This window comes from Maylandia zebra, linkage group LG17, assembly GCF_041146795.1.
Source record: "Maylandia zebra isolate NMK-2024a linkage group LG17, Mzebra_GT3a, whole genome shotgun sequence".
NCBI lineage: Eukaryota > Metazoa > Chordata > Actinopteri > Cichliformes > Cichlidae > Maylandia > Maylandia zebra.
The window spans coordinates 30,021,916-30,455,116 of NC_135183.1; the positions used below are offsets into that span (position 1 = coordinate 30,021,916).

The following is a 433,201-nucleotide window of genomic DNA, read 5'->3' on the forward strand; positions in this document are numbered from 1 at the left end:
AGCGTCTGGACTTCTTTAAGTTACTTGAAGACGTTTCACCTCTCATCCGAGAAGCTTCTTCAGTTCTAAGGTCAAATGGTGGAGAGTCCCAGATATAAACCTAGTGGGAGTAACCCCCCACAGAGGGACAAAAGGACCCCCTGATGATCCTCTAATCGCCTGAGCCAAGGTGTGAAACTGGGTGTGGGCTCCAATCAGCCAGAGTTTCGGGTAGGTTCATTGTGAAACCTTGCCCCACCTTATCATGCGAATTCCTGAGGTCAGATGGCCCAGGATGTGAGTGGGCGTCAAGGCGTCTGGGCAGGGATCTCAAAACTGGATTATAGATGGCAGAGATAACATGATTTGTTATAACATGGTTGTAACATGGTTGGTCATAACATGGTTGTAACATGGTTGGTAATAACATGGTTGTAACATGGTTGGTAATAACATGGTTGGCTATAACATCGTTATATGGTTGGTTATAACATGGTTATAACATGGTTGTAACATGGTTGGTTATAACATGGTTATGTGGTTGGTTATAACATGGCAATAACATGGTTGGTTATAAAATGGCTATAACATGGTTGGTAATAACATGGTTATAACTAGAGATGGACCGATCCGATATTACGTATCGGTCCGATACTGACCTAAATTACTGGATCGGATATTGGAGAAAAATAAATAATGTAATCCAATCCATTAAATATCACGAAAGCACCTCGCAAAACTTGCAACACGCCGTAACTCACCTCAGAACGTTAGCACGTCGGAGCAGTATGCATCACGTGATAGAGTGGCTGTGGCATGCGGGACCTGTCGGTGGTCTGGATAGCATTTGGAGCTTCGCTAGCAACCCGGCATTTCATCTCCGACAAAATTATCCCCGAGAGAAGTAAAGCAAGTGTGTAAGTCCATGTAAAGCATTCCTGCGTTAAGCTTAACAAGCGACTGCCTCTTCTTGCTGCTACTTCAATCATGAAACTGCTTAATGATCAGCTGATCGGCTTTTCTGTCGCGACTCCGTCTCTCTTGTTTGTTTTTTGCCCACTTTGCACCAGAAAGAGGAAACCAGCGGCTGAACAACAGCAGCACGTTTAAGCTTGATAAGCTGTTGTTAGAATTTATTTAATATTAATTTCTACACCAGGATCTTTTTCTACGTAGCTGACGCTGGTAACTGTGCAGGGGCGGATCTAGCAAAGTTTAGCCAGGGGGGCCGATAGGGCATTAACAGGGAAAAGGGGGCACAAAGACAGACTTTTCTTTCTTATTCTCATTTAAAATGTCTAGCTTTTAATAAATAATTATCTGACACCCAAAGTTTTAATTTGATGTAAAAGGAATAGAAGTCAATTACTGTATATAGTGACTATTAAGTCTAATATATATACCCTAGTAAGCTATAGTACTTTTTCCTTTGGGAAGGTACCATCTGTGCAGTCTGCAATTTTGTTGAAGAAAGATGTTGAATCTATTTAATATTTCTTGAAAAAGAATTGATTTCTGTGCATTTTTTTTCCACACTGCATCAAATTAAGATTGATTACGTGGCTTAAGCATCATGAGGTGGAGCGTGAGGGGTGGTTCCCTATTTTTTATTTATTTATTTTTGTTGTTACTGGGAGTTGGAACCCTATTAGTTAGGTTGCTTAATATTTACGCTAAGTACTCTTTAAAATACCAGAATAGGGAGGATGGTGTAGGTTTAAGTTTATTAGATTGATCAGTATTGCTGAACTATGAAATATTGTTTTTTGCATACAGGTATAACAGAATAGCTTTAGTGTAGTTGTTGTTTTAAACTTGAGTATGAACTTATACAAAATGCAGCAAGATATTTAAAAAAACAGTTTTGTTGATTAAAAAACACTATATCGGATTCATATCGGTATCGGCAGATATCCAAATTTATGATATCGGTATCGGACATAAAAAAGTGGTATCGTGCCATCTCTAGTTATAACATGGTTGGTAATAACATGGTTGTAACATGGTTGGTTATAACATGGTTATATGGTTGGTTATAACATGGTTATAACATGGTTGGTAATAACATGGTTGGTTATAACATAGTTGGTCATAACATGTTTATAACATGGTTGGTTATCACATGTTTATAACATGGTTGGTTATCACATGTTTATAACATGGTTGGTTATCACATGTTTATAACATGGTTGGTTATCACATGTTTATAACATGGTTGGTTATAACATGGTTATAACATGGTTGGTTATAACATGGTTATAACATGATTTGTTATACATGAGAGGTAGCAGCATCACCAGAAATGCTCTCAGCGGAAGGTTAAGAATACATTCTTATTGAATGTATAATTATAATGGAGTGATTCATCCAGACTTAAAAGGTTTGAGTCGGCAGAGAAAAACTATTTAAGCCATAACAACCCAAATAATACACAAAACCCCCACTCAGATTCATTTAAACAACTTTTATTTATTAAGTTTTTACAAATAAAGTAACAAATTTATTGTATTGTAGCGCAAAGCGCAAAGTTTTGTTTTTAATAAGAAGCTTGAACACTCTATACTTAGTGCAAAACATACCATTAAAGGCTGTCGATGACTCCTTACATGTATTTATTTATTTTTTGTTATTCTCTTTCATTCTTTCATATTTGTTTACTTAAAATCCGACCATGTTTGAACAACGTCAACCACGATACAGAAAAAGGAAAGCAATGAATTAAATTAGGAGCTGGTAGAGACAGTAAAACGGCACAGTGAGAATTCAAAAAAACAAAATGTGAGAGTGGAGAGAGACAAGAAACAAAATCAACATATTTTCAGCAACGCTCACAGAAACTGTTGCTGTTTTCAACACATCATTTCACAGGAGCAAGCTACATAAAACAGCGAGGAGTTGCATGTATCTGTGACTGTGGCTTTGTGTGTGTGTGTGCGCTGAAAGGCAGAATCTCTTTTATTGTTGTTTTTCTCTCTCTTTTGTTTTTTACATGTGGGCACTTCTACAGTGAAAAGCGTAAAGGGTAAGCGAGTCCTGAAGAGGCGAAAACTGGAAAACACATCAACAGGAAACTGATTCTAATGCAAGCGAGTTCAAACTATTGCTACACCGTGCACGCCTCTCCTGAAACACACAATCCTACTTTTCCACTTTAACTCGAGGAAACTTCACAATAAGAGTGCCTGTGCTGGAAAACTTTCGAGCCTTTCACAGTAAAATTCCTCCACGACAACTCCAAAACTTCACAATAACTGCACCCACTTCCAGCAGGGGCATAGCCGTCAAAACCTACTGTAATCTCAGTTTGATATTGATATTATTAAAGTGACAGTTTTAATACTGCATGCAAGGGCATTGCAGCGCAGCAGGTATTCCTTTTATTGTAATCATTGCGTAACAGAGAGACAGTAAAATATGACCAAACCTCAAATCTGCAGCTGCAAAGTGCAGATCCAGGATGATACCTGGCAAATTAAACAGCTCCAGTGAATTAAAGCAGGTAACTACGCCACTTTTTTTCCTCCACTGACAAAAACAAAAAATCAAATGGCACTGAGTTTGTGGCATCATTAAAGGTCTGACAGAATGCTTATATTGAGAACTCAGAAGCAAAGTGGCTCAATGACTATTCACAGCTTCAACCAAACTTGCCAAGTAGTAAAAAATGTCGCGTTATTTTTCTCGAGGAATATAACGAAAAAAGATCTATGCTCTTTTGCACAAACTTTACAAAGTAACTTACACACAATCTGGAAAAAAGCAATGGAAAGATGCAAAGCTTTGAAGTTTGTACCAAATGTTTAATTTGTGTTACAGGTTAAAAAAACAAAACAAAAAAACAGTAGAGGGTGCCAGAGGCCTTGCACGTACTCCCTTAAATCCATCAATCATCATGACTGCCATCATCTCTGTCATACCTTCACTCAAAAACTCGTTAAAGCTGACTTTTATTTGTTGGTTTTTCAATTTCTGTAAAGACAGCTGACAACTGTGCTGCCTCGTTAATATTTTTGCAGAATTTTTATGGGTCCTGACAAAGTACTGCCTTGTTTTTCTTTATTCCTTTCTTTCTTCCAGCTAGTTACTTCCAACTAGTTTAAAATGTATCAGAAAAAGATGATGTCACAGAGTATCTATATGCACCAAACACTTTTTTGGCTACATTTTTTTAAAGTTGCATTTTCAAGTGTTAGGTTGCTGCTTATTTAGATATACCGAACCTTCTTTAGACTCGGTTTGACTAATGCATCTAATGCATGACCGGATCACAAGATTACAGCTGTTGTTTACCGTGTCTGAAAGTGTCCAGCTGACTGCTTGGCTACTTCCTGTATATGTGACTTTTGCTAGATAGTTAAAGGCTAGCAAACAAACACAGATAATTCATTTGTGACTTGCAAAGGAGGCAGAACAATAGGAAAAAGGACCTATACTGTACATCTTGCACTAGTGACATGCTTTCCTCTGAAGTCCTTGAGGGGGATGCATCAGGGCACAACGATATTTACACTTCAAAAGAAGTGGCCTGATGCACTGCAGACTACCTCAGCCTATCACAGTGTGCCTTGGTGGTCCTTTTTATATTTAGTGCCACATCCACATGTGATCTGATCCCTCCAGATACATTTTAACGCCAAGTATAAACAGATTTCAGACATACCTAAACAGGGCTATTAGCCTGCGCTTCTCACAATATTTCAGTAAACCCAAATTATTCTGACAGTAGAGCGCGACATCATGGCCTATATCACATTCCTGGTTAGCTCTGATGGTCTCAGAGTTTCAAATCCTGACAGAAAGCTAAAACGAGTCTTTAATATCAGCTGATCTCACGTTAAAAAGAACATTATGTCACTGTACCACGGCATGCTCTCCCCGCAAGTATGCTGCACTCGGGTCAAAGTACAGAGTGGTCCAAGCTTCGAATACAATCTTCAATAAACTCCCTCCTTAAAACTGAAGAAAAAAAAAAAATATACAGCAATAGAAACAACACTGATAACAAACGGTTGCCTTTCTCCGTCTCTGGACGTCAATCTCAACCTTCGTTCAAACGGCAGCAGAGCATTTCACTCCAAATTTCCCCATTTTGCAAAAAATACACTCAGGAGGAATCATCACAAGCCGGCCTAAACGTGCGCGCACATATACACTGCAGGCCTCATCCGCTAAACTTCACAGCAACAACCTTATATCCTCCACAAATTCTGTCCAATGTGCTCACTTTAACCTCCAATGGAGAAGCAACAGGAAGGAAGCAAGGCACTAGTTTAATACCTCCAGCCATCACTAGAGGCTCTAGAGGGGTCAGGGGGAGCGAAGACAAGCAAAAATAAAAGACAGGGTTTTTTTTTTTCAAGTACATTAAAAATGGACACCATTGGTTTTTATACATTCACATTCATCTAACAAAACCAGGGGAGAAAGGGAAGAGGAGGGCTATTTAAAGTGTCTGATAGACAAGTACTGTATTAAGAAAAAAAATAGCTAGCTTTACTTTATTATCTAAATATCGACTATCCTGGCGTTCACGCCGGTTTGTCTTTATACTCAGGTCAGTTTCGGCTTTCAATTCACCCAGTTTATAGAGATGACCTGAAAAAACGGATTGATTAGTTGTTGGTAAGGCATTGGTTTGGAAGTGTGTCCTCAGTAAACTGACAGAAGGACGCTTATTGGAAAAAAAGAGAAAGAGAGAGAGGGGTTACCGATCTCCAAAAATTCGTTTGTGGAAAGCTGTGAATTGAAAGCGAAAGGACCCCGAAAAACTATTCTAAATATGCTTTTTTTTGTTTTTAAATTCACCCTAAAACTAATGTTGTCCAACAACATTTGCTAATAACAAACAACAATAATCACAGTGTCTCCACATCATACAGCGATGTGCACATATAACAGGTCCATTGACAGAACACGGTTTTGTTTTTTGTTTCTTTTTAAATAGAACAATCATTAACAACAATAATTATGACAATAATGTACATTGCATTTCAACCCAGATATTGAAAACGACCTAATTATGACACTAAGAACTGAGGCACGGCCCATGAGTCTGACAGCTGCTACACCTCCAACTATGCGTGAGTGTATTTACATGAGTCTGTGAATGACTGTATGCGGCTTTGTGTATTTATATGAATGTCATAAGAGTTGCGTGGGTGTGTGAATGTGTATGCGTCAGATTGCTAGCTGGGGTGGCGGTAGGTGGGTGGGGCAGGGGGCAACAAGGGAACCAACCCGACGACACACACAAAAAAAATGGAATCATCATAGCAGACATTCGAAAAAACAGACACGAACTATACATGGATATTATCTTGATAACAAGGTCACTTTTACACACTGAGTTCTCTTGTGTTCGGGCTTTTTTTGTCCTCTTCTAAAAGGTTTCTGCTGTTATTGCTTCAAATTGCAACAGGGAGGTGAAGAGAGAGGGACGAAAGAAGTCGTGAAGCATCTGTTCTGCCCGTTTGGGACCCCATCGACATGAAGTGAGCTGAAACAGGAAGCTGATGGAGGGCTTTCCCACTTCCATCTCTCTCTACCTGCTTGAATACTTTGCCACACTGAGCGGTGGGGAGGGGGAGAAGAAGACGGCGGAGATGCTGGGCTACATCTAGTCTCGATATGTATTTGATTTAATCTTGACTCGCTTTGTGCTTTTAAAGGTTAGGAAGGCTCTCCAACTTCCAAACGACTTCCTGAAACATTCGATTAGAGTTATGCGGACTCGTCTTCTGCTCTCACCTCACCCTTCTATCTGCTGCCATTTGCATCTCCTCCTGTAATCCTTTGATTTAAGGATGCTAACTGCTGTCAGAAACACTGACGATTTTGATTCCTAACGCTAAGCAACAATATCGGTTAATGTGAGGACTAGCAATGCTCACCCCCAATGGAAGAAATGCATATTTGCAAGTTTTTTTGTTGGGATTTCTAGCAGAGACTGATAAACATGGATAGCAGAGGCCTTAAAATCAGTACCAGCAGGAATTGATGAGAAGGTACTCCACAGACACAAAGGCTCAAGTTGGATTTTGTAAAAGCTGGCTACCACATTCTTCCTCCTCCTGAGCCTGATGTAATGTCGTCTGTCTAGTAAGCACGGCTCACTAACCCATATTATGTAAAGATATGTTAACTCATGTCAGAGCGTGAAATCCAACAAGTGTAAACCAGCCATTAGAGCAAACATGCAGACAGTTATTGACAGCAAGCCCACACACCCTGTCAGAACCTCTTTGGCCTTTTATCATTGTACTCTGAGTCTTTTTCTTTTGCTACAAGCCCACAGCAGAAAGGCTGCACTGCTTTTCTCTGAAGTGCAGCCTGAAGTGGCTTCTCATGCACACGCATGCCTACCCCCGTCTCAACCCCCCTCTCCCAACAAAAGAAATAAAATCAATCACACTTTCTAGTCAATCCAGCGATGAACACTCCACTTCACACCAGTCCTCTCAGGCCGTGATTTAAACCGGCCCCGACTGAGCCCTACGTGGTCCTCAAGTTGGGTCCTCCCGGGTTACTGACTGATTTCTGCAGGGTATTGGTCACATGGAAAGCTTGGAGTGGCCCCTGGCCTGGAATCTGGCCCTGTGGCGTGGGGTAGGGGCCCAGGGGTTGGGAGGTACTGACCAGCAGAGGCTGTGTTGGTGCTTGGTGTGGGGTGGACAGGCTGTGAGCCGGACCAGACCATTGTGCACTATAGGCAGCAGTTGGGGTGTAGTGGATGAACTGGGGAAGCTGGGGTTGGGGTGGAGTGGAGGAGGCAGGAGGGTGGCATAAAGAGCCCTTTCGGGCAGCCAGAGAGGTAGCGGTGCTGGAGTTTGTTGGGATGTGGGCTGAACCACCTATGCTGCTGGGACACAGCTGGCTGGGAGCGGAGTACTTCCTGCCCAGACTGGCTGACTGGATAACCTGCAGGGGAGGAGAAACGTCACTCAAAATTCAAAATTAAGCATTTTTCTCTTAAATAATTTGATTCTAGTTCCCTGTGCTAGGTAAAGATGTCTTTCAAGGAGTTAAAATTAAAGAGTTATTATTAACCAAGCCTGCTTAAAATGTAAGTTAAAAAAAAACAACCCAAAAATACAGCCATGCGACATTTATCTTAGCTAAACAAACTGTGTTATTCTCTGCACCACCAACACAGCAGATTTGCTTCATGTCAGGTGGAATTTAATAATTAAATAACCAAAACATTTTTTTGGGAATTTGCATGTCTGAAAAGTAAAAAGTATCAATTTGAAAAATCAATATCACATTGTAATATAATAACGTGTAAATTTTACTGTGTTTTAAATGGCACATGATGCAAAATAATGCATTTTAATTAAACACCAAAAGATCAGTTGTTAAGGGAATACAATAGCACATCATCCAGAAATCTGGATGTAGTAAAGCAGGCAGGGATCAAACAGCTTTTTGTGTTTTTTCTAAGAGTTTAGTGCAGAAATGATGCGATGTGGTGTTTTTTAATATTAACCTCATAGCTGTGTCCCTGCACCGGAGCCTGCTGCAGCTGTTTGGCACTCCTCTTACCCTGAAACAGTTCAATATTTAATTTACTGTACAAACATAATGATGTAATATATAATTAATCACAAAAAACTGCTTCCATGTCCACTGATAACAGAAAAAATATTTGTCATGTTCATGACCTTTCTCTTAAGATTAACACTGCAAGGCACAAAGTTATGGCTAACACTTTTTGTATACATCCAAAAGGCCTTGGATCAGGTTTCTTCAACAGATCAAACACATTTGCATTTCTAAAAAGGAGGTTTCAGAGTTTAAGCTCTTTCCTCTCTGTCTTCATATCTAGTGAACTAACTATGGGACCTGCTGAGTCACTGATAAAATATATTTTTCTTTGATATGAAAACTCTTGCTATGTTTTAAAATATACATTCAAAAACAGCACTAAACCTGTGAGAGGTTCATGGCATCTCTGGCCCAGTTGTCCACCAGTTTATGAAGGTCATCGGTGAAGGTTCCTTTCCTCTGGTGTGGGGCTGGCATGTTGGGGGCCAGACACTGAGAACCCCCCTGGCTTTGACCCAAACCACCTGAACCGCTCACTGCATTGGTGCTATTCGTCCCTGAGAGTCAAGATAGACACAAGGGAGGAGGGAAAAGAGCAAATAGTGTGAGATAATGTTTAAAAGGTGAGGCAAAGCTGATGTTATCTGGATGATTGTGATTGGCGGCAGGCGGCTCTGTCTTAACCACAAAGGGCAGACAGAGGTTGGTCAGGTCAGGAGGTTTAGGGCAGCTGAGCATGTCGACATGGTCACAGAACTGCATTGTTTAGTTTTAATGATGGAGATCATGATGATAAACAGGAATAAGAGACAACTTATGATAGCAGAGGAAGGGCACTTTGGCAGTTAGGATAAATGCTGAACCCTTTATAGTATATATATCTTATTTATAACAAGGAATCAGATCACACTGGACAGCCTGTAGAGCATTCAAAATGCCCCTGCAGTGCACCTCTTAACTCTGAATACATTTCCCAGACACTAGATGGTGCTCAAGCTCTGTATCAGGAAGTATTATGTGTTTTTTTCCCCACCCACTACCAAACTTAATGCAGACTAAACTCCAAAAAAAAAGCACACACTGCAGGCTGGCTTTTTGGCATCTGTGTGTTCCCCATACCGTGCTCAATGATGGGTAATGACAGGGCTGGTCTATCAGTCCAATAGGAAACCACCAAACACTGGCTAGTGAAATAAGCTCTTTGCTACAAGACGCTGCACACTCTGCTGCTTCAAACAACAGTTTCAAGTCCCTTAATTCTGGATCCCTTATACTGCAGACAAGTCTTTGAGAATACAGGTTTATCTTTTGTAAATATGCAATTTTTATAAATAATTTAGGTCTGTGGAAGAGAAGATAAAGATTCATTTATAAATGCTACGAGGAAAACCATAAAGATATGAAAAGCATATACACATACTGCAGATAGATCATGTTTTCTTATGTTTTAAACATCCCCATAACTGCACATTACCCTTATAATCACACGAAGCTGATGCACTTCCTTTGCATACAAGATCATCCCAAAGCCATGCCAGCAGAATGAGCATGGGCGTTAAATATTGACATGATTTGTTCATATCAGATATTAAATGAGAACAGGCAGAATATGCAAGGATTGTCAAGGATTATACAGTTGGTCTGACAAAAATAAATAAATCAATAAATAGAAATAAACTGTCATGTCATGCTAAACAAAATGGAGGAAAATAAGAATGAGGAGACGCTGAGTCATGAACGACTGCAGCAGCATGGGATTCTGGTCTATGTAGTCCAAGCCAAAAGCCATGGTGAAGGCTGAGAGGAACGGGAGGGGCAGCTTGTATGTGTTAGTGTTTGGCACATTATATGCGTGTGTGAGAGAGAGGGAGAGCTTGCAGGTGCATGCGCTGTCAGTTTAGATCTGTTAAGGCTACACACTTCAGTTATTTCGGCCCTCAAACTGGACTTTCCCTGAAACGCCATCATCGAAACTGCAAAGCTCGTCTTAGCTGAAATAACTGAAGTTAACGGATCTCAAATCTGGCAGAGGGTCGGAGCTGTAACCGACAGGGCGTCAGAAGGCGGGAGGAAGCGTGGGAGAGCAAGTGCAAGGATGGAGGAGTTGGTATGGATGGAGGGAGGGAGGAAAGACCAAAAAGAGAGATAGTTACTACAGAGCTGGTTGCAGGGGCAGACTTTTTTCACCATCTTCCCTGTGCGGCCGGAAGACAACAATTGGAGGGATCGGGAGAGAGTCAGAGTTAAGCCCCGCCCACAACACACAACAACCAAACACAATGCACATTGTGACAGGTATAAGCATAATAATGTGACCTTGAAACAAACAAGACTTTGGTGTTGAGCTGCCCAGGAACATCTTAAAAACCTGTCACACAATGTAACATGTCCCCAGAAACACAAAGCAAATAGTGGAGGAGACTTTGCCCCTGATTATTATTATTATTATTATTATTTAATGTACAACCACACAAATGAGTAAAGCATTTTCTGACAATGGTAAGATACACAGACAATTTTCTGCAGATATGCAGACCTCAGTCGACAGTTACTTTTAGCCCAGAGGTGAACATATTATTTAACCAAAGCTATTGACATTGCTTTACTTTCAATTTAATAACAATATCAAATTTCAGATTTGCCTTTGCACACAGCCACATGTGCCATAAATGTGTACTGTGGCTTTAAGATGCTTATGGGCAAACCAAAACCTGGTTTCACATGTGATTCTGATACTCTCTGCAGCTCACAGGGCCTTACCACACCTGGGTCAAATATTGTAATCGACTTTGATTTTCAGACTTTCTATAAACAGGGTGGGATTTGTGCAAAAAAGGATTCTGGTTTTAAATTAATGTGCAAAATTCTCAGCATCACGTTTGTGCTTTCAGTCACAATCCAATCAATCCTAATGATACAAGCAAGACTCAAATCTATCTGTGCATCAACGTCACTATTTAATATGAAATAAGCTAAAAAATTACTGTCAGTCTAAAGAATTGTTAGGCTGAATAAATATTCTGCTGCAGTACAATCCTACGTCTCAAACTTAGACAACAGCCTGCTTTAATGACTGACTTAGAGCGGCTCTTTTTACACAGGAGTGCACCTACTACTTTCTGTCAGCCTATCATAGCAGCTGCACCACCGCATGTGAGTAACGTCTGCAGGATGTCTCAGACAGCGGCCCCATGCATAGCTGCAGTTCAACGAGATGAACGAACATGCGGTGCTTTTTGGCTCAATGAAAAGCCCGCCCCATGCAGTGAAATTTCTACTTAAAAAGACTGCAAGCACTGAAAGTGAAATCAGCTCCCCATTAGACTGAAGTTTGTGCTGTAGACTGTTTCAAAGTGCAGCGATAAAAATGAGAGGGATGCATAAAATCACACCCTGATTATAAGCAAGAATTTGAATCCAATTCTAGACTTTTTAAAACTATGTTAAGGAACAAGAATAACTCGAGTCCACTAAGACCCAGGTATGCCTCTCTCCACTCCTGCTGATGCAGCGACATGGGGACGGCTGAGCGGGCGGTAAGGACACCGAGTGAGGAAAGGAAAGAAGGAAGGGAGAGACAGGGTTTGAGCTGTAGAGGGTTCAGAAGCATTCAGAAACGTCCCTTAAGCACAAAACATTTGAGCATTACAGATTAAGGTTTAATAGAAACACTTTATTAAGAGTAAAATAGAAATCAAGCTTTGAATTGATGTAAAAACAAACTGCTTATTTCAAAAAATTAAAAACGCATGAAAGAAAAGCTAAAATAATCAACATGTCCGTCCTTCGCTATTTGGAAATAAGGGTTAGAAATGGAAGCAGTCAGGATTTGAAATTAATACCAGCAGACAACCGAAGATGAAATTGATCAGAGGGAGAATGTTTGTAATGATTATTGTTAGGATAGAAGCTTATTTGAGCTTGAATAACATCACAAAGAACGTTAGTTACAGGTCTAAGTATAAATGTACAGGATTCTCCAGCTGCTTGTAAAATCCATGTTTAGCTGCTGTATTCACTAGCTTTCCCTTTAAAGCCCTTTAAAGCCCGAATCACAAAATAATCGCCAGAAAATTCAAGCTTTGTGAAAATGAAGTGTTTAGTGAACTTTGTGAGGGAATTAAACGATGTATAAATGATGAGTTTTAATTTGTATCATATTTGCTACATCATCCTTCAAAGTTAATCGTGCAGTTTATTTCTACATCATCACACTGATGATCTAGAAGACTCAAAAACTGACAAAAACTTGTAAACATGTATCAAATATGATACAGTTGACTTTAAAGGGTCAATTCAAATGAAGCCGTCATCCTTAAGTTTTTCCTCCTAAATTCTCGGAAAAACTAACCAACTGCTATCATGCAGCAAACTTTATCGCAACAGCATAGATATGTTTGGTCAATCGGCTCTTCTGCTGTATTTGCGACGGAGCAGCGGCAGTAGAAGCTAGAAGCTCTAAAATTGATTTCTGCGGTATTAATCTGCAACATATTGTCATCAATCAAGCAGGACTGATAAGGGCTTTGACCAGGAGCCGTCTAATGAAACTTAGTTCCCTGCTAATGCTGTCAATTTCTGATTCATTGGATTTTTAGATTTTTATGACCCAGAGCCACAGTACCGGATTTTTGATTAGAGACATGGGCTTGTTTAAAAATGAAAAAAGCCTCAGTGTCACTAACTCAGTGTCTCTTTTGATCATTTCAGGGCCTTCACACTGCATCTTCAGACAGTGAGAAACTTTCTGTCATTTTCAGTCATTTTGACCTTATTATAGTAAAACGATTCTTATTTACTATAGCCAAAAGGGCGCAAGGAAGTTAAAAAAATAACATTTTTGGCAAGGAAGACAAAGAAAGAAACAAGATTACAAATGAAGAAATAGTATGTAAAGATGACTGCCGCAAGATCTGGGTGTGAAGAACTATCACTGTCTGAACATTTTGCGTCCTGCAGTAAGATCTTATATTGTTTACTTTTTTTATGCACCTACAACCTTTTTTAAGGTAAAAACGTTGTTTCTGCTTGTCTGTTTAACTAAAATACTCAGGTTTCAACTTCTGAAACCACAAAGTTTGATGTTCATGTCTACTCAACTGACTTTGCGTGTTTGTTTTTTTGTAAATTTAACAGATTTCTGCAGAGCACTGATGATATCAGAAGGAGCGGGTCTTCCTCCACCAAAGAAGAAAACTCACAGGAGAGGATGACTGTGACTCGACGGATATATGGGGGGGAAAAATTAAACAAAAGTAAGTAAAGATAAAAGAGAAGAGCAAAGAAATAGAGCGTTACACACAAAGAGCCAAGCAGGGCGTACTCAGAAAGCGCGTCCTCCTGCCGCCAGGCTTGAAGGCCAAACGCTCCGAACCCCAGCTGAACTTTACACAGCCTGAAGAGAGGGAGGAGGGAAAGAAGGGGAAGAGAGAGGAGATGAGGAAAGTACGGAGAAGAGAGAGGTGAAGGGGAGGAGAAATGAGAAGAAAGGAGAGCGATAAAACCGAAGAGAGAAAATTGAGAAAAGACACGATAAGAAGAAGGAAGAGAAGGAAAAGATGAAAAGAGACACAGTTGAAGAATACACAGAAAGGACACTGAGTTAGCCCTCACAGTTTTTTTTTCTCTCAACAAAGAACAACAGAAAGAGATGGGAGATCTTGTTGTGAGTGAGTGAAGACAAACCAACAGCATGCATTTGTCTTAATCTGCATGCGAAGCATCCAATAAGCTGTTTGTGTGAACTTTTAATGCTGCGGAGATGCAACGAGGCCCGGGACTCTCAGCGGATGCATACCTGGGGTGGGAGCACACAGGCTGGGCACAGAGAGCGCCGCCTCGCTGGTGTAGGCTGAACACAGGTTGTCACTGGAGGGAGAGGGTTTGAGGGGCTGGAGCAGAGTGCTGCTGTTCGAATCGGCTAATCCTCCTGGGGCTAGCAGAGCCAGCTGGCCGGGGTACATAGTCGGGACGCTCTGGGCGGATAGAGTGCTGCCTGAAGATAGCAGAAGGCATGGGCAAGAGGAAGGAGCAGGCCAGGACCAATCGCAGAAAGCAGAGAGACACGCACAAACACACAAACACAAAGGTAATGGATAGTTAAAGAGACCCATTTACCCAGACATTTACAGAGACACGCCCCCACACACAACCACACAGAGAAAAACAGACGGAGAAAGCAGTCAGAAATGTTCAAGCTCCGAGCCTGATCCCACGTGCAGGTGTACACAAGCAGATAAACACACATACATACATGTGCACATGGATGCATAAACACAGAGAGGATGCAATGTTAGCGAAAGGTTTTTGAACCGTCCTGGCTGTAGTGGGCTTAGGGTTCAAGATTAAGGTCGTTCAGGGTCAGTTCAACCAAATTAGAAGAACACCTTTTCATGCTCTGGTAGTGTCAGTATTTTCAAGTTTGTCTATTTTGTTAATAGAAACTAACTATTTTCACATGTGTGTGGGAAGGAAATCGTTTTTTGAATGAACTGAGCCTTTACATGTGTTCATCTTTTCACCAAAGCCTACCTGGCTGTAATGGACTCTTGCTGCTGGTTCTGGACGATTTCGATGACTTGCTTTTGGTGGGCCGTCTCCTCCTGCCAGTCAAGGTCAAAACAGGAGGGATCGCTGAAGGCGGAGGAACCTACAACGCCAAAAGGAAGAATTCTCACATTCCGTTTTTTTGTGATGCTGCCTTAATTGCAGTTTTTTTGTTTTTTACTCGCTGGTTACCTTTCCCAGCCTGGTGAACAGACGGTCTATTTCCTCCTTCTGGCGGGATTGAAGTTCCTGAATCTCACGCATGTGCCTGGTGGGTGAAAAGTAAAATAAGATATATAGAAGTAACAAGAACGGAATCATTCTTGGAAGGAAAAGGAGGAGAAGAAAAGCGCACGAGAAGGAGAGAAAAATCAAGTTTTTCAAAGCCATTAACCTTACTAAAGAAGCAAAGGTGGACAATAAAACAAAGAATGGACGTGTGAATCTATTTTCCACTTTAAGAAAATGAGAAAGGGATAACTCACTTCTCTCTGAGGCGAGTGACTTCCCGTTTGAAGTCCTCATCCTCAAATTCCGAGTCATTGTCACTGCTGATGTAGGAGTTATTGAAGGAGTTGTTTAGACTCGGCAGAGAGGCTTTATGGGTAGAATCTGGGGTCAAAACTTGGCCAGGATCGCTGGGTCCATTAGCAGCTTTGGCAGCAGGTGGAGGACTCTCCTCCTCAGCACGACTGACTGAGAATCTACCAACGCGGGCCTCGGGTTTAGGAGAAACCTAAAAAATTGAAAATATGAACAAAACAACAAGAGGAGGGGAGAGAATTAAAACTGGGAAAAAGGACAAAAGACGAAAAGGAAAGGAGGCGGCAGAGAAAATAAAGTGAACGATTACCTGAAAGCGTCCTATGGTGGTGGTGGGCGGTTTGGGGGAGGGGCAAGGGGATGTTAGAGGGGAGGGGTGGTGGGATCCAACGGGAGTCTTGTGAGGGGGCCCGTCCACCACGTCTCCTGTTTTTCCTGCTCCTTCCGCTTTCAGAGGCAACGAGGAGTTTTTGTGCAATGTGTTCTCTGGGCTCGAGAGAGTAGAGGATGATGAAGAAGATGAAGTGGAGGAGGTGGTGGAGGAAGACTCGGTGCAGGCCGGTCGCTGGACAGCGGGCTCTTCGATAGCCCGTGAGACCTAAGCATCGAAGAGAAACGTGGAAGAAGGCTATGAGACAAAGAAACACTTGGATCCTACTTATCAATTGGGATCCAGCGTATATTCATTATGCTAGCCTTACATGCAGACGGTATTCATGTGCGGTGTCTCGTGTTGAAGATCTTTTACCTTAAATCGTCCTAATTGAGTTTGAGGGGGATGAACAGGAGAGGACAAAGTTTCTTCCTCCACTGGAAAAGGAACTGAGGAACATATGATGGATACTTTAGAAATCACACAGATACAAAAATATAACATTAGGATTTGGGTATAATCGAACATACCTGGTTGTCCAACTGAAGCCACACTAATGTGGGAGGCCTGACCGCCCACAGAAACAGTCTCTGGACTCAACGCTCTCCTTAACTGGGCATCCAAGTCCTCCAGAGGCTGCTGAGACTGAAGAGGTGGGCAGATAAACTGTTAGACCATGCAAGAACAAAAACTGTGCAAAAAGAGGCAGGCTTGGCCACGCAGGTTTTACTAATAGCTGTTGATTAGCAACATAAGCACAGATCAGCCAACTGAATCAAACATTTCAGTTGATTTTAAGATTTTATGGATTAAAGCAACACCAAACTCCAAGCTCAGCTAAACTGATTAATTGTTTAGTGCTGCTCCGCTGTGAGTTAGACTGCAGTCTTAGATCTGCAGGCAGGTTCTTGCTGAGTATCTGGTTCGCATTTGGCTTCCTTCTATTTTGCAGCTCGCTGCCTGGAAAACTAAGAATTGCATAATCAAGGCCATCTTTGTAATCACCGTTCATGTATGCACAATCTTGGACTTTTTTTTCAGTGCAATTATGTTTTTTAGTCTTTATTTTCTGCTTTTATGGTAATTTTGTTTTCAGGGATGGAATATTTGTTTTATATAGGTAAGCTGGTATTCTAATAGTAAAAGGAGACTGTTGTTTCTATCAGCAGCAATTCATATTTCCAAGCAAAGCTCAACTCTGGGACCTTGCTGCTTCTTTGCACTCATACATGGAAAGTTGGACATGACGAGAGCACCAGCAAAACCTCCCATATGGAACAGACAACAGATACGGCACACTGATTAAGTCAGACACAACATTAAAAAGGGCAGGTTTGCTGGAGAGGGTTTGCAGCGGTTTGCAGATTTACTACAACCTTTGGAAGACTGAAGCAGTTTATATGGTGCAGCCTATATAAACTGCTTACCAATGATGTTACTGATGTGTAGCTGAGTCAGCTGAGCCATCGTCTGGTATGCAATGAGCTGGATCGCCCTTGTGTGTGATCTCATAGCCCACCTGAATATACACCATGCTCCATTCTCTTTGTCAAGGATTTTGTAACACTGTTTTATAGGGTGCAATATCATTGAAGTTTATTTTAAAAATCCTCTAGTCTAAATGAACGTTTCCAAGCAAACTGTAATTAAAATACTTCCAGTTATACCATCTGACTAAAAATGCAAACTAACCTCTGGTCCAACTGGATGCTTTAACCATCCTCAAAACTTGGCAAAGCATACAAATTAGGACCAGTTAAAGTCTAAAATTTGTCATTTTTAACACCGTTCCTCACCAAAAAAAAAATAAAATAAAAAAAATCAGATTTCTCTCCTTCGCCAATGAACAATGTGATCCAGAAGCTGCGCAAAGCCATTCATTCTCGAGCAATTAAACTACAATTACAAAATAAATAATTAAAAACAAATCCCAAGTGAACTTCAACGACAGCAGGATTATCTTAATCAAACGAGACATGTCTCATCCAGGAGACTTACATAAGGGACGGGATGTTGTATCCGGGCAGATCAGATTGTTTTAGATGTGTCACATCTCTCTATTTATTCAATGTGCTTGTCTGGTTGAAAGGAAAGTCTATTTTTAAACTGAAGCATTCACGGTCTGGCAACTGAAATCAGTTCACTATCTGTCTGTCCTGAAGTCATTGGTGCTCAAACTGCTCACTGCTGCATTTGTCTGGCAAACTGTTTTAATCTGTTTGGTCATTCTCTTTGACCAGTGCTCCATGTGCTTCCCAGTCTTTATCTTAAAAGTCCACAGAGACTTTTTCGTCTTCTTCTTTCAGCAGCTTCCATTATGGATCGCCTGGCATCCACTTTAGTCACACCAACTCTCTGCGTGTCCTCTGTCCTCTCTCCCTACATTCATTTCCACCTTTTCCACCCTGCCTGCGCTCTCTTATTTCCCTCTGTTGTGCACTGTTTATTCTTCTGGATGGTTGACCCCATGTATTAAACACATACTCCTTGCAACTTCACCTTCCCACCTGTTTCCCTCTCATTCACACACGTCTTCTGTCTCGTTTGTACTGATATTCACTCTTTTTCTCTCCAGCACATTCCTCCGCCTCTTCAGGCTCTCATCTACCTGCTCCCTACTTTCACTAAAGATCATCTCATCATCATCTGCAAACATCGTAGTCCACAGAGACTCCTGCCTTATCTCATTTGTCAACCAACCCACCTGACACTGCATTTATGTGCTTTTGACTTCTTTTTAAAGTAACACTGAAGTTAAATTACTCAATTGTTTAATGTAATTATTTCATTAGATTTCTTCTTTTTTTAAGTTTTACTGTCCTTGTAGGCTTTGTATCAGATGTATCATCTCTGCAGCTTTTTTATTTTGGGCCTTTAAGTGTCTCATCTTAGAGTTTTTCAAGATTGGCTGTAATAACGCTGCTGTTTCAGAGAGATGAATCATTTTAGCAGAATTTAGAAAGGGCAGAAAAAAAGCAGAAGCACAACTTATGCACAGCACAAATTAAATCCGATGAAGCTATTGCAAAAAGACATTACAAACACACTGAGCAGTCTATAAACAGTGTTGCACTGTTTCAGACACATCGGTCTTAAAAAATGATCCAAAAAAGAACACCTGTATTACACAAGGTCCAGGGAAGGGTGGCGGGAGTTCTGAAGGAGGAGAACTGGCCTAATCCCGGAGAAAGAGAAGTGATGAAAGCATGGGAGTGGGAGAAATGAGAAAGACAAGAGAAGAGATTTGTAGAGGAGATAACAAGAATAGTGTTTATGGTTAAGAATGTTACAAGGAATTTCCATGCCAGATGAGTTTTAAGGAAATTGGGGAGAAAAACTGTGGAAGACATACTAGGTGCGATCAAAAAAGATTTTGGTATTTCATTGATCGCAACTTGTGCAAATCTCCCAAAACTACATTATTTGTGACTTCCAAACAATTAAAAAAAATATGTAGTTAAAATTAGCTAACATGCACATGCTGTCTGACCACACGACACTTCATACTACAAAAAATTATTGAACTACATCTCAAAAAACCTTTAGTTTTAGAAAAAGTTTAGAATTATACAACTCACCGGTACTCTGGATAAGGGCGTTTTGGATGGAGTGGTCTGGCCTAATGAGACAGGGATGACTATAGAAAATGCAGAAAGCAACATTAAATAAAAAGAAGAGAAGATTTACCACCACTAAATAAAAAAGATTTAAATATTCCTACTAGACTGTGCAGGGGTGAAGACAGGCGTCCCAGGGCCCTGGATTGGAGCAGGGGATCCCAGTGATCCCAGCGCCAGGCTGGAAGGGGGTTGAGGAGGAATGGCTGACTGGCTGGAGCCAGATGCTGCGACAGACGTGGTGGAGGTGGAGCAAGGTCCTACTGGTGACGAGGTACCTGCCACAGCAGCCAGATCAGCAGCTACGATGTCTCCCTGGGTGGAAGGCACCCCGCCTCCGAGGTCCATGAAGAGAGAGCGCAGCTTCATTTCCAGAGCTTGGATGTCGTCTGGTTTGCACTGCGACTCAGAGGAGTGCTCACATCTGAAGGAGATCGGTGACAACAAGTCTCAGAAATAATCAGTATTTATGGGTAAATAAGTTAATAAGTAAGTAAGAATTCAAGAACTTTTCCACACAAAATATAGTCTAAAATTGACCATGTATGTGTGTGTGTGTATATATATGGATAGAAATAAAATAGAAATAAATACACAGTGACCACCTCTCACCTGGGCTCGCAGTCACTGTGGGCATGCGTCTGCCCAGCCAGGGCTGCTGTCTGAGGCTGAGAGTGCACCAAAGTTGGTTGGACTGTGGGGACATTTGTGGTCACCGGCAGAAGTCCTCCAGCGGACGATGAGGGAGTAGGAGCAGGGAGGGAGACAACAGAGGGCGCGAGCTGGGGACCTAGGATGGCAGTGGTGGGGATGACTGAGGAGGTCAGGGAAGGAGTTGGCAAGACTGATGAATGATCAGAGGAGACTTCACTGGCTATAAGAGATGAAGAGGGCGGGGAGGACACAAAAGGAATAGTGTGGGCTAGAGGAGGGGAGGTGAGCATTTGAGGGGGAACCACTGTTGGTAAAGTGGAAGGTACTGAAGCAGCACTGACAGAAGAAACTGTCTGGGACTGAGGGTGGCTGAAAGCCTGGGGCTGAGGCTGTGCTTGTACCTGTGTCTGGGGTTGTGAGACAGCCTGAGTTACTGGCTGTGGAAGTACCTGTGATTGAAGGATGCTTTGATTCACTGTTGTAGGGGGAGGAGAAGAGGAACAGGGAGGACTGAGATGGATGGCGGAAGGGGTCGAGGATACAGAAAGAGGAGGAAGAGAGGCATCCTGTGTTGTGTTTAAATTAGAAGGGACATGCCCAGCAGCGGCATCCACAGTGGGAGTGAGTGTGCTACTCTGTGAAGGGACAGAAGCTGCTGCAGGCTCCAGAAGTGGAGGATGGGTGGAGTGGATGGAGGGTGGGGCAGTGTTGGGCCCTGAATCAAGCTGATTTTGGTTCTGTCGGAGTTCAGAGAATGCTTGGTGTAAGCTGACTGCTCCTGTAGAATGGGACAAGCCCAAACCTTGACCTGGAGTCTGTGATGGAGGTGGAGAAACTGGAAGAGAAAAAGGAAACTATTTTAAGCCACCACATGATTATATGTAATTCCTAGCTCCACCCAGATTACACCGATTTATAGGTCACTGTAACCAAATTATTTAGAACACCCTACATAGTGTGCAGAGCCATTAAATTTGAAATTTCAGCCAGTGTACCACATACATAGTAAGCTATATTACACCTTATCAATTAAGAATCATGTTAAAAACATATCTAAAATCAACAAATTTGGGCAATTTTGGGCAAATTAGATCAGCACTGTCAGAAAATACAGTTAGAATGTTTCTGTTTCTTTTATTCAACTTCATGTGAATTCATGTGATAGAATGACAATTAAGGCCACTCAGGCAACACACGATCTCTACAGGTAATGCACGCAAATGCACACAATCCTTACCCGTCTCAACATGAGGTGCAAGAGAAGGAGAGGTGGGAAGCATTTGTTCCTTCAGCCTCGCCTCGGGTACAAGGCTGACGATAAATCTCCGACCTGCCGAGTGGACCACTTGTGCAGATGGACTGGGTGGGATGCCTAAAAAAGGCAGAAGAGTGAGACACGGCCTGGATATGTTATGACATGTTCTGTTGCAGGTTTTCAGGCTAAAAAAAAAGGTGTTTACAAAAGTGTATTTATTGATTTCCATTCAGAAGATCTGAAGGTCCTTGCCGCTCAATAAACCTGGTCTCGGATTTATTTTATTTTAAGGCTTTTTCTTTCGTCTTTTTTTTTTATTTTACCTTGCATGGGGGCAGATATTGCAGGATTCTGCTGTTGCGTGTCACCTGCCATCTGCAGATCGACAAGAGAGCATGCATTAAACAATGACAGTTGGTCTGTTAGAGGCAAAGGTAGAGATGACCAGTAAGTTTAGACACACCATAGACAGGCTATAAAAATTCAATAGCAGCAGCAGTGAATAAAATAAAGACTCACTGTTTTCTTTGTCTGGCTGTTGGCATCTCTTTCCAGACCCTTCTCATCAGCGTTCTCTATCACCTCTCTGACCTGTTCAATAAATGACTCTCTCTCGCTCTCCAGGATAAACTCACTCTCGACCTGCATGCACGTTGAAAAGGTCACGCTAAGTCACACGCTTATGAATTTGCAATATAATCAGTCACAAACAGCAATATTTCTTTATATAAGCCTTCTTCCTACATGAGTGTGAGGTAACATACGAGTAGTTTTGCCTTGTGTGAGAGTCTGATGAGAACTCTCCATGAAAGTGCAAGGACTAGAGCATGTACTTCAGTGGTTTTGGATGACGCAGAGCAGATAGCAGGCGCGCCGGCACGTAAAAACAATCCAGCCTTAATACAGAGCTATTAATAGGGATTTACAGACAGTATAACGTGAAGGTTGGATGGCTGAAGCTGACGAGCCAACATTCGCTCATATTCAAAGTAGTAACTGGTCAGCTGTGAGGAAATATTGTTTAATATCCACTCTGGTAACTGTGTGCTGTTGAAACATGCAATTCCACTGACGGGTCATACAAAGTACTATAGTCATTTTTAATTAGATTGCAACGTCAGAATTAAATTTATTTAATTAAAAAAGCTAATGACAAACTTGCTCTCCACGTGGGCTGTTTACATGTATGCAGTCTGCTCAAAAGTAATTGGTTAACAGAACTTAGACTATACGAAATCCTTCAGAACTCAATTCATATACAGAATTTTAGAACAACTATAATTTGGAGCAAGTGGAAATGAATCAAAAACAGTGGATGTGAGTCGTTGTGTGATATTGTGTGCACCATGATCTGGGCAATTTCCTCAGGGTTGTCTCCATCCAAGTCAAACCTAAAGGTCACCATCTTCCTGTTGTGGGTCTCCAGCTGACACTCTGCTACCCTGTCTCCAAGGTTGGAGATCTACATGCAAGCACATCAAGAAATACATACACAGAAAGAAAAGATAATGAATGGAAATAAATAACTTTACTGTAAGTGACACATTTCTAACAACCATTAAATGGATACTTGGTGCAGTAGAAAACAGGGCCTGTTTTTAATTTTGACCTCACAGGACTTATCAGGTGTGCGCTATTACATTGAGAACATTGAGTTTCGCCTTGGTCGTCTTCTCATGGTGTGATCGACTTCGCACAGAACGTCTCTGGTGTCGCTTGGCCGAGCGCCCTTCATGACGACCTCCTCCTCCCTCGTTGCCGTCGCTCAAACCTGAAGTCTCAGAATGGCCACTGAGGTACAACATAAGCAAAACACAGTAAGAGAGAAAGACCTAAAAAGAGCACTGAGTGAGAGAAAGATGTCACAAAGCTAAAATGTCATTCAGAGAAATTGCCTTGATTTCAGGGAAGAGTAACTGTGTGTGTGTGTGTGTGTGTGTGTGTGTGTGTGTGTGTGTGTGTGTACGTGCAAGTATTACCTCTCTATGAATGAGAGAACTTGAGGCGGCTGTAGCTGGGACTGAGGTAACTCTGAAGATTGTGAGGCAGGCTGAAACACACACATACACACAGATACATGCATGAAACTACGCATGACACACACGGGTGTGGTGTCACCACAAACATCAGGAACACTGAAGGGAAGGAAAAATAGCAGGAAGTTATAACAATTAATGCGGGTGTAAAAACAGAAGCAAATGCTAGCTAGATTATAAGAAAAGTAATTTTCAGAAGTTCAAGTAAATCCTGAGAATGTCAAAAACAGAATATGGAACAAGGATGGAATAAACTGTATCCTTTAAATTAGAACTTTATTCAAACTTGTGAAAAACCAAGTCCACACTTACACCTTTCAAAGAAATGATGAGGTTAAGTAGCAGCCAGGTGCTGCTAATCAAATGGACTTGATGAACTGATCATCAGCCAGTGTTCATCTGGAGCATTCAGGTGTCCCACTACCTCCACCCTCCCACCCCCAAGAACAGCCGGTGCAACGCTCAGAGAAACTGCGAATTACCCAACCCACATCTCAGACTCTACGGGCCTCAGTTAGCATGTTAAATTCTAAAGTTCATGACAGTACAACTAGAAAGTGACCGAGTATGGAGTACACAGTCTCTTCTCTTTAAAAAGAACATGGCAGCACAGCTTAGGTTTTCAAAGCCACATCTGAACAAACCACAAGACGTGTGGAGCAATGTTCATGGACAGCCAAGAGCAAAGTAGTGATGTTTGACCGTAATTCACAGCACCACGTATAGAGAAAAGCAAACACAGCATATCAACTGTCAAGCACGGCAGTGGAGACGTGACGATTTTGCACACCATGAACTCCTTTGTGTACCAAAGTTGCTAAAGTCAAATCTGAGGCCATCTGTCCCACACCTAAAGCTCGGCCAAAGTTGTATCATGCAACAAGACAATGATGTCACAGCAAATCAGCAATTCTGAGTGGCTGAGAAAGAATCAAGCTGCAGCAATGACCCATTCAAAGTCCAGACCCCAGCCTGACTGAGATGCTGTGGCAGGACTTTAAGAAAGCTGTGCATAAACAAACGCCTCAATGAACCGAACCAATATGAACCAAGAAGAGTTACTGATCAGTTCCACAGGACATTATATTTATTTTTAAACTAATCAAAAAATTTGGTTTTGCAGGTTCAACATGTTTTTTCTATTTTTTTAACTCACTCCACCAACAAGACGCGTAAGTTTTTCCAGCAATTATTAACTGACTGTATATTGTTACACTTAAACCCACAAAAGGCAATTAAAACAACACAAAACTGTAGCTGTGCATTTCCATTTCTTACTCGCAAAACTTTAACAAACAGAATTATCATATAACAATACTCCAGGATGTGCATTTCAGATTAAAAAACAAGAACTTCGTAACATCTTTGTGAGGTCCTATCAGTAGAAAGTGTGATGGTGGTTAAAAAAAAAAAAAAAAAAAAAAAACTTCATGCATGAGTTCCAAGATTTTTTAAATTTGGGAAAATTCTCATTTCATTCACTTTTGGTGGGTTCGACCATCTATAACCAGTACCTGAGGGGGGGCTTCCATGGGGGTATCAGGCGGGGCGCTGACTACACTGATGATTGGCACCACCGTGGCCAAAGCCTGAGGCACAGATGTGGGTACGGGAGTAGGAGGAGGAGGGGAAACAATAGTAGGCACCACCCCAACAGGGACTGGCAGAGGAGAGGGAGGGGGAGCCATGGCCGCGCTTGGCTTTGTGACGGCAATAGACAGCAACGGAGAAGGAAGGGTCACCAAAGGAACGGTAGAGGTAGGTGGAGTTACACCAGGCTGAGAAGGAAGGAGGAACAGAGGGAAAGAGAAAAGAAAGGAGAAAAGAGAAAGAAGAAGATAAGGAAGAGGAGATGAGAAAAGGACGGGAGCAAAGTCATGAGGGGATAAGGAAGTAGAAAAACCCAGCCAGGGATCAGACATGACAAGCATGGACAGACTGAATCTGGGTCTTTACTGGTCTCCATGATAAATCATGTTAAAATAAAGACGTCAAAGGAGCGAGTCATCCACAGTTCCAACACATTACTGACATGTTTCACACCCTTAACAAAAACTTAACCAAGCAAGACAACAGGACCGTACATCAAGCCTGTTAGTAAGGACATACCAAGCTCTGAAACCAAACAACACACACTGTGTGACAGAACAGCTGGGTGATACACACACCACTGGAAGACCATGCAACAACAGAGCAAACCCTACAGACAACGTGCAATACGGCTTTACAATGTAGATGGGCAACACTCTCAACACCACATCACAAATGGGAAAAGAAGGCTAAAAACCTTCAAGAGTCAAGATATGGAAACACTGTAAACGAAAACAGCTTTCTATTTTTAGTCTTCAAGATCCAACGTCCTGAATAAATATTATTACCTACTGCTTGGTGTCGTGTGTTATAAAAGAAATACATACAGTAACAATAAAAACTGCATGTTTGCAGAAATGGTGAAAAGAAAACTTAACAGCTAAAGAAACAAAACCGAAAATATTGCTTAATATTTGAATCATCGGCTGTCTTTTACTCAAAGATTCAATCTACACGTTTAGAAAAACACATTTTTAATCGTTTACAGCAAGGCAAAGATACTACATTCATTTTTATATACAAAAAAATATCAATCAAGTTGGTTAATGGTGTGTTTAAGTGGCCAATCTCACTGTTTGAAACAATGAAAATTATACTAAAAGGTTTAAAAATAAAAAAAATGCAAGTCATGAAATCATTACTGTAAAACTAAAAGACTAAAATATCCGTGCAATGAAATTTAAATTCCATATTTTGTCTTTAAATCGGACGTGACGTGTTACTCTTTATAATTCTTTAATATATAATTTGTTAGATGAATCAATTTTTGTAGTTTTGCACAGATCCACAGTTAAAATCAAATAATCGAAATGTAATTCAAGTGCAGACTTTCTGCTTTATCCAAGGGGTTAAATACTGTATTAGTTGTGTAGTAATTATAACCACTTTATACACCGTCCCTGATGTCCAGAGGCTAAAAATAACCAGACGATGGACTGACAAACAGTTTCATGGCCAGGAGAGACCTGTTTCATTATCATGATAAATAAAGGAGACATAATATCTGGAGTGGATACAGCATCCCAAAAAGATGTCAGTGTAAATGAAGGAAGAAATAAAGACTAGTAGAGGCTCAAAAGCTCAAATAAACCTTTCAGAGAGACAAAACTTTACCACCCTGTGCATTCTGTAAAAAAATAAATGCACTGATGACCTCAGCAACACCAAAAGGCCTGAAGGTGCATGATGACAGAGTTTATGATCCTTAAAAAAAAAAAACACTCTCAAAGTGCCGGACGTATCAGGTCTACAATCAGGTGGTTGCTTCATGAATGGAAACACAAAGGCTTCAGACAGGTGCAAACCACTGATTTCACCTCAAGAACAAGAAGGCCTGATGAGGACTTTGGCAGAAAACATCTCAAAGAGTCTTCACAGTTGTGGAAAAGAAAATCTTCGGACAGATGAACTCAATATAACTTGTACTAAAACGATGCCCATGGGCTCTAGTGTTAAGGTCATCGACTTCAAAGACAATCAATTCTAATATTTAAAATTATGTCCGTTTGTCCAATTACTTTTGAGCATCTGAAAATCAGGGCTTGTGTATAAAAATAGCTAAAATTCCTAAACAGTTAATGCAAAATTGTTGTTAAACCCCTTAAATCAAAGCTAAAAGTCTGCACTTCAATCACGTGTCGACTGCTTTACTTAAAACGCACTGCAGTGGAGTACAGAGAAGAAAAAAAAAAAACACTCTTTTTCCAACAAAATATTGACTTAGCCTTAATACCAAACTAAATACTGGACTATTACTGGAAATACTGCCCATCTCCATTTCCGTGCTCATGTGTTTGTTGTCCATGCTTTTACTAAGGTGGTCAGTGAGAGCATGTGGGGTAAACAAAGATGCACTGTCAGGAGAATACACAGCTCTACTCAAAAGGTCTATGTTCTGTTCAAAGGATTCAGTTAATGCATCACAGTTTCACGTGAGGACAGAGACAAACAGGCACAGCCACTTACAGTACAACAAACTACAGTGTCAATTACGACGATACCTGAGACAGAGCTAGCTGAGCAACTTGGTACAGAAGATAAAGGTGCTCTAAACTGGGAGATGGACTTAAGTCACAAAACTAAACACGCAACCACACGGCGTACCACACAAACACAATGATATACAAGTGGATACGTAAAAACACGTAAAAACAAACCCGGTGGTAAACACAGGCAGCATGCCCACGAGCAAGCCAGAAAATGGAAAGAAAAACAGAAGAAAAGTGAAGAAAGCAGAACATGCAACAAGACAAAATAACTGAGAAACAGCAGGTGGAATGCCTAACTACATATCCACAGATGCGTATGTGCATTTGTCTCTGGGTATTCGGGTACAGAAGTGAGGAAATACTAATGGCAACTTTTACTCTAGCCCTGAGGTGAAATAACAGACACTGTTATGAATTGTGTGAATTGTGAATGAATTGCGTTTAGCAGATTTGTTTCAGATTAGAATTTAAAATGTGGGCGAGCAGTTGCATTATATGCATAAGTGTGTAAATAACTAAAGATAAATGCAGATATACGAGCCATCAGGCACCTTTAAAAAGACCTATCACCACCCACATGTACAATTAGGAACACTTCAATCTAAGCCAATCCAGTATGCCATAATAACCCACAATCACTTTACTGTTAAAAAGTTAAACTATCAACTTTCTAGAAATGTCAACAAAAATAAAAACTTAAAATTTACATTTATGGAAATGCTGCTTTAGTGGATTGGGTTAGGTTACACAGTGTTAATATATAAATGAATGTATATTTAAATACTCAATCTAGAATAGAATCTCTTTGAAAAGAAAGAGTCCTAGCTAAAAACACATATAGATATATATTTAACAAATACAACTATAACTGTACCTGTGCAGGTGACTGTGGCAGAGGTGTGTGTGTGGGGCTTTGAAGTGATGTGCTACTCTGGCTAGATGAGGCAACCTGGAGAGGGACAAACAGAGAAACGTGGGTGAGAGAAAACAGTGTAGATCAGGGGTGTCCAACTCCAGTCCTCGAGAGCTACTGTCCTGCAGCTTCTAGATGCATCCGTGTCTCGACACACCTGAATCAAATCAATGGCTTGTTACCAGGCCTTTGCCAAACTTGATGGCATGCTGAAGAGGTAATCCAATTTGATTCAGCTGTGTTGGAGTAGGGATGCATCTAAAATCTGCAGGACAGTAGATCTCGAGGACTGGAGTTGGACTCCCCTGCTGTAGATATTTACATAAACAAAGATACTCTTTATGTGTTTGACACCGAACAAAATGGTTAATTTAGCAAACTGCCAAAAGATAATATGGCTGCATTCTGACAAAATAAGTGTTACAATAAAAATGTAAATGTGACCAAATTATAAAGGGTCATAATATAAATGAAATAATTGACTATAATTTATTGCTCAATCAAAGTTCAGTTCTTTGGACCCCACAGCGTACTGATTAACACATTGAAATTACTCCTGTAGTTGGGAGTAGTCCACTTTGAGCTACATTTGAGCCAACACAAAGAGCTGTGAGCAAGGCTTCACCTCCTCTAACTGACCTCACTAAACTGGGCCTCTTAACTGAGGCCCTGAGAGTTTTGCAGGTTGCCGCTCCAAATAAAGCTTGAGGTGATAAATTTCCACCTTTCTGTTCAAATCTAACTCCCAATAACTAATATGTAGGTGGCCAAAACACCGAGACTTGAAAATAATGCTAAAAACCAATGCCTACCTGTTGGGCAGTCCCAGAAAGTGGTGGCTGTGTGCTGGCAGGGACCAAAGCAGGTCCTGAAGTTGGCTGAGGGGAGGACACCTGAGTCTGCTGTTAAGAGTCAGATTTAGAGAAAGAAAGACAGAAAAATGGAAAGACAGGACCAGATGCAACGTCGTAGGACAAAACAATGGAGGATGGAGGAGAGAAATTGAGAGAGATTATGGACAAGAGAGAGTAAAAGAGAGAAAAAGACAATTAGAACATGTTTGTAGCTTTTGGATCCAACAGTATGCATGAGTACAAACACAAGGCAGTTCTGCTCTTCTCTAGCAATCATTTTTAATCTAGATCTTCCTCTTGTGTATGCACACATGCAAACAGACACGTATACTCTAATCCGACGACAGATATATGCACACTGATATCTAATGTATGCATATACGCAGCTTGTAGTATAGCATGTACAACAGTATGGGCACGGCACTGGGGTTAGGCAGGGTGTAAGTAGGATTTATTTAACATGCAGGTCAGGACCTAAGTCATTAACAGTGATGATAAAAAGGTGTTATATAGCCAACAGAGCACAGAGTAAAAATTGGAATACTCTCTATGAATTAACTAAGATGTTTTAAAACACTTGCTGCTTTTTCAGATTTCATCCTAACACCACATGTCCTGTTCATGGCCCTACCTCTGACTCTGACAGAAAGTCTGATTCACTTGAAATGATGCAGGCTTTCTTTTGAGTCAACTTATCATTTCAATTGTATATTTGATTTTCAATCCTTTGAATTTCATGATGGTCATCACCCTGACAAGCTCCTGTGTTCACTTAACGAATTCTTCAAATACTCTACAGTAGCACAGAGATGACTACAACCAATCCACTGATGACTGAACCCTTAGAAGGCCGGAAGCAACTGTATACTTGTCGTGAAGCTCATCCTGAGAAAATATGGGGAAAGCTTACGCAAGTACGGTACGTTGCACCAGACGTACGACTACCTAGCTTTCTCTAACATTACAGGGAGTAACACAAACACATAAGAGGTTGCACATACGCAATATTTAGTAAATAACGTTGCTAAAAAGATCAAGAACTTAATATAAATGAGATGGAAAAAAAGAGCTACTGATGGACGATGAAAAGGAAAATGAATAAAGGAAAGAAAGTAAACAAGAATGTCAGCGTTCTAAGGGTTTAAAGAATTTCAGCTGTGACCTTTGAACCCTGTGTAGGAAGTTGATTTTCATTGTGGGCAGGAAATGATAACATAATATGTTAAATTAAAGAACTGGCTCGAAGCCAAGCTCTTTAGCATTTACAACACAAATTGTGAAACACACAGATGAACGTCTCTCTGCATGGTTACATTGCTATTTTGTCTAAGCCTCCTTTAGTTTTGTTGTATGTTTCTGTGTGTTTAAGCATACAAATCAGCAAAGTCTTACAGCTTTATGTGAATTCAGACGTTGCGTTAAATGTCATAAAATGATATCAAATGTGCGCACGTCGACGTCTTAAAGATGCCTTTTTTAAAATGTACATCTAGATTATTCATCTTAACCATTAACCTTTAAACTCCAGATCAAACTGACTTTGGATTTGTATGGGCTAAAATTCAAGTATACTGTAGACACAGTATACCAGCACAAACACACATTTCTCATATACTTTCATATATGAACATACAGACAAAATATTACTTACTGATAACACCAAAAATTCACAACATAAACACAGAGAAGAAGGGAGCTTAGACTCGGCTCATAAAGCTTTTACACCACAGAGTGTCCCAAAGAGTCTTACTTTCAACGTAATTATCCATTTACTAAAAATAATGCCTCGAATGTTAAACTTAAAATTAAATGGTTCTGGTTTCATGTTTTTAACCAAAATATTTGAAAGAATCACCCCTTTTCCTTTAATGCTGTTGAAGAATGAAGAAACTACGAAGGCAGACTCTCTGTGGTGCTTGCACGACAGAAAAGGGGGGATTAAATCACAAAGACTACATGATGACATAAAGAGAAAAAAAAATACCATAAATAAAATATGGAGGAAAAAAAACAACAGGGATTGGTGTAACAGACTCTGGGTCAGATTACCAATAAAATTCAATTTCTTTTGCTAGATTGCACAACATTGTTCCAATTATTTACTGGCTACGGGGTCCAAGAACAAGACTGTTAGAAGGATAATATATAAAAAAAAACTGCCAATCTGTGAGCTGTTAATAATTTATAATCAAAAGCAGAAAATACCATAATTTAGGAATTACAGTTTAACCATCAAACAAAACATTCTATGTAAAATTTTGGTATAAATTTCAAAATCTAAACTAGTAACTGACCCAGAGGTCTAGGTGTGGTTTCTAGTTCTAAACATTGTACCAGAGGGGGGTTAGCGGCCTGCATGGCCAGCAGTGACTCGTGGTATGTCATATCAGGTTGAGCTGGCACCATTCCCCCGTGCCGGGCCCAGGAGCTCTGGATCAGAGACTCCAGCTGATTTGATGACGACCCCCCAAGCGGGAGCTCGGACGATGGTGTGGTGGGCAGAAAGTTCTGCACTGAAGGCGGATGCCCCTGGGGATCTGCGTGAAGAACTCCCCCTGGTGAATCGTAAGGCGCAGTGGAGGACGAGCGAGGGATGGACTGAGCAGCTGAGGACTCGAAGGAAGGAGGAAGAGGTGGCGGAGGTGGTGACTGGAACTCTCCTGCATCAGAGGAGGTCAGAGAGTCGCTGGAAGGATCGGGACTTCTGTCTTTTACAGTCAAACCTGCGTGGTGAAGGAGGAGACTTCCCGGAGGTAAAGGGAGCTCCGGACTCACGTAAGAGTACAGCTCTTCTGTCACTGGCTGCAGACGACTATATGTGCCGGAGCCACTGGATCCCGTCCCAGGGCTGTCCTCTAGAGGGAGGTCCATAGAACTCCGTCTGGCCCGGTAAAGTCTGGATGCCAGGAGGCTTGGATCTCCAGCAGCGGCTGCAGCTGCAGCGGCTGCAGCTAAATGAAACTCAAAAACACTTCCGGTAGGTGGCGGGGCGTCGGCCATTACTGGAGGTGCAGAAATGGGAAAGGAGGATGAGGAAGCATGCTGTGGAGCATAGCATCCCTCGGATGATGAAGAAGACATAGAGCCAACCGTGGATGCACTCATGGGGGGTAAGGGTGGCGGTATTGGACTGTGTGCACTCATTCTTTGCAGGATATGAGGATGTAAGAACCCTGCTTGAGATGGAGGACCAGGATCAAAACCCAAACCAGCAGCTGCAGCTGCTGCCTGCCTCTGCTGATGGAAAAGCTGGTGTGCAGTCATTGGGTAGCCTCCATATGCCATTGCTTCATAATGGTCCAATAAGGCTGCTTGATTTAGATTGAGTCTCCTCACTGCTTCCTCGTGCTCTGCTCTCATGTCTTTGAACCCATAAAAACTTGGATCAGATTGTCCTGGGAGATGGAGGGGTTCCCCAACACCAAGTCTTTGAGCAGCTGCTGCAAAACCAGGATTAACCATGAAGAGAGAAGGAGCCTCAACACCCTCCATGCCAGAAAAAGGGTGGAGGCTGCTCCCGTAACGAGGGTAAGCAGGCTGAAAGTGTCGGGTATGCGCCTCGAGAATGGAAGTGCTCTTGCGTCTCTGAGTGTTGTAGGCCTTTGGAGGCCCAGTAGGAGGAGGTGAGAAGGAAATGGGACGCTCAGGGATAGAGGGGAAGAAAATAGTCGGGGGGTCTGGGAGAGTTGGAAGAGGGACGTTCCCTCCTGCTCCCCCTCCTGTGCTTGGTCCTCCGCTGAAAGGGTGTGGCATTGAATGCTGCTGTGACAGTGAGATACAATGGATTTAAGAATGACACTCAGAGAGAATGACACAGAACCACAGTAAAGGCCCAATGAAATGGAGAAAAAGAGCATAATTTCAAAGAACACCCCAAAATAAAAAGGGGGATGGGGGTAGTCACCTTCTACACTTAAAGGAAAATTATGTGGTTAAAAGCTGTTTAACAAAGTGAACCAAACTGGTAATGAAGAGATGGGAAACTGGTTACAATAGACAGATGAAATCACACACAGCTACAGCACAAAGACACAAGACAAGACAGAAAAGGACAGATATACACCATCACAGGTGGAGAGAAAGTGAGTTATAAAATGCAAAGAGAGGAAAGGTTGTCTCAAAGGTTGACATTATCCTAATGCATCTGCAATCAGGAAAATTGTGTTTTATTTCAAACATATCTCTGCAAAATGTTGACCTTTTAAGCAGCCAGCTGCCGCTTGCAAGGAAAGGTAGACTGCAACACTTTCCAGAAAGTGCAAATATCTTCTCACAGATTCTTCAACCATCACCTACGTCAGCGGTCCCCAAGCCTCGGGCCGCGAGAGCTGAGGCTCGGGTGTGAAATTTATGGTTTTCAGGGCTTTTATTGTTAACTCTGTTTCCCTAGGTCTTTTCCCGTGTTGTAGTTGTGCGTCTTATTTTGAAAGAAATGTTTACGCGTTACCATTGTGACCAGAGAGCATTCAGGGGCAGAGAGGAAAATCTCCTCCTGAAATGCGCCAACTCTCAATGCTGCTGGTGCATTTAAGGAGGACGCTGCTAATAAAGTTACAAAATTACACGGCGAATATGCGTTTATTATTACATTTACAAAATACCACAGTTTTTGTCTTGGTCGTATCATTTAATTTTGTTGTATTTATCCGTGACACCTTAAAGGCCGGTCTGTGAAAATATTGTCTGACATTGAACCAGTCCGTGGCGGAAAAAAGGTTGGGGACCGCTGACCTACGTCACATCTTCGCTGTCTCTGCATGTTATGGGAACATCCTGCATTGTTTTTATACCAAATTGCTGTAAAGTAACCAGTTTTCCTGATTCAGGATGCACATTTTATTAGAGCATTTGACTACAGAGCAGGGTTAAAGTAAAGTGCAATCACTGCGTATTTAATAGGACTATGCGGTGGCCAGTGGAGGCCGAGAGAGTTTTATAGAGACGTATGTCTAGAATCAAAGACTCACAAACGAGTCTGAAAATCTAAATGGAAAAAAAAGTGAGCACGTAATACACGTATTTTTGTGTAACAGGCTTGCTACACTAACCCTTACAGGAAGTTTGAGAACTTAAGTAGCGCTAATCTAAGCATACTACATCTAGTTCATGTAAAGTATCCTTTACGCCAGCTGTTGTTCTTCTAACTCACCATTTTAACTTTTACTGAATTTCTCTGAAGCAATGAGCTTTTATATTTTCTATATTTAATAGTGCAAATGTACATTTCTTAAGATCAACAAAGGACCTTATCCTGGTTGCTTAAACCAGAAAAATGTTCAAATCGTAACCAAGAAAAATAATCAGCACTGAAACAAACTGCATCAGTTAGTAATATGTACATGGTGTCATATTGTGTTTCCATATGCAGCATCACTTGGAACTTTTCAATAATGCAATTTTGCATTTTTATAAATCTTTCATTTCAGACTCAATGTGGCCCATGTCCATCATCTTTTTCTCTCTCGTCCTCTTTGGTTCCACCACTATGGCCCAATTATCTCTTTAGAACCTACAGGGGTTGAGAACAGGGCAGGTAGGCTGGCCCGCCGCTGCCTGGCCCTGGGCTGAGACGAGGCAGAGTGAAGGGGCAGGACTGTCTCCAGGGCCTTGGAGAGGCACCTAGTGAATGTGTCCCTCTCTGATGTGAGAGGTGTGCATGATGAGGCAGTGGTGTAAGGGGACGAGGAGGACAGGTCTGGAGGTGTGGCGGGCTGTTTTGGAGGAACAACCAGGGGCGGAGGAACGTGAGAAAAGGAGTAGGAGGAAGGGGGAACGCAAACAGACATGCTACGACATCGACGGTGGTGCGACACAGGCTGCAGGCCAGGGAGGGTTGATGGAAGAGGGAGTGACCAACATGAAAAACAAACACAAAAAGAAAAAAAAAGCAGGAGAAAAGGTACTTAAACACAGATCGCAGCAGTTATAGCGAAACTTAAAATAAAAACCAAATCATACCATAAATAAAAGCCACAGTTTTACAGTTTTTACATCATCGAAAAAACCCCCAACAAAACAATTACAGTTATTTTGTGAGCGAAAATGTTTCAGATTTATAAACAACAGGTTTCTCAATGGAGCTAATCATTTGCAAGTCATCTATCATACCGTTAAAAGTGTCCAGTTTCACAAATATCACAAAGACACAAAAATAAACTGTAAATTAAAGAAACAGAAAAAAATATGTCAGACTTCAAATAGAACAAAGAATGATTTTTCAAAATAACTCATTAGGACCTCATTTGATGTTAGAAACAAGCCAGTCTGTCTATTTCACCACCTCCAAAAATTGGCTTTGATGAGAAAATAAGCTTCCTGAGTAATTCAGTTGCAGTTCAAAGAAAGCCTTGAAAGGACATTATTTAGTTATATAGTCAATCGGTGTACATCTAGGTGAACAACAGCAGTCTCAGTCTGTGTGGATGCTGGTAATTTAGAAGTCAGATGAGGGCATAGAAACCAGAAGTCATCGCGTGTAATGGCGAAAATTAAAATTAAAACGTTCACCTCTCCATTACCACTACTTTTAACAAGAAATGTGATTCATACGCTCCAGATATAAATAAGTCAACCTAGATCTAAATCTTGGCCACTAAGAGAAAGCGCATAAAACTATGTCAGGTCCTTGAGAAAAAATATCTAATGCATTGTAAATAAATAATGACCTGCGAGTGATCTCAACATGTTCCTGTTTGACGTGTGTCCAAACAGATGTGCCCGACTATGAATGAATAAAACAAATGAAATACACCAAACAGAAAGAAATAACAGAATGACCGCAAAAATGAAATTTATAACTGTAAAGGAAAAAATATATAGAGACACAAGGACAGGAAAGCAGGGTTTAAAGACAGAGAAGAAAGGTGGTAACTGTCTGATAATGAGAGATGCTTTTTTTGGAATAAAGAGAGTACTCACCGACATCCAAGGTACAGATGATGACATATGGTACTACGCTGGTAGTACAGACATAATACGTCTGACTATGTTTGACCTTACTGATGGATTAAAGTGGCTGAAATATTATAACTGCCATAATGGGTTAAATGTTGAAGGCTGCATGCCTCAGTGAAGAATAAGTCAAATCAGTGCCTTGTGTTATTTATCTTCCTGAAGTGTAATAAAGTTACCATCTTCAAGTAAAAGCCAATTAACTGCATTCTTTTATTTTTATAAATACAGGCGGCTGAAATTCCCCACACCAGTTCGAAACACCGCAAAATTCATTCCAACTCACTCCCACTCCAACACATGAAGCAGCGCTCACTGCAAACTGACGAGTCATGTTTAATCACATCCGTGAGCATCGAGAACATTCTAACCGTCACCGATGTGGCATGACTGTCACGTGTAGTGACTCTTTTGAATGAAAGCTCCACTTACCATTGGCTGCAGCGGCTGGGCGTAGCCCGGGTGCTGCTGTGGGGTAGCGGAGGGGGTGGGGGGATAGGGGGTCTGGGGCTGGGAAGGAGGCTGGCTAGAAGGGGGGCAGCTGTACGACATGGTCAGCTGACCCAGGTGGGGGGAGTCTGAGGAGAAAACAGAGGAACCCTGGCCACTGTCCACGCCTCCTTCAGCTGACAGGGACACAAAAACAGACTTTTTACTGGAGTAAACTTTTCTAATGCCCGACTCTAAATACTGTATCGAATTTGAAAAGTGGGCCAAGAATGGCTGCTTCTGATTTGAAGGAATACATTTAAACTTGATGCTAGAAAACCTTCCTGGCCTTGGTGGGCAAATATAACAATTGTTGAAATCGACTATTTAGACTAGACCTCCTTATCTGGGTACTTACATGTGTGTGAGATGCTCGCCTGCTGATAGAGAAGCTGGTGCTGCTCCACTTCGGTCTCCTCGGTCTCTGCCTGCAGACAAGCATGCACAGGAGAGGGTCAAACTGAAGCAAAATAAGAATAAAACTCCTATTTCTCTGACCCTAATGTAAAAAAATGACTCCACCATATGATAGGAAGAGCAAGCAGTGGATAGACATGACTGATATGCTTACATGTTGGAAAAACAGGGCTTTAAGTAACTGACTAAAAAGTGAAAAACCTAACATACCAGATCTCAGTGTGCTCTTGTAGGAGGATGTGCCACCTTCAAATGTTTGATAGTAAGTCCCAATCCTTACTGTGAACTGCTCTTCGAGACTCTTTTGGTTGGTTGTAATCATTTGAAAAGAAAAAAAAAAAACACTTGCGGCTGCCAGTGGTACCCCTCAGACTCCTGGTAGATACACCTATCTACCTACATGTCCTAATTCTTGAGCTTGTGCAGTAGATGGCTAAGTAATTGTTTTCATTACAAACCTTAAAAAGAATACTAAACTGCACCAAAATCAGTCTGCTGGTTCAATAGACTTATTAAAGTGCTTTTTAACTTAGACACCAAACTAATGCGATGCCCGTCAGTCCGACAGACCTGTGTGTGTGAAGCTTTGTGTGTATCGTGTTGTTGCTGTTGCTGCTGCTGCTGCTGTTGTTCTGCCTCCAGCTTCCTCTTCTCCTGTTCCTCTCGTACCAGCTGCCTCTGCTCTCGCTTCCTCCGGATCAGAGACACGCGGTCCTTGATGGCCTTGGCCATGGTCTTATGGTCAGCCTCAGCAACATAGCCAGACTCAACCTGCGGGATTGAAGAGAAGTCACTCAGAGACACAAAAAAAAAAAGGCACAACTCCATTTAACGCCATTCATCATTCCTATATGAATGAATGTCCCATTTCCATCTCTCATTACAATATATTTCTTTCCTCATTCCCATATATCTCCTCTGTCCTTCCTAAATCCATCATTTTCTCCCTCTGACATCCATTATTCCACAATGAATAGAGTAATAAATGGATTTGTTCCTATTCACTGTACTCACCATTTCTTGGGCCACATCTTCAGGGACGTCCTTGTTCAGGTCAAAGGAGAACTCGATGGCTTCGTTGTCTTTGTATTTTCCTGCAAACATGTTAAAAATTGCCAATCAGGCAATTACCTATAGTATTAATGTACTGTTACTGGTTGCCCAACAAAACATGCGCTTTGGTTTTTGACCAGTTTAATATATCTGAACACATATGACAAATAGAGTCAGATTTTGTCCTGTGATGTGAATAATGGCATCATCAATAATGATAAAATCATGCCTTACCTTTGAGCTTCTTCACGTCTTCTATCCTGAGCCACAGTTTAATAGCGATCATTTCTCCATCGTCCTCTTCTGCCAGTTCAACCCTGACCCCTGTTTCCTCCTGGAAGAAGGCATGGTTCAACAGGATCTTTATGGCATACCTAGAGAAACAAGGCGAGATGGATCAAGCTCAGTACAATATATTCACTGGAGATTCAACAGGAAAGTTATACCATAAATGAGAGTGAACTGGAATTATTTCTAGATACCACTTGATATCAATTTATTCAAGACCTGCAATCCCTTGTGAGCTGATCCCTAACTCATGAGCTAAGAGGAAAGACAAGATATTTGAATAATCTTCTGGGAATCGTAACATGCTGACGACATGTTGTCTTTAGATAGCTTTGAAAATTGTGCAATCACTTTTGGAGCCTCCAAATGTTTCTTGGGAAAAGAAAAGTAGTTTAAAAAAACATCAGCAATGCTAAAAATGGTTATTGGTTTCCAAGAAAAATATGAAAAAGATACAGTAACTGAATCTGGATAATTTGGAGAAAGAAGATTTGGAGAAAAAAATAGAAGATCGAGTATGAGAGTGAGGGGTAAAGTTGCTTTGGTTAAGCTTGTGAAGCAGAAGACGAGAGACTGTGGTAAAAGTGTTGGCAGGCAAACAGCACGTGGAGAGAAAACAGAGCACTTCTTAATTTCTAACCAAGAAGGCATGAGTTTTTAAAAAAACGTAACCTTTTTTTTTTTAGAGGAGGTTTAACGGATCAATCTGTCTACCCATGAAGAGACTAAATAACAATGGAATCGATTAAATAAGGCCATTTTAATTGTTGAGTTTGCAAACATGCAAACATCCACAGCCCAAGAAATCACACCAAGCCCAGATACACATTTAGCATCAATGGTTTTTGTCTGTGACTCACCTCTCATCCTTGTTAGTTCTGATGCAGCAGTCGATAATTTCTTTCACCTCGGGAATGGCTACCTTGTCAAAGCTGGCAGGCTTCACTCCCTGCAAAGCGAAAATAGAAGAGCAGTGAAGGGAAGGAACCTTTCAGAGAAGTCAAACAAGCACACACATAAAGGATAAAAAGAGCATTGTGTGATTTTAGGCTGTGCCAGACAAATCATGACCAGTGTGACTATATCTTTGGCAGTGGCTCCTGCAAGCAGTTCAAAACTGGTTACTAGAACAATTTTTCCATTAAACAGCCTGACTGGAAAAATTCTGACTGTGCCAGAAATTTAGAGTGACCACTTCTCAACATGATATCTGTTGCTACTTACATATATATATATATACTTACCAACCAAAGCATATAATGACACGGTGATCAATGTAAAATCAATTCAAAAGATGTTATAATCATATAGCTAGATCCATTAAATACCAATGTCCTACCCTGTTTGTTACGTCTCAGTTCCTAAGAATGCTAAGGTTACATGTGTAGTAGGCACCTTTAAACTCTTTCCTTAAATAGATGAGATTTACCATAAAGTTGGCATATTTATTCATTTTAGATACAGAATGACAATTAAATGCAAAACCTAAACACCAGATCCCCATATTGAGGTGATCTGGCAGCTCTGTAACACCCTCACTTTTGACTGAAATTCAGTTGCACAGGTCTCTGCAATCAATCTCAGACAGATTGTTGAAGGTTTGCAAATAAGTGCTGTTGAACTTATAAACACAAACAGAATACATACACATTGCAATCAGTCTGAGTAAATCTGTGCCGATGAGCACAACTCATCTTTGATGTGTTTCTTTGGAACAGGGCACTCAGCTCAGCTCAAGGTTGTATTGTGGTTTCATTCCTATACAAAAGCAAGGCTGCCAAGCGCCTGTGTCATTTTGCAGTTAAATCCCTGTCCTGCACAACTTTGTCACTTTTTCTATTGGAATTTCTGTTCAGGAAGGACTCTGAATCCAAGTAGTTAATGTGAATTTCTGTTTATGCAAAGCTCAACAGATAAATAAATGCAGTATTATCAGAAACAGGCTGCATGTAACTGAAAATTGACCACATTCAATCACAAACTGATAGCGGACTGGTTGCAGACTGACTGCGAGTGGTTCCAGAACTGGTCCCTGTCTTCAAAGCTCATCATTTCAAAGGCTTATTACACAAGGTCACACTTATTTTGGTTGTGCCACATCTCCAACCACTTCTTTCCCTTGCACGTCTTTAGCAATTAAGTAAGCAGTCACTACAAATCACACGGTTGTTTTTAGCTTATGATGAAAAATGTCAATCCTGATGGGAGGGGTGTCTTTAATGTCTCCATCCAAAGGTAATGAGGCACCACTGAATGGTTTGGGGAGAAAATTATGCTGTGACATTTAAAGTCATCAGATCTCAACTTAACTGAACACTGAAGGAAGCGTTCGGATCAATGTGAATAGTTTAAATTGGGCTGAGAAAGCGCTATTGTGTTGTCTCTGTGCATTTTGGTGAATGATCAAAGTATTACTGCATTATCAGCCCTGCACTACTTATACTCAATTGAGGGTTAGGGTTTAAACAGCTGACAGACAAGAGGTTCTGAACTGTGAGATTGAGTAATAGTTTGACCCAGGGTTAAATTCCACATAAATCCAGTTGTCCCATCAGGTATAAATAATGAAGTGGAGCCTTTCAGAGCCAATTAAGAGCACATCAACAGAACAAATCAGCAGGAACCCAAAGGGCAGCCCCCTCCAAGGCCTAGCAAACACTGGGAATGACTCCCAAATTATTTGAAAAAAAGAATATAGTTCAAAAAAGATTAAAAGAAAAAAATACACAAGACACAAACAGTGGAAAATAGATGTTAGCGTGACAGGACACAGGTTTTACAGAGTAAGAGATTTTTCAGCACTTGGAAGTAACTGCAGCAGGAACAAGGGACGCCTGAAATCCCATCTAGTTTAAGCCACACGGCATAGCAGAAAGCATCCTAATGAGCTGGACTTTTGTTCAAATCCATTTTATACTACAGAGAAACAAAACAGACTGAAGCAACCACAGACAAGAAAGTCTTGCATGTTCAGTCTTGCATCTCCTAGGTGCCCATCTGAAAAGCAGTTATTAAAAATATGCAACTGGCTGGTAAAACAATCAGAGTCGAGCAAATCTCAAACTGCACAGAAGCAAGAAAAACACATTCAGAACAGCAGGAAGAAGATCAGAGAGAAAGAACAAAACTTTTTTTTTATCACTTACCAAGAAAGTAGTCAAAGAAATGTGACTGACTGATGCGTTTGGAAAAACAAAGAGTTTTAGGCTACTCTGTTTGACTAACAGCTGCTTGTCAGACACACAAACCAGCAAATGACCACTTCTTTCTGCTCTCCCAGCTTCCTTTCCTCCTTTCTTTTGTTTCTTGGCATGTTTCTCTCCTGCTACCCCACCAGTTCACCATTACATAACAACCCTATCTCTCTCCTTCTCCCCATCACGCACGCACACACACACACACACACACACACACACACACACACACACACACACACACACACACACACACACACACACACACACACACACACACACACACACACACACACACTCTGAGATTCCAGGGCCAAACAAAGTTAGGACTGACGGGGGACGTAATGCTATTAAGCCTGACAGAAGAAGAAGAAGAAGGGGAGAGGGATGGAGAGAAAGCTAGATTTTAGTTTAATAAGGCTGATTGGAGGCAAGGAATGTTCCAGGATGAGAAGGACAACGAAGCATGTCAACAACACAATTTGTCAAGCTATAAGAAGCTAAGCCATAAAGCATACCCAACACATCTTCCTGCCAGTGACGCACAAATCATACAAAGAGCCTTTTTTAATTTCTAGAAAAGAACCAATTAACAGAATTTCCTGCCAAACTTTTTAAAAGTGGAAATGTGATCCTTATTTGTCTTTTCTTATATAATATACGCTACTGTTAACATGATAGATGCTTTTTGGGAAATGTTGAGAGGAGCATCTGAGGCTGCTCTAAATATTCTGTTTTAGGCTCTTGGCTCAATGTGATGTCAGTGAGAGGATGCGAGCAACAGGGTCATCTCAGCACACAGCTCTGGCTGCAAGAAGAGCCGGTGGTGTTCGAATCTTTTGTTTGGGAGGGGAAGTAAATGCAAAGGCAGAGGAGCAACTGGAGCTACCGAAGCAGCTTGCTGCAGACAGCAGACAATGAAATAACATCTGGTTACAAGAGGTAGTGAGTTGAGTTTCTCTCCGTCTGTTTCAGCTAAAACATATCAGGGGTTAACTAACTCATGACCAGGGTCTACAGGGGGAGAAATGGAGGATGGAGAGCTGGTTGCATGGATTTGGCAGTGAAATGAAAGGAAGCAGCTGACCGAGGCACCCTGGCGTTGCCACTGTGTTGAGCGTGACAACAACTGACGTTAGCTATTTGGCCAGTTACGTCCAGTTCACGGGAAACAAGCAGAACAAAGCATCACTACGATAATGTAATAGTTTGATCAAATTGATGATGCGATTTTGGTTTTGTGAGACCGAGAAGAAAGACAAAAACCAATCAAAGAACAGGAAGGTAAGAGAGGCAGAGAGCCAGACGGACATGTGGACTGAAATATACTGTCTGAGTTTATTCCGCCCAGGAAGCTTCTTAAATTAAAACGAGAGATTCAAAGACTGAACGATGAAAGAAGGAAGAAAAACAGGGAGGAAATCCTAATCCAAATCCCTTCAGTTTGAATGGGCTGGACTGTATGGATGGATACTAAAAGAAGCTGAAATGAACATTTAAATTGAATCTAAATGCACATTAATTAGAGTTTTAACACATGGGTTATTAAGATAAAAGCCAATCAGCTCCTAGTGTGGCTATTAAGTTATTAATTTTTAAAGCTCGACTCTCCTCAGGTAACAGCAGCAGTTGTTTAAGCTGGAGAGGATCCTGCACTCATCCGTAACAAATGATAAACTTCTTTTAATTCAACGACATGCACCGTTAGCCTGGAATTCCAAAATAACTGTAGAGTGTTTGAGCATCCTATTTGTTTAGCACTGATACTTTAGCAGCATTAAAAATGTTCCATTTTCAAGAATCATTACACACACAAAGTGTCATGTTCCTGAGTCCTGGACCGACGGTTTTAAATTTAAGACTCTGATTCTTGTTTGTTTAATATTCCATTTGGGTTTTTTCTTTCAGTTCCTGTTTATACACATTAGCATTCTGGTAAACATCACTGGAAATTTTTATGTTATCCTTCTACCACATCCCTCTTGTGTCTTTCTGTGTCAAGTTTAGGTGTGACAGAATCTTAAATCTGGGTGTAGCAGGTCACCTATTTTATTTTGGTAGTCTTTTGTCTCCTGTGTTTTGTTACGCTCAATTACTTTCACCTGTTTCCTCTCATTAGCCCTCAGTGCGCCCTGTGTCCTTGAATAAATTAGCAATGTGTTTCATTTGTTCATTGTCCTGTTGTATTGTTTCCCCCATGTGTTGTGGATTTTTGGCACTTTGCATTTTGGCCTCAGTTTTAGATTTATGTTTTGGACTTATGAGCCACGACAAAGACGGGGCTTTTGTTTTGAACTCGGCCCCTCTGTCCTGCATTCAGATCTTGAAAATGAGAAGAGATTTCAAGAATATTCCTCACGTCTATTAAGCATCACTGTCAGCATCCAGAGAGCTGAGTCGAGTGACGAAAAGAGGGAGACAGCGCTCATCTGTCTGTCTGTGTGTGTGTGTGTGCTGGGGTGATGACCTCAGCAGCACTAGGCTTAAAACAGCCTGCATCTGGTCCTCTCTGCATTTGCTTTATTGTCTGTCTCTCCAGCCAACTGTCAACTAAATTTTAGAAAAGGAGGGACATTAACAAATCTGAGAAATCTTATAAAATCTGACTGGATGGGATGATGCCAGACGAAGAAAAGAAAAAAGTAGGAGTTTGTGCCAGTACATTTTTTGAAATGTAATTTGTGGCAATCAGAAGACATTTTCAATAACTCAACAAATAACTAAACTCACCAGACAACATAAAATCCATGTTATTACTTTCATTCCGCAGAAAATTTCATTACTGGAAATATTTCTTCTTCTTAAATTTGTCATTTCAAAACCAAATTAATCTTTTATTAGACTAAAGCAGGGGCGGGGAACTCGAGGCCTCAAGGGCCGGTGTCCTGCAGGTTTTAGATCTCACCCTGGGTCACCTGAATCAGATGATTAGTTCATTATCAGGCCTCTGGAAAACTTCAGCTGTGTTGGATCAAGGCCACATCTAAAACCTGCAGGACCTTGAGGCCTAGGGCTCCTCCCCCCCCCCCGACTAAAGAAATCACTTTTTTGTCATTCATTGTATTTTGAACTAAAAATCTCTTTTGTAAAGAGTAAACACAGAACCTTTGTTTAAACCTGATAATTGATTAAATGCAACCTCAAAAACGCCCCAGAGTGCTACCAGTGTTCCCACTACCTCCCCGCTGGGGGTGTGGCCTATTCCCTCAGGCGGGCGATAAAAATACGTTATTCTCATGCACTGTTTCATTTCAGCGCAGTGTGTCACTCTCACTGCTTTTGCTGACATTTATGGAGGTGAACTGTACTCTCCCCAGCTCGGCTCACAGCGTTAGTGTTTATGGGACAGTTGAATTAATTATACTGCATTACACTAAGTGGAATAAAAGCTTCTCAATAAGTGTCAATTCGTCTAAAATAACTATAGACTGACTATCGATTTCAGATTTGCGTTTGGGAAAAGTGCTTTCCGTTCGCTTTTATCCCTTCGCAAGACAAACTGCAATGTAGTGTGAGAGGGAGAGAGCATAAGCAAAAACATAAGACTAATCAGGGCAAAAACACAATCATATGACTGGATCTTCTGCAGCTCATGCCAAACTTGTTAATACAGTCAGTAAACAAGGGTGAGGAGGAGTGGCTCACAGCGGAAAATAGAGACAAGAGGCAAAAACAACAAACGAGACGGTTAGATACAACATAAATGGGACCAACTGGTTTCCTACCACTCTCAGCTGATGCACCTGCAGGTACAGACTGAGCAGAGAATGCATACTTACACTAGTAACTCGTCTGTAGATCTGGGCAGCGTTTTGGCATTCGGAGTAGGGGTACTCTGAGGTAGCCATCTCCAGCATACACATCCCAAAAGCATAGACGTCTACAGATTCATCATACTTTTCCTCATACATCTCTGGAGCCATAAACTCTGGTGTACCTGGTGATTAGAAAGTGGAGAAAAACATGTATGTTATGCTAGGACATACTCCTACCTAACTTGCACACCATGATGTACAAATACTGTATAAATGATAAAACATAAAATCAGAGATTGAAATCTAATAAACTCCAGCTGGAAATAAAAGGGCTAAAATTTCAAACCTGCATCCACTTAGTGCTGCCACAGACTCAGTTTGTGGAAGTGAAGCCTGAATACTTGAGGTTTGCCTAATTGCTACAAAGAAGCAGTGAGATTTACTGAGCTTCTCATTCTTGTCTCAAGTGCAGAGAAGAGTGTATATTTACGTACTTGGTGCGAGCAGAGCTTGAATACCTGTGGTCAGCTGTACAACAAAACTACTGAAAGGTACCCAGGTTATTATGAGGGAAAACTGCAGACTCAAAGTATGTGTCATAAACATTGTCCGAGTGCGGTGCACTTTCGGTTTATGTGTTTGTAACGGTTACATTTCCAGACAACTGAATCCCAACTTACTAACAGTTTCTTTGGAAGCCGTATCACTTTTCACATGCCTGCGGTTAGCGTTAACAACCAGACATTTTTCAAGTAGTAAAATTTATCTACAGTGGGCGTGTACATAATGTGCCTATGCATGTAAAGTGGTTATTATCGCCGCAGCGAGCTCAAATAAAAGATCCCAGTTATTTCAGTTTCGCAGCCTTCGCAAACCACATTTTTGTGTCTTAGCATTTCTGAGAATTTGAGATGCTGCGTATGCACCGTCCTACCTATGACGCTCTTGGCAAAAGAGGCTCTCTTCAGCGTGGCCAACCCTAGGTCCCCTATCTTCACCGAGCCCGTGGGCCCTGTGATAAAGATGTTGTCGCATTTCAGGTCTCTGTGAATGATGGGTGGTGCTCTGGTGTGCAGGAAGTGAAGGCCTTTCAGGATCTGTCTGCACCATGAACGCAGAACTTTGATTTTCATCACCTTGAATCGCTTCAGGTAGCTGCAGGACAAAGAAATCTCACATAAGAAACTGTGTGTTTTGCAAAGCAAGAGAAAGTGGTCACGATTATGCACACAGGAGGAGATTCAGCTCTTGTATCTTGTTCAAGTGGCCTTTGTCCCGGCACGCTAGCTGCCAGCATATGGCCTCTCAGAATATCACACTGTGTAAAACCACTAGCTACAGAAAATCACTTTTTTTAATGCAGCTGCTCTACTCTGCATAAAAAACTATGAAAGACACAGCTATGCAAGGACCGAATAAGGGAGTAAAAAAGCAGAAACATGTAGTGCTGCACAGAAATGTCTGAAAGCAGCTGTAGAGTCAATGAGCAGCCAGCACTGATAATCTCTGTCTTTATTCAGCAGATTGTTATTTACTTGTTTTCTCCGAAGGCAACTATACACAGCAATCAAAAGGTTTCGACTACTGTCCCGTACATGCAACATGTGCCTGCACCGGCTTCTATGAATCGGGATTGTATCTTACGTTGCTTATAATTCAACCAGATCTTCTTCTGCATCAGTTCTTTTTTCTCTCTCTTCACTAAACTTGGAACACATCCCAGTGCGGAAAGCAGGGAAACACCCTTTGACAGGTTGCCAGGCCATCATAGAGCCAACTCAGATCCACACCTGTGGGTGATTGAGTCGATCCACCTGGTTTGTAAGTCTTTGGAATGTGCGAGGAAAATGAGAGGAAATTCCACAGGAATGTTACAACAAAACAGCAAAGTACTGTGAATCTAGACTGAACATTTCTCCTATTCTTAGCAAAGCACTGCACTTGATTGATTTTGTTTTTGATTAAATCAGAGGCAGTTCTTGTTATTTCCAAGAGCTCTAAGAACTCACTCAGAAAACATTTGTCTGTCTTGATTAGCTGACTGAAAATCAATTCAACTCTACAGAGAAATGTGCGTCTTCCTCTTCTTGGTATTGTGCCAAATGTGACCAATGAGCACAGTAGGTAGGGCGTACTCCTGAGATCAACCGCCCCGTGAGTCTTCTTCATGGTGTGCTAATTTCACAGCCTTAAAGCAGGCAGAGGAGCTAAGTAATCGTGGCTTTGATCTAATTAGTGTATTTAATTCAATATCCAAGCTTAGCTCAGAAATGTCCCCATGGATCTGGTGAATAGCAGGCAGCTGACTGAACTATAGACTGACTCTGCAAACAATGTTTCTGTCTCAGCCAGCAATGCCCTCTTCCAGCTCCGCTTCCAGACAGCTGACCCGATGCAGAGCGACATCAATAAGTCTGACTCCAGCATTACCGTCAGCTCCACGGTGTCACTGGCTGCTCTAATAATTCAGCATCTGCAACTCTGTCCTAACTGACAAGTAATTCTCACATAACACCGTGTGAGCATTACAGCATAATAGAGCGGTGTGCTTAAGCCACATCCAGACTGCTGTGTTACAGCCACAGAGGCTCAACAACTTTTAGCTGTGACCCAGTATCTTTGACGGAGCAGAAAGCATCCATTAACGAGCAATGGAAAGTACACTCACTGAGTGCTGGGCTTAACTGAGCATTTTCGTTTGGTGCCACTTTATACCTCTACTCAACTTCTTCCCAGAGAAAAACACTGGATATTTGCATCCTATACTTCTTTCTAAAATCCTGCATGCATTCCTGAGGCTGCCTGGGGCCTTTCTTTGTGGAGTTTGCATGTTCTCCCTGTGCTTGTGTGGATTCCCTTCAGGTTCCCCAGCTTCCTCCCACAGTCCAAAGACATGCTGGTTACATATGTGCTTATAAATTGGCTGTAGGTGTGAATATGAGTGTGAATCTTTGTCTGTCTCTCCTATGTTAGCCCTTTGATAGACTGACTAAATCTTCCCAAGGTGCATCCTGTCTCGCGACAGCTGGGATAGACTCCACCCCCCTGTGAACCGGATAGATGGGTGAACAGATAGATGGCTAATTATTAAAAAACAACTTTAATTCAGCTATTCTGCTATATAGTAAAGTCTTTACCCTGATTTTTAACAATCAAAGTCTTCTATATGCTTCTTATTTTAATCCTCTAACCGCTTTTCTATGGTTTGTCATTAAAAGCCTTAAAAATCTGGGTAAATTCAATTTGTTTTTCACAGGGAGATGGCTTTCAGTGTGCAGAGCATAAATAATAATTTTAGGGACTATTAAAGTGAACAAACCTTAAAATGTGCATGTGAATAACTTAAGTTCTCTCTATCATACCGCATCTCTCCTGCTACCTCTGATGTCTCTCTTAAGAAGCCACACGCCTTATCCCCTTCTTCCCCCTTACCTAAGTCCCCTCCTCGCCCATCCCCTCTGCTTTCTTTCTTTTGTCGTTCTGAAGTCAGAACAGCGTTGAAAGACAGGGAAAATGCTGTGGCATGCAGAGTGACGCTGCAACAAAGCATCGAGCGAGCTTGCACGCTCACTCAGCCACGCTATGTTTCCAAGCACGCAAATTAGCACTTGTAGATACACGAACGTGCAGCTCTCACGAGCAGTGAATACAGTTTTTATTATTTGTGAACAGACAAGTATTCTTCCGAAAATAAACCTTTACAAAACAGAAAGATGACAGCATTATAAACATTTCTTACACACACAGATGCACACAGAAAAGGGCACTCCATGGTGGCAAGTATTTCCATCCTATCTTCCTCCCCTATCGCCCCCACCCTCCCATCATCTCCCTTTCTTTTTCCATCTCTTCAGCGTGCAGCGGTCCCTCTCCTTTCTGAGTATTTTTCTGGATGATGGCCAAACCCCTCGGATGCCTTGATCCTCTTCATAAGGGCACATCCATCCGCTCCATATAGTCTTAAACAAAGAAACCTTGTTGTGTCGATCAACAAAAAGTTAATCAGCAACAATTTTGATATAAAATTATTCTTTTGCAAGTATTTTTTCCCCTCACTGGTTCCAGTTTTTCAAATGGGAGTGTCTTCTGGTAAACACGATGTTGCGTCTTTGTTTCAATATGTGCATAAAAACACATTAATGGAAAATTAAAGTAACCAGAATTGCAATCCTGATATCATGTATGCATCATGTATCTATAAGAGTTCAATGCACTGCTTGTTACTTGTTACTACTTTGGAGTATATTATAGTTGTTTGTCACACACACTTCTGGATCCAAGCAGTTTTTTGGATTTTCTGACTGAGGTCTTTTCTGAATATTTAATTTAATCATGTAAAATTCAAAAAGAAGAAAAAGGATACAGCTCTTCTTCTCTCTCTTTTTTCCTTTCTCACTCAGTAAGTAGTGGGAAGTTCCAAAAAAAGTTAGAAAATAGAAAACTATATTTGTTAAATGTGTGTTTATTCTGTGGTGTATGCAGAGGACTGAGCGTGTCTGCGCAGCTTCTCTGTTAAAAAAAAAAGTATGAAATTTTTGTAGTCCTCCAGTGGAGGGCGCTACGGTTCTTGTTAGTGCTGTTAGTGCTTTGCTCACAGGTTTGTCACTCTACCGAGCGGCTTTCAAACTGTACGTCTAAGTATCAGTTTGTCTATTCATCAGAATATTTGCGCATAACTCTCTCACACTGTAGTCTTCTGTCTCCCTCTCTGTCACTTTAACCTAAACTAAGTGGACGATGACCAGTGTCACTCCTGAATGATGTCGGGAATGAGAGGAATGTGCAGCAGAAGCAGCAGCTGGCAGGTGGGCCAGTGTCGCATGATGTACTGTGTGACGCAGGCTGTGTCACCCCACGTTTAGCCTTCTGTTGTGTCAGGAGCTCAACAATAGCATTGACAAACACAGATGCACATCTATTCTAATCGGCAAAGAGGCTGGCATTCAGTCACGGCATGTGGGGTGACAGTCTGAGAGGCAGACACTGACAACTGCCCGTTGAGCTGGCAGGCCATCGACGTACAGTTTGTCACATATGTACGCTGAAAATGACCTCAAACACGTTGATGAACATAACAGTGTTGACACACCCTCAAACTTTTCAAATCCCAATCAGACTCACAGAGGCCCCCAGGCTGAGAGTGTAACCTCACAGGATCCCAACATGTGTTGTGTCCTTTGCCCTGATAAGATCGAGCCATTTTCGGCAACACGAATGGGACCACAGCAGTTTTATTCAACTGTTTGGTGTCCAAAAAGAGAAATAAATAAAAACTCAAAACCTGCATCAAAGTTTTGATGATTCTGCGTCATTTCACCCTTTGTGGTGATGTAAGTGACATAAATACCGTACTTAACACAGGCAGGCTGGCTGACTCACAGCTGCAATCAGCACTGAAACATCAGGATGTGAGGTGCTTTTAACAGTACTGTGAAAGGCCATTTGAACATATGAAAAGAGAGAAAGACTGCAGATTAGTTTAATAGCAAAGAGGACGACACGTGTGTGTTTTACATTTCAATGAAAGACTGGAGGTGAGTCATCATCTGTGCTGACAGTGCTCTTCAAGAGAAAAATGTCAGAATGGACTCTACTGTTAACATCACGCAGTTCACACCTTTCAGTCACAGCTATAGTTTTCAGTTCATGCACATGGGTCTGGTGTCCTAATATTTGGCTTCTCAGAAGATTCCTGCACAGCTTCTTAATCTTAAAATTCTATCCCTCATATACTCACGTTTTTAGCGTGCCAGATGTCATGAGCTCAGTGACGAGAACGATGCATTTCTTTCCTTTGCAGGGACCCTCCCAGGAGTCATAGAAGCGGACAATGTTAGGATGCTGGAGACCCTTCAGCATGCCGGCCTCCTCTTTGAACCGCTGACGCTCGGACTTGGACAGTTTACGATCCTGCAAACGGGACAGAAAGGGAAACTTGGTCACGTGTACACAAAAACCGAGAGAAACGTTACAACGTGAATCAGAAGGGAGGGAATGTTTTTTCTAAATTAATGCTGTGTCAGTAGTACAACATTATTACAGCATGTGCAATTACAATCAAATCAAGTCAGGAAGAGGCTCGAGGGCTGGAGAGGAGAGCTAATCAGAAGAGAACAAAGAGATTACGCAGAAACGAAAATGGGAGGGGAGGAGAATGACAATTCCTATGAAACATGACTCCATATAAGCTCAGAGAAACTGATAACAATAATCTTTTACACTGATGAACAGCAGCTGAACATACTATACTGAAATACAAGTGCAGATGAAACGGGGGGGAAACCTGATACTATCCGAAAACCTTTCTGCATTACACTAGTAAAGGACAGGGATAAAAGAGAAGTGTCCTTTCATCTTAACTCAAAGACTCCACAAAAATCCATTAGACAGAGTGACGAACAGCTCCACACTCGATCTTCTTTTGACCTGAGCTGTGCGATATTTATTGGTGAAGCACTCTGTTTCAAACCAAAGGCTAATATTCACACCTGTGTTGCATTTATGTGTTCATGAAATTTTGCCAGCAGTCCTACATTTACAAAATTAGTCAGTGTTCAACCAATTGACAAGCTACTCGGGTGACTATTTTATTGGGAAATATAAAACTGTTAGGGTTAGAGGATGATTTAAAGAGAAGTTCATTGTCTGAAAACCCAGAACCAGAAAATCATAAGACGCTAACCCCCCCCCCCGATCGCTATCTAAGTGAAAATGGACTCAACTGCTGCAGTAAATGGCTTCTTGATAATGAACACACATCAAATCCTCGGCTTCCACCACCTACCTGGGGCAGGGATAGCTCAGTAGGTAAAGTGGTCTCCCCATGATCGGAAGGTCGGCGGTTCGAATCCACTTAACGGCTACCCTGAGGTACCCCTGAGCAAGGTACCGTCCCTACACACTGCTCCCCGGGCGCCTGCTTAGTGGGCTGCCCACTGCTTCACTGAGTGAATGGGTCAAATGCAGAGAAAAACAAGTAATTTCCCCATGGGGATCAATAAAGTATCCATTATTATTATTATTATTACGTCATCATTGTTATTCTCAATGGGAATTGCAGTCTCCAGCGCTTGCACCAAGCTTCAGCTGTCTTTACCTGAAGTGGTAGCAGCCTCCCAGTAGGAGGTTGACCAAAACAAGCTGAGAAAAAAAAAAAAGCCACAGTCTGCATTCCTCCCTCCTGTGGAATACTGGCTTCTCAGAAACATCCTCCACACATTTTAACAGGAATTCCAGCTCAACCACTGATACCTCAATAAAAACGCAAAAGTCAATGTTAGCAGGGGACCTGCTGTAAAAATCTTTAAGCATGCCTGCGTTTGTGCGTTTGTATACTGACAAATATGTCAGGAAAATCCTAAGTAGTTTACTAATAAACAAGTGAACGATCACTCTGTGCTGTCTTTTTGTTGTTATTGTCTTCTTTGGGCTCTTCCTGTCATCCTGGAGGTCACTTCCTGTTAAAAGGGAGTTCTTCCACCCCACTGTCACCAAATCATTGCTCATAGAGGATCGTCTGACTGCTAGGGTTTTCACCTCACCACAGAAAGTGCCAAATCCATATTCACAAAATAAAACTAAACTAAATTGTTGCAATTTAAAGGAGTATATTATTTAGTAAATTGTGCTAGGCTTGTTTATCAATTTTAGTGGGAATGTCTAATGGTAAGCTTAATATCTGTGTGATTATTTGCTTTTGTCTGCATGTGTTTTGAACCGCTCTTCACCAGCTCTGTGTCTAACCATATTTGACACATTCGGCACATCGCTCCCCAAAAATAAACAAAATCACGGCTGCCTGACGACGATAAAATAAGGTGACGACATCTCAGTACTCACAGGATTTAGGCCCAAAAAAGTCTAAATTTCTCTAAATTATTAAGTCTGGCAGTTACAAGCAAGTTGAGCCAGATTTGGGAAAAGGATTAAAACAAATATGAAAGAGGTGCTCCAATTAACGTGGGACAAACAGAAATTCGTGCTTTGACAGAAAGTCGTGACACATCCAGGTCGTTTCATAACGTCGGTGACCCTTTTAGAGGATGAAATTATGGGAAAGTGAACTGACAGATTGGTTTACAGATGAGCACAGAAAGAGCAGCAGGATTGACACACGGGGCTGCGTCTCCATCGAGGTGCAGACACCACAGTATACAGTCTAAAAATATAAGAAACGGCAGTGGTTTAGAGGCTATAGACGTCAGAGCTTAGACACCTACTCCCATAATGTTACAGGGATTATCGCCAAGGCAACCACTTTTTAAAAAGAGGTCCAATGAGGGCACATCATTCAACTCTTTTATTTTTTCAGTCCAAAACATCAACGCTGTCTTTCATAAAATGCTGTTAATCTGCTCTTCTTTTTTTCTAAGCTTTGTATTGTTTTATTTTAGTCCTCTATTTGAATATGAATCCGACCCAACACAAAACATCCAGTGCATTAGCAAAATCATCTGAGACAGACGAGACACTTGCCATCAATCATTCAAATGGTTTTAAAGCTTCAGTACACAGTCTGATTTGATAACAGCCCCACAAACCACCCCAAAAACCTTGGACACAGTGGCGCACCGGAAAAATTCCTGAAAATTTAAGTGAACAGATGGAAACTTTTAAATCCAATAAGTAGAAAAAGAAGTGCTGTATGGTATTTTAGATAAACTAATTTAGATTTTATGATGTTCGGAAATGTTATAAAGCTATTAGAAAATCTTGTGAGCTCCTTCAGAGATTAGGACAATCTCTGAGGTGATGATCTCATACTGTCATATTGTATAACCCAGGGCCTCATCTATATCATATGACTTCGAGAGTGAGAGGGGGATGTCGGAAAGGTTTAGTGTGTTTCTGAAGTGCATTAATGTGTGTCAGGGAGGGTGTGAGTGTTTTATGGCCTGTAACATCTTATCCCTTTATCCTGCAGCAACCATTTGCCCAGCGATAGCCCATTAGCAATCGACACACAAAACATCCATGTGAGTGCTGACTGTACCCCCTCGCTCTTCTATTATCTCTTTCCTATTATGATCACATGACTCCACGCTCACCATGGCCGTAGGTCACCTGACTGCCTGGAAGCCAGCATTCCATTTCCCAGCAGCACTTAGAAAAGACCCTGACCACTCATATCTCTCCTAAGACACCTCCCTCTGGGCATTAGAAGATTTACTCAGTCGTTGACTTAATCACTCATTCATGCACTCACTGTGTGTGTACTCGCATTTCTCACGAGTAAATGTGCAAAAACAGTCAGATTATAAGCAAGTGTGTTACATGTAACATGTGCTGCATAAGGTGAAGATTTGGTTCAAGGTCAGGTTTAGGGCGCTATGGTTATTGTTACAGTTAGTCTGCAGGAAATGCATCCAAGTCAACACGATGTTCTCTCAAGTAATGAAAACACAAGTGCATGTGTGCGCATTTGTGTCCACAGACATGGGCCTGAGAAAGCAGACAGCAAGTCTAATGGGGCTGCTAATCCATTATTAATGTTTCCTTCTTCGTTCTAGTGTATAAATGGACACACACACACACACATCTCTGATGCACATAGTAGTAGTGGCTCCAGCACTCTACTCAGAGACAGTGGATTTATATCTAAAAGAAGAGCACGTTTAAAATAAAACAAAGCTGGTGGTAGGATGCGGGTATTTAAGGAATAAATTTGATCCGGGACACATTAGTCACGTTGTTGGGGATGGATGTTTTCTCTCTCCCTCTCTCTCTCTTTATCCCTTCTTTTCTCTCCATGCTTCAAAACATCATGAGACTCGAGTTTGTCAGACTCAAAAATATCCTCACTTTTCATTCAAACCCACATCTCTCTCTCTCTCATTCTCATACACGCGCATTTAAGCGAGACACGCCTCCACGCTGGAATCAGCAGCCTCTTATCTGACACTCACACACACACACACACGTACAGGTCTTTTTAACATAAGGACTTCTCACCCTCTAATCCCTGCATTGTAATCTTACTGTGTTCCCTTAGCCTATCTGACAACTTGAAAGAAGCCACGTATACACATCCCTGCATAAGGTGACAGCACTAAGTATGCCTGCCCTATTTGCACAGCACATGCACTCACATACAGCCAAGGCAGTCCAGACAGGCTGGCAGAAACACAACCTGCAGTGTTACAGTATTAAGCAGTTTCCTGCAGAGATGCTGCAAGCTGATACCCTCTGATCGGCTAATTTAGCCTGGACATCCCTCTGTGCTTTAACACTATGATCATGTGATATGCTCCTCTCTGGTCTGTTGCACCCCGACAGGAGATCAACACCCGCAGCACCAGATGGACCGAACAAGAAAACAACGCGAAAGCCAGGAAAGCACGACGTGACTTTGTCGTAAATTTGTGGTATCTTCTTCAAACTTACAGGATATTGTTTAAGTGGCTAATCCCCATGGGGACAACAGATGCCTAAATATAGCGTAAATGATTACACGATTACGTGATGAGAACTGTTTCTCAGGCTTTACATTATATAACAGCAATTTTATTAAGTTTTTCTTTTTAATGAAAAGGACACAAACATAAGGAAAAGAAGGGAAAGACACTGTTCTGACAGTTTAATTGGTTGGGAAAATGCTAAACCATCAGGAACTTCAACTGTTTCACCAGCCAAGACTTGTTACATATCTGTTAAAGTTTCTGATCCTACCAGGTGTTACAGGGAATTGAGATCAGGGTATTTCCCAGTGATTTAAAGAAAAATCTGTTCCTGATTCAGAGGAAAAATACCTGCAGGACACCAAGATTTTTAGTGTGTGTGCGTTTATGGTGTGCGCTTGTGAGTGGCCAGCAATGCTTTCAAAAACTAAAACAGACAGGGCACAAGACTGTCCAATCAACCTCTCTGTAATCACAGGAAACCCTCATTTCTGTAGAAAACTACAGGAAAATGTAGAATTCATCAGCAAAATGATAAAGATGCAACTGTAAAATGAAAAAGTACATTATTATACATGGTTAGGATTTTATCAATGGTATACTGATGTTCACTGAGTGAATATCAAATATTACACCAGTTTAATGTTGCAAAATAAGACCAAAAAAACTAAAACACTAAAAGAAAAAGGGGATTTTGCACGGCGTGCCAAATGAACCCTGAGAGTTATGTTCCAAATATTGCGATGACGAGCAAATTGGCAGATTCCTGTAGGCTTTGGGTCCAAGATACGGAGAAATAGAGTGCTTAGATCCAGTTTATGCTGCTAAAAACATTAACAGATGTTTTGTTTTAAAACCAGATGATGCATCCATGTCAAAAGTTTTTAATACGAGGAATGTAAGTGGTGAGTACTAAGCAATTTCGATATCGGAACTTCAAGCCTGGACATTTCTTGGCATTACCTGATACACGTGAGAATGCAAATGATTGGATTATACATTAAGCAGTCTTTAACCTGCCAGCCTCCTCATAAAAATCAGTGTGATGGTGGAATGCATTGATGTGCGAACAGCTAATACGCCCCTGGCGCTGTGTGTCCTGCATCCTGCATAAACTACCCAGGTTCACCTAAATCACATTCCCAGAGGTGCGATCGCAACTAAAGTGCACCGGTTCCTGTTGTGTGCTACATGCAGCTATCCAGCCTCATCCCAGGTTAATGTCGACAGAAAAGCTTTCACTAAAACAAATTCTATCACGACACAGTATCGTGTTTTTGCTATAATCGTGCAATCCCTTCAAGCAGCCTAACCGTGCAATAAACTTTTGATCCAAATCTGCCAGACTGAGTTGCTGACCCCATTCGAATTTCTTCTAATAAACCTTAAGAGTCCTGACCCGAATTTTGAAGAAAGTTGCAACTCGAGAAAGGAAAACAAGGACATGTAAATCCTAATTACCCCTTAGCTGAGTGAATGAGCTGGTTCGTGTCTAGATACTTTAAAGACCTCATCGTGTGTGCGTGAAAAAGAGCCGGTACGTTCCATTAAGACCCCCCACAGTCTGGAAACATTCTCCTGCAAAGAATACCCCCACCACCCCCATTATACCCTCACGCGCCTACACATCTAATAAACAAGAGTGCACAAAGGCCCACACATGCCTCACTTAGGCACACAAACCAAACCTCGCCAAGACCTTTACCACAGCTTGTTATGGTTAGCCAGCAAAAGAGAGCGCGAGAGAGAGAGCGGAACAGAGAACGAGCATCTGTTGTGAATAAGAATGGATGAAACGAGACGAAACAGAAGGCAGAGAAAGTCGGGACTGACTGATCATTTCAAAAAGGCATTCACACCTAAACAGCGCCTGTCTTTGCGTTATGCTGTGGTCTCTCACTCGGCTTTTGCTCGGCTCACTCGGAGACCCCCTTCCCTTCCTCATATTACGGTGGTTTTTGGTTTCCCTTCAATCACCACTCTACGTGTTGCAGTAACCAGGGCCATGTGTGCACGTGTGTGTATTGTAATGCTATCTAGGTGCAGCAGAAGCAGTGGGTTCAGCAGAAAATGAGGTGAGATACATGATGTTCGCTGAACATATTCTGCTGGGCGAAATGTTATTTATGGGATTTATGATGGTTCGGTTTACCTTCTCCTACAGGTGGAACACACACTGATGTTCTGGGGTTTTTTTTTCCTTTATCTCATTCGTAGACAAACAGACCCATTCATGGGACCTCCGGCTGTGTGCCTATGCTGTATGCTCATGAATGTTAACAATAGGTGCCATCTCATCCTGCCACTCACTGTGCACTATTGTCCCAACTCTTTGTGTTGGTGTACACTGTGCAGCCAGGCACACACACACACACACACACACACACACACACACACACACACACACACACACACACACACACACACACACACACTCTGCCAGTGTAGTCATTACCCTTTGCTCTGTTGGTCATGCTTCATCTCCCCTCCCCTGCTCTGTCTCCTCAGTGTTTTTCCTTGGCAATTTTTTTTACTCCCTTACTATCCTACACATTTTCCATTCACACATTCCCTCAGATTAAGAGCAGGATGGGTTTTAAATACGGCCCCCCTTCTGACATCAGCCTCTACGATTCAGTCACTTGATCCAATCTTGATCCAAGGCTAATGAGAGGAAATCTGAGGATAACGAGCGGAACTTCTGGTGTAAAGTTCTTCGCTCTAAAGTGTTAATCTGCAACAGCATGCCATGAACAAAGAATCTCATTATACCTGGAATAATCCCAATTCCAGGAGCTAATGAGTAAAACTTTGACACGCCAGCTTCATGATGACCAAACAGGATATAAATAATGATATTCAGCATTTCGACTGCCTTAAAAACAAAGAGCGAGGCACAATTCATCGCCCTTTGAACATGCTCAAGTTACAGGACATGATTTCTTACAACAAAGCTTACAGTCTAATACCGCACTAATGCCAACAGGCATAAAGCAGGACTCTTATAAAGCTGCATTCATTGAATATAGTTTTAAATGAAATGATTAGCAACCGACAATGGGTTCCTTTGTTGTTCAAACCATAAACACAGATCCAGTGAAGTCACATGAAAAAAATAATAATAAAAATAGGGGGATACAGTGGAAAGGTTACCGCTGGCCACAACGGAAGGGTTTTGAATTAAGAAAGAAAACAGTAGCTTTGCTGTAGGGAACAAGCTGTTGTTTGGTTTAGATGTTTATTTTCATTAGCTGTAATAAATCGCTTGCTTTTTACTTTCTTTTAATTTGTGTCATCCGTTCGTGAGTTGAAGACTCAAGGAAACGGAATTGAAATATGAAGATTTTAAGCTCCCTTTAATTTCGTAATTAGTTTAGTATGCGGTGGTCCAATTAATTCTACACAAGCAGTCTGTACTGAGAGTTCAAAGTTCAGAATCCTGTCTCCCTTGAAAACACCGAACAGTCTTTGAATATTTATAAACTTTTACGCGCTCTAAATAATATTCAGTCTTAAAAATGTTCTACTTTTTTACATCGTCGTCTCTTCTAGGCAAAGCACACCAATACAGCACAGACAGTACAGTTCCCAAACACTAAGTGCTGCCCCTCAGCAGGTTTCCCAAAGCTGACCAATCAAAAAGAAGCAGGCTTTTACGGATAGAAGACGCTGCTAAAGAGACAAAAGCTAAATTCTGTTGTTTCAGAGAATGAAGTGGGGGTCTGCATAGTAGGATATCTGTTAAAAAGTGGATTTTTTGTAACTAATATCATGCAAAGCTACTTTATTAATTCAGCATAATAGATCCTCTGTGCCATTGAAATGAGTTTGCCAGATCAAGTGTGCATAATCACTTGTGTTCGTGTAGCAGTACTGTATGATGTGAACGTCACAATGCTTTTGAAGCCCATGCCTCTTTTCTACCTATTTGTGTGCATGTGTATGTTGCATTTGTGTGTATATAGCGATAGGATATTTCTGTTTAAAAGGCAGTAGTCTTAATATGGCAGAAATCCACCTGCATGTTAACACATCATAAACAGATGAGACAGAATGGAAATGATCCTGAAGTGTATACTCCTCAGACCTTTAAATCTTATTTAATGTCCCTTCAACTGAATGAGTTGTATGTTCAATGCCAGGGGGAAAAAAACAAAAGCATGCGCTTCTGTGAAAGTCTCTGAAGTTTTAAAGAAAGAGGAAACATCCCATATACCAAATCAAATCAAATCAAATCAAATCACTTTTATTGTCACATCACATGTGCAGGTACATTGGTACAGCACATGTGAGTGAAATTCTTGTGTGCGAGCTTCACAAGCAACAGAGTTGTGCAAAATACAATAATGTAAACAAGCAAAATACAAGAATGGCTCATCTGAAACTAATAAATATATGTACAATATATAATAGTATATGCATTTCTGGATGTGTATACTAAATATTTTTCTACGTGTGTGTGTGTGTGTGTGTGTGTGTGTGTGTGTGTGTGTGTGTACACATATTTTACAAATTAAATAGAGTAAACAATAAATAAAATATATAAAATAAAATATACAGAGTGAGACATGTGCAAAACAGTGGCGTTACTGTACAGTATGGAGTGCATAATGTTAAAGTTCCAGTAGTGAATGTACTGTGGAAGGATCATGAATAAAATCCCTTTTAAATCCGACTAAAATACCAACAGATGCTACCGGCAGGAGTTCATTACGAGAAACCTAATATCCATGTCTGTGTGTTTATATGCTGTGTACGTTGGTGTGTGCCATTCCTCAATTCTATAACATGTAAATGACACATTACGCCGTGGCCGCAGTAGCCGATAATAACAGAAGGGTTGGGGTCAGCGTTAGAGAAGGGACTCAGACTGTCCCAGAAAAAAATCTGTGACATAATCTGTGAGGACTATCTCTTTACACGCCATTAAAACTAGGCCTCCACTATTAATGCCTAAGCTGAACTTCAGGACTTCTCCAGTTTCACTTTAAAGATCAGCAGCCATCAGCATCCAATCACATGACAGCACTTTGTGTGTCTTAATGCACTGCAGTAAACAAAAAGGATGGCCTATTAAGGCATTCAGCTAGAAAATAATGTAGTTTTAAAAAAAAAAGTTCCTTTATTTAGAAAGTGAGCAAGTACAGTATGACATTGCCACAACTTATAAGATGTAATAGAGTCCAATGGAAGCCTGCAAAAACTTAGCTAGATTTATTTTCTTCAAAGACAAGATTTCTGACTTTGCTCTACTGGTCTCTGTAGAAACACTAACTATCATGTTTGACATGTGCTCATATGATATAATTTGAAATAACTTTAAACAGCACAATTTAAATCATACGATTAGAAAAAGACTAAAGAAGTATATCTTGTTTGGAAGGCTTTTGTTAAGATAAATGTACTTTTCTTAGTGCTTATTTTCTGATTATGTTTGTCTTATGCAGGCCAGTATATTAAGAGGCCACTTTTCAGTCATAAAGTGTGTCAAAGGGTTTGCATCTGAACAAACCTTTAGATTAATGTCCTTTAGAGAGATGAGGCCAAAATGGAGATGTTTTGCTATAATGCAGCGGTCCCCAACCTTTTTTGCGCCACGCACCGGTTTATGCCCGACAATATTTTCACGGACCGGCCTTTAAGGTGTCGCGGATAAATACAACAAAATAAAACTAGTACCGGTACCGAAAAAAAGAAGATTTATTCATAACACACATGAAAAGACCCAGGAAAACCGAGTTAACGATAAAAACGATAACAAAATAACGCTGAAAACTGATAAAAACCATGAAAACCATACATTTCACACCTGAGCCTCAACTCTCGCGGCCCGGTACCAAACGACTCACGGACGCCCGGGGGTTGGGGACCGCTGCTATAATGGACTGATTTTTTGGGAAAAATCAAACACAGCACCTCAGCACAAACACATCATACAAGTGAAAAGCATTGTGGTGGAAGGGTATCATACATATAATGATTACTTCAGGTTATTGCTGCTAAAGTTGGTTCCACAAGCTATTAAATCGAGCATACTTTTTTCACAGGACTGCATAGACTGCTTTTAAATTTGTCTTTTTTAAATGACTGTAGCTACGCAGACTTGGACTATGCTAAAAAAATAAGAAAAAGCCTAACAGGTCCACTAAACATTTACCTGTTTCTTTCAACTGACTATTTATTTCTTTAAGCTATGTATTTCAATCTTTTTTAAGTATTAACTTATCTAGTTCACGACTACTTGACATTTTTCTATTTTTTATTGCAAATGTAATGTCAGAATTGATGTTTTTAATGAGTAAAGCATATTCTTCATGCACACCCTTGGAAACTGCAGAAGTATAAGTACCTCCAGTCAGGAATTATTACAATTTATCTGCCATACAGCATCAAGCACTTCTACTGACGCCTGGCAAACAATGATCAAAGACAAAGATGAAAGCAATATTTTAGGTAATATTTTTTGACTTAATATGATGACAACCTCTTCAAGGTTTGCCATGTTAACCTCTTTGTTACTTTAGAATTTCTAGATTTTAGATTTTTTTTTTTTTTTACAGATTTTTCCTTTTCACTGACACAAACTGACTGTAGGATAGTACTGGAATCACACTGGTGCCATGCACCAACAGGCCACTTGGATGACCTGATACTATCTTCTACTTTCGTGGGCTCCCCTTATTTTTTTTAAGAAGCATCCTAGTTGTTTTGTTTTTACATAAATCATAATTTTAGGTCACAAACAGAGAGGAGAGTAAAAGCGTGTACTTAAAACTGTGCGCTGAATATTTAAAGAGCTCAGTATTTATGCTCTGTCAGTCTAACAACCACTTTAGTCAGAGGAACCAACAGGGTGTTTACATGAATATAGTGTTGCTGCAGCACAAACGCACACCGACTCGTAGGACACTACACACTATGTCAATGATGTGTTTGTGCGCTTGTGCCGTTTCAGACTCCTCCACAAGCCTGCAAGGCTGTCAACAGATTAACAGAAACACTGAAGGCGCACACATGCACACAAAGAACTACTAAAGGAAATGCACAGCTGGAGAAGAAACCATATGCATGTGTGCATAAATACACAAACGCACTCACACACACACACACCACTTCACAACTCTCTTCTATACAATAAACATAAAAGGAGGATTAGCTCATGTAAACACAGAAAGAGAGTGGGAAAAGAGATGTGAGGAAATGAGACAAAAGAAATGGCTGGAAGTGGAAGTGAATGCAAAAGAACATCTGCATTTCCCCCCCTTTTCTGTCCTTTTCCTCACTTAGCAATGGCCCATATTTCCTTTGCAGCTGGTTGGTTAAAGCGAGGCAGAGCAACCCATTTAGGCTCCATCCTTGACCGGGGTAACCAGAGAAGTTGAACAGATACAGGCTACCGATAGAGCCATGCAATAAAAACTGAAGTAATCTGTGAGAGACAACTGGACGAGATCCAGTATGATCTGCAGCCAAGTGTTCATGTTTATGCGTGCGTGCATGTGTATGTGTGTTTATGTGCGTTTCTCTGTGGGCCTGTCTGACGAGTGACTGTGGTTTTGTTACATGCAGGTTTTAGGGTTAATTTGTTCCAGATGTGAGTCCGTTACTGCCAAAGTGCACGGTCTTACAAGACATTAGCCTAGTTTTTCCTTGTACTTTCTTCAAGTAGCCCTCTGAGATGCACACACGCAGACGTTTGATTTGAATCAAACTGATTTAAACACACGTGAATGTTTAAGAAGACATCCATCTTTCTTGACTTTTCGCACCCTTTCCTTTTATAGGTTTATAGATGCAAACGCGCTGAAAACGAGCACACACGACAAACAAAGCAGGCAGCGAGGAAGAGGCGTGACAGCAGAAGCAAGGATGGAAGTGAGGTTACAGGAAGAGGAAATGGGCATATTTGTCCTCTGAAGTGTTTCCTGTTGGGACAACGCACAATGCAGAGATATTCCATACAGTGAAAAACAGCGTTTGTACACGTTTGGGATAATAACGTTTCTCAGGGAACAAGGAAATTGGACAAGACTGTGAAGTCCAAAATAAATAAAAGATTTCAAAAACACTGCGCTTTCCTTGACAGCTACAATCCAGCCAACTGTGAAAACAAAAGATGCGAGAGATGGAGAAAAGTCTAGAGAGGCAGAAATGGAGACTGGATTATATGACAATGATGCAATAACTGTGTGAATGTGCGCACACACAAACACACACTCATGGTGTAGGGTTACTGCAGAGGTGCCTGTCTGTCTCTCTAAAGCCTCAGTGAGAGACAGAGATGTCAATGTCACAAGGCCTGAGTCAACGCTTACATCAACTAGAAAAACACGCTGCCTTTGTCAAGCAAAATGAGGGCTGTGCCGCTGATGTTGTTGATGCATGAAAACACTGTTTTTCTGGTTTCGATTCGGTTGTTATTTAGCAAGAATTAGACGACAGAGTAGTGGGAAGGCATTCAAAAGTGCTAAGATGTAGAGAGGAATGGGGAAATTAAAGGGAAAGAAAAGGGGGCGGACTATAGAGAAGGAGGGCTGATGGGAGCAGAGCAGAAGAGGAGATGAGGAACGGAAGAGGAGAGAAAAGCGGGAGGAGGAGACGGAGGTTTTAAGGATGATCAAGAGAAGAGAATGAGGAGAAGTAGGAAGAAGGGAAGATAATAACAGGAAAGAACGAGAGGACATGCTGGATTTGCAGAGATGAGAAGAGTGGGAGGGAAGATGTGCATATAATGAGCTGTCAATTGAGACAAAAGCAAACTTGTATAACTTCATAATGAGTCTCATTCTCGGGATAGATAAGAGTAATAATGGCAACGAGGCCTCGTAATGAGACTACTAACAAACTTTTCCTAAAGTGAACTCTTATACCAAGATAACCCCGATTAAAAGTTTAACAAAGACACTTTTGCAAAAGGAGAAAAATCAAAAGGTTAATTCATAGAGCGACAGCCAGAATCAGTAGTTCTTACCTCTGCTCAGGCTAACATTGTTTAAAATAATGAGGCATGAAATAGCTTCATTTTTAAAGCTGGAAATGTTTCCTTTTTTCCCCTCTGAAGCCCAGAGCAAGCTCTTAATGTATTTTTAAATTCGAATTAAGAAGGTTGAGAAGGTTTTTACCAATATAATGATCCTAACTGTTCTTTTCCAAATTTCCACAGCCAGACTATGAACAACATAGTGCATGTAACCTGTAAGTATCACTAACATTGCAGTACAAACTGACCCCGATTCAAGTGAACTGGAGCAAAGAAGGGACTCAAACTGGTGGAAGAATCTAAAATACAATAAAGTAATAAAATAAATAATAAAATACTGTTATTTGATGCTAGTGTTCAAGTCTAGAACCACACATAATAGTGCTCGGAGAATGATAGAGCGCTATTAGCTGAAAACTTGACATATTGCTACATGATGTGCAGTTTGCTCTTTAAAAATTTGAGGAAACTGTACAACTGGAGAACAAAAGAAGAGTTGTCAGGACTAAAAACAACTATATATATTGCATGATGCCTACTTCCTAAGGACATGAAAGTCATATCCTTAAAAAGTAGGGGGGGGTCCAACAAAGACCTGATACAGGACATGAGAGGTGGATCTGGTCCTTTGGTTGATTTCCTTACTGGAGCCTGAATGGAAGGTGGCTGTCAAGGAGCCATTCTTAAGGAAAGGACACACTAAGAAACGCTGAGCTTTGTACATTACACAAGAACAGGATTGAAAATCTGTGGCAACAGGTCCTATGGAGTGATCACTCAAAATATAAAAGTTTTCGTTCTAATTGTCATCAATATGTATGGAGGAGGTCAGGATAGAGCTACAACATGGCATTTTTACAGCCATCTGTCATGGGTGGAGCTGTATTTTAGCCAGCGGTGTTGGGGATCCTGTCAAAATCGGTGTAATTATGAATGCAGCAAAGTAGTTTTGGGTTTTCAACCACAATGCAACAAGTTCTGGAAAATATGTGATTGCAAACAGCTTTATTGATTAGTAGAACAATGATTCCAAACACTGCAGTTTAAAGCATATCTGGATAGAAAAACACATAATGGAAAAATGTCAGTCATAGATTAGTCTCAGAGCCTGGAGCTCAATATTATGGACGCAGGGGATCATGCTGACAGAGAACGGCACAAAAGGCAACAAACACACAAAGAAGAGCTTTGAATGTCCTTCACGAAGAAGCCTAGAGAACTATTCCTGAAGACTACTTAAAGAAATGACAAAGTTTACCTAAGAGAGTTCAGGCTAAGTTGAAGAATAAAGGTGGTCATACCAAATATGAACTCTAAAGCTTGTTATATTTCCAAGTGTGTTTGCAATGAAGTGCTTCCTTTTTTTGTCCAAGACAACACATTTTACTTCACCTTACTAACTACTTTATTATCCCAGAGGAGCATCTCGTGAATCACTTTGGGTCTCAGCCTATAGTAAAAAAGTTAGCCTGTTATTTCAGCTGCTTCTTTTTGCTGCGATGGTTGTCAGACTCTTCTGTTATGTGGCGAGAAACTGGATAATTACAATAATGTACAGCTCTGCTGCCTCTGAAAGGAAACACTATAATTAATCATAAGGTGCATCTGGCTACAATTAGCTTTACAAAGAGCTGTAGAATAAACCAGCTTTTATCACCACTGAGTGGTAAAAGCGCTGTAACTGTAAAAGAAACTTTCACTGTGTCTGTAACCTGAATTCTCCGCAGTATGAAAGATGTCCAACCTTCTTCCTTTGAAACAATGACAACAATAAGCTATGACAATATGATTTTCAAGCCTGGGGTAGAACAATTGTAGCCTAAAATAGAAATAAGGGTCGGATTAAGATGTAAGAGGCACTAATTCTCCTCTTGTCTATTCTTTCCTCTATTCTAGTCAAAAAAGCAAGAAAATATGGATGTATTTATTTATGAAGATGATATGGGGTAAGCAGGAGACCATATCTTGGAAAGACTTTGCAAAATGCATTTGAACAACTGCATTTTGTTTCTTGGCCAGCTATGAACTCATTGGCTAGCAGTATGCAGGAGTATAACTCATTATTTCCTGGTCCTTTTAACTACTTTAACAGGTGGGGTATGTAAGAATGGGCTGCCATAAATAACTGTAAGAATTTAAAGAAAACCCAAGTGCTGCTTATTAGACTCATTATATATGACAATGTGGTAAAAAGTAAAAGTATATATCATAAAAATCTTAACAGTGTAACAGAATATTAAGTAAATTACGTACATAAAGTGAAAATGACCAGATACATATATAAAACATGCAAATTGGAAACAAATGTTTTGCTGTATTTTAATCACATATGCATTTTTTGGTCCATTTAGATTACGTATACTCGAACTGAATGAGCAGAAAAGCAATAGGAGCGCGCTGCCAACAGAAATCCCTCTTCTAGACTCGCTGGCTGAGATAAAAACAAAAGAGCATGAGCGCGTGCGCACATACACACACGTTACATCAGCTGCTGGAGGTTTAATAGAGGTCAGAAAAACAGGGTTGAAGTCAGAGAGGAGAAAAAAGTAGGTAAGAAAGTTCCAGTCAGGCAAAAACAGAGCAAGAGCCAAACATGAATTCATACACAGTGCAGCGCACACATAACATGTATGGATGCACGCTGAAGGAAGTGCTGCACAGCCAGAATGTTTGCATTGATAAATCCATTTGGTTTGTGATAAGACAGCTTGGCCATAACAAGCTGTCTGTTCAAGCAGCTTTTCGACACATATGACCCTTTATGTGATGACTGGTGACCGGTGAAGGGAAACGTGTGCGCCAAGACACGATCCATCGGAACCACAACTTCAAAACGACTCCCCACACCTGCCTGTAACAAGTGCCGTGCCGACACGTGGAGCAGCATCGCTGTTCGTGAATGTTGCGGCATGCAATCCAGAGTAAATCATTAATTTTTCTGATAAAAACCCGACCAACACCCACGCATTTGTCTCAGACATGTTCAGACATGGTCTCACTGTATGAAGAACTTAACTGGCATTTGTGAAAATATCATGTCAGACTAGAGATACTGACATCCATAAACAGATCTCTTAGTGTATCACGGGTACGGGGGATTAAACTTGTGGGCCTACTTTGCTGCTTGAACCCCCGCCATCTGGAAACATTACTGTCATGGTTCCCCCGCTGAGCAGGGAATGCAAAACCTCGTCCGGCCGCACTGTCCCACCCGAGGAGCGACACGTGCCACACATTGCGATATCTAGAACATTTCAAGCTTCTTCTTAGGATATTTTTACTACTCAAAGCTTATTTCTGCGACTGTAGAGGGAACCATACCCCCAAACCTGAAGAGCTGGGCCCAAGCAAAACTTCCTAGTTACATTAGATAACAACATTAGTCACAGGTTTCATGTGGCAGTATTACTTGTTGACTGCAAACTTGATCGATGAACAATGCAGAGGAGTATGAGCAAACTGCATAAATCTTGTACCATTAAACCTTCCCCTACTGTGTTGACATAATTTATTGACAGCTGCTATTGAAACTCTGTACGGTACATAGTTATTACCTAGGTTTATTTCAATAAGCATAAAAATACTTCTTCAAACGCTGAAGAACCTGAGGTGCAAATGCACACGTGTCTGACAGGTCTTCACATGTCTGAAAGAGAGCTTATCAACAGTCAGTTATTTATTTAGTATCAATCATACACAAGGCATCTACCCAATAGGCGTCACTGGTGGCGATCCCAACAGGCGGGTTTGTGTTGTGGGAATGAGCCGAATGCATAATCTCTCTGAAGGAAGAGATGGTGTTGTTAAAACAGAAAAAGGCAGATGAGAAAGCAGAAGCAGGACATGCACAAAAACACGGAGAATCAACCGTTTTAACAGAACATGCAAATGATGAAGCAGACTAGCGTGGATTAGCGAACACAAAAACACAGACTCATCTGTCACTGAAAACCAAACCATTTCCCGAACCACTCCGGGGTCAGATGGTGATGAGGATAATTGATGAGGGATCGGCATGCGCGCGCTCACAGTCAGCACAGATCGTCAAATATGATTCACGCTCTTTGCGTTTTCCTCTGTGTTTGTCTTCTGGCTCTGCCAGTCCTTCATCACTCTGAAAGTCTCCCCCGACAGACACGTCAAGTGACCCAAACGCTGACCCTAAAATCTGACCCCGGGCCTCTGTGCTCAATGGGACCCTCAATCTATCTCCTTGAGTAGGTGCATGTGTGTGTGTTTGCAAGCATGCCAGAGTGTGAATGCTCATATTGTGCTCTCTGTTTGTACTAGAGATGGCACGATACCACTTTTTTATGTCCGATACCGATACCGATATCATAAATTTGGATATCTGCCGATACCGATATGAATCCGATATAGTGTTTTTTAATCAACAAAACTGTTTTTTAAATATCTTGCTGCATTTTGCAAGTCTGCAAGTTCATACTCAAGTTTAAAACAACAACTACACTAAAGCTATTCTGTTATACCTGTATACAAAAAAAAGATTTCATAGTTCAGCAATACTGATCAATCTAATAAACTTAGACCTACACCATCCTCCCTATTCTGGTATTTTAAAGAGTACTTAGCGTAAATATTAAGCAACCTAACTAATAGGGTTCCAACTCCCAGCAACAACAAAAATAAATAAATAAAAAATAGGGAACCACCCCTCACGCGCCACCTCATGATGCTTAATCGACGTAATCAACCTTAATTTGATGCAGTGTGAAAAAAAATGCACAGAAATCAATTATTTTTCAAGAAATATTAAATAGATTCAACATCTTTCTTCAACAAAATTGCAGACTGCACAGATGGTACCTTCCCAAAGGAAAAAGTACTATAGCTTACTAGGGTATATATATTAGACTTAATAGTCACTATATACAGTAATTGACTTCTATTCATTTTACATCAAATTAAAACTTTGGGTGTCAGATAATTATTTATTAAAAGCTAGACATTTTAAATGAGAATAAGAAAGAAAAGTATGTCTTTGTGCCCCCTTTTCCCAGTTAATGCCCTATCGGCCCCCCTGGCTAAACTTTGCTAGATCCGCCCCTGCACAGTTACCAGCCGTCAGCTACGTAGAAAAAGATCCTGGCGTAGAAAGTAATATTTAAATAAATTGTAACAACAGCTTATTAAGCTTAAACATGCTGCTGTTGTTCAGCCGCTGGTTTCCTCTTTCTGGTGCAAAGTGGGCCAAAAACAAATGAGAGACGGACTCGCAACAGAAAAGCCGATCAGCTGATCATTTAAGCAGTTTCACGATTGAAGTAGCAGCAAGAAGAGGCAGTCGCTCGTTAAGCTTAACGTGGGAATGCTTTACAAACATTCAGAGATGGACTTACACACTTGCTTTACTTCTCTCGGGGATAACTTTGTCGGAGATGAAATGCCAGGTTGCTAGCAAAGCTCCACATGCTATCCAGACCACCGACAGGTCCCGCATGCCACAGCTGCTCTATCACGTGATGCATACTGCTCCGACGTGCTAACGTTCTGAGGCGAGTTACGGCTTGTTGCAAGTTTTGTGAGGTGCTTTCGTGATATTTAATGGATCGGATTACATTTTTTATTTTTCTCCGATATCCGATCCAGTAATTTAGGTCAGTATCGGACCGATACCGATACGTAATATCGGATCGGTCCATCTCTAGTTTGTACATGTGTTTAAGTGTGTAGCTCTTTGTGTGTGCCATGTTGGGTGGGGGGTTATGTTTTGGGGGTTTTTTTTATATGAAAGTATGATTACAATAATCATCAGTTAGTGTATGTGTAGTGCAATGTATGAACTGCAGTTACATAAATGCATAATTGATTAGCACAGGCCTTTCCCACTGGCTTTTATAAATTATTCAAATAAAATCTCAAAGCATTTAATCGGTGGCATAAAAGCAGCATAAATTGATTGATAAGTGTTGGTTGTGGCCCAAAATGACCAAAAATGGACAAGAGTCTTCTATCACGGCAGAGTACCAGAGATGCTCTTTGGTTTACATATCCAAAGGCTGGTTTTAAAAACACTACTGCTCTAAAGAACAGAGCAGCTGCCTGTTCAGGCAATCCAACAGTATTACTGTGGCTCATCTTCTCTGTTTTCACATGTAATTTCTCAGGCTGTTAGTCAAGATGTGACAGAAATCTGTTTTTAATATTTTAAACTCCATCCTTTTCAGAAAAAGTTTCCCATGAGCCAGCTGACGCTCACTGATGAACTGTGATCACAGAGTACATCTGGAGATGTAAGCTTCTTAGACTTATTTTAGGTATTAAAAAAAATGCCAAGCAAAAGTCTTGAGTTATTCCTCATTTCTTTATATTTCGCTGGGAGAATTGAAAATACATGCAGCGATTTATTAAAGCGTGCAACCATACATGGAAATGCAGCACATAAGACTAAAACAGGACTTGTACAATTTTAACAAGCTTGAAACTTACTGGTAGTGTGTTTGAGATCAGTGTCGTGCTTTCCAGACAGTATTGCACAGCAGATCAAGATCTGATGCTTTTCATCAATTTTGACAAGACCCTTAACAACACTGAAATGTAGTCCCAAACCATGATAGAGCCTCCAGTGTGTTTTTCAGATGGCTGCTTGGATGCTAACTGTTATATCTCTCGTCACTCCTCCGTACATATTTACCAAAATTTAACCAAAAATGTCAAATTCTGAATCATAACTTCATAAGCCCTTTTGCCACTTATTATCAGTGCAGTTCTTGTGTAATTCGGCATACCTCAGCCTTTTCTCCACATTTCCCTTCCTTAGGCATGACTTCTTGACCATCACGCTTGCAATGAGACCATTTCTGATGAAGCTTCAACAACTGAATCGGTTCTTTGATAAGTTGTCTGTTATATGTAGAAACAACACTGGTTCATCTCTTGAGTAAGGAGACCTTTTTAGGCCGGAATGATTCATAGGTCGGTGTTAAGTGGCTTAGCAAACAAAAACAAAAAAAACATTCCTCAGAAAATGGTCCGGTACAAACAGTGTACTGAGAGTGGGTGAAAAAGTGGCAAATGTACAAAGAAAAACTTTGAAAGACCTTCAAAAGGCCTGGAGAACCTTCACTCAAGACCACTTAAAAAAATTTAAAGGAAAGTCTGGCTCCTTGGAAGCAAAATAAGAAGAAATGAAGGGTGTTTCCTAACTTTTTCAGTGCTGTACTGCCATTTACCCTCCTGTTGCATCTTTGGAAGGTGAAGGAAACAAACTTTCCTCAGATGTAAACAGAGTCTGTCTCACTCCATGCCTAAAATTTGACTTGTTTGCGCATTCTAAAACATTCATAAATCCAGCTTCCCGACAACAAAAGCAGCCACTTCCAAGTTTGAGCACTAAGGAGTTGAAGGTCACGCCATAGTTTAAAGGGGAGACTGACTGATGAATGGGGGGCATGATTGTTCAAGACCTGTATTCACGGAAAACACACACATAAGCACAAACGCTCGCACAGTTTACCAGGGTGAGAGCAATTTGAACGTGATCCAGATGCATTCATGTGTAAAGAAACGAGGAGGAGTGCGGAAAAATAGAAGACGAGAAGGAGCCAGTGAGGAGTCTACTGCTGAAGGTAAATAAAAAAGGCAGAGCTGAAAATATGAATCATGCGCTGCTGTTGCTGCTGCTAACACCTCCAGCCCACGAGACTGCTATTTATAGGCAGAGAGATAGAGAGAGAGGGAGCAAAATGATAGCAACATGGAAGTTCAAAGACAACAGCATAACACTGAGGGTCGACAGCTGGAGGAAGAGGGGAAGGATTGAGGGAGGGGGGCAGAGAGACATAAAAGGAGAGCAGCGAGTGGTTAAAATCCAGGAGAGAAAGACAGAGGTGTGGAGTGAGAGAGAAATCGGTTCATGGCAGAGAGACAGAGAAGAGTGGGACGGGAAGAATGGGGAGAAGGACGAATGATTGTGCACCAGACTGAGAAAATACCAGGGTCAAAACGTGGTCATCTGTGGGATGGATGGAATGGGAGGCCAAAAGTACGAGAGAGGAAAAGTTTAAAGGCAAAAAAAGGAGTTGAAGTATTGTGCAAAATGTGTTGTTTTTAAGACCTGCACATACCCCCACCCTCAGACAGGTGTATGTACCTGACTCACATCTGAGTCTGTGAGAAAGGGCAGACAGCCAACATAGAAGACAACATGACAGGAGCTTTGTCAAGAATAAACCTGCCTGATTAATGAAACACTCAAATGATATAACGAAACTTTTGTTGTTGTCTTTTTAGGCAATTTAGAGTAGTGGGCATTCCCGATTCATCTGCAGGTCATTTCTCCAATAATTAATTCAAAATATACTGAAAAACAGCCAGCAGAGCTTCCCGACTTCCCAAATGACACCAAAGTCGCTTAGTAGCTTAAACATAAAAACAAGGAGATAAGTCGGCAACATGCGTTCCCCTCAAATTCATGAGGAGCAAAAACATTTCAAAATATCAAAACACCCAACATTCGGCTCCTAAATGGCATTCAGTTATGATCTACTACTTGCAGGAAACCCCGAACAAAAGCAGGTGTGTGTTTGTGCGTAGTATTATTCATGCTATTGAAAAAAAAAGAAACAATCATTCATTATGTTTGGTTGACATGGGAGAAACGTTTGCTGGCAGGACCTGTTCTGGTTAAAGAAGGGAAAAAAAAAGAAATTGAAAGGGGACAAAAATCAGTTATAAAGCAAGAGATGGAAATTATGACAGAAAACATCCTGGATCCAAAATACCAGGTGAACGCAGTAAAGCAGACATGTCGAGACAGAGTGGGTGACAACAGAGTACACTGTGATACTGTTTGCCTTGGCTCGCGGCCCTTCCCATGATGACCTGTTACGTGCTCCTTCCCCACGCGCTGACAAACAAGACGCACATATGGCTGTTAATCAAACCTTACAGATGCGTTTCTGGTGAAGTAAAGATAAAAATCAGTGAGTGATATGACACAGGTGATTTTTTTTCTTTGTAATTACGCTTTAATGCTGATAGCTTAACACGTACTGTCACTGTGCGCTTCCTTGTTCCTCTCTTTCTGACCCAGTTTTCCCCCTTTTTTTGCTCACTTTAAGCTAGTGAGCTGAAACACAGTTAATGTTTGGGCTAATTAAGGACATTCCCCACCACTGCAGTCACAGTAGATTTGCTGTTTCAACAAAAAAAAAAAAGAGTTTTACTGTTAAATCCCCCCTAAAATGTGCTGGAAGATACTTCTCAAGTCGCCCCAAAACAAAGCTCTCTGCTGCAAGTTTAATCGCACTGAGTGGGGAAATTAAATGCCAAATGATCTCTGCATGCTGTTGTATCAGGATATAGTTAATCTGAAGAAGGAATTCCATTAGAATAATGAGACAAAGCAACAATTACTAATATTTATTTTTGGTTACGTGTCCTCAACATATAGTTTAAGTTAAGTTAATAAAAATAGGATACATGCAGTGCTGTGACAAACTAAGTATCCCAGTGATTCAACAGCTTGTAGAATGATCTTTAGCAGCAAGTAATTGTTTTCTGTGAGACTTCATCAGTCTCACATTGCTGTGGAGGAGTTTTGGTCCACTCTGCTTTACAACATTGCTTCAGGCCGAGGAGGTTTGCAGGCATTCAGGTCACTGAAGACTACACAGAGTCCCGCAAAAACTCTTGTTTTTCACATGTCTACACAGGGACCAGCTGCTTCCCTGTCAGGTGAAATATGATAGTGCTAACTCCAGCAGTTGACATGTTTGATGGGTTACTACAGAGATGAATATGCACAGGTAGCAGGCTGCTGGTGGCTGACCACAATATCTGAATTTGTTTTCTAACATATAGAAATAGAACTGTGCAAAGCGGTTATGTGTACGAGCAGTAACCACAGAGTGCGGATATGCTGTAGACTGCTGTGGTTTCAGTCCCACCTGCAACTTAAGGATGCAGCGTGTTTGTCTGAGTGCGTGTGTGCGCCTCTTTATTATCGGGTTTGCTTGGTCATATAAAGAATGAGTTCAGCAGCAGAGACATGTCATGCATAGTTGCTCCCACTTCTAACGAACTGCTAATTGTGATTTATGTGTAAAGAAAGGCTCCTTTCTACTATACATAGTCAGTAAAAACGTAGCTTTAATATTTAGAATGCTAAAAAGCACAAGCTCTTCTTGGCCAGCATTTGAAGATACATAAACACCCTAACCTGTTCTTCTGCAAATAAAGCCACATGGCTTTGCATGCGTAAATGCATGACCACCCACACTTCAAACACACACACAGAAGCTCACTGAGGTATTATCAATATCAACTGCAGGGTGCAAGTTTGCAGTACAGTAATTTACGGTTGCAGGGTTGCGAAATTCTGGGTGGATACCCGTGTTTAAAAACAGCAAAGCCAATATTTTTTACTGTTCGTTTATCTTGTTGCTATCCATTTGTCCATGTAAACAAAGAGATCTTAGCCTGCTTTAGTCTTTGAGCTTTTCACCATGCTGAGGCCTTTACACGCCTCAATCTACAGCAGGCGGTGCTGGACCAAGGCCAGGAAGATCGTGAAGGACCTCAGCCATCCCAACAACAGACTGTTCTCTCTGCTGAGGTCAGGAAAGCGATTCCGCTCCCTGAAGACCAACACAGACAGACTGAGGAGGAGCTTCTTCCCGCAGGCGATACGGTCTCTCAATCACACCACCACACAGTACTGACCCACACATATGGTTCTTACACACACACTGGACTTTCTGGACTTTGTTTTTGCACAACACTGGTCACTATATTCTTCATTTCCGGTTAATACTTGTACAGCTGCTGTTATTGTGTATATATTTATTTATATTTAGATTTCTTCATACATTCTTATATAGTTCTATATTGTGTATTTTGTTGTACAGTTGTTTTATTTTCAACTTTAATTTATATATTTTATCTTATTCTTCCCAGTTAAATTTACCCTTCATTCTAATTTGTGTTGTACAGTTATTTCATTTTTAACCTTAATTTATATTTTATTCCTTCTTAGTTAAATTTACCCTTTTTAATTTTTCATATTTATTTCCTATCTTATTCATAGCCTTTTCCTTTTTTGTTTTCTTTAGGTCACGAGCAGTTGTCCAAGCATTTCACTACATATCGTACTGTGTATGACTGTGTACGTGACAAATAAAATTTGAATTTGAAGTGAAAAATTAATGCGAATATTTCACGTGTGAAAATTTTTTTGTATCAAACTTCACTTTTCTGATTTTTTTGGGATCCAAATAAACAGATCTGACCAATCAGATCACTGCCTTTGGGAACAAGTGCACTTATAGCTCAAACTTTGCATTGATGTTGAGTGAACGATTATATGGAAATGCTCTATATCAATCGGCTCTCTGTAATCATTTCTCTGCCTCCTCAGATAGGCCCTAACTCTGCCAACAAGAGCTCAAACTGACATCCTACAATGTGTACAGCAGTTGTGATACAGCTTCAACTCCTGGATCAAACCATCAAGTTCTCCCTGTTGCTGCTTCTTCTCATGAGAATCGGATGAACCCATAATCTCGGTTTCCTCCTTTTCTTCATTTAGAAATATCAGGAGTGCACAAGATCTACAAAGCCATCCTCATGTGTGTTTCTCAAAACGTCTCATTATGCGTCAAACCATAAAACTAAACCAGTTAATTAAAAATATATATATACAAAAGTTCAACCTGACATGTCAAATAATTCCTTCCAGTTGAAACTAAACTGCCGCACTGCCTTTGATGGTTGTGAGAGCTGCTCCGCACTCTTGTGCAAAAGCCCGTGGGCATGGGAGCATCTGGAAATTGAATATACAGTGGAGCACACAATGCCTAAAGTACACAGGTTGAATGGGACTGCCGTCAGACCGCAGGGGATCTACAGTCCATTACCTCCTAAAGCTGCCCATTAACTTTCCGTCTTACGCTCACTCACCCTGTCTGTGTCACCCTCTCTTGTGCCGCCTCGCCTCTCTTGGACTTTGCCTGCATCTCTCGGTTTATCGGCCTCTCTCTGTCCGTCTCCATTTATCTTTGCAAATATCTCGCTCTGGTTTGCTCATCAGCCATTAACGTCTCTCTGAATTGTCTAGCTCCTTTTCTGCCCTTGCTCTTGCCTTCAGCCCTGTCTTGTGTAGGCTTGCGAGTTATATGTCCAGCCTATTTTAAAGTTTGTTTGTCTCTGTGCTACATTCACCGAGGTTTTGCTGCACTTCCTGCCCAATAAAAACATATATATGTTTTTTTAATCTATATTCGTCCCACTGCCTTTGGTTTTTAATCAGCAAGAATATTAAGACATTAATGAGTTAACAAGGCAACAGTTTTAGATGCAACGCATTTAAACTGCAGATATAAAATATGTACCCAAATGCTAGGGTTTTGTTTTTGGGGTTTTTTTTGGGAGGGGGGGGATTAATATCTTTCAGTGCCCATTTTTTAAGCATCTCTTGAACACAGTACAAAGTCAGCGTGACAGCAATGAGCCGTTTATCACCCTTAATACTAGGGCTGTGCGAAATGACCAAACTTTCATATCCCGATATAAGAATTCTATCGTCCCGATAATGATATAAATCACAACAATGTACCATTTTCTGTAAATTCTGTGAATCTCGGGCAGCTCGACTTGCGGGAAGTGTTTCCAGCTGCGCGTCATGTTGCTGAAGTCGAGTGTTTTAACCGATGCATGAAACTACACATTTTTAGACATAAGTTGTAACAGCCGCCGTTTTCTTTGTGAGTATTTATTACACAGTGTGCTGCGGGGAAAAGCCTGTTCTAACGTTTGAGTCTAAGGTTTATTTTTTAGCACCTGACGGCTTTTTACTTCTCATCCGTAAATAATCTGGTCTTTCACGTGATTCGGTTTATTTTGAAAAGTCTCAACAGGATCTTGAGCTTTATTGTGAAAGGTTTATGTGGAACATAAACAAGCGGGCACGCGATGCTGTTACCGTCGTTGTTGCTAACCACAACCCATAAAAACAGGCGCTTGTCCGTCTGTAGTGTGGTTATATTAAATATAAGAGAAAGAGAGAACTTTAAGAAATTAATATAGCCACTACAGTGACCATCAAAACGATGAAAAAATATTGCCGTAAACAGTTTATTTTGTGACACTACGAAACAAACAATAGCGTAAAATGAAACGATAGAAGTTTTTATATCGTCATCCAATATATATCATTATATCGAACAGCCCTACTTAATACAATGAACAGACGATGCAACACAGCTCGTTAATGCACAAGGAGGAAGGACAACCGAAAACAAGCAGACCTGACCTCTCTGTTAACCCCGCTTTAATAACTTGTAATTGTGTGTGCGCTTTTACACATGAACAAGAAAAGCCTGGAGGCACACTTTTGTTTTTTAATTTTGTGGTGGTGCCGGCGCATACAATGAGATGAGCCCCTGAGAGTCGGGCTTCTATGTTAAGTGGTCCTGCACACCTGTTGCTAATCCATGCTAGAAAACAGAATGGATAACGAGCTTTTGCACTTCAGACATGCTGACTCATTGTACCAAAAACACAGATGTTACCAGTATATTAACAATGCACTCCATATTATTCTCAGTGAGCCCACACTGTGAATAACCACTACACCATTAAGCTAAAGCAGTCAAATGGAGCCTTAACCATAAAATAACATTAAAATTGCCACTTTGGCAATTTTAAAAAAGGGGGGAAATATTTAAGATCAGTTATCTGTGTTTAGAAAAAAAGATCTGACTGTTTATCCTTGATTCAATTTAGCTTTAATTTAAGGTTTCAACAGCGTAAGGCGACTCAAAAAACCATTTCCCCCGCGTTGCCAACTTCTGTGAAAATTGTGGCGCTTTGCTAAACTTACTATGTTCTTTCCATGCTGTGATCAGCTGCTAGTTGTGGCTTTAACCAAAAGACCAGCTTTACAAAAGATGGGAATTTACTTTGAAATGACATCAAAAGGACACAGGCTGCTTAATCCAACATAGGACCTGTTGATTCTGTGATAAGAGCATGAGGCAATACCCCCATGACCTGCCTTATCTCACAGCAGCAACTCGTTTCTGGAGGGGGAAATAAAAACTGCAATCAGATGAATCAGATAGAGGTTTCCTGAATCCACAATTTCATCATGAATTTGATGACTTCAACCTGACTACAGCTGTGATGAGACTTAAAACTGAAAAAAAAAAAAAAAACACCCTCTGATATATGATACAGACAGGCACATACACTAGCAAAAAAAAAAAGTTAGCATTTTTTTTTACAGCTTGCAGGGTTTTAAAAGCAAAAAGCAATGCTATTTGGTGAACTTTACTGTCCTTTAGCACCAAAGCTGGAATCATCTGTGGCAGATGACGGCTGCAAATCATGCAGCTGCTCACTCTTGCACCCGACCACGGCATTAAATAGACCAAAGGGGGCTTTCCCATTCAATTCAAATGACACTGAGCGCTGCATACCATCCATGTGATCTCAGGCTGCGGTGATTACATCATGCAAGTGTGGTTTTTGAAGGATTGACTCCTAATCTGGTGAGGAGAACTTCCTGCCTCACTGACCACGGAGTCTGTTGTTGTGTGTACATTTTTCTATGTGTGTCCACTCAACATTGCATTTCGAACATGTGCTTCCTTTTTCCACAAACTGGTCATGAAAATTGAAACTAAATTAGAAACCAATTCATCAAATGCTTTTATAGAGATTTAATAAGATAGCTTTAAGAGAGCTAGAGAAAGCCAAGGCAAAAATAATTTATTTCAGTGTTTGCTTGAATTATAATAAACATCTGTATCATACAAATACTCTAAAGATTTCCTATAGACCTCAGTCACATAGGATTAGAGACTGGTTGGTGATCCCCTAGCAGTCACCAGTTGCAAGGGGAAAAATGTGCATTCCCCAACCAGCTGGCGAGTTGCTGGAAGCGAGTATTGAAGCTTGCAAAAGTGCAACGCAAACCAGAAACACCGACCGTTTGACCTCAGAGTAAAAGTCCCGCTTCACTGCTGCAACCAACAATTTCAAAAGGTACAATTTTTACATTTACTTTGTTCTCTTTTTCCAGTTTGCATCCCACTTGTTTGTAGAAAGTGTTCACAGACAAAAACAGTGTCTTCCATGTAAACTACTGGCAAATGGATAAAGGAGGACTTTGTTCCAGCACCCTCTTTGCAACCAACTTCACCCAGTAACAGTCAGCATCCACTTGCCAGCCGGTCAGGGAGTACACATTTGACCAGCTGTTCCCACGGGATCTGGTCTCTAACTGGTCTCTAGGCCTGTAACTAAGGCCTTCGAAACTAGAGCTCAAACTCGCAGACATGTCTGTCATCCATTTGTGGCAGACAATGGCAGTATTGACTGGTTCAATATGCTAATACCAATGAAAATATACTACACTGTCAGAGGTTATGAAAACTATGATAGAGAGGAGGCAAAAATTACAACTTCAATAATCTTAGCATCCCTTCTGAAATCTGTTGTAACATTTTAACACTTTAACTTCTAAGTGGAAAATCTTTTTTAGGTAAGGAAAGCGCAAAAAGTAGACCTATTCACATAACCGCAACAGTGTGACACAAGCAGCGACACACAGTCCCCACTCATTCTGCTCTAGTTATGGCTCGGCAGATGACACTCTGCTGCTATTTATAGAACAGAAAGGGAAAAAAATGAGGGGAAAAAAAATCCCATCTCCTCCTTCTCTTTGCTCCCCCCTCTGTCTCCGTCGCTCTCGTCTTTTCCCCCCTCACAGGCTTTAGTTAAGGTCGTGGAGGATGGAGAGACAAAAAGAGACAGAACCAGACAATGAGAGACGATGCCAGAGACAGAGAGACACCCAAAATGGGAGAGAGAGAGAGAGAGAGAGGCAGAGGAGAGAAAAAAAAGCAGTGTGACAAACACAGACACAGGCAGTGTGTGATTGTACAACGCTTTGCTCCTTTTGTCTCACTGTTCTTAAATTCTATTTCCAGAAGCAAATGAACTCGTTAAACCCAAATCAAGCTTTTAATCCTGTGCATCAACTGGGATTACTTGCACTCCGTTATTATTTTCTGATCATCAGTACTGTGCAAAACTCTTGAGCCCCCTTTGATTTCTTAATATTTTGCAAAGAAAAAGGGGTAACAGGTGCAGTGATTTATTGAAATGTGCAAAAATATGTAAAAACAGAGCTTAAACAATTCTAAAAAGCTTGAAAGTCAATATTTGGTATGACCATCTATATTCTTCAGTCCATCCTAAAATCTCTTAAGGTCTTAGTATACTTTAGGTGGTGTTCAGGAATAGTTCTCCAGGCTTCTTGTACAATATTCACAGCTCTTCTTTGGATGTTGAGTGCTTCTTGTTCCATTCTCTGTCAAAATGATCGCACACTGCTTCATTAACATTGAGGTCCAGGCTCTGGGGACACCAGTGATGACCGATAATGTCCCATTGAGTGCTCTTCAATCCAGAAATGCTTTCGGGATCATAGTCATGCTGAAAAATTAAGCGGTGGTGTTGAATGGTGAATCAAAATCTGATGACCAAGCTGACTGAAATGCAGCCCCAAACCATGACAGAGCCTCCACCGTGTTTTACAGTTGGGTGTCGACACTCGCTGTTGTACCTCCCTCTTGCTCTGGACCTCTTCTAATATATATATATATATATATATATATATATATATTCATTCACAATTGGAACCAAAAGTTTTCAATTTGAATTCATCACTCCTTAAGACCTGTTGCCACTGATTTTCAGTCCAGTTGTTTTGCAGTTTGGCACACCTCAGCCTTTTCTCCATGTTTCCCTAATTAAGAAATAGGGAATTCTTGACAGCCAACCAGCCACAAAGATTTCTTATGACTGACTGAGATCATGTTCATGTACTGTAGATTTATTGCGGAGGGTTTTTTTGTCCTCTACTTTTCCAGTTTCTTTAAATGTTTTAAGGACAAACTCACAGCATGTTGAAATAGGCTAGGTTTGATCTGCCAGCTCTTTGGGAATCACCTTGTTGGTGCAAAAACATTATTTTAAAATGGGAACAAATTATGTCTTTATGAGACGGGCTGCTAGTAACAAAGACCAGACAAAGAAAAAAAATGTCAGGTATAAGGACTGGACTGAAAATGGGTGAAAAAGCAGCCAGTGTCAGAAAATCAGAGGAACTATTGCTGAAGACCACCGCACAATACAAGAAATTCTGTCTAATGTAAAGAAATGAGGGCTTTACACAGCATTGTATGTACTCTATTGTTTCATTGACTTTTGATATCTGAAAAGTAAAACCATATGGAGCAGAGATTCAGGAACCAAAGATATTCCAACACACCCACATTTATTTGGGGTTTGTGGGGGAGGGAGGGGTGTCATATTTTAAAGCACACCCACACACACTATTTCACTAAGGAATGACATCTTATCAATGGAATGCGGGGAATTTGGGAGGGATACAATGAACCCAGAGGGCTGCCCCCTCCTCAAACACACACACACACACACACACACACACACACACACACACACACACACACACACACACACACACACACAAAAAAATAAAAGGTGAACACAAAGACAGAAACAGTAGCTCCTCTGCAAAAACAGACTGAGCATTGCACACGCAGCAGAACAGTCTGTGCATTGTCAGGGCACAGACAAAAGCAAAAGCAGACTAAACACAAATATAAAGCAAAGACACACACAAACAGGTTCACACGCACACACACGGTGATGTGTGTCCCAGGTCACTTTACGCTGGTGCAGACGACAGGCAGCTTAGAGTCGAGATCGTTTTTAGACTCAGGTCAGGATGCACACACTTACGCAATCACCTGTACCAATTTCTTATGGCATGTACGGGTCTATTGAGCGGGCAGTCAACCTTGTCGCCAACGGTCGATCGCTTTGTGTTTTTCAATAAGAGGATTAAATTAATAATAATAATAATAATAGTTTAATAAATCATGTAATAACTATCTGATTATAACTGAATTCCCCAACAGCTGTCCACCAAAGCTCAGCAGAATCTAATCTATACCATACCATGCTGAGAAAGGGTGTCTGATGTCAGGTCAAATATATATCCATCCATCCAAACAGTCTTGAGACTGTAGATACAAAAAGCAACGGGAGGCATTTAAATGAAGTTATTTATTCTTATAGGCCGAAATCATAAATCACAAATCTTCAGGCTCTTGCTTCATATGAGAAAAAAAGTCCATTAGAAATGACTCACTGGTATCAACACAAATGCAATAAATTATGCATGTAGTGAGTAGATGAAAAACTGAAAAGAAGTGAAATGGAGATACATCAAGAGATGACTTTTTGTGCATTCTACTAATACTGACTGATGACTGTGTTTTCCAAATAGTCTTCATATATCACCAGAAGTAAAATCTTTTTTTAAAGTGTTTTTTTCCTTTATTCCAGTGGTGATAACGCCCTATCATTCAAGTGCCAAAGGCTTCATTTCAGCCAGAGACTCTCGACATTTTGTAGGCAACAAGACAGATTTGTTTAATTCATAAGCACACACTGAATTTCTACCAGATGACCCGATAAAAGTTAGTATTCATGCTGCTATTAAACAGCCTGTTTAATAGCAACATTTTTGTCTTTCCTTCTGTCCCCAGACTAGTTTCAGAAACTGTCCACCTGATCCCAGATTTATCACTTGAGGCTCAAAACAACGTGATCCAATCCTCTGCTTCTGATCTGCAGCTGTCAGCCAATCGCAGCTTTGGATTTAGCAGGAAGCGATTGTTCGCATAATATCAGCATTGTTAGGGCCGTCTGGGCAGGAAAAATAAGAAAGGGGAAAACCAAAACGCTTTTCTTCACTAATCAGACGCACACACACTCGCATTTACGCTCGTCAGTGTGTGTGTGTGTGTGTGTGTGTATACAGGCCTGTAAACACACATACTTTGGCTAAACCCTTTTTTTTTGGACTATCTGCAACATCTAACAGATGAGCGATGTCTTTGAAAAAATCATCTTCAAATTTGTGATTACACATAGATCAATTATGGGCTGGATGAGTAAGCAATGTTAAAGGGTTGACACATGAAGGAAAGATTGATACCAGGCAGAGAGGAGTGGGATTAGGACAGCATGAGCAGGAGTGGTTGGAGATAAAAGAAAGAAAGAGTCAATCTAATCATAGAGCAACGACGCTTGGCTAAAAGGGGGGAAAAAACCAAGAACGTGTGAGAGGGAATAGAAAAACATGTCTCACTGTGCAAGTCATCTAACATCTGCCTGATGCATTTACTGTTCCCAACTAACCCCAATATACTTACACACACACACACACACACACACACACACACACACACACTGTAAGCACAGTCTTTCTGTGAGCCTACAGTACACACATACATACAACCTGCTTCTAATTAAACCATACTATAATCACTAAACACACATACACACGCATTGTGTTTCACTCAGTGTGACATAACCACGGACACACACCCATTTGAGCAGTTGCTAAAGCTCTCAGATCCTTTCATTTTACAGAATGACTTTATTTAGAAGAGATTACCAAACACTTGAGCATCGTCTCCCTGTGTACACACACACACACACACACACACACACGCTGAAAGTCTGCTCACTAATACACTTGCTTCTCATTTTTTCTAAATAAACAGACTGCGAGGGAGAAAGGTCAGTAATTCTGAGCGCACAGTCAATGTGACTGTTTCGCATAACTAAACTGTTAGCACACGTATCCGGGTCTTTAAAGCTTTCCAGTGAGATTTATGTTTGTGTGATAAAATGCTTCACTCCCACGCTTGGAAGGTCTCTGTTTTAGTGACCTTCCGCGTGCACTATCTGACTCCCCACTCCTTGCTGATAACACAACATGACCTGAAATCCAGGCCAAGTGACACTTCAACCCTCCACTGAAATCAATACTAATGAAAGGCAGCGCAGCCTGACCGCACCGCTCTACATTATGTGAAACTGGTGTACACGCTCGCTCATTAACCGGAAGTTAATGTGTGTGGTAATGGAGACAGTATGAGGAAGTGCCAGCTTGTGCCTCTCTTCCTCTGCCTCTCACAGCTGGTTACTGACATATGACTGCGCCGGGGGATGGATGGAGGCAAGGCAAAAACAAAGCAAGAGGAAGACAGAGTCATGCAATGAGGATGAGTAACAAAATGATTCAAAGTGAGATTTCCTCTATGTCCACCCTCTATCATTCCCAGGTTATCTGACATCAGAGCTAAATAACTTTATCAGCTTAGGCATTTTTCCCACTTTTTCCCTTATAAAGCCAGCTGGCTGGGCTTTGGAGCTGTTGCATATCTGAAACACTGTATATAAAAGATGGCCACTGCAATTTTACCTCCTTTTATTTCTGGAGCTCGTATTCTGAAGCCTCAAAGTTAGCATTTTTGGTCGCTGCCATCTTGTTTTTTTGAAGCAACCATATTTGAACCAGAGAGCATTTGCTAACTTTTTAGCTGATGCTAGCAAGCTTGGTTAAAAGAATGCATTTATAGACTGTAAAAATGCAACACACAGACAGATACCTACTACTTGAAAAAGCAAAGACTCCTAAATGTGTCCTTGGTTTAATCACCAACACTGCAGGTGGTAAACTCTCAAACATAGCCAAAATATAGCCTGACGATTTATCAGTGGGCCAATATTATCAGCCAAGAGACATTTTCTGTCTATGACTATTACCTATTAGCATCAGCATTTGCAATAACTAATACATTAAAATCTAAAAAGTAAAGAAGCGACTGGAAAACCACCGTTTAGCAATGTTATGCGTCTTGCTGTTGCACAGTTTTTCCACCAGAGGACACTCTTCAAAATCCCTGAATGCAAAACACATATTTTAACAACGTAAGTACAACCAGCAACTGATCAGGGCAGAGTCGAGCATGGCATAAACACATAAATGTTTCGGGACGATGTCTGTTTATGTTTTTATTTCTCAAAAAAATAATAATAATAATAAATCGGCCTGTTAAATCACAAAATATCAGTATCCAGAGCCGTCATACTGGTCAGGCCCTAGACAATAGGTCCACTTCAGTGAGTCACCTCAGCGGCTACGCCTGTTAATCAGAAATGCCACTCCCTTAATTTCAAGCTATAAAATTATCCAAATAGAATTTATATAACATATATTGTTCTCAAGTGGAAAATTAGCTATGAAGACCAAACCCAGTACTTGTACCTAGCTATAAATATGTTCATTTCATAGCTGGAATTGAGCATTTTAAAGAAGTCTGGGAATTGACTTGCTTTTAGGGCCAGCTTCAAATGGCCTTTCCAAGAACTGATATTTGACGCACGTCCTCATACTACATTTTTCAGTCACAGAGATTGCTGCTCCAGCTGATTTTGTTGCTATTACGTAAAAGTGTGCGTCAGGTTTTCACCTACTGTAACACAGGATACTAAAGTTCTCTTGTATGTGCTGCATTCCTGCAGTTTACAAGGCAAAAAACAAACTTGTTTGATCACAGTGACTGCTATAGATTCCAAAGTGGAAACACAACATGCACCTGTTTTACAATAAGATTTAGTAAAGAATAAGAGATTCATGAGTCGTGATATCATGACCATTAGCGGCTGATAAACACACAACCACAGGTGTGGTTTTAGGGAGGCTGGTGGTGATTTTCCACCCTGATTGTTACGCAGAAAGTGCTGCAGAAAGGTGGCTCTTAAAGAACTTAGACATCCATCTATCACAACAAAAACACAGGAAACATCCAGCAAGTTTCCATAATTAAACAGTCGAGCTCGTCTGCAGCCTAGCCAAATGAATAAGTTAGCAATCCCCAGAAGCATGCTGCAGTATGAGCTCACACCAGTACAGCCCAACTGCATGCACACAAAAACTCATGCACAGCACAGACCAAACCTAACAGGCACATAAGCACTACTTTAATGCTAATAAGGAAAGGGAACTGTGTAAAGAGTTCGTAGCTGGTGTTTAAAACATTTATAAGAACACACTTGAAGTGAACCCACACTTTCTATCCCTTTATAATGTGTGTCTGTCCAATGCTGACTACTACAGTAACTCCAGAATCAATCAGCAGGGAGAAGCAGCCTCTGCTCAAGGCCTTGACACTGCTGCGGTTTGCTGTTTTGTCAGAGAAATATGAACCTTTGGAAAATCTAACCGCTACACCTCTGCTCTGCCGCCCTGAAGTTATCTAAGGATATTTTATCACGCTGTAAAATACTTTTGCTCTGTCTGATACATCATCAACTGAAAATATTTGCATGGAATAGTTTCCGAGAGCATCATGTGACCTTCGAAACGGTCCAATCAGGATTTCTGATTCGAGTTTGAAATAGGTCAAAATATTTGTTGGACAAGGTTTTTTTCATTTAATAAAAAAACAAATCCTGGCAGTTGCTTGTGTAGGTGAAGCCTAGCAATGTTCATAAAGATAGGGAGAACGCACTGTTAGTGAAACTGCTTTGCAGACATAATACTTTTTAAATGCCCGATGTCCTCTTCGCTCTGTCCTTTTACCTGCACATGGAAGTATTTCAGACCAACACCAGATTAAAATGGGTCAACAATAGTGCTCTGCCGTGCTAAAATCGGACACCTTGAAGCATATGTTGTTAGCCTCATTTTGTCAATGTCATGATAGTTCTGCTAATAAAAATCATGCAAGCGTGAATTTGTAATACAAAATAATGATATGAGAGATGTCAACAAACTGATGCGTAATCTCCATTTCTGCAAAAGCTGCCTGGACTCAGCAACTAGTCTCTATCTTAAGGCATTGATTGAATAACCATTTTTAAAGGACAGTTGCAAAGCCCCAAAGCATGCGTGTGTGTGTCTGTGTGGGAAGGGGGCTAATCCGCCTTGTGGTGCTGTTGAAGGTCTTTGAGAGTCTATGGTGCCCGAGCCTGAGGTCACACACCCTCTTCTCTCTTCAATTCATCCTCCGTTTCTATGTTCCTCTCCCCCTTCTTGATCATCCTCTCCTTTCATTTCCTTTGTCTTTTCTCTCCCACTATTTCCCCTCCTTCCTCCCCCGTGTTTTCAGTTTCTCCAGCTTCTCACAGGGGTCCCTCCACAATCACCTTCCACTTACTCAAACTCGACCCCCATTCGTCTAGCATCCCCTCCCCCACTCCCGTCTTCCAACCCACTTCCCTCCAAAAGTTCTCCAACTCCACCTATCAATCTTTCTGTTTAATATTTTAACCGATTTAAACCGCCTGTGCGCTCAACACCCTCTATCAGTTTGGTAGAGTACACTGCTTCGGTGGTCGAATGCTGAACCGGCTCTTCAAGATCCCTTGTGAAAGATCAGGCTGAACTTTGACTCGTACCCCTCCTCCCACCCTCAGCCTCTGGTCTTTCATACAACCCGTTTCTCTCTTCCGCTTATCCAGTTCGGGGTCATGGGCGGGGGGCTGGAAACTATCCCAGTTGCCATAGGGCGAGAGGCGGGGTACGTCCTGAACAGGTCGCGAGTCTATCACAGGGCTAACACAAAGACACAGGCCACCAATCGTGCTCACATTCACACCTACGACCAATTTGTAAAGTGTAGGGTTAGGAAAAGTAACAGCCAAATGTTCAACTTCTAACGAGCTGATAGCCATGGCTTATATTCATTAATAACAGTCGGCGTTCAAGTGAACAAGGTCAAGTGTGACTCTCCGGCTGGTGTATTTATAAGATGCTTTCTCTTCATGCTTTAAGAAGGAAATAAACTCGATGATCTCTCGCTGCGTCTGCTGTTTCCTCCTGCGTGGAGAGCTGCATATATGTAGCCGCTCTGTCCTGTCTGTGCCTTCACAATCAGCATCATAGCGGGTGATGCGTAAATTAAGTGCAACATTAAATTGCAAGAAATCCGGCTGCTCCTAGGTCATAGCTGCCGGGTCTAGTTCATGAGTCACTGAGATACAAACAAAGTCCAAAACTTACAATTAGTTTTCTTACCAAGACTACATGAGCTTATTATGATCTGTAGCTTTAAGTAACCCAAGTTCAAACTGATCACAAGAATTCCTTTCATTCCAGGACGCCTACAGGAGCCTCTTCTTTCCCATCCATCTTCCAACAGACACTCTGATAAGGCACCTTAGCTACTGGATGACCTTCTTCCTCTCCACCCCCCTCTAGCTATTCATCAAACGCTTAAGCAAAGTACCAGCTCCATCTCCCTTCTCATCTCCCGTTCTGCTTCCATGTAACTACAAATTTCTCTGGACACAAATATGATCCTGTTTTGGGATCCAAAGCCAGGAATTTGAAAGACACACACCTTCAACTCTTAAGCAAGCAAACACAAACACACACGTGCATCGCACTAACATATGCATACTGCAGTGACAAGTGGGTGCGGATGGCAAGGGGGACATACTCACGTCACACAGAGATATTTCCACGCTAAAAACTGACAAGTTCCAGATGATGCCAACTCCCACAGATCTCCAGTTGCCATGCCCACCCAGTGAGTGAATGTGATTGGTTCTAGTGTGTGTGTGTCTGCATGTGTGTATGTGTGCGTGTAATTCTACTCCCACCTTTCTGCCACATGTCAGCAGTTGCTCAGTCACAGACACACAGTGATACCAGATTACAGCCTCTTATGTAGAAGAGTACTTGCCTTTGCATGCATATAACTCAATCACCACAGTCCTTCAATACTCTTATATAACACACGCACGGAATATAATGCATGAACGACATTTTGCATTCCAGTAATTCAGGATATATATTACATAAATGTCAGCAAGTTTATTCTGATCATTTAGCAAACTAACCAAGCAATAGTTTTAAAAATCCAATCTCAACTCAGAGACGGAGACCTCCAAGACACAAAGAACTGTCAAGAATCCCCAAGTTTCTCCGTTTCGACAAGTAGTAGAGTTAGAGACGGCAAGCATGTGTGACAGAAAAAGCTCAACAAAGGCTAGACGTTTGTTTTCCGATAAACACACTGCCGTTTCCTAGATGCAGGGCATCAGGCAAAGCTGATTTTAGCTCCTGGGATTCAGGAAGACTCGTGGAGCATCTTGTGATGGAGATGACAGAAAAACAAGCACATGCTTCCCACAGGAAATAAGCACACGCTGAGAAACATAAACACCAGCGGTTTAGCAGAGAAAACATTCAACTGCACAGTGTGACCTCAGTCTTTTTAAGGTTCTATAAAATTAAAAAAAAAAAATCAGTATCCATGCCTTATATCAGTGTTAAATGTCTAAATATGACAAACACTTTGCAGAAAAACATGAAATATACATTTATAAGCCGAAAAAGTTGTTTTTGTGGCACAGTATAAAATGCTTCATCACAGCAAGCAGTTCCACGTGAGTCCATGTCACTGTTTTCCTCCTCCGCTGAAACCTCGGCTCAGTCAGTGTGCTAAACGTCATATGACCGCCCGAGACTGTTGTTCTACATCTCCAACTGCTCACCGCACCTCCGTCTCTCTGCCTGCTCATCGACAAGAAGTGAAAGCTGAAAGACTTTCTCCTTTTCCTTCGATGCTGCACAACCTTTCACCAACCGATACACTTTTTGCCTACACGTCTCCTGTTCACACCTCGCCCCGTGACAGACAAATACTCAATAAAGAAGTTGCATCAGTGCACCACAATGAAGCAACAGCATCCTGTGGTGCGCTGCAATCCATCCTGTCAAAAGTTGGCCAGACTGCAGGAAAAATGCAATAGTTTTATGTGTCTACTTTGAATACTTTTCAAATGTTGAGACAGGATACCGCATCTCTGATACTGCAGATATCATGCAGGTGTCATTATCTGATTTGGCACCGTCATCAGGAAGTCGACCCCACTTGCATTTTGGCCTATATTGCTTAGTATCCTCTTCCGCTTTCATTTATACATGCGGTGGTGGTGATGTGACGCACCACAGCATCCGCTCACTCGCAGCTGAAAGTCAACCGTCACTACCAGAGACCCACGACACACGTATAATGAAAATACACATGCATGAGTAAGAGAAAACGAAGAGCCTGAGCTCCAGCTTGACACTTTGTTCCATCTGTGATGCAGTGCCCCAGTAAACACTGAATAACATTTTAAGCCATTTTCACACGCGAACTTTGGAAGATTGTCCAGGTTACTGCACTGGTATATCTTAATATATCTAATAATATAAAACTATATAACTGTGATGTCTTAAAATGGTAAATGAACTGGTACTTATATAGTGCATTTCTACTCAATTCGAGCAATCATAGCACTTTCTTACTACAATCCTCATTCATACACAAGAGACATACAAGTGCTTTTAAACACTTGTTTTCTATCCTACGTTCTGTAGAAATCCACTGTCAGAGGTGCACATGAGAACGTATATGTCCCACCTAGTCAATACAGAGATTTTAATCTTTAAACTGTCATCTCCCTAGTGCAAAGTGTTTCTTGCTGCCTCTATTTAGACAGATCCGTTGCCAAGCAGAATACTTCTAGTAGTTCTAATCGCAGACCCTAGCAATACTCTCTGTGTTCATGCAGTTACAATCCAAAGGATGCATCCAGGGCAACTTAGGGTTCAGCATCTTGTCCAAGGATACTTGGACATCCAACCTGGAGGACCAAAGGGTCGAACCGCCGGTTTAAAAACCGGCAGATCTCTGATCTGACTACAGTAGGTGGGACATTTGCGTTCTCATGTGCACCTCTGACAGGTGATGTCTACAGAAGTCAGAGTTGCAGCTGATGAGAGACAATAGCTTTAGAACAATACAACTTTGGCCTAAGGAGGTGCTAAATGTCCAGGCCAGCACTATAAAAATTTTTATAACCAGTCAGCTAAATAATTTCAAGCAGTGCAGTCCCTTGAGTGACAGCTCGTGCTGCATTAAATCAGTCCAAGAAGCAGTGGATTTTTAACGACTGACTTACAGTTAGAATCCATTATTCATGAAAACAATTACTGGAGGATCTTCATTACGTCTTCTGCTGCTTGGGCTACAAATACTATGACCACTGTGATAACAGCGTACCTCAACACTCAGATCCACATGCAGTGAAACTTAAACTAAAAACCACACAAGCAGAAAATGTGCGCTCAAACTCACAGCAAATGTCCATTTACCAAAGTCACAGTCGCTGCCTTAAATAGCACACGGACCTCTGATGGATTTTGTTGTAAACAGTTCCCATTTAATCCGCACTGGTACATCAGTCCCAGTCAGACTGATCTCCTTTCGTGCACAATTACACAGAAAGTCTCTGCCTAAACAGGAAGACTATATCTTCCTGTCAAGGTAATAAGCAAGAGGCACAAATAGAAAGGGTAAAATTCAGCACCTGGATGGCAACTTTTTGAGACTTTGGCAAATAAACAGGAAATGACAGCACAGTTTTAACAGCGTAACCTTACCTGTAGCTCACACCATGCCACTTCCACTGTTGTCTCAGTGTCCAAACCCTTGTAGACAGTCTTAAAAGACCCTCTCCCGATCTCAATGTCAAACTTCAGGAAGCGTCCATCTGGTGAAGTTCCTACAGCTTTTGTTTCAGCCTCCTCTATGTCCTCTTGCTCCCGTTCCCTCTGCTCTGCCCGTGCTTTCGCGAGCCCCTTCTCCTCCTCCGTCTCCCTGTCTTTCTCCTCGGTTGGACTACTGATGCTTCCCTCATACACATTTCCTACTGCTTTTCCATCTTTGGCCACCTGTTCCTGAAGCTCTCTGGGACGCAATACGATGTCAGGCTGTTTGGCTACTGTTTTATTGGCAACATCCAATACTGTCGAGCTGGGCTCTGTTACTGCCCCATCTGCACTATGTTCAACACTGCTACTGGTAGGAACAGCAATCGTGCACACATCCAAATCTCCCTCGGCATTTTGTAGATCCCCCTCTTCGACTGCCCCACCATGCCCAAATGAAGGCTGAAGGGTACTGCTCTGCAGATAGGAACCTCTTTGGGACTCCTCACCTTCATAATCCTGTCCTCCAAGGTTTAAAAGCTGCGGAGAGAAGATGATGGGAGTCCCTTCACAGTCTGGGGGTGATGTGAGTAACACAGCTGCTTTGCTGGGCAGATCCAAAGCTGTGGCATTCGAGTCACAAATGACACTCCGGCGGAAGAAACGGTGCTCGGCCGTTTTAGAGTCTCTATCCATTGTGTGGCGCCGACGTTGGACCTCCGGCTCTCCAAGAAGCTTCTCCACGACATGCGTGTCTGAACTGGCAGAGCCGTTCACATTCTTGTGGGGGGTCTGGGGTGATGGGCAGGGGGACGGAGAAGAAACGGGGGGAAGAGGAGCAATGAATTTCACTGCTTTGCTGCTGCTATTTTCTTCAGACATTCTTTCAAAAAAAAAGCTCAAACTGTAAAAGAGCAAATCTTTATGTAAAGACTTTTATGTAACTTATTCCTGTAAACTCTGAGCGCAGATCTCAACCTCCTAGTTCATTAACCTTTGATCAAACCGCAAGAAAAGGAAAGTTAATGTGCAATAGAACAAAAAACAAAATCGACTGAATGCAGCAATCCTTGATGTCTTTTGTATTTTTTGCTTTCCTCTTTGCAATGTTTTAAATTAACAACCCACAGTTTCTACAAGGCCCTTTCGTGGAGGGCTCAGGGAAGCCCCAGGTGAGTGGAAGGGGCTTTCTCTTAAAAACTGGGGAGGGAAGGGATGAAAGGCAGTCAACAGAGGAGGGGTGCAAGCACTGCAGTGAGACGATAACCGTCAAATCAACACGTAACTCCATCCTGCTGCCAACAACCAGACTGGGATGACCGCAACATGGAATGACTGGAGATCGATTAGACCAGTATGGCCTCTTAAAAGATGACAGAAGATGCCTGGACTCCAAAGTTTGATTTTTAGGTCTGGGGATGTCTCTGTAAGACCAGGCTGAAGCCTCCTCAGCTGCCTGAACTTCCAAGAGAGGTTGCTGGCCTCTATTGTAAGGCCAGATTGATGGCTAGGTAGGCCTAGGCCTGGCCTAGCCTGGCCCAGCTTGGTCTGCTTCTGTCCTTGTCCCTGGAAATAAAAAGAGAAAACTATGAAGTGAAACTGTTTTATTTATAGGTATGAGTATACATGTCAGAATTCAACATACCTGGCTGCCTGCCAAAGTAGCTGATAAGAACACACAAGCCGTCAGATATTTTTTAATTGCATTTTATTGCAGGAATTTGAAAGCAATTTCAAAACCTTGACTTTTTTCTCTCCTTTCTTAAACCGGGACTATCCAGCTGATTTCTATCTGGATATCTTTTTATTCTCTGACTCAGACAGGAGTCCAAAAAATCCTCATCCGTGTAGCAACTTTGCGCGACTAAAATTATCATCATTTAACTTATAGTAGACCTTTGCACACCCTTTAATTCATCATGTCTGACACAAGCCATCGAAGCTCATCTTTTGTTTCCAAGGTCACCCACACTCTGTGCTCTATGGAAACTGTGGGCCAGATATCTAACAGCGACACCTCAGGTCCCAAAGACCAAGTCAACAGAGGACAAGCGATGGGCGTACTAGACTGGACTGACAACGTCAGAAGAGGAAACAAGGCAGCCAAATGGTGCCGTAGGCTTGGGCACACTGTGATCTGTATTATTCCCAGGCAAGAAAGTAAAGATGAGTCACTTATTTTGTTATTGTTCTTGTTATGAACTGCCTGGTTAATAAAATGAGAGCGAATAAAGAACTGGGTTTGAACTGGTGAGTGAATGTTCACGGTACTTCACCCACTGTCAGGAGTCATTAGTTCAGAAAAGACTTAAAACACTCGGTCAGGCTTTGGTTTGATATTTTTTCAGTGAAATAAATTTGCCTTTGCTCAGCACAATTTTTTTTTAAATCTCTAATTTAAGCATGTTAACCAGATGGAGATCTGCATCCCACACCAGTCTCTCCCTCCCAGCTGCCCCTCCATAGTTAAAGCTGTGATGTAGCAGAGACTGTGCCTAATTGCTCCATGTTCCAAATTTAGCCCAAGTCAGCACAGCCTGACTGACCCCGAGGTTAGACTGCTCGGTAGCAATTCAGCAGATTAACATGAGAGATGAGGGGCACTCAGTGACACAGACAGAACTACTTCACAGAAATGCATATCTGAGGACAGTGCACAATATATTACTATGCATTTTGTGTTAGAGGAAATGTAATAACTAATTACTACGTTCAGAACTTGCAAGTCGGCTCGCGTAACGTCCTACAGACGCCTTCTACTCGGTGATCACAGTGGCACCGGCTCAAAGAACGAGCAGCTGCTTTCATGTGTGATGTTAGAAACAATTCACTGTAAACGTATTCAAGCTTCAAAACAAACCAAAGCAAGTTTTCACAAGTTTGACACTGATGTGCAAAGAAGAACGCAGAGGATGGTCCCAGTTTGTGGCCATTAAATTTACATATGCGCTATTCTTCAGAAGACATTTTTAAGCCACAATTGTGTTTCATTTAGTCCCAGAAACTATTTTTTATCATCTCAATTTAGGGAAACGGTTAAAAGACAACCGCTGAGAAGGTTATAGTACGGATGCACCTGAAAGCTATGACCTTACTGCTTATTTGAACCCTTTCTAATATTGAAATCTGCACCGTACACCTATGTTTGGTGCTCCATTACATGCATAACGACACAAATCTTTAAGCAAATGTTTAAATTTCCATGAAATAATACCACAGATTATTAAGCCTTACACACATTCTGCCCTAAGAGAAGCCCTTTACTCAGACGAGTTAGGTTCCAGTCTGGGAGCGAATGAAACGATCTTTGAAAGTGTAGCACCTCTGTTGGACAGCTGTCTGAAACGATGGCTGCACTGATACTGTTGTGACAATTAACTCAAAATATGAATTACTGCTGGTAGGAAAAAACAAACATGAAGTTGTGCCTATGTCAAGAAGCTCCTATCAGCTATGTTACAACAGATGCCCTTCCTGATACAACCCCAAAGGAATTTGTGTCTCCTCCCAAGACTGGACTGGGGACTGAATGTGTAACCCACTACACGATGGAGTCACTGCAGGTGTGTCTATAGATCACTCCTGTGATTTCATAACAGCTGACGGAAGCATAAATAAAGACTTTTAACAGTCAGAAAAAGGTCAATACAGTCAGACTTAAACTTCAGTGTTTGCAATAAGTACTGTGGATTACTGCATCACTGGTGTCCCCCAAGTACCAATTTGAAGTGTCCCTTTAATAACCCGATGCTTTTATATTTGCGTTTCTATTGCACCACTGCTAAAAAAAAAAAATGTGTAAAGTATGTATACAATGTTAATTTATATTCAATATAAGCAAATCTGGTCTAATAGGAAGAAGATTTCTTTTTAACTTTGAAATTACAAGCTCAGGTTAAAAAAAATGCCTCAAAGAAGGCGCAACAAGAAAGATTATTACTTCTTCTTATTAAATGAGTGTCAGCTTGTGGAGAAATCATGGCATATCATGGCTAAGACATCCATGGGCCCTAAAACGGACTGATTCCTGGTCCACGAGCCACATGTTTGATACCACTTGCCTAAGCAAAACTCTATGATCTAAACTTATTTTTCAAGTAGAATGATAAGGGCAGCATTAAAACAGGTAGAAGCAGCAACATTATTATTGATATATAAAGGCTTTGTTATCACATCATCAGTAAATGAACTCCAGCGGTTACGAGCGGATCATAAAAGCCTGATGTGTGCACATGAGCAAATAAACCTTGGCTGGCTTTCGCTCAGTGGTCTTTATATTGCTATGGTATGATGTATGAGAACAGCAGTGCTGCACTCGTGAGAAGCCTTGCCACTGAGCAGAGTGGAAATGCAGTGAGCTTAATTAAAGCTGCAGAGCAACCCCGTGCAGTGACGGCTTCACTGCTGCCTGTTGAGGAACTCCAGAAAACGAGGCTGTGTCGACAAGTTTGTCTACAGGCAAAAACAAAGACGCGAGCAACGACTCTGCAGAAAGCATTGCGATGCAAAAACAAAGGCGAAGCATTACCTATGACATCGGTGTGGTCTGTGCTGTTGCCGCAGAAATGTGAAGGGGGGAAAAACTTGATTAGGGAGCCTTTTACTCCTCTGCAGAGGGTCTGCTCTACACACAGCACAAGTGTCAGTGTGGTGCGTCACATTAAAGCCACAGTTGGTTGAGGGAAAACACTAAATAAGAGCGATTTGTACAAAACACAACAAATATCCCTCAAATTAAAAAGGTCCAATCAGTGACGAGACGAGCGGTGCGTGCAGAGAGCCCCAAGCCGACAGACAGACACCTCCCACAGGACAGAGATGACAAGTTCGACCGCTGCTGTCGCGGAGGCTGTGGTACTACTTTTCTCTCCGTATTGTCTGTGTAAGGCTTCCAAAAACAAAAAAAACGATAACAGCCTCACTTAAAGGTAACGTATCCCGACCCGTGTCGGCACCCGGTCCGCTCGTGCCGCCTCCGCGTCGCTCCTCCGGGCTCGTACGATGCTATAAATCCGCTGCGGTCCACAGTGATTCCCCGTTTTCAAGCCATCAGACAGCGGATCCGTCTGCTCTGGGATCTTCTCCAGCGATGACTCGTCAAAGCAACTGCTGGGCTTTCACGCAGCACAGCCGCATCAATTCACTGCTGCGAGCGAGGATGCTGGAGCTGTATAAGGCCGCTTTTCAAAATAAAATAAATTACTCCTCATAAACTCACAAACTTCCTATATCCCTCCTGCAAGCGTGTTCAGTCGTGAAAGGGCTGTTGTTGAGTACAAACCCATGCAATGCAGCCCCCACCAGAGTCTGTTTTCTTCAGGTACTTGAAGCATATATGTTGAAGTGATGGAGATCCAGCTGTGCCCCTTCGTGGATCTACTGGAGCAGCTTCAGCAATAGTAAGTACTGTAAGCTCTCAAGCTCTCAGTGTCATTCTAATAGAAAAGCTATCATATAATGTAGGATGTATTATTCAGTCATTAGAAATAAGAAACACGTGTTAATTATTTTATAATGTAGGGAGAAATGGATCCGAAATTGATTTGACTTTTTTTCGTTTTTAAGTTAATAGTTGACTAATAATTAATAATTGTCTGTATTGAAAAGTAAGCAAAGACAGTTTCTGTTTTAGGCTCATTTTTTGTTCATTGTCAAGCAAACAGAAAAGGTTATTCAGCAGACGCTTCGATCTTATTTTGACAACTCAAGCCGGAAATGGTTTTATTTCCTGCTGAGGTAATTTACAACGGCTACCGGAGGCAAACCCGTGCATAATGACCCACCAGACAGCAGCAGTGTGAACCAACACGCGCCGCTCATCGTGTTTTTATTTCATTTGTTTTTAACACGTGCTTTGCCATTTTTTATTTAGACCGATAATTGTTGAGGCTGTTCAATGACGCCCCCACCATCTTTTCCTAAATATTGACTAATTTACCCTGAAAGAAAGAGGCTTTCACTTCAGCAGCAGGCCCACTCTATGCTCACGTTTTCTTTAATTTTTTTAAAACAAAATTTCACTTCACTAATTTGGAAACACACTTCACGCTTGCTGCTTCCTCCAGATTGTCATGCAAATGTTATTTTACTAAAGCAACTGTTTTGAAAATGCCACACACAAAAATGTGATTGTGGATTATGAAAACTGCTGACTAATTTTCACAGTCATCACCAACAGCTTTCATCTGAACTTAAAGTTTCCACGGTGAACAGCAGGATGATTCGCTCTGTGTCGCTGGTACAGGAAAATCAGCTGGTAAAGAGTTGAAAAGGATGTGTTCACGCCTGTGACTTCTACCTGTGTTTGTTACTGGAAGCAGTGGCAAGGCTACAGCAAAAAGTGAGCCATTAACTTGTTTTTGTTTTTGGAGTTTTCACATGGCCACCTGTAGCTTAATGTGCCAGCGAAACAGGAACGAGTGTCTCAACGCAGATCAATTTTTTCAAGCCTGGTCTTCGTTCCTGGTGCGTGTGTGTGAGGTGGTGTTCCTTTGCCTGTGTGTGCATGCTGCACATTTTTATCCTGCACTTTCCTTTAGGCAAAGAAAGAATTATGAGGTTGCAAAAACAGGTTAGCCAAGTACAGACTAAAGCAGATAAAGTATACAAAAGCACTCCTGAATGCAGGAAGTGTCCGTAAAAATACAGCCTGTGACACTCAAAATGCAAAATGTGTCTTCATAGGAGAACATATTTTGTTCCACAAAGTTACAGGCCACAACAAAGGCATCTGCAGTTCCTGTGAAGTGACAATGCTGCCCATCGATAAACATTAAACATTTCTATAAGCTCAGGTAGCATCCTGACCCCACTGTGCTGTAGCATGCAGCTAATCTCATTTAAAGGAGCAGTTGGGCATGTATGCATATTTGCTTTCTTGCAGTGAGTTGGCTGAGCCGTCAAGCAAGCCTAATTAAAGCTTAATATCCTAATGTGTGCATCCTAATATATTACATCCCAGAGTATGTTATTATAACTTGAGGCACACAGAGAGTTTATGGAGAACATGCATGACCGAGATACTCCAGTCTGCTTTCCCCCTACACAACAGGCTGAACAGGCTTAATGTCACTTTTCCTTTTTATTACTATCTGACTGGTGTTGGCGAATATGGATGACATTCTGCTAAAATTTGAATTTGTGGAAATTGCAAGAAGAGAAGAAAAGCTTCACATAAATATTTAATGTATAGTCATGAGAGAGTTCTCAGTTATCTCAGATTTAGTCAAGGAAATCAGTAAGCATATCACAAAATGTCAAAATAGTCTTTTCACCTTTAACTATCATGTCTCTAATTCCAGGACAGTTGTTTATGCTTTTCAAGCATAACCTGGAGAGAACTGAAAGCTTCTCCTTTTTTTTACCATTGCAGTCATTTCACAGGAAGTCACTTTGGTTTGCATTGTAAAACCTGGAATCCAGTTTGCCTGGAATCCATTATCTAAAGAATTAGACTCATTTGAAACTCTTTAATTGTTGTTCAGAGTGCAGGCAGTCGCAGGAGAGCTACAGTCATGGAACAAAGAAAGCACAAAGAAAGCACAAACTCTGTCAATTCTAAGGTTTTACATATCAGGACATAACAAAAACAAATCTGGTCCTCAGCAGGTCTTAAAATTAAGTTACTATAACCTCAGATGAACAACAAAATATGACACATTACACTGTTAGTATGTGTTTAGGAGGAAGTAAGAACATCAGCCATGATTTTAGATAAGCAGTTGTTGTGCTGCGCATCAACCAGGGGAGAGCTATAAGGTTATTTCTGAATATTAAAGCCTACAGTGAGAAAGATTATTCAAAAGTGGAAAATGTCCAACATAGTTGCCAGTCGTTCCCAGGATTGGAAGTCCCAGAAAATTCTCCTAAAGGTTAGGTAATATGCAATGCTCAGAGAAAATGGAAAAGCCCAAGAGCTACATCTCTATAGGCCTCACTTAGCATGTTAATAATGAAAGTCCAATGAGAAAACAACAGGACATCTATGGCTTGTTTGGAAAGGTTGCATGGTGAAAGCCGCTTCTTTCTAAAATGAGCTTGGCAGCAGATTGGCAGCAAGAGAGTAAAGTGGAGATGTTTGGCCATAATGCACAAAGCCATATTTAGATAAAGCCAACTGTCAAACATGATGGTGGAGGGCCAATGATTTTGGGTTGTTTTGCAACCACAGAACCTGGGCACCTTGCAATCACTGAGTCAAATACGAACTTCTTTGTATACCAAAGTATTCTAAAGTCAAATATGAAGCTATTTGTACAACAGCTAAAGCTTGGCTGAAACTGGGTGATGTAACAGGGCAACAATCCCAAGCACAGAAGTAAATCTATAACAGAATGACAAAAAAAAAAGAAAATAATCATGGTGTCGTAATGGTCCGGTCCAGTTTAAGAAGCACGCGAATAAACAAGTGCCCACAAACTTCAATGATCTGAAGCAACATTGTAAAGAAGAGTGAGAAAAAATTTGTCCACAATGACATGAGAAATATTGATAAAGTTCTAAACTGGTGCTAAGGGTGGTCCTACAAGCTATTAAATCATGGAGCGTACTATATTTACACACACTGCTTCTGCATTTTGGCTCAGTATTTGTTAAGCAAATAATGACACAGTGTAATATGTTATGTGTTCCGTTCATCAACGGTTACAATTACCTAATTCTAAGCCCTGAAAAGGACAACATTTTTTAATGTCCATACATGTATGATCGTAGAACAGACAGAGGGTGTACTTTTCTTTTTTTTTTTCACCATGACTGTACATTCAAGCAGATCATTTTCACAGAAATTCAGTACCTTAGAGCTTCAGGCAAGCTTCATTCACTGACAAAGGGTTTTCTGAAACACACAATGCAACACTTCAACCACTTCCTTTTTTGTCATTTCTCTTTATGCCCCAGTAACCTAGTTTTATCTAACTTTGCTTCAAACACAGCGCTACCCCACTCCAGTCCGTTTTGCTTGTCCAACCTGTTTTTTCAACGTAATCTGGGTGCTGTTAGTTCTAGTTAAATGAGCCGCCATAAATCTGACGTTTAAAAAAACAATAATAATAATGATTGAAGTTATGCCAAAAGCATGAGCAATTTTGTTTGCATTTATAATAACACTCTTAAAATAACACTCTCACTCATTTTTTTTAATATTAGAATGACAACACTATTTTCATAGTCACCAGGAAATGTGATTGATTAAATTCCAGTTGGCTTATTCCACCCTTTGGCTATACTGACTCCACTACAACAACATTTCATATTATCCCCAAGTTTTACTGATAAAAGTGCAACGTTTCAGTGTTATCTTTCCTTCTATATGGTCTCTTTAAAATGCATTTCATTATTTTTCATCCTTAACGGGAGGTGCGGGCCGTGCTTTTCTGCAGTATGTGCTACAGCTTCTTTTTTGCGGAGCTTCTTACACCTCATAATGATACTAAAAGAGGTTTCTATGTGTTACAGTGCACGCTGTTAAAAGCCATCTTACTCTGGCCCTGAAACTCACCCACTCAGCACATGCAGAAGCAAGCAAAAGAAGAAGCTGGAGACCAAAGCTGAACCAAGAATATGTAAAGAGGAAATATGCAGAGGGCTGCTGACATGGCAGTGCAAGTACATCAGTTACTGGTGGGTGAATCTTCATGCGATTTGAATGTATCTATATGTAAAACATAGTGCACAATAAACACAGTATGGGTTCTTGTGTCACGTGTTTGGTGATGTCAGAAAAAATCTGACCTTCCAAGCAAGTTCCAGCAGGCTGGGGAATTTGTCGAAACTTGGCTCAGGTAGTCAAAATAAGCCTGTATGTGTATCTTTCACTTAAATAAACACCAGGGTACATCTTCTTGGCAACCTGTCTTTGTCACTGCTGCATCTCTTGCATGGTAGATACACCGATTTTTATATACTCTTGCATTTTATGTTCCTCTTTAACTGTTGCATCATATATTACCGTAATTTGATCAATGTGTGAGGCCTGTGACCAATCAGATGCTGGTTGGCTGCTATGATTACTAACTAATGCTTCTCTGCACTTAAAAAAGAAAAGCTAGCATTTGACTAATTTCTTGCTATTCTAACTTTGCCTTCTGTGGGTGTGGAAACACTTAGACTTATTTAAACGACTAATTTCTGTATTTTGAGTGCACTGATCAAGGACTGGAGCAGAATTAACATAGGAAGAGAATAGCATGGTTAATGCTTTTAAGGTCCTTTCTTTCTTTCTTTTTCTGTTTTGCATCGAAACATTAGCTTACCCTAAACTTATTTGAATTACAGCTTCCAACGAAAGTGTGTGGGTGCTTCTGAGTGTCAAAGGATGTGCTTTAAAAGCTCTCATTTTGCAACATTGAACCTGTCACTTCCCTTCTCAGTTATACTGCATGCAGCTCGCACTTTCTTTCTCTCTTTCTTTCTGAGTGCCTTTATGTGTCTGTGTATGTGTGTGTGTGTGTGTGTGTGTGTGTGTGTAGCTTTTAAAGAAAGCCTTGCACTGAGAAGGAAAAAAAGGCTCAATGTCTGGATCTACTGTGCAATGTAGGCTAATGTTTGAGATAATTAACTAATTTAGTGGCGTGTACTTGCAGTCAAATGGAATTGAGGACTGAATAATTGTGCAATACATTTTATTACCAGGTAGTGACACTAAAGAGTCCAGTCCGTTATTGCCAAAGTTTGATTGCACTTTCACTCCATTCCATACATCTCCACACAGACTTGTTAGAAACCCATTACTCTGATATATATATATATATATATATATATATATATATATATATATATACATATATATATATATATATATATGATTAGCTCTCCTTTTTTCTAATTTGCAGTTAAGAAAAAAACCCTACCATGTCATATTTAACCTGCTCATGTGCCCGCAAATGAGCACCTTTAATAGATGGCTGTGTGACAAACGACATCCAGTCACAATAATCCTCTGTATCTTTTTGCTTCCTGGTACCTCTTGGGTGTTAAATCTAAGCATTTACAAATACTTCATAGCTGAAAGGTTTCAATCGTAGAATTTGCTGGGATATTATTTAATGAAATCCAACTGCAAAATGCAGCTGAGAGAAGCCAGGACTCATAGCATGTGTGTGCTTGTTCACACCACTGTGTGCTCACATGTGCTGTAGTCTGCAGTCTGCCCTAAAGCCACATTGTAAAAATAACAGTGGCCATAAATGCCAAAGTGTTTTCATGAAATAAACTGTAAAGCCAATAACACAGGCTAAACCTTTCAGCTTTTACCACTTACTAGGTTTGCTAAAGAGACAGCTCAAGGTTCAACTGTATCCTGTCAGAATAAATATAAAACGAGAGTGCAGAAGCTGTAAATGGGAGATGAACTGTGCCAGGGGCTCAACAACTGGCTGGACCAGACATGCAAGTGTTCATCAGAAAAGCAGTGTCACTGGATTAAAAAGGAGCGCGTAGCAGGTGAAATGTTTTACATATTACCATTTTTAAGATTTGTAACAACAAAGCAATGAGTGGGTGCACCATTTTTAATTATCTGCAGCTTTGTTTTAAAATTTAATTTCCTGTTTCAAAGGGAAAGTTAACTGAAGCCACATGAAAATCAGATTTCACTTTCGGAGTGTGTGTTTTTGTGCAAATAGATGTCTGCAAAATGTGTCCACTTCCACTTTACGCTTCAAGTAGGGGTAATTTTAGACACAAGAAGAGGCATTATCAGCAATTCTACAATAGGAATATCAAAGCATTTGCTTTTCTAAATTGTTGAGGACCTTTTATTCATATGAGCATGTGATTCATTTTGTATGCAGTCTGCGAGACGGTCTCCCACATTCAGTGCTTTGCCAACCTCTTTTATCAAAGCCCCCTTGCTGTGTGTGAGTCATTCAAATTTACAGCACCTTTGGAAACATCTAGTCATCATTGGAAGAAGAGTCTGCATCTTATAATAGAGTATAATAGATGCTGCGGGAAACCAGGCCAGAGACACACTTAAATGAGTAACAATCAATTGTTGACCCATTTTTCTTTATAACTTTTCTAAAGCTGTCAAGCCTTGTCAGTGCTTTAACGTTCTGCTTGAATAGCAAAATAGTTGTGAAGGTAAAAGTAATAAAGAACAGAGCCGAATTTTATAAAAGGCTGACTGCACTCATAAACTATATTTAAACAGCTGTCATTAGAAGTGGAGGGTTATACTTTTAAGTTGCTGACAAGACCACAGCCAAGATTTTCAGTTAATAGATTAATGTATGTTAAACAAACAGGATGTTGAGGTTTTGCAGAGATGTGACCACTAACCATGTGAGGTTAACTTGTTAACATTTTGGACCTGTATTGATAATGGTGACAACGTTGGATCAAGTTAATAAGGCCCAGTCACACAAGCCTAGAGACAAATATACAGGCATTTGGCAACCTCCAGTTATGAGGTTTGGCAGGATGGGCTTTAGATTCTGTTTTTCTTTTTTTTGTGTGTTAACGTATCTGCTTTTAGCCTCAGGTGGAGTTACTGGATTGGCACTGTGCCTGTGAGTGGAAGTCTTCCCCCCCGGCTGTTCTCCCCCCACTTGTCTCCTACTGTTTAATCAAGCTGGGTATTTCCAGGCAGATGGGTGCCACAGTTCTCTGCCAGATCATCCTCGCTAACACTCAGGGCTCCAAAGTTTTCAGTAGTTTCTTGTGCTTACCCCTGTTTAACCTCCTTGCGATTACTTTGGTTCCAAGCAGACAGCCACAGAAACCTGTAATTTGCATGTATGACGTCAACTAGTCTATAAACTCTCACCAGCTACTCTCCGAGCAATTGCAAGACTGTAGAAAGTGAGGGACAAAACGTAATGTCTGCAGTTCTGAGGCACAATTTTCACTTTGATGGTGAAGGTTCTCTATTTCCAATTTGCGATGCACTTTTTCAAATTCTACTGCCGTTTGGAGAGTAGTTGGAAAGTGTTTGCAGACATTACAGGCAATTTGCCAGTGACCAGAGCAATCACAAGCAGGTTTTTTGCTGCAGCGCCCTCTTTGCAACTCATTTTACCTAGTAACAGTTAGCAACCTTCAGGAACCACTCACCACTCATTGTCTAATTGTTAGGTGATATTTATAGCTCAAAAAACATCATTCAAGCTTTCCATAGGTTTTAGGCAACATGATTGATATGTTTTTTTCATTACTTATACTTTCTTTAGCAGCAGAAAAACAAAAACAAACTTTAAACAGAGCAATTAGCCAAGACTATAAGTCGAACATTAAGCTGAAGTGACTGTAAAACAACTAATCACTCCCTAATAAAGAGTCTCCTCAGCTTATCCAATTTAACACCAGTTAGTGAACGCAGAAGAGGTTTAACAGTGTAGTTCCCACTCACTCTGACCTCTTTAACCCTTTAAAGCCGGTGGTGTTGTCTGCGCAGAAACATTGGGTAGGATGTTTTCTCAGGTAGGAGGGATTCCCAGAACACCGGAACCACGTAAGGTAGCGCAATAATATTTTTTGCATATAAAACCAGAGGAGTTGTACTTACATCTGATGCCATCAGCTTGTCCTAAGTCACAGTTTCCTTCCACATATAGCTTTGCAAAAATTGCATAAAAAGCGCTTGCAGGAATAAAAATATAATATTCCAGAAACACGCTTTGCCGATCCGATCAGCTGTTTGTAACACTTCCTAGTTGGAATAGACGTCAGCGCGAACTATCGCATGTCTGCCAGTACCTGCCTGAAACCGGAAGTGACGTCATTTTCGCGGAAAATGTAGTTTTTTACTTGTAGGCCGCATAAGCCTTTACTGGTGTTTTTAAAAGTCATGTTTGACATTATGCTTTTCTGAATAGTTTCTGGGATGCTTAGAACTCAAATTGCACTGCTTTAAATAGTTTATTTTGATGCACATGCTGTTTTCTTTGCAAATTTGCATTCTAGGATTGTTTTTAGTTTTTTCTGCAGTATATAAAAATTGGTGTATCTCAAAAATAAAAATATGAAGACACTCAAAATAAATTTCCTGTTGTTGTAAACAATTTTGTGCAACTTTTTTGTATTTAAAGTTTTGAGGGATAAAGCTCTTAAATTTCTCTAAGTAGAAATATATGTAAAAGACAAAACAAAAACAATTTTCAATTTTTTTGTAGTTTATTGCACTTTTTTGCAATTTATGTAGTTACTATGGACTTAATGCATACATATTATTAAAATTTGGGCTATAACAGATGTATTGATGTATAGCAACTTGAAATGCTCCCAAAAATGGCACTACAGCATGTAAAAATATAAAGTAAGCTCTGGCGGACTTGGTTCTATGGTAGGTCTTAAAGGGTTAACTACTATAGGTCGAAGCATTGTTTTGTTCATTAATGCCAAAAACTTGTCACAGACCAAGCTTTAAAAACTCAGATGCACTATATGTATGTATGTATACTATATGCTTGTTTCATACAGAGATTAGTGTGCTTGTATGTGTATGAAAAGACTCAAGTAAAAATGGCAAACTACAACAAATGTCCTGAGCAGGTGGAAGATGAAAGTGTGCACCTGCTCATCTGTCAGTGAAAACAAACTAGCGCTTTGATCTGTTACACCGTCATCCCACAGTTCCCCGCTGCATCGGATGTGTATGTTTGTCTGCTAATGCGGGCATTACAGTGTGAGTTTTGTTCGGCCCAGCGATGCTTATGGTATCAGATCAAGTAACATGTTTAGATGTACAAATTCGCCTTATTAACTTTGAAATTGTGAAGTGTTTTATCCTTCCAGCCAGAGAGTGTGCGTATTATGGGTATTGTGGGGAAATTGTACTATTGGGTATCTGCATAATAAATCATAAATCAATGTAAAGGTTAAGACATTTAAGTTTAAGTAAAAGCTAGTGAAGCAGTATTTATGCTTTGGAGCACGTCATGGAATGTAAGTGGCTGTAATGGCTCCCGATGTGATGGAAACATGACTGTGTGCACGCGTGTGTGTGTGCACGCATGCGCATTACTGCAGTGAAAACCTTTGGAGCATAAAGGCCCTTTTATCAGTGCTTGGATGAGAGACTGGTACTGTCTGCTTAGTGTGCATGTGTGTGTATGACAGCAATGTACAAAGCGAGAGGTCAGTACTGCCTGGTACTCAGCTGCTGAAGCCCTATCTTTGTGTGTGTGTGTGTGTGTGTGTGTGTGTGTGTGTGTGTGTGAGAGAGAGAGAGAGAGAGCGCGCGAGAGAGAGAGAAAGAGACAGACAGAGAGAGAAAAAGAGATGGGATGAGAGCATGAACAAATGACTAATGGCACAAAAACAATGCATAATGACAAAGTGTCACATCACAGCTGATTTTAGGTTTTTTGGAGTTTGAATCAAGTCTTAGGTCATTTAAGACAAGCCCAAGATAAGCTTCAAATGAGGTCTCAAGCATTGTCTCAATTAACTGTTTGCTGTGAGTGGAAGCAAACAGCCTGCTTTGTTATTGTTGCATTGTCTTTCACAGTTTCCATGCCCACATGGCTCACTTGCAGGCTCCTTGATTCCAGATAAGATTAAACAAAAGCAGCTTCCTGTGTCTTGCTGAGACTTGCCAACTAAAATGTCAGCTGTTGCTGACAAATTTTATGCACTGTAGCTTGCTGGAGATGAGCTTATATTAGCAATATACATTGGTTAATAAATTGCTAAAGTGTTTATAAGTACTGAGGTTAAAACCGATGTCGTATAAGGTGCTTGCCGTTGACATTACGTTGAGCCCACTTGTCTTTGTGCTCCTTTTTTGCGCAGGAGCACTTAGATGCATGAACAGAAGGAGCATTGCAAACCCCGAGTCAAAGATACATCCCATAATGCACCGGGACACATATTCAGTGTTGAATGTTTGGGGTCTTTCAACATCATGTAACCTCACTCAGCCAAGCCAGCCAGGGTTGATCAAGTCCTGGCTTGTGTTCCAGCAGCACTGGCCCACAGACCATTCCCCCTGATTCAAAGCCATCTGGAAGCCCTCCATGGCAGACTCGATTGCTTTCCTTTTTGTAGCACTTGAGATCCCAAGTAGCTCATAGACCTTGCACAGAGGCTTACAAGAAAAGCCTCTGCACACCACTTCGATAGGCTCACACCATGCCTTCCAGATTCTCCTTCAATACAGGGAGAAGCCTCCTGTTATTAGTGGGCTGATACCCCTTAAACCACAGCCAGTCACTGGCATCACATCATAATTGGACAATCCCTATGTGGTTGAGATTTCACAGTATCCATAGTAGTCTGCAGTGAACATTTCTTGAGAATAAACAAAATATTATTTCAATTTTGCATTAGTATTGTTAACTATTAATTATCTATTAGTAAATGTTCAGATAAGATGTCCCATGCTTTTTTAGAGGGCACAATACCACCTGGACCCAAACCCAGACTTAAACCTTTAGTTTGTGGATCCCTGCTTTGAAGACTTTAGATTACATTTTAGCCATCTTGGGTTTTTTTGGAGGAAGAGACATGCCTACTTGGAAGACAGTGAAGTGTTAAATTATCAGTTAATATCAGTAAACTTGGTGAGAAAGGGCATCAATATGGATGCATTAGTGGTGAGGAACATTCAAATAAAATAGTGGAGTTTCACTCTCAAAAGTACAAAGTACAGAAGGACTGTTAGTGCAGTTAACTACACAGCATGCCGTAATGTTTGACCGATAGTTGCATGCTTCTCGAGGCACCAGCACTATAACCACAGTCAGGAGGTACAGTTCAATGATTTGAATTACCTTAAGTCATGCTCAGATGCCAGCATGATGATGAAAACCAATTCTTTCAAACTCCTTGCACCAGAAGTAATGAGGCATTTTTCTGTTGTTTATGTATGGCCTGTAAACTCATATCTTCTTGTAATTTTGTATCACGTGTGCATTGCCTTTTTTTCTAATGGTTTGAACTACTTTTCCACCTAGCTTGAGTTAGTCAAATCAATCTCTCCCTAGGGTAACTTTGGTGTAGTTCAACTTTTTCCAGCTGGGTACATAGAGGTGTATTCAAAGTAGCCTCCCCAACACTGCTAAGACTGTAGATGGCATTAGTTGCCTCCATACATGTGTGTGTCCTCGTTCACGTACACAGGACATCCCAAACAAGGACACTTTCATAGAAAAATTGCTTCAGAATGCTAAGTTTGCACCATGCTGCCATTTTAACATATTTACTTATGTTTTTCCTGCATTGCCTTAACCAAGATCTTGCAGGATAATTTTAGAAAGTGCACACTGCTTCTTTTTGTTTACAGCTTGCATATAAAAAGAAAGTCGGTAGTGCTCTCTAAAATGCCTCCCATTGCATTCCCAGTAAAGGGCTCACAGAAACAATTCATACCTTAACTCCTCATTATGAGTGTCATGCCTGCAGCTCTAAGTAGATTTAAAACACCACATGGTCCTTCAAGGGTTTCTGAGGGCGAACACTATTCACCCTGGTCCATGTGGTGTGTGTATCACTTTTACCTTGACAAGTAACATGACTCATTTTTCATCCAATTTAAATGGTTGCGTGCAAATCACAACAGAAATCTGCTTGGATGCTATAAATAAAATACATTCCATTAAAAGTATTCCAGTTCCGGGCACTGAAGTCTTTTAGCTCCCATTCAGTGTTTTGCACGGTATTGTAAGTGATTCACAACAAGTCAAGTCGAGTCAAGTCAGTCTTATCTATCTAATCCACTATCACATATCGCATTTGCCTTAAGGTGGTTTAGAATGTGTACAAAATTCAGCCCTCTTTTGTAATTCTATTATGAATTTGGAAAGGGAAGTAAATACCTCTAAAATACTCTGGGGAGGAGCACAGATCCCACTTTAAGTAAAGAAAGCAACACCTTCATACAGCATTGTTTACAGTCAAGCTAAACTGCTACATGAAGAGCTAAAGCAGCACAAAGCTCTGGGATTACTGAAGCAAAATGAAACACATGAGCTTAAGCGCTAACTGCTCTTTAGTTCCCATTTGCACATTCAGTAGTTAAAAACCTCCTTGTTGAAGGTTTGAACTCAAGAAGCTTCTCCATAAAGTGCCATTTTATCTTTACAGTGAAACACTATTTTTGAGAGGGATTACACATTTAGCTGCTGGTCAAAAACCCACTGTAGGTCTCTGTAAACCATGGCAGTAAGTAAAGATTTTAGCCCATAAGTGGAACTATTTTGTCTCCACAGCAGGTATTATTTTAAGCAAGAACTGGGTTAAAGTCAGCGTGCTCTCTAGCTGGCACAGTCCAAAGACTCTCTGTTTCTAGGAACCGAAGAATGAAAAGGTTTGGCTGAGTAATGAGATGTCTCGTGTAAACAGTGGTTTCTAGGAACGATTACGGAATTTTAAAAAAACTTGTGGGCACAACAGTTGGCTTTTAACCTCTCATTTACGGATTAACTTGGAATCTATTACTTAAATGGGCCAACAAACTTCACATAAGTCAAGTAGCCCATTTCAGGCTGTTAAATAATTACTATTCATCTCCAAATCCCTTAAAGACGACAGATGTTTAATTCTGGAAAACCACAGAAGCAAAAATAATTCCTCGGACAGTGTCAGCTGAGATTAGTACAGTTCCTGGAAGCTGAAAGCAGCAAACTAAAAAAGAAGTGAAAGGGAAGATATTTCTGCTTTTAACCGCACTGACACATATCTAAAATTTGAGAGGAAAAGCTCTGTAGCAAAGATATATTGCATAATAATTCTAGTAAGCTGCTTATCTTTAATGCTGACACATCCATTCAGTGGTTGTATTGTCCTTTTATTTTAATTAAATGTCATCTGATTTATCTCTGGTGTTAGTTTCAGTTTCAAGCATGTTAGTGTGGCGACTGCTCCTAAAGGACATCTTTGTTTACAACGTCAGGCTATTTTTCGTTTCATGATGTGCCAAATGTTTGCAGTTGGTGAAAGGTCAGGACTGCAGACAGTCACTTTCTCCTATGAAGCCATGCTGCTGTAACAGATGCAGTTACATTAGCATTATCTTGCTGAAATATGCAAGGTTTTCCCTAAAAAGGAGAGCCTGGATGGGAGTGTATGTTGCTCTAAAACCTGTATCTGCCTTTCAGCACTCATTTTGCCTTTCCAGTGTAAGATGCTAATTCCATATGGTTTTGAACTGAAGGCAGGTCTCTCTCATCTTTAGTTTTGAAGAGCGTTCCAATTTGCCTCAGTTGATTTTATTGAGCTTTGGCCCACAGACATTTCTGGATGATGTTCATGTACGGCCTCCTCTGTGCATGATAGCGCTTTGTAGATGGCGCGATAAACTGTGTTGACATACAGTGATTACTCAAAGTGCTGTGATTTTGATCAAAGAATCATCCCTGTTTTCGATGTAGTGCTACCTGAGGACTGAAGATCACGGCTATGCAATATATATTTTTGCCTTTGAGCACAGAGATTTGGCCACATTATTTTGATGATATTAGGTACTGTAGATGCTGTGTTCAAACTCTTTTCATTATTTTACACTTAAAAATGTTCATCTTGTTCCACAAATTACAGAAAGGTTTTTGCAGTCTTGTGAACTAACTTCTATCTTTACTTCTGAGAAACCTGGATGCGTTTTTATATCCAATCATGTTAATAACCTGTAACCAATTAATCTAATTAGTTCAAAAGGTAGGCAGCACGGTGGCACGGTGGTTAGCACTGTTGCCGCACAGCAAGAAGGTCCTGAGTTCAATTCCAACATCAGGCCGGGGTCTTTCTGTGTGGAGTTTGCATGTTCTCCCCGTGTTTGCGTGGGTTCTCTCCGGGTACTCCGGCTTCCTCCCACCGTCCAAAGACATGCAGCTTGTGGGGATAGGTTAATTGGATAATCCAAATTGTCACTAGGTATGAATGTGAGTGCGAATGGTTGTCTGTCCCTGTGTGTTGGCCCTGCGACAGACTGGCGACCTGTCCAGGGTGTACCCCGCCTCTCGCCCTATGACAGCTGGGATAGGCTCCAGCGCCCCCCGCGACCCTGAAAAGGACAAGCGGAAGCGAATGGATGGATGGATGGATAGTTCAAAAGGTTCCTACAGCTCTTTCTTTTTAGTAGCACTTACTTACCAACCTTTTATTGTCTGGTCTCAACCTTTTTTTTAGATCTGTTGTTCAAAATGATTGAAATTTTTCCATGAAACAGTAAAATATCTCAGTTTTTTTGTATTGCTACATTGTTTCTGAATTTGCTGTGTGCTATGTTCTCTCACTTCACACAATGAAACTCTTCCCTTCTGAGATTTTTGAGGATTTGTGTTTAGAGCAGTTTATTTAGTTATTTTTGACCTTGAATGTTAATGTCTTTAAAAAAAGAGAGAAGAAAACACTTGCTTTGTTGAGTTAAATACGTATGAGTGAGAAAGAAAGAGAAGTAAAATAACAACAGATCATAAGTTTGTGCCGTTGCTGTATTTGTTTATGGAGGGTTATTTTTGGTGCCTTTTTCAGTTCCTGTATTTCTCAGTCGAGCTCTAACAGAGGCCATTAAATTATGTACTATAATAAACCTGTTTTTTTACATTATAAAAGTTTTGTTGTTCTAGTCCTAAATGGTCGCCAGCTAGTGTATCTTTGGATCTGAACAGATACTAATGGGTAACATATCGAGAGTAATCTGTAAGCCAGCTGGGCTAAATTTAAAGTCAGAATTTTTCAGTGTAAGTTTTTCTTGACTAGAGTTTAAAATGGGCTGGGACTGTCACATTTTGGATGATTCTTTTATTTACAGTATGTTTTAGGTACTATATAGATGGATTTAGATTTAGCACAGATTAGAAAGCTGGCCTGTTTATTTGTTGGATATTTATCTGGCAACAATATTTTAATATGTCTGGGCTATTGGATGGAGTCACACCTAAATTTACACAAAAGTCTTTAATATTTAAATGATCATAAAAATTGTAGCTGCCTGTAAAAAACAACAACCCCAAAACAAATTCTAACCAATAAAAAGTGTCAGGCTGGAGAATGATTAACAGAGAGCTAAGACGTAAGTTGCACCTTTGGGTGATAATCTTTTTAGGGTTGTCATTAGACTTGTCATTTGTTGTAACATAAAGCTGCTTTTAAAGCTTCACAGTTAACCAACAAAAAAAAATCACTGTCAATGTCAATAAATGACTCATTTGTATTCATTTAAATGAATAAAAATGCGATTTTAAGTCAACTACAGTCAATCACCTGTTAGCTAACATAGCAGCTAGCTGGCTAAACTTAGCTTATTTTTTGCTAACATTGTCACCAGCAAGGTATTACCTCATGTCACATAATTATTAACTATGTGGAGTTTGTAATGTAATTTTTGTTGTATTTCTTTACTGACGTCACTAATTAGTAGACTCACTTTATCATTTTGTCAAGTCATTATAAGTCGTTGTTTATGTTTCTTACTTTAAGTGTTGTAGGTGGGGAGAGGAGGTGAATTATGTAAAGGGACTCTGATGTTATGTGGTAAAATAGGCAACCAAAACAGTTGTGGAAAGCCTAATATTTCTTAAGTGGTATGAAAAATGTTACAAAGTTAACCTTGAGAGTAGCAAAGCATTTCACTCATCAATAGTAGTCTGCAGCCAAGCAGATAGTTTTGGTATAACGTGTCCAGTTTTTGAGATAGCTGCATGTTGAAATTATATGGCCTGTGTCCACATAATATACACTCAACAAAAATATAAACGCAACACCTTTGTTACTGCTCCCATTCCCCATGGGATGGACGTAGAGACCTAAAATTCATTCCAGATACACAATATAACCATCCCTCCCAAACAGTGGTCACAAATCAGTCCAAATGTGTGGTAGTGGGCACATCTGCTATATTGAGATAATCCATCCCACCTCACAGGTGTGCCACATTAGGATGCTGATCTGACATCATGAGTAGTGCACAGGTGTACCTCAGACTGCCCACAACAAAAGGCCACCCTGGAATGTGCAGTTTTATCTCACAGCAAAATGCCACAGATGCAACAAGCAATGAGGGAGCGTGCAATTGGCATGCTGACAGCAGAAATGTCAACCAGATCTGTCGCCCGTGCATTGAATGTTCATTTCTCAACCATAAGCCGTCTCCACAGGCGTTCCAGAGAATATGGCAGCACATCCAACCGGCCTCACAACCGCAGACCTCGTGTAACCACACCAGCCCAGGACCTCCACATCCAGCAGGTTCACCTCCAAGATCGTCTGAGACCAGCCACCCAGACAGCTGCTGGAACAATTGGTTTGCACAACCAAACAATTTCTGCACAAACTGTCAGAAACCGTCTCAGGGACGCTCAACTGCATGCCCGTCGTCCTCATCGGGGTCTTGACCTGACTCCAGCTCGTCGCCATAACAGACTTGTGTGGGCAAATGCTCACATTCGATGGCGTCTGGCACGTTGGAGAGGTGTGCGCTTCACGGATGAATCATGGTTCACATTGTTCAGGGCAGATGGCAGCTGAGAATGTCCCAGTTCTTGCATGGCCAGCATACTCACCGGACATGTCACCCATTGAGCATGTTCGGGATGTGCTTGACCGGCGTATACGACAGCGTGTACCAGTTCCCACGAATATCCAACAACCTCGCACAGCCATTGAAGTGGAGTGGACCAACATTCCACAGGCCAAAATTGACAATCTGATAGACTCCATGCGACGATGTGTTGCACTGCATGAGGCAAATGGTGGTCACACCAGATACTGACCGGTTCTGGGTCCCCAGACCCCCAATAGCGCAAAAAACTGCACATTCCAGGGTGGCCTTTTGTTGTGGGCAGTCTGAGGTACACCTGTGCACTACTCATGATGTCAGATCAGCATCCTGATGTGGCACACCTGTGAGGTGGGATGGATTATCTCAATATAGCAGATGTGCCCACTACCACACATTTGGACTGATTTGTGACCACTGTTTGGGAGGGATGGTTATATTGTGTATCTGGAATGAATTTTAGGTCTCTACGTCCATCCCATGGGGAATGGGAGCAGTAACAAAGGTGTTGCGTTTATATTTTTGTTGAGTGTAGTATGGAGCATAGTTTCACAGAGCCTGGGCTCCTTGAATTTAAAAAGCTGCAAACTCCCAACAATGAAGCCTCAGTGCTTTACTGGGAGCACACCTGACCTCAGTTAATTTGACAGAAATACAGCAATGCGTTTGTTGTGCAAACAGGCACAAATAGACACACAAAATAGGTATTTGTTTTCGAGCCTTTTAGAATTTTTTAATAGATTAAAGGAGAGAATACTGGCAAAAAAAAAAAGACAGTGGGAAACTGAAAGAGTGCAAAGCGAGAGTCAGGCACAGGGAGAGAGACCAGGGTAGGCTGAATAAGCTGTTTGTTTGTCCCTCTGTTGTCCACCCTGGGCTTGCCTTGTGCCTGGCGTCCAGGGTGATTTCCCTTCACAACGACCACTGCCGCTCTTGCATTAGTATTTTCACTGCTGTGAGAGTAGCATTCAAGGGTGTACTGTGTTTAGTTGCTTGCTCCTCAACGGGCCTCATTATGCAGGGAATGGGAAAGACCGAGAGAGGAGAGCAGGGCCGAGACATCGACCTGACATCGCTGAGATCCACCATGCCAGCCAGCGGGCCCCTTCAGGTTAGTATACTTAAAAAGGCAGAAAAACTTATAAATAACTATAGATGAATTGCTTATTTTATTAAGCAAAAGCATTGCCTTCCTATCTGCCTTCCTTTTATTTCACCCTCTTCCTTAGTTCCTATTTCCCTCACTCTTTAATCTGACTTTTTTCTTAGTCCTGAGAGTTTGTTACTCTGAATCATTGCTTCTATCTTGGCTTTACCACAAAGCTGTGGTATGTTCTGCCTGTGTGAGAGCTGAGGATCAAAAGGCTGCCCTGTGGTTCTCTTGGTTAGGTTAAGTGCCTGTACTCGATCCCAAGACTAAGACACAACTACAGCATCCATCAAATATCAATTAGGGCCTGGGTGCAAAGGTTAATAATACCTTTTAAAGTAGCTGTGGGTCAAAGAAACAGGTATGCACGAATATAGAGATAGAAAAGGGGTCGTAGTATAATTGGAGTTTTTAGAGGTTGCATTTATTTTTTGATATTCCCATACTTTACACACGAATTTAAGCTACATTTAGTTTATTCACAAATATTTTGGATTTTATTCAAAAAGATTGAAGCTTCTTTTTTCAAATAATCATCTGCCTCAATTTCACAGAAGTTATAGATATTTACATAACTGTTCCTGGTGTCTTCTGCTGGTCTGTAATAGAGGTAACAGGGTTCCTCCACATCAACCAGCAGAGCTATCAGTTACTGGCACAGTATTTTTAGCTACACAGTCTCCAGTGAACAAAGTGGGATTACTTAAGACAAGCTGTGTGTGTTTGTGTGCGTGAGTGTGTGTGAGACAGTGATAGATGTGGAAGACAGGGTATTCGCTCAGTTCATCAGCATATGTAAATGTCCATATTACATATAAATTTATTGTATATACATCATTTTGGTATGTAAATGATGTGTGTAAAATTCTCAATGAGATAAGCAGAATTCTGGATCTTAAATAAAGTGCTGTTTGCTTCTTTTTGTACATACATTTTTGGAAATGCATGCTTTTTCAACGCAGACAGTAAATGTCCTTTTCGGTGACCCCCTACTGTTATCACATTAGCGACAACTTTATTCTATCTCATAGGTTATCTGCCCGCTAACCACATCCAAATGTAGCATGAATGCTTGTACTGTTTATTCATAAAACTGAGATTCATAACACACTCTTTGACTTTTCACCAGTTCTGTTTTGATAAGTCGTAATCTGATAACAGTTAAACAGAGAACAATGTTACAGTTTATTGAAATGGTATTCAGCATATCTGTAGCACGGGTATGAATATGAATGAATGTGAATATATTAGCAGCAACTAATAAGACAGGAAGGCTTGAAGAGAGAGAAGAAAAAGACTTGTTTGGATAAGCTGAGAACCTGTACAGTACCATTTGGCCACGTTCTGCCACTAGTGACTCCAGTGATAATAACATCACTTTAATGTATATCTGCAGATGTCAAGTCCTCCCCGGAACTATTCATTTGAACCATAGTGGCATAATTATATGATGACAGACACAAGGAGGGAAATGTGGGATCTTCAGTAAAGCAGAAACAAGTTTACCAAAGCATGCGTGCACATGAATGCGTGTTTAAGGAAGCGTGTGTTTAAGAACTCACTCTTTCAGCACAATATGCATCCCGTATGTTATGCCAGCTCAAACTTGTGGTCTGTGTGTATATGACTAATGCTAATGCCTTTATTCATGTCATATGTATTTGTTGTGTTGTGCCAACAGCCAGTTTAAAATCAAAACACTTGCATCAAGGTACTTTATACTTTACAGTATTCTAGTAAATACCCCAACAATCAGATTAAATTTTCTGTGCAAGCACTTTGTGACTGTGGGAAAGAAAAGCTCTCTTTTAACAGGGGAAAATAACCAGCGAAACCAGGCTCAGCGAGTTGCAGTCATCAGCAGCGACAAGAGCAAAAAATTGCATCATTGAATTGAATAATGAAAAAGGTTGGCAAATAAGGGTTGTCAGATATACACACAGTGCTTTTAGTGTTTACGGAGCAAACATCTGACCATCATCTGAATTTGTCTCAAGACACACTCAGAATATCTTTGTCATGTGATTAAAAAAATAGCTATAAATTGAGCTTGATATAGGCAGTAGGTGGTCATCCATGTAGTCACCTGTCCAGGCTTTACCTCACCTCCTGCTCAGTGTCATCTAGAATAATAACAATAATGTATACTTTATTGATCCCCGTGGGGAAATTACTTGTTTTTCTCTGCATTTGACCCATTCACTCAGTGAAGCAGTTGGTAGCCACTAAGCAAGCGCCCGGGGAGCAGTGAGTAGGGACGGTACCTTGCTCAGGGTAGCCATTCAGTGGATTCGAACCCCCGACCTTCCAATCATGGAGAAACTACTCTACCTACTGACCTATCCCTGCTCCTAGAATAGGCTCCAGGCCTCCATAATGTTATCCACAATAAGGTAGTAGAGCTGAGTAATTGCTGGGATCTTTTTGGTTGAGATTTAGATTCATATATGCTACTGTGGAATAAAACAGGACTGTTGATACAGAATTATTACCCAGAAGGATTTCTTGGTCTTTGAGTTCATGACATCGTCACAATATCCTGATATAATGCAGTAGCATAGCTTCAGAGTGAGAGCTTCCCCAAAGAGAAGCATATTATTTTCTGAAATTAGATCTATGAGGCTTTCATTCAGTGTCTCTGTGAGCCTGTCATGATGAATCTATTTCCATGGTGTGAAAGCTTTACACCTCTAAGTCACTCTCTATGTATAGAGCACAGCAAGAGGGTGTGGAGCGCCAATACAGAATTAGGAGGAATCACACGGCCTCTCCAAGCTTGGCACTCATGTTTCAAAGAAAGAGAATGACCACACTGTTCGAGGAGGATGGTCACAGTATGTTTAGTGATTAGAAAAAACCCTCTTATTTTTAGTGTTTGATTGTGAACAAGCTCTTAAGATTACTTGGAGAAATCAATAAAGTGAAAATAACCTTAAAGCAGACATTAAAGACTAGAATTTGGTGTAAACACTTAAAATGTTGCTGTTCTTCCAACACCATGGATCTCCTTGGTTACCAACATTGCTAAATTTTACACTTATAGATTAAACCTTCCATGCTTTTTCAAGGATTTCTAGCTTATTCAGTGGTGACATTCAGCTTTCATAGTGTTTTTACAGACATAGAAATGGCATCAATATCTTAGTGTGAGGACATAATGCAAAAAGTGAAAATTGAAACACAGGCATAAGAATTATTTCAGAGAAGTGTAAAATCATGTGAGCAAGCCTGAGCTGGCCATCAACTGACTTTGGTAGATGTCAGGAAAGAAAGGTCACTTCAGAGCAAGTCTTGCACGCCAATCACAGAAAATAGTAGTAATATACATATTAGTTTACCAAAGATTAAATATAATAAGGGAGGTCTGCATGTGTCTTATATAGTACTATGAAAAATTCTTGAGTCACCCTAGTAGGTGCGACAGTTTATTAAAACGTGCAAACGTACATAAAATACATTATCTAAGGCAAAAACAGGTTTTACAACTAGCTTGAAAGTCAATATTTGGTATGATCACCTTTATTCTTCAACTCAGCCTTGCCTCTTCTAGGCAAGCCTCCTTTGATTTCTTGAAGTAGTCTTCAGAAGTGATTCTCCAGACTTCTTGAACATCTTTCAAAGGTCTTTTTTGGACGTTGGCTTCCTTTTGTTCCATTCTCTGCCGAGATGATCTGACACTGCTTACACAATGTCGAGGTCCAGGCTCAACATTATTCACATGGCTGATAGGATTCCCTTGTGTGTTCTTCTGTCCAGGTGCGACTTTACTGCCCTGGCAGTGTGCTTGGGGTCATTATCATGCTGAAAAAGGAATATCCTGCCAATCAGACACTTTCAGATACTTTCCATGATATTGCGTGGTGAATCGAATTCTGACCATATTCTTCTGCATTCATTCCAGGTTTTGTAACTTGGCATACCTCAGCCTTTTCTCCCTGTTTTTTTTCCTTAAGAATGGCCTCTTGGCAACCACCCTTCCACTGAGACCTTTTCTGAGGCTGTGGTGAACAGTAGATGAATCATCTGAAGGGTCAGATGCATCTCTCAAGTCCTGTGTCAGGTCTTTGCTGGATTTTCCCCCCCTATTTCTTAAGGACATGACTTTCAGATACGGTTCATCTGCTGTAGATTTTTTTTTTAGGCCTGTCACCTCTTCTTTTGTCCTCCACTTGACTAGTTTGCTTAAGTCCTAGACAATAACTCTTTGGGAAAACTCCTTGTTGACTCATAAATACTGTTTTACACCTGTCAGACTGTGTTATCTTGAGATTTTTAGATTCAACTAAAGAAAAAAAATTGTGACAGGCTATTAACAAAGTTCCTGAAGATAAAGTTCTTTGTTAGATAAGTTGCTTCATTAGGTTGTCTGTTACACTGGTTTAGTAAACACAAAATCATTCATCTGACAATGATCAGGTCCAAGAACTGGACTGAAAACGCGTGGAAAAGCAGCAAATATATATATAAAAAAGATGAGAGCTATTGCTCAAGACCACATTAAAAATTCCAGGAAAGTCTGGCTTCTTCAAAACAAAATATGCAGAGTGTACATTACTGTAGTGTCTATATAACAAGGACTATATCACAAAACTTTGTTTTTGCTTTGTCTTTCTTGTTTCTTGAGCTATGCATCACATCAGTTCAATTTTATTTATATAGTGCCAAATCACAGCAATAACTTATTGGGGAGATCTACATTTATTTGCACAAGTGTCTTCCTTATGGGCTCAAAAAGCAAGAACCCATCATAGTTGGGTTAAAGCTAGGTTAAATACTACGAGTACACAGTTGATTAGAAATGTAAATCAGTATAATGGCCTCTAAAGTTATGGAAACACAAGTCTGTGTGCATGTCTGTGATTGTGCGTGTAACCACCTCTTGGCCCCTACATGGCAAATGTTACATTCTGAGTGTAGGTGTGAAGTATGAGAGTGCATGCATGTCTCTGTAATTCTAGGAACCGTCATCTGACGCCCGGCCGAGCCTCATCTTTAACTGAAATGGAATGACTGTTGTTGTTTAATGACTCGTGTTGTGTAATAGGTGTAACCAAACTGTGGGTCACATTCTTTTCCATTGTATATGTGTGCAAGTAGAAAGAGTTGTGTAATTTACCAGATATGTACAATAGAGTGTGAGTAGCTTGTAATTACATGGTACAGCACAGAATATGTGACAACTTTGTCCAAAGCAACTTGTTTTTAAAAAGCTTATTACATGGTGCATCAGCAACGATTTGTCAGTTGCAATAGGGTAGATAACAGATAGAAGATAACAGATTAGGAAATTTTTTTAGCAAGATAATTTTTATAAACCACATTTTTTGAAGTTTAAATGGCATTGTCATAGATGAAGGTTAGTCTATAAATGAACTATACCACCAGTTTCAGAGATGACACGCAATCATTGTTTTTGTCGTCATAACCTTGAATATCCAGGCCTCTCTTATCTCTTGCTACTTATTATCAGAGACCTTTTCTGGGAGACATAAAAAAATCTAAATTTAGTTATAAAACTGTAGAATTAAATGTGAACGTGAAAGCGTTTGTTAATCACAGACATCTAACCAAAAACCCAATTTAAAAACTCTCTTTAAAATAAGGGAACTAGAGGTGAAAAATTCTAATGTCTGGGTTCAAACATGGCCGTTTTGGTAGTTTGCTGGTTTGGGTGTCAGACTATGCAATGCTCAGAACATTTTTAAAATAAGATCTCAGATTTTACAGATCTTACTTAGCATGATAATTGTTAAAGTTCATGACCAAACAATTAGAAAAAACTGAACAAGTATGGCTTGTTTTAAAGGGTTACCAGGGGAATGCCTCTCCTCTCTTAAAAAGACAGGACTTTGCGAAGCTGCATCTGAGCAAATCACAAGACCTCAGTTACAGTATTCTTGGCCATAATGCACAGCATTACAAACACAGCATATCAGCAGAAACAACTCTTACCACCTGTCAGCATGGTGTGATGATTTGAGGGGTGATGATAGCCACAGGACCTGGGCTCCTTGCAGTCATTGAGTCAACCATGTGAGGACATTTGTTCAGCTGCTAAAGCAGTCAAATGATATCCTACAATAACAGGGAAAAATAACTCATTGTTTATTTACTTTACCAGAACAAGATCAAACCCAGTACAAAAAGAGACTCCTGTAGAAGCCAATGGTTTATTCAGTGTTTTCATGCAGGACCATTTCCAAAATTGCTTCTGTTACAAGGATATATTCCTTCTCCAAGGTCAAGGAAAAAACGTGCGGCTAAGCAGAGCTTCCGGTGCTGTTTGTCTATCTGTCAGCACGATTGTGCAACAACTATTAAGCCAAATTTTTATTAAATTTGGCAGTAATGGAACTTGGACAAAGAGAGAACTAATTAAATTCTGATGCAGATCTAGATTGCATTTGTATGTTATGTTCTTCTGTGTGGAGTTTGTATGTTCTCCCAGTGCTTGTGTGGGTTCTCTCTGGGTACTCCTGCTTCTCACAGTCCAAAGGCATTCTTGTTAACTGGTTATTCTAAATTAGCTGCAGGTGTGAATGTGGATGTGAATTGTTGTTGACGTGTCCAGGGTTATCCCTCTTCTTAAAATATGACAGCTGGGAAAGACTCCAGCCGCTCCCCCTCCTGCATGGACCAGAATTGGAGAAGTGGTTAAGAAGATGGATGGATGGATGGATGGATGGATGGATGGATGGATGGATGGATGGATGGATGGATGGATTGACCTTGATAGAAGATATGAAGAAATGCAACAGACCAATTTTATATTTCACTGTAGTTTAACAGTAATAATAGTACACACTGAATCCTTGGTTATGGGTTTCAAACTAGTGTCGGAAAATCATAAAATAAATTAATCTAATTGGTCTTCATTTCCTCAGATACCAGGTGTACTAGAAAATGCTGGTGTTTGCTCTTGTCACATTTGGCTGAGACTAGATTAGCAGCATGGCCTGGACACAAAACAGTGAAGCAGCTGTATTATGCAAATGTCTTACATAGTTGGTAGCCTTCAGGGGTAACTAAACATGTAATCACTCGTATTGTATAAGCCCCGATTCCAATAAGTTGAGACATTGTGAAAATATAAAGAAAAAAGAATGCAATGATTTGCAGCTCTCATAGACCAATGCTTTAGTTTACACAGCAAGCCAACCCGATTTACTTTGGTTAAGACAAAGACTGTTATTAAGACACTTAAAATACAAAAAGTATATTTTAAACTTGAGTAAATTTTAACCACTTTTTATTACAGTCCTAGTACTTCTACTTTGGAAGCCAAACCATCTTGTGTCTCACCAATTTCTCATATGCAGGAAAAAGTGATGCAAATAAGCTGTTTATAAAATGGCATTGCAAACGATTCAGCAGCCGTGTTTTTTGTTCGTGAGAGTAATACCTTTGGCGTTGACATTAGCCTTTGTGACTTTGCTATATAAAACACTATAAGAAAGAGAAACAACCTGAAAGCAGGATATGGGCCCATTATCTGCATATCTGCTTTGATCGTCTACCACTGAAAATATTATTTGAATTAGAAAATACATCATACTTGTCCTTGTCTGTGTGATTTACCACCATCCTTTTCTGTCTTTCCCTCATCTTTTTCTTCCATTTTTCCTTGTTACCCTATTCCTCCTTTCATTTCTCTCTATTCTTGTTCTTCCTCTCTTCTCTGTCCAGGGGGGATACTGTGTTTTCTTTTCATTTTGCAGGGGAAATGACAGATAACTCAGTTTGAATCTAAAACAGTTCTAAAAGGAGCCATGCCCAATTTTTGTGTGCGAGCGTGCATGTGTGCATGAGTTCGTTTGTGTGTGTGTGTGAGAAAAGGTTCTCTCAAAAGCGTTAAAGAGAGTATGTGTACAAAAAAAAGGGCAAGATGAGTGATACCAGATGAAACTTTAGATCCTACTGCATATAAACAATTAAATTATCACACAAGGACCAGTTGGTCTGTCTCCTGTTTTGTTCTATTCCCTAAACCCACAATTATAGTGTCACACTGAAAAAAGGCAGATGTACGGCACAAGTGTTCTCATGACACACACAAGTCCACCGTTTTACTTCCACTTCAGTGGGATTTAAAGTCTTTGTATATTAGGACTCGTCTGTTTTGACATATTTCATGAAGACATTGTTTGTCAAAGTAACCAACAAGCATCTTTAAAAATTTGAGCAGATTTTTACATGAGAAATAAATCATTAATAGGAGCTTTAAGGCCAAGAGTTTCGTGACAGACTTTTGTTCTTCATCCACTTGTTCCAGTCATAGTTGCCAAGAAAAAGCAGGAACCCCCCCCCCCCAATGCCGAGGGTTCCCTGCAGGGACAGTAACTCACAGTAACTAAGTCATGCATGCACACACAGAGATGAACATAAATCAGAGATGAACACCAGGCTTATAAATCCGTACGCCAGTCTTCTCACAGGCTCTGTGTACACACCCTTCTCATAAAAACATTTTCGAGGAATTATGTATTGCTTCTCTGCAGCATTTACAACTATATTCAACTATATTTGAGCTGCCTGCAGCCTGCACGATGTGTACTGTGCTCAAATTGTTGCCACATAAATATAGAGATACCCACATATGCACAGATCTGTGAAAAAGCATTAACGTAAAAATAGGCATAAAAACAACATATGCAATACTTAAGAGGCTGCATGTGGTAGGGATTGTGATGAACAAAGCCTTTGTGTTTATTGATGCACAGTGAACCAGAACCTTTCATCTAATTCTCGCAGAAGATTGCGAATAAACATATTTCCCCAAAAGGCTGAGCTATTTCTTTAAGAGAGGGAAGTGATAGAAAACACATGAGAAAGCAAGAAGTAGGACTGAAGGGCGATGCAGCTTGGCATGTAGAGAAAAAGAAAAAGTAATTCGGGCCATGCAAACACACATAGAGAATCTGATTTCATCTTTGTTGATGAAATGCATGGCTGTGTGCCGGGCTGCTGGCCAGGGCGGCGCATGTGTCTGCATGAGCATGTGTGTGTTTATGTTAATTGAGGGTTGAAGTAGAGGTAAATACAGACCTCTCTTTATCTGTGTTTTCCTTTCCTCCAGCATGAGTAGTAGGTCACTGGACTGGACAAAGTTTGTGTGGGAAAAACACCCAGCCCTGAATGTTTCTGGTCAAGCTTGTATGGCTGCCAGTTTGTTTGTGTTCATACGTGCTACTGTCAGAGGTGTGTGCAGAGTTAAGAGTCCCAGTGAGATAGGGTTCTTTGTCTGCACTTATTTGAATCAAAACAATGGAAAAATACAACTCTAAAGTGACTCTTAATAAACATTTCAATCGAGGATAGATCAGACGTTTAATAACTCTATACTTCACCTCCTCCTCTTCAGCTATATTAGGGTTTAGTTGTCTTCTAACCCACCTTTTAGATTATAAATCCTGCAACTTTATTGTTATTCGTTTTCTCATTACTCACCTAGCATTGGCACTACCACGTCTTCAAATATGAAATTGGCATTTTTTTTTGGGCTTGTTTGTTTTTCTTTGTTAGAATTAGCTAATTTTGCAGCGTCCTTGGAAATGCGACTTGATAAATATCTTGGATATTCAAAGCGTGACAGAAACAATGAACCCATGGAATTCTATAATTGCACAGTATAGATACGAAAGATTCTTTTGAATCTATAGTACAAAAGTTTATTTTGCCTGCTCTATTATTTACAAGAGGACACCACAGTTCATACAATTGATTTAACGCCAAAGGAATTTGTGTCTCCTCCAGGGACCGAATTGGGAATCTTGTCAGTCAATTGTAAACCATACATTAAGAAAAACAAAAGATCTTTTAAGAAACTCACAAAAATAGTTGAAGCTGAGTTAAAAGGCTTGAGCACTGTGTAAAATTGTTAACCAACACAGGGCAATTAAAAATATCAATGAAAAAGAAAGATGTTGTATTAACAAAATTGATGGATAAACTTACACTCAGTCAACCAAGTGATTTCTTATACATGATAATCTGAAAATGCTGGTTGAGTCTGCACCTATTCAACTTGCCTGTTTTCTTCAGCTGGACACAGCAGGACAATAATGTTTGATGGGAGACAAACATGAAAATCGACCTGTGCTACAGACTTTAGTGGAATCCAAGGCAAGCAAAGTTAATTCTGCTTCCAGAGGTCAGAGCCAATTGTTGCCACAAGGTAGCTGTAATCTAGAGGATGTAACAAACAGGCAACGAAAGAAGCTTACGGAACAGAAAACTCATTAAGAATGAGGATGAGAGATCACTTTCATTGTATTTTTAAGTCATGTCTAGATTTCAATGGACAAGCACTGCTCATCTTGCTTGCCCCAGTGGAACATTGTCAGGGCAAAGCAAGGCAAACAATAGCAGTCATGCATTAATAGGCAACACACAAACCTCCACCTCTAGTATATTGTTCATTTATTTCTCAACTGTAGAGTGCTATGTACCCAGCACCAAATGACAGACAGACAGAGCTGCCACTTATTGGTGGACATACTGTAGTAGTTAGTTTCTAAAGGGTGAGCTACTTTTGCCAAGCATAGAGGTCAAAAACAGCATACATGTAGAGTTAAGGTTATTAAATGAATCAAAGCAAATAAGTTCTTATGTTGCTCTGCATCTTTGAATAGTTACATAGTCAACAATTTACCTGGATTAGCTAGTCCAGCGGTCTCAAACCCCCGGGCCACGGACTGGTGCCGGTCCATGAGTCATTTGGTACCGGGCCGCGAGAGTTGAGGCTCGGGTGTGACATGTATAGTTTTCAGGGTTTTTATCATTAACTCTGTTTCCCTGGGTCTTTTCCCGTGTTGTAGTTGTGTGTCTTATTTTGAAAGAAATATTTACACGTTACCATAGCGACCAGAGAGCATTAAGGGGCAAAGAGGAGGATGTTACTCTCAATGCTGTTGTCGTATTTCAGGAGGACGCTGCAAATAAAGTTACACAACTACACAGTGAATTCACGTTTATTATTATATTTACAAAATACCACCGTTTTTATCTTGGTCATATCATTTTATTTTGTTGTATTTATCCGCAATCTGGTCTGTGAAAATATTGTCTGACATTAAACTTGTCCATGGTACAAAAAAGTTCGGGGACTGCTGAGCTAGTTTACATTTCGTCCAAGTGGGAAAATGGTTCTGAGGACAGGAGGTGACTTCATTTTTTTTGTTTAGATTTGTTTATGTTTGGTTGATTTTTCAATTGTACACAAATTTGGTGATTTGATAGGATATTAGGACGACTTCAAGCTCTGTTTAAACAACTCTTGTTTTAGTTTGTAATGCAGTACATTGTTGTGAGGTCATATAATTATCTGTGCTTAAAGAAAAAAACTGGGGGCAGGAAAGCAGTGATTCAGGGAAAGAACGAAATTGCAGGCGGCAGGCAAGGGTCAGTCTTACCTCATCCAGGCTCTGTCACTGATGCCCCTTGGTGTATGTGGTGCTCATGGGACTATTGTTGAGCTCAGCCCTATGAGATCATGCTAAGTGTGAAACAAAGGCACCCACTTAATAACTGTTGTCTGTGTAAAGCCACGAGTCAATGCAACCCATTTTTGTTTACACACAAACTGTTATGATATTCTCTTACCGCTAGGAAAACTGTTTTTTATTAAGCAGTTATGTAGTTTTCCCAAAAATATTCCACATTTAAATGTTTTAAAGCTGCAGACTTTAGGTTTTACTGTTAACAAATTAGTTATACACATGTTGATTTTATGCTCCTTTAAAGCATACAATGTAGGCATTTTCTTCCACTCTAAACTGTTTTAACAAGCACATTGCTGTGCTCCTATTTGTTTTATTAAAAAAAAAATGCTCATAACCACACACATTAGATTTCCTGGGATATTTATTGTTTTTTTTCTCCACATAAGTTTACTCTGAACAAACATATATATCACATTTATGATCCTTAGAGGACCTAAATAAATTCCCAGACTGGTGTTTGGTCACTTATGTGTGTGTGTGTGTGTGTGTGTGTGTGTGTGTGTGTGTGTGTGTGTGTGTGTGTGTGTGTGTGTGTGTGTGTGTGTGCTTAAAGAATATCCTTCAAAACCAACTGAAACTTTGACCTCTTCACTGACAGCAAACATCCATAACTTCTTGAACCCAGCCATAAATCCTCTTCACACACACACACACACACACACACACACACACACACACACACACACACACAGAGAGAGAGAGAGAGAGAGAGAGAGAGAGAGACAGAGAGAGAGAGAGAGAGAGAGAGAGAGAGAGTTTAAAAAAAGGGCTACAGTTTAAAAAAATGTATAAAACATTCCAAGGAATAAAACTGTGAGATTTCTTTGTTCGCTTTTGATTAGGGGCCGGGATATTCAAACTGAAGGAGACAATAGAAAGTATGTTGTCTCACTGTGCATGAAACATTTAATAGGTAAAACAGAGTCCTGTTCTTTTTGTTGTGTTACAGCAATGCCAATCAGTGAAACCCTCTATCCCATTTATAATTCAAGAAAAACTCTCCAGTATTGTAATAAGGACTGGGCGGACACTCAACATTATCAGTATTGTAGTCTTTCCAAGAGCAAAGCACTTTATATCTTGGCTTGCCAAAGACGTTATAAAATTGAATGAAAACTAGTCACTTTGTTTCACTTTGTGTATTATGCTTCAAGTCTGTTTGCAAGTCAAGTCAAGTCAAAAGTTTGGCAGTGAAAGAGCAAAATGATGTCTATACATATTCATTTCCAGGAGTGGCAGTGGGACATCACATTCTTGTGGTTATGGGAAATTATACAAGTGCTTATTGAGAAAGCTTTAGTCAGAGAGTTCTTAAATGTATGATGATCATTCCCACATTGCAACTGCGATACAAACCCTTTTTGTAATGAGATAGCTAGACTTTCTTTCAGGCTGATAATGATTGCACATAAACTCTGTAAAAGTTGTTCTCCACTGTGGCTGGACTGGTATCAAAAGTTTCTTGACTTCTTTAAGTTGCTTGAAGACGTTTCACCTCTCATCCGAAAAACCTCTTCAGTTCTAGGGTCAAATGGTGGAGAGTCCCAGATTTAATCCCTGTGGGAGTGTCCCCCCAAGAGAACATGGACCCCCTAATGATCCTCTATCTAATCACACGAGCCCAGGTGTGAAAACGGGTGTAGGTCACAATCAGCCAAGGTTTCAGGTGAGCTCATTGTGAAACCTAGCCCCACCCTATCGTGATTTCATGTGTGGGTCCATTTGGCCTCTCGGGGGGTTACTCCCACGGGGATTAAATCTGGGACTCTCCACCATTTGACCCTAGAACTGAAGAAGCTTCTGGGATGAGAGGTTCAAGGAACTTAAAGAAGTCCTGACACTTTTCTTTCCAAGCTCCTTAAACTACGATGACCTGGATGACTGAGAACCTTCACAGATGTATCAAAAGTTATTGTGCTGAAGTGCACCTTAATGACTTAGCTGCAACAGGAAATCCATTCTTTCACTTAATGTGTGTAAAATGGCTGTTGTAGAGTAAACCAATGTATCCACACAGTCCTGGGGCATTTGTAACTGCTCCTGCAAGTTTTCTTTTATATTACCTACATCGCGTAATGCATGACTTAGACACACTGTGCCTGTTGAATCTTGGCAATGTCAAATAAGGAAGTTTTTCATCATAATCTTATACTTCCACGTAGTAATTAGCCATTGTTGCTTTTCCTTACACACATGCCTAACTTGTGTTTTTAGCTCATCAAACATCCGGATAGAAAATAAAGTCAAGTGCAGGTTCAAGTGCTATGTATATACACAGAACCAAAGAGACCGTGACCGTGCCACGTGTTAAGTCATGTTTGACTGGTTGAGCAGGTATTAGGTTGCAAGCACCAACTGTATAACGTTCAGCTTCAGTAGATTTCCACTTGTCACATCTTGAGTAAAATGTTGACAGGGTTATAATTAACTCGCTAACTTAAAAGAAACCCAGTGGTGTTTACTGCCAGTCAGGTTGGAAAACAGAGGAAAAACACTTAATGCGTCAATAGCACGACTAGGTATGGACTTTTGCATGTTAGCACTGAAAAGGTGTTAAAGCAAAAGAGGTTGAACAATGACCCTTGTTGATTACTTAAAATGTCTAAGCCCAAGTCATTTGTGTATGAATATTAGTAGAGTAGAGCAGCTGGTTGTACACAGAGTGAAAACAGGGTTAAAGGTAAATACATGAAAATTAAGAGAAAGAATCATATTAATTAGGACAGGATGTGGGACTAGCGATTAACCCAAGAAGGGATCTGCTGATGAGAGATGTTTGAAAATATAACTAAACTTAAGTATAGCATGTTCTAAAATGGTATAATGAAAAAACTGGGTGTATTTTGGTTTTGTCCATGGTGATCTTCCTGTCTAGTCAGTCCATTTTCTCTCTCTTCACACTTCACACTGTTATTCTGGTACAGTTATGATTGCTCTAGTCAACAGCTTGCTGTACTTTCATGACTACATTGATATTATTGTGTAAAAAGTGCTCATTTAGACATATGTCCAATACTTAACTCTGCTTATAGTTTCTTACAAGGTATTTATTGTCTGTTATGCTGTCCCTTTATGACTAATGAAAGACCTTTACACAGTTTTAATATTATAGTGCCACAAAGTGTAAGTAATCTCTCCATAAAATCCTTTTCAGACACAGAATAAGTTATATTACTGGGTTTATCCAGCTCGTAAAGTGATGGCATTTTTTTCATTCAGACACGGCTCATTTTTAGCTCATTTCGGCAAGGAACTCAAATACTTACATTTGATGGTTCTGGGTATGACTGTACGTGAGCCTCCTTGGCTTCTCGGTACAATTTAATTGTCATTAGTTTATGCAATACAGCCAACCAATGACAAGAAAACATATTACTTTCTCTTGTTACATCACACATTACAGTAACTTGTAGTATGTGATGGATCGTGAGCCAGATGAGCTTTAATGTTAATGACATTCTGGTTTGTAGAGACCTACTTGTGATGGGGAGAGGCGTGGTATGTGTGCAGTTCTTGCCGTAAAAACAAGACATATTTATGGCAAAGTGAAGGCTGAATGTGCTTTCTAAATATTTTTTGTTCTCATTAAGAGAATGGTCTGTATCTATGCTGTGCTGGTGCTGCAGCGAGTAATATTCAAGCCCATTCCCTCACACATGGGCTCAGGATTGAGCATGCGCTCTATTAAATTGGGAATACTGAAAATGCACGATAGGCAAATATTTACTGGATATCGTAAATAGAGCTGAAAAAGATAAACTGTTATCACTGATGTTAATTGAATTCTACCAAAACATGTTTATCAGTTAACTCAGTAATGTGTGCGTCAGTCAATACACGCGGCCACATGGTTCACCTCAAGTAAGACTTTTAAAATGACCAGACAAGAAGTAACATTTTCAAAATGCTGTGAGATTAACAGAAAGCACTCCCTGTGTTTCAGTTATGTTTTGTTTTTTATGCATATATTTAATTTTCAACACCGTCTCTATCTGACTGCCTGTCTCTTTAAATGTGTCATGTAATGGGATGCAGTTTCAGTGCATAACAGCGGCATTCGTGGAACTCAGGAAGTAGGAATACCAACATACACGCATGCACAGAGGAAGGAAGTGTGTGTTGCGGACAGCGATGAAGGCCGGGTCATTAAATCCAGGAAGTTGCGGTGAGGAATGTCCTGCGATGTCACACATGGCATGAAAGCTTGCAGGCCTGAGGGGGATTTAAAGACCAAACATCTGCGGAAAAAAACATCTCTTCAGAATAAGTGAAGAGAAAAAAAATTGTCTTCAAGTGTCACCTATTCACGTTAGGAGTTTTCTTTTTATTACACCTGTTCACATCACACCTTAGGCCCCGAGCCAACATTAACAATATACAGTATTGTACGCAATCACGCAGAAATGTATTAGTGAGCCTTTCCCGCAGTCCTCTCCCCATGTTTGTTTTGGATACAAGCAGTCTGGTGTGGTTTTAAGTCAAAATCAAATTGTGGAAAATTACCTGCTTGGGTCAATGAATTATAATTGCTCAAAACCACAACCACAGTTAGGACGCACTGTGTAACCGCAATATAGTCACTCTAAGGCTTATATGACTCATAAGTCTGATGTTTGGTGCTGTTTTTGATCGTTTAATGGTTTTTGTACTCGTGCCTACAATGTGCCAAGAGCACACAAGCACAAACTGCACACATGCAAGCACAGTGTGGATTTTGGAGGAAAATATTGCATTGCTCAATAGTTGTATAATATCAGGAGCAGTACGTGATTGAAGGTTTTCACTGCTAGATGAAACACTGTTTTTGTTCTCTGTGCATGCATGTCGTTGGAATTTCAAGATGCTAGTTTTTCTTTCGAGACCAGGGCCACATTTTAGATCTTCCATTCTCAGATTAAGAAAGGTCGTAAATCTCAATGAGGGGATTGTATATTCTACTGCCATTATAGTCAGTGCACACCCATGGTTAACATTATAACTGCCATTACAAATAGTTTTATATATGAAAAGTTTTTATATATGAAAAGTGCATATGCCCCACACATCTACTGTACATACTTCTACCTTGCACATTACCTTTGGGAATTGGGACTGCTTTTTTTTTAGTCTAAATCTAAATTATGTATTTTGTAAGGAGCAACAATGTAGAAATGACAATTTTGGACTACTCTTTAATTATTAAGATTTATTTTATGAACTCAAAACTTTAGTGGTATTGGTGAGTAAAAAAAGGGTGACCTGCCTCTTTAAATGCCCCAGTATTGACCTTTACTATATCAACAGGAGATGCAATTAGTCTTTTATTGTGCATAGTGTCTTCCTTACATACTCTGACACTGATGGACTGTTGACACTGTTGCAGCTGTGCAAAACTGACTCAAGAAACTTCACATATGTGTAGTAGCTCAAAATGAAGGGTGAACTGGAAGATGGGTGGAAAAAAGGGGGCTGGAAGGACCAAGTGATTCTGTATTAAGTATTGTGTTCACTTTCTTAGTTTCTATTTCTCCCTCCTTCACTCGTGTGTGTGTGTGTGTGTGTGTGTATGTGTGTGTGTGTGTGTGTGTGTGTGTGTGTGTGTGTGTGTGTGTGTGTGTGTGTGTGTGTGTGTGTGTGTGTGTCTAAAATGATAAAATGTATATCTGAACACATCCACTATAGCAGAATGCACCACAAACATGATAGCACTTCAACATTACAAGATCCATACGCAAAACAAAAAAATACATCCACTTGCCACTTTAGGTATTTAGGCCTGCAGACATGGTCACGTCAACCTGCTGAAGTTCAAACAAAGCATTTGAATGAATGAAGGATACTAATTTAAGTGACTTTGAATGTGGTCTACTGGGATTTTCTCACACAGACATCTATAGGGTTTACTGAGAACTGTCCGAAAAAGAGAAAATATAGGATAATGGCCAGACTGCTTGAAACTCATAGGAAGGCAACAGTAACTCAAATAACTCATTATAATCAAGGAATACAGAAGAGCACCTCTGAATGCATAAAATGATAAAGCTTGAAGCAGATGGTCTACAGCAGCAGAAGACCTCACCAGACTTTCAGCCCCTTAGTACCAAATGAGCATAGTTTCAAGGTCACAGCTTAACTGAGTGTTGTTGCATCCATCCATGCACCCATCCACACCCACAGTATCTTCTGGTGCAGCAGGATAACCCACCATGTCACAATGTCCAATCATCTCAAAGTGGTTTCCACAGTTTCAGTATAATAGAGCACCTGTGGGATGTGGTGGAAAAGGAGATTCACTACATGGATGTCGAGAAGACAAATCAACATTAACTGCATGATGGGTGCCCAACACAGCACTAGCAAGGCACAACAACCCCCATTCTCTTGGACTGGTTCATTTGTGGGAGGAAATCAGACAGTGTGTAGGGAGAGCTCCATACAGAAAGGCCCCAGGAAGATCTGAATCCAACAGCTGTGGTGCTAAATATAGCGTACTATTCAGATCTGATTGCAAGATGTCCTCCAGTTTAGTTTTTAAATTCAGATTCTTTCTAGAGATAATTGAGCAGGTGCTGAGCATTGGTAGAGTCATGTCCCTAAGAATTTATGGCTGCAGCTCAGTCTTTCACACATACGCAAGAGAAGATTTTGCATGTTTGCAGCTTAAAATAACCTCTTGGTCATGACTGCAGAATGTCCTACAGTAGCACTGGTGTGAGAACTATTTGCAAATTTCAAGTTTAAAGGAAATGGAGGTATATTTGTTTTCTGAGAAATGTTTAAGTCTGTCACACGAACATTGTTTCATGGAGCATTTCCCTTTCAAATGACTGATGTGCTGCTGCTGCAGCAGTGGCGTGGCACGATGTTTACAGACAGCATTCCTCCAACAAAGGTCTTTAGCCTGCTCCCATAAGAGCAAACAATTTCACCATAAAGAGTCTTTGTCCAACTTGCTCTTTACCCCTAACCTCTTTGAAGGTGTTGACAACTCAAAAAGCAATTTAAAATGGTATAATCTACCAAGAAAAACAAATGGTATTTGCGATTCCCTGGTTAAGCGAGTGCATATATATATAACTGCAAAGCTCTTTTTATGACAGGTTAAACACTGCAGAGATGGACAAGGAATTCCAGCTATTGCTGCCATTGCTGTGCTCACAAAGACTCGCTGACATCAGGCTGACAACTTTCCAAACATGCCTTCCTTGTAATAGCAACTTCAAGCAAACTCTTAACAATGAGTAGGATACTTTTGCAACTCAACAAATCATGGTGGACGTTACTGTTACCAAGGTTCTTTTAACACGGCATTGTGTGAGGTACATGTGTATGATTTAGTGTATATGTGCGTTTACGTGCATTTAAAGACATAAATGTGTTTCCACAGCGTGTGGACCCGCCTGGAGACAAATGAATGTCACCATCATGCAAATCATGTGTGTTTGAGTGCGTGTGTGTTAATCCTCAAACACACAACCTGGTGGCACGCTATTTTAATGTTATCTTTTTAGCCTCTATTGCCTTTCCATCCATGCTTGAAGAGGAACAGTTCCTCCTGTATGCACGGGACACGTTTCATCAGTCAAACCAAAATCGTAACACACAAAATGAAAACTTGTCTGGAATTGATGATTCCTTTCGCCCTGTTGTTGATTCTTCTTGGATCAGAGCCTAAAAATTTGGAATTGGCTTCGCTTTTTCAAATCTGCTTTGCTTGACTTAACTTGGAGAAAATCTGACTGATTTTTTTAAAAATCCCTCCCGCTGTTTGGAAAATAATGAATAAATGAGATGCCATATGTTACCTCTAATTTATGCGTAAAGCAGTTGCTGCTTGTCTGAACTGAGCTACGGTGCAAATTCTTTCTTCTGTAACGTGGAAAGCTGCACTATATGGTTATGTGAACCTCACATAAATCTTATGTAATTTTTATGGGCCCATAGGAGATCTCCTTGGTCCTAGTCCAACAGAGTTACCTCATTTTTTCATAACAAAGGTTAACTCTGCTGCTGCATGCTTGTCATTCACACTCTCCATCTCTGAACTTCACTGCAGAGAAAACACTTTGGAGACAATAAGAACATTTCTGTTTATTTGTGTGTTTGTTATGTTGCCATGCCAGCGTGTAATTTATCAGAACGCACCGATGGTGCACATACTCCTGGCATGTGATGCACTCCCATATCCATCTGACACTCACACACACACACACACACACACACACACACACACACCTGCTGCACGCTTCTTCAAAGGTATGTAGCATTCCAGATGATCCTTTAATACTAAGAAAAACACACCTACCTCTTGTGAAACAATCTTATAGTGTGACTGCCCTCAGAGGAGAAACACTTATTTTTGGATTCGCACACACACACTTAAAAACATAGGTACAGACCAGCACCTTGAGCTATGATCAGAATGTGTCTTTGCATGCTTTAACGGGTTACCCTTTCTTCTTATATTGTGACTAACTGTAAATTGGGTCTAATTTTTGTAGTTTTTGTGGATATTAAAACATCAGATCTTGTCAGTCTGCATCAACGACTCCAAATCATCTGCAATGCATCTTTCCAATAGGGGATTCGACTCAGCTCGTTGCTAAATGGTTGTATTCTGGTTATAGTCCTGCATAAAAGCAAAGGAGCCAAGTGCCTATGTCAGCTGTTGGACTCTGAATGTAAGTAGATGATGTGAATTTCTGCATAAGTCAACAGCAACAGGTTTGTGATTGTCACCTGTTTGGCAGAGTTACTCATGAGATCATCACAAACAGATTGCATGTAATTGCCAACTTGTCCCCATTCAGTTGCAAACTGATAGCAGACTGATGACCATTTAATCACCAACTTGACACACTGTAAATGACTGCAAGTGGTTATAGACTTGGTCCCTGTCTTCAAGGCAACCGTTTTAAAGGCAATAAGATTACATACGATTGCAATAACGCTGCTTGGTCTCAAACCACTGTTTGTGAGATTGTAGCATTAGACACATGAATTAAATCAGACTGTTGGTCAGAGACAAAAAACTGTCTTTTCTCACAAAAATTGTGAATTCAGTTCAGATGAGCTGATATGTGTCTAACTTATTATTATTACTGCAACAAGACGATCCAGTTTTTATAAACTTTTATTCTTTAATGTTATTTTCCTGAATTAAATGAAACCTTAAATAAACAGCAATTAAATTCCCCAGGACCCAATAGGAGGTCACACCATGCCTCTGGTTAGGTTAAGGCAGGAACAGCACTTTGGCAGACTTAAGCCTAGATTAAGACTTAAGTGTGGTCACAAGAATAACTCTCGCGCTAAGCATCTGATGCCAAAATTTGCGTCATTTTTTAGGAATAGGTCGTTTAGTTGAGTGTAAATGAGTGACTGTTCGGATGCCCCCCTGCAGAGCTGGAGGGGCCAGCTGGCTGAGTCACTGATATGAGACACTCTGTCAGACCATGTGGTTATAGTGAGGAATGCTGAGAGTCAAATGATATTATATCACTGACACGCTTGTTCTCCTCCGTCCAGATGGCAAATGGAGGCTTAAAAGGTTAAAGGACTTTGAGTCATCAACAATGTTAAAAAAAAAAAGAAAGAAAAGAAAGAAGGAGTAAAGAGCTCTGTCATAGCCGTTTTCAAAATGACATTATTACATACTGGATTTCTGGATTTTCATAACAGATGCAGAAACATTAAGTATTTTAACGATGTAGTTGGATGGAGATGGAGCTCATTTTAATGGCTTAATGCAATGTGTGGTTATAAAATAATCACAGTAGTACTTTGCTATACTTGTTGTTTAATAGCCACACTTTATATGACCAGGCAACATAAATAATCCCTAATGTGTGTCTACCTTAAAACTATTGGAGAACAGCACCTAAGAGAGTCTGTTTATTTCAATCAATTACTGTATTCTCTTGGTTAAATAACCAGTTGTTTCCCTCTATTAGTGATTTTTACAGCAAACAACATGATCAAAAATTGCTTTGAAACATGATTATGCTTCTATACTTGTGAGGACCACTCTCTGATACATTTTATTTGCTTTCCCCTCACCTTTATCTTCACAACCCTACTGATCCTAGCCCTAAAGTTCAGAGCTTTTTAAAGGGTAGGTTTTTTTGCGCTCAAGTTGTAAACTCACAAAGCACCTATATTCAGATGAACATCATGTTTAATTATAGAAGCAGCTATCCTCCTACTTGTTTTGCTACTAGGAAAATTTATTTTGATCACCACAAAGAGGCGGGGGAGGAGAAGGGGATCAGACAGCATCAGCTGGTGCTGACGTGAAAGGGTTTTATTTATGATCCATGAATGTTTGTAAGAAATTAAGATTTCTGCTGGTTTGATACAAATATAATACTTTTCTGTCTGACTGTCAAAGAAAGTAGAGCTGGAAAGAAAGAGGTGATTTATGTGATAGATAATGAGGGTAGAATACAAGAAGAAGGAAAAGGTCAAATGGTCATATCTGGGGTATTAAATTGACTTGTGGGACTTTCCATAGATAGCAAAGTAGGGAATATCTTAATTAGGGAACATCTTTTGTTTTTGTTTTGGTGTCTGTGGGAACATGTGGTCCACTACATGTAAAGACCAGCCTCATGCTCATATTATGTGCTGTTGCTGACTATTTACACGGTTTTTCCGTGCACTTTTTTGTTAGCTAACTGGGGGAAAGGTCAAGGGTCACACTCTCTCAAGTTGCAAACCTACAGCATGTGTTGTGACTGAGAGATAAATGCTGTGTGTTCGTGTGGCTGTGTGTGCGTGTATAGATAACAGCCTATTTCCTGTCTTTTCAATGTCAAAGTTCAGTGGGTTGTGTGCACGTGTGCGAGTTTATCTTCTTTTTGTTTGCTTCTGGACTTGAGTCGTGTTCACTGGCAATATCCCCTGTCCAATTCTCACAAACACACAAACTAAACGACCTGAAATGAAGCATTTCATGTGTTTCGTATGCTAACCCGAGCCCCCAAAGGAAACAAGCCCAGAAAATGAGAAAAGGGCTCATTAACTGGCACTTAGCAGTCAGCTGACTTCTAAGAGTTTTTATGATTCAAAATTAGTTTTCAGTGTTTGCCCTGAAAATTGGTATTTTTTAAAGTAATTCTGTATTGAAGTTAAACACATTATATAAATTATGAACTGATAAAGTTGAGAAACAGATGAGCACATATAACTACTGAGAATAACTACTGTATTTACTTCCTCTTCTGCAACTTCTTAGCTCTTTCTCTGATATTTCATATCATTGTTATGCAGATGATATTCAGCTATATATCTCTTTGAGCCCACCTGATGTTTCTAAGCTCCAAATCTTGGAGTCCTGCTTAGATTCCGTTAGAGATTGGATGGCTGGTAATTACCTTCAACTAAATGCTGATAAAACGGAAGTCATTGTCTTTGCTCCTGAGAAATTTGTTCCCCTCGTGGTTAAAAATCTAGGCCCTCTTGCTTCTTACATTAAATCCTCCATCAGGAACCTTGGTGTTACATTTGATCCAGCTCTGATGCTGGACACACGTTAAATCTTTGGTTCGCTCTTGTTTTTACCATTTAAGAAATATCGCTGAGTCCCATTGTGTCACGTTCCGAATTGGAAATGATTATTCATGTTTTTGTTTCATCTCGCTTAGAGTATTGTAATTCCTTGTTTACTTGCTTAAGTAATGCCTCCCTGGAACAACTGCAGGGTGTTCAAAATGCTGCTGCTAGGCTTCTGATAAAGCATCACAAATACTCCCATGCCACTCCCCTGCTGATTCAACTGCATTAGCTCCCTGTCAAGTTCAGGGTCCATTTTAAGATCATAATCATGACTTATAGGGCCCTACATGGTGTAGCTCCAACTTACATAAGTGATCTTCTTCTTCCTTATCACTCCAGCAGGTCCCTGAGGTCTTGTGACCAGGGGTTGCTGGTTGTCCAGCAGACAAGGTTAAAAACAAAAGGTGACAGAGCGTTTGTATCAGTGGCTCCCAGACTCTGGAACTCGCTCCCTTTGAGTTTGAGATCTGTGGACTCAGTCATGTCTTTTAAAAAGCAGTTAAAAACGTATCTGTTTAAACTTGCTTTTGGTTGACTTTGTTTTGTTTGAGATTTTAATGTCTGTTTTCTGCCTTTGTAAAGCACTTTGTGATTTTATCTTGAAAGGTGCTATATAAATAAAATTTTACTTTACTTACTTTACTACATCCCATCATTACCTGTCATCTGGAGCAGATGGCAAATGTGGCAGCCTTCAAGTTAAAATCAAAATCCATAATGGATTTGAAGGGTGACAGGTGGGTACACCCTTGGCAGGTTACCAGTATAGGATAAAACGTCACATCTTACACCCTTAATCTGGAGTCATTTGTCTCATTTTTGTTTGGTTGTTACCACGCCTCAGATAAAGAAACGTCACTTTAGCTGCTAGATGCTCCTGTTTGGTTTACCAGACCATAGACTGTATATAACAGATGGAAATAGCCACTGTGACTCACTGATTTGTTGACTTCTATTTCAAACTCTTGAGACCCTGTGTCCTCATAAGGAGACATTACATTTGGACTTTTCTGCACCTTCATACAGTGTTTGATGCTTTGTGACTCAATAGTGCTTTTAATAGTTTTAAATTTACACCAAAACTTAATAGTTTTCCCAACCACTGTGGCCTGGCACAGAGGTGTGCTGTGAGAAATGATCAGGTGTGCCGCGGAAGATTATCTGGTTCCACCTAATTAGTACTCTAAGTGACCGGCATGAGTAACGGGTAGAGCAATTACATTCTCTTGCTCTAGAGGGCAGTAAAACTACCTGCTCTAATTAAATGGGTTGCCAACTGGCAGTAAAACAGAAGAAGTGAGACAATGCTGCAAGTAATAGCGATAGATAATTACTGAAATGAAAAAGTGGTCAATCTAACCTGGGTCTTGGAGAAAATTCTGACCCAGATGAAGGCCCTAGCATGAGTAGTGGTCAGAAAAAGGAAAAAAGGTATACTGGGGACTAACCAAACCAATTCCGCTATCCTTTCTTTAAGTGATGACGTGATGAATCCTGCTTCCGGGCCCAAAGTTGTCTGAATTTAATAAGGCTGTTGTGTTTTTAACATGTTTTAATGCTTTGTATCTTGTTCTATTTAATCTCAACAAGCCCCTAAAACAGTCAGTGATCACTTTCAGGCCTCTCTCGGTTTTTATTACTGCTAATCACTTTAAAGCTCAGTTTTTAAACCCTTACAATGTAACTACAGCCCAGCCCATGCAGCAGTATATTAATGACTAACCTCGTATTTTGGATGGATTATCTCGGTGGTTCTCCTGACTGACGTTTGGTCTGTTTACAGCATCCTGCCATGCGATTGTATTTGCCCTTAACCATTAGGAACCCTCACGTTTGAAAAAAGTACTCCGTTCGTTAGCGTTCGTCCTACAGCTTTACTGTTTATATAATGCTAACATAGCTTTGTCGCGCTATCGATCACGTAGCATATCATTATATACCAGCTAACTAAACTTCAGTAACCCTACAAACGTCACTGCTGTTTACTTTCCTGTCTTCGTTTTTGTTGGAAGTGATAGCAGAGCTGTACGTTTTACCGTAATTGTCGGGCTATGAGCCGCTACTTTTTGCACAAGCTTTGAACCCTGCGGCTTTTAGTCAGGTGCGGCTTTTCTATGGATTTTCCATGATTTTTGTGATATCGTAAGACGATTTGTTTTGTTTGTTCCGCTGTTGTACGGCACTACGTTGCCTGGCGGAAGGATCGGGGTTCAAGAGTGGTATGTTAGTCACATGTCCGTCCGCCAGGCAACGTAGTGCCGTACGAAGTAGCGCGAAAAACAAACTTCAAAGTAGCGCTACGCATTCAGCGGGAGGCGTGGATGACGAGCGGCGATAAACTTGCGAAAAGCAAGTTATGCTCAACTCCACCGGTGAATTCTGACAGCGTGGAAAAGTGCGAAAACATCCACGATCACCAACGGATTTTGAAGGGCTGGACTGCTGCATGATGGAGAGGAGGACACCGCCACGGCCCTTCTGAGGGTGTTCGACTCTGACACTGACAACGAGGATTTCTTTGGTTTTGAAAGTGACAACGAAGGAGAGAAGCGGAGAGTGGATGACGAAGCCATCCTGAGCCTGTTCGTTTCCGACATTGGAGAAGAGGACTTTGGTGGTTTTAGTGCGCAGGAAGAAGAGAAAGATGGTGAATGACTGACTTTTCTTCTTGTTAAAGCCGTGTCACTGCACCTGAGCCTAAAAGGTAGTCCGAATCTATTTTTCTGGTGTGCTGTAGGTTACTGTTATGTACTACATGTGCAAATATGTACCCATAACTTGTTTTTCAAAATATGAATAAAAGGGGTGTGTCTCCAAACAGCCATCTCTTTCCTGACAATTCCCTTTGTGCATATTCTCTTACATATGATAAGTCAACATTGAAACACCTGCGGCTTTTAGTCAGGTGCGGCTAATGTATGTACAAAACAGGATTTCCCCCTGATTTTAGCTTGTGCGGCTAATATTCAGGTGCGCTTTGTAGTCCGGGAATACGGTAATTTGTTTCATAAATCCCTCAGTCAGAACATGGTATATTATATTTAAATGGAAGCTAGCGAGCTAACTCCCTGCTAACTTCCAACTCCGTTAAATATTATAAATTCTGTTTTCATGGATGCCTGGATGTTAAACTTAATTGTTACACCTGGTAGAGCAGCCACACTGATCATTTTATTACAGATGAAAGAATTTAGACAGTTTTTCAACTCTCAGTGATGCCGCAGTGATCATTCCACTTAAGGACTTGCAGCAGAATTTGGGCCCAGACACGGCTAATGACGTCAGACTTAAAGACCAGGTATCCGGTTCTTAAAAATGATTAATATGCTTTTTGTGGCATTTTTGTTTGGTGGTGTGCTGTGTGATTTTTCTAATGTGAAATAGCATATCGACGGTGATGCAAATTTGGACTAGCAATAAAAAAAAGTATAAAATGAGTCACTTTTAGCTGGAAAAGGGGGTCCAACTTGTTACACTCATGCCCCGAATAACCTAATAATTATAGAGTCTTACAAACCTTCCATCAAATGGGTGAGCCATGCTAAAAAATTCAGTTGTCATGAAGAACTTTTGTGGGGGGGGGGGGGTGTCAGTCCTTGCCTCTTTGGGGAAAGAAGCCATGGTCTAAGACCACTTAACATTGCGGTACTTTATTTATATGCTTAACACAGAGGAAAGATGGTCAACAACATTGTCGGACATTACTCATAACAGGTAATGTACACACACAAGCTTTTTCCTTCACATCACAAAGGTTCATATTGTTTCTTCCGAATTCTTGCATGTAAGCATTTTCTTAGACTATCATAGGTCTCATGACTTTATGCAGGTAATAGGTCTGATCAGAGATCAACAACCTGTGACTGTGTTTTGGAAATTCTTTGAAGAAAACTATACGTTTGACATGACACATCTTCTTCCAATCTCATGCTTTATTTCAGGGTGGGATACAACCTAATCTAGGTAAGTCTTAACTAGAGACAATACTCTGCTGCCACTCAGCCAGTGAAAGGAAACACATCTTGTCTTACTGCCTTTCTGCCTCCATTTTTGATGACTATTTCTCTTTCTGTCTGTTTCTTTTCAGGTACTTTTCTGCTTTCTTCCAACTCCCTCACCTTAAATGGCAGTTAAAATAAACAGAAAGATGTTGCCTTTAGGCATTGAGAGCCTTGGAAGAAAGAAGAACAAGAAAGTCAAGCAAGTACATTTACACTGAGTCAGATACTCCGTAAAATTAAGATAGTAAAGGAACACCGGAGGTCCACTCCTAGTTGGGTTTCCCTTTTCATTGGCCCTCACAGTGACCAATAAGAGTACAGGGGTGGAGCACTTCCTTTGAAGATGAGGGGGGCCTCCCATGTGGTTTGGTGTGTATGTGCGTGTGCATTCACAGTGTAAAGATGTACAGTTTTGTAAGCATGTTTTTGCGTGTATTATTGGAACAAATGTGCTTGCCAATACACGTGGGGCAACATATTTTTGTATGTGCCTCATAGTATATGCATAAGGCAAGTATGCATTATTTGTCTTATACAGGGTTTGTGTGTTTGGGTGTGGATTGTGTACACTATGTGATATGGCACAGTGCCTATGGTTAAGGTTCAGTGATGGGGGGGTAATGAGTTTTACAGGGGCTCTGTGGTTCTGGGAAAAGTTTACTATATAAATCCAATTTTCAAAACCACAAGAGGAAATAGATCTTCTGTGTGCAGAAATTTAAATTTTCTTCCCACCGTAGTGTCATGATAGGGAACCATTAACTTATATAAGAATATTATTTTACTCTACACTATTTCATAGTAAACATACTAAATTATGGTTACTTTGCATCTAGTAAATTCTTTTGGACATTATGTATAAGAATTTCTGGAGTGGGATCACGCCTCTGTCTAACCACGCTCCTTCCGGTTCTTATCTGTATAGGTTCCACTATTTCTGCAAGCTGTTCATTCTCGTTTACGTACCCCACCCTCCCTCCCCTTTTCAATTCTTTAACTTCTTCACTTCTATTTAGTACACGGGGATCTGCCAGGCCGGGGAGCCGTTGCCAGTCCCCTTCGAGGCCTTTCCCAAACCGCAGCTCAATTCATGTCCAAGTATCACCTTTACCTCCTAAAACGCTGTCAAACCTAAAATGAGGACGTGGGCCCAGCTAGTGAAATTGTTATTTATGGCTCACAATGAATACAAGAATATTCTTCGAGATCCACAAAACAGCCAAAATTCTGTTTTTCATTAAAATGTCATAGGAAATGTTTGATGAAATAACTTGAATATTTTTATTGTAGTAACTCTGGTAAACTTCTTCTTCTGTATCATCATGCCAAGTTTTTACTCGGCCACATTATTAGGTAGGCAAATATCTAATCAAGCAATCACATGACAGCAAATCAGTGCATTTAGGCTTGGAGACAACTTTCTGAATTAAAACTGAACATAGACCATGGAGAAGAAAGATGTTTTTACCATCCATTTTATTACACTTATCCTTATTAGGGCAATGGGAGGGGGCTGGAGCTACCTTAGGGTGAGAGGCAGGGTAAATCTAGGTACACAGACAACCATTCACATTTACACTTATGAGCAATTTGGAATTACCAATTACCCAGCCCCGCTAACAGAAAGGTGCCAGCAGTGGAGTCGAACTCAGGACCTTCTTTCAAACACTGCTGATCTGCTGGGATATTCAATAGTAATTCAAATAGCCACTCACTACAACCAAAGTATGCAGAAGAGCAGTTTTGAGCACACACCATGTTGAAACTTGAAGCAGATGGGCAGCAGCAGAAGTCCACACTGAGTAACATTCTTGTCAGCTAACAGGAACCAAGGCTACAATTCGCATAGACCAGGCTTGGCCAATTCCAGACCTCAAGGGCCGGTGTCCTGCAGGTTTTAGATATCACCCTGGGTCTACACACCTAAATCAAATGATTAGTTTAAATCAGCTGTGATGGATCAAGGACACATGGAAAACCTGCAGGACTCTCGAGGCCTGGGTTTGGACATCACTGGTATAGACAAACCACCCAAACTGTACAACAGAAGACTGGAATAAACTGACTCGTCTGATGAGCCTCAGTTTCTGTTAGTGTAAACAAAATTCAAGCTTGATCCTGCAACAGTTCAGGCTGGTAGTGGCAGTGTAATGGTGTTTTAGTATTTTTTCAATAATTCTGCATGAAAAAAAGAAAAAAAATCTTGGTTCTTCATGATGAAGCTTGTCTCAGATCAGCTTTACAGCCTAAATGTGTGCAACTGTCCTAACCTCATCGAACTGCTTCTCCTAAACCCTGCTGCAAATAAGGACTTCTCTCCGTGTGTGAAACAACAGTTAAAAGAACTGTCTATCATTCAGTGTTAATAAATAAAGATAACTGCAGATTAAGAATGATAAAAGTGCAGTCAGTACATTTAGAGAGACATTACACTAAATGAACACACATGGTAAGTAAATCTGTATAGCCCACTCCAATGTTTTGGTTGTGGTGTGCGTCTATGTGTGTGTGTGTGTGTTTGTGTGGGTGTGTGTGTTTTGGCAGCACTCCCAAGGCTGATGTTGATAAAGTGCGACCACGAGTCCCCAAAGGAGAAAAAAATGGAAAAATGCCAGTGTACAGGCATATTTTTTCCCCATCTCGCTCTTTCCAATGCTGCATATTTTTTCTCACTTCCTCACTACCCACCCTGTGCTTCTCTCTCTTTCTGTGCTCTCTCTCCTAACTCTTACCAAGTTTCTGTCTCTCTCTCTCTCTCTCTTACACACACACTTAAACACAGAAAAGCTGCGGTACATGTGCTCATGGTGTTTTGACAGTCTTACAGTTCTGGGAATTGCCAAGTAGTTTCTCGGAGATCTACGCAGTCTGGATGAAAATGTACCAGAGGATGAAATCAAGCTTTGAGCACTAAAGTACACCACAGGCACTATTTTGATGAAAATCACAACATTATGACAGATAAACTGCCAACCACAGAAACATTTCAAGACTTTATATCCTGGGATTGGTAAACATCTGGATAAAGTGCAATGTAAAGTATATTCAAAAATACCGAGTAAAAACAGAGCTACTTTTTCCTCATTGGTGAAAGGACAGTTTGTTTTGGTTTGCGGCACTTGAACCGAAATGTCAGCATCAACAGCTTGCTCGAGAAACTGCAGCAGCACAGTTATGAGAAGCCACAGACCTCATATGAACAGTGTCAGTGAAAGCTATTTGCTACCAAAGCGCACCTTGCAAATCGCCGTCTCCATGCAGAAGGAACACATCCAGAACTTGTGGAGTGAAAGGAAAGGAAGAGGATGTAAACACAATGGCTACGCTAGCAGCAGTTGTGGTCAGAATGCAAGGAAGACACCTAAACATGTGACCTTTAAGAACGCTGTGTTTACATCCTTCAGAGTGCACCTACTCTACAACTTCTGGAGCGTTTCCATATGTTCACTGAGCCAGCAAACTGGCAAAACAGCGTGATAGCGACTGCTGCCAGGCTTTTACGATCATCCAAACATTTCTGTGTTCTGACCACCTCATCAAAAGCGGACAAATCTGAAACCAGCTTCACTTATTTTAAAGGTGTGTTGAAAGAGAGAGTAAGCAATGTGAGCCCTGCTTACTTTTGCACGGCAGCACATCTGGCAAAGGCCTGTGTGGTGTGGGTGTGCTGGCTCTTGGCTTTTGCAGAGCTACAAACATTTCAGTTCAGAAGATTTGTTGTTGTTCAGATTCATTGTTGGGTTTAAGATAATAAACAAGTGGTTACGTTTATGGAATTATGTTTTAAAAAGGACAGGCTATTAACAGCTTTCTCTTGGGTTGAAGTCCAATGCTGCAGGGCATTCACCCCCCCCCCCCTCCCCCCGAGCCTAAATTATGCCATTACTTATAAAAATAGGAACAGGTTTTGCTATTGTTATGATTTCCACATGATTTATTATGTATTTTGTGGCATGGCAACAAAACACACCACATTTATTCAATAACAGATAATTTCCACTAGAGGGTGTCAAAACCACAGTGTTTATTACTGCATAGCATTACAGCACTGGGTTTGTGGCTTGACCGTGGCCATGTCATGCTTTACCATGATCTATGCAATAGTTTTTGCCTGTGATAGATTATAATAGTAATATCATCCTGAGAGGAAGAGATGAGCCTGATGAAGATGGTTTATATATATAACCAACAAAAGATCATCACATTGAAGACTAACTGCTTCCTAAAAGCATTCGCTCAACACATTGCTCAGAGGTTTTGGTCCATATTGACATGATGTTATCACACAGCTGCTACTACAGGTAGCATACATGATACAAGCCAGGATCAAGCACCGCTTGCATGTTGTTTACATCAGCAGAAATACATCAGCAGAAACTGACACTCATCCAACCACTTAATATTTTTCAAATCTTCTGCTGTCCCAGTTTTGGTGGATTGTCCTTGCACACTGTAGCCTCGGCTTCCTTTTTTTTAGTTCACTCTGTGTGGTCTTCTGCTGCTGTAGCCTATCTGCTAGAGTTGGTCTCTGTCTCGAGACCACTTTTACGTGGTCTTGGTCTTGTCTTGGTCTCGGATCCCTCGGTCTTGGTCTTGGTCTCGCTGTCTCGGTCTTGCTGTCTCAGAGCGACATAGTGGTCGGGAGATTTGGAGTCAACAGTATCCATGACACACAGCATAACGTTCGATAATGTGTCATGCGCAAAAGCATCAGCTCTAAGAGCCGTGCTTAGAGAGTGCTTTGTAGTGAATCAGAAGAGTCGACTCCCATTGAGCGAGAGCCGGCTCCTCACTTCATTTCCTTTCGCTGCTCAGCTCTCACACAGTGGCTCAGCTATGCTCCAATTCCTCCATATTGTGGCCAATCACATGCGAGGATATAGGATAATATCATTATGTCAAAAACAGGGTGAGAGACACGACAGTCAAGTGGAGCGTGCGTCTGTCCTCTCAGTAAGTGAGTGACTCAGTAGACAGCGGTGAGGAGGGCTGTGCGAGTGCATCGCAAAAACACATAAATATGCCTGACACCCGTAAACGAAGCAGCATCTGGCTGCAGTTTAAAGACTTTTAAGTCTCTGTCTCAGTCTTGGTCTCATCTCGACTTTGTCTTGGTCTTGACTCCGACTGTCTTGGTCTTGGTTTAGGCAGTCTTGACTACTGTCTGCTTCAAGGTTCAACATTGTGTGAGTGTTCAGAGATGCTCTTCCGCATACCGTGGTTGTAACGAGTGGTTATTTGAGTTACTGTTGCCTTTCTGTAAGTCACTACCATGTAACTTGCTGGTTGCATTAAAGGCCATTTAAACCTAATGAAAGGCCTTGTGAGTGTGTCTATAAAGTCAGATACTTGCTATAACCCTTCTTAATGCACATGTATATGGAATATACATGGCTTAAAAGCTGAAATTAATATCAGTCGCAATTGGTTGGTGATTATAAAAACAGACGCGGCGCAAACAGAGGAGCTGAAGTGTTAACAATTGCTGCACATGTACAATGTCAGCGCTGTTTATTTTGGAGCAGCAAAGCACATTAAAGCACAGTGAGGTCATGAGGTGCAATGTGCCCTTAGTGTGAATATGACTGACTTCATTTATGTGATCTATGTCTTCCCTAAGTGCATTTCTCTTTCTATGCAGGCTGAAGAAAAACAGATTTATGGTACACATGCATACACACAGCCATCCATTTGCGAACAGAGCACTTTAGTATATAGATAAGTCTTATGTAATCCAATATGTGCATCTGCAGTCTGTGTTCTATAGCAGGACAATTAGATCTAGAAAATTTTAGCCCTTTATATGTGCTGTGAGTCATACAGTAACGTAATGATGCCTCATGTTTTCATTTCTTCTCATCTCACTGCACACGCTCACTATTGCTACCTTTATAAAGATGGTAATGCACATTCTAAGCTCTCCAAATAGTGTAATAGTGTAATTAAAACCTGAACCTTAAAACCAAATCCAAACCTCTGAATAGTCCTTTAAAGGAAAGGAAAGACCACTCAATCTGTCCTCGCCTTAATGGTTTAAATCTCAAATAGGTCCTCATAGCAATGATTATTCAAGTAAACACAGACACACACACAGACACACACACACACACCGTTTTTATTGCCAAATTGCCAAAACCACGAAACCAGGCCGATTCTTCCTTTTCTAGTCAAACTCATCTCCTGCTGCTCTACCAAATCATTGTCCTGGGGAGATAAGAAGATTTGCAGTAACACAGAAGCACAGAAAACCGTACATCAACACACATGCACACAATTTCAATTTATGAAACATGAGCCACAAACTGCCTAATGCACTTCTTCTCTTGCAGTTCTCAAACAGTTAATTTGTCTGTTAATAGATTGCATAGAGTATCAGATGAACTCAATATACCAACTTTCCCACTCATCATATCTCTGGTTTTCCTTTGGTTGCAAATATTGAATATGATAAATAATATAATAGATTATCCTGTAACCGTATCCTTGGTCTGTACTGCCCTCTTGTGGCCAGTTACTTGTTAGAGAAAATGATGTTCAGTACAGTATTTGTCTTAGCTCTTTATATTTGTTGATTAATTGTTTGGGGGTGAGATGAGTGTTTGAACGCTACTGAGTTAAATTTTTAATAATTTCTGATAACTTTAAAAGAAGATCATTTTAAGGAATCCAATTCAGTGTTGTTTAAATAGCACCAATTCATGACAACAGTTATCTGAAAACGTTTTGTATTACAAGGTAAGATCCCTGCTGCATTATAATGGATGGAATGAGTTTAAATGTAGTTTGTAAAAAGCATGGCTTGGTATTTAATAACCAAATGACTGAATATTTGGGACTGCATTTTGCCATCAGTATCTTACACTCTTATACTTCTACTTACTTGAAAAGAAGTGTGTGGATACAATTGTAAGATAACCCACTTGAAATCTGTGTCTCTCTATTGCAGGGTGGTTCAGCCTCCAACCTGAACATGAACCTGTATGCTACTAAGAAAACAGCAGCTGAAGGCATGCTGGACATCGCCTTGTTCCTGGCTAACATTACACACATGAAGACAGTCATTGAACAGGGTGCAGGCTACAGGTACAATATATGTACATATGAAGAAGGCAAAACCGTAATTGTTTACCTGTGAGCTGTTTCTCAATGATCACATTTATGTTTGCCAAAAATATTATCTATTCACTATCCTTTTGTTTGCATTGCATTTCCTTTTCGTTTCTAGGTATTACGCCGCTGTTCTGACGCTCATTTCCTTTTCCCTGGCTCTTCAGATAGTGGCTGGAATCCTGATCATCATAATCGGTAGGCATTATAGATTTAGGCTGGACATCTTCTGACTCAGAAATCTATCTTCCATGTTTTTAACCCATCATATTAACACACTAATTTACTGACACTTGTTTGTAGTCAAATACAGCTAGTGCAGGTTTAAAGGTAGTGGCTTTAGGTATAAAATCCATAAGCAATCTAATGCATTTTATATGCAGGAACTACAGAAACACGATGGTTCCCTGCACTTTATGCTCTCGTTTTGTTGCTATTTTTGGTATGTGTTTGTATATGTGCATTGCAGCCCGGCGAGACCTCAATGAAGAAGCCAACCAGAAGCGCCTGGACAGCCTGAACAACACCCTAACCATCACCATCTTCCTCGTCTTTGTCACCAACATCTTCATCACTGTCTTCGGGATGGAACGCACTGGCCTCTTTGCCAGGATGCATTTCTGACTGTGTAACGTAGGCAATGGTTCTAGTATGTACACCTGTTTAGAAAGTAAGAACAGATTCTGACCCACATAACTAGGTTGTGGTCACACAAGCACACAATCATAACACATGCCAGTGTAACCTATTGTCCAACTCACTAACTAATCAACTATATTACTATTGTATTGTTTAGTTCAGTATGGATGGATTGGGCCAGCGGACCAACTAGATGTGTGTGTCTGTCTCTGTTTTTTTCTGTCTGCATGGTTGTGTTCTGGTTATGTGTGTGTGCAATGTATGTATGCATTTTCCATTTGTGTGTATGTGTGAGTGCAGCTCGACTGGAGCTGACCCGTCTCCCTTCTTGTCAGCGGTGCTTGAACTTCTTGAACAATCTAATTACCGGCATCATCTGCCTCACTTTCATTATCAACATTATTAAATCGGCCTTTGGGACACAGCGCAGCTGCTTGCTGCGATGGCTATTTCAGCGCTTTATTCTATAAGACAGATTAAGCAGACAAATGTATGTACATTGATAAACATAAACATTTGATTAATGTTGCTGATGAAATGTTGAACTTTGCACACACCAAATTTGGCCACAAAGTAGTCCCCTTTAACATTCATTCATCCACAGCCACTGAACAAACAGCTATTACTGTAGCATAATAGCTGTTTGTTCAGTAGCTGTGGATGAATGAATGTTTTTAAAAGGTATACACACTTTACAGTCAAAGATTGCTTCAACATTCAGTCTTAGAGCTAAGTGGGAGCAAGCTCTCAGTCATGCCAGTAAAGTTAAGTTGATTTTTAAATATACTCATTAGCTTACTTGCTAGCAGTGAGCAGCTTCTGTTCGAAGGAGCAGGGCTAACTTTTCCCTCCTGCGCAATCTTTGAGCTCTATCCTTTGCGGTTTACCATTATAAAACACACAGATTTATGGTATATATATTAAAATAAGCTGCTTGCACAGACTATATATAAAAGGTGGGTGTAAAAAACCTAAGTGACTTATTTGTTAGACAAAAATAAGTTGAGAAAGTGGAGCACTAAGATGCTAGCCAATGCGAGCAAGTTTGGCTAGCTAGCTGGTTCTGTAAGCCCAGTCTTTTTTTTACATTTTTCCTGTGATCGATAATTTCCTGATAGTCACTGACTGCTCTCTAAGACTATGTGACTGAGAGCTTATTCATTCGACCCTACCTTGTCACACTTTCAAAATGGAGACAAATGACATCACATGGTTTGCTGTTAAGTTCAATGCAAAACCTCAGTAGAGCCCAAACGTTATTTTGTTACCAGGACGTACATTGGGCATTTTAACAAGGAAGTCTTACAGGACTGGTGTACTTTTTGACCTAGCGTCACAGTGCCAGTTTCTCCAATGGGCACAATACAGAGCTTGCTCATCAATCCAAACTTTGGTTTAATCCTGTTCAGTTTTTATGTTTTACAGTGAAATCTGAACCAGTCAAACTCACATAGACTACAAAGAGGATGGAGGGCAGCATGAGTGATGAGCCAACAATATTGCCGTTGTTTGGATTACTGAACGTTTGTATGTATGGGTTAACTGTGAGAGTGGTGGTTGTGTTTGAAATGTTTGAAATTGTGTGTTTGTGTGTCTGTCTGTGTGCATGTGTGTGCATGTTGCAGCCCGCAGGGACCTTAACGTGGTGTCCAATCAGAAACGACTCGACTACCTGAACAACGTTGCTACAGGCATCATCTTCGCCACCACAGTGATTAACTTCTTCATCAGCTTCTTCGGCTCCAAGAGGACCGGATTCTTCCGCTGGCTGTTGGCTCGACTCCACTTTTGAGACACACAAAACTATGAAAATATATCCAAGTCATGCACAGACCCACCAACATGCTTTGCAGCAGTATTTCATCTGTGCAGTAGCATGACACATTGGCCTAAGACAAAGTTGGAAAACAATCCCATGTGTTCAAACATTGCATCTTAATTCCTATTCAGACACTTGTCAAATTTCTCACACTGTAATCGAACTAAAATATTTTTAACTTTAACCAGCTGTCATTTAAACATGCATGGTTTTATTTGCTCCAATGACATGCTTGTGCAAATATTGTACTTTTTTATTGTAGATGTCTCTACTTTTTCTGTGCATTTTACATGTATTCTTCCCTTCTTTTATGTGCCTAATCGGTAAAAGTGTAAAGCTTGTTTTGATTTTAAATATACATCTTATTTTAAAACATCTTTGACATCAGAAAAATAGAAAAAAAAATATGAAATGGATAAATATCTTTGTGAATAAAAAGCTAAATAAAACGAGTGATTATAAAGAAAGCTATACTTGGCTTATTGTATTTTTACTGAACATTGTTATTTTGGGCCTGCATCTATACTATTCTTTTGGCAGATTAAAAATATATATAAGGCATTTTGGTCAAAAGAAATGTGTCATCATCTGGTCTCATGCCTGTTTTTCCTCTATTGTGTTTGTGTGCGTGTGTGTGCGACACAGGCCGTCGGAACCTGAACAATTCCACTCTACAAAAGCGTCTGGACTACCTGAACAACATAACCACCATTATAGTCTTCATCACCTCAGGCATCAATTTGTTCATCAGTACCTTTGCCATGAAGAGCACTGGATACTTCCCGTGGCTTATGATGCGCATTCACTGATATACACATGCACATGTGTAAACTATTGCACTTTTAGAGTTGCGCCACCATAAAAGCATGCTTGCAACAGCTTAAAATGTACGTTTGTTCATACTAGAGAGTTTTTCATGCAGGTTTTGGGCATTTCATGGGTAACTGACTGCGCACACATCCATTTTAACAGATTTGTATGCATTCCTTACATGTAACATGTATAGTCCCCAGTTTGTTGAGCTCTAACTCTAGCAGAACACACAAGACTCATTCTTCTTTGTCATGTTTCTAAACAGTGAAATCAAAATATGTGAAAACAATTTCCCTCTCAGTGACTTACACTAAAGATCACACTTTATTTGAATGCAATAAAAGCTCTAATTTACTGTTTGGGCTCTTTTTTTCCACAATGCCTTCATCTAATGGGGCCAGCTAGTGACCAGACGGGGGAAATGGACAAGGGAATATATTTCCAGATGTTATCAGATATGTAAAACAGGTTTATGGAGCTTTCTTAAGAAGATAATAAAGTCTGATTATATGTGTGCAATACTAGCACGGCAGGTGTTTCTTGGTTTTAGTAACTTTTTCCAGGAAAAGGTGACCGGAAGCTATCTTCTTCTTGCCCTTATTCTTCTTGTTTCAGTTCTTCCCTTTAGGAGCAGATCATCTGCTTCCATATTACCCTATGCCTTGCACACTCCTCTCTCTATCAGCTTTTTGCATCCCTTTCACCACATCTATGAATTTTCTCTATGGTATTCCTTTTTCTCCTGCCTGGCAGCTCCATGTTAAAGATCCTTTGCCTAATATAGCAAAGATATCTCCTCTGCACATTTCCAAACCATCTCTACCTTTTGTCCAGACCGCTCAACTTGAGCTGTCCCTCTGATATACTCATGTCTAATTTTGTCAACCCTGGTCACTCCCAAAGTGGCCATGTATCTTCTACTCTGCTACCTCCAGCCCCACCTCCTGTCTTTTTGTAAATCCCGTTGTCTCTAAACAATAGTTACCTTTCACTCTTGCTGCTATCCTTCTGTCACAAATCACCCCAACAGTCATCACCATCCACTACACCCTAGTTGCTCTCATTTCTTCACCTCTTTTGTGCATTGTCCATTGCTTTGGTAGGTTGACCACAGGGTTTTAAACTCATCTATCATTCCCCAGAAATTAAATTATTTGCAAGACTCTCCAGAAGTTGGCTGCAGCTCAGCCGAGCTGGTAATGGACAGAAGATGAGATGAGAAAGTGAGACAGGAGGTGGTGGAAATGGGAGTACAGTACACAAAAAGGAGAACAACAGTAAGATGGTTCACTCTCAGAGAAGGCTGTTTAATTTACTGGCTATCAAAAGAAAATTGAAAGGGAGAATATGGACTGATTTTGAAATGGCCCAGATTCAGGTGAAGTCACAGGTGCTATTGGATCATTGTTATCTCCCTGTAAGGACTGTCCACCCTAATGGAGTCAACTTGCATGTAAGCCTGATTAATGATGTAAAAAGGTATCATCTCAGGAAAAAGCACAATGGTGCCAGCAACTCAAATGATTGAAAATGTTGTAGGAGTAATAAGGCAAAATGCCTCAAAGTCACCCCTGATGGTGAAAAATGACAATTGCTATCTAAAACTGCTTTCTAAAGTACCTGATATCTGAATTGCAAAACTTTGGCACGTTTGCACTGTGCAAAGGCATCCAATGATGTCGTGGACAGGGGCGGAGCGTGGGGGTGGCTTACTGGGCTTAAGCCCGGGTTGTTTTGTCAGAAGCCCGGGGTATTTTGGAGTGCAATTTTTTCATAGTTAGATGCCTGGCTGACAACTGTATAAAACAAAAAGTACACACAATATTCGAAGCACATAGTGCACACTGTGGGAATTTACGACTGTGCGTGAATCCCCCCCTGATATTGGTATGATCCAAGCTCAGGCACTAAGCGACTGAGCGAGGGGGCGGGGCAGCTGCTGCCCGTCAGTGCGCTGTTGGAGAGACGGAGCCAGCCATACTAAGGAGAGCTTAAGTTTGACCAGGTACCAAAGCAAATCATTCGTACCGTACAAATAATGTAAATATGACGGTGCATCACGAAAGATTGATATCAAACTGATCACTTGACCCATATTACGTTACTTGCTGTTCAAGTGAATCAACAAATGGCGAAATGAAAAGCCGAACAAATGCTATTTTTTTTAGAGATTCTTAGCTTACGTGTGTTTATTTCATATTTTCAGTTCTTACCCTCCCCGACTAAATCGGTTTCAGTTATGTACTGAAATATAAGAATGGAAAACTCAGGTAAATGTTATTTTATATATTATGCTTTGTATGTTGTTCAGTATATTTGTATGCAAAACAAGAGGGATTTCAGTACACAGCAGGATATTCACATTTGTAACCAGATATTTACACTTTAGGGAGAAAACATAAAACATTTTTACTGCACAACATCAATTTAGAGTAAACTTTTGTTTTAGATAAATATTGAAATATCTTTTGAATTAGTTAAATGTCACAATAAAGAGAGACAGAGCTTTCTGTTTTTTATCACTTTCATCAAATTTAGGAGTACATGTACACTAAGTTTATTGTTAATTAATAAGAAAACTCCAGACGATTCCATTCTGAGCTGAAGAAGCTTCTGATAGGTTAGTAGAGTCCATGTGAGTAAACAGGTGGCACAGCTGTGGATGCATATAAGGCAAAACACAGAGCCTGTTTCTGTGACATGGGAAAATCAAGAGATGTCAACCAAAACACCAGGAAAAGAACTATGGAGCTCCATAAGTGTGGCTCAATTTGAATACAATTTGGTGCCATTTGCAATTAAGAAATACAGACGATTTCTCTCTTTACTCTTAAAGTTAACAAATATGTTTTTTATATTTATCAATCTAAAAAAAATAAACATTTAGTCTGATTTGATGTTACAATTAAAAAGTGTTTGTGTTTTTATCTGAAGAGTTTGTAAATATCTGTATATTTGATGATTGTCAGCACAAAGAGAGAGAGAGGAACAGAGAGGGAGATGGAGAATGAGGACAGAACAGAGATGAACAAGAGCAGGTGAGACAAACATGTTAGTCAAATGGTTGTTTACCAAAAGTATCACCGTATTATAGGTACTCATGTATCTCATACCTAGTGTTTCTTTTTAGGTTTGTTATTTTTCAAATTCTATATTTATTAAGTTATGCAGGCTTGTTTGCACAACAAGGCTAAATAATTATATAAACCTTTCTCAATCTAAATATTGTACTTTGGTAAAATTAAAAAATAAATGTAGTGCAGGTCTATGATGATTTTTAGTGCTATCATCTAGTTCTGATTCTGGTTCTGTCTTGGTTAAGTCCCAAGTAGTCCTGATTTTGAACTGTTGTAGTCCTGTTTTAATTCTGGATCAGTTCTTGGTCTGGTTGAATTGGGGTTTAGTCCTCGTGTCTTGATACAGCCCTGATTTTGTTCTGCCTTGCTGCTTAATTAAAAAACTAGTTTAAGGTGTTCTGCACATGTGATATATATTTTTCCCTATATGAAGTCATTCTTTTTTGAACAAAACTCAAAACAGAGCCAATTAATCTTTCAGTCATTTCTACCCCCCCCCAGGGAAAAAAAAATCCCACATGCATACTATCCTTTTGGGCTAAGCCCCGGTTGTTTCAAATGCCTGGCTCCGCCTCTGGTCGTGGAGAACAGAAATATGGAAAATGTGACAGAAGCAAGGCTCAAGTTGCTGGAACCACTGAGGGCAGTGCTCCTCATCGAGGTAAGAGAGCAGCCAGTAGAACTGTCAACGATACTCTTTACTTTTTTAGAATAAATAAAAAACCTGAAATTAGTTTTTGGCACCATAAGTCTGTAGCCTATAGATTAACAACCAATCTCAAAATACTTGATGATCAGTCAGGCTGACAGTTTGCACAGTGTGTGCAGTGTCTGATCATTTCAGTTTGTGATTTTCTACAGGAATTTTTTGCTGTATCACTGTTTTAGTCAGTTCAAGTGTGAATCTGCAGTGACACCATCTTATAAACAATTATGTTGGTCAGTTCAACAAGAATGCCTCTTTCATTTGACTGTACCCGTGCTAGGCATCCGGCATAAAATCTTTATCTTTGCCAAATAAAGCAGATGAAGGTGGTCAACTTGGCTCTGGCAATTTTGGCAGGTGCTACCGTTATTGAAATCTTCCCCTTCTGAATATCATTTTTTAATGCTGTTAGTTACAATGTAAATGTAGTCATGCTTTAAAATGTTTGTTTTTTAAAACCAAAATCATCCTGTGATTTATCTGTCTGCATGACTTCAACGATCCTGTCTATATATAGACAGGATCGTTGAAGTCATGCAGACAGATGGAGTATACTCCATATGGACACAACTACAAGATTTGTATCACAGAGTTCTGACACAGCAGTGATGTGACAAGTCTTCCCTCTGCAATTATCCCACTAGACAGGAAAGCCGGGCTTGAGAATGTAACATCAGAAAGAAAAGAATTAGAATAGACTAAATCCAGGGATGTGTAGGCACAGCACTGGTTTATCCCTGGAGTTTGGTTTATTTTTTATGCTTGAGTTACTCGTATGTCAGTGTTAGCTTAACAAAGAAAAACAAAACACACAAAACACACACACACACACACACACACACACACACACACACACACACACACACACACACACACACAAAACCCTTCAACACAAGGACTGGACTGAAAAACATTTTAAAACTATTGCTCAAGACCACTTTTAAAAAATTCCTAAGAAAGTCTGTCTCTTTAGAAGTAAAATATAAAGAAATTAGGGGTTGTTATGCAAAAATAAATAAATAAACAATTTTCTTTTTTAAAAAAACCAACCCTATTTCCTTCGGAGACTGCGCATTAACTGATGGATGATGAAATGGGAAATGAAACTGCACGCCTAATGTGAAAAAGCTGCATTTTGTTTTAAACCTCAACGCTACATTTGGGCAGGTAAGCTTTGACATTTTTTTTATCTTGTGTAATTTCTTTTAAAACACTCCGCAAAGATAGTTGAAACGCCGACGTGATACGGTCAAAACTGGGCGAGGTACGACGGCAGAAATGTGAACCCATCCCCGGACTTTGACGTTGTTTCCGCGTAGAGCTGAGCTCTTAGACGGTCTCTGATAAAGTTAGAAATATAGATTTCTTTTATGCTCGTCTTCTTTTTTTTGGCAACTAGTATAGTTAGGTCATGGTTGTGAACAAACGTCCACACAACGTCGTCTTTTCGACGTACACAGCCTCGTGTTAGCGATGTGCCAAACGCTAATCCGCAAAGTCAGTCAACTTCAACAAATCTCAGGGTTTTGTGGTTGTGCTTTATGAATGTGTGTGTGTGTGCAGTAAGTCACAAGCAGAACACTTTGCTAAAGCTAGTACGATAGGCAAAGAGCAGCAAACTTATTTTTTAAAAACTGTTTGTCTTTTAATAACATGTAACTTTGACTTTCCGGATCTCCACCATGGGATAAGTTCCGTATTTTGCCAGCATAGACTAGAATAGGTTGCTACTTGCCTTGATTTTGTTCTTAAAGTTTCAGTGGAGAAATAATGAATGTGCATATAAGCATATCTTACAACTTACAACATCTTTGTTTACTGGTTTTGACCCTATTTCTATTTATGTCTTACACATCAAGCTCTTTTTTCTTCCATGAATAACCTGTTTTAAGCAGAGATAATTCTCAAATGAAATATCAAAACAAAACAAACCACATTTACAATCTGATAATACCAGAAGTATCACTTATACACAGTGTTGGTCAAGTTACTTGAAAAAAGTAATCAGTAACTAATTACTGATTACTCCCCCCAAAAAGTAATCCTGTTACTTTACTGATTACTTATTTTCAAAAGTAATTAATTACTTAGTTACTTAGTTACTTAGTTACTTTTTAAAAACACAATTTACAACCTGAAGAGGTGATAAAGTGATAGATCTTTCAGCCCAATTCTACTTTTTCTACATAATCCATCATACAAAATGTAATCAAATGGAAAAGTCTCTTTTTTTAACTTGTTTTATCAGTTTTAATCTTTTAACTTTATGCATCAAGCAAAACATTTAATTATATGCAACATTCTCTGACTTGAATAAATTAGTTTAACATTTATACCTATTTTCTACACATTCCAGCACATAAAATAAAATATTTTTTGTGTTTTCACTCACTCTTTCAAACAGATGCAAGTAAAACACAGCAGAAAATAAATAAAGTCAAAGACTCAGCGGTCCTTTTGCTCTATTTTCACCTGTAAAGCAGGAGCAGGGTAGGCGGAGGGTTACCCTGGTGTAGGTGTGCTGCGGTCAGTTGAAGAATCTGCGCGAGTGTCTCTGTGAGTTTCCCATCACGTCGTAGCTACTCGGTGCTTGCTTGGAAGTTTAGGGGTTTTTTTCGCTGTAAAAAGAAGTTTTCTTCCCACGCACGATGGACGCTAATGTTTTTGTCACTTTTTATGGAATCAAACTCAAAGTAAGGTCAGTACTTCCACACTTTAAACGCTGCACGCTCATACTCTCTCCTGTACTCGATATATTATCCATTGTTGATCTGCACACAGCTGCTGTCACCAACGTCGCACTTGCTTACGTCACTGTCATGAGACATTCTCGCAAAAAAAATCACGGTTTTAGTAACGCAGTAACGCAGCGTTCCTACGGGAAAGTAACTGTAATCTAATTACCGATTTTGCAATAGTAATCCCTTACTTTACTCGTTACTTGAAAAAAGTAATCAGATTACAGTAACGCGTTACAAGTAACGCGTTACTGCCCATCTCTGCTTATACATGCACTGGCCAATACATTAGTTACACATTACTGGGCTGGGTTAGCAGCAATGCTCAGGTAGGCTGTGGCGTTTAAATGATGCTCAGTTGGCATTAAGGTGCCCGAAGTGTGACAAGAAAATATCCCCCACACCATTATCCAGCCATCATCAGCCTGAGCTTGATGCAAGACAGCATGGATCCATGCCTTCATGTTGTATATACCAAGACACATCTTCCAATCTTCTGTTGTTCAATTTTGATGAGCATATGTGAATGGCAGCCCAGTTTCCCATTCTTTGTAAATGGGAGTAACGCCTAGTATGGTCTTCTGCTGCTGTAGCCCATCTGCTACAGGGTTCAAGATGCTCTTCCAAGTGCCTTGGCTGTGTAGCCACTGTATAGCATCAACAAGGAATTATCACCCAGAAAACTGGCTTCCTCAGGATATTTCGTCTTTTTCAGACCATTCTCTGTAAACCCTAGAGATGGTCGTGCAGGAAAATCTCAGCAAATCAGCTGTTTGTAAAATACTCAAACCAACCCTTCTGGTACAAACAACCATACCACATTCAAAGTCACTTAAATCACCTTTAATTTTCATTCTGATGCTCAGTTTGAACTTCAGCAGCTCATCTTGACCATGTTGATATGCTTAAATGCACTGAGCTTCCTCCATGTGATTGTCTGATCAGATATTTGCATTAATAAGCAGTTTGAACGGGTGTCCCTAATGAAGTGGCTGGTGAGTGTATGTAGCATATTGTAGTAATTCAGTAAATGTCTTAATTAAATTTTTTGGTTTTGGTTTTATATAAGACGGTGCTGTAATGTTTAAAGTTACTACTAAAGTGTAGAAGAGCTGACCTGTTGATTTTTGTTTTTACAAATAAGGAATTTAACAAAAAAAACCAAATAATTATATGATATCCAGAATGTTGTTTTCAGTTGTGTTTTCACTAAAGTAAAATATTAGGTCAAACTGATTAATCTCAGCGTTGCTAGCCATATATATGTATAAGTTTTACCTTGAAAGACACTTTTTTATATACAATTTAATGTTTTGTCTATTTGAAATTCTAAGTCGTCTTCATTCTTTGTTCGTTTGTTTTTTAGTCATGGCCTCAGCCAGCAGCTTGCTGTGTGAGGAACAGTTCCTCTGTTCAATCTGCCTTAACACATTTACTGATCCTGTCACTACTCCATGTGGACACAACTACTGCAAGACTTGTATCACAGAGTACTGGGACAGCAGTGATGTAACGCAATGTCCCCTCTGCAAGAAGAGGTTCCGCCGCAGACCTCAGCTTCAGGTCAACACAGAGTTCAGAGATATGATGGAGTGCTTCAACAGCATGAGAGTAAAGGATGGAGAGGTTCTTGCTAAACCGGGGGAGGTGCCCTGTGATGTCTGTATCGGATCAAAGCGAAAGGCCCACAAGACGTGCCTGGTGTGTTTGACCTCATATTGCCAGGCCGACCTGGAGCCTCATCAGAGAGTTGCAAGCCTAAAGAAGCACAAGCTGATCGACCCCGTATCAAACCTGAAGGGCAGGGTGTGTCAGAAGCATGACAAGATGTTGGAGCTCTTCTGCTGCACAGATCAGGTGTGTATTTGTTTCATGTGCTTGAAAGACGACCACGTGACACACGTAACCATCCCCTCCGAACGTGCTTTCAGAGAGGGGAAAGCCCGGCTTGAGAGCTTAACATCAGAAATGAAAGCAATGGAAAAGACCAAATCCAGTCATGTGAAGGAAGCCAAACGCTCGGCTCGGCAAAACAAGGACGAATCAGAATGAGAGGTAGCAGATATTGCTGTGGTTTTAGGAGCTCTGGTGGCCTCTCTGCTAAAAAACCAGGACGAGCTAATTAAGCTAATCCAAGAGAAGCACAAAGCAGTAGAAACACAAGCTGAAACCCACATAGCTCTGCTGGAAGAAGAAGTAGATGAGTTAAGAAGGGGGATAGCTGAACTGGAAGAGTTTTTACAGACAGAAGACCATCTCCATTTCCTGCACAGCTGCTCGTCCCTCCACTACGTTGCATTCAATAAGGACGTATTTAAACCTCTGTCCCACGGTGTGCCTCCTTTTACAGACAGCCTTTCTAAAATGAGTCAACAGATATATTTGGGGATGGTGAAGAAGTACAGTGCTCAGATAGAAAAGATACTCAGTAAAGAAGTGGGCATGCTTGTTTATGAGCTCAATTCGTCTGATGGCTGTGATGCTGCTGAACAGGCTGCTACAGCAGAACCACTAATGAGAGACAATTTTATTGAAGGAGAAGGGATATCAAGAGAATATGATTTTGAAGAGGAGTGGAGACCACCTCGGGACAAGCTAATGATGATCCAGCTGTGTAATTCGATGACTCTAACTTTTGATCCCCATGTAGCCCATCCAATACTCAAGGTGTACGAGGGTGGCAAAAAACTAACACTTAATATACGTTTACGGCCTTACTCTCCTCTTTTTGAGCGACCATTTTTAAATCAACCCTATGTCCTTGCGACTGAAGGATTCTCCTCAGGCAGATTCTACTATGAGGTTTGTGTCAGCAAGAGTAAAGTCTGGACTTTAGGAGTGGTCAAAGAGTCTGTGAACAAGCACATGGGTTTTCCTCCCACCCCCAAAGATGGAGCCTGGACATTAAGCGCACGGTACACTGGATGGGATGTGCAATATTTTGCCTGTGATTCCGAGATTCTTCTTTTGCATGTGAGACAGACACCCAAAACAGTTGGTGTGTTTGTCGATTACGAGAAAGGAGAGGTCTCGTTCTATGACGTGGATACCAGAACCCTGATGTACTCCTTCACAGGATGTACCTTCACTGAGAAACCATCAACATTAAAAGCTCTTCTGTATTATCTGCTTGGCTTTCCTTTAAGTAACAGGTGCAAGCTGTATCCTATTTTTGGAATCTTTCCGATAGGTAATAATTTTGCCAACCAAATATCCATCACAACTTAACTGTGGACCTCACAACTTAAAGTGCCACGTGTCATTAAGTTGTTATCACTGAGGAAGAGGCTACGTGCTTTTGAATACATAGTGCTAAACATGTTCTGCAGCCAAGACCTCATAACAATTTAGAAGCAGCAGACGTAGTAGTATGACATAGTAACGGAGGACAGATTCATGTACAAAGTAGTTATAAACATAAATGGTTGCATTACCTGTATTTAGCCAGTAGGTAGCACCATTGTTTAGCCATTGTGCTGATGTGCTGCCTTACAAATAAAGGGCCTTGAGGGTGGCATCATGGGAAATTAACTGCATTTATAGTCAAAAATGCTTATATACATATTTTATGCACATGTTAGTTTTGGACTCATTGTCTACAATTTTGCTTTTGACATCACTGACTGTCAACATTTTTACTGTCTTGTGTAATTCAGTCAACAATTTTACTTTTCTTTCAACTTATCATCAGTGCATCCAAAAGCAGAGCTGAAGGTTCTGAGTTTTCTGTACAGAGTTTACATGTTCTTCCAGTGAGTGTGTGGGTTTCCCGATGGACTGACGACCTCTCTGAAGTATAACCTCTCCCTTTACAGCTGAGAGCATTTATGAAAATGACTAGATGGATTTACAAAATGCCAAAAACCATCATCTGACGACAAGCTGGGTTTTTGGGGGGGGTTTGTATGTTGTATTATACTGCTATTAAAAATCTATTTCTTAGAAATTTCTTCTGGACCTTTTTTTTCTGTAACTTCAGATTATATTCACCTATGCCTTGTTTATGAATGCCCAACACATGGAGAATGTTAAAAAAAAAACTTTAAAAATGCTCACAGTTGAAGTTTGCAAACACAGTTTACAAAACCGTGTTGGTCCACCTCTCTCAGGGGGAACTTTAGCCAGCAGACTATTTATACCTTAGTTGTCTGACTGACTGGCGCCGAGGGAACTGGGACACTGTAAATGTGTGTCTGTGTGCATGCGTACTTACTTAGCATCTAGTTGGAAATATTTCTTTAGGATCAGGTGTTAATAGTGCATTAGAGAGACAGATAATGCAATACACTGACTGGTCACCTTTTGCCTGCAGAACTGACTTAATTCTTGGTGGCATACATTCAAAAAGGCGCTGGAAACTTTAATCGGAGGTTTTGGTCCATATTCTGACCCTAACATGTGAGTGTCAAAGCAGAAATCAAGATGCCGAGCTGACAGTAGTGGCAAACAGTGTGGCCTTCTGCTGCCTTAGCCCATCTTCTTCAAGCATTCGGAGATGCTCTTCTGCACACCTTTTTTGTAATGTTAGCCTGAAGCAATCTGGCCATTGTCATTTGACCTCCAGCATTTACAAGGCATTTTTACCTAAATGACTTCTGCTCTCTTGATATTTTCTCCTTTTTGAACCAATCTCTGAAAACCTTAAAGTTGTTGTGTTTAAAAATTTCTAGTAGATCAACAGTTTGTGAAATACTTCCACAACCATGCCACATTCAAAGTCGCTTAAATCACTTGTCTTCCTGATTCTTAGTTTGAACTTTGTCTAAAAGCCTCAATGATTTGCTGCCAATGTGATTGACTGATTAGATATTTGAATTAGCAAGCAGTTGAACTGGTGCATCTAACGAAGTGGCCAGTGAATGTAGAGCAAGAAGATGAGGATAACCTTATGGGAAATCTGCAAACATACTGTATGCATGCTGTATTCCAGTCATTTACTCATCAAGCAGCTAGCTCCAGGAGTGCCATAAATCTGAAGTATAACTTACGAGCATCACACTAAAAAGCTGACAGGCCCATTCAGTAAAAGCACAGAAATAAATTAGTAAAATTGATCTTACTACAAATCAAATGTGCTGACTGTCATATGGTATGGAATAAAGAATAACGCAAGACCGACGTAGCTACATTTTTTTGTTGAGAATTTTTGTCACGGCGTGGTGCGCCGGTGTGTTTTTTGAAACAGGACCCAAAAGCAGATGTGGACGAGGTGTTGCAGATTTAAACAGAAAGCGATCCTTTATTTGGATGATTGCAGGGGTTAAACAAGGAACCCTAAGCAAACTAAATAACACTAAGAAACAAATACTATGACGTTCTATGACTATGGTGGGGATAACAGACACCCCGACAATGACATTCAGAAAACAGAGGACTTAAATACACACATGAGGTGATCAGGGGAAGTGGAGACACATGAGGAAACAGCTGACTAGGATAAACATAATGATGCACAGGCAAGAGTAAAACTAACCACATGAACACAGAACACAAGACCCTTTTCAAAATAAAACAGGAAACATGCAGACTTAGACACGACAACACAACTTAACAGGCCTAACACACATAACAGACTAGACAAGGAACCAAACATAACCACACATGACGCATGAACCAGGGAAACTTAGTACAGGGGAGATGACATAACTAAGAAACAGGACTACACAGTAATCTAGAAATTAACTAGGTGAACTAAGCTAAGGCACAAATAAATACAAAAGATACATAAACTCAAACACTGGGTCGCTTGACCCAGGACCATGACAATTTTGTTAAAACATAAAAATACTGTAGACTTTTATGATGAATCTGGCTATTACTGATCTAAAGAAACTAAGGTTTTCATCCAAACGGCCTTCTCACATTCAAGTTAAAATAGTACTCATCCTCAAATCCATCATCTGATAAAATCAATAAAGATCCATTAGTGTGGAGGAAGAAAATCACATAGCCAAAGGTTTACTTTATAAATCCTCTGTGACTGATAGGATAAAGGTTAACTTTACTGGTATTGCCTTCCTTCAGATAAATCCTTGTGCCGTCCTTTTAATGGCCGAGCTTTTTTTCTCATCTTAATATAGATTATTTATGTTTTGGGATTTTTTTTTACCTGCAGAAAAGAACATCAATACAGGGCAGCATCTAATAACATTAGTTACATTTGTGTTTTACAAGTCAGAGGGGCTATTTGTTCTGTCAACAAAAGAACAGGTGATCACCTTGAGTCAGTGTATTAGGTAGTTAACTAATCATACCACATTTATTTTTAAGTCACATTAAACACCTGTACGGACAAATAACATATAAAATTTTGCTTTACTGTTTTATAAGAGTAAGTAAGTTCACATGGACAGAAGATAAATTAAAGGACAAGCCTGAACCCTTGACCACTACAACAACAGGATCCGGTGGCTCTGTTGGCATGGTTTGCTGCCATCGAGAGAAGAGTGAGTGTAAATTAACACTGCTGATTTGTTGAGGATGATTATGATATGACTCATGCGCTACAGCCTTCACAGTCACCAGATCTCACTCCAGTTGAACACTTATATGAGATTCTGGACTAACGTGTTAGACCGCACTTTCCACCAGCATCATGAAAACATGAATCAGGGGAATATTTTTGGGAGAAACACATTTCCAAAAGGTTTGGACAGGGACATGTTTACCACTATGCAGCATCCCCCCTTTATTTTACAACAGTCTTTAAACATCTGGGAAAATCTGAGAGATCAGCTGCTGGACTGTTGGGAGAGCACCGTTGTCCCATTGTTGTCTGATATATGATTCTAAATGCTCAGCAGTCCTTCTTTGTCATATTTTTTTAATGTTTTGTTTCATGATATGTCAAATGTGTCCTACAGGCAGGCCAGCTCAGCACCCAAACTCTTCTAGCGTGAACTATTCAACCATCTATCACAAAATAGATGCAGTATGTGGTTTAGGTTTCATCACTGATGGTGTCTTTCCAAAAGTGCAAGCTGACAGTTCACCCTCCTACCATCATCCTTTTAAATGAGCTTTGGCCCGGGGAGATCCACACCACCGCTGGCTGAAAAGTGTCCCAGTCCATGATAGTAGGTCGTTTACAGGTTGCTGTAGACACTCACTGTTGCACTTCTCTCGTTACCTCCTCTGTATTTGTTGATTACAATTTGAACCAAAAAATTTAAGTTTGGATTCATCATCCCGTAATTTTCAGTCCATTTCTTGTGTATTTTGGCATACCTCATCCTTTTCTCCTTGTTTTTCCCTTTTTTAATATTTCTTAAGGAGAAATCTGCTGTAGAATTTTTATTAGGCCTGAAACTTCTTTTGTCTGCCACACAGTTTGCTTGATTTTTTTAAGGATCTCAAATTTTTGGGTAATAGCTTTTTGGGACTAGCCTTGTTGGCACAAAAATAAATAAATAAATTTTATGCAAGCTAAACAAGTGGTAGACATACCACTGGTTCGTCCCTTGAGTTAGGTGGCTTTTTTATGTTTTTATGCTTACCACTGACCTTATTAGGTCTAAAAAAGAAAGGAAAAGAAAACAAAATTCCTGTGACTATGATTAGGTAAAGGGATTGGACTAAAAATGAGTGAAAATGGAGCCAATGTCCAAAGAAAAACTTTGACCTTCAGAAGCCTGGAGTACTATTGCTCAAGGCCACTCTTTAAGAAATAATAAAAACAATAAGTCTGGCTCCTTGGAAACAGAATATATAGAAATGAGGGGTGGCTCAAGACTTTTGCACAGCAGTGTATGGATGACAGAACTAAAGGAAACCACAATAGGTTCATAGGATCAAACCCAATTTCTATTTGTCGGCAAATTCGGGAAATATAGTATTCTCAGGTATATTTAAATGAAAAAGCAGCGATTTAAAAAAAAAAAAGTGACACATCACCACGTGATAAATGGATAATAATCATGAGGTGTTTTGTCATTGCGACTTTTAATGAGGATGGTTTGACGTGCACGAGGGAGAGGGAGGGAGAGCGGGATGGAGAGGTGGAAAGGGGAGGGGGCGGGGTACGTGTCGGAGGCGCGCGCTCCACCGTCGTGACGTCACGGGAGCGCCCGAGCAGAGCGGTGGGGAAGCCACCAGTGGTAGAGCTGGCAAAGACGGAAAAGAGGGAAAGATAGAGGAGATAGACAAGAGACGGAGAGGAAACGGGAACACAGCCCGAGACAGAGCGTTTCACCGTCCGCCACCACACGCCACTTTAACCCCTGACAGCAGCAGAATAACTGAAGAGTGTATGTGACTGGCCTTTTTTTCCCCCTTCTCTTTTCTTATTTCACAACCGAGGGCAGGGACGTTAACACAGCCGCAGTGAGTACTGGAAGTTCCTTGCCACTCTTGAGTGTGTGCGTATGTACACACATGCATGCTTTATAACACAGGCCTTTGTGTATCTCTGTGTTTATTTGTTGTGTGTGTGTGTGTGTGTGTGTTGTAGTCATATTGGCCACTTATTGGGTCAACCCCACATGTGTGGTGTCTCTCTGCGTGTGTGTGTTTGTTTGGATTTGAGAAATAACAGGAACACGGGCACTAACATAATTAAATAATTAATATTTGATGGTCTCCTTTAAGCGAAGCAGCAGCAGAGGCGGCAGCAGTTTTGGGTCAGCTGTGATGGGGCTCTCCGTGCGTGCTTGACTGTCATTGTGGTACAACGACAGTGTGAGCTCCCCCCCCCCCCCCCCCCCGCTTTTTTATTGTTCAGTAAAGCAGTTGTAGCTGTGCAGCCTGTAGACTTACAACACTACGTCTTGTATTGTACCTCCAAATGCGATTATCAGTCTGCTCGGCGTGTTGCAGGCGGCAGATGAAGCTGACAGCCCTTCTCAAATCCACGCTATGTGGCTATAATATTTCTGTAACATCACAGCGCCCATTTACTGACATTACTGTCTCGGGTTTATCTCATGTGGTATCGCTGATACGCCCTGGGGCACTTGAAGTGTAGGAAGTCGATCGCTTGAGTTAGTGTTTTGTCTCTTCCCCATAATAATCCCGTGGAGACTTTTTTTTTAGTTGTGTTGCAATATTTCCAACAGGATGCTTCAGCTCTTTGTCAGCTGACAGATTGCACGCGCTGATTTTGCAAAACCAGTGACAACAGCGTCTTTGCAAACTTTAGCAAAAACATAGATTTGATATGATCGTGTTGATAAAGACAGGACGGTGGGTGGTGGTGGGGAGTGGGGGACGCTCACAGCTCCATTTCTTTGCACCGCCCCTCCTCCGGGAACATCCACTCAGGGAACTGAGCTGCTTCCTTCCATTGAGTTTATTGTAAACACTGGACATTTTTAAAAGCCCAGGCTCCACACACCTTAGTCTGACGAGGCCTTGATGTCATTCTAGCACTCCCTTCTTAGAGTTAGGTTTAGTAGCAATACTAATATGTTTTCTTTTAGCTTAGCATGGCCTGGCTGCAAACTTTTGACACCGACTGAACAATTTCCACACCCCTTAACAGTGTCTCGGTCTCCCTACATCAAAGGTTAAAAAAAAGGGTTTGTCTTGAGGGCCTGAGGCTTTGCAGCAACACCAGCATGTGACACAGAAAGCAGCTCTTCTTATCACAGACTTTGCTTTTACCTTAAGACCGTATAATCTTTGGTGGTTTGTTTGTTTTTTTAATCACTCTGGCAGGGTGAGGCTGTTCCTAGATGGGAAGATGGGTCACCCGCTCCTCTCGCTTTTACTCTTGTTTAGCCTGGCAAGCTGATGATCACATTCTTCTTTAAAGGAGAGCCTGGGGGAGTTGCACGCTCACTTTCTCTTCCATTACACACTCCCAAATTAGTTTTGTTCTTCCCTGGCTTGCGTTAATTGTCTCAACGGTACATTTTCCATATTTGTTATGTAGGCAGAAGCCAAGATTAGATAAGTGCGGTGTGTTGCTGCGTCCGTATGACATCAGTGTATATTTTTTGTGCATGATGTGGATGTGTGTGCTTGTGTACGAGTTATAGTGCATGTATGCATGTATGTTTGCCCAGCCCGCATCTTAGATTAATTTCCTGTGGTACACAATAGCCTGGAGCTGATTGTATCTGTCCCTTATCAGTTTTGGGCTTTCCAGTGACTAAGCCATATTATATGTGTTACAAATAGGACCAGTGGCACGGACCAAAGTTGCAAATTTTATATCTGTATCATGCCAAGATATCTACTGCCTAACACTGAATTCACTGTTTACATAAAGGCCTCTTTCAAGGCATTTCAGAAAATAATCTATAGCTGATCCTAAATAGACTGTCTGAAGTGATAAAGGTGGGCTTTTTTTTTTTTACTAAAATCACACAGAAAAGTGTTACAGGTGTTAAAAATATGTTTAAATGCATTAATCAGTATGGATGATGGTTTCTTTTTGTGGCATCAAGTCAGATATCCCTAATAATGCATTGCTTAAATACAAACAGCATCATGGGATTAGCTATGAAGTGCACAGTTGTCATAAATGAACCCCAGTAATCTTAAATACATTGTGATGTAGTGAGCAACAATACTGGGAGTGACCTTTGGCCTAAATCTATCAAGCTGCTCAAATAGAAAATGGACTTGTGTGAAAGATAAAAGCTATTATCCTTCACCTGGGTTAGGGTTAGGGTTAACCCTTACCTGCAAACCATTTAAAAAAAGCTTTTAGTCTGACTTGCGTGAGTCCTAGGTGCCTTCTTGGTAAGGTGTTTCAAGTTTGTTCAACTGTGATGCACACCAGAGGGAAGACCCTCTGGTGTGCATAGACTGGCACTGTCATAACCTGGATGGACCCAGATAAGCAGCAGAAAATGTATGTATGGATGGATAAATTAGAGCTATAGTGTCATTACAGCACTTGTAGCTTAAAAATGAGAGTAACCACTAAGCCACAAAGGTTGGATAAATGTTGGATAAATCAAAATGTGAGTCAAAATGTGCGCAAACGTAACTACTCTTGAAAAAGAGCAGTCGGCTTTTCAAAGGAGTAATCCTGTTGCAGGTTTAAAAAAACCCTAGTGAACAGCCGGCATCTCTTTAAATCTTGCGTTCGGAAACGAGTACGTCTCTCCCCTTCAGCGGGGCTGTCGAGATGACTTTCAGTGTGATGTGTAACCCCGGACAGCACCAGTGAGTCCTTTCCAGCCACATCAAATCACAACGAGCCTGACAGGAACAGAGAGTAATGGAGAAATAGTAATATTCAACATGAACATAATGTGTTTTTATGAGCCCCAGTCCTCAGGCGGGAGTCGAACTTTGTCAAAATTGTCTCCCACACTGAAATACCAGCCGGCTAAGTATAGGTTGAGTGGTGTGTGTGTTTTTGTGTCGCACTGTGCGGTGTGACGGACGGATGTGTGGTTGCCACATAAATAGAACATGCTGAACACCTTCAGGAATGCTGATGGTAAAAGAGAGAGGCAGTGAGAGGAAGCGAAAGCATCAGGGAGACAAGGGAGAGTCAGAGAGGGAAAGGAGGCATTATAGGAATGAGTGTGATGAGAGAAAACAAGACATTCAAGTCTAGGTATTCTAACCAAGCACCATCTGCCGCTCATATTAGGTAACAAAATCAAAAAAGCCTTCTTTCTCGACCAGATTTTCTGTTTGAGCCATCTAGGATGTCTGCCTGGTCCTATCACAAACTCTGCATTTGTATCTGCATCATTAGAGCTAATTAAAACTACTATAATCAATAGTCTTTTTTTTATCTTGGCTGAAGATTACATGACTGCTTCTATGTGTTTAAGATAATCAGCTGAGCTGCAGAGCTTTGTATCACATTATAGGTAGTTTTGATTTTACAGCATACATTTTTATCCACTCATAGCACTGTTTTCAGCTGCAGCAGGGAGCTGTTTATTAGCATAAAATCTCTAAAAACCCAGCTCAACACTACTTACCAGTCACTAACTGCTAGACAGCAATGCTAGTAATTATATGGTAAATACCCTGGAGCCTTTAGCATCTAAAAACCCTTCTGTTTCCATCAGAAACTGGTGTAAAACAGCCAGAAATAGTGAGGATTGGATATGTATTTATTAGCTAGGGAAAAGTAAAATTTTGATATGAAGTATAACATTGTTCTGTAGGTCCTACATATCTTGTTGTCTCCTAACAAGTTAACTTTAGTGAAGTGTAGTTATACTGTTATTGTATAGAAAGCTTCTTTTTTTTTTTTTTTACTGAAAATGCCCAAAAGTTATTTATTTGTCTGGGATTAGATTTTGACTTACACATTGATCTGTGGTTATGTTGTAATACAAAAATAACTGGGGTTTTTCCACTCTCAATGTACATAATGGATGTCTACACTCAAAATTTAAGTGCTTGCCGTTCAACCATAAATACTTCTATGATTGTTATAGTTTCAGCATCTAAGGGTGCACGAAATTGTTACCGGATTATCAGGTCAGAGCAAATCTTTGGGGAGCCTTTCCATTTTTGTTAAAGGCCTGAAAATCTCTCAGTGAGCTCCTGACAACCAAGGTCACTGGTTGGCAAGTGGTCACCGGGAGCTGCTTTGGTTGCTATCAAATTGCCATACTCATTCGTAGTATCGTGTATGGAAGACATCTTTTTTGGATGTACAATTTTGGTCCACTGAAGGGGTTGTTTTGTTTCTTTTTTTCTACGTCTAATGAACGTCTAGTGTTGATGTCCGTAGGAACTCTAAGTACGGGTTATTTATAATCCAAATGCGCTCATTGTGGATGTCTTTTCAATGTCAAACCTAGACTCATTTTAGATGTAGTTTTTATGATGCTTCTATAGGCTCTGTTGTCCAATATTTCCAGAAGGTGGAGGACACGTTTTCTTTACAGAAACAGATATCTCAGTGGCGGCGCAGGCTCTTGACGCTAAAACAAAAGTGAGCAGCTGCACGGTGGATTTCGAGCAGAAATGTCCCCAGCTTCTCGTAGGTAGTTTGCATAATGTGCGTATCAACAAAGACCGTCGAGCAGATAGTCCCGTTCATACACACACACTTGCACAAACTTCTTGTACTTTCTGTCGCAACTTCTCTACGTCCTGCTGAAACACTGTTGAACCATGTGTGAAATAAATAAAGAAATGAAATGAATCACAACCACATTTACAACCGCATTAGCTGGGGAATACACAGATTGCTAGGAAGTCGCTAACTGGTGTTTAGACCTGCGTGACTGAAGCCTTAATCCCATTGTACTCAGATTGTCTATAATTCACTTAAAGGGCACTCACATAACAGCTAAATTGTCAAAATAGTTTTTTTTTTTAGACCTGTTATAGACAAAATGATCAGTTTTAATAGTCACAAAAACATTACTGATGATATGTATGGAATAATAATAAGCTTTTCTCACAAAGAAGCTTGCCCATAAGACATCCTGGTAATCCATGTTGATTGGACAGTTGAAAATTTATGACATGGCATGCTCCAAACAATAGATGAAAGGTGCATAGTTACATCAAACTTCTTCTATCAAAAAAAGAAAAAAGAAAAGTGAAACTGGAAGTTCCAAGAGTGGGAGTTCTTAGAGACTGTCTTTTCTTGCACCTTCTGATTCGTTGCTATTATGTTACCAATCCTTGGTAGTTTAGTTGGGTATTTTAGAGGTTCAAGAAAACATTAACAAAGCAAGTGTTGCAACTTGCAGCCATCTTTGATGCCCGTATCTAATGAACAGACAGAATCAGTCACCTTATTTCAGTGATCACTGGTAAAGGTATAGTATAGTCAGATCCAGTAAAAGTTTCTAAAAGGTTTATCAGTTTTTCCCAAAAAAATAATGTTCAGAAAGCTTCCCCCCCCCACGAGCCTTACTTCTATTACACTTGAGCACAGTGCACAACATTAGCGATCAGTGTGTCAAAGTTCCAACTTGAACAGCAGCTCCAGTTGAAATGGCCGTGAACCTCAGTTATATGGATGTGTCAGTAGAACAGCATAATAAGCTAAAATGTTTCCCGTGTTGCGTGTCATTGTTCTAGAATTCTCTGGATTTTCAAAAGACATTGTGGCTTTAGCAGAGCACCACAGAGAGCTACATCAGCACCAATACTGAAAACTGCTCAAACAATATTTCTAATCGAATAAGGCAAAAAAATAAAAATAAATTTACTGTTTAATCGTTCACACTGATTTTCCCAGTGTCTTCAAGTGCAGCAAACTCCAGCTGCTGATGAATACTGAAAGACGGAAAAGCTCTGATCTGATTTAAGCCAGTGAATAGACCTTAGGTGTAGTTTTACTGTTTCCAAGGTCAAGAATGACCTCATTGAACTTTCAGTGTAGCATTGTTTAATAGATGTTTCTTAAGGCTGAGCAATATTGCCCTTTTTACATTTGTGAGAAATGGCGTGAGGAAGGGCAAGCCTCTTGACAGATGGGTCTTTGAGAGTCATATGCTAGTGCTCATTTGATCTCATGATACCAGCTGCATCATAGGTGGGTTTGTGTGAGTTGTTGTTGGTGTTTTTGTTGTGTATTTTTGGACCTCTGGCTCTGGCTATCAAACCAACACAAGCCTCAACCTGTGAGATACACTGGTGGTTTATTCATGTGACCCCCAGACTTGAACATCAGAAAACACAACACAGGCAGTGCTGTGTTTTCCATGAGGTCCTCAAGGAAATAAAAGTAAAGAGAGTCTGTGTGTGTGATAGATTCTGACTGTACGTTGTGTACCCTGCCTCTTGTCCAATATCTTATTGCCACAACCACTCAGTGCCCAATGTAGTTTGTCAGTCATAGCAATTTGAAAATCAGCCTTGTATGTGCCCACAAATTCTTAAATAAAACCTAAAAAAGACTTTGACTCTGTAGATTTTTCTATTAAAGCAAGAATTGGGACGTGAACACTTGGATTATCTACAGGTCATCAGATCTTTAGGGAAGGAGGAAGAAAGCCCCCAATCCACCCTTTCTGTCTCCATCTCCACAGACTCATGTTCAAATCAAGCGTTAGATGTATCTGTGTTTTTAATGACACGATCACTCACTGCGGAAACTTGAAATGTTTCTATTTGGATTTTTTTCTGTATGGATGGATTCAGCTCTCCGTATATATTCATTTTACTCAGTTTTGATCTGTGTGAATGTGCATGTCCATACTGTATGCCAGTGTGTGCATGCGTGGGTGTGTGCCTGTGCTAGAGGGAGGTCTTTGGCCTGTTTCTATCCAGGTGTGTGTTTTTGGCCCGTGGGGGGATAGAGCAGATGGTCCCTGTTTTTGTTTCAGAGTGTATGAGTGTGTGTGGCTGTAACTGACTGGCTGTCAGTAACGTTTCCCTGGCCAAAGATCTGTGCCTAGCAGAGCATCACTGGGGAGTATACGCCTGTTTAAAGCCAGGCTCGGGTGAAGGGAAATTCAGATTGTTTGACTGAGGGGCTGCACAACTCACATACTCAGGGAAACTAATTAAATAATAAAACTAAGGAATGGACTTTTTTTTGTTTACATCTAACTTTTATTGCTAATATTATTCTTTTTATTTTGAATTGATGCCCCAAAGTAAATGCAACAATTTAGATATGACCTTGCAGATAAACATCAGCTTCAAGATAAAACAGCTATATGTAAGTAGAGGGTAAATATTTCTGCATTTTCTGTAAGTATTATTGTTTAATAGTGAAAAGGCAAGGCGCAAGAAAAACAAGTTTCCATTCTTGTGTGCGCTGACTGTATCTGAAGCTGCACTTCTTGTAAGAGATATGGATCGGATGACCAGTGTGGGTGTCCATTGGGTCCACTGACCTGAAGATAACATCACTGGCTTAAAGAGTAGCCAAACAATGAGAAATTCTGAAATTCTATACCGACGAGTATACAGACCAAATTGTTTTAGAGTTTGAAATATACTCTGTATACTAAAGATGGGTGTCAGCACAGGAAAATAACTAAGTCGCTCTAAATAAAAGACTAATAAGATATGGAAACATCCTCCAGACTGAAGCACTGATTTGTTGGATGGTGTGAAAGAGAAAGTTTTCACAGGTCTCTGCAGAGTCCTGTGAAAAATCCACTCCATGATTCAGTAGCTTGTGGAATAACCTTTAGGAACAGTAACTTGAAGTAATCGTTTTCTGCATGACTTCATCATTCTCTGTTGTGGAGGAATTTCGGCCCGTTCTTTACACCAGAAACAGCGTTTCAGTTGCTTTTTGGGCGATTGCAACACCTTAATTCTTTTCTTTTTTTCATCTTCGGATCTCACATTTTTTTCTCTTTTCATCAGCCACAGTGTTGTAGATTCGCAGCTGTTTCTAGGATCGTCACCAACATCGTCAAAAAACATATTCGAGGGCTCTTTTGTAGTGAAACAAACTTATAGAAGCTGTGAACATGCTGTTAAGTTGGGAATTTTAACACAAGAGTCTGCATTTACTCACTTTTACCATTTTCCACCCCTAGACATTGGTGCTCAGTCTGTAACTTAGTCCACTCGATTCATAATTAGTGGGTTTCACATACTACATACAGTTTTGAAACCCTGGAAGCTTATAGCCTTCATGAAAGGAAGTTTGAAATTTCAGAAACCTGAAAGACATTTATCACAAACATGTGAGCCCAGGCTCATAAATCATGTTCAAAATATTTGGGATTACTCCTTTAAATTGATTACACAGGCGAGCGCAGCCGGGATGGCGTGTTTCATTTTTAGCACCACAATAAAAAAATTTAAAAGAACTGTTTGATGTGACTGACTGATCAATTTTAGTAAGTTATTTTTTATCCAACACACACTCGCACGCACAATTACCACTGTAACTGATCTCTTTATTGAGGCTTTAATAGAAATACAGACTGCTGGAAATTTATTCATCATCTTTTTTAACACGATTTTTTTCTTGGCATCTTATTGCATAATTAAATTGAATTAAATGAAACAAACAAGCAAACAAACAAAAAAAATGTAACTGACTGAAATGAACAGAGGCAAAGCAAAGCTTGTTCCAAATATGAAGTCAGCTGATTGAATGTTATCTGATGCTGCACAGCTCTAGGACACAGTGTTTGATATGGTGCACGGTGTGATTAAGAACAAGGCATAACGGGTGGTGGAGAGACAAAGCAGCCTTTGTAGAAAAAGAAATCAGCCTTAATTTTTTTTGCTGTGAGTGTGCATATACTGTAGCTCAGTGTAATACTCTTGCCAGTAAGGTCGTCCTTTAACCTGCTGTTAATTTATGCTGACATCTGTGGCAGCTTTACGCCTGGCTGCTAAGTGTGCCTTAAGTGTCTTTGTGGACACAGTTTTGTGGCCACTGCTGCAGTGCAAATGCTGCAGCAATGACTGTCTGAAATAGTCAAGCTTCCATCTAGAAACTCAAGAGGCATTTTCAGTCACATTTTGTCTTGTTAGCAGATTAACATAAAAAAAAGTCATTCAAAATAAAAACAAGTAACGAAACCTTTGCTATGACCGGCAAATGTTGTGCAATTTATTTCACATCAGATTGCTTTTGTATTTGCTAGCTACACTCAGAGATGTGATTACCCAGCTACTGTGCTGAACCAAACCACAGCCTAGTAAAAATCGTATTCCTTTGTGCCTTAAGTGCAGCTTGTCTTTGTCCAGTAATCAAGTCTCTTCATCTCTTTTCTTTTTAGGTGATCCCATCATCCAAGCCCTTGTTGACTGCCTCGCTTGCTTTATCCAGAGGGATGCCCTATTGATTCCTACTTTCTAACAAAGCCCATGGATTACAGCAAGGGTGTTGAAAAGGCCTTGATCACAGCTGCATCACCACTATGACATATTTCAAGTCAAAAAGAGCCCAAGTTGAAGACTGACTGATTTTCTTTTTGTGGGGGACATCCATCTAACTTTTTTTTTTTTTTTTTTTTTAATTTTGAGCATGTTTTTCTTTGATTAAGTTGATTTACTTGTTCGATCACACACATCTCTGTAGTGCACGCCACTCTTCCTGTCACCATGTACGGCAGTTCCCGTTCCGTCTCAAAGCTGGATGTTGTTGGATCCAATGGGAACGGGTCAGCATCTGGGAGTCCCGGTCGCTCCCCACGCCTGTCTCGCTCCCCACGTTTAGGACACCGGCGAAACAGCAGCAGCAGCTCCACTGGAGGACTTACAGGCACTGGTAAAACCTTATCCATGGAGAATATTCAGTCTATTAATGCTGCCTATGCAACTGGTGCCATGTACTTCACTGACACAGCTGAAGACCCGGTCGGCGTTGGGAGTCTGAGCAGTGGGTTGAATCCCTCGCTGCCCAAAAGCACCATGACCCTGGGGAGGGCTGGGGCCAGGGTCCCCTATGGGGTTAGAGCGGCTGTAATGGGGAGTAGTCCTAATATAAACTCTGGAGGAGGAGGAGGAGGAGGTGGAAGTGGAGCGCTTGTACCCAGTGATGCAATAGCGTTTGGTGGGGAAATGCAAAACCAGTCTCCACAGGCGGCTACTGTGCCTCACTCTATGAGACAGGTAAAGTGCTGAATTTTCTTATTTTCAGGACAGAATTTTGTATATAGCATATATGACATACCTAAAGTGTGGTAGAAGGGAAAACATTTTCAAAAGGTGCTGTATTATGTAAATACCCAATGGTGATTTTTCTAGTTCAGCTTTTTGGTTTTGAGATGTCAAAATTCACTTTTCTCTCAATTTAAGCAAAATACAGAAATCTGAAACAAGCATTAAAAAAGAGAGAAGTGTCGGTGATAAATCTCAAACTCATTTTACATCATGAGCCACATGGGACCACTTTGGTCTTAACTGACCGGTTAGACTCCTTTTTCTGTCAGAGTAAAGAAGTATAGAAAAATTTTAATATCAAAAAGAAATTTCAGCAATAAATGTCAGTTTTTCTGCATAGAAAAGAAACGCTGCTTTGAGCTTAAATTGTAAAATTATAGAAAAAGTTGTGCTAACTCACTGTGCTGACTGTCCTGCAATTATAAAATGGATAATTTTTGTTAATTGATAGAATGCCCTCTTTTTTTTTTGCGATCCTACTGCAGTAATCATGGATTTCATTAGTAAATAGTGAATAAACAGGACCCTCCTGTCATTTAATTGTTTATCTGTTACTTATTTACTTTGGTGTAGTATGAAGTGCCATGAGGAAGGTCCGTATCAGTAAGAAAAGCTGTAAAACTAATGAAAATACAGTTAAAAAGTCTAAAATTTATGCGCTTCTTCAAAAGCATTTTCCAAAGCAATCCAGTTGGGCACTTTGGAGTTTTAGGCTGATCAATTATGGCCCTGTGCCTCATGTTTAACACCCGTGGTCTAGATGCAGCATGTGGGATTTTTGAGTTGAATGGTTAATTTTTCCTCTTAAGTCCGCCCTACACCAAATGAAACAACAAAAGTGTGGGCATTCACACAGTGTGTTTAAATAGACTAAGGTCTGCCGTCCTACTCCCTCTGCACTATTAGTCATAACCTGCTAGCTCATCTCTGAAGAGTTAGCTCGCCTCCTCCACTTGTTTCTTATTTCTTTAAAAAAGCAGCAAAAATAAAATTTATCTCTTCAGCTGTAATTACTGTTACAGGGTTTTCTATTCTGCATTTCACACGCATGTTTTCCTTAACCTGGTCTACTTTTGCACTTGCAAAACTGGCTCTGCGCACAGCCTAGAAACCTCAAATAAGTTTTTCAAAGCCAAAGCAGAGTCTGTTTGTTAAAAATGAATCTGAGTTCTGTTTAATTCTTAATAGAGTCGTTCTGGTGGTATCATGAATGAAACATTGATATTTTAAACATTTTCTCATTCCTGGTGAAATGTTTTATGTAGTATATGAAGGGAATTTAAGCAGTTATTCATGACCTGCTAAAATACACTCAGTGGCCTCTGTATTAGGTACACCTCGCCAGCACTAGGTATTTCCTTCATAATTGCCTTAACTCTTCATGGCATAGATTCAACGAAGTGCTAAAACTATTCTTCAGAAATTTTGGTCTATACTGATGTGATGGCATCACACAGTTGCTGCAGATCGATCAGGTGTACATCCACGATGCACCTGTTCTACCAGACTGTGCTATATTGAATTGAAATCTGGTGACTGTGGAAGCCATCTGAGTGCAGTGAACTAATTGTCATGTTCAAGAATCTGTTTGAAGTGATTTTAGCTTTGTAACATGGTGTGATATCCTGCTGGAAACAGTGTCCTCATCAGGAGATGGGTACACTTTGGTCATAAAGGGATGGATATCGTCAGCAACAGTGCTCAAATCGGCTGTGCACATTGTGAACTATGGGGCCCAACCCCTGGCAAGGAAATATGTTCCATACTATTACACCATCACCATCATCCTGAACCATTGATACAAAGCATGCCCACATACCTAAATGCAAAGTCGCTGCCATATGATTGGCTGATTAGATATACAAGCAGTTAAACACATGCACCTAATGAAGGGGCTGATGGGTGTATATCTCGAATACCCTGTTCTGATCTTCTAGCGATTAATTATTTGCCTTGTTAGACTTTAAAGGCAGTAACTCTCCCAAATGGCTGCGCATGTTTGTTTTTTCAGATTTGTGTGGAATTTCAGCGTCAGCTGTTGCTTTTGCACAGAGTGCTTCATGTTCAGTGTTGTCGTCCAAGATCACTTCACAAACTGCGAGCAGTGGCAGCTTCAAACAGAAAAAATGAAAATGATACGGATGAGCAGAAACTTTTAACATTAATGGTGAAAAACATAGTGGACTAATATTGTTTGTGTGTGTGTGTGTGTGTGTTCTCAGGTGAGAGAAGGTGCAATGTCAGACCTTCAGACTCAGTTGAGAGAAGTGCTGAGGGAGAACGAACTGCTGCGCAGAGACGTAAGAACACTTGTACTCGTACACCCACGGCTATGAAGATAAATTCATTTATAATGCAACATATGATATCTTCTGTTTGTTTCATTGTGACCTCCTGTGGGAATTGCTGTTGTAAGATTATAGCTATAAGGAGAATTTACTTATGCAAACAAATAAACACATTTATTAACATGAAGTCACTGTGCTTGATTTTGTATTCCAACAGCTAGAGGCCAAAGAGTCCAAGTTGAGTTCTTCTATGAACTCCATTAAGACGTTCTGGAGTCCAGAGCTGAAGAAAGAGAGAGCGCTGAGGAAGGATGAGGCCACAAAGATGGCTGTCTGGAAGGAACAGTACAGAGTCGTACAGGAAGAGACACAGGTAGGGAAATGATGTGTGCGTCTGTGTGTGCTTGTTTATGTCTCTGTGTGTTTCTGTGTTGCAAAATCTAATACAGTGATTCATTGTTTATATCCCTGGACTGTCTTAGCTCACTGCTCAGCTGAAGAACAAATTAAGACATGGACAGAGCAGTATGTCAACTTTAATATCCTGTTTAGACTTCAGTTATTTCCCCCATCATTTCAGCTCATCCTGGATTTGTAGAAAGTCTTTATAGCTGTTGCTTTAGACAGCTTTTAGCCTCAACTAGCTCTGGCATAGCTCTTCCTCTCAATTTAGCCCCATTTTTTAAATGCAAAAATGCTAAAGAAATGATATCCTGATAATTTTTCTGGACTGTTCTGGTGGATTTGTCTTGCTGCTGCAAGGCATCAGCAAAGATGAGTAAACAGATGAAATAGGCTGCTTGGTTGGGGACTCCCAGCTGTCTGTTGTTGCTGAAGCCATCTGGATAAGAAAGCGATGCAGCAGGCTGAAATATTACACAAGTGATGACACGCAGACATGTGCACTTGCAGTCACTCACACTAAGTAACACAGCATGGAAGATGCTAGCATCAAAGGGCCAGCAGTTTAGAGGTACTTCACAACGTGACTAACTGAGAAGATACGAAGACGCAGTTTCCCCTGTTGCCTTCTCCCTTTCTCGCTCTCTCACTTTCTTAAGCTTTGGAAGCGTTTGTTGCACTTAAGGGAACACAATGTGTTGTTGTCAACTCACTTAATATTTTTACTTTACCTATCTCTGTCGGCTTTACTCCACAGGAAGAGGAGGTGAACTCAAAGGGAAAGGAGAAACTAGCACAAGCATAAATGACAACGCTAAGCAATGACTCTAAACTGAACTGAAAACAGAGTAGTGAAAATAAATAGGACAAATAATGCAAAATTGATTTTTTTTTCTTTTGTTGTTTATTTATCTTGATACTCTTGTCCAATTCAGTGCATTTATAGACTTGCATGTCCAAGCCCAGTGTAAAAAAAAGAAAAATATGTAAATAAAAAATAAAAACAGAATGGAATGATTTTCAAATCTTATAACAGAAGCTGTCAGCTGATTTTAATTCGATGGGAGCAACATGTGTCAAAGATATGAGAGATGGAACAAAAAAAAATATGGCAAAAGAAGCAGCGGTAAGAACATTTTGAAACTAATTATGTTAAATGGCAATAGATAGAATGCAATTATCTGGAATAAAGTCCATCTGTAATTTCAGAATAATGTTCCTCATCTTAGAATTGCCACGACTATGAATAATTGAAAATCTAGAGAAATCTCTGTGCGCAGGGACGGAGGACAATACTTAATTTTGTATGCCTGTGGCATTCAGGCCCTCAGATAGCACTGGATGAAATAACAGCCATGATTCTGATGGGGAGACCACTGCACAGGGTCAGGAAGACTTTTAGAAATCACCGTAAGTGAACATAGTTCACCGTGCCATCTACAAATATAGGTCATGCAAACAAAGTAGCAGCCAAGTGTGGATGTGACGGAAACACTGCTCTCTGGGTCAAAGCTCATTTAAAATGGACTGAGGCAAAGTAGTCAGACAAATCAAAATGTGAAATACATTTAGGAAAAAATGGACATTGCATCCTATGAGGTAAAAAGGAGCGACACCATCTGGCTTCTTATACGATACAATTTTATTTATATATCACGTTTAAAGCCAGGGGGTACACCAAAGTGCTTCACAGTAAAAATAACAGTAAATGATTACACTAAACAGTAAGTCATTAAAACAAGGTAAAATAGAGAAAGTAGAGAACACAAACAAACAGCATTAGTAAGTAGAGATAGGGAGAGATCATGATTATCCAGAGAAATGAGTAGCGATACAGCAATTAATGAGCGGTGAGAATTAGTTGGAAAAGCCAAGTTTTCAAGCTTTTCAAGGATTGAATGGAGTCAGAGGCACAAATGGTAGCAGGAAGACTATTCCAGAGGTTTGGTGCTATAGAGGCAAAAGCACGATCACTCCTAGTCTTCAGGCAGTGCCTGGGCTGGGCCAGAAGTAACTGACCGGAAGATCGTAAAGAACGGCTGGGAGTATAGAGACTGAGGAGGTCGGTGAGATAGTCAGAGGCAAGGTTGTTTAGGCATTTGAAAGTAAGCAACAGAACTTTAAAATCAATACGAAATGTAATAGGCAGCCAATGTAAGTCAGAGAGCACTGGAGTAATAGAGACAAACTTTCTAGTTCCGGTTAGGAGACGAGCTGCAGTATTCTGAACGAGCTGTAATCTTTGGAGGTGAGCAAGTTGGAGTCCAGAGTAGAGCGAGTTACAATAATCGAATCTGGAATTCACAAAGGCCTGTATCACTTTTTCAAGATCAGATATTAAGTGTTTGACCTTTGAAATTTGGCGCAATTGGAAGAAGCCAGATTTAACCACTGAGGAAACCTGTTTATCCAGCTTAAATGAACTATCCAGACAAACACTTAGATTACTTACAGTATCTGTAAGAAAGCCAGCAAAGGGACCAAATCGGGCAGCTAGCTGGTCTCGTGGAGTGTGACTATCAAACACCATAATCTCAGTTTTCTTCTCATTTAAAATGAGAGAAAGGGCTGACAGCCGCTCTGTAACCTCTTTCAAGCAGTCAGACAAACAATTCAATGAAGCTGGCAGGTCATTAGACAATTGGAAATAGATTTGAATGTTGTCAGCGTTATAGCACTCGTTTCTCTAATGGTATGGGGGACTATGGGTGCTGAAGAGAATATACACATTTTAGAGCAACATGTGCCATCCAGATGATGTCTTTTAACTGAAATCCTTGCAAATTTCAGTAAGACAACGCTAAACTGCGTACTGTATCCAATACAACGATATGGCTTTGTAGTAGAAGAGTCCGAGTGCTGAACTGGCCTGCCTTCATCCCAGACCTTTCACCAGCTGAAAACATTTGGCCTATCATGAAACGAAACACAGGTTAAAGAAGACGAAGGACTGTTGAGCAGCTAGACTCAAGAATAGGGCAACATTCCCAAATGTCCAGCAACTCTGTCCAGCACCTGGTCTCCTCAGTTTTCAGATGTTTGCAGACTGTTACGAACTTTTTGAGATGTGCTGCTTCAATAATGTTGCTTCAAGATGATCTTATTTGTTCCTTATAATGGTACATTTTCCAGGTTATATATGTTTTTGTGTTCAATTATTAACAGATTAAGGGGTTATGAGATTTATAAATTGTTGCATTCTGTTGTTTGTTTACATTTTATGTAGAATCCAATTTTTTGGAATTGGGGTTGTATTTGTTGGAAGAAGGTGATGGTATGTCTAGGTGGAGTTAAACGGTGTCTTATGATGTTTTTAAGTGTAAATGAGTCATTCCAGGATTTGGTGGTGGCAGCAGACACCTAAAGCTTCTAAAGATCGTTGCAGCCGTACTTAATGTGAAGACAAGGCTTTATGCTTGATTGGCGAGCTAACAGATGATGTCACATTTCTGTCAGAGTGGTGTCACCAGTTCCTATAACATTTTACACATTAACCTGAACTGATCGTGTCATCCACTTTTGCTGATACAACCATGTCACTGGCCCATGTACTAGTTTGTCACATTGGCAATTTAACACCTGCTCTGATCTCTGCATGCGTGTGTGTTTGTGTGTGTGTGTGTGTGACAGGCTTTGATGTTTAAATGCGGAAAAAAAGTGGGAAAGGATTTCAGGTTGTGAAATTACATCACCAAATATTAAATCAGTGTAAGAGAAATTGCAGCCAGTTTCACAGGTGTTGGAACATGCGCGGTGTCTGCGTGGCTCCTGATATGCTGAGTTCAGATGTGTGTTTTGCGTGTCCGCATTAATTCAAAGTGGTTCAGTGTGTGAGAATAGATCAAACAAAGGAGCACATGATAAGTTGATTAATCTATCATGTACCTGGCCAGCTGCCAGCCATACACTAATCCTCAGCTGCCTTCAAACACACACACATGCACACACTGCTTTGTGCGTGTGCATGTGTGTGACTGTGCTGTGCCATAACAGTGAGTGAATGCACATGCCAAGGCATGATCTCTCTTATTGGAAAATATGTTCTGTACGCTCACCCCCCCTCTCCTTTCACTTTCATTCCCATTCTTTCCTCCAGATAAATCACACCCATTTAACACAATCCGTTTCACTGCCTGCTCTCGCCGTCCTGCCACTTTCTCTTTTTCTGTCTAATTCTTTCAGTGTTTTCTGGCTTTTTGTTTTCCTCCCACTCCCATTTTTCTCCCCTCTTAGTCATTCTCCTTCTCTTCTATTTCTGTCATCACATGCTAAGTCAGCTTTCACATTCTCTTTCCACCCTCCCTCCTGCCGCTCTCTGTCTTCGCCATCATCTTCGCGTTAGAAATCAAATTAAGTTACCTCCCAGTAATTTTGGGATATGTGAGTTCGGAGACACACGCACACACATGCACAGTGGCTCACGCCCCTGCTGAGGAATGCTCATCTCTTCTCCACCCTCTGTCTTTCCTTTCCCTCCTTTCCTCCTTACTTATTCACCTCCTCCTACATGCTCAGCCTACTATCTTTACCTCTGTTCCACCAGTTTCTTTCTTTATCTTTTCCTCTTTTTTTCTCTCCGGACTTCCTTGTGTCTTTCCTTTCCTCACAAGTACATTCAGTGTCTCATTGTAAAAGCCAGGAAGACAGGCAGCCTTGATCTCATATGTATAGAGGCAAGATCCAATTACAGTTTTTCTCAAATGTTAAAACACAAAAGCCAATCCTGTAACCCAAATGACCAGTAGTCTAAACACATTTACTAAATGTAGCCACCATATTCCAGTACCATAAACACATGTCACATGAAGACACAATTCACAAAACACAACCCTCTGTACTCATAAATCTAAACACATTTTTCCTTGCTAAAACACATGTTGCAAAACAACTCTGCTCATATCCTCAAATGAAAGCCCATGTGATGCAAAATGCTTGCCACAGTCACCAATCTTTGAACACAGGGAACACACCTGGCGTCATTCACTACACACAATGACTCAAAATTGAAGACACTTGTTGCTAATGCTGTACCCACATGTAAAAGCAAGTTCAGAGTGCACAGTATGCTGAAGGTTCCAAACAAACACAATGGATGAAGGCAGAGTCAGGGGAAGAGGAATTTGATGCAGAGGAGGGAGATAAGATAAGATAAGATAAGATAACCTTTATTAGTCCCACACGTGGGAAATTTGTTTTGAGAAGAGCTGGCCCTGGAAGAAGAGGAGCAGGCCAATGAGGAAGAGGAGTTCAAATGAGAGGAGGAAGAGGAGCGACCAACGAGGAAGAGGAGAAGGCCAACATGGGAGAGGAGAAGGTCCAGGAGGGAGAGCAAGACAACCTCGCACCATCATTACGGACGAGATGCGAGCAACAGCTCAGCGACATGATGCCGCACAGTGATTGTGGTGTGTGTGTGGTGTGAATAACGTAAATAAAAAAACTTCACACCCTGTTCATGTTTTCAAGATTACTGTTGTGTGCAATAGATTCTGTTTTTGCATTGAGTTGTGTTACAGTAGTGTACGTACATGCAGGATTTTCTATAGATTTATACTACTCATATGAAACTCACAAATCTAAATGCCTAATCCTCTGCAGAGATCTACGACGATCCGTTACTGTATAGTTTCTAAAATATGCATTGGCAGTTATGGAACAAAGAACCTTCTCACAAATTGAGCATTGTGTTTTCAATTGTTTTGCTGTAGTGTGTAATGCTGTGTATAGTGTTTACAGTTTTGACAGCTTCGAGCTGCTCTCTTGGTGTGGGAGTTTGAGTTTTGCAGTGGGAAGGTGTGGTTGTGTTTATGTAGCTTTAGAGAAGGGTGTTGTGTTTGGACATTGGGGGACCTGGTGGTAACGTTTGTGAAATGTGTTTTAGCATTTGAGAAAAACTGTAATAATATAGCTTGAACATATACAGTGGGGCAAAAAAGTATTTAGTCAGCCACCGATTGTGCAAGTTCCCCCACCTTAAAATGATGACAGAGGTCAGTAATTTGCACCAGAGGTACACTTCAACTGTGAGAGACAGAATGTGAAAAAAAAATCCATGAATTCACATGGTAGGATTTGTAAAGAATTTATTCGTAAATCAGGGTGGAAAATAAGTATTTGGTCACCTCAAACAAGGAAAATCTCTGGCTCTCACAGACCTGTAACGTCTTCTGTAAGAAGCTTTTCTGTCCCCCACTCGTTACCTGTATGAATGGCACCTGTTTGAACTCATCATCTGTATAAAAGACACCTGTCCACAGCCTCAAACAGTCAGACTCCAAACTCCGCCATGGCCAAGACCAAAGAGCTTTGGAAGGACACCAGGAAAAGTATTGTAGACCTGCACCAGACTGGGAAGAGTGAATCTACAATAGGCAAGCAGCTTGGTGTGAAAAAATCAACTGTGGGAGCAATCATCAGAAAATGGAAGACATACAAGACCACTGATAATCTCCCTCGATCTGGGGCTCCACGCAAGATCTCATCCCGTGGGGTCAAAATGATCATGAGAACGGTGAGCAAAGATCCCAGAACCACACGGGGGGACCTGGTGAATGACCTGCAGAGAGCTGGGACCAAAGTAACAAAGGTCACCATCAGTAACACACTACAACGGCAGGGAATCAAATCCCGCAGTGCCAGACGTGTTCTGCTGCTGAAGCCAGTGCATGTCCAGGCCCGTCTGAAGTTTGCCAGAGAGCACATGGATGATACAGCAGAGGATTGGGAGAATGTCATGTGGTCAGATGAAACCAAAGTAGAACTTTTTGGTATAAACTCAACTCGTCGTGTTTGGAGGAAGAAGAATACTGAGTTGCATCCCAAGAACACCATACCTACTGTGAAGCATGGGGGTGGAAACATCATGCTATGGGGCTGTTTTTCTGCCAAGGGGACAGGACGACTGATCCGTGTTAAGGACAGAATGAATGGGGCCATGTATCGTGAGATTTGGAGCCAAAACCTCCTTCCATCAGTGAGAACTTTGAAGATGAAACGAGGCTGGGTCTTCCAACATGACAATGATCCAAAACACACCGCCCGGGCAACAAAGGAGTGGCTCCGTAAGAAGCATTTGAAAGTCCTGGAGTGGCCTAGCCAGTCTCCAGACCTCAACCCCATAGAAAATCTGTGGCGGGAGTTGAAAGTCCGTGTTGCTCGGCGACAGCCCCAAAACATCACTGCTCTCGAGAAGATCTGCATGGAGGAATGGGCCAAAATACCAGCTACTGTGTGTGCAAACCTGGTAAAGACCTATAGTAAACGTTTGACCTCTGTTATTGCCAACAAAGGTTATGTTACAAAGTATTGAGTTGTATTTTTGTTATTGACCAAATACTTATTTTCCACCCTGATTTACGAATAAATTCTTTACAAATCCTACCATGTGAATTCATGGATTTTTCTTTCACATTCTGTCTCTCACAGTTGAAGTGTACCTCTGGTGCAAATTACTGACCTCTGTCATCATTTTAGGTGGGGGAACTTGCACAATCGGTGGCTGACTAAATACTTTTTTGCCCCACTGTATATTTTGAACATGTGTACTTTATTTAGTCTTAAATCATGCAAAACTTCACATCTCATTTAATTCGATGAGTGTTTTTACTGCTTTCTTAAATTAAATTGACTTATGATTGGAAAAAAATAGAGCAAAAATACAAAAAAATAAGCAAAAATCTTTTTAATAGTCTTCACTGAGGCTTTTTGTGTGATGATGGACTTAAAGGGGTTCGTTTAGTGTGGCATTCTTAAAGATTGTTGAAGTTAGGATTTTATTAGTATAATATGAATACCGATGCTCTTGGTACTAGGGCTGTCGAGATACCAATAACAGTAGAAATACACGATTCTTGGTAGTCAGTTCTATACCAGAACAAAATGCTTATCCCGTGTTCTTACAGTTTTTCTCGATTGCTAAAACACATTTCTTGAAACTACGCCTCATATCCTCACAACAGTAAACACAAATCCATAACATCTCACTCAATTTCCCAAACATCCTATTTCCAGGTCAAAATGAAGCTCTACACCCAAAACTATTCACTCCTGCTGAAAAACCAAACTTTGCCCTCAGACATCAAACACAAGCCCTCAAAAACACATACACTACAACAGAGTTTTGCACACTGGTACAATTAATTCAAAACAATAGTTCCAAAACAAATAGGTTGCTTATGGTTCTCCCCTTCAAAACCCTTGTCACATGATAAACACAAAAGATGCAACCAATGTATGTACAGTGGCACATTGTCATTCATGTACTATACAGTACAACACACACCAGAAACATTATCCCACCTCAGCATCTTGTCTTTGGTCTGGGTCAGGCCAGAGAATCTCATCCACATCAGAGGCTATATTGGCCCCAGCCAGGCAGCGGGGGTAAAATCCTCTTGCATGCCTGATCCACCCCTGTCATGCATCTACTGATATGTCTAGGCAGGCATCTTCCATGGCCTGAAGGAGGTGAACACGGACATAAGGTTCTCGGTCATACACTTTCCACCGCCATGCCGAAAATAACTCCTCTATCGGGTTTAGAAAGGGAGAGTATGCAGGCAGAAAGATATTAGAAAACCTTGGGTAAACCAGTCACGAACCAGAGCAGCGCGATGGAAGCTGACGTTATCCCACACAACAACGTAGTGAGGCTGCTCTGGCTGTGCTGGTTCCCTGTAGTCCAGCTGGAACATATGTTGTCTTAAACCATCAAGAAAAGCAAGGAGAAGCATAGTGTTATAGGGTCCTAGTACGGCATGGCGGTGGAGTACCCCTCGTTGGCTGATGGCTGCGCACATAGTGACATTCCCCCCACGCTGACCAGGGACATTTACAATAGCCCGATGGCCAATTATGTTCCTCCCCCTTTTCCTTCTTTTGGTCAGGTTAAAACCTGCCTCATCCACAAAGATTATTTCATGGGGAACAGGCCGTCCTTCAATCTCAAAGATTCTCTGCAAAACACATAACACAGTAGAGTCAATCGGTACCCTGAACCACAGTTCAAGAGTGCTGAAATGGCAGCATAAACTGCCATGCTGTGATGGTACACAATACTTTATACAGTATCAAAACTCATACCTGAACATATTCCACACGTTGGTTTTTCACTCTGTCAGAGTTTCGTTCGAAAGGGACTCGGTATGCCTGTTTCATCCGGAATTGATACTTTCGGAGGATGCGGTCAATTGTGGAGAAGCTGATGGCATTTATGCCTCGAAAAAGATGATCATCCTCAATCACTCTCCTTTGAATCTCTTGCAGGCGGATTACATTATTTGCAATTACCATGTTTACAAGTTCCCTCTCTTGCTCCTCCGACAAAAGCCTTAACCTGCCTCCACCAGGTGGTCGTCTCTGTGTCCTACAAAAATAGAAGCACTCATTACTGTAACTGTCACACATTCATTTTACAGGCAAATAATGGAAACATACTGAAACTCAAGACACATAAGTTCAGTAACTTAAACGTTACTGTACAAAGCAGTCTTACTGCAAGTACACCTACCTGTTTTCCTCCCTGAAGGTTCTGATGATGGAGGCAACAGTGAAGCGACTCAAATTTGGTTGTACTCGTTGCCCAGCCTCCCTCATAGTCATCCCATGGACAAGGACATGGTCAACTAAAGTGGCTCGAATTTCATCCGAGACTGACTGTCTTCTTGCCCTTGCTCTTCCCCTTCCTTGTCGCCGTCGTTCTCCACCTCCACCTCCTTCACCACGTCCTCCTCCTCCTCCACCTCTCCCTCCTCCTCCACCACCTTCCTGTTGTCCTAGACCACCTCCTCCTCCTCTTCCACCACGTCCTCCTCTTTCACCACACCCTCCTCTTTCACCATGTCCTCTTCCTCCACCACGTCCTCCTCCTTCACCACGTCCTCCTCCTTCACCACGTCCTCTTTCTCCACCACGTCCTCTTCCTTTGCATCTCTTTGGATCCATTGTTTCAAACCTGAATGAGCTGACTTTGGCCCTTTTATCTATCCATCGCAGGTTCTGATTGGTGTGTGCTAAATTTTGACTCCTAGTGTTTCCACCTGGTTAATTGTGTGCTAATTGAGCTCAAGCTATGCTGACTTAAGTTAACATTATTGCATGCTAGTGCTTTCTAAATGACTACATGGTGTAAGCACTGTAAAATGTAGGGATTTGTGTGTAGAGTTTTGCAGTAACAGTTCACCAAATTTGAGTCATGTGTCAAAGCAGGGAATAGTGTTTATAGTTCAGGGAAATGGGTGAGCTTTTTGAACAATAGCGTTACGGTTTTGAAATTTTAGTTTAGAGGCCTGGTTATAGTGTTTAAGCAATCGAGAAAAACTGTAAGCATAAACCCTGCTATTATGCCTAGCACCTGTGGCTAAGCTAGCAATGGCTACTCAGCAAAAAGTGCTTAAACCAGCATGACTCTCCTGTAATGAGGTAAATCTTTCAAAGACTGTTTTCCTGTCTAGCGATTGAGAAACACACAGCAATGTTAAACAAACTCGCTTAAAACCGGAAGTCAACGATGTTATAGGAGGGATAAAACTTTGTTTGTCCTGGCTTCTATCTGTACCTTGGTTCTGGTACAGGTACCAATTTAGTACGGGTTCTCAACACCAATCCCTAGTCGCTCCAGAGCTCTGACAAACTCACAGAGGTTTTATGTGTCTTTCAGATGAAAACAAAAACAAATAATTTGGGCAAATACAGGAAATTTGCCAGGTTCTCAGTTGAATCAAATGAGAGGCTTTTGTAAATGGCCTGTATTTATATAGCGCTTTACTAGTCCCTAAGGACCCCAAAGCGCTTTACATATCCAGTCATCCACCCATTCACACACACACACACACACACTGACATGACACATTTTGTGTCATGTCCATGCTGAGGTTTAGATTATTATTCTCCTGCTGTACTCTCATTTGCTTTATATTGTTTAATTTTCTTCTACTTGTTATCAAGTTATTCCTCCGCCTGCTTATTGCCGACTCCCTCTCCATCTCTTCTTCGATAGCCTCACCATTTCACTCCTAGTATGGGACTCCTCTTCTCACTCTTCACCCGTGGAAAAGAATAGACACACCATAGTCTCACAAATCTATTGATCTGCATACACACGTCCACTCTGTTCAGTGTTGTCTGTCTTACTTCTCACGTTTAGTGCACGGCCTTGCTTCACTTTCTAAAATGTGTTTGAGTGTGCGTGTTTGAGTGCGCTCACCCGATTTGTTCCACCCCTTTGATCACAGTAGGTAAGTACAATGTTTCGTGCAGGAGGAGGGGAGGGTGGGGGAAAAAAAATGATGAAGGAATGTTTGGAACGCACAAGGGAAGCATCACTTTCCCTACTTTCTCCCCATCCTTTCCCTCTCTTTGTTAATTTGTTTCATAAACAAAGCAGTTTTATCTTTTTGTATCTCCTCTCTCCGTCACGCTTCCTTCAGTTTCCTTTAAAAAATATGTGACTTCACACACTCACAATAGCAGTTAGTATTTATGGCGTCCAGCAACTCAGCATCATAGTTTCCATTTGTTGGTGTTCTCTCCCAAAAATAAATCCGTGCACGACAGAAGAAGTAAAAAAAAACAGAGCATGCTGCTATTTGGTCTGCAATCCAACCTAAATAATCAGATTAAAGTGTAATGCGATATGCAGGTTGTGCTACACGTTGTAATTGTTAACAGGTTTTCCTCATTTTAAGTATAGGAGTCTTACTGCCTGTTCTACGCAGTTTGTCCCAGCGTTGAATCACCCCGTCTGAACAATGACCGCTCTGTCTGCCCATTTCTGGAGCTGCTAGATGCAATCTGTCATGTACTGTACTCGCGGCGAGTCATGTGACGTCAGAAGCAACATGTGTGAGAATGTGTGTGAAAGACACTCAGAGAGAGAGAGCGACAGTGTGTCTGTATGAAATAGGAGTTTTCGACCTGCTTGTTTTCTGATAGCAGCCTCATGCATGTGTCAGGAGTGGTTGTGATTATGTAAATGTGTGCGTGCATGTATGTGCTGTGCTCTCTATATTTATGCGGGGTGTGTTTGTGTGCATTGTCATTTGAATGTATGCATCTTTTGTTGTGTTTGTTTGCTGGATGTGAAAGAGAGTACCATGAGGGAATCTGTGTCCTTGTTGGCAGGCTTATGTGCACGTCAGTACAATTGGGTTTTTGTGTGCACATGTGTGTGTGTGTCTGTATTTGTGTGTCTGCGGGGGCACAAAATGTGTATTGTTGTGTATTTGTATTTGCATATGGGTTAAGCGTGTATACAAATCACGCACATAGACACAGACTTGCAGGTGCATATCTTGCAGAGAACGTGTCATGATCCTGGGTCCTTTTGACCCAGCGTTTTGTGTTTTCTCTTCACGATTTTGGTTCTGTTTTTCCTCTGGTTAGTGTTTACTCTGTTCTGCCCGTGTGTTCCTGTATCTAGTCCGCGTTTCTTAGTTTGTGTCCTTTCATGTGTAAGTTCCTGTTTTATTGTGAAGGTCTGTGTCTTATGTGAGTGTTTTCAGTTTGCCTCCCTAGTCTCGTCATGTTAATTACTCCCAGCTGTGTCCCCACCTGTATGTAATCCCCCTGTGTTCTCTGAGTGTATTTAAGTTGTGTCTTCTGTCATAGTAGTTGCTGGTTCGTCTGTGTTGTTTCCCCTCGGTCTCCCTGCGTCTCTCCGTGTATAGTTCTCCGGATCTCCCTGCATCGTCGGTTCTGGTTTGTGTTGTTAGTTTACCCAGTTTAGGTTTCAGTTTCATGTTCCTAGCGCCTTTGTTGTTTGCATTTTTGTTGTTAATAAACACTCACCTGCACCAGAGCTGCCGCCTTTTGGTCCTATATATATTCCACACGGCTTGCCCCCGCAAACCGTGACAGAACGTCTACGTACTCTGTACTTACTATTTTTATTTTGTGCATATGTCTCTACTTGCATGCAAAAATTTGTGGATTTTAAAGAATTGGAAGGCACATGTCAGTGTTGTGATGTTTGTGGGATTGTGGGAGTGTGCATGCACGCTCACCCATGCGTGTCCTTTTGTTTTGGCTGCCAATCGCTTTTGTACTGCTGCACTGTTTTCATTCTTTTCAGTTATTTAGCTTCATAGTTAAGGTGCTGATGGGAAATAAAACTGTGTGTGTGTGTGTGTGTGTGTGTGTGTGTGTGTCACTGTAGAGAGGCAGAAAGTGTTTTTCTCCCATCATAATATATGAATTTGTTGGCATTCCTCTTCCTTCAATTCATTTAAAGTTGTCTACGCATTGCATGTACTGCATATTGGTCTAACTTGAAGCCATAGGTGCTGTTTTCTGTTTATTTTTGGAGAAATGAATCTGTGAAAGTGTGAATGAGGCTGGATAAGTAAGAGGGTAATTCAAACAGGCAGTTGTGCACAGTTCCCGACACACCTGGGTGACATTTTCCCTTCAGGTGGAGGAATAGAGGAGATAAACACAGAGGAGAAACAGAGAAGATAGTCTTTCTTTCGTGTTTCTTCTGTCATTTTTCCTTTTCTCTTTTGCCCTGAGCAGCAAAGTTGGATAGATAGAAACACAAACTGGCACTTGAGTGTATTTTCCACTTCATGAACATGGCAGTAAATCAGGCCTTCAGGTTATTGTGTAAATGGATGGTGCCACCAGAGCCGAGGTCTCTTCCCTCACTGCGGTGGAAATGTTTTTCTGAATCATCAATAAAATACATTTATGAATTGAGAGATCACTAAATAGAGAACAAGGCACAGTTTGAATTAAAGGTAAAACATCAAACTAAGAGAAATCCTTTGGACTTTAGCTTCTGTGCTGACTGATTCAAAACTTATGTTGTAATCATTCCTCAGCACTTAATGTTATTACACCTAGATTTAAGTTTTAATTTCATTACGCCGAGCTGGCACTAAGATTGTCCTCATGAGCTCAAATGAGTTCAAATCCAATAGAATCTGACGTCGTCAATTGTTTCCTGTGTTAGATTTCCATTCACTGCACAGAAAAGAAAAATGTTTCCAGTAAGAGTTTCTGTGCCAGCTGGCTGTGAAAATGCTTCGCCTGGCAATCTGTATGCTGCCGTAGATTTAAAAAAAGACGGGGGTGGATAGTGAAGAATAGATCAGGAAGAGTGGATTGAGTAAAGATGTATAAAATGTAGCGAGTCAGAGGGAGGAAATCACGAGAATGGAGGATAGATCAGCGTGGAAGCAGGGGGGTGAGTGGTGAAAGGAGAGATGAATAGCACAGACAAATTGGGCTTAAGATTGCAGATGAAATGTAGAGAAAGACTGATGGGTGTCGATGTGACAGGAGAGAAAGAAAGACCGGACTTAAAAGTAGGTGATGAAAAAGAACGTCGGGATGTGGAAAAATGAAGGGAAATACATGTGCATGAATAAAAAGTAAAATAAGATGCTATAGAAATAGTTGCACTGTACTACTTTCCTGTCATTACTGGCCCTTGATAAATATTTCTCAATAAACTAGACACCTGAGTCTTAACCACATGTAGCTCTCTGAGATGGGGGGGCAGATAAAACAGAAGAAGAGGAGAAATTACGGAATTATGGAAAGAGTCAAAGAGAAAAAGCAGAGCTTGAAGACAGATTTACTCTGTAAAGATTTTGTCCAGGAGTCCCACCTGCAGCCCTTCAGCCCTGTAATCTCCGGTGTCTCTTTTTCTGTTCGCTGATTCAGTCAGTCAGCTGAGTACAATGGGTAATTCTGTTTGGTTAGAAATAAAAACAGAATTACTTGTTGATAAGCCGATGAAATTTCTTCCTCCTATAATTAGCTTATGGGGCGATTGTGGCTCAAGAGTTGGCAGTTTATCTTGTAATCGGAAGGTTGCCGGTTCGAGCCCCGGCTCCGACAATTTTTGTCGTTGTATCCTTGGGCAAGACACTTCACCCATTGTCTACTGGTGGTGGTGAGAGGGTCTGGTGGCGCCAGTGTCCGGCAGCCTCGCCTCTGTCAGTGCGTCCCAGGGCAGCTGTGGCTACAATGTAGCTTGCTATTACCAGTGTGTGAATGTGTGTGTGAACGGGTAAATGACTGAATGTAGTGTAAAACTTTGGGGTCCATAGGGACTAAGTAAAGCGCTATACAAATACAGGCCATTTATTATTTGGTTACTTTTGGTTTCAGCTCTACTTGTTATGGTAACATTGAACTATAAAGGCAATTTCTGTGATCTGGAAATATCAATACAGCAAAATCGGATGATTGAAGAGGTTATAATGAAGCCAGGGCTTTAACCAGATTAAATCGAGCGTAGCGTTTGTTCAAGCATGACATCAGGTCAAGCTCAGTTGCAATCCCAGAAGATCATCTCAACTCAGTGCTAGCTGATTTCAGCGGATGGCTCAGCTGCTACCCTTCTACACATGCTATTGGTAAACCTCACATAAATCATGGTTTTGGTCATGTTGTGCCCAAATAATAATGTCACCCACGACATTTATACTCGTATTCGCCTGCATAGTAGGTTTTGCCACTCGTCCAAAATCTCTGCAGTAGTGCTGGTAACGAAATTGAACCGTGATCTGGGAATCTTTGAGCTTCTGCACTGATATGTCATTGAAAAGCCAGTAAAAGCTGCCGGAGTCATATACCCCTGTCTTCAGCCATGCCACCCACATGAGGTTATAAAAATTTATAGGGACACAATCGGCCAAAATTACACCAAAGCATGATTTGTGCCTCTTCTGAGGACATAGTATAAATGTCTCTTTAGCCTGCCAACAGATGTTGTGCATCTGTGAGCTGCTTTGCAACCCACCTCTAGCCCCACTTTTCCTTCCCTGCTGTCTCACAGTCAGTGGCATATCTGATTGGATCCAAAATGCCACAGGAAGAGTGCTACCATGAACTACAAAGAGAGATTATATTTCTACAGTATTAACTACTCTTCACTGGCACTCTATTAAATCCAGAATTAAATTTATAATCCTTCTCCTCACATACAAAGACTTGAATGATCAGACCCATCGTATCTTAAAGACCTTTTAGTACAGTCTTACTTGCAGTCCCTAGAGTTTCTAAAAGCACATTGTGTGGCAGAGCCTTGAGCTGTCAGGCCCGATCAGGCAACCCTGAACCATCCCATAATTATTCTGTTATTGGCTCACGCTGCGGGGGAGACTTCACATGATGCACTAAATTTTTCTTCTCCACTCCTCACTCCCCCATGTGTTTATTTGCCACTACTGCATGTCATTAACTTTTGTGTTCTCTCATCTATAGTTTGTGTTTTGTCCTCGTCTCTCTGCAATCTCCTTTTTTTTCTCTCTTCCCCCTCACCTCCCAACCGGTCATGGCAGAGGGCTGCCCCTCCTTGAGCCTTTTTCCTTTGTTTGGAGGGCTTTTCCTGTTAAAAGGGAATTCTTCCTTTTCATAATCTCCAGGAGAATGCTCAGAGTAGATTGTTGAACTTTTTTTTCTAACATTGCAAAATAAAGCTCCATAACTGTTGTTTTGATTTGGTGCTTTATGAATAAAACTGAATTGAACTGATCATCTGTTCTGCTCCGTTCTCACTGCCTTACGCTTGCCATTTATAGACATAGAAGGGGACATGTGTTGCAGATGGAAATATCAATCTCTTTTTCACTATAGTGGTTGATATTGAAAGCTGTTCATTTGGAAATAAGCACAGCTAGTGTAAATGCAGTAGAATTTCATAATAAAAGCAGTATGTTAAATTGGGTTTCATAGCTGATCTCATAGTTTTCCTTTGGTTTATATTCCAAATAGTTTTGTGCAGTTTCGGTCGTTGTGTCCTTGGGCAAGATACTTCACCTGTTGCCCACTGGTGGTGGTCAGAGGGCCCGGTGGCGCCAGTGTCCGGCAGCCTCGTCTCTGTCAGTGCGCCCCAGGGTGGCTGTGGCTACACTGTAGCTTGCCATCACCAGTGTGTGGATGATTGTGTATAGTGTAAAGCGCTTTGGGGTCCTTAGGACCAAGTAAAGCGCTATACAAATACAGACCATTTACTATTTTTTGTGTCTTTAATTTAACAAGTACAATATACATTTTGCAGTTTCAAGAACATTATTACAGATGGTCAAAAACTAAGACGTTGCTTCTGGAAGATTTTCTTTAAACACAGTGGGGAGATTGATGCTTGACTGAGACTGAGAGGATCTGTGATACAGGGTCCTTGTGGAGAAGACAGCAGGCAGGGCCAGTAAAGTTTTAAAAAGTCACTTCTCCACATGCAGTGATGATGATATCTTTGTTCTCTATCCTCTCTCCTTCTGTTGTTTGCAGTCTGTGCCTTTTTCCATCCTCTGCATGTGGACTCATGACTCATTATTACTGTTTTTTTTTCTATGTGTGTGTGTGTCTGTGTATGCATGCTGTCATTTTGCATGTGCAGGTTTATGTACTTGTGTCAGACGGTCGCACCTTCTACCTTTTGAAGTCAAATAAATAAAACACTATTGCTGCAGTTATCCCAGCATTTGTGTGTCCTCCAATTATTGTGGTGGGAGAATTTTGTGTGTGTGTGTTTTCACACACAAATGCTCATCAGTAACAGATGGTCCCCAAACCTGTGTGTTTATTTAGTGAGGATGGAGAGATAGGTGAGAGAGAGGGATGAAAGGAAGAGGGAATAAAGTAAATACAGAGAGTGATAGCAGGGCACCAAAAAACAGATGGACAGAGAAGAGGACGACAAAGGTGACAAAGTGTGGGCTAGAAAGCACAAGAAGGGTTTATATGCATGTAGAGAGTAAACTGTAACTGAAAAGAGAGCAAGACAAGCGAGAGAGAAAAGGGAGGAGACTTGTACACGCAGGAGTGTTATAAAACTTTAACTTCAACGCAGAGACATGGTGAAACAGCACTCTTTCCCCATGGTTTTCTTTTCAGAAAGACCCAGTGTTCGTTTTACAGTGGAAAGACAGAACGATCTGAAACTGAAAAGAAGCACAGGGTCAGTTTTCGCTGCTTTCACACAAGGCTGTTATTTTGCGAATTTTCCCTCTCACTTACTCTCTCTGCGTTTTTGTGTATGTGTGTCCCTGCGGTAGCCATGGCTTTCCTTATAAGGAGTGAGTTTGGGAGAAGTTGATGGGGGAATGGACAGAATTACAGTACAGTCACTCCCCCCCATGTTTTCTTCTGCTGCTTGTCTTTTTTCCCTTCAGTCTGCCTCTAAAGTCCTATATGATTGAGCTTCTCTTCTCTTCTCTTCTCTTCTCTTCTCTTCTCTTCTCTTCTCTTCTCTTCTCTTCTCTTCTCTTCTCTTCTCTTCTCTTCTCAGAAGCTACTGATTAGGGTCAACATATAACACATATATATACTCCTGCCTTTTCTGTCTTTTCTGTCACATACACTTATTTCCGTCCTCATTTTTTCCTTTTTCTTTTTTTAATAGATGCATGTAATAATGCTGTTTTTGCATTCTCGTGTGTCTTCCAGCCATTCTTCTTCTTTGCATTTTATTTCATCCTCTTCATTATGTTCCACCACCTTTATCCTCAGAGAAAGAAGAGAGGGAGTGTGTTAATCTGCCTGTTGTCTAATGCCTGAGTGGGCGATTCTTTCAAACTGCTCACGGTCATTACACACACACGCATGCACACAAACACACACACATACACACAGCATGACCGCTGCCTCCAACATTATGTTGTCTCCTGCATATGTGTGTATCTCTGCGTGTGGGCATTATCATGCGTCCATCCTAATGTGTGTGTGTGTGTGTGTGTGTGTGTGTGTCGTGTATACATGTTTCTGTCACAGTGTGTCTTTTTGTTAAGGGGGAAGCATGACTCACCCAATGAGTGCAAAATAAGCGAGGGATGAGACGGAGGAGTAATAACGAAGGGATGGTTAATATTGAACGACAGATGAGCGGTGGCCGGAGGGAGGGATGACGTTGGATGGAAAAATTGTGACTATGCGCACAAATGGATTTTCTTTTCTCCTCTAACCATGAATAGGAATTATGTAGACTGCTCATTAGATTACAAGACATCGTTAATTTATTTGTCTATGATTTTTTTTAATCGACTCATTCATGTTCTGTTTTAAGCAATAAATGATATTTCAGTATGCAAACATACAGCAGCAGTGTATCCTACTAAATTTTACTTTCTTTTGCAAAAATTTGGTTCCAGTAATTTTTCTAGTGTTTGGAAATTTGGTCTCTACCTTGCTACAAGTGCCCTCTGTCATTTGTGTCATGGGAGGGGGTCACCCTCACCAGTTATGCTAGTGGTCCCATGCAATCTTGAAGACCTCATATTACCATATCCCCCTCATAGAGTATTTGAAAGTAAAATGGGAAGCAGAGTCTTCAGCTTTCAGGACCAGCTCCCAGTTTGGATTCAGGAGACAGAAATCCTCTGCTTTTAAAATTGGGTTAAAACTTCCTTTTTAGACAAATCTTATAATTTGGGCTGGATCAGGTGACCCTGAACCACTCTAGCAGGCCTAGGTTGCTGGGGGCTTTGGACGATGAACTGAGTGTTTCTTCTTCACTTACCTCTTTTCAGTTCTCTATGCCTTTACACACCACTTTGCATTTAATCATTTTTCCTGTCTCTTTCTCCTCAACCCCAACTGGTCGCAGCAGATGGGTGGCACTCACCTAGTCTGGTGCTTTCTTCCTGTTAAAATGAATTTTTCTTTCCCACTGTTACCAAGTGCTTGCTCATAGGGGGGCTTGTCTGATATATGTTATTTTATGGTCTTTACCTTACAATATAAGGCACCTTGAGGCGACTGTTGTGATTTGGTGTTATACAAATAAATTCAAATAGAATAGAATTGAACATTTTGATATTTTTGCAAAAAAAAATACATAATCTGACATCCTTGGATCTGGTAAAAGAGCAAATGAAAATCACAGGTGATAGTCTATGTTCTGCTTAGAACATACCCTGTGTGTTTAATCTATGCCGTTATATTTTTTAGAGGTTGTGATTTTATGTAAATTTGGCTTTTTGAGTAACAGGTGCTGATGTGCATGTAAATGCAGTCATGACAGCCTCTATAGATAATATTTACAGTAATCATGACATTTAAGGAGTTGACTACTCTCACACTAAACATTTCAAACCACTGTCCTCCAATGTAGGGCTGTGCGATATGACCAAAATCTCATATCCCGATATAAGAATTCTATCGTAGATAACGATATAAATCACAAAAACGTAACATTTTCTGTAAAGTCTGTGAATCTCGGGCAGCTCGTCTTGCGGGAAGTGTTTCCAGCTGCGTCATGTAGCTGGAGTCGAGTGTTTTAACCGATGCATGAAACGATACATTTTTAGACACAAGTTGTAACGGCCGCCGTTTTCTTTGTGAGTATTTATTACACGGAGAGCTGCGGGGAAAAGCCTGTTCTAACGTTTGACTCTAAGGTTTATTTTTTAGCACCTGGCGGCTCTTTTTTACTTCTCCGTAAATAATCTGCTCTTTCACGTGATTCAGTTTATTTTGAAAAGTCTCAACAGGATCTTGAGCTTTATTGTGAAAGGTTTATGTGGAACATAAACAAGCGGACACGCGATGCTGTTACCGTCGTTGTTGCTAACGACAACGCATAAAAACAGCCGCTTGTCCGTCCATAGTGTGGTTATATTAAATATAAGAGAAAGCGAAAACTTTAAGAAATGAATATAGCCACTACAGTGACCATCAAAACGATGAAAAAATATTGTCGTAAACAGTTTACTTTGCGACACCACGAAACAAACGATAGCATAAAATGAAACGATAGACGTTTTTATATCGTCATCCGAGATATATCGTTATATCGAACAGCCCTACTCCAATGTGTTCACATAAGTGGATTCTATCTGATTCATACATTTCATATGCAGCTTCAGCTCCTCTGAGGTAGAGATTTATCATCTTGATTTGTCATCTCATGTTTTTTGTCCCCGTTTAGATTTTCTTATTTTCTTCGCTCTTAGGTGAGGTGTTTTTGCAAAGAAGAAAGAAAGAAAACTGATGCAAAGTGAAAGTAAAAAATTTCCTTATTTTCAGTAGCCATGCCGTGTTGCTTTGAGTAAAGTTTCTTTTACTTCGTGATTCTGACCATACGCTCAAACCGAGTCGGTGTACATGTATGCATGTTTGGTGCATACGCCCCCATTCCCATGAGAAATCAGGAAATATTTGACAGGGTCAAAGGTGATAGCCACAGATGACTCAGCAGAAACTGAGAAGAAAAACAGAACTTTCTCTCTCTCCTCCTTCTGTTTCTAACACAGACAGTTAACACTGTTTTCTCCCTTTTCCCTTTCTCCTTATCTCCCACTCTGCTTGCTTTATTTTCTTCTTGCTTCCTATAATATTTTCCTCCTTTCTCCCTCCTTTTTTCCTGTTCTGGCATTTCTCAGCACTACATTCCAGCTGTGTGTGCGTTAGGGGGAAGGCAGTAACACAAACTCTGCGCGCATGTGTGTGAGTGTGTGCGCGCTCTGTTTCTGAATTGTTTGTGTGTAAACTTTGTGCTTCTGTATGTTCATACTGCATATGGTTGACTTTGATGGAGAGGCACATGGATTCGCATTTGCGTGAGGATGACTGTTTCCATGACTCTGACATGCTTCTGGGTGCTTGATGTGAGTGTGTGTATGTGTGTGTACGTGTGTGTGAATGTGATGCATGGGTTCGTTTTATTAATGCGTGAATAGCACATGAAACACAGTACATACTATTCAGTATTATAATAATGAGCATAGTTATTTGTGTTTCTCTCTTTTATTCCTTTTGGCATGCCAGCTTTCCCCTGTATTCTTAATGTTGCCCCCAAGTAGTTATCCTGTCATAAGATACACTCAAATGGATTTATTAGGAACACTGTGGCCCTTTTTCCTTCTGAACTGCCATAATAGTTGGGTTGCGGTCACGTGGTTCTGATGACGTGCGGAGGCAGCGCGATTTTTGAGTGGAGGGCGGAAGTAAACATGGAGGACACTGTGGAGAGTCAGGAGAGCAGCTATTGTGCAACTTTAGACCCCGTTTCTCGGGAGAGATATAAACAGATAGTTAAAAAATATATCGGACGTGATCCATATTCTTTGAAAATGTCCGAATACACCACAGAAGTAAAGGATTTGCCTACTATCGAGGCTGTGGATATCACCAACTACTTGGTCCTCCAGACTTCTTACTACACTAGGCAGCAAATGAAAGCTTTCAAGAGTCTGGAGGCGTACAATTTTTTTGTCAGCGGGTGGGTCCACAACCTTGGAACAAAACGTCTCCGTGATGGATACAGTTTGGTGTTTGCAAGGGTGAGTGTTTGTTCTTATATTGCTTTATCTTAAACACGCTAACAGCGGTAGCGGCTTTAACGTCAACAAACATGCCACATCCTTAGGACTTCGTTAGAGTGACAGTTGTTTGTTTCAAGGTAAACCATTCTCAGCGGTCTAACGAGACACCTCTGAAGACTTGGGTAATTGCAAAGGAGGATGGAAAAGTGATTGCAGCTCATTGCAATTGTATGGCAGGGTTAGTAGCCTGTTCTCCACTGTCACTAGGCTCAAATCCGGGCTCTCAGCCGTCTGTTGCATATCCAAAATCGCCTCTGCACATCGATGCTGTTCTGCCTTAAGCTTCATTCTTTTCTCTCGTTTGAGAACTGATTCCGATCTGGGTTTTCGTTCGTAGCCGAGATTGACCGTCGGAGCCCAGTCCTCCGACTCTTCGTCATCCAAAGCACTTGGGCAGCCTATAGTCCCAATCAAGTCAATATTAGACTACTAACTTAAAAGCACTAAGTAAACGAGAATTTAACGACTACCTAATGCTAATAAGTTCGTTTGCAAACATAACATTACCTCTGACGAAGTGGTCGCTGCAGACACGGGCATTGGCAGACTCTGCTCCTCCCGACTGTAAACGTAAATTTAAAATCCATTTTTTCCTACGTTTTTCGGTTAGAATTTTCCATTTTTCTCCTCTTCGTTGGGCTATTTTTGATACCCTAAAATACCGTTTATCAGTTTCTCTGGTCGACCTACTGGAGCATCCGTAAACACAACAGGACATAGGCATTTTGCGTACTGTCTGTCTGTGATTTTGCGCTTATCTTTTTCACTTCCGACCGCCAGTCAAATTTCGCGCTTTACGTCGACGTCACGTCTACGTCAAATGAAACCTAGCTATTCTGAATGACATAGATTTTTCTCTGTATTGATACAGTAGCATCACACAGTTGCTGCAGATTTGTTGGTTGCATATCTATAATGCAAGTCAGCTGTTCCACCACATCCCAGAGGCACTCTCTGGGTCTGAGACCTGGTGACAGTGGGGGCCATTTGAGTACAGTGAACTCAATGATATGAGTTTGGAGGCGTGGGACATTATCCTGCTGGAAGCAATCATCAGAAGATGGGTACACTGTGGTGATAAAGGAGTGGACATGGTTAACAACGATATTGCAGCCTGACTTGCTGATGCAAGGCAGGATGGTGGTGTAGATGTTTACTCTAAATTCTGACCTTACCATCTGAATCTCGCAAGAGTAATCAAGACTCATCACACCAGGCAGTGTTCCTCCAGTCTCCAGCGTGTGCAAAAAGCCACCGTTTCCTGTTCTTAGCTGATAGAAATGGCACTCAGTGTGGTCTTCTGCAGCTGTAGCCATGCTTCAAGGTTGTGTTGCATACCTTGGCTGCATTTAGTAGTTATTTAAGTTACTGTTAACTTCCTATTAGCTGGAAGCAGTCTGGCCATTCTCCTCTTACCTCTGACGTCAACAAGGTATTTTTACCCAGAGGACCACCGCTCACCGCTCTTTTTCTGATCTCCGTAAACCCTAAAGATGGCTGTATGGAAATTTGTGTTAACATGCAGCTGAACAGGTGTACCTAATGAAGTGACCAGTGAGTGTATATATCAGTTAATTTGTAGGTTACCATCAGTGTTGGGAAGGTTACTTTTAAAATGTATTCCATTACAGAATACAGAATACATGCCCCAAAATGTATTCTGTAAAGTATTCCGTTACGTTACTCAATGACAGTAACGTATTCTGAATACTTTGGATTACTTAATATATTATCATGCTTTTTACAACAACGTGAATGTACTATTGCTGTGTGATTTATTACTATTACTGAAGGTCCGCGACTCCGAACTGTAGTAAAGGGACCTCTGACTAATACGGCGGGGTCCCTGTCGGCTTGTAGCCGAAAAATAGCTCTACTTTGTTGTGTGGGTCAACTTTTCTTGCGAGAGACAGAGAGAGGCGTTGAAAGGCTGCTCCAACGGAGCTTATTGTTTCGGAGGAAAACACGAACACGGTGTACAGTCGAGTCTTAATAGCTTACTTACAACTGGGCTCGTCAGGCACTCTTCTTGGCTGAAGTGGTTATTATTATATTTACATGCTTCCAGCTCCCGTTTTTCCTTGATGACAACACGTACCTTTCCACTCCCCTTTTTCTCCCTCCTCGCGTCCATTCTCCCTGCAACACGGACTACACTGCCCATGATGCTACATTCTTTAGAGCTATGCTTGTAGCATTCTGCCTGTTAGCTTAGCACAACAACAACAACGAAAAGGCGCTCTCTCACCCAGGAAACACACAGTCGCAGAGAGAGAGAGAGAGCGTCGCCCTGTAACCATGGCAACCGTAACGCTGCCGCCTTGAACAACAGATCGTAGCTGTCAAACAAAACCCAAACAGTCCTGACCCGCGACAAAATGAAACAGGAAAGTACCGCAGTGTAATCCATTTATTTCAACAAAGTAACTGTATTCTGAATACCACCTTTTTAAACGGTAACTGTAACGGAATACAGTTACTCATATTTTGTATTTTAAATACGTAACGGCGGTACATGTATTCCGTTACTCCCCAACACTGGTTACCATTATTTGCCAAAGCAATTTATATGGCAGAATTAAATCACTAAGGTGTTTAAGATATGATAATTAAAAATTGTTATGTGTCTTTTGAGCAACTAATCAATCAGTTAACTTAGTGTGAACCCTTTATTTAAAGCAGTTGAAGCTACGGTGCATTTTTATTGGATATGGGTGGGTCATTGTTTGCATGTCAGAGGTAGGAATTAGAGTTGGGTTGGAGGAAGGAGGATTAAACCAGAGAAAGAATATTTGAGTGAGGAAAGGGATGCTTTCTGTCACTCTGTCTGGCTCTAAATCTTCAGGGGAGTCCTAGAAATGTCAGCCTCAGCCGTCAGATTTGTGTGCATGTGAGGAGCTTTTGTATGAGTCAGCAAACCGACCCACACATGGCGATACGATAAAGAGAGAAAATGATCAAGACAATAAAGATGTTCACCATCTTTAATTTGGTTCAATACAAATGCATAAATTTGAAACAAACCAGAAGAGATGCTGCGCTGGCTCTCGTGTGACATAAAGCAGAGTACAGACAGTTGCTACAGTATTATCTCATTACCTTTTATCCAATTTTTTGTGTCTGTTTATACGAGCATACACTATGTTTGTGATCACTATCAGCTCCTATTTCCTTTTCCTTTCTTCTTTCTCATCTTTTATATCTAAGGATTGTTTCTTTTTGTCTCCTCACTAATCATTTTTTCCTTTTTGCTTGAATCGTTTCCCTTTTCTTCGTCAGTGTTCAGCAATCATAGCTGCAGGGGAGCGATAGCATCTCATCTTTTCTTCTTTTTTAATAACCTCTCCTGTTTACTTCTGCTCTCACTCATGTGCATCTCTCTCAGCGCTTTGATACCTGTATTATTTTTATCTCTGGAAATACTCCATGACTAGTGTTGCGATGACCTGGCCGCTGTTCAGGTTGTTTGTGACGCATTTTAAAACAGCCTGGGGACATCAGTGTGACATCACACACACACACACACACGCGCGTACACACACACACACACACACACACACACACACACACACACACACACACACACACACACACACACACTTTTATAATGTGCTGCTTTTGTGTGACTAAGAGGTAGCCATGTCACATCATCTCCTGTCATGATGGCTGTGATACTTACCTGACGGGAAACTTTTAGAACACATTACAGAGATGACACACATATGCTACCTCAGTTGGTCTGTCAGCTACTCACATGTTGGATAAGCTCGATCTTGACCTATTTTGTGCATGATTTTGAATAAAATCTAATGATTTACTTTGGGATTTCTTCATTTGACTCTCTGCAGTTTATTAATTACAGATACATTTTTGAAGATGTTAAAGGTCCACCCACACTTTTAGCATGAAGAACTTATTATTTCATTGATGCATTTCAGCCCATGGCCTCCATCAGAGACACTAATAAAGTCGATCCTTACACTACAAGTGCTGCTGACGTTTTAAGCTCGTCAGACTTTATGCTCTTCTCTTTGAAGAAGGTGAAGTGTTGCTAGAAGCCTCTTCTCTGTTTCTAAGATACACTTTTTCAAACCTTCTATGCTCCTCCGAAAACTGTAAACACACAATTTTCAGAGTACATCTGCAAAACATTGGACTCTTTTGGTAAAACTTAACAATCAAATTATAACTTGGTTGATTTATCCTCAAAGGATCACACACAGCCTGTAAAAGCAATAAACTACTGAGCATTCATTACACAAAATACCAGAAAAATGTAAAAACAGCACCACAGAAAAAACGCTCACACACACACATATCCATCCATCCATCCATCCACCTATCCCTCTTGTTCTCCTTATCAGTTGGGTTGCTGTGACAGCAGGCTTAGCAGGTTATTCTACCTGCCCTTCTACCCAGCCACACTTTCCAGTTTCTCCTAGGGGATCCTGAATTATTTCCAGAGATAATCAGTATAATCTGCAGGTTGTGTCTTCTCCCAGCTAAGTGCACCTGGAAGACTACCAAAGGAAGGTGACCAGTAAACGTCCTTGTCAAGAGACCTGAATCACCTCAAATGCTCCTTTTGACATGTAGGAGCAGTGGGCATTCAGACATCTCTCTGGATGTCCGAGCTCCACCTCATCGCATCTCTAAGGCTGAGCACAGCCATCCTACAGAGGAAGCTCTGCTGATATTCACAACCTGATTTTTTGCAGTCATTTTTAGATTTAATAACCACAAGACAGGCTTGGGACACATATGAACTGGTAAATTGAAAGCTTTCCCTCTCAGCTCAGTGCTCCCTTAGACGCGACAATCTTGCAATCTAATCTTGCAATTCTACAAAAATAACATACACATGCACGCAGGATACACAAAATATTCAAGACTGTGGTAAATCTGCTGAGACTGGGTTTTATTATTTGTCCTGCTTTACTCATACTCATGGAAAAATATAAAATGAAATAGTCCATATTCAGGTTTCACATGCATTTTAGGGCTCATAAGACCCATCCATGTCTATTATTGTGAATGAATGAATGTGTTTGTTTTGACATTTTTCTCACACAGCATAATTTTGCATAAAGAATTCAATGAATGCTGTAAACATTACAGAATGTTGCATGAGAAAGATGTGAAAGTAGCTTCTGCTATGAGTAAGAAGAAGCTACTTTCAGCTGCTCCTTTATTCACGAGGGGTTTTCACAGCCAGTAGCTCTGCATCTTTTATTTGGCAGATTTTTAAACCAGATGCCCTTCCTGACACAACCCCAAAGGGATTCATGTCTCCTCTCAGGGCTGTAAACCACTACACTATGGAGCCACACCACAATCACAATATGTCATCCATCGCCATTCCAAGAACAGGAACACAGCCTGTCACCGCGGCTCAAATGTTAGCTCCTCTGCTTCTCAGATTATTTCCAGCCATTCTTGTTATAGATTCTTATCTCACCTTGCTGACTGTGCACAGGCACATAATTGGTAAGTGACATCACAAGTAAGAAGGAATAGTGTGAGGTAGTTGTGTTTAAGAAATGAAATCACTGTGCAAAATCTTTTTAACTGAGTTTAGAGTTTTGCAGTAAGTGTGAAAATGATGTGATTATTTAATATATTTATTAAGTTATTTAACTGCACAAGGAATGGTGCATTTCAGTTCCAGTTCAGAGAATTATACTTTTGGGTTGTTTTATTAACAGTTTAGAAAACTTGTAATATGCCTTTAAAAATGAGCAATCCCATTAGGGATTCATTAATTCAGCTTTTCTTTACCTTTTAATTCCTAATCCCTCACTGATTACATTGAGTTAAACAAAACACGAAGCAACATTTTACTATAGGACTACTGCTTGTGCATTTCTGATTGGTGTATTCCTGCTGACGATCTTGACGCAAACAACTAAAAACTTTAGCAAACAGCAAAGGTCCACAGTCTGGTTAAAACTGCCTGCTCTGTTGCATTTTTTTTATCCTTATCAGACTTGCAATGACAACAGGATGAGCACAGCAGGCCAAAGGTCTTTGCTTTGCACTGGTGAGCCCCAAGAGCTCCTGGGTCACCCTGGAGATACTGTATAATCCCTTCCAGCATGTTTAAGGCATGAGGTCAGACTTCTTTAAAAGGAGGTGGAAAAACAACACTGAGCTGCTGATAAAAAAATCAGTGTTACAGCAGCAGATGTCCCAGTAACCTCAAATTACCACACACACCATTTGGCACACAGTGAACCAAGAGCCATTGGGAGATCTGGAGGAAAAGGACCTGCGTTGTTGTGGATTGTTTTACACTGTGTGGTGTTAAAGAAATCCCTGTTCCAAAGGTTACTGTATAGATGTGCTTATTGGTATTCTGGTGTACAGTGAGATTATAGAGACAGAGTGAGTTGGTGAAGTAAGCTGACCAAGACGTGTGACACTTACATACAAAGATGCACAAAAGGAAGGGACGGTATAGAAAATTTAGCAACTTGTAGCAATGACTTATAAAATTACCATTAGTGAAGCTAAGAAAGCAGGTACCAAGTTAAACTTATCTCAACTTTGGACTGAGCAAGCGAAGTGACTAGCAATAGGTGTAAAGGATTATAGGTGACATTAGACAGTTGCTATGATGGACATTGCACGGTCTGGAATATCCATTATAGTAATTGCTCACTCTTTCATTCGTAAGCTGAACATCCCTGTTTCCCTCCCACCAGCATCTTCAATGCACCATCCAGGCTTTGCAAGATGAGCTCAGAATCCAGCGCGATCTCAACCAGCTCTTCCAATCCGATTACTCCGGCCTCGGAAGCCAGCCCATTTCCCCTCAAGAAATGACAGAGGAGAACTTCTTGCGCCTCCATGCCGAGTATGAGAGGCAAGCCAAAGAGCTCTTCCTCCTGAGGAAGACTGTTGAAGAAATGGAGTTGAGGATAGACACACAGAAACACACACTAACTGCCAGGTAAAGATTAAAAAAAGACAGTTTAAATGTAATTTGTTAAGGTATGATTTCAGTGACCTTGTCTAAAGCATGCTATTAACTTCCTTGTTTTCTTGTTTACAGGGACGAGTCAATCAAGAAGTTACTGGAAATGTTGCAGAGTAAAGGCCTGTCATCTCGGGCAACCGAGGAGGATCATGAGCGAACGAGGCGACTCGCCGATGCTGAGATGACCATCCACCAATTGGAGGGTCTGCTTGAGCAAAAAGACAAGGAGATGCTACAACTCAGAGAGGTGCGTGTGTGTGTTTGTGTATGTGTATGTGTGTCACTGGCAAAGAAGAAACAATATGCAATCAAGTATTACCATGTGTGCAGGGGAGAGTCTTTGTGCATATCCAGATGTGAATGTGTTCACATCAGAGTGTATCATATCCAGGCAAAGCCCTTGGCTTCTTCCAGTCTTAAGTGTACACTTTATCCCAGTTTCTCCACTCACGTTTCTTTTTTCTCTCCTTCTGCTGGTTTAATGTTACATTCACTTTCTTAATACAAAAGCCCCCCCTAGTGGCAAAATGCTGTCAGTGTACTACATCCATCCTTCCAGCACATACTGCCAATTTCAGTGTGGCAAATAGTCAAAATATACTCTTGTGCATCTTTTAAGCTGCATTTTCAGGAATAATTCACAAATATTTTGACTGACCTATATGTCTTCTTGAAGATTAAGAGATCTGTGATCCACAAAATTCTGCTTTTTCTGACATTACAGATTTGCACTTGTTCATATCTGACAATAGTAATAATAATAGTTATATCAACTTGATTTATGTAGCACCTTTAAAGACAGAGATTGCACATGCTTCAACGGGTGAACAAAGGCAGAATGCTCATAAGGTAAATTAAAACAAAAAAACAGGAGAAACTTGCAAAAATGCAAACCACCAATTGTCAGTATAAATGATAACAATAAATAACAATAAAATTCTGTTTAGGTGATTCTAAATTGCACATAGGTGTGTGACTGTGAATGGCTGTCTGTCTCTCTGTTAGTCCTGCAACACAGAGGACTCAGATTGGTGACCCATCCAGGGTGTAACCTCCCTCTTGCCCTATGGTAGTTGGGATAGGCCATTCTCCCATGACTCTGATAAGGATTAGCTGAAGACAATGGTTGGATGGATAGAACAATAAAAGAAAATATAAACAGTAAAACAATAAAAAAAACAACATATGAAAGGCAACATATAAGCAAACAGGTGGTAAAAACATGGAAACATACAAATAATCAAAATATAGAAGTCAGCTAAAACATGAACAAAAAAATGCACAACAAAAACATATCAGTATACTAATGCATTAGCCAGGGTGACAAATGCACAAATGCAGCATAATGTTAGAGGGGTGATATAAAGTCATACTTCAGTAAATGAATCACAGCAAATGATAAGACCATAAGAAAGAACAACTGGGAGTCTCTGCATATTTTCTGGCTGATTTTTCATCTCACTGCATCAGTACACTGGACAGAGTTTTTGTTTCGAAGATGTTAAATACAAAGCTGGAACCAACCGAGAGAATGAGAAAAACATTTTGCAGTATCTGAAGTAAAGATTCATTATAGAGTTTAGTGAATGTTACAGTGCTAAATAATGCAAATTTCTATTGAGCAAGTCTTGCTAACTTCCTGATTCTGTGCTGACACTTCCTTTCGGGATATTGTTCATTTTGCTAATTAACAAACTAGACTGTAATGTCCTGCAGCACAATTTTCATACCCTTCAACAATGTCCCTCATGGGGATGCTGCTGTGCAGTTATTAAATAATCCTCTGCTTAAAGTACATGCAGCCTTTTAATCTAACCTCCTGGATTCTTGATTGTAAAATGCCACTTAATCACATAAAGCAATTAATCAGCAAAATCACCAAATATAGAACCTAAAAATATTCCTCCCTTCCTTCCTTTTGTTCAGACTTTTGAAAACATGAACTAATTTTAAAGTGCTCTTTTTAGGACACAGAAAGATCTTCCCTTCATGGTTACTGAATGTCAAAGGGTTTAGGAATTTTTCTCAAAATTTGTTTATGCCATTTGCATATATCCATATTAAATGTGACGTAGTGTGCACTAGATTTTTGTTTATTGGCTCAACAGGTGTAGTGTTGGACTAGAACTGCTGGGGTCCAAGTCTGAGACACAAAAGTTGACCATTTTGTGCAAAATTTTCAGTGACTTTTTTCAGCAAACTAATGGCCATGGCTGTTTTACCAGGCTGGTTTTTTGAGTAAAAGGAAAAGGGAAAGAGATATCCATGTCTGGTACTTGGGGGGATATAACTGTGCAAAAGATAATGTGTTGTCATTATATATGCCATTTATTTATCTGTTTTTTGTTTTTAAATTAGTTTTAGCTATTGATAAAAATTACTGCTGTAGCCAGCACACTTTAAAAAGTGTAGCTTTAATGTAACCCTGGCAATTATTTCATGGTTCAGGCTTTAAGATGAGAAAAGATGGCATATAATTCAATAATTAGCTGATTGTTTGGTGTGATAAATTTAAGTTTCAGTTCAGTTCAGTTTCAGTTTTATTTGTCATATGCAGAGATGGGCAGTAACTGTAATGTGATTACTTTTTTCAGGTAACGAGTAAAGTAAGGGATTACTGTTGCAAAAACGGTAATTAGATTACCGTTACTTTCCCGTAGGAACGCTGCGTTACTGCGTTACTAAAACCGTGATTTTTTTTGCAAGAATGTCTCATGACAGTGACGTAAGCGAGTGCGACGTTCGTGACAACAGCTGTGTGCAGATCAACAGTGCATCATATATCGAGTGCGGGAGAGAGTATGAGCGTGCAGCGTTTAAAGCGTGGAAGTACTGACCTTACTTTGAGTTTGATTCCATAAAAAGTGACAAAAACATTAGTGTCCGTTGTGCGTGGGAAGAAAACTTCTTTTTAAAGCGAAACCCCCCTAAACACACCGAGTGCGCTATGACGTAATGGGAAACTCACAGAGAAACTCGCGGATTCTTCCACTGACCGCTGCGGCACACCTGCACCAGGGTAAACCTCCGCCTATGCCACTCCTGGTTTACAGGTGAAAATAGAGCAACAGAACCGCTAGTCTTTGATTTTATTTATTTTCTTCTGTGTTTTACTTGCATCTATTTGAAAGAGTGAGTGTAAACACACACAAAAAATATATTTTATGTGCTGGAATGTGCAGAAAATAGGTTTAAATGTTAAACAAATTTCTTCCAGTCAGAGAATGTTGCATATAATAAAATTTTTGCTTGATGCATAAAGTTAAAACTAATAAAACAAGTTTTAAAAAGAGACTTTTCCATTTGATTACATTTTGTATGATGGATTATGCAGAAAAGTAGAATTGGGCTGAAAGATCTATCGCTTTATCACCTATTCAGGTTGTAAATCGTGTTTTTAAAATGTAACTAGGTAACTAAGTAACTAAGTAATTAATTACTTTTGAAAATAAGTAATTAGTAAAGTAACGGGATTACTTTTTGGGGGGAGTAATCGGTAATTAGTTACTGATTACTTTTTTCAAGTAACTTGACCAACACTGGTCATATGCAAGTTACCATAGGGTCAACATTGCAATGAAATGTGTTTGACGAGCAGCAGTCACTCAGCAGCATGGTACAGTAGAAGAAAATATAATAAAATATAATAAAATAAAATAAAATAATAAAGAAATAGAAAAATAGTAAAGAGCAAAATATTAGAGAGACGTGGTAAAAGAGAAAAGATGACTAAATATATATGTATCTATAAATATAAATATATGTACACTAGTGATTAAATAAGAAAATCTTGAAAAGAAATATGACGGGAGGGCAGATGGGATATTGCACAGGAATGAGCAGCAGAAAATTTAATTGCAATGCCGTAATATGACAGGCAGTATTTAGGCAGCATTGGCTATTAAGAAACGAGTCCTCGTGTGCCAATGTACTTTTATATAATTAAAGCAACAAAAAATACCTTCGAAATGGAAAAAATAATTATATAACACGAGTGATGTCAGGTGACTTGTGCATGCAAAGACCTCGGACACAGGTTTGACAGTCAGTTAAGCTACAACTCCTCTAAATGACCCAGAAAAGAGGTGTTAGGTTAAGATGAGGGTGCTGTAATCTCTAAAGTAAATAACGATGGAGGCAATTTTTCAGCAGTGGTTAAATTTTACAGTTATGTTTTCTGACATTTCATAATTAAAGCTGTAATTACGTTCTTGTTTTTGCAATTGCTGTATCAGTACTTTTTCAGTGAATACCACAGTGTGTGTGTGTGAGTGTGTGTGTGTGTGGGCATCTGTACCATCCTTGTCATCGCCTCTAGCAATGGCCTCCTACTATCCCTTTCACTCACATGTTTTTATGCTTTCTGGCTTATGCATTAGCTCTCTTTGTGTGTGTCCTTCAAAGAAAAGCAGTGATGCATACACAGCCGTGTCCTCCCCTTTGCTTTCACTCCCTCCTTTGCTCTTTCTTTCTCTATTTGTGCCCTTCCAACTGCACTCCCCCTACTTTCGTCTCACTTCATTTGACTAGAAGACTAGTGATGAAGTAACAGCTGCTAGACATTTTACTGCATTTTTCTTAGTAAATTGGAGTAGTGAGATAGCATGTTTTTGAGAATTTTGATGATTTTAGAGAAAAAACACTCTGGACTTTGGGTTAATTTGGACTTTTAAACCATTTTATATTTTTCTTAATCCATGGATACTGAAGCTTGGGAACTAATTCATTGAATTAACACAATTCCAGGCTGTCAGATTTGATCATTAAAATCTAAACACAGGCTAAACACAGTTAGCGTCGTTAGTGCTGTTTCAAGTAGTTCAAATGATGTGGGATGGCCGGATTGATCCAAGGAGGCTAAAAGCCAGTGCTTCTCCTAGAGGGAAACCTCTAGCTGAATCTCTCTCCTTTCCTGTTTCTCCCTCGATCCCTATTCCCCCTCCTTTCCATGTGTCACCCCCTTTCCAGCCCTCTCCTGCTTTCTCCCCATCACGGCATCACCTTTTGCGTTCGTCTCCCTCCTTCCCTGTCCCTTCCCCTCCTTCTCACCGGCACTACAACCATCCGGTTGCCACCCCCTCCTCTTGTCCTCCCCACTTTCCCTCTTTCTTTGTTGCCTCTTCTGTCCACCCTTCCGCTCATCCGTCCCTCCAGCACTCGCCATCCTTTCCTGCACCTGCTCCTCGTCCTACACCAACGGTTCAGCCTTCACTCCATCCCTTCCCATCAGTTGCTCTCGTCTCGCCTCCTGGCCCTCGACCTTCTCCTCTCTTGCCCCATCCCTCGCTCCATCCCGCTGTGTCTCCCTCTCTGTCATCTGCTGATCGTGCTGTTTGTGCCTCTCAGGAGCTGCACAGGAGATACGAAGCAGCTCCAGAATCAACAAAGACCAAGGCCCTGCAGACAGTCATCGAAATGAAGGTAAACAAATGCTAATGTAATTTAGAAATGTGTTTGTATATATCTATATACAGGGATTTAAATTTATGTCTACATTTATAGAGGATTATTTTGACCCCAACAATACAAATTGTTAAAAAAAATGATCTGAAATGCTGCTAATTCTGTAGTGCTGTATTTAATGTGCATATTATGTGGATATTATAGCTATTAATGACATAGGATTGCTAGAGCATGAATGAATTACACAGTCCAAATACTTGGGACTATCACTGGTCTTCATCAATGTCTAAATGCACTGAGTTGCTGCTGTATTATTTGCTGATTATTAATAGTGTTAATGAAAAGTTTAATGAGTGTACATGTGGTTGCTGGGTAAATATGATGGAAAATAAGGTAAAGAATAGACACAAATACACCATGAAGTGCAGTTTCACTAAACAAGACTTTAAATATCCCATATTAATATATTTGTTGCATTGGATAACATTTTAGACTCAAAAGAAGAAAACAAATAATTTTTCAGACTCTCAGTCGGAGGTTTATCCAACACACAGCATGAACTGGACATTAGTGTTTCTGACCTCTAAATGCGTTCTACTACCTGCTGGAAAAACATACCTAAAGCATCTTTTTTGTTACGTTCTGTTGAAAGTCTTTCTGTCTTTGCAGTTAATATTGACAAGATAAAGTTGGCCAACTGCTATGTCTGTTGGGCTTCACTGATTATTATTGAGATACAGATTCAAGTATTTTAAAAACATAATGGATTATTAGATAAAGTCTTTAAGCATTCAACAATAGTTACATTTACATTATTTTCACGTAGACTTCCTTTAATTGCATTTCCACCTGTGCTCCTATTTCACCCCATTTTATTATCACCGTATATTTGTTTATGGTCTGATTAGTTAGATGTGTTTGTCTCCTGTCAGGATGCAAAAATCAGCTCGTTGGAGCGTGGCATGAGAGAGCTGGAAGAGGAGGTGATGATGCTGAAATCCAATGGCGCTCTGAGCAGTGAAGAGAGGGAGGAGGAGATCAAACAGATGGAGGTCTACAGATCCCACTCCAAGTTCATGAAGAACAAGGTGATAAATGTACAAACACATACAGTCCAGACAGTAACTGAAACATAATAATAGATACAGCATTAAACTGATTAAGAGTTGAGAATAGTTGTTAAGTTTGAGGACAAATTGCCTGTAAATAGAGTAATGAGGCCACCGTGCAAGTCTGAAAGGTAGCAGTGGGGCTCAAACAGCTGATAAAGTCTCACAACACAGGAATTCCCTGGAAGTCATAGGAACTAAAAGAGCTTCACAAAGATTTATATAGACTGATATCTCAAACTAACAGCCAAACCTCGTACAGACATTCATTCAGTTCTTTACTGCCTCAAGTGAGATTAAATTACATTTAAATTGACACACTTTTCAAACGTAAGTCAGAAATATTCAAACTTTAAAATCTTTAAAAAATGATACAAACCTTATAATAATTTAGGGAAATACGAAACCGTTTCATCTCTCAAACATGGCAGTGGTTCTGTCAGCAACAAGGTTGCAGCAGTGAAGGCAAAGCATCAAATAAACATATAAACAATAATAAGAATATATCCTTATATCTATCAAAGGACTCTAAATAGAATAGTTAGCATGTAGGATTTGTTTGACCTTGTGTATTTACTTCCTTTTAAGTCCCAGTATGATTTAAAAGGGCTACACTGCTCTATCTTGTCAAATTTTAGTCAATGTGCTGGAGACTATAAAAAAAAGTGTTTTTGCTCCATTATTGCCTGTCTGGCTGTATTTGCTTGTCTCACCATTTTTTCCCTTTGTGTTTTGAACAATATCTGGATTTTCTTGCTTAGCTGAGAATAAATTTGCTTTTTCACACTCACTACCTTGACGGATACAACTTCACTGTCAGGAATAAAAAGTGTCTGGGAGCCGTGCTCATTAAAACGGAAACTCCGTATACGTCTGTCGTGTGGGGAGGCGATCCAGTTTGGAAATTCAGCAGACTTTTTGTGTGCGCGAGCTGATATGTTCTTGTTTTTCTCTGTAGTGGATTTGTGTCTCAAAACTGGAAGGAAGTAATTTACATGGTGTACCTTTTTATAGTCGGATTTCATTGCTGTTGGCATGCATATCTGTGGTAATACACTAGATGCATTCTTGTTTTGGACATTATTAGCTTTAACGTGTATTTAATCGAAGGTGTAAAGCTCTCCTCAATCAGAGCTTTTAATAATAGCAACAAAGAGCCATTTCATTTGTTAATCAAAATAAAGATAATGCACGCTTCTTCACATGTTCAGAAATGCTCCAGTAAGAAGTCTTCAAAGGACACAGTACTGTAAAACAATGTAGGGGTTATATACATTATTTAAGCATGCCAGATGCAACTGTGGCAACATACTTGTTATGGCCCGGTGTGCTCTCCATTTTGCTAATTAGATGTTTGCCCTTCTTCAAAGCTCTGCCACTCACTCCAAAATTGATTCAAGAAACACCATTATCTGGAGTTTTTAATCCTTTTAATGCATTTTTTGGAATCTAAGCTGGAAGAGCAGATGCTCCCAGCAAAAGCTTTCGGTCAACATGTGCTTATCTAGTGGTCAGCTGATCTGATGGGGCAGTAAAAGGAGCAGGCAGGCTGTTGTGGAAACAGTTCAGTATAACACGGTATTATTTATAATACTGTAGGCAAAACGCACACAACAGGAACGGAGGTACCTGCAGAGGCTGTAAAGTTACTTATGTTAATACTAGTAATGATAAGATAAACTGCAGGCTGTTGCTGCCCTCACACCTCTGACTTATTGGAAGCAGGTTAGAGGCAAGGAAGAAACACAAGTAAGGGAAGCAAGAAGCAAAGCTTGGCTAATGGGAAGCACCCATGTTGATGCCCTCCTCTCCTGCCAGGTTGAGCAGCTGAAGGAAGAGCTAACTCACAGCGAGTCAGAGAAGGAGGAACTAAGGCAACGAGCCAATGAGCTTCAGCAGGAGGTGTCGGCAGTAAGAGACACACCTCTGTGTCTGTTTGCGCATCCTTTCTTTCTTTCTTTCTTTCTTTCTTTCTTTCTTTCTTTCTTTCTTTGACTGGCTAACGTAGTTCTAGTAGATTTCCAATAGATTCCCGGTAGCATGCTGTGTGTTCAGACAGCAGTAAGCAACTATAACATTCAAATGTCAAAACTATGCACACCAGCTGCAGAGAGCATCGTGGACCGTTCAAACAATATCCACTCATGAGGTGTACTTATTTTTCTCATGTAGTTATTTCATCATATTGCCATTAACATGGTCCATTTTGCATATATCTGCATCCTATAACTGTTTTGAACCAGTTCAAGACATGAGGAATTACAGAGGTTAAGTTTAAAGCCAGTCTAAAATGAATTGAGCCATTCTTCAAAACCTGGGTTAGCAAATGTGTTTTCTACACTTTGCTAAATACACCAGGAGAAAGCATTTTCTATTCTTTTGGTGAGCTGACAAAGTTAGTCTCTATAAACAGCTCAGGAATTTCAGTTCTCTTTGTGTGTGAGATCAGTGGCTTTTGATAGTAATAGTCGTACGCAGCAGTCTGATCGATACAGCTACAGAATTCCAGCAGAGTCCAGTTGTGCTGTGCTGCAGTGTCTGTATCACTAACACACTTCTCTTTGTCCTTGCATGAGGTTTCAGTCCATTTGTAGTTTAGACCACTTTGCTCCTGGGTTTGCTTTGCTTTTATATGACTGATTTACTGTATGGTTTGGGTCCATTCTTGTACTGTGTCATGTTAAATTCACCCCTAATCACAACACCTGCAAACTGAATTTCATGTTAAAAGGAGTGAAATTGTAATACGCAACTTCTCCAAATGTGGCAGTTTACTGTATTTGATTCCTGAGCTTTGGCCAGGTGAAAGAATTGACCCTGACCCATTAGTTGAAGTGTATAGCTAAGAGCAAAATAGATTAATACTGCACTGACTTCCATGTATGTCTAACTTTTGTTTACTTTTCAGGAGAAGAACTAAAATAAATGGCCGTTCTTTTCTTCTAAGGTCCTCATTGTGTCAAGATATATTTGATCATAGTCACAGCTTTAGGAGATAAACTGACACACTAACCTTTGTAAGAGGGATGAGTTTAAAACCACGGTCTGTTCTTGTTTTTCACTTTTTATGTGGATGAGGTAGCAGTCTTGTACCTCTCTCCATCACCGCAACCATCATCTCTTTTTACTCGTAAAGGGTAGACGTGTCTGCAGGCCTTAATAAAATATCTGCAATCTTCCATAACAAGTTCTTTCCCCTCTGAATAAAGCAGTAAAGTTGTGCATTTAAAAAAAGATTTGTATCTTAAAAGCATTATCAGTCAGCTGCGAGCACTTCTTATTATTGTACCTGTTTCTTCTTTAACAGTTGATCTTCTGCAGAGTAATGGCTAAAACTAACATTAGGACTGAGTGCTTACTTTGCAAAGCTTGTAGTACATTTTAATGCTTATATATGATATTAGAAAGCATATCGTCCTCTCCAGTACACACCTTTACACGCTCTTTTTTATCTGTCTGTCCCTTTTATATTTTGTGTTATTCAGATGGAACAGGCCAAGCAAGAGCTGAGCCGTAAGGACAGCGAGCTGCTGGCTCTCAGGACCAAACTGGACACTCTGAACAATCAGTTTTCTGACAGCAAACAACATGTGGATGTACTCAAAGAGTCACTAACCGCCAAGGAACAGAGAGCTGCCATACTACAGACTGAGGTTTAGCTACACCCTCATTACAACCTTTCTGCTTCTTCACCGTTGATATTTGGTGTGTGAATGTTTATTTGCACTTTTGCGTACCTACTTGTGGGTTCACAGGTGGATGCCTTGCGTCTCCGACTGGAGGAAAAGGAGTCGCTCCTCTCTAAAAAGAGTCAGCAGATCTCAGAGCTGACGGAGGAGAAAAGCACTCAGCAAGGAGAGATCACTGACCTCAAAGACATGATGGACGTCAAGGAACGCAAAGTTAATGTTCTACAGAAGAAGGTGAGAACACACAAAATGCACTCCATTAATATAGACACATAAAGCAAAGTTGAAGTCCTTGTGATCCCTGTTTTAGGTCTGAGCTAACCAGTAATTGTAGAGTCCTGGGTTAATGCACTGCATCTGTTATGGTTTAAAATGTTACAGGGTGAGCATTTATGGAGTGTTATCCTTAATTTAGTACACATTTAAAGTACACTGCCTCAATAGGCAGTGTACTTTTTTTCTTTTAGCTGATTCTGGTCATGTTGCCCTCATAGTACTAGCTTACTTCCAAATAAACCAGCATCACCATTACCTCTAATATCGTCAGTTTCATCTCTTTGTGTCCAGAGGAAAACTGCGATATTCAGACTTTTTGGATAATGGATAACATGCATTAGAGCTGAAGCAGACACACCTTTACTCCTTTTCATGCTGATAGAAATTGATGTTCTGAGAATATGCCAACATTTAATACTATGACCACTAGATGGGGCTCTAACACAGCATGTAGCATGCAAGCAGACGTTGACAGACAAACAGTCAGACAGACAGGTGAGCAGAAAGACACAGCTGCACACAGACAGGCCGTTTAGGCAAAACTGAAGTCTCTGGTGTTTTCTGCATACTTTTTCCTGGTCTTCACTATGTAGTTTTTGTGAGTATCTCTGCGGTAATGCTGTCAGTTAGATGGATGGGCCAGAGTGACCCCTTGTCTTGGCTGTCTACACACACACATATACAGACACACACATTCACCCTGCTATCCTAAAAACTCTTGTGCTTGTCAGATATGTTGGTGGAACTTTTGGAATAAGACAATTTAAGCAAACTACCATAACAGCTATTGTAGTGGTTTTGAATGGGGATATCTAAAGGAGGATTCTTGCAGTCATCTAGGCCACTGCATCTAACACAGTAAGTGCAAAGCTTACAGAGAAGCCAGTGTGAGGTTGCATTCCTCCATCATCAGTCTTTTGTGTCTTTTCTGCGTCTTAATTTTCTCCCTCACCCAGTCGCAGCATTTGTGTCCTGTAGAAAAAAATGCAGAAATGGAGACTGTGTGCAGATAATTGATACAGACAATCAAGCAGACAGACATAAAGCAAGACAGGGAGGGGGAGGAGAGAGACAGAGTGTGTTTAAAATCATTAGATGCATACTAATGAGTTCCTCTTGATTAATAAATGATGACCTCTGCCATCTTCAAATGGAAAACAGTTCAGAGCCTGATAGGGAGGCAGAGATGCTGCTGATTCCTTCTTGATATCATCTGAAAAAAGTATGAATTTGGTCTCCTTTTTTCATGTGAAAACACAAAAAATACCTTCTTTCCGTTTTGTGGCCCTCCGCCTCGTGTTTTAATAGTACATAGATGATTTCTGCTGCGAGGAGCATTGTGACATAGCTGATCATTGTTTTTGTATTGGGTCATTATCACAGATGACTTGGGAACTAAAATAGGACAAGAGAGAAGCAGTGAGTGAGTGTGTGTGTGTATGTCAGGTTCAGGAAATGCAGATCAAAGGCTCTCACTGCCTCTCAATGTCAAGTGTGTGTTCACATATGTGTGTATGTGCATGTGTGAGACAGGAGACAGAGAGGAGGAGGAGGTGGAGAACGTGTCAGTCAACCTGTCAGGTCAACAGTTGATTAATGAGGTGCTGGAAATGTTTTACTGTATGAACACACAAGCACACACACACATGCTCGCAATTTTTGTAGTGCTGCGTGTGTGTGTGTGTGTCTCACCTGCAGTGATGTCAATCTGACTCCAGTCTTTTTTTGTGAGAGTTTGCCAATCATTTGATTAACTTTCTCTCTGGCAAGGGGAAGGCAAGAGAAGCATAAAGAGGGGGAGATTGAAATTGTGCAATAATCCCACCCAAGTTCACTCATATGAAGACATTACATAAGCTTTCAAGCTCTATTTTCCTCCTGATTCTGTTATTTCTGTATGGTTCAACCTTTTGTTCCATCCATTTCTTAATGAAGACCACAAAGTTGACATAACTTCTTATCTTTGTCTGTGATCACTCTCTGTCCCGCCTTCCTTTTTCTCACACAGAGAGCTTCACATGTGCTGGCACTTCTAGCTTTGCGAGGACCCTCATTTACATAATGGTTTCCCTGTGTAGTCACATCTAAACTATCCCTAACCCCAGCCTACAGTAATTCTAACCTTCACCCTGCAGTTTAACCTGAACCCTCAAAGAGCCTCAGACTTGCCTGAAGCTCAAGTTGTTGCTTATGTAGATTGATACATGTGCACACACACATACACACACTTTGTCCACATGTTTAAGATGTGCTGCTATATTTGCATTTCTTCTGCAGAAGTTCAGTTTCCTGTGGACTTAAAAGCACCTGCTACAGTACTTCACGTTGGCTGAGTCTTAGAGCCAATAGAGCTGCCAACAAAATCTCACTGAGTGGTCAATGCGCAAATTATTCTTGAAAACCCCACAGAATTATTCTCTCCTTTTCTTTCTGCAGATAGAGAACCTCCAGGATCAACTGAGGGACAAAGAAAAACAGCTGAGTGGCTTGAAAGACAGAGTCAAGTCTCTGCAGACAGACACCTCAAACACAGACACTGCACTGGGAACGCTGGAGGAGGCTCTGGCTGAGAAGGTATACACACATGCACGTACACGCTCACCCGACCGTTTAACTCTTGAGCAAGGTTGCATTAATAAAATCTTGATGAGCAAAACTGCAGACCACCCACAGGATGACCAGATGGCTCTGGATAAATGGAAATCGACCAATAATCACACTGGCTGTTTCATTATTAAATCATCCAGAGCTTGTGTTCATAAAAGATTAGGAACTGTCCAATGTGCAGCCACATGGCTCAAAGTAGTTCATTGGTCACTCTTTGGGTTTGGACATTCAGGTACTTTAGCCACAGAGCCGACTGTTTTATGACTCTGCTCTCAGTGGGGATTTAACCCTGATTCTGGGAATCTAACCAGCGACATTTAGAGCGGCAGAACACTTTAAAGTGTTTGATGAAAATATATTTTTGCGGTGTTATGCACGATTATGTTACCAACTCAATCTCCTTTGCATTTGCACGCGCACAGGAAACAGGCCTATTAATTGTCCAGTGACTAATATTGAGGGTGTCAGTTAGACGTGTGAGTGTTGGCAGGATGATGTGGCCGACGACTCCTGCTTCACTTGCACGGCTTTCACAAGCTTTTTTCCTCTCATTTTCATTCTGCTGGCGCCTTTCATTTTTAGCTTTCTTCCTTTCTGCATCCATTTTTATCTCCTTGCCCTGCTTTCGTTTCTTCTTCTGCTTCTGAGATGAATTATGTTGCATTTTAACTTTCCAGTGCTTGAGTTTTATGCACAATATTACTCATGTTTGATGGTGTTTGCAGCTATATTCTGTATTTTTTGTCTCTGTAAACGGTAGAAACAACCATGACTGAAATATTTGCATCCCTCATTCTGTTATCATAATTATTTTGAAGAATGTTGATGTTACAGTGGTATTCTTCACGAAAACCAATAAACCCAGAATTAATTAATTAATTAAAGTCTTGACTAAGGAAGACCCTCATTGGTTTGTCTTTACAAACTATTGAGTTTAACCATTAAAGTGCAAGGTGCAAAATATGAAAAAATAGAGGTGGTAGAGAATTAGATGGAAGAGAAATATAAGAGTGATGATATAGTAACTATTTAATTCTTTAATTGCTTAATTCTTCATAGCATTGCTACAATATGGCGAAAATAATATTCCAGGATCACAGAGATTTGTCAGCTGGATGTCCGTGATGTGACTCTGAAGGCTATTTGAGTACAGCGAACTCATTGTCATGTTCAGGAAACCATACGAATGTCGTGGCAGAAATTGCGACTCATCAGACCAGGCACTGTTTTTCCAATCTTCTTTTTTCTATGCAAACTATAGCCTCAGTTGCCCGTTAGCTGACAGGAGAGGCACCCACTGTGGTCTGCTGGTGCTGTAGCTTATCTGCTTCAAGGGTCGACGTGTTGCACATTTAGACATGCTGTTCTGCATACCTTGGTTGTAACAAGTGGTTTTATAAGTATCTGTTCCCTTCCCATAAGCTTGGGGTATTCTGGCCATTCTCCTCTGACCTCCAGGCATCAAAACGGCATTTTTATCCAGAGAAATGTCACTCTCTGGATATTTTCTCTTTTTCATACTATTTTCTATAATGATTGTGTGGCAAAATCCCAATAGATTAACAAGTGTTGAAACACACACTAGCCTGTCTGGCACCTACAACCATGCCACATTCAAAGTCACTTAGATCACATGTCTTCCCCATTCTAATGCTTGGCTTGAATTTCAACAGGTAATTGTGACCATGTCTGTATATCTAAATATATTGTGTTGCTGCCATGTGATTATCTGATTAAGTTTTTGTGTTAATGAGCAGTTGAGCAGGTGTATCTAAGATCCAAGTGGCTGCTTAGAAACCATGATAATATTCAAGCTTTGAGGATTTCAATGAGATGCTGTTGTTGTGAAATTATAAAAATGCAATGCTTTTATAGTGTTACAGATGCATAAATGATAAAAAGGGTCATGTTATCTCATTCAACAGGTCAATGTTAGGCAATATGGTGAGATCATAGTATCTGATGTACGTAAGAACATTCAAGATGTATCTGTGTGCCAGGTTTGATAGCTCAACTCCTGATAATATAGGATGAGAGTTAGAGATTGAATTTATTGCAGTAAGATTTAACACTACTTCTAAAGTCAACCTTAAACTAACCTTTAGCCAAAGTGCCACCGCTTTTATTTTGTACAAGTCAAATGAGGACCCATAATAATAATATTTTAATAAAACACACTGCAGACCCAGTATACACTCTTTGCACTGCTTTTGCACGTGTGAACTTTTGTACTTTGACTTGAACGGGCCGCTATGTTCTTCTCAAGCTATAGAGATCGGTTATTGTATTTTAGTGGTTGTGAATTTTACATCTTCTGCCAAAACATATTATGGGCCTAAAATCGCTGTTGGCTGTTAGATCCTGTCAAAGCTGCCATGTACATAAAGTTTAATATGACTGTTATTAGTATAGAAACTTGATATTGAGTGACTGTGAATGACTGTTGGAGGGTATGAGGTGATTTTTTTTCCTCTCTTATTTTCCATCACTTCTTCTACCTCGACTACCTTCTTTCACTCCAATCTCCTTCCTTCTCTCTCCCTTTCTCTCTTTTCACTCCAGGAGCGAATCATCGAGCGGTTGAAGGAGCAGCGGGAAAGGGAGGAGCGGGAAAAGGGGGAGGAAGTGGAGACCATCAAGAAGGAGCTGAAAGAGCTGAGGGAGAAAGTCTCCCAGCTGCAGGCTGAACTGGCTGACCGTGAGGTAGAAGACACACTCAGGAATTTAAAAACACACGTCCATATTTGTGCTAAAAGTCAAAAAAACACATTCTCTCTCCTTCCTCACTGTGTTCCTGTCAAGAAAATGTGATTGATCTATCACTGTAGAGCAGACCTTGAATCCTCCCAGAGTTCTTTCGCTGAAGGACAACGATGAAACAGTCATGTTTCCCTGACAACAAAATCCAAGGCCCACAACCAAAAGAAACAATGATCAGAGCTGAATTTTTCTGCCTGTGACCTTTGTGATTTGTACAAAACACCTCAGCAGAGGCAAAGACAGAGAGATGCAGAGAATGACAAAGCATTCTCAGACTCTGTTTTCTCTTTATTCACCCTGCAGCACAACAGAATAAAAGTTACTATTAGCCAATTCATGAAGTTGAGATTAGAAGGGGACCTGTTATGCCGATTTTGAGCTCTATAAACCCACCTAGATCATTTAAGCAAAACTATTCCAAGGTGATGTCAGCTTGACATGAGTCTGAAGCATAACATTTATACATATTTTATATTAAGCTTATACATCAGACATGCAAGATCTACTTTAAGGAAAATAAATATTTTAACATAGATTTTCTGTTATGAAAGCCTATTGCAGTGTAACTGACGGTCCTGCTTTAAAGCCAAAAGGCAAGAAAGCAAATTAAGAAGTAACACAACTATCAGAAGGGACACCGTCAAAACTAAACTATTGTTTACTGCAGGATTTGCAGTAAGAGCAAATTTAACTATGTGCCTTAGTTATTTCACTAAGGCATATAAGGCTCTAATCCAGTGAGCGACTGGGGCCTTTCTGGGTAGACTTTGCATGTTCTCCCTGTAACTTTCTGGGTTTTCTCTCGGTACTTCGGCTTCCTCCCACAGTCCAGAGAAATGAATGTCAAGTTAATTGTTGATTCTGAATTGAAATTTAGAGAGCAATACATGTAGAAATGCAGTTTTCTGTTGTAAAGGATTTTCTTCAATTTCAGTTCTGTTTTATTTAATGCAGAATCACAACAGGAGTCCCCTGAAGGCACTGTGTATTGTAACATAGCTACAATAATACAGAGAAAACCCCAACAATCAAATGACCCACTTTAAGCAAGCACTTGGCGACAGTAGGAAGGAAAAAAACCTTTAAAGGGAAGAAACCAATAGCAAAACAAGACTCAGGGAGGAGCAGCCATCTGCAATGATGGGTTGATGAGATTTCCTTATGCATATATGGAAAACACAAGGTGGGAATATTCCAGTACAAAAACAGTGAAGGGATCAGACATGGCATTGATAAAGTTAGATGCAGCATGAAAATGAGGAGCTGGGGTTGAGGTGGGTTGCAAAGCTGCTTGCAGAGGGAGCAAGAATTGTAAGCAGGGTAAAGCAATCACATTTGGATGTGTAGAATGATATCGGCTGTGTCACAATTAGGCTGTGTGCAGGCAGGAATTGGACCCAAACGCAAACTCACGGGAAACAGGACTGAACTCAAAATACTTTATTGCTGACAGAAGTTAAAGGCGATACAAAATAATATAAAACTAAACTGGGAGATTCTAAAGGAACTGACTCACGAGGAAACACACGGCAGGACACACAGTCATGTGGGACAACACAACACAGAACTGAGGGAGACGCGGACATAAATACGCAGATGGTTAATGAGGGAAGTGGGAGCACACGGGGAACACAGGTGACACTGATAATCGTAACGAGACACGGCAGGAGTAAACACAACAATGGCGTCCACAGACGGGAGACTATCAAAGTAAAACAGGAAGTACACAGAGACGCAGACCAGAGAGGAAGAGAACACAGACATAGCGGACCAGGGAAAGCGTGAAATAAAACACAAGGAGGAGAAACAAGGCATGGGGACTCAGACACGTGGAGGGGGACCCTGGGGGTAAAGACACGACGGCAAATCTAGTAAACTAAACTGAACAACCTAGGAACCATGGAATGAATAAAGAACAAAATACAAAAACATAAGAAACCTAAGAACACTGGGTCAAAATGACCCAGGACCATGACAGGCTGGCTAGCATAGAGGTACTGTATTCTTGATATGAAGACTCCTATTGATCTTTTTCAACAAGAAATTGATTAGATAAAGTTACCAAACTCAGGCTGTTCCTTTAAAAGGGCAGTTTTCTACTTGTTACTGTAAAAAGTTCTCTGTACCCTGTCTGACTGTACTGTATTCCTTAAACTAATTTTAGTGATTGTGGGGTCATAAAACCTGTCACAGTCCTATAATATAATTTCAGAAATACATGGGAAACTCTCAGAGAAAACAAGCATTCCTCTCTCTGCTGCTGAAGGCAGATGTGGGGTTTGTCTGACAACAGGAGTATATATGCGTACCTAAATATAATCAGAGTAAGGTTTCTTTGACCAAAGCCCAGTCAAACATGATGATCCGGAGTCTAGAGTTGTTATTGTCAGTCATGGGTAAAATTACATGTCTGACAGTCTCTCCTTCTGGTCTCATTGGTTTCTGTTTCACTGCGCCTACCAAAAGAGGAAATCCCAAGAAAAGAAAGAAAAAGAGAGACTTCACAGACAGACGGATTGAGCCTGAGAGTGCGAAAAGAGACAGGTCACAGGAAATGCAATGACAAACAGAGTGCATGACTGAAGGGTTTAAGAAGGGCTTGCAGATTATTATCACTTTAAATCTGTTTGTCTAATATCACATATTATGAATAAGAATTTCTTTCTGTAATATAATCAGAAGCACACAAATGTTTTTTCCCTACCTCATAATAATTATTTTTGCTAAATATAACATTATTGTTATAGGTTGGAAAAAATAAAAAAATTTAATTAATCCATTGTTGTTTTCTAATGGGTGTGAAGAATAAGCTAAATAAGTAATAACTATTAAGGAGCTGTCTCCAATGTTTTTTCCTCCACCCAGACATCAGTGTTGGATCTCAAGGAGAAGGCTTCCTCTTTGGCCTCCTCGACTCTCAAGAAGGACAACAGGCTGAAAAGTTTGGAAATAAACCTGGAGCAGAAGAAAGAGGAGTGCATCAAGCTGGAGAACCAACTAAAGAAGGTTAGCTGAAAAGGCTGTAAATATAAAGTAAATGGCAAATTATTCATAGAGCTATGAAAGCAAAAACGCTGATGCCTTCAAAGAGAGAACGAGGGATTTTATGTCACCTGTTGTAGGCCGCATTTAGACAAAAGCAGGTGGAATTTTCTTGGCTCATTCCTGACGACTACAAGATTATCTACTGCATGAAACTCAGAGGTGAAAAGCTGTTTAGAGTAGCTACAGTTAAAGCATGGAAAACAGCAGAAAACTAAACCTAACCTCTCATTTCTTTTTGCGCCTTCCTAGGAAGGCAGAGAGTGTGTACGTGCACGTGTGTGTGTGCATATCACATACGTATTCTCTCCCACACAGCAGCCCAGAAAATGTTGTGTGTGTGACAGCTTGCTGACAGCCTTACAGTCACTTTCACAGACTGGTGAAGACAGCACACCATCACATGCCGAATGTGTATCCAGAGCTGTGTGTGTTTCTGGATGCATGTGTGTTGTTATATGTGTGTGAGAGAAAAGGGGGAATGTGTGGTGTTTTACTCATCAGACTTGATTTCAGTCTCTTCCTTTTACTGTAACGCGGATGGAAAAATTGTGAATGTGACATTGTGTGCGTGATGTTTCTTTCTTCCTTTATTTGTCTTTCTCTGTCTCTGCTCCACCCAGATCTTCTCAAACATTTCCTCTCCACATAAAGACTTATGAAAACTGTTGTACACTTCCAAAACTAATAGGGTTTATGTATTGTAGGAGCAAGGCATTCGCACATACACACACACATACTAAGTCCATCCCAAGAGCAACATTTACTTCTGGGAAATATACACAGCTGTTCTAACCTCTAAGCTGGTTATAACTTGTTGTATTTGTCTTTGTTTTTTTTCTTTCTTCTTCTCACATTTTCTGTGTCTTAAGTTTAGATGAACAGAGCAGAAGAAAGAAGAGAGCCACTAAAACTTAGATGCTTTTTAAATTTATTCACCTTTTCTCATCGTTCATACTAATAATTACCAGAAACTTAGCTTGTGGTTTTGTCTTTTTTTGTTAATGTTATATGTGTGCCAATTTGCGAGTGTGTGAAACACATATGCCTAATACTTTCATTTATATTATATTCTCCTCATCATCTCTTTCTCCTTACCATGGGGAAACAGATATTTCAGAGCAGTTAGGGCAGAGGGTGGTTTAAAAGTATCGTCTGACATGGGGGTAAAAATGAAGACACAATTCACCAAATCTAAGAAAGATGTCATCTAATAAACGTCTGTTTATTAGATGACATCTTTCTTAGATTTGGTGAATTGTGTCAAACGTGGCATTCTTAAAAGTCATTACTTTAAATATTAATTTGATACAAATATAAGCTTTTAGCATCAGAACCACACCTGTCTAGTCTTGAAAATCTTACAATTGAAAATCTAAAATCTATAAAAGTTTATAAGAGGCGATCATAGATTTGTTAGAGACATGTGGACCAAAAAAAAGAAAAACCACAGTAAGCTGACTGAGAAATTAAAGTCCCCCAAACAATCAGCTAAAACTAGAATGAAGCCATTGCAATACAAATGGTTAATGAAAATTTATATTATGCCACAAAACCTGTGTTGTTTGTCCCCTGGCATCCCAGACGCCTGTTGGAAATGTTCAGAAGAAAACAGTATTGTGTTTCGCTGAGTATGAGACTGCTCAGAACTGAAGAAATACTGTTGTTCAGACTTTATCTGCTAAATTAAGGTGAAGGATGTGCACATACATTCAGCACAGGTCTTCACATTTCTCGCTAGTAATAAACAGAAATTTTTTTTTGAGTTTTTTGGAGTGGAAAACATGGAAAAAAACACTAGGAATATTTGGAAACAATTAGAGCCCTTTAAAAAAATGTGTAACATGCTTTGTACATAATTTCTACAATACTGGGGTGTCTATTTCAACAGTTTGCTTTATATGCTACTGTAAATGCAGTATCTAAAACCTGACATATACAAATCTTGTATCTTACCGCTAAAGCCTGATGTTTAGAGCTAAATGTCATTTTATTTAAGAGGAACACTTCCACTAAAAATTTTCTAAAAGCATGCATCTTTTTGAAATCCATCCAGCTCACCCTCCACACATGTTGTTACTGGCACGTCCTTTTTTGGTTTGAGCTTATCGTTTCAATCGCGTGATGGTCACCTCATTTTGAAAGCTAACACTTGGTTTATTTTTAATAATTAAATCCTGTTCCAGGCTCAGAGTGCAGCGGCAGAGTCTCAGGCCAACGCTGAACTCTCTGAGCGGATCTCCAGCCTTGAGCAGGAAGTGACCCGGTGCAAAGAGGAGGCTGGGAAGGCCCAATCTGAGGTGGAACGACTTCTCGAGATCCTCAGGGAGATGGAGAATGAAAAGAATGACAAGGAGAAAAAGATTCATGAACTAGAGAGGTAAGAAAGGATGATAAATATGGTAGATTAAACAATTATCGACACTGAGCAGTTTTCTTTTAATACTTGTGTATCTCTTTCCTTTAACCTAAATCAATGGATAAATTGTGTTTATTGGTGAAATGATTGTTTATCTAAGGCTCAGTCACACAGGCCTAGAGATCGGTCCCGATGGAAAAATTTGTATTCCTCCACTGGCTGTAAGGGGCTACTGGAGTTTGCTGGCTGTGACTGTGAAATCAGTTGCTAAAGCCTCATTCATTCATTCAGGGTGTCACTGACCTGTCTCTAGGTTGTGTGAAAGACTGTCTCAGATTCCACTTTACCACCCATTATTTTTATTTTCTGACTGAATCTGAAGCCGATTAGAGTCATTGGTGATCTTTCCTGTAAGACGAACTCATTAGTTGTTGCAGGCTCATTCCTCTCCCTCTTTTTCTTCCCATTTCCTCCTACCATTTTCTCCTTTATTTCTTGCACCCTAATTCATCTCTCCATCCATTCCCCTTCTTATTCCCATGTTTATACACAAATATGTGTATATTCACATTGGTTCGCATTGGTGTGAGTGCATTTATGGTTTTTTTTGTGTGTGTTTGCGCTCATAACATCCCGTAACATCCCAGAAATCCTGCTGCCTCTCATCTGTGGCGTTCTCAGCAGTCGCGAAAACAGGCCCCTGCCCCGGCTGCCTCTCAGCAGCCAATGGGGGGGCTAGTATGGGACTACCTGGGCACGTGAGTGGCTGACAGCTCTGTCAGTCAGTTATTTGTCTGACCACTGCACGAAAGAAACTCACTTTGCTTGTCAGAAGAGCACTGTGATAATAACCCCCACCCATGTGGAAAAGGCTATGAAGCATTAGCCACAGGGTAAGAAGTTTGGATTTTAGATGAAAAACATGCAAAACAAATTCATAAATCTGGATTATTAGATAAAAAATAATGACCGACAGCATCTTACACATATACTTCATTCATCATAGGTTGTGTATAACACTGAAAAAGATCTTCTCTCGTCAGGTTTTCTTGTATTTGCCAGCCCTTTCCACATGGGACAGAGCTGAGTATGTTCACTAATAATCACCATCAAAGAGTTGCGGCATTGGATCACTACTTGCTGAGTTTCTCTGTTATGGTGTACTTGTACTGTTCTCTCTCCCACGTCCAGAAATTGGAGCTAGTTGTACTCTTACATATCTAGGCATGAGCACAAAGTCTTAGTCGCCTGTTACTGCAGTATGACAAGCCAAACAGCTCCCCAAAGTTTGTAAAATGAGGGCACAGTTTGGCACCGAAGTTGCTGTACAGCACCGAAACTCTTTGAGCCTCTGTTCCTGTCAATGATGCAACTCTTTCATTTAGTGGCTCTGTTTTCTCGCTTCACTTTTGCTTCACTTTCAGCAGAGGATGCTTGACTTGCAGAGTTTACCACAATCGTTTTCTTTTTCAGACTCTTTTTCAGATGTTTCTATCCACTTTTCCACCTTGCTGTGCAATTTTGGATTAACCTTTCTCTCAACCTTTCTTGCCTGTGTACACCATGTCTACCTCATTAGCTATTCTTATTCTGCCTTTCCTTTCTGCTTATATCTGCTTATTTCTCTGCCTGTAGCTTCTGTCTGCCTGCATGCCTCCCTAACTCTGTGTTTACCTGAATACCTGTTTGATGTTGTGCCTCTGTGTCTGTTTAGCCCCAGTACGTAAAGAAATTATATTACGGACAGCAGTTCGATATTAGTGGTTTGAGTTTTTTAAGGGTGTGTTTGGTGCATTTTTAGTTGGTGCTGTTGAATAATGGAGAATGCATTGCTCTTGTGAAATTAGAGTTCATTTTCATTGGTTAAATGGGCCAGATGGTGTCTATAGCCCGCCTGTCTTCCTCTCTCTGTATGGCTTTTTATGCCTTTGATTTCTGAACTTTCTTATGCCATCTGTCAGCGCTTACTCGCTTGCTGTCTCTTGAATCTTTTACTTCAGTTTCTTTCTTGGACAGAATCTCCACCCATCCTAACTCTAGATTCGCCTCCTTTTCTCTGTCTGTGCATTTAGCAACGTGACTGCGAGATTTATGGTTGTTAATGATTTCAGGGAGATTCACTGCATCTCTCTTTGGCCAGTAGAAATACAGGACTATTAATAATTCAGCACCGAATAACTTCAAACATGTGTGTTTTAAGTGTGTCTGTGTGATGTTTAGTCTGCCAGTAGCCACAGATGCAGATTTACAGCAGTACTAAGTTTACAGACAACATTATACAGTAACTTTATAAGCAATTAAAATTGCAGATTGGTTTTATATGGAAAGATGTTTCATTATCCCAGTAGGGTACAATAAAATAAAAGCATCTTAAAAGTGAAATTTAATATCTGGAGTTTGAAAGCTGCTCTTTGGTAAGTGGAAAAGTGTTACATTTAGACTTAGAAAAGTGTCCTTTAATACAAAATTTTAGATTAAGTATGAGTAAATTTAACTTGCTCTTAAAGTAATTGCTGTGAAGTGAAGTGTTGTACAGCAGTCATATCAGAGGATATGCAGTTCCTTGTACATCTTATCATGTAGCAGATTCATTTAGCTGTTAGGGGTGTGATGAGGGAAACTATCCATGGCTAATTTCAGTGATTAAGCCATACAATCTCTTTGATAAGATGGTGCAACAGGCTTAGAGGTACATTTTCTGTAGGTTGGAGTGCACTGCTCCTTTACTGTGGCAGTGTTGTATATACAGGTTTCCGCAAATTACTAGACATAGCTCAAAAAGGTATGTCAGGATATCCTTTTTATTACTTTTGTTTCGATTAAATATCATGTGGATTGCAGTGATAGTGGTAGCGGATTTGCCTCTTAAAACGTTAATCCTTCGATTTCATATAAAATAGTTCCACTTGTCAATTCTAAAGTTGATTTTTTTCCGTCTTGGGACAGAGCTGCTTATGCTACCCTGCTCTGACGTCATCAAGTCAGATGGTGAATGCACCAACTGACTTGTTGCAGCGGTGCCATCCTATTATTGTACCACGCTCTAGTTCAGCCAGCACTTTAGAATAACCAGTTCTTTTACAAATGTTTGTAAAAAGGAGACTGCATGGCTGAAAGAATAACATTTTTGTCTTTATAGTCTACTTTTCAAAATTTGACTGGAGAAGTCTGATAACTGCCATGTTAAGGATTATTATGATGTTTCTGGTTATGGCTGCTTATATCTGATAGGACATAAATCATTGAAGTTGAAGGATAGTATTGACCATATAGGTCAAGATACCAGTGAGCTGTTTTAGCATAGCTGCTGGTCTAAACAGATAGATGGTTAAAATTAGCTTGCAGTCCCTGCTTGAGATAGCAACCTTATATTCTGTAACAAGGCTTTTGTGAAACCTTATATGTACAAATGCTGATTTTATCCTCAAGCTGCCTAAGCCTGCTGTGAATTATACGACTTTGTCTGGAGCTAACAGGTATGTCAGAGGAGAATACATTTGCCACAGGCCAACTCTTAGCTTGGCACCGGGGCTAACCTTGGGCTACAAGTGAGCAGCGGGAGCATTACTAATGAAAAGATCAGATGTGGGTTAAACAAGGGTAAGAATCAAGCCTCTCTGTTTCCCCTGTAGTGTAAATCCAGCTGCAATGGCACCAGGTTATTTATTTCAGTAACAAGGACAGTAATTGGAGCAGACTGAGTGACTTCACACTGAGGGGAAATGGGGCTGAAAATCTGCCCTGATGGCCAAAATAAAGGATTTGGATGGAAGAGTGGAAAACGTAGAGAGGACAGAAAAAGGAAAGGGAAAGAAACGTGGTGGAAGAAGAAAAACAGCGAGAAAGAACAGAATAACGAGAGGAGACGTACAGAGAAGGGAAAGAACGGGCTGCGTCGCAGGGAGAGGGAAACAGAAAACAGAACTCACGGAAAAGACAGAAATGGGAAAAGGATAAGAGAAATATGAGAAAACGGGAGGAGGTTTGGCGAGAAGCAGAGTGTAGACCTGAGTAGTGAGAAATTAGAGAAGTTTATTGTTATATTCCTCAGTAATGGACAATTTGTCTCTGGCATGCTCAGTCAAAGTTCAGTTATGAGGAGTTATTGCATGGAAAACGTTTTGGGTATGCCAGTTTAGGAAATGAATTTTCTTTAAGATTTCATGTCTTAATGATTTCATGCTGGTTACCCTTTGCTTGAGATTTTGCAAATCCACAACCGGTGAACTGTTTAAGTGGCCCCAGTGGGAAGCAAAAGAAGTCATCCACAAAATCTGAACCATTGAAGAAATATTTCATAGAGAGCTTGCCCTCAGCTTCTGCTTTGATTGGCTAATTGCTCACTTTCCATGGTTTGTCATTGTGCCCTTAAATGTTTGTAGGGGTCATTTGAGTTGAGCGGGCCTCTCATAGCCCTCAGTGTTGTACTGAAAGGAGAAAAGCCTGAGTCTAACCTGTTTTTATGAGACTGTCTGCCTGCCTAACTGTTTGCTTGGTCATGCCTGTCTTCTTGTCTTAGTGTCCGCCTGCTGTCTCTCTTTGGGTAATTATGTCTCTCGGTCTGTTCTTTTGTCTCTTACGTCTTTCCTGTGCTTTGAAGATTGATCAAGCTGGCTAACCTAGCTCTCAACTCCTGTTTCCCCTCTCACCTTTCCCTCTCCTTCTCTCTCTTTCCCTTTCTTTTAACTTTCCAATGGAACTTTGTCTCCCGCTCTACTCAGTCTTGCCTCAAGGTTAGTACAGCATGCCTATTTTTCTTCCTTCGTCATTCTCCCTGTATTTCTCTCATCTCTCTCCTTTATTGTCATACTGCGTGTCCTTGCATCAAGACACTTACTTCACTCTGTCATAAACTCTGATTTTAATAATTCTCATCATATCTGTCTGTCTTTGAAGGAGGCACCTTGACTTTCACTTCACTCTTGCTGTCACATTGGTGCCGCTTTGAAGAGGAAACATTGTTTCTTCCTTTCACTTTCCATTATAACACCCTGCCAGAGTCTTCACCACACTAGCAGTTAAACTTTGATACCAGAGCTTCATTTAATAACTTCAGATTTGAGGCTACCACAGCAAACGAGCAAAATGTATCTCCATAATTAACTTGGACAGCTGTGAACTTTTGCTCAGAGGTCTTTTTATCTCTGTTGGATTTCTGTCTGTGTGGCTCTTCTAAACAAATTACTCCACTTTTCACATGTTCTTGACACCACTACTGAAAGTCTTAAAACTTGCCTCTAATAAGTATCACACATATAATGATAAAGAACTTAAACACTGAAACGTATAAATGTTTAACTGAAACTAAAGATTTTAAACCGTAAAAAGTAAATGGAAGTAAGCAAGTGAAACACCTTGACTCTTTTTTTTAATCCATTCTGCTGGCGTGCTTGGGATCATTGTGCTTTTGCATGATCGAGTTTCAGCAAAGCTTTAGATAGATGTCCTCAAATTAGCCTCAAAACACTTTGGCATACAGAGGAGTTTATGTCTGGACTGGACAATGACTGGACAGTGTCATGAAATGCTTACCCTCTTAATTCCTATGCACACACTAAGGATGTACTTAGCTATTTACAGGAGAACAGAGGCCTTTGAAAACTTTCTTTTTTACGTGACTATTCATGGGGATTGTTTATCCAGCACTGGCATTAACTGGGTCAGCGAAATAGAGATTTCCACATTGGTGCTTTTTTCTCCAGAATCAAGCATAGACCATACAATAGTAGCTCTCCTAAATGCTACATTTGCTACTAGGACTGTGCGATATGACCAAAATCTCATATCCCAATATAAGAATTCTATCGTCCGATAACGATATAAATCACAAAAATGTAACATTTTCTGTAAATTCTGTGAATCTCGGGCAGCTCGTCTTGCAGGAAGTGTTTCCAGCTGCACGTCATGTACCTGGAGTCGAGTGTTTTAACCGATGCATGAAACGATACATTTTTAGACATAAGTTGTAACAGCCGCCGTTTTCTCTGTGAGTATTTATTACACGGCGTGCTGAGGGGAAAAGCCTGTTCTAACGTTTGAGTCCAAGGTTGTTGTTTTTTTTAGCTCTTTTTTACTTCTCATCCGTAAATAATCTGCTCTTTCACGTGATCCAGTTTATTTTGAAAAGTCTCAACAGGATCTTGAGCTTTATTTTGAAAGGTTTATGTGGAACATAAACAAGCGGACACGCGATGCTGTTACCGTCATTGTTGCAAACGACAACGCATAAAAACAGGCGCTTGTCCGTCAGTAGTGTGGTTATATTAAATATAAGAGAAAGAGAGAACTTTAAGAAATGAATATAGCCACTACAGTGACCATCAAAACGATGAAAAAATATTGTCGTAAACAGTTTATTTTGCGACACCACGAAACAAACGATAGCGTAAAATGAAACGATAGGCGTTTTTATGTCGTCATCCGATATATATCGTTATATCGAACTATTTGCTACCCATACATGATAAGAATGGTAATTGGACCACTATTTATATTGTGCTTTCCTGCTGTTACTTCACCTATTCGCACTCACATGCTTGAATTCGGTGTTTTAATCTATTCACTTTTAGTACATTTTTAACTGTTAAGAAAGCACTTCAATAGGATGCATTGTGAGCAGTTTAGGGAAACGTCAGGTGAACTGGAGGAGCAGAGACTGAACGACCTTTAAATGACAGAGAACCTGCTCTACCTTCCTTCCTCAGTCTCTGTGTACAACTCTCAATTCTCGTTCAACACAACAAAAAGAAGGAAGGCACCACCTTGTGGCACTATAACCGACTGAACTTTACGGAGGAGAGTCATCAAAGAGACAGTCCTTTGAAAAAGCAAAACAATAAAAAAAAAGTAATGCAAAAATTGGCCAATTAAAATCAACTGCTGAGGGATTTGACTGGCATATGCATCCAGTCCTACAAGCAATACTGGGGTTTGGCAGGTGACTGGCTTAAACAAATACATGGAAAATGACCCGGTCTAACACGCATCTTTTTGATTTTCCAAAACATTTAACTATCCAATTTAGAGTTTCATTGTCCAAACTTTCCAAACTTGTTTAACTTTTAAATATTCCTGTCCCCACTCAAGACGTCATAATGTAATGAGATTCCAGCATGCAGAAACCAAAATCCTGAATTCGCCTTTTTTTTTGTAAACCGACATATCAAAGTCATATTGAGATTTGTCCGACATACGCATTGTGATCAACCACATAATAACCACTTCTTCCTTCTGTTTCCTGCATAAATCTGGTGGTCTGTTTTGTGTGCTCAGCTCTGCTGTTAAGGTCTCCCCAGTACCAGCACTTTCTTTGCTCTTTCTTTCTTTTTCAACTTCTAGAGCCACTGTTCCCCCTGCCGACTTGTCAGCTTTTTCATTGCTGTTATTTTGTTTTTTTGTGATCCAACTCTTCAGGGGGAGAAAAAAAACAAAAGAAAAGACAGTACTGCCTTGGTGTCTGGTAGACGACAGAAGACATCTTTTCGTCTTCTGTCCTTTTTTGTTTTGTTTTTTTCCACATATTGCCTTTTTTTATTTTTTTTTCACGGGTTGTTTTCATGTGGAGCTAAGGAACTCCTCATCCACTGCCAAATGTCTGACATCAAGGTTTGTGGAGCTTAAAAAGGAATTTCTTTGGTCTGTGTGTTTGTGTGTGTATCTGTTTGAGGTCCTGAGCATTGAGGTGGTGCAGGGATTTGTCAGCTAATGGCTGACAACGCGCAGACACACACACGCACACTATCACAGACCATGCACATTTTCTTCTTTTGTTGCTGTTGTTGTTTTCTCTTTCACACACTTGCACATACGCATACACACACAAGTAGGAATTTGCCTGCTAATAGGTGACAGCGATACTGTAGGGATTGCTGCTGAGAGTTATCTAATTAAAAACCCTGCAGTCACATTGAAGCCCAATCTATAACAAAATCTGTGAATTAAAAAAAAAAAGAATTCACAGATCTGATTTTTAACTACCACTTAAATAATCCGAACTGGTCTAAGTGGCTAAAAAATATTTATTTTAATAGAATATATGGGGAGAGTAGCACATTCAGTAGCACATTGTGTTGCAAGTTTAGCCGTTTAGGAGGCAGATCTTTAAAAAAACCCTCTTCTTCAAAAATCCCCCATCTTAAAATTGCTATTCTGATTAAAATAGTAAAGAAAAAACGAGACCAAAGAATAGCTAAAATAGCCAAAAAGACAAAAAACTGTATAATGCAATGTGTCTACATGTCTCTCCACAGAACAGAGCAAACTGTGAAATCCTAGTAGAGAAGTAGGAGAACTCAGTGTGCAACTGTAAATACATCCTAGTGTCTAGTTTAAAAAAATACAGGTACTTGATCACATTACACCTTACCAGGAGCTGCTCAGTTATGGAAGTCCATGCCATGAAGTTCCCAGGGTGCAGTTTTCGTGCAGATGTTAATCCCCGAGGTGGTTTATTGTGTCAGCAGACCACTGGCAACTTTTAGACATGGTGCGCCTCACCAACCGTGCTCTGTGACTTTACGTGGTCTGCCACTTTGTGGCTGAGTTACTAAATGCTTCCACTTTTCAATAATACCGCTTACGGTTCAAACAGTTGGAATATCTAGGAGGAAAGACATTTTCCAGTCAGAATTTCCCATCCACTCATTCCGTCAGAAATGTTTGTAAAGGCAGACTGCTGTGGCCCGATATCTTTGTCCTATAGTGTAGCTCCTCTGGTGGATGTGAGGATAGTACCTGTCATTATAAGGTACTCATAAGATAAAGATTGTCCTACGTCATTCACAAGTATGTATAGTATAGTATGAAATCTTGCATTTTGGCTTTTTCTAAATGGAGGCACCATCACTCAACCCAAACCAAATCCTTCTCTAATCAACACAAAGGCTTTCGGCTGTGTTTTTCAGCTGGATCAATGAGCTTTTTCAATCACTTAGCTTATCAACACAACATTTAACAACAGAACAAATTTAGCTAAAAATGGCCGCTTTCATTGATGTTCCGCTTGTAATCAATCAATATTTATGAATAATTACATTGTTCAATTAATTGTTTATTGTCATTTAAATTTTGTTTAAGAGCTTGTTTGTTTAAGACTCACAAGCCTATAGTACAGTTAACAGTAGATACTCAGGTAGCACTTTATAACAATGTCATACTTTTAAGCAATAGTAATGTAAAATATTGTCAACTATTTTATTCATCATTTATATATCATTACTCCTCCTTAGTATGCCATTTATAAATACTGATGTTTATCCACCCATCCATTACACCATGTACAGCTAACACTGCTACTACATCACAACTAATAGTAATTATAATCGTAGTCATAGTAAAATATCTCTATTTATAAATGGCATACTAAGGAGGCTTAATGTGACATAAATGATGAATTTGTCACTAGTGTGACATTATCATAAAGTGCTACCGATACTCAGTGTAATGTATGTTTTTCCTCATACTGTGCTTTGTAAGGTTGTTTTAGAAAAGGAATGCAACTCTATTTCCCTTCCCTGTATGGTTATGTTTTATGCACCGAGTTAAAAGCACCGTTAAGATACAGAGCTAAATGCGAGTCGACTCATCTATAATAAAATCTCAGTTTGGATCAGTTAAGTTCATCAAAAGATGAATATGAGACTTAGAAACAGAGCGTCAGTATTTAATTCCGGGACCTCACGGTTCACCATGTTAAACAAAGACACTGCCAAGATCAACTCTGGCTCTCTGTCACATGCTTACACTGTTACTATTACCAAAAATTTTGGTTTAGATATACCCTTTAAATATGATTTATCTTCATAAGGACAGATGCGATTTCTTTCTGTTTGTATCACAGTGTTTTTACAGTTAGTTTCCAGTAACTCACACTGTGAAGGTTTGTAGACACATGCACACGGGTCTTAGCTGCCTTTACTCCTTATTTACTTCACAAATTTACTTACCTGAGGGATTTTCTAGAGTTGTTTCTCAAGTCATAAAATAACTACCTCCTTCTTTATTCCTCCAAAATGTTTTTCTACCACATCGACAGCAGGAAAGACTCAACTATTATGTTTTTGCTGTTTTTTTTTCTTCTTTTCTGTATTTTATAGTTTTTATGGGCTCAGTGAAGCAGACCAATGTTTCCTGTATTTTCAAAGGAAATACTGAATTCCAAATACTTAAAAGGAAATCCTTGATGTTAATGTTGGGCGAACTATGTGCAGTAAACATACATGAGGCCCGCGAGCATTTCTGATCAAATATTTATACAGGACTCCAAATGTAATATTAATACTACCTTAATGTGGGTCCCTGAATATCAGCAACATGCTAATGAGGGAGGTTGAAAAGTTTTTCTTTTTTTTAAGGGTTTGAGGTTTACTGAAGTTTGTGAGATTGTCTGTGTGCATGTGTGTTTTCCTTTTTCCTGCTAATTATCACCAATATTCAGTATATGATTTTTGTACAACTCTAAGGTTTAATGAAGGCTTGACTGCGTTGTACATTTGTGTTTATATGATTAGATGTGTGTGCGTGTGTATGGTCAGTGCTTGGGGATATTTTGGGTGGGGGTTGGAAGAATTAGGGAAGTTCAAAATCCTGTCAACAAGTATATCAGTGTGTGTGTATGAATGTTAACACATAATATCTATTTACCTTGTGTGTCATCGTGTTTGTTTACTTGCATTTATGTGGGAATGTTGTAAAATGGGTGCTTGTTGTTGTGTTACGCGATGCTGCGCTCACAGCTCTGTATGTACACAACTGCTTGTGGGTGCTTCAAATATTTGTGTGTGGTCCGAGCCGGAGATTTGATCTAATACAAAGCAGGTTGTGTTTGGAACACGACCCCGTGTATAACTGCGTATGTGCGTATTTTGTGTGTGTGCGGACGTGGTTTCACTGCACATTTGTATGTCGTGTTTACAGCGCTGTGGGTAGTGAGCTCTCCTGTGATTCCGCCTCCTCCTCCTTCAGCGGTTTGCAGCAGTTGTTGAAAATGATTTCAGAGGGAGGGAAAAGGAAGTATTTTACATATTAAAACAACTTGGAATGGCACTGAGCCTCCGCTGAGCCGAGGCAGAAAGTTCACTGAGCAACGAGTGAAGTGTTCTGCTTTTTACTTAAACGTGTGAAATGCAAACTACAGTTTTTTAAACAGTACATTCATATTACCCCCGGTTTGTTATTCAATACAGAGAGAGGAGAAATATAAAGAAAGAAATGAACTGACACATTTTTGTTAGATATATATACACTGGCCACTTCATTAGATACACCTTGTTTGAACTGCCTTTTGCCGTCCTTGATTTTTCATGGCATAGATTCAATAAACTGCTGACAACATTCCCCAGAGATTTTGTTTTATACTAACGTGACAGCATCACACAGTTGCTGCACATTTGTCAGCAGCACATACATGATGGTAATCTCCCAATCCACCATATCCTAAAGGTCTTCTGTTAGATTGAGATCTGATGACGGTGGAAGCCATTTGATTCTATCAACTGTATTCCCGTTTATGGTGCCTTTACCTTTAACTAACCTACCAGATAAAAGATCTACTGTACTGTGTCTGTTTTGTTTTGTTTTGTTTTGTTTTGTTTTAATGAACTGCAGATTATTCAGTCAAGATTGACAGTAACTATTAGTTCCAGGCATAACTTATTTTGTTACTTTGTCTTGTCTGATAAAGAGGTTTTCAGCTGTTCTCTTATTCACAAAGGGGTCACCACAGCAGGTAGCTCCACATGGTTGATTTGGCAGATTTTTATGCTCCTGACACAACCCCAAAGACATTTGATCTTTATAAATTACATCTAAAACCATTTAGAGGGACTATAACATACAGGTGCAGCATACTTGTGAGGATGAATTTCATATTAAGTATGATTTATATTCACATGATAATCATTATAGCATAAAAGCTTGTTTTGGCTCCTTCAAGGAGTTTGGAAAGAAAGGAAAGCACTAGATATGGAAATGACAAAAGAGGGAGATTCAAGAGCTAGGGAGAGGAAGAGAATATAGAAATGGTCTATGGTCTGATGAAAGCATTTTATCCAAAGGAAAAAGTTATGTTGCATTTGGAAAGGAACCCCGAAAGGAAAGAGAAGCGGTATATTTGTTCTCCAACATTGGCTCAGTGCAAATAAATAATTGCTTTGCATGCATGTAATTATAATGCGACATGCAAAATATTGGCATGTAAGTGGGAGGAAATGGATTTTGCAAGCAAGAAAATTTCAATGAGACAGGAGAAGAGGAGGAGGAGGATGAAGTTGGTACGGTTTGATGTGAATGTGTGATAGTTACAAATGCAAATGACCTACATGCTAAAAAGCAAGCAAAGCAAATGTTTAGCATTAGAAAAAGTGAAAAGACAGGGGGACCGAGTGTTGAGTCATTAGGAAACGCCAAAAAATAAAAGTCTATTTCCACATGCGCGTACTCTCACATATGTACAGTAAATGCAGCATGAAGGTCAGAAACCTCAGAAAGCTTCCTGGAAATCCTCCAATAGGAACATTCCTGCCTGTTTATGACCTGTTACACACACATGGGCGTATAGCACAAAAAAATCATTCCCAAACATATTCATACAACTTTATCTCCCAATCATGGTGCAAAGTTAAAGGAAAAACATAGATAATGCATGCTTACTACATCTGCCTTCTGTTTAATATTTGAACCCCTAAACGCACATGAGGCACACATGCATGCTCTTTAACATACACGCACATCTTAGCACACTAATGGTTATTCAGTGAGTGCTAAACAGCCAGGTGCAGCAGCATAATGTTGGCTCTATCATTAGATTTAGTCTTTTTTATTACAACTTTACAAATTTCTCTGGACAGTTTGGAATCAGGCCTCCTGGACCTTTTAGCAAACACATAGAGGATTTTATAATACCTTCTACTGCCAATAACATTTCTCAGCCTTTCTGGCAATGATATTTGATGGATTACTCTCATTATTTTTAGCTAGTTTAAATTAGAATAGCAGCTAGTTTGTAGCTTAAAGAGACATGAAAGATGAGAACGATGAAGGAAAGGTTGCAATTGAATGCAGACTATAATGTGTGTACTACTCTATATGTAAACAAATAAACCTGAACTCATTAATTCAGACAGATGTTTCTAACTAAAGTAAACTGTGGGATCGCAGCAGTGCAGATGTGCAGAGTTAAGCTTGGAGATTTGTGGTGCACAGACTAAGGTCAAAGGTCATGTGAACCTGTTTACACCTTCGGAAACAAAGTATGCAGTTTACGGCTGGTAAAAAGGATTTACAATGAGAGCAAACGCTCTGGATTCCCCTCACTGGAGGTCTTTTTTACTGGCAGCTGCAGCCACAGATATGACGATTTATCTACAAGCCTGTAAAAACTTAGAACAGGAACACACACATATGCATAAACATTTGTACAGTGAAGGCACGCCTACTGTGCAAAATGTAAACATAAAAATGAGTCAAGGACATATATAGTATGAGAACAATGACTTTTATTGAGTTTGATCACCTTCTTTTGTGCTGGTCAGCGCTTTAGTTTTGTCTTTGTTGGACGTGTGCTGGTTTCATGGAAATGTCAGTGTGTATGCGCTGGCAAATCTATGCTTACACATTCACCCTTCTTGTTTGACTTATCTTTCATCTATGTCATGATTCAGTAGACCTTGTTAAACCTTACTGGCATTAGCTTGAGTTACTCCACATCTGTGTATGTCTGCAGCATGAAAGGTATGAAAGGTCCAGATCAAGTCAAGCTGGTGTGATAGCCGATAGTTCTGTGACACAGTCACAAAGGCTTGCAGAAAGCTTAAACAGGGATTAAACTCTTCGAACCATTCTTCTCCCAGGAGGAATTACTCTCTGCTGTTTCTCCGTCTTTCACTATCGCTCTGTCTCCTTTCATTTCCCAGATGATGATTTAGACTCTGCTTCCCGACACACGGTAATCCCTCTGTGAAAAGACCCCCGTGCTTCCCACCGTGCAGAAATCAAAAATGTCATCTTGTCATTGATTCATAGCTTTTCATTGAATTTCTTTACTGATCTGATCTGTTATAGAAGCCCAAGGGAATTTTATTACTACATTGTACTGCAAAGAATCGCACAGTCTTACTGTATCACCCAGACTTTTTGCCTTTAACTGTAAACACCGGCATATTCAGGCTGTCTGTATACATGTGGGTATGATCTGGCTGAGAGAGTTTTTAAGATCTGTTAAAGTACAAAGCTGGAATTTCGTACTTTCGCCTGTTTGCACCTGTTTTGAAATTACATAATTCTAAACAGCAATTTCTCAGTGTGATGCCATGAAGCTTTTCTAATTTGGGCTTTGGGTTTGTAACGACGTATGGTCAGTAATGCTACCCTTTTCAGCAAAGTATATTTTAGGTAGTCTTTATTTTAGGGGAATTAGTGCAAAAGGATGGTCTTGAACTTGTGGATCTTCAACTTACATTATCAGGATCTTAGAGACAGGTAAAGAAGTTCTTATGATTTACTACAGCCAAGCCACATTTCTGATTTTTTGTAATATCACTTAGATTTTACATTTTATTTGGACATGCTCTGGAAACTAAAGAAGCAAGCTAGCAGAACTACAGTTACACACTTGCATAAGGTTAGCTAGCTGCTATTACTAACTTTGATATGGGTGAGCACTCACTGTAGTGATCAACTGAAGCTAAGGTGGCAATAATCCTCTCTGCCTTAAGTCTTGTGACTCCCGTGTTCAGACATGTTTTTCTTAACCATGGAAATAATTGTGTCATCTCCCTCCACGGAGGAGGTTATTTGTTTTGGCAGGGTTTGCGTGCGTGTCATTTTGTCTAAAAATACGATCGTTTGCAAAGTTTTGAATGAATTCTGAGAGGACTGCTCTCACGTTAAAATTCCATCTGCCTTTCTTTCAAATTGACCCCACAATGTCAATCTTTAAAGAAAGAGAGAGAAATGGCTGCCTACTGTAGTCAGTTAGAGAACTGTTGTTGATAATATGATATAATAAGCTCAAGTTATTAATTACAAATAGATACTTATTATTCATTATCTATTTCTACATAATATTCCTGTAATCAAAATAAACTTGTCATGCAGCCCTTTGCCGGTTGTTACTACACTGCAAACATCTTAAAGGACATTTAAAAAGAATAAAGAAAACAAAGTGATATACAAATATACAAAATACAATACTACTCACTTAAAAGTAAATATGGAGTTTTGCGCTCTTGAAGAGCTTCTTGTTGATTTGTCATGAAATACCAAGAACAGGCCTCATCTGACCATGAAAAGCTTGTCAGTCAATTGTCCAATTATTTTAGAGCCTCTGAAAATGGGGCACTATGGATAAAAATGCCTCTATCCATCCATCCATCCATTCGCTTATCCTTTTCAGGGTCGCTGGAGCCTATCCCAGCTGTCATAGGGCGAGAGGCGGGGTACACCCTGGACAGGTCGCCAGTCTGTCGCAGGGCCAACACACAGGGACAAACAACCATTCACACTCACATTCATACCTAGTGACAATTTGGATTATCCAATTAACCTATCCCCACAACCTGCATGTCTTTGGACGGTGGGAGGAAGCTGGAGTAGCCGGAGGGAACCCACGCAAACACGGGGAGAACATTCAAACTCCACACAGAAAGACCCCGGCCTGATGTTGGAATTGAACTCAGGACCTTCTTGCTGTGCGGCAACAGTGCTAACCACCGTGCCACCGAGCTGCAATAATGCCTCTAATTTCTAAAAATTTAATGCAGAACTTTTATAAAACCCCTTGAATTAAAGCTGAAGTTCTGTGCTTTCTGCATATTGATTGGTTGATTTAAAATCAACTGAGGTATTGTACAGAGCCCAAATTACAAATCTCATTTCTATTTTTAGCCTATTTTTTTTAGAGTGGTGACTGTGGGTTTATTTTGTATTTTTCTGTGTCTATACAGACAGATGAAGGACCAATCAAAGAAGGTGGCCAACCTGAAGCACAAGGAGCAGCTGGAAAAGAGCAGGAATGCCCAGATGATGGAAGAGGCCAAGAAGAGAGAGGACAATCTGAACGAAAGCTCGCTGCAGATAAAGGTATGCAGGGGGAGGATGAGGAAGCAGGAAGGAGGAGAAAGAGAGCTGTAGAAAGTTGGAGGGGTGAAATGAGAGGGTGAAAAAGTTTTCCCCCTTCTCGGTGTCCTTTGAATATTTTGTGCTATAACAACACTGTATCATCATAATGTGACAAGGAGCAGCCTAAGGCAATGTCAAACTTTTTCTCAAACACACACACAGCTTTCAGTCGGGAGTGTGTGAGAGGGATAACTGAAGAGGATAATTGACAGGGAGAGCAGATAGAAGATGGAGAGAGAAGAGGTGAGGAGATAACAAATGTGGGAAGAGGGGAAAAAGTTTGATAAAATAGGTGGAGAGGTGATTAGAGGAGGAAGAAGAGAGCTGCCAAATGAGTGCTGTGGGCTTTTAAAATGGTTCCCGGGATCTGGAAGCTACCCCACCCCCCAACTGTGCTGGGCGTGTCAGATGAACATATGTGGGGTGATTACTCTAACTTTGGTTTTCTTCATATATCTGCAGAATGTAATTTTTCTTTCAATTCACTTTTCTCTCTTTATAATTTCATCCTTTCTTCCTACCATTCCCACACTCCCCCCCCCCTCCTGTCCATCTTCCTCCTCCTCCTCCACTTCCAGTAATTGTTTACCTCAGTGGCCTCTCTGATTATAGGCAGATGAAAATACTCAATGCATATGCGTATGCACCCTCTAGCTATGATTGATCTTTGGTTAAAGGAGTTCAAAAGTTGTCATTCATGTGTATGCGTGTGGTTAGGAGATGAGCTGATGGTTATGTGAGTCATTCAGACATATGAGACCACAGTGGTTACAACCATAACTGGTGTGTGTCAGTGCTAAGTCATTATGCACAGCTCAAACAGCACTGCAGACTGTAAATGGAATCTGAGAGTAATTCAGACAATAAATTTCATTTAATACAAATAAGAAGTTTTGAATTAAAGTCCATCTCAGTCTGCATAGTTAGACACCAAGTAATGTTGGAACACTGACGACTAAGATTTTCAGCACATGTGTTGGAGATGTTCTGGAGGTTTGTTCATGGCCACTGTAATGTCCCCTCCCTCTCACCCCGTTCCCACTAGTTATTCATTCAGCTTTAAAGTAACCAGCAAAGTCAGTTGGCTGGCAAGAAGAAAAATAAATCTTATTTTTGGGGAATTGGTGGGAAGTTCATGTTGTCATTTTATAAGAAACAGCTTCATGTGTGATCACAATCGTCTGAGGGAGATGGAAATCAGACTTTCTTGTTTCTGAGTCTTTTATTCTGGTTCTGCAAACGTGAATGGGAGGGGGTGTCCAGGGTGTTTTAATCTAGGGGCATGCTAAGCAGCTGCTTTTACAGAAAATTCAGAGCACGTTGTAATTATATGATGGATGTCAAACAAAACCAGATGAGTTAGCCATGTCATTTACTCACACATACAAAATTACTAAAAGACATTTGTAGGTACGTTGTGATGCGAAGAAACTTCTGAGTTAAGAAAAGTTATGATGTATATTAATCGACAACCTGCCTAAAAGTGTGGTGCCCATGCAGCTCTGACCCACTGGAGAATGGATCTTTGGGTCCTGCTTGTTGTGGGGTCAGACCTCCACGGGTTCTGCTTGTTCCAATTATCCTAGGCCACATGAGCACTTCAGAGGCTTTTTTAAACCTCGCTCAAGCAATTTCTGAGCAGTTTTTGCATCATCTTTAGCCTCAGCCTCATCCCATGGGGACATGGCATTTTGACTTTTCTTGCACATCATTTAGTACGTAACAACTGCATGTTCAAAGATGAAGCTTAGCTTTTATACTTATTAGATCCAACTACTCCAAAATAGCTTGGAGAAATTAAAAACACAATCACACAGGCATCTTTGTGAGCCACAGAGATTGCTCTAAACACTCCATTTAATTTCTTTTTAATATGATTCAGTTGTTACTCTTGGCTCTGTGTGAAAGTGAGACTTTTATATGGTCATCTCGAGGCACAGTCAGAGCACTGATGCCTCATCTGCCTGCCTCTCAAATCTTGTGTTAGTGAGAAACAGCCGGTCAGAATGAAAATTAGCTTAAGGGACAGTGAAGTAGAAACAGCTTGATTTAGGCATAGGATGGCTAAAGGGTTGCACTAATTCCCAATATAAGACAAATACGATGTATTGTGAACTAATAATAATAACAAATGCAGAACATAGGTATGTGAAAATTGTGAAAATCTTAATTTTAAAGCACATATATCTGGTTTTATATATGCCCATCACTCACACATAGAATAGATTTCTATATATATATATATTCTGCATTTAACATTAAGGGTCCCCAGATGATGAATCCCACTAAGTTTAGTGACTTTATTCTCTATTCCCATCATAGCTACATTTGCAGTTTTGACTGAAAAGTTGCTGTAACTTTTTAATGGATTTGCACAAATTTGGTTCAGACGTTCACGTCTGAGACAAGATTATTTGTTCTAACTTTTGGGATCCCTTTTTTCATCTACTAATACTCTTTTCTTCCATACGTTTGCTTTGTAGGACTCTCTCCGTCAGAAGGAGGAGCGCATTGAGGAGCTGGAGGAAGCGCTGAGAGAAAGCGTTCAGATCACAGCCGAGAGGGAGGTGGTGCTCGCCCAGGAGGAGCAGGCACGCACACAGGCCGAGAAGCAAGTACGGTCTCTCTCAGTTGCTCACGCACGCATGAAACTGCATGTATAAGGACCCAAACCTTTCCTTAAACTCAACCCCTATCAGTTATTTTCTCAAACAGACACAGATGTCCTCACTTCTGAGGATTTTCCTCATTCATTCCTTTGCTTTGCGGCACATTTGGACATATGATGAAAAAACATATGGGCAAACATATTTAAAGCTACATAAAAACTCTTTTTGACATAGATAAACATCGCAGTGCCAAAAGTAGCTAATGGCAGTAGCTGTACACTTGCCAACTGAGCTCATTCAGGTGTGGCTCTGTGTGTGTGTGTGTGTGTGTGTGTGTGTGTGTGTGTGTGTGTGTGTGTGTGTGTGTGTGTGTGCGCGTGTTTGTCCAGTCACTCTTCATTTGCAGGGGAGGTAAATACATCTCTATTTAAAGAACAGCTTGCATTTTGTCCACTTTAGCCTGCAACACACAAGCAGCTTTTTCAAATGAAGCGCAAGCTGACCACTCCAATTTGTAATGTGTTTTATCTATATTGAGGCACTAAGGAAAGCTCGTACCGGTGTTAAGGGAGGCTCAGAACGGAAGGGTTTTTGGTGAATTCAACCTCAGACCACAGGGAGTGTGCATATGTGTTGTTCCCCTGGGTACCAGTGACTTAACGAGGCCATAGAGATGGGAAATGTTCCTCAGTGCCTGGATGCGTTTTGACAAGTGGGAGAAAAAAAACTGTGTGGGCTGTACGGATGAAAACTGCCCTGAGAAAACACGGTCGGCTGTAGCTGTTGGCAATACGGCTGGACTCCATTGTTATTACTCCTGCTAAATGTTGGCTGCCTGTTCTGGCTTTTACTTACCGGACTACTTCTGGACCGACATGTAAAGACGGGCATGCAAACAGATGTTTTACTTTTGAGGTATTTTGCTGACATCCTTGCCCACAGTCAATGTTAATGAGCACCAGAGCCAAACAAGTAGCAGGCAGAGAGATGGAACAGAGCAAAGACAGATCATGGGCAAAGTCAAGCACACGATAGGTTATTATCCGGAATAGTAATTACAGGTGAAATAAGACTTAGCTCTTTCAGATCCATGTGCAAACAAGAAGTGTTGTTTTTATGTTTCAGATTCTAGTCAGGATCGGGAAGTTTTCAAAGGTGCTTAGTGCAACAGGAAAATATGTTTAAGATGATCTGCACGACAGGTTGAATTTGCCTTTTGATGTAATGATGCAACCAAGAAGAAATAGCATTCTGCATTTAGATATTTAACTCTCTGGGATTTTGTTGCAAGAAACGAACATGTGTGAATATCTGATATTCTAATTAGGAAATGTAGTTTATTGAGTTTTATTCTAAAACCATTAGCTGGAGCATGGCTCAGGTAGTTGACATTTATTTGCTTTCCCAGCAGTGTAGATGCCTTTTGTGGTGTTTGAACATTAATAAATCTTCATTTTGTATTTTACCATCATGTTATCATACTTGCCAGTCAAATACTGGCTCTTCTGTGTGTTATCCGTAAGGTCTTTTTCATTCTTTGACACACTGGCCATGGCAACACTGAATGGTAATCAACTCATCACACAAAGTAAAGAAATCTGTATTTTGTGGAACACCAGCGTGAAGTTGCCCTATGCCACGGCCCCATCCGGATCACCCGCTGTAGCAGGGTGCTAGCAGCTGCTGCTAATCAGGTGCCAATCAGCCACCTGATTAGCAGCACCAGGGGTACCAGAAGCTCAAAACAAGAGTCAATAGCAGAATAAGATGTTTGGTTTGTTTGATGGAGAAGTTTTGGGAAGTTTTCCATGACCACAACCCACAAATACATTTCCCCCCGTAGATATGGCACCAGTTAAGGGGAAATAGACAGGCTTTCCAATGGTATAAGACTTACTGCCAAGAAAATTGTTACAACAAATAAATAATCGACCAAAAACATTTCCTTAGTTTTCGTGATAAGTTTAGATATCAGCCTGCTTTTAAGGAATGTAAATGTCCACATTCAGGGGTTGGTTGGATGAATGGTGATGGGTTGAATCATCATATGTTAAAGTTTCATTGACTGCACTGATTTATTGATGTTTCTTCATTTTGGACTTGCTTTTTAGTTTTGCTTTCATTCCTTTAATCAAGATTTAAGCACTAAAAGCTGCATGGTTAGATTTAGCAAAAGATTGTGGGTTTATTATTATTATTATTATTGTTATTATTATTTTCAGGAGAGACCTAGCCTAGAGGGCGGTAGAAGTTACAGCACAAACAAAAATTAACTCTGCATGTTTAAAAAAAACTTATATGCTGTGTTTGAGTGCGTGACAGGCGGGTCTCACTGGTGAGGAAAGCTTTTTAAAATGCCAAAACAGCAATATTTAATGGCTGTTTTTAACTGTAGGAATTTTTAAAGCCCTCAGGAACCTTACATTAGTTTTAAACAAAGCTAAGAAATTTTTTTAATTTAGCTCTTTTCAGTGCAGTCTTTTCACGAACCACAAGAAAAGCCCAAAGCAAAGTTCCTTGGCTAGATTTTGCAAAGCTAATCATCACTCATTGGTCAAACACAATCCTCGCTGCTGTTATTAGTTGGCTGGACTTCGTTCACACAGTGAGGAAGCACCGAAAGCCACAAGTATTAATATTCGGTCAATGGTTTGACGTTTCATCTAAGCAGAGAGCTACAGAGAGAGATGAAGATGGTGAACAAGAAAAGCAAACACATTTTTTCTTTTTTTACAGCAGCAGCATTGCTACGTGGGAGACAGGAGTTCTTTCTTTTTAATCTTGATGTGTTTCTTTTATGATTTAATAATTCTTTTATTTAAATTTGTCTTAAAATTGAGCCCCAAAGAAAGTCCCAGAGTCCTGAGTTTAATGGTTGCCTATTTCCTGGAGCAAAAAAAAAAATTGAAAAAAAAATTGCTGCTTAATGTCTTTACTGTAATTTTGCTAAGCTATCACAGTTCATTTGGCTGGAAAAACTTCAAAATGCTACAAGTGACAGCTTTAATTAGATAGAACAGAGGCCATTTAGGCCAGGACAGGGTCCTGGAGAGTGTCCTCGTGTTAAAATGCTTCAGTCGAGAAGGAAGGAGCAAAAAGCGTCAGCGTGTGGTGAATGAGTGGAGATGGCAGCCAAACACTCCTGGCAGCCCTCTCCCAACAGCACTAACTCAACCTTTCAGCACAGACATACATGCACATGTGGATGTGGCACTCGCAGACAGTGCAAGTAATATGCAAGACGCCGGACCACATACATGCATACTTATTTCTTTAAATGCACACGCACAAACACGGCAGAAAGAAGTGCTAACTGCTATTTAAACAGTATGCCGGCGCTGCACAACGTTGCATTCAGCAGGAGCCAGATGGACCCAAGTTTGGTTTTGGAACTGGAAACTCGCCTCTGTCCCCACAAGTAAATTGTAAATAAATATTTTGGTGTTTCTGTTTTTTACAACTGCGTCACTGCAATTAACCTTTCACATAATAAATTATAAAATGATGACAGAGGCAGACAATTTCCTCCCTTAATGAGGCCGGCCTGTTCAAAGGCACACACACATCACTTATTATGGGGTTGGCACAAATGCGTACACACGCATATGCAAATGCGGCCAAACCAGGGACATTTATACTCGCATCTTGACTCCATATTGGGAGCCATACACACAACTTTTATGTCCAGCTATAGAGACAACACGTGTTTGCATAGTTGTAGGTGTGTGTGTGTGTGTGTGTGTGTGTGTGTGTGTGTGTGTGTGTGTGTGTGTGTGTGTGTGTGTGTGTGCGCGACTGTGTGATGAACAGGGTTTTTCCGGCATAAACACCACATAAAAATATTGTTAACTTTTTCTGCAAGACATTAGTCACTACTGTATTTATGATCGCTGAAGGAAGCTGCGTTTTTGTGTGTGTGTTGTGTGTGTGTGTGGGTGACAGAGAAATGAGTCAACAGAATGACACACCATGTCCGTCTCTTCCGAAACCAAAGACAGACGTCCTCTTCTCCTGCTTCCCGTCTTTTATTAACCACACAATTTCAATTCTTGAACTCAGTGCACCTTCTTCTTTCATTCATACTTTCCTATGCTTAAAATAAAGGCTGAAATCACCCTTATTCACACACGGAAACACTCTCAGAACACTGAAGGGGTTGCTGTCCATTCCCAGCCAGACCTTGTCTCTCCTCGCCCCCTCCCACCATCCCCCCATCCACTAATCGCTTCTCTCTCTTCCTCTCTCTTAACTCCAGGTTGGTATCATGTCCCATCTTTTCCTTCTTACCCCCAACAAACAACCCTCTTCTATTGTCCACTATCTTTCTGTCTTGTCTGAACTAGGGCTGTGCGATATGACCAAAATCTCATATCCCGATATAAGAATTCTATCGTCCTGATAACGATATAAATCACAAAAATGTAACATTTTCTGTAAATTCTTTGAGTTTGAGTCTAAGGTTTATTTTTTAGCACCTGGCGGCTCTTTTTTACTTCTCATCCGTAAATAATCTGCTCTTTCACGTGATTCAGATTATTTTAAAAAGTCTCAACAGGATCTTGAGCTTTATTGTGAAAGGTTTATGTGGAACATAAACAAGCGGACACGCGATGGCGTTACCGTCGTTGTTGCTAACCACAACCCATAAAAACAGCCGCTTGTCCGTCAGTAGTGTGGTTATATTAAATATAAGAGAAAGAGAGAACTTTAAGAAATGAATATAGCCACTACAGTGACCATCAAAACGATGAAAAAATATTGCCGTAAACAGTTTATTTTGCGACACCACGAAACAAACGATAGCGTAAAATGAAACGATAGGCGTTTTTATATCGTCATCCGATATATATCGTTATATCGAACAGCCCTAGTCTGAACTGTATTTCATGTTGCTGCCTGTCAGTGTCTTCCTTCTTGTGCATTTTCCTCTGTCTGGTTGCTTCTCTTTCATCAGCTTAGCATTTGCTTATTTTGCATTTTTCCTCCCTTTCTTTTGACATCTCTCACCACAAACAATCACTTTTCTTTGCTTCCTTCTTTTTCTTCCTTCGGCTTCCTTGATTTGTCTTTGCGCCTATCTTTTCATTACCCTTTGTATTCTCCGCCTTTCCTCTAGCAATTCCTTTTACATCCTTATGTCCGTCTCCACCTCCTTCACTGTTGTCATTCCCGCTTCTCACATCTCTTTCTCTGTTATTTTGTATGCAGCTCTCTCACATTCCAATGCATGAGTTCATCACAAGCGGATTTAGGTGGTCAAAGGTAACAAACAATCATCCCATACCTTGCTCGTCTGCTTTTTACATTTGTTCATCTTTTAATTTTAATTTTTTTTTATTATATTTCCTTAATTTTTTACAGTAAGTCGTAAATAATTTTTAAAAAAAAGCCATTTAACAAAAGCTTTTATTGGATCTGTTCATTTTGATCAGTCAACAGATGCAACTTTGATGGAAAGTGAAAAAAGTAGAATTGTAAGGATAAGACTTTGATTTGTTAATTGGTAGAAATGTTTTGGGGCATGCATAGGGTACACTATGAATTAGTTTTCTTTTTTCAGTGGCCTTATATGGGTTTGGATATAAAGAGACATATTTCAGTCAGGGCCACTTCAGTCAAAAGAAGTTTGTCATTTCCTTCTAATGTGGGGGAATTATGTTGTACTGGCATACGTGGAAAGCCATTTAGGCATAATGCAGGGAATGGATTGGGAGGGAATCTTTAAGAGTGTCAGCTGAGCCTTCAGCTGCTGAAGGTGCGTCAGCTAATGTGCTGGGACTGCAGCTGAGCTTGACTTTGTGGCCTGCCTGAACTAACACTATGCCTTTTCTTTTTTCTCTGTTTTTCTGTTTTTTTGTCTCAGTTCCCGTCTTATTTTTCCGTTCTCATTCCATCACCAGTGTGTTCTTAATTGCAAATTAAATCTTAATGTACTTATGCAAAGCTTTTCACTACAAGTCCTTCATACTACAAACCAGAAACACTATCACAAACCTGCACATCGATGACACATACAGCCTTTAAGTCTGTATCTTTCCCAAGGACAGGAATAAAACCACAGACTTTGATTACCTTTGTTTCGATCTCCTGAGCCTGACACCGGTGTACACAAATGTATCACAATATTAATGAGAAAACAACAGAGAACAACTTTTTGAACTCTGCCTTTCTGCATCACCGTCAGTGCTCTGGAGAGAGACGAAAGGAGAGAATGAGCCAGAAATTAAGATCATAGTGGTGGTGGAGAAGATGCTGAATCCCATTATAAATATCAGTCATAACACGCATTTCTTTATGGTGACTTGTTTGCAGAAATGTTTGAGACATCTTTCTTTACAAGCTAATCTGACGTTCAGAATCCATGTATGCAACCTAAACCATTCATACACATCTACAAATAAACATCTGTAGCCGAAACAGGCACGTTCATTCATCTTGTGAAAGCAACACTTTGTTTGGCTGTCTGTGTGTATGCGTGGCTCCATAGATTTAGCAAAGATATCCAAACATGTAAAGATCGGATGTGTATACATAACATGGTAATCCAAATAAAACTAAGGGGAAATAAGAAGAGAAGATCTCAATGTCTTTGTGGTTCAGGTCAGAAGAACTTCTTCCACATGGCATGTAATATTGTCTGAGCTCAGCAGTGTTTAAAGTACTACCCAGGGTGCCGTATCTGACTGTAAAGCTGTAAGTTGTGTTTTGCAAAATAAATAAATATGTTATTAAATTACAATCTCAGTATAAAGCAGGGACTGCACATTAATTTGGCTGTAAGGTCTCAGCGACAATGCTTCAAGTTCACCGTTTGTCTTTAAGCATTCAGAAAAACAGCGATGCAAGACGAATTTATGCTAATTTAAAACTTTAGAGGTGTGTAGTATATAACTAGGAAAGGAAAGAAAAAGGTTTCCAAAGAGAAAATGTGTGTGCTTGTGTGTGTGTAGTGGTTATGTCGTTGAGAGAAATCCACACTGACCTCACTCACATTAAACTGACAAACTGATATATGCCCAGTGAGAGAGTGGGACACAGAATATGTATCAGAGAAGAGCGGGAGAAAGAGAAACAACTGAGACAGGGGAAGGAAAACAAGGAGGAGGAAAATCAACACACAGTAGGTCACATATGCACCGTAATAGACGACACGCTCGCAGACATAAAGACTAATATGTGCAAAAAAAAAAAAAAAAAAGGAAAGGAAAGGCGAGGAAAAAAAAATGAGCCAAAATATTTACACTGTGTTAACTTGTATGTGTCAGGTGGAGGACCTGCTGGTTGCTATGGAGAAGGTGAAACAGGAACTGGAGGTGATGAAAGCCAAGCTGTCATCAACTCAACTCTCACTGGCTGAGAAGGAAGGTCACCTGACTTCGCTGCGGGCCGAGAGGCGGAAGCACCTGGAAGAGGTCCTGGAGATGAAGTAAGAAGAAGTCTTTCTCTCCATCTAACTGAAAAAAATTTAAGCTGTTACATTTGGTTACATTTCGTGTTTCTGTCCTTTCACGCGGCGTACGTAAACGTGCACAATGCCTCATAAAATCTATGTTCATTCAGTTTCATTCATTTACGTTTTCAGCCGTCTCATGTGGCTGCGTTATAGTTTCATCAAAACAGCAAAAAATAACAATATAATGGAAAAATAGTTAATTTCCCTCTAAAACTGTAAAAATGTGACCACAACATGAATGAATGGCGAAAATGATTGTGTGGATATTTCTCAGCTTGCACCACCTTATCACATTGTTAAAAATGTCTAAATACATTGTTGTCCCATTGAGCTTTTAAGGCATATTTTACAGTGTGCTCTCCAATCATGTCCCTGATCTTGAAAAGCGATGAAAGAGTTCGAAATATTGTCCATCCATCCATCTGCTTCCGCTTATCCTTTTCAGGAGAGAACCAATCGCACTTACATTCACTCCCACATTCACACCTATGGGCAATTTAGTGTTTCCAATTAACCTATCCCCACTAACTGCATGTCTTTGGACTGTGGGAGGAAGCCGGAGTACCTGGGGAGAACCCACGCGAACATGGGGAGAACATGGGGAGACCCCAGCCTGATGGTGGAATTGAACTCAGGACCTTCTTGCCACCGTGCTGCCCCCCATTGGGTTCATTTAAATTTATATTAATTCTTTTACATGAACATACTCTGCATGGCTTTAGTTTCTGTGCGGGTTAGTGCTCCTATCTACTTGGTGGTGTGCCGACTGCCATCCACTGTTGGCAACACACTGACCAGAACCTCATACAAACTCTGAGTATAAATCATTTACCCAGTGAAATGTAAAGTCTTAGTATGCTTTGTGGGAAGCCAGACTGGGAAACCTGCTGCTTTTAGACATATCTCAACATTTGAAAATATTTTTTGGACTACATCGTTATTTAATAAAAGCGTGGGTGATGTCTCAAATGTCCTAGAAAATATTGATTGCTGTATCATACGTCAATATCCGGTCTGAAAGTACAATTCCTAGAGATGTGATTTGTGGTACATTTTGCACACAGCCGTGCTATGTTATTCTCTTTAATGCAGAGGTTAACGTAAAAAGGCTGCATTCAGTTTTAGTTTAACAGTATAAAGTTTCCAAAGTTTCTCATTTATTCTCACTGCTTAGAATTTAAATACAGAACAATCAACTCTTGATATCTCCAGGGGTCTCTTCTGCTGCTTCAGTTTCTATGACTGGTCACATTGACATGATCTTCACCCAGCACCTCATTAACTCTCTCCTCTTATTCCTCCCCCTCTTTCTTCTTTTATCTTCTCTCTCTTTCTCTCCACACTTTAAAATGATATACTTAAGTACTGTGATAATGCAATAACCATGTACCGCTATAAAGCTCTCGTAATATGATTGATTACATTAACAGACACCTACACAGTCTAACTCAAGGTACGGTTTAATAGATGGGTTTGTAGCTTAAATGCAGCAAAGAGGAGTCCCTTCTGCTATTTTATATCCTCACTGAGACCTTACAACAAGGTCCAGTTTAGTGGAACAGTGCACTGGGCTGAAAGAGATGCCAAAGAGACTGTCAGCATGCCCTGTCTATTTAAACAGATTGTGGGACAGTCAACTGTTGGATCATGGGAAATGAGGGCTTCCATTGTGATTTAGTTTTCCTGAACTCCAAGTTTGCATTTTTATTTTTGTTCTTTTTTAGGGAGACAGTGTGTGTGTGTAAGTCTGTGCATGTCCATTCACAGTCCAGGTGAGCAGAGTTACGGACCGTTTTATTGGTGTAGCAATGACTCGTGTGATTATTGCAGGCGTCAGTGAATCAGAATGTGTGGTGTTGTGTTTGCATGAAATTGCGTCTGTGTGTGCGCGCACGTGTGCAAGCGCACTCTTGATTGATTTACCGATGTCAAGCCCTGTCTAGCATTTCTTTTATACATACAATGACTTCATGATGAATATTTACGTAACAGGCACAGACGTGAATAGACACACACACACATGCTTCTTATATCCTGTACACAGAGTTACAAACAGAGAACACACAAACACATATTAACGTCATATAAACACACACATACATGCTGACCACCCCATAAGTATAGAGTACCAGGAGTTTTTCACGGTTCAGAATCGTACTTCTGGGCATGACTACACACAGCAGTAACAGCATGATGACTGACTGCTGAAAGTTAAAAAAAGAAGTTTCCATTTTACTTGTTCAACGGTAAAAAACAAACAAACAAAAAGAATTTCCAAAAGTTTATTCTGTTCATCTGGACGTAGCGTTTTGTGGGAGAAATGTTTCGTCACTCATCCAAGTGACTTCTTCAGTCTCAGCTGACTGCAGGTTTCCCCAATCTCATAAACAGTATATTTCCATAATGACTGAAACCAGCCCAGTGAAGGAACAATAGGCTGGGAGGTCAGTTCCTTAATCTTAATTATGCAAATTCTCATGACCATTGATCAACAACCACTGATCAATGGCCTTGAGTCCCATTCACAGAGAGTTGGGGAATGGCTGCAATCACAGCATTGTAAGATGGCGAAAGATGTACCCTTAGGCCCCCTCCTCGATTCAGAGATGGTCTTTCCCTTTTCACGTAAATGGCCTCCTTGACTCTGCGCTCAAACCAGCGTTCCTCCCTGTCCAAGATGTGTACATCCTCATCCTTGAAAGAGTGTCCACTGGCCTGTAGGTGTAAATAGACTGCAGAGCCTCGGTCTTAAAGGTGCACCCTGTTTATGTATTTTCGGTAAACCATACAGACTTGGTGTAGACTCCCCTGGGTATAGCCTGCGGTATGAGGTCCGGTCAATAGGCTTGTCTTGTTCTAACTGCTTCAGACAGTCTATCGCCCTCTTCCTGTAGTCACTTCCTGGGTCTCGTTTCAGGGGCTCATAAGTATTTTCATCACTGAGTAGTGACAAAATTTTCTCATGATAGTCTTTCTGGTTTAGCAATACTGTGCACCTCCCCTTGTCTGCCGGAAGGATGATAATGTTGTTGTCATCACTAAGTGATGTGAGTGCCTTCCTCTCCTCCATGGTGATGTTGGATGCTGGGGGCTTTGCATTGCTGAGACAGGCCGAAACTTTCGTCCGTAGTTGTTCTGCTTCCACTTCTGCAATATTGTTGTTATGAATTGCTGTTTCTGTGGCTGTGATCAGCTCCACCAAACGTCCAGATGAACAGAATCAACTTTTGGAGATTTACTTACCTGGATGACTGAGCATGCATCAAGACAACAAAAAGAATTACTGTTAATCAGAGGCTTTAAAGATAAAGATTCCTTTATTTTTGCTATAATATAGGGAAAATCCTTTCTTCCAAAATCCAATGCTCACTTTTGAAATTCACCAGGTTATTGAGACCAGGGATGTCCAACTCATTATACATTGTGAACCACATGCAACCCACTTTGATCTTAAGTGAGCCGGACCAAAGAAACTCGCCTTTCCATCACTATAAGAACGTTTAACTGCGCATTAATTACCTTTTGTGAAAAAACTGAAATTTCTATTGTAGAAAAACAGGAACTTTTCTGTCATGTTTTTTTTTTATTATTCGATTTTTATTAGTAGAAAAAGTTGGCACACATGTACCAGAAAAACATTACAGCTGAGGAGGGGGAACTTCAATACAAATTGCCAGCCAGATTTTAAAAGAAAGAGCTGGCAAGATCATAAGTAATGGCACCGTCACATTTCCCCTTTAACGTAAGTCTGACATATAACCTATGGATATATTTGTATTAAATACTGTCCAGTGTATCAGTATAGGAATTTTTTGCTGCAGCAGCCACAAGAATCCATTATCGGTCAGACTCTAATTAACAATCTCAAGCAGCCAGTTTAGTCTGTGCATCATTTAACATCCCTCTCCTACCAGCTGAATGTATGTGTGAATGCGTATATAAATATAGCATGATTCCCATGATTAAGCTCCTGTCGCCATTTTGTTCCAGCTTGCAACCTGAACTGTGAGGTGACTGCGTGTTTCCATACACAGATCAAACCTACTCTACATTAAACCAAATATTTACTCTGCTGATAACCTCTGCTGTTTCTGGAGCAGATAAATAAAGTTCAGTGTGACGAATCAGTGAATTATACATTCATTATGTGTCTGCAAATAATGACCCCCCCCCCCCCCCCCCCCCCCCCCCCCCCCTCTTTTTTTTCCCTCTTGCCCTTGACCTCAATCTTTAACACATATTCTAACTCAGCAGTGAGTTTTACTATTAATGTTTCTTTGTGTTGTTTCCACACATAAGAAACGTCAAGACAAATTTATAATTATCATCAAACTCTTCTTTTTGGTGTAGAATTTTCCTAACAATGAAACATTATGTTTGTATAACATACTGATAGATCAACAAGTCCTATTTTAATTAATAAAACGTCAGACAGACGTCTTTACATTTGTCTAACTAACTGTTTATCTCCTTCAAAAATACTGATTATAGTTGGCACAGTAGTATGCACTGGGCTGTAGTTTGTTTGTCTTTTGGCTGAGTCTACTGTTTTCAGTTGGTATCTGTTTTGGAGCAACCTTATCAAATCTCTAAAAACCCTCCATGAATTGCCTTCAGGGGCTTATGTAATTTATTTGAGTATCCAACAACGCTGGATTTTAGAGCTCTTATATTTTTCATGCCGTTGCAGGTCTCTCCACACATTTGGGATAATGCATATCTGTGTCTGTTCCTCCTTAGTGAAAAATTTAGACATTTCAGGTAGCTGGTACTTGCCTCTCAGTGAGTTATGCCCATGACGCCATTGCTCATATTTTTCACAAGACATTAGAGTACGGTCAGCAAACACGTCATTTGTTTCTAGCTTTCTCCCACACGTGAAACATGAGATGTTTAAGGTGGCGGCGTCCCTTGTGTTCATATATCTCAATGTATTGCACATGAAGCTGTCTCTGCGCACACAGGCCGCTCTAACTCTTGGGGGTTTGATGTCTGATTTGCTGCCCAGTTTTACATCGGTGTAAGGTTTAATGTTGCTGTAAGACATGATATATGATACAGCATGTTTCAGTGGTTTCTTGGGCAAACACACACAAGCACTCACTCCCATGCGGCAACATATACCAAATACAGCTGAGCGAATGTACATACTGACGTTCTGTCTCGCTCTCTCACCTTCTCTTGTTTCCTCCCTCCACACACACACACACACCGATGTGAAGTTGTGAGGCTTTAAGTCTATCTTTGTGCTGTAGTTCTCAGCAGCTGGTACTATATGTCTTTACAGACTTTAATGCACACACACACAAGTACAAATACACAAAAAGAGCCACGCACATCTGCCCTGCAGGGTTCCAACACGTGACTTATTTTCTTCGGGGTTTATGCACATGCTCATTTTCTTCCAGTCTCCTTTGGGTTGATGTGCATGCGCGCTGTCATGTGTTTCTATAGTTTGGCATATGCAGGTGTGTTTGTGCGACTGTGTGTCGCAGCCAGCTGCAGGAATGTGCTGACAGTGTGTGCGTAACAGCAGGGTGTCAGGTCTGAAATCTCAATCTAAATGAATTAAAACCTATTTTGCTTTCTGCTGTTCAGCTTAACTGACATTTAACACACATCCCTCGCTCTGTCTTTCCCTCATTTCTATTCATCAGTTTCATACAAAGTCAAACACACACATCCGTGTCCATCTTTTATGGTTGCTGTATGTGTTGGGACAGTTTCTAGCTCCCAGTAAGCTAGAAACCCAGTACATGTGATGTGTTTGGTAATGTTTCAGTTGATGCAGCTGTTTTCGTTGTCCAAGACGAAGAGACAGTAAATCCAGCAGAACCATAACTTTAACATCTCCATCAGGACTCGATGGATGGAAGTCATCTCAAAAAGAGGTTCTTTTCCTTAAAAGGCTTTACAGTATGGACAGCAACGCCCTTTATGCCTTTATTTTTCACAGGAAAAAGTCTGCCAAGAAAACCTTTAATGCGAGGCTGTAATTTTACGATTTTTACTGTGATGACGAGTTGCTACATATTTCACCCCTTAACTCATTCAGCATGATAAGACCAGATTCTGTCAACACAGAAACACCCAGATTACAGTTAAACATGCCAAAGCAGTTGAACTTCTCATTCATCCATGCATTTTCTTGACTGCTTCTCCAATGGGAGTTGCGGTGGAGATGAAGCCTCTCTTTGTTGACACTGAGCAAGAAGCAGAATACAATGTGGACAGGTCGCAAGGGCTACCACAAAAAGATAGACAACCACATACTAACAACTGTGGTCAATTTAGAAGCAACAGTTTACCCAAGGCCCAGAGGAAGCCTACGCAGGCACAAGAAAAGCATGTAAACTCGTGCAGGTTTCAGTCATCCAGGTCATCCAGGTCATGGTAGTCCTGAGTGCTGAGAAAATAAAGCAGCTGGGCTTCTTTAAGTCCCCGAAGGTGTATTAGCCACATCCAAGAGGCTTTTTTGATGATGGAGATTGGATCATCTCTGATGGAGAATCACTGGGACTTCACCTCTTGTGGTTGTCCCCCTGGAGGTGGTCCTGAGCGTCAATGACCCACTATTAATCATATAATGAACAAAAATGTGGGTCATTACCATCACTGGGGCCAAGGTGTGATACCTCTAAGCCCCACACCACCATCATGTGAGTTCTCGTCACCATCAGTTGTTTTAGAGCTCAAGAAGCCTCTTGGATGAGACGCGAAACATCTTTACAAACCTCCAGGTGCTCTCTTTTGAAGGACTCGACAAAAAAATGGAAGCTGCTACAGCAAAGACTCGGCCAACCAACAGGCTCAGCCACAGAACCTTGTTGCTGTCATGTGACAGCGATAACCACCATGTTGTGCTGGAAATCTGACACGGTTTGTGTCAAATCCACTTTTTATCAGATTAAATATTCTCAAATTTAAAGATTTGGTTGACCTCAGAACTGCACAAACAATGTACAAAGCAGCAAATAAATCTTCACATCACAACATTCAGAACTTGTTCCAAAAAAGACCAAATACTCATGACCTGAGAGGAATCCTTATGTTCAGCAAGCCTCTAGTAAGGACAAATGTAAATATGACAGCATTACAGTCAGAGGAGTTAGTGTGTGGAACACCTGTACAGATGAAATCAAGAAAAGTACATCAATACAAAAATTCACACAATTGTTCAAAAAGAATAAATTGCATGAATATAGGAAATCTTCCTCTCAGTGACTGAGTTGTCTCATTGTGTCCTCATTTTTTATAGATCAAGGGCAGAGTAACCCAAGCTTAAGTGTTCATTAAGGTGTTTGTCACACAAATATAAAATAAGCTCAGAGATTAAGCGGGTGTTAAACACAGCGTGATTAGTTTATGTAAAAATGTAGTTTGTTGTTGTTCTGGTTTACGTGCTGAAAATGGTTTTATTTGTGTATGTTCAACGTGTTAGACTTGTACATAGTTAAACATATATTGATCAAATAATGTTGAATCCTGGATATGGATTTGTAAGCAATGAAATTTGAAATAAGGGGGTAGAAACAGGAAAACTTCATCCTACTCCTTTTCGAGCACACACATTCTGTAGACATAGATATATACACGAAAACTTAATGATTTTTAAGTTGTTTTTTTCTCTTGTTATTTCAATTATATTTGCATGTTCAAAATAAAATTCTGTCTGTCTGTCTGTCTGTCTGTCTGTCTGTCTGTCTGTCTGTCTGTCTGTCTGTCTATCTATCTATCTATCTGTCTATCTATCTGTCTATCTGTCTGTCTTTCTTTCTTTCTTTCTTTCTTTCTTTCTTTCTTTCTTTCTTTCTTCAGTAGTGACCACATTTTCATATGACATTTCCATTCCAACAGAACTGGGTTTGTTGAGGTGTAAACTCTGGTTTCTTAATTCTGAGATTTTGGGTTCTAATTATGTTGCTCTCATAAAGGGCTAGAACACGATACATCATGGTATAATGATTAAAGCGTACACATGTCTCCATGATTGTTTTCTCCTCCTAGACGACTGGTATCTATAAATATCATTTCTTTTCTTGAAATCAAAAGCCTTGGTTTTTTATTTAAATTATTTTATAATGTGTCAAATGTTAATTTACCTAATTAAAAAGTGATAAGAGGAGAGGAGATGTGCAGGAGAGAACGAGGGGCTCACAGAGGAAGCAGCGGAAAAGACAGTAAAGAGGTCAGGGCAGGAAGTATAAGTCGCTTTAGGGGGGAAGGAGTAAGAGGATAAATTAAATGAAAGAAAGAAAAGCAGAAAATGTCTTTTTGGCAGAGAGAAAAGGAGAAAGACAGCTGTCCTACAACAACTTACAACATATCCAACAAAACTGCATGATATCCCAAAGAAATGATATTCCCTTCATCTCTGTCTGCCTTCCATCTTCCGTTCATCCATCAATCTTTGAGATGACACTTTATGGTTAATGTCCCCTCCTTTTACTTTCATGCCCTACCTTTATGCACAACTTTATGTCAACTAATTTATTGATCATATTTTTACCAGACAAGAAAAATTCACTTAACATTTTATGAACCTCAGAAATCATCTGTTGCACCAAATGTTGTAAACAGGTCATCAGAAAAAAAAAACACTGAAGAAACTCAAAGAAGAGAAGAAATCAGGGCGACGATGCACGACGTCAAGGTTTTCAGCAACAGGCAAACAAAGTCACTGGCAGCACTGGCAGTTATTTCCTTTCTGCAGAGAAAGACGCAGAACATTTTAGTTATTTAATCTGTGTGTGGGATGCTGCCTCGGGTTGAGAAAGTAGTGATAATCTCGTATTAGGAGGTGATTCACTGAGAATTTTTTTCCTTCAAATTCCCAGCAACACCAAACTCCATCTGGATATAATAGACCTGGATCTCCTGTGCGCACAACAGACTGGACAGATTTTAACCCACTAAGATGAAGCTTTTTAGTAGATTGAGAGTCCGTTTGAGGAAAAAAAATATCACATTTGTATTTTTCACTTGTGCACACAAAGACTAGATTTTGAGCCTCATGTACAATTAGGCCATAAAGAAAGTCTGCAGACACACGAAGCGGCTTCGCTGTCTTCAGTCTCCTGCAGTGAGAACCTTGGCCGATGCCTCAAGGTGAATGCTATAAATTCAATTTATTTCTCCTTAGCTGCTCTGTTCTCTGTTTTATCTCCCTACCAGACTCCTTCTCCTTCCCCCTGCGCCCTTTCCGCCATCCCTCCCTTCATTCCTGTCGTCCCTCCTTTACTTCATCTTTCAACCTGAAATAACTTCTCTCAGTCCATTCCATCCTCCTTTTTTGTCTCCTCCCTTGCATCCTCCCTTCCACTTTTCTTCATCTCTTTCCATTCATCTCTCCATTGTCATCCCTTCTTTTAAGCCTACACCTGTCTGGCAAAGTCATTATTGCCTGATCTCTGTTTGGCAAGCTGTATATCTCCCACCGTCCGTGTCTTCACCGTTGTCACTACATACTGAAACTAATCGATGACGTGTCGGGCTCTCTTTTTGCGCTTTTGCGTGTGTGTGTAGTCGAAGATCTCATTTTCGAAGGCTCTGTCAATGGAATGACATCTCTGCTTTTTACAGCTGTCACTAACAATATGGCTGCATGTGTAAGACACGCGCGCGCACACACACACACACACACACACACACACACACACACACACACACACACACACACAGTCGTTTACAAAAAAAAGAAACAGACAGCAAGACTGCTGAGAAGCTTTCCCTCCCAGAGGAATGCTTGGAGATGTATACAAACACATACGCACAGACGCATAAAAATACATCCTCCCACACGAATGCATGTACACATGATGCTCGTGGCAGCACACCAAGCACAGAGATGCGCTTTGATCCCCTCAGACAGCAATGAGATTAATCCACAGTGTGCCAAAGCAAGTCTGTGTTTGTGTGTGTGTGTGTGTAACAGACATGTTCAGAGCTTAGTATGACAAAAAGGGGCACGCAGTTTTGACACTTAGTCTTACAAGCTCAAATCAGGGCGCCACGCTTTATGTCTCGCTCTCTTCTCTCCACTTTTTTGTGCGCTCTGTATTTCCCTTTTGTCTTTCGCTCTGGCTCTCTGCCTCTGTTCTGATGCTTTTTTACTTTTTGTAGGAATCTGAAACATTTGAATCGGTAAACTAGAGACAATAAAAGACACGCTTCACTCAGAAGTTGTGTTCTTTTGTTTTTGTTTTTATTTGATTTTCTAAAAACAAAAGAATCCTTGTAAACCAGTGAATGTTTACTTTCATGTCGCTGGCATCATGTACGCTTTGTTACTACATTTTTTTGGACATGTAGCCCAATTCTTTGAATTAAACTCAGTTGGGGGGGGTTATATTTATAACAGGGAGATTACAGCTAAAAGAAACAAGTGGAGAGGAAAAACAGATAAAGGAAAAAAGGATGCGGCAAAACCTAAAGTTGCCTCTTTTCCTCAGGCTGATTACAGGTTGCGTGTGCCAGGCCATCAAACAGATCATTAAACAGCAATTAAAGAGAGAGAGGGAGTGATGAAGAGAGAAAACGTATCGAAAAACAGAAAACAAAACGTGGATTCTTTCAAAGCCTCTGATTGTATGTTGGAAGTGCCAGACGATTTCATTTCTATTCTGGGAATAATAAAAGTGCAGTATAAGACCGGCAGAGGAGAACCGAACAAACCAGTGACAAACCAGTCAGCTTCAGATGAAGCTAAAAATTGACCAAAATAGTTTGATGATTCAACTTTGTAATCAGGGTTAAACTATAGGTATAATGAATATTTGTAATGTAATGATAACATTTTCTTTTCAGACTTTTCCCTCCTTTTTGGCAAAGCTGGCTCGCAGTAAAGTGATTGTTAACTGAAATAAAATGATGGAAATGGGAACAATGGGTTATATTTCAAAGTGAAATAGCTTTAATCATTGTTTGAGTTTTGCCTTTTCTTAGTTTTGTGAGCAAGATTCACATTGAAAGATGATAAAAAAAATTTTTAAATTTGATTCTAATGTAAAGAAATAGCAGCTGTGTTTAGTGTTGCGCCGCATAAATCTAAAAATAGCGTTTTTGCTTCTGTAGAAAGTAAAGTTCAGTCACAAATATGAAGTATTAGCCTCTACATGTTATATACTGTTGTCAAACTAAATAGACACATTAATTGACTGTAGTTCACTGTAATGAGCACAGTTTTTTGTCTACTAAACCAAAACATCAGCAATGTTGTAGCTGAGAAACAAAGTGATGCATTCTTGTCACTGGCTGGCTTTTTTTGCACAAATTAATGAGAATTGAAATCCACTGAGAAATCATGGAGGCTCTTAAACAGTCATAACCAGGAAAACAGTCAGTCTCCTTTCACTAACCAATGCTCTAAAACAGGGGTCTGAAAATCGAATGAGCTGTGGGCCACTGCTGGCGCTGTCATCTCATTGGAGGGCCACTTTAGTGTTCAAGTAGTACAAAAAACAAACAAACAAGAAAACACCCACAAATATTTCTGAAAATGTAGTAGGTAGTAGTAGTTTTTTTTTTTCCAATTTCAAATATTGTATAATAAGAAAAAGCTGCAAATGTATAATTATAATTTTATATAGTGCTATCATTTTTTCGTATTTAACAAATTAAAGAATGCAGACATAAGTGTGCACATTTTTCACTGCTAGTTAAAATAGTTTTCTTTACAAAGAATTCTCACTGCATTAATTATCTTATGGCCCTGAGTGAGCTGTTTAGGAAAAGGGACTTCACTAAAACAGGGATGACAGTGTAGTAACCATCATGTGATGTTGATTAGGCAGCATGGATGCTATCTTTAGAAAATGAAGATCAATATCAAAATCAATAAAATTGCCCATAATCGTGCTGATGAATGAAGATAGGCACCATGAAATGAAGGGCAAAGGTTTGATGCAAAACAAAAAAAGAACAGCCATGTGTGTGTTTTTGTGCACGGTGCGCCACAAGAGAGTTTAATGTGCCACACGGCCGGCGTTCAAGCTCTACAGCCAGTGATGGAGTTTAACTGAATGCTTGTTACGCTCTAATTACAACATGGGTTGTCTGCTGAAGGGCAGGCTCCCTCTGTGTGCAGCAGGTGTCAGCTCAGTCGTCACTTGTCTGTAAATATCTATGAATGTCGGCGTGATTTGAAGATCAGGGTATTTTGGTTTTTAAGGTGTTATTAGAAGATGAGTATTCTAAGTGTGGTCTATTGGCCAATGACCACCTCTGATAGCACATTATGTTGCCCATAAAGTACTGTAATATATTTAGCCCAAGCATAGTTGATGTAGTGAAATGGCAAAGAAAAAGTACACAGACAATTACATCAAGGGTCAGGAAATGTATCAGTCTTCTCACTAACGATTCAAAATCTTCAAACCAGTCCAAAGAGGACAATTAGCAACATTAACCACCCGCCTCTGAACAATAAAGTGTTCGACATGCACATTTTTCCTGTAAAGCCCTCCATCACAAGCTAGCTTCCAGAAGTGGTAGTCATTCATCAAACCTTCGAGAGCCATGGATTAGAAGATGTGAAAGTTGCATCCAACCTCCGTCTACTTCCCCTTAATCCACTGACACGCAGTAGCGTTGTATGACGGCGATAAAGATCAGCCGAAAGATTTCAGTTACTCTTACGTAGTCATAAGATAAATTGCACTTCAGTGATCATGTGGGACTCACAGGTGTCCATTACTTTCACTGGTTAATATGGCAGGAGTGAGTTTGTGCTGACAGATTGTAAGCAGATGTCTTGGTCTCAGTAGCTAAGCATAGAAATGGATTTACTGTAAAGAACCACAGTGAGCACAAAGCTGCAGCTTTGTCACACTTCTTTGTGTGTTTCTGTGTGTGTGTGTGTGTGTGTGTGTGTGTGTGTGTGTGTGTGTGTGTGTGTGTGTGTGTGTGGTCTCATGGGAAGAGCAAACTCCCGCACACCATAGATAATGCATTTTTACACTTTTCTTATTAGTCACAGTGTGTGTTTTTAAGTGTGTGTGTGCGAGCGTCTGAGCGACAGACAAAGAGAAAGAGAGGTGAGGGAGCGGGAGAAGTTTTTTTAGAGGGAAAAAAGGGAGCGAGAAAAAGGGGGGAATATGTCAAGAACAGATCCTCATTCTGTCATGCAGTAGTCCCACCTGCCCTTCTCTCCGTCTTGCTCTCTCTTCCCCTCTTACTTCCTTTGTCTCTCTACCTCCCTTTCCTGTGTCTGCTTCCCTGCCTCTCCTTCTTCACGTCTCTTTGATTTGTTTTCCCTCCAAATCCTCCAGTTATTTTATTCCCTTCCCTGTCAATGCTGTGTATGTGTGTGTGTGTGTGTGTGTGTGAGTGTGTTTGCCGTCTCGCTGTCTTTTTTTTTAAGCCTCTCTGATGTACAACAGCTCCTTGAGGGGAGCTTTTCTCTCCCTCTCAAACACTCAAGCACACACACACACAGATATCCTATGCACCAGCTTTAACCTATTTCCCTAACACTTGCCTCAGATGGTCTCTCATCCCGTCTTCTCTCTCCATGCTAAATTATTCATGTCCAGCATCTCTGACCCACTTCCATTATAGTTTAAGACACAGACTCTGCTCTCAAAAAGTTCTTGCCCAAAAAATCCTGCTGTTCTCACTGTGTTGTTATACATCGGGCTACTTTAATCTACGGTAGGCAGCGTCAGTCAAACATAAAACAAAGTCTCTACCAAATCAGGCTCTGGCTGCTGTGCTGACGGCAAGCGGATCATTTTTTCACTCATTATTATTTTTCTCAGTTTTTATAGGCTTGATAAAAACGTATGTTTTCCAGATCAGTAAACAGGATTTGGATTTTGGCATTGAATTAAAGCTTCGGGGCCATTCTCAGCTGTAATTCCCGATAATCATTTTATCATTCTTCTGCCTTTTCAGCATAGCGTTATCCCTTTGATGTGTTTATTGCAGCCCTAGAGAACTGTTTCAAAGTTTTGATCGCACATTACCACGTCGGTAGGTGTCGATAATTTTCCCTAATAACCTCAGTTGTATAATGTGGTGAAGTGAAACTTTGTGTTGGCCCTTCTGCAGGAGAGCGCTACAGTAAATAGTTTACTATAAACCAGAGATTTATTGGCTTAACTTTGATGGTCCACACATGGCAGGCCAGTAGTAACAAATGTTTCATAAAACCTGCTCCGATGTGTGCGTTCGTTGCACTGTGTTTTCTCTTGTAGGGTTATAAAGCAGAGTGTTTGTGTTTGGGAGTTTGTGTAGTGTACTGCAGTGCAGTCTAAGAGCAGAGGGCAAAGTGGAGCAAAGGCTTGCGTTACAGGAACTATTAACTCCATGTCAGATATAAATCTGGCTGTATATATTTAATGTATGGTGTGTGTGTGTGTGTGTGTGTGTGTGTGTGTGTGTGTGAGTGTGTGTGTGTGTGTGTGTGTGTGTGTAAGAGAGAGAGGCAGAGAAAGTGAGGGAGCTGGGCTTGAAGCAGATGAGTTGTCTACTTGCTGGTTGTCCGCCGCAGGACAGAAGTTGTCAGCTGGGAGAGAAATACTACCCACTCAGGAGACCCAGAAACTGTGTGTGTGTGTGTGTGTGTGTGTGTGTGTGTGTGTGTGTGTGTGTGTGTGTGTGTGTGTGTGTGTGTGTGTGTGTGTGTGTGTGTGTGTGTGTGTGTGTGAGAGAGACAGAGAGAGAGAGAGAAAGAGGAGAAATCTATTAATTTTACATCCTCACGGACAATTAGATTATGCACAGTCATGAGCAGCAGAACCAACCAAAGAGATGTGCTTATGCATGCGAGGATTGTCGGAAACAGAGCTAAAAGCGTATCAGCAAAGGTTTAAAAAACAAAAACGAGGAAGTCTTTTTTTTCCTTTCTCTATCGCAGATTTCTCCAATCAACATCTTAGCACTACCTCTGTTTCTGTGTGTCTGTTTGCACAATATGTGTGAGTTCACGTGTTGTTAGCCACAACTGACAGACAGCTTTATTCTTCTCATTTCTACTTTGCACTCTCCTCTTTGTAAAAAATTATCTTTTAGCTGACATTAAACAAAAATATCACAGCCAATCTTTTGCCCCTTCGCTGCTTCCCTGTTTCTTCCTCATGCACAAACAGCCCATTCTCACTCCCGAGGCGTAACATGCCGACGTTTTGTCACGTCCCGCGGTGTTCCTGAGGAACGCGAAAGGAGACCTTCGGCGTTGTATTCCAACCCTAAACCTAACCTTATCCCTAGGCCTAACCATAACCTTTTTCCTGACCTTAACCAGGACTGTAATGATGTTAAATAGCGTGTTTCTAAGCGATTTGAAGAAAAAGAGCGAACATGTGTAGATTGAGTCCATACGGTTCTCATATTTCCTCATTTTTCCGAGGTCGTCATTTAGGAACGTGGTGGGTAGCCGAAAACGTAATATGTTGACGATTTGTCACCTAGCGTAAAATTTTACGCTTTGGGAGTGAGAACGGGTTGGCACAAAAGAGAAAGAGCAGGAAACTGGATTTTTTATCATTAGTTAATGGTATGCCTGTTCACACAATTTCCAAATTTCATGTGTCAATTTTTCTCCAGAGTCACCTTCAAGCTAAGTTGGTAAGGTCTGAAATTTTTTTAACCCTGGAGAACCAATGGGGTCGGCTCTGACCCCATTGGTTCTCCAGGGTTAATTTATGTTCTTCAGTGTGATGTGTCTAAGTGTGATCTAAGCCTATCCAATTAGTACCTTATACGTGTCTGTTAAAAACAAAATATCCATAGCACTTGATTGTCTTAATTCCTTATCCAATACAGGATCACAGGGAAGCTGGAGCCTACCCCAGTAGGATATAGCCTGTTCACGTCAGCAGTCTATTACAGGGCTAAAACAGAGAGACAGACTACCATTCACATCTACAGCAAGTTTATAATCACCAGTCAACCTAACATGTGTTGTTGGACTGCTGGAGTACCCAGAGACAACATACAAAACTACACACAGAAAGGCGCCCCAGTCTTTTTCAGTAGCCACTGTCACCTCATAGCAAGATGGTCCTGGGTTCAAACTACCTACAAGCAGGACCTTGCTGTGAAACTACACTGTTCACCACTGCAGTGCCCTCTTTTTACAGCAGGGCTCAAAATGAGCACATTTACACATTTTATGCCCTGACACATAGACCACAATAAGGAAAATTTGAGAAAAAGAACACCTGATAAAGGTTTGATCATATATTTCTTTTTCCCCAGACAAATTTGTATCGAAGCTGAAGTAAGAAGTTGAAGTTTTATAGCAATGCTGTCGACTTTAGTTTGCCAGCTTTTGCTCTAGTTTATCTGGAGCATCTAAATTGGTTCCTTTGGCCTGATCGACTCATCTTATTGGTTGGTTAGATAAAAAACCAAAAAAAGCTCCGTTCTATGCAATGCAGTTGGATATATTTTAAGGCATCTCTTCAGCCTATAAAACAGAAACCAGCTCACAAATTTGTAATTCTCTAACTTCTTTCATCTTCTGGTGAAGCAGCTCAGAAGTGGCATGGGCAGATCTACAGGGTTAATGGAGAGCAGACACAGTCCTTTAACTGCTACATAAATTCTATAAATAATAAGAATTATCTCAGTTTGTGGAGATTGGAATGAGTTTGATTTTCTTTGTTTCGCTGTTTTCAAAACTTTCCTGTCTGCTTTTGTTTAAAGAGAACCAAAGCACTGATGGTTAACGTGATTATAGAGTGTAATTAACATATTTTTCCGAATCCCCAGTCGCCAGCTAAGTGAATTTGCTGTTTTTGCTTACCTCGAAACTCACTTATTTCTCAACACTGGTCAAGTAGGGGTCGAGCTGGTTTTGCGGGGAGTACTATGCACCAGGGGGAGAAAAAACTAAAAACTATATCAAAGTTTAAGTGCGATTAAAAAGTCTTAACAATTCATGAATATTGTTTTTTTTTTTTAAAGAAAACGTCCCATCACAGTGCTTGACACGCACCGCGTAATACAGGGGTTAACTCGGGCGTCCCGCAAGCAGCCTCGAGGGTAACCAGAGCAGACAGTGTCACAGAAAACAATGGAGAGCTTTTTTGTTCAGTCGGAAACAGAGAACAGAGAACGGGGATTATTTCTAAAATAGCTCTGTGTTTGTCTTTGAAAGAGACTGGCCAGTATCACACTGCACTGAATCTACTTTACAAACACAGGGGCACACACACATACACACACTTCAGTCATATAGACACTAATGCAAGGAATAAGGCTTTGAATACACACAGAGAGCCTGTGAGCATGCACATACACCCTTACACAAAATACCAATGCAGTAGTATAGGCACAAACACACATATACACATGGCAGATTGCATTAAAGGGCAACAGCATGAAGAGATAATGCAGCGTACATGGGAAGCTGCTTTAGTGTGTGTGTAGAAAAATGCGAGTGATCTAAGACCAGGCATTAGGGTTTGTGATAAAGTGAGGGGCCTTAAGTGGTTTTAGAAAGGAGAGAGCCCCTGTGTGTGTTTGTGTGTGTGTTGGGGCTGGGGTCAGGTGCCTGGTGCATTTGTGTATATCTGCTTACTGTCTGCCTTGTCGCCACAGCGATGACATCATGGCACACGACCGCCAAATGACGGAAAGAATTCCTCCAGTCTTCTTTACAGACAGAGAGATAGCACGAGTGGTGAAGGATGAGGGAAAGGAAATGATGGAAACGAGAGCTGCAGTGTGGGTGGGGAGTACTGATAGAGAATAAGTGAGAGAAATTTTAGATGGAAACTTGTTAATAACTTGTAAAAAGCTTAAATGAAAACATATGGACTGTTTGTAGGACTGGAATCTTTAGTCAGCATTTCCTGGCCAATGAATTACACCGATAGTTGACAATTCCCAACAGTTTACATCCCTTTATGATAAGAAGGCTGTCCAATATAGCGAGGTGGTGGATAAGGGTGGTGGTCATTGTCACAAGCAACCTCAATCTGGTTGCAAAGCCTGCATGCCATCACGCAGCTGCAGTTGTTGGAGTAATAAATATATTTTCCTACTCCAGCCTGTCTTGCATATATCATGTATTTAATTTTTTCCCATTGTTATATGTCTCTAACTTTAACCATGATTTATTTTCCATGACCATAAATTTACACATAAAATTATATTGAAGTGACCACTGGCAAATGTTTTTTGAGAAGACAGTAAATCAGTTCCTGGACTAGACCGAAGCTCTTTGGCACTGAAAGCTACTGTCGGGATTTACAGAGTGAAAAGGTAGTGATGGAAAGGTGTGGACAGAAGTTATTTTTGTGGCTTGTGTTTGTGAGAGTTTCAGGCTAAATCTGGGGAGAGGGGATTTAGGTGAATTATACGTCATCATCTGCAGTAAGAAATATTGATAAAGTGTGTAAGTGTATGTGTGTGTGTATACAATTCCTGATGGTGTAAAAGAAAAAACAATAAGAAAACATAGAAGTAGAGCAAATGTAGGCTACCAGTCAGATTCAGGTTTATGGTATTCTATAAATGTGACATCTACTTTGTGCATCTCCTTACTGTTCATGCTGTCTTATAAATTTCGTCAATGGAATACACGTTCCCCTGTAGACTCCATTTACCTTGCCCTCACTGACCTCAGTGAATTTCAGATATTCCTTCTGTGAGCAGAATGGACATTGCAATTATGAGGTTTTTTTGGTTTTTTTTAGCAGCAGTTGCTATTTACTTCCTCCACTGACACCTGCAATTTCTACCACAGAAAACATCTCATTCTTCTGCCTCTCTGTGGTCTGCGCTGTCATGTTTTTTTTCCCCCAAGAAAACATAAATACAGCTCCTACGTTATATTTGTCCGAGTACAAGTTCCAAGCTGTGTCATCATTTTGCACATTAGTAGATGAGCCCCAGAACTTTCCATTGAAATCTGTGCTTTTTTTGTTTCCAGTTACAGTCTCACCCTCATTTTTTTCTGCTTAGTAAATCTGATCCCTTGTCTGGCGATAGGATGTGGGGGGAAAAACGGGCAGGTGGACCAGTATGTGTGAATTTACGATGACAACTCAGTAAACTTATCATTGGAATAGTTTTTAGTGTTTTTCAGTGTTTCTCATGTCATGTGGAAAAGAAAGTAATCATGGGACCAGACTAACCAGACTTTACTGGTAGGAATTTAAGAATCTAAGTAACAGCCAGGTGCTCCTAATCAAATGCACTTCATTAATCAATTAACAGCAAATGCCAGCACCTCTATACAAGCATTCGTTTTGGCAATTTGCTGATCTGGAGCATTTAGGAGTATATTAATACAATTGCAGGAGTGGACGTCCCAGCAAATTCACCCCAAGGTCAGACCGTGCAATGCTCAGACGAACTGCAGAAAAAACCCAAAAGCTACATCTCAGACTTTACTGGCCTCAGTTAGCATGTTAAATGTTGAAGTTCATAACGGTACAATTAAAGAAAAGAATGAACAAATATGCTTAGAAAGTTTCCAAGAGATCTTCACTCTAAAACCCTTCACTCTAAAAAGTTTACACCAGAGAACTTCCGGAACAATGTTCTTTGGACAGATGTGACCAAAGTGCAGATGATTGGCCATAATGCACAGCATCACATTTAGCAAATACCAAACACAGTGTATCAGCACAAACACTTGATATTAAATGGTGGTGGACGGGTGATGATTTAGCCTTGTTTGGTCACCTTGCAGTCACTGAGTCAGCTATGAACTCCTCTGTATTTCAAAGTATCCTCAGTTGTGTCAAATGAGAGGCCAGCTGTCCAAAGCTTGGCCTGTTAAGGTGCTTCAGCAAGCTAATGAATTATGGGATGGAGCTTATTCCATCCAACAATAATCTTTCAGGAATCTAGCTGTGAGAATATTATTAAGTTGTCTCATCAGCATGTTATATATGATGTTATTTCAATGGCAAATCTTTTTTGGTTCACCCACTGCACCATCACAGCAGTGATATTGAAATAAATAACAAGGAATGTGTTTTTCTGATACAGTGCTTTTGTTGGCTTAACAGACAGAGAAAAGAGCTCATCAACACAAAATCCTATGACAGATACCGTGTGTATATATACACTACTGCCAACACAACGTCAAGTAGTCACTGAGACGTTTAGTGTAAAATTACCATAGGATTTAATCCAAAAGGTGTATTCCAAAATGGAAAACTTACAGTATTAAAGAACTAACCTCTTTAACAAGATATTATTCTTTGTTAGCAGACCTTCCTCCATCCTGTTGCTTCGGAAAGACTTGAAAGGGGAGTTACAGATCTAAGGCTGCACGTCCACTGGGACCCTTTCCTCCACAATGTGCTGGCTCCGTTGTCTTTGTTATTTTTAATGATAAGGACAGATTGCCAACAGTGGCAAGAGCGTACTATGTTTTAAGTGCCCCTTCACAGTAGAATCATCCAAAGATTCGGCAAAAGAGTGCTGCACTCGAAACAGTTGTCTTTAACAATTACATAGCAATAGCAGTAGCCACAACCATCAGTTGTCATAAGCATGTGCTTAGCTGGGAATGTCAAGCATAGAGAGTGTGTTTCTGTGTGTGTGTGTGTGTGTGTGTGTGTGTGTGTGTGTGTGTGTGTGTGTGTGTGTGTGTCAGACGGAGAAGAAGGGAGAGCCACAGAGAGGCCCAGAATGAGACAAGTGCATCTGGAATAAATATCATTTTATCACCAGGGGTTTATAAGCGCCTTGTGCTGGCAGGTAACCCTCAGATATGGTATAAAACTAGACGCACTGTTAGCTTTAACAAGAGTAATGTTCCATTAGCCTCTCTGCATACGTGTGAGTCAGAATCTGTGTACCGGTGTTTGTATAAAAGGAAAGGGGAAAGACTGTGAGACTGTTCCAGTGTCTCACAGTCTGGAATGAAAAAGTCCATGTGCTAATGTTTGTATAAAAAGTATTTAATTGATTGGCTCACAGACGAAGAAAAAGACCATTCTTAGTAATAGCAAGGAAAAGTATTTCATAGAGTTAAAGACGCTTATTTTTTTAATTGCATGATGCGTAGTGTGGTATAAAAACCTTAAACTCCTAGGACCTGGCATCCACATATGTGGATATCACATTTTGGGTTGTCTAGACCAAAATACTAAATATTGCTATACTTATGAGGACGTTATACTACCACTGTTCTATCGAAATTTAAAGCGAGTGTCCTCATATGTGCATCTAATTTTTCTCAGAAACAAAAATCAGGTTAAAAAAAACCAAAAAACATAATTCTTTGTTTTTACATTCATCAGGCCCCAATCAGCCCAAATAGCAAAGAGAAATTAAAAATACATGCCATGAAAGAGTGCGGGTCTTAGGAGGATAAAGAAAAGCAATACATTAATGTTTAACTGGCATAAATGGGACTAAATATCAATCTCATTAAGTTCACTGATTGCTCTTTATTTTAAATTTCATATCATAATAAGAATTTTAGTTATTTCTAATATCAGCAGGTCTTCTCATGGCTCATAAGATAAAATGAAACACTAATACATGCAAATGACATTTTTACTTACTGAGTTATCAGTAAATATGCTGCAAATAATTAAGGCATCAAACATATCCAAATGATATTTGTCCCTAGTTTGTAGTGTTTGATCTTCACCTGTAGGTCTTTGATCTCCCTCCCTCCCTCTATCACTAAAAACAAAAAAAAAACCCCAAAATATTCAAATAACTCATTTTATTATTAAACACTGGGATACCTGACAGCACCTAATTTGGCCAGGAAATTAATCTACCGACCCATGTCCCAGCTTCCCCTGTCAGTTTAGATGCATGATAGGACATTTGTACACTGACAGTTTGGTCCATGAGGTTGACCAAAGAATCTGTGGGTCTTCACACAGTCTAAACATGTAATCTGTCTTCATTTAGACACCCTCATCACTGCATTCCTTGTTGCACCGCTGTATCTCTCTGTGTGTATGTGACAGGGTGAGAGGGAGGGTTTAATTGCGTGTTGAGTAAAGAGAAAAAGCGCTCAGAAATGGAATCTAAAAAATGCTAATAAATTATACCTCTGTCTGCATCAGCGTGGATTTCTGTGCTTTGGCTCAAACATTATGAACATCTCTGCCAAATATGCTGTTACTTTTTCACGTGTTGCCAAAAAAGCTCTGAACTGCTAAACGATGGACTCTATAAGACCACTAAAGGTGCCCTGTGGAATCTGGAAAAAGCTGGAGCTGCCGTTTTCTAGCACATCCCTCAGAAAACCAATTACCAATTTCACTTCAAGTCTAATACAGGGAGTGCAGAATTATTAGGCAAATGAGTATTTTGTCCACTTCATCCTCTTCATGCATGTTGTCTTACTCCAAGCTGTATAGGCTCAAAAGCCTACTACCAATTAAGCATATTAGGTGATGTGCATCGCTGTAATGAGAAGGGGTGTGGTCTAATGACATCAACAGCCTATATCAGGTGTGCATAATTATTAGGCAACGTCCTTTCCTTTGGCAAAATGGGTCAAAAGAAGGACTTGACAGGCTCAGAAAAGTCAAAAATAGTGAGATATCTTGCAGAGGGATGCAGCAGTCTCAAAATTGCAAAGCTTCTGAAGCGTGATCATCGAACAATCAAGCGTTTCATTCAAAATAGTCAACAGGGTCGCAAGAAGCGTGTGGAAAAACCAAGGCGCAAAATAACTGCCCATGAACTGAGAAAAGTCAAGCGTGCAGCTGCCAAGATGCCACTTGCCACCAGTTTGGCCATATTTCAGAGCTGCAACATCACTGGACTGCCCAAAAGCACAAGGTGTGCAATACTCAGAGACATGGCCAAGGTAAGAAAGGCTGAAAGACGACCACCACTGAACAAGACACACAAGCTGAAACGTCAAGACTGGGCCAAGAAATATCTCAAGACTGATTTTTCTAAGGTTTTATGGACTGATGAAATGAGAGTGAGTCTTGATGGGCCAGATGGATGGGCCCGTGGCTGGATTGGTAAAGGGCAGAGAGCTCCAGTCCGACTCAGACGCCAGCAAGGTGGAGGTGGAGTACTGGTTTGGGCTGGTATCATCAAAGATGAGCTTGTGGGGCCTTTTCGGGTTGGGGATGGAGTCAAGCTCAACTCCCAGTCCTACTGCCAGTTTCTGGAAGACACCTTCTTCAAACAGTGGTACAGGAAGAAGTCTGCATCCTTCAAGAAAAACATGATTTTCATGCAGGACAATGCTCCATCACACGCGTCCAAGTACTCCACAGCGTGGCTGGCAAGAAAGGGTATAAAAGAAGAAAAACTAATGACATGGCCACCTTGTTCACCTGATCTGAACCCCATTGAGAACCTGTGGTCCATCATCAAATATGAGATTTACAAGGAGGGAAAACAGTACACCTCTCTGAACAGTGTCTGGGAGGCTGTGGTTGCTGCTGCACGCAATGTTGATGGTGAACAGATCAAAACACTGACAGAATCCATGGATGGCAGGCTTTTGAGTGTCCTTGCAAAGAAAGGTGGCTATATTGGTCGCTGATTTGTTTTTGTTTTGTTTTTGAATGTCAGAAATGTATATTTGTGAATGTGGAGATGTTATATTGGTTTCACTGGTAAAAATAAATAATTGAAATGGGTATATATTTGTTTTTTGTTAAGTTGCCTAATAATTATGCACAGTAATAGTCACCTACACACACAGATATCCCCCTAAAATAGCTAAAACTAAAAACTACTTCCAAAAACATTCAGCTTTGATATTAATGAGTTTTTGGGTTCATTGAGAACATGGTTGTTGTTCAATAATAAAATTATTCCTCAAAAATACAACTTGCCTAATAATTCCGCACTCCCTGTATATCAAAACCCTTGACATTTTTTGCCTAATTCGTGAGTTGTTGATGCATTCTGGGTTCTTCTTTTTGAGTTTACTTTAACATTTAAATGTCTTAAAACTGTATTTGCAAAAAGACACTTTTACAAAAAGTAAAGTGAAAAGTGAATGTGTTCCACTTTTTACATGTTTTTTTTTTTGCAACGTTGCATTTTTTTATGTGTTCATGTGCTTGTTTGATTGTGTGTGGCAAGTCTTTATAGGAGCATTATGGGATTGTGGAAAAAACAGCAGCGATTTAGACTGAAAACAGATATAATTTTGAGAATTCTTAACGTTGGGTGTCCTTGAATGTGGTTCTGTCCAATCTGTGGCTGATGGGATGAATGGGATGTGGCTTGGTGCTTCTCGACCACATGGAATGCTATCTATCTGTCAACCAGATCATCCAGGCAGGAGGGAAAGATAGACGGAGTCAAAATGGCTGGAAATGGAGACAGGGACTAGAGAATTGTATGGAAACGGAGGGAGAGAGAGGCATATAGAGACTTGAAAATACATTTTTACATAATTGCTAATTGCAGATAATATCAAATATGTGCTCTTAGCCCTTCTTGGAATACTGGGGACTTGGGAGTTTTGTGTTTACAACCAAGTTAGAAAATATGCACTTTCACGATTGTCCCTATTTTCTCCCTAGTTTTTCATCATTGTCATGTATCTTCTTATTTTAAAACTGTTTATGCAGGAAGAGCCAATCAAAAAGTGCAAAAAGTTAGATGAGTAAAATAAAGACATATCAGATAAGAACCAATGGGAAGTAGACTCACTTGGCACTTTGTAAGGAACATATTGTTTGTTAGGCACCCTTTTACCTCCACAAGTGCCTAAAATCTTTGTGGCATAGATTCAGCAAAGTGCTGGAAACACTGATGCATCTATGAGAGTATGAATGTGTATGAATGTTAGATAGAAAGCAGTTACGTTGAAAAAGCATAGAAAAAAAGTCCTTCTATGAATTTGTAAATGAAGCTGAATGAAGTTATCGCTATACAAGAACCAGACCATTTACCATTTCCAGCATCACACAGTTCTTCCAGGATGTAAATCTCCCATTGCACCACATCTCAAAGGTGCTCTATTGGACTATGACTTGGTGGCTGTGTGGGTCATTTGAAAACTCATTGTCATTTTTAAGAAACCAGTTTGAGATTATATGAGCTTTGTAATGTAGTTCATTATCCTGATGGAAGATGGGTACACTGTGGTCATAAAGGGATAGACATGGTAGACACTCAAGTAGGCTCCAGTGCCTAAATGATACATTCAGTGTGTGGTCCCCTGCTGCTGTAGCCCATCTGCTTTAAGCTTTGATGTGTTGATGCTCTTCAACATACCTTGATTGCAACAAGTGGTTATTTGAGTTCCTGATTGATGCCATTCTCCTCTGGCATTTTTGTACAGAGAACCACTGCTCACTGAATATTTTATCTTTTCGTGAACATTCTTAAGTAAACCCTGTGCAGGAAAATCCCAGTAGGTAAGCAGTTTCTCATGTCAGCCCGTCTAGCACAAACAACCATACAAAGTCACTTCGATCACCTTCATTCCCCATTCTGATGGTTGGTTTGCACAGCAAGTCGTGTTGACTGTGTCTACATGCCTAAATGCACAGAGTTGCTGTCATATGATTGGTTGATTAGATATTTGCATTAATGAGCGTCTGGTATTTTGGTGAGTCTAAGCAACAATACTGTAAAACTCTTGTTTGCATGCTCTGCATCATAGTCACCATCAAGAGTCTTCCTGTTTTTTCATAATATATAGAGCTTAAGTGTGGTTAAGATGAGTGCGCTCTTCTGGTTGACACATCATGGGTTCGCCATAAAATTAAAGAGTTGCTTCACCCAAATTAGTCTACAACCACGCCGTTGGTTATAGTTGTACTGGTTCAGAGTTTAAGGTGATCTATTCCTGCAATTTCTACATTCAAACAGAAACAGGTGGAAAAGACTGGGCTTTAATCTGTGTTGACACAAAGAGGCATCTTGTGTCCAATGCTAGATTAACCACAGATAGTTTCAACTTTAAGTAATGTCATTGTAACTTTTCAGTGTCATTAACACCACAACTAGACCAGGAGCTGCACTACTGCTGAAACATTCTTAGTGAAAAATTATTTCATAATATTTTTTATGGCGAGGAGCGTTATTAAATGCTTTTAAGAATGTGTGTGAAGCAACAGTTTTCCTTTCTTTTGATGTAATTTTAATAAAAATGAATGCTTTACTAATCACAATTGGTCTCTGCGCAGGCAAGAGGCACTCCTGGCAGCGATAAGTGAGAAAGACGCCAATATCGCCCTGCTGGAGCTCTCCTCGTCCAAGAAGAAGAAAACCCAGGAAGAGGTCGCAGCTCTGAAGAGGGAGAAGGATAGTCTGGTTCAACAGCTCAAACAGCAGGTAAGACTCAAACACTGACATCCAAGGAAAAACCAGGAAAGCTTTTTGAGAGGAATGCAGGTTCCAAATCTGGAAAAAAATGTAAATAAAAGCAGGGGGAACACAGGTGAGGTGACAGTGACAAGAGTAGTAAAGAAAAACAAGACTGGCAGAGAGAAACTGAGTCCAGATGTAACCGCAGCACTCCAACCACAAAGGGTAAATTTAGGATTAACCTACCACTCCTACTCTCACCACATGCACACACAGAGTTCTGAACTTCAGCAGAGTTCTGGTGACAACATTTTCTTATGAACTGGTATTTATGTAAATGTTCTGTCCGCAGACACATGCACACTAACACACACAAAACCTTGCATGTCACCTTACTGGCACGGTTAGATGTTAATAAGTTCAAGCACACAAATGCTCACACCAATGTGTACACATTCCCTCAGGCCAAAAACAAGGATATAAACATGACCAAATGCCTCTGTGGTTCCACACAGAGGTCTATTCATACACACACACACTCCCACACACACACTCCATAACCCAGTTAAGGTTCTCGTGGGTCTTTTGAAATAACCAACTCCTTAGTGAATGAGCCTACTGGGAGTTTGGTGGATTTCTTCTTTACTGTTCTCTCCTCTGTATGTCTCATCATTTCTCTGGATGTGATATTACTTTTATTAACTTGCTTAGCCAACGAAGTATACGATGAGGTGCTCTATACTTTTTAGTGGAGCTTAAGTTTAATGTCACAGTAGTAAATGTAGATAACTTTCAGTATTAAATTAATATACACCTTAACTTTTGTTTATGGTAGGCCATAAACTATAAGCCATCCTTCTACCAAGGAAGGTTGTGATAGACAGTGGCTAAGAAGCATATTTCTTATTCCACAAGGTCAGAAAACATATAAAGTCTCTTCAGGAAGTTCTGGATGTCCCCTCAGTTGGGTCTGCCTGTAAATCCTCCAAAGGTCGGTGCCCAGGAGGCACCCTAACCGGATCTCTGACGAGACAGCTGTGGCTTAGGGGTGTCTACTAATCCCCTGTGTCTACAAGATTCTTCATTTTGCCCTTGATACATTAATACATTAATTAAGAGTGTCAGAATATTAGATCAAAGTTCTGTAAAGAGCAATGTATGAATGAGTATATTTGGGTCGACAGACGGATTTGTGCTGCGGCTGCAGTGATACGGACGCTGTACTGGTCTGTTGTGGTGAAGAGAAAGCTGAGTGTAAAACCGCAGCTCTCAATTTACTTGGTCGATCTACGTCTCTACCCTGACCTATGGTCATGAGCTGTGGGTGGTGACCGAAAGAACGAGATCGCGGGTACAAGCGGCAGAAATGGGCTTCCTCCGAAGGGTGGCTAGCCTCTGCCTTAGAGATAGGGTGGAAGTTCGGCCATCTGGGAGGGGCTCAGAGTAGAGCCGCTGCTCCTCCACATTGAAAGGAGCCAGTTGAGGTGGTTCAGGCATCTGACAAGGATGCTCCCTGGGCGCCTCCTGGGTGAGCTGTTTCGGGCATTTCCCACTGGGAGGAGGCCCCGGGGCAGACCCAGGACGCGCTGGAGAGATTATATCTCTCAGCTGGCCTGGAAACGCCTTGGTATTCCCCCGGACAAGCTGGAGGAGGTGGCTGGGGAGAGGGAGGTCTGCTTGGGCTGCTGCCCCCGCGACCTGGCCCCGGATAAGCGGAAGAAGATGGATGGATGGATGGATGGATGGATTTTGGCTTATCTCTTTATTACCAGTCCAGTCCAACGCCTGTGCTCCTTCTAATGCCACAACAATCCACCTCATGTTCCACTTCCTGATTAAGATTCTTGATGTTTGAAAGCATTTGCTTGGGACAGTTATTCCCTCAAACCAAAGGGAGCCAGAGCACTCCACCACTTCCTGGCAAAGAACCATGGCCTCAGACTTGGAGGTGCTGTCTTTCATTCAGGCTGTTTCACACTTAGATGCAAACCACTACATTGCATGCTGAAGATTACGCGCCAGTGAAACCAACAGAACCACATCGTCTGCAAAAAGCAAGGATACTATTCTGAGGTTTCCATAATGGACACCCGATTCACTCTGGCTAGGTCATGAGATACTGTCCATGAATATCACAAATATGAGCAGAGACCAGGGGCAACAAAGTGTGGAGTCCAAATCGATAGAAAACATGCTTCACGTTGACAAAGGAACTTGTAGCAAATAACCCCAAACAGAGAGTTATGATGCTCAAGATGAGTCTACTTCTATCATAGCCAAAGCTTGATTTTTAGCAGCTAATAAAAGCAGAGACTGTCAGGCTTAACTGTCAGGCTTGTAGCATCATTCACAAGCCCGTTCATAATTACAGCCGAACAGATGTTTTCTGTCAAGTACATTTGGGATTAGTTTTCACCAACTTTGCTGTCAGCTTTGTGGAAGAACTCAAATACTAAAGGTGTTACGTTTCATACATTATACATAATAACAACCCCAGGACTGATCTTAACAAAATTCAGCTGTTAAATTATACACGCAAGTGTGAAAAAACAGGAAAATTACTGTACAGGGAATCCCTTTCTAACTTTTCTCCTTCCCTTTCTTTTTGCACTGTTTTTCTACATTTTACTTTTTTTTTTTATTTGACCTTTGACCTTTGTTATCTGTTGCACTATCCAACCAGGTTTTCCATTTTATGTTTTGCTCAATTACTGCCAATACATCCCAGACAAAGGAACCCTACAGAAATACCATCCAAGTTTTTTTTTTTTTAAATTTGATAGTTGCACGAAATGTAACTTTCACTGGTGGAACAGTCTGTTAAACTCGCTTAGATCATATAAAAATGTATTATCTAAGCATACTCTGTGTGTAATCAGCAATCTCGTGAGCACAGTGCACACCAGGCATACAGATATGATAACGACACATGGTAAATCATAACTAAGCAAAAATCGTAGAGCTTTACACTCACTTTAAAACCCCATGGTTCAGATTAACTTGTCATAAAGACCCCTAGAATACAAATGCTATCACAAGACTTTCGTGTTCAATGTTGCCAAAAGTTGACTTAATGTATGGAAGCTCCGAGGTTTCAAAAAGACAAGCATTGGCTATGCAAAAGAAAAGCAACATTTGCACGCCACAGTGTTTGAATAGATGTTTAAGAGAGAAGTGCAAGGTGTTAGAAAGTAGTGTCAAATGAAGTCAGAGTAACAGTCCTCACCCTCTCTCTTTTTTCCTTCCTCATCCCTCCATCTCGTCTCCGTCTCCGCGTTCTATTTGAAGTCATTTATGACACTTCAGGGTCTCGAAGGTGGTTACTGACAACACAGAGACTCAACTGTCTGCAGCTATGAGTGTGCGCATGCATGCAAGGGTGTGTAACGTTTTGCACAGCTCCAAGTCTCTCACTCTCTCTCTCGCTCCCATTCTCTCTGTAGAGCCATAATGTTCAGTCTCCAGTGATGGATCACAGCGGAGACTTCCTCAGTATTCCTGTGTGTACACATGCATCTGTTTGCAATGTTATCAAGTAAGCTGAGGCTTATGTAGCATTTTCTTGTGTCACGGATCGACTTTTAGATGCTTATAAATTAACTGACAAGTGGACAGAGGCAGAGTGATAGCATAAAATTAAAACTGAGTTTTTTGATGAAGAGTAAACTCTGTTTGTCGTAAGGCCTCATGTGGCAGGTAGTGTTTCAGTTAGCAAGCTAACTTTGGGTTAATACTCTGGGTTTGCAGTTTTATGAATGCTGTTCACTTATGCGTGTGTTAGAAAAGTTGTTTGAAAAGTTTTTGAAGTTTGTTTTTTGACGACGACCACTCTTCAGTGAGTCACAGGTCAGAGTTGGGGTGTTTTTTGATGGAGTGCTTAAATACTGTTTCCAGTCTGGTCTGAATTTGGGTTTCACACAGCACAGTAACCTATGCCGCAGAGCTGTCAGACCCCGCTACAGAGCAGGTTAAATTCAGAGAATTACATTTCTCGTGCCATGGAGCTGTTTGTGTAGTAACAGGCATGTAGAATTGATCGTACCCTATCTATTATGAGATTTATTATGAATTGAAACTATTTCAGTTAATCCATTGCAAGGTATTAATGCTGTGTACTAATGATATGGCGATTGTAAGCACATTTAGTCAGAACAGACTAATAAACCAGTGAATACAAGCAAAGAAGATTTGTATTTGTTGCGCTTATGCTGCATACGTTAAAACGCACCTGTGTCCCTGAAAGCTTTTCCTGCATGTTAACCTTTGACCCCCAGCTGCAGGAGGCTGTAGATCAAGGTAACTTCAGCTCTCTTCACTCTCCTGTGTATCCCACAGTCTCCTTCCTCTTCCCTCTAAAGCAGTTTTCACACATCTGCTGAAGCCCTAAACATTTCTCAACATACCTGCCGTAAGTGCATGTGACAACCCAAATATATGATACAACTGGATTGGTCTTGCCTGCCTAGCACAAAATCCACCTGTGCCAATGTGAGAAATCCAATGCAATGGTAAATTTCTGATGAATTTACAGCAAATCACTGGTATTCATGGATCCTGGACTGTGCAGTGTATTTCAAATATTAACAACTGATTTTTCCTGACACATATTATGTGTTAAATGCATAGAGTGTATATGAAAGATGCAGTCAGCCTTTGGTTTAACATCACATCTTTGGAGGCTCTACTTTGCATTTTACGGCTGTCACCATCTTGATTTTCCAAAGCCAGTAGTGACCACATTTATACCGTAGACTGAATCTAACATGTAAAAGTAAAAAGTTACCATGCTTCTCACCTCATTTTTGACCTCCATAGGCATTTTTCTAGCATACTTTTTTTTTTTTTTTATCTGGGATGGCTGTGGGTCAGAAGGTAAATCATTTCATCTGGTAATTGCAAGGTTGTTGATTTGATCCATGATTGCTCCAGTCCATGTCCCAAAGTATCCTTGGGCAAGATACAGAATCCCACAGTACAGGAAAAGGAAGTACACAAGAAAAAAGTGCTTGTGTGAAAGAGACATGTAGTATAAAATGCTTTGGGTGCTGGAGTAGAAAGCTGTTGTATAAGAATCAGTCCATTTATCATTTATGGCTTTAGTTGCTAGTTTGAGGTCTTATCCAACACACCATAGTGTTCATTTTGTAAATTATGGTCCAGCTTGTAACAAATTAAGGAAAAAGCAGTTGGTGTGGCTACCTTGACAAGTCACTGTCATATTATCTTGCAGTGTACTTGGTTTCTTTGTGAACTCCATCTGTGCCACGCACTCAATTTCAAAAGCAAAGAAAAAATAATATTTGTAATATTTTATGAAATGTTACAATAGAAAGAAGAGGGTGGAGGTGAGGAATTAGCAGGATCTCTCCTTTAGCAGACACATGTTTAACAGTTACAGGTCAGGGATGTATGTGTGGCTATGGTCCTCGGTCCAAACCTCTATGGCTGTAATATGGACATTTTTAAGACTTTTGGCTCTTCGTGTGATGATATTGTATTTCCAGCAGACCTGAATGAGATCTGTCCGCATCCATAATGTGGTCCATAAAGGGTCAAAACATATTTAAATAAATCTTTAATCTTTAAATCTTTACATAAATTATTTTTTACACAACAAATATTTGCATTCTTAGAACATATGTCCTGACATTCTAGATTTCCTATTTTGGTTTTGCAAATTAAATTATCTCCATTTTATTTGTGAACTAAAAACATCTTTAATACTATAACGCCCCTGTTCTTCTTTTCTGAATCACAGTTCATAGTGTTCATGCTTTGTTTTCCCACTAAACTCTTCATCACTTCTTGTTTGTAGTTATGATGACCTCCCGTGTTACTGGCAAGTGAAAAAATGTGGATCTAATCAAATTTATAACACCGCCGAGACTTACTGCAATGAAATAATCTCCACAGCACTCAGCTCAAACACGATTCATTATCATTTGTATTTTTCCACTTATTAACAATTTTCTTTTCTTGATATAAAATGGGTTAAGAGTAATCTAATTTCTTATCATGATGAAATAGTTCTTGTCAAACCATGACTCAGCAACTTTTCATTGTTGATAATTGCACAGATATCTACAAAGGCGCTTCTATTGCCACCGGAGAGAAAGGCGAAACAATAATCTCATGTAATGTTCCCCAGAGCGTTATCGTAATGAAATAATTTTCTTCCAAGCGTGGCTCAGCAGCCCCCCCACCCCCTCACTTCACCTCGTTTTCATTTGTTTCTCATTCTTTCGATTGTTAGCGAGTTACAGCCGAGCTGTATGAAGGATGTGTGGGGGAGAAGCGGAGGGGAGGGAAGAAGACGTAGAGAAGCTTGAGGGAGGAGGAGTGAAATAATGGTGTGATGATTAGATTAAGTGAGAAAGAGAGTTGGCACAAGAACAAATGAGCTGAAGTCAGCATTCCTGACAGTTAGCGAAAGAGGAGAAATGTAAAGAAAGGCCAAAGTGGAAAATGAGGACACTTCTTCAGCCATACTTTCTTCTTTGTCTTTCCACCTCACCGATTTGCATCAACTTCATTTTTAGGATTTTTTTTTTCCTCTTGCATGTTGCTCTCTAGATTTTCCATCATTTAAAGACAGATTTTTACTAAAGACTAATAAAAATCTTCTTTTTAGAATTTTGGCCATAGTCATTTTTAAAAGCTTTTAGAAACAAAATTACCACAATTGGACAAGACGGCAGAACTGCACTTTTAGATTAATTAGAAAAGCTGCTTCACATAGACATGAAGACTTGCTTATGAGTATCGATGTAAATAAGTAAGGTACGAATGTAATAGGATGGGGCTGATTGTTCAATTAACCACACTGTAACTCATACTATTTGTCATATTATTGCATTAATAATGTGCCAAAAGGCACAAATATTCTCAGGTGATCCACTTCATGCCTTAAATTGCGATTAAAAAAGAACAAAGACTTTTGCTTATCTTAAAAGACCAAATTCATTTTGTAGCAACCTGTAAACATGTTTATTTCTGCAGCATTTAATATCAGTATTTAAGGTGCCAAAGTCAATCTATTGGGATTGACTTGGTTTTGGAGCCAGCCTCAAGTGGCTCTTCAAGAAATAAACAATAAATAAATAAACAAAATGAACTCGAAATAGTGGACTAGACATGAAAACAAGAAGAGAGAAAGAGGACATGTTGCAAGCAGAAGGAAGGAAACAAACAGAAGCTGGAATTGGCCACAGATAAAATCAAGTTATGGAGCTCAAAATGAGAGAATGAAGCAGGGAAAAATGAAATACTATGTTTATAGATGGGAAGAAGACACTTAAAAAAGTGAGCTTCGATAACTACAGAAAGGAGTGCGTTAGGTATTTGGGTAAAAAGACTTAATCTTCAAAAGTATTATGTATGACAGAGGTGAGCAATGAAGACAGGAAGAGTGGGAGGAACTGGGGATTATTTTGATACAGAAAGCTCTAGGATGAGGAGAAAGAGGACAGGACACAGATAAAGTGTTTTTACAGAAAGGTAGGACAGAAGATACTAAAGAGATCAGAAATCAGGCACCCTCTTGACACAGCTTATCCTCTTCTTAACTGTCTTTCCTCCTTTTTGTTTCTTGCTTTCCAGATCCCAGAGCCTTTTTTGCAAGTGTTGGAGCAAATGTTTTTAATGTATGTTTACTTACGATCTCTTAACCTTTATGAAATAAACTTTCCTAAGGACAGAGGCACATCTGTCTGTTCAGCTTTATGTTCGTGTTCCATATGAACCTGGGGTTTTGGGTTATTATTATCTATTTTCATCTTTGAGGCAAACTCCTGGCATAAGTCATGTAGGCATATTTCTAGAAATTAACCGTAAGACTCCACACACGAGACCTCTTCCTCCATCTTTCAGTGTGACACAGTCCACTAAAGAGATGCTTACCTAAGATGGTCATTCAGAAGAACATAGAAACAAACAAAGACACCGGCTTTATTAATCCCACACTGGGGAAATTCACACATTACAGCAACACAAGGGTCAGCAAGAAAAAGTGAATTAGAGATAATAATTGGAATAAATAAAAGAGAAAAACAATAGTGTACAAATAAAAAAATACACAATTTTACATATGTACATAAAGTGAAGTGGCAGTGATATATGTATTTATATATTTTTGCAGGCAACTATCACGTGTGTGTGTATTGTACAGTCTGGACCAAGTCTTACTTGCTCTTTTAATTTCATTAAATTTGCGTTTCCCAAGCCAGTGTCTGGTGCATATGAACTTTCCATATGTTACAACAACAGCATAAAGAAAAAAAAATCTGTGTAAGGACTGTTGCGGGGGAGGGCAGGTGGAAGTTGCGGTCAGATACTAATAAAGGTGACTTTACAGCTCTGCGCGTGTTTATCTTCAAACTTGTGTGGTGTGCAGATAAACTGTCTGCTCTGCGAGTTTGCTTTATAGGTGTTTTTAAGTGCGGCATGGGCTCGTTTGTGCAGGTCCAGATACTCACCAAGTGTAACACACTGTCAGACGCGTGATCGTTTTGCTCACATGCACACTCCTAAAAGTGCAGTCTTTCATTTAGCTTTCAAACAAATGCATATAAAAAAAATTTTTTTTACTTTTTGTCAAACACACACACACACACACACACACATATATATATATATATATATATATATATATATATATATACATACACACACACACACACAAAACCTCAGTCTGTCCTGCTTAAGCTCCTGTTCCTTGCAGGGCTCAGTGTGAGGCTAAGGGGATTTAGAGTATACAAGACTTACAGATTTATACTGACTCCATCTCTTGCTTTTCATCTCTCACCCCTCACACTTTGCAGGCCTACTGTAAAACCTGAAGTATAACTATAACATGTGAAACAGATGGAGCAGCAAGACGAGGAGAGAAGACGAAAAGTGGGGGGGGGGAATGTGACAGTAATCCGAGGAGCAAAAAGATGGTTGCAGAGAAAAGACAGGAGAAATGAGAATGGAGAAAAGAAAGATACGGAGGAGGGGGAGATGAAAGTGTTTTGGAGGCCTTTGTATGTGTACAGTCTAATATTTGTCTAAGTCTTTATGGATCTCCCCTCAAGTGGCAACTTAACAAGCCTGTTATTTTTCTGCGCCGGTTAACAAGCTACACAACAGGTTGCATGATGGTTGTGTGTGTTTGCAGTCTGAAATGTGCAAGATGAACCAACCCAGTTCTTGAAACTCAAATACAAATGGACAGTTGGGAAGCCCTCTGTTACTGTTTTCCTCTTGCGCACAAAAACACACACATATGCACACTTTTTCAGGCAAAGCTCATGGCACTCACTCAAAAATCTACTTCTCTCCAAATTAACTTCACGCGCACACGTACACACACTGGTTTATGCTCCGTCTAAAACACGAATGTCATAATGATGATCGTGCTAAATTCCACCTAAAAACAAAAACGTGTTTCTAATGAGATATATTATTTTTGTCTCTGCAGACGCAGAACAGGATGAAGCTGATGGCGGACAACTATGAGGATGATCATTTGAAGGTTTCATCCCCAAACTCAGAGCAGCCCAACAATCACAAACCCTCCCCAGACCAGGTAAGATAACTGCCCCGGACGGTGTGCATTGGCCAAACCAGTGAAATCTTTATTTTCTTTAATAATATTTGAATGAAAGACTTTCCAGCAAGTCATATTGCCATTTCTGGGCTATTGGATGTTAGCTTATTTCTCTTCAAATTTACTAATTAAAGTTAACCATTTTTTAGCACTATTACTTGTTCTGCACTCTCTATATCTCTGTTAAGTTTCCCTTTTTTGCTAAACTAACTTCCTGTTTCTGAACTCACGCTGCGGCTGGACTGAACTAACCGATAGGACGATGAGGAGGGCATTTGGGCCTAGCCAATCACATGCCTTCTTCCTCACCCTCAGTCCATCATTGTGTACAGAAGGGTGAGCGTCTTCTCTGTCTGGATTTGATCATGGCCATCGTTTCATTCGTCTTCCTTTTCTTTAGTTTCATCCGTGACTTTGTGATCTCATTCTGGCATCATTGTCTGTCATTTCACTTTATTTGTGGCCTCATATCGTTTTTTATTTATTCAGTTTTCCTCCATTCTTTCTAACATTGAAATCCAATCTTGAAATGCATCTTTTATTCTGTGATTCATCTTTCCTTTCCTTTTCCCTTCAGCCATCAAATCTTGAATTGTGCTTCATTTGTTCAATTTCTCATCCTTAAATATAATTTCATCCTCTCATGATAAGGATTTCTTCCAGTTGGCATTCTCTGAACTCTTTTTTATGATTTATTTTTTTCCCTGTGCATTTTTATACCCATGATTTCATTATTTCAACCTTCATTAATCTTTTGGATGATTCCCTTGTTCCCCAAGTCTACTTGGGTCTTGCCTTTGGTTTGATATTGTAAGCTTCATGTGTCAATCATATGCCAACTGAGACGATATTCTTATTCAAATCAACTGAAATGTGTGATGTAGTGTTGGAAATGTGCACCTTTGCTAAACTGCTATGTAAAAAGTATATTTCTTCTGTCAGAAATGATGAAAAGAAGGTTTTTCCTTTGACCTTGCTCCTGTGTTGTTTTTTTAATCATACAATAGGGGCTTTCCAGTATTTCAAAAGCCCAAAGGTCATTAATTGTAGATGCGTAACAAGATTCAACTCAAGAAAAAACAAAAGACACCCAACCACAATACGTCTAATGTAGAGCAGTCTTTCTTAAGAAAAAAGAAAGAAACCTGAGCATTGAGTAGTGCAAGTGTTCAGGTTTCAACGCCAAACTGGCAAAGTCACTTGTTCCCATTAAACTCTTGAAACAAGTGAATTGGAAATTTTTACACATTTTAAGCAATTAATGGTTAAAAGGCTCTTCTAAGTTTAGTGGTTATTAAAAGGCATCCAAACGGTTGGATCTACTAAGACCACAGTGCAGAGACGGCACCACATATGAGCTGCACATGCTGCTTTTAGTGCAGCTCAGCTGCTCCAGATGGATTTCCCATTGGGATGCTAAAAGCCCAAAGGTTCACCATTGGATCTAAGTTTGACCCTGGTTATTAATTAGCGGTAGCACCTCCCTGCTGAGAGAGGCAGCACACACACAGCTTATACTCTATCTCCTTTTCTTTCTGTTTCCACCTCTCTGTATTTACATAGCCACATGAAAACACACTCTCTTGGTGTGTAAGATTGGTAATTTGCCATAGCACATTTCATCCGCACAGTGAGTGATTGTGTGTATTCTGTGAGGGGATTTTGTGCTGCAGCTGGACAATGAAATGCTTCAGAGACAACTGCTGCTGCACAGAAACACAGGGGAGCACTCTTAAGACACATCAGGCATTGTCAAGGCCACTTCATGGTATTTTGCTTTTTCAAATAGCTTTCAGATTTATTAGATGCATAACTACACAAAAAATAGTAGAAAATGTACATTTTATAAATTAGCAAGTGTCTTTTTCAGAGTTTTTTAATGTGTTTTAAAATCTGTCACCATTTCTATGGAAGTGAAAGTGATATTACATTTACATTACTTATTCCTGAGATGTTTTTTTGTAAGGTGGATTAAACAGTTTGACAATACAGTCTAAACATGTAATTGGTTCAGCTTGTTTGGCTGTTGGTTAACAATCTAGCATCCACAGTTTTAAAGACATCATGTTCAGATTTTGTGTGATGGTAGATACCAGAACAGCCCGAGATGATTTCATTTTGGTGAAATGGTCACGCTCTTCGGGGAGAGTTGTGCTCTGTGAGTGTTCTTGTTTTCCTTATCAAACAAAACCGTTTTTCACACGTCTTGCCATTTTTTTCCCCCATCTCACAAGCCCAAAACCCTCAAATTAATCCAGTTACAACAGCGGTCCCCAACCGCTGGGCCACGGACTGGGCCACGACCCAGTCCGTGAGTCGTTTGGTACTGGGCCACGAGAGTTGAGGTTCGGGTGTGAAATTTATGGTTTTCAGGGTTTTTATTGGTTTTTAGCATTAACTCGGGTTACCTGGGTCTTTTCCCGTGTGTTATGAATAAATCTTATTTTTTTCTGGTACCGGTGCTGGTTTTATTTTGTTGTATTTATCCACAACACCTTAAAGGCCGGTCCGTGAAAATATTGTTGGAAATAAACCAGTGAAATACGAATACAGAAGATCCAAGCTCCACAATGAACACCCGCGGACGACCAGCGGATTCAAACCCAGAACCTTAATGTGAGGCAAACACTAATGCTGTGCAGCCTCTTGTATAGTGTTTGCGTATTCCCCCCTGTCTGAATGGGTTCTGTCTGGGTACTCTGGCTTCCCCCTACAGTCCAAAGACATGTAGGAGTGAATGGTTGTCAGTCTCTCTGTCTTAGCTCTGCAACAAACTGACGAGCAGTTTTACAACCGGATGATACATTTGCTTGGCAGTTTAAGAGATCATCTACTAGCCAAGACTTCATCGGTTGGGTCACTGAGATAGCACTTACAGAGCAGTGAAAGCCTACACCCACTACTGATGCTGATGCTGGACAAATATGTGCATTTTTGCTGGTGTGTATTTGTCTCAGAGGGTTCTGCGGAGGAAGAAAAGTCTTGATTTCACCATATAATGTGGCCATAGAGGTTTTTTTTTAATACATCCCATCAGTGAGGCTAGCTGAATGTCTCTCTATGGAGTTCTTTCATAGAACAGTAAGAATCTGGTAGGCAGGCAGGGGAGTCTAATAAAGAAGCACAAACACACACACACTGACTCACAGTGCTGTATAAAGTTATTTCTCCTTTGGGATTGTTTCATACTACAGTAAGATACTGAGAAGCCCTGCGGACCCATTAACCACACACACACACACATTGCATATGTTGGCTATTGGAGGCTGTGTAATACAAGAAAAACATGTATACCTTAATGAAAGTCTTGCGAATACTTTCAGTGGTCTGTGTTCCTGTTCGTATTTTATCCCATAATTCCTCCTCCATTTTTCTTATAATAGAACTTAAAGAAAAGGAAACAACTCGTGTTATTTCTCTCCTAATGTCTTCCTCATATCGCCGTCATTCCTTCCATTCTTCGTGTCTGTTTCTCATTCGTCTTGTATTTGATCCGCAGAGCTCCACTGCAGGTCTGGAAAGTGTGGACAGTGATTTTTTTTTTTTAAGCTTTCTGACAGAATAGTATGAATTACAAAGTGTGAGAGGACAGCTGTTACAAATATGTTAAGTATGTTTGTAGAGCAGTAAAGCCAAATTTGGAGAATTTTCTTCAGATATTGCCATATTACACATTAGTCTGGGAGAGATAACGGCCTCACTGCACATCTGCCATCAGCAAATATAACTCAGAGCCAAAGAAAGAGGGCTTGAAATGCCGAATGTGTAGAATCTCTTCAGCCTTTTAACTCCAAATGTTGTCGTTCCCTCTCTTTCCTTCTCGGTCTACCTCCCTTTCTCCTCCAGAGGGAAATGTTCAGTAATGTATTTTGTAATGGACTGTAACCTACTGGCAGGTCCTCCCTGGAAAATACTGTAACTGGAGCCATTTACAAAGCTGATAACCACCATGAATGAGTGTGAGTGTGTGTATGTATGTTTTTCTGTGTCGGAACCTATTTGTGTCTGCGTGTGTATGAGTGTGTTGCGCTGACTTGTGCTACCACACATTTAAAAGTGTATATTTTATGTGTTTGTGTGTGTTAGGGTTAGGTTTAGCTGCTGGTGAGTATTGGCGATTCACTGGAAAAACACAAAATTGCTGAGACTTTTTCTGTCAGTTGTTTGTGCAGCAAATCAGGGAAGACTCAAAATCACAAGTGACAGCTCCTCTGATGTACTGTCACTTTTCATTGTTGCGTCAATGCCACTAAAGAATGGAGTACAATTTTTTTTCACAAAATCCCTCCATCCAATCTACTTTTGATGAACTTAACCTCAAAAGGATTCTCAAATGCCAGAGCAATTAAATTATGTTTTTGTCAGTGTTTAAGTGATAACCAAGTAAGTATTTTATAGTTAGAAAACATGCTAAAAGTGACTAGGACAAGTAGGCAACAGGTAAGCGACTGCTTAAAGCTGTACTCCAATGCTGACGCAAAGGTGCTCGGTAGCTCAAGCTGGAAAACATGGAGAATTTATTCCTAATAATTTTCAAAGTTTGTATTCTCTGTACATTTATTGTACTCTGCTACAACCCAGAATGTGCATTTGGCACAAACTTACAATTTAGACCCAATAGCTGGGTCAGATCAAGGGCACATTCTCACCATAAACAAACTACTCTGGAGTTCATTTGGAACCAGGCCTCCTCCAAAGGGTCTTGGTGCAGTTGATTTGGTTTTGGCCCTAGTGCGATTATCATGTTCATATCTGCACAGATGAATTGCACCAAGAGGAAAAACAAACCAGAGTTAACGGACTAAACAGGGCAGGGGTTAAAGCAACCTTGGAGGTGAACAACAAAAGGCGGGAAAGGAAACAGATTATCAATTCTACAATCAAAACCAAGATAATCTTAACTCAGACAATAATGTTGACTACTACTGGGAGATATAACCAAATGGACAATGTAGCAGATGTACTGCCTGGTACAAGATGAAGCTTTAAATGGGTGGGGGTATAGCAGTTTGAGTATACTCAATTGTACATTGCTGTAACACCAGGGTGATGGACAACTTTTCAGCAATAAAAAATGGAACAAGACACAGAGACATGGAGCACAAGTAAAGTCTAGACTTGACTAAGCCTGCATGTTGCAGAGAAAATACAGGTTTTCCTTACAGCTTGCTGCCTGGGGAATCTACAAACAGTAAAGCAACGGCAAAAGAAAATGAAGAAACCAGAACAAGATTACACTGCAATGACTCTCGCTGTACCATTACAATTAAGGCCTCAGTAAAGTTGTGCATTCCTGCTGCTGCTGCCAACGTGTTTCAAAAGGCACAACTTTTATTTTAAAGATGAATGGTCTCTGCATTCAGTTTGTGTCACACATTTTCAACTTTCATTATCGCTCAACAACTAGTTGGGGAGCGTTTGGAGATAGGTGGGCATCGTCCATGAAAACTAAGGTCGACTTCAACAATTCACAAGTGACCCAAGCAGGCACAAGGAGGTTTTTGGCGTAGCACCATGTACCTCTTTGTGACCAGTTTCACCCTAGCCAGTGATGGCTGACACCGTGTTGCCAGTTGTTTTAAGAACTTTGAGTATCTGGGATAGACACACACACACACAGACAAGCAGAGAAAAATAAAAATAAATAATATGCAAAATAAAAATTAAGTGACACAAGATCAAATTGAGAAAAATATAAAAAAAATGTAAATGAAGTGTTTGGCAACACAAAAACAATTATTATTTTTCCTGCTATATTTATCTGATGATGTCATATCATCATTTATTTATTGATGTTCACCGACTTCACCAAATAACATTCTGTGTAAAATGAATGTATATAATCAAACCCCAAACCTGAGGCAAATTCACATCGATATTTGTAGTTCTTGTGTGTAAGAAGTGAAGACGTGACGAGGTTAAAAAGTGGAGGAAGAGTTTAGAGAGAAAGATGTTACTGCGCTGAGGATCCTGTCAATGAAACACATGGGTTGTGTTTGTGTGTGGGTATGCTGAGTGACGATGAGCACAGCTCGCAGAGTGTGGACAGACGCTGCTGGGATTAAATATACTTTACCCACACACACACTAACAGCCCTCTTAAAATGCTTCCTCTGCACTTAAATCGTAGTATTCCCCAAGGAGAACAGTGTGTGTCAGCACGCCTTATCTCTGTGTGTGTGTGTGCGCGCGTGTGTGTGTGTGCCCTGGGAGGTCTCATGTCATGCGCCCAGAATGCATGTATCTGTTTTGCTCATCTGCACTTATATAGTCAGACGTTCAACAAGAAATGATGCTTTTTAAAGAGAATCGTCTTTCTACTTCTGAGTTCATAATAGCCATTACCTGTGGATTGGTGGGGATTAATATGTTCTTCCAGTATTCTGTTTACTCGTGAGCATGACAGTCTACCAACAAAATATGTTTTTATATATATGTTCACCTCTTTCCTCTGTCTATTTTTCCATTAATTAATTCGTCTTTCATTAATCTAAATGTCTGAATTAGCCAAAACTAATTTTACTTTACACCGAGGTAAACTTTGCCCTAAACATACAGTCTGTGGTGTCTGAAATCATATTTTCAATTATATTATATTAAATTATATTTTCTTGTTTGCAATTTATTTGAACTCCTACTACTTCCAAGCACTTTGCAACTTGTGTGCCTTTGAGTTTTGGTATATATTTCTCCTGTTTGCTATTCATTCCTCCTGTCTACTATTTATATTTTATTCCGGCACAGTTGTACATGTACAGTGACAATAAAGGGCTATTCTAGTCTATTCTATGAAATCTGTTTGTTTTTTGACCCTGTAAAAACAATTTTCCAGTGTTAAAATTTCAGTTTTGTGAAAAAACAGCTACAAAAAATAAAAACAACTGATTTGTAGGGAAGTGATTTGAGAAGAGGTGTGCAATAAATCAAGTTCAACATAGCCAGGCTTTTTTGTGTTTTTGTGCCAGGTTCAAAAAAACCCTTAAAACTCTTGTCAGAAAAGAGCAGCTCTCTTTTTTTACCTGGCTAAATCACCATGGTAACTATGCTGAACATGTTTTAAGCGTATTATAGGTTCTCTGCTGGGGGATTGTGTCTTATATGTGCAAATTGTTAAGCTGTACTTTACTAGAAACTGCTGAAAGAAGCACCGCATCATCAGGGGAATGTGTGTGCATTAACTTTTTGAAAGCAGTCTCAATTACACATCCATCAGTGCCTCATCAGGCAAGCTGTAAGAAGACTTTTACCAAGCTAACAAATACTTAAACTATGCATATATCACTGGTATTTTTATTTGATTTGATTACTTTTTTCAATTCATGAGATTATTTCAGTTAATTGGATTTTTTTTATGTTTAGTTTTTAGTTTTGTTTCCATAAACTACAATAACCTTGGTGCTCACAGTGGATCAGCTGCTGTAGGTGCAGTGTTTGTGGAAACTGAGCACATTGTTTTTCTTTAAATGAACTACTTTAAATGGTTTTCTCGGCTGAAAACTGCCCATGAGGGTCTTCTTTCAGTCTCAGCTACAGCTGTGACAGTATGCAATTAAAAACAGTGCACTGATCCTCATTATTAGAAGCGCTTTCTCTGGCTTTCTCTCAGTGTGCCTCTGCTTCATTTTCTTTGTCTTACTCATCTTACATTTGCCCATCACTGCATGCCCATCTGGCCTAGTATTCTTGCAAAATCGTTATTATTATCGTTCATGTTTTTTGTTTTGCTATTTTTCATACAGTAAACACATAAAAGAATACATTTTCTGTTTTCCTCCTTCAGATTCTTTCTCCTCTCCTGGATCTTAATCAGAATCGCAGTAAGCTGAAGCTGTACATCAGTCACCTGACCTCACTGTGTCAGGAGCGAGACCCAATCATATTGCAAGATTTTGCCCCGCCCCCCGCCTATCACCGCTCTGACTCCGCCTCCTGGCATACGCAGCTGCACAGCATGACGCAGGAACAGGTGAGGACTCCTGGGTGTGTTCTGAGTGAGAGATGAGAGGAAGGAAAAAATGAAATGCAACGACATCAGTCATTCCTGCGGTTCAAAAAAAGTGTTTGTGTGTGTAAGAAAAAGGGGGAAAAAAGAGCGAGAGCGTGTTCTATTTTTGAGAAGCGTGGAGGGAAAAAAAGCGATAATATTTAGTCGCTCCTCATTTATCAATTCTTTAAAACTCTCCACTGTGTGTGTGTTTGTGTGCTTGCCTTTACATGCTGTATGTGTTGACATGCACGAGGTTGCATGCTTGTTCTTGCTGTGAGTGTGCAGATGTGTGTGTGTTTGCATGTAGGAGTAGGGGCACACACTTGGGCTTGCCTGGCAGGTTTTTGGCGCTGCTTTTGACATTATTGAAAAGATTTACTCCAGCAGGTCACCTGACGACAAGCGCCTGGCTGCGGAACAAAAACCGTTTCAGACATTTTATTTTACTGGGAGTAAACTCCGTTTCAAGCTTTTGGCAGCAGGGAAAGGGTTGGTTCATATACAGTGCAGAGTAAGGAGGGTAGAGAAGTATATTTATTTCACTGTCAAAAGAGTTGTCATCTTTGAGAGGGAGGAGAGCAACGGGAAGGGAATCAAGGATAACGAAAGAAAAGGTGAGGCTTCGAGAAAGTTACAGAACCACTGGCCAACCTTGCTTGCTTAGATGTTGCTGCATTATCATGGCAACCAGCTGTGTTTTCAGATATTCAATATAAACAGTATATTATTAAATTTAAAAAATTGTGGCCCTCTGCGGCTTCCCCTGTCTCCCTCTCTGTCTTTTTCTCCATATTGAAAACGTATCAGGCAATGCATGGTCGCTACATGTGGTATGCATTGAAGAACGTAACTTTAGACACACTCGCAGAGCTACGTGACAGAGTGTGTGGTTGGGGTACAGCGGGACTAGTTTTCTACAGTCTGTATGAAAGCCCTTTTTGTGTCTTAATGCAAGGAAATGTCTCCGTTAAGCACAAAGTGTTTCAAAAACGCTGCTGCGTGGTGTCGATTTAAATAAACTTTCGATATGTAAAATTAAATTCTCATTTAATCACAGGTACATTAAATGAACAAAGAAATGGTCTGGAGGCCTTTCGTGGACATTTTTCACCATCAGCCTGCTTTCATAAAAAAAAGCAGACTGTTCTGTGGTCTAGTGGCTGAAGATCTACATTTTCAAAAGAAAAACATAGTCTATTAAAACTGATTATGTGGGCAGCTGTGAAAGCTTATCTAACGAGGCTGAATGTAGCCTGCAGTATTTTATTCCTAACTTATATTTATAAAAACATTTTCAGAATATTGAAAACATTTGTACCAAACTGCGCTCACGGCCACATCCAAGTCATATCTACAACAGAGGAAAAAAGAGCTTAATAGACCAACCTACCCAATTCACCGCAAATGACTTTTTTCCTTTTTCGCATTAACCATTTTCATGGCAGGGTGCAATGTTTTGATTTTTGTTATTTTGCTGCAGGGGCAAAATGAACTCCTAGAATAGAGTTACAAAAAAAATCGCTGTGCCTGTCTTTACTGTAGTCAAACTTATCCTTGCATTATTATAAAGTAGCTGTATATGTGGTGATTATCACATATACACGTGAGGTTACCAATCGTCATGTAACATAAAGCTGAAGAAGAAATTTAATACCTGATGTAACTGCCCTTGAAGTGGAACTTTGGTACTTATCCCTTATTTTCTGTCATACATATGTTGATGCTCAACAATGTGGCCAAAGTTTCAAATAATGGGGTCAGTATATCTTCACATAATCCACGCGAGCCACAATTTAGACTTCACTCTGCTATAAACACTCTGTTTTACACTGCTGGATGTGTAGTTGGTAAAGAGAGAGCGGATATTCTTAATATAGTCATCTCGGGCACACAGCTCTGGTTTGGCACAGAGGGCCCACACACCTGCTGCTCAAACCTTCTGTTTATGTGGATCAGCCAACCAGAACGAAGCTAAAGGAGCGGTGGAGGAGCTATTTTAACTTTTTTCAGAACTAATTTAGTAACTAATAAGCTCTCCTTTAACCTGTTTGGATTTTTCCATAAAAAAACAATAAAGCCTTTACATGAATGTCTTTTAATTCCTGCACTGGGAAGTGAGGCTGGAGTTCATGAAAAGCTGAGCTAAAGGGCCCTATAGATGTTAACTCAGAGGTGGCTTAGACTAGTGACAGAGTCCTCTGTACACTACCACTGGAGATCAGTGTGTTTAGAAGTGGGTCAGCTGTTATCGCGAACATGTTTACAACTCTTTCAGAAAATACTAATGGTGACTAATGTGTGAGGTACAGATCTGTTAGAGGGACGTGGTATTTAATGCTAAAGAGTGACAGTGTTACTGTGAGCTCCTTTGAGGGTGTTTTACTCATAAAGGTGGGAAGACTGTTTTACTGTGGATGGACAATAACTGCTGTGCTTCTCCTTTGAGCCTCTTGGACACATCATTAAATTCATAGAGAAAAAGCCCTGAGTGTTTCACTCTCCTCTGTGTGTCCAGCGTGGTGAACTGTTGTGTGGTAGAGTTCATATCTGCTGTGCTTTCCATGCAGCCCCACAGATTTTTTTTATTTTATATTGGATTAAATTGCGGTTCTCTTGCTTTCCTTAGAAGTTAATTAAGTTATTTTTATGCTGTAGACAAGCCCAAAGGGTATTTATTCCTAAAAGCCTGTCTTTCTTTGACATCCTTAGTGATGTGTGGCTAACTGTTGAATAAGCAATTACACCCACTCCCAACCCTGTTTGGTCACTGGAAGCTTTAAGTTATGAATGATGCTCTGGTGTGTACTGAGGAAAGTGTTTCCACACTGAGTACAGCAGAGACCAGGGCTGGGGTTCACTGGACTTTAGTCTATATGTGAGGGTTACATGTTCTGTACAGTGGTCATCCGCTAAATGGATAGGTATAAAATTATGCACAGACTTTCGACCTTTCTCCTAGCACTGACAGCAGATTGGCAGATTTGGTTTGTGCTGTTTTAAAATAAATATGGGGTTCAAATGATTCATAAATCAGAGTCCCACTTTTTTTTTTAGAAATGCAGTTGTACTCATTAGTTATTTTTTATACTATTTTTAGTGGGATGTTTCCATTAACAACATCACAGTTTGAATCTTTCTTCTTCTTCTTCCTCTCTTTTTCTGCAAACCCACCCATATTCAGGCACCACTTGGCGCCATGTGTTTTTTTTTTTTATTGTTGTTTTTTTTTTTTAAGACCCCAACCCTGCCTATGTACAATCGCACACACACACTGCCAGTCTTTCATTCAGACCCGTGTTTCTCGTTTTCCTTCATCATGTGTCAGCATCACCCTGGCTGACCCTCTTAATGCGCACACAGACTCCCTCCAGACCACCATGTTCCAGTGTGCCAGCCTCTCTTCTCTGTCTTGTGGTGAGTGTGTGTGTTTTACAAGCCTCTCCCTGGCTCTGTTAAAATGCCTGGCACTCTGTAAACCCATTAGGCTCACACTAAAATAGCATGTAAAACCCATAGATGCAGACAAAATCTCACAGGCGGAAACCTACATGTCTGGCACCCACATATGGATTAACATGAATGCACAGCAATCATGAATGACCATTGGAGGCTTGTCTATCTTGCTGTGTGCTTCTGTAATGCGGCACAAACTCAAAACTTTTACTAACACTCTGCTGTGCCGCTTATCCCCAAAAAATGCACAATACAAATATGGAAAGAACACAACGATTTATAAATCTATAAACACTATATTTAATTTAAAATTGTAAAAAAACACAAAAAAAAAACAGGTAAAATGAAGGAAGTGTTTCAGCAATCATCAGCGAGGTTTAAGACAAACAATCACAGCATATAAAAGCCAGGTGAGATCCCATTACCAATCAGAACATAATGAAAAACACCGGCAGAAAAAACGTGCCAAAGGTAGCAGACGCGTGCCAACAATCGTAATCATAATACACTCCTATAGTTCTACAAAAATAGTATCAACACACAACCAGCAAACACAACAGTATTAAAACCACTGGAATAGGAAACGTAAACAGAAAAATGTGTTTCCACTAAAGTTATCAGACATCAAAAAATACATAAACAATCTGAAGAAAAGCCCGTACATGAAATATCACAAGAAAAACCAAATCACTAAAACAGCTGCACAATAGCTCTTGATTCAAGCTTTTAGGGGGTTTCTGTGTGTAGTGGTTGAATCCAGTCTGCAACCCTTTGTATTAAATGTTTGTATACTTTCTATACCTTGGAATTTATGGGAACTCCAATATGTCCAGCTGCATTAAAATGCTTTCATCAACATACATCTTATATCGCTTTTGTGCTCAGAGATTCTGACTTTTAGGTCACGAGTAAATCACAAATTAGGTTCTCTAAGAAACTAGATTTTTGAGTTTCTTTTTCCTTCCAGTGTAAGTGGTGTAGAAAAGCATCCTCTTTGAACACAGCAGTGGATACAATTTAACATGGGATTCGTGATCAAGCTTTATACAGGGAGTGCAGAATTATTAGGCAAATGAGTATTTTGTCCACATCATCCTCTTCATGCATGTTGTCTCACTCCAAGCTGTATAGGCTCAAAAGCCTACTACCAATTAAGCATATTAGGTGATGTGCATCTCTGTAATGAGAAGGGGTGTGGTCTAATGACATCAACAGCCTATATCAGGTGTGCATAATTATTAGGCAACGTCCTTTCCTTTGGCAAAATGGGTCAAAAGAAGGACTTGACAGGCTCAGAAAAGTCAAAAATAGTGAGATATCTTGCAGAGGGATGCAGCAGTCTCAAAATTGCAAAGCTTCTGAAGCGTGATCATCGAACAATCAAGTGTTTCATTCAAAATAGTCAACAGGGTCGCAAGAAGCGTGTGGAAAAACCAAGGCGCAAAATAACTGCCCATGAACTGAGAAAAGTCAAGCGTGCAGCTGCCAAGATGCCACTTGCCACCAGTTTGGCCATATTTCAGAGCTGCAACATCACTGGAGTGCCCAAAAGCACAAGGTGTGCAATACTCAGAGACATGGCCAAGGTAAGAAAGGCTGAAAGACGACCACCACTGAACAAGACACACAAGCTGAAACGTCAAGACTGGGCCAAGAAATATCTCAAGACTGGTTTTTCTAAGGTTTTATGGACTGATGAAATGAGAGTGAGTCTTGATGGGCCAGATGGATGGGCCCGTGGCTGGATTGGTAAAGGGCAGAGAGCTCCAGTCCGACTCAGACGCCAGCAAGGTGGAGGTGGAGTACTGGTTTGGGCTGGTATCATCAAAGATGAGCTTGTGGGGCCTTTTCGGGTTGAGGATGGAGTCAAGCTCAACTCCCAGTCCTACTGCCAGTTTCTGGAAGACACCTTCAAGCAGTGGTACAGGAAGAAGTCTGCATCCTTCAAGAAAAACATGATTTTCATGCAGGACAATGCTCCATCACACGCGTCCAAGTCCTCCACAGCGTGGCTGGCAAGAAAGGGTATAAAAGAAGAAAAACTAATGACATGGCCACCTTGTTCACCTGATCTGAACCCCATTGAGAACCTGTGGTCCATCATCAAATGTGAGATTTACAAGGAGGGAAAACAGTACACCTCTCTGAACAGTGTCTGGGAGGCTGTGGTTGCTGCTGCACGCAATGTTGATGGTGAACAGATCAAAACACTGACAGAACCCATGGATGGCAGGCTTTTGAGTGTCCTTGCAAAGAAAGGTGGCTATATTGGTCGCTGATTTGTTTTTGTTTTGTTTTTGAATGTCAGAAACGTATATTTGTGAATGTGGAGATGTTATATTGGTTTCACTGGTAAAAAATAAATAATTGAAATGGGTATATATTTGTTTTTTGTTAAGTTGCCTAATAATTATGCACAGTAATAGTCACCTACACACACAGATATCCCCCTAAAATAGCTAAAACTAAAAACAAACTAAAAACTACTTCCAAAAACATTCAGCTTTGATATTAATGAGTTTTTTGGGTTCCTTGAGAACATGGTTGTTGTTCAATAATAAAATTATTCCTCAAAAATACAACTTGCCTAATAATTCTGCACTCCCTGTAGTGACCGTTACTACAATGTAGAAAATTGTTTCGGCTAATTAATTTATGCTAAAGCTGAAATGCTGGGGGAGACAACATATTCTTTTCAGTGGGCTTAGTTTCATACTTTACCAAATCCAACCAGTGGTGACAGACTTAGACATTCATAAGTCTTTCAGGCAGGATCAGTGAGTGGTAAAGCTAAAGAGCAATAAGGTCAGCATATGAGGTAAGCAGAGATGAAAGGATGAAGTGGGTAATCAAGTGTATATATTCACGCTTGTCTGGTGGAAGGAGAGAGTTGTAGAAAGAGGCTTCTTTTATTTCAAAATATGACATTTTGTGGGTTTTTTAATGTTCTGATTTTAGATGCATCTTGTGCGTTTCAGTGTGTCATCCTCTGGCATCACTGCTTTGATCAATCGACTGCATTTTTCAGATTTGACAAGTATGAAGGCTTTGTCAAAATCACTCCCTGTTTTCTACATAGTGGACTACATTTATTGTATTTATTTCAGCGTCTGTGTGAATTTTTCATTACACGGTGGCCAAAAATAATACACAGCAAGACTGAAACTTGTGTCCATGTCATAAATACTGCAGTTGCTGCCATTTAATGGACATGTAGTCGTTGGTGATGATGCAATTTCAAGATGAGAAGTGACAAACGTGTCTGAAATCTCAATTCACCTTCGAGACACAAGTTTTTATTTTGTGTCAAATAGCTCTTGTCTGACAGAAACTTACTGGACAAAAATACTTCTCAATATGTAAATACTTGATAAAAGTATTTGTCACTTTACACCTACAGGAGCTGCTTCCCTATGGAAAGAAGCTCTCAGTGCAGGCTTTATGTGCTGATGTTAATGACGGGGGACTCTTTTACCGGCGACTTTTACCCACTTAGCGCCTCAGGATTCAGAGAAAATGGTCATCCACTTTGAGGCTGAGCTGCTGTGGCTCCTAAACACTTCCACTTTGCAATGATACCACTTAAAGTTGATCATCTAGGAGGAAAGAAGTTTCAAAAACTGTCTCATTGTGACAGAAGCATTTTATTACAGTACCACACTCGAATTCAGTGAGTAAGTCTTAATCTTTCACAAATCTTTGTAAAGGCAGACAGCATGGTTAGGTGCTTGATTTTATACACTCGTGGCAATGAATGAAAACACCTGAATTCAAAGTTTAAGAGGCGTAACCCCGTACTTTTCACCATAACCTAATTTATTAAGAAGCTCAGAACAGCGAGAGATATATGGGGCATATAAATCTCATGCATGTGTTGAAGTAGTGTGGACTGATACATGTTATAAAATGAAAGAGCATTTGTTCCCTAAGATGTGCAAGTGATGTTTAAAATGGTTAAAAAATAACACACTTTAAGTTTTGTTTGTTCATTTTTAAAGCACAGCTGCTCTTTTTTTACTTCAGTTGTGTTTTTGTGAGGTGTAAAAGCAGTAGAAGTAGATCTGTCCCTTAACTTTTAATACTTTATGTTTTAAAAAAAATAAATTTTAGTGTTTTTTCTTTCTTTTAAGTGCAGGATTATGTCTTTTTGTGGCAGTTGTGCATTGTTTTTTTGTGCTTTTATATTGTTCTTTTTGTGGGCGATTTCTTCAGAACCTGTCAGTAAACCAATTTTCCCAGCAGGGACAACAAAATGACTGAACTGAACCGAAGAGCTTTTGCAAATTAGGCCATTCGTTTGAATTTGACATTTGAGTGACTGGGCCCTCTCTCGTATCCACTGTTCTGACATTTACTCAGTGAAAGTGTTAGACTAATGAAACTTAACATTATCCAGGTCAGCCTTTTACGTGTCATCTTTCAGCTAAGCTAAGCACAGTAGTGAGCTTTTAGCGAAAGGCCAGTTTCAGTAATGATGATGGATCTTCCGGAGACATTTATTTTGCTCTTCTGTTTCTATGTGTTTGTTTCCATCTCTCTCTTTAACCTCGGCTGAACTACAAAAGTAACAATGATTCCAATAGAGAGGTTTTACTAAAAGGGCTGTTTTCTGTGCCATAGTCATAATAATAACCTTTATGACTCAATGACGTCTCTAACAAGCACTGAAGAGAACTGGCGTCATATTCTTCCACACACTCGCGCGTGCACACACAGGAAGGCTTTCTCTCACGCGCTTCTCTCTGGCCTACGTCTGGCTATAAGAGTGAAGGTATAAGGATCTCTTGGCTGTGTTTGTTTATGGCTGTTTGTCTAACTGTTCGAGTATTTGAAAGAGCCGTCAAGGTCAAGTTTGTTGTATATTTGTTGAAAACTATGAGATTGTGTAAGTGTACGAGTCTTTTTAAGCCCATACTGAAGACATTTGCGCGCGTTAGGTCCTGTAAAAAAAAAATGTATTAAGTGTTATTGGCCGAGTTGGACATTTTATCACTGCTCTTATGAATCCTGCTTGAATTGTCAGCCCATGACACTCTATCTGCTAAAACTCAAACGGCTCCCAGTGAGTGGCTGCGACTGTTTCTTAGCCAACTCAAACTAGAGAAACACCACGAAAACCGAGTCCTCATATTTACGACTCTACAACTCATTGTAATGAAAGAAAACACCGCACAATTACACACTTCAAATGTCTTTGTTGTTACAGTGTGATCTCCAAATAATAAGCTTGTCAGAGAGAAATGAGCTTTCTCTTTGCTTGTTTTTTAAGTTATACAACAAGTAATCTGTGAGGTTTCCACAGCCTCACAGTTGTTAAATCTACTAAAGTGACTCATGGCTTTTTAACAAACTTCCACTGCAATGGAGATGTACCATTCTGCTCCTGCAGCCCGAGACATGTCGCTTTTGTAAAGAAGAGAAAACTAAAGACTCTGTAGCTGTTATGTGGAGATAAGAGCAGTGAAATTAGTAGTTCTAAATATAACTGACAGTGTTATCTCTCAAATTAGGATTAATTGGCCCTTCTAAATGACTCTAAAGCTGTGCTAGATAACTTGGCCCTCTAGTGATTCTGAATGGTATTGCAGCAGTTTTTGTCGGTAAGACGCAAGTGCTTGACTGTCTTGTTTTCGGTTAACAGCATAGCTAACTCTCAGGATTGCTACTGTGCAAAACAATACAAAATCAAAAAAAGAAGAATCTACTTTCAGAGACTCCCCTATTCACAAGGGGTTACCACAGCGAGTAGCTTCATATGTTTGTAAGCTGGATACCAACAGGGACTGATGTCTCTTCCTGCGATCAAACCAAGGTTTGCTTGTTAGGAGGAATTAGTGGTACAGAAATGCAATACTGAATCTGTGTAGCATGTACTGACATTGCTTGGGAAGTTCACGTCAGGTTTCGCGGTAGGTTTTCAGAGGGGTTTGCGGTTATGACATAGAAGATGTTCGCTGGAGCAAACATCTGGTAAGAACTTTTACATATTGCTTATACTATTAGACTCTTGTGGAGAAAGCCGTGTTCAGCACATTGTGATTTACAAGTATTTGACTCCTTGGATAACAAGAAAAGGTTTGAAACTACAGTTTTGAGGGGTGTGCAATCTCATAAATTAAGAAAATGTGAGAAAATTACTGTGGCATTGCCTTCTGAAGATATGCTAATAGACTTACAGCTAACCTGGGTTTGTTTGTGCAGTTGCTGACATACTTCCCCTTTAGCATGGGAAAATTCCAGCACGGTGGCAGCACTAAAAGAAAGATTTATAGGCAACCAATCTAAACACTGATATTTCAGTGGAGATTTCATAATAACAAGTTAAAGAAAAAATGCTCTTTAACTAAAACTTTGAAGTCTGTTCAGAGGTACAAATTAGGTTTCAAATGCACACTATCATGTTTTTTCAGTTCTACACCCTGATGCCCTGTAGCAAATTGATGCCCTCTTCACAGACCACATGTGTCTGCTTTAGGACCCATCGTGGTTTTAAGGTCACTGATTGGAAGACTTTTGATGGACAGGACATAGAAAAACAGGACAGGGTTGAGCTGGAACTTTAACATCACAACTGATAATGCAGAGCGTGACTACAGTACAACAATGGCAGTGATAGCCCAGTTGTGAGAATGTGTATCTGTTTATGCTGAATTTGAACATCCACTGTGAGTTTTTTTTAAAAGTGTACTTTGTAGACTGTAGGTGTGGTGATAGTTTTCCAGTGTAACTACTTTTCCTGTCTGCTTGTCGTTCTGTTTTGTGGCTTTGTCTTTCATAATAGTTTAGTGTGAATGTGCAGCCCCCAGCGAACAGTCACGGCTGGAGATTTTTTAAGCTGTTGTTTTCATGAATTCTCTTAAAAGCCCAGAGGTGGATTCTTTAAATTTTGCTCACTCAGCCTAAAGAATAAACCCGTTACTGTCACTGTAAACCTGGCCATTGTTTGTTTCAATCATATAAACTTTTACATACGCTATTATTCAAGTCTGGGTGGATAGGGTGTAAACTGCAACTTGATTCTATATATGGTGGAAGGATAGAAGCTGAACTTTGAGAGTTTCACAACTCAGAATTGTTATTTAGATTGCTGCAAGATTAGATTAGATTAGATTGAAGTAGATGGTTTAAATCTCCATTTACTTGGGAAGTTGTTTTGCTTGCGCCTTCATCTGAGCTTTTTGATTAATTAGCTATAAATCAAAGTGCATCTGTCTGTGTTTAAATGAAGTTGTAAGACGGGAGTTGAGTAGTAGATGAGAGAGAGGAGGAAGGGGTGGAGAGTAGGGCTGCCACGATTTGTCGACTAGTCACGATTACGTCGACTATCAAAATCGTCGACGACTGATTTAATAGTCGACGCGTCGTTTGAAGCTTTGTAAGATCCCAAAAGACGCAGGAATAAGTAGCAGGATTTAAGAGTGTAATAACGGACTGAAACAGAAGATGGCAGCACTGCATGTACAAGGATGCCAGCTACCGTTAAACCCCGAAGAAGAAGAAGAAGAAGAAGCAGCTGTGTCCCAGAATTCATAGCGCGGCCCAGCGCAGTTTCCAACAATGGCGGCAGCTAGTTAGTTTTAATGTTACTCTTATTATTCTTTCTGGGTCACAAAATAAACGTTTAACATATTTTCAGGCGAGAATGTAGCTGTGTAAACCTCAAATATCTGCTCAGTTTATCAGGACACCACATATTTTCAAAAGCGCTCCGACGTTTTCGGAGACATCTGTTACCCACTAGCTCGTTAGCGAGCCGGGGGCTAGGCTCACTAGCACCGTGAGAACACCGGACTCCCCGCGAATCGTTTTCAAACCCACCGCTGTCTTTCGCTACTCAGGTTAAATATATATGAGTCACTTAGATAACTTAAAATGTTATTGTTTTGCTTTTTTTTTTTAGTATTTTATTTGTTCCTGAGTAAATCAGTTTGTCTGAGATTAAAGTTATAATTTTTACACAGCTGAATAAACATCAAGCAGACAACTGATTATCAGAAGTGTGAGATGCTCCAGAATATACTCCAGTGTCCTGTTATATTTTAGATAGCAAGGAGTTTATTAAACTTCACCGAAACAATTGCAAATTTCATTAAAATTTAATAAACTATCATCTTGTCTTTATTTTTAGTTAGCACAGACCTTAAACACTTAAAGCTGTAAGCTAATGATAGTTATATAAGAGCAGATGCTGCTGGTGCAATAAGCTGTAGTTTTACGTCTAATGGATGATGATCTGATTAGTCGACTAATCGCAAAAATAATCGGTGACTAGTCGACTATCAAAATAATCGTTTGTGGCAGCCCTAGTGGAGAGGAGACGTTTGGGAGCTGAGCAGACATTAAGGCTCATCTATTTGTGTCGCATTGTGGTCTGGGGTCTCTCTAAGCTTTCATTAGGCAGCTCTGCTTCCTGCTCGAGGATGATTGTTTTTTCTCTAAACACGACACTGAGGTCCTCAGCAATCATTACACACACACACACACACACACACACACACACACACACACACGAAGCTGTGTATGCATGACTTCAGAGGACAATGCATCACATTAACTTCATGCTAAATTACCATAACCATTACTTGACTTAAACCAAGTTTTCATACCAGGGAAGTTCCACAGTGTAACAGTATACACACTTTGATGTCCTCACAGTGTAAGTAAAGTGCACAGTATATACTTAGAAATACAGCTAAAAAGAGGCGCAGTGAGACATGCACATGTCCTCTGCACCTTTTTCACAGTCACACACACACATTGGCCTTCGTCGGTCATTACAGACAAGCTGCTGGTTTTTATGCAGATTTATTGAATGCAGTCTTAATGGCTTTACCAGTCGTTCTCTTTTTACATGCATTTGTCATTTCCTGTCTTTCACTTCTTTTACCCTTGATCTCCGCCTGTCTTTGGTTATCACTTTCTCCTCCCTCTTCTGTCTTTTTACTCTCCTCTCTTGCTTTTCACTGTTCTTTGAAATATTTTTTCCCACTCCACACTCTGCTATTGTCACTCACCCTTGCTGAGTCTCCACCACCTTTGTCTTTCTCTCTCTTACACCATTTTAGCTCTGCCTTCGATCTCTACCTCTCTTTTCCACTTTTATCTTTTTCTTTCTTCTCCCTTTTTCTTGATAAGAAGCAGCAGGTGAAGGTCAAAGATGTCAATTCAAACACAACAAGATATGCAAAGAAAACGCTTTCTACTCTAAGATTTTTTTATTTCTATTTGAAGCATTTTGGGTTTTTTTTATTTTTTTATTTACTTTTTTTTTTTACAGTGGCTGCTATTGTCGAAGTGCAGCTTAATGTATTTGTGCTGCTATTCCTTCACCAGCTTCCTTTTGATGCTCTATAGCCATGCTGCAGGAATTTATTTAAGTACAGCCATAAAAACATTTTACACAGATTTCTGTGGAACAATTAATTTTGTGCAGATGTCATACTTTCACTGCTTTATGCAAGCAGAGAAATATGTGTGTTTGTGTGTGTGTGTGTTTTTTTAAGGAAGAATTGTAAATGAAGTCTTGTACAGTGGAATATGATTGATGATTTTCCGGCATGGCATTGAGTGCCAAGATAGAATTTGTTGATAAAATTCAAAACTGATAGCTATGCAGTTTTTTTTAATCATTCAAGACACACACCTCCTCTTACTTCAGTTCTTACTTGTTCTCATTCAAAATGATATGTGGCTTTATATTTTTCTTTGTGTATTACTACAGATACATGTTGACATCATAAATAAAAAAAACTTGACTTCCTAGGAGTTTTTAAGTGTTTGATGTAAGTTTGATGAGTCAGTCAGTATGCCATGCTATGAGCTGTAACACTAATTTAAAACTAAAGTAATATATTTAAAAAATTGCGCACCTATAGGTTTAAAAACAGCGAGTGTGAGTACCACACAGGTTCTTCACGTCTTTTTCTCAGCTCTGTTTTAAGATTTTTGCCTGGCCGCAGTCCTAGTGAGGGAAACTGCTCAATATAAAGCTTTTAGATATATTAATATAAATTGTCCAGCTTTTGAAAAGTGCTTTGGACCCTCCTTAGCTTGCTTGGTGTCTTTCTTCTTTAAAAGCATATTCATTTTTTTAAAACATCTAGGCTTATTTTTGTTGCACCTTTGCATTGCATGTAAAGTAGCACTTTCATTTTAACAAGAAAACTAAATCAAACCAAAGAATAAATAAATAAATAAATTCTTGTACAACCTTAGAACTGTGGATTATTTTATATTAAACTGCCATCTTTTCAGATTGGCCTTCTGGGAGGTTACACCTACAGTATATACAGTTAATGCTGCAGTCTGTTTCTGCTGCTTTTTTCTGCAGCCATTAGTGTTGTAAGTCCAGCCACATATAGTCACTCCTCTAGGGCCGATTAAGGTTTTAGGTCTCGCTCTGCAAGTTTGGTTCCCTTTAAAAGTATCCCACTGTTACAGTTACCACACATATATTCAAAAGCACCTTTAGCGGAAGGTTTGAGGGCTCCCAGATTTGAGTGTCCCTCCCAAGAAACTCCTCCCACACTCTGGGCTTGTAAATATGAATATGTTCCTGTAGTCAGTTTGGCTGATTATATAACCTAATAAAATAAAATTACCAAGTGATGCTGAATTGCCTGAAAAACACTTCCCATGATTTTTTTTCTTAAGAAAACTGCGGTGCTTGAACGGTGCAGTGTTTTAGTCCTCAAGGAACAGTTTAAGGCACAAGTCCTCAAGCTCTATTCCCACTGCAGCTTGTTAGCTCGTGTTATTAGCTGAGCTGCCTGGGCAGGAAAGCACACACACACTTTGGTGCTTTTGGGCTTGGTGCAGTAAAGGCAGCCAACTTCTAAAGCAGTCTACATACAGTATAAGCCGGTTAGAGTATAATGGTTTAAATAGAGACGGGCAGAGCAACAGGGATTATGACCGTCTGTGTAGGCCTGTTATACTTTATCCCTTTGCTGTTCTTCATAAAGGAGTTTCTGTAGCACCACTCAGAGAAGCTCCATAAACCTTCTGTGATTGCATCTTTACTTCCTGCATTTATGCTCTTGCGGGATATCATTAGGCAAAAATTTGCTCACTAGCCTTTTTCTGTATCCCGACATCACCGATCACTCTCCAGTGTTGTTTCAAGCAGATTATATCATTAATGCAAAAACAACCGTTTCACCTTTTACCCTAAACATTTCCTGCTTTTTTGCAGCTGTACTTTTTTCTGTCAGTTGTAACATGTTAATGTTCTTGCAGTTTGTGTGTTTTATTGTTACACTTTATCAGCAAACTGTTAAGAATGAACTTTCTACTTTTGTTTTATAGCTCTAAATGTCCTGCCAGTCCTAGACATCCAATATCTGTAAAAAAAGAAAGAAATATACAACACGATATAAAAACATAAAAAATATACAGAGGTTAACACATTTGTTAGATCAGCTGTTATAAAAACAAGAAAACTCAAATATTTTAGAAATCTGTCATAAACTAATTTAAAACTATAAAAATAATATTATTATTTATTATTTTAAAAAGCTACATTTACATTTTTATACCCAGATTTGAGCTGGCACACTGGACGTCTCTGAGAAGTCAGAAATTATTTAAATTCAATTAAATTCAATTAAATTAATCAAGCATAACAATCAACAGCTAAACCACAGAAAAAAATAAAATTTACAATTTTTTTCAGCTTTTTATGTATAAAAATTAATGAAAATTGATGGAAAACAACAATAATTATATTTTAGCATTAAAATATGATGGATTAACCATTACAAAAACATTAAAAATAGGTTTTGGTAATCACCAATGCTGTTAATTTAAGACAGCTGTGGCATATGCCTTAGACTGTGTGGAGATCTAATAAATGTGTTAAGCACGGTATTTTTCTTTTTGTTTTAACTGCTCTGTTTGTTGTTGTTTTTTACTATATTAAGCACTAATTGGATTGTACATCGGCCTTTCTCTACCCTCGATTTTTCAACTGATTTTTATGTGAAGGATCTGTGTTGAATTTACCCAGAAATTCAATGAAAAGAAATTGAATAGTTTTTGCTTTCTCCATCTTAGCCCCTCTATTATGAAATTAAGACTGTTGATCACTAATGTCAGTAAACTACCAGTTCCTGACACAATAACGTCAAAAAAAGGCAACAAATAACAAAAACTGGCTCTAGATACGATTGTACTATATGTATAGTTCTTTTGAACTCCCCGGAATGAAGTGGAGTTCTTAATTGAGACGATCTAGTTAGAAGTTATCGGGTAACACCAAGTCGAGCTTAGTTAACAAGCTGCATCCATAGACTTCTGGCCTCATAATCATCTCTAACTTAAAAACTGTAGTAACAAAGCAGAAGATGCTGGTGTGTCTGCAGCAGGCAGTTGTTCTGCTTACAGATACTAATGCATTCTAGTTATATATTTGTTCTTCTGTCTTTTTGCCTTTTGCTGTTTGATCGTTTCTCTCTCTCCGTTAATCTCAGCACGCTATCTCTACGGTTCCTTTAGAAAATATAAGCATTCCTTTGCAGTGTGTGTCAAAGGGTCAGTGTGCACACACCGTACCTCACTCTGATTCTCATGCTGATAACCAGCGTCTGCGCTTCTGTGTGTGTGTGCGCGTGTGCATGATAGATAGTAATCCATCACCATAATGGAGCTTTAATGGCTGCAGTAAAAATCATCTTCGTCAAACTCTCTCTCTATTACACAAACACACAACTTACGTGTACCTCTGTCTACCTTGTCTACCTCTCTGTTTCCCACAATCCTCTCTGCCACTCCATAAATCAGACCTCAAGCTTACAGCGTTTGCTTTAGCCTCACGCTGTGCACTCACACACACACCTGGCATGTCAAAACCCAAACCACTGGATCACACACCAATTCACCAACACCTACACTTATAAACACACATACATGCATGTGCATACACACACTCACACACAAACACGCACGCAGTTACAAGAGTCATGAATCTGGCAAATTTTTCCCACTTTCATTATTTCGTCTGCATTTCTCTCTGACCACACACTGTGATTGCATGAGACACGATCCATGGGAGCTTACAACCAAAACATCCAAGCTAGTACCTCATACCTGGAAACTGTTTATATTTAATTTCTTTGGGTCATTAACGACTTTTGGATTATGTGTAGCAAGAGAGGAAGTCTATTGCTTGGCAACAAAGAGACTTTTTCTTCCCCTACCGAGTATTAAATTTTGATCATTTTCTAAAGAAAGCTGTGTTTTGTTTTTCTAGTTCTGGCCATCATTCATCATATCAGTCATGATATCAGTTATGAGAATATTTTTCTCCCTGGGTTAATTGTAACAATTTAAGAATGTTGCGACTCAGCTTTTTAATGGAGACCATTATACTTGCAGGCATGAAAAAAGGGGGGAAGCAAGAGGGGAATCAAGGTCATCACATTGGTTTTTGTTTTCATTACTGAAAAAGGGGATCATATTAGAGATTTCCTTACAGTCGGTCATGAAATAATTTCAGTCAGGGCCACTTTGGTCTAAAAGATGATTGTTATTCCATGTGCAGCAATTTACATTTGGCAGTACAGTTGTTTTGTTCTATGCAGAGAAAAGCGGTTAGACCTTTGGTACTGAACAGAGCAGACATCACAAAAATCTGAACATGATTGAGACACAATGAAAAGAAGAAACATGCAGACATAGGTTGCAAAGCAGCTTGCGGAGGAAGCAGCAACTCTAGACAGGCTAAAGTGACTTAAATAACCTATCCTATATGACTTTTGCCAATAGGCACCGTGGGTTATCAATGACATCAACCCTATTAGCTAGTGTACGAGGGACCTTAATTATAAATCTGTTAATATAATTAAACTTAGTAGCTATATCCTCAATCATCCATCTCACGATAGTGCTTGACTCAAAGGCAACTGGATTTCTTTTAGGTTCTTTAAGATGACCTCTTAAAGAACCTCTTTAAGACCTCTTGAAAGCCTTCTATAGTTTTAAAAGCTGGCGAGGAGTCCCAGGTATTTAACCTCTAGTGGGACATGTCAGGACATCTTTGTGAATCATTGCCCACCCTATAGCCATGTAAGTTGTTAAAGTCAAATGGCTGAGGGTGGACTGGCAGTTGGAGGCTCTCTTGGTGTCGTAGGCCATCACCTCTCTCCAGTCATCTGTTTTCTCTGCTTCACGGCACAGCATGCACAACACTGCACAACTTGCAGTGAGGTTTGCCAGGACCTATAATAAGAGGACCAAACAATCACTCCACAGGTCTTATGGTATATCATAGGAGAAACTGCTCTTACATTGTAGATCACAGGTGTCGAACTCCAGGCGTCGAGGGTCGATGTCCTCCAGGTTTTAGATGTGTCCTTGATCCAACACCGCTGACTTAAATGGCTAAATTACCTCCTCAACATATCTTGAAGTTCTCCAGAGGCCTGGTAATGAACTACTCATGTGATTCAGGTGTGTTGACTCAGGGTGAGATCTAAAACCTGCAGGACACCGGCCCTCAAGGCCTGGAGTTTGACACCCCTGTTGTAGATGTTCACATCTTGGACAGGGAAGACAGATATTTTGACAGAGCTGTGCCTAACCGGATCAACCAATGTTGCGCAGAAGAGGTAGCCTCGTAGAGGTAGGTTGATCCGGTTAGGCACAGCTCTGTCAAAATATCTGTCTTCCCTGTCCAAGATGTGAACATCTTCAACAGGGGTGTCAAACTCCAGGCCTTGAGGGCCGGTGTCCTGCAGGTTTTAGATCTCACCAAAAAATGTATGCCCTTGTAAAAATTGTGCATACAATTTCAGATAGAGTGTAAGAAGACGCTGGTTATTGTAATTAGTCACAAACCCAAAAATTAAGGAACAGCCGATTTTCTAAATTTAGGGGGAACAAATGTTGCAGCATTGTAATGTTTTCTGTTAAATCACCAGTCCAATAATGACAGACTAAATTTTAAAAACAAGCTCCAGACTGCACACATCAAAATTTTCCTAAAGCTGGTTTTAAATAAAAGCTGCCAATGACCACAGAGTCGACTGTTCTGCATGATGTGATATGTTCTTATGGACACAAGAGGCATTGAATTTATAAAACTAAATGTGCAAATTATTACAGCGGTTCTGGTGTTCGTTAAGTAAGATGATTGAGGTGGTAGCCAACATGCTTTTTTTATTTCCTCAAGACATTACTGATCAATTTTATGCCTAAAAACACATGAGGATTGTGCTATAACGTAATCTCATAATAGCATGGCTCTTGTTTTTTTTTTAATCGTCATCCTGTTTTTAAGTTGTGTTTAACACATTAATTTCAGATTTTTAGGCACTTTTTGAAGTCTTTTTCCTCCGGTGTAGGTCAAGGTTGCCTGAGTCAGAAAGCAGATGCAGCAGACAGATACTAAACTATTTATCTCTTCTCAGTTGTCTTACACTCTTATCTTTACTGCTGTGTTTTTCTGGGTGATTGCAACTAAAATGCAAGGCCGTTAAGCTAAATCACCTGCAAACACCACCAGTGTAGAAAAGTGTAGCGGGGCTTTCTGATTCTTCCAACACGAGTGTGCAAGGACATTGGCCAGAGTAAGAATGAGGACAGCAAATCAGTGGAAATGATAAAAAAAAATCAAGGTGCAGATAATGAGGGCAGATAGAACAGAAAGAGAGATAAGTGATAAAAGTTGGACTATGTGCTCAAAAATCATCACTCTGTTTGACAGCTCATCACTTCCACGCAACCGTGATTCATCAGAGGCCTAAACGAACGTGTCAAAATTATTCCATAGACCTCCAAAGTTGTTGTTTTGCAAAGCATCTGTTTTCTGCTTACATCACCTGGAAAGACTGAATAAGTCATTAATTTTTTTGTTGTTGTTTTTGCTGTGGGGGGTTGTTCCCTGCTGTCTGAAACTAATGGGGCTTTCCGAATATGCCAATTTGAGCCAAACTTGCTCAGTCTCTCCAGTTCTGTCCCATTCTCTTCTTGCATATTACTTTGATTATCTTCTCCTATTATATTAATTCTTTGCCTGTCAGCATTTCTTTTTGGCTCTACAAAATCGTATGTTTTAGTTTAGGTAGCTTGGTTTCCTCTCAGCTTCTGGTTTCCAACTTGGAGTTTTGCATGTTCTCCTTGTGTCTGTGTGGTTTTTTTTCCATTCACTGCAGTTAAGTGAAAGTAGATAAGATGCAGTGATAGTAGGGAACAGGTAGAAGACAGCCTGGACAAATGAGGAATGAAATTCAGTAGAAGCGAGAGAAGAATACATGTGTGTGAATGAAAGAGAGGCAGGTGCAACAGTAAAGATGCAAGGAGTAGAGGTAGTGAAGGCAGGTGAGTGTAAATATATGAAGTCAGCCATACAAAGCAACAGACAGTGCACAAAAGAGCTAAAGAAGAGAGTGCAGACAGAGTGGAGTGGGTGGAGACAAGTGTCAGGGGTGATTTGTGACAGATGGATAGCAGCAGGACTGAAAGGCAAGGTTTACAAGATGGTGGTGAGACCTGCTGTGATGTATGGTTTGAAGCAAAAAGCCAGGAGGCAGAGCTGGTGGCAGAGTTGAAGATACTAGGTTTTTTTATTGAGTGACAAAGAGGGACAGGATGAGAAATAAGCATATCAAAGGGACAACTCAGGTTGAGAGGCAAGGCTGAGATGGTTTGGACAACAGCAGAGGTGGGATAGTGGCTATATCGTATAAAGGATGTTAAAGCTGGGGTTGCCAGGCAAGAGGAAAACTACAGAGAGGGTTCGTGATTATAGCGAAGAAGCACATGCAGAGGAGGGTTGGTGTGACAAACAAGGATACTGGGGAAAGGATGTGATGATGACAGATTATCTTCTGTGGTGACCCCTAAAAACAGAAGCAAAGGAATAAGATGATGAGCTATAGTTTCATTGCTGGCATGAATGGTTTTCTGTTTCTGTGACTGAGAAGTAACCACTAATATCATAGGCTCCACCAGGGAAAATGGATGGATCTACAGCTAATAAGATTCAATACAAACTTGGATTCATATTAAAAGAGGGTTGTTTTTTTTTTAACATCCTCGATGACATTTCAGCAGTTTACATTTTAACTTCCTGAAAGTTGGGGACTTGCATGCTAAACAAAAGGAGTTTCAAAACTGTGGTAAAGCGTTCAGCTCGTTGTCTTTCTGGTCCAAGTATTTAAACAAAATTCCCTGATGCACATCTTGCATTTTCCAAAATGCAACTTGATAGTGTCTTTGATTAGCACTTTCATTGTGCCTTTATACACAACTGTGGCCTATTTCCAATAATTAATATAACAGCATGATATATGGATAATGACTTCCTTTTCCAAGTAATTTATTAGATAGATTATCATTAATCATTAATAGTGTTATTACTTGCATCAGTTTTACACATAAAGAATAAAGCCACTGTGATATAAAATACCACTGAGATTTTCTGGATAACAGATGAGAGCAGAGGGAAGAGGTTAAGACTTAACAAGGGAATATTAGCCAATATTTGACCCAGGCCTCACACACACATATACTCACACACAGACAAACATAAATGTGGGCTTGTGTTACATGGCCGTTTCAGCGGCTCTCGTATTGATACAGATGTATTGGTCATTAAGTCAGTTAGGTTTGACGTCTCAGCCCAACTGCAGCCAAAGATAATAATATCAGCGCTCTCTCAGAGAAATTTTCCACTCTGTCCGAACAGAAAGAACTACAATTTGGTGTTTAAGATTGAAGTCTGATGCGTGTGTGTGTGTGTGTGTTTGTTTGTGTGTCCTAAACCCTGCTCAGTGATCATCCATTGGACTGTTTTTTTTCTTCTCATCAGTCAAAATACTAACAGAATAGTTGGTGTTCTTCTTAGACATAACCACCTGCTAGTTAGCTTAGCAAGATATAGGTGTAAACAGCTACCCTGATTCTTGTTCAGTTTAGTAGTTTATCAGCATATCACATTTGTGTTATCTCTGGAAATGTCAAATCATTATAACCAACCAAGAAGTCAGATGTTATTGATTGTTTAGAAATAATACATCTAATGGAAAATAAATTTGTTGCTCTCATTTAAAGCTAGCTGTTTGTTTTTGGTAAAAAGTAGATATAGCAAGCATAAAAACTTCACCCAGTGCTTTGTAATTCCCATTTTTATTCTTTTTTGTTTGTTTGTTTGTTTAGGGGGGGGGGGCATTTTGACTGTCTGGGAGCTAATTTATTTATTTATTTACACGAGAAGGTGAAATGCTAAGCTAGCATTTTATGCTAGCAAGTTCTGTTTATAGGTTGTATAGTTGTGCACTTTAAGATGTTTTTTAGTGCTGAATTAGAAATAAAATATCACAATTTGACTCAAAAGCTCAACAGACTGTTAGGACAACTATCTACAGAGCCAGCTGTATTATTGGTCAGATAACAAGATACTAACTTCACACCTTTTCAGTTCAGTGAATAACATTAGCTGAGGTGAAGCTCAGCTAACAGATGCTAACAGATTGTCATGGACAAACCTTTAGCTATGTTCACATGACGTCAGTGTGTTTTGGACACAACTTCTAGTGGATATTTGTGGAACTGCAGTTTTTGGCACTTAGCCTTGTTTTGATTTTTCAATCCAGGAAGTGGCACCCTGTTAGTTTTTACTCTGAGCTAAACGAACTGGCTGCATATTTATCCTACAGACCTGAACACCATCAGAGAGAAAGTTAATATGAACGTTTTTTCATGAAAGTATTTCTTTTTTTGGCTTTTAAAAAAAAGTCTAAATTTTCTCCTCTCTCTTTCCGGCCTTTTTTTCCTCAGTTGGAGGCGGAGTTAGCACTGTGCGAGAGGGAGGGGGCGGAGCTCCAGGAGTACGCCAATCAAGTCCTGCAGCAGATCGCCGACCGATGCCCTGACATTTTAGAGCAAGTTGTCAACGCCTTGGAGGACAGCTGCTGACACACTAATGCACACACTGGCAGAAAATGATTTTTTTTTAAAAAAAGCTTACATTCAAACATTTAGTCGTATTTAAAGTCAGAAGGCAAACATTTAACACAGCTTGGCCCCATAATTCCCCGATGCACAAATAAAATTAGTGCTGCACATGAATAGGAATACGTTCCCAGCCTTCAAAGAAAAGGGGAACTAAGACAAAAAATCAAATTATTACTGAAAACTGGGCTTTAGTTGCTTTAATTTTCTGTTTAGAGCACTATATCAGCATGCAAGTCAGCTAGAAATAATTGATAATCTACATTTATTTACATTACTACCCCAACACAGAAAGAGCCCTTACTGCACTGGCCATACGCGACACCTTATAGTGAGCTTCCCATGTCCTGGGATTCAACGGGAGGATTTGTATTCGTGACTTGGGGCAAAAAGTATTTTCAAACCTTAACAAAAAGTTGAACATAAGCTGAGCTTGCCAGGTTCTTACACGCTGTTGCCACATTATTGTATTAGTTCAGATTCAAAAATATGTTTATTTCAACTGCCTTTGGCTCTTTACATCATTTGCTGCTATCTTTGTAATTTTTAGGTTCCTTTTTTTTCCACTTTCTTTGTTTTTGTCTGATGAAATGTCCTAACATGCAGTTTCTTTCAGCAGTATTCTCTAGATAGTTGTGTAAATTGTAAAGGGAGCGGTTTAATTAACACATACACACCTTTCGTCAGGGGTAACATGACACTTTAATCTATTGTTTCCCATTATTGATGAAAGGTACAAACTACAGTAAATAACTCGCAAAACTCCCTTTATGAAGACACACTGGCATGGATGGTCTGACTTTCTGTTTCACCACAGAAAATCACACGTCTCCTTCATTTATGGCGCCCATGCCAAAATTAGGTTCAGATAAGAAAACCCCTTTTATGACAATCCCTTTAGCGTTAACATGAGGTGTCAAGTCTGAACTTTACTCATTTACCTTTAGTCAAACGTCTTTTTTTCTTTGTTTTGGGAGGGGAGAAAATATAAAGTAAATGTTATATATATTTTTTTGCTTTTGGTAATATATATTAAACACTAATCTTGTTTAACTGAAAGTGTCGTCATCTGTTGGTTGGTATGCTAGCATATGGTAATGCGTCAAAGTCTTTTCTTTTTTTTCCTTGGACACTGTTATTGGGAACGTGTATTGCACCTACAGAAGGCTTTGTGTCCACCGGGAATGTTTTCTCAGACTCAGTTTCTTGTTCTTGTTGTCTACAGTGGAAATGACACTGCATGTCTCCCACAGCGCTGACAGCCTTAGCATGATTTAAACTTTTACGGCAGTGAGCACTAGAGGTTCAAATTGTTTCAGCTTGAAGCAAAATTTCCTTCTTTCCCCCCCCCCCATCCCTTATACTGTATTGAGTGATGAGGCCATGACGGGAACTGTTTAGCGCTGCTTCCTGGTAAGAAACACCTGGTGGACACAAAATCTAAAGACACAGATTCACATTACGCTCTCAAATCTGACTGGGGACGCTCATGAGAAAAAAGGAAAAAACAGCTTTTGTTTGTTGGCACCTGAGCAGCGTTTTAAAAAGCTTAAAGTCACAGGGGTGCAAACGAGAAGCTTCATTTCAAAGATACCTGAAATCTCACGCTGCTTTGGGTTGAAGGTTCCTCAGATGTCTTTTTTTTTTTGTGGTTGTGTTTTAAGAGGGGACCCCAGCAGATCTGAGTGTGTTGTAAGTTCAGTATTTGTTGTCTGTTTTATACTGATAATGTTTGTCACTGGGGGTGATGATGACTGGGACTCACTTTAAATTTCTTGTGGATTAAAAATCAGATTGAGAGAGAATGTAATAAAATATGGATTTATCTTTATTTCTCATGTCATGCCTGTTATTTTCTCTGGTTTGTTCGCTGTCAGATTCTCTGGGATATGTGACAAGTGAAACGAAGAAAACGCTGCTTGATTGTGCCCCCTGATCAATTTTAATCAAATGTAAAAAGTATCCTGTGTTCTAGGGCTGTTCGATATAATGATATATATCGGATGACGATATAAAAACGTCTATCGTTTCATTTTACGCTATCGTTTGTTTCGTGGTGTCGCAAAATAAACCGTTTACGGCAATATTTTTCATCGTTTTGGTGGTCACTGTAGTGGCTATATTAATTTCTTAAAGTTCTCTCTTTCTCTTATATTTAATATAACCACACTACAGACAGACAAGCGCATGTTTTTATGCGTTGTGGTTAGCAACAACGACGGTAACAGCATCGGGTGTCCGCATGTTTATGTTCCACATAAACCTTTCACAATAAAGTTCAAGATCCTGTTGAGACTTTTCAAAATAAACTGGATCACGTGAAAGAGCAGATTATTTACGGACGAGAAGTAAAAAAGAGCCGCCAGGTGCTAAAAAATAAACCTTAGACTCAAACGTTAGAACAGGCTTTTCCCCGCAGCACGCCGTGTAATAAATACTCACAACTTATGTCTAAAAATGTATAGTTTCATGCATCGGTTAAAACACTCGACTCCAGCTACATGACGCGCAGCTGGAAACACTTCCCGCAAGTCGAGCTGCCTGAGATTCACAGAATTTACAGAAAATGTTACATTTTTGTGATTTATATCGTTATCAGGACGATAGAATTCTTATATCGGGATATGAGATTTTGGTCATATCACACAGCCCTACTGTGTTTCACTACTATAAAAAACTCATAAAAGCTAACTTTCTTTCACAGCAGCTAGCGAGCATACTTAGGTAGATCTGTCCTTTTTTTCTGACTTCAGCTTTCCATTCCCTTTGCCTCCTTCATTCTGCCGTGTTTTTCATGTGTACACTGAACTATTTCTCTTATCTTGTGAAATAAACTAAATTTTGATTTGATTTGTTTGAACTACATTTTCATACTAGAAGAGAATGGTTAGTCTGCTAATAGGAAGGCAACAGTAACTCAAATAACCACTTCTTAAAACCAAGGTATGCAGAGGAGCTTCTCTGACCACACAACACATTGAACGTTGAAGCAGATGGGCTACAGCAGCAGAAGACCACACTGGGTGTCAGAACAGGAAATTGAGGCTATAAATTTATACAGACTCACCAAAAGTTGGACAGTAGAAGATTAAAAATAACATTGACTCGCTTGATGAGTCTCCATTTCTGCTGCAACGTTTGGAAGGTGGGGGTCCGAATTTGGAATTCTGCCTTGTATCAACGGCTCAGGCTCGTGTTGATGGTGTATTAATCTGTAACTTTTGGCCTCTAAATAGCAACTGAGTACAGTATAAATGTCAAAGCTTACCTGAGTATTACTGCTGACCATGTCCGTCCCTTCGTGACCACGTTACATCCATCTTCTGATGGTTAATGCTACATATCACAAAGCTCAAATCATCAACTGGTTTCTTGAACTTGACAGTTCGTTGTACTCAAATGACCTCCACAGTCACCAGATTACCAAGAATATTTCCAGCACCTTGTTGAATCTGCGCCATAAAGAAACAAAGCAGTTCTGAATTAGGACTGTGCGATATGACCAAAATCTCATATCACGATATAGGACATTTCTCATCCCGATAATGATATATATCACAAAATAGTGCTTTTTCTGTAAATTCTGTGAATCTTGGGAAACTCTACTTGTGTGAGGTGTTTTCAGCTGGGCGTCATGTACCTAGAGTCCGATGCATGAAACTATATAACTCTTTCCATACTCTTTCACGTGATTCTTGCGTAGGTGGTAGAAGAGGTTTGTCATGTTTGAGTCTGTGGTGGGGACCGGTTTGCAGCATAATTTGCATAGTACAGTTTTCTGGTTTGTGTCACACTTTTTATAACCAAACCAAGTCCATGCTACAAAGGTAGCCCCTCGTTTAGGAATAAGGCCCTTGATTTGTTTTGACTGGTCCTTCTGTTTGCAGCTACCTGATTCTTCCTCATCTTCACTGGCTATGCTGGTATTCTCTGTGCCCTGATGCAAAAATATTGCTGTAAACAGTGTATTTTGCAACACCACGAAACAAACCATAGCGTATAATTTGAAACGATGTTTTCATTTTGTCATCGGATATATTTCGTCATATCGCACAGCCCTATTCTGAATGTAAAGGGAGATCCAACCTAGTACTACTAAGGTATACCTAATAAAGTGTCCGGTAAGTGTATATGAGTAATTGTAGCTAATTTTCTGAAAATGACACAGTAGTTAAATTTAAACTAACACAAAAAGATGACTCAGATGTTTAAAGGAGTTGTTAGACTCATTCGGCTGGAAAATTTGGTTTAACAGACCTGCCCAGCTCGCCTGACCTTGAACCTCGACCCTCACCTGACATTTGCCCTCACTTGTGAAGAATTTCTATTTAGGGATCAAAGCGCCATCCTGTTATTATGGCCATTCTGGTTTTCACACAACACTCAGAGAACCAACTCCTGGCAGTCTGTAAATGTAGCATACATGCTGGTGCTTAGCTTCACATAAGGCAACGCTTTGTACGTGTGTTAGTGTGTGTCGAGGATCTGCTCTGCTTTCTCTATCTACTGTCCCAATAAAAGCCAGTGAAGGGAGACAGGAGGGATGGACAGAGCGAGAAAGAGGAGGAGAAAGAGATACGCCTTAGTGACTCCCTTATTTATGTGATGGAGAAAAAGAGGAAGGGGGAGGGAGGTAGAAATGAGTGGAAACATGGCCCATTGAACACTTCATCCCATCTCTTCTACAGCTCTAACTTTGCACAATGTACTTCTACCTGCCCTGTGCACAAAAGTGCATGTCTAAACATCAGAAATATGCACTAAAGAAGGATATATTTTTATATTAAAGTTGTCTAAATGTTCACTTTTCAAATATAGATATTAAGATTATTTTCAAAAGGCTTGCATGTGATATTCCTCACTTGAGGAAAAAGAAAAGCTGCAATCATTATGATTCCACATCATTTTACTTTTAAGGAACAATTACAACTACATTCACCTGCAAGTTCGCATAAGTCTAAATCTGTGCTCCAGTCCAACAAATCTGTGCTCTTTAAATATGCGCATGTGTGCATTCAGGCTGGAAAACTGAGGCTGTGCGCGACAGAAAGCACAAGCATCACAGGAAACACAATGCTCCAAGTACTTCAACACTAAATGCTAAATCCCCTTGATTCTTGACTGCTGCTCATGTGCAGTATTGTCCCACATCGCCACAGACAAAGGAATCTGGAGAGCTGTTAAAGCTGGCAAAGAAAGAAAAACAAACTGTGAAACAGCTCCAGAGAAGCAGAGCACAGGGCCAATCCCACACAACCAGGGGTGAACCCTTCAGAGGCCTAAAGACAAATCATAGAAATGGAGTTGCATTCATTAACTACAGTTACTCTGGCAGCATCATTCTCTACAGACCTCACAGTGTACTTTCACATGACAGGTATGCTTATGTGTGCAAGTGATAAGACCGACTAACCATAAACAGTTGATGATTTGTCCTTCAGCAATTTAAAAATGTTAACATTTTGTTTCTGTGCCACTGCAATGATGTTAATGGTCTCAGTCTGGCCAACTCTGTAACAAAACAGGTTTTGCCAGTCCATACGTCAAGTTATATAAGGAAAAAATAATAATCACAACATTCTAGTTCAAAATCTGTATAAAGTGGCGGTAAATTGTATTTGATATACAATCCTATGAAAAACTAAGTTCACTCTTACTGCTTCCATAGGACTTAAGATAGTAAGCAGCAGCCTGGTATCGTTTGCAAGTGTGAGCACCTCTATAAAAGCAGAAGTGTTGTTCTGGATCATTCACTCAACATAATGGCTCAATATTCGCCAGGAGTGGATATTCCAGCAAATTCATCCCAATGATCAGAGAAAGTACAAAAACCCTAAGAGCTACTTCTCAGACTCTACAGGCCTCAGTTAGCATGTTAGTTAAAAGTTAGAAAAAGGCTGGACAAGTTTTGCTTGTTTGGAGGGTTGCCAGAAAAAGCATCCTCTCTCTGAAAACTACATGTGGCACAGCTTAACTTTGCAAAGCGGCATTTGAAAAAGCCACAACACTTCTGGAACAATGTGGTTCATTTGTCAGAGACCAAAGTGGAGCTGTTTGGTTATGGTACACAGCTTCACATTTGGTGGAAACCAAACACAGCATACCAACTCATCACTTCATACCAACTGTTAAGCACGGTGGTGGAGGGGTGATGATTTGGGCTTGTTCTGCAGCCTCTGAGTCAGCCATCGGTGCACCTGTGAGGACATCTCTCTGACAGCTAAAGCTTGGCTGACACTGGGTCATGAAACAGGACATTGGCCCAAACTGTGCATATGGACTATGGTCTATATAGATTTGAGCAGATGAGGCTCAATGACCAACCACAAATTTTGTCACAAGGGTAACTCTGCATGTTTTACACCCGCTGCTTTTCCTGATGCAATCCTAAAGTTCTGTCCAGCTGGAATCAAACGACCGACCTTTCACCTCACCAAGCAAATGTTGTAACCATGGAAACACCAGCAGAACAAAAGGCTGAAAAAGAAAAGAATTAAGGTACTGTAATGGGCCAAAGTCAAGACCTCTGCCCAACTTGAAGTCCTGTGGTGGGACCCTAAGAGTGCTGTGCAATCGATTGCTTGCAAACCTCAATGAACTAAAGAAAACCTTGTAAAGAAGAGTGGACCAAAATTCCCCCGTGACCATGTGAGAGACTGATAAAATCATACAGAAAATAAATACTGGAAGTTAATGCTGCTGAATGTGTTCTACAAGCTACTGAATCGTGGGGTGTGCTTGGTTTTTCACATGACTGCACAGAGTCCTGTGAAAACCTTCTTTTTCACATGACTGTAGAGAGTCAGCGGGACACAGAAGTTGTGTTTGTTTTATCCTGCTGGGAGCACCAGAGGGGAGGAGCTTGCCACACAAGAGTCCGACAGCTCAAAATTACTGTGCTTTGGAAACTTCTTTCTTCTTCTTCTTTTTTTTTTATTGATCTGATGCAGTTATAAAAACGGAGTAATCGGTTTGTGTTTGGGATTTGCAGCGATCCTTTATCTCTTCTCCTGTTTGGATTTGTTTCTCTATCTTTTGTCACTCTCACGCGCCGCACCTTTCTTTACAGAGATTATGTGTGGATAAGATGCTGCTGATACTGGTGGTTCACAGCACCCCAAAAAAAACAACCCAGATGTCCTTGAGATAACACGCGAACACGTGTAATCCACGCAGCGCTCCCGCCTTTCCACATACGAGATAGACGAGGGAGGAAGGAGGCACACGAGGAAAGTAGGAGGAGAAATAAGAAGTGAGTGACTGCAGAGGAAATGAGGAGGGCTTGCACTGGCTTCGGGACAATGTGGTTTCAATCATCACACATCATATCGCACATGACTGAGAAGAAAATGATTGAAAGGGTGACTGAGAGAAGGAGAAAGCAGAGAGGAGAGAAAGGGTTGACACCAAAACAAACAGCAGCCCAACTTCAAACACACTCAGGATATATATTTTAGGTTTTCATGCTCAATAATTAATGTTCTCACTTGTGGTTTGCTTGTTGCTTCAGTCTTTTGTTCATTTTTTTTTGTGCTCCTTGCAGATGTGGTATTGTTGTCTCTAATAAATGGTTTGTAAAGTAAATAAGCAGTAGGTGAAATGAATGGAGAAAAGAAGGAAGGGAGGAGTAGATGGAGAGAGCTGGCTCGGCATAAGGGACAGGAGGAGGTAGTGAGCGGTAGGAAAAACCTTGGAAAGGAAATAAAAACAATGTGAGCGGAGTGTAGCTCCTAAAATAAGCTGTTAGCCGCTGACAGCCCAAACATACTCCAACACCGATGACATTTTCCTTCTCTCCTCTTTTCCTTCCCTGCCTGTCCACTTGTGTTTCTTTTCATTTGTCCGGGTTCTTGGTTTCACGTGACTACCTCTGCCACCTCTTTAACAGAGCTCTGTTTCACTTTGTTCACCTTTAAACCATCTGCTGTCAGGCTGGCAACCTGTTCAAGATGTACTATGCCTCTCGCCCTACGACAGCTGGTTTAGGCTTCAGACCCCCACCCACCCACGAGCCCGAATTGGATAAGTGGACGAAAATGGACGGATGGTTGGATGGATGGATTTCTCTGTATTATTGTAGGCTCTTCGCATTTCAATATAAAGTGCTTTGAGGTGACTGTTGATGTGACTTGGCGCCAAATAAATAAAATTAAATGGATGGATGGATCTTTTTTTAATCACACCCACTGAAACAATGAAGGGAAAATGTGATAATCTTAGATAACTGAAGCATTATACTGATTAAAATGCCCGGTTCATGCTGCGGTTTGATATACTGCATCTGTGTTCCATGCCTTTTTTATATGCTGAAGGTAAAAACACTTCTGTAAAGGATACATACAGTGCATCTGGAAAGTATTCACAGCGCTTCAGTTGTTCCACATTTCTTCACATTACAGCCTTATTCCAAAATGGATTAAATCACTGGGTCAAAGACCCAAAATGTTGAGTTTTGTTCTGGATTTATTTATGATTTATTTGTTATTTTTTCTTTGAAAGTATAAGATAAATTATGTTCTAGTTCCTGAGTATTCTATTTTCTACTTTTAGTTCCTTGTTCCAGTCTGTCTTAGTCTTGTCTCCATGTCTTATCTTCAGTGTTTCAGTATTTGTCATCCTTTCTATCTCCCTGGTCCTGTCCCATGTGTGTGTGTGGTCTCTCTGGTTCTGTCTAGTTCCCATGTTTGTCCTGCTCCCTATATTTATCCCTTCTTGTTTTTGTTTTTCATCCTTTTGTGTCCCCCTGTGGTCTGTCATGTCTCCATATTTTTGTCTTGGTCAGATTTGCGTCGTAGTCTGGATGTCAGTGTGTGTTTTAGTTTCTGTTTTATCTTAACAGTCCCTCATTTTGTGTTCTTAATGTTCAGCTTTGCTTCCACTGTCTCTTCAGTTAGATTTGGTTCAGCTGTGTCCCCCAGTTGTGTCCACCCTTCCCTGGTCTCGTCCTGTGCATATACCGTTCGTCTGTCCTTCTTGCCAGTGTAAATAAATCTGTGATTTTAAGTTTACTCTGCCTGCCACACGCCCGAACATGAAAAAATTCATTTTACGCACAGTCTCCCAAAACGATAAACTGAAAAAAGGTAAGTTGCCAGTTCATGGTCTTCCGTTTAATGACTGTTGATATGCACATGTACACCAATCACAATGACCATGATTATCACTCACAGAGAATTAAGCAATGGCTGCAACCACAAAGCAATAAAAGATGGTAAATTCACTCCCTTTTTACATAAATGGCCAGTAAAATGACCTTACAAACACTGTCTCATAATTACCATCTAACAATAAGAACCCTGGACTACAGTCTCACACAACAACAATTTCTCTTGTGGGATCAGTAAAGTATCTGTAAACAACCACTGTTGAACAGAGGTGGTGGCTTCAACACCAGCCATCAGTCACCCTTCTCAATCTCCACTCACATCTTATAGCTGGTGAATATGATAGGCTGGGGCAGGTTCCCCAGTGGCTTTACCAGAATACCCACACGCAGTAAACTGTTGTAATGCGGAAATGCTGTTATACAGTAAGAAGAGATGAGTAACGCTCTCGGATTGGCTACTTTCAAACCTTCCCCCTCTGAGTACAGGGCTATTTCACCATCCTCAAAAAAATGCGAGGAATATTTGCAACTTTGCGCGAACAATTATTTGTTAGGATCGAAGGAAAAACACGACTAAGGCCGCGATTTCGCGTGGGTACACTTTACATTTCTTAGTGACAACAACTAATTGTACAACGAGACAAAAACCAGCCAATCCCTTAAAGATTTTCTTCTTTTACGCTTTTGTGTCGCAACAACCAAAACAGAGTCAAAAAAAAAAGACGCTACTTGTGTCTTACTTCTCACCTTTGTATTCTCCAGGCTGACTCTGTAGCCTTCCCAGGTGTCCGTTGTCAGGATGGGCGAGCGGTCTAAGTTGCGGCCACTCAAGGTCCAACTCCCGGGTGGAGGCGTGGGTTCAAATCCCGCTCCTGACTTGACACTTTACATTTATTTATACTACAGGTCATGGTGGATAATAACACGATAGCCCGGCAAATATCTTGATTATAGTTGAAGAGTTCGAATAGGTTTTCCAAAGCCATGTTTTGTATATAAATCTGAAATGAAAAATACAAAACAGAAATCCCAACATTTTTTTCCCGTCATTCCTCCTTTTTTAGAGCGAAGTTTTCAGCCAATTCGCATTCACGCAGCACATAGCGTCATGGCTTCCGAGCTGCTTATTACCCAGCATACAGTTGGGCAGTGTCAGTGTGTGCATGTTTCACAGATTGTGGTGCAGGGTGTTTTGGTTCCACATAAAAATTTGGGTGATGGTGTCTGTCCTGTTGAAAACAGTTAGTTGTTGTTGATTATTGTCTTGACGGTGACTAGACTTTTGATTTGAACCGTGAGTGAGAATAGCATGTGTGTTTCTTTAGTGTAGTGGTTACCGCGCCGCGACGGCCAGTGGAATTAAGCTCATTCTTATTGTTAATTGCAAACGCAAGGTCACGTGAAAGTTAATCTGAGGTTAACTCATTCACTGCCATTGACGTCTATAGCCGTCAATTGCAGTGAATGAGTCAATGGGTTTAACTCATTCACTGCCAATGGCTGGCAGTGAATGAGTTAAGTCATACGCAAATCTCTACACAAGTCTTGTAAGAAGGGGTTTAGTTGTGTGAATGCTTCATGTAGACCAGGGGTGCCCAATCCCGGTCCTCGAGAGCTACCGTCCTGCAGCTTTTAGATGCATCCTTGTTCCCACACACCCGAATCAAATGAATGGCTTGTTATCAGGCCTTTGCCAAACACGATGGCATGCTGAAGAGGTAATCAAACCATTTGATTCAGCTGTGTTGGAGTAGGGATGCATCTAAAAGCTGCAGGATAGTAGCTCTCGAGGACCGGGATTGGGCAGCCCTGATGTAGACCGTGTCCTCATGAAATGACACAAAGCAATCACTGTCATCTGCATAGAATCAAATAAAACCATACGCTAGATAAAGGTTGCTTGTAGGTATGTGTAATTTGCCTAACCAAAGGTTTCATGCCCAAGAATGGATTTATTCTTTATTCTTTTATTGTGTATATTTCCAGTTTTTGTGTTTTTATCTGTTGTACAGTGTCCTTGGGTGCTTTGAAAGGCGCTATTTTTAAATAAAATGTATTATTATTATTATTATTAAGAATGGATTTACTCAGTTAAATGCAGTGCATGTCTGGATACTATCAAGATTGTTTCTATTGTGAAGATTGGAACCAAAGGTGAATCCAGTGTTTTGATGGTGATTTGCAACATGTGTAATGCCTTTAAAGAAAACTTCAGAAAAAGTAAAAAGGCATAAAAATGAATTTGTTTACCGACGTTTGACTTCAAATGCATTGCACGGCCTGACATAGCTTTACCTGCCAGGTTGAATTTGGAAGAATTTTGCTTGCATGTTTGCAGGATGGGTGAGTAGATTAAGATGTGCTGCACAAATCCCAGTGACTAGGTGTGAGGTATTAGTCCAAAGCCTTCTCCTGACAGCAACTTTTACCTACAGCCCTTTAGGTAAGCAACAGTCACACACTCTGTCGGCGACTCTTATAATGTCTCGCCACATTATGTCAATTTTATTATTAGATGGCGACCATGAGGGTCTGTTCAAGTGTCTGCCTGTGCACCTTTTTTGTGAACATGGAAACTTGTCCCTGGAGAATTTACATTACAATGCACTAGCTGTGCAGGTGCCTTAGGCGATGGACTTCAAAGACGTATAAGAGGAGTGACTACTTGGCTGTCGGGTCTCCAGCCATCCATGTCTGTGTCACCAAGGGAGCATAATCAAGACCCAACTCCCTCTGTCTATCAGGCAAGTTTCCTCATCGCTTCCAAGCCACCATTGTTCAGCATGCTGTTGGGCAGTGTCATTTTCTTAATCACAAATAAATTATGATTAGATTATTAAAAATATATATATATATATATATTTCAACAAATACCTGGATAATGATGGAAGAGTTTGAATCAGTGGTATAAATTCTTGTATTACCTATGATGTGTGGGTTTTTTAAAAAAATATATGTAATAGTAAAGGTTCTTAAAATATACTCTGACGTCTTGTTTTCAGAATTTTGAGTTTAATTTTAGTGTTTTATTGGTCTACCGGGGTTGTCGGTTAAATAAAATAATTTGTGCTCTCCTTGATCTAAAAGCTGGAGCTGGTGACCTCCTCTTAGGTCTTTACTACAAAGCAATATTTAACGGGTTAGGGAGCAATCATAAGCTTAAAGTCAGATATTTCTGTGTCGTGAAAATGTTTTGAATGATGTCCAGCTATAAAGTTACAGCAAACTCTGCTCAAATTGTCACTAAATTTGTGTTTCTTCAGCTGGTGATATGGAAAATGTCTAAGCATTTTCTTGTCTTTCTATGTTTTTAGTCATCCAGGTCAAGGTACTCGTAAGCTTGATGAAAATAGGCGACTTGACTTCTTTAAGTCTTTCAAGATGTTTCATAACACTCGTACTTTACAAAGCACAGTTGGCACAGTACATGAAAGGCAAAGAAAGACAACTTTGGAAATTACAAACACTGCAAATAAAAACTAAAGACAGACAGGATCGAACGGACTTCACTAAACGTGGAAAGGACGTGCTCGCCAAAGAGCTAATATCTCCACAACAGCTGCCCATAATGGATCTCATCACAGTGATAAGAAATAATAAGCTAACACAAACGGAAGCAGAGCAAATCAGAATGAAAGTCCAATAAAAGTGCAAAAGTCCAACCTCACCATTCAAGAAAAGGAGCCTATTACATCCCCAAATAAAGACCAGAGCATCACCAGACTACCAGTCAGTGGGGAGGTGCACCATAGTTACTTGTGGGGTCTTCATATGGGAAGACCCCACAAGTAACTACAACTACAGCTACAACTTAAAAGGGAACAACCTTAGTACGGCTCTTACCCTGGCAATACCACACCCTGTATATATGGACTTCCGAAGACACATCATCCGCTGACTTCACCAACAAAGTCCACAAACTTATGCTGACTCCATACAAAGCCATAGTGTCCTTTGATGTTGCCTCACTTTTCACTTGTATACCTACAACCGAAGCAGTCAGAAAAACAACTACAGTAAGGCAGGTCCTTACACAGCAGAACCAGGTTCGAGTTAATACATTGTAATGTTGCTCTTTTATTCTAACATAACTGCTGCTCTGAATCATTAAACCTACTTACTTACTGTCTCATAGCCTAGTATAGGTCAGTAATCCATGCTAAAAAAAAATAGTTGATGCATTCATTACCACTAAGCTGCATTATTATAATTCATTATTGTCAGGTTGTTTTAAAATTCCCTGAAAAGTCTTCAGTTAATCCAAAATGCTGCAGTGGGCATACTAACAGGGACAAGAAATAGCTCATATTTCTCTTATACTGACCTCTCTTTATTGGACCCCTGCTAAATCTGTAATTCAATTTAAAATCTTTCTCCTGACATACAAGGTCCTAAATAATCAGTCCCATCATATCTTAAAGACCCCATAGTACTATATTACCCTAATAGAGCACTTCACTCTCACTTTCTTGCGATTCCTAGAGTTTCTAAAAGCAGAATGGGATGCGGAGCCTTCAGATATCAGGCCCCTCTGCTGTGGAACCAGCTTCCAGTTTGGATTTGTTACACAGACACCCTCTCTACTTTAAAGATTAGACTGTTTCCTCTTTGATAAACGATATAATTAACTCTCCTTTTGCTTTTCTTCAGAGAAAGTCACAGCAGATGGCCGGCCCTCCCTGAGCCCGACACTGCTGAAAGTTTCTTCCTGTTAAAAGGGAGTTTTTCTTTCCTGCCTTCAAAGTGAAATTAATTTGATTGACTGAATAGTTATATATGTGATATACATCCTGATCCAGTTTCTAATCTGTGCTCTACTATTCCAGCAGTATAAGAGACCCTTAGCAGCAGATTAGATCCAACATTTATATATTTATATATTTTTTTTATATATTTGTATAAAATTAACATTTTGTTAATAAACATTAATAAACCTTCCCCCAGTCGACAATGCACACTTAAAACAGGCTGTAAATAAAAGAATCAGTGAAAATGTGGCGCTCTAAACTGAAACATAACCTGCTCCCGAGCAGGTTGAGTATGAGTAACCATGGTGATTTACCTCGGTAATAAGAGAACCACTTTCCTGACACAGACAACTCTGACTTTAAGTTAAAGATTGCTCACTAACCCCTCTGGTTTCACACGTTGCTTTGGGCTATGAATCTGTTTCGAATGTTGATTAGAACCATGAGTTAGAGGGACACACACACATCTTCTTGTAGCATGCTTTTTAGGTGGCGTATGTTAATGCCCAGCTATATAATGGACTGTTGACCTGTCGAGGGGCTATCCTAGCTTTTGCTCTGTGACATTCTGTTATCTGCTAAAATAAAAGACCTGTTTTGTCTCTGGTACATTTGACCTTGGACGTCCTGGGCTCTGTACTGGGTAGCAAGTTCTTCTGTTAACTCGTTTTACTTACCCTAATGCTGGCAGTCAGGCCGACTGGTCACATGAACGTGGTTATTACCTGAATAAGTTAACCCAGGGTTTATCAGTTTAGTTGCAAGTCCATTCAGACGAATAGGGCAGTGTTGCAGCGGCTGACTAGTCACAGACATGGATAAGTCGACTGGCAGCAGAGCGGCTGATTTTACAAAAAAAGACTGAAGTTTATACTGTTTGAAGCAGGGAGACAAGGCCGCATGAAATGCTGACCGTGTGAGTTAAGGTTATATCTGGATGTGCATGATAAAGTTTGCATTCTTATTCTTTCATCTGCAACCCCAGTGGTGTTTAATGGTCTGAGAGCAAGTAAAGAATAAGTAGAACAAAATTAAAACATGGAATTATGCGCTTGAAAAATTTGATAGAAGGTCCACCGGCATAAGCCACGTTTTAGGATTATATATTGAGGCATATAGAATAATAGAGAGTTGTAAAATTGTTTGCAGGTACCAGGAGGAAAAATCAAGAAATAAAGCTGATAGTCTAAGAATTTACCCTTACCCCCAACTTACCCTCTTACTAGATGTCTGACTAATCTTCCAGTAATTACGATGCAATTTTCCAGAGAACTGATTGGTCATCTCCAGACTTAACCTTCTCCAGAGCAGATTAGGTCTGCAGTATAAATGAGATAATCATGACAATGTATCCAGAGTGCCGTGCCAAAAAGTGTTTGCCTGTATTTAAACTGTTGTAAATGACTTGTTGGCCTATAATCTGTGAAGCATGTGTCAAACATATCTTTCATGATTGATATCGGGTCATTTTGAGCCACAAATAACATTCCTGTAGGAGCTGCCATCAGTTTGTTAAAAGCGACTTTTGTATAACCTTTATTTATCTTCTTCTTGGGCTTCCTCCGAAGGGTGGCTGGCCTCTCCCTTCTTCTCACCCAATTAGAGATGGGTGAGAAGTTCGGGCATTCAGGAGGGGCTCGGAGTAGAGCCGCTGCTCCTCCACAGTGCCTCTTGGGCACCTCATGGGTGAGGTTTTCCGAGCATGTCCCACTGGGAGGCGGCCCCGGGGCAGACCCAGGACATGCTGGAGAGATTATATCTCTCGGCTGGCCTGGGAACGCCTTGGTGTTCTCCTGGACAAGCTGGAGGAGGTGGCTGGGGAGAAGGAGGTCTGGGCTTCTCTGCTTGGGCTGCTGCCCCCCGCAACCCAGCCCCGGATAAGCGGAAGAAAATGGATGGATGGATTTATTTACCCAGGTAAAGAGTGTAATTGAAAGGTTAAAAATATCAAATTTTTAAAGAAAGATCTGACCAAGAGGGCAGCAGAAACTGTACAAACATAACAGTTCTAGAAAAATATTTCAAGTAGCCAAAAATTGACTTTTTAATTGTATTATAAAGCAGGTATAATAACTTTTATATATAGCTGTTTGTTGATAATAATCTATTTACCGTTATAAGCAGAGACATTACACAAAGAACACACAGATAAACATCGGCACAACACCTTTTATGCTATTAAATGTATTTTCCCGTAAGATAAAGCTGGATTTGGCGTGCTGCTATGTTTTCTACTTGTAGAAGTGCTTTCTTTATTCCTGCCTCTTAGTAAATAAAAATTATTTAAGATCGAAAATTACCAGAGTCCTGTGCCATCAAAAAATGACTTCATTAACAACCTGCGGTACTGCAAAAACTCTTGAGTCCGCTGCACAGATCGGGAGCTGATTTTCACTCAACTCTGTCGGGAGTTTGAAAAGCCGGGTGTTTTACATTGATTGATCAATCATTTTTTATTTGAAGTGACGTTAATGTTGTGCACACAGTCTGATAAAACACAGTCCTTTAAAATTGAAACGCAATCAGATAGCTGACCCAACAACAGTTTTCGCCCTATAAACTCACTGCAGTGAAGTTTATTTGTAAGAATATAGCGAGAGGGGCCAGACTCAGGGGTAAAAGCCCTGTTTTAAAGGCTATGAGTTTAATGGACTCCAAATGGAGACCCATTGGTTAAAAACACTCTCAAAGAGGCGAATCTTTCCTTCTCATTCTGTGTAAAACGACCTCCTTTCCCTCTTTTACGCCTCTGTCTCCTTTTCTCCTCCGGTGGCCAGGCGGGCAGTTTTCACATAAGCGCAGTTGTTGAGGAGGGAGAGAGAGCGCGCTCTCTGGGCTCTATTGTTTCATTCCACTTCTCCTTCTGTTTCTCGACGCGTAAAAACTTTGCGGAGCACCCTCCCCTCTGCTTCCCTCCTCCCCACCACCACCTTCTCCTCCTCCTCCTCCCCCTCCCCCTTTCCCTGCGTGCGTAATTAGTTGGAGAGTGTTTGGAAACTTGTGATGGCCGTGAAAAAAATTTCACTTTATTTCTGACACCTGTTGCTGAGAGCACAGCTCACAGCGCAGCGAGTGCCACTCTTTTCTGTCGGGACTTCTGGATACTGTCAGTCGCAAACCTCTGTACATTCCCACAAATCAACTTTTTTCCTTTGTTCTTTTGCTCTTTCTTTACTCAAACAACGACTTTCGTGTGACATCGAGGAGTGAAAGTCAGACTGTGAAGCGTGCTGCTGTGGGATCTTCCCGAACGGGATATCTCCTTCCATTGAAAACAGCGATCTGTCTGCACTTTCCCAACCGGACAGAGAGTAACAATTTTCGGTCGTTAGCGCTTCTGATGGTGGGTGGAGAAAGTTTTCTTGGACAACCGATCAACGACGTTAATCCAGCACAACACACCAGGTAAGAGCATTCGTTTTAAATACTTTACGAGGTGATAACACAAAGTACACAATGGGAATGTTAGCGGTGGATTTCAGGTGTGTGATTTAACTTTTCAGTGATTGTGCCATGACTTCTGATAGTTTTACAGTGTCATGTTTCTTTTCTGACTTTGATCTTTGTCCCACAAGATGAGGAAACTTTAAAACTCAAACTTTGCAAGAGTGGATGTGGTTTTCAAATCATAGATCTGAACTTGAAATTTCGCCGTTCCTGCGCTCTCTGAACAGGACATCTGAAGTCAGTGTGAAAACATTTGGGACTTTGTTCCATTTGAACTTTTTGTCCCCTCGATGTTTCCGTTGTCACAGTCTACTTGCAGAATGGGCTTATTTCATTGAATTTGGCTTGCACATGACAGTGGTGAAATGCAGAGTGTGTCTGTTTCTGCGTTTGTGCGTGTGCCAACCCCATCGGCCCAAATGAAGGCAGCCCTCTCGCTTTGCGGTGCAGACCAGAACTATTTTGGTCGAAATGTTGCACAAATGTTTCTCTCAGTTTAGAGAAATTGCTCTGCCTTCATCTGGACCAGAGGACTGGATGGCATCTAAGTCCGACTGTAACTGTGAGGGAATGTTGGTTCACCATTTAATTTTGCTGCCCAGCGTAAAACTCATTGAACCAGGAGTCTCTCCCTATTTTGCGCGAAAGTCTTGGATGTAGCAGCTGGAATGTTATTTTTTTTCTTTTTCTTTTTTGACTGAATATCTACCTTATGATACAGTTTGTGGCCTCTGAATTTAGTGTCACAGCTGTATTTTCGAGACCAGCTGCAATCAATGCATGGAAATGGGAAACCATAGCAGACTATCCAAGTTTTGAATAAAAAATTATCTTTTTTGTGTCTATAAAGGGTGGATTGTTCATTAGTGAGATCTAAATGTTCCGTAGCACTATGAAAGTGTATTTAAATGTCTTGATAATATAGATTATTGTGTCCTTATGTAGAAGTTTCTGTGTGTGTTCATGTTAATGAGACACTCACTGACCTATGCACTTTCAAGTTTTTATGGTGACTGTTGACCACTAACAGTGGGAAAAGTAAACCATTTAACATAAAGAATAGCATCTGGGTTAACCTTATTGTCTAGTTCTTCACATACACTTTCATCCCAAATTCATGGATAACTTTAATATCCATTAAGTGTTCTCTCATAATAAACTCCTTAAACTTTAGCTGTATAGTCTAGCAGTGTTATTGAGGCTGATGTGTCTTTTTCATTCCTTACAAAACAGAAATAAATTCATACTCATATTTCAGCAGAATCAATTGTGGCACATTTCTGTTTAAAGGAAAAAGAGAGAGGATAAATCCTCAAACTCTCACATGTCCACCTTTGGGGTTGTGTCACGAAGGACATCCAGCCTAAAAAAATCTGCCAAATCAGACACATCCATCCGCTGTGGCGACCCCTTGTGAATAATGGAGCAGCCAAAAGCAGTTTATTATCATTTATAAAGACAAGTTAAATTAACTGGTGACAAATGCAGCTTGGTGTTGTAACCGAGACATGTTTGCAAGAAGGTGACCTAGCAGAGGATGATGAGGTTTTTTTTAACCGTCTGCCTGGGATCTGAAAGCGGGCTCAGATCAGATTCATGTTCGACGATGTTATGGCTGCAGACGAGCTGAGAGAATGTCGAGGTCGTCTCTGGCAGTGACGTCTCCGGCTCACTTTGTGTTTCTCATGGTTTTAAAATCCGAAACCCACATGAAATGTGGCCCGAGCCGACAGCCGGGCTGATACACCTCCTCTCCTCTTGCAAGGTGTGTGTGTGTGTGTGTGTGTGTGTGTGTGTGTGTGTGTGTGTGTGTGTGTGTGTGTGTGTGTGTGTGTGTGTGTGTGTGTGTGTGTGTGTTTCAGGATAGATAGTAACATTAGATGTGTAGATAGGGGTGCTGAAAAGTGTTGCTGTCAACAAGTTAGCCATTAGAGAGAGATAATCTCTCTTCCTCCGCCCTCCCGTCTCAGTCAACTTCTGTTCTTTCTCTTCCATCCCCCTCACTGTTTCACTCAGGACCTTCATTTTTCACGTGCCTCATCTATTCTTACTTTTCTTCATGTTCTCCACTTGGGTTTGGTTTGGGTTTGGTGAGCAGTGAACCAGACTTTTAGACTCACCCGATTTTATGCAACAGTAACATGTGGAAACTGTGGAGCAGTTAAAATATACTTGGGTGCCAGCAAATCTGTATTCTGAACATCTTCTCATTCATTTACCTCTCTCCGCCTGTCTGCCCTCTAACTGGTGAGAAAGACCTTTTTTTTTAACTGAAGCGCCTCTTGAGTGTCTCATCCCCTGGGACTCGGTAATTAGGGAAGGGGAGTAAGTGAGTATGTGTATTTGTCTCCGCACTAGACATTTGAGAAGATGGCTTGTCTGCAAGCACAAATGGGTCCTCAAGGTCATTCAAGAAGGTCTGTGTGTGTTTGTGTGTGTCCCACGTGCTCAGAAGCAGTAGATTTGGGAATGAGTAATAGGAATTGGGAATATTTCATTAAAGTGGCTGTTCAAACATGTGATTCATGTAAAGTGAAAATAATCAAATTTAAGTTTTTGAATGGATTGTCTGCACTCAGTGTGTTATGTGACACACGTGTGTGTATTTCAGCCTTCCAGGAGCCATAATGACTAAGTTGGACTCTCTCTCACACACAGATGGTGGTCAGTTTGAAGAGGATGGCCTCTTCGGCTCTCTAGCTGAAGAGCTGCTGTTTTAAACTCTTATTTCTGATTGGCTGTATTGAATCTTTGGAATTCTTCTCAGTGTGTAACCCTCCAGTCCTCCCCTGATGTATTTTTGATTTCAGTGAAGAGGTTTGCAACTTACTCTTTTAAAATTTAAAAACGAATTGTGTCGCGAACCGAGCGACACATTTTTTTTTAACAAAGTTGCTTTGTTTTGTAAAATAAATGCCCTATAAAATATTAGCAAAAACTATTTTGTCATCCCAAAATTCCTCATTTATGAGAGGTGTGAAATGCAGATTAGCATGATTTGCCACATTAGCTGTGTGCACATGATCTCACGGAAGTACATGTTTTTCCATTGACTTGAGAAAAATCTTACGCCCAACGTGGGGCTCGAACCCACGACCCTGAGATTAAGAGTCTCATGCTCTACCGACTGAGCTAGCCGGGCTGCATGGATGATGCACAGACATGCTGTGACTGATTGTAATATGACATTACAGTGCTATTATTCACGAGCACATCGCATGATATCGGTCATGCGATGTGCTCAGGTATGGTTAAAAAAAAAAAATCAATAAGCATAAAAGACGCGCAACTTCTAGGTCTGTTTAGTGAAGCCTACATTCTGTTTATTGGACACCAGGGGGCGACTCTTGTGCTTGCAAAAAGACCATTGAAAAACAGCCATTTATCTGTGACCTCAGTGAGTAATTTCCTGATGTATTTGCGCCCCCAGGCACTAGTTTCAGGTCATATCGTGCAGAAAATTCAAATGGTGACGGTGAGAAAACTTTAAAAACAGGACAGGAGGACCTTACCGTGGCTACATGCATCGTTTGCACTGCGGTACAGTGTTTTAAAAATTACTTATTAATGCTGTAGTTTTTAATAAGGCTGATGCTCCAAAAAGTTCTGTACTACAAGGTGAAGGCAGTGCGTGTGTGTGTGTGTGTGTGTGTGTGTGTGTGTGTTTGGCCCTTCTGAGTCGACGGTTCAGGATATGACATGATGTCATTCGGGGCAACAGGGTGGAGTGAGATGGGGTTAGAGCTTGGCTCAGATCCCGACTCCAGCAGCCCTAAAAATGTGTCTGACCAGCAAGTATGTGACTGGCCCCGCTTGTCTGTGCGCTCGTACGTGTGTGAGCATGTCAGCCTCAGTGTGTCAGCGTATGCGGATGTGTATGGTCAGTGGTCAGCAGCTGTATGCTAGCTGTGTCCTACACTAATAGTAAAAGTGGTTTATTGGGCACTTGACAGGGCCTGAAACCATTTTATAAATCCGGCGGCTGGTACAACGGAGAGAGACGCACACCATGCCGCCACAAGACACACAACACCAGAGGAGCTGCAGCTACTGAGCACTGTTGTGTCTTAACTAAGTAGGAAAAGGAGAAAATGTCTCTCCTCACCATAGATTCACATGCTTTCAACCCATGACAATAGAATTTATGATGAGCCAACTATGAGTATAGACTATAACTCTTAGTATTAATTATCAGTTTATTTCACTTTTGAAGAGACTTCAACTTGCGGTCGAAAAATGAAAGCAACTCAGATGTGGCACAAACTGCAGTTCCTCTTATAGCCACTTGAGGCAGGCTCCAAAAGTGAACCACTGCCCATAAACTCAACAGTTAACATGAACACCTTGTGAAAATAGCATGTTTACAGCCTAGTACAAAGAATTAGCTAATTCCCCCCTTCATAATAACCGTGTGATTTGTTTAAAATTCACCTATTTTGATGATGCAGCTTAAAATCAGGGCGTGGGTGCTTTGATCGATTGATGTACTGTTACAAGCAGCTGTAGCGGACGGCTGTCTGCTAACTGTCACCTTTTGCTGGGTTGTGTGTAAATGTTTGCTTCAGTTTCGGTTGGTGAAACTAGTATTTACAAAACCAACAAGGCCAAAATGTTAACATGAAACCTTCAAAATGTAGAAACCATGGAGCCTCATCTCATTTAGAAGCCTTTCATTAAAATCCTCTATCATCAAAAGTATCATTTGTCAGTGTTGTGGTGCATAGTGTGTAAAAGTTGCCAACACTGTGCTGACTCAATAACTGCAGAGCTCCAAACCTCCTCTGGCATTAACATCAGCGCAAAACAGTGCGCTCGTAACTTCATGATGTGGGTTTCTGTGGCTGAACACCTCCTGCAAGTGTAATGTACACGAGCACTTCTTTCTGTACGGCATTTCATCATATCGACAATGTTTTATGTAATTATCTGGTAGGTGTTCATATTGTAACATTGTTCTTTGGGACACTCAAATGTCTAAGTCCGGTTGATGATGTTTAATGCCTGTGTATGGTTGTCGTGACTGGTTGCTGTACTGGAAACAGGAAACCAGAAGTTGTCTCCTTTATCTTCACTTTAAATTGACCAATTTCACCTTCATATATTTGTAGTTTTTTCATATGCAAATTAAATGCAAAAAAGTTTAAACTGACTGTGAAACTGTGTATTTTATAGTTCTGTGTAACTGAGAATTATCAGTGTTCGTTTACTTGAAAATACATCAAGACATCAGTGTTGGAAACATTACCCTGCCCTCAGTTTGGACCTGCAGTCTGCACACCTGAGAAAGTTTCTTGAAATAAAACTGTGTTACCGCACATACAGTAAATCTAAACAACACATTTTTCATTTTCCCTTCTCCTCAGTTGCCCTGATCCAGCACTGATAAAACTATCAGCAACACACCTGCACTGAGGTTGAAAGCCAGTCACACACATATGCGCAGGATATAGACAATACACAAACAAAAACTCAAACAAGCATTTTATTTAGCACATGCTCACTACAGTAGGTCTGTTCTCATTTCGTTTTAACTCTGTCCCGCTTTCCTAGTTTCCTCTTTGTTTGTTCTCTTAGTCTCCGTGTGCCTCGGTACTTCTTTGACTGAATAGTGATTCAGTACTATTTTGGCTGAAACCCTAATGAAGGCGTTTTCTATTTTTGTCAAAAAATGTACAACGAAGATTAAGACCGTCACACTCATGAGGCAGAGCAGTTTCCCTATTCCCATTTTTAATTAAAAAATATGTCAATGTACTGTTAAAAAAAATGTCCGTCAGCATGTGTGGATAGTGATAGGACTGAGCATTAACCATAGGACTCTATCCAAGACCAGTTTGACATAGTAATAGTTGTTTGAACTCTTTCACCTCTTAATTGATTTATATTAACTTTTGTTTATAAAAGGGCATTGCAGTTAGTTCTGCTCTTTATTATTATGGCAGTCTTCTACTGTAATACATCATTACTGCTGGACTCGGTGTACGGAGAGGTGCTCTGCATTCTTAGAACCAAATGTCTGTTGTGCGGACGGCCCATCATTCTCACTTAATACTGTTTTTCAATTATTTGAAGTCTACTCTAAAAAGATTCTCGCCCAACATGGGGCTCGAACCCACGACCCTGAGATTAAGAGTCTCATGCTCTACCGACTGAGCTAGCCGGGCTGTAGCACCAGCTAATAGTAGGGAGTAGGGAGTTTTTCCTTGCCGCTGTCACCAAAGTGCTTGCTCTTAGGGAGTCATCTGATTGTTGTCATTTTCTCTGTATTATTGTAGGGTCTTTACCTTACATAAAATGACCTTACATTACAATATAAAGCCCCCGGGGTGTGTTGTTTTTGTGATTTGGTGCTAGATCATTAAAACTGAATTGAATAGAAGGATAGCAGCAAGAGTGATAGTGAAGAAAATGCTTTGTCAAGAGACTGCATGCCACCGATTGGTTAGTCAGTGGCGTCACTCGATGAGTCATAAGAGATGCTCCTTCACAAAAGTCAAAACCACCATTTTTGAAGCACAGCAATGGCAAAATGGCCACATAAAAACAAGCACCATGGTCCCTAAGTCTGCCAAAAAGCCGCAGGAATACCATCGTTGCGACGTCTTCCATTGTTGTGTGTCTGTGGCATACATATGACATCACTTTTGGCCACGGCGCTATAACCATGCACATCAGGTGGTACCCAATTGAATGGAAAACGTTTGAAACTGAGTGAAAGCACAAGTGGAAAAGGCCTATTAGTTAGAGGGTTAGATGGCGTGGACATGTGCAGGGGGTGTTGTGTTCTAAAATCTTGCGCCCAACTTGGGGCTCGAACCCACGACCCTTGTTGTTGTTGTTTAATGATAAGTTTTGTTTGACCAGTTTCTGAAAAGGTATAAATCGCCCTGTCCTTAATCGGCTTGGAACTTTTTATTCTGATGGAAGTGTTTAATAAACTCTCTTAGAAGAAACTTGCTTAGAGGTTTGATATGCCCCTTGTTGTGTCATTAAGATGTTTAAAAAAATCAAGTTTTTCACACTGATCTATTTTTTTGGCCATGTTACCTTAGATGACCAGACACAGTTCGTGTGTGTGTGTGTGTGTGTGTGTGTGTCTGGTGGGTCGCTTGTTTGTTGACCCTTTTTGGTCATCTCACTCTGGCTGCTGTCAGCCTGTCAAAACACAGCAATGAATGCATCTGTTCACATCAGCAGGGTTTTCCTTTGCACACACACAAACACGCACACCCCCCAACTTGACTCCCATTTGGAGGATGCGAGCTGGTTTACAGCAAATGCAAAACATTTTCATAAAATTGATAATGAGCACTGTTTCTGATGGATGTAAAGGGAGATGGATGAAAGAAAGGGCAGAGGAAAGCACAAGTCCAGATGAAGAGAAAGAAAGAGTGATGGTAATGAGTGAGGTTTAGTCAGTCAGATGAGAGGAAACTCTGCCTCTTACTGGTGAAGATCTGCTACTGCAGCACATCAAAGGAAACATGAAGGGAATAAAAACGAGAACACAAGAGTGTTGTATGACTTAATAATTGCAGCGCTGTGTTTTATGCATCACGGATTTGGATCACTTTGCAGTCACTGTGGTTTTCTTTGTGCTTTGCAGAATTGTAAAAAATATATAAACCGCGTGGAATAAAGAAAGTCAGCTAGAGAAATGGCAACAGATGAATTCAAATGATCCCTTCACCATCGTCGGGTTTCGCTTGTTTGTGAGTCTTACCGCATAATAAAACGCCGGCGTATGATCCACAAAGTCTCACAACAGTGAGTTTCAAGCTCTTACAACTAGAAAGGCTCCTCACTCTCCGTGTATGTAGGTGTTTTTTGAATTCTTGCTATTTTTCATCTTGTCTTTTGATTTTCTGTTTTATGCAAAAAATCATCCTTTATTTTCTGGTCTCTTTTTACTCTGTTGTGTATTTTCTTCCGTGTGTGTGTGTGTGTTGGAGGAGTGGTTACAATATAATGAGATTCCCAGTGCCCAGGTGTTCTTTCTAGATAATTACTGAGTGTGTTTTTCTGTAGCCAATCTCTGAACTGAGGCAATACCAAATCTGTCAACACACCCACACACACTCATGGGACGAGGGCGAGGGGCGGGGGATTAAATCAGAAATTTATTCCCACTATCTTGTTTCTGATGGCAAAACAAAAAAGAAAAAAAGAAAAAAGAAAGAAATGTCATTTTAGTCGTGAATCTTTGTTTTGTTCCCTCTTTCTACCTTTTTCTTCAAGAATTCCTTTATTTTCTTTTTTCCCAGTCTCTCTCCTCTGAGCATCCTCCTTGTGTTTATCGTACACTCTTGCCTGCAGTGTGTGTGTGTGTGTGCAGAAGGATCAACAAAACATTAGTGCATTGTCTGGTGGGAGGGGGAAAAATCACAGAGCGAGCACACGACATTGATTTACACACAAATACGTGCGCAATTTTTGTTTTTCAAAAACACATCCATCACTGATTGGCTGAAGTGATTTATTAGGAAGTGATTGTTGCTGAGGTTTTGTAGACTGGACAGACAGGAGCAGAGCACTGCATTGCGTTATAAAAAAAAAAAGAAAAAAGAAAGAGGACACTGACTCTTTGCCAAATGAGCTTTCTGGATAACGAGGAGACTGTTTCACCTATGTTTGTCCACTTTCTTTGAGGTTTTATGACTCCGGGCTGCTTTATACCCCGCACTGAACATCAACAGAGGCCAGGGCCTGCAGTTAATTGAGTAAATTGTTCACCAACATCATTTCACAATGCTAAAATTAAAACACTGTCACTGTTTAATCCATTTCTTTAATGAGATTGTTAATGAAAAGAGGGAAAAAAAAAGAGTTTGAATTATCCTTTAAACGAAAATCAAGACAAAGCAATCTCTGCAAACGCTTTGTTAAAAAAGACAATTTAGTGACTGTACTTTGGAGTGCATTAACAAACTGCAGTGAAACAGTAATGATATCCTAGCACTGCTTCATAAAGCTGTTGGCAGTGGCTGTTTTGGGCAGCAGCTCACAAACCTTTTAAACCCTGCTAATCTTCGGGCATAAAGGGTTAAAACACTTAGCCCCTGAATTTTTTTATCCTGCATATTTTAACACATCCGGCAGCATATATTTCACATCAGCGTCTGCCACTGCTGAGCTGCCGCATTGTCTGTCAGGCGCACATGCTGCCTGAATCGAGATCAGAATTGTGTTTGTCATCACCTTCAGTTAATGTTCAGGGGTCTGTCGTGTCGTGGTGCAGTGACAGCAGGACCTCGGCTTAAAAAATGCCTTTATATGAAGCAGCCTCTTGCTAAACGGTCATTCATCACGTTTTACACTGTCACAAGTTGCTTTCTTGTCTGTAACATCTGAAGTTTATCACAATTTTATGGCGCTGTTTCGCTTTATAATTGTTTTTTATGTGGCTTTACGAGCCACAGCTGCCATAAATCACAACGCTCTAAAGCTACAGCACTCAAATGTTCACCGTCAGAGGACTTTCTGCTGGTTTACAGAGGCTGAAGTTTTCAAACGAGCTGCTGCTGCAGTAACGGTGAACGCAGACAGAGGGCACTGCATCACTGGGGCTCCTCTGTGATATACTGGACACCTAACAGAGCAGAAGAGAGGGAGGCTCGGGCAGGGGTGAGAGGTTAAAGGGGGAGATGAAAGGATACAGCAGGAGGGAAACTGAGGGAGATAGGAATGCGAGGACAGGAGATGGAGGAGATAATCAGTGCTATGAAGAGATGGCAGTTGAAGGCGGCATTTAAGCGCTGGTGTGAATCCTCCCCCACTCGCTTGCCCATCGTCCTCTGTGGATTTCCTTTTTGTCCTGGTCACTTTGATCAAATAAAAATCGCAAATCGCAGCTATTCTTCATACAACCTTTCTTTACTACATCTTCCTCTCTTTCACTACCACTGCCTGACCAGTATCCTCCTCCCCTTCTTCATTCCCATCATGCGTGGTTGGGTCCAGGCCATTTGCTTCCACTCCAGCAGGGCCGTACCATTAGTGACCAGCAGGGGAATTGCATTTCTCTGCATGCAGCTGGTTACAGGTGTGGTGATGCTCTCTCTGTCATTCAGTCTCTCTCCATTAGCATCAATTTAAGTGCAGTCGCCCGTACAGAATGCACATCAAACAGGAAATAAGATCAGTCAAGTTTAAGGAGCCCAAAACAAAGGTAGAAGGTGTTTCTGGCCGATGTTCAGCCTGTAAGTTTGGTTACTGTTTATCAAAGCCTTTCCTTATTATGTAATGTCACTATGGACATTTAAATCTGATGTAGTGTAGTCATCAGGAGCGCTACATTTACAATCAAACATCAAAACAATTAAATTATTGGTTATATCTGTAGAAGGGAGGTTAAACACAGAGGTCCAGAGCCCTTGGATGAAACAAAAAATTTCATTCTCTCATATAATTTCTTTTTTACTTCATCCACCTGCGGTCTGCCTGCCAGTTCCTCTGAATTGTCTTCAAATTTTCATGGTCCTGTTTTTTTAAATCTCATGAGTTATGGCTTGTTTTGATTTTGTTGTTGTTCTATTGAACTACAAACATTGGAAAAAACAAACAAACCACATATTCAGTACGAAAAGCGAAGACTGGCTGCAGTGAACCCTTTCTATTGTTTTTAACACTGAATTTCACTTCAGCTCTACTTAACTCTTCTCTGACAGAAAGGGCTCACAGACTGGTGGTGCCACACCTTTCTCTGCAGGTAGATTGGCCATCTTGGATGACAAAGGGCTTTTATGAGAATGTAAGGGAAAGAGGGATAAAGAGCGATGACAGTGAGCTCTAACTTTTTTGGGCTTAAAATAGCTCCGCCCAACGTGGGGCTCGAACCCACGACCCTGAGATTAAGAGTCTCATGCTCTACCGACTGAGCTAGCCGGGCTGTGTGCTTGATCTGTGTCTGAACATGAACATGGACAACTAAACTGGAGCAGTTACAAATTCAATCGCCTTTTATCCCCAGTGTTTCTCTGTCACTATCATTGCAGTTTTTTGCTCCTTGTCTTCCCTCCTGTTTTCTTCACAGTTTCCACCTTTGCATTGTTTTCCCCACCTACTCATAGCTCATCCCTAATCAGAGAGATCCCCTGCTGTGCTGTCCACTCTGTGAGTTTCTGTGTTTTTCCAGTGTGGATTCTTTGTTTTTCCCTCTTTCTTCCTTTATGTGTTTTGGGAAATTTCTTCAGCCACAATAAAGGTTTGCTTTTGTTCAGTATTCAGTCTCCCCTTGTCCTCCATTTGGGTCCTCCGCAGCACATCCTGACAGAATGCCCATTATCAGTTGTTATCAGTCCCATACACATTGTCAGCTCAGTTGGAACAGCAGTGCTTATGTAGGAGATGGTAAATGTTGTAAGCCTGCTTGCATGCTTCACGTGGTAAAGGCATTTATTTTAACACTAAAAGCCGCTATTTCTTCATCTTAATAGCATCTGAAAACAAAAGTAAACAACTTAATGTGATAAAATATAATGTGAATAAAATGGATCTTGAACCAATGTGTGATTGTCCAGCATCCAAAAATTAGAATTGTGTTGCTATTTTAACCTGGAAGTACCTATTTTATCCACAGAACAACCACCGCTGAGTGAGGTGATAACTACTTATTTGCAAGTGGAGGAGCCATCTACAGACTATATGAATGGGACTGATAGCAGCTGATAGCAACTGGTTATTCAGCACGCTGATAACATTCCAAATGTGTGCAATAGAAGTTAAATTAACAGCACTGCATGTTTCCCCCACTTTAATTTGGTAGCAGTTATTTCAGCCCACTCTCATTGCCAGAGCATGAAATACTGCAGTGTTGTCAGAGTTGCTGGAGTCTCACAAATACCTAAAAGGTGTTGGGATCCAAACTTAACAAGCAAGTAAAAGCAGAAGTAGAAGGTAAGTAAAAAAGTCAAAGTAGAAAACCCAGAAATGGTAAATGCTGGATTGAAATTGACAGTCTGATGGGTTTAGGGCATGGCCTCAAGAGGATTTTTTTTTTATATCTCAGGATGTTACATGTGTGTACCAAATGTCATATATCGGCATCAAACACAGCAGTTGGTTTCCTCCATAGCAATTTGCCCATTTTGCTCCCCCCCCATGTATGAAATCCATAAAACCTGTACATTTTCTGTATATTTTCCTGATACGTGTGTAAAATCTCCTGACTTTTCCTTTTGTAAACAATATTAAATTGAGCAGTAATTGTTTTTGGTATCTGTACAATCGTTGCCTGGCTGTTGGAGGGTTCCAGGGCTACCCTTTGTCACCAATTCTGTTCATAATCTTTACATTTCTAGGCAAAGCCAAAGGTGGCAGAAACCTCAGGATTTTATCTCTGCTCTTTGCAGATGATGTGGTTCTGTTGGCTTCATCACAAACCCACACCTATGGTTACACGGTCAGGAGTGAGAGACAGAACAAAATCTCAGATGCAAGTGGCAGAAATGAGCTTTCCCCAAAGGGTGGCTGCCCTCTCCCTTAGAGACAGGGTGAGGACTAATCGGCCTCTATATCGCCACATCGATAGGAACCAACTGATGAAAGCGGTAGTGCCGCCCCCACAGCATCAAAATGAGAAGAGGCAAAGCTGAGATAGCTTGGACATGATTGGCTAGTGATATATTAGCAAAGGGCATTAATGCCAATGACAGGGGGTTGTTGTGAGGATACAAGGGATGGGGGGTGATAGTGGTGATATGGTCCAACTCAAATTAATTTTGTTCTAAAACAGATGCGCCCAACGTGGGGCTCGAACCCACGACCCTGAGATTAAGAGTCTCATGCTCTACCGACTGAGCTAGCCGGGCTGTACAAGGCGCAACTCTAGGTAGTTCAGGCCTCAGACCGGGATGTCTCCGGGGGCTTCTAGGGTAAGGTGTTCCTGGCATGCCCTTCTGGGGAGCAGGTCTTGGGGCAGACCCAGGACACGATGGTGAGATTATATCTCTAAGCTACTTTGGGAACCCCTTGGTGTTTCTCTGGACAAGCTGGAGGAGGTGGCTGGGGAGAGGGAGGTCTGGGCTTCTCTGCTTAGGCTGCTAGCCTCCCAGTATGGACTTCATATCTCTTTAAAAGTGGACCGTCCTTTCTAGGTGTGCAATATTGCAGTAGCAAGTGAATCATGGCCGCATCTGACAGAACAGCAGCATGTGACTCCTTGGGATTGGAATATTTTGCTCATTTATGAGTTTTTTTCAAGTAATAATCACTCCAAAAAATTTGACAATACCCACAAACTGTAATTGCAGCAGTTCTGAGACAGTTAATGGAATCGCCTCGCTTACATCACTAGATTTTCTTGGTGTTTGCTGAATTTGCTGCAGAAATCAAAGTATTTCTGACTAAATTAACCAATTAACAAAAAAAGACTGTAGATACAAATTTGAGATGTGTTGTAATAAATGCAGAGTGATTCTTTTGAAATATAGTTAAAACTTTTACTGTCGTTTGAAAAACACACACACACACACACACACACTCACATTTTTCTGTTGAACACACGCCGAGTGCTGCACAGTAAACTCCAGCTAGCAAAGTGTGACTCATCAAAAATCATTTCTTCTTTCTCTGTCGTTGCCTCTTTTTTCTCTGCCTGTCAACAACTCCCCTCCTCCTTTCTTTTCAATCTTTCTTCCCTATCCACTTTCTCTGTCCCACCCCTCCCCCTATCCACATCATTCGATACATACAAACGCACACATGCGCACCCCTCCAGCTCTTCTTCAGTCCTGCCTAACTATTCTGTGGGCACGGTGCCCAGGAAGCAGCACGAGCAGGGCAGAGAGCTCCGGGCTGAGCCCCGCAGCCACACTGGCACCCTGTAAGCCTAGAAAGCAATAGGAGCAGAGAATGTGTAAAGCAGAAGCATTGCGAGAAAAGAGACGCAAGGAGCGGATTTTAAAGGAGGAGAGGGTGAAAAAGGGGTAGAAAAGTAGAAGTGCAGAATCGGGCTGAGAAAGGATAAAGAGATAAGAGGATGCAATAGCAGGGGAGACATGCAACAGAGGAGAGGATTAGAGATGGGGAAGACAAAAGGAGATTAGAAAAACAGATAGATCAATAGACACAGAGACACAGAGAGAGGAGGAGGAAAGATGCAGGGAGGGAGAATGTGTGAAGCAAGAGAGAAAAAAGAGAGCCGGGCAGACAGCCAGCACTCCCAGGAGAGATAGGTCAGAGCAACGGACATGTCTCCAGAGACTATGTGTGAGTGTGTGTGTGGTTTGTGTGAAAGACAGTGGCAAGAGATGGAGGGAGGAGGAGAGAAGAATGCAGAAGAGGAGGAAGAGGAGAGCAGCGGAGCGCATAGAGAAAGAGTGGGGGACTTGTATAAGATACTGTCGTGAATGTCTGAAATGCGACCTTGGAAATCTATATCTTTGCATTTGTGTCTGTGAGTTACAACTCGTTGCCGGCACTAGATCTCTAGTTACTGCTGGGTATTATTAGACAAAGGAAGCTATCTGAAGCACAGATTTTGCATACATTAGTACATTTTAACACATGTGTTTATTGATTGATTGACCTGTCGTTTGCATATCACAGTGCATTTGAGTCTGATGCTAGACGCTGGGCTGTACCACCCTGTAGTTTGCCTGTGAACGAGAAAATAAAGCACCCTGATCCACGTCTGGGTCGAAGCACAATATTTGAGTTGCAATATGAGAGAAGCTTCAAAATTTTAATTCATGTGTGTGACACAGAGAGACGGTTAGGGATGCTCAAGCTCATCTTTCTCGACCAGTTTGGGGGGAAAAGGCAATAGTTATATGAAACTGTAGAAAAAGGGAACAGAGGAGAGAGGCTCAGTGCATCATGGGAGCGCCCACAGCAACCCTGGACAACTCAAATCTAATGGAAAAATAATAAATCAGTGACCACAGCCAAAGGGATTCAAACTGAATTTTGGCAAATGTGTTTGCTGCAAGCAGCCTGCTCAAATGTGATTGGTCAGTAGTTCTCTTAGTAGTAGGATTTATTAATAAGATAATAGGTTACTCAAAAAAAAAAGAAAAAAAAGAAAGGAGGCATCCCACCTGATGTGCTGAGTTGCTAACGTTGCACCCAGGTACAGATACAGATGCAAAAGGACCCCTTCTGTGTGTCTGGTATGCCAGTGGCTTTAGCTTATTAATTACACAGGCAGGTTTTTAAATGTTTTAACTACCAATAAGCAGAATATCCAATATCACCAGATAAAGAATTATTGTGTATGTATAAGTTGTCAACTACGCACAAAGTATCAGTATGAATGTTTTTAATGTCTAAAGATTGTGTATGCATGCAAGGCCAGTCCAGGTCATAGAATGTGCTGTATGTGTCAATAACAGTGAAGGCCGTGGGATTACATGACCTTGAATTCCACATGTCTTACACACACACACACACACACACACACACACACACACACACACACACACACACACACACACACACACACACACACACACACACACACACACACACAGTGTCAAACACAAAGCCCCATGAAATCCTCAAACTCCTAGGGGTCTTTATGAGGCTCTTGCTTTGGTCACGGAAGGACAGGAGGAAATAGGCTGATGGTCTGTGGTTTTAAAAAGAGCAAATATATCTTCAGCACAATACATTTACATGCTGCTATTATTGCTTGTTTCAAATAATATCCAAATTTCTGTCTGAATAACAGCCAAAGGGGAAGTGTGATTATTAAAAGTGTGTTTCCGGACACGTATCGAGAGAAAGTCTGCGTACATGAAAAGGAATAATAGAAGAAAGGTATTAATGAGTCTGAAAAAGCCTGGACATGTGTTTTGTAGACTCGCGTATTTACATTATCGTGCTTTTCCCCCCAGCAATTTTCAAAGCGAGATTCGGCCTTAGAGCGAGCTTCCCTTTGCTTCCTTTAGTTTCTGTAACTTTCAGGGGAAATGGGGTAAACACTGGCTCCTGCCACCCACCATGCTAATAGACCTTTTTTCTCCTAGCAGTCATTTTGACATGTAAACACAGGTGATACTAATGATGCTAACTGAGGCTCTGCACCTAACGAACAGAACCTTCATTAATGTCATTGGCAACACCTGTGTTTTCATGTTACTTTATGTCAAAGTCTAGATGAGCTTTCCTAATTACAGCAATGTCCAGTGTGGCTGCGTCAGACATTTGCAATTGCACCTGCACCTCTGTCGGGAAAGTCCTGGAAAGTTTAGGCCTGCAGTGCGCGCGTGTGTGTGTGAAATTAGCTTACGATTACGACTACTTAATATATGAAAATCATGAAGTTTTTGTAAAAATTTGTATATGTATTTTTAGAAGATCAGCCTAAGAGACGGGTGAGCAGTACAGAGATGTGAACCGGTAAAGAGGAGGGAAGAATTTAGGTGGTGGTTGGGCCCTGAGATCTCAGTTTCAACTGCTCCGTGTGTGTGTATGTGTGTGTGTGTGTTTGTGTGATATCCTGCATATCAGCTTGTTTTTTGGACACTGGAGTTTGTGCAAAAACTGTATGTTTGTGTCACATTAAAAAAGGAAGTGTTTGTGTGTGTGTATTTTTTATTGTAATCAGTATAGCCTATACACTTGCAGCGCATGTGTGTTATCTGCATAATACTGGTCTATATGTATATTCTTGCATTTGAGTTTGTGTATGTGTAGGCTGCTATCCCTTTTATGTGTGTGTGTTCGTGCGTGCATGTGTGTGTGCATGTGCCATGAGCCCCAGTGAGATGCAGCAAGCATGACGGAGAATGACAGCTTGATTTATGGCGAGGCTATAAGTAGAATGACTACTGGTAGAGGAAGAGAGTGTGAGTGTGTGAGGGGGGGAAACATGATAGAGAGAGGGGGAAAAGGGAAGATTGGAAAGGATAGATTGTGGATGGAAAGAAGGGGAGATGGGGGGGTGACAGGAGGCAAAGGGATGCAGGGACAGGGAGCGAGAGAAAGAGAGATGGTCTGAGCGACAAAGCTAAAAAGGCATTGGACGAGAGAGAAGATGAGTGATGGCGGGTTGCCTTTAAAAAAAAAAAAAAGAAGGGAAAAACGGAAAAGGGTCAGAAAGGGACTGATTGGGATTTTGTGAGAGGCTCTGAGTTTCTATTTGCATATTGCTTAAGTATGGCAGAAAAAAAACTGAAAAAACATGACCCAATCTGCAAGCTGCATGAAAAGACACGTAGAAGAGAAGGAGAAACAGGAGGAGGGAAAGTTTAGCTCTTGTTTGCGAAGGGTTAGTACGTGTTGGTTTAATGACACAGTGCAGTTCACGCAGTGCAGCATGCTTGATAGCAAAAATACATTATCTTCACAATTACATTTACATCTTTAGACGTTTAGGGGATTTTGTTATGCAGAACGGCATATGCAGAGTGCAAATGAGCCTCAGTTCCCTGATCAATAACACTGCAAAGCGAACAATATCCAGGAGAATATTCAAGTGCGCCGATGATTACTGTGAATGTCATTGCAAGCTGTGAAATAAAAGATGTTATTATGTTACATTTTAGAGCTTTAATGCTTCATTATTAGTTTTGAAGATCCTCTGCTTGGCTGATGATTTTAAAAAACCACGTTTTCTAATAGCATGGGAGTCGTTTCTGCAAGGGCTTTGAACGGATCTCATACAATTTAACCTATAAAATGTGTTCATTAAGCCACCGCAGGTTGGATAAGGGGGAAAAATGTGGCATGAAACTGAGTTGCATGAATGCCGGTGCCCTGATATTTGTATCACTCATAATTAACCTCTTAGCAACAACCAGGTGTCTGGTGACCCATCTAGAGTTGGGTTAAGGTTTGAGTGTGGTTCATGTCAAGATCTTTTTATAAAAATGTCACCTATTTAGAACTCCTAAATGTAAAGGTTTTTAACAAGAAAAAGGAAGGATGGAACTTCTTTTTAAATTAAACATCTTCTGGTGTCTGAAGATTAGCCAATTTTACACATGACTAAAACAAAACCCTAAAATTAGATGGGTCGTCAGTAAGATTATCTGCATCCTGATTTATTGTTAACGCTTGATAAAATTGTGGGAAAATATAAAGTGGGGCATGCCAGAAAAGGTTTGAAGACCCCTGTCCTAGCCCTAATCCCTACAAACTAAGATGTTTTTATTTAAAAACTTTGGCACTCTCCACCCAGACAAGTATTCGGCACAGCTGCAAAAATATTCATGGTTGATGTAAACAAGATAGCACAGCATTAGTTGCACATAGAAAATGCTTGAGAAGACGAACATCAAGTACTGTGAGTAAGGAAAAGGTAACACCAGACATGTCTTTAAATGTAATTTCATTAAATCATTAGTTATTACATGACCAACCGGTCATGGCAGCTGGCCGCCCCTCCCTGAGCATGGTTCTTCTAGAGGATTCTTCCTGTTAAAAGGGAGTTTTTCCTTTCCACTGTTGCCAAGTTCTCGCTCATTGAGGGTTGATTCGATTCTGGGGGTTTTCTCTGTATTATCATAGGGTCTTTATCTTTTGTTTTGATTTGGCGCTATGCTTAGGCAGAAGATGAAGTTGGACTTTTACAAAAAACAAAAACACGTGTACGTGTCCCAACACTCTTTTGATCAAACTTTGATGACTGCTACAGAGGAGGATTGGGGTCACTGACAAAAATCTCTTTATGGGTTGTCATTCAAAAAAAGTACTTGTAACATTTTATTATGTAATGGATTATGTTACTTTCTGAAGAAAGTCATTTGTTACACTATTTGTTACATTGCTTTCCCCTGGCGCCATATCAAGGGCTGGAACTGCGCCATGATTACTAGTTAGAAAACCTTAGGTTACCGTCCCACAAGCTGACACAAATCCCTACTCTAATGAAGACACACGTTCGGTTAGTGTGAAAATAAAGCAATCCCCACTATGTGTCTACTGCAGAAACATGTTCAGGTCCAAATACAGGCTACAATGCTAAAAGCCTGACTGCTCATCACTGCCTTTGTTGCTACTTTAAAATCAGTATCTGGCCTCTGGGCTGGGGTCAGCATACACTCAGCTTTGCAATCAATCTGTGTTCGTGGCTAGCTGTTAGCATCTGTTTGTGCAGATGTTGTTTTTTGTGCAATAAAAAAATAATGTCTACACCTCCACTCCTCAAAAGTTTCAGACTGCTCCACCATTTACCTCCTCCCTGCACACAAACCGAATTCAAGTAGGGCCATAATTGTAACTGTAAGGTAATTACTGAATTTAGTACAGCAATGCACTGTATTACTACACTACTGAAAAATGGACAGTGTTGGGTGTAACGTTTTCCAAAGCAATCCTGTGCTAGATTTAACCTCAACAGAAGAAGCCATGGGAATCGGAAAGGAGTACATACACAAATAGGAGGACATCACTGTGTGAGCCTTGCCTTAATTTTTGTGGCTGCCAAGATCGAATCAGGGAGTTTACAAGGGTGTCCCCGTAATTTCTTTCTAACAGCCTCAGCTTGTGCCCAAAGGCTAAAACCCAATCTGTGAGTTTTTTCAAACCAAAACTGGGTCAGCAGCATTTCTAGAAGTTTCTGTCTTATGTCTCCAAAAGATTTCTGGAGTAGTGCAGATGTTAGGTGTGAACAGAAGAAATTAGAAGAGCAGAAATTAAGACCTTAAAACAAAAAAAAAAAAAGTCAGTGTTAATGTGTTCAAACTTTTAACCCTTTGATAACCTCAACTCCAAAACCAGGTGAAAAAAGTGAGGATTTTTGTGCGATTTCCCTTTTCTTTCTTTGTCTTCACATTGCACTTTATTGCTTTGGTCTTTTCATTGCTGTACTTTCTTTTTCTCTTTTTCCAGAGGAAAAGTTGTAATTTTCTACCCTCTGGTATAAAATAGAGGAGTGTTTTCAGGGCACAGAGCAGGGACGGGGAAGAAACGACTGTGAGAAATATGAGCAGGAGAGACAGATAGAGACAGAAAGAAAGAGAGAGCGCAGTCTTTGATCTATCTCTTGGTAGGAGCTGGTCTTGGCATGCAGCCAGAAAACCCCACAGCGCACATATACAGACACACACACACATATATGCACACACATTTAGGGCTCCAGGGCTTTGCTGATTATTTCTACTGGGAGGATCAAACATGCCTGCCCCCCCCTCCCCTAACCACCCTCCCTTCTCCATCCTCCATCCATCTATCCATCCATCCTTCACCTATCTGTCTTTTTACGAGACCATCTGTCCAGGCATTCATCAGGCACCCCATCCATTCTTCTATCAGATGGAAAGATCTGATCTAAAAAAGCTAAAACACGTCACTTTCCTTACAGTGACTAATTATAACAGACTGTGAAACATATTAAGGGTCTCTGAGCTTTAAATCATCAGTGACTTTGCTGAGCTGTCAGCAGTGTGGGCGTCAGGATGGCCGAGTGGTCTAAGGCGCCAGATACAAGGATGCAGTCCTTCCTCACTCATGAGATTTTTGGTCTCCAAATGGAGGCGTGGGTTCAAATCCTGCTCCTGACAGTATTTTTGGCACTGAAGTTTTTTAACACATGTTGTTTATTGGAAAAAAAAAAAACTCATCCAACAAGTCTGCCACTCTGTTGCTTTGTATTCAGTTGATGACATGTAAAGCTTATTTATTCTTGTGAACTTTAAAGGTAAGAAAGCCTAAGTGATAAGCAGAGCCGATACTTGGATTTTTAAAAAATCTTTATCTATTTGATTTTCCAGCAGTGCTACATTTTTTAAGGTTTTATAGGGAACATCTTCGCGATACTCAGTATTCATGACAAATTCATATGAAATCACAGTAATTTTAATCCAATTAAATTCTGTTCACTTTTATTCAGTTTTATTTATACAGCACTAAATCTCAACAACACTCACCTCAAGGCGCTTTAAGGTAGACACTACAATAATACATACAGAGAAGTTGCTATAATCGTCGATTTTGGTTTGTGTGCAGGGAGGAGGTAAATGGTGGAGCAGTCTGAAACTTTTGAGGAGTGGAGATGTAGACATTTTTTTTTATTGCACAAAAAAACAACATCTGCACAAACAGATGCTAACAGCTAGCCACGAACACAGATTGATTGCAAAGCAGAGTGTATGCTGACCCCAGCCCAGAGGCCAGATACTGATTTTAAAGTAGCAACAAAGGCAGTGATGAGCAGTCAGGCTTTTAGCATTGTAGCCTGTATTTGGTGGGGGGGGTTTGGTTTTTTTGGACCTGGAAGATACTTTATGTGACCTGTCCAGGTCGCCAGTCTGTCAAAGGGCTAACACATCGGAGTAAGGAGGAGTCAAACACAAATGTCGTACAAATGCAACAATGTGCAAAGCAAGCACGCAAGCCATGTAGCAGTCACGTATATTTGTGTAACCTATAAATCCCATCATAAAGACCATGAGCAGCAAAACGAAGAAAGCAGAGCAATATGCAGATTTGAAAGAAAGCGACAAAGGTGAAATTTTGGCTGTGTTCACTAAACATAATAATAGAAACATGCTTAAAAATGATAATTCAGTCAATAATTTGTTTTGATAAAAATGCCACCATAGTCTGTGTCACTATTCACGTTAGCTGTGAATGTGTGGGCTGAGTTTAAGAGTATGAGGCTCTTAACCTCATTGTGTTCAAGCCCCACGTTGGGTAAAATTACTTGACTTGAAGTTGGCAAAGTATGAACTAGCTAGAAAATCTGCAGTATGTGGAAACTTAGAGACATAAGGCCTTCTCAAATAGAGAATCATTTTAAAGATGTCTTCTGTGGATTATTGTGTGCACACACTGAGGGGGAATTTGTAGTTCTGGACTGTGCACGGAGAGTGCTGTCGACAGCTGCCATCAACAAGGTCAGGGCCCTGTGAGTGTGTGTTTGTACGAGAGACAGTCTGGAGACACAGTAACATCTTCAGCTGTTGCTTAAGTTGTAAAAGAGTTATTGTCAGTCTCTCAGTTCTTTCTGCCTTTCCTTCATTCCACTAAAGTACCAATTGCTTTGTGCCACCATCTGCCTTAAATTTTCATTTTGTTCCTCTAGAAATTATCTATATAACTGGAAGATTTCCTCTTGTTTGTCCCCTCTGGTCTACAATAATCACACCAGTCAGTTCCATGCTGAATCAGCTGCTATGAATTCTCTCCGTGTTTCTCTCTCTTGTTGAGCTGTGGAGCCTGAAGGTCTAACCTCCAGTTGAACTCACACACACGTTTACTTCAGTGTGTGTGTGTGTGTGTGTGTGTGTGCATTTGTTTGTCATGACTATGAACTCTCAACTCTGACCTTCAGTGCATATCTATCTATCTATGTATCTATCTAGCTGTTTTCTCTCATAGTGCCTACAGGCAGATGTAGGGGTCATTAAAACAGGAGCTGTGTGTGGTGCGCATGTGCATGAGTGAGGGCACTGGCCCTTCCTCCACTGTCTAAAAAGGAAATACCAAATTATGGAGGTTCTCTCTCTCTCTCTCTCTCTCTCTCACACACACACACACACACACACACACACACACACACACATATATATATATATATGTATATATATATATATATATATATATATATATATATATATATATATATATATATATATATATATATATATATATATATATATATATATATATATATATGTATGTATGTATATATATATATATATATATATATATATATATATATATATATATATATATATATATATATATGTATATATATATATATGTGTGTGTGTGTGTATATATAAGCAAAGTTCACTCTTCTCATATAAGAGACAAGAAAGCATGTAACTGTGCAAGTTCTCTTCTCTATCGATCTATCTAGTTACATTAATTATACTGGATAATATACTGTGCTGTATATGATGGAGCTTGGACAAGAAATCGATTAAAGATGCAGTGAATGTGTCATCTTTGTGGGCAGTCAGTGCTAAATAAGCCAGAGCACACATCACTAAGTGTAACCAGATAAAAGGAAAAAAGAAAAGTGATTAAAAAGGGAAGAATTCTAAAAAGAAAGACAGGCTGATAAACAGAAGACAGTAAGAAGAGAAAGAAAGAAGCTATGTGAGTGTGCGTGTGTTTTTGTGTGTGCTGGAAGTGTGCCAGGGAGCCTGCCAGCCAGCCAGGCTGAGCTGGAGGGCCCCTGCTGGGGGTGGAGGGTTCAGGCGAGCCCCCTGCCTTCACCGGCCTACTGGAGCATGCTGGTAAAGAAAGAGGGAGGAGGGAATGAAAGAGGAGAGAAACAGAGATCCCAAGAGAAAGGAAAAAGAAGAAGGAAAAGAGGTGGAAACAGACAGACAGCCACAGGCAAGAGAGGAGGAGGAGGAGATGATGATGTTGCTGCAGAAAGAGAGGTGGAGAAGGTAAACCTAGAGCAGGAATGTGAGAGGAATGCAGGGCATGGAGGAGTTTTCCTTTGGCTGGAGAGAGAAAAGGAGAGAAGGGGAGTAGATGGGAGGGTGGGAGGTCCCGGAAACATAAGGCAGTGCAAAATACTCCTCTAATGTATTCCCTCTACCCTTAGTCTTCCCCTGCAGACAGTCCACAGGTCCAGATGTGTGAAGGCACTCCGATCTGTTACAGATATCGATTTGACTGATCTTTTTTCTTCTTTTTCTCTTGAGTCATTTACCCACCTCACACATCCACACAAATGTAAAACCCAAAGCAAATGAGAAGACATTCATTGAATATAAACAACCACAGTGAGTCGTGTTTTTATGCTTGCTTGCATTTACAGTCACAAAATTCATTTTAACTATGGAGACAGAGTGATTTGCAGTAAAATCAGTCTTGAAGGTTTTACTTTAATTGGTTCCACTGATCAAAAGCCACAAAAGGGCCAGTGCTGCAGCGTTGCTTCTTTAATGAAGAAAGCAACATGGGACTGAATCCCTATATAATACTAAAATAGTAGCTCTTTAAAGTTAAGCTTTAGTGTGAATGAGGTTAAGCTTTTTGAGTGAATACCTGCCTGCAGAGACAGACTGTGTGCCCTTTTCTGTGTGTGTGTGTGTGTGTGTGTGTGTGTGTGTGTGTGTGTGTGTGTGTGTGTGTGTGTGTGTGTGTGTGTGTGTGTGTGTGTGTGTGTGTGTGTGTGTGTCCCACACTGGGTTCACTTAAAAGACCCACTCTTTAAATATAAATAGCACCGTTACAGACAGGCAACTGTGTATTTGTGTGGGTGTACTTGTATTACTGACATTGTAGGGACATGAATCCCTTTAGTCGTTGTAGGGACGCACCTCCCTTCTGGGGACAAAAACCAAGTCTTCATAAAACATACCGTGTGTTAGGTTTCTTTCTTGTTCTTTGAATTTTTGTTCCTGTTTTTTGTAATCTAATAAACATTTGATAGCTTTTCCATCCTTTTAGCTCTTTGTCCCTCCGTCTGTTTGCATATGTGTTGGTTTCTTTATAATCAGTTTTTGTTTTATTTTGGTAATGACTTATTGTTTTCATCTGTGGTTGTTTTGCTTCCTTTTTGTTTTCACACTTTTGTATTTGTCTGCCCGTCCTTATTGGTTGCATCTGTACTCACCTTTTTTCACCTGTCACCAAACAACCCTGTGTATGCATTGTCCCTTTATCAGTTATCAGACTGTCTATTTTCCTTCCCACCTGTTTTCCACATACTCTTTTGTGTTCCTCAAGCTATTATGCCTGCCCTTAGGTATTTGTTTTGTTTGGACTATTTGGACATTTTTGCTTTCATTCAGTATTTCTGCTTCCTCCATTCTGCATTTGGGTCCTGTTTTGACAAACATGTAAAGTGTAATTTATTCCTTTTGCAGGTTTAATGCAGGGTGCATTTTAACCAAAACCTAGCTATGTAGCTTTCAGCGACTAACCAGCAAGTGGAAGCAAAAGTAAAGTTTAAAACACACACAAAAAAAGGACATTCCAGCCGTTGAGTTTGGTGCTCTTAAAAAAAGAAACTCAGAAATACATTTCATCTCAAAAAACACGAAATTCCAAGTTTTTCAGATCCAGACTTGACATGTAATGTATGCACACACACTGAAAATCTGAAAAAAGTGGAGTTGACATCAAGCCATGATTAACTGGTTCTGATGTTTCTAAACAGCAAAAGAAAGAAATGGAAATTCTCAGTGCATCAAATTCTCACATGGAGGCAACAGCTGGGAGAACTACATGGTTTAATCCAGGAGTTGTGTCACAACCATCTTTGCACATATTTCAGGATGTGAGTGGAGCAGTTGAGCTCTTTTTGGCAAAGCTGGGACCACCAACTCTAAGGAGGCAAAGAAATCATTTCAGAGAGCCGGTTGACCCAGAGTACTTGTTAGCTGTGTGTCTAGGTGAGTCTGAATATTATTTTTAACGCATGAAATAGTTGCACAGATTTTAAGCATCCAGTGTGTAAAGGCCTTAAGAGTTCAATCTTTCCACTACCAATGCAATCAGTGTGGATGAATCCAGATTTTCAGTTTCTTCATTTTTTTCACAGTGCATTTTTTGAGGATGAATTTTCTGCAAAAAGCACATCGTTAGCAGAACACGACAAGTTCTGCTTCAAAATATTTAGTTTAACATTTTTTTTCCGCATCGTCTCACTGCATAAAGACCTTGATTACCATTGCCAAAAAACGTTTTGTGCATATTTCTACAACGCCGGTATCCTCTGACAGAACGGTAGCACTTCACACCGTGGAACCAGAATGCATTGTGAGCACTTAGTTTGTGCATCTCACAAATTGTAAAACTACAAAAAAGCCCATTTAGTTCCTAGTTTAATTAAAAAAGGTAATATTTCCTATATTCATTATATGTAAAATTGATTATTTCAAGCTCTTTTTCTTTTTAATTTTAATATTTGGATCTTAGATCATAAAAATCCAAACTCCACTATCTTGCATTTATAATATTTCCTGAGCTCAATCAAAAAAAATTAGAGTGGCAGTTCCCCACAGAGCTTTTGTCGTCATGTATACCAAACTCCCAGCATTGCGCTGCAAGCCTCAGCAGAAACGTGACCATGAAGAACCTGGAAGCCACAGTAGTTCAAGATCAACTTCTAGACACACTGGACATCAAACACCTTGGATTCTGTCCCTCTCCACTCTTTCTCGAGTCTGACTTTGGACCACTGAGAAGCAGTTCTTTTTCTCTGTAGCCCAGGTATGCTTCTGATGTCTCTAGTTCAGGAGTGGCTTGATATTAGGAATGCAACGCCTGTAGTCCCTTTCTTGAAGACATCTGTGTCGGTGGTTCTTGATCCACTGACACCAGCCTGACTCCACTCCTTCTGAAGCTTCCTCAAGTCCTTTCCTACCACACTGTTCTCTGCCACTCACATTTTCATTAATATGTTCCAATACAGCACTCTGCAAACAGCCAGCCTTTTCAGCAATGACCTTCTGTGGCTTATCCTCCTGGTGGAGGGTGTCGACAATAATCATCTGGACAACTGTCAAGTCAGCAGACTGATTATGGTTGACTGAGAAATACATGGTATTGATACTGTTTGAGAAATAATTTACTCAAATTTAAAAAACGTAAATATTCTAATAATGTGTGTTTCAGATTTCAATGATCTGTAAATTGTAATTGTAATGAAAACATAAAAAGGCTTGAAATTATCTGTAACGAATTTGGAATATATGGATGTTATATAGAAATCTTAAAAAACATTTAAAAAAAAATAAATGAAGACATGCTTGGTGTGACAGAAGAGGATCCAAGAGATAGGATGAAATGGAGGGTGATCACCCCTAAAGGGAGCAGCCAGAAGAAGAAGAAGGTTCTAGATGGTCACTTACCATGCTCACAGTGCAGCTACCCAACTATTTAAAATGTTAATGGTTAATAGGAAACCCCTGATTTGGCATTCTTAGTGATACCTTGGCTGGATGAAACTGTCAGTATGAAGTCGTAGTGTTAAAGCTTTCAGTGTAAATGACTGGAGCAAGTGGCTATTTTCTAAGCCTTATTTCTACTCTTTGTACCCCCTTTATATGTGCATTTTTTCCCTCTTGTTCTTTTCTGCTCACGTATTGGCATCACTGTGAAGCAGTGTTGCCAGAGCTTCCAAACACAGCAGGAAATCTCTGTCTCTTCCTCGAGCGTGCTCTCAGGGGGATTGGTGAGACATTCTCTTATTTGTACGGGTTTATCTGTGTATGTAGCCACTCGTGTATTTATGTGGGTTTCTGCATGCGTGTGTGTTATATGCGCAGAAATGTCAAAACAAATGCCAACACCTTCCACCTTTGTGTCTCCAATCAATTCATCCTGACCAGAATTCTTTTAAGACAAAAAAGGATTGGATGAAGGCAAGGAAGGGAGGAAAAAAGGAAAGGAAGGAAGAGGCAAGAGGAAGACAGCGGGGGAAGATAGAGCTGTGTGGAGGAAGAAAAAAAGGGGGGCGTATAAGGAGCGGGATTAAAATGTGGGGAAGAGATAGTAATGAGAGATGGTAGGAAAGGAGAGGAGGTGGGGGAGAAGTGAAAAGGAGGTGAAAAGTGTCACATACACACATGCATGAGATTAGAGGAGGGGAGGGGGGAGAGGTCACAGAGGTAGAGTAGCTCTGTATGTGGTGACAGGACAGTGTTGCCACACAAGTCAATAGGCCTGTCTGCACTGTCTTGTCTGCATGCATTTGTGGCAGTGGTCTCTTAGCTTTAATTGAAGTCCTGTGTCAGCACCATAGTAACATAGCCTATGGGATGTTCAGTCAATGTGGTGTGACATACTTTCATCTCTCTAACACATCAGACATCTGCGTTTTTTTTCTTTCTTTCACGGCTCATGTTTTTTTTTGTGTGTGTTTTCCTTCCTTCTTCTGAAAAAAAGGAAGGATGGAAGAAGATGCCCATGAAACCCTAGTGTGTTTTGCTTTTTGATTAAAATTACCCTCTTGTTCCTTTTCAAATACGCATTTAATTGCAAAGAAGTGTCCTCCCTGTTTCATTTTGTTTCCAGCTAAACTTTTAACACATGAGGGAGATGCAGATGAATGAAGTGATGTGACACCTTTCACTCTAGCACCAATCCAAATAGACAAATTATAGTTATTGATTGATCCACATCAGCTTTGTTTGAGATATTTCTCTTTTGTTTCTTTTTGACATCTAATGCTGTTCTCAAACACACACTGTAGCCCTGAGTTTAACAGAGTTGCGGACAATGGCTAAAGTTTCTGGAATTCTCAAAACACTGTCCAGGGTTCATGTGTAACAATAGACGTAGAAGTAGAAAAAGATGTTCAAATCTAAGAATGATGAGCTTGTAGTAATATAAATCTGTTTTAATTCAGGAAAGAAAATCCAAATATTGCTTAGGTCACTGTTACACAGGCCTACAGACTGGTTGGTGTCCACTTGGCAACCACTGGTATAGGAAAAAATTTGTATTCCCCAAATGATTGCAAGTGGTTGCTGGACAAAAGTGTGATATTGATTGCTAAAGCCCCAGTCATGGAAAGCTGGTGAGTCAGGGAAATATTGGCAAGTGGCTGTGATTTCTTGGTTGTTAGCAGGTTGTCACAGTCACTTATAGTTTGTATAAGACTTCTCTGCAAAAACTCTGCAACTAGTCGCTGACTGCTAATGAAACGTTTAGAGTGGGACGTGCAGATGGGGTGACCACAGCAATTTTCTGGTGACATATACAATCACAAAAAGCTTTTGGTGCTGCACCTTTTTTGTGTCTGATTTTACCCAGCAACCGCTCACCAACCCCTCAAGGAATACACATTTTTCCTTAGTGACCAGAGGTTGCCAGGGGGTTTCCAGCCTGTCTGACTAGCTTTCTACTTCTGCTGAGAGGATTATGGGAATTAAACCAGTGTGGAGGTTACAGAGCTGCACTTTTGTGCAGTCCCTGAACAAGCCAGCAGTGCATTGCCTCTACACAATGACGCTATGCGTAGGTTGAATACTAACTGGCTGAACATCTCGCTCGAACTGGAATGCTAACTACTACAGCAGAAAGAGAAAGAAGCACAAAAGACAACAAAGACTGTAGTTTTAATTTTAAGTCTGAAAAGTGAAGCCACTTTTTTTAAGCATTTTAAACCGCTATCCTTTGTAATGACCATAGAAGCCCTATCGAAGCCTTGCTGTACAAACTAAACATTTTCCTGACTGGTGACTTTATGGGCATTTTATGATGCTAGCACAACGACCCAGGAAACAGATCAACACTGCAATCCAAATGAAGGAAAGAAGAGAAGAAACATGCAAATTTCCTCTTTGCCTGCCTTGCCTGCATTCACCTGTTTTTTGTTTGTTTTTTTACCCTGTTTTTTTGCATGTATGTTCAAAATCTTTGTTCAGCTAACCAAAAGGTACAAGTACTCGATATGTTACGTTTTTTTGAGTCATGCCTTCTCACTCTGCCTTGTTTCTTGTTTGTCAAGAGTGCGTTTTCAGAACACAGGGGATTAAACATTGATAGATTTCCTTCAGTGGGACACTTTCCTGTTGATGGAACTCATAAAATACACACAAGGACACAAATAAAGAAGAAACAGGTAAAAGGATTTCTCCTGCTTGTAGACAATAAAGAAGCAGTTGGTCACATGTGATGTGTATTCATGTGTGCATCAAACTGGTCTATTTGTCAGGAGAAACTCTGGGGAGATCTTTTCTGAAAAAGACAAAACAAAAAAAAAGAGAAGAAAGAAAGAGGTTTTTTATGTAACATTCATTCATAGCATCCGCAGTTCATATAACATTTATACAACAGTGAAGAAGCCTAAAACATAAACTGGAATAAGAAAGAGAAGAAGAACGGGCACTGGCTTTCCTTCCATCATAACACCCTTCCATCTTATCTCCTGCTTTCCCTTCACTTTCTCTTCAGCATTTTCTTTGCTCTCCTTTTCCTTTCTTCCTCCCTCGTCACCCTCCCTGCCATCCATCTCTCAGCTTCTCTTTCACTGTCTGACTCCCCCTCTCTTTTTCCTGCTCACCACACACACACACAGACACACACGAAGGCATGCTGACACTTAAACTAAATGCAATCACACACACCCTATTCCCTTACTCCCTCCTCTCACCACCCACACAGAATCGAGGACACACACAGGCCACAAAATACCATAGACACACTTTAGCTCACACACACTCGCTCACACACAGAGGATCCCCCACACAGAGTACTTTCAGCACTTTCTTCTTTACCATACTCAGCAAGATCAGATGTCAAGTCAACTGACAACACACACAGAGGCTGTATTTTTCTTTTCACCACGCTCTGTTTCCTCTTTCCTCTTATAGAATATATGCATTTTTAAAGCTTCCTTACACACAGACACGCACACACAATTCTGATAGCTATTTAGAGGAGTCAAAGAGTAGTAGTAGTAGAGGCGAGAATTTAGTGTAAAGAAATATATATATATATATATATATATATATATATATATATATATATATATATATATATATATATATATTCATTGCCAAGATATAAAAGGGAAAAGAGATGGAGAACATAAACACACCATTCAGTATTCAAAAATAAAGACATGATAGCCTAACCTTTAGCTTCGCATGTAAGCAAAGAGTAGCTATTAGAGCACGCTTGCAAGACAAAAATTGACTCTGTATTCAACACACACACACTGAAAGAGACACAGAGAGAGTGAAACATGAATAAATGATTTTCATGCACTTACAAAACCACCACGAGCCGAGACGCTCTCACACATATGCGCTCAATGTGTGTTTGCATATTGGCAGCAAACGCAGTATACAATACACGCACACATGCGCATACAATTAAATTACATGCATATTTTCCTGCAGGCAGCATATATTGACACAGACCTGGACACGCATGCAGAAACACATGCTTTCTCCATGCCTTATGAGAAGTGTTTTGACGCTTTGCGCATGCACAAGGAAAGTGCAAAGACAGTATCTGTATATTCAAGGAAGCTCTAATATTCCTCCACGCAGACCAGTGGTAATGCTTTGAAATTGTCAACCATTTGTATGCATAATTAAATACTTGATTGTAATCAGATTTGGGATTGTGTAAGAATAGTCATGTGTTTTTCTTGTGCAGGTGTCCATGCAGGTAGCATGGATTTTTGTCATGGATGTTCACAGAAATGTTCTAGTTTGTTATTGCCATTGCAATACAATTCAAGCTTGAAGACCCAAACTCAAACTGTCTGCAGTTTACAAAACAAGTCTAACCTTTATACCTGCCACTGCTTTCCTATGCACTGAGAGGTTATTATTAGTGATTAGTACCATTTAGATGGTGTGTTTTTAAAAAAATCTTTCCATTGTTTGTTTATAAATTTGTTCCCAACATCTCAGCTTTCATGATTAGAGTGCAATCAGTAACACAGAAAATATACGACTTTATTCTAAGCAATGAGAAATGCTAGTTAGCTTCTATTCACATTGCTGCTCTTATCCAGCAGTTAAGTGCCTTGCTCAGGGGCAGAGTGACAGTAGCTGGCGAGGGAATGGAGAGTGGTTTTCATTCGTTCGTTCGGCAGCCTTCCAGTGAAAACCACATAGCTTTCACCTTTAGGCAACCGCTGCCCCTGATATATATTTAAGTGCAGGCTGCCTTTAGCTAAACACACACACACACACACACACACACACACACATATACACTCACACTCACAGGGCAACACGGCCACACACCATGTGTACAAGCCAGATTTGGCTTCGTCCTCATGCCTGCCATACGGTTGATTCCTCCCCACTGTGCACACGCTGCAGGCCAAACACACAGCACTTGCGTGTGGTGTGTGTATGTGTGTGTGTGTGTGTGTGTGTGTGTGTGTGTGTGTGTGTGTGTGGTAGCAGAGACTGAGAAAAGAAAAGGGAAGCAAATCAAACTAGGAGAGAGAGAGCAGGCATATATTTTACCAGGAAGAACTATTTCAGGGGGAAAAAAATTACCTGCCTTGCACACATGACTTGTTAACATCATGTTTTTTTGTGCAGTAAAATCATCTGTGTGCTCTGTACTAGATTTTACAGGTCACATGTGTGTTATGACCTTGATGTCTTATATATTTTGAGTACTACATTAATTTTTAATAAGCATGTAATGTGATGCCTGTAATGCAGAAAACAAGGTGGCTAAATTTAAAAGCACGCCTTTTTCCTCACAAATTATGCCTCCGAGTCACAATTTGTTACTACTTTTCAAATCCTTGGAGAGGCTAAAGAAAAAGATGTGCCCAGAAGGGCACCTTTCTGTTCACCTCTAGAGGTGAGCAGAAAGGAACCAACTGCCTCACCAGCAACTCATTTTGAATGCCGGGAGGCATCTCATCAACCCATATCAATGCCTGTGTGGTCAGTTTACTTTCCCTCTGCATAAAGCAGCGTTTGATTACCAGGCTAAGCAGAGGATTGTAATAAAATGGTAGCATTTGGAAGCTGCAGGCTTTCATACATACAGAGATAACATTTTTAGTGAAACAAATCCAGGAGTGGAAAACAGGATGTCCAGGAGTGGACAGGTTTGAAAATTCAGCTGGAAATTAGTGACGTGAATGCACATTGTTTCCACATCTAAGCAGCATTTTCAGACTTAAATCATACTGGCATAAATGTCACGTAGAGGAACCGCTGATGCTCCTTTACATGAAACGAGGCTGACTGTGCATAGGTGAACCACATAGGCAGACAAGCAGCTGGTGTAGTGTAAACAGCACCCAGTGCACATCCACCATGAACCCTGCTGCCAACATCTGTGTCCATTATGGACTATGTCAGCAACTTAAGCCAGCATAGTGCAAACTGAGACTAAACAGAATAACCAGGTTGTGTCTGCACCACAGGTGGGCCGCAAAAGACCATATTTAAGAGTTCTAATGCCATTTAACCATTTCATTATTGGAAAAATTACACATTCACACGTAAACAGCACCTCGTCTGTTTTTCTGCCTCACTGTGGACACGACCTCCCAATGTATTTCAATGGGAAGAAGGATTTGTGTCCAGGGGTGTAACAATTGTCTATGTTTTTGAGGCTTCTCTAAGGGGGGCACATTACAGCTTTGAAGAACGTGACACTGTATCCAAAACCTCTGGTCTTAGTTCTGGTGCCTACACCTAACCGAACAGCAAGAAAAAGCACAACCCACATGTAAAAGCCCTTCCAAATAAAATCCAAAACTCACTGGGTTTCAAACTGTATTGTGAGTAATAATGTGTAAAAAATCTTCACACGCATGGATACAAACTGGAGGATAAAAGTTGGTGTCCATGTAAGCAAGAAAAGGGGGGAGGAAAACAAAACAATGGATTCAATTTTGTGACTGTTTCACATAATGCGGGAATGTGTTGTGAGCAAAGACCTTGACAAGTCAGTATAAACCTTTATGAACACTTAACGTTCCACCGAGACATTTGAATGATAGCCTAATACAATAAACAGGGACATACAATAAAGCATTATTTAAAATGTATGTGGGCAAGGGCTGAAAAGCTCGAGAAAGCAAAATCAAGATGCAAACTGCAGAGGAGAATGTGAGGAAAGAAAGAATGAGGGTGGATAGACAGCAGTCTCTGTGAACCTGCATAGACAAGCTCAGTCAAGCTGCTTTGGTGAGAGAGGGAGAGAAAGCAAGGGTGTTTTGACAGCTCGGAGCCATCACAGCAGCAGAAGGCAGTCTATGCGTGTGTGTGTGGTTGTGTATGTGTGTGTTTTAGTCTCTGTGGGTGCAGGTGGTTGCGTATCTGTGCACGTACTGTACTGGTGTGTCGGTGTATGTGTATGCGTACATGCACACGAAAGACTAAAGGCAGAGACAGACAGTGACGTTTCTTCTGATTCAGAGACAAAGAGGGGGAAAAGGAAAGTGTAGCACAGAGGCTGGATGAAGGACAAATACATTTTTTTTAAAAGATCTGGGGCTGTGTCTGTGTGTGGTGTGTATCATATTGAGTATACATATTGATATGTGTCAGGAAGCCTGCAAGCAGACCAAACCCTCTCATTAGAGGGTTGTTGATGAGCAGACTCTTGCTTCACCATTTTCTCACCTTTTTGACATTATTTCCTCTCCCTTCCATCTCCGTAGACGCAGACAGAGCAAGCATAAACTCTTTGTGAGCCTAGACCTACTTCACCTTCACACACCTCCACACAGTCACACTGGGATCTGGCCTGAACAAAAAACACTCTTCAGCAGCTGCCACTAAACGACTCAGGAGCGGCTGGAGGTGAGATGTTTTGCTCAAGGGCACCTTGTCTTGAAGTGAATGCCTTTTTCTTCTTCTTCTTGTGTTTGAAAACGGGAACCGCTGTTAAGCACCGGTGGCCCTACAGTTGCAAACCTGTGCTTTTTGCTACGATTGCAGTCGCAGTCGACTGTATTTGCATTTGCTTATTTGTATCATGATTAACTGTTTTGTCAGAGCATCAGGGTATTGTGAAAAAAAAAATACATTAAATCTGCAATGACTAATTTTGATGGCTACAACAGCAGATATGACATAAGCAACTAATGTGTATAAAGTATGTTAGCTACTGTGGCTGCGTTTTGTTCTATTCTCTCTTAAGACGATCCCACACTGCTTCAATAATGTTGAGGTACAAGCTCTGAAGTAGCCAATCCATGACCGGTAGTGTTTCACTGTGCGTTTTTATTTTGCCAGGGAGTTGCCAGCTGTAGCCAATCAGATGCTTTCCAGATGGTGGTTCAAAAGTTGACAGTACCTTTTTGCATTCATAGTTCTGTCATTTCTAATGAGGCTTCACTGAACAGTGGATGGATCAACTGAAGGGCAAGACCTCAGGTTATGTGTCAGGTCAATGCTGGATTTTATTTCCTACATAACTTTCATATGATACTGTTAATCTACTGTGGATAGTTTTTCAGGCCTGCCACTTTTTCTTTTGTCCTCCATTTGTTCGCCTTGCTCAAATTTTAAGGACACACGCCACACCATGCTGAGATGTGCCATGTTGGTGCAAAAATACTATTTTATGCTTGTCAAATGGTTTCAAACTTATTCACAGAACTGTGTTAAGTAGCTTAACAATCAAAATCATTCCTCTGAATATAGTCAGGTACAAGGACTAGACCGAAAATGAGTGAATACACTTTGAAAGATTTTCAGAATGCCTGGAGAACTATTCTTCAATACCACCTTAAAAATGAAAAGAAAGTCTGGCTCCATGGAATCAAAATATAAAGACATAAAGGGTGACTTTTGTACTGTACTTATCAGTTAAACTGCAAAGCAAGCCCTTATAAGGTCATTAATACTTAATGCTAAATAAGATGAAATGGCACTCCTATGCTCACACGCCTAAAAAATACATAAATGAAAGCCTTAAAATATAATTAAACACTGCTGTCAAAAAAGAGGCCACAAATATAATTAATCACATTTTTTGTTAAAAATATTGATTACAGTAGCTTTACAGTTAGGGTTAGCTGTGATATGATCTAAGCTACTATTGCATATCTGCAACATACAAAACATACAGTGCTACATATGGTGTTTGAAGAAGAGTCCAACAATTTTGAGGGAATAAAAACAGGCAAAAAGATTTATCAACAGTTTGCCTCATACAGTCTCATTGTTTCTCCTTCCTGTTTGCCAGACAACCAATGCACATGAGTAAACAGGGAGAGTGAATGTTTGCTGCTTGTCAAGCACGCACACGCACGTGCGCTCGTGTGTGTGTGCGTGTGTGTGTGTGTCAGAGAGAGAAGATGGTTGTCCTTTTAAGAGGGCCAAACGATGGAAGGATTCGGGGTTTTTGTGTGTGTGTGTGTGTGTGTGTGTGTGTGTGTGTATTAACAATGTACCCTCATGTCCCCTGTGTCAAAGCCTGGCTAAATCAAGTGAATCATGCTCTGTGTGTGTGTGTGTGTGTGTGTGTGTGTGTCAGGCCGGATCAATATGAACTAATCAATAGGAGAAGACAGCTAGAAGGACCTTGGGGACTGCAGATACGCACCTGGTGCACTCACACATGCACGCACAGTCTCCTCTTTGTATTCCACGCTCAGTTTCTCTATTTATCTTCTCGCTCCCCTTCCCATATCTCTTTCTCACTCTTACATTAGTCTCTTTTTAGAATATCTATTTTCTCTTTCGCGTAGTTCGAGCTCTAATCATGTATACACCTGTATGTCGCTGCCTAATTTACTCTTTGTCCGGTAACAAACCTGGTAAGGCGGGTTTCTTTAAGTTTGATCATATCAGTTGAACCATATCAATTCATATGTTTCAACTGATATTTCAAAAGATATATATTATAAATCTGCCATCACTCACCTGCTGCCATGCATCTCAATCCATGCTTTATTGCAACGAGCTGCAATTATTCTGATCAAAATGTTTGTAATAAATTGCTATTATTTGGGGAAGAATTACACCCTTTGTCAGAGTGTCAGAATATTCATTTCCTCTGACGGTGTAACAGGGCAGCCCTTAGTGGCTGGAAACACAGTGAGACAGACCAAAGCAAGTGTAGTGGAACAAAGTATTTATTTGCTATATGGCTCTCCTTAAAACCATCAACTTGTCGAGCTTCTTCACAGCACAAAAATCCATCCTCTAATGACAACTGGCAGCCTTAAATATGTTCAGCTGTCACAGACTAAACCATTATTCCACTCTCAGGTAAATTCTTAAATCCCTACCTTCCACCACAGTATACAATATATCAATAAGAATAAATAAATACATAAATACATTTCACATTTACATATTAATAAATATTTCACACTTAATGTTACACCAAACCCAATATTATAAAAACCCAGAAACCCAAGCACAACAAGATTCACCACACTCTCTTTACCAATGGACTCTCCCGGAACCTTTAAATGGTGTCTGGACCCCCAGGGAAACATTTGCCCAAACACCTTGAAGAGGACACAGGCAAGAAAGGTGAGTAATCATTAACTTACAAACACTTATTTGCACCACTTTTATCCCTAGATTTCACACACACATTTGCATTAGTTTTCCTTATTGGTAAACCTTAATCACAATCTCAATCACCATTCTTCTCTCCTGACAGACAACCACCACATTCCTTGATGAGGAGCAGCTGTGCAGGATCTGAAACAAGGCTACCAACTGATTTTAAAATTCCCAATAAATAGTCAATAAATATTTAAACTTCTTGTGTGCAAATCCATGCTTAAAGTGCAATGCTCATAAATTGCTTGATAAGGTGCTTTTAATAAAGTGAAAGGTGTGCTCTAAAGTGCTATACATATAATATAATATAAATGCAGTAAGGGAGTCCTCTTCCTTACAGACGGGTTTTAGGTTTTGTCCAGCCTGGTCTTGAATTTTGGTATCTATGGTACCAGTATTGATTTAAATTCTCAACACTGACCACATGTGGTACTTTTCTGAAAAAAGAAATAAGAGAAACTATCCATCTTCTTCTGCTTAGCCAACTCAGGGTCACAATTTGAGACTATACCAGCTGTCATATGGCAAGAGGAGGGGTATATCCTGGAGAGGTTGCCAATCTATGGCAACCATTCGTGCTCACATTCACACCTACGGCCAATTTAGAATCACCAATTAACCTAATATTGCATGCATGTCTTTGGACTGTGGGTGCATGCACGCAAACTCCGAACAGAAACGCCCCAGCTAGTTCATGGAGTCAAACCCTGTGAGGCGATGGTGCTAACCACCAAAGAAAAACTAATATAAATATTATTATTATGCAAATAGAAATATATTCCATTTAAATAGACATTACTCAAACGTATTGTCAGAACTATTAAAAAATGGATGTCTTGAAAAACTTGGAAAAGAGTGACGTTCGTTCAGCTGTTTTTCAAAATAAAACATTCCAAGGACATAAATTATTTAAATAGCATTTTGTAATATTTAAAGCCTTACAGCTTTTCTTTTTTTTTCCCACACAAAAAACCCAAAGGTCTAGCAATAAGGCTGGACAAGTGCAAACAGTCGGAAAGATTTCCAGTGTGAATCTCTTTTCTTCCCATAGGACTTCTTACAGATCCACACACGCACACCTACACATAGAAACCAATCAAAACCCCCATATTTCTTATAAAGTGTGAATCAAGCGTTTACCAAATCCTCAGTTGACAGGCTGCTTATCAGCAGGGACATTACAGCTCTGGTGGACTCACTCTGGTGAGTCTGAGGCACTTTGAGTTAAATTCGCTCAGCATGCAAATTGGGAAACTATAATTCATTTACAGGGAGATAAGAGCACTCCTCTGTCTCAATAATGCCTTTATATACTGAATATTAAATAACAGTTTGATGGAGATTTTCTTATGGTTTAAATGTCCACTTCCAGGGTTAATTGAAATGAACAGGGATAGACCAGTACTCTGAACCAGTTTACACCTTCGCAGGCTAATTTTTAAGAATTCCCTTGTGATTGGATCACTTCAGGGTCCCTTTTGCTTTTGATCATCCTGGTCTTTTTCTGTATCTTACTATTCACTATCCCCGCCTTTTTGTTTAACAACAGCATTCACTTGAGCTTTCCCCTCTGTGCACAACCAGATAACCCATGGTAAGAGCTTCCTGAAGGCTTGGCTTACCTTAGTCTTCACGTGCACCTATAAATGTGTTATAAGGCTGTGATGGCTTTGGAGGAACAACAGTGTCACAGAGTTCTTGCAAAGCTTGAAGAGTTTGGAATTGCTTTTCTTAGTGTGCATCATGCTCCCAAAGATGCAAACACGATTGCTGTGAAGGTGGGGAGTGGGAGCACAGTCCGGTCACTGTGGGTGTTCAGCTCCAGAGTAGCAAAACATACCCAGATTTTAGCATTCAGTCTGGGTTCAATAAACTGCTGTATTATTATCTCTCCTAACCCATCTGTTACTGGCTTTATTCCCGAAATAAACATGGATTTATCAGTCAGTCGCACTGTTTCTTTCCCCAAGTCAGTTGCTGTGAAATGCTGGTCTGAGCCCACCCCAAGCATTTGTCTTGTGTCCTCTTCAGAAAAGCGGTTTAGAGACTGCTGCTCATCCTCTGAGACCGCTGCTAGACGGGCTTCTTTTTGACAGGACTTTTGCACATAGCTTGCATTCTTTATTTAGTGGATTCTGTATATTTGATGCAGCTGTTTTTCTATCGCTCAGCGAACAAGGTTTGATGTATTGATCTTCCGAAGATGTGACTTGTGTGTGTATGTGTGTGTGCCTAATCATATAGTGGAACCAGTTTGTGTAAAGGGTTTTAGAGCGTCCTAACCTTGCCCTTTAGAAACCTTCAGTGTAGGTGAGCCAGCACCTCTTAAAACAAATACGCTTAATTCCCTTCTCAGTGAGAGCTAGTCAATCCCAACATTGCTGACTTCACTTTCACAAGAGCATTAACAGTCCATGCATACACCTGAGTCCAGCCCATATCACAGTGTGCTGCATTAAAGGGCTACTGCATGTATTTTGTATTTTTTTAAACTTCCTTTATAGAAGGAAAGCTCGTGATTACTATTCTAATACCAGTCACCTCTGACTGGAGTTGTAGGTTTTTATCAAGACCACTAATGCCAAAGAAAGCTGGTCTCCACACCTCTGATGTTAAAGTCTGAGGAGATTTGTTGTGTTTTTATTTTTCAGCCTTGAATTTTCGTAGCTATTGCATCAATATAGATTTTTGGATCTCAACATGTTTGCGCTCTTTGGTGAAAAACTGCCCATACTCCAAGAAACTTGCCTGAATCTTTTTTTTTTCTCTCTTTCTTTTTCATAGCTATTGCACCTCTGCAGTTAGAACTGGCTTTTAAAACATAACGCATAACTTTTAGGGACATTTAAAGTGTCTAATATATGCATTTTAAGGTTAAAGCTCACCATTTTCTGCCATGCCGTTTCTACATTGTTAAATACATGTTTCACTGTCTGCAGTAACGCAGGTATCTGTGATGGCATCACTTTCAGCATCTTCCTCCTGCCCTCTGTTGCCCTCTAAAGACTCCCACCCCCCAAAAAACATCTCTGAAAAGTCATTTTAATGGAGGGAAATCTGCTCCATTGCGCAGTGCTCCCTGTCAAACACGTGTTCAACCCCATCGACTGCTGCTGCAGTTCTCTGTCTCCCTTTCTGCCCGCTTCCCGCGTTTGAGAAAAGCATGACAAATTTTTTTAACAAAATAAAGAGAAAAAGTTTTCACTTTATTGATGCTTGAATGACAAGTTCAACTGACAGGAAGGTACGGAGAGCTGGCAGAGAGGAACACACACACAAAGCGAGTGTCTACGCACATGCATTATGCACGCGGGCCTTCAATCATACGTATGCGGGAAGACAAGCACACACAAGCACACCACACCACCCACGCTCCCAACACACTGTCTCACCTGACAAATTAGAATGAGTGCGAGCCTGTTGGTTTTTGACTTTGCAGGTATCTGTCACATTTCTGTCAGAGCTTCACGTGGTTTCACATCAAGACAAAGAAAGGCTCTCTCTCGCTCTCTCCCTCTTTCTCTTCCTCTCTCTGTCCTTCGCCTCCTTCCTGCCGTTCTCCGTGTGGAGCAGAAATAGGGAGCAGAAGTCAGCATCACATGCTGCATAATTCTCAGTCTTCCGATTGTAATTGCCAAGGCTTTCATAAAACATTCAGCGACGACGTCCATGTTTTGATTTTGAATAAAGCAACATCTTATGTTTAAAATGAAAGATTTAGTGTGTTGTTTTCCTTATCCAATCTGTCGGAAAACAGCACAGAATGGCTTGTCTGGCAAATGTAACGACGCTGATCATTTTCTTAACATAGCTCTTGCTTAAATATCTTTATAAAAACTCTATACTATATAGCCATAATGGTGATGACGGACTGAAAATTCAAAGAGCCCACAGCGGTATATGACCTGATAACAGCATGTGGGAGATTAATAAAAAGTTGAACACCCAGAGGATCTAAGATTGAAGAGTGATTTATTGCTTTAGTCACTGTGAAATGATTATCAAATATGCAAAAAGTCCTCTTTTATTTTAATCATATGTTGAATATGTCCGGGTTTTGACAGCTGGGGAGCCAATAACACGCCATCTTGGGTGTCACTGAGTGCTTGCATAACTTGAACTGATTCTTTACGCCACACTACCAGAATATGGCAATGTAGCTCTTTTGTTTAGTCACCCAATTTGTGCACAGTGAAATATCTCAAATGCAACAAGTGTGCAGTGGCATAAAACAGTGGAAGCACTTATTGTCCCAAGAGGATTCACTACAAAGTAGCAGTGTGTTACAGTACTGTGCAAAAGTTTTGAGTTACATTTCATTTCTTTATATTTTGCAAGAAAATTTGGAAAGTAAGTGCACAGATTTATTGAAGCATGTGTGAACATACCCAGAAGTACAATATAGAAGGCGAAAACAGAGTTTGTACAACCCTAATGAGCTTGAAGGTCAATGTTTGCGATTGTTTGACCACCTTTATTCTCCAACACACCCTAAACCCTCTTAGACAAACTTTGACCTTTCGTTAAATAGTCTTCAGGAATAATTCTTCAGGATTCTCAAAGGACATTCAAAGCTCTTCTTTGGATGTTGGCTGCCCTCTGTTTTGTTGTGTCTCAAGATGATCCCACACTGCTTCAGTAATGTTGAGGTCCAGCTACGGGAGGACAATTGATTACTAATTATTTTCTTTTTTTCACACATTTGGGATCATTGCTTTCTGAAAGATGAAGCTGTTATCAATCCAGATGGTATTGGAACATCAAAATTTGATGTTTTTTCTGCATCCATAATTCTGTCAATTCTGACGACATCGCTGCACTCACTGTTGTACCTTTCTCCTGACCTCCGTGCATATTGTGATAATTTGAGGTGAAATGTTCAGATTTAGATTCTACCTCTTGTCCCTGAAAAGTATTCTTCTTAATAAAACTTAATAAGTTTTGCCTAATAATAAATACTAAGATTTTTATCAGTGAGTTTCTCCAGTTTGTTTGTTTTCCTCAAAGGAATAATGGGATCCTGTCTGGTGATCCCACTATTTTACCTTTAGCACCTCTAGGAAATTATACCTTAATCAGCTGATTGGCTCGTAATAAAAGCAGACATTTGCTGCAGTCGAAAACCAAATTAAAAAAAAAAAGTAAAAACTAAGATGAAGACATGAAAATGTTAGATGTGTGTCTTTAGAGCAGTTAGAACCACAGACTCGCCTCTGTCTAGCAGGCAAAAATAATCAAATTCATTTGTTAGGAAGGTTTTTCACTAATTCATCAGTTACAGGTTGGATAATGTCAGTGTTCCTTCTTTTCCTGTAAAAGTTCGATTTTCAGAAGTGGGAAAAAACTCTTTTGACTTATCCCTAACGTCTTACCTTTGTAGAAAAGCAGCTCATTCCTTTGATAGGAATGTGCAGCAGAGGTGTGTGTGTGTGCCTCGTGTGCAACTGAAGATAATTAGCTGGTCTACTGGGCAAAAAAAGCACAACTGTTTTTTTATTTTATTCTTTTACATAGGTCATTTTAATATGTGTGTGCACACGTGTGTGTTGAGCCAGATATTGTTGGAGCGTGTGTGTTTGTGTGCGCACAGACGGTATTTTAACATGGCTAGCAGACTTCTTGCAGCCCACAGTTAAACAGTGACTCACAGATTCCTCTCTCCCTCTCATTCTCTTTCTCACCAACCTCAACTTTTTCTCATCTGTTTCTTTCCCCGTTCCCCTCCTCAATTTTTACCACTTCTCTACTTTTCTATCTTCCTCTCTCTGCTTTACTGCCTTGCTGCTGTTCCTATCTACAGGTTGGGTGCTGACTACAGCAGACTGTCGGACAGAGGTGCTTTTTCTTCCGCTTCTCTGCCTCTTCCCTGACTATGCCAGCTTTAAAACCAGTAAGTTACAGTAAAACCACACCATCCCCCCTCTGCTCTTTTAATGCTATTTTTGACCAACACTGGTTCTGAAAAGTGTGTACAGTATGTGCATGGATGCCTAAATCAGAAGCAGCAGTACATGTTCTTGACTGGAGCTGCTGGTTTAAAAAAAACGTTTCCTGAAGCACATAGACACACTGAGCCCCCGAGGGCCCCGGGGACAGCTCTACAGCAGACGGTAGAGCAGTCCACTGTACCTCAGCAACACCTCAACACCAGGTGCCACAAAGAGGAGGAAGGAGGCAGGGATAGTGGGGAAAGAAATGAGAATTGTAAGGGGGGGGCTGAAGAATGAGAAAGATAAGAAAGGAGCACTAAAGGAAAAAGAGAAATAAAGTTGGTGGTGAAAAGAGAATGACAAAGGTAAGATAAGAATGGGAAGTAGAGAGGTGAGAAGACAGGAAGGAAATAAGGCTTCAAAATAAGTTGACAAGAAGAATAAGAAAAAAAGGCGAGGATGAAAGCTGACCAGCAGACAGGCAGAGATCTAAAAACAGGCCAGAAAGACAGACAGACAACACAGCAGACGGGAGAGACAGAAGCTGTTGCAGCCAAAGGCATGTGGGGGAGGGCAGTAGCACTCCGCTGCTAATATCCCTGCTGCTTTGTTGTGAAAAACCCCAGTTCGCCTTTTAATGGCGAACTATTCCTTTAATGATAGCAGTAAAACACTCTCGCACACATACATAACACCGTTCCTCTCCACCTGACAGGAAATGTGGTTCAGAGCGCAACGTGACAAGTCACAGTTCAACTTTTACAACTTGCAGGCCAAACACACACACACACACACACACACACACAACAGATTTCAAAAGCAAAAACAGCACTATGAATAGTATGAAAAGTTTTTCTCAGTGACCTATATGCAGCAGAAATGTTGGTTTTGTCTGATTTAAGTGCCTGTAAGTTTTTGAAGTAACTTTGTTTGGGAGCTGTCAGTCATGCAGGCAGGCAGGCAGGATCTGTGAGGGGGAAGAGACAATCTCACTGAGAGGAAGCTACAACATGTTCTTTACATGAAGTCCTTTTCATCCGAGCTTCCTACAGTGCACACGCTGCTTTGCCCGAGCGCAATGCTGAACCTTTAGGATCCACGACAAAGTGAAAACCTGAGGAGAGTGGTGGTAGTCAGGTGATCAGCCTTTTGTGATATTCATCAACAAGGATAAGTAGAGCTTAAAAGCATAGCAGTGGCTCTCAATGTTATTCTGAAGCTGTAAATTCCTCTTTGTTAGCCATGTGGATCAATCATGTCTGGACATTTGGTTTTGCTGGCTAAAGAGAGATTATATCATTAAGCAACCATAGAAGATAGGACCTTGGATTGGATGTGGAAATTACAACTATTTTAATTTGTAAGCTAGCATGCAGTTTTAATTGACTTTAACTGAAGCAGACAAGCTTCTTCTCCCAAAAGCTAACATTCTTGTGACCCTATATGTCCTATAGTATAGGATCAGGCAGGAGCCAAACTGTTCACTGCTTTTTAAGATGGATTATAAATGATGCACGTGTCATGTGCAAAAAACGAACCAAAACTGCAGGAAGAGGGACGGCTTTTCCTGCTGTGCATTTGTACAGTTATTACCAAAGAGAAGTGCAACTGTCCTAAAGGAGAGTGTGCACTCAGAACATTCAGTGCAAATGAGCTCACGTGTTTAGTTTTTACACAAATCACGATATCTTCATGCAAGTTACTTTACTGTATAACCTGTTTTTTGTACTTGCAGTCTATGCACAGAGTGATATATCATGCCTTCTAAGCACATAATGCTGAACACCCAGCATTAAACTCACTCAGCTCTCTCTCTATTTGTTCAAAATGCAAATTGAGTCATTCTGTACAATAACATTCATGTTTGTATTCTCCTAAATTATTGATGAGATTTTGTTTTTAATTGAGAAGAAAACCTTCAATATTTTAAAGTAGGAAGGGCCGATGCCTCTTAGTTCTTCCGGACAACCTCCAGGGACTTACAGCAAAACAGTGAGGAGCAAGCAGATATAATGTTAAAACATGAGAGCTCTTCACTGTGTTCGTGTGTCCCCCAGTAGCACCCAGCAGCGGGGGGCTCAGGAGCAGAGTCTGACCTTTGACCTCCCTATGGAGTGTAGTGGACAAAAAGGGATTTTCCCTGTAGGGATTACTAAAGTATTGCATTATCATTTGAATGTAGCTGATTGCATCTTCGTCAGTCTACACTTCAGCCTGCCGACCTTTCTGTAGAAACCCACGATATGACCTTCTCTTCCGTATCTGCTCGGTAAAGGTCTGCATGCACAAATGTCAAATGATAAAGAAACAATTAGTTGCGTTGTACGTCTCCCACTTCTATTCATTAAACAGCATCCAAGCTACATTTTATCTCAGTGTCACACCTCTTTTACTTTACTCCTATGGCTTCATGTCGCCTTGCTGCAGCATGTAGGAACTCCTAATCTAACTCAGGCATTTAGCACATAAACACACATTTTCTGGTAGATTTAAAGCAACACTAATGCAGGGTCAAATTACATCAGCAACAGTAGCTCATAGCATTCTGTGGCTGACAAACAGGTTTGAGATGCTTCTGGGACAAAGCTGCTCAAAATGTCACAGACTGTGTCTCTCTTTTTTCTTTCTTTTTTCCACATCTCAGTGTGCACTGGTTGCAGCGTTATTGCACAAGACCAAAGGCCAGCTAAAGCAAACTTAAGAAACAGCAAACACTGGCATTCTGTGAGTGTGTGTGTGTGTCTCTCTTTCTGTCTTTCTCTGTCCCTGTGGTCAACAATCCCTCTGCTGGCCTTTATCCCCAAATCCCCATGGACAGAGAGTCAGGGGAGAGGGAATGCTTAAATGCTTTGAATGATGGTGTGGAATGCTAAAAAGCAGTCTGTGTGTGTGTGCGTGTGTGCATGGTGGTAAGTGGGGGGGGGGCAAAGTAAGGGGGAGAGGGGTCTCTTGCCTGGTCTAGGATCTGGTATGCGTGACTGAACAAGAGGAGGAGAAAGAGAGGAAGAGAAGAAAAAAAAAAAAAAGCACCCAAACCTGCCTTTCTAACTTCTAAAGGGAGACAATGGCTACTGACTGGCCTGGCAACCCCCTATGTGTGCGTGTGTGTGTGGTGTCACTTCACACACAGGACACGTCCTGATGGAAAGCAGAGAAGAGGGAGATCTGCTCTAACCAACTTTTAGATCTCATTACGCCGCACATGCAGCTGCACAGACGCAGCTCTGCCACATGTGAAGTAAAACACTGCGAAAAGGATCCAGACTAAATGCCCCAAACCCTTCATTTAAACCAGGAAATCCACCAAATACACCCCCCCCCCCCAAAAAAAAAAAACAACAAACCCTGAGAGTTGCATCTGGAACTCAGTTAAGCTAAACACCTTTTGGTAGCGTTGTAGAGGACAAAAAAGAAAACAAAACAGACGTTTATGATTAGAAAAAATCAGCAGGGTAGAACAGTTTCCTGCAATAAACGCCTTGGTGATAATTAATTACACAGGCCCTGGCAGCCAAATCAAGACGGCAAGCATCCATTTTGAATCTGCTCATAAATAATAAAACAACACAAGAGAAATTTTTTCAGCCCTTTTGAGAAGCAAGACAGAACTGATGAGGGACAATGCTCAGAGATGCGTGGGCGATTATTGGGAGTAATGTATGAAAATAAGAGACCTTATTGTCTTAAATGCGCCTGAATATGGAATATATCTTTGTAGGACAAGAGCAGAGCAGTTGTGATTGTCTTTATGGAAAACAAGATTAAAATACCTTGTGGGTATTTTTTTATATTCCCCCTCCAAAAAAAACAAAACAGAAAACAATGGAGCGCTACACCTACACAAAAGTAATCCACACCGCTCTCGTTCGTTCATTATATAAATATCTTTAATTGTTTTAACCGTAAGAATATAAAACAATTTAATTTTGGGATTCTGCATTTTTTCTCTCTTTACAAACACATAATATACAGTACATCTTTTTATTGTCAAACACACGCACGCACACTCACTCACACACAGCTTTTTCAGCAGGACGCACATCCGTAGATTAATTTTCTAGCAGGTCATTGCATTACATTAAAACGCGCACACACTGGCGGCGGTGTGCGTGCGCGCGTGTGCATGTGTGTACAGCCTAAATGCGTGTGTGTGTGAGAGAGAGAGAGAGTGAGATGGGGAATAGCGAGGTGGAGAGAGGGTGAGTGAGTGAGTGAGTGAGTGAGAGAGACGCAGTCTGCTTGTAACCAGAGATGGGAAGGGAGAGAAAGAAAAATAATCGATTACTCCTTATTCTAAGCATGTCTCAAAATGGATTTGGGGTATTTTTATTCAGGGGGAGAAGGGTGAGAGATGGTAGGAAAAAGAAGAGGGTATAAAAAAAATAAAAAAAACTCCTCCTCCTCTCTCTATATACCGGTGAGAGCAACGTGAATATGAATGTGTCGGTATAAACGTGGGAAAAGAAAAGCCACGAACCCTGATTTGTTTCCACGAATAAAGGCTAAGATATAGAAATCACTTCAATTTGAAGTACGACGCTCTGAGCAACATTCACTTGACATTTATCTCCACCAGCATCCCTTTCACAACAAAAATACCTACAGCCTAATAATCCTGTAAGGACATACACTGGGTTTTTAATGACGGTCTGATCATACCTTTAACATGCATCTATCGTTATAGAATCACTACAGGTATAGGCTTGCAATCGCATCTCCTTTATATTGATCAAAGCTTGAATGCAATGCATCTCTAAAAGGGTGTAAAGTTGGACTTTATCCCTTTAAAAAAAAAAAAAAAATAGGAAAATTTTAACAATATAAAAAGCTCTTGCACTCAAGCAGGTTTTTAATGTATTTTGCATAAAGCGACGTCCTCTCACTCTCTGACTGGATCTGACAGCCCGCCTTCCCCTTTCCCCCTCTCGTGGCTCTCTCTGGGAAATTGCTCTTGTTTATGGGGGTAAATTAACAAAGGTAGTTAGATTGTGTCCTGGTCTCCTTTCTCTAGCTCTGCTCAGGGAAGAGGGAGGGAGGGTAGAGAGAGGCGATGGAGGGATGGGGGAGGGGGCAGACACAAGTCCCTTTAGGCACATTTTCTCCCAGTCTCTCTTTCCTTCTTAACAGTATACACCCTTTGAAAATAACCACATACGAGGTAGCCAAATGTTTTTTGTGTGTCTGTGTTGGGTTTTTTTTGTTGGTTTTTTTTTTTAGGCGTGATGGCTGTAGCGGAGATTAGTCGTAAATGCCTCAGACTCACTGCAAAAATAAAAGTCCCACAGTAAAGTTTTAAAACCTCTGTTTTTGACTTTTAAGGATGGATGCAAGTTTTCGCATCCAGAATTTTCTGGAAGCAAGTGTCAGGAAGAGAAGCCGATTCTTCCATTAGGGAAAACGACACCTGATTGGAAACAAAATCTGGCAAACAAGCTGAAGTTATTCTAGTCCCAAGTCCAGTTTTTGTGAGGTCTTAAAACTCGATTTGAGACCAAAACATTGCGTTTAACACGGATTTTCGTGAGCTCATGACAGAAGTTTTGAATTGCTTTCTGCCAGGCTGAATATTGGAGTCAAACACTGATTTCAGTCCTGCAAGGCCAACAGAAAGAAAAATAAAACATTTTGAGCATACATCCTGGTCACATGGGAGAAGCACACTTTACACAGAAGGGGGGAAAAAAGGAAGGATTTCTCTCTTTTTAAATAAGAAAAGAAACTCCTCTGCCCACACATCCCTCCCTTTTCCCACTCTGTCTCCATCCAAAAAAGAAAAATAACACACACTCCCAAAACAAAAACAAAAAACCAAGCATTTCCAATCACCTCACTTTCTCACTCTCTGTCATCTGCCAGAGTCCCAGGTTCAACACTTTAAGGCAGGGGAGCTGTGTGATCCTCTCCAGTCCCCTCTTGGTGATCTTGGTACATCCATACAGGTCGATGCCCACCAGCTGGGTGAGGTGGTCCGCTATGAGCTCCAGCCCTTTGTCCGTGATGCGCACACACTGTCCAATGTTAAGGGTCCTCAGCTCGTGCATCTGCCTCACCATCCGGTTTATCCCGTCGTCGGAGATGTGACACGAGCACAGAGACAGGGACTTGAGCTGGTACAACCCCTGAGCGATGTACGCCAGAGTCTGGTCTCCTATCTTGTCACAGAACGAAACATCAAGCCCAGAGAGTCTTAGGGTGCCCATAGCAAGGTGCATTGTCCCCGTGTCGCTTATGTTGTCACAGGAGCGTAGGTTGAGGCTCCACAGGGAAGTCATATGTGAGAGGTGGATCATCCCTGCGTCTGAGATCCCCCCACAGAAGCTCAGGTTCAGTACCCGGAGCTTGGTCAGCCCCTTGGAAATGTGTTTGAGTGACAGGTCTGTCAGTTTCTGACAGTCTTGGAGGGTCAGGTACTCCAAGTTCAAGCAGCCCTCTGCTGCACTACGGGTCATGCCCGCCAAATGTCCAATCCCCACATCTGAGACATGTCTGCAGGACCTCAGATTGAGGCTCTTGAGTCTGTGGAGGCCCCAGGCTATCAACAGAAGCCCAGTGTTGGTAATGTTGCTGCAGCCACCAAGCTCCAGCACCTCCAGGTTCTTCAGATACTGAGCAATCCTCCCTAGACTAGAGTCTGTTATCTGCTTGCACAGACTTAGGTTCAAAACCCGAAGTGATGGGATCTCCTGCACGAACGCATGGCCCAGCCCGTTATCCGTGAGGTTGTAGCAGCCGGACAGATTGAGGGACTCGATGTTTGGCATTCCCTGGATGACATAGCTCAGGCTGCGGCGCAGAGACAGGATCTGGACCCTCCGGATGCCCCTGGCCTGGAGGCTGGGGAATAAGGAGGGATTCGCCCTGCGGAGGTGCAGCTTGGCTTCCACCCCCCTCCACACTGACTTGTGGTAGGATGCGTCCCTCCAAGCGATGCACACTTGGGCTACCCTGCCTTTGTCCCTCACGTCCAGATAACTGAAAATCATTGCCAAAATTTCTGGGAAGAGGCACGAAATGTGCGTCTCCATTGTTTTTCAAAACCCAGGCATATAAAAATTAATACTCCACACCTCCAAGGCTTAAAAGAAAAACAGAAGACTTAACTCAATCACACCCTCCTCTCGCACAAAATGCAAAAGTATCAACAGTCCCAGCTATCCACAGAAGTAAAAAAAAGAAGAAGAAATTGGAGTTGTGTGTTTCTCTCTTTTTCTCACACTGAACTGTGCAAAATCGATCAAACTCCCTCCAGTGCCACGTGATCCGGTCTGGTTGCGCAGTAGGATTCAAATGTATTAAAAAAGAAAAAAGGGGGAAAAAACAACAAAAAAGAGCGTTTATTCCTGCCTCAACCCCTCTCTCCGCCAAAAAGAGGAGGAGAGGGGGCGAAAGGAAGAAGGAGGAGGAGAGGAGGAAAAGCGTCAATCCTTCCCCCTCTCGCTCCCTCTCTCAGACGACGCTTCCTTGTATTATACCTACAAAAAGCCTTCCTCTCTCCGCCGTGCGAGGATCCAGACGGTCATACATTTCAGATTAAGAAAGTAAAAACAAAACCAACTCGCTTACCGACACGTATTAAGAAGCGACCCCATGGTAGAAAAGCAAAAAAGATAGAGTTGGAGCGGCTTTATAGGCAGAGCGAGAGAGAGAGAGAGAGGGGCGTCCTGGGCTCAAAGCCTTTGTCTGCTCTTTTCAAACCGACTTGGCAGGGACCCCAGCACTCTAGCTGTACCGAAGGGGTGGAGGGAAGTAATAATATCACCCTCGTCTCTTTAAAATGTATTTAACGACAACCACCGTTACTACGGGCGTTTTAATAGCACGTCGTTACACCGAAACGTTCTTACAATGATTTAATAGCAGATGTAGCTTGAAATTAATTCGCTATTTTATCGACCCACCCCTACCCCCTCCGTGTCACACAGTTGGTTTGTCCCGCCTCAGCTGGAACGGTGCGAACAGTTTCCCTTGGAAACCAACTTCTTACAATTCAGTTCACTTTGGGCTTTAACCCTTTGAGCGGACCACACGGGAAACACAGGGAAGCCAAGTGGAGAAGCTCCTTTCAGTCCGCTTACTTGGCATGAACGTTTAGTATTTTTATTCTGAATTTGTTGTTATTGTTGTTGGTGTTGTAACTAGAGCGCTTCTACAGCTGCCAGCCGCGTTCATTGTCTTTTATTGTAAACAGCCCCTCTCCGTCCACTCTCCTCCAACACTTTACTTTATTGCAAAACCAGAAAATAAACGTACTTTTCCAGAGACGATCAATAAACATGTCATCAGTCAAATACTGGGAAGAATAACTGTGGCTCCAATAAAACAAAACTGAGTTTAAAGAATAGTTTAAATAACGCTGAAAACAATGTACAACCCGTGAGTAAAATCCCTTTTAATTAATTTGAACATGCTTTATTGGCTTGGTATTTGGCAGAAAGTTGCCAAAGCCTTAAGACCACATCAGAGGTTGTGTCAGTGTGTGTGGGTCACTCCCTTCACTACACAGGCACACACACACACACACACACACACACACACACACACACACACACACACACACACACACACACACACACACACACACACACACACACACACACACATACATATAAGGTTGCTGTTCTACAGCCACTTTTTACAACTAATAGGCTCATGATATACAAATGTACAAGATACATACATTAAAGTTGGAGCATAGGTTACTATGGTAATAAAATATTCTATAAAGTGTAAAGCAAATAAAATGTCAAAGGCTTTCTTTCTCTCATGTGTCTCTCATAAAGAAGCAAACTTTGAAGCTGTTGTCTCACATCTGGCATTGGTTATGTTTTGATAGTTGAATAATCAAAGACTTATTTTAGTCTCAGCTGATGGCACTGAGAATATATCAATCAGTGTGTGTGAGTTTCAGTAATAGATTGCTATATATAGATGTTTTCTAATGTTGCTTATTCAGTGTATCAAACCATAATAATGACCAATTATAGCAATAAAGGTACATTTTAAAATTTACCTTTGTTGCCTAAGTCAAGAAACCATCACCTGCACTAGTCTAATTTAGTTAGATTTAGGATGTTTCATAAACCAAGAATGCATCTGAAACCTATGTAGACAAGTCGATAAGGATAGGGAATGATTATTAGGGGAAAAATGGATATTTCAGTATAGAAATATATTGTGTAGCCCATATGACATCTTAAAAAAAGATTTCTGTAAATGAAATAGCCAACGAACAAATTCAAACATGATTTGGATAAGTGAACCTTCCTGAACAGTCTTAAATCTGAGAGTCAGTCCTCATGAGGGCATCTTCAAAATCTACTAACTGCAACAAAGTGCTAACAATTTGGATGAATCAAAAAGCCGTAGGGAATTGCAAGAAAGTTTCAGAGTGTTCGTCTGAAACTTTTACTCTTTCTGCATGCACACAGCACGAAAGAGAAAGGCAAGCCGTTGTGCTGCAGCCGCTCACTTGGAGCGGCGTGCATGTGAATATATTACAGTGTGATAGATTTGTGGATATTTCTTGCTTTGTACATGATTTGTCTGGCATCTGTTGGGCTGTCCGTCCATGCGCTGTCAGTATTTTCCAGAGCGTTATTGGTTATGAATTTGCTTAACTGCTCAGTTGGGGAATCTGTGTGTAGTTTGTAGTTTCTGTGGTTTCATGCATGTTAACTTAACTGGTAATTCTAAATTAGTGTGCATGGTTCTCTGTCTCTCTGTATTAGCCCTGTGCTGGACTGTTGACCTGATCACAGTATACCCTGCCTCTCACCAAGTGTTATAGCTTCCATCCCCCATGACCCTGGCAGGTTTAGTGGTTAAGACTAAGGGGACTAGTGGATGATTGCAGGGACTGTGTAATGATGATAAGATATGGCTGGCAAAACTATAACTTTTATTGCCTTAGTTTAGTAGCAGGAATGCTAGTGTTCCATATCCTCCACTGCTAAGGCAGCTGTGTCTATATGTGTATGTGTAGACTGAAATTAAAAGATGTGACATTTTCTGGATGCATCTCAAAGCAGCAGTGTAATTTTGTTGCTGCAAAGTGACCATCGTGGGTGTAGTGCTAAATTATCAACTAATGTTTGCAAACTTTTTCTTACAGAGGGTTGAAACTGATGAGACATACCATGAAGATATGGGAAAGAGTTTTTGAAGCTAGGTTAAGAAGAGAGGTTATGATCAGTGAGCAGCATGGCTTCATGCCGAGAAAGAACACTATTGATGTGATGTGGTGCAGGACATGTATGAGGATGGTGAGACAGTGGTGGCATCTGTTGGGCTATCCGTCCATGCGCTGTCAGTATTTTCCAACAACATGCCAACAACATGCTGACAGATGAGGTTAGGCAGCAGTCACTGTGAACTATGATGTTTGCAGGTGATCTGTGATCTGTAGTGAGAGCAGGGAGCAGGTGCAAGAGAGCCTGGAGAGGTGAAGGCATGCTCTGGAGTGAAAGTCAGTAGAAGCAAGACAGAATACATCTGTGTGAATGAGAGGGACAGAGGTGTAACAGTGAAACTTCAAGGAGCAAAGGTAGTAAAAGTAGATAAGTTTAAATACCTGGGTTCAACCATCCGTAGCAAGAGGCAATGCTCAAGGGAGGAGGAGAAGAGAGTGGAGATGAGATTTGATTTGTAAGAGAAGGAGAGCAGCAAGAGTGAAAGGGAAGGTTTATACGATGGTAGAGAGACCTACTTTGATATGATTTGGAGATGGTAGCACTGACAAAGAGACAGGAGGTGGAGCTGAACATTGTAAAATGTTTATTGGGAGTGACCAGGATTGAAAGGATAAGAAATTAGTACATCAGAGGGGCAGCTCAAATCGAGTAGTTTGAAGACAAAGTTAGGGGGTGAGATGATTGGGAGATATCCAGATGGTGGATTTACTAGGCAAAGGATGTCGAAGATGGAGCTGCCAGGTCAGAAAAAAGAGGAAGACTTAGATTCAAGATGTAGTGAAGGAGGACATGCAAAGGGTTGGTGTGACTGAGATGTGACAGGACGATGTTAGGGATAGGGTAAAATGAAGGCAGATAGACAGTTGTAACAACCTCTAAAGTGATAAGCTGGAAGAAGAAAAAGCTAGGAAATTTTGTTAGCAAGCCGTCTTCATAAACTGCACGGCACAGATACAGATATCTTTTATTAGTGCAACACTAATAAAATACTTGAAGTTTATGCTCAGAAGTTTGGAGCACAAACCTCTCAGATGGACTATACCTCACAGCAAGTCATATTATTTGCCATTATTCAATTAAATTAGAGAGCAGACTGATGCTGACTACAGCTAAGCCTTTTACTTTAAGTCTTAATCAAATTGAAAAGGGTTAGTTATAAACAAGACCACTCGTCTCAGTTATTATTATTGATTTCTAAATTATCTAATGAAGCTAAAACTTTTTTGTAGGCAGTCTTATAAGAAACTCTATTTTTTTGCATGGCTTAATTTTTTCAGCAGCAGAGGTTGTCAGTTGCTATATGCATACACATTACAGGATATCTATGTGATTCTGTAGCCTTCGTCATGTAAACACGATTGTTTTTAAATGTTCGCATCTTCTCAAGCACACACACATGCACGCACGAGCTTCTTTGTGTGCGCGTTTGTGTGCATGCGTGCGTGTATGTGCGATAAAACGACAGGGGAGCCGTTTGCTGTAGCCCGTGGAGTGTGGCAGAGTGGCTACGAGATAGCAAAGAGAGAGGAAGAGCTGATGAGAAACATAGAGGCAAAGCGATAGGAGAGAGGCAACAGTGATCAGGTGCAGATAAGACAGAGGGAGAGGGGCTGCAGAAAACGCCGCTTTTACGTGGAAAAAAAAAAGCAGCCATGCACAACTGACGGCAACTCTCCTTTCTCCCACTTCTCCCTCTTATTCTCTTGTTCTCCTTCCTCATGATGGATGTTCAGATTCGTCTTAATGCAAAGCCCAAATGTTACTGAAAGGGCTGTTGATCTCTTTAATAATTTTGCATGACCATGTTCCCCATATCCTTTTATATGCATCTGCACTGAAAGACATAGAAAATAAAATTCACTGTCTTTGTTCCATGTAAAACTCTCAAATGACTTATATTAGTCTCAGCTCAGCTGAGCTGGGACTAATATGCCCTACTCTACGTTAACAACATCAAACAAATGTTTTCCAGTACGCAGTCTAATTTGTGTTACTGTCTGTTCTGTCTCTCTGAAATTGTACTGTATGCACACATTGTTTCACTACTTTCTCTTTCTGCTTCTCTTCACAATTCTTCCAAATTATTGCCATGAATTATAGCGTTAAAACATTACCAACATGAATTAGAATGAGCACGTATACAAGATGTGTTATGACAGTGTTTATAATTTAGCACGAAGAATTGCTCATACTAGCCCGACAGTTTAAACCCAATCCACAACAAGGTGCTCTCTGTGAGTTTTGCTTGTAACTGTGTGTGCCTCATAAAGTATAAACATTCATCAAAATATCTATCTCAGGCTGGAAAACACTCGTGCCTCCAGTGTGAACACAGAAGTATTATGGGGATCCAGCCAGTACAGAGTCATGCTTGCCTGCAACAACTCAACTGCAAGTCACCTTTGGGCAATGATACTATGTGTAGGTTAAATACTGATTGCTGGCTTTAAGAGTAAAGGGAACAACCACTGGGAAATTCACTCAGCAGAGGAAGAAACACAAAATACATGAAAGAAGTGTTGATGAGAAGCACAGTGGACAGTTTTAATTGTTTTTATCCCTTGGTTGCTACAAATAAGTTCTTTGTCATCTATTAATTCTGCCTTTTCCCAGAGGCAAAGCTAAAAAAAAACAAAAACAAAAATTAGCAGATCCACAAATGTTCATCTGCAAAGTTCTGGTTAGGAACAGTGCAGAGTCATAAACTGCGTAAAAAAAAAAAAGTGTGGGACTAACAGGGGATTTAGGTTTCTGTTTTAAATATGCTCTTTTGGTACACTGTAACTGCAAAACCGTCTGAAACTCTATGCTGGAACCTGATGCGCACATCACATCAGCGCAGATCACAGCTATCGTGATTGGCCTGATTCCTCCTATGCATTGACGGCTACTTTTTCACAGTGAAAGAAAAACGATTATCACCTCAAAACAAGGAATAATAATTATAGAGGCATAGGACTGACAGATGTGAGAGATTGACAAAATTAGCTAAACAAAAAAAACCAAGAAAAACACGTGATCACAACGAAGAGTGGGGAGGCAGGAGAGAAAAACAACAAAGTCCCAGGATTTTATTTCTTTTCTATTGTGGTTAGCAGTGCACAAGGTAATTAACACCATGCACAGGCATGAATAATGGCTACGGCCCCTCAGATAGGTTACATCATAACCGGTGTGGGTAAAAGTCTAAATCAGCAGTATGAGGTGCAGCCAATGTCAAAAAGGCTTTAATATGTAGTCCTTCTAATGGGCTGCAGGGGGAGACTCCTCTGTAAAAAAAAAAAAAAAAAAGATAATAATTAAAAAAGAAAAGAAAAAAAAGAAAAATAAAAGCAAAAATTAAAAGGACTTCTTTAATTTTGTCTTACTACACCATGACTGCGACACCATGGCTTATATTGAAGACCGCTTCTAGGCTTTAAAATATACAGTGTGAATATTATTACTACTATTTGCAAGTAGCCAAGTATAGATAACATAGTAGTATTTGGTTCAAACATCGATTTGAGCTTTTTAAAACACATCAAAGAAACATAAAGGCTGTATTTATAAATGCAAAGCACCTAGTATGTCCCACTCTGCTTTTAGCTTATATTCTGTAACTTCATCAAGGGCAAAAACAAAGCAGTTAACTGCACTGTCCCCTGTGGCTGCCAACACCTACGTCCTTGGTATCCGGGCACGGAGTGTGTCATGCATTTTCAAAATAGCAAACCTGACATGAATACCAAGCCATATAATGATACAGCAAACACCTTGAGATCTAAACATGGTGGGAGATTAACACCAGCTCTCAGTTAAATGTGGCTAAACTGTGGCCAGCTCTGGTCTGCTGGACAAACCTCCCGGAAATCAACAGGGGTGAAAGAAGAAAGCCATAATCTGTTTAGTTAAACCAAACCGTACATGGATTTTGAACTTGTTTCTGTGTATTCATACCAAAAATTGACCTTAAGACTGTAGCCAGACTGGCTTGTTCAAAAAACTTTATATGCATCACCAAAAGTGTCTTTGGTTTGTCGCTCTCGTCATCTGTAGCATGAAAGAAAGAGCGATGAGGTAAAAGATGCATAAATAAATAGTCTAGAAATGACATAAAAACTGAGAGGCAGGTCTATATGCCACAGGCTTTCTCCTCAGCAGCAGTAGCTGAGTCTGTCTCTGCATGACCTGCCTGTGTCTGTGTGTGTGTCTGTGTGTGTGTGTGGTGTGCACACTGCATTTTTTTTTCTCCTGTTTTCCTGTCTCCCTCTGTCTGCCTCACATCACAGCTCTGTGTGCGTGTGTGTGTGTGTGTGCGTCGTCTTGCTGCTGTGGTGTGTCATACCCCTCTTAGAAAACCCGCTGGGCCCAAGCTAGCACTCACACTGAGTGAGAGAGCAGCGGAAGAGGGATAGATGGATAAGAGAAGGAAGACGAAAAGTGAGATGTGGGGGGGAGGAATGACTACGGAAAAAGGAAGTGGAAGAAAAGAGTGTCAGTATGTTAAAATAGAGGTTGAAAAAATCAGTGTGTGTGTGTGTGTGAGAGAGAGAGAGAGAGAGAGAGAGAGAAAGAGAGAGTGTGCTTTCAAAGTGTTCTATAACACAAGACTCTACTCGTCATGTGACCAGACATGTGTGTGTGTTTGTCTTTTTGTGCATGTGTTTGTGTGTAACTTTATGTGTCTGTATTTGATGATTCAGGGGAGGACTCTAACTGGATAATTGCTCTCCTCCACAATGTGATTCTGCACCCACAGCGATTGCTGGTTGCCAAGGTTACATGGGCGTGTGTCAACACATATCCCTGAATGGCAACACCTTCCTGAAAGGATATTACCATGACTCGGTAGATTATATTTCTATTTAGCACACAAACAAAACATAAAGAATGCGTGTGTGCGCACACACACACACACACACACACACACACACACACACACACACACACACACGCATGCATGCATGCACACCAGCATATGAAAGAAAACAGTAACAACACCTCAATGGCCCTAAGATGCATGTGGGTGTGTACACTGTACACCTTAAATCTTTTATGTTCCTTCAGGTCTTTCCTCGCTTCAACTGTACAGTACTTAAACATGGTTGTGTGTGTGTGTGTGTGTGTGTGTGTGTGTGTGTGTGTGTGTGTGTGTGTGTGTGTGTGTGTGTGTGTGTGTTTTACACCTGCCTTCAAAGCTTCTCTGCTCTTCTCTTCCCTCTTTCCCTCCCAGCTCCCTTCTTGCATCTCTCTTTCTCTCTCCCTCTCTAATAATCTCCCTCTCACATGGGGGCTGGTGTGTCTTCTTTAAGCTCACGTTCTCTACAAGAGGCCAGAGTGAGCTTCAGAGCAGGGACCCCCACTAGGGGGTGGGGCACTGGCCAACCCCCAAAATTTGCTGGTCCCCAAGTGGGCCCCCTGGCAAGATTGTCCTATGTTGGTAATAATTTAAAAAAAAAAAACAAAAAAAACATGATCACAAGAGAGAGGATGACATCCTACAATGAGTTGAAACATTAACTTGTTATTTGTTCCTGCAATATACAGTTTTTGCCCTTCGTATTACGTCACTTTGTATGTCCCTCCAGATTTCCTGTCGTCAACCCCTCCCCTCTACTGAACCCCTGCACTGTTCTGTTTTTGGTGTGCCACCTAAATATTTTTAGTGGCCCCCATATGGCCACCCCTATGAAAAAATTCTGGAGGCAAACTTGTTTCAGGGTTCTGCACAGTATCTTAGCTGTCCCTAGGACTGCACTCTAATGGACAGAGACCTCTGATGTTGTGGATGGAATGCTGCTGGAGCCACTCTTCCATTGTGGTGATCACTTTAGGCTTCCTTCAGCCCCAGGTACTTCTTAATCTTCTTGTGCTCATTTTTTCTGATGTTATACTGTCAGATGGGATTTCCGCATCTATCACAACTGCTCTCTTTTGCTTCTGATCAGCCACCGCTATATCTGGTTGGTTAACCAGCAGCTGCTTGTCTTGAACTTGAAGTCCCATAGGGTCTTAGCCCCGTTATTCTCAGCTGCTTTTAGTGCCGTGCTCCAGCGGGACTTGGAGACGTATAATCCGCATGAGGCACAGATGTTTTTGTACATTATCCCGGTCACTTGGTTGAGCTTTTCAGTCTACGCTGGCCCCAGCTTGCATCTTACATCCTGCTGTGTACCGGAGTGTCTCAGGGGCATCGTCATGCAGCCTGAACCTTGGGTCCTGTCAACTGTGATAGACATCTGCCTTCATGAATATGGTACTTGGGACCTGTTCATTCCCTGTCATGGTCAGAGTCTCTGTGTGCCCCTTGTCCTTTTTAAGCCTCCGGTACTACCTCTTGATATCAGCCACTTCCTTCCACCTCTGGTCTTTCAAAGTATTTGCTTTTCCTCATCTTTATCACCATATGTCTTCTGCCTGAAGCACTTTCAGACCAGGTTATCCTAAGGGCCATCTTCCTGATGTAGTTAGGGTTAGATGTTCCTTATTTCATCCCAGGTTTTGGTTTTAACACTCCTTATTCTGCTTCATCGCATTGCTCATAGAGCCTTGAGGTGTTGGACTTAGGGTTAAACCCTCTGTGTGTTGTGAGAAGTTTTCCTGTCTTGACATCATTATGATGTATTTCTTTCTGTGTCCAGCTTACTATTCTAGCTGATTATCTAATGATTTTCAAGGCTGAGGTCTTCTTCTTACCACTACCACACTATTTAACTGTTGTAGACCGTTGTGGTGTGTACTATACTCAGGTACATGTAGGTGTCCTGTAAGTGTCCTGATGACATTTGCTACACTCATCCAGCTTTGGCACTGACAGTGAGTTGATGTCATCCATGCGTAGGAGGTGGCTGATGGTCACTCCATTTTTGAGTGTGCTTCCATATTCACTCTTTAAGCTGGCTGAGGGGAGTTTGGGACACCGCAAAACAGCAGCATCACCTTTGTACGTGCGACACTTGGTGGTGAGTTGTGCAATGGCCTTTGAGTTAACTTCCAGTGTTGTTTTCCTCAGCTGCTTGAGTTCTTGAAGGTTATCAGTGAGGGTTAAAGTGTCAAGAACTCTAGGATCCGCGAGGGCATTGAGGCTTTGTTGCAGTCAATCCAGGGGGTGCTCAGATTAGTCTGGCTAGAGTCTTGGATGACTGCTCTGTCGTATAGTGCTGGTGGATTTGTCCTCTGCTTTTCCTTCTGATGCCCTTCTGAGCATTATTCCTGTGCTGTTATGATGCCTGAGAGGCAGGTTATCAACTAGGTGTTTGAAGGAGTTGTACCCCTGTGGGGACCTGCCTGCTCCTAGGTAATCATATAATCAGATCAGATCTTTATGCTGTCCAGCTGTCCAGCTGTTCACGCCTTGCTGTCTGACTTAGTGATGTTACTTTTTTCTGCTTTGGATCTGAGGGATTGCTGCTGCTTTCTGGTCCAGCAGCCATTTGGCATTTGTGTTTTAGGGATGCCTCCTTCCCACAGATGTTCTTTCATTATTGCACAGTCACAGCTCTACTCCTTCTGTTATGGCACAATATACATGGCCATTAAGAGCAAAAAGACAAAAAGGGTGATGCACAAAAGGGTGGAGACACCAGGAGGTCAATGCCAGGAGTTGCAAGCCTATTTTCTGTGTATCTGAGTCGCTCTTTTTTACATCCATCTCTATCTATCTATCTTTACCTCAATTTCTTTTTATTTGTTCATTTTTGTGCACTTTCTCCTACCTCTCTCTCCCTCTCTGGCAGCTCTTCTGTGCTTCCATCTCACCACAATGCCTCAAAGATTGCATGTGTGCATGCATGTCTATGAGTGTGTGTCTATGTTATGCACTGCCGCTTTGCTCCAATTTTTTGCACCACACAGGCTGCCTAGGTGTGTGTGTGTCCCTTCAACAATGCTTTTCTTTTCTGCCAGCTCTGCAGTCTGACATAGGAGATTTTTCAGTCCGTGTGCTCTCTCTCCCTCAGTAGTCAGCATTTTGGCATTTTCTCAATGCACTCTGTCATCTTTTGGCATGAATAGTCTGCATATTGTTGTGTGTGTTTATGTGTGTGCTTGTGTCTGTGGATGTGTGTGTGCATGCATTAGCCTGACAGGATCTCTCCATGTCTCTGTGTTTGTACCGGGACCCATGAAAGTGTAAAACAGTTCATTTTCAATCCTAGAAATTACTCTCGGTGGTGTGGATATACAGTGCGTATACCAATGCCAGAGCAATGAGCAAATACGAGACTGAGCACAATCACCTGAGTACTCCCGCAAGACAAGAGCTATTCAAACAATTTAACCAGAATTTGTTCAAATGTTTTTACCTGTTAAGACTTGTGTTAAATTGGTGTGAAACTCACTCTGGAAAACACGGGACTTCTTTAAGAAAAGCAAAAGTCACTCAAGCAAGCTGTAGTCTTAAAAAAACTCTAACTGGACTTAGTCAAAATCTAAAACCAAACATAAGACCAAAATAAATCTTAAAATACTTGAGCTTTCATACCGAGACGTGTCTTTGAAATATCAACGCTTGAATGAGAAAAATAAAAAATATTCAGGACACAGATGACTCGCCAACAGTTGATAAATGTGCTGCCAAACAGATTTTTACTCACCAGCTGGCTCCCACATCAAAGATATTTTAAATAACGAAAAAGATTTAATTCCAAATTTAGGTTGCGTTCATTTTATTAATCTCACATTATTTTGGTCGCTTGCCACTCGTACACAGAACAGCTTAGATTTGAATCCTCTGAACAATCCTTTTCAAATAAAATTTAGCAAAGTACGTCTTCCCAAGTAAAAATAAGATAATAATAAAATTTTCTATAAACTGCAGGGACTCCTCTCTCATTTGCCTACAGTGACATGTCCCAGTGTCTTCGTTATAAACATTGAATGACAGATAGCTGTTTCCACAGCAACCAGTATGCATGTTTATATGGGTTTATGGCAAAAAATTACGTCCAGATGATGAGAACGAGAGTTGAAGAAAACCTTGGACTTTGTGATGATAATGGTAATCGACCTCTGCACAATTCATCTTTGAGAGAATATGAACATCACAATGCTGATGTTCTATTGTAGAAGGCCAAGGTGAGATCAAGACAAGGGAGAAAAATGGATGAATGGATGGTTGCACCTAAGCTTTTGTATGTCTTACGTCTCTCAGTGCTACTTGAAATACTTGTAACTAAGTGAGTTTACTGGAAATGATTAGAAAATGCACATAGCTGTCTACACAGTGTACATCAAAGTAGAAACCAAGGCATGAAATAATTACATGGAGGCCCACAAAACTGGATGCTGTCAACGAACGATAAACTGAAGGTGTCCAGCTCCATCTCAAGGTCTTATTAATGAATGCAATGAATGATCCTGGGCCAACAGGTAACCAGGATCCCAATGGGTACTAGCAATGAGAGCCAAGGGCAACCATCAGTGCTACACTTCAACGACTGGGCCTTCATCAAAGTAGCCAACTGGAGGCCATCCCTCAATAAAAAGTCACATGACAGCCAGCTGTTAGCCTCCCAGAGGTTTTTGATTATGCCTTAATCAAACAAAGATTGAACATATTAGCCAAAAATCAAAACAGATTATGTGGGAACAGCCAGCACTGAGCATCCCCATTAATATCGCCGCTAAAGTTAAGCATGGTGGTGGTAGGATCATTCATGTGGGGAGGAGCATATTGCCACAAAAACACTACAACACACAAAAATCTAATGATACTGGACCTGATTTAGAGTCTGGTCCTGAAGCTAAGGCATGATCTGTGACGCTTGTCGAATCACTCCTGGGTTGACTTGAGGCTCTCATAACTGCAAAAGATACCTTGAGTAATATATAAAAGGATTATATCAGACTGTTATTATCAGTAAATTAACAAAACGCCCCAAAATTGTTTTATGCAGATTAGTAACACAAAAAATTAAAAATAAAACATGAATTGAATCTATTTTAAGATGATTCTGAAGCATAAAAAAATGTTGAAAGAGTTGAAATTGGAAGGCTGTCAACTTTGTGAGAGTATACTAGGTTTATTTTAAGGCGAGGGTACAACTTCTGCTAAGCATATAGAAATTATGGTTTGGGTCAAAGTACAGCCCTGAGAAATGAATGTAAGTCAACTGAATGTCCTCCCAAGTGATGGCAACAGGACTGCGTGTGTTCTGACCTGACACAGAAGAAGGCTTCCCAGGGATTTACAGGCCATATGAATCAATTCGGAGACGAGCATTAAATCAGGCCAGACCAGCCGAGACTTCCGCTGTTTCATCCCCTGATGAGCATGTGAAAGTTGTTCTGACCCACACCGTGTCTGTGTGTCTTACTATAACTTTCTATGGGCCAATTTCTTATTGGTGTTACTCTGATATGTGTGAGTGCATATAGAGCTCTTCCGTGTCACAAAGACATTCAGTTCTCCGTCCCAGAGGGTGGAGAAGTTGCTTTTGACATTCATTTGAAGCATGTGTATAAGGGTGAGTGAGGCAGAGAGCAAAAATGTGTTTGTGTCAGAGTGTTTGTTTTTCTCTACATGACCATGCTCATGAATTTCTGTATGTGTGCACATCTGCTGTGTGTGCGTATTTGTTTGTGTGTTAATTTCTCCAGGGAGGGGATTAGGAGACCAGTGTAGTTTTGAACTCCAGGGCACAGGGAATCTGGGGATCTGGCCCAGCCTCAGTGGCTTCTCCCTGGGCTTTCTGATCAGGGATTCAGCCTCTCCCAGGTTTCCTGTCCAGTGCCAACAAGAATTTTCTCAGTTGCGCCACTTGCACTCACACTCCAAGAAAACACAATGCCATTTTACTCTTAACAGAGTTGATTTAAATCCGAGCAACAAATTAACCTTTTTTCTTTGTGACATAGATTCGATCGTGGGACGATCATGGCTCAAGAGTTGGCAGTTTGTCTTATAATCGGAAGGTTGCCGGTTTGAGCCCTGGCTCCGACAGTCTTAGTCGTTGTGTTCTTGGGCAAGACATTTCACCCGTTGCCTACTGGTGGTGGTCAGAGGGCCCGGTGGCGCCAGTGTCTGGCAGCCTCGCCTCTGTCAGTGCGCCCCAGGGTGGCTGTGGCTACAATGTAGCTTGCCATCACCAGTGGGTGGATGACTGAATGTAGTGTAAAGCGCTATACAGACACAGGCCATTTACCATAAATTTGACAAGGTATGTAAACATTTCTCAGAGAGCTTTTGACTTCAGATTGACATGACAGCATCACACAGTTTCTGCTGATTTGTTAATTGCACATTGGATTGAGATTTCCTCCATACCATTACACTACCAGCAACACCATAAATTGCTGATACAAGGCAGGATGAAGCCATGCTTTCATGTTGTTTACACCAAGTTATGACCCCATCATCATTCAGATGGTGGGGTCATAAGGTGTTTTGTGTTCAAAGATGCTTCTGGTTGAAGTGGTTCAAAGCTCTGGTCTGGCCATTCTCCTCTGACCTCTGACATCAACAACGCACTTTTGCTCAGAGAACTGCTGCACACTGGATATTTTCTCTTCTTCCGACCATTCTCTGTAAACCGAAGACATGTTTGTGTGGGGAAAACCCCAAAAGATCAGCAAATCTGAAAAAGTCAGACCAGCCTGTTTGGCACCAACAGCCATGTCACGTTCAAAGTCACATAAATCACCTTTCTTCCCCTTTTTCATGCTCGGTTTGAACTTCCCAAAGTTGTCTTGACCATGTCTACATGCCTAAAAGCATTGAGTTGCTGACATGTGTTTGGCTGATTAAATATTTGCGTTAACAAGCAGCTGCTTTAGAAGATGAATTTAATCATCCTGATGTCACCCCTTGTTTGCGGAGTACAGCTTTGAAGGACTGAGTTTGACTAAAGTGTCTGTTTGTGTCGTTTGAATCAGATCGAAGTGTTTATCACGTATTGCTTGCTAATACGATAAGCAAGGTGAATCCATAAGCTGTATGCATCACACAGACACAAAACAGAGCAGAAAATAACAGCAAATCATAGCATTTGTGTCATACTCTCATTAAAAATGGTTGTTTGTGGTCACCATTGGCACAAACATGAATGAAGTCCAGTTCACTTAGGTGGTACCTAACAGACAGCTAATCAACCTGGAACAGGATTATTGGTAGGTTGCCTATGCATATGTGCTTCTGTGCAAAGAAAAGCACATAGTTGGACGGAGATGACACTGCAGTTAGGTTAAATGCTGACTGGCTACAAAATGGGCTTGAACAGGAAAAGGAGCGACAGCAGAGTTCACCACATAAAGAGAAGTGCGAAAAAACAGTAGCGATTTCTTTTTTTAAAAACTGCATGAAAAACACGATAGCAGCTGCAGTTGCCACTTCCTATTTATTTTAATTCTGGGTAGCTGTTGATGACAGCTAGCAAGTACAATGTGTAGACCAACCACCAAAGTCCCTTTAGTCTGCACCCATTTGTCAGTCCAAGCTGCCACACGTTATGCCTTAATACAATTTAATTGGGTGAATGGCATAAAAATTGACCCCCGTAAAGAGGCACATCAGCTGTAAAGACTTTCATAGACAGCTGGTTATGCAAATTGTAAATTTGGGCATTTGAAATGGGGCGATACAAGTATTGACCCACATTTGGAGCCATTCACAATTAGCCATTTTAGGCAACTGTGGTTTTTGGTACTTCCTCTGTCGGCTTTAATTCTCAGACCCAGTTATTGTGCACTTGTTTGCAATATTTTAAATGGCTTAGTTTTTGGCAAAGTAATACAAAACCATATACTTTAACTTGATTTGCCTTTAGCTGAACCAACTCTACTGTCCAAGTATGTTGACATACAAAAAATAGTTGTCCTATATATATATTTATAGAAATAGATATGCAATCCAGGCTAATAAAAATTGCTCATGTGGTAACACCGAGCACCAGATATACAGTACCGAGACACACTTTATGGACATGTTAAATGAAGAACAGTAAAGAGTAAAAAGAAAGTGTTGGTGTTCGTGACATTAAAGAAAAGGGAACGTGAGAGCGACTTCTTATGGACGCCTTTCTGCACATCTGATTGGAGAGAGGGACAGATAAGAACAAAGACGGCAATCTGACTTTCAGACTGAGAGAGAGAGAAACAGAAACGCGTGAGAGATATTGAGAGATGAAGGAGGCATGGGCTTTGTAGTGGAGTAACAGAACAAAGCAGAAGGATGCAGAGAAACAGATGGTGATACAGGGCAGAGAGATGTGTGAGAACGAGGGAAAAGGAGACAGAAAGACTGCGATGGAGAAGTGTAGAGAAGATATATTTAGAGAAAGAGGGAGAGAGAGTTTTAGCCTCCCAGCTAGAGGCATGACTCATCTTCTGCCAGCTGACAGAAGGATGGATGGAGACAAGGAAAGGGGGTGGGGGTGGTGGCGGGGTGGACAGAGCTGGGAAGAGGAGGGATGGAGCAGATGAAGGAAGAGAGGGGAGCGCAAGTGTGACGGAGGAGGGCGACAGACAGGGAAAGGGGGACAGCACAGAGAGAGAGAGGGGTGATGAAGGGTGGAAAACAGAATAGAAGAGAATGAGTTTCCACAGGCCATTTTACATGCAACCACACATGTACACCGAAAAAACAAAGAGACAGATATAAAGCCCAGGGCCCATCTCAGCTGCTTCCAAGTCCCGCTGAACTTCCCCCAGGGGTGTATGTGTGTGTGAGAGTGAGAGAGGATGATATAAGCAGCAGATTTCCCCGCAGCAGTCTGTTGCCGCACACGTGTGTGATTGTGTACGTGCACATGTGTGTGTTTTGGAAAGGGAACAGAGACATGAAGAGCACTCGGGATGACAGAAAGAAGGCGAGAGCGGCGCTGGTATAGTAAGCGAAGCAGGTAGTTTCGTCATCACGTGCGGCTGTGGCTGAATTTCAGTTCTTTCTCTTGCTGCTTTCTTTGTTGAGCGTCTGCACAAAAGTTGGTAAATATTATATATTTGTTCCAGCTTGTTCTTCTTGTTGTTTTCCAAAGAAAACAGCGGGGGCTTAAAGCTGTGCGTGGAATAGGAGAGGCTTCATTTGAAAATACAGTTTCTGTCATGGCACAGTAGACAGAGTAGGTGTGCTAGGTGATAAATCACTGCAAACCCTTCATTAAACACATTCAGTAAAATCTAATCTGGCTGTGTGTTTATTGTGGAAATGGATTAATTATATAGTGCGTAGAATATTAGTTGTTAGTTGGCAGCATTGTTTATAAAGAAGACTATTCCTCAACTGTTCAACTGGTGTTTGAACTCGCTGTATATCCAGACATCTGCATTGCAAAAGCCTCATTGAGAAAACCCTTGAATCCCTGCGGGCATCTACAGGCTCAATGTTCTGCAGCTCTGCAGGACTTCTGACCTTCAGATAGAAGTAGCAGAAAAATCACAGTCTTTTTTGCCTATTGAATGCAATAAACTTGTTTATGCTCATACTATATCTTTATTGTGAACAAATTACATAAACACCTCTTGCATTTAGAGGGCAGCAACCAAAGAGAATTTCAGGCATTTGTGCTTTACGTGTTCATAAAACATGTAAATCTTTAATCGTACTTGACGTTTTTCCAATAGCTGTAGTTACTATGAGTTTGACCCATGGATGGTAAAATTCTCATGTCATATCTGCAGATTTTTCTCTTCTGGCTTCAGTCGTAAGTCATTAGAAGGCATGGGAAATCACTTGTGATATTAAGTCGGCCTTGAATAATTAAAATGCAGTTAAATGTTGCGCCAAATCACAAAAACTCTTTATATTGTAAGACAAAGACCCTACAATAATACAAAGTTAAATGTGAATGCATTAGTGATAATCATAAACAAAACAATAACGGTCACTGTTGGGTCCAGTTTTTGATACGTTGTAATTATAATATATGAAATTGTGTATCGGAAATTCCCGCATACTCATCATAGGTATGAATGTGATTTTTCTGTGGTGGAATAATTGTACAGCGTACAGCATTAATGAATTTCAAAAACAAGAATTGGATGCACAAGTTTTGGACAATTAATTTTCGATTTTCTCTAAACCACAAAGGGTCAAAATTACCATAAAATGAGTCAAATCTTTTAATAAGTGGTGCTGAAACCTCTACAATGTCTTTTAATTTGACAAGGCCAAGGCCTATTAACCTCTCATTAATGATTATGATTGACTGCAACTGGTAGTTTCTCTTTGCCAGCATAAAAATGATTTGTTTGACAGCAAGTCCAAGGACCTCGGTGAAGATTGATGGAGGAGTACTGTAGATTTCATAACGCGGGACGCCATTTCTAAATAACTGCAGATTCCAAGTTCTTCAGATGTGTCACCACGTTGCACAAGTCTGGAAAAAGACCCGAACTGTCAGCCTCATTTGAAAGAAAACTGGTTAGGATGTTCAGGAACAGTCCAGGAACCACCAAAGCTTAAGCCTGCCATGAACTGGAAAATGCTGAACCACCAGCATCATTGTCCATAGTGAAGCCAGTTTTACATTGTCATGGACTGAGAGGATCCCGACCAAGAAAGATAAAAAAAAAATCAACACCTTCAGGCACCACTGAAATTCACAGCTACCCACATGGACGAGCCAAATGCCCTCTGAGGAAAGGTTTTACGGTCAGACCTGACAAAGTTTTTCAAGGTGAGGCTTTCAAACCTAACAACACTGCACTATACGCCATGTATGGTGGTTGTAGCATCATGATCTGGGGCTGTTTTGCTGCCAGTGGTACATTGCAAAAAGCGGATGAAAAAATAAAAGAGGACTCGCCCCAAATTCTCCAACTTCACCCCAAGTCAACAGCTAGACTGTTGAAACTTCGACACAGCTGGGTGCTCCCACAGAACAATGACCCCAAACACAAATCGAAACTGGTTTTGGAATGGATAAAGCGGGCTAATATTAAGATGCTTTGCCAAAGCCCCCAACCTCAACACTATTGAAGAAATTGTCTGCCAAAACGAGTGGTCAAATATCCAGCCACAAATATGCCAGATGCTTGTTGATGGCTACCAAAAGCATCTGATCGTGGTGCAACAACCTAAGGGATATTTATATCCCTTAGGTTGTTGCACCACGATTTGTGAATTACAGAAAATCTCAAATAAATGCAAACTCGTACACCCAATTCTTCTTTTTTAAAGCCATCAAAGATGTATGCTGTACAATCACTTCACCCTGGAAAAAGATGGGTTCAAAGAAGTTAACAAAAGCCTGAAATTACCATGAAATTCATGCTTATGATGAGTGAATACAAACTTCTGACCACAGCATTAGTATTTAGTTACCTTTTAAATAAAATGTTGTAATTGGTTTTACTTTAATTTTAATAATAGACTATTTTAAATCAAATTTTACTATAAACTGCCTAAATGGACTGTGTTAGTACTGATGCAGTAGCCCAGACAGGAAACACCATCTGATTTTGATGTAAGCTCAGGTGGTCTCCTTGACTCAAACACAAGGCCAAGGTTTTCCTGCTTCCTACAAAAATAAAAGCAGGTACATTTAAAAAAAAAAGTGCCCAACATGATTAGACAAAGTCTCGATTGTCTTTCAGTTGCTGAGTCTACTTTAAATATTTCCCTCTAAATACAACCAGTTCGCAGCAGTGACAGTGATTTTAAAAAAATAATATTTAGCATTTTGTCCCGAGCAGCTTCCAGGCAATCAGCTCAAGCTCCGTCAGCTGCCGCTTCCCCTGCAGGAGAGAACGGGCTGGTTGTTTTGCTGAATTCTGGCACTGTAGGCAATAAGAAGTGAGGCTGTTGTTAATCCAGCGAGGAGCTGCCGACTTTCTCAGGCATTGCTCCCTGTTGCATGGCTATTGCTCATATCCTCTAGGGACAAGTCCCCCCCCCCCTCTCTTCTCTCTCCACTCCCCTCTCTCTCTCTCTCTCTCTCTGTATCCATTACTTGGGCACTCCCTCTCTCTTTCACCCTCTCTATTTTCCCTCCTTCATCTCACTTTGTCCAACTTTTCTGTGCCTCTCACCCACCCCACCCTTCGTCTTTTTTACCCTTTCCTTTGACTGTGTCGAGCGCTACGGATAAACTGCGCCTCCTTGTGTTTCTACACGAGCATCACAAGTTGGCAGTAAACCAGTCTCAGCTGACACACATCATGCTTGCGCCGCTCCTGTAGTTCTGAAGCTGTAGGTCATGTCCCAGAATAGGTGGTTGACCTGTTTTTCTCTTTAGTGCCGAAATCAATCTGATTATTTTTAATTACACGGATTCTCATGAGGAGAGTCCTCTTTATATTTGTAGACATTTCTCCAAAATGCAGATTCAGCTTCAGGAAAGGGGTTAGAAAAAAACAGTGTGCGGAAGACTTGAAGTGACTGAAAGTGACTTGTTTCTTATTTGATTTGACTTTTAAAATTAAAGTTAAAGGTTAAAGGTAACCTTTACTGACAAATGCTGTGCAGCAAGGCATCAGTAGATGGAGCTGCAGTGTCGTTCAAACTGCGTGCTGTGTCCCAGCCTCTCATTATGTTCACTTACAGTACCATATACATAATGGCGTGTATGGCACTGAGAATGAGATTAAATAAATGTGCTTACTTTACATCTATAAAATAGCAACATCCTGCAGCACATGCTGTCTCCGTGTAGTCATAAACCGATAGAGTGGAAATGTATTCTTGAAGTATTCAGTTCACTTTAATCCTAATAGCTTTACTGGCATGACCACATGAGTACTACCAGAGCGCTGTATGAAGGCATGGATGCAGACTGACTGAAAAAGAAAATCTGAACGCATGTATTTGGGTCACTGTGTGAGGAGGAGTAGATGTGTGTATCCCAAATGAAGACACAGTTGTCATACAGGGAGTGCAGAATTATTAGGCAAGTTCTATTTTTGAGGAATAATTTTATTATTGAACAACAACCATGTTCTCAATGAACCCAAAAAACTCATTAATATCAAAGCTGAATGTTTTTGGAAGTAGTTTTTAGTTTTAGCTATTTTAGGGGGATATCTGTGTGTGCAGGTGACTATTACTGTGCATAATTATTAGGCAACTTAACAAAAAACAAATATATACCCATTTCAATTATTTATTTTTACCAGTGAAACCAATATAACATCTCCGCATTCACAAATATACATTTCTGACATTCAAAAACAAAAACAAATCAGCGACCAATATAGCCACCTTTCTTTGCAAGGACACTCAAAAGCCTGCCATCCATGGATTCTGTCAGTGTTTTGATCTGTTCACCATCAACATTGCGTGCAGCAGCAACCACAGCCTCCCAGACACTGTTCAGAGAGGTGTACTGTTTTCCCTCCTTGTAAATCTCACATTTGATGATGGACCACAGGTTCTCAATGGGGTTCAGATCAGGTGAACAAGGTGGCCATGTCATTAGTTTTTCTTCTTTTATACCCTTTCTTGCCAGCCACGCTGTGGAGTACTTGGATGCGTGTGATGGAGCATTGTCCTGCATGAAAATCATGTTTTTCTTGAAGGATGCAGACTTCTTCCTGTACCACTGCTTGAAGAAGGTGTCTTCCAGAAACTGGCAGTAGGACTGGGAGTTGAGCTTGACTCCATCCTCAACCCGAAAAGGCCCCACAAGCTCATCTTTGATGATACCAGCCCAAACCAGTACTCCACCTCCACCTTGCTGGCGTCTGAGTCGGACTGGAGCTCTCTGCCCTTTACCAATCCAGCCACGGGCCCATCCATCTGGCCCATCAAGACTCACTCTCATTTCATCAGTCCATAAAACCTTAGAAAAACCAGTCTTTGAGATATTTCTTGGCCCAGTCTTGACGTTTCAGCTTGTGTGTCTTGTTCAGTGGTGGTCGTCTTTCAGCCTTTCTTACCTTGGCCATGTCTCTGAGTATTGCACACCTTGTGCTTTTGGGCACTCCAGTGATGTTGCAGCTCTGAAATATGGCCAAACTGGTGGCAAGTGGCATCTTGGCAGCTGCACGCTTGACTTTTCTCAGTTCATGGGCAGTTATTTTGCGCCTTGGTTTTTCCACACGCTTCTTGCGACCCTGTTGACTATTTTGAATGAAAAGCTTGATTGTTCGATGATCACGCTTCAGAAGCTTTGCAATTTTGAGACTGCTGCATCCCTCTGCAAGATATCTCACTATTTTTGACTTTTCTGAGCCTGTCAAGTCCTTCTTTTGACCCATTTTGCCAAAGGAAAGGACGTTGCCTAATAATTATGCACACCTGATATAGGCTGTTGATGTCATTAGACCACACCCCTTCTCATTACAGAGATGCACATCACCTAATATGCTTAATTGGTAGAGCCTATACAGCTTGGAGTAAGACAACATGCATGAAGAGGATGAAGTGGACAAAATACTCATTTGCCTAATAATTCTGCACTCCCTGTAGAGACCTCGGAGTGAAATGTCACTGGCGAAAGTCAAAATAAAGAAGTTTTCATCTACAACTTTGTGCAGTTTTGGTTTTGTTGGGCTCGAAGAGTCCGTTTATTCCGCTGTCAGACTTTAACCCGCTCACATAAAACACTGCAGAATGTCAGTCACATGTGACTGCCACATAGATCACTTAAAAACAAAATGTGCGTATGCGTGTGCGTGTTGGGGAAGTTTATTGCAGGTCTATTATTATGCAGAGACGAGAGACACCTCACTCTCTGTTAGTGCGCTCCACTTTGACACCGACAGAAACTCCATGTTTAGTGAACGGGGAAATACACATCCCCGTTCACTAAACCTCTCTCAGTGAATTGTTTAAAAAGAGAAATTCGATATTTTTGATCCTCATAGGTTTTTACGCACCCGGGATACACCTTAAGTTGTTAATTAGATATTTTTTGTCTTATTTTACACAATTAACGTATATATAGGCAGCAAAGGATTTTCACCATCATTTTGTGTGTTAAATTATCCTACTATAAAGTTTCGTTACGTAGGGGAGACCGGGGATAGTTGTAACATTTTTGACATTTCTGTCTGTAAATTGGAGCTCTTTTAAGGTAGTGGATTCAAAATGTAATGCAAAGTATTTACATGTCTCGGCTATTAAATAGTGCAGCTATTTTCTCTGCAGCACAATTACCCATTGCATGGTATGGTCTCAAACACGAAGAGTGAAATGTTACAATTAACCCCATAGTCTGGGTTAGTTGTAACATATCCTGGGGTAAAATGTAACACAATGAAATAAGGGTACTAACAAAACATTAACATGTAATCTTTGTTTATTCAACACATGAATGCACTTAGAGCCATTTATGTAGCTCTGTGTGTGTGTGACAGAATGCAGAAATCTAGCTTTTGAACATATTCCAACCCCCCAAAAAAGACAAATTATGGAATTTTCTGCAACTGAATATTTAATTAATTTTGGTTGGTCTTCCTTGAGTTTGGCCTCATTGGCTCAGTGGGCATTATAACCTACAACTCTGAAGCTGAAAAAATGTAGTTGTTCACCAGCATCGCAATTCCATTACTTTTTATCATGGCTTACCTAGGTGTGGTTTGCAAAGTGCTTCAGAAAGATGAGGAAATCTGTTTCTTGTACCCATCCTGATTTATTTCCACTACCAGTACTTCCTACTGGTCCATCTCTGACACAGAGGTCTGCATAATGTATGTGTGGGAACACAAACAGTGGAGGAATTGTGTTGCCAATGGCATTAACCACATATACAAAAGCGACCAGTGAACCTCTCTCTGCTGATGTCGTTGCCCCAACTCGTTTAATATAAGTTAAAGTAATAGTGTGGTAAGTTGTAACATCTGCATTATTGTTACAACTAACCCAGACTCCTATAGCCATGAACTAGCTAACATTACAGCCAACGGCTAAAACATTAGCACTAAAGACCTACACAGAATATATCCCCATAGACATACAAATAACATAATTTAAGTTTGATGAGTTTAACTGCAAAGCAAATAATGCTATTAGAAATTGAAATAAAGTAGAAAAACTTACTTTTTGGCATACAAATTACTTTTTTTCGTGTTAAATTGTCTGTGTTTGACAAAATGTGCTGATTTTTCACATGTGATAGCAGAACTGAATTGGGCATGCACAGGATGAGTCACATCATTTGAAACTTAGAAATTGGAAGTGTTACAACTGACCCACGTTACAACTATCCCCGGTCTCCCCTATAGCCACTATAACCTGTGGGCAGTGTGTCGTAATATTCTCGTATCCCGTCGTTGTTTCTGAACTTGGTGAACCTTATGGTGGTTTTAAAAGTGGTCAATGCTCTAACGAAGCCCAGTATATACCTGCTTGATTAATGTTCTGAGTAGTTTCTCTGGACTTCAGGAACTCCAGTCTTTTCCTTTTTCTTCCCTCCGGTTGTGGACGCGCTCTTTTGAGAGGCATTGAACCACATTAAACAGCCTATTCCTCCGCAGGTTCACCGCCCACCGACCCATCGTAGTTTGCTTTTGACCGGGTTATGAATTGAGGAGAACTCGCTTCAACACGCCTTCTCTTTACTTCTAGACTTTTCATTACTCCTGAACGCGCTCGCGTGTGTGTGTCCAGCTACAAATGTGAAATGTTTGTGTGTAAGACGTGGTAGCATCGCCTTTTATATTTGCTGACCAAAAGAGAGAGGATTAGGCGATTTTGAAGCACTCACCTTTTATTCAAACAAATTATTCACTTCAGCTAGTCAAAGGAATCTGACCCACGTGAACTTTTTTTGTAGGGTTGATTGAGGTTTTTCCAAAACGTTCGACCCCCATCACGTCTTTCAACTTTGTTCGCTTATTGCGTTTAAACGCCCCAGAGTAATCCCTCTACTAAAATATATTTTATATATACAGTTTAAACACTGAAACACTGTCCTGATTACATTTCACCCAGACATAAACGTAAATAAATAAACACTTTTCATTTTTAATTTAACTTAGTAAAATGTCCCAACTTGATGGACCGTTTATTAAACGCTGATCAGAGAGGGGGAAAGGGATTAGAAAAGGTATTAGCTGTGTTATTCCGGAGGTGATGCTTAAAATGGTCACCAGAGATAATCTCTGTCTATCTAACAAGTTTTTGCTCATGTCAAATCCCAGTGAACAACAACCTCATAGTCCTCACAGGTGTTAGAAGTGGTTTGGCGTTGAAAGTTCACAGTGTTAAATAGTCATCTGATTTTCTTGCACACAATCACCGGTGCATAATGTATAGAGGACTGAGGAGGGGAGGGCAGAAGAGGGTTCTGAGGTGAAGTGGGGGTGAGAGAAGGAGGAGGAGTGTATACGAGAGAGTGTGTGTGTGCGTGAGAAAGAGATAGTGGTGGTAGTAGTAGAGTGGCCGTAAGGGGACAGGAAGGGCAAGGAACAGTCGCTTTGCTGCTCAATTAGTTTTTTAATATCCTTGTTAATCTTTTCTTGAGGCAAAAACGGGATCGCACTTTTTACTTTTGTACTTTTGTTTTATTTATTTTATCATAAGGCCCTGGATTTCTCCAGGGAGAATTCATATCGCTCTGTGCGTAAAATCCAAACTCATACCAAAGTATTTTACGCACGACTTAGACCTGGGATTTCAGCGAATAAACTGGATTATTTGACCTTTAGGAAAACGTTAATGTGATTTCAGATTACCCAACGACAGTAAGGTCACCTGAAAATTACAATCTCCGTCTTTTTATTGGATTTTTAAAAATTGCTTTTTGTAAATATAGTTGATCAAACTAGAGACGAGAGGATACAGCAGGCAGAAACAAGTGGTCGGTAGGAGCAGATTTCGTCGTACTCAAACCCGCCGCTTTGCCTCCCGTCAGGCCTCTAAAAAGACTGAGCAGGACGACTCCTCATTCACTGCTCATGTCTCCTCAGCAGAGCACTTTCCCGGCGTTGAAGCGGCGGACCATGGACAACAGGCCTGTCCGGACAAAACGAACCGGTGCCGTCCGACATCTGCTGTTGGCTGCCGCCTTCCTTGTCTGCAGCTCGCAACTGCTGATGGTGGACGCGAACTCGTGGTGGTAAGTAAATGATTGCGCACTGGTTTGCACTGGTTTCTGAAAGTTATGGTTAGTAGAGTAACGGCGACTAAAACGTGGGTGAGTGACCCTCCCCAAATTTTGTGCCGTCAAGAGAGCAAATAAGAAAAACATCAGATTCGCACAATAGACCAATTTTTGTTGATTTCTGTCATGCTGAAGCATAATGAATGGAATTTCTTTGAGCCATGGCTTCACTTTGTGCTGCTTCTTGCATCTGTGCTTGTGTGTGTGTTTTGGGGGTTAGTTTTGCGTGGTGCGCTAGTGGTGGGACACTAACAGTGAATGGAACAAATGTGAAGGCTCTGTCACAATATTTACTCTGGCTGAGCCCCAAATGGCATTGCATGGCGGGCTGCTGCTGTGCCTACAGGATCGCAAATTAGCCACACTTGTTCTTGACTTACAAAAACTTACTGCGGTGGCCCAGTTCAGGGTGGCTCTGTGGAATGATACTCCTAGAGGTCAGAATGAAATTACAGGACCAGATGTCCATCTTAGAAGTCTAGCCGTTAAAACAGCCTGAGATACTCAGTAGTTTGCACTCATGTTCAAGACTAAAAGGGAAACTTTCATAGCCCAGGTGATCTGAATAGATTATTACATGATTTTTCTGTGTTAGGCAGTCAGATTTGAAAGGAAAGGAAGTGGCTGCAGAGATGTTCACCAGAAGACTCTTATCTATATTTTATTGGCCACTTGTACCAATAAACCCAGCATGTGTCTGAATTTTTGCCCTCTGCTGTGCTGACCTCTACTCACAAAGGAGTCACAGATTCCATAAACTCAGTTTGAGGCATTTCTGTTTAAATTTCAACATCTACGGTTTTTTAGTTGAAATGACCTCTGTCTCTCAGGTCACTCGGTCTGACCCCGATGCAGCGGCCAGAGATGTACATTATTGGAGCTCAGCCTCTCTGCAGTCAGCTGTCTGGTCTCTCCCAGGTAAGTTAGTATCTGTGTGCTTTGGAAACGATTCTCCTCTAAGTCAACAAGGCTTTTATTTTGTTAGAATAAAAGCATATCTCAGTTTTGCACCTCTGATTCTTCTGCATGATTTTTTTTTTTTAAGAATAAGCCTTGATCTTCTTGTCACTTCCTTTTCTGTACCCTTTTGCAACCTAACTGGGGAGCTGGTCGAATAAAAGCGCAATTTCCCTGCAGGTACCACTGAAATATAAAACTGTTAACCAGCTAATGTCTGCTAATCTTATCTCTGCTGCTGCAGGGTCAGAGGAAGCTGTGCCAGCTGTACCAAGACCACATGACCTATATTGGAGATGGAGCCAAGACAGGCATCAAGGAATGTCAGTACCAGTTCAGACAGAGGAGATGGAACTGCAGCACAGTGGACAACACTTCAGTGTTTGGGCGGGTCATGCAGATTGGTGAGTTTACTGTAACTGAGGAGGGAAAAAATGTGATTAAAAGGGCATGACACAGCCTTTAAAAGCTCTCAGACAATATGAGACTAACAGCAAATTACAATCTTGTGTTTTCAGTTCTTTTTCTGGGATTTTATCTTTTCAAAATCTTATCACCAACTATTCTATAAATGCTTACATGTGCTTGTTTTGTATGTCAGCTCTGTTTCTGTTGCTTCTTAAACACAAGATATTTCAAACTGAGCTCCTACCATCCTAGAAAATTCAGATTACATGTGTGTGGGTTTTATGGCCCTCAGTCAAAGCAGACAGATAAAGAAATGTCAGCGGCACCACAGCTAATGTGTGATGGCCTGTTTCAAAACACCATATAAGCAACAGATAACAGAGGCTCAGCATCCAGCCAAAGGCTCGTTTTCAACTACAGCTCTTACTTCATTGTGGCAGCATATGTCTCCTCTCTCTTATAGTTTTATTCTGGTGATTTTTTTTTTAAGATTATCAGTTTTAAAAAGAAGATTTATTCCACTTTTTGGTCACATTATATAAAATAGGTAGCTACAGGTTTTGATTACATTTTTTTAGCCTGTAATTGTATCCAATAAAATATGGCATATATAGATATGAGTTATGTGGTAAAAAGATGGGTAACTTGAGGTGAAATAGCACAGTAGAAGTGGAAAGATTGTTGTTTGTTAGTGCAGTGGCATTAAGATTAGCATAAAAGACATATCACATAAATAGTGTTAAGCCAGATGCTACATATAACATATAAATACACATAAAACACACACATATATATAAGGACAGTGTAAAATTATTTTTAGTGATATTAAGATGTCAAATTTTTTCTCATTATAAAAAGTGGTGTCATTAGAATATAATATGTGTGTAAAATAAATGTCCTTCAAAATGTTCCTATTTCCGCATTTTAGGCATGATAATGCCAAGCGCATGCTGTTCTATTTAAAGAAATCGACCATTAACAATCCCAAGAAATTATAAAATAAAGAGAAACAGAACTCAAATTCAGACTGAAAAACCTCATTAAAAATCCAACATATGACAACATCTGAAATATTCACTTCGACCCAACTATTACCGTGAAAAAAGCCGGTATACTTTACGCAGGCGCACTAAAACGAAAAATGTAGTCCTTCGATCAAAAAGACGGGGAAAAGAAGCAGTCACAAAGGAAGACTTCAGTAGGCATAAAACAGGAAAGGCATGTACGCTTTATGCATATCTCCAGTATTTTAATAAACAGATACCCGGAGCGCAGATTTTCGGATCGATAACTTTCGCGTCTAATTCCCAGCAGGCGATGTGGGAATCGCCTCATCAACAAGTATGTGCCAAATCCGCTGCGGGCTCTCTCACTCTGCTTCCATGCCTGTCTTTCTGTTGACAGTCTAGCTCCAGGTTTATATGGAGGTGTTAGTCGGTCCATTGTCCTGCGGCTCTTCTTTTGAAATGCACTGATGAGCTGACACCGAGCCGGCAGATCCGGACCTGCTATTTGAAGTCTAGGCTCCGCAGTCTCATAAAACCACCCGCTCTCTATCTCCCTGTCTTGTCTGGCTTTCTTTATCCTGCTGCATAATATGAACGGATATTTGCATGCATACCTTCCTGTCTTGACTGGCTGCTGTTGTTTCGGGGCCACAGAAATTGTCTAATATAGAGACCATTGTGCGCTATTTAAATAAGGGGAAAAAAGGAAAGTGAAAGTTTTGCGTTCTGTATATTAGAGTAGGGCATAAATACTAATAAATGGTTTGTATGTGTATAAGAATAATGTGAAGTAGGGTAATATTAAAAAAAAAAGCTGCAATATTGTAGCTGTAGAGACCATGACAGTAAGGTGATGGTGAGAAAGACAAAAAGCACATTTTGTTTAAATCTTTATTTAAATTGAACTTGAAGGTAAGCGCTGTGTAAGGTTACTCTTTAAATAAGCACTGTTGTAGCAGCTTTATGCTGGAAGCAAGGACAGAGGGTGTAGAGATCACTCAGTAAGGTCGTGCATATGGTATATTTTAAATACAGATATTTTGCCCTTTTCAAACACTCATATTGAAGCTAATCATCTCAGTGAATGCTGCCTCTACCAGGAAAAGCACTTCAAAGCTCCTTGTTATTCTCATGTAAATCATGGTGTTTCAGAGCACTTAGTCTCCACCTGTCAGGCCGTTGTCCTTGTCCTTGTCACTTCTTTGTGCGCTGAAGTGTGTATTAATGCAGAGAATAGGACAAGCAGGCTGTCTTGTGTATTCCACGTTGGTGTTAGTGAATGGAAATCATTAATATGGACCAGTCTGTGAAATGTATTGCACCCAGGCCACTTCAAAGAGCGACCAAGACTGTAAAAATACAGTTGTTTATTAGAAGCTAGTCGCATTTAAGCAAACTCCTTCAAAGTGCATTACTCTGGCTGGAAATTATGTAAATTGTTGTGAGATGACCATCTACAGTAAATGCACAGTGTGACAAACATTCCCAGAAGTTTCTTCCATGGATTTTTGTCCAGCTCCTTTCTTCTTATTCCTACATGTTATCTCCTTTAAGGGTCAGTTCACCCAAATTACACAAACAGATTATCTCTGGAGCCATCGAGTCATGCAGACAGTTCGGTTTTATTTGCTTTTAGGATATCCATCACTCAGATTTCTGCTTTTAGCCCCATACAATGGTGAGGATACAGCAGTACAATTCTTCTGAAAGTTCTTTATTTGTTTATTTTTTCAACTAATCTCTCTTCTTTAAAGTAAAAAACTGTGGGAAGGAATGTTTCAGATGTATTTCCTTTTGGCTCTGAGCTCCACGAGTTCAGTTTTTATCGCATGAGTGCTGCAATGATGATTTGTAATCTGGTAGAAGTAACTCTTTAACGTTATGGTTGAGTAGCCAGGACTTGGACAGATATACCCAGAGGCCAACCACATGAGGAAAACTGATATGCTGGAGAAACCGATATGTTTACATCATCAAATGCTGCACGTGCATGATCTGGCATTTAAAGTTGTGGAGTTAACCAGGTATGAGGTCAGGGCCTCAAATCACTTCTATTGTCTATTGTTAGTTCAAGTGGGGTGTGGGGCTGTTAGCTGTGTGTTTGTGTGTGCGTATGTGTGTGTGTGTGTGCGTGAAAGAGAGAGAGAGAGAGAGAGAGAGAGAGAGAGAGAGAGAGAGAGAGAGAGAGAGAGAGAGAGAGAGAGAGAGAGAGAGAGAGAGAGAGAGAGAGAGAGAGAGAGAGAGAGAGAGAGAGAGAGAGAGAGAGAGAGAAGGGGTTATTTAGCTGTGCAGCTACCTGTGTTTCCTGTCAGTGATGTGACAGCAAAACTGCAGCTTTACTGTGTGTCAGAATTCACGTGCTTAACTCCTGTTTTCCTTCCTCCATCAGGCTCCAGGGAAACAGCCTTCACCTACGCCATCAGCGCAGCCGGTGTGGTCAATGCCGTCAGCCGTGCGTGCCGCGAGGGCGAGCTCTCCACCTGCGGCTGCAGCCGCGCCGCTCGCCCCAGAGACCTGCCGCGCGACTGGCTGTGGGGTGGCTGCGGTGATAATGTGCATTACGGCTACAGGTTTGCTCGGGAGTTTGTCGACGCCAGGGAGAGGGAGAAGAATTACCCCCGAGGGTCACCCGAGCATGCCCGGATGCTGATGAACTTGCATAATAATGAAGCAGGGAGACAGGTATGGGACAACGAAAAAAAGCTTTATCTCTCAACAAAACCATCGCTGTGTTAACTTTCCCAAGGTTACTGTTGTCTTCTTCATATGTTTCCCTGTCAGGAATGTGTGTAAGCTGAGTGGGCCTCTGATTGCCTGACCGGGCAGTATTTATATGCCTGTGTATGTGGGTTATTTATTGGGAGGGTCCAAATGGTATACTGGTAACGCCCTTGGAGTCTGGCGGGGCTGACAGGTCAGAGCACATTCCTCCGGTGTAACACACAGGCACATACACAGACATACAAAAATCCAACACTGAGAGGGGCTTTAAAGGAAATTTTACAAGACATTAAAAACAAGAGAGACAGACTCAAAGCTGGGGTGGTATGATGGTCATTAAGCTTCCTTTCCACTCCAGTTACTGAACAATGGCAATGATGGTGATTCAACAAATGGTCTAGTAACTGAAGTTATCTGGAAGGTTCTCAGGTAGGGAGAGAAAGAAACCTCTTGCCTTTCTCTCTCTCTCACACACACACACACACACACACACACACACACACACACACACACACACACACACACACACACCTACACCTTTCTCGTAAACTCTCCATTTGCCCATTCTGGTGTTCCCTGGAACAGGAGAACACGTTTATCTTCACTTAGAGAAGCTTTGTTTAAGCTGTTTACAAGACAGAGACGCTGCCTGTGTGTGTGTGTGCTCACCTCAGCTTCATTTGATTTGTGTATGAGACGGTGAGCCTAGTTTTGTGCATGTGTGCGTCAGAGGTCAAAGGTGAGGGTCTGGAGAGGTTGTGTTTCTGCTGAGAGTCCCTTTGGGGCTCTACGAGAGTATATGAGGGAAAGATCTACTGCTGCAGCAACCTTTCACACGCACAGTTCAGTGACATACGCATGCTTTTTTTGAATGACTTTTCCTCCTGTCTCCCGTTTGATCCTTTGCTTTCATTGTTGTCTGTCCATCGAAACGGAAGAGAGGCAAAGGGAGAGATGAAAAGGAGGAGAGCCACAGACAGGAAGACAGTTTCTCTCCTTCTCTCTATCCCCCCGGCCCCACCCTGCTTTCTGTCTTTCTATCGTGGACACGCTGGTTTGTCCTAAGCAGGATTTGTCTTGCTTGGTTGAACAAGGCAAACCACAGGGCTTTTGTGGAGGTGACAGCGGTGTCCGTGTGTGTGTGTGTGTGTCCATGTGTGTGTGTGTGTGTGTGTGTGTGTTTGCAGCCTCATTTGATTTGTGTGAGCGGTGGACAACGTGGTCGTCCGTGTGCACAAACGTCTGGAGACAGAGACACAGGGTGAGGGATGGACCTCCGTCACACTTCTGCGACTCTCAAAGACTTTCGCACACTTACACACACACAGACACACACACACAAATACACACGCAGAGAGCTACTAACTTCCACTGTCTCCACATAAATCAAATGAGGCAGCGCTCGTTACACAGACCCAAAAAACAGCCAGACATACATTCCCGGCCTTTTTTGAGATGCCTCTGCTCTGAACACACAAGATCATTTTCAATCACTATGTCAGCCCCCGGGTCCTTTTGTTAAAGGGGGGGGGGATACACACACACACCACACACACACACACACACAGACACAGCTCCTAAACCCCTAACCCTGTCTGAGTAAAAACCTATTGTGCCTGACACAGAGACTGTGTCTCCACCACGGATCACTGAGCGTGTGTGTGTGTGTGTGTGTGTGTGTGTGTGTGTGTGTGTGTGTGTGTGTGTGTGTGTGTGTGTGTGTGTGTGTGTGTGTGTGTGTGTGTGTGTGTGTGTGTGTGTGTGTGTGTGTGTGTTCATCAGGTCCAGTGTCACTGTGCCTAGCAGGCATGACCTACCAAATAGCTCAGTGTGATGCTGGACACACACATGCATGGTTTGGTTTGAGCAACATGAGGCTATTGGCAGGTAGTAGTATGTAATGAAAAGCTCTATACATCAAACAATGATGTTCAGAGTAATGAAGGAAATGAAACAAAGTCACAAAATTAAGCACTGGCTGTGAAGAAATGTTAATTGGGAAGATTAGCACAGAAAAACATAGTAATGGCCTCCCCATCCTTGTTACGTGAAATGTTACTGTCGCTGTAAACATGTCATAAACCACACAGTCGGGAGTCTCAGTGAAAACAAAGGCTCGTAAAATTGGCAAGGAGTCATAAAACATGAGAATTTCCTCCTTTAAACTTATATCTGAAAGTTTTTCTTAATTCTCAGAGTCCCATTCTTCTGAAGCTACAACACATTTCTGAAAGGTTGTATTATATGGCCTTTCTATTTCTTCTGTTCTTTCAGTTTAAGTTAAACTTAAGAACGTATCAAAGAGAGAATCACCAAAAATCATTTTACCCTTCCACAAAATGACACTGTCCCCTGTTCCCCGACTGACGGGGGGTCACTGAGGTCGGTTCATGGGATTGGAGGGTGCCGAGTGCTATGCCTGCTGGGCAGTAAAGTAGAGGAGAGGGAACAGGGGTGGAAGGTGGGGGTCGCTGGGGAGGCTGTTTGGGACGCCGGGGTTAACAGAGGTGAGAAGGTAATTGAGATCAGGCAGTGTGAGGAGACAGAGTGATGGGTTTCGTTTGTCTGAGGGTGAATCGGGGGAAATCGGGAGTCAGAAGAACTCGATTCGGCAAGAATTGCGTGGAGATGCGCTGGAGTTTGTTTAAGTGGTTGTAGGTGCTTGCACAATACCAAGAACAATTTGTACTTGTTTGTGTGTCTATGCTTGGGGTGTGGGTGTGGGTTGTTTGGTTTGTTTATATTGCAGTTTAATTGACCTGGTAAAGCTGCAGGGGTGAAGGGCTCCCCCTAAAGCCCACTGCTGTGAGGACAATAAATCTTAGATTTCCTGTTCCTGTTTTTCTAACAAGGCCAAACGCTGTAAAGTAGGAGCTGTTTTATCTTAAGGAGGAAAAAAAAGCTTGTTCATGTGTTTAAATCAATAATTGTCATGTTCCAATTATTTTCAAGGGATAGTTTTTTATATGGGAACTATGTGGGAAAGACTACTTACAATAGAGGAACATTTCCTCCAGTTAGCGGGCCTTTTATTCCAAGTCAGCTGTTTGTTTTACTTTGGTGGGGTCATGTTGACAGCAGCGTCGAAGAACAGCACATATGGAGAAAAAAATCATTTTCTTTGCTTTCCATTTTCCCTCCTGTTTATCTGTTTCACTCTGCGTTCATTGTATAGCCCACCTAACAGAGGTTTCTTAAATAAACAGATAATTTTGCCTCCACAAAGCCAGTTTTGGAGAAAATGTTGCAGTGTGTGTGTGTGTGTGCAGCAACGTTTGTGCAGCAACGTTTGCACAACTCATCTCTTCTTTATGTTTTGGGGTCTTTTAATTGGCCGTTCCAACAGTGTAGCAGCTCCATGATGCTTTTTTATGTTCCCCTCTCACTATGTGCTCGCTGTAATGATGAGAGCTGAGCAGTTACAGATTTTTACCACTAGATGGCAGCAGCTTAGCAGCAAATCGATTGTAAATCTGCACCACAGAGCTGGAGCTAAAGCTGCTGACCTGGAGGTGAGACTGAAGCATCACAATGACAGGTATTAGGAGGAAAGAGAAACATGGGTTATTTTGCTTCAGCTTGTGCATAGTAATCCCTCCCACTGCACTTATCTTAGTGTATTTTACTGTATATAGTAACCTTTAGTAGTATAGTATGTAGACTATTTTTCTTTTTACTAATATCTCTTTATTCACTTTTTCTTCCTGTGCTTTGTGAATTTCCCCCATGTGGTAGTGTAGTAGTAGTGAAAATTTATTGTGTAAAAACTAATGTGGAGTTTTGGGGGGTTTTGATCTCTGTATACATTTTGATTATTTAACATTTATATCTTTTTTCTATTACTCCAACAGGCGGTTTACAACCTGGCTAATGTGGCCTGTAAGTGTCATGGAGTTTCGGGTTCCTGCAGTTTGAAGACCTGTTGGCTCCAGCTGGCCGACTTCAGACATGTTGGAGAGTTCCTGAAAGAGAAATACGACAGCGCAGCAGCCATGCGGGTTGGACGCAAGGTACTAAATCCATTCATGTCTCTGTCTCCTCCCTCAGGAGCCATTTGAAGTATTGCCTCTGCTAATTCTGTCCTTGATCCACCAGGGAAAGCTGGAGCTTCTAGACAAGCGCTTCAACCCACCCACCACTCAGGACATGGTCTACATCGACCCCAGCCCGGATTATTGCCTCCGCAATGAGACCACAGGATCGCTGGGCACCCAGGGCCGACTGTGCAACAAAACCTCGGAGGGCATGGACGGCTGCGAGCTGATGTGCTGCGGCAGAGGTTACGACCAGTTTAAGACCTACAAGCACGAGCGCTGCCACTGCAAGTTCCACTGGTGCTGCTACGTCAAGTGCAAACGCTGCACGACGCTCGTGGATCAGTTTGTGTGTAAATAGCGCACTTCAGGATTTGGAGGAGGCGGCGGTGACGACTAAGGGCGCCGGAGGTGACGGGACGGTGATGTTTCGAGAGTTTTGTTCAGGATTAGACGCACAAAAATCAGATTTCTGACAAATGTCCTCATCTCCCACCATTTCACATCAAGCCAAGCAAAAAGCAATAAATAAATAAATAAAAACTGCATAGCACCTGTGCAGCATATTTTTTGGAAGTAGATAACACATCAATGGATGGAAAGGTAGGGCAAAAGACACCTCGGATTTTTATTTCCCCCCACCCTCTGTCATCGCTTTCTGCTGTCGTCCTGATCACAATCATAAAGGAAACAAGCAAAGCTGATGGACAATGAATGATACTGAGGATGATCTGTGAGAGGAGATGTGACTGGTGTGAGATAAAAAAATAAATATATAATTAAATAATAAATAAATACACAACTCTTGATTGCTATTTAAAGAGACTCAAATAAACCCAGGACACAGTTTGGACCCCACCCTTCAGAGAAATCTATTGATGCTTTGGGAAAAGTGATCACTTGTGTCACCATTGTTTGTTGTCTGACCTTTTAACCCTGCGAGAGAGATTCTGAGATTTAAGAGATGTGTTATCATGCACGGCAGAAATGCAGAAAAGTTCCGATTGGTGGTGTAAATAAGGTAGGAAATTAATCAAAAAGATGAATAAATGAAAAGTAGGAATACACAAATGCGCGCACAAGCTGCATCTGTTTCTGTTTCACAACACAGTGAGGTTCAGGGAAAAAAACTCTTCAAAAGACTAAATGCACCACCTGTTTTGTACAAGTAGCAGCAGAGGGTGTAGTTGCTGCTGTTCCTTGTATCATCAAAGCAGTAATCCTGCACCCGTGACCTGACAAGTGTGACTATGCAGGTTAATGAGGCTTGGTGGTTGAAGCCATCGTGACACCACGGCTGTTTAAACAAGCAGCTCACATCGGCCGTCCGGCTCCGTGACCTTCACGTGACAGCAAAGTGAGCGAAACCTCCATTAGTGAGATTAATGTGCTGTACCTGCCTTAATGAAGCCACACTGAGAGACACGTTCGCTGTGAGTGGACATCTTCATCTTGCGTTGTAGCGCAACTCGATAAGAGCAGCAAACAGCCCCCGTGGTGTCGACTTAGCAGTCCTGTCGTAGCGTGATTTTTAGCCTGTTTCTATTGGCTCGGTTGTGATACAGATGTTAGATGCAGTTGGCACGAAGAGGACAGAGTGAGCAGGCGAGGATGGAGCGCGCCGTGGAAACTCATGAACGTGCAAAAACAGAGAGGACTTAAGGTTTATTACTTTTAACAAAAAGAACAAATAGTAGATGAGAACAGAAAGTATATTTTATTATTGTTTTTGATTCTCCTGTTTTCTATGTTTTTATACATGAGCATTACTGTGTATTCTTTTGATAAACTACTCTTTGGAAAAATGAGGTTTTCTGTGTTTTAAGTCTGCTGCAGTTCTTCCAGGAAAGTTTTTATCCAGGCCCTGTCTTCCCCATCAACATAATAAGCACAGACACGTCTTTGTCATCGGGGTGGCTGTTTTCTCAGGTACAGGCAGAACTTTATTAGGGACAACAAGACATTTAATCTCGACTTAATCTGCACATTTACATTTAAATGAACCTTAAATTACTCTTTCTTGATCATATCAGTGTTACAGTAGCCTAAAGACATGAATGTTCTCACGTCCATTGTTTTTATGTGGATGTATTGGTTTTTTCCAATATAAAAATATAAAATATGATGTATATTCATAAATGACCTTAAGGATCTGATTTATTAGTAGCTTACACTTATTAATCATTCAGTTTTCTTAACTTTCTCACGCCTCCTTGAGACCTTTGATCCCATCAGATGGCCAAACAGCTTGTCCAGTCCTGGACTCTTCTTCTGCTCTTTTATATCTAAATCATCAAGGCTGGATTCTCCCACAGCCTCTTTATGGAACCAGCAGGATGGCTTCATCATGTATCTGCAACTGTAAAATATCCCAGCAGAATTTGCCCAAAGCTGAATGTCAAGTGCACAGTCACGGTTAAGCAGGTCTGTACGGTGACCTTACTAGCAATCCCATTACTTTTAGCTTCTCACGAGTAATTGGATTAGACTACTGACCAGAGCACCATGACCGACCTACAGCGCTGTCCCTCTGTAATCCTCCTCACCTACTTTTGTAGGCAATCTGCACTTGCTGGTTAGGTAGTATGATCATTTCAGTGTGCACGTGTTGGTTGTGTATCTACAAATGCATACCTATCAGCCACAATATTAAAACAAGCTCCATGGCAGAATTGGCCTTCTTCAGCCAGACAAAACTACAAAACGAGGCAGCACCAAAGCTCTGCAGATCCTAATCACATAAAAAAAATCATTGGTGTGTAATTAAACAAGGAAAATCCTTAGGGGACCACAGGAAGAAGCAGGGCTGCTCTCAGTATCTCAGCACTGGACACAAGGGGACATCCGAACCCACCGTTTTAGGCAGGTGGTTTTAATGTTGTGGCACATCGGCATATGTGTGCATTTAATGGAGATTAGAAGAGTGAAAGTGTAACCTGATGGTTGGTCTAATCCTTTTTACCTGACAGCCATCTGCTGTTGTGATGCTGCTAAGTTGAGCTCTCTGAAACAAACAACCAACAGTGAGTAATTCTTCCTTTCTTTGATGAGGCCTTCTCATCCCGTGAGAATATTACTGGTTATGTTTACAAAAATAGTTCAGAAGAGTATGGATGCCAAACTGTCTGACTTAAAGATGACCAGAAAATGTTTGCAAACCGGTCAGGAACACCATTAATGAGACCCGGCTCCAGGAAGACCTCTTGGCGTCTGACTGCCAGCTTGTTAGTTGTTTAGCCTAACCAGTTTAACGGCATATTTTCTTCCTTATGCACTTGGACTACATTACTGTGACAATGACTCACACAATTTATCATAACATCATAACATTTGTTTCCTTTCTCAGAGGTGTTCTGACATTGAGCAATGAGCTCATTTCCTGTACAACCTGTCCTCCCCACATGTTGGAGAAGGAGTTGGAAGCTCTGGTTGCTTGTCCCATGTCCAGCAAAAAGCAACCTAAGAGGCTGAAATCCTCCATTATGGGAGAAAAAATAACAGCAAATAGCTGTGAACTACAACAAATCTGATGTGTTTTACTATGCAGAACATGTTGTTCTTTGTACAAACCATAGTGAGTCACGGTGATAAAGTGTTATAATGTCATTGGTATTCAACTGCATTTTATTTTAGTTACTGTATTTAGCATCAACAAAAAGCTGCTTTTCATCATTTTACTGAGGCTGTACATTATGCCAGAAGCAAACTACACATGGGGATGTCACACGTGGTGTTTATAGATTATCCAGCAGCTGTTGTGGTTAAAAAGATCTATATGCAAACTCTCTGATCTGGATTAGCTGAACTGAAGGAGAGACACAACCCCACTTTTTCAGACACACACACATGCGCACAGTAACTCAAAAGCCTGATTCTGAGTCGGCTGCTCTGTTTGTGTCTTTTTCGTAGCTCAAAGACCAAGTTAACCAAAGATGCTCAGACACTTACACAACCATATGCTTTCTGTAAGATTTGGCCGCAGCAGAATGGATCACTGAGTCCCAATGAACCAGAACATCTAATCTTCTGTAGATATGGAAAAACCATGTATGGTCAGTTCCCACATCAATACAGCAACAACTTCTTTCATCCTTATTGACGTTTATCGCATGGTTTGTAATTGCACAAAATGCCTATTCAGGTTAAAAAAAACACTGCACAATGAGGAAAGAAGTAAGAAACCAACATGTTTATTAATGAAGAGTGACGCCAAACATAAAGCAACCAGGCGTCACGAGAATATACTAACATCAAGTTAAGCCAGTCTTGTTAATTATTCAGGGCCTTTTCAAGTGTTATGCCAAAACAGACTCAGTATTCAGATCTAGCAAGCTACACCTAAGGAACAAAACAATTAGCAATGCATAGTCTTCTTGTCTGGCTTGGCAACTTTGCTTAACTGAAAGCTACGTTAGTTAGTAATTAAAACTTGCCCTGGCCTGTGAAGGAGAGAATGAGAGGTGCAGTAACCTTAACAGGTTTGGTGGGTGTTACATCAGGTGTTCTATTCTTCTGTAAACCCTGCGAGGACACGTGCAAGTGACCATGGGGGGGAAGCTTGCTAAAATAAAACTTTCTATTGCTTTATTTGAACCTGTGGAGATGAGTTTATTCTTAATTACAGATAAACTTTTCTATCACTAACAGTCACCCAATTTGCAATTTTAATATGCTGTTCTCTTCAAGATAATTTTTAACCATTTTAACCGTAGTTGGCAGTGTGATCCAAAAGAAAATGACTCTGAGTGACACTTACCTTAGCAAAGAAGAAAACACAGGTGTGAATCTGGTTTAGGTGTGTACAGGTGTGTTGTGTCATGTTGTGGATACCTGGATCCCAGCAACAGTTGAAGAAACACTGTAACGCACGCCTATTAAATTCTGCACTGATAACTAATGGAAAGTTACTTATAATGTGAGGTAAACAATGACTTATTTGAGAGAAATCAAGTCAGTTTCTCCCCTGGCATTTCTTAATTTTCTACTTTTACACAATCAAGTTTACTGTGCACAGATTAGACTTGTAAATGCTCAAATGTTCATGAAACATTTAAAATCAAATCAAATCACTTTTATTGTCACATCACATGTGCAGGCACACTGGCACAGCACATGCGAGTGAAATTCTTGTGTGCGAGCCCCACAAGCAACAGAGATGTGCAAACACAACAACACAAACGAGCAAAATACAAGAATGGCCAACCTGAAACTAATAAATATATGTACAATATATAATAGTGTATGCATTTCTGGATGTGTATACTAAATATTTTCCTACGTGTGTGTGTGTGTGTGTGTGTGTGTGTGTGTGTGTGTGTGTGTATACACATTTTTACAAATTAAATAGTAAAAAAAATAAAAAAATAAAAATAAAAATAAAAATAAAAATAATAATAATAATAATAATAATAATAAAATATACAGAGTTGAATATGTGCAGAACAAGTGGCATTTATATACAGTGTGGGGTGCATAATGTTGAAGTTCCAGTAGTGAAGCTGTAGTAGTGAATCATTATGATTTCATTATTTAGCCAAATAAAACCATCTTCCTGACTTTAATAAAGCAGGCAAGTCTTCTGTGTTTCTCCACTTGTTACAGAACCAACAGATCATTCAAATGGCCACAAACTCCAAAATAACACAGAGCAACAAAAAAAAAAGCTTTAAATCAGTAATCAAGGTTATGCAAACCTGCATGACCACACGACTGTGAGTTCATTAGAGAGCTGTGGAGCTGGAAAGGTGTTTTATAAGCAAATGTTTAGATCATTTCCTAATCAAGCATTTGGAAGAAAAATGTCAGTTCCCAAGCTTTATTTTTGCACGTAAACATTTAAAGTGCAACGCTGAAAACTAATTCCATTGTGTAGTTTGTCTGCTGTATTTCCCAGCAGAGAAACTGAGCACACTTTGTCATGTGCTTTTAAAAAGAGAAAAATTATCAGTTTTGGTATCAGTACACAAGGTTAAAATCACATTATGTACTCATGCGCTCTAAGTCCTTGACATTTGAAGAAACATCAGTTACACCGCAAAGTAAACAAGAAACCTTTGTGAAAAGATATGAAATCTGTGATGGTCGCTGAGATAAACTGATTTGCTTGAAAACATTTTTTATCAACAGCAAAAGTTCTAAAACCTCGGTAAAGATATATAAAATTATAATTTACAAGTTATATGAGATCCTGTCAATATTACCAACTTCTTTGTTTTGCAAATGAATCCAATTCTTTTCTCAAATTTTTTTTTATTTAACTGTACTTATTTTTGTAACACGCAGCATCCTTGTTTTATCTGTCTCTTTGTAATCTATATAGAGTCAATCCAATGCACTGATTCAAAGAAGATAAAACTTTAGTGATAAGATATCCCAATTGCAACAGAAGAACACAGATATAATCAGGTCAAAGTTCTGAGGTAACGTCATCATGCATTGCCTGCCACAGAGATTATCTGTTTCAGCGCAGCAGTGGATATAAGATTTTAGTGTTTTCAGAGTCAAGTCACTCCTTCCAAATACTATTTCTTAAAAGTAAGACAATATCTGTTGTTAAACACGTGGTTCCAGCAGAACCTCTGAGCCTGGTTCTGCTTTAGGTTTTTTCCTGTTAAATGCTAGCTTTGTGAAGTGCTTGCTCTCAGGAGGTTGTTGGATTGTTGTGGGGTCTTTACCTAATCGTAAAAAGCGCCTTGAGGTGACTGCTGTTGTGATTCAGCGCAATTTAAATAAACCTGAACTAAACTGAATTGAAATGGTACTGTGAACTTGCTTAAGCAGTTCAATGTTCAATTTCAATTTTCATCGCACGTGACCAGGAAGGACAAGGTTAGAAAAGAGTATACCAGAGGAACAGCTTGGGTTGAGCATTTTGGAGGCATAGTTAGAGGGGCATGGCTTAGATGGTTTGGAGATGTGCAGAGGAGGATAGTGGATATACTGGACAAAGGATGTTGAATATGAAGCTTACAGGCAAAAAAAGAAAGAAAAAGAGCACAGAGAAGATTCATGGATGCTGGAGAT

General features: G+C 40.6%; 6 protein-coding genes, 1 long non-coding RNA gene and 4 other non-coding genes across 53 annotated transcripts; 4 read left to right on the plus strand and 7 right to left on the minus strand.

The window, feature by feature from the left end:
- Nucleotides 1-2,428: 2,428 nt before the first annotated feature.
- wnk1b (WNK lysine deficient protein kinase 1b) lies at nucleotides 2,429-97,453 on the minus strand. Of its 15 annotated transcripts, none has more exons than XM_076875697.1 (38): nucleotides 97,243-97,452; nucleotides 92,273-93,886; nucleotides 51,278-51,450; nucleotides 46,475-46,695; nucleotides 45,565-45,722; nucleotides 39,452-39,540; nucleotides 38,538-38,677; nucleotides 38,265-38,344; nucleotides 37,821-38,021; nucleotides 37,192-37,261; nucleotides 36,777-36,970; nucleotides 31,728-33,155; nucleotides 29,352-29,441; nucleotides 28,501-28,575; nucleotides 27,639-27,716; nucleotides 25,062-25,325; nucleotides 23,491-23,561; nucleotides 23,152-23,302; nucleotides 22,857-22,973; nucleotides 22,031-22,153; nucleotides 21,835-21,886; nucleotides 21,494-21,628; nucleotides 20,215-21,091; nucleotides 19,707-20,026; nucleotides 19,564-19,622; nucleotides 19,104-19,160; nucleotides 16,516-16,630; nucleotides 16,361-16,434; nucleotides 15,923-16,210; nucleotides 15,555-15,805; nucleotides 15,262-15,337; nucleotides 15,055-15,172; nucleotides 14,321-14,518; nucleotides 13,826-13,918; nucleotides 10,677-10,718; nucleotides 8,908-9,080; nucleotides 8,465-8,521; nucleotides 2,429-7,896 (listed from the first exon to the last, which is right to left on the minus strand). In XM_076875697.1, the coding sequence occupies exons 2-38, from the start codon at nucleotides 93,200-93,202 to the stop codon at nucleotides 7,471-7,473; spliced, it is 8,064 nt and encodes a 2,687-aa protein (XP_076731812.1). In that variant the 5' UTR covers nucleotides 93,203-93,886; nucleotides 97,243-97,452; the 3' UTR covers nucleotides 2,429-7,470. The 15 variants fall into 15 exon arrangements, with proteins under 15 accessions (XP_076731812.1, XP_076731813.1, XP_076731814.1 ...); XM_076875698.1 differs by having other exon boundaries at nucleotides 31,728-33,152; nucleotides 96,849-97,452; XM_076875699.1 differs by having other exon boundaries at nucleotides 29,352-29,438; nucleotides 96,849-97,452.
- Nucleotides 97,454-115,580: 18,127 nt separating this feature from the next.
- Nucleotides 115,581-153,678, plus strand: LOC101466122 (ninjurin-2). 9 transcript variants are annotated; one of them, XM_004548213.3, is made up of 5 exons: nucleotides 115,581-115,869; nucleotides 149,892-150,028; nucleotides 150,171-150,250; nucleotides 150,992-151,181; nucleotides 152,317-152,398. In XM_004548213.3, exons 1-4 carry the CDS (start codon nucleotides 115,774-115,776, stop codon nucleotides 151,159-151,161), a joined length of 483 nt encoding a protein of 160 aa, XP_004548270.3. In that variant the 5' UTR covers nucleotides 115,581-115,773; the 3' UTR covers nucleotides 151,162-151,181; nucleotides 152,317-152,398. The 9 variants fall into 9 exon arrangements, with proteins under 9 accessions (XP_004548270.3, XP_004548269.3, XP_004548277.1 ...); XM_004548220.2 differs by lacking the exon at nucleotides 150,992-151,181 and adding an exon at nucleotides 150,522-150,701 and having other exon boundaries at nucleotides 115,582-115,869; nucleotides 152,317-152,408; XM_012918340.3 differs by lacking the exons at nucleotides 150,992-151,181; nucleotides 152,317-152,398 and adding exons at nucleotides 150,522-150,685; nucleotides 153,156-153,678 and having other exon boundaries at nucleotides 115,583-115,869.
- A 4,494-nt stretch (nucleotides 153,679-158,172) lies between these two features.
- On the plus strand, nucleotides 158,173-163,759 carry LOC101465836 (E3 ubiquitin/ISG15 ligase TRIM25). The gene is made up of 2 exons (XM_014409596.4): nucleotides 158,173-158,273; nucleotides 161,211-163,759. The coding sequence occupies exon 2, from the start codon at nucleotides 161,213-161,215 to the stop codon at nucleotides 161,894-161,896; it is 684 nt and encodes a 227-aa protein (XP_014265082.2). The 5' UTR covers nucleotides 158,173-158,273; nucleotides 161,211-161,212; the 3' UTR covers nucleotides 161,897-163,759.
- Nucleotides 163,760-167,897: 4,138 nt separating this feature from the next.
- On the plus strand, nucleotides 167,898-325,664 carry LOC101463811 (ELKS/Rab6-interacting/CAST family member 1). 15 transcript variants are annotated; one of them, XR_013093956.1, is made up of 24 exons: nucleotides 167,898-168,166; nucleotides 177,430-178,264; nucleotides 180,538-180,615; nucleotides 180,821-180,976; nucleotides 209,981-210,228; nucleotides 210,331-210,502; nucleotides 215,602-215,676; nucleotides 216,591-216,746; nucleotides 218,586-218,678; nucleotides 220,253-220,420; nucleotides 220,523-220,690; nucleotides 223,169-223,306; nucleotides 225,902-226,042; nucleotides 228,965-229,105; nucleotides 231,328-231,521; nucleotides 236,222-236,233; nucleotides 247,442-247,577; nucleotides 250,100-250,231; nucleotides 255,434-255,487; nucleotides 257,491-257,651; nucleotides 283,733-283,880; nucleotides 293,314-293,421; nucleotides 293,701-293,778; nucleotides 301,223-301,333. XR_013093956.1 is itself a non-coding variant. In XM_004548203.3 (24 exons), the coding sequence occupies exons 2-24, from the start codon at nucleotides 177,755-177,757 to the stop codon at nucleotides 323,795-323,797; spliced, it is 3,513 nt and encodes a 1,170-aa protein (XP_004548260.3). In that variant the 5' UTR covers nucleotides 167,898-168,166; nucleotides 177,430-177,754; the 3' UTR covers nucleotides 323,798-325,664. The 15 variants fall into 15 exon arrangements, 10 of the variants coding, with proteins under 10 accessions (XP_004548260.3, XP_076732302.1, XP_076732301.1 ...); XR_013093958.1 differs by having other exon boundaries at nucleotides 218,586-218,669; XM_004548203.3 differs by lacking the exon at nucleotides 293,701-293,778 and adding an exon at nucleotides 323,660-325,664 and having other exon boundaries at nucleotides 301,223-301,408.
- On the minus strand, nucleotides 321,561-333,935 carry LOC143413343 (uncharacterized). Its single transcript, XR_013093959.1, has 3 exons — nucleotides 333,687-333,935; nucleotides 327,102-327,285; nucleotides 321,561-321,720 (listed from the first exon to the last, which is right to left on the minus strand). It is a non-coding gene; the product is annotated as an uncharacterized LOC143413343 (long non-coding RNA).
- Nucleotides 333,936-340,517: 6,582 nt separating this feature from the next.
- wnt5b (wingless-type MMTV integration site family, member 5b) lies at nucleotides 340,518-427,986 on the plus strand. 7 transcript variants are annotated; one of them, XM_004548195.5, is made up of 9 exons: nucleotides 340,518-341,092; nucleotides 375,102-375,243; nucleotides 383,768-383,857; nucleotides 416,858-417,006; nucleotides 417,882-417,969; nucleotides 418,253-418,412; nucleotides 421,813-422,105; nucleotides 425,996-426,154; nucleotides 426,240-427,986. In XM_004548195.5, exons 3-9 carry the CDS (start codon nucleotides 383,840-383,842, stop codon nucleotides 426,537-426,539), a joined length of 1,167 nt encoding a protein of 388 aa, XP_004548252.1. In that variant the 5' UTR covers nucleotides 340,518-341,092; nucleotides 375,102-375,243; nucleotides 383,768-383,839; the 3' UTR covers nucleotides 426,540-427,986. The 7 variants fall into 7 exon arrangements, with proteins under 7 accessions (XP_004548252.1, XP_004548253.1, XP_004548254.1 ...); XM_004548196.5 differs by having other exon boundaries at nucleotides 416,861-417,006; XM_004548197.5 differs by lacking the exon at nucleotides 383,768-383,857.
- Nucleotides 344,204-344,276, minus strand: trnak-cuu (transfer RNA lysine (anticodon CUU)). Its single transcript has one exon. It is a non-coding gene; the product is annotated as a tRNA-Lys (tRNA).
- trnak-cuu (transfer RNA lysine (anticodon CUU)) lies at nucleotides 347,226-347,298 on the minus strand. The gene has a single exon. It is a non-coding gene; the product is annotated as a tRNA-Lys (tRNA).
- On the minus strand, nucleotides 351,950-352,022 carry trnak-cuu (transfer RNA lysine (anticodon CUU)). The gene has a single exon. It is a non-coding gene; the product is annotated as a tRNA-Lys (tRNA).
- Nucleotides 353,871-353,943, minus strand: trnak-cuu (transfer RNA lysine (anticodon CUU)). Its single transcript has one exon. It is a non-coding gene; the product is annotated as a tRNA-Lys (tRNA).
- Nucleotides 387,767-391,590, minus strand: fbxl14b (F-box and leucine-rich repeat protein 14b). Its single transcript, XM_004548194.5, has one exon. The coding sequence runs from the start codon at nucleotides 390,920-390,922 to the stop codon at nucleotides 389,720-389,722; it is 1,203 nt and encodes a 400-aa protein (XP_004548251.1). The 5' UTR covers nucleotides 390,923-391,590; the 3' UTR covers nucleotides 387,767-389,719.
- Nucleotides 427,987-433,201: the final 5,215 nt, after the last annotated feature.

Coding starts and splice junctions, on each gene's coding strand:
- wnk1b (XM_076875697.1), bottom strand. CDS start 93,202: ATGTCTGAAGAAAATAGCAGCAGCAAAGCAGTGAAATTCATTGCTCCT. Junction 27,717..28,500: donor TGCCACAGTCACCTGCACAG/GTACAGTTATAG, acceptor TTGCGTGTTTAG/TTTTGTGACTTAAGTCCATC. Junction 21,092..21,493: donor TGCACCTCATGTTGAGACGG/GTAAGGATTGTG, acceptor TTTCTCTTCCAG/TTTCTCCACCTCCATCACAG.
- LOC101466122 (XM_004548213.3), top strand. CDS start 115,774: ATGCAGGGAATGGGAAAGACCGAGAGAGGAGAGCAGGGCCGAGACATC. Junction 115,870..149,891: donor CAGCCAGCGGGCCCCTTCAG/GTTAGTATACTT, acceptor TCTCTATTGCAG/GGTGGTTCAGCCTCCAACCT. Junction 150,029..150,170: donor GAACAGGGTGCAGGCTACAG/GTACAATATATG, acceptor TTTCGTTTCTAG/GTATTACGCCGCTGTTCTGA.
- LOC101465836 (XM_014409596.4), top strand. CDS start 161,213: ATGGCCTCAGCCAGCAGCTTGCTGTGTGAGGAACAGTTCCTCTGTTCA.
- LOC101463811 (XM_004548203.3), top strand. CDS start 177,755: ATGTACGGCAGTTCCCGTTCCGTCTCAAAGCTGGATGTTGTTGGATCC. Junction 216,747..218,585: donor CCAAGTTCATGAAGAACAAG/GTGATAAATGTA, acceptor CTCTCCTGCCAG/GTTGAGCAGCTGAAGGAAGA. Junction 247,578..250,099: donor AAAGCTCGCTGCAGATAAAG/GTATGCAGGGGG, acceptor TTTGCTTTGTAG/GACTCTCTCCGTCAGAAGGA.
- wnt5b (XM_004548195.5), top strand. Junction 417,007..417,881: donor GTGGACGCGAACTCGTGGTG/GTAAGTAAATGA, acceptor TCTGTCTCTCAG/GTCACTCGGTCTGACCCCGA. Junction 422,106..425,995: donor ATAATGAAGCAGGGAGACAG/GTATGGGACAAC, acceptor TTACTCCAACAG/GCGGTTTACAACCTGGCTAA.
- fbxl14b (XM_004548194.5), bottom strand. CDS start 390,922: ATGGAGACGCACATTTCGTGCCTCTTCCCAGAAATTTTGGCAATGATT.